This window comes from Coccinella septempunctata, chromosome 3 (genome assembly GCF_907165205.1).
Source record: "Coccinella septempunctata chromosome 3, icCocSept1.1, whole genome shotgun sequence".
Lineage (NCBI taxonomy): Eukaryota > Metazoa > Arthropoda > Insecta > Coleoptera > Coccinellidae > Coccinella > Coccinella septempunctata.
In genome coordinates, this window is record NC_058191.1 from 41,092,040 (window position 1) to 41,530,309 (window position 438,270).

At 38.5% G+C, this 438,270-nt stretch overlaps 20 protein-coding genes and 1 long non-coding RNA gene across 37 annotated transcripts; 12 read left to right on the forward strand and 9 right to left on the reverse strand.

Annotated features, from left to right (window-relative positions):
- Positions 1–1,091: 1,091 nt before the first annotated feature.
- On the forward strand, positions 1,092–2,612 carry LOC123309219 (actin-related protein 10). Its single transcript, XM_044892205.1, has 5 exons — positions 1,092–1,248; positions 1,303–1,734; positions 1,785–1,861; positions 1,915–2,328; positions 2,400–2,612. Exons 1-5 carry the CDS (start codon positions 1,187–1,189, stop codon positions 2,516–2,518), a joined length of 1,104 nt encoding a protein of 367 aa, XP_044748140.1. The 5' UTR covers positions 1,092–1,186; the 3' UTR covers positions 2,519–2,612.
- Positions 2,613–21,054: 18,442 nt separating this feature from the next.
- On the forward strand, positions 21,055–233,001 carry LOC123309846. 3 transcript variants are annotated; one of them, XM_044893132.1, is made up of 7 exons: positions 21,055–21,219; positions 75,951–76,004; positions 116,352–116,386; positions 171,007–171,068; positions 204,025–204,072; positions 227,987–229,571; positions 230,901–233,001. In XM_044893132.1, the coding sequence occupies exons 6-7, from the start codon at positions 228,034–228,036 to the stop codon at positions 231,859–231,861; spliced, it is 2,499 nt and encodes an 832-aa protein (XP_044749067.1). In that variant the 5' UTR covers positions 21,055–21,219; positions 75,951–76,004; positions 116,352–116,386; positions 171,007–171,068; positions 204,025–204,072; positions 227,987–228,033; the 3' UTR covers positions 231,862–233,001. The 3 variants fall into 3 exon arrangements, with proteins under 3 accessions (XP_044749067.1, XP_044749068.1, XP_044749069.1); XM_044893133.1 differs by lacking the exon at positions 171,007–171,068; XM_044893134.1 differs by lacking the exons at positions 21,055–21,219; positions 75,951–76,004; positions 116,352–116,386; positions 171,007–171,068 and adding an exon at positions 189,792–189,838.
- Positions 87,299–91,911, forward strand: LOC123309847. 2 transcript variants are annotated; one of them, XM_044893136.1, is made up of 3 exons: positions 87,299–87,503; positions 87,640–88,058; positions 91,415–91,911. In XM_044893136.1, exons 1-3 carry the CDS (start codon positions 87,446–87,448, stop codon positions 91,637–91,639), a joined length of 702 nt encoding a protein of 233 aa, XP_044749071.1. In that variant the 5' UTR covers positions 87,299–87,445; the 3' UTR covers positions 91,640–91,911. The 2 variants fall into 2 exon arrangements, with proteins under 2 accessions (XP_044749071.1, XP_044749070.1); XM_044893135.1 differs by lacking the exon at positions 91,415–91,911 and adding an exon at positions 89,757–90,251.
- Positions 233,002–243,511: 10,510 nt separating the features above from the next.
- On the forward strand, positions 243,512–245,039 carry LOC123309859 (mast cell protease 4-like). The gene is made up of 2 exons (XM_044893148.1): positions 243,512–243,832; positions 243,886–245,039. Exons 1-2 carry the CDS (start codon positions 243,526–243,528, stop codon positions 244,635–244,637), a joined length of 1,059 nt encoding a protein of 352 aa, XP_044749083.1. The 5' UTR covers positions 243,512–243,525; the 3' UTR covers positions 244,638–245,039.
- Positions 245,040–245,173: 134 nt separating this feature from the next.
- On the reverse strand, positions 245,174–246,720 carry LOC123309461 (RNA polymerase II degradation factor 1-like). The gene is made up of 2 exons (XM_044892598.1): positions 246,639–246,720; positions 245,174–246,153 (listed from the first exon to the last, which is right to left on the reverse strand). The coding sequence occupies exons 1-2, from the start codon at positions 246,648–246,650 to the stop codon at positions 245,245–245,247; spliced, it is 921 nt and encodes a 306-aa protein (XP_044748533.1). The 5' UTR covers positions 246,651–246,720; the 3' UTR covers positions 245,174–245,244.
- Positions 246,721–251,065: 4,345 nt separating this feature from the next.
- Positions 251,066–252,335, forward strand: LOC123309462. The gene is made up of 2 exons (XM_044892600.1): positions 251,066–251,255; positions 251,569–252,335. Exons 1-2 carry the CDS (start codon positions 251,241–251,243, stop codon positions 252,256–252,258), a joined length of 705 nt encoding a protein of 234 aa, XP_044748535.1. The 5' UTR covers positions 251,066–251,240; the 3' UTR covers positions 252,259–252,335.
- Positions 252,336–253,651: 1,316 nt separating this feature from the next.
- On the forward strand, positions 253,652–272,382 carry LOC123309460 (mucin-2-like). The gene is made up of 6 exons (XM_044892597.1): positions 253,652–253,670; positions 255,029–255,124; positions 257,844–262,393; positions 262,673–266,164; positions 266,294–272,259; positions 272,339–272,382. The coding sequence occupies exons 2-6, from the start codon at positions 255,055–255,057 to the stop codon at positions 272,358–272,360; spliced, it is 14,100 nt and encodes a 4,699-aa protein (XP_044748532.1). The 5' UTR covers positions 253,652–253,670; positions 255,029–255,054; the 3' UTR covers positions 272,361–272,382.
- Positions 272,383–273,092: 710 nt separating this feature from the next.
- LOC123309669 (zinc finger matrin-type protein CG9776-like) lies at positions 273,093–280,975 on the reverse strand. 2 transcript variants are annotated; one of them, XM_044892881.1, is made up of 11 exons: positions 280,835–280,975; positions 280,598–280,705; positions 280,437–280,536; positions 279,227–279,411; positions 278,590–278,977; positions 276,982–277,100; positions 276,242–276,649; positions 275,891–276,184; positions 275,579–275,829; positions 275,033–275,498; positions 273,093–273,405 (listed from the first exon to the last, which is right to left on the reverse strand). In XM_044892881.1, the coding sequence occupies exons 1-11, from the start codon at positions 280,853–280,855 to the stop codon at positions 273,181–273,183; spliced, it is 2,565 nt and encodes an 854-aa protein (XP_044748816.1). In that variant the 5' UTR covers positions 280,856–280,975; the 3' UTR covers positions 273,093–273,180. The 2 variants fall into 2 exon arrangements, with proteins under 2 accessions (XP_044748816.1, XP_044748817.1); XM_044892882.1 differs by lacking the exons at positions 280,437–280,536; positions 280,598–280,705; positions 280,835–280,975 and adding an exon at positions 279,044–279,130 and having other exon boundaries at positions 279,227–279,360.
- A 392-nt stretch (positions 280,976–281,367) lies between these two features.
- Positions 281,368–283,656, forward strand: LOC123309304 (mitochondrial 2-oxodicarboxylate carrier-like). The gene is made up of 5 exons (XM_044892355.1): positions 281,368–281,641; positions 282,032–282,240; positions 282,440–282,775; positions 282,970–283,151; positions 283,428–283,656. Exons 1-5 carry the CDS (start codon positions 281,587–281,589, stop codon positions 283,543–283,545), a joined length of 900 nt encoding a protein of 299 aa, XP_044748290.1. The 5' UTR covers positions 281,368–281,586; the 3' UTR covers positions 283,546–283,656.
- Positions 283,657–283,759: 103 nt separating this feature from the next.
- Positions 283,760–285,910, forward strand: LOC123309957 (mitochondrial 2-oxodicarboxylate carrier-like). Its single transcript, XM_044893269.1, has 6 exons — positions 283,760–283,970; positions 284,206–284,414; positions 284,490–284,549; positions 285,069–285,344; positions 285,400–285,575; positions 285,774–285,910. The coding sequence occupies exons 1-6, from the start codon at positions 283,907–283,909 to the stop codon at positions 285,892–285,894; spliced, it is 906 nt and encodes a 301-aa protein (XP_044749204.1). The 5' UTR covers positions 283,760–283,906; the 3' UTR covers positions 285,895–285,910.
- Positions 285,910–317,005, reverse strand: LOC123309960. Its single transcript, XM_044893274.1, has 4 exons — positions 316,923–317,005; positions 316,532–316,600; positions 286,367–286,467; positions 285,910–286,125 (listed from the first exon to the last, which is right to left on the reverse strand). Exons 1-4 carry the CDS (start codon positions 316,971–316,973, stop codon positions 285,993–285,995), a joined length of 354 nt encoding a protein of 117 aa, XP_044749209.1. The 5' UTR covers positions 316,974–317,005; the 3' UTR covers positions 285,910–285,992.
- On the forward strand, positions 297,293–300,340 carry LOC123309955 (bromodomain-containing protein 4-like). Its single transcript, XM_044893268.1, has 5 exons — positions 297,293–297,407; positions 297,669–298,253; positions 298,752–299,088; positions 299,185–299,805; positions 299,922–300,340. The coding sequence occupies exons 1-5, from the start codon at positions 297,345–297,347 to the stop codon at positions 300,290–300,292; spliced, it is 1,977 nt and encodes a 658-aa protein (XP_044749203.1). The 5' UTR covers positions 297,293–297,344; the 3' UTR covers positions 300,293–300,340.
- Positions 302,785–304,241, reverse strand: LOC123309958 (cuticle protein 63-like). Its single transcript, XM_044893270.1, has 2 exons — positions 304,096–304,241; positions 302,785–303,370 (listed from the first exon to the last, which is right to left on the reverse strand). Exons 1-2 carry the CDS (start codon positions 304,105–304,107, stop codon positions 302,864–302,866), a joined length of 519 nt encoding a protein of 172 aa, XP_044749205.1. The 5' UTR covers positions 304,108–304,241; the 3' UTR covers positions 302,785–302,863.
- Positions 307,697–310,682, forward strand: LOC123309959. Of its 2 annotated transcripts, none has more exons than XM_044893273.1 (2): positions 307,697–307,813; positions 310,142–310,682. In XM_044893273.1, exon 2 carries the CDS (start codon positions 310,172–310,174, stop codon positions 310,601–310,603), a length of 432 nt encoding a protein of 143 aa, XP_044749208.1. In that variant the 5' UTR covers positions 307,697–307,813; positions 310,142–310,171; the 3' UTR covers positions 310,604–310,682. The 2 variants fall into 2 exon arrangements, with proteins under 2 accessions (XP_044749208.1, XP_044749206.1); XM_044893271.1 differs by lacking the exon at positions 307,697–307,813 and adding an exon at positions 309,162–309,470.
- LOC123309954 lies at positions 312,252–314,847 on the reverse strand. The gene is made up of 2 exons (XM_044893267.1): positions 314,721–314,847; positions 312,252–314,614 (listed from the first exon to the last, which is right to left on the reverse strand). Exons 1-2 carry the CDS (start codon positions 314,742–314,744, stop codon positions 312,350–312,352), a joined length of 2,289 nt encoding a protein of 762 aa, XP_044749202.1. The 5' UTR covers positions 314,745–314,847; the 3' UTR covers positions 312,252–312,349.
- Positions 317,006–317,971: 966 nt separating the features above from the next.
- Positions 317,972–334,290, forward strand: LOC123308983 (pecanex-like protein 1). The gene is made up of 20 exons (XM_044891812.1): positions 317,972–318,418; positions 318,517–318,674; positions 319,153–319,349; positions 319,399–319,797; positions 319,856–320,048; positions 323,226–323,950; positions 324,548–324,923; positions 325,642–325,922; positions 325,971–327,526; positions 327,580–327,885; positions 328,813–329,081; positions 329,143–329,426; positions 329,488–329,681; positions 329,737–330,028; positions 330,089–330,431; positions 331,338–331,691; positions 332,341–332,537; positions 332,614–332,795; positions 332,852–332,992; positions 333,302–334,290. The coding sequence occupies exons 1-20, from the start codon at positions 318,251–318,253 to the stop codon at positions 333,440–333,442; spliced, it is 6,756 nt and encodes a 2,251-aa protein (XP_044747747.1). The 5' UTR covers positions 317,972–318,250; the 3' UTR covers positions 333,443–334,290.
- Positions 334,291–341,890: 7,600 nt separating this feature from the next.
- On the forward strand, positions 341,891–350,093 carry LOC123309798 (protein glass-like). Its single transcript, XM_044893069.1, has 9 exons — positions 341,891–342,075; positions 344,316–344,500; positions 344,698–344,846; positions 346,289–346,475; positions 346,559–346,768; positions 346,881–347,136; positions 347,191–347,344; positions 349,021–349,209; positions 349,657–350,093. Exons 2-9 carry the CDS (start codon positions 344,417–344,419, stop codon positions 349,727–349,729), a joined length of 1,302 nt encoding a protein of 433 aa, XP_044749004.1. The 5' UTR covers positions 341,891–342,075; positions 344,316–344,416; the 3' UTR covers positions 349,730–350,093.
- Positions 350,094–350,651: 558 nt separating this feature from the next.
- On the reverse strand, positions 350,652–352,168 carry LOC123309386 (transforming growth factor beta regulator 1). The gene is made up of 3 exons (XM_044892481.1): positions 352,014–352,168; positions 351,422–351,957; positions 350,652–351,362 (listed from the first exon to the last, which is right to left on the reverse strand). The coding sequence occupies exons 1-3, from the start codon at positions 352,116–352,118 to the stop codon at positions 350,966–350,968; spliced, it is 1,038 nt and encodes a 345-aa protein (XP_044748416.1). The 5' UTR covers positions 352,119–352,168; the 3' UTR covers positions 350,652–350,965.
- Positions 352,169–352,953: 785 nt separating this feature from the next.
- Positions 352,954–355,799, reverse strand: LOC123309980. The gene is made up of 11 exons (XR_006537306.1): positions 355,589–355,799; positions 355,336–355,391; positions 355,098–355,150; positions 354,804–354,859; positions 354,563–354,618; positions 354,322–354,377; positions 354,078–354,133; positions 353,839–353,894; positions 353,530–353,587; positions 353,280–353,335; positions 352,954–353,090 (listed from the first exon to the last, which is right to left on the reverse strand). It is a non-coding gene; the product is annotated as an uncharacterized LOC123309980 (long non-coding RNA).
- A 177-nt stretch (positions 355,800–355,976) lies between these two features.
- Positions 355,977–357,307, reverse strand: LOC123309979 (40S ribosomal protein S2-like). The gene is made up of 4 exons (XM_044893310.1): positions 357,160–357,307; positions 356,678–356,954; positions 356,388–356,621; positions 355,977–356,329 (listed from the first exon to the last, which is right to left on the reverse strand). The coding sequence occupies exons 2-4, from the start codon at positions 356,951–356,953 to the stop codon at positions 356,021–356,023; spliced, it is 819 nt and encodes a 272-aa protein (XP_044749245.1). The 5' UTR covers position 356,954; positions 357,160–357,307; the 3' UTR covers positions 355,977–356,020.
- Positions 357,308–359,801: 2,494 nt separating this feature from the next.
- On the reverse strand, positions 359,802–432,737 carry LOC123309977 (AF4/FMR2 family member lilli-like). 12 transcript variants are annotated; one of them, XM_044893299.1, is made up of 12 exons: positions 432,655–432,737; positions 426,324–426,389; positions 377,484–377,595; positions 369,169–369,341; positions 368,523–368,808; positions 368,148–368,312; positions 367,999–368,038; positions 365,349–365,403; positions 362,380–365,265; positions 362,194–362,290; positions 361,774–362,050; positions 359,802–361,669 (listed from the first exon to the last, which is right to left on the reverse strand). In XM_044893299.1, exons 2-12 carry the CDS (start codon positions 426,359–426,361, stop codon positions 361,545–361,547), a joined length of 4,254 nt encoding a protein of 1,417 aa, XP_044749234.1. In that variant the 5' UTR covers positions 426,362–426,389; positions 432,655–432,737; the 3' UTR covers positions 359,802–361,544. The 12 variants fall into 12 exon arrangements, with proteins under 12 accessions (XP_044749234.1, XP_044749235.1, XP_044749241.1 ...); XM_044893300.1 differs by having other exon boundaries at positions 377,484–377,586; positions 432,655–432,736; XM_044893306.1 differs by lacking the exons at positions 426,324–426,389; positions 432,655–432,737 and adding exons at positions 378,740–378,923; positions 386,752–387,060 and having other exon boundaries at positions 377,484–377,586.
- Between the last annotated feature and the right edge of the window lie 5,533 nt (positions 432,738–438,270).

Sequence of the window (438,270 nt, forward strand, 5' to 3'; positions counted from 1 at the left end):
AAAACCGTTTCAATCAATTCACTATGTGAATATTTCTACAAGATAATTCGAAATATTTGTGACTTATTTTTAATAAAATAATCAAATATTGGTTAGCTGTACTAGGTTAGAAAAATTCAAATTTGACATTTGTTCTTTCTAACTCCGCCCATTTCGAGATGCGAGCTGCTCAAGGTCAACGAAACTCGCTTGGTCAAAATAGTGGAGTGGTACATCTTGTTAATCTTTGCTATTGTTTTCCCAGTAGTTCAAATGAACGGAAATGGATTTTAGTCCTAATAACAAAGAGGAACAAGAGATTTCACTCCTCGAATTTAGTTCCCGAGTCTACGTCAATGGTGGGGCGACCTTCGCATGCTTTGCCCCGGACCAATTTCCCACTTGCCTTTTAGTTTCGAGGGACCCAATCCGATCGCAGGAATTTCGAATGGCCAATCAGATTGAAGATTCAGTCAAACAGAATCAGCTGGTCTCGTGTTTTGATTGTCAAATTGAAAGCAAATAATCCTTGGCTAAAAGTGTTTTCGTAATCCAATTTTTTCATTAGAATAAAGAATAAGTCATCCATTTATGAATAATATCGATAAATAGGCCACTCCAACCCGCTGTCAGATAGACATCAAAATAGAATTGTGGAGGATTAACAGGTGTTGTGTGTGTACGTAAATAAAACATATAAATCATATAATTAGGAATATTATTGTACTTTTAGTTAATATACGTACATTGAATTAGCATTATATTCTTCGAGTGGGGAATTTCACTTGTAATGACGCGTTTTTTGTCGTCCACAATTTTTGTGAGGTTAGAAGGTTGGAATGGCTTCGATTCGTAAGAGTTTCAATCGTTTTCCTCATAATTCAACAGACAATCATATTGACAATATCAATGTTTCTAGAGGATAGTTCGCGATAATTAAAAATTCAAAAAATAATAATAATTAGCTGTTCCGTCTGCTAGGTTATGTTTGAAAATTTCAAATTTGACGTAAGGGACTCCGCCCATTTCTGCTCAAGGTCGAAGTAACACGCAGCGTCATAATAGTAGAGTGAAATCTCTTGTTCCTCTTTGCTAATAATCCCCAGTAGTCCTAATTACCACAACTTTGTTTGACAATTGACATTTTTGACAGATACTTTTTCAAAGATAAATAATAATTCACTATTATTTTTAATTTACCTCAAAAATGCCCTTGTATGATTCCGAAAAATCGGTTGTAATTCTAGACATAGGAACTGCCTATACGAAGTATGGAGCCGAAAAAAAACTATAATAAATTAATCCTAAATTCGATTTTTTCAGGTTCGGTCTCACAGGTGAACCTGTACCAAGAGCAATATACAGGACTGAAGTTAAATTCAAAGGCAAGACGAAAAATCTTTTTGACTACGAAGATGAACAGGAGCTATATGATATGCTGGTGGAATTTTTTCAAGATGTTTACTTTAAATACGCTGTGACAAGTCCCAAAGATAGACCAATTGTTATAGTTGAGTCGCTTTTCTGCCCTATCGTTTTTAGGGAGAATGTCGCTAAAGTTTTATTCAGACATTATGCCGTATCATCTCTACTGTTTTTGTCTTCACATTTAGTAAGCGTATGCACCTTGGCGGTAGATACTGCCTTAGTACTGGATGTTGGATATAAAGAAGCTTGTTGTATACCCATTTGTTTTGGTATGCCATTAATAAATGCTTGGCAAACATTGGACATTGGATCTCGCTCAATTCACAGGTGAACTCCTATATAATCTTTTGAATTTGCAGCAACTCAATTTTTTTAAGGAATTTGCAGAAGTTGATAATGGAAAAGAATCCTGGCGGACCTTCTTTATCTGAAACTGACATCGAAAATATTAAAGGTAATTGCTGATTCATTCTTCTTGATCTAAAATTAGTGTGTTTCTGTTTTTAGTACGTTGCTGCTTTGTAACTAAGAAAGAGAGAGCTAATGGATTAGCTCTTCCAAAACCAAACATTGAACCATGCCCAGATGTTGATTATCCCATAGAGGGTGCAGCAACAATGTGTATTAATGGAGCAATAAGGGAGAAAACTTACGAGATAATGTTTGAAGAGGATAATGACCACTTGTGTTTGCCCACAATGATTCTTGATGCGCTCATGAATGTTGATCTTCATTTGAGAAGTAAATTAGCAGAGAATATCTTACTTATTGGCGGTACAACTATGGCTATGGGCTTTAAATCGAGACTTAGAGAGGAATTGCTTGATCGCTTGAGTGAGGAACGATATAAGAAATTGAATGTTAAGTGTTTCAAATTTCACACTAGTCCTTCCAAGGAAAACTTCACAGCTTGGCTTGGAGGTAAATCCATCATTTAAGGCACAACACTATATTTATTCATCGAGTTATAATGAGGTGAACGTTTTTTCTAGGCTCCATATATGGCGCTACAGATTGGCTGACAACCAAGGCCTTATCGAGGGAAGATTATCTTGAAAATAACAAGATTCCAGATTGGTCTGATTTGAGCTATAACTCGAGGAGTGTTTGAAATATTTCATTTTTATTAATTTATTTTATATAGAATTATATAAGTTTTATGCATTTATATGTATGTTTTCTATTCTAATATATTATTATCATTGTAGTTTTTTTTTTTAATACCTGTTCAGTTGAATTGCTTCATAGTATAGACAGGAAAAACCAATTTGACCTCAATTTTCCTGAAAGATACCTGACTCGAAAGTTGATCTTTGAAATATTCCCAAAAAGTTGGGTTCAGTTGAGATTTTCATCTAGGAAATGGCATTTTCCAAAAATTGCGAATTTTAAGACATTTTCAAGACCGAACAGTTGGGCCAGGTTGAATGAAATGTCGAGATTTATCACTAGAAAGATTGCTCTTTTAGAGTATGTATCACTTTTAAATCTACTCTGATTTTTCTGCTAGATACCTAACTCGATAGTGGAAAAATGGAAAAATTTTAAATTTGATTTTCTGGTTAATAGTGTATTAAATATTCGAAAGTTTGGTAAGCAAATATAGGTTTTCGTACACTCTTAATCTATTGCGAGCAATCTCGAAAGCCTATTTCTCTTAGTTCAGACTTTCATTCAGAAATCGCATTTTTCAAAAATTGCAAATTTCAATCTGCGATATCTCCTGTTATATTAGTCTGATCAAATTGGGATTTCCGGTTGTATAATCAACGTTGCCTAGGCTTCCACTCTAGCACAAAAAACCGATTTCGAAAATCTCAATTTTTGGGGTCAAAAATGAGCAAGGGGTTAGACCCCTCTAAAATGACCTATTTTCTGCTCTGTCTGAAAATTAGGACGTTCTATTACTGTCCTAGGATATGGAGTGCATAAAATTTGTCTCGAAAATTCTAGAAAACCAAACAGTTGATGATTCAATAGAGAATTGCACTCTAGAGAGCTCTTCGAAGTCAACTCGAAAATGAAAAGTGGAAAAACAAAAAAAATTATTTTCTCCTAAACAGGGCCAGATATTTGAAATTTTGGTATGAAAATGTAGGTTTTCGAAGACGCTGAATCTATTGCGAGCAATTTCGGAGGCATATCTCCCTTCGTTTAGATTTTCATCTTGGAAATGGCATTTTTCAAAAATTGCGGATTTCACTTGAGAATTCGTCAATACCGAAGGGTTGCGCTGAGATGGATGAAATCCTTGAGATTTAGCACAAGCAGTGTTGCTCTTTCAGAATATGTGTAACATTCGGATCTACAATGCGATTTTCCTGGAAGAACTAGAAAGTTGACCTCCAAAAATTCATTGGGTTCATTAAAAACTTCCGAACGGTTGTGCTGAAATGGATGAAATTTTCGGATTTGTTACTAGAGGAGTTGCTCTTTGAGAACTTAAGAGAAATATTATATCATTTATTTTGATACTCATCTATTTATGTATCTTCATTTATGTATATGTAATGGATTAGCAAAGATTATAGAGTACTCTATCATTTTTACCGATTAGTTCGTCTAAGAAGTATAGGAATACGAATTTGAGTTCACGTTTCCCTGTAGGTAAATAAAAAAAAACAATGAATAAATAATAAATACTGAATAGCTTCCCTTTTCATTAACTTCCTTTCCGATATTCACAACACATTGCCTCTGAAACCGAGCAGATAAAATAAAAGTCCTTATTGGCGGAATTTCTTACACTTAAGAAAGGGATCGTTAAGACCCCCGGTCGTATCGATGGGAAATTATAAATATGTTGTTCGGATGCCTCAGCACGCCTCGCTTCTATAGCCGACTTGTGAACACTCCAGATAGAAACTGAATGGCCTATTTGTAGCCAATGATGTTTTCTGTATCGGAACTTCTATCGTGGATATGTTTGCGAAACTATCTCTTGAACTCAGCTCACATTTCGAGGACCCTAAAGTGGAAAGAAAAGCGGACGAATTCAACCGAGGTCAATTTGCCCCATAACAATCTCGAAAAAGCCGGAGATAAGAATGGAATGCTTTTGGAACGACGTTTTGATCTCTTCGATTCCGAGTTTTGGGTTTGTTAGGAATGATGAGATGCATCCCCTATAGTTGGAACTGAGGACAAAGTTTCGAGGGTGAGATTTACTAGGAAATCGTTGAAACGTCGTTGTTTTATAGGGCAGACAAACTGTTTACTTTGATTTAGAAATGGTAGAACTACAAAATCAGTTTCCTACGTTTGAGAAAATGATCTCTTCAGAGGGTTGATTTTGAATTGGCAAATTTCCACTATCCTACATAATATAGAAAGGCATTGAAGTTGTTCTGTAGATTCTAGAAAATCAAACAGTTATGGATTCAATAGAGAATTGCACTTCAAAGAGCTCTTCGAAGTCAACTCGAAAATGAAAAGTGGAAAAACAAAAAAACTATTTTCTCCTAAACTGGGCCAGATATTTGAAATTTTGGTATGAAAATATAGGTTTTTGAACACGCTGAATCTATTGCGAGCAATTTCGAAAGACCATCTCCCTTCTTTTAGATTTTCATCTTGAAAATGGCAAAAGTTGCAATTTTCAATCTGCGATATCTTCTGCTATATTCGTCTGATCCAATTGGGATTTCCGGTTATATAATCAGCGTTGCCTAGGCTTCCACCCAAGCAAAAAAACTCGATTTCGAACATTTAGATTTTTTGGGTCAAAAATGAGCAAGGGGTTAGATCCCCTAAAATGACCTATTTTCTACTCTGTCTGAAAATCAGGATGTTCTATTACTGTCTTAGGATATGGAATGCATAGAATCTGTTTTGAAGATTCTAGAAAACCAATCAGTTGATGATTCAATAGAGAATTGCACTCCAGAGAGCTCTTCGAAGTCAACTCGAAAATGAAAAGTGGAAAAACAAAAAAAAAATTTGTTTTCTCCTAAACTGGGCAAGATATTTGAAATTTTGGTATGAAAATGAAGGTTTTCGAACACGCTGAATCTATTGCGAGCAATTCCGAAAGCCCATCTCCCTTTCTTCAGATTTTCATCTTGGAAAGGGCATTTTTGAAAAATTGCGAATTTCACTTGAGAATTCGTCAAGAACGACCGGTTGCGCCGGGATGGATGAATTTCTCAGATTTATTACAAAAAGATTTGCTCTTTCAGAATATGTATCACGTTTAGATCTACGATAATTTGCCTGGAAGGTAAATCACTCTAAAGATGACAATGGAAAAATTCCCAAAAAGTTGGGTTCAGTTGAATCTTCCTCAAGATCGAACGGTTATTCCGAGATGGATGAAATTCTCAAATTTGTTACTAGAAGAGTTGCTCTTTCAGAATATGTATCACATTCAGATTTTCCTGGAAGATACTCGACTCGAAAGTTGACCTTCGAATAATTCCCAAAAGGTCGGGTTCAGTTAAAGACTTATTTGCTCTTTTGTCTGAAAATCAGGGTGTTTTATTACTCTCCTAGGATATGGAGTGTATGGAGTTGTTTTGTAGATTGTAGAAAACCCAACAGTTGATGATTCAATAGAAAATTGCACTCAGGAGAACCCTTCAAATTGAAATCGAAGCCTATCTCCCTTCGTTTAGATTTACACCGTTGAATGGCATTTTTCCAAAATTGCAAATTTCAATCTCCTGTCATTCGGACGTCAATAAGTGAACTTTTCCACTTGGTATACCAAGTTTTCACTAGACGTGGAAATACGGCCCTCTAAGAACGGCCGACATACATGTTTTATCAACCAAACTGATGCTGCAATTGAGACCATCTTGATTGATCGAAGATTGCTCCTTTGGCGAGCGAGCTTCATGAAAAAAAGGCAGATTAGCGGGAAAACCAGCTGAAGAATGGATCCCCTGTCAATTGCACTAATTGTTTATCCGAATCGAGTGGCCCAAGGAACGGAATTCAATGTAATATAAGGGCCGGTCTGCGCGGTTCCGTCCTTGACAGGTGAGGGCTCTTCGGCTGATTGATGCCCAGAGGGTTGGGACAGCGACAGATTGCTCTTCTACGTGTTCTGTTGCAGTTCGATAAATCAATTAGGCGATCGTAAATATCGGGAATGATTTTTATGGAGGTATTAGCAGTATACTGCTTTCATCTTTATTAAGGCTTCATTCGTTATCAGTAGATTCGTGCCTACTGATGACGCTACTCTGAGGGGATGACCGAATGTTTCACCCAGGGGTGGCCAAAACGATCAAACAAAAAGATAGATTTGCAATTTTTACGTTGAGGTATACAAATTTTTATTCTGCAGTATTCACGTCCATTTATGTTTATGGGAACATGGTATAATTTTGGCTTATTTATTATTTTCGTCGTTGGTTCTTGTGTTCACCTGAATTCCTAGAGAATAACAGAAACATGGGGTGCATGAAGAACTAGGTAATTTATGCAGGATATTCTTCCTAGTTTCCAACTTCAGCTTGAATGACTGCAGGGTAATTTCTTCATTCACCAGTAAAACACCTCTGAGCACCGTTGAATTTAATCTCCAAAGATATCAGATCTAAAGAAGATAAAGGTATGCCAACAATTCTGGTGCAATTCAATGCTTCGAAAATCTAAACGACAAACCAAGAATAAAATTATTTCTTTTGCACCCTTTGTGAGTCACTGAGTTCATTAATTTCCAGGAGAATATTATTTGATGAATTCCTATCAACTACTTTGCGTAAAAGCAGAACAACTGCCTCTATTCCTACCTCCGCCCACATTTTCTGTCTCTTTCAGCGGTCGAAATCAGTTATGAAATATTTTTCTCGCTAATTAACAGTATTTCTGCGATATTACAACAGATAAAAGTCTCTTTCATAACAAAGAAACATGTAATCAACGTTATCTCCGTCAGCCTCGGAATCGAACTGAAATAATTAATTTTTTTCCGCCATTACGCTCGGCCCCATCTTCGAGTCGTTTCGCCAAAGTTACGAGCGATGTTAACTTCTTAGCTCGATTGGCCCTTCGTAGAGACGGACTCCAAATTGAATTCCTGATTAAAAAATAAATTTTTCGCTGTACAAAATGAGCAAAAAATTTGATAATCTGCAAAATGGAGGACGGTTGGAGACTTTCGGGGTTAATTTAATATTTCCTCAGCTTATTGCTGATTAACGAGTTAGCAGCAACCTTCTCCGTCATTTTTAAGGCCCTTGGGGCGATTTGATAGCGACGCTAGTCGTTATTTCGACACCTCTCTAGATGGAAACTGTCTCGCTCTTCAATTCGTGGATCCACTGGTTGTGGAAGATGGCAGTGTTTCTGATTGATCTGAACCAGCCTAAAAAATTAAAGTATAAGAGTGTATTTGTTGGAGACAGTTCCTGAAGATTGCCAACAAGCTGGAATGGTTTCAGAAGACTTCAATCCAAAATATCTAGGGGTTAAGCAATAGATTCCTCGCTGAATTTCAAAGCTCATTTGGAAAATTCGCATCTGAGGTTGAAAACAAGGAATAATATCCTGCATAAACTAGCTGGTACTTCATGGGGTGCTGATGCAACTACTCTTCGAACAGCTGCCCTAGCTTTGGGTTTTTCGACTGCTTAATATTGTTGCCTTCTTTGGGTTAAAAGTGCTCATGTTCGAAAAATTGATGTACAGCTGAATCTTTCTATGAGACTTATTACTGGAACTATTAGATCTTCACCTATTCAATGGTTACCAGTTCTTTAAAACATTGTATCGCCCCATATTCGTGGACAGAGTCCAGTTATGAATTCTTGCAATAAATTTCACTCCTTTCCCGACTCAATTCCAATTCTGTCCTATATTCCAAAAATTACGATTCCCAGACTGAAGTTGCGTAAACCCTTATCTCTTTCCTCAATTCGAACATAAGGGATATTTGGCAGTATATGAATAGAAAACGTGCACCATATTCAACCAAGAATTAGTAAGTAATCCCTCGAATAGAGTTCCTGGTTTTGATCTTCCCAGGAAAAAATGGTGTATTCTGGATCATATAAGAACAGATTACGGACGTTGTAGTATAGTAGTATAGTATGCTTTTCCGATGGAGTTCAGTTGCGAGCTCTAGTTGTGAATCCTTGGGACCAGAGGAAATCATACATCATGTGGTTAATCATTGTCCAATTTATAAATTCCAGGATGGTTTAAGAGCTACTCATGCAGTTTCAAAATTTTGTTTGAATTGGGTTTTGAATTTTAGGTCAAACTGATATATTATAGAACTCAATTTATTATAGAATTCAATTTATTATATCACATTTCCTGTTTTTTTTTAATTCAGTTGCAATTTTCTGATAACTTGGAGAACACTGGCTTTTCTTAGAGTTAAGGATCAATTTTTGCAATGCGAGATGTCCTTCAATATGAAATATTTCAGCTTATTTCGTAGATATTTTCAAAATGCACTACACTCAAGGGGAGAAAGAGTTATTTTAATGGGGTTTTCCCTAATAATATAAGCTCAGACGTTCAACTTGGTTGTCAACAACGTCGTGTTGACAAACTAGTTGTCTACTAGAGGTTGCTCGTCTGTGGGTCGCTTTAATCTCTGCTAAAACTGTATCTTATACACATGCTATAATTATTGTTTGATGTTAAAAATTGTGATGGTCTATATCAAAAGAATTAACTACTTTTTCAAGAAATTTCATTAGCACATTATTCGAAAAGAAAATTAATAATGTGTTTTTGTTTGACGACCTCACTTGATCTATCCCCATCTTCCTCGTGTCAATCCAGCAAGTTTCTTGGGAATAATGAATCTTATTCAGCCCTGATTCCACGGTGCCGAACTTGTTCCCAATTGGAAACGGCATTAGGCTTAATTGAATGCTAAAGTCAACATCCCTGCGGATAAATTCGCGTCCACTATAAATTCATAGAGACGGGGAACAACAGACGAAAGCATTCCGGGCCAACTAGACAACGTACATGGTCTGGAAGAGGATTAGAGTGCACTGCTGCTGGTGGAACTGGAGATTTGTATCAACCATAAACTGAACTAATAAGCTCGGGGGGTCGAATGGCAAAAACAGCTCAAACGCACGGATTTCCACGGAAATGTTGTTATTTTCCCGAATCACAACGTTCGCTAGTCATGTTCATATCCGAGCAACGCTGGTTACGTTTACTTATTTTTCTTGTGTGGGTAATTGTAGGGCTGATGATGACACACTACTGTTTTGCGGTGAAGTCGATTTTTTTTCTTGCATCAATCAACATCTTGAACTACGAAGAAGATCTATAGGCCACTGAACTTTTGAGGCCCGTATATACGCTTAAACTATATTTCATAACGAGCTCTGCCACCCCTAGGAATACAAAATAACCTTCAGAATAACTAGATAAATCTGTGACACTACACATCTGTGGATCTTTTGAAAAGAGTTGCAAAGACTTGCAAGTCGGAATTCTGAGATACATGTCAGAATTCTGACTTGCAAGTCGGAATTCTGAGATACAAGTCGGAATTCTGAGATACAAGTAGGAATTCTGAGATACAAGTCGGAATTCTGAGATACAAGTCGGAATTCTGAGATACAAGTCGTAATTCTGAGATAAAGGTCAGAATTCTGAGATATAAGTCGGAATTCTGAGATACAAGTCGGAATTCTGAGATACAAGTCGGAATTCTGAGATACAAGTCGTATGCTGAGATAAAGGTCAGAATTCTGAGATACAAGTCGGAATTCTGAAATGCAAGGCAAGGGGAGGGCTAAAATAGTTCTAATGACTTTTGTTTTTCTGCATTTGATCCGTGAATGTGTTTTTGGCTTCTTGGAGGAATTTTGGATGAATGAAATATTATTCTATTTTTCTCTTCGGTTGTACCATAGCTGAGCTGTCCCAAAGCTTCGTGCTCAGTGCTTATGAAATCACTTGGAGTATTTTTGTACTCCCGAGAATTATACTCCAGGGAACTTCTCAAAATTTTCTTGGTGCTTAGTGATTCGAGCACTTTATCGAAATTCTTACATCCAGTTTCATAATCAAATTCAAAGTCACTTTAAGTTTCGTTTAGTGTTAGTTTCGGTAGGGTTAAAGAAAAGCTTTCAAATTGAAGGGGCTTTAAGTTTGATTAGGAATTTGGCCATTAGTCCTTAGTAATCCCTATAAAGTGGTCGCGACAGGCCTTCGAAAATCGTGTCAAAACACGAAGAAGCGATCGACTTGTTGTCACCCTACGAGCATGTATGTTATGTATACTACAGAAATATTATATATTATCATATTATCCTGATTCCCCGTAGGTAACGACGAACCCCTCAGAAGCTCTGTGAGCTTATCAGAATCGATAACGTCCGTTAAAACTATTGGAAGAAAAGAGATGGGGTAGGCGTAGGTTAAGGGTCCAAATATGCCTATATTACATGCCTTAAATGAGACAAATCTGTTCTACAGAGGGCATTTTGCTCACATGATTCGGAAACAATCGAATGCAACAAACCAAATGTCATTCGACCAATTCTAGCCCCAATACTTTCTTGCATCTCGGAATTCTGACTTGTATCTCAGAATTCTGACATTTACCTCAGAACTCCGACTTGAAACTCAGAATTCCGACTTGTATCTCAGAATTCTGACTTGTATATCAGAATTCCGACTTGTAACTAAGAATTCCGACTTGTATTTCAGAATTCTGACTTGCAAGTCAGAATTATGACATGTATCTCAGAATTCCGACACTTGCAAGTCGGAATTTCGACTTGTATCTCAGAATTCTGACATGTACCTCAGAATTCCGACTTGTAACTCAGAATTCCGACTTGTATCTTGGAATTCTGACTTGTATCTCAGAATTCCGATTTGTAACTCAGAATTCCGATTTGTATCTCAGAATTCTGACTTGTATTTCAGAATTCCGACTTGTAACTCAGAATTCCGACTTGCAAGTCGGAATTCCGACTTGTATCTCAGAATTCCGACTTGTATCTCAGAATTCTGACATGTACCTCAGAATTCCGACTTGTAGCTCAGAATTCCGACTTGTATCTCAGAATTCCGACTAATCACTCAGAATTCTGACTTGCAATTCGGAATTCCGACTTGTAACTCAAAATTCTGACTTAGCAAGTCGCAATTATACATTTTTTATATTTTTTTTTGTGTGGACCGCCAGCGCTTTCGTAATAAAATATGAAGAATTCTTTTATTTTAAAAGACGTACGTATTGGTTATAATGAGAAAACTGAAAGACGTGGGTGATATCTTGTGTTCGAAAAAGATTCATCAATTTAATGAAAAAATATATTCCGAAATTCATTTCATTCGATAAAACCGTTCGTGAGAACTAAAATAACATTTTGTATGGTTTTTCTTCACCTTTTAAAACGAACCGATTCGGAAAAAAAGATATAGGAAAAAATAGTTTCTTTTAACCTCAAGAATCTACTTTTGAAATATTCGCACGAGTCAAAGACACTCTGGGTGTTGCATTTTCAATGGAATTGTTGTGCAAAAGCGTGCACGTCGCGGTGCATGTTCGAAATGAATTTAATTTTCAATTAGGTAATCGTGGCCGCGTCCACGATAGTCCTGAGGTGTCATATAATGGGGGACAGCATGGAAGATAAGTCCGGTGACTTGTTTATGCGAAAGATAGGCAAATTCCAGCCGGACGCATGATTAGTATTTTATCCTTTCTCAATTTCGCGATAACAGATGAGCCGCGTAAATAGAGGCCGGGAAATGCATGGGGGGTAGGTGTACCGTATTCGTTATACCAACATCACAATTTAAAATGAACCAGAGGGATGAAATATAGCTCGCTTTGAAGGCCGCGGCATCGCTCCGGGCTCCTAGAATGTGGAGTTTTCGTGCATGTTGGATGGGCGTGTAAATGAATGAATAATTAACTTATTTTGACGGCGGAATCGGACATGTTTGAGAGCTGGAATAATGTTACGTTTGATATTGTTGATTCGATTATACGCATTTTCTGTCCGAAAGTTTTTTTTTGGAATTTCCGGTTCATTATTTACAGTAACGAGCCTTTCTCTGGTTCGGGCGTGAAAAAATTACTGTTTTTTTGTATGGATATTTCAGAAAATTTCCCTGCTGTCGAAAATCCCTTGTAAATTAAGTTGAGTTCTCTTCTGGGTAACTACACATCGACCACATGATTTATGGTTTCCTCTGGTTCCAATAAGGATTCACAACTAGGGCTCTCAACTGAACTCCATTTGAAAAGCATACTATTATATACAACGTCCGTAACCTGTTCTTATACGATCCAGAATACACCATTTTTTCCTGGGAAGATCAAAATACGGAACTCTATTCGAGAGATTAGCAGGGTACTATACAATTAGGGAAAAACCCCATTATTGACCTTTCTCCCCGTGAGTGTAGTGGATTTAAAACTGTTTACGAAATAAGCTGAAATATTTCATATTGAAGGACATCTCGTACTGCAAAAATTGATCCTTTACTCGAAGAAAAGGCAGTGTTCTCCAAGTTATCAGAAAAATTTATCTGAAATAAAAAAAACAGGAGATGTGATATAATAAATTAAGTTCTATATCGGATTGACCTAAAATTCAAAACCCAATTCAAACAAGATTTTGAAACTGCATGAGTACCTCATAAACCATCCTGAAATTTATGAATTGGACAATGATTAACCACAAGATTTATGGTTCCAAGGATTCACAACTAGAGCTCTCAACTGAACTCCATTTGAAAAGCATGCTATTACAACGTCCGTAACCTGTTTTTATACGATCCAGAATACACCATATTTTCCTGGGAAGATCAAAACCAGGAACTCTATTCGAGGGATTACTTACTAATTCTTGGTTGAAAATGGTGCACGTTTTCTATTCATATACTGCCAAATATCCCTTATGTTCGAATTGAGGAAAGAGATAAGGGTTTACGCAACTTCAGTCTGGGAATCGTAATTTGTGGAATATAGGACAGAATTGGAAATGAGACGGGAAAGGAGTGAAATTTATTGCAAGAATTCATAACTGGACTCTGTCCACGAATATGGGGCGATACAATGTTTGAAAGAACTGGTAACCATTGAATAGGTGAAGATCTAATAGTTCCAGTAATAAGTCTAATAGGAAGATTCAGCTGTACATATATTTTTCGAACATGAGCACTATTAACCCAAAGAAGGCAACAATATTCAGCAGTCGAAAACCCCAAAGCTAGGGCAGCTGTTCGAAGAGTAGTTGCATCAGCACCCCATGAAGTACCAGCTAGTTTATGCAGGATATTATTCCTAGTTTTCAACTTCAGATGCGAATTTCCCAAATGAGCTTTGAAGTTCAGCGAGGAATCTATAGCTTAACTCCTAGATATTTTGGATTGAAGTCTTCTGAAACCAATCCAGCTTGTCGGCAACCTTTAGGAACTGTCTCCAACAAATACACTCGTATACTTTAATTTTTTAGGCTGGTTTAGATCAATCCGAAACACTGCCATCTTCCACAACCAGTGGATCCACGAATTGAAGAGCGAGACAGTTTCCATCTAGAGAGGTGTCGAAATAACGACTAGCGTCGCTATCAAATCGCCCCAAGGGCCTTAAAAATGACGGAGAAGGTTGCAGCTAACTCGTTAATCAGCAATAAGCTGAGGAAATATTAAATTAACCCCGAAAGTCTCCAACCGTCCTCCATTTCGCAGATTATCAAATTTTTTGCTCATTTTGTACAGCGAAAAATTTATTTTTTAATCAGGAATTCAATTTGGAGTCCGTCTCTACGAAGGGCTAATCGAGCTAAGAAGGGCCTCAAAAATGACGAAGAAGGTTGTTGCTAACTCGTTAATCAGCAATAACTGGATTTGTAGTAGCAAATTTTGCAAAGGGGCTTTGAAATGTAGCTAGGAATCTGGCTTAATTCCTGGATATTTTGAATTGAAGTTATGTTCCACAAAAGAATTACCGAAAACTACGCTCATTTTTCTATATTTTTGATGATTATTCAAATGGGAACACGAAACTGACTCAAACTCGTGATACAATGAATATTAAAGACCTCTGCTTAATGTAACACGATTTATAGGAGAGTTTACTTACCTCGCAATTCTCAGATAACCGCCATTATCCTCAGCATCGAAAATCTGCTAATTTCGACGAGTCAGCCCAGGCGAGTGCCCTCTCCAGAAGAATCGTTCAATTGGGGCATCGGATCTAATTCATCTCGCGTAGCCCCCTCAAACCGCCAGAAGAGCCTTCGAGATATCAGCCAGCAATCGGGCGTTTGTATAGGGCGTTCGGCCACCTATCATTTGTTTTCTTTCGAGGCAGGTATCCAAGCTTAATTGTGTGATTTGTTTGGAGGGCTTAGTTAGCTTCTTGTCACGTCTCTAATCAGTTAAGAAAGTTCTCCCGAAAGTTCCTCCAGGATTCGGCGGGGATCCACGTAGCCCCGGGCCCGCAATCCCCCAAAAGCGCAGTGTTTACCCAAATGACAATACCCCCTAATCCCGGCCAAATCGGATCAGGGCCGATCGTAAGAATTCATCAGGGCGGCCGATCGAAGTCGCCCGGAGTTCGGAACAGAGATCCGGAGGATTGCCGGATGTATCCGCCGAGTTTAGTCTGTTATTTCACGGTCAATTTGATTATAATCCATACTGATAATATCCGACGGCGCTGAGGGTTGTTTGTTCGTCCTTCTTCAACCCCCGCTTGGGTTTGTGTTGAAATCAACAGCCCCATAAACATACCTTCTGTTATCCCCTTCGAGTGGTGTATTGCTCGAGTGGCCTTGGAAGTATATGTGGCCCCAGGAGGCTTCCGACAGGATAAGACATAAAATTCTTCCTCATCAACTAATTCGAAGTTCTAAATAAGGCCCAAGAACATTATTGGCAGAGCTTGAATCCTTCCGATGTGTTACAGTTATAGAGGAATATCTTGTATTGAAGTTAGAATCTCTTAAGTACTATATGCCTCAATGGGATCATGATATGGTCGAACAGAGCCACTTTTTCTACCTTTCACAGGATGGCGAAATTCTCGAAAGCTTGTGGCAAAGGTTTGAATACCATTCTCTCCATTTTGCACCATTTTGTTATGATACTGATACGTGAAGTATCTGTTCTGAATTAGTTGAAAATATACAGGATGAGTCTTTGATTCGTACAAGTATTTTAAGAGTAGGTTCTTGAGGTCAAAAGCAACCCTTTTCTTCTATACCTATCATTTTTTCCGATTCTGCCCTGATTAAAAGATATAGCCATTTTAAGTTTTCATAATGAGCTGTGCCACCCCTGGAGAAACAAAATTGCCTTCAGAATAACAAGCTAAATCTATGACACTACACTTCTGTGGATCTTTTAAACAGAGTTGCATTCAGCGAAAGTACCTAATTTTCCGAATACCACAGATATATTTTATTTTTGTTCATCAAATTACACGAAAATGGCGAATTATACGAAAAAATATGACGAATACTTTTATATTAAGAAACAAATATTCATTAGATAGCGTCCAACTCAGTTTCAGAAGTTGGGTTCTTTGAATTTTTGGTATTTTTATGATACGTCATGGTCATAATGAGAAAACTGGAAGACGTGGGTTATACGTTATCATACAATGGAACAATAACTCCTTAGAAGTGTCAGTGTGAAGTTTGAGGTCAAAATAGTAAACCAGAGTTACGCAATAAATTAAAAGGAAGATGTCCACCGAAATTGTGAAAATCGAAATATTGGAATATTGAGCTATCATCAAGTACCTACCTGTATTTAAAAGGGTTAAGAGGTGAGCAGATTTACGAAGATATGCTTAATACCCTTGGTGATCAATGTCCTTCGCATGCAACCGTGAAGAATTGGACTGCAAGCTTCAAAAGAGGTAAATTTTCCATTGAAGATGATCGGGAAGACCAGTTTCTGTGTCAGTCCCCGAAAATATCGATGCAGTTCATGACATGATTTTATCAGACCGTCGAATTGGGCTAAAACGGATATCTGAAGCATTGAATATTTCATACGAATGCGTTCATCATATAGTTCACGTCAATTTGGACATCAGAAAAATTGCTGCAAAATGGATCCCCAAATGTTTTAATGTTGACCAAAAGCGTGCAAGGGTAGAAGCATCGCGTACGATCTCTGCTCGATTTTAAAACGATGTAAACTTCTAAAACCGAATTGTTACTATGGATGAGACTTAGGTACATTTCTACGATCCAGAAACAAAGCATCAATAGATGGAATGGCGCACTCTGGTTCTCCAAAACCTAAGAAGTTTCGTGTCCAAAAATCTGCTGGAAAAGTTCTTGCTTCAGTTTTTTGGGATTGCCATGGAGTAATCATGATTGATTTTTTGGATAAGGGTAGAACAATAACCTGAGATTACTATTCGACATTACTGACCATTCTACGGAAAAAAATTTAAGAGATAAGACGCGGAAAGCTATCCAAAATGTTTTGTTTTTCCAGGACAACGCCCCTGCTCACAAATATCATGTTGCCATGCAAAAAATTCGTGATTTAGGGTTTGAATTACTGGAACACCCCCCTTATATTCACCAGATTTTACTCCGTCCGACTATCATCTCTTTCCTCAACGGAAAAAAGTTCTAAAAGTCGTAAATTTTCTTCCAATGAGGAGGTCATTAAAGCTGTGGAGGTCTGGTTTGCAGAGCAAGAGGAAACATTTTTTTTGGAAGGTCTAGAGACGTTGCCGGTTCGCTGTAATAAGTGTATACAATTAAGAGGAGAATGTGTTGAGTAATAAAATATTTTGACATTGAAATTTTGTTTGGTTCTATAGTAGGCTAAGAATTTTTCAATATATCCCCGTATCTTGTGTTCGAAAGAAAAAGATTAATCAAATAGATGAAAAACTATATTCCCAAACTCATTTCAATCGATAAAACCGATAACGATGAATAACGATAAAACGTTTGTGAGACAGAACTAAAAAAAATTCTTTTATGGTTTTCCAACAACCTATATCTTTTAAACTAAGCCGATTCGGAAAAAATGGTAAAGGAAAAAAGTGTTTCTTTTGACCTCAAGAATCTACTTTTAAAATATTTGTACGAGTCAAAGACTCAACCCAAATTCGAACCGAAACATGTTGTCTATAACATTGTTTTCGGACGTTTTCAAAGATTCTTTTCTATGTAGTTCGACGCCTTTCTTAACCCTCCCTCCAGAAATGAGCAATTCGAATTCAGAATTCGCAATCTGCAAAAAAATAAATCACTAACTCTAGAAATTCCGCGTATATAAATCAAGTCATTTATTCCACCTAGAACAGCCGGAAAACCGAGGCCGTTAATAATAATTCTCCGTTGCCCACTTCTAGGAATCGCGGGAAATCCCTGGACCGGGGCCCTAAACGGAATTCCCACGGGAAGACTCAAGAGTAAGGGCCGGTACTTTATCTCCCCGCGCACCGGCGTAAGACATTACCACGATCAATCCTTATCATATTTCATTATCCATAATGGGGCCACCACTTCATACGTGTCTCTATTAGGTTATAACCATTCCTGTCTGGTTCTACGCAAAATTATATGCCCCTGTTACAGGGCACCGCAATTAGTTCTATGCCTACCTGTTTATCTAACATGACTACTGCGCATCTGAATCATGGCTTCTATCGTAAACTGCGATCACTGCCCCAGTCACACACAGGGGTAATTATTTGTGGTTGACGATAACGATGTCGGATTTGTTCGCTGGAAATCACTGAGTGAATGGATTCACTCACATTTGGTGTATACTTCATTCAACTTTATTTCAGCAGTCGGTTGGCCATGAAATAATTTTCTCAAGTTTTTGTAACTAGAACGAAGTAAGGTTGGCACTCATGAAATGTCGTTAATGTCATAACGCCGTTGCCACAACTAATATCAATTTTTATTACGAAAATTCGAAAATGCTGACAGTTATTGAAAAAAGAGACAGGGTTTCAGGAAGTGTTATTTAGAATTCAGGTCCGCTCATTCAAATAGTTATACCCTGATATTCTAAAATCCACAATACGTCAGACGATAGCGAACATATTCAATGTAAGAGAATTTATATAATGTTTCATCTGAATCTAAAAGACTTATATTTCAGCTGAATATTTCCACAATCAGAAAGATTGTGAATGAAGAGTATGACAAAGAATTTCCTTCTATTGGGAGACCCACAAAAAGTGGTAGCATTTGGGAATTTTATGTTTGAGTGGATTAATTCGAAAAGTTTACTACAGGATTTTCGATAAACGTCATCGTAGAATAAGTTTCCGAAAATTGATTTTTCTATTTTTCATTTGACTTGTCCTATACAATGTAAATGTCTCAAGGTACTAATAAATACCTAACTATTATAATTACATCAATGTATTAAGATGAATAGCCACAAATACGCGGAAGTTGCCCTGTTACTTGTTTATTCATGTGAAATTTTTGTTCAACGGTGAAGTTGCATATTAACTTGAAACTTGCTTCAACTCCTTTTACTTATATTGATGCAAGATGATTTTTGTTGAAGAATTTATCATTCTTGTAATTATCTGTTAATTCCTTCGGGAGATACATATTCCCAACAACTGCATCATATGCATTTCATCTTCGGGTTAATATTTTTGAAATCTACAAATGATGTAAGCCAAAGAAGATAACGAACATTAACTCTCCTCAAGCTAGTGCATATTATGATATTATACTGATCTCTTGTATTTTCCATGCAAATAACTGGATTTGGTATGCCTTCAATCAATTTGTATAAACTTCAATTATGTTCGTCACATATTTTCCGAAGAGATTCGACATTGTGATGAAATACGTAATAACAGAAACTTTTGCGTAGAACGGGCAACATAGCGTTGATTTAAAACCCAAAAATGTTTTGACAAGCTTCATAACCCCACATTTTCGTACTATACAGAGTGAAATGTGTCAAATTTTCATGGCCAACCGACTGCTAAAATAAAGTTGAATGAAGTATAGGTTGACTGATGACGCTTGAAGTATGAACAAATTTGAACGGTCTGTCGATTTGAAAATCAGGATCAGAAAAAATAAACGCAAAAAGAGTAGTGGTTGGGGAGAAAGACAAAAAGGTTCTATGATCGGTGTTGCAAACGTGTTAACCCATTAATCTGACAATAATCAGGGTTGGTTCCTTAATCTGACAGTTTGACGATGATAACAAGTCATTTTTTGAAAATATTTCCCTTCCTTTACTTCTAATCGTTTCTGTATTCATCATGAAAGTTGTAGATAATAAAATTCTACACAACTTTTGTCTGAAGCAATTTTTCATACCCTTGACCGTTTTCGAGCTAGAGGGTGATAAGTGCGTGAAGCTTAGCCACACATGCGGAAGGCCAAGGTCAATGTAAAAGTTCAGTCTAATGTACATTCATCGCCATATATCCCCAAAACGTTCAAACGTAGAGAAAACTGATTCGGACAAAATTTGTAGAAAATGTTACGCTCTACAACTTTTATAATGAATGTGAAAACAATTTGAAGCCCAGGAGAGGAGATAATTCAAAAAAACTGATTTTTGTGACCTTTATGGCCGAATTTTGTTGTTTCGGCTTGCTGAACCTGTCAGATTATATTTTTTTCCGTTATTCTTGAATTATTAGCTTCAAATTTAGAAGAAAAGCCACTGTGCTCGAGAATATACACGTTTTAACAAAAGATTCTTGAGGTTAAGAGAAACACTCATTTTATCTACCATTTTTTCTGATTCATTTTAAGTTTTCATAATGAGCTGTGCCACGCCTGGAAAAACAAAATTACCTTCAGAATAACTAGCTGAATCTCTAGTTTCATTCTCCAGGCTGATAGCTGTTTGAAGACTCCCTGGCGGACTTACTTTCAGAATAACTAGCTTAATCTGTGGCACTACACATCTGTGGTCTTTTAAACAGAGTTGCATTCAGCCAAAGTATCCAATTTTTCGAAATTGTATCTTGTATTCGAAAAAGATTCATCAAATAAATGAAAAACTATATTCCGAAATTCGTTTCAATCGATAAAACCGTTTGTGAGATAAAACTAAAAGTAACAATTTTTATGGTTTTTCAACAGCCTGTATCTTTTAAACCGAGCCGATTAGGAAAAAATGGTAGAGGAAAAAAGTGTTTCTTTTGACCTCAAGAATCTACTGTTGAAATATTTGTACTAGTCAAAGACTCACCCTGTATACAATTTTTTTTCGAATTTCGCATAACTCAAAATCCGTTGATGCGATTTCAACCAAAAGTGATACCCTCATGGAAAACATCGTTTTTCATGATCACGCCAAAACTTGGCTCGATAGTTTCAAAATTGCGGACTGTAGAGCCTCTAAAAATATTTTTCGATAAATGGACGTAACTCAAAAACCGTTAACCCGATTTCAACCAAAATTGACAGGCTTCGAGACATCGTGGATTCGCATGATCGTACCAAAATTGGAGTCGATAGCTCCAGTTAAGTTCTGCCCACTCACCATAGGGTGGCCACCCTGTACGTCTAAAATAACGGACCCAAAACGTGAGCATCCGATCCGTCGGCATCGTCGAACGCCCGTAGGCCATTCAATGGACAAAAAGCCGGCTAATTAAATGATCTTAGTGCCGGGTTATAAATTTCATTCCAATCGAAGGTGCAAGGGATGCTCGGGAAATTTCGGCGGGCTTCGCGAAAACTCGACGGGAGTTTTCCGACGGGCCGATTTAATCTTGCAGTACGTGTGACGCTCCTTCGCCGACCGTCCGGCTTTTCGCGTTTCCCGAGCGGCCCTCTGTGCGACTTTTTGTGTTTCTTGCGCGATCTCTGTGAGAGGAAAGGATTGAGCGACGTCGGAAAATCCGCTCTGGAAGGCGGGTTGTCGCGGATGAAGGTGAGTTTTCCCCGAATCGAGCAAAATCTATCGAATCAATGCGATGAAAATCTGACGTTTTGAAAAATTCGCGTGAGTCAAATTTGACAACGTTCTCTCTATGACCATTTGACATGACTGATATTATTTTTTTCCTCCGTGAGTTCATTTTTATTCTGATTGCTGATTGCATTCGTCGAAAACATAGACATAGAGACATGTCTATGGTCGAAAAGTATTCGAATTTTTATTCTTTCGGAATTTACAACCATAGACATAGAGACATAGAGTGTATATGTCTATGTTTACAACAAAGTGTTATACAAAGAGTAAACTCTACTCGGTTAGCCATGGAAATTTGACACATTGCACTCTGTTAAGTACGAAAATGTGGGATTATGACGCTTCTCAAGACATTGTTGGGTTTTAAATCAGCGATATGTTGTCTGTTTTACGTAAAAGTCTCAGTAATTACGTATTTTATCACAATGTCGAATCACTTTGGAAAATATGAAGTCGAAAGTATGTGACGAACATAATTGACGTTTATACGAACTGATTGAAGGCATGCCAAATCTAGTTATTTCCATGGAAAATCCAGGAGATTAGTTTCTGAATATATTTATTTTTGCTATCTAAGGAAATTGAATTACTGACACATAATATGCAGTAGCTTGAGGAGAGTTAATGTTGGTTATCTTCTTCTGAAAAGGGTTGAATAGGTTACATCAGTTGTGGATTTCAAAAAAAATCAACCCGAAGATGAAATGCATATGATGCCATGGTTGGGAATGGGTATCTCTCGAAGGATAATCACAAGAATGTTAAATTCTTCAACAAAAATCATCTTGCATCAATGGAAGTCAAAAGAATTGAAGGAAGTTTCAAGGCAAGAGGAACTTCATCTTTAAACAAAAATTTCACATGAATTAACAATTAACAGGACAACTGGCTCGTATTTATGGCTGTTTATTCTTAATACTCTGGTGTAATGATAATAATTATATATTTATTGATCCCTTAAGACATTTACAATGTATAGGACAAGTAAAATGAAAAACCGAAAAACTAATTTTCTGGAACTTATTCTATGACATTCATCGAAAATCCTGTAGTAACTTTTCGCATTCGTTCACCCTAAAATGAAATTCTCAAATGCCACCACTTTTTTGGGTCTCCTAATAGAAGAAAATTCTCTGTCATCCTCTTCATTCACAATCTTTCTGATTGTGGAAACATTCAGCTGAAATATAAGTCGTTTAGATTCAGATGAAACATTGTATGAATTCACTTACATCGAATATGTAATATGCTACCGTCTGATATATTGTTGATATTAGAATATCAGGGTTACTTATCTACTATTTGAACGAGCAGACCTAAATTCCAAATAGCACTTCCTGAAACCCTGTCTTTTCTCTTTTTCAATCACTTTCGGCATTTTTGTAATATTAATTGATATTAGTTGTGTCAACGGCGTTATGACACGACATTTCATGTGTGCCAACCTTACTCCGTTCTAGTTACAAAAACTTATTATTTCAATGGCCAACCGAGTGCTAAAATAATAGTGAATGGAGTATAGGTGTTGAAACCACTAATTGGCATTTGTTCTTGAAATAACGATACTGTTCATTTTAACTCTTTTCTTTTCTGATCATTGTACATTATCTTTGAAGAATGTTTGAATAGTTTCAAAAGTAGGGAAATAATCCAGTTATTTTATACGCCATTGTTCCCTTCAATGGAAAGATACCTACATAATGTTGAATACGTGTATCTTCAAAAGAAATCAAGATATCAAGGTGAAATAAAAACTGAATGTTGGCGAAAGGATGGTCTTTGTAATTAACCGAGCGTGAACTCTACAAATTCACCGAAATGCTCTACAGGGTGTTGAGAAATTTTAATACAAATACATGGTCTTCTTCACCCTGTATAAATAATTTATCAACATTTTTGGAAAGCTTTTCTGGTGTTTGTTTCAATACCAATGAATTTCTCCACAATTTGGAGTAGAAACAATTGAAATCGATGAAAAATTACTAAAGCTCCTGGACAACGAATACAAAAATTTCAGTTGGGCCCGTTTTTTTGCCGGTGATTTTCGAGATATTGCTGGTCATTACCCCTCATGAATCAACCGTTATAAGTTGAGGTATTATCCTGAATAAAATATATCTTTCAGAAATATCCCATATACCTAAATATTGATTGATTCCAGCTCAATTAACAATGCATCGAAAAGCAAACAAAAAACGTTTTAATAGTTTTTATAGGAGGAAAAACTAGTTGTATTGTAGGGATAATTATTTGCCATTAGTCTTTGTAATGTTCCACGAACTCAAGTGACAGTTTGAACTGAAAGAAATATGAAATATGTTTTATTTGTTACGTTCTGAACTTAACGAGTAAAAAAACATCATGGCTGATTGTACTAAATACTCCTAGGCTCCTAAAGACGTTGGGTCAACTCAATTTTCATCATTCTACCACAGACAGAAGGGAAAATCCCACATATATTTCAAGATAAACCATACAGTCTCACAAGCCGACCAAATGAGTGCATTTCTCATTTTACTCATCCTCTGATGGCCGTGGAAAATTGGGAAAAGATTAAAAAAAACATCCTCAATATGAACGTGAATGCCCCGCTCCAATCAGCAGCGCCAGAACTCAAATATTTGACGTCTCGACGTTCCACGTTGATACGACCGCGAAATAATTGAGTAATTATAAATCGCAGCCGTACCAGAACTCGTTCCGGACCAAGGGGCGGCGCGACAGGGGGTTCACTTATGTTCACATCCTATTTTCATGGAAAATACTTTCCGTTCTCGTGTTTTCGCAGCCAGATGAGCCAATTCAAATGGTATACGTTGCCTGGTTATACCGCGGACGCGTATGTAGGTATATCAACGGAGAAATTATTTTCCCTTGTTTTGGTTTCGCCGCTCCCTGGTATTCCTTCAATAATTCGCTGACAGTTGAAAATGTGGTAGGTGGATACACGGGATCTCGTCCTTGACCTGTTCAATTTTCCCAGGCCTTCGACCATTGGGTTATACAAGACGAAGGAGACAATATCCTGACGTTTTCTTAGCTCAAACGAGGATGTATTTATACCTAGTTAGCCTAGACCAGCTCCATGTATAAAAAAATATTGCGTTACCATAGCAACGAACAATAACTCATTAGAAGTGTCAGTGTGAAGTTTGAGGTCAAAAAGGTAAACCAGAGTTACGCAATGAATTAAAAAAAATGAGATGTCCACCGAAAAATTGGTGTATCGAGCCATCATCAAGTACCTGTATTTAAAAGGGTAAAGAGGTAAGCAGATTTACGAAGATATGGTTAATACCCTTGCTGATCAATGTCCTTCGTATGCGACCGTGAAAAATTGAAATGCAAGCTTCAAAAGAGGTAAATTTTCCATTGAAGATGATGACCGATCGGGAAGGTCAGTTTCTGTGTCAGTCCCCTAAAATATCGATGCAGTTCATGACATGATTTTATCAGACCGTCGAATTGGGCTAAAACGGATATCTGAAGCACTGAATATTTCATACGAACGCGTTCATCATATAGTTCACGTCAATTTGGACATGAGAAAATTTGCTGCAAAATGGATCTCAAAATGTTTGAATGTTGACCAAGAGAGTGCAAGGGTACAAGCATCGCGTTCGACCTGTGCTTGATTTGAAAACGATGTAGACTTCTTAAATCGAATTGGTACTATGGATGAGACTTGGGTACATTTCTACTATCCAGAAACAAAGCAACAATCGATGGAATGGCGACACTCTGGTTCTCCAGAAACTAAAAAGTTTCGTGTCAGAAAATCTGCTAGAAAAGTCCTTGCTTCAGTTTTTTGGGATTGCCATGGAGTAATCATGATTGATTTTTTGGTTAAGGATAGAACAAGAGATTACTACTCGACATTACTGACCACTCTACGTAAAGAGAAAAGACGCGAAAAGCTATCCAAAGGTGTTTTGTTTTTGCAGGACAACGCCCCTGCACACAAATCTCATGTTGCCTTGCTAAAAATTCGTGATTTAGGGTTTGAATTACTAGAACATCCCCCTTATTCACCATATTTGGCTCCATCCGACTATCATCTCTTTCCTCAACTGAAAAAAAGTTTAAAAGGTCATAAATTTTCTTCCAACGAGGAGGTTATAAAAGCTGTGGAGGTCTGGTTTGCAGAGCAAGAAGAAACATTTGTTTTGAAAGGTCTAGAGGCGTTGCAGGTTTGCTGTAATATATAAATATATCCAATTAATATCCAATTATATCCAATTAAGAGGAGAATATGTTGAGTATTAAAATATTCTGACATTGAAATTTTGTTTAGTTCTATAGTAGGTTAAGAGTTTTCAATATATCCTCTCATTACGTAAATTGAAGTATTGAAAAGTTAAAGTCAATAGGATTCCAAAAATCCTGTACAAAAGTTTCTTTCTGTGAAGGACCATCATCATCTGATAACTAGATGGAGTGCTATTGGTGTAACCTCCATTAGAGCCAGTTTCAGATGTTCTAATTCCTTTGAATAATATCAACAATTGGTCCTTAAAATAATCCTTCCAACTCCTTTCTTCCCTCTGGGGTTATTTCAGACAGCGTAGGCATAAGCTTCATTCGTTTATTGTCTGTTGATCGATTTGTATTAAGGTAATTTTCAACAAGAATGGTTATATGTGCGTGTATTATCTGAGTGATTAGATAGGAGTAGAATATCCATCAGATTATTGGATGCCAACAATGAGAAGAAAGAAACTAACGGTTTTGTTTCGTTCCTGTTATCTAACAAGGAACAGAGTACATGATTTTCGTGAAAGCGGTTTGCTTTTTGGAAGAATTATTGATGAGTCGAAATGAATAACTGAATTATTGGATATTTGTTCGAAAGATATAAAATCAAGGGTATCAAATGAGCTCTCACTCACCCCAACTTCCCTATTCAAAATATAGGTTTTAACACTAATCTTAGAAGTAGAGGTAGCCAAGTTCTTGAAATTCCAAGATCTTGTCTCGATTTCAAGACAAGAAAATTGATGTCAATACCAAGATTTCTTATCAAGAAAACTAGAAATATTGAAATATCTCGTCTAACCATGAATAAGCTAGTTTCAGATTCAGATTTATCATTTTCACTCGCATTACTCGAAGTAGCTTCAGTTTCTCTGATCATTTTATATTTTTACCAAAACTAATGTTTCTCTATATTACTTGTTAGTGAATATTCTAAGTCAGAATCGAAGCCAAATGGCTCAGCAGACTGAAGAGTTATGTCACTTATGGTAAAATAAGACTGTGATGATCAAGAGTAGGCACAGAAAGAAGTTGTAATTCAGTTTAAAGCCGATTGGAAGGGTGATGTCGTAGAAGGAGGCAAAGTCAAGTTCAATTGACAGAACTGGGTCCGTTTGCAGTGGCGTATCGATAGATGATAGTAATAGGTAACGTTAAAAAAAAGATAATGTGAAATAACTTCAACTTTTGTGCCAAAACTTTGTTATTATTCAAATTACATTGCCTGATTAAAGGATAGTTACGTCAATGCACTTTGTGTGACTCCACGGCGTCATTTTGAGTTTAGAAAACAAATAAGTATCGGGGAACTACCAGATTGTCGTGTTCAAGATTTTGAAATTTCTTGAAACATAATTTAAATTGTCAAGACAAGATTTTTTTTTAATTTCTCGACTTATCCTAAGGACAAGACAAGAATTTTTCCATTAAGACAAGAAGTTTTTCATCAAGACAAGAATTCTTGTGTTGTCGACCCCTACTTATAAGTTATCCCCTGGAAATCAAGGGGTTTTTATATTATTCGTTTCTGCCGAACCGTTTCGTTTTCAATGGCCCACTCTGTCATATTATAGACGCAGAAAACGCCGAGTGCTTACCGAACAAAATACTGCATACCTTTTTTCATTTATTCCCCTATTATCTTCTTCCAAAGTGATTCCGAATTCGATTTCCATTCGCTCGAAAATAGTAACATACCGACGATAAAGTTGGAAACAACTTTTGGTCGCATCGTTGTTTCACTAAAACCGCGATCATGGAGTGTATGGCGTAGGGCGTAATGATTAAAATCCATTAAGTGCCAGGCTCGAGCCCCTGGCAAAGAATGGCTCAATTGATGCAAAGCTGGATCATTAATTCACGAATTATGGACTATTAAACTGTAAATTGGCCTGGCTGCTGTTTTGCCGAACTGGGATGACGAAGTTTATAATGCAGTCGCCAATTCCAGCTCTCTCGCAGGATGGATATACCTCCAGATACCACTTAGGGACAGTGGCATTATTTCGTCGCTGAAATATTCGCAGTTCGAATCTGAATTGCGGTTTTTGAGTTAATTTCGTCGATTTATAATAGGAGTGACGCTTTGAATGGGCTATGAATTCTTCCGAAGTGAATCGGAAGCTAGTTTAGTGAATTTAAATGTTAGGAGCTTTTGAAGGATTGTTCAAAATCATAACCAAAGCACAAACCATTTCAATTTTTTGGAATTAAGTGGAGTGGAATGAACTGGAGTGGTGTGGAGTCAATAATAATAATTATGGCCAGAAAAGAGACAATATTCATTTGAGAAGTCGGAAGAAATTTCTATCGGTCACTCGAAAATGGAAAGTTTCCACCAAAGGAAACCATTGAACAATTCTGGATAAAACAAATATCTACAGAGCCTCAGTTCAATGGAGATACTAGATGGATTGAAGGTGATATATCTGAAGTTCTGAGATATGAACAGATGCAGCATGACGTAATCGTAATTGAAGAAGTAAAATCAGCTATCAGACATCTACACAACTGGAAAACACCTAGACCTGATGGTTTACAGAACTTCTGGATCAAAACTTTCGATCATGCATGACAAATTAATCTCCCCAATAAATTATTTCATTGAAAATCCTAAAATAATTCCAGTATTTCTTGCACATGGCACAACATACCTGTTACCTTAAGATCGAAGGAATACAGAAGTACAGAATACCTGCCAAAGATGTATAAATTAATCACATCGTGCATTTCAAATCAAATTCATAACTATTGTGAAGGGAATATTATCATCGCCACTCACCAGAAAGGATGCACCAAAGGCAGTCGAGAATGCAAAGAACTTGTGTATTTAAAAGGGTTAAGAGGTGAGCAGATTAACGAAGATATACTTAATACCCTTGGTGATCAATGCCCTTCGTATGCGACCATGAAAAATGGGACTGCAAACTCCAAAATAGGTAAATTTTCCATTGAAGATGATGACCGATCTGGAAGGCCAGTTTGTGTGTCAGTCCCCGAAAATATCGATGCAGTTCATGATATGATTTTATCAGACCGTCGAATTGGGCTAAATCGGATATCTGAAGCACTGAATATTTCGTACGAACGCGTTCATTATATAGTTTATATCGATTTGGACATAAAAAAATTGCTGCAAAATGGATCCCCAAATGTTTGAATGTTGACCAAAAGCGTGTACGGGTAGTTGCATCGCGTTCGATCTGTGCTCGATTTGAAAACGATGTAGACTTCCCAAACCGAATTATTACTATGGATGAGACTTGGGTACATTTCTACTATTCAGAAACAAAGCAACAATCGATGGAATGGCGATGTTCTGGTTCTCCAAAACCTAAGAAGTTTCGTGTCAAAAAATCTGCTGGAAAAGTTGTGGCTGCAGTTTTTTGGGATTGCCATGGTGTAATCATGATTGATTTTTTGGATTAGGGTAGAACTATAACAGGAGAATACTATTCGACATTATTGACCACTCTACGGGAAAAAATTGAAGAGAAAAGACGCGGAAACCTATACAAAGGTGTTTTGTTTTTACAGCACAACGTCCCTGCACACAAATCTCATGTTTCCATGCAAAAAATTCGTGATTTAGGGATTGAAATACTAGAACATCCCTCCTATTCACCAGATTTGACTCCATCATACTATTATCTCTTTCCTCAACTGAAAAAAAGTTAAAAAGGTCGTAAATTTTCTTCCAACGAGGAGGTAATGAAAGCTGTGGAGGTCTGGTTTGCAGAGCAAGAAGAAACGTCTAGAGACGTTGCTGGTTATCTGTAATAAATGTATCCAATGAAAAGGAGGAGAATATGTTGAGTAATAAAATATTTTGACATTGAAATTTTGTTTGGTTCTAGAGTAGGCTAAGAATTTTTCAATATATCCTCGTTTACGTACAAGTATCTAGGAATCAAAGAGTCTAGACTGTCAATCAGACAGTCAGTCAGATCCAGATGAAAAGAGAATTGATGGAGGAGTTCACTCGAAGATTAAGAAGAATATGGAAGCTAGTCTAAACAGCCAGTATCTGTACAAAGCAATTAATATCTACGTATGCTCAGCACTGAGCTAATCTCTTGGACCACCAACGGGGATAGTAAGTACTAGACAAAATACTCAGATGGGAATAGAGAAGCGAAAAAATAAGTGTCCTCTTTGAAATAACGAACTTTGTATTATTTTGTCGTATAAGCGCAACAGGGTAAACCCTAGTACCGAAATTTTCAGAACAATTCTATGATCCGTTCTCCCTAAACGTGTATAATAGACCAACCTGTAAACGTCTTCGTAGACGAACATTGCACTCACCCCGCTCAATCTTTTCCATTCCATAAACAAACCGCCCCTCCCTTAAACGATTCGATAAGAAAATTCGCCCACCCATTCGCACAAAAAACGCATTTTTGGTTCAGCAATCAGAGATCCGCGCCAAAGGGAAATTCCACGTATCAAAATGTATTCGCCTTCGAATTTCATCATTGGCGGTTTACGACTCGTTAAACATAATATTTGCTTCGACGAATATTTGATTCCAAGTGCCGTTGAACGTTCCGCATCCCTTGACGATTTGCGTGAGTTATTCGACTGTTAGAATTCATTCGGGAAAATTATTCGCAGCGAGATACATCTCTCGAGATATGTGGAGAAGGATTACTTGATAAATTCCTGCTAATTTCGATGCTCGAGTTCACTGCGGATCGCTGTTCTCGAGGGGAAACAATTTCGATGGGATAAGTGGGTGAGGTATGTTAATATGTTGCTGAAAACTACGGGAACCGTAGCTAAGACGGGATCTGGGGTTGGCTGGGGATATCGACGGATTTATTGATAACGCAGCCTACCTGATGCTGCCAATAGTGTCGGGGACTTTTGACGCTTAAAAGCATGCTTCATTTTAGTAGATAGTTAATATCCAGAGCACCAGTGAAGACCTAGCTACTCGAAGTTGAAGAAATATTTACATCTCCTTCCTGTGGTGTTGACTCATTGTGGTCTCAAGGGTTGAACATAGGTTCCATCCAGATATCTGTGGTCTACAAAGTAGTTATCTTCTGTACAAATAAAACTGGAGCCCTGTTTTGCTTTGTCATCACATCATGTTAGAACAGCTACGTTGTTGGTAGAAGTTTTGTTATTTTAGTATCCACTATCCAGTTAACATTCAGAGCTAGTCTTGTAGCTACAGTCTTCACTGTAGCACACCCTAGCAACACAAAGTGAGAGAAATATTTACTTTTCCCCCTTGTCTGTTGACTCATTGTGGTTTTAAGGGTTGAACATAAGTTCCATCCAGATATCTGTGGTGTCCATAAGTAGTTATCTTCTGTACAAATAAAACTGGAGCCCTGTTTTGCTTTGTCATCACATCATGTTAGAACAGCTACGTTGTTGGTAGAAGTTTTGTTATTTTAGTATCCACTATCCAGTTAACATTCAGAGCTAGTCTTGTAGCTACAGTCTTCACTGTAGCACACCCTAGCAACACAAAGTGAGAGAAATATTTACTTTTCCCCCTTGTCTGTTGACTCATTGTGGTTTTAAGGGTTGAACATAAGTTCCATCCAGATATCTGTGGTGTACATAAATAGTTATCTTCTTTACAAATAAAAATGGAGTCTCTTCTTGCTTTGTCATCGCATCATGTTAAAACAGCTGAACCGATTTTATTCATATTTTCTTTGAAACCTTCCTAATACTTTCTAGAATGTTTTTAAGGAAGGAAAATTCGAATAAATTGTTTGAGAAACTGAAAAAATTAAGGAAAACTGAACGAAATTTAAATTTCGCGCGCAATTTGGGTAATCAACCCCCTAAGAAAAATTATTTACACTTGATGAATAACCTTTTTTCGCATTTTTTCTGATTTGGCATGGGGGCCGGGATATTAAGGGTGGTATCTCTTCAAATTGACCCTCTGAATGTACAGGGTGGGTAAAATTCGTTGAAACTTGAACCTTCTACAGGCATTTTTTTTTAGCTCAAAATATGTTTTCATTTCGAATCATTAGGCGAACTTTCGTTCTTTTAAATGCAAACCTTTATTGGATTTGTTATTTTTCAATTGGAAAAAACCTTGGGTCAGTAGATTCTACGTATAAAAATTCCTAAGCAGGTTCAAGTTTCGTCAAATTCTCAATTTTTGTTTATAACTCAAAATCTAGAAATTAAAGGCCCGTTCTGTTTTCAGATTTGGATTAGTCAGGAAAAAAGAGCTCAAGAATGTGATATCCGTTTTCTTCTAGCTGCTATAGTTCTCGAGATACCCTCAGTAGACAACGAATTTTGCCCACCCTGTACAGGGTGATTGTTTATATTTTACTCGATAGCTAACTCAGTTAATTTGGGTCTCACAAAAACGTTTACATGGTCAAATATGAAGTACTTTATATGGATATTCAGATTCAGTAAGAGGAAAGGCAAAAAAGCATCTTAAACCTATAAATTTCATGTAACTTGAACCCTGTTTTTTATTTTCCTGATCGGTAGAGCTCTTTCTTCTGATTTCAAATACACTGCGCAAAAAAATTAACGCACATTCTGAAAATCTCAATTTTAATGAAAGTTAACTCTACATTGACTTTATAACTTATTTTTTATGTTCTCTCGGAAAGGTTTCGAACGAAACAAGACACATTAAATGGAAAAAAAATTCAGGATTTCACCGAATCTTATGTGAATGAAGAGAAATGAACAATTCTCAAAATACTGAAATGCTGATAAGTGATTTAATACTTGGTATTTCCACCCCTTGCGTTAATTACAGCTCGGCAACGACGGTTCATACTCAAAATGAGTGATCTTAAAATGTTCTGATCTAATCCTTCCCAGATTTCTCCGAGTTGGATTCCTAAGTCTTTAAGAGTAGCTGGATGATTTTCTGAACTTCTCAGCCTTCTATTGAGGTTGTCCCAAACCTGCTCAATCGGATTGAGATCTGGACTTCTTGCTGGCCATTCCATTCGAGAGACTTCAACCTCTTCAAGGTACTCCTGAACGATGCACGCACGATGGGGTCTGGCATTATCGTCCATAAAAATGAAATTATCACCAATGTATGGGGCAAATGGCACTACATGCTCTTCAAGAATGTTCCTTATATACTTATCAGCATTCATAGCTCCATTATCAACGACCACTAGGTCTGTGCGAGCAGTCAAGTATATTCCACCCCATACCATAATCGATCCTCCCCCGAAACCAGAAGTATTCAGGAAATTGCATTGAGCATATCTTTCATGTGGACGTCTGTATACAAGGGAACGTCGATCACAATGGTAGAGGCAGAATCTAGACTCATCTGTGGAGAGAACTCTTTCCCAATTGGCCTCTTCCCAATGGATATGCTCTCTCGCAAAATCCAAACGCGCCCTTCAATGGGCTGGAGTAAGAGCTGGGCCTCTTGCCGCGACACGAGGCCCTTAAATCATATTCTCTGAGGCGATTATTATCGTCTGAGTGCTAATTTGCTCCTCATGAGTTTGCTCAAGTCGAATTTGAAGGAGGCGAACGGTTGCAAACCGTTGTCTCAACGAAGAAACTCTCAAGTAACGTTCTTGAATGGTAGTTGTTACCTGTGGTCTACCCTGTCCTGGTCTTCGGACATTCATACCTGTCTCCCTGAATCGCTGCAACATTCTGGACACACTTGTATGGGAAACTCCAAACCTTTCTGCAATTCTTGTGTATGTCCACCCTTCTTCTCGCGAAACGACCGCTTGGGCACATTCCTCTTGGGTCAAATTGCGTGTTTCGCGTTGCATAGTGATCGAGTGTAGAAAATCAAACGAAAAAAAAATTATTGATGAGCTAGTTATTCTGTAGGTAATTTTGTTTTTCTAGGAGTGCCAAAGCTTATTATGGAAACTTAAAATGGCTTCATCTTTTTATCAGAGCCGAATCAGAAAAAACAGTATAGGAAAAAGTGTTTCTTTTGACTCTCTCTGTTAGTTTTCGAAACATATAGATTTTTCCCCTGAATCTAAGGCAGCTGTAGAACAGAATAGGGTGTTCCATTTAAAAATACCAGGTGACATAAAATTTTTGGGCTTACGATGCTTTTCTGCATTTCCTAGTACTGCACTCTGAATACCCATAAAAAAACTTCATATTTACCCATTTAAACGTTTTTGTAAGACCAATTTTAACCTGAGATAGCTAATGAGTAAAATATAAACAAAGAATGAGAAAAACAATCGAATCTCCAGCATCAAAAACGACGCCAAATATCGTCGAACCGTCTGCCAATTCGTCATATATGTGGCAACCGCCGAAAAACCCGAAACAATTCGATCGTTTCGGCGGTATCTTACGGTACAGATGAAAACGCGATTTTCGGTATGATTCAATTCGAGCCCGATAATTCCTATCGGAAATCCAATCACGGCGAAATACGTCCGTCCCGAGCCGTGTAAATATTTCATACGTTCCCTATTTTTACAGCGGCCCGTCGCGCACTCCTGAATTTTACATTTCGTATCGTGAATGGCCGTTTTTAATGGGTTTTTTGTCTCTGGCAACGACTCGATTGCTCACGTACGTACGTTCGTTCGATGCGCCAGTTTTTCCGTTAAATTAAATGACGCGGCCCCCCTCGTGTGTGTGTGTCTGCGGCAAATTGAATCAGACGCTCGTCGCCGGCGGCGTCTTCTTCAGTATGGTAATTTTTGGGTGTTTAATTTTCGTTCTAGTGTGTGGGAAAGCGATTAGTTAATCAAGTTTTTCCATATTTTTATAGCGTTTCTCTCGATGTCAATTCGAAAAACGCCCTGGAGGGTTGATGATTTCAAGGGTGATTTTAGGATATTCAAAAGGGAATTTTAGGGGAAGTAAGCGGTTTTTTCATTTCTTCTCCAGGGTTATTCAATACAGAGTCAGTAACTTCAGCCTTGAAATTGTCACATTCCCTTCCGGAGGAAAGTATGTCCCTGTTGGAGCCCTTTCCCAATTTTCGGGCTCATGGTGGTGGTCATATCCGAGCTGCTCCTTCACTCCCTGGTCTCGATCAGGTCCTGTTACCTCCTCCCTGGATTCCTGATCTCCCAGCACTTCTTGTAGAAGTGGATGGTTTCTTCTGCACTTCCCAACATCATTCTCTCGAAGATTATGGCTAATCGACTGATTCCACTCTTAGGAAAGCTATTGCCTGAATCCCAGTGCGGATTTCGACCAATTCGAGGTGCTGTGGACCTAATTTCCACACTGCGACAGCTGCAAGAGAAGGCCTGTGAGCAACAGTCAAGGATCTATACAGCCTGCGTCGATTTAGGTAAGGCCTTCGACTCGGTGAGATGGAGAGCGCTGTGGAAAACCATGGGACGCCTTGGAGTGCCCGAAAAATTCTTAGCAGTGTGTGAGAGCCTCCATACCAACAATACCGCTAGAATACAGCATAATGGCTCTACAACCGACCATTTCTCAACCAATTCTGGAATGAAAAAAGGCTGTGTGTTAGCGCCTTCACTGTTCGAAATTTTCGCCATAGTTGTCTCAATGATTGCTGACATGAGTATGCCTGTAAGAGGTGTTGGAATAAGATTCAGATTTAATGGAGGCCTATTTAACCTGAAGCGCCTCAGATCAAAAACCCGTACAAAGTTTATCACGAAACTTCAATACGCAGACGACTGCAAACTTATCGCTAGCAGCTCAGAGGATCTACAGATAATGTTGGACATCTATAAACACATATACGAAGCTTTAGGCCTTAGACTCAATATCGACAAAACCAAAAACCTGGTAAGTCCACCAGAAAGTCTTCAAACATATATCAGCCTGGATGATGAAACTCTAGAACAGGTCGAGCAGTTCAAATACTTGGGAAGCTTCATAAATACTAGGGCTAACCTAAACACGGAAATGCACAACAGTATTAATTCGGCATCACGGGCATTCTGGAAGCTAAAGGACATAGTGTTTCAGAATCACGACCTCAATCTGAAGACCAAGACAGCTGTTCATAAAGCAGTGGTCCTCCCCAAGCTTCTTTACGGAAGTGAAAGCTGGACGCCCTACAGGCGACATATCAAACAGCTTGAACAAACGCAACAACGTCATCTAAGACAAATAAAGCACATTCGTACGAGTCAAAGACTCACCCTGTTTACTGTGGATACTATTGAACTCAAGTTGAAGAAATTATTCGCTTCTTGTATGAACCTCCTTATGCAAGTACATGCAACTTTCAAATCACTTCACTCAATATTGACTACAATAGAGAATCCCAATCTACCATACAAATCCAATGAATCCAGAACACCAAAACATCCATACACACACGTTTCCCAATCTGGAAAATGGATTCATCCATATTTCCGATTTCCGCACAATATCCTCGTTCCCAAATAGAAAAATCACCCTTCAAATTTCCCTAGATGCGAGATAATGTTCGATGTTTTGAAAATCAACCTTTCAATTGGCCCCAAAAAGTTTTGTTAAAATTCCGTTCGCCTTTCAGCAAGAAATCTAGCCTATGATCTTTTCCCCGTTTATCATGGCCTTCATATCCTCGCAAAGGCGAAATTCGATAGAATTATGTAGCCATGATGACTCCGATCTAGATTTATCGTACTAAATTCCACTCAACCCCATTCCTGCCTCGCTCAAAGTACTATTTAGGAATATGAATTCATATACTCTTTTCAGAGCTGTTGCTGCCGCTGCTGCTGCTCAATCTGGCCGGCTATATGCGGCCGGGTATTTTCCAGTCATAAATCCCACTAAACTTCAGATATCTTCGGGGATACAGAGTCGAGAATTTCGCGAGTATTCAAAATGTGGATCAAGTTATCCGAGATCCGAACTCCGCCATGAACTCCGGGGATTTGTATTTATTTCCCGCCTTCGGTAAATCTCCGATATAGAATGGGTTTCAAATTTGCCGGAAAATATCATAGTATTCATCTCTCATCGCGTAATTTCTGGATGGGATGAGCTCCGACGGGCATAGGTGAATATTGGGAGCGTTATCTCGCATCTAGGGAAATTTGAAGGGTGATTTTTCCATTTGGGAACGGGGATATTGTGCGGAAATCGGAAATATGGATGAATCCATTTTCCAGATTGGGAAACGCGTGTGTATGGATGTTTTGGTGTTCTGGATTCATTGGATTTGTATGGTAGATTGGGATTCTCTATTGTAGTCAATATTTAGTGGAGTGATTTGAAAGTTGGATGTACTTGCATAAGGAGGTTCATACAAGAAGTGAATAATTTCTTCAACTTGAGTTCAATAGTATCCACAGTAAACAGGGTGAGTCTTTGACTCGTACGAATGTGCTTTATTTGTCTTAGATGACGTTTTTGCGTTTTTTCAAGCTGTTTAATATGTCGCCTGTAGGGCGTCCAGCTTTCACTTCCGTAAAGAAGCTTGGGGAGGACCACTGCTTTGTGAACAGCTGTCTTGATCTTCAGATTGAGGTCGTGATTCTGAAACACTCTGTCCTTTAGCTTCCAGAATACCCGTGATGCCGAATTAATACTGTTGTGCATTTCCGTGTTTAGGTTAGCCCTAGTATTTATGAAGCTTCCCAAGTATTTGAACTGCTCGACCTGTTCTAGAGTTTCATTGTCCAGGCTGATCTCTGTTTGAAGGCTTTCTGGCGGACTTACCAGGATTCTGGTCTTGTCGATATTGAGTCTAAGGCCTAAAGCTTCGTATATATGTTTATAGGTGTCCATCATTATCTGTAGATCCTCTGAGCTGCTAGCGATGAGTGAACAGTCGTCTGCGTATTGAAGTTCCGTGATAAACTTTGTACGGGTTTTTGCTCTGAGGCGCTTCAGGTTAAACAGGCCTCCATCAAATCTGACTCTTATCCCAACACCTCTTACGGGCATGCTCATGTCAGCAATTATCGATACAGCTATGGCGAAAATATTGAACAGTAAAGGCGCTAATACGCAGCCTTGTTTTATTCCAGAGTTGGTTGAGAAATGATCGGTTGTAGAGCCATTATGCTGTATTCTAGCGGTGTTGTTGGTATGAAGGCTTTTACACACTGCTAGGAATTTTTCGGGTACTCCTAGACGTGCCATGATTTGCCATGATTTTTTGAGTTCAATAGTATCCACAGTAAACAAGATGAGTCTTTGACTCGTACGAATGTGCTTTATTTGTCTTAGATGACGTTGTTGCGTTTGTTCAAGCTGTTTAATATGTCGCCTGTAGGGCGTCCAGCTTTCACTTCAGTAAAGAAGCTTGGGGAGGACCACTGCTTTGTGAACAGCTGTCTTGGTCTTCAGATTGAGGTCGTGATTTTGAAACACTCTGTTCTTTAGCTTCCAGAATGCCCGTGATGCCTTGATTTGAAAAGTACTTCAAGTCACTCTACGGATAGAAACATTCAGAAACCGATCTTGTGCAGGTATGATAGATCTTAGGCTTCCACTTCTGTGTCTATCGATCTAGCTACTCGATTTCGATAACAGAGCCTGAAAACTACGCTAACTTGAAAGAAACTCACTGATTACGTCTCTGGGACTCATCCGGTATAGTTGAGTAACAGAGATATTGCGTGGAACTTTTCTTAAAATCCAATATCGCCCCCGTTCGAACAAAAGAGATCGTCGAAGTTTCGGGGGCGAGAGCAAAATCCAAAAGGAGTTCATGTCGGCCAACTAATATATCTTTCATTTATCTCCCGACTGCAGCCATTTTCTATTGTGATACCGGTCAATTTACACCCCTCCGAGTGCGGCTGCCACGCACTTCCATCTATAATTCAGGCAACTTTGGAAAAGTTCGTGCCAAGAAAATATCCAGAACGCGCAGAGTGCGTGCGGTGACATGCATCCCTCGAACCCGCCCCAGACAGTGGCAGCTCGTGAAGTGGGAATATCATTATTAAGTTAACAGTCTCGGACATCTTCACTTCGTTAAGGGAAGGAGGTTTGGAAGAATTGAATCATATAGGGTGACTGTTCACTTGTCTCCGTCACTCACTCTTTTAGTTTTGAAGATTGAGGGTTTGAGCTTGAAGGATCTTTCGGAGTGGGTCCCTCCTTAAGAAATTGAGTACTGAGTACTCCATTTTCATAGTATTTCCTATTTATGAAGATATATTGTTGAATTCTTAGCCTACTAGAGAACCAAACAAAATTTCAATGTCAAAATATTTTATTACTCAACATATTCCCCACTTAATTGGATACATTTATTACAGCGAACCTGCAACATCTCTAGACCTTTAAAAATAAACGTTTCTTCTTGCTCTGCAAACCAGACCTCCACATCTTTTATTACCTCCTCGTTGAAACGTTTCTTCAGTTGAGGAAAGAGATGATAGTCGGATGGAGCCAAATCTGGTGAATAAGTGGGATGTTCTAGTAATTCAAACCCTAAATCACGAATTTTTTGCATGGCATCATGAGATTTGTGTGCAGGGGATAGCTTTCCGCGTCTTTTCTCTTCAATTTTTTCCCGTAGAGTGGTCCAGTAATGTCGAATAGCAATCTCCGGTTATTGTTCTACCCTTATCCAAAAAATCAATCATGATTACTCCATGGCAATCCCAAAAAACTGAGGCAAGAACTTTTCCAGCAGATTTTTGGACACGAAACTTCTTAGGTCTTGGAGAACCAGACTGTCACCATTCCATCGGTTGTTGATTTGTTTCTGGATCGTAGAAATCTACCCAAGTCTCATCCCTAGTAACAATTCGGTTTAAGAAGTCTACATCGTTTTCAAATCGAGCACAGATCGAACGCGATGCTTCTACCCTTGCACTCTTTTGGTCAACATTCAAACGTTTGGGGATCCATTTGTTGCATTTTTTCTCATGTCCAAATTGACGTGAACTATATGATGAACGCGTTCGTATGAAATATTCAGTGCTTCAGATATCCGTTTTAGCCTAATTCGACGGTCTGATAAAATCATGTCATGAACTGCATCGATATTTTCGGGGACTGACACAGAAACTGGCCTTCCCGATCGGTTATCATCTTCAATGGAAAATTTACGTCTTTTGAAGCTTGCAGTCCGATTTTTCACGGTCCCATCAGAGGACATTGATCACCAAGGGTATTCTTCTTCGTAAATCTACTCACCTCTCACCCCTTTTAAATACAGGTACTTGATGATGGCTCGATACTCCAATATTTCGATTTTCACAATTTCGGTGGACATCTTCGTTCTTTTAATTTATTGTGTAACTCTGGTTTACTTTTTTGACCTCAAACTTCACACTGACACTTGTAATGAGCTATTGTTCGTTGTTATGGTAACGCAATATTTTTTTCTTGCATGGAACTGGTCTAGGCTAGCTGGATATCATTACATCCTTGTATTTTAATCCTACTCATAACTATATGGATGGATTCTACGGGAAAAGACTGAATTTCCCCACTTTTCCTATTCATTTCCTACCGAGAGATGAAAATTCCACAGAAATATATTACCTACCCGAAAAGGGGGGAAATATATCTTTTAACTCTACCCAGCCCGGCCAACGTATCATCCATATCGCATCAAGTTGGCAATAGGAAGGTATCACGCATATGTAGGGACCCTTAAACTTGTCCTACCTTTCTCAAATATATTTCTCGTACGAGAAGGGCAATCTGGAACACGTGTCAAGGTGGAGGCAGAAACTCAAACAACAGCTGGTGCCCGCAATATATAGCTCTTGATTCATTACTCCAGACAGAATAAGTTTCTTCTGGGAGAGACGATGTTTTTGCACTGGAAATCGCTGTCTGGATATTCGATACGGTGTCTTTGAAATTCGCATCGATCGATGTTTTCCTTTCCACTCCAATTAATTCTGGATAGATGTGATGTTGGATGGAATTACAAGCTAGTGACAGAGCTATAACATTCAACAACAGGGTTGATGAACTTCTATAGTGATAGTGATACAGGGTTGTCCTGCAAAAACAAAACACCTTTGGATAGCTTTTCACGTCTTTTCTTTAAAATTTTTTCCCCATAGAATGGTCAGTAATGTCGAATAGTAATCTCCGGTTATTGTTCTACCCTCATCCAAAGAATCAATCATGATTACTCCATGGCAATCCCAAAAAACTGAAGCAAGAACTTTGCTGGCAGATTTTTGGACACGAAACTTGGAGGTCTTGGAGAACTAGAGTGTCGCCATTCCATCGATTGTTGCTTTGTTTCTGGATCGTAGAAATGTACCCAAGTCTCATCCATAGTAACAATTAAGTTTAAGAAGTCTACATCGTTTTCAAATAGAGCACAGATCGAACGCGATGCTTCTACCCTTGCACGGTTTCGGCAAAGAGTAACCAAGTTGGTTACTCTTTGGTTTCGGTCAACATTCAAACATTTGGGGATCCATTTTGCAACAATTTTTCTCATGTCAAAATTGATGTGAACTATATGACAATGTCTTGTCAAGAGCAGACCAAAATAATTTGTACCAATAGGTCCACTTAAGTATTTGTCAAAATGAATCGGACTGGCAGGAATCTACACTTTCAGTATAACATTGAGAAACGTGCCGACATCGATGGTGAGTAGTGATAGATCGGTTTCGCTCTTGTTTGAGCTCGTCACTATCACATAACTCAACCAAAGAACCAAACGACGCCGACTGAATGAAGCCGACGATATTTTGTTGCAAGCCAGTGGTGGCATCGAAGTTATAAATAAATCTATGCGACATCTGGCGTTCAACGACCCAAGCTTTCTCGTACATGGCTACTCAAAAGTAGATATCTGCGTACATTTCTTCTCTCCCATCGCAGTATTAAGTATTTATGTTTTTCCCTGAGCGTTCAGAGTCCTTATGTGAACTAAACTGAAGTGATATGTCTCAACTCCATGATGATATTAAGGCGTAGAGATATGGACTCTTGTTTCCAAAGTCTTCTCGTGAACTTGAGTAGACTGAAGACTGAATGTTCGTAGAAAGTACAGTCCTCAGCTTCACGTACAGGCTAGAACAGTAAAGTGAGAGGCCCTATCTTTATAATACGATATATAATTTTATAACATTATAGAGATGTGATCTATTGGTTCGAGAGCATCCATATGAAGCTAAGCACACTGAACGCCCATAAATGAAATTTCCCGAACTACACCCTCTACCGGATAGATGAGAACTCAACTTCTGTCAACTCAATTTCGCGTCTGGAACACGAAGAAGCTGCAGATGTTTAGATTACAAGGGGGCCCAAGTACACCACACCTCCCGTTAAAATGGAAATTCGCGAAGAAGATACAAGCCGACAATTGAATTATCCCTGTTTCTCAACAACCCCCAACCCCCTCCCCGGAACGGGTGTCAAATAAGATGAGACATATTTCTCGAGACATAACCTAATTTTTTGGCATCCGTTGCGCGCCGCGGGAAAACTTAGATTTGTTGAGGAGCGGGGATAACTCCGTCGCAAAGAGTTTACTTTCAATTTGGGGAAGTTTTGATGGTTACATTGTATGACATAACGTCGTTCTATCTGAGTTTCGGAACTTTTATTACCGGCAAACAAAAAAAGTTTCTCGTGTGTTTGCGGTGGTACGGGCGACTTTCACTCTCTTATATGTTCAACCCTTGTATCCGCCCCGGCGGGCGTTTAGGTGGAATGTCTCTTTTGAACTTATTTTCCCAGCGTGGGGCTTGCTCGATTTGAATTCAAACATCTGCCGGCCTTGTTGACCTTTTATCGTGAAAGGAGAAATTTCCAGAGCACCTCTCGAGATGGAATGGATCACAATGGATGTTATGATACTCGATAGAATGCCTGTACTGCATGGGGATGCCCATGCAGGAAATGAAAGGAGGTTCTACCTCCTTTCATTTTGAAATTTCGCAGGGTGCTTAGTCATGCGTCATTTTAATGTTAGAATATTTCGCTGAACATTTGAAATTTTCAGTTTTTGCTTTGGATTGGCCTGATTAGCTTTCTCTAAACTCGGTGTGTCCTATAGAATATTTAACACAATTAAAGAATACTTTATTTAAATACTGTATAGCAGTATACAGGGTTTCCCAAGGTGGGTGATCTATTAGACGTTTACGGAGATCATAGGATTGTTCTGAATTTTGGGTTCGATGGTTTAAGCTGATATATGTATCGAAATTATTTTCAATGCTGAATACGAAATTCGAGGTCGTAGATTACGAATATGGAATTAGATTTCTTCTAGGATGAGTATTTAAAATATATATTATTATTATATCGAAGTATTAGAAATAAACGGCCATAAATACGAGCCAGTTGTCCTGTTAATTGTTAATTCATGAGAAATGAGAGATTTGAATTGTCGTATTTCAGTTCTTGATAATAACTAAACTAGTGCGAGAATCAATAACACAAATACACTTCTGGACAAACTGTGCTCCGAAGGATAAAGCAGAGATAAAACCTGCCACATAAGTTCTTAGTCGGCGTAAGCAGCTTGCAATACCTGACATGTTGATCACTATTTCGAACAAAGAAACCCCTGAAACTTTCAACAACATTCGTTCCGATAATGGGCAACTTGGTAAATTGGAGAACTTCTCGGACCTACATTAAAGAATATTCCTAGCCATATATTTCACGCTAGTATTTTGTATCGATAGAAATCTTTTTCTCATAGGGAAGTGTTTAGTGGAAGAAAGAAGCTCAATATGCCATAAAATGTTCCAGAAGAAAGTTCCCATATTTTCCATCGTATAGAACTGATGGAAAAGGAGCCTGAAACTTTTTAATTATTAGGTGATTTCAGAGCGAGGGAATTCTCACGTTATTTTCGATAGGTACTTCCTCATCCAATGTTTGATATCAGAAATAATGATGCGTTTTCTATGAATGAGATCAGAAAACTTCTTCCCTATGTAGTATAATCTTCTCAAAGTAAATAAAGTGCTAATTGATGAGATTACAATAGGAGCAGCAGGCTACTGGTTGTATTGTAGTTTTTCTGAAAGCCCGTTACATGAAAAAACTCAAGAAACCTGAAATGACTGAAATGAGGGTCAATGGTGAAAAATACATGAACAGATTCAATTCGCAGGCAATTTGTTAGATTAGGTTAGATTAGTTGACATTAGATTAGGTCAGATACGATTAGGTTAGATTAGGCTACGAGCTTTTAGATTATGTTAGGTTAGGCTAGATTAGATTAGGTAAGATTGTGTTGGATCAAACTAGGTAGATTATGTAGGGTAGGGATAGAAGGATTATGAGATAAGGAGACTTAGATTAGCTTAGGTTATCTAAGGTTAGTTTGGATTAGATCATATTAGGTTAGGCTCGATTAGATTAGGTAAAGTTAACCTTGATCAAATTATGTAAGATTAGGTTGGGTTTGGTTAGGTTAGCATTTAGATTATGTTAGGTAAGGCCTGATTAGATTAGGTAAGATTGTGCCGGATCAAACTAGATAGATTCTGTAGGGTAAGGAGAGAAGGATTAGATTTGTTTGGTGAGATAAGGTAAGGTCTGCAGCTTAGGTTATCTAGGGTCACGGTTAGGTTGGATTAGATCATGTTAGGTTAGGCCCGATTAGATTAGGTAAAGTTAACCTTAAAAACTATGTAAGATTAGGTTAGGTTAGCATTTAGATTATGTTAGGTTAGATTAGATAACATTGTGTTGAATCTAACTAGGTAGATTATGTAGGGTAGGTATGGGAGGATTATGTTTGGTCAGATAAGGTGGAGTCTACAGTTTAGGTTGGATTAAATCATGTTAGGTTAGGCTCGATTAGATTAGGTACAGTTAACCTTGATCAAACAATGTAAGATTAGGTTAGATTGAGTTGGGTAGATATGGTAAGATTATGTTTTGTGAGGGAAGGTGAGTTTTTCTGTGTCATTCATTGTTTATAAGGGGAAGATTTCCAGAAACCGTACAAACTAATAGGTCCATTAGTGATGGAAAGAAATGAACAGGAAGATATGTAGTAGATGCTTTTCACAGTGGAGTGTGATAGATTGACAAAGAGAAGGTTTCAGTGGGTAACAACCTCAGACGATTCCTGGCAGCACTGCATCCGTCTACCAAAAAAGGCTGGCAGAGTTTCCCCATTCGTCTTGAGCAAAAAAAGGGTTGTTAGATTAGGTAATCTTAGTTATCACCGGGTCAGGTAAGGTTAAAGTTAAGACTGCAATTGAAGTCCATGGAATCTACCTTGTACTAGCTTTTAGCCCTCTCATGCTCCACCCCCTTCCATACTCACCAGATTTATATTCATCCACCGATTGATGCAAAATTGGGTACGAGAAGATAAATAAAGTGATCGAAAATCCTCACAACCTTTCGGTGTAAACATTTCGAAACCGACTGTATGTGAAAACTTGGCCAACACCAACCTTGTTCTCTCCACATGCGATAAATTGCCATTCATAAAAAAAACGTTCAGGTACACCACCTACTTGTTGCCTTTTATCATCGCGATGCCATCCATCAAAGAGCCGCTGGACTGATCCCGCTGTCACAGGCCAAAACATGATATTCGCACTCCGACTTCCCGGTTCATCCCGTGAAACAATCGAATATCATCCGGGCAACATAATGGCCGATAAGTCTACCCTCTCGCATCGGAATTATACGCGACGTGAATCAACCCCCCCAACGGAATATTCAAATAACTGCCCGTTATTGTTTGCTGTTAGTAATTAATAGCACGTACTCAGGGCTCGTTATTCCGTCCTAAGAATAAGATATGTTAATGAAGGCCCCGCCGTCGTATTTCAGGTCAGCCGTATACACCCATCCCGGTTTTGGGGCGATTTATGCGGGCGATATTTTCCCCCCGGAGAAATTGAAGTAGACGTTTAATGCCGGAAGAGTAGACGCCGCGTACGGAGGGAACAAATCAATTAAGACACTGGGAGAATTTATAAAGTTTACGAGACGTGACATTTTTCAAGCGTTCAAACTGCTGGATGGGTGGAGGTGGCCGCTGCTTTTGTTGCCGCCGCGGCGTCGTCGTCGTCGTGTCTGTCTGCTGCCATTACTGCGAAACAACGGACGTCAGTGCCAATATTTCGAGATGAAGAACGTAAAGAGCAGCGAAATGTTCCAAAAATCTCCTCAATTTCGGTTATCACAGCATAAGCAAGTTTAAACGGAATAATTATGAGTTTCATTCATGAATTTTTCAAATGCACCGCGGAAACTATTCAAAATCGTTCTTCGAATATGGAGTTTTAAAATTTAAATCGCTTCGTTTCTAGTTTACGATTTGGCATCAGCGCTTAGGTACTCGAAAATAAAAAGAACAATGGCTTGTTTATAAAATAACAGCTGTTGATTTACAGCCATCATAAGGCGCGAGCCTTAACAGCAACCGGCCATAAAAATCCCATAAAATTTTACGACCTTCCTTGTTCGTCACAGACTTCATAGACAGCCATCTTTGTCTATCTCATGAAGATAGTGTATTTATTGTCCTTTATCATCAACGCATATTTCAGTCGATGTTGCCAACTTGTGCAATAGGAACGAAACGCTTTAAATTTTGAACACTTAACTACACTGCGCAAAAAAATTAACGCACATTCTGAAAATCTCGATTTTAATGAAAGTTAACTCTACATTGACTTTATAACTTATTTTTTATGTTCTCTCGGGAAGGTTTTGAACGAAACAAGACACATTAAATGGAAGAAAAATTCAGGATTTCACAGAATCTTATGTGAAAGAAGAGAAATGAACAATTTTCAAAATACTGAAATGCTCATAAGTGATTTAATACTTGGTATTTCCACCCCTTGCGTTAATTACATCTCGGTAACGACGGTCCATACTCAAAATGAGTGATCTTAAAATGCTTTGATCTAATCCTTCCCATATTTCTCCGAGTTGGATTCCTAAGTCATTAAGAGTAGCTGGATGATTTTCTGAACTTCTCAGCCTTCTATTGAGGTTGTCCCAAACCTGCTCGATCGGATTGAGATCTGGACTTCTTGCTGGCCATTCCATTCGAGAGACTTCAATCTCTTCAAGGTACTCCTGAACGATGCGCGCACGATGGGGTCTGGCATTATCGTCCATAAAAATGAAATTTTCACCAATGTATGGGGCAAATGGCACTACATGCTCTTCAAGAATGTTCCTTATATACTTATCAGCATTCATAGCTCCATTATCAACGACCACTAGGTCTGTGCAAGCAGTCAAAGATATTCCACCCTAGACCATAATCGATTCTCCCCCGAAACCAGTAGTATTCAGGAAATTGCACTGAGCATATCTTTCATGTGGACGTCTGTATACAAGGGAACGTCGATCACAATGGTAGAGGCAGAATCTAGACTCATCTGTGAAGAGAACTCTTTCCCAATCAACCTCTTCCCAATGGATATGCTCTCTCGCAAAATCCAAACGCGCCCTTCGATGGGCTGGGGTAAGAGCTAGGCCTCTTGCCGCGACACGAGGCCCTTAAATCATTTTCTCTGAGGCGATTTCTCATTGTCTGAGTGCTAATCTGCACCTCATGAGTTTGCTCAAGCTGAATTTGAAGGAGGCGAGCGGTTGCAAACCGTTGTCTCAACGAGGAAACTCTCAAGTAATGTTCTTGAATGGCAGTTGTTACCCGTGGTCTACCCTGTCCTGGTCTTCGGACGAATTCATACCTGTCTCCCTGAATCGCTGCAACATTCTGGACACACTTGTATGGGAAACTCCAAAACTTTCTGCAATTCTTGTGTATGTCCACCCTTCTTCTCGCAAAACTACCGCTTGGGCACATTCCTCTTGGGTCAAATTGCGTGTTTCGCGTTGCATAGCGATCGAGTGTAGAAAATCAAATGAAAGAAAAACTATTGATCACTAGAATTGATCTGTTTTTATTCCTGCTGGGAAAAAACATTCGCGCAGTGTATTAATGATGTACACGCTTGTTAGTCATGCGTCGCCATAACAGCGTAGGTATATTCAAAAGACGAAATCAACCCTAAATCCACTCCAGATAGCGCCCCTATAAAAGAACACATAACATCATCGAATACAGACGAGAAATTGCGTAATGTAATGCATCACGTAGCGGTGTTCGCTGTTCACGCACAGATAAACCAACATAAACAGCGACTGTTCCTCCGGATCCGTCACTCCGTTTTAATTAAGCAAGTCTAGTTTGTCTGTTAGCCAAAACGAAAACCGGCGCGCTAATATATTCCGCGCCATCTTTTATTATGGATGATGAACCGAAGGGAGCCTGCGATAAGTACACCCCCAAGGATTTACGGATGCAAAAAGGTGTTCCGTATGCATTCTTCATCCCACGGCTTACTACGGCGATAAGGGATTTAACCTCTAACATGCATGATTACTTTTTTAGGCGTGACTTTTATTTCTAAATGATAAAAAGTCCTACGCGGCGGCACACACCCGACGCCGGCATACTAAGCGGCGTCCCCGGGCGTCGTTCATGAGTGATTCGTATGTTCCCCGGGGTTGACAAAGAAAATCCTATTTCCATATTCTAATTAACGATGCGACGGGTGATCGTGAAGAGTTTTTCGATCGGTTACATCGGGGAAAAATGGGTTTCCTCCTCGGTGACTATGACTACACGGCATTGAATCTTTCTAACATCACTGCTCCACAAGAAGAAGAGCAAAATCCCTTGCGAATTCTGCGACCGAAGCGATTTGACCAAAATTTCAGGCTCGTTTGCTCAAGTCTATTTTTGAGTATACAGTCAGTCGTCTGTGCCCTCTGACTACACTTCCAGCTAACGGTTTTGAGTACGCTGAGTAGCTACACGTTCAGTATGCTCAACATCGCACCTCAAGAGTATCCAGATCCGAGGAAATCCTCCACATTGAGCTCTTTTATATACCAAAGACGTTGAGTGGAAGTTTATGCAAAGACTTGGAAAGCAGTGGGTATTAACATTCCATCCAGGCTGTTAATTAAATTGTATCTTTAGTAAAATATGTATATTCAAGGCATTAATCATAATAAGAATAAATTCAGATGCATAACACCCGCTGATATCAATATCAGCAAGATCTGAATCGAATTAGACAATTTGCCATCGTCAGGACAACTAAATGGAGAACGTTCCACCTAAGAAAGCAGATGCTGACCATGGTTTCGGTCTCATTGCCTCCCATCGACTCGGGTCATTTTTTTTTTGGCTAACTCGAGGTCGTAGATCACGAATATGCAATTACGGCCGTTTTCAATAACCTATCTATCCATCAAAACTGTGGATAGATATATACTAGGGATAGACAAATCTGTCATTCTGTGCTTGTTTACGTTTCAATATTCTATCTGCAGATAGCGATTCTTACTGGCCGCAGCGATCTATCCCTTCCTCTGAAATGAGGTCAGATTGACAATCAGAGATAGGAACTTTCATTATATATGCGCCTATCTGCGTTTCAAAGAAATTTGAAGTAAACCATCGATTGTAAAAATTATCTCCGGTAGTTCAGTTTTTTGATCTGTCGAGTTCGAGCAGTAAGGGGTAGAGATAAGCGTTGGAAATTGCTATCAGGGTGCATTTCAGTGCTTTTTTCTTAACAATTGAATTGTAATTAACTTTAAAAAATGGATTATTTGAGTAGCGACGATAGCGACATGGAATTATTAGAGATGATTGATGATGAAGAAAGTGAATCGGAAGAGAACCAAAAAGTTTATAAAGCACGAGTTGATTACATGATCATTTTGAATGATTACGAGTTCACATGTAGAATTCAACCGAGCAAAGGTGCTGTGAGTGAATTATTGGATTTAATTAATCCATATTTAAGGGCGCAATGTGGGAAAATTGAAACCGAATAGAAGAAGGATTCGGTCAATCGTCTCCAACTCTCCTCTTTCAATTTATTGTTGGTAGCATTAATAGCTCAGCTGGTAATAACCCCATCAACTGCTACAATTTGTACCAAACGCATGGTCTCTTCTTTAGTCATTGGTTTTGATTCAGGCTGAAAAAATCATTGCCTTCAGAACATGAAATTAATAAAAAATGAATATCGATAACAACGGCGCTTTTATTTGAAGGTACTCACGGTTGAGGAATTCATTTTCGAGTATTGCGTGTTTGAGAATCTCGATCAACAATTATTGTGATGTATTTATTGCCGTATGCACCTTTCATTGAACGACGTTTAAGCATAGAATCTCTATGGGAAAAAAAGACATTAAGGAATTGAGCTCGTTTAATGAAATGGTGCATACGGGTATGTAGTCATACACACACGATTAACCTCCTATACATAATATTCAAATATTTTCACTTTCTAACACACTCCAATATCTCAACCGCTAGAAATGAATTAATGATGTGAGGTCTTATATTAGTGTTCTGTGGTCTGAGCTGAATAGATTCCTATCTATCCTTGCCTTGAGATAGATAACGTCAAACCATAATTGTGAAATGCAAACCATAGATAGATAACTACAAGGATAGATAGGCAGACAAACTGGAGATAGCGATCTATCCCTTATCTTGGATAGGTTATTGAAAACGGCCGTTAGTTTTTTCCTAAGATCAGTAGTTTCACAAGAAAACGACTTTTTGTGGAAAAATTGGAAAAATTTTGTCAACTTTGAAGAGCTACAGCAGCTAGAAAAATTGTACTGGACATATGCTGATTTTTTACACAGAAATTGATCCTTTGCGAAAAAAAGTGTTTCTTTTGACTTCAAGAATCCACTGTTAAAATATTGGTATGAGTCAAAGACACACCCTTGCTTCTTTTTGGTATTTTGAAGACAAAATCTAGTGGAATATATTTACGGCACCGTGGAATAGACCATTTTATGCAAAAATCTATTATACGAATTTATTTAATTTCTGAAAGTACGAAATGAAGACTGGAGCATACGTCTACTAATACAAATCAGAAAAAACGCTGATACTTTTGCCCGCATCTCGATATCGCGTTCAAGTTGCCGTTTTTCCCGACTTATTTTTCGCATCGGATCCGAACGCCAAGCTTTCCACGTCTTGAAAACCCGACGAGGACAATTTGCAACGTGACAACGAGGATGTCAATCTCAAATGATTCGATTATCCCGACTAGAGTTGCGAATTGCCATTTCCTGGAGGAAATCACTTGAATGATTGTTCGAAAGTGAATTATCGCCCAATTTGATGTTCACAGGCCATTTGGGGTGTCCGCAGTGCAGTTTCGATGGCCCTTCGGAACAGCGTTCGCAGCTGGTACAGCCGATCGAATGTTAATCTTGAGAAAATCGCGTTGTCTACCGTACACGAGGACAGTGATTAGGGAAACGTTGGATGTTCCGGGTATCTGGATTCTAGATGAACAGGAAATACCCGATCGTACACTAGGCAACGTCGACCGAACGAAGAGTCGACTATTTTTGAAGGCGAGTACTTTTCGTCCGCATAAACTTTTCGTCCGCAAACACTTTTCGTCTGGCTTTTCGTTACTGAGTTACCAATACTAGATAACATAACATAACATAACATAACATAACCTTATAGATAGAGTGGTGATTTAATCAATTTGGTGAATATTTAATGAACACATAAGTGGCCGTGACAATAAATGTAATTTGATATTTGATTACTGAAATAGATCCTAATACGAATCTAGACCGTTTGTTAGCTGAATTATCGCAAAGCAGTGGGAAAAAACTTATCTCCTATTCAGAATATTGGCTCGTTCGATATTTAAGTGGTAATGTAAATGGAAACTTAGGATTCCGAATTGTTCTCATTATTTTTCAGTAACTTATACGATTTTATGACATGACTCATTTCGATACCAACTGACAGAAGAGACTTGGAACAAAAGTGTAAAAAATAGAATAATACTACTTCAAATTCTCACCAATAAAATTCGTCTAAATTATTCACGAATTTTTTCACAGTGGGCATCACAATCTTCTTGTTCGAATATTCCATCTCTTCACAAACCTTTTAGGGCTTTCACTCCCAATCTCTGAAACAAAATCAATTAAAAATGAAATCAACGATTTGCTCCTGCGTAAATTCTTGCACTAATTTGTCAGGAGCAAATTAACTAGAAAAAATTGTTGCCTGACAATGAACTCAAAATAAATAACGTTGAAATTATAATTCTTCGTAACGTTTCGGAGTCTATATCAGACTCCTTCATCAGACGAAAAAATCTACTTTTGAAAATCTTCTGGAATTGTCGCTTTTTGTCTGACATTAATTGTCAACACACAGAAACAGAGACTGCATAGAAACGTTGATTCATTTAATTTTGAAATTACCGGATGACAGTTCCTTCTTTAATAAATTGATCCAAATAGGATCTATTCCTATCGAACAATTTGCCAAATTATTATCCTGATCTAATAGAATACACGTAGACTCTTTAATTTTTCGTTTATAATGGTCTGGTTCTGTCATTAAAATTTTAGTGTTGTCCCAATCCATCATGTGGTCTCCCGTATTAGAACAAATGTGATCTGCGATTTGCGATCGATTAATTTCTCTATTTTTAATATTATTTTTATGTTCGCGTTTTCTTATTTCTAGAGGTCTGGACGTTTCACCTGTATAAGTTTTACCACAAATACAGGGTATGTTGTAAATACGTGTATTCTATTAGATCAGGATAATAATTTGGCAAATTGTTCGGTAGGAATAGATCCTATTTGGATCAACTTATTAAAGAAGGAACTGTCATCCGGTAATTTCAAAATTAAATGAATCAACGTTTCTGTGCAGTCTCTGTTTCTGTGTGTTGACAATTAATGTCAGACAAAAAGCGACAATTCCAGAAGATTTTCAAAAGTAGATTTTTTTCGTCTGATGAAGGAGTCTAATATAGACTCCGAAACGTTACGAAGAATTATAATTTCAACGTTATTTATTTTGAGTTCATTGTCAGGCAACAATTTTTTCTAGTTAATTTGCTCCTGACAAATTAGTGCAAGAATTTACGCAGGAGCAAATCGTTGATTTCATTTTTAATTGATTTTGTTTCAGAGATTGGGAGTGAAAGCCCTAAAAGGTTTGTGAAGAGATGCAAAATCCTCCCAAAATAAATTTCAATCGATATCGAATATTCCAACAATCCTCGTAAAAATGGGATGTAATGGGGAAACATCATAGCACTTTATCAGCATAACTAACATGAGCATTGTCATGAAACTGCCTCGATTTTCTACATTTTTATTTCACCCTAAATTGCACGATACAACAATCATGATTCTCTCAAAAGTGACCTGATGCATCTAATCCGATGAACTTGGTACTGAACCATTCGTTGTCCAGCCATATGATTATGTTTTGTTTCGTTTTTGCGATGTCGAGGTCACCTTCCACAGTCCCGTACTTGAAATTCAATGAAATTTTGTCGAACTTCTAGAGGTTGTATCTCAGCTATATTGGATATTTTGTATAGACAATTTTTTCTTAAACGACCTATTTTGATGGGTTCTACCTTCTAAGAAAACCTTGTATAAAACATAAATGAAAATTTGATTAACGGGCAAAAAGTAAGTTTCCTTACAGTTTACTTTCCATGCACTGAGCATGGATACTTCGCATACTTTCAGCATGAATTGAGCACAGTACCTATTTTACTGGGCCCATAACCTATTACGTTTTGCTTATTTTTCAAGGACAAGTTATTTCGGTGGCGTGGACTCGATGCGGCTCTCGCGTGTACCAGGGCTACAAACCTAAGCTCAACGAACTTTACAAAACATGGAAACGCCTCGCTTTCATGCCGATATCGCGTTGTACCGCTAGAAAATTAGATGTAGGTATACACCTAAACCGGACAAAATGATGCGGAAACTCAAACTCGAAGTAGCTGAAACGGAATCGCAACCAGGGCTTTTATTCCCCGCACAGGAAGTAGTGGCGAGCGAAAGAAATGCACGGGGGGTGAAATATTAGTTTTTCTCGTCGATATCAGAGCGGAATTTCCCAGGAGCGAAGTTTTTCAGTTTATTCTGCGGAAGTTTCCGATATGAATATGAATCCGGCGATGGAATCGATGAGAACCGAAAAATGGAGACTATGAAATAATTCATGAGATTCTATCATTTGATGCCATTACGGAACAGAAATTTCAGGCCAAAAATCGGATTTATTATTAGAAGAGTTGTTCTTTCAGAATATGTATCACATTTCTATCTACGGTTACTTTTATTGAGAGATAAACGACTCGAAAGCTGACCTTCGAAAAATCCTGAAAAGGATGGGTTCAGTTAAAAATTCGTCAAGACCGAACGGTTGCGCTGAGATGGATGAAATTTTCACATTTATTACAAAAAGAGTTGCTCCTTCAGAATATATATCAGATTTACACCTACGGCTACTTTTATTGAGAGTTTAACGACTCTACAGCTGACCTTGGAAAAATCCTGAAAAAGATGGGTTCAGTTGAAAATTCCTCAAGACCGAACGGTTGCGCCGAGATGGACGAAATTGTCAGATTTATTTCTAGAAGAGTTGCTCTTTCAGAATATGTATCACATTTCCATCTACGGTTACTTTTATTGCGAGATAAACGACTCGAAAGCTGACCTTCGAAAAATCCTGAAAAAGATGGGTTCAGTTAAAAATTCTTCAAGACCGAACGGTTGCGCCGAGATGGATGAAATGTTCACATTTATTACAAGAAGAGTTGCTCTTTCAGAATATGTATCACATTTCCACCTACGGTTACTTTTACTGAGAGATAAACGACTCGAAAGCTGACCTTCGAAAAATCCTGAAAAAGATGGGTTCAGTTAAAAATTCTTCAAGACCGAACGGTTGCGCCGAGATGAATGAAATTTCCAGATTTATTATCAGAAAAGATACACTTTCAGAATATGTATCGCACTTCCATCTACACTTACTTTTATTGAGAGATAAACTACTCGAAAGCTGACCTTTGAAAATTCCTGAAAACGATGGGTTCAGTTGAAAATTCGTCAAGACCGAACAATTGCACCGAGGTCAAAAAAATTTCATGATTTATTACTAGAAGAATTGTTCTTTCAGAATATGTGTCACTTTCAGATTCACAGTGATTTTCTGGGAGATACGCGTGTCGGAAGTTGACCTTCGAAAACTTTCTGAAAAATATAAGGCCACTTAAAAATTTGTCAAGACCAAACGGTTGCAATGAGTTCTTTTATATTTCCAGAGAATATTTATGAGTAGATTATCTAACTAGAAAATACAAGGTGACAGCTTTTCAAATTGACACACTGTATATTAGTTTCTCCAAGATTATACGCAAACGAAATCGAATATTCTACACGAGGTGTCATGGTCTAAACACGCGAACTACTGTCAATACAACAGTCGCGGCCACCCACAAACGTCTTGTAACCGCACCACTAACTATTTATTCTAACTAAGCGGATAACAGTGGCAACTCACGCAATTCTGCTGTAAAAATCCCAAGACCGCAGCACCGGGTTGTGTTTTGTTGGCTCAATTATGTGTATTTTGAGGTTGGTGCGGAAATTATGCCCGCAAACTCACCCAGCGCCATCGAAACACTTCTGTTTGGAATTTATTCCAAAGTGGGAAACGAAGCCAGGAAAATTGGCGAAGCATGAACATGTCCTGGACAATTTAACGGAAAAAATACATGACAACTACAGCAATAATGTGAAACTAGGTGAATGGTAGTGAATTAATAATGAATATCGACAAGTATGCTGAGCAAGAAGAAGAAGAATTAAAGAAACTGGAGAAGACATCGACATGTTTACTGAAACAAGACATAGTTGTTCTGTGGACAATTAGAATAAAGGTTTCCCTAACAGCAAGCTGAAAAACCAAGCGAAGATATTTATGGAAATCAGAGTTGTGTGGTGAAAATAGCAGAAAAACGTTTTTGCTTGGTAGTGAATCAATTTCTCGAGCTCGACAAATACACAAGAAGAGTCATCAATGTTAGCCTGCATCCTAACTCTTCAATACCGAGGATATACCTTTCTGGAATGCAGGAAGGCAGGATTTTGTATACCAACACCATCAAAAACGAAGATGGCAATGAGGGAGGATCTCTTAAGGGCTGGAAGAAGAGCCTTGGATAAGCTCAGAATATCGGAAATATCAATAGATCATGAGCTAGTAAGAACTTCTATCACTTCAGCAGAACAAAGATGGTTGAGAAGACAAATAGACAAACACAACTGAAGATACTGATCGAAGATCATAATATAGGTTTGGACATCTTCACTCTGTATATTTCAAGAGCAAGAACACACCCTTACAAGGCATGGTTTTACCGGGAAACACCCAATGAGAATGGGTCTAGCAGAAACGAGTGCAAATTCTGTGTGGAGGAGAATGAAACTACAGATCAACTGGTAATGATGAATGAAGAACAGAAAGAACAATATTTAATCATCGACCTGATCCAGGGCATAGATTGGATGATAGTTCTGGTTGTAGGATGTTCAGGAAGAATGTGAACTAACTACGAGAGCTTCCAAAGCTTTGGATGTCACCATGCTTCCCCTTATCCTATCTGCAATCCACTCTTCTGAAAACAAATCAGCACCTTGTATCTCCAAAAAGACTATCTGCCCCGAAACATTTTTGATTCACGCGGATAAAAAGGAATATCAATCTCCTCGAAGTATATCGAATTCCTTTCCGATATGCCCGGTCGAATAAAAAGGGTTGTGAATCTCTTCGAGCCTCCCATTGCCACAGGCGAGACCTGGAATTCGATACATTTTTCATCCCCCGTCCCAAGCCGAGAAACAACAAGCACTGTCTGAAACACTTTAATCAAGTACAGATTGAATCTCTCAGCACTCGAATCTAGTGCAAGGCCCGGCGGGCCTGGTGATGTACACCCTAATACGAACTGGCATTTTTTTATCCATATTTGATATTCGGATTCCAGATGCGTTGTGGCGGGACGACTCCAGAATAAATTGGATGCAACCACGACTACAGGGAACCAAGTTAGGGGTAGGAAATCATTCCGAGAGTGTTTTCGTTCTCTACCTGTTCGCACTTCGCGTTCAATATTATACGTTCGGTTGAACACACAGGGAAAACCTCATGAATCACGATTGAAGAATTATTACTGCCGGGAATGTAACGGATATCGATCTTTTTAAAAGGGCCCTCAAGGAGTACGTCGAATTTCTTTTGTCGATGGTGTTTTATGTCTGTGACTTATTGAATTCCCGAAAAAGTACCTCGTCGAGAGGGACTCGAACCCAGGACTCCATGGTTGCTGGATAAGTGCTCTACCACTGAGCTACTCGTGTCACAAGTTCTACACATATCGAGGAACCCTTATACGATCCTCGGTGTGGTACGTTTAGAGGTGACGCTTCTACGCTGAATCTGTCAATCTACCCCTATTGAAGAACACTTTATATCTCGACAACTCATTGAGATTTGTGTTCATGAAACAGTTATAAAAAAATGTATCCAAGGCTGAAGAAATGAAACGGAAACCGTCTCGTATACAAGGAATGAAAATCTAATCATCCTTATTGTAGTCTGAGAATAAGATTCGTTGATAGCCTCGCACACATACGCCCAACTTGTTATAACATCATTCACAAAGGGCGACCGAGAAAAGAAACTCAGAATTCTTTGATACGAATTCCCTTTCATCTGACCCAAGTTTTCGAAAGTACTCAGATTGCCGTTTTTCCGTTTTCATATTCCCATTTTATTCCGACCGAAACGTATGACTGTTATTACCGTCTTTTTAAAATAAACGTGGAACAAAGGGAGCAAGACAAATGGCAGTTTAGCCGGAGTTCGTGATATTCGCATGTATATAAAAGCTCTGCTTGTCGATCTAATGAAAATATAACACGAAAGTGGATCGTTTCTGGGAATTTATCGAAATGTGTCGAAGGATTTTGTGCGCAGTCAGGCAAATGCTCATTTTTACACGACATACATGAAAGTTAAACGTTTTTATTCTTGCTTATTTCAAAATCTGATAAATGCGACTGTTGACTTGCTCGTGGCAAATAATACTACTATGACAAGTCAAAAGGACTGTTCTCAACGTTTTTCCCTATCTAGTCTAGATGTACCAGCCAAAATCAAGCAATTTGGGATACCCTGTACATGACAACAGGTGTATCTGGAATAAAAACTGAAACAAGGGTCATTTAGACATTTTAAAGACAAAAAATCAGAAAATAATGATTTGAAACACAAGAAATTAAGAGATCACTATTAAAAGAAACCAATTTCACTCAATGATCATGAATATTGAAATAAATCACACCTAACAACATTTTCCAAAATGTAATAGTTTCCCAAACTCATCTGATGAATAATCATGTTGCATTCGTTGAAGAAAACGATGTTGTTCTGCTTCAAGCAAGAGTGGAACCAAATTTTTGCAGCCAATTCAATCGATTCAGAGTTTGTATGAATTCTAGATGTCAATAGCGTGTCTCTCATCTTTGGGATCATATTGAAATTTTCGAATGGCGTGTTTTTCGAAGCATTCATCCCATGTTCTCCCATCCACCTTTCATTACTGCCAAACAACTCACCCACAAAAGTTCGAATTTCGTTTCGAAGTCAGCGTTTTCTCATATAATCTGAAAACTGTTGGTACGCCTCGAAAAGTCCCTGCACAAGCTTGATATACGTAAGGTATTCAGGATTCATTTCAATTCTTTTCCAGTCCGGATCGTTCTACTAATTACTCTCGGTATTTCCATAGTTTCACGCTGTAATTAAAAAATAATCTTTCACCGTTAGGCCCTAAAACAGAGGAGTAATGATAGTAAACCGTGTGCAGGTTTGGATGAGTGGTCGTTCAGGATTTTTCTAGAATATATACCTGGAATCATGCCCTGAAACACGTTGCAAACAATGGGATGGAACAGGAAGAAGGGCTATGTTTAATAACTGTTCAGGACGAAACATAATACGAGGTTTATTGCAGTATGTTCTTCTTTTTGCCATTATGAAATTTTTCGCGTATTACTCTAGTATAAAATGGAACGAATATGGAAAATAGTGAAATAGTTTTATGATATGATGTATCTAGATGGGGATTTCACAAACGCAAAATTTAGACAATACTCGAATTTGAGGCCGACCTTTTTTATTGGAGCATTGAGAGTAGGTACACGAAAACTTATATACTGCAGAAATTTCGTCACAGATTCTTGATACAAAACTAGGAGACCCTATTTTCGATTTTGGCCAGGAAGTCCCTCTTTTGGAGCCACACTCCCTAAAAATAGTCTTTTCTCTTCATCACAGAATCCATCATATGAAAATCACTGGATTTACTACACTGGAGTTTTATGATATGCGAAATCTCAATGTGGTGCCTATTTTGGCCTGAGTGTCTTTGAAACCACCAAAAATCAACTGTTTATTCGAATTCTTTGCTCCGTTAGAAAGCCCATTCAATTGAAAATCTTTCTTGTCTCCTGCAAATTTATCGTGAAACCCAAGATTATGGAGATAAATCGTAAAAACTGATTAACAAGAAGAGTTCCATTCGAATCTGAGCATTCAATCACATCTCAAGATTTCTCACAAAAACCTCGCGTTTTGTCAAAAAATTGCAAGAGACCAACAAGTTTTTCGATTGAATTTTGTTACCTCTGTCGAAATCACCTCGTTGGGACGTTATTCCTTCCGTTCTTTTCATCACCGAGTGTTTGATATGTCCCGCTTCATTCTCTTCGACATTCGAAGGATGTAGCGAGAAAATTCTCTGTTCTGAGAGCTGCAGAAATATGTCTCGATCGAAAATCCGAAGAGTCGAGCAATTTTATTTCTCCCCCTTTATTTATTCAAGCAGAAAGCAACCGCCGCCTGCCGCAGTCGAGAAAGAAACGAAAACAAAACAGTTTTCTCTATTTGCACGGGACTTATCACATTCCTAACAAGCAAGAACTTTCCACGAGTCATTTCGGAAGGATGGGAATCCGACATTCGGAAAAATCACCCCTGGTTTGTCTGGATATATTATTCATTGTCTGGCTAGGAAAAATGGAAGAATTGTAAGGAGTGTCCGGAGAGTTATGACAACCGAAGAAGTTCTCGAATCGTACTCAAAGGCAACATACAGATGGAAGGAATTTTCTGATCGAACTTCCCAGAAACAGGGTGTTTCAACATTCTGTGCAATAATTTGAGGCGTACCTATATCCCTGATTAATTTTCAGGATAGGAAAGCTATCCAAAGGTGTTTTGTTTTTGCAGGACAACGACCCTGCACACAAATCTCATGTTGCCATGCGAAAATTCGTGATTTACGGTTTGAATTACTAGAACACCCCACTTATTCACCATTTTTGGCTCCATCTGACTATCATCTCTTTCCTCAACTGAAAAAAGGTTTAAAAGGTCGTAAATTCTCTTCCAACGACGAGGTAATAAAAGCTGTGGAGGTCTGGTTTGCAGAGCAAGAAGAAAATTTTTTTTTTAAAGGTCTAGAGACGTTGCAGGTTCGCTATAATAAATGTATCCAATTAAGAGGAGAATATGTTGAGTACAAAAATATTTTGACATTGAAATTTTGTTTGGTTCTATAGTAGGCTAAGAATTTTTCAGTATATCCTCGTATGCCTTTGTTGAGTTATCTGTATATGTAAAATTCTCAAAAGATTACCATTTTTGTACAGAAAAATCTAACCCACAGTTTCATAATAAATTTCAAAGCCTTCTTGCGCCTTCTGAAAATGAAATCGATGGTCCTATTGATCCTACATCTTATAATCACTTCCAAAATTTGACCCCTGTCATAAGAACGGTTTGAAAGAGAATTCAGTACTGAATTTAGCAAAGTGGCAAGCGAATTTCATACAACATTTCAAAGCATTATTCGGAGTTATTCGCTAGTTGGTCCTCCACAGCGTGGACTGATCACAATATCGCCTCCGGGGACATTCGGATCAATTTTTCTGTTCTATCCTCAATTCCCGTTCCTCCATTTTGCTCCCTCGGGATGCCACGCTCAGCTGTCCCATCGAATAGTTATTTACACAATTATTTATACGGTTCAATTATTTCCTTCCAGTCGGATGCTCTCCGACAACACTCATCCCCCGGCTACAATGGTGGGAGTTGTAGAATGTTTAAAGTTCTTTTTATCGGACAACTGGCGTAACGAAAGGGGACGTTTTCATTACCCGATAGTGGACTCGAAACGAAAATTGCTCAGATTCTCCGGGGAGTTTTCAGTGTATGTGGAAAAACTACGAAGTCGCCACTTTTAAGAATTGATTTCGGAAGGGTTGAGTTGTTCGGCGAATGGTTCGAAGCATTCTTGTAGTCGAGGACTTTATTCTAGATGTTGAACTGAACTTTGGGTATGGAAAAAAGTTTCGATGTTCATTGATCGCTAGACGTAAAGAATTAATGAAGAACATTATTGGACTGTATAAAAGACAAATATTTTAACAGTAGATTCTAATTCTAGGGGTCCAAAGAAACACCTTTTTCCTTTGCCATTTTTTTCGATTCATCCATGATAAAAAGATATAGCTATTTCAAGTTTCCATGATGAGCTGTGGAAAAACTTAATTACCTTCAAAATAACTAGCTAAACCTGTGACACTACACATCTGTGGATCTCTCAAACAGAGTAGTATTCAGCCAAAGTACCCAATTTTTCAAATTCCACAGATATTTTTTAATTTTTCAACATCAAATTACTCGAAAACGGCGCATTATACAATAAAATATAAAGAATACTTTTATTTTACAAAACGTCCAAATATTCTTTGGAGAGCGTCCAACTTAGTTTCAAGAGTTGGGTTCTTTGAATTTTCGGTTTTTTTCGGTACGTAATGGTCATAATGAGGAAACTGGAAGACGTGGGTGATATCTTCTATTCGAAAAAAATTCAATAAATGAATGAAAACCCATATTCCAAAATTCATTTCATTCCATAAAACCGTTTGTGAGATAGAACTAAAAATAACATTTCTTTAAGATTTTTCAACAGCCTGTATCTTTTGAATCGAGCCGAATAAAAAAAAATGGTATAAGAAAAAAGTGTTTCTTTTGACCTCAAGAATCTACTGCTAAAATATTTGTACGAGTCAAAGACTCCCCATACAGTGGCGTACCGACATAGTTCGGGGCCTGGGGCGGCTTTTGATGAGGGGGCCCTATAGAATATATTTAAAGATGAAACTTTTCCTCAAAATTTTTTGAAGGTTAGTTTTAATGCATCGTGATGAACACCCCACATAGTAACACTAATAAGTCTTTTCACTGTCACTCAAAAAGTTTCGATAACAAATATAAATTACTATCAAGCACAATGAAGGTAGCAGACAACAGACATAAATAGGTATGTTTATAATGATTTTTAATTTTAAAATTACATAATATATTTTACTCTGAAATTACATAGTTATATGTTGTACAGTAACGAGTGAAAACAAGACATACAAATTTCAATGAATAGTAAAAACAAAGAACATATTAAAATGTTTTTTTGCGAGACTTGACTTCTGAAAATTGTTGGATTAATTCGTCAAAATTGACATGTTTTGCAACGTCATTTTCAATCGATAGTATGGCCAAGCTTGCTAAACGAGACTGGCTCATTGTGGAACGGAGATAGTTTTTGATCAATTTCAGTTTTGAGAAACTCCTCTCACAAGAAGCCACGGACACACAAATCGTAAGAAACAGTTTGAGTGCCTCTGTTATGTTTGGCAGTGATTCACGAAAGTCCATTTCAATAATGAACTTCAGCATTTGTAGTGATGTCCATGTGGCTGCATCATCAATTTTTATGCCAGAAGCCTTCAGATGCCTTCTGAGCCTCTTCACTTCTGGCAACATTTCGTCTTCCTCTAAATCATTGTGAGTAGCTGTGAACTGATGTATATGGGTTATTATCGTTTCATCATTTGATCTCACCAAGTTTTCTGAGTGCACAACAGCACTCAACTGTTCATATACATCGTTCATCGATGTTAGTCTTTTTTCCAGTTCTACATGAAACTTGTCAATACACTCTAACATAGATCGCTTCAATTCTTGCTGTGGAGTCAAACCTGCATCCTGAGCATTTTCTCCTTGCATCATCTTTTTGACTCGCTTGCGATTTCTACTTTCGATGTCAATGTTCATTTCACCACAGGTGGTGGTCGCATATTCTAAGGATTTATTCACAAGTTCTTCCCGACTCTCTTCTACAAAAAAAAAGCGAAAAGGACCCTCTGTCTCGGGATGAACAGACGCCTCAGCTCGCTTAACCGTTTTTGTCCGTGCGCATTGTACTTGCGCAAGCTTTGAGTGAAAGCTGCCCAGTGGACTGTATTTTGAATGTTGACGGAACAATAACTAACTAACCATTTGTATAATGTGGAGGTCTTTGCCGTCATGGGGCCTGATAAGTTATTTAAATTTTTTTTTAAAATATGTTTGGTTTTTTTTTGCCCATCATTTGGGGGCCTATGCTGGTGCGGGGCCTGGGGCGGACCGCCCCACCGCCCCCCCCTACGGTACGCTACTGTCCCCATATAGATCAGATTCTGCTTATTTTTTATGAGATCAACTCAAAAATATCACGCGATCGACAGTTTGAGCACCCCTGCACTAGAAAAACGCTAAAAAATCAGCCTTCCCCCACCCCGCCGATCGGAAACGTTAAATCCTCGCCCGCCTGCTTCGCAACACCTCACCCCTACCAACGCCGCCGAATTTTCAATAATGACAGGCGTAATCAAAACCGATGTCTGCCATCAATATTTTAATAATGTTTTAGTTTTAGAAACTTTAAAAAAAATTGAAGAAAAATCCTATGATCCGTTTTCCCTTACCGTCTAATAGGCCACACACCTTGTGACAACCTGTATGGTACCTAACCCTAAAACATTATTGCAAAAATAATAAGGAATGAATACAATAATGAGGATAAATTCAGATGCATACCACCCGCTGATATGAATACATCAACAAGTGTTACGATCTGATAGTAACTAAAAATAACATTTTTTTATGATTTTTCAACAGCCTGTATCTTTTGAACCGAGCCGAATAAAAAAAAATGGTATAAAAAAAAGTGTTTTTTTTGACCTCAAGAATCTACTGTTAAAATATTCGTACAAGTCAAAGACCCCCCGTGTAGATCAGATTCGGCTTATTTTTTATGAAATCAACACAAAAATCCCTTGATATGGCCAGTTTGAGCACCTCTGCATTAGATAAACGCTCAAAAATCAGCCTTCCCCCTCCCCGCCGATCGGAAACGTTAAATCCTCGCCCGCCTGCTTCGTAACACCTCACCCCTACCAACGCCGCCGAATTTTCAATAATGACGGGCGTAATGAAAACCGATGTCTGCCATCAATCGCGTCCCTTGTACCGGATCTCGTTATTCGCAATGTTTATTCTGGGCTTATCTTCCGTATTTCTTCACATCGACGACGCCGGGGTTGCGTCCCCCGACGTCGCCGTCGTAAATACGACGATCGATGACTTCGCCGCCCCGTTGATAGGGCACATTCGGGGCCCCCGAACAAAACACACACATCCGCACGAGGCCGGCGAGGCACAAAAATCCACTTCGGCATGCACGACCAAACGGCACTCGAGCGTGAACTGAAATCGGGCATGGCTTCACCTGATGAAGCGGGCTAATCTGCCATGATCCCCCGTATCGCCGTGGGGTCGGTGGCTGGTTGGATCAAATGTTTCCGGGAGTTATGGATGAGCATTTTTACGCGGCTTTATACAGCGAGAGCTGCGTGGGGATGGAGGTAGAAAACAAAGATTCGGAAAGAGTCGTACAGGGTTAGAAAGGGTGAGTTTTTGACTCGTACCAATATTTTAACAGTAGACTCTTGAGGTCGAAAGAAACACTTTTTTCCTATACCATTTTTACCGATTCGGCCCTGATAAAAAGATATAGTTATTTTAAGTTTTCATAATGAGCCTTGCCACCCCTGAAGAAATAAAATTCCCTTTATAATAACAAGCTAAATCTATGACAGTACACATCTGTGGATTTTTTAAAGAGAGTTGCATTCAGCCAAAGTACCCAATTTTCCAATGGCTGGACAATGAATGGTTCAGTACCAAGTTCATCGGATTAGATGCATCAGGTCACTTAAAATGGCTATATCTTTTCATCAGGGCCGAATCGAAAAAAATGGTATGGGAAGCAAGTATTTCTTTTGACCTCAAGAATCTACTGTTGAAGTATTTGTTTGAGTCAAAGACTCACCCTTTTATTCGCATTAACAGGAGGGGTATTTACCTCAAACAACGGGTTCGGGATATTTATACACCTCAATTACACATGTAATAACGTCTGGTACCAAAAAGACAGAGTAGCAATCAACGACGACATAAAACAGTAGAATTTTCATCCAACATCCAACAATCATCTCGCATATTACAGATGCAACATGCAAGAGACAGTTTCCACGCTCGGAATCTGAGACCGCACGTAGCAAAAAAAAAACCCTAACCTGCCCTCTCCGGGATAACGGAAACCACACCGATAATTCAATTTGAGGACTCTTACAGAACGTGTGCTACGTGGTTGCGAGTAAAGCGTTTTTTGTGCATTTTCTGCTTTCGTAAAACGGCTTCCTTTACGGCCGCGAAAGGGAACCGCCTTTGAATTATTCCCCTCAGCCGACTTCAAAAAAGAAGACATGTTCCTTAGTCTCGCGAACGGCGAGCGGAATAAGAAAACATCCCACCTGCAGCGATTCGGGATTTTCTGTTATTCTATTATGTCCGTTTTGTCGCCGAGGAGTACCAGTCGCCGGGAATGATGACTGGTTATTTTTTCGTGCATTTTAGTTGGGGAGATGAAGATATATGTGGTTAATTACATATTGAAAAGTTTATATTCTCTTAATCTGACAATTTAAGCGTGACGAAAATGTGTGGGAGCGCGCTAAAGTTGCAAATAAAAAACGTCACGTGTATACTTCATTCAAATTTATTTTAGCAGTCGGTTGGCCATGCAATAATTTTCTCAAGTTTTTGTAACTAGAACGAAGTTAGGTTGGCACTCATGAAATGTCGTTAATGTCATAACGCCGTTGCCACAACTAATATCAATTTTTATTACGAAAATGACGAAAGTGATTGAAAAAAGAGACAGGGTTTCAGGAAGTGCTATTTAGAATTCAGGTCCGCTCATTCAAATGGTTATACCCTGATATTCTGAAATCCTCAATACGTCAGACGGTAGCGAACATATTCAATGTAAAGAATTTATATAATGTTTTACCTGAATCTAAACGACTTATATTTCAGCTGGATATTTCCACAATCAGAAAAATTGTGAATGAAGAGGATGACAAAGAATTTCCTTCTATTGGGAGACCCAAAAAGTGGTGGCATTTGAGAATTTTATGTTTGACTGAATTAATGCGAAAGTTTACTACAGGATTTTCGATAAATTTCATCGGAGAATGAGTTTCCTAAAATGGATTTTTCTATTTTTCATTTGACTTGTCCTATACATTGTTAATGTCTTAAGGTACCAATAAATACCTAATTATTATAATTGTATCAATGTTTTAAGATGAATAGCCACAAAATACGCGCCAGTTGTCCTGTTAATTGCTTATTCATGTGAAATTTTTGTTCAAAGGTGAAGTTCATCTTAACTCGAAACATCCTTCAATTTCTTTTTACTTATATTGATGCAAGATGATTTTTGTTGAAGAATTTAACATTCTTGTAATTATCTGTTGATTTCTTCGGGAGATACCCATTCCCAACCACTGCATCATATGCATTTCATCTTCGGGTTAATATTTTTGAAATCTACAAATGATGTTAGCCAAAGAAGATAACGAACATTGACTCTCCTCAAGCTAGTGCATATTATGATATTATACTGATCTCTTGTATTTTCCATGTAAATAACTGGATTTGGTAAGCCTTCAATCAGTTTGTATAAACTTCAATTATGTTCGTCACATATTTTCCGAAGAGATTCGACATTGTGATAAACTACGTAATAACAGAAACTTTTACATAGAACGGGCCACATAGCGTTGATTTAAAACCCAAAAATGTTTTGACAAGCTTCATAACCCCACATTTTCGTACTATACAGAGTGAAATGTGTCAAATTTCCATGGCCAACCGACTGCTAAAATAAAAGTGAATGAAGTATACATTCTCGAGCGCGGTGGCGTTTTTTCTTATTTTGAAGCTAATGATTCAAGAATAACGGAAAAAATATAATCTGACAGTTTTAGCAAGCCGAAACAATAAAAATTGGCCATAAAGATCACAAAAATCAGTTTTTTTGAATTATCACCTTCCCTGTGCTTCAAATCTTTTTCGTATCCATCATAAAAGTTGTAGAGCATAACATTTTCTACAAATTTTGTCCCAAGTAATTTTTTCTACGTTTAAATGTTTTTGATATATATGGCGATTAATGCGAGGTGTTTAGCGATACATGCTGAAGCGAAAATTCACTCGTTGGAAAATAGTACATTCTAAGGTTCAGTCACAGACAATACTAAAATTTTCGTGACTAATTTCGAAATTGTCATCATAGAAATACCTTGTCATTTTGACAATTGTAGATTAGACTGGGATTCTACATTGACCATAGATAAACACTATAGATGGGAAACTCTTAGATAAAATTTTGTTACGAAGAAAAGCGCCATCTCTTAAACGTCAGCAGACTAATCTCGATTAATTTGTCGAGAGCGCTCTTTACGCTTTGATAAGGTAATTTTATTTCATTTTATTTGGAGACAACTATGTAACAAATAATACTCTGAGTTCATACATACAATTTATTAGATGAAATGTTCACATATGATAATTGAAAAACAATAGAATATATGATTGATAAACAAACAGAAAACAGTTAAATGAAACTTATCTATCTTTTATGAGCTGAAATACTTAAAATTTGGACAAGATATCAAGCGCTTCATGAGAAAATCATACTTCTTCTTTGGTACTACATCCTACGTAATCAGAAAAGATTTGTTCTTCGAATTCCTAATAGTCCGGCTTCTGAAGAATTATGCCAACCATAACTCTATAAGGAACCATAAGAACAGGCAATTTTTTCTCTCTTCTTTCACTTTTACTCGTTGCTCTTGAATTTAGGTACACAACAATATTTCTTCCCAACGAAAACTTGTAATAAAATGAACAAACAAACTTGAAATCGAATGTTGATCATTTGACATATCAATTTCACACACAAGCGCAGAATCAAAGATTAACTAGTCTATGCTACAAAGTCACTCTAGTTCATGCGCAGAATTAGCAGCGTAGGAAACTCACATTTTTTCATATTAATTCGCTGACCTTTCAGAGATGGCAGCAGTTCACTCGGTTCACGTCATTACAGAGGGAGTTTCACCCCCCTGACATTGACCTTGCCCTTTCGCATGTGTGGCTAAGCTTCTCGCCCTTATCGCCCTCTAACTCGAGAACGGTTAAGTGTATGTAAAATTACTTCAGACAAAAGTTGTGTAGAATTTTATTATCTACAACTTTCATAATGAATACGAAAACGATTAGAGGTACTGGGAGGGAAATATTCGATAAAAGCATTTTTATCATCTTCAAAGTGTCAGATTAAGAAAACCCCCCTTGATTAGTGTCAGATTAATGGGTCAACACGTCTACAACACTCTAATTAACCATCTGTATGAAAATCTATCACCCTCGAGTATGTACAAGTAACGATTTTTTGAGGGTAGCAGGCGTCGAAACAACATTTACTTCATGATTTGAAACAGTGCCATGGGCTAACCTTCACAGAGACGTGACGATAAAGGAAAAACCATCCAGTAAACATTAACTACGATGCTGAGTAGACGAGGAGATTGGAAACTGGAACCTAAGGAAAAGTTGAGAAAAAAAAACTCTTTATTGACTTTCGTTACCCGATGTTTTTTCTAACGAACCCAAAATGACGTCAGGCAGTTAACAAATACTCGTAACGCGAATCCTTATTTCGTTCATGATTTCTTTCGAAGGTAGTGCAAATAGTAAGAATATTACTACATGTCTCCTCTATTGGCTGACCCAGAAGTTGACAAAAGCAGTGATTCCAACCTTGATGAAATCCGAAAATGATGCGGTTATAAAAGTGTCATCAAAATTATTCGATGCGGTTCAGCAAATATTTTCCAACTCCCCTGAGGAATTTCGACCATATATAGGCGCATAAAAGGAAAGCGAAAAGACGCGGACTGGCCCCAGAGGCACAAAGGATCGCCAGATTGGGTCGGAGATCTTCGAACGCTCGCTGAAAATGGAATGTTTGGTTTTCCCATTGTTTGCCAGCATTAGTTATGCGTTATGAATTCTGGCTAGTTCGTCCTGATTGAGATAACTCTGTGTGAGCATCGACGGGACTTCCTCATTAATTTCTATGAGGATCCTTCATGTTGTATCTGGAAAAGTTCTTGCTTCAGTTTTTTGGGAAGAGAGAGAGGAGAAAAGACGCGGAACGCCATTCAAAGGTGTTTTTTTTTTGTAGGACAGCGCCCCTGCACACAAATCTCATGTTGCCATGCGGAAAATTCGTGATTTAGGGTTTGAATTACTAGAACACCCCCCTTATTCACCAGATTTGGCTCCATCGGATTATCATCTCTTTCCTTAACTGAAAAAAAGCTTAAAAGGTCGAAAATTTTCTTTCAACGAGGAGGTAATAAGAGCTGTGGAGGTCTGGTTTGCAGAGCAAGTAGAAACTAGTCTAGAGACTTTGCAGGTTCGCCAAAAAACTGAAGCAAGAACTTTTCCAGCAGATTTTTGGATACGGAACTTCTTAGGTCTTGGAAAACAAGAGTGTCGCCATTCCATTGATTGTTGCTTTGTTTCTGGATCTTAGAAATGTACCCAAGTCTCTCTCAAGTAACAATTCGGTTTGATCAGTCTATATCGTTTTCAAATCGAGCACATATCGAACGCGATGTTCCCTTGTACGCTTCTGATCAACATTCAAACATTTGGGGGTCCATTTTGCAGCAATTTTCCTCATGTCTAAATTGACGTGAACTATATTATGAACGCGTTCGTATTGAATATTCAGTGCTTCAGATATCCGTTTTAGCCCAATTCGACGGTCTGATAAAATTATGTCATGAACTGCATCGATATTTTCGGGGACTGACACAGAAACTGGCCTTCCCGATCGGTCATCATCTTCAATGAAAAATTGACCTCTGTTGAAGCTTGCAATCAAATTTCACACGGTCGCATACGAAGGACATTGATTACCAAGGATATTAAGCATATCTTCGTAAATCTGCTTACCTCTTAACACTCTTAAATACAGGTACTTGAAGATGGCTCGAGACTCCAATTTTTCAATTCTCACAATTTCGGTGGACTTCTTCTTTCTTTTAATTTATTGCGTAACTCTGGTTCACTCTTCTGACCTCAAACTTCACACTGACACTTCTAATGAGTTATTGTTCGTTGCTATGGTAACGCAATATTTTTTTTATGCATGAAACTGGTCTAGGCTAATTAGGGATTAATACATCCTCGTTTAATCAACTAAAGGGGTATTTTCTCATAGATTTTCCACAAACATTTGTAACAAATGGAATAAAAATAAAAAATATGGTTCGTAGAATTCGCTCTCGAGTGATTTGTTCGAAAATATTTGTCGTAAAAACTGAAAGATCAAAATCAACCAACTGTTTACTTCTGTGGACTGATAATGCCAATAAAATAAATCCATATCCACCTTTCAAACTGTATTCCGTCTTCATTATCTGCTCGAAGCCGTATCCAAACGAGTTAACTGAAAATAATCAACTTACAATAATTGGATTCGATTCGTCAAATTCTCTAAAGCTCTTGTATTATCTAGAGAGCAATGACATCAATGTAGAGAGCATCTATTAGAAATATCAATTAATTCGTCGACTGAATCTAATGGGTATACCTGAAATTAGGTTGGAAAATTAAATGGTGTCTTTTATTTGGAAAAATAGGACGAAAAATTTGTATGAAGATCTATATCTGAAAGTCTCTCAAATCCAAGTGATATGAAAGGAAAACTATATTAAATTTTCAAGGTAAGTTTCGAAATTATTTAGGCATTTTTTTTCGTGTTTCGTGCATTATATTTATGGTTTCATCCATAGACTAATAATTTATTTACTATCAGACTATGGTTTCATCACAGAACAAATTAGTTGTTGAGGCGTTCTGTGATGAAACCATAGTCTAATAATAAATAATTAGTCTATGGATGAAACCATAAACATAATGCACGAAACACGAAAAAAAAACGCCTGAATAATGTCCAAACTCACCTTGAAAATTCAGTATAAATTTTCTTTTATATCACTTGGATTTGAGAGCCGGGGACATTCCAAGGATTGTGAAATGATGAAAGCAACCTAAAGGCACAAATAAATAAAAAAAATACGTTTCCATTGAAAGAATTTTTTCTATTATTCACAAGGTTGGCAAACGTTCCTGGATACGTCCATTGTGAATATATCCACGACCACAGAATAAACTCCCTGCTGACGTTTCTTGCAAATAGAGGTTTACGTCAGTTTGATAAAAGTGACAACGATAACAGATATTTATAGAATTGATTTCCTTTTGGTATTTTCAAGGCAAATCGGCTTATCGATTTGCTCTCCTACTAATACTGCTTGTTTTTGGCTGAAACGATCTTTGTACGAGTTTCAAGAGACAATGAACATGTTTCTCAATCACAATGGCATCATAGGGTGGATGAAGTAAAAACTTTGAAATACTGGTAGTGGTTGATGTACCTCTTTGTGTTAAAATCTTGTAATTTCGTCTATATTCCCCTGTTACCACTTTCATTGTTGATATTTCGCGAATAGTGTAGCACATCAGTATCCGAGTGAACGAGAAGCCAATTCCCAATTATCGGAAATCGAAAAATCCCCCTCACCTGAACAGTTCCAACCCTCCGAAGCCAATTTAAACTGGAAAAAATAGCTGATTAAAAGCTCACCGTCCGAAAGTTGGGAGAGCTTTTTGTTGTATAGGTTTACAGGTTCATCGACTACTCGCCGACTTCGTGTGCCACTAAAGCAAGCTCAGATTAACGCGTTGCCCGGATTACCAAAACCCCGCCGACCCCTTTCCCTATCTCTTCCGGCATCCCTGCAACAAGAGCCTGGCGGTAAGCCGCCAGAGACCGCTGCGGTCGCCGCCGCCGTCGGACAATCTATTGTCGAAAACGGTGGATTTTTTCCTTCTTTCCGGTGTTTATTTGAGACGGCGGTTTTATACGGCCGGTCCGGATCCACACGGCGCACTTGACACGAAAAACTCCGGGCTTATCACTCAATCAACATGAGAAATCTATTGGAACCTCGAAGCCGCGGGGAAAACCTCGGCTTTGTGTGATCTCTTGGTTATTTCATGAGTATCCCTTCGATTTCCCAACAGTTTCCAGGGGACGCTGGCCGTTCAGCGGGATCGATTCTATCGGGGTGGAATTTATTTTCTCGATAACGTCCTGTGTATTCGGTCGATTTGAAGTTGGACTAGGAAAAACGGATTTAATTGGGCTATTAATGGACGTAAAAACCCCCTGAGTCATCCTTGCCACGCAAGGCTAAATCTGGAATGAATTGAGTGGTCATCTTTCCATTGAAATCGCCAAAAACTGTTCCAGAAGTTCTGCATACTGGATAAAACTGAAAGAAAGGGCGTGGAGAATAAGCGGATGCTGTTCATTCGATAAAATTATAATAGCAATTGAAGCTTCGAATTATATTCTTCATGGAGTTCGATGCAGCCGTTCGGTCTTGACGATTATTCCATAGATTACATCTTTCTGAAAATTTTTTGATGGAAATGTGTACATAGTCTGAAAGAGCAACTCCTCTAGTTAAAAATCTGAAGATTTTTTGTAGCTCGATGCAGCTGTTCGATCTTGACAATTATTTAATCATCTTTTTGTTTAACCTGAAGCGCCTCAGAGCAAGAACCTGTTCAAAGTTTATCACGGAACTTCAATATGCAGACGACTGCACACTTATCGCTAGCAGCCCAGAGGATCTACAGATAATGCTGGACACCTATAAACATACATATCTACGAAGCTTTGGGCCTTAGACTCAATATCGACAAAACCAAAATCCTGGTAAGTCTGCCAGAAAGCCTTCAAACACATATCAGTCTGGAGAATGAAACTCTAGAACAGGTCGAGCAGTTCAAATACTTGGGAAGCTTCATAAATACTAGGGCTAACCTAGACACGGAACTACACAACCCTATCAGTTCTGCATCACGGGCATTCTGGAAGCTAGAGTGTTTCAAAATCACGACCTCAATCTGAAGACCAAGACAGCTGTTTACAAAGCAGTCGTCCTCCCAACGCTTCTTTATGGAAGCGAAAGCTGGACGCCCTACAGGCGACATATTAAACAGCTTGAACAAACGCAACAACGTCATCTAAGACAAATAATGCACATCAGATGGTTCCACAAAGTTTAGAATGCAGAAGTCTTGCAACGCGCGAGTTGTACAACAATTGAGACTCAAGTAACAAGGGCCCGACTCAGATGGAGCGGCCACATTTTGAGGATGCAAGACGCAAGACTCCCCAAAATAGCTCTCTATGGCGAATTCACAGAGGGAGTCCGAAAACCAGGAGGCCAGTATAAGCGGTTTAAGTATATACTATATCAATCCCTAAAATCAGTTAATGCCAATCATAACTGGGAACAACTAGCGTTGGACAGGTCACAGTGGAGGTCTTTGGAACACAGTTATAATGGAGACTCGAGAAGAATACAGCGGCGGTCAGATCTGGTTGGTGACTATCCATGCTCTGAGTGTGGAAGGATCTGCAGGTCACGGTTGGGTCTCTTCAGTCACAGGAGGGCACACAGTCGCAACTAGCCCTAAGAAATTACAAGTCTGTTCGCACCTTTAATTTTTTTGTTGTTGTCTTCTTTTTGTAGATTTATTCCCGGTAACGGGATACAGCAACGAATGGAATGAGATTTTTCCTCAATGAAACTAACCGTAGATGGAAATGTGATACATATTCTGAAAGAGCAACACTTCTAGTAATAAATCTGAAGATTTCATGGAGCTCGATGCAGTCGTTCTGTCTTGACGATCATTTAATTGATTCACTGTTCAAGTCGTTCATCATATGTTTCTGCAAATGGCCATCAAATTAATATTTAAAGTCTTCTGGACCTAATAACACATGTGGAACACGAGATGGCGCTCACATCACTTTAGTCGCTTCGTTTCCTATCTTCCTAACTCCATAATCTTTGATCATGCTTCATTATGATACAGCTAAAATTACGCTCCATTCCAATCTCTCTCTAGGATCGAAACACCCTTCAATTAGGTACAGTTTACACAAAACGTTGCTCTTTCCAATAATAAGGATTACTTACGTTAGCAAAGAACACGAGCTTCATCTCTGAAAGGGCCATCCGAACAATGAGGAGCATTTCAGTTTACGCATAGACCCGGAAATATTTATGGAATATTCTTCCTTCTGGCTTCGTGCAGTTCTGATCGGGGAGAAATGGAAATAACGAGGAGAGAGAGGCTACCCCATTTCACTGCTCCTTCAGCCTTTCATTGAATGGCGCGTATCAGGCAGTAGAAAATTGTGTTCGTTACTTTTGGAGGAATTCAAGTGTCAGTCCGCTCATTATGTCTGCTTAGACTTGTTAATTTCGTATGCGACGTATGCTTCAATCGAAGAGCGTTCAAAAATCACGTAACGATTCCTCGTGAAAAACTTGAGCAGGCTCAAGTCTCGTCAGTATTCATAATATTCCTCACAGTTTATGTTTTGGGATATGCAGACTTCAAAAAACCTACAAAAAATATCTGACATCGTGACAAATTTCATGAAAGGATGTGTGTTTTGATCATAGACCTATTATATTATATTAAAAATAAATTATATGTTTCTGATATGGTTCGGACAGTTGGTTTCGACCCACCCTGTATTCATTACAACCTGCGAATTGCACTGAGATTGTCGAATCCAAGAACACTGTGTGTTCCAACAAAATATTACACCAATAATTCAAAAGTCCACCATATATCCGTGTTAATTTACTCCATTTTCTCACTCAATATCAAACTGCGAAAAAAAAATAATTATGGTCCTTCCGAAGGGCCAAGCGACCGTTCATCAAGGCAAGTGGAGGCAATAACCGATATTTATGGGGGTCGCAGAGGCTGAGTATACGTGTAGCCACTAAGAGTATATATCTTCATGATATTTATCAGTGACATATATCGTATAGTGCGGACAAAAAGTTCGCACTTGCCTGAAAATTTTTTCCACCTTACTCTTGGTTTTGTATACGTGTCGACGTGTTTGTGAAAATGGCGTTTATTTCCTGCAGTTTGGTAGCTTGTACGGGGGTTAAAATAACATTCTATGGAGAAGGAAGATATGTAAATCATCTGTCATGTCAGGAGCATCACTTATTGTTCAGTGTACGTTACCATAGCAACGAACAATAACTGATTAGAAGTGTCAGTGTGAAGTTTGACGTCGAAAAGTAAACCAAAGTTATGCAATAAATTAAAAGAAACAAGATGTCCACAGAAATTGTGATAATCGAAAAATTGGAGTATCTAGCCATCATCATGTACCTGTATTTAAAAGGTTCAAGAGGTAAGCAGATTTACGAAGATATGCTTAATACCCTTGGTGATCAATGTCCTTCGTATGCGACCGTGAAAAATTGGACTGCAAGCTTCAAAAGAGGTCAATTTTCCATTGATGACCGATTGGGTCATCGAAAATATCGATGTAGTTCATGACATGATTTTATCAGACCGTCGAATTGGTCTAAAACGGATATCCGAAGCACTGAATATTTCATACGAACGCGTTCATCATAGAGTTCACGTCAATTTGGACATGCGAAAAATTGCTGCAAAATGGATGCCCAAATGTTTGAATATAGACCAAAAGTGTGCAAGGGTAGAAGTATCGCGTTCGATCTGTGCTCGATTTGAGAACGATGTAGACTTCTCAAACTGGATTGTTACTATGGATGAGACTTGGGTACATTTTTACGATCCATAAACAACGCAACAATCGATGGAATCTCTGGTTCTCCAGACCTAAGAAATTTCGAGTCCAAAAATCTGCTGGAAAAATTCTTGCTTCAGTTTTTTGGGATTGCCATGGAGTATTCATGATTACTATTTGACATAACTGACCACTCTACAGGAAAAAATTGAAGAGAAAAGAGGCGAAAAGCTATCCAAAGGTGTTTTGTTTTTGCGGGACAACGCCCTTGCACACGAATCTCATATTGCCATGCAAAAATTCGTGATTTAGGGTTTGAATTACTAGAACACCCCCCTTATTCACCTGATTTGGCTTAATCCGCGTATCATCTATTTCCTGAACTGAAAAAAACTTTAAAAGGTCGTAAATTTTCATCCAACGAGGAGGTAATTTATGCTGTGGAGGTCTGGTTTGCAGAGCAGGAAGAAACATTTTTTTTGAACGGTCTAAAGACGTTGCAGGTTCGCTGTGATAAATGTATCCTAAGAATTTTTCAATACATCCTCGTATTTTATGGTAATTTTTGTTTTACAATGCATTATAGCATTGAAAACATCGATATCTTGATAACTTAGAGTAATTTTTCCTTCATTTCAGGAAAAATCTGAGTGGAAATTGTCGAAACACAAATGACTCCGGCAATTCAGTGAGGTAAGTCCATTCATTTACTTTCTTAATACGATAATGATTGAAAAAGTACGTATTATCTCTACTTTCGTTGTAGCTGAGAGTGGGATTCTTCTGCAAGTAAAATGAAAAAAGTACAATTTTCCATTTTTCTAAAATTGCAAATTTCAATCCCATAGAAGAAAGTCCAGTGGATCCAGATCCGGTGATCTGGGTGGCCTCTCAGTAGTAATAATCTTGTACTTTCATCTGATCAATACAGTTACGCCGGTTTAGAATGCCGTTAAGGTAAAATGAATACTCGTCCGAAAAACAGATATCAAACATGTAGTTTCGATTAGCGTTAATCATTCAGTTCCTGAACCAATCGTATCTTATTATGATGGGATTTATGTTTTTTAAGGATTCTCATGATTTTCGTGCTTGAAACACCAGATAAATCAGACATTTCCTAGTACTAAGGATAGAATTCATTGCTACATGACCTAAGACAGCCACGTCCCTCGCTTCATCTCTTTGATGCACCTCCTTTTTGTTTCTGAATGAACCAATAGCGTCAGTTCAGGTTGTTCAGTGCAAGATTCAGTCTGTATAAGCAATCTATGACGCTATAACCAAATCTCTCCAAGGGAGGCGTTCAAACAAGACCAAAACTGACGAATTTTACGACGTCTGTGGACTTTTACAACCAGTCCGAGATTGAGCAATCATAAAAACGGAATTAAGATTCTCGCTTCCACGTGGGACCAGACTAAATCTTGAAGGCCATTATGGCGATCCATGAAACATCATCATCTCGCCTAATTTCTCGCTCTCCCCCGGTCTATTTCGTACGAAAGACGCCAGGGATATGCTGTCGATTTGAGGGGGAGTCAATCCGTCTTGTATCCGTTTCCCATTCATGTCTGCTTATTTCCTGAGACGTACAAACGGATGGATGCGTCTGTTGAAGTCTCCAGGGATCGAGGAATATCGAATATGATTCCATACAAATCGGCTGTATTCGAAGGTGTTGAAACATTGCAGTTTTTACGATTTGTATCAATCATCAATCAAGTCTTCAGATGACTGATCACGTTCAGAAAATCGAAATAAAGTAGGAAGGATTGTTTTAAGCTTAGTCCTGGTTTCCAGAGATCGCTGAAAGAATCTCCCACAATTTGTATTGGATTCGAGATCCATCTGCGAGACAACAAAGCTACTCGCATAGTGGAAATATGTTCTTTTTTCAAGATTCTTAGCCTACTATAGAACCAAACAAAATTTCAATGTCAAAATATTTTATTACTCAACATATTCTCCTCTTAATTGGATACATTTATTACAGCGAACTTGCAACGTCTCTAGACCTTTCAAAAAAATGTTTCTTCTTGCACTGCAAACCAGACCTCTACAGCTTTCATTACCTCCTTGTTGGAAGAAAATTTACGACCTTTTGAACTTTTTTTCAGTTGAGGAAAGAGATGATAGTCGCATAGAGCCAAATCTGGTGAGTAAGGGGGGTGTTCTAGTAATTCAAACCCTAAATCCCGAATTTTTTGCATGGCAACAAGAGATTTGTGTGCAGGGTCGTTGTCTTGCAAAAACAAAACACCTTTGGATAGCTTTCCGAGTCTTTTCTCTTCAATTTTTTCCTGTACAGTGGTCAGTTATGTCGAATAGTAATCTCCGGTTATTGTTCTACCCTTATCCAAAAAATCAATCATGACTACCCCATGGAAATCTCAAAAAACTGAAGCAAGAACTTTTCCAGCAGATCTTTGGACTTGAAACTTCTTAGGTCTTGGAGAACCAGAGTGTCGCCACATTCCATCGATTGTTGCTTTGTTTCTGGATCATAGAAATGTACCCAAGTCTCATCCATATTAACAATTCGCTTTAAGAAGTCTACATCGTTTTCAAATCGAGCACAGATCGAACGCGATGCTTCTACCCTTGCACACTTTTGGTCAACGTTCAAACATTTGGGGATCCCTTTTGCAGCAATTTTTCTCATGTCCAAATTGACGTGAACTATGTGATGAACGCGTTCGTATGAAATATTCAGTGCTTTAGCCCAATTCGACGGTCTGATAAAATCATGTCATGAACTGCATCGATATTTTCGGGGTCTGATACAGAAACTGGCCTTCCCGATCGGTCATCATCTTCAATGGAATATTCACCTCTTTTGAAGCTTGCAGTCCAATTTTTCACGGTCGCATACGGATATTGATTACCAAGGGTATTAAGCATATCTCCGGCTTAAATCTGCTCACCTCTTAACACTCTTAAATACAGGTACTTGATGATGACTCGATACTCCAATTTTTAGATTTTCACAATTTCGGTGGACATCTTCTTTCTTTTAATTTATTGCGCAACTCTGGTTTACTTTGTTGACCTCAAACTTCACACTGACACTTCTAATGAGTTATTGTTCGTTGCTATGGTAACGCAATATTTTTTTATGTGTGGAACTGGTCTAGGCTAACCAGATATCAATACATCCTCTTACAATCTAATGAAGTATCGAAAAAGAGATACTTGCTCCTAACCTAACAAGAAGCTGGATTTCACGCTATGGTAAGCCAGAAGAGAACGGTATAATACAAAGGCTAGATCTCACATCTTTTCATCATAAAGTCTGGGTCTCACTGACTAGGTACAGTCCATCAGCGAATCTTCCCGATGACGAGAAGATTAAGAAGACAAAAATGGTAAGAAGAAAGGGATCCTCAGAAAGGGAACTCTCTCCCCAAATACTGTTATGAGTATTGTGATCTGAGACGAATCTCTGGTTCTTTAAGAATATGCTACACCTCCTTACTGGATTTTTTAAAACGTCTTCTCAGGAAACACCTTATGAGAATGGGTCTTGAGGAAACTGACGAGTGTGGATTCTATCGAGAAGAGGATGAAACACTAGATCACATGGTGATGCTTGCAGGGACGACCAGGAAGTCTCCTATAAGCTACAGATTCCAACTCACTTGAACATGGCTTCAATGTTGTGCCTCATCCCCAACAGACGGAAGAATTGACAGTCGCGTCAAGGATGGGCATGGTCTTCCTTGGTTGAAGCACCTGGCGATGAGCCAAAAGCATTGAAATAGACCAGATTTTTTTTACTCTGTTCGTTTATCTTATCGAGGAAGAATAGATTTGCTAGCACCTATAAAGGTGAGATTTGAGAGCTCATAAAGATCTGTCGTTGATGAATTAAGACTTCCGCGAAGCTGACCACGTGATTCTTGGTCGAAATGGTCCATTCAAATGAATCACGAGGATGGTGGTGACAAAACCTTGCCTCGAGGCACACTATGAATTATGGCTCACTTGCACAGATCTCAGAAAACCACAAGGAGATAGCTCATTCAGAGGAGACTGGTCCAAGGTCTTGGGTCATTGATCCTAATATCTCGGCGTATTTAGAACGTCCTCTGTAAGGTTTGGCGATCCGTAATGGATAAAACCTTCAAACCTAAGGTATCCGATGAGTGAATACTCATTCGTAGTATTCACATTGCTGAAATACGAGCTCTGCAACGTGTTTGGAGATTTTTCATGATGTAAATGAGCAGGACGATCGCACATAATATGTCCCTGGATCGATTATCCCTTCTGAATAGGGACCGATTCAACGTAAACTCACCACCAAGTGCGAAACTCGAGACCGACAGCAGCTCTGGCCACATCGATTCAACACGCAACGTATACCCGCAATTACTAATGAAAATCTCCCCCTCCAGACCTTTTAGATGAATATACGCATTTCAAGGATTAACCTCAAATGTTTGAAGCGAGAGTTTGGGTTGAAACAAACGTATGCTTAACGAAGCTAATATCATATTTCACATAGCTGCGGCGTTTTCCTGCTCTAATTAGAACAACATCCAGTGTTATGGAAAATAATCTATCCTACCATCTCTGCCCGGCTGCTCTGTTTGACATATCCGCAGGATCCTCCATTTGAATTACGATTCATTTCGAATTCGTCATGGCATGCATGCCGGATGGTGGGAAGTTGATAGTGCCCACTTGTAGCCCCCTCACGTCAGATTTGACGCGTTTGATGGGGGTAGTTAGACTTTTGCTTTATTGGCAACCTTTGCATTTCCTCGCATTCATTGGTATACTTCATTCACTTTTATTTTAGTAGTCGGTTGGCCATGGAGATTTGACACATTTCACTCTGTATAGTACGTAAATGTGGGGTTATGAAGCTTGTCAAAACATTTTTGGGTTTTAAATCAACGCTATGTTGCCCGTTCTACGTAAAAGTTTCTGTTATTACGTATTTTATCACTATGTCGAATCTCTTCGGAAAATATGTGACGAACATAATTGAAGTTTATACAAACTCATTGAAGTCATACCAAATCCAGTTATTTGCATGGAAAATACAAGAGATCAGTATATCAGAATATGCACTAGCTTGAGGAGATGTTCGTTATCTTCTTTGGCTTACATCATTTGTAGATTTCAAAAATATTAACTCAAAGATGAAATGCATATGATGCAGTGGTTGGTAATGGGTATCTCCCGAAGGAATTAACAGATAACTACAAGAATGTTAAATTCTTCAACAAAAAATCTTGCATCAATATAAGTAAAATGAATTTAAGGAAGTTTCAAGTTAAGATGAACTTCACCTTTGAACAAAAATTTCACATGAATAAACAAGTAACAGGGCAACTTGCGCGTATTTGTGGCTATTCATCTTAATACATTGATGTAATAATAATAATTATAGGTATTTATTAGTACCTTAAGACATTTACATTGTGTAGGACAAGTCAAATGAAAAATAGAAAAATCCATTTTAGGGAACTTATTATTCTCCAATGACATTTATCGAAAATCCTGTAGTAAACTTTTCGCATTAATTCACTCAAACATAAAATTCTCAAATGCCACCACTTTTTTGGGTCTCCCAATAGAAGGAAATTCTTGTCATCCTCTTCATTCACAATCTTTCTGATTGTGGAAATATCCAGCTGAAATATATGTCGTTTAGATTCAGATGAAACATTATATAAATTCTCTTACATTGAATATGTTCTGTCTTTTTTTTCAATCACTTTCGGCATTTTTGTAATAAAAATTGATATTAGTTGTGGCAACGGCGTTATGACATTAACGACATTTCATGAGTGCCAACCTAACTTCGTTCTAGTTACAAAAAATTGAGAAAATTATTTCATGGCCAACCGACTGCTGAAATAAATTTGAATGAAGTATAGATATCACTATTCTCATTTGAATTCTATCAGAATTCTGAGATGCAAGTAAGAATACTGAGACTCAAATCAGAATACTGAAATGAAGTAATTTTTCTGAGATACAACTTGAAGGCATAATTCTGAATTTTATCCCAGAATTTTGATTTCTAGATGAGTATTTTGAGATACAAGTCACAATTCTGAGGTAAATGTCAAAATTCTCAATTACAGGTCAAAACAGTTTCTCAGAATTTCGACATTCGTTTACCATTCGGAACTCTGAGATACAAGTGATAAATTCATCCTGGAATTCTGATTTTAGCTCAGTATTTTGAGGTACAAAACAAAATTGTCCCCTAGTTTTTCCTTCTCTTGAAACTCGTTTTTGTTTGTACATTTTCATGGATTGATGAATCCGAATTCTGAGATACCAGTTAAAATTCCGACTTACAAGTCAGAACTCCGAGTTAGACGTTAGAATTCTGGTTTGTATCTTGGAAGTTCTACAAGTTTTCCAGTAGTATCTTAGAAAAATGACTTCACCTCAGTATTCCTACTTGCATCTCAGAATTCTGAGATAAATAACACCGCGCACCTATTAAACTTTTTAGACAGTGTAACGAACTAAATTTATTCAATTTCTTACTTCCTAACAACAAAATCACGTTCAACCCTCTCACTCCCGAAATGTTCTGATGGCGGCCAAAATGGAACCGCCACTAGTTGTGCCTTGTTACGAGTATGTCGCCATTTTTTGTAACGTGGTTACCTCGGAGAAAACTAATCTCGAGCGCCAGCTATTCTTTTCAATAGGAAGAATAGCAAACCTACCAGAGTAGCTGCTAGTCGGAGACAGAGTTCGCTGTTATCTAGGGTGGTAGCGATAACGAAGAAGTCAAAATCGAATTATGTAAAAGTTTATTCACACCTTCGGAAACTAATTATATGTACAAGGGAGATATGTGTAGGTATGACATATGAGTGATTCTATAAGCGAACATACATTCGGGAAATTCTATCCGGTCACGAGCACTTTATAAAGTTTATACCGGGTGCATTAAAAAAAAATCAAAGGTTCAATAAAATGCGCCAACCAGAACTGACGGAATGAATACTAAGGACTAATTGTATTCCTCCAGAAATGAAACTCAACCAGGGCGGGTCTATTCGAGACTTTTATTCGCTACCCCAAGGGCTATAACGCACCATGACTGATAGCGAAGAAAAGGTCTATTTTTAGCGCAACTACGGGATTCCACTACGAGCGGTATCTCCTATTCTCTACCCCAAGGGCTTACGCGCCATGACTGATAGAAAAGAAGAGATTTCGGATTCAACACCTATGACGCGGAACGCGGACAGGGGGGGTTGACGGGACTTTCCCTTCAGTACCCCAAGGGCTTACGCGCCATGACTGATAGCGAAGGGAAAAGTCCCGTCAACCCCCCTGTCCGCGTTCCGCGTCATAAGTGTTGAAGACGGCAGCGCAAAATTTGAATTGAAATGTTTGAGGTGGTTCAAGTCTCCTACCTGAGCAAGTCTCCCGAACTCCCCCTACTGAATGGAAGTGAAGGTTGCCCATTTCCAGCATTTGATAATCACAAAAGTAAGTACTCACCCACTATTTCACCTGTCATTTCGTTATCGATGGAAATTTTAAAGCGAAATCAGATACCTAGTACTCGATAAAATCTTCAACATGAGGTATCGCAACACCCCTCATCCTTATTCAGAATCAAGGTGTGGTCACCCCCGTTAAGGGTTGAAGTTACGGAAATGTATATAGAGGAAAAGTTGTTCCCCGTCGAATCAATTATAGACCAATCAGCCTACTATCAGCACTAGGAAAAGTCATCGAGAGGGTTATCGCCAAAAGGCTGAATGAGGAAACAGAAATGTTGAAGAAAATTCCACCCGAACAATTTGGATTTCGACGAGAACACTCGACTGAACTCCAATTACTACGGCTCATAGAATACGTCACCGAAGGAATGCAGACCAAACAGGCCACAGGATTAGTTCTGATGGATATCGAGAGAGCTTTTGATAGAGTATAGCACGAAGGCCTAATCTACAAGATGAAAAAAAGCAGGATATTCGACCAAGCTATGCAAGATTATAAGGAACTATCTGAGGAATAGAAACTTTTATGTGAAGATAGATGGAGCAACCTCTCAAACCAGACAATTGGAAGCGGAAGTGCCTCAAGGATCGGTACTTGGACCTCTTCTTTACGTAATATACGTTTATGACATCCCGAAGAATGCTAGAAATATGCTCACCTTGTACGCAGATGACACAGGAATAGCGTTCAGACATCGACGCCCAGAGATCATACACCGGAGACTGCAGGAAGCCATAGATGAATTACTCATATGGTGCATCAAATGGAAAATCCAAATCAATGGAAGAAAGACTCAAGCAATATTACTGCAAAAGAGAAGATTGAGGATGGAAGAAAACCTTGAAGTTGATGGAGAAGAGGTTGAATGGAAAAATGAAGCAACATACCTAGGAGTGACGCTTGACAGAGGACTTACATGGAAAAACCACATCAAATGTGCTGTTGATAAAACAAAAGCCGCAATGAGTAAACTTTATCCACTCATAGGCAGAAGAAGTCATATGAATAAGAACATCAAGTTGACGATGATTAAAACTATTGCGCGACCACAACTCACATATGGATCGGCGGTATGGGGCTTCGCAGCCAAGACCCACATCAAGAGAATACAGGCCACTGAGAATAAACTCCTTAGAATGGCGATGGACGTACCCTGGTTTGTTAGGAACAAACAAATCTACAAGGACTTGGAATGGGAACCAGTTACAGAATTTATGAAGAGAAAGGCGGAAAGGATATTCGACAAAGCCAAACAACATCCAAACGAGGAACTACGAAGATTAGTCGACTACGATCCAACGGAAGAAGCTAGAAGGTCAAGAACCTACCACCGAAGACCGAGAGATCAGTTAAGGATTTAAATGTAACCAAAGAAGAGCTTAAACTATGAAAGCTATAGGCAGCATACAACTATCAACACGACTATGATCGTGTGAGAGTCCAGAAACCATAAGAGTCAACTGGTTAATAGGCAAAATGCCTGGAACCTATGAAGAAGCAGTTAAGGGTTTTTAGTGGGTCTCGAGCTCAGAGAGTGAGAATTCCCACTCTGTTCCCCCTCAGCAGAGGGTGTGTTCGTCTGTTTTGCAGATTTTCCCCCTGCTACACCAAAAAAAAAACCTCGAATCAGAAATTGACGAGACTCAGTGATTTTCCACATTTTCATTGTGAAGCCGGATAATCGAGGTATTTTCGTTGGGCCACCCTGTACCTACGGGAAAACTTGACCTCTGCAGCGTTCCTTCCGAGCCGTTCTTCCCAACGCCCACCGATCAAAAATCCCTATCCGATATATCCGAGTAATCGGAATCCTTTATCTCGTCCCATGCAATCCGAACGTTTTCCGACAGCGCTCGAGGTGTCGCTCGCGAGGACGTATCGCGAATAAATTTCCGATACGGCACATCCGACCTTCCGATATTAAATTCGTCATTCCCTCAGACGGTGAGCCTCCTCCAGCTCGGAACTGATCCCTCATTTAATTATGGCGGGCGTACAAGGACGCGCGTGACGGAGGGTGAAGAAACGCGAATCTGATACCGTGCGACATGTATCCCGGGAATTACTGATGCAGAGATCCGGGTAAACACGGTCTGAAATACATTATACATGGCTGCTTGTCCAATCTAGACATATTGAATGTGCCGCGTTACCAGACGGCCATAGCGGAGGTCTGTTGGATCGGAAAGCCGAACTGTTTTGATACCCCGTCGCATAATTGAGTTTGTTTCTCGTTAGTTCCGGCCGAGGAGTGCATATTGGAATTGTTCCGACACGGAGCCGTGGTGTTAGGCCGAAATCCTGATCAAGAGAAAAGAATTGATCGAGGAAAATTGCTTACAACTCATAAACGAAGGATCCTAGGAGGTTACGGTCATCACCATTCTTCGTTTCGCTCTAGCTCTTCTAGTTTCCGACATCCCCTCACTGGACATCGAATTTGGGACACCCTGTACTGTGTTTGCCCGAATCGGCAATCGAACAATGAAAGAATTTTATGTCATATTGTTATTATTTAGACCATATCAGAGACAGGTTGTCTCTGATCATATTAGAATCTTGCATGTCGAAATTCTAAGATGAAAGTCAGACTTGTGAGTCAGAACTCTAACTGGTATCTCAGAATTCGGATGAATTCTGAAATGCAACTCAGAATTCTCACCAGCAAGTCGAAATTCTCGGTTTCATTTCAGAATTCCGACTTCTAATTAAGTATTTTAATGTACAAGCTGAAATTCTGAGGTAAAATTCAGACTTCTTCATTGCATCTATTAATTTTTGATCGGAGGTCGAAATTGCATCCCAGAATTCTGCGATTCAAGTCAAAATACAGAGGTGAAGTCATTTTTCTAAGATACAACTTGAAAACTTGTCGAGCTCCTAAGATACAAACCAGAATTCCGACGTGTGTCTCGGAATTCTGACTGGTATCTCAGAATTTGGATTTACCAAGCTGGATTCTGAAATGCAACTTCGATTTTATTCCAAAATTCTAACTTTTAATTCACTCTTTTGAGGTGCAAGTTAAAATTTTAAGGTAAAATTCAGAATTCTTCATTGTATCTATTAATTCTGAATCGGAAGTAAAAATTGCATCTCAGAATTCTGAGATACAAGTAGGAATACTCAGGTGAAGTAATTTTTCTAAGATACTACTCGAAACCTTGTCGAACTTCTAAGATACAAACTAGAATTCTAACGTCTGACTCGGAATTTTGACTTGTAAGTCGGAATTTCAACTGGTATCTCAGAATTTGGATTCACCAATCTGAATTCTGAAATGCAACTCAGAATTCTCACCAGCAAGTCAATATTGTTGCTTTCATTTCAGGATTCTGACTTCTAATTGAGTATCTTGAGGTACAAGCTGAAATTCTGAGGTTAAATTATATTCATCGATTAATATTGTTTAACAGACGATGAGCTCTTTCAATAATAGTTGTAAAAGTGTCAAGAAATCATTTGTTGAATAGACTAAAAGGGAGTGCAGGAGACTTGACTTATGCTATGTTTGGGAGGCATAGTCAGGGGTCCAAGTTTTCCGCACTGAACATAGATAATAGTTTGCTTCAAAAAAAATTGAATAATAAAAATAAATATAAAAAAAATATACAAATGTTCAAAAAAGTAAAAAACATCTCGGAAATAAGTGAGAGTGACTCTGAAATAGAAAATATGTATTGCGTACGCTGATACATCTGATGATGAGTCTCTCTCGCCCCTTGTTCAACTCTCCCATGGGTTAGGGATACATGAGCCAATTTTCGGTTCCTAAAAAAAGAATTGCTGTACTCAAAATGTTCATCTCACCATCACTCTACTACTGTCTATCGTTGCCCATTTGGGCATGATATCATCTAAGTTCACTGCTGGGCAATATGGCCAAACAAATGTTCACATTTGGACCAATGCTGATTGTGAAAACGTAACACAATAATTGATCCATTACTCTTCGAAACTTGCCTGAAACTTAAAAAGTTATCAAACGAGGAATAAAAGAAAACATTTCGGATTTGAGAGAGTGAACATTTGATATTTTCATCTAAATGAACATTTTGGTGGATAAGAATCGGAAATTTTTTAAATGTTCACTAAATTTCTGAACTTATGTGTATATTTTAACCACTCTGAATCTTCATTGACAAAGCAGCCTCTGAGTCAATGAAGTAACCGTACAACTGAAGCGACTGCAAGATAAACGTGACATAGGATGAAGCAAAATTCGCAATTTTAGGTTCCAAAACTAGCTTAGATTATTTATCATGAATGGAAATGTTGAAAAATAGTATATTATTCAACTAGCATATTATGATGGCTAGAGTTTTCGTCAAACTCAACTTCAAAACGTTTAAATCTCACATGATTACAAAAACTGCTCGTCTAGCGAAGGGGTAACCACCCCTCTTACCACTCCGTGTACCCGTCCTTGCTTCAAAATCGGTATGGTCTGTGGCCAAATCATCCATGTGCACGTGCACAGTGCAGTTTGCAGTTATTCCATTCAAGCAACATGTACCGTGGCATAGAAACGAATTCAGGCGATAACCTTCAAAAAAACCGGTCTGTCAATGTCCCCAAAACGAATTGTGTATCGTAATTTGCTAGCCTCGTCTCTCTGTTTATAAGTAGTCGATAATATGGAAAGTGATTCGTCCAGTTTCATCGATACGACCTACAGCGTAGACCTATGTATAGGTGAGTTCATTATTTTATTACGCTAGGAGATTTATTCACATAAAAATTATTGTTGTAATAAATTCACGAATACTGGTTGTCCTCTCATTTTCTATGCCTCTTTGTATGACTCGATTTTTCTCAAACCCCCTTACAGACAACTTCATAAGGAAAAATAAGGAGGAGAGAAAAAAGAACAAAGAAGATGAAGCGAATAAAAGAAGGAAAAAGTTCGAGGAGTTCATGGCCAGCGACCCGAGCGAGATATTCTCCAGTTTCGAAGGGATGCATTTCTACAAGTTCACAGAGAACAAGATAAAATTCGGTTTTAACCCGTCGGAAGTGGTCCACGTCTCCGGAAAGATCAAGTTCGTCTGCATACTGAGATACACGGGAAGTTATTGGAGGCTGGGGAGGAATACGATACCGTCGAATTGGAAACTGAGAATCAGCGATTTGTTCTACGCGGGCGAGCCTGTGGGAGACGGGCAGATCCTGGACGTCATAGAAGAAATTCACTCCGTATTTATGGAGTGGAGTGAGGAGTATGAGGAGTTCCGGAAGAGAAAGATACAGGTAGGGTTGAGTGAAAAATCAAGGTGAAATACACTAACGCACATTCTGAAAATCTCAATTTTGATGAAAGTTAACTCTACATTGACTTTATAACTTATTTTTTATGTTCTCTCGGGAAAGTTTTGAATGAAACAAGACACATTAAATGGAAGAAAAATTCAGGATTTCACCGAATCTTATGAGAAAGAAGAGAAATGAACAATTAAAAATACTGAAATGCTGATAAGTGATTTAATACTTGGTATTTCCACCCCTTGCGTTAATTACAGCTCGGCATACTCAAAATGAGTGATCTTAAAATGTTCTGATCTAATCCTTCCCAGATTTCTCCGAGTTGGATTCCTAAGTCATTAAGAGTAGCTGGATGATTTTCTGAACTTCTCATCCTTCTATTGAGGTTGGCCAAATCTGATCCATCGGATTGAGATCTGGACTTCTTGCTGGCCATTCCATTCGAGAGACTTCAACCTCTTCAAGGTACACCTGAACGATGCGCGCACGATGGGGTCTGGCATTATCGTCCATAAAAATGAAATTTTCACCAATGTATGGGGCAAATGGCACTACATGCTCTTCAAGAATGTTCCTTATATACTTATCAGCATTCATAGCTCCATTATCAACGACCACTAGGTCTGTGCGAGCAGTCAAAGATATTCCACCCCATACCATAATCGATCCTCCCCCGAAACCAGTAGTATTCAGGAAATTGTACTGAGCATATCTTTCATGTGGACGTCTGTATACAAGGGAACGTCGATCACAATGGTAGAGGCAGAATCTAGACTCATCTGTGAAGAGAACTCTTTCCCAATCGGGCTCTTCCCAATGGATATGATATGCTCTCTCGCAAAATCCAAACGCGTCCCTCGATGGGCTGGGGTAAGAGCTGGGCCTCTTGCCGTGACACGAGGCCTCAAATCATATTCTCTGAGGCGATTTCTTATTGTCTGAGTGCTAATTTGCACCTCATGAGTTTGCTCAAGCTGAATTTGAAGGAGGCGAGCGGTTGCAAACCGTTGTCTCAGCGAAGAAACTCTCAAGTAACGTTCTTGAATGGCAGTTGTTACCCGTGGTCTACCCTGTCCTGGTCCTAGGACATTCATACCTGTCTCCCTGAATCGCTGCAACATTCTGGACACACTTGTATGGGAAACTCCAAACCTTTCTGCAATTCTTGTGTATGTCCACCCCTCTTCTCGCAAAACTACCGCTTGGGCACATTCCTCTTGGGTCAAATTGCGTGTTTCGCGTTGCATAGCGATCGAGTGTAGAAAATCAAACGAAATCTTTAGAATTGATCGAGAACAACTGATTTTAGAATGGAGCCAATACATTCAAAATCTGACAATATCATCTTTTTTTATTCCTGCTGGGAAAGAACATCTGTATTGAAGAAAACCGTTGAAAGTGGATAACATATGCATGCATAATTCTGATAAAAATAATTATTATTGAGAACACCTTCAGTTGTAGAATAAATTTGAGATTTCCAAAATGTGCGTTAATTTTTTTACGCACTGTATATCTGTGATAATGTTCGATTTTTTCCAATCCAACTCTATCATTTTGAAAGTCTTGTTGAGGTGATTTTTGGCGAAACGCTTTATTTAGACCAATTATTCTACCTTATTCAAAAAAAACCCTCCTCTAAATACATCCTGCATATTCCTAGTTGGATAATTCAGTCTGTTTCAGAAATATTGGAATGGCGAAATAGATTTTTTCGAATTGGATTCAGAAGATGAGTTATATTTGAGCCGTGAAGAGTGTGTACAGCTGAGGAAAAAACGTGAATGTATTTTGAAGAGAATGATTCCTCCGGCTTCTACAGGACCTTCGAAGAAAAGTAGGATAAGGTCAAAAAAGACGGATCTGACACCGTTCACACCGTTCCCCGGCATGGGAATAGACTCAGATTGACGAGTGCATTTGTTTTTCTAGATTTATCCAACTTTACAGTTGGTCGATATTTTTCTTATTTATTTATCCATTATTTATTATATCTACCTAGTTGAAAGTTATATTGATACTTTTGATATATGTACCTACTGTTATTCTACCATTCGCCTTAACTAATTATATTATTATTGTATCATATTATTCAAAATGTTTGTTATATCGGTTTATTGATTTATAAAATGATTCTTGCAACTTTTTTCTTGTAATCAATATATTATTATGCCATAAGAATTGTTTTCTCTTCAATCCATAATTTTTCTGGGAAGCAGTGAAGAAAATACATATACGAAGACCAGGGTGGAGCACGTAACCACTGCCATTCAACAACGTTACTTGAGAGTTTCTTCGTTGAGACAACGGTTTGCAACCGCTCGCCTCCTTCAAATTCAGCTTGAGCAAACTCATGAGGTGCAAATTAGCACTCAGACAATAAGAAATTGCCTCAGAGCATATGATTTAAGGCCTCGTGTCGCGGCAAGAGGCCCAGCTCTTACCCCAGCCCATCGAACGGCGCGTTTGGATTTTGCGAGAGAGCATATCCATTGGGAAGAGGCCGATTGGGAAAGAGTTCTCTTCACAGATGAGTCTAGATTCTGCCTCTACCATTGTGATCGACGTTCCCTTGGATACAGACGTCCACATGAAAGATATGCTCGGTGCAATTTCCTGAATACTACTGGTTCCGGGGGAGGATCGATTATAGTATGGGGTGGAATATATTTGACTGCTCGCACAGACCTAGTGGTCGTTGATAATGGAGCTATGAATGCTGATAAGTATATAAGGAACATTCTTGAAGAGCATGTAGTGCCATTTGCCCCATACATTGGTGAAAATTTCATTTTTATGGACGATGATGCCAGACCCCATCGTGCGCACATCGTTCAGGAGTACCTTGAAGAGGTTGAAGTCTCTCGAATGGAATGGCCAGCAAGAAGTCCAGATCTCAATCCGATTGAGCAGGTTTGGGACAACCTCAATAGAAGGCTGAGAAGTTCAGAAAATCATCCAGCTACTCTTAATGACTTAGGAATCCAACTCGGAGAAATCTGGGTAGGATTAGATCAGAACATTTTCTCATTTTGAGTATGAACCGACGTTGCCGAGCTGTAATCAACGCAAGGGGTGGAAATACCAAGTATTAAATCACTTATCAGCATTTCAGTATTTTGAAAATTGTTCATTTCTCTTCTTTCACATAAGATTCGGTGAAATCCTGAATTTTTCTTCCATTTAATGTGTCTTGTTTCGTTCAAAACCTTCCCGAGAGAACATAAAAAATAAGTTATGAAGTCAATGTTTTCATTAAAATTGAGATTTTCGGAATGTGCGTTAATTTTTTTGCGCAGTGTACATCCTGCATATTCCTTGTTGGATAATTCAGTCTGTTTCAGAAATATTGGAATGGCGAGATAGATTTTTTCGAATTGGATTCAGAAGATGAGTTATATTTGAGCCGTGAAGAGTGTGTAGAGCTGAGGAAAAAACGTGAATGTATTTTGAAGAGAATGATTCCTCCGGCCTCTACAGGACCTTCGAAGAAAAGTAGGATAAGGTCAAAAAAGACGGATATGACACCGTTCACACCGTTCCCCGGCATGGGAATAGACTCAGATTGACGAGTGCATTTGTTTTTCTAGATTTATCCAACTTTACAGTTGGTCGATATTTTTCTTATTATTATTTATCCATTATTTATTATATCTACCTAGTTGAAAGTTATATTGATGCTTTTGATATATGTACCTACTGTTATTCTACTATTCACCCTAACTGATTATATTATTATTGTATTATATTATTCAAAATGTTTGTTATATCGGTTTATTGATTTATAAAATGATTCTTGCAACTTTTTTCTTGTAATCAATATATTATTATGCCATAAGAATTGTTTTCTCTTCAATCCATGATATTTCTGGGAAGCAGTGAAGAAAATACGTACAAGAATCTGATTTAGGTACACATTCTTTCGATGTAGAAAACTTTTGAGATAAAATTCAGAATCGTATCGTTTTAACCTTCACCATTTTTTCCGATTCGGCCCTGATAAAAAGATTGAGCCATTCAGAGTTTTCATAATGAGCTATGCCATCCCTGGAGAAACAAAATTCGCTTCAGAATAACAAGCTAAACCTATGACAGTACACATCTGTGGATCTTTTAAACAGAGTTGACCTAAGAGGAATGTGCCCAAGCGGTAGTTTTGCGAGAAGAAGGGTGGGCATACACAAGAATTGCAGAAAGGTTTGGAGTTTCCCATACAAGTGTGTCCAGAATGTTGCAGCGATTCAGGGAGACAGGTATGAATGTCCGAAGACCAGGACAGGGTAGACCACGGGTAACAACGTTGTTGAGACAACGGTTTGCAACCGCTCGCCTCCTTCAAATTCAGCTTGAGCAAACATATGAGGTGCAAATTAGCACTCAGACAATAAGAAATTGCCTCAGAGAATATGATTTAAGGCCTTGTGTCGCGGCAAGAGGCCCAGCTCTCAACCCAGCCCATCGAAGGGCGTGTTTGGATTTTGCGAGAGAGCATATCCATTGGGAAGAGGCCGATTGGGAAAGAGTTCTCTTCACAGATGAGTCTAGATTCTGCCCCTACCATTGTGATCGACGTTCCCTTGAATACAGACGTCCACATGAAGGATATGCTCAGTGCAATTTCCTGACTACTACTGTTTTCGGGGAAGTATCGATTATGGTATGGCGTGGAATATCTTTGACTGCTCGCACAGACCTAGTGGTCGTTGATAATGGAACTATGAATGCTGATAAGTATATAAGGAACATTCTTGAAGAGCATGTAGTGCCAATTGCCCCATACATTGGTGAAAATTTCATTTTTATGGACGACAATGCCAGACCCCATCGTGCACGCATCGTTCAGGAGTACCTTGAAGAGGTTGAAGTCTCTCGAATAGAATGGCCAGCAAGAAGTCCAGATCTCAATCCGATTGAGCAGGTTTGGGACAACCTCAATAGAAGTCTGAGAAGTTCAGAAAATCATCCAGCTACTCTTAATTACTTAGGAATCCAACTCGGAGAAATCTGGGAAGGATTAGATCAGAACATTTTAAGATCACTCATTTTGAGTATGAACCGTCGTTGCTGTAATTAACGCAAGGGGTGGAAATACCAAGTATTAAATCACTTATCAGCATTTCAGTATTTTGAAAATTGTTCATTTCTCTTCTTTCACATAAGATTCGGTGAAATCCTGAATTTTTCTTCCATTTAATGAGTCTTGTTTCGTTCCAAACCTACCCGAGAGAACATAAAAAATAAGTTATGAAGTCAATGTTTTCATTAAAATTGAGATTTTCGGAATGTGCGTTAATTTTTTTACGCAGTGTATTTGTACGAGTCAAACACTCACTCTGTATAATTCGATTCCGCCGACCTACACAGCTGCTGTTTCGTTGTCAGTGGCCCGTTTTTTATGTTAGGTACCAAATAATCCTGTTTGAAGAACTTATCTTATCACGCTTCACAAGAATAGTGGTGCAGGCTGAGTGGATGTTGATGCATTGTGGCTTGTTTTCAGCTATCTGTTGACGGTTTACCATCTCGACTTGTGAAGAATACAACAGATCGAACGTACCAGCAGAATTTACAGTGTTTTTTCCATTCTTTCCCTAAGTTCAACTTCCCAGTTAACCTTATGAAAGATTCATCTTCCATATTCGTTAGACGGTTAACCGCAGCCACAGCGGAATTATCGAATGACCCGACCAGGGAAACAACGACGCCGTAGACGTCCCAGACCAACCCAGACGCTGTAAAACGACACTAAAGTGCTCGTGTCTCAGGCCACCGATGACTGACGATACTCCATATACACATGCAGCTCTCAGCTCTGCGGAAACCGAGCAACGTAAAACCGGCGAGCGATGAAGATAAATAATAATTTTCTTGCGATCCACCGGAAGAGTGTTTTCTCATTAAGCCCTCGGATGAATGATATGAATTAATGAAAAACCTTCCAGAAGTTGGCCGTCACCGACGAGGATATTCTCATTAGGGGGCCGTTGTTAATCCAAACTCGCCGAAATTTTATGTCTGCTCTGGGCGCTCCTTGAATTATCGCTTTATTTCGAGAATAAGAGAGGAATTACGCGGTTTAGATTGAAATTCGCAACTCCTTCTCTGGATGAAAGACGGCCAAAAGGTATGAATGATTTTCATTACGCGGACAATTTACTGAATAGAGGAAGTTGTCATTAGGAAGAATGAGACTGTTTCTATGATTAAAATGGTAGAAAACGACATCTTCTCATAACTATAAGAAAGATTCATCCACAATCGATTGATGTGATTCCTTTCTGCAGTTTTTTTCTCGAAATAAAATCCTCAACTGTACCAAATTTTTGGGTATCCCAATAGAAGGAATTCTTTTTCATCCTCTCAACCCTCAAGGTCCAACTCTTTCCTTAATTCGTAAGGAACAAGGACATTTGGCTGTCTGAATGGAATATGTGCACTATTTTCAGCTAAGAATTACTAGTTAGTGATCCCTCGAATAGAGTTCCTGGTTTTGATCTTCCCAGGAAAATATGGCGTATTTTGAATCGTATAAGAACAGGTCACGGAAGTTGCAATAGTATGTTTTTCTGATGGGGTTTAGTTGAAAACCCCTACTTGTGAATGCAGGGAACTAGAAAAATTATAAACAACTGGTTGATTATTGTCTCATTTATAAATTTCGGGATGGTTTAAGGGTCTTTTTCTTCGAAGAAGGGGTCAATTTTTGCAGTGCGAGATTCCTTTCAATATGAAATATTTCGGCTTCTTTGGTAAACAGTTTAATCTCTTACAATCCACCACACTCAAAGGGTGTGCAATTTTCAATCTGCGATATCTCCTGTCATATTCGTCTGATCCAATTGGGATTTCCGGTTTTATAATCAGCATTTCCAGCGCTTCCACCCTAGCACAAAAATTCGATTTCGAAAATCTCGATTTTTTGGGTAAAAAAAGAACTTTTGGGATTTGACCCCTAAAATGACATATTTGCTACTCTGTCTGAAAATCAGGGTGTTATATTACTGTCCTAGGATATGTAGTGCATAGAAGTTGTTTTGAAGATTCTAGAAAACCAAACAATAGAGAATTGAACTCCAGAGAGCTCTTCGAAGGCAACTCGAAAATGAAGAGTGGAAAAACAAACAAAAAATTATTTTCTCTTGAACACTATCAGATATTTGAACTCTTGGTAAGAAAATATAGGTTTTCGAACACGCTAAATCTATTGCGAGCAATTTTGAAAGCCTATCATTCTTCGTTTAGGATTTTCATCTTTGACATGGCATTTTTGAAAAATTGCAATTGTCAATCTGCGATATCTCCTGTTATATTCGTCTGATCCAATTGGGATTTCCGGTTCCATAATCAGCATTGCCAAGGCTCTCACCCCAGCACAAAAACTCGATTTCGAAAATCTTGATTTTTTGGGTCAAAAATGAGCAAGGGGTGAGACCCCCCTAAAATGACCTATTTGCTACTCTGTCTGAAAATCAGGATGTTCTATTACTATCCTAGAATATTGAGTGCATTCAAGTTGTTTTGAAGATTCTAGAAAACCGAACAGTTGATGATTCAATAGAGAATTGCACTCCAGAGAGCTTTTCGAAGTCAACTCGAAAATGAAAAGTGGAAAAACAAAAAAACTTATTTTCTCCTAAACTGGGTCAGATATTTGAAATTTCAGTATGAAAATATAGGTTTTCGAACACGCTAAATCTATTGTGACAAATTACGAAAGCCCATCTTCGTTCGTTTAGATTTTCATCTTGGAAATGGCATTTTTCAAAAATTGCAAATTCCACTTGAGAATTCGTCAAGACCGACGGTTGCGCCGAGATGAATGAAATCTTGAGATTTATTACAAGAAGAGTTGCTTTTTCAGAACATGTGTAATATTCGGATCTACGATGGTTTTCCTAGAAGATACGCTACTCGAAATTTGACTTTCGAAAAATTCCCAAATAGATGGGTTCAGTTGAAACTTCCTCAAGACCGAACGGTTGCGCTGCGATGGATGAAGGTTTGACTTGAAATTTATCACAGGAAAAGTTGCTCTTTCAGAATATGTATCACGTTTGGATCTATCTATTAAAAGGTAGGTCTGTATAAGAATGAACATTCCCTGCGAGTTAATCACTATATTTTTCAGCAACAATTACACAATTTCCATAGTTTTCGCTTCTAAATTCTGTACAACATAAAATTCTCATCTTGCCGCACAATAACAAACACCCAAAGCTTCATTCGAACCGAGATTTCGCCATTATTGCATCTGCATCACTCGAAATGCACTTCCATATCTAGTCGGACAGGTTCATCTGAGATCAACCCCATTTTATCTCCTACATTATTCATCAGAATTCTCCGTCATCCACGAGCATGATAATTTTCCCGGTCCCACTGAATCTTCATCGAACCGTACCATTCACTCTATATGTGCTAGATCATAAAATATACACCGACTTAATCGGGTCTTTTTCTTTCCCCCTCACTACCATTTTTTTCGGTGACGTCACCACATCGATTTGGCATTTCCGCCGACTGTTTTCTGTTTCGAAACCGTAAAACAAAGTAACGTTTTCCGAAGTTAGAAACGGCCATCTGAGGCGGCGACAGCGATAAAGAAATACATAAAAGTTGAAAATGTATCTCCGATGCAAATGATAGGAATTGACCTGGGAATAACAGGATAGATGTGTTCATTCGACATTGTGTGGGAACGGATGAATGGATTCTGGGAACTTACCACAAAGACCTTCGCTGTACCCATACACTGCTCAACGATTGATGGGGATCACTGTGACCTTTCATCAATTTATTCAAGCTTCAAGAAGTTTAGAAGTTCAAGACTACAGAGTATGTTTAGTTGATATTCTTGATTTTTTAGGAAAGAATGAGAGAATTGTATTTGGAAATTGTGATACCCAAGTCCAAGTCCAAGTCTCGTTTTCAAGAATCTGTGAGTAGTCTCGTAGTTTCGTGAATATTTTGGACAATAAAGGAGTTTTGCTGCCGGATTTGAAAACTCTGTAATAATTTCTTCGTACTCATATCACTTTTTCCTATTTTTTTCTATAGGTACAAGACTTTCCTTTAGAAATAATGAAACAACGTCAGCATGTATCCTCATCAGACTGACGAATCTATGAAGAATCATTCGTTTGCATTCGTTTTTGACTAAAAGTGATGCCCACGAGTGTCTTGTCTCATATAACACTTTTCAATTACACCTGCTTGCTTCTGAGGAACATAGCGCATCAAAAGCTCAAGAATTCTTATTCAGGGTGTCTGTAAATAAATGCGATTTCGAAAAAATTTATATTAACTACCTCTGGTTATTTTCATCGAAGAATCATCTCCCTAAGTCCTTCGCATTTGTGTACAGACACCCTGTATTTCACTGAAATATCTTAGCACAACAAAGTACCAGCGTTCCACGTGAAATAATAGAAAAAAGCACACCTACAGTTTACTCGCGAAACATTATTTTCCAGACAGGAAAGAATAAATTCCGTTATCATTCGTACAACAGAATTCGCCACAAAAGGATAAAAAAATACTTTCGAGATAGCGTTTTTACAGTGAGACGTAAACAGGTTTTCGCCCACTCTGCGTGTTACGTCAGATTTCATCTGGAATTTCCCGGCAGGAGCTACAGCGTTGCCGAGTCCCTGAAAACCAAGACCATCGAAATGAAAATCATCACAATTAGGTAGGTATGAACAACGAGAAACGAATAATACAAACTGAGTGTTGTTTTGGGAATTAACTTGGAGCTAGAATTACATTCAGTCACAGAACAACAACCTTCAAAATCCTACAGCCTACCTACCTGAATTTATTTACAGGAAGAACAGATCAAGTTACCTGGAAGATGCTTTAAGAGCTCTGGTATCTTAACATTTAGGTAAGGAAACCTCTTGGAATACATTGAAGAGTAGATCGCTTTCCTATTTGTGATTTGCTCATCTCTGTCAGTCGTGAAGGTAATAACGATTTAAATAAGGCCTTGGACTCGGTGAATCGGAAAGCGCTATGGCAAATCAATGGACGCCTTGGAGTATCCGAAAAATTCTTAGCAGTGTGTGAAAGCCCCTTACCAACAACAACGCTAGAATACAGCATAATGGCTCTACAACCGACCATTTCTTAACCAACTCTGGAATAAAACAAGGCTGCGTGTTAGCGCCTTTACTGTTCAATATTTTCGCCATAGCTGTCTCGATAATTGCTGACATGAGTATGCCCGTAAGAGGTGTTGGATTAAGATGGAGGTTTGATGGAGGCCTGTTTAATCTGTTTAACCTGAAGTGCCTACAGAGCAAAAACCCGTACAAAGTTTATCACGGAATTAATGTTGGACATCTATAAACAAATATACGAAGCTTTAGGCCTCAGACGCAATATTGACAGAACCAAAATCCTGGTAAGTCCGCCAGAAAGCTTTCGAACAGATATCAGCCTGGAGGATGAAACTCTAGAACAGGTTGAGCAGTTCAAATACTTGGAAAGCTTCATAAATACTAGGGCTAACCTGGACACAGAAATATACAACCGTATCAATTCGGCATCACGGGCATTCTGGAAGCTAACGGACAGAGCGTTTCAAAATCACGACCTCAATCTGACGACCAAGACAGCTGTTTACAAAGCAGTGGTCCTCCCAACGCTTCTTTACGGAAGCGAAAGCTGGACCCCCTACAGGCGACATATTAAACGGCTTGAACAAACGCAACATGATCTACGACAGATAATGCACATCAGATGGTTCCACAAAGTTTCGAATGCAGAAGTCTTGCAGCGCGCGAGTTGCATAACAATTGAGACTCAAGTAACGACTCAGATGGAGTGGCCACATTCTGAGGATGCAAGGCACAAGACTCCCACAATAGCTGTGTATGGCGAATTCACAGAGGGAGCTCGGAAACCAGGAGTCAAGTATAAGCGGTTTAAGGCTCAATCCCTAAAATCAGTTAATGCTAATCATGACTGAGAACAACTAGCGTTAGACAGATCACAGTGGAGATCTTTGGTCCACAGTTATAATGGAGACTCGAGAAGAATACAGCGGCGGCCAGATCTGGTTGGTTACTATCCATACCCAGAGTGTGAAGGATCTGTAGGTCACGGTTGGGTCTCTTCAGTCACAGGAGGGCTCACAGTCGCAAGTAGCCTTAAGAAATTATAAGTTTAATCGCACCGATAGCCTGGGTTTTTAGTCTTTGGGTCGATTTATTCTCGGTGACGGGAAACAGCAATGATGATGATGATTAGCAATTTCCTCCTTCGTTAATCCCTTGTAATAGAGTGTTAAATTCACCAAATCAGAACTTTGATTCTAGAGTGTCTTCTTCAGAGTGTATTGTCATAATTTTCACCATTTTCGTTAGGTTTATACGCTTACATCCTTCTCCAACAAACACTTAATGAATAAATGACCCATTTTTTGTAGAAAACTCGGCCCATTCCCCATAAACTTTCTGCAACATGTCGGAACGCGGGGGGTAGCATCTCGCACGCCCTACAGGGGGCGCCATTAAACAACCCGCCGCGGCCTGCCGCAACTTCTTCTTTTGATTGCTTTGTTTCTTCTTCTTTCCCAGTTGCCCCACATCGTTAAGGTTGGCGTCGGGAAAAGTTGCGTAAATATCCCCGGTAATAAAGGTTAATTCGCAAACTTTCGTTTCATCGCGGGCGAACAAGGTGTTACGTCTTGATTCGGGAGAATTATGATGTTCTCATGAATTGAAATTTAATTCGGTTGTGTTTCGACGCTTGGGATTGTCGCGGGCAGGATGGAAAGTTGCCGGTTGTGGAACTTGGTTCGGTGGGATGTATCATTCATTCATGAGCGTGGGCTTGGAGAGAAGTTTCACTCGAAACTCAGCCGTTCGTTCTATTTCGGCATTGAGAATGCGAGTAATGGGGTGCTCATCAGCTCATGCCCATTCCGCAACACGCTCGAAGTACTTCCGAGGCGTTTTTCTCAGAGCTTTGTTCGTAATTTGTGTTTTGATGATACTCAGAAATGAACAGGAGGACACAGGACGTAGTATGACCCCTTAAATGTAGGAGAAAGGAGAAGATGATGATGATCTGAACAATGAGAGGTTTAGAGCGTTAATTTGACAGCTTGGCAATGTGACAGTGATGTTTATAACATATTTCTGAATAGCAGAAGGAATAGAATATGATAAATCCTGCTGACACCTCATTTCTAGTAAATTTTCCCTCTCTGAATAAAAACTGTGTAACGATGTTTCCTCGGATATCTTGAGCGCCAGTTAGCAGGGGAAATAGCAAACGCAAGGGTTTGCACGCCGGCTAGAAACTTACTTCCAGAGAAGAGAAACCAAAAAGGATAGGGGAAATTGTTCGCCACTCTGGTTTCAGCTGATTCTGGTTCAGAACTGATGAGAATAGGGGAAAAAGCACACTTGTTCACCACTCTAGTTTCTGCTTCCAACGGGTTTTCACTCCAGCCAATAAATCGTACTCCCAGAAGTGGTAGATCTAGTTATGATAAGAGGTTGAAACTCCCAAGTAGAAGAACGGAGTGGTGTCTTATCTCTAGAGTCGGTACACTGAAAATGAAACGTTTTATCAACGTATCTGTGGTCATTCAGCACATCCCTCCATATTCATCAACATCCAAACGTCTTGGCCAATCATCTCGGTTTTCCACACTGGGGTGCATACTCTCATTAAAGCCAAACTAGCTCGAAATGTTACTTGAAACGCCCTTTCGAATGAGGATACCTCCCTCACGAGGAAAATACCGGGGTTGGAACATATATTATCGGTTTCCTTGAAACGTTCAACATTTTATCAAATCGGAACAACCATTATCAGTCAGCCTTAAAATAAAAGGGCATAATAAATATGCTTTATGCCTATACCGCCCGGAATTTATAACCAGTCGTGTTTTTTTTTTCGATACGAGAGTTGAATCGCGTGTTTTGAAACTAGCAACGCGGCCGAGAATGTTGGTATGAAGTGACACGAGATGTGGAAGTTTGATGTATCGGGGAAACGAATCAAATTAATTCAGTACTGTAAAATGTATATACCTTCCTATCAACGTTATATAGTATTTATGAAATATGGAATGTATCCTGAGTTCAACAAGCATCATTGTCTGATTGTCATCTTTTTATAATAACATTCTTTATACACATCTGAAGAGTGGAAAGATGGTTCGCTTACTAGAAAACATGCTGTCAGATAGAAGGTTTCGTGTTTTTGTTGATGATTTATTTCAAAAACTTTGTAAACAGTTTAATCTCCTAAAGTGCCTACAGATTACTCTGATGTGACGTGCGAAGGAAGCTTTCAAATTTACCTACGTCACCTCAGAACAATTTGAACGCTTGCGCGCAAAATCCTATGTTAGATTTTCGAATCATGCGCATTATGACGTGGTCCCACGTCACGTCAGAGTAATCTGTAGGCAACTTTACAATCTACTACACTCACGGGGAGAAAGGCTTTTTTACTGGGGTTTGAAATCTTTGCGTTTCTTTTTAAGCACATCCTTTCAACAGGGGGAGAATCAGTTTTGTCAGTGTTTGACGCTCTATAAAGAAAGCTATTCATCAATTTCAAAATTTGACGACCAACCAGCGTTTTAGCCACGTTCGATGTTGCTCGAACTCATTGCAGGACTCAGATGGCGGAGCGGGCATCAGCGATATCCCGTATGAAAATGAGCCTCGTTAAAGTCGAAGGGCGGTGTATTCCCTCCCTCGTGCGCGCTACTGCAGCGGCATGGGAAACAGGAAAAATCGAGTTATGCTGACAGGCAATCAACACAATTCGTTTCATGCTCTAATATTCAATTAATCAACTGCAACGAGTAATCATCGATTGTACGTACTGTGTGTAGCTTCGTTTGCATGGATATGAACGTTGGCACGTACTGAATATCGGAATATGCCTCATTTTTGCCCGTATTCACCGTGCATAATCTGATCCCCGTTCGACCCGAGGAGCAATCCTGAATTGCCGATGGAAAATTCGAACGGAAAAATGCAAATTCGGAGAACGAGTTTACGTAAATGAGATTCATATTCGCCGGAATTGCGGAACGCAGTTTTTGGACTTCTTGTTCTGGTGTATTCGGATGAGTGGATGTGTGGAGTTCGGCTAGAGTTTCGGGACTCTTGATTGGCCTATAATACAGGGTGCATATTCGACTTGAACATATACACTTATGGAAATTATTGAGGGATCAGAAAAATTTTCAATTGATTTTCATCATGCTGTAATTGAAGAAAAATCATGGTAGAGTCATTTAATAAAAAACGAATCGTAGCTCCAAGTGTCTAGTTTTCAGATCTGAACATAAAAAAATTGTTTAATGAGTCTTGATAAACTAGTGACAACAACATTTTTAAAAAAATTTATTTTAGTTTTGGCCTACGAACTTCAGAACAGGTTTTTCGACTTGATCATTTTATGGATCAGATAACTTATTTATTCAGCTTCAATTTAGTTCTTCTTAGACTTCCATACGATCATTTTCCATGGAGATATTGTACTTTGAATGGAGAAGAATCATTTTGTCTTCTATAGTCAGTATCTTAGCAACCAATTATCACACAGAAAGTAGAAACTGATTTCGGAAAACTTGAATAAACTGGATAAGCCATTTTTTCTTCGAATCTTCTGGTGATTGAGTTGAAAAAACCAAAAAATTTCAGAAAATTTTGTTTCAGTACCTTTTTTCATGATTAAGTGACAAAAAAAATAGAAATAATCGTTTTTGAAGTTCAGACCTAAAAACTAGACACATAACGCTACAATGCTCTTTTTTGAAATGACTCTACGATGATTTTTCTTTAAATCACAGCCTGTTGAAAATCGACTTATGAGAATGGAGTTGTAGTCTTGTCTTGCTTACATTTTATTCGAAAACAAAATGAATAAACAGATCAAGAATTCTAAAGCAAAATATTTTTAACTAGGGTAACAAATTTCAAGGTTTTTCAGATGGCTCTACGACCTAACCTAACCCAACCTAACCTAACCTAATAAATAGAAAAACTTAAGAATGACAATGAAAACAAATTGAATTTTCTTGAGTACTTATACATTTTTGAAGATATCTCGTGTTGTAACCTAACCTAACCTAATAAAAAGAAAAACTTGAGAATGACAATGAAAACAAATTAAATCTTCTTGAGTACTTATACATTTTTGGAGATATCTCGTGTTGTTATCTTTCCATAGTCAGAATGAAATATTACCACTTATTTCACTCAATTCAATATGAAACACACTACGACCTTAAAAGCTTTTTTGTATCATACGAAGGGTTATTCAGGAATTCAGCAACATACGACTGCCTGGAATATTCGGATGTTTGCCAACGTTTATATCGGAAATCGTTTCCATACTTCCTCTTTGATCAGCCCTCCTTAGTTGAACTTCATCAGACATTTCAGTAATTAGAGAACTTCAGCGGCATTCGCAGGATTGACGCGTTTGGGGAAGTTCGTGAACTGTGCGAGTTCCTGAAAAAAAATTTCGTGATTATTTTTTGTTCCGCTTGGTTCATGATTTTCAGAAATTGAATCTCTGCCTGCTTCGAACCACGAGGCATAATCTTTTATCTCTGTTGGGAATCAGGAGTTACTTTGGTGGTTACTATTTTATTTCTATTATACTTTTCTGTTTGAATTTCAACATCGTTTTGCTTTTTCACGTGGGGTTTTCAATTATACGAAATGGAAGTTACGGTGAAATTATACTTCTCTTTGTATCCTAACATGATGTTTGAAATACGTTACCGTTTGAGTCTAGAATGGATAGATAATGGAAATTGGAACCACGTTAGCCAAGGGCATAGCAAAACGCTGATGTACTGTTTCACTGGTGATACACTCTGAAACACAGTTGAATGCCAGAAAATTCATCCTATTCATCGAAAAATCCAGCTTAACTTCTACATATTTTGGACTGAAGTTATGTTCTAAAAAAGAACTACCGAAAACTAGGCTCAATTTTCTATATTTTTGATGATTATCCAAATGGAAACACGAAACCTTGGTTTTATGTGGGTTAGAACGCAAACGCCACTCGAAAAAGCAATTCCTCAAAATTTCTAAATTTGTTTCTAGATTATTCTCTATAAATCTAAAATCAGAATGACGAAATACGATGGCATATCATTAACACATATAAATTTCTCAGAAGGAGTAGTAGGGATATCACACAGATAAAAATTGAAGAGGGGTCCTAAAACTGAACCTTGTGAAAGACCTTTATTCAATGTTTCGGATAGCTTTCCGCGTCTTTTCTCTTTAATTTTTTCCCGTAGAGTGGTAAGCAATGTCGAATAGTGATCTCCGGTTATTGTCGTACCCTTATCCAAAGAATCAATCACGATTACTCCATGGATATCCCAAAAAACTGAAGCAAGAACTTTTCCAGCAGATTTTTGGTTGAGAAACTTCTTAGGTCTTGGAGTGTCGCCATTCCAGCGATTCTTACTTTGTTTCTGGATCGTGGAAATATACTCAAGTCTCATCTATAGTAACAATTCGGTTTAAGAAGTCTACATCGTTTTCAAATCGAGCAGAGATCGAACGCGATGCTTCTACCCTTGCACGCTTTTGGTAAACATTCAAACATTTGGGGATCCATCTTGCAGCAATTTTTCTCATGTCCAAATTGACGTGAACTATATGATGAACGCGTTTCTATGAAATATTCAGTGCTTCAGTTATCCGTTTTAGCCCAATTCGATGGTCTGATAAAATCATGTCATGAACTGCATCGATATTTTCGGGGACTGACACAGAAACTGGCCTTCCCTATCGGTCATCATCTTCAATGGAAAATTTACCTCTTTTGAAGTTTGCAGTCCAATTTTTCACGGTCGCATACGAAGGACATTGATCACCAAGGATATTAAGTATTTCTTCGTAAATCTGCTAACCTCTTAACCCTTTTAAATACAGGTACTTGGTGATGGCAAGATACTCCAATTTTCGATTTTCACAATTTCGGTGGACATCTTCTTCCTTTTAATTTATTGCGTAACTCTGGTTTATCTTTTTGACCTCAAACTTAACACTGACATTTCCGATGAGTTATTGTTCGTTGTTCTGGTAACGCAATATTTTTTTATGCATGGAACTGGTCTAGGCTAACTAGATATCATTACGTTCTCTTAGGATCAGAAGAATCCTTTTAAATCCACGTTTTAAAATGCCCATGACTTTCGCCTTTCGGAGCTCTGCCGAAAAATTGCCAGAATGTAGAATGTAATCACAAAAAGATAACAACCAAGACAAGGCCCTCTTCGATAATAGAATCGCAGTCGACAGACGATGATAAATGGAAATAAATCCATCCAAATAAAAACCCTTTACACTCGGAAATCGTCCATTGGATACGATAAAAGAACTGGATCTCCGTCGATCGAACGGCATGAAATACATCGAATAATTCACCGTCGTCGTTTCCGATAAAGCGGAATTCTCGTCCGAACATCCGAGCGGCGAGAGGGACGGCGGAAGACGGCGCTGGCGTAACGTCGCGACGCCGGAAACCGCGTCGGAGGCGCTACGAAACTCAACAGGCAGAAGACAGGGCGTACACAATGGATCGGAAGGATCTTTCTGAAGGATAAGCTATTATGCCGCGGCGGTCCATGAAAAGCAGGTATCTTATCGCCGAGAACGTACCACAGCATCCTCGTACAGGTTTATGGCCCTGTTTTTTCCTCCCCCGAACGAGTGTTGTAACTGGAACCGCTCGCAAATGTTACCCCGCTAGGTGGGAGGTATGAATATACAGTTTAATTGATGGTTGGTCCTCGTGGTGCGGGTAACCTTCAACGAGCTGTTCGTTGAAGTGTTCTCGTTCCAAATTATTGAGGGTTTCGAGACTTGAATGCCTTTCGCTACTTAAAATTGGAATTGAAAGAAAGAATTTATGGCTCGAGAGATTCCCAAACCCGGGAGTCTCCAAACTTTCGTGTTATGAGTTACACTTACACGTAACGAGGCAGAATTTCATGTAACGAGGCAGAATTTCATGTAACGAGGCAGGATTTCACGTAACGAGGCAGAATTTCAAGTAACGAGGCAGAATTTCACGTAACGAGGCAGAGTTTCACGTTACGAGGCAGAATTTCTTGTTACGAGGCAGAATTTCACGTAACGGGGCAGAATTTCACGATACAAGGCAGAATTTCACGTTACACGTGGCAGAATTCCATGTAACGAGGCAGAGTTTAATGTTACGAGGCAGAGTTCCATTTTATGAGTCCGAATTTCAGGTGACGAGGTGCAATTTCAAGTTATAACGAGCGCATTTCATGTTTTGAAGTAGAATTCCACGTTATGAGGCAGAATTCCTCGTAATGAGGTAAAATTTCACGTTATGACTTGAATTTCATATTTGCAGCGGCATTTTTGGGGACTTTTCATGTTGTGAGGCAGATTTTCAAGTTACGAGGGGGAGTTTCACGTTGTGGATAAGGCAGAAATTGAAATTATGAGCTAGAATTTCAAGTTATGATGCAGACTTTTACGTTACGAGTCGTACTTTCAAGGTTTGAAATGAAATTTCATGTCATGAGGCAAATTTAATATAATAAGACGAAATCTCATGTACTGACGTGGAATTTGAAGTAATAAGGGGAGAATTTCAAGCTTCGAGGTAGTAATTTATGAGTCAGAATAATCTTTCACGTTATGCACGAGGCGTAATCCCATTGTGTGGGTCTAAATTGCTGGTTATGGGATGAAATTTCAAGATATGACGAGCTGATTTCATGTTATGAGGTAAAATTTCACGTTATACGTTGAATTTCACGTTTTGTGGAGGAATTTCATGGTGTGAGGCAGAATTTCATGATTTCACGATTTCATGACACAGAAATCCAAATTGTGAGCTAGAATATCACGTTATTATCCTGAATTAATCTTTACGTTTATGTCACGTGATGAGATTTCAGATTGTGAGGCAAATTTCATATCAGGAGGCAAAATTTCAGGCGGAATTTCAAGTTATAAGGGGAGAAGAGACAGAAATTCAAGTTCTGAGTCAGAATTTCATGTTATGAGAAGGAATCTCAAGTTTTAATGGAATATTTCACATTGTGAGGTGGAAATCAGCGTTATCAGGCAGATTTTCACGTTATAGGGAATACTTTCACGTTGTGGTCGTGAACTTTTATGTGAGGAGCTATCACCCCACTGATATTTGCAGCTTTGAAGCGAATTAACAACATAACTCAAATTTTTATATTTTATAAAAGGTTTTTCCCAAACTCGGGGACTGAAAATTTTCAGTTGGAATTTCAGCATGAAAAAAAATTTACATTTTGCTGTCGATTTGATATTAGTTGGATGGAGATGAAGCGCTTCAAAACATAACTTTCCCCCCCTATGTGCTGAATCAATCGGACAGTTTGGTTTGACCTCTACAGCAACTATATTGAAAAGTCACTAATCAGATGAAGCATCCTGATTCCTCTGCTGTGCACGCTTTGAATTCTCTTTGGCATCTTTGATCATTTCAGTAGGTATACTAGGGGAGTTCTGGAACAGAACTGATGTCGCAAAAAGGATGTGTCTAGGGGTGATATTTGAACTTGAAACCATTTAATGTTGTCGGATTTCAACCCTGTGGCCATATAGGTATTATTTGGTCGGATAGAAAAAAATTTCTGTAATTTTTCTGTAGGTTTTTGGAACCCTCTGTGTAGCACATAATCCAAATAATTAAATTTTTGGACATACTCTCCTGTGGCTGCAATGATTCTTTCTCTATCATAGCCATTGAGGAAACTCTTCCTGGTCTTGTAATATCACCAGCTGCTGTTCGCAACGTATGATCCTCCAGTAGTTCAAACTGACACACGTGACATAAATTAGAACCCGAAGGTATTGCATTTCTGGAGGGAAATTATGCCGCGCTAATGCTCTGATATTTCAGAGCCAGATGCGAATTTGTATTCTGGGAATAACGTTAAGTTCTGGGATGATCGTATTCAGAGTGCAGTTAACTTAATGCAGCGGTAGTAATTCATTCTGGGGATGAATAACGGGGGTAAACTCAGTTCACGCAATGCAGAGAGGTCTGAAGATTTCGAAATGATGATTTTGAGGGTCGAAAGTTTATCGGCGTCCAAGGCTCTGATGTCTAATGCATAAGAAGGTAGATGTTGGGAGAGATCTTCTAGAAATTCTGAGTTTTCAACCTTTTCTGATCAAATTGAAGAGTCTTATGTCATTGAATTCTTGAAGTAATGAGCTGGTATGAAAAATATGTCCATAATTGAGAACCCCTAGCCTTCTAACAATCTATTTTGCCCAAAGGATCTTCTGTAGAATTGGATTTGGAATTTCGCGTTTCAAAATATGATACACGACTCGAAGTCCCATCGGATTATCCTAGTGAATAGGGCGATTTCTCGGGCAATTCATTTGGCCAGACATTAATTCTACCCTCTGAACGAGAGCGGGGGGCGCACCTCTGCAGGAGTAATCTCGAAGGATGTGGATGTCGCAAACATTAAATTCAATTTTCCCCCGCGCTGGATTTCTCTTACCAGATGAATTATTGTCTAACACATTCCGGGCCAGGTTTCAACTGAAAATTTTCCTTTTGGCGTTCCACCAGCTCAAATTGTTATTGAGGTATCCTTCTGGGGAATTCGATAAGGTGAAATTCTCACGTTTGTCCAAACACTGATATGAAACTCTCGGATTGCCAATCCAGAAAATGGATCAGTTGAGTTGATAAACGTATTTCAACGCTCTTTATCGAAAGTAACCTTTCGGCGTTATAACTCCGAGGATATATTTTATAATTCTATCCAGTTATCCAGTCAATTCGCTTAAAAACTGTAGACATCTTCTAGGTTATCGTTGTTTCGGTCGATACATATGGCAAGTTTGAAATTTCTTTCTCAGAGCCACAATCATATGAGCAGAATGCGCCTTATACCTAGAACAAATTTTTCTCATTTACGACATGCATAGGCAGATTGGTACCCTTAACCTACTCCTACCCTATCTCTTTTCTTTCAAAAGAACTTGTATCTCAGAATGTCGAGTTGAAAATTAAAATTATGACTTGTATCTCAGAACTCCTACTTGCAAGCCAAAATTCAGACATGTAATTCCGATTTGCAAGTAAGAATTCTGAGCTCTATCTCAGAATCCCGACTTGGAAGTAAGAATTCTCACTTATATCTCATAATTCCGACTTGCAAGTGAGAATTCTGACCTCTATCTTAGAATTTCGATTTGCTAGTGAGAATTCTGACCTCTATCTCAGAATTCTGACTTGCAATTAAGAATTCTGTCCTGTATCTCGGAATTCCGACTTGCAATTCAGATTTTAGACATGTATCTAAAAATTCCGATTTGCAAGTAAGAATTCTCATTCAGAATTACGACTTGCAAGTAAGAATTCCCACTTGTATCTCAGAATTCTGACTTTAAAGTAAGAATTTTTACCTCTATCTCAGAATTTCGACTTTCAAGTAAGAATTCTGACCTGTATCTTAGAATTCTGTCTTGCAAGTCACAATTCAGACATGTATCTCAGAATTCCGTCTTGAAAGTAAGAATTCTCACTAGTATATCAGAATTCTGATTTGCAAGTGACAATTCTGACCTCTATCTCAAAATTCCGACTTGCAAATAAGAATTCCGACTTGCGAGTAATAATTCTGACCTCTATCTCAGAATTCTGACTTGCTATTAAGAATTTTGTCCTGTATCTCAGAATTCCAACTTGCAAGTGAGATTTCAGACATGTATCTCATAATTCCGACTTGTGAGTACAAATTCTCACTCAGAATTACGACTTGCAAGTAAGAATTCTCAGAATTCCGACTGGCAAGTTAGAATTTTGACCTATATCTCAGAATTCTGTCTTGAAAGTAAAAATTCTCACTTGCATCTCAGAATTCCGACTTGTATGTTAGAATTCTGACTTCAATCTCAGATTTCCGACTTGCAAGTAAGAATTCTGACGTGTATCTCAGAATTCCGACTCGTATCTCAGAATTCTGTCGTACAAGTTACAATTCGGACAAGTATCTCAGAATTCCGACTCGAAAGTAAGAATTCTCACTTGTATATCAGAATTCTGATTTGCAAGTGAGGATTCTGACTTTGATTTCAACATTCCGACTTTCAAATAAGAATTCCGACTTGCGAAAAAGAATTCTGACTTCCATCTCAGAATTTTGACTTGCTATTAAGAATTCTGTCCTGTATCTCAGAATTCGAACTTGCAAGTGAGATTTCAGACATGTATCTCATAATTCCGACTTGTAAGTAGAAATTCTCACTCAGAATCACGACTTGCAAGTAAGAATTCTCAGAATTCCGACTGTCAAGTAAGAATTTTGACCTATATCGCAGAATTCTGACTTGAAAGTAAAAATTCTCACTTGTATTTCAGAATTCCCACTTATATGTAAGAATTCTGACTTCTATCTCAGATTTCCGACTTGCAAGTAATAATTCTGACGTGTATCTCAGAATTCCGACTCGTATCTCAGAATTCTGTCTTACAAGTTACAATTCAGGCAAGTATCTCAGAATTCCGACTTGAAAGTAAGAATTCTCACTTGTATATCAGAATTCTGATTTGCAAGTGAGAATTCTGACTTCAATTTCAACATTCAGACGTGAAAAAAAGTATTCCGACTTGCGAGTAAGAATTCTGACGTTCATCTCAGAATTCTGTTTTGGTATTAAGAATTCTGTTCTGTATCTCAGAATTCCGAGCTGAAAGTAAGATTTTAAACATGTATCTAAGAATTTCGACTTGTAAGTTAGAATTCTCACTCAGAATTACGACTCGCAAGTAAGAATTCTCACTTGTATCTCAGAATTCCGATTTGAAGTAAAATTTCTCACAGGTATCTCAGAATTTCGACTCGCAAGTAAGAATTCTGACCTGTATCTCAGAATTCCGACTCGTATCTCAGAATTCTGTCTTACAAGTCACAATTCAGACAAGTATCTCAGAATTCCGACATGAAAGTAAGAATTCTCACTTGTATATCAGAATTCTGATTTGCAAGTGACAATTCTGACTTTAATTTCAACATTCCGACTTGAAAATAAGAATTCCGACTTGCGAGTAAGAATTTTGACGTCCATCTCAGAATTCTGACTTGCTATTGAGAATTCTGTCCTGTATCTCAGAATTCCGACCTGACAGTAAGATTTTAAACATGTATCTAAGAATTCCGACTTGTAAGTAAGAATTTTCACTCAGAATTACGACCCGCAAGTAAGAATTCTCACTTGTATCTCAGAATTCCGACTTGAAGTAAAATTTCTCACATGTATCTCAGAATTTCGACTTGCGAGTAAGAATTCTCACTTGTATCTCAGAATTCCGACTGGCTCTTCAACGTGGGCAATTTTTTATCTGTCCCACTTCATTTGCCTCCTAGCTCAGTCAGTTTGGCACAGCTAATATTGTGCTCGTACGGCGTGTACCCTCCTTTATAAATCCACGAAATGACGATAAGCCGACGTCACTCTTGATCGACGGATTTTGGTCCTGTAACTTTGCATTTCCGAAAATCCCTCGGGCGGAGACCGCGGCCCGAAAATGTCTGGTGGTCGTGGCATATTTTCTCCTGCGGACAGGGCCATTAATCAAACTTCAACAAAGTCCCCAGAATTTCCCGAAACTATACCCCGGCCAACTTTTCGATACCGGCGCTTGATTCTTCTCGGATCGAACGTCGGAGCCGGCCAATGACGGACGTTCGGAAGTTGGTCAGCGTAATTAGCACGCGTCCGACGCGGTAATAAACGATAATTGCGATTTTGAATCGGTCCGGACGATGTGCCGGCCGGACCTGGGCGGCGATTAGCCGAAATTCGGCGATGGAGAATTATTTAATTGTCTGGCGTTTCTGGACACTTTCGTCGGGGGGTAATGAGTTACCATTTGTTCGTTTTACCTGGCGCGCGGACTGGTCATGTACATTTTCTGCGTACGTGACGGTCCTTATACGGCAACGTTGAAAATATAGGTTTGCCGAGATGGATAAAATTCTCAGATTTATTACTAGAAGAGTTGCTTTTTCAGACTATGTATCACATTCGTATCTGCGATGATTTTCCTGGAAGATAAATCACTCTAAATATGACCTTCGAAAATTTCCCAAAAAGATGGGTTCAGTTGAAAACTCGTCAAGACCGAATGGTTGCACCCAGATGGATGAAATCCTCAGATTTATTACTAGAAGAGTTGTTCTTTCAGACTATGTACCACATTCGCATCTGCGATGATTTTCCTGGAAGATAAATCACTCTAAATATGACCTTCGAAAATTTCCCAAAAAGATGGGTTCAGTTGAAAACTCGTCAAGACCGAATGGTTGCACCCAGATGGATGAAATCCTCAGATTTATTACTAGAAGAGTTGTTCTTTCAGACTATGTACCACATTCGCATCTGCGATGATTTTCCTGGAAGATAAATCACTCTAAATATGACCTTCGAAAATTTCCCAAAAAGATGGGTTCAGTTGAAAACTCGTCAAGACCGAATGGTTGCACCCAGATGGATGAAATCCTCAGATTTATTACTAGAAGAGTTGTTCTTTCAGACTATGTACCACATTCGCATCTGCGATGATTTTCCTGGCAGATACGCGACTCGAAAGTTGACCTTCGAAAAATTCCTAAGAAGTTGGGTTCTCCGATTTTACACTGCGCAAAAAAATTAACGCACATTCTGAAAATCTCAATTCTAATGAAAGTTAACTCTACATTGACTTTATAACTTATTTTTTATGTTCTCTCGGGAAGGTTTCGAACGAAACAAGACACATTAAATGGAAGAAAAATTCTGGATTTCACCGAATCTTATGTGAAAGAAGAGAAATGAACAATTTTCGAAATACTGAAATGCTGATAAGTGATTTAATACTTGGTATTTCCACCCCTTGCGTTAATTACAGCTCGGCAACGACGGTTCATACTCAAAATGAGTGATCTTAAAATGTTCTGATCTAATCCTTCCCAGATTTCTCCGAGTTGGATTCCTAAGTCATTAAGAGTAGCTAGATGATTTTCTGGACTTCTTGCTGGCCATTCCATTCTAGAGACTTCACCCTCTTCAAGGTACTCCTGAACGATGCGCGCACGATGGGGTCTGGCTTTATCGTCCATAAAAATGAAATTTTCACCAATGTATGGGGCAAATGGCACTACATGCTCTTCAAGAATGTTCCTTATGTACTTATCAGCATTCATAGCTCCATTATCAACGACCACTAGGTCTGTGCGAGCAGTCAAAGATACTCCACCCCATACCATAATCGATCCTCCCCCGAAACCAGTAGTATTCAGGAAATTGCACTGAGCATATCTTTCATGTGGACGTCTGTATACAAGGGAACGTCGATCACAATGGTAGAGGCAGAATCTAGACTCATCTGTGAAGAGAACTCTTTCCCAATCGGCCTCTTCTCAATGGACATGCTCTCTCGCAAAATCCAAACGCCCCCTTCGATGGGCTGGGGTAAGAGCTGGGCCTCTTGCCGCGACACGAGGCCTTAAATCATATTCTCTGAGGCGATTTCTTATTGTCTGAGTGCTAATTTGCACCTCATGAGTTTGCTCAAGCTGAATTTGAAGGAGGCGAGCGGTTGCAAACCGTTGTCTCAACGAAGAAACTCTCAAGTAACGTTCTTGAATGGCAGTTGTTACCCGTGGTCTACCCTGTCCTGTCCTGGTCTTCGGACATTCATACCTGTCTCCCTGAATCGCTGCAACATTCTGGACACACTTGTATGGGAAACTCCAAACCTTTCTGCAATTCTTGTGTATGTCCACCCTTCTTCTCGCAAAACTACCGCTTGGGCACATTCTTCTAGGGTCAAATTGCGTGTTTCGCGTTGCATAGCGATCGGTGTAGAAAATCAAACGAAAGAAACTAGAATTGATCGAGAACAACTGATTTTAGAATGGAGCCAATACATTCAAAATCTGATAATATCATCTTTTTTTATTACGGCTGGGAAAATATAACTGTATTGAAGAAAACCGTTGAAAGTGGATAACATATGCATGCATAATTCTGATAAAAATAATAATCATTGAGAACACTTCAATTGTAGAATAAATTTGAGATTTCCATAATGTGCGTTAATTTTTTTGCGCAGTGTATAATCGGCGTTGCAAAGGCTCTCACTCTAACACAAAAACGCAAGCCAGAATTAAGCAATGATTTGAAAGAAAGAAGATGTCTATCGAAACTGTAAAAATCGAGAAATTGGAGTATCGAGCCATCATCAAGCACCTGTATTTACCCTTGATGAGCAATGTCCTTTTTGTTTGGTTCTAGAGTAGGCTAAGAATTTTTCAATATATCCTCGTATAAGAAATTAGTTGCTGAATCAACCAAAAACTACTGAGATCGACATCAAGAATCACAACTTTTTCAACTATTTATTTACCCAGTATATAACCTCATGTCCTCATTGAGGTTTACCTTTATTATTTTAGTTGATTGTCGATAATGAAAGAAGGGAAAATGTCTTTCCACTCCAAAACTCCTTCCTTCGAATGGCCCAAGTTAACCCTCCACATATATCGATTTTGGGGTATCATTGAAAGAAGATATATCGAGAGGATGTTGATAAAGATTCTAGGTGGAGACTCGAACAAAAAAGGCACGTATAGAAAAGGTCCCCAATGAAAATATTTCAAGACGGAGGATATTGGCAGAGGCCATTCTATGAGTTGCTTATTCGTGACGGTCAGTTTATTTGCCTAACAGGCAATTTCACTCCGAGAGCTGCCCTTCGACGCTGATGTATAGGCGATTCCAACGGACCATGTAAATGACCTTTCGATTTCTCGTTACATTTCGAAGCTGGATTTAAAGGTCTACTAATACGGGATGGATGAAAGTCTGCCTTGAAGTTTCAGATCGAATTCTACTGACTGCTACTTGAAAATGTATCGAAAACGAGATAATACTTTTAAGGCAGAGGTGCAAACTAGTCAATTAAGGGAGGGTCTAACCCCTTGCTCATTTTCGACCCAAAAAAATAGAGAAAATAGAAATGGAATATCTGTGCTAGAGTGAGAGGCTTCCCAACGCTGATTATAGAACTGGATCTCAATTGTATCAGATGAATATACAAGGATATATTTGAAAATTCTTAGCCTATTATAGAACCAACCAAATTTCAATGTCAAAATATTTTATAACTCAACATATTCTCCTCTTTATTGGATACATTTATCACAGAGAACCTGCAACGACTCTAGACCTTTCCAAAAAATGTTTCTTCTTGCTCAGCAAACCAGACCTCCACAGCTTTTATTACCTCCTCGTTGGAAGAAAATTTACGACCTTTTGAACCTTTTTTCAGTTGAGGAAAGATGTGATAGTCAGATGGAGCCAAATATGGTGAATAAGGGAGGTGTTCTAGTAATTCAAACCCTAAATCACGAATTTTTTACATCACAACATGAGATTTGTGTGCAGGGGCGTTGTCCTGCACAAGCAAATTACCTTTGTATAGCTTTTCGCGTCTTTTCTCTTCAATTTTTCCCCATAGAGTGGTCAGTAATGTCGAATAGTAATCTTCGGTTATTGTTCTACCCTTATCCAAAAAATCAATCGTGATTACTCCATGGCAATCCCAAAAAACTGGAGCAAGAACTTTTCCAACAGATTCTTGGACACGAAACTTCTTAGGTCTTGGAGAACCAGAATGTCGCCATTCCATCGATTGTTACTTTGTTTCTGCATCGTAGAAATGTACTCATCCATAGTAACAATTCTGTTTAAGAAGACTACATCGGTTTCAAATCGAGCACAGATCGAACGCGATGCTTCTACCCTTGAACGCTCTTGGTCAACATTCAAACATTTGGGGATCCATTCTTCAGCAATTTTTCTCATGTCCAAATTGACGTGAACCATATGATGAACGCGTTCGTATGAAATATTCAGTGCTTCAGATTTCCGCTTTAGCCCAATTCGACGGTCTGATGAAATCATGTCGTGAACTGCATCGATATTTTCGGGAACTGACACAGAAACATCTTCTTTCTTTCAATTTATTGCGTAACTCTGCCTCAAACTTCACACTGACACTTCTAATGAGTTATTGTTCGTTGCTATGGTAACGCAATATTGTTTTTATGCATGGAACTGGTCTAGGCCATAGATTAACTATGGTCTAGGCTAAAAATATATCCTCTTATGTTTATTCTATCGTTTTGTGTCAATCTGCAGAAACTGTCTGGTGAAATAATAATCGAATATTTTATTGCAGGTATCAGGAGAAATCGGAGAAAACGCAGTGTCAAGGTATGGATTATGCTCTAACTTTCATTTCAGCTTGAATTTTTTTTTTTAATCTACGGTGTTCTAGCAGTCAGAATCTGAATAATAAAAATATCTTACTACGAGATAACTTTGGAATTTGTTGATCATCGCTTCAGTTTATCGAATTTCTTGTCAACTTATCTAGGAATGCACTTAATTGATGACAAACCTGGCAATTGCTACTTTTGTCACAAAAATTTCGGACATTTAACAGCAGTTCGATGAAGAACCTCCTTATGGTATCACGTAGTTTCGTCATTTATCCCATGAAATTTCCGATAGTGACAACGAGTGTGTAAAATGTAGCTTACAGCGTTTTCCCATAAACCTTTAACCTTTACACCCACTCCTCATTAAATCCACCTCAGCTATCGACACGTGAAAAAATACGAAACTATTATTCATTCTCATTGGCGATAGCCCTTTACATATTTATCGCATATTTCGAACGGAAATTTCCGAGAAACTATTTTGAATAACGATGTTTTAGTTATCGACGATCAGCTCGCACAATTTGAAGCATACGGCGGAGCCTTACCCTGCCTTGTACTATAGTATCGATTCCTTCCGGAAGTGAGGTTCTGATATATATTTTTCATGTTAATATGCTCGATCCCATCGGTTCATATATTCGAGATTGCATATGCAGTCGGCGTGACGGAAATTTCTGAATCGATCTAGCTCCAAACAGAAGAATAATAAGTTTAGCATTACAGTGCTAGATCATCTTTCTTCTTGCACAAATCTGCTTGAAAGGAACAATTTTTGAGTCAGTCGAAGCCGTTAAGAAAAAAGCGTCAAATGTCCTGAAGTAGCCGACAAAAAGGACCTCCAGCTAAGTTTCAAGCTCTTCATTTAATGAGGGTGGAGCTTGATTGGGATGAGAGTTTTTGTACCGAATCCACCAGTGAAAAACTCCTTAATGTGAGGTTTTAAGAAAGATTCTTTTAGCTTTTCGAAAATCAATTTTCGACACGCGTATCTCTCAGAAAAAGCATCGTAGATCTAAATGTGATACATATTCTGAAAAACCATATGTTCTAGTAATAAATCTCCAAATTTCATCGACTTCGGTGAAACCGTTTGGTCTTGACAAGACCCCGTCTTTTTGGGAATCTTTGGAGGTAAAATTTCAACACACAGAAAAATCGTCGTAGATTCAAATGTGATACAAAACATTCTGAAAGCTAAACGAGAGGTAAATGAGAGAGTGTTTCGAAATCACAACCTCAATCGGAAGACCAAGACAGCTGTTTACAAAGCAGTGGTCATCCCAATGCTTCTTTACGGAAGAGAAAGCTGGACTCCCTACAGGCGATATATCAAACAGCTTGAACAAACGCAACAACGTCATCGAAGACAAATAATGCACGTCAGATGGTTCCACAAAGTTTCAAATGCAGAAGTCTTACAGCGCGCGAGTTGTACAACAATTGAAACTCAAGTAACGAGGGCCCGACTCAGATGGAGCGGCAACATTCTGAGGATGCAAGACACAAGACTCCACAAAATAGCTCTGTATGGCGAATTCACAGAGGGAGCTCGGAAACCAGGAGTACAGTATAAGCGGTTTAAGGATATACTACATCAATCCCTAAAATCAGTTAAAGCCAATCATAACTGGGAACAACTAGCGTTAGACAGATCGCAGTGGAGGTCTCTGGTCCACAGTTATAATGGAGACTCGAGAAGAATACAGCGGCGGCCAGATCTGGTTGGTTGCTATCCATGACCGGAATGTGGAAGGATCTGTAGGTCACGGTTGGGTCTTTTCAGTCACAGGAGGGAGCACAATCGCAAGTAGCCCTAAGAAATTATAAGTTTGATCGCACCGATAGTTTTGTTTTTAAGTCTCTTTGTAGATTTATTCTCGGTAACGAGATTCAGCAATGAATGAATGAATTCTGATAGAGCACTAGATATTAATTACAAAACTCTGTGGAATTCCAGGCAAAACTAAGAAAATCCGAGTGCCTGTGAGTTTGTTTGTATGTTTGTCTTTCCATAACTTTGGAACTAGAGTTTTGATTTTGCTGGGAAGTTCACTGTATTGCAGAGAATTTTTCAGATTAGGTTTTCGTGTGGATTTCATTCCTGTATAATAAAGAGATGACGAAAAATATCGATTCTTTCCAAATAAGCCGTGCAGGAAGCTGTTGTTTCAAGATGTTTCATACCCTACGCTAGGTGGTCTACAAAGAATGGAAGAACATGATAACGTACAATTTTGTAGAAATCAAAAAGTTCTTTGGATAAGTTCTGAATATCACACATCTAACATTCGAGGATGACCCACTAAACCAATTTTAACATTCCCAAATCATTTGGCATTAATATTCCGTTGATTATTGATTTCATTATTTCTTTTATTTCACTCTGAAATATTGCTCTAGCGATGCCGCAGGCTCAAGCCAGTGTTGCTATAATTGGACTTCAGCAACTTTGTAAGATCTGTTTCCTTAAATTTAATATCAAGATCTCAGTATCCTCTCCGAAACCTGTCTACAATTGCCCCGTGATAATTGAATTTCGGAGAATGCTCCTTCTCAGAAATGAAAAACAATCCCATTCCGCCCCGGCGTAATCACACTTCGCTCGCACTCCCAAAAAAAAAAACCGCGTCCACGTCGACAAGACCGAGCGCAACCTCGGCAAATGACAATTCGCGAGTGGCCGGTAAAATGACCATATGCACAATGGAAGTGCAAGACACCATGCTGGATTTTCTGAATGGAACTAATTAAAACAAAAACTGCATAATGTATATGTAGCCCGAGGCGGCTGCTTTGGCGGTTTACTGGTGGATGAAATTAAAACTCGGACCGAAAACTTCCGAGGACGCGAACTATTGCGACGAATTTACATGGCCGGGGGAACAATGTGTCCTCGGGCCTATAATAAGTCCCTACTGAAGACCGGGAAGATGGAAAAGGTCCCGCCGTTGAACAAAAAAGGTTCTGTTGCAGGATTGACCCACACATCGAGGCCCTGGTTTATTAGTTTTAGTTGATGCAGCTCTTAGTTGGTCTTGCAAATATTACACGGAGGTTTTATCATCAACTAGTAATATTTTGAATCAAAATTGACATGAGTAAGTCCCTCAATTCTCACCAACATCTTTCTGATGCCAATAAGTGGTGTAAACTGGAGTATTACGCCATAGAAACTTCCATTTTTTGATGCCAAGCAGCAAAGATTCGTTCTCGGCATAGTTCATCGACATAACGCAAACAATGGAAAATTTTAAGACATTCCTGGATGGTTTTGATGATCTCTTGTTCAATTTTTTGTTCTCTGATACATTTTTCTTGTCTCCTTTCGAAGTTGCTGAGAAAACCCTTGCCAGGTTATACAACACAACAACACAAGGAGTATTAGGTGGATTCTACAGAGTTATCAACTGAAATGTCCACATAGACAGGAAATGTGGCAAGTTCCTACTTGCATATGTTCTGTTCCTCAAATGAGCCTCGAATTTTTTGTTGGAATAAAGTCAGAAGGTCAAGAATCAGAAAGAAAGAAAACCTTCGTTATTGGAAAATCAGTTCCATTTTGAGAAAATTCTTCTACTTTCTGCAGATGTATCTCTAGATCTTACAGTGTTAAAATTTCTGTTTCTCTTTCGATTTCTCCCTTCTCCAGAAATTCTTTTTTATGAGTGCATTTTCCTTTACCACAAAGAGTCTCTGTGCCAATAAGTGGGGTTTTCCCCCTATTTTGGCGAGTGTGTTGGTCTACTCGTTTCTTTTGATAATATCCTGTTGGGAAAAGATTTATGCCCACAACTTTGTACCATACTTAATGCTCTACAACTTTGATGATGCACCTTCTGGTCGAAAACAGCTGGTTTTGGCTCACAAAGGGTTTTATCGAATAAAATGATTTTCGGAATATAGTTTTTTTAGGAACATAAGAAATCACCTTGTATTTTCTCGTACAATGCGCCGTTTTTGGTCCAAAAATTAAAAATTATCTGTGAAATTCGAAAAATTGGATTCTTTGGCTGAATAAATTCGGCTAAAACGGATATCTTGAGCACTGGATATTTCATACGAACGCGTTCATCATATAGTTCTCGTCAATTTGGACATGAGAAAAATTGCTGCAAAATGGATCCTCAAATGTTTGAATGTTAACCAAAAGCGTGCAAGGGTAGAAGCATCGCGTTCGATCTGTGCTCGATTTGAAAACGATGAAGACTTCTTAATCCGAATTGTTTCCATCGATGAGATTTGGGTACATTTCTACGATCTAGAAACAAAGCGACAATCGATGGAATGGCGACACTCTGGTTCTCCAAGATCTAAGAAGTTTCGTGTTCAAAAATCTGCTGGAAAAGTCCTTGCTTCAGTTTTTTGGGATTGCCGTGGAGTAATCCTGATTGATTTTTTGGATAAGGGTACAACAATAACCGGAGATTACTATTCGACATTACTGACCACAAATTCGTGATTTAGGGAGAAAAGACGCAGAAAGCTATCCAAATGTGTTTTGTTTTTGTAGTACAACGCCTCTGCACATAAATCTCATGTTGCCAAGCAAAAAATTCGGGATTCAGGGTTTGAATTACTAGAGCACCCCCCTTATTCACCAGATTTGGCTCCATCCGACTATCCTCTCTTTCCTCAACTGAAAAAAAAGTTTAAAAGGTCGTAAATTTTCTTCCAACGAGGAGGTAATAAAAGCTGTGGAGGTCTGGTTTGCAGAGCAAGAAGAAACATTTTTTTTGAAAGGTCTAGAGACGTTGTAGTTTCGCTGTAATAAAAGTATCGAATTGAGAGGAGAATATGTTGAGTAATAAAATATTTCGACATTGAAATTTTTGTTTTGTTTCTATGGGCTAAGAATTTTTCAACATATTCTCGTAAGTTCAGAATTGTGTATTTCAATTCATTCCTCCCCCTTATATGGACTGCTGGATCTTCGAAACTCATTAAATTACCCCATAGGAGACCGCCCAACCTGATTCCCAACCCCCGTCACATCACATCGTCTGCCTTCTCGTCTCGAATCTCAAATTATTCCCGAAACAACGTATATATAGACAAATAATGCCATCATATCCGAAGCGACACAGTTTGTTGGTCAATTCATCAACTAATGCCTTCCATTAAGCTTTCAAGTTCAGCTTTTAACCGACGGAATTTCAATTTACCGTGGAGCACTTTATGTCCCCGGAAACTCTTTGATGTGACACGACCAGTCTCAGACCACAAACGGTTTAATAGGAAAATTTTTCGAAAAATACCGTCGAAACGCGAAATTGAAAATGTCAGAGGCTGTGTCGGAAGTGGAGAAATCTAGCTGAATCACCTGGTGTCCTTCATTAAGTCCGCAATGACTTCTTTGTATAGAATGAGGGTTCAATTAGACCTTGTTCATTGCTGCCTTGGGGCAGAATGGGGATTTTTATGTCAGAGGTCAAAGTCTGATGGGCTGCCTGACATCTGATCTTTTGAACATCACCTTTGAAGCTTATCCTGCTGTTCGGAAATTTATGAATTCACGGGATGATACGTTTCGAAATTCATCTGGATATGCTAAGGAAAAACAAATGATTGTAGAATATTTTATAGACGTAATAAATTGGGTGAGTCTTTGACTCGTAAAAATATTTCAACACTAGATTCTTGAGGTAGAATGAAACAGTTTTTTCCCATACCATTTTTTCACTTTCGGTCCTCATACAAATTTATAGCCATTTTAAGTTTTTATAACGAGCTGTGCCACCCTGGAAAAATAAAATAACCTCCAGAATAACAAGCTTAATCTGTGACACTTCACTATGTGGATTTTTTAAACAGTCTGATAAAATCATGCCATGAACTGCATCGATATTTTCGGGGACTGACACAGAAACTGGCCTTCTCGATGGCTCATCATCTTCAATGGAAAATTTAAATCTTTTGAAGCTTGCAGTCCAATTTTTCACGGTCGCATACGAAGGACATTGATCACCAAGGGTATTAAGCATATCTTCGTAAATTTGTTCAGCTCTTAACCCTTTTAAATACAGGTACTCGATGATGGCTCGATATTCCAATTTTTCGATTTTCACAATTTAGGTGGACATCTTCTCTCTTTTAATTTATTGCGTAACTCTGGTTTACTTCTTTGACCTCAAACTTCACACTGACACTTCTAATGAGTTATTGTTCGTTGCTATGGTAACGCAATATTTTTTTATGCATGGAACTGGTCTAGGCTAACTAGATATCAATACATCCTCGTATGTGTAGTGCGTCGAATATTTACTTTGTATAAATCCGCACTCACCATGACTCCCCAAGGTTCTTGCCGATTAAAAGGGTCGTATGGAACAATTAAACTAAATTGGAACAGACCACACTTTCCGCGCATTTCCAGCTGAAATTGTCGGTTTCTGATGTGGCTATGGTGTGGGACTTGAAGGACTTGAGTCGGATGGAGACGATTAGCTCGTGGGGGTAATCCTGCAGAGGTCTGACGACGTCTGGGTCGATAGGGAGGATTGCTGACGTATCCATCTGAGAATTATGAGTTTTACTGAGTGAAATATTCTTTCATCTTTCAATTAATTGTGAGATTATAGTCTCACAACTTGCATGATTTTGGCTGTTAATGGTTCTTCTAGACTAGATAAGGAAAAACGTTAGTTTTGAGGAATTGTTTTTTCGAATCCTCTTGATAAAGAGCACTGCAGTTTTTACATCAAACAATAGTATAGCTTATAGCACTTCAGAAACCAATTCTTCCGAGATTTTCGACCAGAATGAGGATTAACAACTGCAATAACAATTCGCGTCATATTATACAGGGCTTCAATGCATGAAGCATGCGATATCCCCTCTAAATTGTCAATAAATAACCCGAATACCCCGAGGCTGGTGCCTCATTCCTAAACGTAACATGGTGATGCCCCGGGCCTTCTCAAACTCGATGGGGATTCCGAGGATTCAGTCATGGAATCCCCAAGAATCCGAAGAGAAATAGATTATTATATTAGAAAACAAGAATGCCACGATCGATTTCCCAGATGCCTCGCGATATTCAAAGTTTAGCAAAGTTAATATCCCCTGGGTTATCAAGAGATTGTTGATAGAACGCCATATCGATTTTTCCTATACTTCATTCAAATTTATTTTAGCAGTCGGTTGGCCATGAAATAATTTTCTCAAGTTTTTGTAACTAGAACGAAGTTAGGTTGGCACTCATGAAATGTCGTTAATGTCATAACGCCGTTGCCATAACTAATATCAATTTTTATTACGAAAATGCCGAAAGTGATTGAAAAAAGATACAGGGTTTAAGGAAGTGCTATTTAGAATTCAGGTCCGCTCATTCAAATAGTTATACCCTGATATTCTAAAATCCACAATACGTCAGACGGTAGCGAACATATTCAATGTAAGAGAATTTATATAATGTTTCATCTGAATCTAAACGACATATATTTCAGCTGTATATTTCCACAATCAGAAAGATTGTGAATGAACAGGATGACAAAGAATTTCCTTCTATTGGGAGACCCAAAAAAGTGGTGGCATTTGAGAATTTTATGTTTGAGTGAATTAATGCGAAAAGTTTACTACAGGATTTTCGATAAATGTCATCGGAGAATAAGTTCCCTAAAATGGATTTTTCTATTTTTCATTTGACTTGTCCTATACAATGTTAATGTCTTAAGGTACTAATAAATACCTATAATTATTATTACTACATCAATGTATTAAGATGAATAGCCACAAATACGCGCAAGTTGCCCTGTTACTTGTTTATTCATGTGAAATTTTTGTTTCAAAGGTGAAGTTCATCTTAACTTGAAACTTCCTTCAATTCCTTTTACTTATATTGATGCAAGATGATTTTTGTTGAAGAATTTAACATTCTTGTAATTATCTGTTTATTCCTTCGGGAGATACCCATTCCCAACCTCTGCATCTTATGCATTTCATCTTCGAGTTAATATTTTTGAAATTTACAAATGGTGTAAGCCAAAGAAGATAACGAACATTAACTCTCCTCAAGCTATATTGTGCAGATTATGATATTATACTGATCTCTTGTATTTTCCATGCAAATAACTGGATTTGGTATGACTTCAATCAGTTTGTATAAACTTCAATTATGTTCGTCACATATTTTCCGAAGAGATTCGACATTGTGAGAAAATACGTAAAAACAGAAACTTTTACGTAGAACGGGCAACATAGCGTTGATTTAAAATCCAAAAATGTTTTGACAAGTCTCATAACCCCACATTTTCGTACTATACAGAGTGAAATGTGTCAAATTTCCATGGCCAACCGACTGCTAAAATAAAAGTGAATGAAGTATACACAGTCTGGGATATACAGGGTGTCGAAGGACTTAGGGAGAAGATTCTTCGATGAAAATAAGCAGGGGTAGTTCCTATAATTTTTTTTCGAAATCGACCTCCTTTCCCAGATACAGCCTTTGTAAGGCGATGACTAGTTGACAGTTTTAAACTTTTTCTACGGAAATCGATACGTAAAATTTTAAAATTTCGGGACACATCGTACATAATCCGTTTCCGCAGCTGGTTCCCCATTGGAAATGATGAACCGGAAGAGGGGGATTTCACAGCGTTCGAAATAACCAACCCGCCGCATTTTTCACGATTACGAACATCAAGATATTACGTAGCAAACGTAAAATCCGCACCGCGACGCCAAACGCCCCCGGGGACCCATCCGCCGCGGCCGTTAAATCAAATAAAAAAGGCTGTTTTGCAAGTGCCACCGGGTAGAGAGAGCGTCATGGTGGCGCGCCGCCATCATCCCCTAATTGAAATTAGAGATGGTTCGTCCCCCATCTGTAACACACCTGCGACCCTGCGACAAAATTGTTAAGCCGGTCGGATGTAACGGCAAAGCCACCACGCTGACCTGGTTGTATGCAAATGGATCCTGTTTCTGATACGTCGGTTTCCAGTGGGAACACGTCGTTGGAGTCGACCGGGATATTTTCGACACCATATTACGGACGCAAACCCGGCATCTGAGACGGAATCTGGTTTTTTCCCCCCACATGTGGCCTGTCGATAATATGTAAATGCTGCATTATTCGAATCCCATTTTGGAAGACAGCCCAAGGGGAGAGAGTCAAGAGAGGACTATCGAAATCGAGAAACTGGCCACTAGTGCGATACCCACGAGGGTCTCGTCTGGTTTTCGAGAGTCTAGCTTCGTGTCGTCCCGTTTTCGAGAGTCTAGTCCTGTCTCGTCTCGTTTTCTAAAGTCTAGTCTCATCTTGTCTCGTTTTCGAGAGTCTTAGTCTCATTTCATCTCTTTTTCGAGAGTTTAGTCTCGTCTCGTCCCGTTTTCGAAAGCCTAGTCTCATCTCGTCTCGTTTTCGAAAGTCTTACTCTCATTTCATCTCGTTTTTGAGACTCTAGTCTCGTCTCGTCTCATTTTCCAGAGTCTTAGTCTCATTTCATCTCTTTTTCGAGAGTTTAGTCTCGTCTCGTCCCGTTTTCGAAAGCCTAGTCTCATCTCGTCTCGTTTTCGAAAGTCTTACTCTCATTTCATCTCGTTTTTGAGACTCTAGTCTCGTCTCGTCTCATTTTCCAGAGTCTTAGTCTCATTTCGTCTCGTTTTCGAAAGTCTAGTCTCGTTTCGTCTCGTTTTTGAGAGTCTTAGTCTCATTTCATCTCGTTTTCGAAAGTCTAGTCTCGTCTCGTTTCGTTTTCGAAAGTCTAGTCTCGTTTCGTCTCGTTTTTGAGAGTCTTAGTCTCATTTCGTCTCGTTTTCTAAAGTCTAGTCTCGTCTCGTCTTGTTTTCGAAAGTCTAGTCTCATCTCGTCTTGTTTTCGAGAGTCTAGTCTCGTCTCGTCTCATTTTCCAGAGTCTTAGTCTCATTTCGTCTCGTTTCCGAGAGTCTAGTCTCGTTTTTGAGAGTCTTAGTTTCATTTCGTCTCGTTTTCGAAAGTCTAGTCTCGTTTCGTCTCGTTTTTGAGAATATTAGTTTCATTTCATCTAGTTTTCGAAAGTCTAGTCTCGTCTCGTTTTGTTTTCGAAAGTCTAGTCTTGTTTCGTCTCGTTTTTGAGAGTCTTAGTCTCGTCTCGTACCGTTTTCGAAAGTCTAGTCTCATCTCGTCTCGTTTTCGAGAGTCTCACTCTCATTTCATCTCGTATTTGGGACTCTAGTCTCGTCTCGTCTCATTTTCCAGAGTCTTAGTCTCATTTCGTCTCGTTTCCGAGAGTTTAATCTCGTTTCGTCTCGTTTTTGAGAGTCTTAGTCTCATTTCGTCTCGTTTTCGAAAGTCTAGTCTCGTCTCGTTTTGTTTTCGAATGTCTAGTCTCATCTCGTCTCGTTTTCGAGAGTCTTAGTCTCATTTCGTCTCGTTTTCGAGAATCTAGTCTCGTCTCATTTCATTTCCGAAAGTCTAGTCTCATCTCGTCTCGTTTTCGAGAGTCTTAGTCTCATTTCGTCTCGTTCTCGAGAGTCTTAGTAAATAAATTGAAGATTGAATGACCGAATGCCAGTCTGATAAGAATTATATACTCGGGGTGAATTTCACACTACTCCTTCCACTATTTGAGCATTCGCCCTTTAAGGGGTAAAAGATGCATTGAAGAAAAAGCCTAAAATAAACATTTCACAATGAGGTAATGAGGTTTTTGTTGAGCCCATCCTGTGTACCAAAAAATAACAGTATCATTCGTCAAAACCGGCCGTAGCATACTCGTATTTACATTTAAAACGATTTTCCCTCGACCCGTCAAAACGATATCAAATTGAATTGGGGGAATGAATGCTGCGTATCAAAGTGTAAGGAGTAGCTTATCCCGACCAAAGCCGTGAGATTTTCTTCGGCCGTCTTCTCCATGCTACCCAACAACTCCAGGCACATTTCGCGCATTCGTAATGAGTTCCACAGTTTCTGCTGCAAGGCCTCGTCCAGACATAGTTCGGCCGATGCATCTGGAATTCTGATGCGGGACCGAAAGTATATCTATATGCCGGCCTTTGTCACAACCTGGAGATTCATCAGCATAACTCATGAGGCACGTTATCATCCAAGTTGTTGGGTTGGAAGCACTTAACGCAACAACGATCAATTTCGAACTTGTGTGGAAGCGTCCAAGCAAGGCGTATGAGTCTAGCGAGATGCAGAGAGTTACCAAGCTAAATTTAAGGTCTTAAGGGCTAAAGGAATAGGTGAGTTTTTTCTAAGGACGAGCTCATAGAATCAAACCAGACAGATTCTATGTTGAAAAATTTAGTCCACTATATTATCGTGGATAAAATTTTTTTTCTTAGGATGTGGGGTGTAATGAAGTTTCATTTAAATTTTTTTTCTCAGGATGGTGGGGTGTAATGAAGTTTCATTTATTTCACACTAAAATGTACGTATATTATATGAATACGTCACGATTGTGCTTTGCACTTTTCAATTCACTTCGAATTTCTGTTAGACGGTACGTTTTCTAACTTGCATTCACAGTGAAAAGACAATTAGTCTTCTGCAATTTTCAGTGCGACTTGCATTTGCAATGTCGATAAATGAATCGGCCTTGAGTGTGGAGTATTTATCACGAAAATCCATGATTTGTATGTATATAGCCTGTTCCTGTGTGGACAAACCCTCAACTTTATTTGTTTATTGGAAAGATAGTTCACAATTCAAAATATGAACAACGTCTGCTGGTCAGCTATAATGAATATTATTCAGGTTTTCACTGCATGCAAGTAAGTCGATAAACGGGTACGTCTTGTGAAAAGGCCTCGCCTTCACAAATTGACGCGTTTCGACACAGACTTCTTCAGACTCTGTACTTGCACCGACCGCCAATCAGAACCTGATTCATGACGTTTTATACCACCTTGACATGAAACTCCGCACACAAACAACAAAGTGGCGCGTTGATCACGTTGTCGGCTATCCAATTTTCGAGTTCCGGAAGGAAATCAATATCACCCCATATTTAACCCTTGAAAAAATTGAAATCGTATCGCCGCATCAATTTCAGGCTTCCGCAGGCACATTTTCAATTATGACCGGCAGCCCATCAATTTGCATAATGAATTTCGACCGGTTAATATTCTGTCCGAAAATCTGAAATAATTATATTGGACTGCACTGATATTCACTTACGCACATATTAACGGCAATAATTCATCACGCGAATTTGCGCCGAATCGAGGTCAGTGGCGTAGCCGTAGGGGGTGGTCGGGGACTGTCAGACCCTTCGACACGACGTTGCTGAATCATGGGTTGGGAGTTTGACGTTTGGGACGTCAGAGGAGTTTTGAAATATGCTATGTGCTTGAGAATTATATCGATTTTACTATCTGAGGTGGGATTTCCTTCGTCAACGAAGTTCTCATAGAAAAATTATCGCAAATACTAATGTGATACATATTCTGAAAGAATATGATAAATTTCATCGGCTGCATCGAGGCCTGTCTTGACGTATTTTCTGATAATCCTACATTTTTCGAAGATTTTGTAGATCATATTTTAAAAGACAAACTTTTCTAGTAATAAATCTCGAACCTATTATAACCAATAATCAATCAAACACCCAGTACATCAACATCTTCTACTTCTATTTCAGTTTCATAGACTGTACAACATATCTGAAAGCCTTCCCGATTTCTATGACCTCATTTCTCGTCGCCAACATAACATATACAAAATTCACGCCGACACTCCAGAAAGAGGTCAGCCAAACGCTTCAAATCAAGCCGAATTCACGTGTTGAAGTATTTCGATCCAACTTTTTTTGCTTCATTAATTCAAGGGGTGAGCCCTTCGGAGTTAGATTTATGGCGGAAACGATCCATGAAAAGAAATTGCTGGTCTGAAACACAAATTATACGAAATCAACCTGATGGATTGTTTGCATGTGATAGTCTAGCCGCCGATGTTGAAATACGTCTCGTATGCATCGATTTGGGCTAATTTTCGGGAGGGCTTTGTGATTTTCTCGAGGAAATCGGATGCAGAAGTCCCCATTCACAATGGGGGATGTGGTTCAGTTGGTAGGTCAACTATTTCATGTTGAAGAATGCTCGGTTTTCGAGGAAGGTCTTGGGAAATTTTTCTTTCGAATTGAGGTCGCAAGACGTTTTGATGTCATGGCTTTTTTTCACCAATTCGATTGTTTTCTTGCTCAAGAAAAATATGTTGATTTAATGTCGATAAAACTTGTATTCATAACGGTTGCTTTTATTGAGAGATGAACTACTCGAAAGCTGACCTGAAAAATCTGAGATCATTTAAAAATTCGTCAAGACCGAACGATTGCGCCGAGATGGATGAAATTGTCAGATTTATTACTAGAAGAGTTGCTCTTTCAGAATATGTATCACTTTTCCATCTACGGTTACTTTTATTGAGAGGTAAACGACTCGAAAACTGACCTTCGAAAAATCATGAAAAAGATGGGTTCAGTTGAAAATTCGTCAAGACCGAACGGTTGCGCCAAGATCGATGAAATTCTCAGATTTCTTACTAGAAGAGTAGCTCTTTCAGAATATGTATCACTTTTCCATCTACGGTTACTTTTATTGAGAGGTAAACGACTCGAAAACTGATCTTCGAAAAATCCTCATAGTATGAAGAAACGGGCGCTGAAAAGCCTGAAGACGCCTCTGATCCTAAACCACTCTTCGGCAATTTTTCGGTCACAATATCAATAATGATAAGGCACGCCACTCACAGTCGAAAATCCACACAGTTTTGTCCGTGACATTCGCCATTTGCTGATTGCCCATCTCCAGTACATCCAGCACGCTTGACCGACATGATAGAAGCAAATCATCCCCAAGCGCCGAAATTGCCAATTAGCTAAGAATATTCGGGACGACCGACTAAACCGTCAAAGCTCGAAATAATTCACCGATATATCCGCCCCCATTCAGTGGATTAAATAGGGCAGTAATAATTCTCATAGCCGAGATCATATCTCTGAGGTTCGATTAACAAGTGGGGGGCTGGCTCAGACATCTTATATGATCCGGGACAGCCGAAAAGGGCCAACTCAATGGGAGGCTTATCAGAAATCGTAAACTTTCAATTGCCATCCGATGAAATCCAGCCGTATCGTCCGACGACAATGCCGGCAGAAAGAATTGAACATTTTCATTAGGTACCGATTTTATATATCGGCGGAATTGTGACCAGATTTTTTGGGATTTTCCTGATGGTTTATTTCGGTTGGGATGGTGCATCAAGCCCAGATATCGAATGTAAATAGTCAGAATACTAAGGCCTTTCAAATGAGGTATCACTTACCCCTACAACTGAAACTAATACTTTTTGAAAAATGGCATTGCGAAAATGAAAATCTAAACGAAAGTAGAAAGGCTTTCGAAATTGCTCGCAATAGATTCAGCGTGTTCGAAAACCTATATTTTCATACCTAACTTTCGAATATCTTACACTGTTTAGGAGAAAATATTTTTTTTTAATTTTCCATTTTTCATTTTCGCGTTGACTTTGAAGTGCTCTCTGGAGTGCAATTCTCTATTGAATCATCAACTGTTTGGTTTTTTCGAATCTACAGAACAACTTCTATGCACTCCATATCCTAGGATAGTAATAGGACACCCTGATTCTTAGACAGAATAGCAAATATATCATTTCAGAGAGGACTAACCCCTTGCTCATTTTTGACCCAAAAAATTTTCGAAATCGAGGTTTCGTACCGTCTGTGTACTATTTAATGGTATTAACTATGAAATTTTAGGTGATCTATTCTTTTTCATATTCTTCCCTTTCACATAGAATCTTTATAGTTGTAAGAAATGTTTTTATTTTTTCGTTCTTTTTTCTTCAACTTTTCCAATTTGAATATCAACTGAATCGCTCAGTTTTATCTGTGTCGAATCAGTCTACCCACGTCAAAACCGTGGATTATACAATTCCATCGGATTTTCAGCATTCCCTCCTGAGAAAAATCCATTATGAATTCATTCTTCCCGAGACAAACGGACAAGTAATTAAATTCCGCGTTTTTGTATGTAGATTGACGGATCCCGAATACCGAGGATCATCCATCGATCAGTCCAATTCGATATAAAACAGAAAAAACGAAGGAGACTCGATTATGGCTCTCTCGAAAAAGACTGATGAATAAATCTCCATGAAATTTTTACGATCCCTAATTAGACACCGAGGGACGCGTGATTTGCATCCGGTGGTGGGGGAAATTCGGGCGGTTTGAAAAAATTAATGACGTCTAAATACCGGGACTCCTTTTCCAGGACAAATGAAGGGTTTTCCGAGACATTCCTCCGGGTGGTCTTTTTCCATCTGTATCTATCTTCGAGAGGGATTTTTGTGAAGATTCCATCTCAATTCATCTGAAAGGGGGTGCAAAAACGTTCGTCGGAATAGGATTCATGAAAAATTCACAAACAGAAGGATTTTCCATCTCGGAGTCCTACCGAAACAGACAGAAGAATATCGTTGATATCAGCTTTTGTTCATGAAAAAATTCACCAGGCTGGGTGCTGAACTGACCTAAAGCTGCAAGGTTCTAAGAAGAAAAAGGATAAAGTATTTCAAGTAAAAAATCAGTTCACTCAAAACTCGAAAAATAAAGTTCAGAGTTAAGAGTATGGCCTAGTCGAACATCAATCACAGCCTGACAGCCCCTTTAATACTTTACATCAAATTGTAATCAGTAATTCAACTGACAACAGAGATCACTCCTTGTGATATCTGAGATGAGTAAATGTTTCTCTGCAGAGGAATGTGAAAGCTGCAAGGCTGAAGTTATCATAATAATAATGTAAAGTGAACATTTTTTTCTCATAAACGAACATTTGGTGGACGAGAAACGGTCCCACAAATTCTGAACTTCCCCGACATATGTGGAGCAGTATATTTCTTTCCCTCGAGTATCCTTACTAGAATGCCCGCCAGATGAAAAGCATTCTCCGAGTAAAAACTGATTTTCCGGATTACGCATTCGCCCATCAAAATGATAACAGTTTACGGTCCACGACGAATAGAACCTGAACGTTTGTCGGCGGATGCTGCGGCATGGATTCCTGCGATGGAAGGAAATAACTCGGAATTTCTAGCGAGTCCTGAATGAGTTATCTCGAGCAATAAACTCGTGCCGAGTTATCTACGAAGGTCCGACAGCTATTCATGAAAGTGATACAGAATGAAATTACTCCTCAGATTGAATTAGGCCCTACTTACGGAATGGGACATGTAGCAGCGCAGGTGGAGTTGTCAAGTTGAAATGGTCGGATCATATCTTGATTCGTCCCTATGCCGAGCTCAAAGGGAATTAAATTCGGAAGAATTCGCTTCTGATGATGTCGGAAGGGAGGGCCGGTATGTCCTGAATGTGTTTCCACGTCTACTTCGCGTAGTAATTTGGGAAAAAATTGGGGGACTGAGTAGGTCGGGAATGAAATCAAATCCTCAGGGATTGAGAGTTAATTTCAACCTTCGCAAAAATGAACGTACGTTTTGATAATGAGGTCTTTATCGAAAATTCAACTTCAACTTTCGTTGAACACATCATCCATCTAGGTGTAACCGTTCGGTCTTGACGAATTTTTGACTGAGCCTATATTTTTCAGGATTTTTCGAAGGTCAGTTTTCGAGTCGTTTATCTCTCAACAAAAGTAACCGTAGATAGAAATGTGATACATATTATGAAAGAACAACTCTTCTTGTAATAAATCTGAGAATTTGATCCATCTCGGCACAACCGTTCGATCTTGAGAAAGTTTTAACTGAACCCATCTTTTTCAGGATTATTCGAAGGTCAGCTTTCGAGTCGTTTATATCTCATTAAAGGTAACCCTAGATGAAAATGTGATACATATTCTAAAAGAGCAACTCTTCTTATATTAAAGCTGAAAATTTCAACCATCTCAGCGCAACGGTTTGGTCTTGACGAATTTTTAACTGAACCCATCTTTTTCAGGATAATTCGAAGGTCAGCTTTCGAGTCGTTTATCTCTCGAAAAAAGTAAATGTAGATGGAAATGTGATACATATTCTGAAAGAACAACTCTTCTTGTAATAAATCTGAGAATTTGATCCATCTCGGCACAACCGTTCGATCTTGAGAAAGTTTTAACTGAACCCTTCTTTTTCAGGATTTTCCGAAGGTCAGCTTTCGAGTCGTTTATCTCTCAACAAAAGTTGTCGTAGATAGAAATGTGATACATATTCTAAAAGAGCAACTCTTCTAGTATTAAAGCTGAAAATTTCAACCATCTCAGCGCAACGGTTTGGTCTTGACGAATTTTTAACTGAACCCATCTTTTTCAGGATAATTCGAAGGTCAGCTTTCGAGTCGTGTATCTCTAGAAAAAAGTAACCGTAGATGGAAATGTGATAAATATTCTGAAAGAACAACTCTTCTTGTAATAAATCTGAGAATTTGATCCATCTCGGCACAACCGTTCGATCTTGAGAAAGTTTTAACTGAACCCTTCTTTTTCAGGATTTTCCGAAGGTCAGCTTTCGAGTCGTTTATCTCTCAACAAAAGTTGTCGCAGATAGAAATGTGATACATATTCTAAAAGAGCAACTCGTCTAGTATTAAAACTGAAAATTTCAACCATCTCAGCACAACCGTTCGGCCTTGACCAATTTTTAAGTGAACCCATCTTTTTCAGGATTTTTCGAAGGTCAGTTTTCGAGTCGTTTATCTCTCAACAAAAGTAGTCGTAGATAAAAATGTGATACATATTCTAAAAGAGCAACTTTTCTAGTATTAAAACTGAAAATTCCAACCATCTCAGCACAACCGTTCGGCCTTGACTAATTTTTAAGTGAACCCATCTTTTTCAGGATTTTTCAAAGGTCAGCTTTCGAGTCGTTTATCTCTCAACAAAAGTAGTCGTAGATAGAAATGTGATACATATTCTAAAACAGCAACTCTTCTAGTATTAAAACTGAAAATTTCAACCATCTCAGCACAACCGTTCGGCCTTGACCTATTTTTAAGTGAACCCATCTTTTTCAGGATAATTCGAAGGTCAGCTTTCGAGACGTTTATCTCCCAACAAAAGTAACCGTAGATAAAAATGTGACACATATTCTGAAAGAACAACTCTTCTTGTAATAAATCTGAGAATTTGATCCATCTCGGCACAACCGTTCGATATTGAGGCAGTTTTAACTGAACCCTTCTTTTTCAGGATTTTCCGAAGGTCAGATTTTGAGTCGTTTATCTCTCAATAAAAGTAACCGTAAATGGAAATGTGATACATAATCTGAAAGAGCAACTCTTCTAGTATTAAATCTGAAATTCTCAACCATCTCGGCACAACCGTTCGGCCTTGACTAATTTTTTTTTAAGTGAACCCATCTTTTTCAGGATTTTTCAAAGGTCAGCTTTCGAGTCGTTTATCTCTCAACAAAAGTAGTCGTAGATAGAAATGTGATACATATTCTAAAACAGCAACTCTTCTAGTATTAAAACTGAAAATTTCAACCATCTCAGCACAACCGTTCGGCCTTGACCTATTTTTAAGTGAACCCATCTTTTTCAGGATAATTCGAAGGTCAGCTTTCGAGACGTTTATCTCCCAACAAAAGTAACCGTAGATAAAAATGTGACACATATTCTGAAAGAACAACTCTTCTTGTAATAAATCTGAGAATTTGATCCATCTCGGCACAACCGTTCGATATTGAGGCAGTTTTAACTGAACCCTTCTTTTTCAGGATTTTCCGAAGGTCAGCTTTTGAGTCGTTTATCTCCCAATAAAAGTAACCGTAAATGGAAATGTGATACATAATCTGAAAGAGCAACTCTTCTAGTATTAAATCTGAAATTCTCAACCATCTCGGCACAACCGTTCGGTCTTGACGAATTTTTGACTGAGCCTATATTTTTCAGGATTTTTCGAAGGTCAGTTTTCGAGTCGTTTATCTCTCAACAAAAGTAACCGTACATAAAAATGTGATACATATTCTGAAAGAGCAACTCTTCTTGTAAGAAATCTGAGAATTTCATTCATATCGGCGCAACCGTTCGATCTTGACGAATTTTTTACTGAATCCATCTTTTTCAGGATTTTTCGAAGGTCAGCTTTCGAGTCGTTTATCTCTCAATAAAAGTAACCGTAGATGGAAATGTGATACATATTCCGAAAAAGCAACTTTTCTACGAGTTACGAGACTGGAAAACTTCAAAAAGTTCTTTCTGAGATTCGAGTATCTGGATCTCACCAAGAATATGCTTAATACACCTTCCTACTGGATTCTTCACAGGAATCGCCTCAGGTGGCCCAAGACCTCTGCCAGGTCTACGTCACCGGTATTAAGGAATCTTGCAGTTGACTCCATCCCAGCATCAGAAACGTTATTCGAAGACACTTCCCTCGTCCCACTTTTGGAAGGCACGAATCTCATCCGAACAGACAATAATCCGCTCTATTTCAGCCGCATAATCCGGGAAGATTCCACGTCGGCATCATCCACAAAGAGAAATCCCCCTGATTCAATAATATACCACTCAAAAATCCGACTTCGGGCACGCAGCGTATCAACGTGACGCCGTCTTTTATGTGATTGCCGAGGGAGCTTATCCCCGAATTTAAAGGAGCCCCGGGGGCTGCAAATTCGATAGGGAAAACACGAAAAATATTTAATAATTCGCGATCGAGCCGGAATTTTCAAAGGGCCAAGGTGTCGGACGGTTCGAGTGGCCGAAGGGAGGGTTTTCCAGGACGACGGACCCGTGGCAGAAAGGTCCTTTGATACGGGGGCCGTAAATTCGAGAGGCTCGTCCGGTCAAGTTTAAATTTAAGGGAGTAAGAGGGGGATTAATTATTGAGAATGAGGGAGGAAGCGATAATCGATTTTGATGAGCTCATTCTCAGCATATGCCTCCTAAGGAGTCAGTGTCCTGTGAGGAAGCCTGTAAAGAGGCTTAAGTTATTCTTCCTCAGATCCAAACACTTCTTGGACCTTACAGTTTAAAAATTCCGAAGGAACTCTCTGGAATTATCCATTCCTGGAAGATTCCTCCACAGTGTTCTTCTTTTATTGTCTTTCTTCTCCAGAAACTCTTTCTTAGGTGCATTTTCCTTTAACACAGAAAGGCTCTGGGGCAGTAGGTAGCCTTTGGGCTCACTTTTTGGCGAGTGTGTTTGCCCCTTCGTTTTCTTTCATTTCCAAGTGGAACCCAAAGACCTTGTTCTTCTTGCTTATTTCATTGTATCTCCTTCGGCACCATATCAGCTTTGATTCGATGACGTAGGAGTTTCGATAGCAGCTTGACCATCAGAATCACTTTGTCAGATCCTTGATGGTTCCTTCGTTCCAGGTTTATATCTATGCATCTTTCGCAAGTATCTTTGCAAGTATATTAGTGTACATTTGGTTCTCTCCCCGTCTATTCTAGCGTCAGCTCCTATCGTTGTTTTTGTACCATCTATATACCATTTAATGGTATTAACTTTGTAGTTTTTGGTAGTGTATTGCTTTTTCCATTATCCGCTCCCTTTAACAAGTTCTCCATGATGCATACTTTTTTTCATTACATTAATAATGAGATGTACTTGTTTAGACAAGACCACGCTCTCTGAATTTCAATTTTCTCAATACCTTCTCTAGATATTCTGAAGACGACCTCATGGGCTCCCCAATCAATCATTAGATGAAGAGGAGTGAGATCTGAGATGAACTCAAGTGCTATAGTATTCTCATAGCAGTGATTCATATACTGGCAAGTCTTTGTAGCTTGTCTAGTATTTTTCTCGTAATTGTCTTCCCTGCTTCACCAAACAACTGCCCCATAAGGTATTGATCTCACAATAATGACGTATATACAAGGATATATTGAAAAATTCTTAGCCTACTATAAAACCAAACAAAATTTCAATGTCAAAATATCTTATTACACAACATATTCTCCTCTTAATTGGATACATTTATTACAGCGAACCTGCAACGTCTCTTGACCTTTCAAAAAAACTGTTTCTTCTTGCTCTGCAAACCAGACCTCCACAGCTTTTATTACCTCCTCGTTGGAAGAAATTTTACGACTTTTTGAACTTTTTTTCAGTCGAGGAAAGAGATGATGGAGCCAAATCTGGTGAATAAGGGGGGTGTTCTAATTCAAACCCTAAATCACAACTTTTTTGCATGGCAACATGAGATTTGTGTGCAGGGGCGTTGTCCTGCAAAAACAAAACATCTTGGGATAGCTTTCCGTGTCTTTTCTCTTTAATTTTTTCCCGTAGAGTGATCAGTAATATCGAATAGTAATCTCCAGTTATTGTTCTACCCTCATCCAAAAAATCAATCATGATTGTTCCATGGCAATCCCAAAAAACTGAAGCAAGTACTTTTCCAGCAGATTTTTGGACATGAAACTTCTTAGGTTTTGGAGAACCGGAGTGTCGCCATTCCATCGATTGTTGCTTTGTCTCTGGATCGTAGAAATGTACCCATAGTCTCATCCATAGTAACAATTAGGTTTAAGAAGTCTACATCGTTTCAAAATCGAGCACAGATCAAACGCGATGCTTCTACCTTTGCACGCTTTGGGTTAACATTCAAACATTTGGGGATCCATTTTGCAGCAATTTTTCTCATGTCTAATCATGTTATGACCTGCATCGATATTTTCGGGCACTGACACAGAAACCCCTAATCCTTTTACATACAGGAGCTTGATGATGGCTGGATACTCCAATTTTTCGATTTTCTCAATTTCGGTGGACATCTTCTTACTTTCAATTTATTAAGTAACTCTGGTTTACTTTTTTAACCTCAAACTTCACACTGACACTTCTAAGGAGTTGTTGTTCGTTGCTATGGTAACGCAATATTTTTTTTATGCATTGAACTGGTCTAGACCAACTAGATATCAATACATCCTCGTACAGCGCAGTATTTAAGGCTTATAGCCTCAAGTTTTGTAGAAGCTTACTGAATCACGTTATTTAGCTGTTACTATTAAGACTTTGCATCGACAATCTCGATTCCGTTGAGCCCTAAAAATTAAAATGGAACAGAGGTTGACTTATAGAGAGATCCATTAATCACCCGTTCTCTGCTCACTAAATCAATGTAAGATCTGCTGTGACACTTTATGAGCCGACAATAGATTTAAGAGATGGATGATGGATGTAATAACGTTAGCGGTGTTTTATCGAAAAACAAGTTCATTATAGATTTTCCTCTTCCTGACATGGATGTTGGGCGACAGCGGATGATGTATGATGACTGAACAGCCCCTTAGCGTGAGGGAGTCTGGCGGACTTTCCTCCCTTTACATCGCGTCTCTGCGTGCACTTAAGAATTCCCGATTTTCGCCGAAATCAGTTTTATATATCGGTCGCCAGATGGACCTTGCGTTCAAGCGATGAGATTTTTCGAGGAGAAAACTACGAGAAATGAATTTATAGTTATTTGTAGGATACTTCTAGATCTATTTCGGCATCTTTCAGTTTTTATTTCACCTTGATATCTTGATTCCTTTCGATACATGTTTTCAAATAAACGCAATGTGTCACAAATTTAGCTATTAGTTATTCTGAAGGTGTAATGAATCCCAGTTTTCTGAGAAAATTGGAGTTCATTTTAGTGCATTCATATTCAATTCTCAAATATTCAGTACATTCATTCCGATAGGCAGAGTGAATGTAAAAAACCGTTTATCTGTGGTTAACGTTGTTTTTCTTGCATGCCGTTGAAGATTTTAAAGTTTTTCAGATGTTGATATGCGATAAACCGGAGCTGACGACGTTTTTCACTCTTGTCGCATTCTAGAATTTTCAGGTTTTTAACGTGTGGGGAGATTTGCCTATAAAAACAGATTTTCCCCCGCGACGGCCTCTTTTAAACTTAAGTCTCTTTTGCCACTTGACGCTCTTTACTATATTATCTCTAGTCTCTGCGATTGTGTGCCCTACGAGCCGATCAGCGAATTTAGAATAAATTTTGTGTTACACAGGTAGTGCTCTTAGAAGTTAATTTTATTTTTCGTTTTTTTCCGCAAGTGCCTTGAATAAAGGAGGTAGGTCCCCGTCTATACCGTTCAGTTTCTTAATTAGACCTACACCGGTTACTTCTTCGACACTGCTGTACTGTATCGCTTTCTGCTATCTTTTGCCATACTTTACCCTGTTTCGCGAGTCTGATTTTTCCCTTCGCTATCAGTCATGGTGCGTAAGCCCTGGGGTAGAGAAGAGAAAGTCCCGTCAACCCCCCTGTTCGCGTTCCCGCTTCATAAGTGTTGAAATAGAAATCTGTTCTTTTCTATCAGTCATGGTGCGTAAGCCCTTGGGGTGGAGAATAAGAGATACCGCTCTTCATCAGTCAAATCTCGTAGTTGCGCTCAAAATAGAACTTTTCTTCGCTATCAGTCATGGAGCGTAGCCCTTGGGGTAGCGAATAAAAGTCTCGAGTAGATCCGCCCTGGTGGTGTTTCTTTCAATAATCAATTACATCCCGATACCGTATAGCAAGTCATTTACTTCGCGAGGTCATCCTCAGTATATATTTCGTCAGTTCTGGTTGGCGCATTTTATTGAACAACCTTTGATTTTTCACTGTACCCGGTATAAACTTTATAAAGTTCTCGTGATCGGATCGAATTTCCCGAATGTATTACCCTAGATAACAGCGAACTCTGTCTCCGACTAGCAGCTACTCTGGTAGGCTCTGGTAGGTTTGCTATTCTTCCTAGTGAAAAGAATAGCTGGCGCTCGAGATAAGTTTTCTCCGAGGAAACCACGTTACAAAGGTAATTTTGTTGTTCCAGGAGTGGCACAGCTCATTATGAAAACTTAAAATGGCTATATCTTTTTATCAGGGCCGAACTGGATAAAATGGTATAGGAAGTGTTTCTTTTAACCTCAAGAATCTAGAGTAGAAATATTTGTGAGAGTCCAAGACTCACCCGCTCACTTTATGAATCCCTCGAAGAATACGTCACCTGTCACAATACTGACAGTTCATTGAGGGTGAAATAAATCCGGAGAGCACTCGACTCCCATCGCGAATGGGTCAAAAATGAGACCCTCAATTATTGAACAAACGACGAAGCCCGCCGAGTGCAAAGGGGAGCAGCTGGCAGCGCTCTAATGGATTTTTGAATGAACTATTTACGGCTTTTCTATTCCTGTTGAATCAGGTCGCAGGAATCGATGGGCGAAGCCTTAAATCCGTAGTTCTGTTAATTAACGTTGTAGTTTATTCCGGACGCCATTCAGAGTGGCTTATAATTTCATTACACCCCTGATGGATCCGGTTTAATGAGTGTACACGTGAATTATTTCTGGCTTTGCCTCGCTATTAAATAATTTATGCATTAAATATGTTACATCTCTACAAAAGTTCCGCGGGCTCTGATTTATTGTCGAAGATACGAGCCACGAGCAATTTATCGAAACAGTCGTTTGTTCCGATTTTATTCAATGAATATTCATTGTGCTCTTGTGGTTTCAACCATAAATTCGATTGATTTGCATGTAAAACTATTCGGTTACATGTAATTATTATTATGAGCTGTGGCAATGAACAAACGCAACGTGGACATTTCAGCATAGACCTCTAAATCCCCCTCCACATCTATACAGGGTTAATAATCTTTGACTCGTGCAAATATTTCAACAGTAGATTCTTGAGGTCGAAAGAAACACTTTTTTCCTATACCATTTTTTCCAATACGGCCCTGATAAAAAGATATAGCCGTTTTAAGTTTTCATAATGAGCTGTGCCACCCCTGGAGGAACAACATTCCCTTCGAAATATCCATCTAAATCTGTGACACTACACATCTGTGGATCTTTTGAAAAGAGGTGCATTCGGTAAAAGTAACCAATTTTTAAAAGTTCACAAATTATTTGTGAACATCAAATTTCTCGAAAACGTCGCATTATACGAGAAAATATGAAGAACACTTTTATCTTACTAAACGTTCAAACATTCATTAGATAGCGTCCAACTTAGTTTCAGGAATTGGGTTCTTTGAATTTTTGGTATTTTTATGAGACGTAATGATCATAATGTGAAAACTGGAAGACGTGGGTGATATCCTGTATTCGAGAAAGATTTATCAAATAAATGAAAAACTATATTCCGAAATTCATTTAATTCGATGAAACCGTTTGTGAGATAAATCTAGAAATATCATTTTTTTTTATGGTTTTCCAACAGCCTGTATCTTTTAAACCGAGCCGATTCGGAAAAAATGGTATTGGAAAGAATTGTTTCCTTTAATGTCAAGAATCTACCGTTAAAATATTCGTACGAGTCAAAGACTAACCTTGTATACAGGTTGTCCCACACCGGTGGGTGGTCTATTAGGCGTTTATGGAGAACGTATCATAGGATGGTTCTAAAAATTTGGTTGCTAAGGTTTACGCTTCTAATCTATCAGTAATTTTCTGCTAAATCGCAACATTGAGAATATTTTAGCCGGATACAGCAGGGGCGTAAACCTCACTACCCAAATTCTCAGAACAATCCCTGCATACAACATCCGTAAATCCTCCAAACGTATCCCACCCTTTCGTTTCATTTCACGCATTCTACATCGGGAGTAGCTCTCAACATCCAAATCCCTACGAAGAACGAGCTCGGACACAAAATTTCCATCTGTAGATAACACGTGAAATCACTCATTGTATCGCCTTCGGCTAAGCAGCTTCCAAACTTTAAAATACGGTTTGCTTAGCGAAAATTCCTGCGAAATTCAAGGGGATCAACCCTTGCTATCCTGCCTTGAACTTTCAAGCTCTTCACGCTGTTAGATTTTCAGAAAGTTGTTACGGTCACTGTATCAAGAAAAAATCAAACCACGTACCTAATTCATCTAGCACATTTCGTTAATAATCAATTTGACAACTTCGAATGAAAGTTATTGTCACGAGCACTTATGTTTTCATCAAATTCTGTATTTCCAAAATCGATGATACTATCTATTACTGGTATACTGACGAACCGCCAAATGAAGAGTTTGCGGACGGAAAGTGTATGCGGACGAAAAGTACTTTTATTCGGAAATTAGTACGTAAAATGTAATTTTCAGTTAAGATCCACGAAAAAAGACTTTATCACTATCCTCATATCTTCCCACTAGGTACAGGGTGTTGCAATCAATTGAAATCTGGAATTGCAGATTTTATAAAATGAAATCATTACTTAGAATTTTTTTCTCCTTTTAGTCGTGTGATACGAAAAGCTGCGAATGGGTTCTAACAACATGTATATTACCGAGCACTTTGGCTCCAAGTTATACGAGTCCCTCATTCATAATGGAATATTTTCTTTCGGAAACGTTTCGTCGAATGTCCGTAATCATCGAGTTCGGATTTGAGCAAAGTGAGCTGTTTTCATTTAGGAGCCGAAAAGCTTTCCTTTCATCCAATTCTCTCGAAACTTTCGGTTCATGCGATTCATAAAAGTTTATTTAAAACTCGTCGAAAGCAAACAGTGCCGCAGTTGCTGGCGGTGAAAGAAGGTAACTAATTCCCAGACTTTGCAGTTCGAGGAATACTTAATTCTCGACTGATCAATTCAACATGTAAATTCAGTTCTTATTCATTTTGAGAGTACTTTGTTTATCTGAAACTTTTGTTCAATATCGGAATGGTCAGATTCAGTTGTTTGGTTGGCAACGAACCGGTGAATGCAATGAAAAACTATCCTTATATTCGTATTAACAGCTTGTGGACACATATAACATTATTCAACTAGAATCAGAGGATACTACGGGGATACGCTGAAAAATTCTTAGCCTACTATAGAACCAAACAAAATTTCAATGTCAAATTATTTTATACCTCATCATTTTCTGCTCTTAATTGGATACATTTTTACAGCGAACCTGCAACGTCTCTAGACCTTTTAAGAAAAATGTTTCTTCTTGCTCTGCAAACCAGACCTCCTCACCTTTTTATAACCTACTCGTTGGAAGAAAATTTACGACCTTTTAAACTTTTTTTCAGTTGAGGAAAGGGATGATAGTTGGATGGAGCCAAATCTGGTGAATAAGGGGGGTGTTCTAGTAATTCAAACCCTAAATCACGAATTTTTTGCAAGGCAACATGAGGTTTGTGTGCAGGGTTGCGTTGTCCTGCAAAAACAAACCAACTTTCGATAGCTTTCCGCGTCTTTTCTCTTTAATTTTTTTCCGCAGAGTGGCCAGTAATGTCGAATAGTGATCCCCGGTTATTGTTCTACCCTTATCCAAAAACTCAATCATGGTTACTCCATGGCAATCCCAAAAAACCGAAGCAAGAAGTTTTCCAGCAGATTTTTGGTCACGAAACATCTTAGGTCTTGGAGAATCAGAGTGTGGCCATTCCATCGATTGTTGCTTTGTTCCTGGATCGTAGAAATGTACCCAAGTCTCATCCATAATATCAATTCGGTTTCAGAAGTCTACATAATTTTCAAATCGAGCTCAGATCGAACGTGATGCTTCTACCCTTGCGCGCTTTCGGTCAACATTCAAACATTTGTAAATCTGCTTACCACTTAACCCTTTTAAATACAGTTACTTACTCGATGATGTCTCGATACTCCAATTTTTCGATTTTCACAATTTCAGTGAACATCTTTTTTCTTTTAATTTATTCCCTAACTCTGGTTTACTTTTTTGACCTCAAACTTCACATTGACAATTCTGAATAGTTATTATTCGTTGCTATGGTAACACAATATTTTTTTCATGCATAGAACTGGTCTTGGCTAACTAGATATCAATACATCATCGTATATTACCACTTATTGATAAATATAGATACTAAGGGATATGGAGAACAGAACGCCCAGTAAATGTTAATGAATTCATCAGACAGAATTTCTAGGAACATGTTTGCTTAGGTCAAGATGAGAACCATAGGTATCTACAGAGTGGTTTTTGTGTTATTAATCATCCTCATAATTTTTTATTTTTTAAGTGGCGGGTAGTTCTCAAAATTTGGCTGGGTAACCTGGACCAAAATCTCTCATTGCTCCTACCCGGTAGGCTACGTTGATTCAGGATGAGACCTTCCGAAACCCTTGTAGTTACATAATTTCCCCCCATAAATTTTACATGGAACGAACGATTTCATTCCGACAAAACCGAATAATCAGACGGTGATGACTGCGTTCACCGTACAACAAGATTAAACGGAAGTGAGAAGAAGATTGATGGACCCTTTCATCATGCATAATTAAAAAATGGATTGATCCCTCCAGGATGGCAAAGAGGATCATCAATTATAATTACCCCAATGCGAGAAATGTACGGTTGGGGTATGGGGTCATGCATAAATCACCAGAAAGCAAAATGCTTTATTCAGCAGAATGGAAAATCAACATTATATAATTGAACGTAATATAGAGGGACAGAGGGTGTCCAACGAGAAAGATGCTAGACAGTTTTCAGTAGAAAATGCTGCAGCGTATAGAAATACTACTTGGAGAGAATTTGGTCGAAATTTTTGACATAATCATCATACCAAAAGATATCTAGATAGTGTAGAAACTATATTATACAGCGCAAAAAAATTAACGCACATTATGGAAATCTCAAATTTATTCTACAACTGAATGTGTTCTCAATGATAATTATTTTTATCAGAATTATGCATGCATATGTTATCCACTTTGAACGGTTTTCTTCAATACAGATGTTTTTTACCAGCAGGAATAAAAAAAGACGATATTATCAGATTTGGAATGTATTGGCTCCATTCTGAAATCAGTTGTTCTCGATCAATTCTGGTGATCAATAGTTTTTCTTTCGTTTGATTTTCTACACTCGATCGCTATGCAACGCGAAACACGCAATTTGACCCAAGAGGAATGTGCCCAAGCGGTAGTTTTGCGAGAAGAAGGGTAGACATACACAAGAATTGCAGAAAGGTTTGGAGTTTCCCATACAAGTGTGTCCAGAATGTTGCAGCGATTCAGGGAGACAGGTATGAATGTCCGAAGGGTAGACCACGGGTAACAACTGCCATTCAAGAACGTTACTTGAGAGTTTCTTCGTTGAGACAACGGCTTGCAAACGCTCGCCTACTTCAAATTCAGCTTGAGCAAACTCATGAGGTGCAAATTAGCACTCAGACAATAAGAAATCGCCTCAGAGAATATGATTTAAGGCCTCGTGTCACGGCAAGAGGCCCAGCTCTTACCCCAGCCCATAGAAGGGCGCGTTTGGATTTTGCGAGAGAGCATATCCATTGGGAAGAGGCTGATTGGGAAAGAGTTCTCTTCACAGATGAGTCTAGATTCTGCCTCTACCATTGTGATCGACGTTCCCTTGTATACAGACGTCCACATGAAAGATATGCTCAGTGCAATTTCCTGAATACTACTGGTTTCGAGGGAGGATCGATTATGGTATGGGGTGGAATATCTTTGACTGCTCGCACAGACCTAGTGGTCGTTGATAATGGGGATATGAATGCTGATAAGTATATAAGGAACATTCTTGAAGAGCATGTAGTGCCATTCGCCCCATACATTGGTGAAAATTTAATTTTTATGGACGATAATGCCAGACCCCATCGTACGCGCATCGTTCAGGAGTACCTTGAAGAGGTTGAAGTCTCTCGAATTGAATGGCTAGCAAGAAGTCAAGATCTCAATCCGATTGAGCAGGTTTGGGACAACCTCAATAGAAGGCTGAGAAGTTCAGAAAATCATCCAGCTACTCTTAATGACTTGGGAATCCAACTCGGAGAAATCTGGGAAGGATTAGATCAGAACATTTTAAGGTCACTCATTTTGAGTATGAACCGTCGTTGCCGAGCTGTAATTAAAGCAAGGGGTGGAAATACTAAGTATCAAATCATTTATCGGCATTTCAGTATTTTGAAAATTGTTCATTTCTCTTCTCTCACATAAGATTCGGTGAAATCCTGAATTTTTCTTCCATTTAATGTGTCTTGTTTCGTTCAAATCCTTCCCGAGAGAACATAAAAAATAAGAGTTAACTTTCATTCAAATTGAGATTTTCAGAATGTGCGTTTATTTTTTTGCGCAGTGTATTTCAGGCTGCTTAATTGATTAGCCACAAGCAATGAAACGACTAATCAGTAGCGTTTGAAGTGCTGCATCCAGAAGAAACAGTTTTACATCAACAGAATAACTTGATTTGAAAACAAGGTCAACTTTTCATCTGTTGGCTGTCGTTGGGTATGTGTTAACATTGAACATATCACACCCCAACGCGAACACTGCTCAGTTTGCGAGAGACAAACTGTGAAATATAGAAAGAGCATATCATGGATACCCTACTGCATATTTCCAATATTTCCATGCACATTTCAATAATCACAAACCGAGTGCACTAATCAGACGCTTTCATCTGGCGATCCATCCAGACAACTATTCATAATCCGGAATCAATCCGGGTCGAATCAATTTAAAGTTGCAGCCACATCAGACCAGGCAGTCTTCAACGTCAAGTTTCAAATGTAATCAATTGCGAGGCTGCCGATGACACATTGTTTCATCGGTTATAGTTGCGGCCATCAGTTTTGCGAGATTGAATGCCAACAGATCCATTCATGAAGATTAATAAGTTATTTTCATCCCTCGACATCAATTACTTAGGAGGGTATCCCAGCGGAGGGACTGGCGAATGTAACGTCGAAATATCGATCTCTAGATCGCGGTTTGGAGAATTTGATTTGGGGATCTCGATGAGGGACAGGCGAGGTTGGGTTAGAAGGGTGATTTATACTAGGCGTCACCAAGTGGGTGAAATTTGAGTGGGGACACTCGGTAATTTACTGCTCCATGAATGTTGCGGAATTTGTCACCAATTTTTTGAATGTGAGGAATTTAAATGTTTACCCACCTATCTAACTCATTCTTTTTCCCATTTCTTTATTAGTTTTACGGTTTAGTACAAAGTATGGCCTCTTCGAACATCTAGATTAACGTCTCGAGAGATGTTTCAGTCGAAACCAAAACACATGAAGCGTTCAAAAGTCGTTGTTGCAAGACTTTATACGAAAAGATACAAGGCTGTATTGATATCTAGTTGGGCTAGACCAGTTTCATGAATTTAAAAAAAATATTGCGTTACCATAGCAACGAACAATAACTCAATAGAAGTGTCAGTGTGAAGTTTGAGGTCAAAAAAGTGAACCAGAGTTTCGCAATAAATTGAAAGAAAGAAGATGTCCATCGAAATTGTGAAAATCGAAAAATTGGAGTATTGAGCAATCACCAAGTACCTGTATCAAAGGTTAAGAGGTACGCAGATTCACGAAGATATGCTTAATACCCTTGGTGATCAATGTCCTTCGTATGCGACCGTGAAAAATTGGACTGCAAGCTTCAAAGGAGGTATATTTTGCATTGAAGATGATGACCGATCAGGAAGGCCAATTTCTGTGTCAGTCTCCTAAAATATCGATGCAGTTCATGACCTGATTTCATCGGATCGTCGAATTGGACTAAAACGGATATCTGAAGCACTGAATATTTCATATGAATGCGTTCATCATATACCTCAATTTAGACATGAGAAAAATTGCTGCAAAATGGATCCCCAAATGTTTGAATGTTGACTAAAAGCGTGCAAGGGTACAAGCATCGCGTTCGATCTTTGCTCGATTTGAAAACGATGTAGACTTCTTAAACCGAATTGTTACTATGGATGAGACTTGAGTACATTTCTACTGTCCAGAAACAACGCAACAATCGATGGAGTGGAGACACTCTGGTTCTCCAAGACCTAAGAAGTTTCGTGTCCAAAAATCTGCTGGAAAAGTTCTTGCTTCAAATTTTTGGGATTGCCATGGAGTAATCATGATTTATTTTTTTGATAAGGGTAGAACAATAACCGGAGGTTACTATTCCACATTACTGACCACTCTACGGGAAAAAAATTAAAGAGAAAAGACGCGGAAAGCTATCCAAAGGTGTTTTGTTTTTGTAGTACAACGCCCCTGCACATAAATCTCATGTTGCCAAGCAAAAAATTCGGGATTCAGGGTTTGAATTACTAGAGCACCACCCTTATTCCCCAGATTTGGCTCCATCCGACTATCATCTCTTTCCTCAACTGAAAAAAAGTTCAAAAGGACGCAAATTTTCTTCCAACTAGGAGGTTATAAAAGCTGTGGAGGTCTGGTTTGCAGAGCAAGAAGGAACATTTTTTTTTTAAAGGTATAGAGACGTTGCAGGTTCGCTGTAATAAATATATCCAATTAAGAGGAGAATATGTTGAGTATAGCTATTATTACAACTAGGGAAATATGAACAGTATATTTCCCGAGGTTGTCAAAGTTACATCCCGAGGGCGGAGCCCGAGGGATGTATAGACAACCGAGGGAAATATATTCATATTTCCCGTGGTGTAATCAATAGTTTTTTTCTGATTGAAATAATCTGTTATGGGGAAATCATTGTTAGATTGTATATTTTTGTAATAATTAAATTTTTAACGTTGCTATGGGCCATGTTTCTGAAAATCATGGTTGACTGGTTTCATTTTGACGTCTTGTCAGAAATAAAATTATTGAAATAATGTCGAACTACGTCGAAACTCAATCGGCAAAAGCCCGTGAATCTTTGGTTCCGGCCAAATCTCAAGCTGCCTACAGTAGAGAGTACGATTGCTTTCAGGAGTGGAAAAGAAAAAATTTGGTGGACGGTGTTAGCGATAATATTTTGTTAGCATATTTCCAAGATTTGGTATGTTGCTCTGATTCTTGTTATTCCTGATGTATGATTAATTCATTCGATCCCCAGTCGCAGAAATATTCACCAAACACGTTATGGCCGAAACTATCGATGTTAAGATCAATGCTACATTTGAAGGAAAAAACTGATGTCAAATTATTCGATGAAGTCGAAGCATTTGTTAAGAACAAAAATAAAGGATACGTTCCTAAAAAATCAGCAGTGTTGTCCCGGGAGCAGCTCAAGACATTCTTGAGTGAAGCTCCTAATGACGTTTTTTTGATGTATAAGGTAAAAGTTTAATTTTGATTTCCTCTGTTTATAAGATTTTTACATTCACAATTTTGAAGGTTGTTTTAATAATGGAAATCTTTGGCGCCTGCAGAACACAAGAGCTGGTGAATATGCTATCTTCAGATATCGAAGATCGTGGGTCGGTAATCATAATTAAAGTCTCAAAAACTAAGAATGATATAAACAGAATATTCACTATAATTGATGAAGAAGATCTGGGTGCTGCTCGTTTGGTGCGGGAGTATTCGGCGTTGCGTCCGCAAGGCGTTCTTAGGTTCTTCGTAGCTTATAGAGATAAGAAGTGTACTCTTCAGCCTGTCGGCAAAAATACCTTCGGAAAAATTCCGAGTAAGGTTGATGAATGGTTGGGATTAGATAATCCGAAAATGTATACAGGCCATTGTGGAAGACGAACATCCGCGACTTTGGTTGCCGATGCGGGAGCCTCAATGACAACACTCAAGAGACATGGTGGTTGGAAAAGTTCGTCTGTTGCAGAAGGCTATCTGGCTGACAGTATGCTGCACAAAAATAAGGTAGCGAAGATGATAGCAGGTGTGGAGGGAGAGCCATCTGCAGCATCACAGTCTTTGAAGACCGTTTTGGGAGAATCGTCCGAGACTGCTGCTGCACGGAATGTTCTCAAGAAAACTGTAGTCTCGCCGACGAATAATTATGAACAAGATATTTCTTCTTCCTTTGTATCTGGTGGAAAAACTTTCAGTGGAAATTTCAACAATTGCAGTTTCCATTTTGTTACTAAATAAAGAAATAAAATATGATTTGACGTTTTGAAAGAAATATGATTTGACGTTTCATATTTCCCTAGGGAAATATGAACTGACATTCCATATTTCCCTAGGGAAATATGAACTGACATTCCATATTTCCCTAGGGAAATATGAGTGTGTTATGACACATGGTAACTAAGGCGATATAGCTCAATATTGGTTCGATCAGAAAAAAATAAAATTTTTCGACATCGAAATTTTGTTTGGTTCTATAGTAGGCTAAGAATTTTCCAATATATCCTCGTACTCAGTTGTGCTGCAGCCAGAGGGAAATCTTCGATATTTACACTCTGGACAACGGCTGGAAAAAAAGGTTTAGATCGATTCCACGTGGCAGACGACAGAATATTCCTCAGGAATAAATTCATAGTAATCCTCGCAGATCTGGCCAGATATATAGGAATTCTCCCACGATCTGAATGCCGGAATTCTTCGGAGCATTTCCTTCATGGAAAAACGATATTGAATTTTTTAGCCCGTAGCGTATCGCAAGCTGCATTTTATGCGAAGTGGGGAAACGGAATACTCTCAAATAAAGTTTGATGAATTCCACATCCATAACAGAACCGGAACGTGATGTTGAGGAGGAGAAATAGACGTAACGAAACGATTTACGAGCAACATGTGATGTTGGGCGATGAAAAATCGGATATCTAGGATATTTCCTATTTGGGGGGCCATTTTCGATGAACTAAAAGAACTGATTGAGTCTCTTTTCGGTCGATGAGAAATTTCCACGATAACTTTGAAATTTTCGTTTTGTTCACTATGGACTTCTCAATATAACCGAAACAAAATATTTTATTACTCAACATATTCTCCTCTTAATTGGATACATTTATTACAGCGAGCCTACAACGTCTCTAGACCTTTCAAAAAATATATTTCTTCTTGCTCTGCAAACCAGTCCTCCACAGCTTTTATTACCTCCTCGTTAGAAGAAAATATACGACTTTTTAAACTTCTTTTCAGTTGAGGAAAGAGATGATAGTCGGATGGAGCCAAATATGTTGAATAAGGGAGGTGTTCTAGTAATTCAAACCTCAAATCACGAATTTTTTGCATGGCAACATGAGATTTGTGTGCAGGGGCTTTGTCCTGCAAAAACAGAACACCTTTGGATAGCTTTCCGCGTCTTTTCTCTTCAATTTTTCCTGTAGAGTGGTCGGTTATGTCGAATAGTAATCTCCGATTATTGTTCTACCCTTATCCAAAAAATCAATCATGATTACCCCATATGACAATCCCAAAAATCTGAAGCAAGAACTTTTACAGCAGATTTTTGGACACGAAACTCCTTAGATCTCAGAGAACCAGAGTGTCGCCATTCCATCGACTGTTGCTTTGTTTCTGGATCGTAGAAAGGCACCCAAGTCTCATCCATACTAACCATTCGGTTTGAAAAGTCTACATCGTTTTCAAATCGAGCACAGATCGTTTCTACCATTGCACGCTTTTGGTCAACATTCGAACATTTGGGGATTCATTTTGCAGCAATTTTCTCATGTCCAAACTGACTTGAACTATATGATGAACGCGTTCGTATGAAATATTCAGTGCGTCAGATATCTGTTTTAGCCCAATTCGACGGTCTGATAAAATCATGTCATGAACTGCATCGATATTTTCGGGGACTGACACGGAAACTGGCCTTCCCGATCGGTCATCATCTTCAATGGAAAATTTACCTCTTTTGAAGCTTGCAGTCCAATTTTTCACGGTCGCATACGAAGGACATTGATCACCAAGGGTATTAAGCATATCTTCGTAAATCTGCTTACCTCTTAACCCTATTAAATACAGGTACTTGATGATGGCTCGATACTCCAATTTTTCGATTTTCACAATTTCAGTGGACATCACTAATTCCGATGCTATTTGGATCGACATTTAGTTGTGTTTTGAAGGATTTGTTGCATTAATTAGAAGAAAATGTATTTCTCTCTGAAGCATATCGAGCATTGGTGAAGAAGTTATGTTAAAAAGTGGCATATGTAAACGTGTTTGAGTGTTTTCATGAAGTTTAAGCAGTTAGTTGCTTTTGCTTCGAAGACTCACTCATTCAGTCGTGTCCCAATATACTTTCTGTCTATTAATGACAGCTGATTGAGAACGATACTCCTACGTACACAAAAACAACCATATCTCTCACCAATTGAATAAATTGACTGGTGATTGACGTGTGCCAAAGACATCAACAAAAATAATTCATGAAACCACGCTGTCCACAAAATTTAAATGGACAATTTACCCCATATGTGTCGATCATAGAGCCATTTCGGCCAAAAACATTCGATACCCCAATCCTGCTCATTGACATGACATACCTTCCGTTCACACGGATGCCAACACACGAAATTCGAATGGAACCAACGCTCACTTTGAATATTTAATAAATTCAACCGCCCGCCACCGTTGGACCATGATGTAACGTTTCCGATGCTGATTATTCTTGAGCAAGTCCGAACCCTCATCAGGACCTCGGTCGGAATACCGAGACCGACTTTCGTGTAAACCGTAATTACACGAACCTGTATCCATATTGTTCCCTGTTTGCATATTCGTGTTTTCCAACTTCAATTACGGTTGATTATCTGATTTATTGCCTTTCCGGGGAGAACTCCAGACGCGGTTCGCCAACCGAAATATAAAAAATCGATCAATCATTCGTATCGCGACAAACGCGACCCACGCCGAGGGCAATTAACGTTCAGATCTTGCATGGGACGTAGTTCGGATTCGAATTGTGTCTTTTGGGGGTGAAATACTGCGAGAAATCGACTCCCAACTGACCCCCCCTAAAATCCATGCGAATGTAATGGTTGGAGATATACGCCCAAGATCCAACACTCCTGTACAAGATCGGTTTCCAACTGTACAAGGATATATTGAAAATTTCTTAGCCTACTATAGAACCAAACAAAATTTCAATGTCAAAATATTTTATTACTCAACATATTCTCTTCTTAATTGAATAAATTTATTACAGCGAAGCTGGAACGTCTCTAGACCTTTCAAAACAAATGTTTCTTCTTGCTCTGCAAACCTGACCTCCACAGCTTTCATTACCTCCTCGTTGGAAGAAAATTTACGACCTTTTAAACTTTTTTTCAGTTGAGGAAGGAGATGACAGTCGGATGGAGCCAAATCTGGTGAATAAGGGGGGTGTTCTAGTGATTCAAACCCTAAATCACGAATTATTTGCATGGCAACATGAGATATGTGTGCAAGGGCGTTGTCCTGCAGAAACAAAACACCTTTGGATAACTTTCCGCGTCTTTTCTCTTCAATTTTTTCCCTATAGTGGTCAGTTATATCGAATATATCCCAAAAAACTGAAGCAAGAACTTTCCCAGCAGATTTTTGGACACGAAACTTCTAAGGCCTCGGAGAACCATCGATTGTTGCTTTGTTTCTGGATCTTAGAAATGTACCCAAGTCTCATCCATAGTTACAATTCGGTTTAATAAGTCTACATCGTTGTCAAATCGAGCACAGATCGAACGCGATGCTTCTACCCTTGCACGCTTTTGGTCAACATTCAAACATATGGGGATCCATTTTGCAGCAATTTTTCTCATGTCCAAATTGACGTGAACTATATGATGAACGCGTTCGTATGAAATATTCAGTGCTTCAGATATCCGTTTTAGCCCAATTCGACGGTCTGATAAAACCATGAACTGCATCGATATTTTCGGGGACTGACACAGAAACTGGCCTTCCCGATCGGTCATCATCTTCAATGGAAAATTTACCTCTTTTGAAGCTTGCAATCCCATTTTTCACGGTCGCATACGAAAGACATTGATCACAAAGGGTATTAAGCATTTCTTCGTAAATCTGCTTACCTCTTAACCCTTTTAAATACAAGTACTTGATGATGGCTCGATACTCCAATTTTTCGATTTCCACAATTTCGGTGTAAATCTTCTTTCTTTTAATTCATTGCATGACTCTGGTTTACTTTTTGACCTCAAACTTCACACTGACACTTCTAATGAGTTATTGTTCGTTGCTATCATAACGCAATATTTTTTTTATGCATGGAACTGGTCTAGGCTAACTAGATATCAATAAATCCTGGTAATAACCTTTGGGAATGAAAAAATTCCCCAGAAATGTCGCAAATTTCAAATTAAATCTTCCCATTTCGAAATATGCCTTTGAATCTACAATCTACATCCGCAAAGCTCATTGTTTTGAGCATTAGAATTGAGCCTCTGTATATTCCCCGCATCTATCATTCGACTCATAAAGAAATCGCAAGATACGCAACATTTAGCGTCTTACTCCTCTAGAAACCAGCCCGACAATTCCGCTAATTGGCTGGAATATAAACGCTCCAGCAACCGCTAAAGTAATTAATCTTCGCTAAGTAGCTCTTAATTAATACACAAATAAATTGGGATAACTCAATTGTTGAGGCGCTATATCACGAAACTGAATCAAGATATTCAATTACTGAGCTCTTTGGAGCATTAATTTCGCCCGAATCAGTATCAACCGTGGTCACTTTTAACGCATATACAGATTCGCGATTGATATCATCCAGTTCTGCTCCTCTGATTTCGATTATCGAACTCGCTCCTGTTGACGTCTGAACGACGAGGAATTATGGGTGTTGTGGGAATCACAATTATCGGGATATTTACAATTAATCATATTGCAAACATTGCCCTCTTCACAGCCTGTGTTGGTATTTGACGTTTATATTGGAGATTGTAAACATTTGAACGATTTCATCTACTATTTCTTTTTCAAGACCAAAACTTTAGCTACAAAACTCAATGCAATTTATGACTTTAGAAGAAGGTGAGAAGTTTGACCCTCAGGATGTGCTTTTTCTGGACTATCATAGATATCTTGAGTGTTCTCGAGTTACAGGTGGCAGTCTTGAAGTCTTGAAATGAATTCCATTCGTTCCCAAATACACTGCGCAAAAAAATTAACGCACATTATGGAAATCTCAAATTCATTCTACAACTGAAGGTGTTCTCAATGATAATTATTTTTATCAGAATTATGCATGCATATGTTATCCACTTTCAACGGTTTTCTTCAATACAGATGTTTTTTCCCAGCAGGAATAAATTAAGATGATATTATCAGATTTTGAATGTATTGGCTCCATTATAAAATCAGTTGTTCTCGATCAATTCTAGTGATCAATAGTTTTTCTTTCGTTTGATTTTCTACACTCGATCGCTATGCAACGCGAAACACGCAATTTGACCCAAGGGGAATGTGCCCAAGCGGTAGTTTTGTGAAAAGAAGGGTGGACGTACACAAGAATTGCAGAAAGGTTTGGAGTTTGCCATACAAGTGTGTCCAGAATGTTGCAGCGATTCAGGGAGACAGGTATGAATGTCCGAAGACCTTGACAGGGTAGACCACGGCTAACAACTGCCATTCAAGAACGTTACTTGAGAGTTTCTTCGTTGAGATAACGGTTTGCAACCGCTCGCCTCCTTCAAATTCAGCTTGAGCAAACTCATGAGGTGCAAATAAGCACTCAGACAATAAGAAATCGCCTCAGAGAATATGATTTAAGGCCTCGTGTCGCGGCAAGAGGCCCAGCTCTTACCCCAGCCCATCGAAGGGCGTGTTTGGATTTTGCGAGAGAGCATATCCATTGGGAAGAGGCCGATTGAAAAAGAGTTCTCTTCACAGATGAGTCTAGATTCTGCCTCTACCATTGTGATCGACGTTCCCTTGTATACAGTCGTCCACATGAAAGATATGCTCAGTGCAATTTGATGAATACTACTGGTTTCGGGGGATCGATTATGGTATGGGATGAAATATCTTTGACTACTCGCACAGACCTAGTGGTCGTTGATAATGGAGTTATGAACGTTGATAAGTATATAAGGAACATTCTTGAAGAGCATGAAGTGCCATTTGCCCCATACATAGGTGAAAATTTCATTTTTATGGACGATAATGCCAGAACCCATCGTGCGCGCATCGTTCAGGAGTACCTTGAAGAGGTTGAAGTCTCTCGAATGGAATGGCCAGCAAGAAGTCCAGATCTCAATCCGATTGAGCAGGTTCGGGACAACCCCAATAGAAGGCTGAGAAGTTCAGAAAATCATCCAGCTACTCTTAATGACTTAGGAATCCAACTCGGAGAAATCTGGGAAGGATTAGATCAGAACATTTTAAGATCACTCATTTTAAGTATGAACCGTCGTTGCCGAGCTGTAATTAACGCAAGGGGTGGAAATACCAAGTATTAAATCACTTATCAGCATTTCAGTATTTTGAAAATTGTTCATTTCTCTTCGTTCACATAAGATTCGGTGAAATCCTGAATTTTTCTTTCATTTAATGTGTCTTGTTTCGTTCAAAACCTTCCCGAGAGAACATAAAGAATAAGTTATAAAGTCAATGTAGAGTTAACTTTCGTTAAAATTGAGATTTTCAGAATGTGCGTTAATTTTTTTGCGCAGTATATTTATACGAGTCTAAGACCCACCCTGTAGAAATACCGCCAATACAAATCTCCAAATCCGAGAAATGAAGATCTCATTTCAATACTTCTCCCTTTAATTTGTGGATAGCAGTCTTGTTGAATGTTACCACGTGAAAGACCTCTGATCTTCATAAACTTAACATAGAAGAATTCCCCAGTCCTCTTTTATCACCAATTTGATTTCCCACCCCCTCGATGAAAAAAGTTTCACGCAACAACGGATCGACGAGCAACAGTTCTTCATAGCTCCCAAGTGTCTCGCAACCGTTGACATATATCATTCTCATTCTCATTCCGCCCATAAAAACTCAATTTTCTAATTCGACGTCACTCTCAAGATACAAAAGTTCCCCGTCCGACCCGCGGAACAAGAACGATGAATTTCGATATTGCACGGCCCGGGAAAAATCCACGAAAACCTGACATTCAACGATATTTATCGCTCTGGAATAGAGCCTTCGCTCCCGTTATTCCAGGCCGGAGTCTTAGGGAAGATTGAGACCCCAACTTTGTGAATGAACATATTACAAGGGAACTGGGGAAGGTACCCACGGGAAAACTTTATTAAAATGTCAGATGTGAGTCTCAGGTCGGCCAGCGACAGTGGAAATGACTGCCTAGAATGTTCGGATTGACTCCTGGGTCTTGTTTCATTTCGCGGCGTGGTTCGCGACACTTTTCTGGAAGACTGGGTCGGAGTTGAGTGGTGTTTTATTGTCACTTGCCTCGGAATTAAATATTTAATATGGGGAATCTTAGTTGGGCAGGAAGGCAGTATCGTAAAAAAGAATGGCGAACGTTTTTGATGGTTGCAGCGCCCAAATTGAGTGTTTCATTTTATGGCACACCAGTGACGATTCCAGGAGTGATTTTTTGGAAGAGAGAAAAGTACTGTCGAACTTATTTTTATTTAAAAAGGGAGAAGAAATCATTTTTCGATGTTCGAGAGAGTATTTCTCAATGTTCTCAAAGAACAACTGTTTTATAGTTGGGGAACCCTAGAGGGAAATTCGGGATTTACTTGAGCGTGTCAGATCAGTATAGGGGGAGATACCCTGTAGACATCTACCAAATATTAGACCTGTAAATAGGGGAAATTTTCTAGGACAGCCTGTCAGAATGGTAAAAAAAAACGATCATTGTACATACTCGAGCGTGTCAGATTGAGATATATGTGGTTAATTACATGTTGAAAAGTATATAATTCTCTTAATCTGACAATTTAAGCGTGACGAAAATGTCACAAGGAGGGCGACAAACTTGCAAAACAAAACGTCACGTTTACATTCACGAGCGCGGTGGCTTTTTTTCCTATATCGATTATAATGTTTCAAGAAAATAACGTAAAAAATATAATCTGACAGTTTCAGCGAGTCTAAACAACAAAAATTGGCCATGAAGGTTACAAAAATCAGTTTTTTTGAATTATCTCCTCTCCTGGGCTTCAAATTGTTTTCGCATTCATTATCAAAGTTGTAGGGCATAACATTTTCTACAAATTTTGCCCCAAGCAATTTTTTCTACGTTCAAAGGTTTTCGAGATATATGGCGATGAATGGACATTAGACTGGGATTCTACATTGACCTTGGCCTTTCGCATGTGTGGCTAAGCTCCGCGAACTCATCGCCCTCTAACTCGAAAACGGTTCAGAGTATGTAAAATTGCTTCAGACAAAATTTGTATAGAATATCATTATCTACGACTTTCATAATGAATACAGAAACGGTTAGAGGTACACATTTAAAAAAAATGCTTTGTTATCATCTTCAAACTCTCAGATTTAGAAAACTCCCCCTGATTATTGTCAGAATAATGGGTCAAAACGTCTACAACATGGCAACAAGAGACAGATCCTAAAAACCTGTTCCTCGTTCCAGATCTCAGTGTAAGCAGAGGAAAAATGTCAACGGGGTACCATATATCTTCGTATGATACATGAAAAAACAGAGATAAAAACCTCAGAAAAAACTCTCTGTTTGCCCGTACAAGTGTAATGATGATGTATTTGTGTAAAGAATAAGCTGAAATTATTATATTGAAGGACAACTTCTTCATAGAACAAAATCCAAAAACTTCTTCCTTTTCTTTCTACTACGATGGTTGACGAAGAATAATCTGAAAACAAAAAAGAAAGAAAAAAAACGAGAGGGGTATCAAATTTTATATTTTTCATTAAATAATTTTGAAATTTGTAACCCATCTCAAAAAAGAATCGGTCACCGAATGAATGTCTTCGAAACCACCCTGAAAATGATATATTCTACAACTCTTCACCAAGTGGTCTATAGTTTCTTCTTCTGCACCACACTCACATCTTGGACTATCAACAGCATTCCACCTAAAACATGCTATTACGCTCGAGTATGTACGAGTAACGATTTCTTTTGCATTTTCAAAGGACCGCTGTGACCTTGCGTCAAGTTCGAATTGTCAGTCCCTTGAAAAAGTAGCTTCCTTTGGGTCCAATTAACTCATCCTCTAAAAATCTGATACTCTCGAAAAAAACATTTTCAACTCTTCAATACGGCCAGCCCTACAACGCAAACTGTCAGATTAACATGAGTTATTATGAAAGACACGTAGGGTATATACAGTATCTTGATCTGACACGCTCGAGTATGTACACCTGACGATTTTTTCTTTATATCTTCGAGAACCTGCAGACGCTTTCCCCACCGCTGAAAGTGCATACATCATGAAATCTTTTTTTTCTTTCTACCATCTGATTCCACTAGGTCCCCACGACGCTCGAGTAAATCCCGATTTAGCAGCATCGGCTCCCCAACTATTAGTGATATTAATAATAAGGATAAATTCAGATGCATACCACCCGACGATATTAATATCAACAAGTGTTACGATCTGAATTGAACTAGCCAATTTGCCATCGTCAAGGCCCCAAATGGAGTACGCTCCACCGGAGAAAATCAGATGCTGACCATGGTTTCGGCCTCATTCGGCCTCATCAGACCAACATAGCATTTTTCCACGGTGGAGAACGTTTGGGATATATGGAACTTTATTCAATATTGGCATGTTCTACTGGGTATTATTTACCCAGAGCGCCATCCAATATGAAACGGTGTCCGATTCAATCCTCTCCAGATAGAAACGAAGACGAAGACAATAGCATATGTCCCATATTTTCCCTAATTCAATACGCCGATTCGTTTTGCGAACAACAGACGTATGACGAATCGAGAAGTCTGGGAACGCGTTCAGATCAGAATTAGGGAAAATATGGGACATATGCTATTGTCTTCGTCTTCGTTTCTATCTGGAGGGGATTGAATCAGACACCGTTTCATATCGGGTGAAGCTCTGGGTAAATGTATAGTACCCAGTAGAACATGCCAATATTGAATAAAGTTCCATCAATTCCAAACGTTCTCCACCGTGGAAAAATGCTATGTTGCCCTGATGAGGCCAAACTTTCGACACGTGTATCTCACAGAAAAATCATCATAAATCTGAATGTGCTACATATTCTTGTAATACATCTCTGAGTTTCATCGTGCTCAGTGCAGTGGTAGTTCCAGGAGTGATTTTGGGGTGGGAACATAATTTTATCCTTATTTGTGATTCTGTTATGTGATTGTTGATATGAAATAATCAGGTAACTCTTTATAATAATTGTAATACATTTTCTCTATTGGTAGAGGCCTTCACGTTCAATAACTTTTCGAATATCAGGTGTTTCTGGGCTTTCTAGTCTCTCCGCTCTTTAATTTCCATACAATACAACCCTTCAAAGAACCGTCCATGAGATGATACGTAAATGAACGCGTTCCCATCCACTAATGGTTCTAAAATTCGAAATTTCCAGTTCACGTAACTCGAAAACGTTTGCGCGTAATAACAATTCCGAACGCATCCGAACGAGTCTTCATTATGGAGCGGAGGTGGCCACTAAATCATCGGGGATATAATCCATACTTTCATGACGCGCTCTCGCCCAATGCTCGCATTTAATAATGCCGGGCACCGTTTAATTCTCACCGCCGAAATCGACGCCGGGGCTGGAAATCGCCCGTATCCCTAACGGCACGCGGGCGCATCTCCCGCTCCTTCCGTCCGAGCCCTCCATTCAGTGTTGCCAATGGTAATTTATGGAAAAATCCGAAATATCTGACAAAAAATCCGAAAAAATCCGATGCTTTCGTAACTTAATGCGAAAAAAATCCGCTCGTTCATCGAGCAATTAAATAATTAAGAAAACAGATAAACAATTTTCTTTTCTCAATATTCCAATCATTTTTTCAATTTGAAAAATCTTCACTAGCCTTTTTGAGCTGCGAATATGCTGCCCTCTAGTGGTAGCTGAATTTTGTACCAGGTCTAGAATACCGAATACGTTATTTATTTCATTACCTAAACATAAACAAATACTTTTCCAAAAATCCCCATCGATCCCGCTTGTACAGTTTTTTTATTTGAGGTCAAAGCTCGCACATTTTCGTAAACCTCAAGAAACTTTGCAGATCATACAATTCTTCACAAAAAAAATATTCTAGAAAGTAGTATTTCGTATTTTATTTCTTTACACGCACACATTTTCGCTGGTTTCTCCAATTCCCAATAGGAATATTCCACGATATATTTCGACCAATAAATCATAACGGGACATCTAGTGGACGAAGCCTCTACTATTGATTTGAATTATTCAATCATCTAGGGGCAAGAGCCTCAATAATTGATTTGAATAATTCAATTCCTTCAGAAATTCTTTGAAACTGTATAACATAAAAAAAATCCGAAAATATCCGAAATATTTTTAAATCCGAAAAAAATCCGCAAGAGCTAAAAAAATCCGCAATTCGGATAAAAATCCGCCGATTGGCAACACTGCCTCCATTTGTTTCTGTTTCCGCGAATGTTCTTTTTTGTGGGTCAACGATTCGTGCGCCCTTTTAATTTGTAGGGCCCTCGGAGCACTTACGCGCCCACGACGCCGCGTGATACGTGTTTTCTCGGGGACTTGAGAGGGATAATTTTTCAAACCTTCTCTCCTATCTTCTTCAGATAGACGCGTGTGTTGCTCGTTTCAGGAATCCATCGCCTGGAAATTGTATCTATTTCACGGCAAGATTTTTTTTCCGTTCGAATACCAGATAATCTTGAAAGTTCAGATTAAGTTTTGATGGGTGAAAACTTATGGTCTATTGTCCTTTGTCCCCTCCTTCCAGACTCACTTTCATTATCAAACTGGAGACAACAATTCCTTCGATTCATCTTTATAATAATACGAGCGTTGGAATATCTAAACGCAACTGTAGACCGGTTTCGGGATCATTGTCCCTCATAATTAAAGTGTAGTGTTTGAATATATCAACCGAAGGAACGGGTCTCAAACGGAATTGGGTTGTCGTTTTGAGGAATTATTTAAATTCTCATCACGATGTCTCTCAAAGACTGAACCAAACCTCACTTTCTCTGCAGACTCCTATACCATTCATGGCTCCCAGATCCAACTACAACCTGGACTCAATGAATTATGTTCGAAAGAGATTCATCATATAAATGAAAAACTATATTTCGAAATTCATTTCATTCAATAGATTTGTGAGATACAACTCAAAATACCAGTTTTCAAGATTTTTTAACAGCCTGTCTCTTTTAAACCGAGCCGAATCGGAAAAAATGGTAAACGAAAAAACCTCGAGAATCTACTGCTAAAATATTCGTACGAGTCAGAGACTCATCCTATATAATAAAATTGTTCAAACAGTACTGGGCCAGTAAAACTGCCCCCCTGTCAGATCGTAACGAATTTCATAACGAAGAGCAATTTCGACTCCGAAACTGAGTGTATCAAAATCAAATCCTGCTTTTACATCGTTGTAATGAATAAAATATTGAACATAATGAATGCTCACAATAGCCATTCGATAAATTGTAAATAGTTCCCCATCATATATTTTTCCGAAACGAATTCATCAGTTCGATAGAACCAATAAGCTTCATCCGAATCGAAATGTCTGTTCAAATGTACAATAGAGCGGTGGATATGCTTGATTACTTTCATGTTCCGCGTTTACCATGTTGCGTATAACACAAACCGTCGAAAAATATTTTTACGCTAATTCTGTTCAATCACAGTCAAGTATCAAAGGGTTCCACGGATAATATCCGTCCGCTTTCCAACGGGATTTTCATGTCAATTAAAGCGCAATTTATATTGTTATATACATGCCTCGCCATGACTCTATCCCAAAAAAATAAACTTTCTAAAATATATTTTTACACTCAAGTAGTAGCTTCTCTGTATTTTCACACATATTGAGAAAAACTTTTTAAAACCAAAACATTATCTGGATGGGTGACTGTTTCTGTGCATCAGGCCACTGTTGGTCCACCTGGAATCCTCCAAGGTTAGCCAACACTCTAAAACTTCTCCACCGTTTGAGGCTGAGATAGTGGATGACATAAAACGTCTAGTCTCGGAAGATTCCTCCAGAGTATTCTTTTCGGTCTTCCTTATCCTGACTTTTTCTTGTAGGTAAATTTTACTGTACCACAAACATCGGTGCTGCTAGAATATTTTCGAACATAGGGGCGTATCGATGAAAGAGACGCGCTGTGGGCTCTAGGGGCAGTTAGTTCTCTGAATAGCGAGAGAACAGTAAATTCCTGACGAGTTACAAAGTGCAAAGTAGTGACAGGAAATTAGCGAGTGTGTAAATAAATACGAGTAAGTCGTTGTACATAAATGAATGTAGTAGTTGTGTAAAGAACGTTACAGTATTGAATGTGTTCATCTCTAACCATTTACTGTTTACGCATTGTTTCGTTGTTCAGCAAGATTCATTCACTCCAGCTTTCAGCTCTCAGTTACAATCCCATAACAATCCAAAGAAGCTCTTTGTACCGTAGATTCGGGTGACTTGGGACGATTATTGAATTCAACTTGTCATATTTTCAAAACGGTGACCTATTTTATCTGAAAAAGAGGTTCGAATATGCTTAATGACTCAGACTAATGATTCGGATATATACCATGCTTCAGAATTCGGATGTAAATTTTGAAAAAAAAAATAAACTATGCTTGGGAGGCTTGGGAAACAAGTTAAAATCCATTGATTTCTCAACTATCAAATGATGTAGGTGACTTGGGACGGTGTCTAGTTTTGAAAAATTAGAATTTGTGATTATATAGTTGAAATTCGGTAAGGAAATTAGATGATACACCCCCATTACAGCGGAAGTAAATATATTGCAACTCAAATGTAAAAAAAACTGAACAAAACGAGGAAACTTTGATTTCTTTCATTCTTTGGTGATTTCTTTGTGGAAATAACGTAAATAATAATATCCTGCGAAAAATCGGCATATTTCCTGCTGCCAATGCGCCGCTTGTATCTATTCGGCATTTATTCACTTCTACAGGTCATAGAATAAGTAAGACAAACAATATATGCAATTTCATATTCATATGATGTTGTAATTATACTTCGAAAGCAAATAAATTGAAAAAAATAATACAGAAGATCAACTTGAGTATACGTATAATAGTAGATAAAAATATTCTGCTTTCACAAAACGATATCAACGACGAGACTACGAGACCTTTACGGGACTCCAAGTTATCACCCCTTATCTGACTCTATAAAGTAAATCCCGAATTTTCCTCTTGGGCTACCAACTATAAAGGAACCTTTTTTAGGTCTGTAGATTCCACTAATTTGAACCTTTATTTTGTTAAAAGCAGTCTTGCTTACTGTTGCCATTTCAGGCAGGCCGGTCGTGGACATAAATTAACCCAATACATCAGTATAAATACGTACGTTTTTGTTTTTCGTTTTACACATCATTAAATGTACATAAATTATTGACTTCTCGTGTTTTCATAGGTAGGATCTGCTGAAAATCTATAACATCTTCACTGGTAAGCGTTTGGCGTAACCGAACAATGGTTCCGATATGCTGACCGGAAAATTAGGAGTTAGATCCATTATATCACCAGCAGCTTTGCGTCCCCTATTCATGATTCATAAGATCAGTAGCAATGAATCCCGGCATTACATGAAATGACAGCGCCGGCATACCACAAAGTTTTCGGGCAGCAACTTCTTGACGGTTTAATTTCAAAGATCACGGAAGGCCGATTCTATGGCATCGACCGATAAATTCAGGGAACTGTAGGAAGTTTCCTTTGCTGCTTTTGTCTCAACCGTACAATTTAACAAAGTTACCATTAATTATTCCGGCAGGCAGCTAGTGCTTTGAACTAATACAATTAAATACGGTTCATGGAACGACAACTATGGGAGAATACATTCGGGGGTCCTACAACCTACAACGAGCTTGGCTGTTACAATTTTCGATGGCACCTTGGTCACAATCGGTCGAATCGGCTTAGGGCTCGTTTATAACGGTCGTGAATTCAACTCGTGGATGGATTCTTCGAACGTTCACGAGTTATCGGAAATAGTTTCCCTATTTCGATCACTGTTCCTCACTTTAGGCTTTCCTGATTCCCACGATAATTACTGTCATTGAAATCTGTAAGGGTATTATTCCCAGGTGTATATCAAGACTACCGGTAGATTTTAGTGACTTGGGACAGTCCTGTAACTTGGGACAATTACCCCCCTTGCAGATTTCTTTGTTTCTTACCATTTATGAGTGAAGGGACAAAATTATAAGATTGTGTAGCGGTCAGTATAAAAAACAAATAGTGATGATTCTTTTAAACTTAGTGAATGAATAAATTGATTGCTTCCCGACGAGACTTTGATCGATTGCGCCACAGAAATGGGGAAATATCGACTTTGTTTCATTGCAGACATCATGTTTACTCCATTTACTGCAATATTCATAGGAAAAGATCAGCATAATCAACGGGGTCAAGTTTACGACGCCGTAGGGACACTTCAAAAAGATTCCGAAATGTATTCGTTCGTTATTCCTCCCGAAATTACATTCAAATCGATTCCCTTTGTGCTACATTCATCTCTCATATTTTTCCGATCCAAGGAGGACGTCCAATTTCTCGCTCTGGCGACCATAAAAAATTAATTCGTAAACACAATTTCCTACCGAACAAACCATTGAATAACAATTTTTCCAAGCCGGAAAACTTCAAAAGAATTCCTGGAGTGCCCTGCTCACAAAAGGACAGTAATTAGTACCTATCCGGCAGACTTGTTCCATTTGATAAATGTGTTGACATGACAGGCGATCCAAGAACGTCGTCGGAGAAAAAACGTCTCCTGCATCGTCCGAAAAAATAATTCAATTACACTTTTCTCCCTTTAATGAGAATTTCATCGCGAAGGGAAGTTATTCAGTTGGGGATGAGGACGGCCTGAAACTGATTTGATGTGGTCTCTTTCAACGTCTCCGGATTGAATGCTAGATTGAATTATCGAAGAATGAAACGATTTCGATTTTCCCTTCATCGTTGAATTCCATTCGGAAATATTGGACCATTAATATTTCCATCCAGTTCGGTTAAACGAACGATTATGAAGAAACGGAGGTCAAGAGGTCTTGGGAGCTGGTCCAAATACACAAACTATTAATTTCTCTAAATAATTTTAAAAATTTCTCCACCAAATTTACAGTATCGAATATTTCTAAGCACCTATGTCAAGAGGAGGTCAAGAGGTCTTGGGAGCTGGTCCAAATACACAAACTATCAATTTCTTGAAATAATTTTAAAAATTTCTCCACAAAATTTACAGTATCGAATATTTCTAAGCACCTATGTCACGAAGTATGCTCAAATTCCCCCGGTATAATTTTTCATGTTAATGGAACTACGTTGGGGGTTGAATTCCCCATTCACATAGATTGCGAGACGGGCAGAAATTCTCGCATAAATTCCAAACCCAATATTCTTTTGAAAAAGGCGAGCATTTGCATGATATTCTCTCATTTCATTATGATTAACTTCTCGACTACCATGTAGTTATCATCTGGGTCAGACGAATGGCTGAACCGTGTTACGAATGCATATCGACTGCTATATGGAATGAATGTATCGTGACAACCAGTTCCATATATATTTCTGCAAAATAAATAAATATATCTCAACGTTTGTTTTAATACAAATCAACTGTATTTGTATGTATTTACCGATATCTGTTTCGATGGAATATTGCAGCGGAATTGATATACCATTTGGAACTTGGGTTCGGTTTATTTTTTCGGAGTATATTAGGAAAATGTTCATTATGATCTTGTGATATATACAGGATGTGAGTGAATAGTTATGAAAAAATTTAGGGAGAGATTCCTTGTCAAGAAAGTTTTTTTTGAGCAGATCAGATAGGATTCAGTGAGTCTCTTACAAGATACTAGAAAATTTTATCTGAAAAAAACAAAAAAACAAAAGAAGAAAAACGTGAGATAATAAAATTTCGTCTAATAACTCATTAGCAGTGCGATGTTTGAAGTCAAAAAAGTAAACCAGAGCTACGCAATAAATTAAAAGAAAGAAGATGTCCACCGAAATTGTGAAAATCGAAAAATTGGAGTATCAAGTACCTGTATTTAAAAGGGTTAAGAGGTAAGCAGATTTACGAAGATATGCTTAATACCCTTGGTGATCAATGTCCTTCGTGTGCGACCGTGAAAAATTGGACTGCAAGCTTCAACAGAGGTAAATTTTCCATTGAAGATGATAACCGATAGGGAAGGCCAGTTTCTGTGACAGTCCACGAAAATATCGATGAAGTTCATGAAATGATTTTATAAGATCGTCGAATTGGGCTGAAACGGATATTTGCGCACTGAATATTTCGTACGAACGCGTTCACGTCAATTTGGACGTGAGAAAAATTGGTGCAAAATGGATCCCCAAATGTTTAAATTTTGACCAAAAGCGTGTAAGGGTAGAAGCACCGCTTTCGATCTGTACTCGATTTGAAAACGATTTAGACTTCTTGAACCGAATTGTTACTATGGATGAGACTTGGGTACATTTCTACGATCCAGAAACAAAGCAACAATCGATGGAATGGCGACACTCTGGTTCTCTAAGACCTAAGAAGTTTCGTGTCAAAAAATCTGCTTGAAAAGTTCTTGCTTAAGTTTTTTGGGATTGCCATGAAGTAATCAGAATTGATTTTCTTGGATAAGGGTAGAACAATAACCGGAGATCACTATTCGACATTAATGACCACTCTACGAGAAAAAATTAAAGAGAAAAGACGCGGAAAGCTATCCAAAGGTGTTTTGTTTTTGCAGGACAACGCCCCTGCACACAAATCTTATGTTGCCATGCAAAAAATTCGTGATTTAGGGTTTGAATCACTATAACACCCTCTTTATTCACCAGATTTGGCTCTATCCGACTATAATCTCTTTTCTCAACTGAAAAAATGTTCAAAAGGTCGTAAATGTTCTTCCAACGAGGAGGTTATAAAATCTGGGGAGGTCTGGTTAGCAGAGCAAGAAGAAACTTTTTTTTTTAAGGTTTAGAGACGTTGCTGGTTGGCTGTTCAGTAATGAAATATTTTGACATTGAAATTTTGTTTGGTTCTATAGTAGGCCAAGAACTTTTCAATATATTCTCGTATCCTCGTATGTCAAGGATTACTCTTATTCTAAAGCAGACGTGAAAACCTTTGAAGAAGATCCTCAATCTGATATATTGTCAACGAATCATCCATCGATAAGCTGTCTATTCCTTTTTAGACTCCAACAAAGGCAAAAATTAATTTCAAGAGTCCAACCCCATTTTTCAGCAATACGTCGGACGCAGTCCTCATTAGGAACGACCTGAGGGTCCTTTGTATCGTTTCACCCTATACCTCATATCAATCATCATCGATGAATGGTGTGTATTATTCAAAATTAATGGCGGAACCTCAATTCGGTCTTCTTTCTTTTTCCCCATACCAGAATTAATCATTCGATAGGAGACGATTGAATTAAACCGATTATGCAGATGACTGTCCCAGATACAAATGGATGTAGGGCGGGAAGTTTGAATAGTTGTTGAATCCATTAAAATGGGTATATTGTTTCTCGAAAAGAGACCCGTTACATTCCGAAATTGAAATAGATGTTATTGTACTCGTCTCATTGTTAAAGTTTCACATTTCATAATGATGCGGATACGGATTCAACTGAATTACAGAGTCCTGTTTGAATATTTTATTATAACTTTCGTTGGATTCGGAGCTAGTTTGCTCAACTCATCCTTTTTCCTCATGGGAAATATAATATGGTTATTTATTTTAGCTATGGCATGAGGTCGTAGGCCAGTTGGCGTTGAAAACCGTATCTGCTTGGAAACATTGAAAAAACTGGACAGTTTCTGAAGTTTCTGTTGTAAACACTCTGTTCATTTCATTTGTAATAATGGAATCAAGTAGTGCAAATCCATAGCTGACCCAAAAACTCCCTTACGCTGATGTCTTCATAAAATTTCTACTCCTGTTAAACTTGCATGTGAGACAAAATTTGCAGGGAACTCTTCTCTTTTTAACAGTGACCAGCAAAGGGTGGACTTCAAAGCTTCATTGGCCTTGTGGCATGCAAAAAGCTTTTTGAAAATAGTTGGGGAGCCCAAGAGGAAATTCTGGATTCAATCGAGCGTGTCAGATTAATATAAAGGGAGGTACCTTGGGCTCTGCAGAGTACCTCTACTAAAAGTTAGACCTGTATATAGGGGAAATTGTCTAGGAGAGCCTGTCAGAATAGTAAAAAAATAACTATCATTGTATTCACTTGAGTGTGTCAGATCAAGACATATGTGGTTAATTACATGTTGAAAAGTATGTATTCTCTTATTCTGACAATTTAAGCGTGACGAAAATATGTGGGAGGGCACCAAACTTTACATTCTCGAGCGCGGTGGCTTTTTTCCTTAATTTGAAGCTAATGACCCAAGAATAACGGAAAAAATATAATCTGACAGTTTCAGCAAGCCGAAACAATAAAAATTGGCCATAAAAGTTACCAAAAATCGGTTTTTTTCAAATATCTCTACTCCTGGGCTACAAATTGTTTTCGCATTCATTATAAAAGTTGTAGAGCATAACATTTTCTGAAATTTTTGTCCGAAACAATTTTTTCTACGTTCAAACGTTTTTGGGATATGGCGATGAGTGTATATTATACTGGGTTTCTACATTGACCTTGGCCTTTCGCATGTGTGGCTGAGCTCCTCGCACTTATCACCATCTAACTCGAAAACGGTTAGGAGTATGTGAAATTGCTTCAGACAAAAGTTGTATAGAATTTTATTATCTACAACTTTCATAATGTATAGAGAAACGATTAGAGTCATTCGGGGCAACTGTGCGCACTTTTGCCTTTCAAGCCATACCCTGTTTCAAATGTTGAAGCTAGGAAAATTAAAACATATTCATAAGATAGAGAATTTCCTAATCTATAAAAAAACATCAAAAAGCAAACAAACAAAAACGTTTTCTATCCGCAAAAAAGAATTTAATAGAGAAAGTCGGAGTGCGTTCACTTGCCCCGTACTGCGGGTAAGTGTGCGCACCCTTACGGGGTAAGTGAACGCAGTGCTTTGTGAACCACACAATCAAAACAAATTATAAAATAATGTCATCAAAATGTTACAATATTAGAGAAATGCTGTTCATTGTCAATACAGGAGCGCCTTTTTACGAGCAGTGCATTATTGTTCGTGTCACAATTCTTGGTGAACACAACACTTGATACATTCCCCTGTTGGTGGCTCTTCATATTTTTCTGAACAAATAGGACAATATTGATCGAGTCTTAACCAAGAAAATCAACAATGTCATAATTTATTCCTCACTGAACTAATGCCCTTATAATGAATCTATGCGCACACTTACCCGCGCACACTTTCCCCAGTAAGCCAAAATTTGAATTGACGTTCTTATAGAGTTAAGCAGCTAAGAGAACCTAAAATTTTTTATCATATATTTAGATTAATATGCCCATGATCGAATAAAATCTTGTTTAACACTTTCGGACTCGGAACTTGGACCTGGCAGAATTTGCAGAGATGCTAAAAATTAACAAGAAAACTAGTGAATTTGATTAATTGCAAATAAAAAGTTAAAGAAACGTCGCACGGCGCACTCCTATGAAAAACTAAAATGGCGATTCTGCGCCCTTGCTTCACCCAAATGAACCCCTCTTTCATACATTGCATAGTCGAGATATACGCACTGCGCACACTTACCCACTGCGCTCAGTTACCCCGAATGACTCTACAGGTACAGGGAGGGAGATATTTAAGAAAAAATGCCTTCAAACTGTCTTTCCCCACCGCTGAAAGTGCATACATCATAGAACCTTTTTATTATTTCTACCATCTTATCTTCAAAATCCACTAGGTCTCCACGACTCTCGAGTACATCCCGATTCAACATCGTCGGTTCCCCAACTATAACAGAAATTCAGTTCCTCTGACCCGAACCAAAAAAAAATAAAAATAACAGCACGAAGCAATGAGATTTATCTGATTTGTTACCGATCGATTTTCTCGTTTCAGATGAAATTCTCCCGAGGGCGGGCATCTCACATCTGGCCTCACTAACTTGCGTTTCAACAAAGGTAAGTGGCGATTCAATCAGCAACAATCGACCTGAAAAATTCCATTACCTATACTCCAAGTCGTTAAACTCGCTTCCGAGGGGCCGGTGGAGGCGGCAATATCCGTCTGGACGTTCTCTACTTTACGCCGAGGCCAAACTCGGATCGGCAGGCCGTTGCGGGGCGGCGGAAATTGTTCGATGGTCCAAGTTTAACAGCTGTTGCGAGTGTTGATCGTTCGAGCTCGCATGTTCCGTCAACGTTTGTTTTTTTTTTTCGAGTAGCCTCGGGGGAGGTTGAACGGCAGGTGTCCCATCGATTTATTGGATGGTTTCGACAGAACATCCTTCGTGTGGTCGCCATCGTTGGTTGAGTCATGCGGTACTGATGAGCTCAATCAAGAGTGCGTTCTCTGTGGTTTACTCTCAGCCTAGATTTTCGACATAAAAGCATTAAGCTCCTCTTGTTTGCGGAAAAAGGGAGAGTTTGAAGAAAAAATTGGAGTATCGAGCCATCATCAAGTACCTGTATTTAAAAGGGTTAAGAGGTAAGCAGATTTGCAAAGATATGCTTAATACCCTTGGTGATCAATGTCCTTCGTATGCGACCGTGAATAATTGGGCTGCAAGCTTCGAAAGAGGTAAATTTTCCGATCGGGAAGACCAGTTTCTGTGTCAGTCCCCGAAAATATCGTTGCAGTTCATGACATGATTTTATCAGACCGTCGAATTGGCTGACACGGATATCTGAAGCACTGAATTTTTCATACGAACGCGTTCATCATATTAGTTCACGTCAATGTGGACATGAGAATAATTGCTGCAAAATGGATCCCCATTTTGTTGATTATTATTCAATATTACTGACCAGTATACAAGAAAAACAAAGAGAAAAGATGCGGAAAGCTACACAAATATGTTTTTTTTTGGCAGGACAACGCCCCTACACAAAAATCTCATGTTGCCATGCAAAAAATTCGTGATTTACGGTTTGAATTACTTATTCAGCAGATTTGGCTCCATCCGACTATCATCCCTTTCCTCAACTGAAAAAAAGTTTAAAAGGTCGTAAATTTAATTTCAACAAGGAGGTAAAAAGAGCTGTGGAAGTCTGGTTTGCAGACCAAGAAGAAACATTTTTTGAAAGGCCTAGAGACGTTGCAGGTTCGCTGTAATGGATGTATCCAATTAAGAGGAGAATATGTTGAGTAATAAAATATTTTGACATTGAAATTTTGTATGGTTCTATAGTAGGTTAAGAATTTTTCAATATCTCCCCCTATAATGCGCCGTTTTCGATGAATTTGATGTCCAAAAATCTGTGAAATTTGAAAAATTTGGTACTTTGGCTGAATACAACTCTGTTTAAAAGAACCACAGATGTTTAGTGTCACAGTATTAGCTAGTTATTCAGAAGGACATTCTGTTTTGCATTATGAAATCTTAAGTGTTTCTGTTGACCTCAAAAATCTACTGTTAAGATATTTGTACGAGTCAGACTCACCCTGTATAGTATTTTTTTCCATAAGAGAGAACGGGTCCGAGAAAGTGTGTCGGATATGAAGAAAAGATTTAATGCAGAACATTCAGGATTCATCTCTATCCTTGCCGATCGCAATATTATATTTCCGTTTTCTTGCCAATAACTAGAATGAAAGCCTTGCATAATAAATCAAACGGACATCTAAATCTCATATCTGATGCAATCCTCGACCCTTCATCCGGACTGATTCGAACAGACTAGGGATAGGCGAAAATCATCGATATCCTTGTTGCGATGTCAAACCTTCCAGTATTGAAATATCGATATCGATCATTTTCAGCTGAACTCCAAGCTGTTCTTCTCTACACACAGGAGAATTTTGCAGAGAATACTCTGGAAAATGCATCTATACAAAGTTTCCCAAGGGGGGTGGCCTATTTTACGTTAACGGAGAAAGTATCAGAGGATTGTTCTGAAAATTAAGGTAGAACAGTCGCAGCTTCTAATCTACAGGGTGAGTCTTGGTGATTCTTTCGAGGTCCTGGATATTTTGAATCAGATTGTTTGAACATTCCCCTAGTGTTATGACGGATGTATTTCAAAAAAAAGTACGAAAAGAGTTACGAAACGATCTAGTGATGGGGTAACTGTTAAAGGACCAGAAAAGGCGTGTCTTCTTCTCAAACGAGTGAAAAGAAAGGCTTCCAAAAGGTCCATGTCCCTATTTATAAATATCTAATTGTCCCCCCACTTCTTCCTCGGAAGCATCGACGTAAGGCTGTGAAATTCCCATCCCTAAGAACAGCCGAAGGCATCGCACAGATCGATAGAGATAAGCAACGTCAGCTCGCAAATTGCTACGTTCTTTCCCCAACATCCCGTTGGAATAGATCGGAGGAGATGCTCCCGGTCAAAAATGACACTTTCATATCGAAATCCTCCGGCCTGTGAAGTTTAATTTGAGGCCGTGTCGAACGACTTCATCCCCGATAGAAATGGATTGGAAACTTCATATTTTGGTTTTTGAAGAAGGTAAATCGCGTTCAGGGAAGTCGTCCTCGAGGACATCCGAGACTAGATTGAAAGCTCAGCGACTTCGTAGGGCTGACATGTGGCATTGATTTTTCAGTTATGCTGCTGACACAAATTTCGGAAATCGCTGGAAGTATCCGATTGAAATACGCTGAATCCTATGTATAGGGTGAGTCTTTAACAGCCTATTCTTGGGGTCAAAAGAAACACTTTTTTCTTAACCATTTTTTTCCGATTCGACCCTGATAAAAGATATTGCCCTTTTAAGTTTTCATCCCTGGAAAAATAAAATTACCTTCAGAATAAAACTAGCTGAATCTGTGACACTACACATCCGTGAATCTTTCAAAACAGAGTTGTATTCAGCCGAAGAAAGCAATATTTAATATTTCACAGATACTTCAAAAAAATTTCTCGAAAACGGCTCATTATACGAAAAAATATGAAGAATACGTGGATATCGAAAAATTCTTAGCCTACTATGGAACCAAACAAACGTTCAATGTCAAAATATTTCATTACTCAACATATTCTCCTCTTGATTGGATACATTCATTACAGCGAACCTGCAACCTCTCTAGACCTTTCACAAAAAAAAGGTTTCTTCTTGCTCTGCAAACCAGACCTCCACAGCTTTTATTACCTCCTCGCTGGAAGAAAATTTACGACCTTTTAAAATTTTTCTCAGTTTTAGTAAGAGATGATAATCGGATGGAGCCTAATCTGGTGAATAAGGGCGGTGTTCCAGTAATTCAAACACTAAATCACGAATTTTCTGCATGGCAACCTGAGATTTGTGTGCAGGGGCGTTGTCCTGAAAAAACAAGAACCTTTGGATAGCTTTCCTCGTCTTTTCTCTTTAATTTTTTCTCGTGGAGTGGTCAGTAATATCGAATAGTAATCACCGGTTATTGTTCTACCCTTATCCAAGAAAATCAATCATGATTACTCCATGGCAATCCCAAAAAACTGAAGCAAGAACTTTTCCAGCAGATTTTTGGACACGAAACTTCTCAGGTCTTGAAGAACCAGAGTGTCGCTATTCCATCGATTGTTGCTTTGTTTCTGGACTGTAGAAATGTACCCAAGTCTCATCCATAGTAACAATTTGGTTTAGGAAGTCTACATCGTTTTCAAATCGAGCACAGATAGAACGCGATGCTTCTACCCTTGCACGCTTTTGGTCAACAGTTAAGCATTTGGGTATCCATTTTGCAGCAATTTTTCTCATGTCTAAATTGACGAGAACTAAATGATGAACGCATTCATGAGAAATATTCAGTGCTTCAGATATCCGTAGTGGAGTCGAATCTGTAAGGAAAGAACAAGAAGAACAATTTTGGACCGAATTCTTCATCTGGATGAGTTTTTCCACGCTTTGGAAACACCCAGTTTATACAACTCGCCTGAACTAGTTTTGCATCTCCGATCCTCCATTCCAAACCTTGAATTATATCCTTGTACCGTCATCTCCTAGGAGAAGAAGATGCAACAGAAAAAGAATAAACCTGACCTCATTCCTCATCGGAAACTATGCCAGCTCTAACTTTTTCCTCAGCCGGATCCTCTGTTCCACCGAAGAACCAAATTGAACTGTCAATCTATCCCGGGTCTAGTCCGCGTAGGAAAACTGATTTTCCAGTAATATCTCCACCTTCGTAACCATCCGCTCTCCGGCGCGAAGAAAAAATAATAGAGTTCGAAACTTCCCGTATAAATCCTCATATTGAAATTAGTTTCGTGTATAACGGATACAAGGGGATTTCGCCGGTAACGCAGACTGGAGATTTAGGGCCTCGCTCGGAGGACCTGAAAGAACGATGGCGTGTGACAAACACGAGCAACTTCGGATACGGTTCAAGACGTTTCGCCCTGGAAGTTATTTCAATATCCGACCTTTCGTCCTCCTTGAGGTTTCGTTGCTGTACGGGACCGTTTTCTCATCGTGCGGTGGGTTTATGGCGTGGTAGGGGTGGAGACGAAGGAAATGGTGTCCGGTTTTGGTCTTTGGGACGTTGATTTTTGATGCCCTTTCACTTATTTGGCAGGGGAGTGATTGAGGGTTCTTTCATGCAGCTTCCCGAGGAATCAACCGAAAAAAAGCTGTGTTGTGTCCACACAACATCTTCAAGCCTTGCGTAGGTTCCTATATTCAGACACGAAACACCAAAGACCTCGAGAAAGATGAATAAAATTGAAAAATGATCGAATGATAACAGGTCACAGAAGCATGCCTTTCTTCAAGTGTAACTTTGCATTGTTGGATATTCATAGAGGTAGTGCTTGGTCTTAGTTCTTAGGAACATGGTACAAAAGCTCCCATTACTTCACCAATGGTCAACACTTGATTCTTACAGTGAATTTCCTCAGAATTCCTGAGAATCACGACCATGAAAGGGCCAGCAAGTCGGCAGTTTGTGATTCTTAGGTTTTACTTTTGGGAGGGCTGCATAAGCCCAACATGAGCCTTAGGTGCTTTTAGCTCATTACAAGGAAGGCACCATGTTACGACAAGAATATTTTCTTTCTAGGTGACATGGTTTTGCCATATTCAGAAGCTTCCTGAAGGCACTGAAACGAACAGAGGAAATCGAGGTTCTAAGAATCAAAGATGGTTTGGGAGTGTTGAAGAAAATTCATAGAACTAGGCAAGGTCTGCTTGGTCTGAGGTCTCGATCACTCTATAATGAATAGACCAAAACACTAGCCAGGAGAGGGACACAAACTTCCTTTCTTAGCCCAGAACCATTCTGTGGTGTGTGAAAATGTACCTACAGCAAAGAGTTTCAGAGGAAAAGAACTGAGAGAGAAACAGTCTGCCAGAATGTATTGATATATTGAATCATAACACGAAAAGGGTGGTTTTCTTGGCTTGGCATTGAACCCAATGCTGCCACCAGCTGAGTTCTGCTCACCAATTTTGGGTTCTCAACCATCAGTACCTGAAACCAAGGCCCTACGGACTAAGTGAGCAAGGTTTTAGGAACTGAAGATCAAAATTATCACTTTCCTGATCTCAGTTTCAACCTCTGATCGTCCCTCACTCTCCATTTGACCCAGGAACCTGCTACATAAGAGAACACGATTTTTTCATTCATGCAAAATGATGCCTTGTCACACAAGAGTTCTTGAAAAATTTGTGAATTGTGAGAATTCTGGAGCAATTAATATAATAGTCAAGAGATTTTCTATGCCAGTTTGTCAGTCCATATTACCATGGATATCTTTGTTTCACAAATGTCATCGAGTATCCTTGTACCTACTGAAGCACCCTCATTTTAGAATACTTTTTTCGTTTTGAATGCCCACCGTGAAAAAACATCCTGAATTGGGAGATTACCGAGTCCGTATACCGAGCCCAGAAGTGAGACAGTACCGCGTACTTCACTTGGAAACCTCAGTTTCAACCTCTTTATTCTACCCAGTTCTACCACTCTTAGAAGTAAGATTCTGGCTGGAGTGAAAACACGTTAGAAGCAGAAACCACAGTTGTAAACTATTGTGCTCCCTTTCCCCATATCCCTTAGGGTTTCTCTTCGCTGGAAGTATGATTCCTGCTGGCGTGCAAACCCGTTGGAAGCAGGAAGTAGAGGACCGTTTCCCAACCCCAGCTTTGTTTTCTCCCGACCTACTATCCCGTAGTTTTGAAACTGATCCCTCTTCAGTCTTGAAAATATTGTTCCACCTTCGTGCATTTTATGATGTCTTGAGAAAACCTGGTACGTCCAAATCCATTCATAGCGCTATAACTGACCGAATCGTACACACGTGTGTTAATCAGAGTAAAGTTCCAACAAACCCCGGCAAATCAAATCCAATTCCCCAAATCTCGCGTTACTCAAACATCACTTTCGGAAGCGAACACGTGCGACAAATACTTTGATTGGATTGGAGCACCATTAATCGGAAGTATTTTAGTTTCAATTTTCCATCAGTATCCTGTCAGTTCGGAACTGCCCGTGCTTCTACTTGGAGTCGTTTGAAGCAATAAACCAAGAACGGTTCGACTGCAGTAAATCCATTCAACATGTATGCTAGTTCGCAACTTTTGGGAAACGGTTATTTTCATAATTGACACGTGACCTTGATTTTACATTTATGCTGCTGATAATATAGAAATTTTAGAAATCGTTGGAAGTATCCGATTGAAATACGCAGAAAAGTTTCCATTTTTATATCCACGTAAAAACCGAACGTTCCAGTATCCTACACCTATCATATAGTTGAGACAATAATCACGACATGAGTTTTTTCCTAAGAATGTTCTAAGATACATGGAATGGACATTCAGTGCTACAAATAAATGTTTTGTAGTACACACATTCGATGTTTCTCTGTCTAGCGCGACACTAAGGCAGTGGCATTAGTGGGAGCGTCCACCAAAGTAGCGTAAGCACTGACATGGCACATACATGACAAAGTCGATGCATAATTTTCAGATTTGAACTGAAAACGACATCTATTCGTAATGATGTGACAATGATGTCCGAATGAACTGTCTCAATTATGATTGGCGACACTAAGCAACTATCTCACTCCAGTCTTTGGAATGTTTATTTTTCATTCCATATGTTCTAAGATTTTTCCCATTGCTGTATCATAAATCAGATAACAAATGGTCTAGGGTAGAATAAGAATCTATTTCAGTAATTTTTAGGTAATTTTCAAAGTTTTGTATAGGTGGAACGCTTCATTTTGACCAGTTCTACCTTCTGTTAAAAAAGCCTCACCTTTAAATACACCCTGTCTGTCTATATCTCGAACGAAACACTGATCTAACAGTGGACGTTGTAATTATTTCCGTAGCGGGCCTCTCCATATTCGAAAACACGTAGTGAATGATGAGAAGTGGAGTTATTTAAATGAACAGCCGCGAGTGCTCCAGCCCAGCCCCGACTCCATAGTCCCATCCCTCGTTAGTCCATATTCTGCGAGCGGCACTGTCCCCCCATTCAATCTGATGAGATGGTTAGCGCGTGTCCCGGTTTCAAGATTCCGTTTTTGCAGGCATCGTCGAATGGTCGAGAGCCTCTGTAAATAACACCATCGAAAAGTGCATCCAGAAATATTGTTCGGCGACCGAGAGGACGCCATATCAGACCTTCTTCAGCGGGGGGAGGTATACCTTCGAATTAATTAGGTTAGAAGGGTCATGTTGATCAGGTTTTTGCTCAGTGTCATGGTCCGGGGAAGTTTGCTAGGATGCTGGTCCGATCTGTTGTGTAAACTCGTTTCGTTATCGAATGAACCTTTGAAATGGGCACTGAAAAACTGTGACCATTACTAAAAATGAGCACTTATGGGATGTCTTCTTCTTCTTCTGAGTGGGGTGCCCTTCTGGGTTGAGCTGAGGCCTTTTGGCCCATTGCTCATCCGCATGCAGTTGGACAGACTGTCTGTGATGTAATTTTATCCTAGAAAAAATATGCTACATACTGGCTTCTTTATGGGCCTCAGGAAGACCTACTAAATACAGGTTCAACACAAAATTATGAGTGCCGATTCTGTGGTGAGCAGGAAGACGCTTTTGAAGCTAAGTTTTCAGATTAGAATTTATAATTTTCACTCGCATTAGTCGAAGTAGCTTTAGTTTCACTGTTCAGTCAGAATGGGAGCCAAATGGCTCAGCAGACTACCACATTGTGATAATCAAGAGTACGTTTAGAAAGAAGTTGCAATTCAGTTCCAAGCAGATTGAAAGAGTGATGACGTAGAAGGTGGCAAAGTCAAGTTCATTTGACAGAAATGGGTCCATTAGAGGTTGCGTATTGATAAATAATAATATTCAAAACTTCAACTTTTGTGGCAAAACGTTGCCTGATTATAATAGTTACGTCAATGCACGCTTGTGCGATGTGGCGTGTGGGGATACCAAAGGGTGCTGAGTATTTTCAATCTCCTATTGAGCTGTTTTTTTTTCTTAGTTATAATAACCCCACTCAACTAAACGCGGTAAAGAGTGAGAGAGACTTAATTTTGAGTTCGTCAGAAAACAACAACAGGAAACCACCTTATTGTCATGCTAGCACGAAACGCAATGAAATGCTCGCAGGAGAATCACCATGTACGGTGTCACTGGTCAATCAAGAAATTTCAATATCTTGACAATATATGTCAAGAAAACGTTTAGACAAGATTTTCTTAAATTTCTTGATTTGTCATCAAAACAAGGATTCTAGTCTTGTCGACCTCTCATCATCGATGTTAATGTAACTCTCAACGGCAGACTACGCTCGCCTTGTAAAAGGCCCTGCGGGGCCCTAGGGCATCTTTATTCAACCTTCTAATGTCCTGATTCTCCTCCTATGTGGTTGTGTTTCTTCCAGATAATCGCATAAAGCCATTCTAGTTTGTCGCCGAAAGAATAAGTAATAAACATCGAAAATCCGCCGGAGGTGACTCATTTGCATTTCATAAAGCACGATGAATAGCTGACAGAACGCGCCATCTGCGCCACTTATTCGTATACATCTATTCCGGAGCGAATCTGTTCCCGAAGTAGAAAAAAATGGCGTCGGATGTAACTTGTTTTTCATCTTCCGAAAACCACAATGCCCCTGAATAATTCAGGCTTCCTCCGGCAGCCCGGAGAGGTACACATAGTTAGGGCGATAAATTTGAATGTCTTCCCTGCGCTATTAGCGTCAAATACGCCGACTGTTCAGAAGACGAAGTGGAAAAAACAATTTACCATTCTCTCCTTCCGGTAGTGTGGATGAATGCATGTCATTTGTCTTGATCACATCGGCTCTTTCTATCTTTCGACGAGAGCCGAAGGATTAAAATGAATAATTTGTCGAATTGTGTCGACAGCCATATGGGTACAAAAGAATGACGAGCTAGTTCGGATTAGAAAACTTCGAGCCATCTATTCAATGGTCAACACGAACACAGTTGACTTTTTTCCTAATAGAAATGCAAGTTTCGGTATGGTTATGAAGGGACGCCATACTCATATCTGACAGTTGTGTTTAGCGATGTAGTCCCTTGTTGTCTAATGGCGCTGATCTCCAGTCTCTTTTGGGCAACTTAGACCATGCTGGTGGAGTTATATCCAACAAGAAGGTTACTAGACGTTGAGTAGTGTTAACTGTTAGTGTTTCTTACTCTTCCTCACAGAATTCTGCAGGCGATGTAGCTCATTCTTGCTTAGTTCTAGATACTCCTTAGATACTGAACCTTTATCCAAAAAATTAATCATGATTACTCCATGGCAATCCCAAAAAACTGAAGCAAGAACTTTTTCAGCAGATTTTTTGACACGAAACTTCTTAGGTCTTGGAGAACCAGAGTGTCGCCATTCCATCGATCTAGGCAATCGAAAGATGCCTAGATGTAAATCTAGAAAGAAACTATCAGAAGTGTGATATAGCTATTCATACAGATAGTCAAGCTGCCGTAAAGGCACTGAGCTCCTATGTCATCGATTCAAAGCTGATTTGGGAGTGCCGGAATAAACTCAATGATGTAGGCAAGAAGAATAAGGTCTCTTTAATCTGGGTTCCCGGTCACTCGGGAATCGTAGGAAACGAGAAGGCCAATAAACTTGCCAGGGAGAGCGCACAAACGCCACTCACTGGCCCAGAACCCTTCTGTGGTATAGGAAAATGCACCTACAAGAAGGAGTTTATGGAGAAGGAGAAAGCCGAAAGGGAAAAACTCTGGCGGAATCTCCCAGGAATGGATCACTCCAAAAAGTTCCTTCGGAACTTTGAAACTGCTAGATCCAAAAAATATCTGGATCTCAGTAAGAACCAACTACACCTACTCACTGGCTTTCTCACAGGACATTGTCGCCTAAAGAAGCATCTGTTGAGAATGGGTTTGTCGGACACAGACGAGTGTAGATTCTGTGGGCATGGGCGCCCGCAGGGGGGGGCCAGGGGGGGCCACGGCCCCCCCTGAGATTCTGATAGACACCGTTAGAGAAATTTTTCTTTCAGTAAAACTAATAGTAGATGATATTTTGCCCCCCCTGAGAAAAATTTCTGCGGGTTTCTGCGGGCGCCCATGTCTGTGGGGATGAGGAGGAAACTCCTATTCACCTGGTTACGGAATGCTTTGCCATTGTAAGCCAAAGAAAAGAGTGCTTTGGACGAGAAACTTGTAGGAGTGGGGAATTATCCTCGTTGAAGCCGTCCCAGATATTGGATTTCATCAGATCTCTGGATCTGGAAGGCGAGCTGTAAAGGGCGCGATGAAAACAGCTCTGTTAGGGGGCACAATAGACCTTAAGGTCGCAGTGAACTGTAACCCCTTCTCACTATATACTATATACTATATACTATTCCATCGATTGTTGCTTTGTTTCTGGATCGTAGAAATGTACCCAAGTCTCATCCATAGTAACAAATTCGGATTAGAAGTCTACATCGTTTTCAAAGCGAGCACAGATCGAACGCCATGCTTCTGCCCTTGCACGCATTTGGTCAACATTCAAACATTTGGGGATCCATTTTGCAGCAATTTTTCTCATGTCCAAATTGACGTGAACTATATGATGAACGCTTGCGTATGAAATATTCAGTACTTCAGTGTTTGGGATTTAGCCCAATTCGACGGTCTGATAAAATCATGTCATAAACTGCAGCGATATTTTCGGGGACTGACATAGAAACTGGACTTCCCGAGCGGTCATCATCTTCAATGAAAAATTTACCTCTTTTGAAGCTTGCAGTCCAATTTTTCACGGTCGCATACGAAGGACATTGAGCACCAAGGGTATTAAGCATATCTTCGTAAATCTGCTTACCTCTTAACCCTTTGAAATACAGGTACTTGATGAGGGTTCGATACTGCAATTTTTCGATTTTCACAATATCGATGGACATCTTTCATTTAATTTATTGCGTAACTGTTGTTTAATTTTTTGACCTCAAATTTCACACTGACACTTCTAATGAGTTATTGCTCGTTGCTATGGTAACACAATATTTATTTTATGCATGGAACTGGTCTAGGCTAACTAGATATCAATACATCCTCGTAGCTTCAGTGACGCGAACACAGAATAGCATTTTCTTTCTATCGAGGGTTTTCCTCGTATTGTTCTAACTTGTCCCATCTTTTCGGGAACTTTTCGAAGGTCAATAGAAGAATCCCTGACCTGAGCTTCAACCTGAAGATCTTCAGGTGAAGTATTGATAAACCTTCAAGCATATGCTGATCAAAAAAAAAATTATCATCATTTCAAAATCGGTACAGAGTTATAGTGAATTGGTTCGATAACTCCGGAGTATTCTTCACCGCTCTCTGGGGAAATAATGAACCCCTAAATGGCTTCTCCATTGCAGTCGGAAGTGCATAAAAGGCGGCATCACTCCAACAAAAGTCCAGGACTGCGCCGCGCGCCATGTCGCGCCAATAACTTCCTGATTTATATCGCCGATCATGGACCGTAAAGAAGAAACTCGACAGAATGAAAAATCATTTATCGGGCCCGAACCGGGAAATATACTTTACTACCCATCCAGACTTCATAATTTACTTTCGATGTTTTCGTTGAAACTTCCAATTCGCGCCCAGTATACGTCGATGAGTTCGAATTTATTAGCGGAATTTCCGCCGTTCATCCGGAGATTTTAGTATCTCCCTCCGTGATAAATCTTGCGATTCATTATGCAAATTAAAAAACTTTTAATGGCAAAGTAACATCGTTCCACGTCCTGGTTACTGTCATTTGCGTTTTCGACGGCGGTTGGTCTCACTGGGCCCGTCCAAGCTTACGATAGATCAACCAGCTACAAGACCACAAGACCACCGTCTTCTGAGGACACATATTTTAGATTTTATTGTTCATAAGTATTGAAACATCATAAAGGGAGTAGGTATGACAGAAGGTAGAACTAAGGGGGAGTGCCACCCAAGTAGCGTAGCACATGACAAAGGCGATGCAAAATTTTCAGATATCGCACATCTGAGTGAAGTGTCAGTTGCTTGAAATATGTCGTTCTCAGTTCAAATCTGAAAATTGCATCGACTTTGTCATGTGTGTGCCATGTCAGTGCTTACGCTACTTTGGTGGGCGCTCCCATTTAGGGTGAAATTTTATGAACAACTAGTTGACACGACAGACTTTGTCCTGCCATATTGAGGGAATATTTTTGTTCTGATCAGGTTCTAAGCCTCACCACTTCCGTTGAAGCATCAATGATAAACTAAAAACAGACAAAGCATTTGTGGATTTATCTGCAGAATGTGACACTTTATGGAAGTATGGTTTCATTTTCAAACTATATACACATCTGAATTGTGGAAAGATGGTTCGCTTACTAGGTTTCGTGTTTCTGTTGATGATAGTAGTAGTAATTTCAAAACTTTGAATAACGGTCTTCCACAATGATTAGTTTTAGCATCTCTTCTTCTCAATTTATATCTGTGTGATATCCCTACTACTTCTTCTGAGAAATTTAAATACGCTGATGATATTGCCCTTCCATTTCGTCATTCTGAACTTAGATGTATGGGAAATAATCTATCTACAGATTTAGAAATTACTTTTTCGAATAGCGTTTGCGTCCTAACCCAAATAAAACCGAGGTTTGGTGTTTCCATTTGAATTATCATAAAATATATAGAAAATTGAGTGTAGTTTTCGGTAATTCTTTTTTGGAACGTAACTTCAATTCTAAATATCTAGGAATTGAGGTGGATTCTTCGCTGAATTTCAAAGCCTATTTGGAAAATTTGCGTCTAAAGTTAAAAACTAGGAATATCCTTCATAAACTAGCTGGTACTTCATGGGGTGCTGATGCAACTACTCTTCGAAGGGCAGCCCTAGCTTTGGTTTCTTCGGCTGCTGAATATTGTTGCCCCGTTTGGGTTTATAGTGCTCATGTGCAAAAAATTGATGCGCAGCTAAATCTTTCCATGAGAACTATAACTGGAACTATTAGATATTCACCTATTCAATGGTTACCAGTTCTTTCAAACATTGTACCGCCCCATATCAGTAGATAGACTGCAGTTGTGAATTCTTGGAATAAATTTCACTCTTTTCCCGACTCATTCCCAATTCTGTCCTATATTTCAAAAAATACGATTGCCAGACTGAAGTCGCGTAAACCTTTATGGTCCAGTTCTTTCCTTAATTCCTGCTGTGCAAATTGCAACATTGTAGTTAAATGCAGCACAATTCAATACAATCGCAACATTTGCCCGTCGTATGGATGATATTCAGCTCAACTTAAAATGTACAACCTTGTATACAAGGTTGTGTACTGTCTCTAAAATGTATCTAACATAAAAAGGACAGGAGACTTAATGACTGATGTGCTACGTCTCTGAATTGAAGATTTTTCTATTCTATTCGACATAATTCAGAGAAACTCTGAGCTAACTCAGGTGTGTCGTTGGAATATCGCACCATCGGTCCACGTGCCAATCAATAGATGCTAGAGCTTCCATCCCACCCACCAACATCGCAGTATTCCGTCCTCGATGACACAGTTTGATTATATACACCTTCATATTTCTCGAACGGCTCAACTTCCCCCTTTGAACTATCCAACAAAGAACTCGAGCATCTCATTCTATTAATTCCAAAGGATGCTAGTTTTCAGCGAACCGTCTCGTGTCGGAGTGGTCGAGGCGTGCTGACAAGCTCTCAGAGGCCTGAATATCATTATTGGCGTTATCAGACGAACGAAGATGGAGTGGGCGGAGGGTATCAACGTCAATAATTAATTAATCACTTCAGTTTGTTTCCGCGCCGTCCGGAATTCATAACGTCGAATCGAACTTCTCATCTATCTCGATATAATTTATAAACTGGATCCATCGGAACTTTTTGGAGAATTAGAACGTGCCATTGACGGCGATATTGAAAATTCAATTACAGTCGGTATTTTGAGGAAAGGAGCAGTCTTCTCGTTTGAGGAAGCGGCTGAGGCTGGGCTGGGTCAGCAACCAAAGGCCGCTCATAATATGTCCTTTTTTCAACGTTTTTCTTCATTTATCTACCGAATAAAGAGATAGCTCGACTACACAGATAGATAAAGCCTTCGTGAAGCGATCAATAACTTGGAATTTATCACTAGGCACTGAAATAGGATGATTAAATTCCTCACTGCTTTATGTACTTCTTTATGCTGCCTATTCATAGAAAGATTTCATGTATATATATTCTTTTGATAAAGAGCATCACACAATTTTTAACATCAAACAATAATTATGTAATGTGTATGAGATACAGTAAAGCAGAGGTTAGCGTAACGGGGTACCATACAATTTTGCGTATGATACAAAAGCTTAGGGAAAAACCCCATTAGGAAATCCTTCTCCCCGTGAGTGAGCTGAAATATTATATATTTAAGGGCATTTCGCACTGCAAAAATGGATCCTTTCCTCGGAAGAAATGAATCCAGGTAGTCTTCTCCAAGTTACCAGTTAGATTGTTGGTTAGATTGGGTAAATCTAACCCAACCTAATCTAACCTAACCTGATATAAGGTTAGGTTAGATTAGCATAAGGTTAGGTTAGATTAGCATAAGGTTAGGTTAGATTAGCATAAGGTTAGGTTAGGTTAGATTGGGTATAGTTCTTATATTAGGTTAGGTTAGATTGATTAAAGTTGTCAAACCTAACACAACTGTACCCCATCTAACCTACCCTAATATAAGGGGAACGCACCATATTCTTTATATAGGCAACCTGTGCCAAATTATACGGCAGATTTTTGGATGAGGTTTCGTTAGCAGAGCTCAGTTCAGATTAGGTTATGTTAGATTGGGTATAGTTGGCTTACGTTTGCACCATATTCTCCTTATATTAGGATAGGTTAGATTGGGTAGATCACATCCTACTCTAATCTAACCTAACCTGATATAAGGTTGGGTTAGATTAGGTAACGTTAGGTTAGGTTAGATTGGGTATAGTTCTTATATTAGGTTAGGTTAGATTGATTAAAGTTGTCAAACCTAACCCAACTGTACCCAATCTAACCTATTCTTATATAAGGGGAATACACCATATTGTTTATATAGGCAACCTGTGCCATTACGGCAGATTTTTGGATGAGGTTTCGTTAGCAGAGCTCAGTGTAGATTAGGTTATGTTAGATTGGGTATAGTTGTGTTACGTTTGACTACTAGAGCTTATTAGTCAAACCTAACCCAACCTCAACCTATACCCAATCTAACATAACCTAATCTATACTAGGCTCTGCTAACGAAGCCTTATCTGAAAATCTGTCGTATAATTTGGCACAGGTTGCGTTGTCTCCACTCCGAAATCTTGAAACTCTGGTTTGATGTTCCTTTACAATTTCTAGATTTTTGCTTGTTCATCCCCCCCAGTGCCGCCGTTGCGATAATGAACGAAACTGAACTGAAACACGGGAAGAATCTGGGGAAAAACAATTAACAACCCCGTTTCCGGCGCAGAAATATATCAATCTAAATAAATCCATTATTTAGTCGCCCACTCGGTTGGGGGTTCGGATGCGGTTCCATTCCCTCCGATAATTAATCCGACTCCAAGCTGTAAATTTGAGTAAATCGGTTTAGAATGATCAATCATACTCGTCCCATTTTCGGGGGTTAAGGTGACATCCGAGGATATTTCATCATTCGAGGCTGCTCAGATGTGCGTCGATGAAGTGGCCACTTCAGGTGGAGAAAGCGGGATAAATGAGAAATGATAATTCTCAATTGACATTGAAAGATTGGATCGAGAGAGAAGGGGGAGTTTGTGAGGAAGTGAAAAATAATTCGCGGAGAACGTCTGAAAGTTACCCAATTTGGAGTTATATTGGTAATGACCTTGCTGGCAGCTTATCAAAATTTGGACCATGAAACATTTCTAAAACTCTGTCATCTTCCAACAAGATGGCACAGCTCCTCATTTCGTTCAACCGGTGTGTCAGTTCTTAGATGGGAAGAAGGGCACATATTGAGTGGCCACCCAGATCATCTGACCTGGCTCCACTGTACTTTTTTCATTGGGGTCACCTGAAATCCAAGATTTTCGTTACGCAGCCTGAGTCTCTGGATGATTTGCCAATTCGGATCATTGATGAACGCCGTCAAATTAAACCAGAAGTCTTGAGAAATCGAGGTGTTAAGTTTTCGTTGTACCACACGTATCAGAAGTATTTCAAGACCCATTGAACAGAAGAATTGTGGCGAAACCCGATCAAACTCAACCGCCCCTCCATCTGTGATCTGCCCGAATTAAATGGAGCGTCTTCCTCGGAAGATCGAGCTAAAAAGCCATTCGAATGATATATGCAACTACTCGTCCGAGATTCCACTTAAGAACGAGGGGAAATAAGGGTAGTTGATAGTCTTAATTTTCAATTTTCATTCCGAACTTTCCTCCAGTCGTTGTCGCAACTTCTGAGCACGCCGGATGATTGGCATTCAAACTTTCCCAGTCCCCCGTCCCCTACAACTATAAAAACCGAATCTCAGCCACTTCAACTCCCGAAGATAAACCTCCCGCGTGACTAAGAACGATGAGAACAAGATACAAGTGACGCGTCGCAAAGTCTCGGCAATTCGACTCGGGGCAAAAACGGGAAAATGTAAACGGGAAATTATTAAGACGTTAGGGCAATCCGACCTCAATGTGCCGTGAAATAATTTTATATCCGTAGACGTTAAAGCCAGTTACTAGACAATAAAAGCTAAATTACTTTCCGCTACATTACCCGGCGTGGTCGTAATTAGCCAGAGCACTCTCTGAAAATCGGATAACTCAACTTCTAGCTGTCGTAATTTGATGAACCCCGGGATTTTTCCGCCTGTTTCGCTGGATCCATCTCGGGGCGGAGTTGATTGGCTTCGATGTCTTTCTATTAGGAAAGGAGTATCGAGATTTGATATTGAGCTCAACGAAAAAGCGAGTGATATATTTTTAATTGAACTGGAGCTCGGCTGCAATCGAATCTGCGCCAAATCCAGCTAACGGTGAACTTTTTCTGAGGACAAATCATCAAACAACTTCCCGAGCACCAGTTGCCATTTACAAGTTTCAAATTAAATGTTCGAACTGATGTATTATAGTCTTCACAAGGAGGCTAGTCGACCAGCTTATGTTGGTAGTTGTCACCATTAGTTAGATTTCTGCACAGTCCAGTTCCAGAGTTCTAATGAGCTTTAGTATCTGGGAACATTTTTTTTTGTTAGCCATGGTGAGGTGACGAGGTGTTGAGTTTAACCCTCATCCCTACAGAATATTCACTTGTCAGTTTCTGCTAGACTCATTCTTATTACTTACTTATTCAGTACTTCATATATGTATCTGGCAGTGTTAAAGTCGCTTTATGGAAGGATTAATCCAGCTCTCGTACAGAGACCCATCGCTGGTTAGTATGTTACGAAACTTGATTGTTCTATATAAAAATCAAGCCTCGTTTTAAATGTTCGTTTCCCTGAATTTTCCAGTTGAAGCAATGCAACACCGTCTGATGGCTCTCTGGTGATGGAAACCAATCGGCAGAGGTCTCGAAGTCTTTTTGCTGGTAATTGGTAATGCTTCGCGTGTAGACCCAAGATTGCCACGTAAAGACTACAGTAGCCTATCCCATCCTACCCCTATCGTGTTCCGTTTCAGTTTTCCCGTTTAACGCACACTTCTGTCACCTGGCTCTCTGGTGACGGAAACCTATCGGCAGAGGTCTCGAAGTCTTTCTGCTGGTAATGCTTGGCGTGCACACCCAGGGTTTGAACTGGGTCATCAGCTGTATATATTTCTTGACTTGGAAATAACTGTATGGTTCACTGTAGATTAAATTTATTGTAATAAATTCGGTTTTACAATACTTGTTATCGCTATCACCTTAGATAACCCCGAACTCTGTCCCCGACTAGTAGGTACCTGCGTGGGTTTGCTATTTCTCCCTATTGAAAGAATATCTGGCGCTCGAGATTAAACTCTTTGCAAACTAAACCCGTTACAAGCATCTCCTGCAAACACAGGCTTGTCATCGGAAGCTCTGGAAAAGAGACAGCACAGACTGTTATCGATAATGATTGTGGCACATAATTAAATCGAACATTTTCAGGAGCAACAACCGATCGTTTGAAAACAAACCCCGTCAATATATCAAATAAATCGTAACGATAACAATGATATTTTAAAATATGTTCAAGTTGTTGATTATTGCACACGCCATTAAAACAAATGTTCCGAACGAAAACATGTTGATTTACGTTTATTGTTGTTTCCCGTTAGTATTGCGCTGCTGCAAACTTGTTATTACCGTTCGGTATCAACTGAAATTAGATGTTTGTGACTGGTTTTGGGGGTGTTTCGTTTCGATGTCCAGCTGTCCGGTGAGTTACAGTTTCATTTTATGGTATACGTCGATTTCTACCCGGTTTTAATCGTATTATTCGGTGTGAAATGGGAGATATTATTATTGGGATTGATGGAGTTTGTTTTTCTGTCACGAGAAAAAATGTTATTTTGTGAGATGACTCAAAGAAAAGTTTTCAGATGAAAAGTGAGAGCAGAATGAATAAACACACATCTTCCATTAACAAAAATTTCAAAGTTGATAACGATAACAGCAACTAACCATCCATTTTTCCTTGCTGTTATGGTTACAGAGTTGCTATTCAATCCCATCGAATTTTGCTCACTTTGTACATTTTTTCAATGAATTCATTGATACTAGATGTTTTATTTTTTATGTAACTTGCTGCGGGTTTCGAGAAAATTTGATTGCCCGATCGAAGACTTTACATTTACTCGATTTCCAAAACGAATTCACTGAAAATTTTCATTCCTGCATATATTGAAGAAGTAACAATTGAGGATCATTAAAAGGAAGCATATATAGGGTTAGTTTTCATCCTCTTTAGTGAGCACCCTGTACAATGAACTATCATCATCATCATTGCTGTATCCCGTTACCGGGAATAAACTCTACAAAAAGACACAGAAAAAAACGGTGCGAACAGACTTATGATTTCTTAGGGTTAATTGCGACTGTGTGCCCTCCTGTGACTGAAGAGACCCATCCGTGACCTACAGATCCTTCCACACTCCGGGCATGGATAGCCACCAACCAGATCTGGCCGCCGCTGTATCCTTCTCGAGTCTCCATTATAACTGTGGACCAAAGACCTCCACTGTGATCTCTCTAACGCTAGTTGTTCCCAGTTATGATTGGCATTAACTGATTTTAGGGATTGATGTAGTGTATCCTTTAACCGCTTATACTGGCCTCCTGCTTTACTAGCTCCCTCTGTGAATTCGCCATACAGAGCTATTTTGGGGAGTCTTATGTCTTGCATCCTCAGAATGTGGCCGCTCCATCTGAGTCGGGCCCTGGTTACTTGAGTCTCAATTGTTGTACAACTCGAGCGTTTCAAGACTTCTTGATTCGAAACTTTGTGGAACCATCTGATGTGCATTATCTGTATTAGATGACATTGTTGCGTTTGTTCAAGCTGTTCAATATGTCGCCTGTTGGGCCTCCAGCTTATGCTTCCGTAAAAAAGCGTTGGGAGGACCACTGGTTTGTAAACAGCTGTCTTGGTCTTCAGATTGAGGTCATGATTTTGAAACACTTTGTCCTTTAGCTTCCAAAATGCCCGTGATGCCGACTTGATACGGTTGTGTATTTCTGTGTCCAGGTTAGCCCTAGCATTTATGAAGCTTCCCAAGTATTTGAACTGCTCGACCTGTTCTAGAGTTTCATTCTCCAGGCCGATATCTGTTTGAAGGTTTTCTGGCAGACTAACGAGGATTTCGGTTTTGTCAATATTGAGTCTAAGGCCTAAAGCTTCGTATGTATGTTTATAGGTGTCCAAAATTATCTGTAGATCCTCTGAGCTGCTAGCGATAAGTGTGCAGTCATCTGCATATTGAAGTTCCGTCATAAACTTTGTACTGCTTTTTGGCTCTGAGGCGAAAGGAAGTTTCCATCAATATACACTCTGTGGTTTACTAGTACTTCTCGAACAACTAAAGGGAGATGGTTTAACTACATTTTGAGAACATTCCGGGTAATCAACCCTAATAACGCCGACCATTAGAATAAAGGCGCAGGAACACGACAAAAATACCCCTCATTTTTCACGTCATTATCACGAAAAACTGGAAACCCCTTCGTCTTATCCAGCGCGACGACCCGCACCCCTTTAAGTGCCAGCGATCCATCCCCGAGTGTTCGGCAACATCCGACCGCAACTTAAGCGAAGGGTTACAAATCGAGGGGTCGGGGATGATCTGCAGCAATTAAAGGTGGGAAAGGACCGGCGGCGGCGGCGGGGTGGGCCGGTAATGCGAAAGTCGCAGCCGGCTTTCGTAATGAGAACAGCGGTGAAATGCACCGGTAGGGCGATTACTACACTAATTAGGTAGGCTGGATGGGACCTGGATGTTGTGATTATATATCTGTTCGCCCTCAGCCTCTGCGGCTACTACGGCAGTAGAAGAGACATACTAATTTGCCTAGGAAGTCGTTTTCAGTCTGCGGAGCGGACTAATCACGTCCCGTGTAATTTATGTGACGACTGTTCTACCGACGGGAAAGATGACGGATATTGGGCGTCAGCCTCAGCTTGGGGGAGTAGCAGCAGTAGGAACACCTTCGAAGATCTAGGTTTACTCACCTCGAAATTTATACGTAGGGAGACTTGCACCACCTCAAATATTTGAATTCAAATTTCGCGCTACCAGTATCGTGAATATTTTGCGGCATACTCGTAACAAGGCACAACTAGTGGCGGCTCCATTTTGGCCGCCATAAGAACAGTTCGGGAGTGAGAGGGTTGAACGTGATTTTGTCGTCACGAGGATATATTGGAAATTCCTTAGCCTACTATAGAACCGAACAAAATTTCAATGTCAAAATATTTTATTACTCAACATATTCTCCTCTTAATTGGATACATTTATTACAGCGAACCTGCAACGTCTCTAGACCTTTCAAAAACATGTTTCTTCTTGCTCTGCAAAGCAGACCTCCACAGCTTTTATTACCTCCTCGTTGGAAGAAAATTTACGACCTTTTAAACTTTTTTTCAGTTGAGGAAAGAGATGATAGTCGGATGGAGCCAAATCTGGTGAATAAGGAGGGTGTTCTAGTAATTCAAACCCTAAATCACGATTTTTCAGCATGGGAACATGAGATTTGTGTGCAGGGTCATTGTCCTGCAAAAATAAAACACCTTTGTAAAGGTTTCCGCGTCGTTTCCCTTTATTTTTTTTCTCGTAGAGTGGTCAGTAATGTGGAATAGTAATCTCCGGTTATTGTTCTACCCTTATCCAGATAATCAATCAGGATTACTCCATGGAAATCCTAAAAAACTGAAGCGAGAACTTTTCCAGCAGATTTTTGGACTCGAAACTTCTAAGGTCTTGGAGAACCAGAGTGTCGCCATTCCATCGATTGTTGCTTTGTTTCTGGATCGTAGAAATGTACCCAAGTCTCATCCATAGCAACAATTCGGTTTAAGAAGTCTACATCGTTTTCAAATCGAGCACAGATCGAACTCGATGCTTCTACCCTTGCACGCTTTTGATAAACATTCAAATATTTGGGGATCCCTTTTGCAGCAATTTCTCTCATGTCCAAATTGACGTGAACTGTATGATGAACGCGTTCGTATGAAATATTCAGTGCTTCAGATATCCGTTTTAGCCCAATTCGACGGTCTGATAAAATCATTTCATGAACTGTATCGATATTTTCGGAGACTGACACAGAAACTGGCCTTCCCGATCGGTCATCTTCTTCAATGGATAATTTACCTCTTTTGAAGCTTGCAGTCCTATTTTTTTCGGTCGCATACGAAAGACATTGATCACCAAGGGTATTAAGCATACCTTCGTAAATCTGCTTACCTCTTAACCCTTTTAAATACAGGTACTTGATGATGGCTCGATACTCACAATTCACTCACAATTTCGGTGGACATTTTCTTACTTTCAATTTATTGCGTAACTCTGGTTTACTTTTTTGACCTCAAACTTCACACTGACACTTCTAATGAGTTATTGTTCGTTGCTATGGTAATGCAATATTTTTTTATGCATGGAACTGGTCTAGGCTAACTAGATATCAATACATCCTCGTACAAAGAACTCCCGAGAGGTGCCTCCTTGATACAAACCTAGAAAAATTATGAAAATACAATTACTAGACGTTCTCATTCAAGTGTCAATCAGTTTAGTTCTGATGATAGAAACAGAACATCATACATCACACGCCTGGAAAGTAGGGCTCCGGAACAGACAAGCAGATAGGTATCGAACAATATCTCAACCCCAATTCCCGAAATGGAAAAACACGACATTCTGTAGGGAAATAACCGACCTGCTCGATAAATCACGGAAGCGATAGATCTTTCCGTCACAATGCTCCTCACGAAAGAGATCAATTTTTCATGCCGAAATACCGCACATATTTTCGATTGTATTCGTGTACGATTTTTAATCGAGCTCGGTGTCTCCTCTCCGCGGGGTTCGATTGTCCCCCATGGCGACCTTTTTTTAATAAATCGTTTTATCGTTAAGAATTGAGCAGCTGCGATCGATGGTTACTTTTACTCTCCTCTCCGTGATAAATTACCATTTGTTTCCACTGAAACCGAACCTTTGACTTTCACGAACTTATTCATTGAAGCTTTTTATCATAACCTATATCACTGAACTGGTGTTACATCGTGAACATGTTAGGTTGCGTGACTCGGGTTTGTCAGGCGCATTTTGTCCTAGTTGGTGGCGACGACTTGCGAACGGAAAAAAAAACTGACCGACTGTCACTCACAATAAGAATAATAGTATATTATCACCTCTTAGGCTGCGAAAACTCATTCAAAGACCCATCATTACGCTACTAATCAACAACAACAAAATAATCAAAATCGATGGACATTTCAAAAAGTAATTTCGAAATGAATTTTCTGTCCTGTTTTTTTTTCCATTTTGAAACGAAAACAAGGAAAAATTGTTAATTGGATGATATAGCGGATGTATACCATTTCAGGTAGTTCCTGATCAAATTTGCCGAGGATAACATACGTATTCACGTAGATGTAGCCTGGATATAGCACAAAACTCAATATACGGTCGTGTTTGCCGATCCGGCAGTAGGTTATTGTTCTGAGCAGAGGCCCGATGCAGCCGAACAATCGCCTCAGGAAACAATTGCAATTTTCCGAATCTACTTTACGGCTTGAATGGATGCAAATTGTTGACATTATTTTGGGGAAGATCGGAATCACATGGCGGTTCATTGAAAATCGTTGTTCGATTCTGTTTGCCGTTAGATAGAGCCAGCGGTTGTCTGTCTATTCGGACCGAACTCTAATGAGTTTTCGGTTTTCGGATTTGGTTGTATCGGATGGAATTTATATTAAAATATTACGTTTCGATGCTGTGCGCGATGCGGGCCCAGATGAAGGCGCATTTAAATAACATAATTTAATTCATCTGCCAGAATGTCACTGTAACAATGCCATATTGATCTATTTCGACAGCATTAGGAAGTTCTCCCGATACAGGGACACAAATCAATCTATTCTCGATGAATTCACCTCAAGGGTGCCCTGGAACACTACAACCAAGTCGATTTTTTAAAACTTATTTATTAAAACACCAACAAAAAATAATATAACAATGAAATGAGAAGGGGAGATTCCTTGTACCATTTTAGGGGATTCTTTTGAAAAATAAATCATGAGACCAGCTTCAAAGTGTGGCTTGTGAGTTTCCAGAGTAACAAATTGGCGAAAGCTATGGTGTTTCGATCTAGTTGGCGTAAAAATCAGATCGGTCCGCTAAGAAAATTAATTGACAGTTATTAATGTCTCAAAATGAGAGCTCATTTTGGTGGTTTAAGATAGGTTTATTATATTGGTTGTAATGAAACCCAGTTTTCTGAGAAAATTGGAGTTCATTTTACACTCTGTACTCTCTTTTCTCTGCGATTCGACTTTAATTGTGTGCAGGACAAGCCGTTCAACGAATTTAGAAATAATTTTGTGCTGCGAGGGTTAGTGCTCTTAGGAATTAATTTTTAGTTTTCGTTTGTTTTCCGCGAGTGCCTGAAATAAAGGAGGTAGGTCCCCGTCTTTACCGTTCAGTTTCTTTATTAGACCTACACCGGTTACTTCTTTGACACTGCTGTACTGTGTCGCTTTCTGTTATCTTTTGCCGTACTTTATCCTGTTTCGCGAGTCTGACTTTTCCCTTCGCTATCAGTCATGGTGCGTAAGCCCTTGGGGTAGTGAAGAGAAAGTCCCGTCAACCCCCTGTTCGCGTTCCGCGTGAAATCGAAATCTCTTCTTTTCATCAGTCATGGTGCGTAAGCCCTTGGGGTAGAGAATAAGAGATACCGCTCGTCGTCAGTGAAATCCCGTAGTTGCGCTAAAAATAGACCTTTTCTTCGCTATCAGTCATGGAGCGTAGCCCTTGGGGTAGCGAATAAAAGTCTCAAGTAGATCCGCCCTGGTTGTGTTTCTTTCAGTTCTGGAGAAATACAATTAATTACCTCCCGATACCGTATAGCAAGTCATTTCACTTCGCCTTAGTATCCATTTCGTCAGTTCTGGTTGGCGCATTTCATTGAGCAACCTTTGATTTTTCACTGTACCTGGTATAAACTTTATAAAGTGCTCGTGATCGGATCGAATTGCCAGAATGTATATTTGCTGATCGATTCGCTCATATTTCATACCTACACATATTTCTGTTGTTTATATAATCAGTTTCCGAAGGTGTGAATAAACAGGTACATAATTTGATTTTGACTATTTTGTTATCGCTACCACCCTAGATAACAGCGAACTCTGTCTACGACTAGCAGCTACTCTGGTAGGTTTGCTATTCTTCCTAGTGAAAAGAATAGCTGGCGCTCAAGGTAAGTTTTCTACGAGGAAACCACGTTACACGTTCCATAATAACCTTTTCGTATCGCTTTGAATTCCATACAAAGACCCTGTTTCTTGTTGTGTTCGAAATGTTAGATTGTGTTAACAGTTTCTGCTTTAGTTGGAGGAAAAGTGCAGCTAAAATGCATCGAATGCTCGTGAATGTTTATGAAGACAGTGCTACATCTGCATAAATTATGTAGAGAATGCTTTTGACGTTCCGAACATGCCGATTTCAGCATGTGAATGTGGACCAAAGAGTCCACATTCACTCTTATTCGCATAAATGGTCTTTTTATTCGTTACCTCGAAAGATGGTAAGGCTAGTTCGACTTAGATACATTGATATTCTTATTGGTGACTGACAAATACTCCAATTCAGTCGAGTCTCATATTCGTAGAGAATATCATGATGAAAACAGAAGTGGCGTGTAACAAACACTCCACATTTTGTCGATTCCCCCCCTAACAGTTCGTTATTTCCTAGTAGTATTTCGGGCGTCGGTCTTGGGTCTTCCAATTTTAATGAAGGAGAAACATTATACATTTAGCGAACCGGGCAGCTACTTGGTTTCGGTTCGACACGAAATTTGTCGGTTATCGATTAAGTAATAATATCTTCTGGTGGGAAATGTGTGTATAGCGAGAATTCTCAGAAATTGGCGCCGAAGGTTCGTTTGGGTACAACACGGAAGGGCCTGGCTACTGAAAATTAATGGATAATTTCTTTTCTGGGGTTCAGTGAAGCTTGCCGGGTTCTACAATACACACACCTGCTCACTTATTGGACTACGAGCTATCGAAGTCTTTAATTTTTCATCGAAATGTCGCGTTAAATCTTTCAGAATGATCTATGAATGCACGAGGAGAGTTGGAGTTTTGATCAGAGCAGTGGGATTGACTTTTTGCAGATCTACTCGAGTTGGGAGGGGGCTAGGCTCTCGTTTTTGATCTCAATAGATTGAGCTGTTCTAGAAATTCAAACCCTAAATCACGAATTTTTTGCATGGCAACATGAGATTTGTGTGCAGGGGCGTTGTCCTGCAAAAACAAAACACCTTTGGGTAGCTTTCCTCGTCTTTTCTCTTTAATTTTTTCCCGTAGAGTGGTCAGTAATGTCGAATAGTCATCTCCGGTTATTGTTCTACCCTTATCCAAAAAATCAGTCAGGATTATTCCATGGCAATCCCAAAAAACTGAAGCAAGAACCAGCAGATTTTGGACACGAAACTTCTTGGAGAACCAGAGTGTCGCCATTCCATCGATTGTTGCTTTGTTTCTGGATCGTAGAAATGTACCCAAGTCTCATCCATAGCAACAATTCGGTTCAAGAAGTCTACATCGTTTTCAAATCGAGCACAGATCGAACGCGATGCTTCTACCCTTGCACGCTTTTGGTCAACATTCAAACATTTGGGGATCCATTTTGCAGCAATTTCTCTCATGTCTAAATTGACGTGAACTATATGATGAACCCGTTCGTATGAAATAGTCAGTGCTTCAGACATCCGTTTTAGCCTAATTCGACGGTCTGATAAAATCATGTCATGAGCTGCATCGATATTTTCGGGGACTGACACAGAAACTGGCCTCCTCTATCGGTCATTATCTTCAATGGAAAATTTACCTCTTTTGAAGCTTGTAGTCCAATTTTTCACGGTCGCATACGAAGGACATTGATCACCAAGGGTATAAAGCCTTCGTAAATCTGCTTACCTCTTAACCTTTTTAAATACAGGTACTTGATGATCGCTTGATACTTCAATTTTTCGATTTCCGCAATTTCGGTGGACATCCTCTTTCTTTTAATTTATTGCGTAACTCTGGTTTACTTTTTTGACCTCAAACTTCACACTGACACTTCTAAGGAATTATTGTTAGTTGCTACGGTAATGCGATATTTTTTTATCCATGGAACTGGTCTAGGCTAACTAGATATCAATACATTCTCGTATAATTTGAATAAAAATTGAAAGATTGATAAATGTGGGCAAAAGGACTGTTTCTATTCCACTATAATTTGAATAGCAAGAGTACTGTTGTGATAGTTTTGCTACCATGTTTCAACCCTACAACTGACGTCATAACCTTGCTGCAGACAATAGACCAAACCAATTTATATCTTCCCATCTCCATATTTTCGACACTTTGCCGATCCACTCCGCGTCCAACAGCGACACAGTTCGCAACGCCAAACTACAATTTCTCCCTTCCTAAGTGATGTTGAAATCATTGCGCTATTAAATTTTAACTCGCTTCAATTATTAATGGGATTTAACAGGTCCCTGCCGGTATTAGATCTAAGCATCCCTTTGTTGCAGACTCCAATCCTCCCTTTATCCCGGGTATAAAGGGGACGATCCTGAACGTAACACTTCCACGGCGCCAAATTTATAGCTCGTGAAATACATAAGTAACCGCGAATACCTATACAACATCGGGGTAACGGCGTTTACTCAATTATTGTGTAGGTGTTCGGCCCCGATTCTATCTGGCCGGCTCAGTCTGGAAATTCGGAATTATCGAGGTTTCGATATATTTGATTTGGTGTCGGTATATCTGGGGAATATAGTTCTTGAGGGCGTAGTTCTTGGCCATAGACATTGCTCGATCTTATTGTTTCATCTTGATGATCTGGTCTGTAATGTAGGAGGTGTTTCAATAGGCGATGACACATTGATAACGTCATAAGAGATCGATATATGACATAGGAGAGTTTGTGTAAACCTTGAAACATAAATACATGGAATGGCCATTGCAGTGCTACGAATGTATTTGTTGTGTTACACACGCTTCTCTGTCTAGCGGGACATTAAGGCAGTGGCGTGAAATATATAAATTTATACAGGGTGTTCCTAAATTGAACGTACAAACGAAAAGGGGAGATTCCTTAAGTGAGTTTAAGAAAAAAAAGTCCCATAAACATGGGGTCGCAAACGTTTCGTTTTCGAGATACAGAGTGTTGAAGTTTGAATTTTTTTCAAGTTTTTTTCTCATAGTATCTACACTTCACAAGATATTGAACTGAAATTTGGCATAGATATTACATTTTATAGTTCTCACTACGTGACATGCCACCTGTTCTTCTGCAGAACTTTTTTTTGGTGAACAACTGTTAATTTGAAAAAATTTGAAAAGGTAGATACGACAAAACTACAAGAGACCGAAAAGTTTAGTATAAGAACAAAGCTTCTTTTTACATTTTTTCAAATTACCAGTTGCTCACCAAAAAAAAGTTCTGCAGAAGAACAGGTGGCAGTGTTGCAGAAAAAATATCACCCTGTAGATCTTCTATCGAAATTGCCATGTCACGTCGTGAGAACTCGAATTAAGATGTAATACATGTGCCAAATTTCAGTTGAATATCTTGTGAAGTGTAGATACTATGAGAAAAAAACTTGAAAAAAATTCAACTTCAACACTCTGTATCTCGAAAACGAAACGTTTGCGACCTCATGTTTATGGGACATTTTTTCTTAAACTCACTTAATCTCCCCTTTCCGTTTGTAAGTTCAATTTAGGAACACCCTGTATAGCTCATACCTAGTCTCAATTGTGATTGGCGATACTAAACTACTATCTCACTCCAGTCTTTGGACAACAACAACTGCTTATTTTCCATTCCTTGTATCTATGTTCCAAGGCTAGACCAGTTCCATGCATAAAAAAAATATTGCGTTACCATAGCAACGAACAATAACTGATTAGAAGTGTCAGTGTGAAGTTTGAAGTCAAAAAAGTAAGCCAGAGTTACGCAATGAATTGAAAGAAAGAAGATGTCCACCGAAATTGTTAAAATCGAAAAATTGGAGTATCGAGCCATCATCAAGTACCTGTATTTAAAAGGGTTAAGAGGTAGGCAGATTTACGAAGGTATGCTTAATACCCTTGGTGATCAATGTCCTTCGTATGCGACCGTGAAAAATTGGACTGCAAGCTTCAAAAGAGGTAAATTTTCCATTGAAGATGATGACCGATCGGGAAGATCAGTTTCTGTGTCAGTCCCCGACAATATCAGACCGTCGAATTGGGCTAAAACGGATATCTGAAGAACTGAATATTTCATACGAACGCGCTCATCATACAGTTCGGGTCAATTTGGACATGAGAAAAATTGCTGCAAAATGGATCCCCAAATGTTTGAATGCTGACCAAAAGCGTGCAAGGGTAGAAGCATGGCGTTCGTTCTGTGCTCGATTTGAAAACGATGTAGACTTCTTGAACCGAATTGTTACTATGGATGAGATTTGGGTACATTTCTACGATCCAGAAACGAAGCAACAATCGATGGAATGGCTACACTCTGGTTCTCCAAGACCTAAGAAGTTTCGTGTTCAAAAATCTGTTGGAAATATTCAAATCTTGTGTTACCATATATGGAAACGCAATATTCTTTTTATGCATGGAACTGGTGTGGGCTAACTAGATATCAATACATCCTCGTATATAGACAGTTTTAGTCGACAGTGGAGAACAACTTGAATTTCAAAGTTGCACACTCAAAAAAGCGCATTGATGTCGGTTCAGTTACTTCACAAATAAACCGCCAAATGCCACAAAAACAAAAGCCAATTATTGTTCGAATAATACCGAAAGTTCCAGTTAGAATGACATGCATTTAATTGGTTCATCGGCAACATGCAAATAGCCTATTTCGAATGTTGACCACTGGAGCGTATCGCTGGTGGATTAATGCCGTAGGCAAGAATAATATTTACAGTCCAACAGGATGAGAGTGAGATATCGAGTAACTGCACTACGAGAGGAGGGTAGGTATTGATATTATGGGGGTATTTAGAGGTTTGTCAATCAGAATCGACATATTCCGCTTTCCTATATCTCAAATTCGAATAGAACTCAAGGGCTTTCAAGTGCTGAAAGCTTTTTCGTCGACATTGTTGTTTCGAACTTGGCTTGGTCTTCGTGTTATAATTATAGTAATAGTAATAGTTATATTTATCCATCCAGTTGAGACCTTGATAATGTATAGGACAAGTCAATAAAGAAGCAAAATAGAAGTGAATAACAAGGGCAACAAATTCAGACAAACAATAAAGTTACAATGAACTATCCCCAAGAGATTCTTCAACACTATAATAACAATTCTTAAATAATAAATTTGCGACCGTTGGAGCTCTTGCTTTTCTACCCCCTCGAGCATTTCCCCTAATACTACTTATTCCACGCTTTTCTGACTTGTTAAACTCGTTACAGGTGCAGTTACTTTGCAGAGTTGCATTAGCCCATGCTCGCACATACGGACCACAAAAAATACCATACACCTACAAGAAATATGTATCTTTGACATAAGCTATTAAGCGTCATGAGCACCATATTTTGCATATGTGTAAATAATACGCAAATATACCCTTCTCCAAATGGTATGTACAGCAATACCGATAATTTCATTCGAGTTCAAGAAGTAAGACTAGAAGCTTCCACCAGGATGGAAATTCCTACGAGTCCATTCAGTAGGGGGGAATTTTAATATTCAGCGCGTGTCAGTATGTGCTATTGTTGTTAAGCAGTCTTTCCGACGTATTAGGATTTACATATCGGGCAGACGACATGAATTCTTAACCGGTGTCATTCGTTAACGTATGTCAACCTCATTTAATTCCACACTCTACGCATTTTGCCCAGATTCCGTAGTCTGATAAATATTCCCGGAGTTCCCCGTAGTTTCGGGAACGTGCGACAAGTCCGGAATACAAAACGGGGTTGGTCTCACTTCGTATGCGGATAAAATTTCGAAAATATCATGTCGGGCTCGATGTAGCCGAAGGACTAAACCGGAGAAATTTATCAACTCGTTCAACAGTTGACGGAGAAACGGGGGAATTTTTATTATGCGTTAAAAACGGGGGGAATTGGAGTTGGAGAAGGCGCGAAGGGTGTTGTATGTGGTGCGAAGGAGAGTTCTCGCAATTTTCAACGTTCAACAAGTGTATTTACACGCATTGTTGGGCTCTGATAAACATATAAAAATGATGTGGCCGATACTTGATGGAAATTAATGATTACTTCAGAAACAGAATGAGTGTTTACCACTTTTCAAATTTCGTGCGCCACTGTATCTTAGGTAGTCTCCTCTTCAGTGATTGACACTGGCCAATCCCAAAAAACTGAAGCAAGAACTTTTCTAGCAGATTTTTGGACACGAAACTTCTTAGGTCTTGGAGAACCAGACTGTCGCCATTCCATCGATTGTTGCTTTGTTTCTGGATCGTAGAAATGTACCCAAGTCTCATCCATAGTAACAATTCGGTTTAAGAAGTCTACCTCAATTTGGACATGAGAAAAATTGCTGCACAATAGATCCCCAAATGTTTGAATGTTGACCAAAAGCGTGCAAGGGTAGAAGCATCGCGTTCGATCTGTGCTCGATTTGAAAACGATGTAGACTTCTTAAACCGAATTGTTACTTGGGACGAGACGTACATTTCTACGACCCAGAAACAAAGCAACAATAGAGGGAATGGTGACAGTTTGGTTCTCCAAAACCTAAGGAGTTTCGTGTCCAAAAATCTGCTGGAAAAGTTCTTGCTTCAGTTTTTTGGGATTGCCATGGAGTATTCATGATTGAGTTTTTGGATAAGGGTAGAACAATAACCGGAGATTACTATTCGACATTACTGACCACTCTACAGGAAAATATTAAAGAGAAAAGACGCTAAAAGCTATCCAAAGGTGTTTTGTTTTTGGTGGACAACGCCCCTGCACACAAATCTCATGTTGCCATGCAAAAAATTCGTAATTTAGGGTTTGAATTATTAGAACAACCCTCTTATTCACCAGATTTGGCTCCATCCGACTACCATCTCTTTCCTCAACTGAAAAAAAGCTTTAAATGTCGTAAATTTTCATCCAATGAGGAGGTAATAAAAGCTGTGAAGGTCTGGTTTGCAGATCAAGAAGGAACTTTTTTTTTGAAAGGTCTAGAGACGTTGCAGGTTCGCTGTAATAAATGTATCCAATTAAGGGGAGAATATGTTGAGTAATAAAATACATTTACATTGAAATTTTGTTTGGTTCTGTGGTATATCCTCGTATAGCTGTCTGCTCTTGTGTTGGACTAAACCATACAAATGCCTTTTAAACAGTTTCGAATCGAATCTAAGCCTAACAATTATATGGCTCCATATATGCTAGCTCTCTGTAGCCAATCAATTAAGTGAGAGGTAATTTGTCAAACAGGTAATATAATCTGGATGCAGCTGAGCATTTCGGATTTCAATCATCCGTGTATTTAGCATAACGATGTTATTCTGTCATTTGTACACAATGTTGATTCTTCACTCTATAGATTTAACCCTTAACGTCAAAAACAAGTCTGTCAGGACATGAAAAAACAACCTATTTCCCAGCTTCCCTTCATTCATCGATACGGGTTAACTGGGGAACCTCAAAACTGCCATTTTCCAACAAAACGCCTGCTCTATTTTCCAGTAATTCAATCATTATACATCGACGAGGCGAATCTTATCGGAAACTGCCTCTATGAATACAAATTACAATTTTGCACTCATCCAATATCCCCGTGCGCCTTCCTCACTGGTTTTTCCATTTAAACTTTCCCTGATCTCTTATTATGCGCTTCCACAAAAAACATTGACGTTATCTTATTTTTTCAGATGGATAAGGAGCTGCCAGCGCCGGGGATGTATTCTCAATAAAATTACGTGAGTGATTTTTTTTTTCAAATAGGGGCTCTTCAACGTTGAGGTTCTCGTGGAGCGATTTAGAATGGTGTTACTTTTCGAATTTTGAAGTCTGACAAGTTCTGAAGTTCTCCTTCAGTTATTATGAGTGATGATTGAAATTTTATAGTAGAATTTTTAGGTATCATACCAAGATTGCAACTTTTAACGTGAACAATATAAAATGATAATTTAATCTTCAATTTTCCCAATAATTGTTGATTGCAAATAACGTGATCAATAATTCACTAATTGTTAGTTTTTAATGGTCAAACAGTTCAATTTGACCATGATTATTACTTCTTCTGCAAGTCATATATTCAAACTCCCTAAAAGAAATAATATCAATTCGGAATTTCTCAATACAAGTATTGTTGGTTGATGGCATGAAACGTTGATCATAAAGGAGGATAAGGCGGTGATAAAATTATAGAGCTCCATATAATGATATTCAGAATTTACTGTTGAGGAGAACAATCCACTAGTCGAGAAAAGACTGCTGATATAGAAAATAATAGATATGTATTTGCCCCATAAATTTTATGTTGTCGTCATAAACACGGAGTTTATATTGCATTCGAAAATCTACCAGACATAGGAATGTTAAAGAGAGCAATGAATTCTTTCGTAAACTCCATTAATCCTGAATATTATCCGACCCAAATTGTGGATTGCAGTGGGAAAAGTATTTAATATGGAAAGTTGGAAACACTGGAAGTTTTTTAATTATTCACAATAATAATGAACCTCCAGAATCCAGCGCAAAAAAATTGCCCATACCCTCACAAAGATTTTTATATTTTAGTGACAGAAAATGAATGAAAAAATCAAGTAGTTTACATTCAAATCTACCTTTCACAGACTGAAACTCTTCTCGAAACTTCTGAATTTGTTGGAGAAATCGAGTAACATCCAAAAAAGAACTTTCAGATCACAGTACAATTTGAAATGATTATATCTTTTTATCAAGGCCGAATCTGAGAAAATGGTAAAGGAAAAAAGTGTTTATTTTGATCTCAAGAGTCTACTGTCGAAATATATCTCGAAAAATCGCCCTCTTTAATAAACAAAACAGGTCTCAACACCGAACCCTGTAGGACACTATACCCTGACAGATAAAATTGAGACCTGAAATATAAAAGAAATAATAATAATAACTGTTCTTTTATGGCCATCGACCAAAGCCTAAAAGAAATGTCCTGAATTTATACCATCCTCTTTTCCATTTTCTTCAAGAATACCCAGCCCCTTCCAGCCATTATCCATTCTTCACAGAGGTCTACATCCACAGTAGCTCGTTATCATTCAACCGTCATTTACCCCTCGGAAATTATAAATTAATGAACACTATATCCCAGGGCTAATGATGAGAATTTCGGCCCCCAAGTTTCAAGTTGCAAGCTGCAAGACGTAGAAGGTAACTTATTACCAGACGACGACTTTTCGGGAAGAATTTAAATTCAATTTAATGTCCGGAGAGAACAGTTAAACTGCAATGAGGCATTGGAGGTATTTCAGGCAATATGGTTCACGTAGTCGATGTGATACGTTAGTCGAGAATTGTACCGTGTACTGTTATCACGAAACAATTTGATACTGTCTCAGGTATTTGAAAGTTTGGTATGAAACTAGGGGTTTTCGAACACGCTGAATCTATTGCGAGCAATTACGAAAGCCTTTCTTCCTTCGTTTAGATTTTCGTCTTGGAAATGTCCATTTTCAAAAAATTGCGAATTTCACTTTAGAATTCCTCAAGACCGAACGGTTGTGCCGAGATGGATGAAATTCTCAGGTTTATTACTAGAAGAGTTGCTCTTTCAGAATATTTATCACGTTTAGATCTACGATAATTTTCCTGGAAGATTAATCTACTCGAAAGATGACCCTTCGAAAAATTCCCAAAAAGTTGGGTTCAGTTGAGACTTCCTCAAGATCGAACGGTTGTGCCGAAGTGAATGAAATTTTCAGATTTTATACTAGAAGAGTTGCTCTTTCAGAATATGTATCAAGTTCAGATCTACGATAATTTTCCTGGAATATTAATCTACTCGAAAGATGACCTTCGAAAAATTCCCAAAAAGTTGGGTTCAGTTGAAACTTCCTCAAGACCGAACGGTTGTGCCGAAATGGATGAAATTCCCAGATTTATTACTAGAAGTGTTGCTCTTTCAGAATATGTATCACGTTTAGATCTACGATAATTTTCCTGGAAGATTAATCTACTCGAAAGATGACCCTTCGAAAAATTCCCAAAAAGTTGGGTTCAGTGGAAACTTCCTCAAGACCGAACGGTTGTGCCGAAATGGATGAAATTCTCAAATTTATTACTAGAAGTGTTGCTCTTTCAGAATATGTATCACGTTTAGATCTACGATAATTTTCCTGGAAGATTAATCTACTCGAAAGATGACCCTTCGAAAAATTCCCAAAAAGTTGGGTTCAGTTGAAACTTCCTCAAGACCGAACGGTTTTGCCGAAATGGATGAAATTCTCAGATTTATTACTAGAAGAGTTGCTCTTTCAGAATATGTATCAAGTTTAGATCTACGATAATTTTCCTGGAAGATTAATCTACTCGAATGATGACCTTCGAAAAATTATCAAAAAGTTGGGTTCAGTTAAAACTTCCTCAAGACCGAACGGTTGTGCCGAAATAGATGAGATTCTCAGATTTATTACTGAAAGAGTTGCTCTTTTAGAATATGTATCACGTTGAGATTTACGATAATTTTCCTGGAAGATTAATCTACTCGAAAGATGATCCTTCGAAAAATTCCCAAAAAGTTGGGTTCAGTTGAAACTTCCTCAAGACCGAACGGTTGTGCCGAAATGGATGAAATTCTCAGATTTATTACTAGAAGAGTTGCTCTTTCAGAATATGTATCAAGTTTAGATCTACAATAATTTTCCTGGAAGATTAATCTACTCGAAAGATGACCTTCGAAAAATTACCAAAAAGTTGGGTTCAGTTAAAACTTCCTCAACCGAACGGTTGTGCCGAAATAGATGAAATTCTCAGATTTATTACTGAAAGAGTTGCTCTTTTAAAATATGTATCACGTTTAGATCTATGATAATTTTCCTGGAAGATGAGCGACTAGAAAGATGACCTTCAGTTAAAACTCCCTCAAGAGAGAAGCAGGTGATTGACTACCAATGTCAGAATTATAGTAATAGATCACCAATGATCATAAATATATACATTACGATGCAAAATGGTGAATTCACCTGATTTTTCCAATACAAATCATTCCCTTTATAAAAGCACTCTACTTCAGCTGGTGCTCGCATTAATCCAGCATTATTCTACCATCCGGAAGGAATAATGCAGAGATTCATAGTTCATTTCCTAATCGGGTCTTTTCGTTTTAGATATCCCGGCAACCATATCCCCCCCCACCCTACCTCCGTCCTACCCCTGCCAGCCAGTTCCTCAAATTCATTAAAACGACCTTGTTAAAACTACGGAATGACATAAAGCATCTGCTTTAATTAAATGGAAACTGGGCGAATTTGCAGGCTTAAATGAGGCATGAATTAGCTTTGAAGTCGGTGGCGGCTGGGAAAACAAATTTCGAAAAACGTGGTCCGAGATCGGCAAAAATTGAATCCGAATCAAGGGTGGCGGTGAAGGGTTTTGCGAGAAAATAAGGGTGCTATCATGCGATGGAAACGATCCGGGCTATACAGGGGGTGAGTTTTTGACTCGTACAAATATTTTAACTGTAGATTCTTGAGGTCAAAAAAACACTTTTTTACCATTTTTTCCGATTTGGCTCTCATAAAAAGAATACAACTTGGTTTCAAGAGTTGGGTTCATGGAAGTTTCGGTATTTCTATGGTACTTAATACCATAATAAGTGATTCGACATTGTGATAAAATACGTAATTACTGAGACTTAAGTAGAACGGACAACAGCGCTGATTTAAAATCCAAAAATGTTTTGACAAGCATCATAACCCTTCATTGTCGTACTACACAGAGTGGAATGTGTCAAATTTTCAAGGCCAACCGAGTGCTAAAATAAAAGTCAATGGAGTATATATTCCGAAAATTCCATAAATGCCAATTTTTCTGAACTTGGAGAAAGGCTGACTTTGGTATTCACCCTTTTCTCTGCTGTTTGGCGAACACTAAACAACAGTCGAGTGCAATAATTGTTCACTTCGCTACTTGAATTCCCTTGATTTCCCGAAGTTCATCCATCGAACACGGGCCCTCTAGTGTCAAGAGAGAATAGCTCGGAATTAAACGTCAGTCCGTGCGTTTTCCAGCAGCCCGGTCTGGATTAGTGTTTGGATACATTTTACTTGAACTAGCAGGAGTTCGCGAATGTAGCAGATCTCATTAACGGCCCTTTTTGCGGTTTCTTCAGACGTAATAGGAAGCAGGGGCTCTTTAGCTTTCAACCTTGGCAGGAAATTGCGGCCGAATCGAGTCTCGTTAGACGTCCGATAGCTGTGTTGACTTTGACGCTCCCATATTAGCTTCCGTGCATTCGGAGATACCGAAATTTGAAGATTCTAACCGTAGACTGAAGGAGAAGTTGAAACGTTCGAACGCAACGGTGGACCGGGTTCCGGATGTTGTCTCTCGTCAGAACAGTGTAGCGTCTGAACGTTCCAAACGGAGGATGGAGTCTTGAGCAGGTAGTAGTTAACTTTTGGAGCCATGAATTGTTGTAGAGGTCTGCAAAGAAAGTGAGGTTTCGATTCAGTTGTTTTTTTTTCGCGTGAAACAACTCCAGGAATATTCCGAGCGATTGGAGGTGCACAATTGGCACGAAGTATAGAGGATTTTCCTCTGCAGACAGAGTTTCTACAGAACTCAACAGGAGGTTGTCTCTCAGACTCCGACAGGTTTCACCCATTGGTAGGCTGTAGAAATACCCTGTATTTACATGGGAATCAACTCATGTGTCGCGTCACAAACGAGAGATATCCAATTCGAGATCGGTACCCAGTAACTGAATACCTTATCTGATCCAGAAGCGACAATTTCCCGGCATTGACGATATTCGATATCCACGCAATTCCAATACGATATATTTAAATTTTATACACAATCTGAAAGAGGAACTCTTCGAGTAATAAATCTGGGAATTTCATCTATCTCAGTCAAAATGTTTGGTGTTGACAAAGGTTCGAGTTATCCCATTTTTCGGGAATTTTTCGAAAGTCAACTTTCGAGTCGCGTATCTTCCAGGAAAATCGTCGTAGTTCTAAATGTGATACACACTTTGAAAGAGCAATTCTGGTAGTAACAAATCTGAGAATTTCATCTATTTCTGCACAACCGTTCGATCTTGAGGAAGTTTTAACTGAACCCAACATTTTGGGAATTTTTCGAAGGTTATATTTAGAGTAATTTATCATCCAGGAAAATTATCGTTGCTCTGAACGTGATACATATTCAGAAAGAGCAACTCTTCTAGCAAGAAATCTGAGAATTTAATCCATCTACGTGCAACCGTTCGGTCTTGAGGAAGTTTTAACTGAACCCAACTTTTTCAGGATTTTTCGAAGGTCTGCTCTCGAGTCGTTTACCTCTCGATAAAAGTAACCGTAGATGAAAATGTGACACATGATCTGAAAGAGCGATTCTTCTAGTAACAAATGTGAGAATTCCATCTATCTCGGCATAACCGTTCGATCTTGAGGAAGTTTTAACTGAACCCAACTTTTTCAGAAATTTTCGAAGGCCAGCTTTCGAGTCGTTTATCTCTCAATGAAAGTAACCGAAAATGGAAATATGATACATATTCTGAAAGAGCAACTCTTCTGATAACAAATCTGAGAATTTCATCCATCTCGGCACAACCGTTCGATCTTGAGGAAGTTTTAACTGAACCCAACTTTTTCAGGAATTTTCGAAGGCCAGCTTTCGAGTCGTTTATCTCTCAATAAAAGTAACCGAAAATGGAAATATGATACATATTCTGAAAGAGCAACTCTTCTGATAACAAATCTGAGAATTTCATCCATCTCGGCACAACCGTTCGATCTTGAGGAAGTTTTAACTGAACCCAACTTTCTCAGGAATTTTCGAAGGCCAGCTTTCGAGTCGTTTATCTCTCAATAAAAGTAACCGAAAATGGAAATATGATACATATTCTGAAAGAGCAACTCTTTTAATAACAAATCTGAGAATTTCATTCATCTCGGCACAACCGTTCGATCTTGAGGAAGTTTCAACTGAACCCAATTTTTTGGGAATTTTTCGAAGGTTATCTTCGAAAAGAGTAATTTATCATCCAGAAAAATCATCGTAGATCTAAATGGGATGATACATATTCTGAAGGAACAACTCTTCTAGTAATAAATTTGAGAATTTCATGCATACAGGTGCAACTTAGAGTCTTGAGAAAGTTTTAACAGCACATATCTTTTACCGGATTTTTCGAAGGTTGGCTGTAGAGTTGTTTATCTCTCAATAAAAGTAACAGTAGATAAAAATGTGTTACATATTCAGAAAAAGCAACTGTTCTAGTAATAAATCTGAGAATTTCATCCATCTAGATGCAACCGTTCGGTCCTGAGGAACTTTAAACTGAACCCAACTTTTTGGGAATTTTTCGCAGGTCAACACACATTTATTTCACAAACGAGAGATATCCAATTCGAGATCGGTAACTGAATACCTAATCCGATCCAGAAGCGATAATTTTCCCGGCATTGACGACATTCGATATCCGCGCAATTCCCAGTCTCACAAGATGGATTGATTGTCATCCAAGAGCGGATAAAACGATCCACCTTTCATCGTCGATTGACGCGAACATCCTCTTCAAACCGGAAATCAAGAACTAATCAATCGAGTTTCATTGTTTCGCTTGGTCCACGATGATTTGCGGCGCGACATTCTGATTGATTGTGATTCCTATTGAACCGTCGCGACGTCCGTGGTCACGGGCGCGTAGGGTGGGTAAATATCGATAAGCGAGGGAGGTTTTCGTGTTTAGACGTAGAGAATTTATCGGCACGGTGGAAAATCCCGATAATCTACGCGGAATGAAGTGGGGTTAAGCTAGGGCTCAAGAGATGGGTCCGATGTGCTAAATGAATCAGATCTGGCGTTTTCGGACTGTGCGATTTTATCATGATGGATCTAAGGACAACAGTTAGGCCTTATATAACATGCGTTTCAAAAAAATTCTTGTCAAGGAGGCTATTAAATTCTGATGGTCGATATTTTGTATCTTAGCTGCGTGTTAGCGCTCCTACTTTTCGAAATTTTCAACCATAGCTGCCTCGATAATCGCTGATATGAGTACGCCTGTAAGAGGTGTTGGAATAAGACTCAGATTTGATGGAGGCCTGTTTAACCTGAAGCGCCTCAGAGCAAAAACCTGTACAAAGTTTATCACGGAACTTCAATATATGGAAGACTGCACACTTATCGCTAGCAGCTCAGAGGATCTACAGATAATGTTGGACACTTTTAAACATAGATATATACGAAGCTTTAGGCCTTCGACTCAATATTAACAAAACCAAAACCCTGGTAAGTCCGCCAGAGAGCCTTCAAACAGATATCAGCCTGGAGGATGAAACTCTAGAACAGGTCGAGCAGTTCAAATACTTGTGAAGCTTCATAAATACTAGGGCTAACCTAGACACGGAAATACAAAACCGTATCAATTCGGCATTACGGGCATTCTGGAAGCTAAAGAACAGAGTGTTTCAAAATCACGACCTCAATCTAAAGACCAAGACAGCTATTTACAAAGCAGTGGTCTTCCAAAGCTTCTTTACGGAAGCGAATGCTAGACGCCCTACAGGCGACATATTAAACAGTTGAACAAACGCAACAACGTCATCTAAGACAGATAATGCACATCAGATGGTTCCACAAAGTTTCAAATGCAGAAGTCTTGCAACGCGCGAGTTGTACAACAATTGAGACTCAAGTTACGAGGGCCCGACTCAGTTGGAGCGGCCACATTGTGAGGATGCAAGACACAAGACTCCCCAAAATAGCTCTGTATGGCGTATTCACATAGGGAGCATGGAAACCAGGACGCCAATATAAGCGGTTTAAGGATATACTGCATCAATGACTAAAATCAGTTAATGCTAATCATAACTGGGAACAACTAGCGTTAGACAGGTCACAGTGGAGGTCTTTGGTCCACAGTTATAATGGAGACTCCAGAACAATACAGCGGCGGCCAGATCTGGTTGGTGACTATCCATGCCCGGAGTGTGGAAGGATCTGTAGGTCACGGTTGGGTCCCTTCTTCAGTCACAGGAGGGCACACAGTCGCAAGTAGCCCTAAGAAGGTCTCTTTTATCTACTTTCAAAATTTTTGTACGAATCAAAGACTCATTTATTGCTATATCCCTTTACCGAGAATAAAACTACAGAAAGACCCTGTATAGGACAAACTCGAAAGTGCACTAAACAAAGTCGAAGATTTATACATATAAGGTGTCCTATGTCAAGAACGAAGTCGAAAAACTATATATTTTTGAAACAGACGGGTAACGGGATGCTTTCCGACAAATCTACGACTAAAAAACTGCGTTCAAAAATATAGGGTGTCTCTTTGAAAAAACAACGTCTCCCTTGTATATCTCTGAAATGGTGATAAACTTCAATGATCCGTCAAGACTGTTTTATGTGAGTATCACATAAAACGTGAAAATTACAAAATACATCTCGAACATAAACCAAGATACGGCGAAATATTTGAAAAAGTCAATATTCAGAAACGCCCTGTAACTCGAGAACCAATCAAGATATCTATGATCAGCTTCCTAATATTTAATTATTTCGGAAAGAGGTATAGATAATCCTTGGAGGTTTTTCTTTAATTCTCATAGTTTTCGAGATTCTCTCAGTGAGCTTCGAATTTAGGACATCCTGTACAATGCAGCAGCCTCGAAACTAACGGGCACAAAATAGTGGCGTAGTGCAGCCCTAGAGTCCCATGAAATATCTAGGAAGTAAAAGTCCACGTAAAGTTTCAGCGGCAAAATCTCGTTCTGCACAAGACCTCCGGAAAGTACTCATTAATATTCGAACGGGAACCGGGTAAAATTTGCAACAAGGGACGTCGTTATTATCCCCAGTCAGCCGGTGTCTACAAAGCTATACAGGGATAATTACAGGTCCATATCCCGATTAGATCCCTCAGTAATGACGATGATCATAACTTGGCAAACTTCGCCCGCCCTACTTTGTTATACTTACAAAGTTCCCTTCTCGTCAACTCAATATCGTTAAATGTTACAAATTCCATTTTCGTGTTTCGAATTAAGCGCGGAATTGCCATTTCCAAGCAGGGTCATTTATCAAAACCATCTCTCCCGTCCAACCCCAAGCTCAGACTTCCATTCCAATTGGAAATTTCGTCTTGTTTTCGTCTAATGTGATTTACCGAATTAATTCGAACGGTTTTGTCTCTCAGAAACTAACTGATACACTTTTAATGGTGATTAATAGTTTTTGGATCTGACCAAGGAAATTGGCGAAAGGGAGAGGCCTGAGACTGGCATTGTCGGGAGTGGAAGCAGCAGAAAGTTGAACCTTTAGAAAAAGGAATAACATTTCGGAACCGATAATCAATTTCTTATATTTGAAATATTAGGTCCTTTCGTTTGCATAAAAAGTGTAGCACTCGATGTTGTTATTCGTTTACTGATGAATTTACACCACTGTAGAGGAGGTGTAGATCATCTACATCCCCTTTGACTATGTGTAGATAAACTACACTTCCATATGTATTACTAGAAGTAGAAGAGTTCCAACAAACACCTACAATAGGTCTATTCGTTTGCATAAAAAGTGTAGCACTTTTCTACACTCGATTTGATTTACACCAGTGTAGAGGACGTGTAAGTGCTACACTTTTTATGCAAACGAATAGACCTATTGTAGGTGTTTGTTGGAACTCTTCTACTCCTAGTAATACATCTGGAAATGTCATCTACCTCAGTCAAACTGACTGTCTTGACAAAGTTTTGAGTTTTTCGGGATTTTTCGATGGTCAACTTTCGAGACGTGTATCTTCCAGGAAAATCATCCTAGATCTAAATGTGGTACATATTCTAAAATATCAACTCTTCTTGGGATAAATTTCAAGATTCAATCCATTTCGGCACAACCGTTCGGTCTTGAGGAAGAACTTGAGAAAGGACATTGAGGCGACCTCTCATTCATTCGGCGTTCATTCATGTCTGTATCCCGTTACCGAGAATAAATCTACAAAAAAACTATCGGTGCGATCAAACTTATAATTTCTTAGGGCTACTTGCGACTGTGTACCCTCCTGTGACTGAAGAAGAGACCCAACCGTGACCTACAGATCCTTCCACACTCTGGGCATGGATCATCACCAACCAGATCTGGCCGCGGCTGTATTCTTCTCGAGTCTCCATTATAGCTGTGGACCAAAGACCTCCACTGTGATCTGTCTAGCGCTAGTTGTTCCCAGTTATGATGGGCATTAACTGATTTTAAGGATTGAAATAGTATATCCGTGAACCGCTTATACTGGCCTCCTGGTTTCCGAGCTCCCTCTGTGAACTCGCCATACAAACCTATTTTGGGGAGTTTTGTGTCTTGCATCCTCAGAATGTGGACGCTCTAACTGAGTCCTACAACATCTACATTAAACATGAGTGACTTTTGAGAGCTTGGCAAGGAAATATGAGTCGGTGACAACCATGGGTGTCAGTCTCAAGCAAAAATCTTCTGAAGCTACCATCTCTGCGTGCTGGGACCGCTGACAAGACAATATCTTTGGTATGGCAAAGGTAAGACAGCAGATGAGACTTGCGAGCTCCGTTAATCGAACAAATAAACAGGTGAACACATAGTAGGTAAGTGTTCGGGACTGTCTGGACTTCGAAGCATACATATGGTGAAGCCAGTCCTGCATTTTCAATAAGTAAAGCCAAGATTCTCGAAGAGGTCATAGATGGTCCCTTAGTATTGAAAAATTGGGTAGTAGAGGTCACGGAAAGGCTTAGCTTAGCCGTTAACATACAATGTATTCGTTCCTTGAGTTAAAAACGGTTGCACCAAACAATTTTATATTATTATAGCAGTTAAAACCTTGTCGATTGAGAGGATTTCTACTTGACAGCTGTAGAAAGCTCTATTTTACTACCTTCTCGATAACGTTCGATTCCTAAGAGCAATTGAGCCACTCCTGAAATGTTTGTCCATCGCGTTCGATCTCCTTGGGCATCGCGCATCTTGGAAGAGCGATTTCAGCATCCACCAAACTGGAAACATCAGGAGATCGATCCGAGATAGGATCTGGCGCGAGAACGTCCTTACTCTGCTGAAATTGTGGCGGTCGAGGCGTTCAACTAATAATCCGTATTATTTGTAGAATCGTTGTTTAAATCGTCCGTAATAACTGGGGAATAATTGCTAATCAGACTAGACGGTCTCTCACGCCAGCGTTAGCGCTACTGATTGCCTCGGAAATCGACGGACTAATGAGCACTCCTATTGTGTAATCCGGAGGGTTTATTAGGATTCATTTTATCAACATTACGGAACATACTAAAAGGAATCCCCGGGCAAGCGCTCTTGATAATTCATGTGTTTCAGTCCGTTACTGGCTGATGGAATCATCAGTTAGGTTGATTCGGCCAGTTTCTACCTCATGTACACACCATTGCCGAGGCAATTTTGGACTCTCTGTTCGTTGGGACGCCCATTCATTCATTCATTGCCGTATCCCGTTACCCAGAATAAATCTACAAAAAACTCAAAAATAAAACTATCGGTGCGATCAAATTTATAATTTCTTAGGGCTTATTGCGAGTGTGTGCCCTCCTGTGACTGAAGAGACCCAACTGTGATCTACAGATCCTTCCACACTCCAGGCATGGCTAGTCACCAACCAGATCTGGCCGCAGCTGTATTCTTCTCGAGTCTTCATTATAACTGTGTACCAAAGACCTCTACTGTGATCTGTGTAACGCTAGTTGTTCCCAGTTATGATTGGCATTAACTGATTTTAGGGATTGATGCAGTATATCCTTGAACCGCTTATACTGGCCTCCTGGTTTCCGGGCTCCCTCAGTGAATTCGCCATATAGAGCTATTTTGGGGAGTCTTGTGTCTTGCATCCTCAGAATGTGGCCGCTCCATCTGAATCGGGCCCTCGTTACTTAAGTCTCAATTGTTGTACAACTCGGGCGTTGCAAGACTTCTGCATTTGAAACTTTGTGGAACCATCTGATGTGCATTATTTGTCTTAGATGACGTTGTTGCGTTTTTTCAAGCTGTTTAATATGTCACCTGTAGGGCGTCCAGCTTTCGCTTCCGTAAAGAAGCGTTGGGAGCATCAATGCTTTGTAAACTGTCTTATGGTCTTCAGATTGAGGTCGTGATTTTGAAACACTCGTTCCTTTAGCTTCCAGAATGCCCGTGATGCCGAATTGATACGGCTGTGTGTGATACTAGATTAGCCCTAGTATTTATGAAGCTTTCCAAGTATTTGAACTGCTCGACCTGTTCTAGAGTTTCATCCTCAAGGCTGATATCTCTTTGAAGGCTTTCTGGAGGACTTAGCAGGATTTTGGTTTTGTTGATATTGAGCCTAAGGCCTAAAGCTTCGTATATGTTTATAGGTGTCCAACATTATCTGTAGATCCTCTGAGCTGCTAGCGATAAGATCGCATTTGTCTGCATATTGAAGTTCCGTGATGAAGTTGGTACGGGTTTTTGCTCGTTTTGAATCCAACACCTCTTACAGGCATACTCATGTCAGCAATTATCGAGACAGCTATGGCGAAAATATTGAACAGTGAAGGCGCTAACACGCAGCCTTGTTTTATTCCAGAGTTGGTTAAGAAATGGTCGGTTGTAGAGTCATTATGCTGTAGTCTAGTGGTGTTGTTGGTATGGAGGTTTTTACACACTGATAAGAATTTTTTTCAAGATTTTTCTCAGCGCTCTCCGATTCACCGAGTCGAAGGCCTTACTTAAATCGATGTAGGCTGTATAGATCCTTGATTGTTTTTCACGGGCCTTCTCTTGCAGCTGTCGCAGTGTGAAAATTAGGTCCACCGTACCACGATTGCGTCGAAAGCCCATATCATTCAATACTCGGAACAACACAGGCGAGCGCACCACGTAAAGTCAGATAGGTCAAGCTGGTAGTTTGTGCACCTATATATGGTGGTATGAAGCTGGGAGTCATTACTCGGAATGTGGTAGGGGCAGGTAGGTATGAAAGGGCCCTTTGTGTTCCTTAGGATCTGTAGTTTTCAGTCCATGATTTGGACCGGAATGAATCTATGCTTTGCCGTTCGTATTTTTCACGATAATAATCGTTCCTTGGTCTGGGTTACATTTGGAAGAGTTTAGCAGAATGGGGCTACAGCCTCTCAACTGTTTTGAAACGGAGGTTTGTGAGGTGTCTGGTCCGATTGAGAGGGGAACTGGGATGGCCACCGAGCTCCCCTGATTTGAGCATCTGCGACTTCCTTCTTTGGGGCTACCTCGAAGATAAGATCTTTGAACACACCCTGCCACAACTCAAGCAGTGAATAACCGAAGTGTTATCATGTTTCCAAATGACACTAATTTGGCATTCACAAAATACACATTTTTTCCACGAAAAATGAACACTGATTGAATCATTTCTTCGCCAGTTTCCGATCGATACCCTCGTCCAACAATTTATTAATGCTCTCTGCAGGGCAATCGACAAGGGAATACTCCACAGTTTGTCAACCTATCTCACCTCACTTTGATTTCTTACAATCCCCGGAACTTTCCTGAAATCCCCGCCGGGAAATTCGTTTTAAACTTATACCTTATTTACTGCCCCCCAGATCCTCGGTCCCCGAAGATTAATTGGTTGCGAAGTTTCTCATCGTTGCAACTTTACAAGATATGAACTGATGGCTTGCTTCTCTTCGATCTCATTGAAAAGTAATGACTTGATGCTCTTAAACTTCGCTTCGTTGTCGAATATGTTCGTATTTCTATCGATTGGTTCAGTTATGATTCGGAGAGGAATAAAATGTTGTAAGTACAACTCAGTTCGGTAAGTTTGCCTTTGACTGTTATTAATACCCCATCGATGCAGCTGCGTTCAGTTGTTTCAGAGGCGTTAAGCAACTGAACAGCATGATTTTGCAGGTCACCGGCTCTACTCCTTTCGCATAAATCGAAAATTGGCTGCCAACTTGGATCGCCTTAAAAGCCGAGGCGTTTGTTCAAAAATAAGGTTGGCACTCATGAAATGTCGTTAATGATTTAACGCTGTTGCTACAACTAATAACAAATTATATTACAAAAATGCGGAAAGTGATTGAAAAATACCGCCCAAGCGTTAGTTTTGCGAGAAGAAGGGTGGACATACACAAGAATTGCGGAAAGGTTCGGAGTTTCCCATACAAGTGTGTCCAGAATGTTGCAGCGATTCAGGGAGACAGGTATGAATGTCCGAAGACCAGGACAGGGTAGACCACGGGTAACAACTGCCATTCAAGAACGTTACTTGAGTGTTTCTTCGTTGAGACAAGGGTTTGCAACCGCTCGCCTCCTTCAAATTCACCTTGAGCAAACTCATGAGGTGCAAATTAGCACTCAGACAATAAGAAATCGCCTCAGAGAATATGATATAAGGCCTCGTGTCGCGGCAAGAGGCCCAGCTCTTACCCCAGCCCATCGAAGGGCGAGTTTGGATCTTGCGAAAGAGCATATACATTGGGGAGAGGCCGATTGGGAAAGAGTTCTCTTCACAGATGAGTCTAGATTCTACCTCTACCATTGTGATCGACGTTCCCTTGTATATAGACGTCCACATGAAAGATATGCTCAGTGCAATTTCCTGAATACTACTGGTTTCGGAGGAGGATCGATTATGGTATGGGGTGGAATATCTTTGACTGCTCGCACAGACCTAGTGGTCGTTGATAATGGAGCTATGAATGCTGATAAGTATATAAGGAACATTCTTGAAGAGCCTGTAGTGCCATTTGCCCATAAATTGGTGAAAATTTCATTTTTATGGACGATAATGCCTGACCCCATCGTGCGCGCATAGTTCAGGAGTTCCTTGATGAGGTTGAAGTCTCTCGAATGGAATGGCCAGCAAGAAGTCCAGATCTCAATCCGATTAAGCAGGTTTGGGACAACTTCAATAGAAGGCTGAGAATTTCAGAAAATCATCCAGCTACTCTTAATGACTGAGGAATCCAACTCGGTGAAATCTGGGAAGGATTAGATCAGAAAATTTTAAGATCACTCATTTTGAGTATGAACCGTCGTTGCCGAGCTGTAATTAACGCAAGGGGTGGAAATACCAAGTATTAAATCACTTATCAGCATTTCAGTATTTTGAAAATTGCTCATTTCTCTTCTTTCACATTAGATTCGGTGAAATCCTGAATTTTTCTTCCATTTAATGTGTCTTGTTTCGTTCAAAACCTTCCCGAGAGAACATAAAAAATAAGTTGTAAAGTCAATGTAGAGTTAACTTTCATTAAAATTGAGATTTTCAGAATGTGCGTCAATTTCATTGCGCAGTGTATATTCCGAAAATTCCATGAATGCCAATTTTTCTGAACTTGGAGGAAGGTTGACGTTGGTTTTCACCATTTTCGACGGTGAAATAAAAGCTAATGGAGTATCTACTCCCAATACAGATAAAGTGATTATTTCTTCCCGAAATGATATTTCCTCAATATCTTCACACAGACTGGAAACCCAGTCTCCACTTTTGGAAACAATTGGGTTCCCCCTTCATCAATCGACTGGATATTCCCAATCAGGTACTTTCCCGCACAGCATCACGTCCCCAGTTCATAGGCGTAACTGAATAAATAAATCAGGAAAGACGGATAAATAGCAGAAATAAGTCCGGTGCTTTTTCCCGGCAAATACCGGGAATAATGCCCCGTCGGGAATAAGAACACGACATAGGCGGAACTCAGACGAATTTTCTTCCAGAGTGTGTCGCCAAGATTTGTGGACTGAATCGCTGCCTGACTCGGATTATGACATCCAGATTTTCTTAACGCACACTTTTTTCCATTCGAGAGATCTGTTCGGGATGTGCGTATGGGGGGGAAGAACGGCTGATGGAAAAAAGATTTTCACGGAGCAGATGCGCTGTATTCCTCTGACGGGAGTGTGCGATTTATTCTTTTTTAGGTGTTGCCATAAGGGGGCTCAAGAGCTGCGAGAATTTTGCTGAAGGATAAGCTTTTACTATAACACATTGTTAGGGTTGAAAATCGAGCGATGGAAAACAAAAATCTCAAATAATGTTTTCCAATATAATACAATTCTGTTCCAAATGGCCTTGAAGGCAGCAGTTTAATGACTCTGGACAGGCTTAAAGGTGAATTTTTACCATCTAGAAGGAAAATGCTTTGCAACGTTTGAAATAGTATTAGGATATATTGAAGAATTCTCAGCCTGGTATAGAACCAAACAAATTTCAATGTCAAAATATTTTATTATCAAACTTATTCTCCTCTTAATTGGATACATTTATTACAGCGAACCTGCAATGTCTCTAGACCTTTCAAAAAAAATGTTTCTTCTTGCTCTGCAAACCAGACCTCTTCATCTTTCATTACCTCCTCGTTGGAAGAAAATTTACCACCTTTTAAACTTTTTTTCAGTTGATGAAAGAGATTATAGTCGTATGGAGCCAAATCTCGTGAATAAGGAGGGGTGTTCTATTAGTTCAAAACTAAATCACGAATTTTTTGCATGGTAACATGAGATTTGTTTGCAGGGGCGTTGTCCTGCAAAAACAAAACACTTTTAGACAGCTTTGCGCGTCTTTTCTCTTAAATTTTTTCCTGTAGAGTGGTAAGTAATGTCGAATAGTGATCTCCTGTTATTGTTCTACCCTTATCCAAAATATCAATAATAATTACTCCATGGCAATCCCAAAAAACTGAAGCAAGAACTTTTTCAGTATTTTTGGACACAAAACTTCTTAGGTCTTAGAGAACCAGAGTGTCGCCATTCCATCGATTGTTGCTTTGTTTCTGGATCGTAGAAATGTACCCAAGTCTCATCCATAGTAACAATTCGGTTTAAGAAGTCTACATCGTTTCCAAATCGAGCACACATCGAACGCGATGCTTCTACCCTTGCACTCTTTTGGTCAACATTCAAACATTTGGGGATCCATTTTGCAGCAATTTTTTCATGTCCAAATTGACGTGAACTGTATGATGAACGCGTTCGTATGAAATATTCAGTGCTTCAGATATCCGTTTTAGCACAATTCGCCGTTGTGATAAAATCATGTCATGAACTGCATCGATATTTTCAAGGACTGACACACAAACTAGCCTTCCTGATCGGTCATCATCTTCAATGGAAAATTTACAACTTTTGCAGCTTGCAGTGTAGTTTTTCACGGTAGCATACGAAAGACATGGATCACCAAGGGTATTAAGAATATCTTCGTAAATCTTCTCACCTGTTAACCTTTTTTAATACAGGAACTTTTTGATGGCTTGATACACATCTTCTTTCTTTCAATTTATCTGGTTTACTTTTTGACCTCAAACTTCACAATGACACTTCTAATGAGTTATTGTTCGTTGCTATGGTAACGCAATATTTTTTTTATGCTTGGACTGGTCTAGGCTAACTAGATATCAATACATCCTCGTAATTCAAATCACACTGGCACACCCTAATAAATGAACTTGCTAATCTCTAAATGTTCAAGTAAAATTTTGAAGACACTACCTTCTGATATCTTCAAGGTGTCAGTTATCTCACGCTCTTTCATTTTTAGCTCTTCTATACTTACTTTGTTGACATTTTGTATGTTTTCTGGATGAACTGCCAGTGCTTTCAGCATCATCAGTGTTTGTACGACTGCATAGCTGTCGAAGATTTATCTGCCTAGTGGAGGGCCTCTTAAATTACAGTCAGAATGCCATGAAATTTTGACTAATAGTGTTTAAAAATCATTAGGACCCATAACTGACTTGGGTCTATCCAAAATGTCGTCATATATGTATGAAAATCTTCCACAACGAACGTTCCTCAGAATATTTTTTCGATGCGATTCAATTTAATTTATCCGTTGATTTTCGTGAACACTGCATACAATCGAAAACCTTGTTGAGGGCTGAGCCTCTTATTTCTGCAATAAGCTCTCAACGAGGCCCTCGAATCCAGCCCAAAGCCGAGTGTTTGGCTTCAATTTAACAATTTTAATAATTGGGAGAGCAAGAAAGTTTTAATTAGATTCCCATAAAATTCTACTGATCTAATGAAATTTTCAGCTTCGTACACAAAAAGTTAGCAGACTTTGAGAGTTCACGTCTTGTACCTGGAATGACTAGGTGGGAACCGGACAACTTCTAGCTGTGCGGAAAAGCTCGTGGAAAATTGTTTCCGTTTCGTCAACATTGGTTCCTGCATGAGTAATTCGACGCTTTATTTTTTTGTTGGGTGGTCCCTTATCCTCCTAGGCGCTGTTCTGAGGGAGAACCACGAATCTATGATGCATTCATCAAGGGATAACTCTTTTAGAAGAGTGCAGATGTGCTGTAGATTATCAGGTCGGAGGCACATGCTTGAAAACTCCATAACTCCTAAATTTCTGATCTGAGTAGGCAAATGTGCTTCCTCGGCCACGTGTATCCTTCATTGATCCAATCGTCACAGAGCTCTACATATTCAGTAACAAACAATAAAGTTCTAGTCACATCAAGAAAATATTTAGAACTTGTCTCAAGCTTTGAGACACCTAGTGCAATGCTACCAATGAAATTCCCCGTAGAAACCTGCCTTATTTCCCGGATAAAATAGTCCTCTGAACCACTTCCAATATAGCATACTCACTAACTTATTCCGTCTGAATTTAGTGGGATGCATATCGAATCCGTAAAACGACAATGTCATTTTATTGTCATTATTTTTCCATTAGACTTCTTTCGTGACTCGCAGAGCCACCGCTTCTCTTGCGTCCGTTCCTGAGAGAAACTATTCTGCCGTCCGAAAATGATTTATGGTCCATGACTGAACTAGAAGGATCGCATTTCACTCAAGGAGTGGGAATTTCAATTCGGGTTTGGCCAGAGTAGATTGTTGACCAAAAGCTGCTACATCTTCTGGACCGTCTTCATCGTATCATGCGGTTTAACAAAGTTGGTGTTAGCCTTACAGAGCAATTTCAGGAATCTCAACTTTCACAAAGGAATAAGCCATTTCAATTGTATGCAGTGAAATTCAACAATAGATTTCAATACGTTGGGAGTTTCCACCAAATAAATCCCTGTGTGTCATATATGGAAAATATTGTTGACAGACCACAGCCCCACATGATCTCTTGATATTATTGACTTTCAGGTAAGGCCCGTTTGCACCAATCCCCCTCAAAAGGAGTACTTAACTAAGTGTCGTTTAAAGTTAAGGGACGCTTAATTTTATTCCCTGTTGCACGACTGTGGCTTAACAGAATCTTAAGTAAGGGGCCCTTAAGTTTTTATATCTAGTGATATTTCAGTTTTTCATTTTGGTGCCACTTCATCCTAGTCCGATAAAGCCATTTCATTGGTTGGCGGGTTGCCGTTGTCATTTCATTAACCTAACTTTATTGTCTTGTCAGTCGGTGTCAAGTAAACTATTATATTATTATCAAAGATTAACAACTTTTTGTTGTTGAATTAGCATTAACATTGATAATGATAATGATTGTCAAATAAAAGATACCTGAGTTTATATAAGTACAACACTTTCTTTGAAAGGTCTTGTGTGAATTTGTTTCACTAATGTTGAAGAGGAACGTAAAGAAAATGCCCTTGTTAGTACGAATACGGTGAATGATTGCCAAGCAAGTGGTGGTAATTTACGAAGGGCACTCAACTTCTTAACAGAAGAAAAGAGTTTGTTCCTAACTATAGTATGATTTGTGACACCAAATTGAAAATTAAAAAAGACTGATCGCATTACAATGAAGGCAAAAGAAAAGGCTTGGTATTCAGTAATGAATTCATTCAATTTTCAAAATCCATCAAAAATAGGAAGTTCTGCAGCTAGTTCAACAAATTATTTTAGGATAGAATCCCGGCCTTAAATACCTAAGTGGTCATTACAGGAGCGCTTAAATTTAAGGCTGGCTTTAGCCATTCAAATGTCACTTAACAGTTGTTGCAACGTAATTTAAGTTAAGGGTTCATTTTAAGGGTCACTCAACACTAAGTGCGTTTGATGCAAACGGGTCTAAGTAATGTCAAACTTTTATGGCATTCTGACAGTTAGTTTTGATGTTACAGTCGACCCCAGTTTTGTTATTTTCTAGCAAATAGACAGAAAGCAATTTCGTATGTTGATCAAACACTGTCTTTTGTTGGAGAAGAATAATGTTGAAGACGAATAGTGGCTTGATGAGCATTAGGGAGACTCTGCAGTAAGGAAATCAACTGTTATTGACTGTTATGCTAAATTTGCACGCGGCTGTATACAAGCAACTGCAAAATTGCTCACGAAGCAGTTTCAAAATAGTGAAAAATTAAATTGCTTGAGATGGCCGACACCTTACACATATCAGGAGAATGTGTCTCTACAATTTCTCATGAAAATTTTGTCATGTACAGGTTGGTTTCGATGTGTGTGTTCACCTTTTGCTTATACCAGACCATAATGAGCAACGCTTTGACAATTCAGAGCGCTGTTTGATGCTGTTCTAGCTTGCGTTCACAAACTTACTCTGAGCAAGCTCTGAGTAAGCTCTTATTACTCGAAGCGTTCACAAACGTACTTTTAGTTCCTCAGAGTATGCTCTCTGAGCATGACCATACTCATACTCTACTCTCGGAGTAAGTTTATGAACACACCCCTAGAGAAATAAGAAGGATATCTTGAATATGTATGGGACAATGGATGAAACATGGCTCTACAACTATACGGCAGAATCAGCTGAATGGACAGCAGCCTGTGAGAGAGGCTCAAAGCTACCAGAAACAAAAAATTGGCTGGCAGGATTATAGCCTCCATATTCTGAGCCGAGCACGAAATATTGTTCATTAACTATCTTAGAAAAGGCAAAATTATCAATAGTGAATATTATATGTTGTCATGACATCGATTTACTGCAAAAATCAAGGTGAAAGGCGAAAAAAACTGCTGTTTAACCAAAATACTGCCCTGTGTCACAGGTCAATGGTTAAATTGGATCAATTACGCTTTTGATTGCACTCTGGTCCATCATACTGTCCACAGGGACAACTAGATGTTCACAGACATAAAAAAGATGCCCCAGGGAAAGAAATCTGAAGTCTTTTTTGAAAGCAAAGACAAGACAAAAGGCATCGAAAAGTAAGAAGAGAGCTGTGATGAATGTATCACTCTTGAAGGAGAGTATATTGATGAATGAAGTAGAATTTGGAAAAAAAATCATTTTTCTCAGTTAGACCAGACTAAGATTGAGTCATACGTCACAAATATCCCCAGTGAAAAAATTCTGTAAGGCAACGTCTCCCTTTATTCTAAAAACATTCCCTAATTTGGCAACTCCGAAGCCTGTTGAGAACACTGGCTCTGTCTCACGTCCAATTCAGTCATTGTCGCCAATTGCGAGAGCGTTTAATTAACAAAAAGTCCTATTTACATTTCTCGTTCAGAACTGGAGCGACTCGTCGTACTCTCAGTCGATTAAATCGAATGTTTTCGAGGTAACGTCTTGAAATTTTAATATTCGACCGTCCCCATCTCGCAAACGACCATTCCTGATTGCCGTAAACGTGAGGTTATCTCTGCTCCAGAAATATTTGGGGTATTCGCCGCTCACCTAGCAGCGTAGCTGCAACAATTTCCTAGCCACTCCGATTCGGGATTTCGGGAGTGCTAGGTATCCCGGTCCAGAATTCCCTCGCCGAATGCCAGGATTGCGAGAAATTGCAGTCGGTTTCCGCGTTTGGATATCCGCAAGTAATTTCGCCGAATGGTATAAGCAAGACCTTTAACTTGCGATTCGATCTCTTACGTGGGAAAGGCTACATTCTACTCGATACCGGAGATGCAATATCATTTTTCGAATTACACTATACATCAAGAAGCTACTTGAAGAACATATTAATGAAACACTACACAGGGTGTTGCTGAAACATATCTCGTTTTTTGAATGAAAAACTTTTTTCTTCAACTCGTACAAATATTTCAACAGTAGATTCTTGAGGTCGAAAGAAACACTTTTTTCCTTTACCATTTTTCCTGCATCGGCTTGGTTCAAAAGATACAGGCGGTTGAAAAACCTTAAGAAAATGTTATTTTTAGTTCTATCTCACAAATAGTTTTATCGAATGGAATGAATTTCGGAATATAGTTTTTCATTTATTCGACGAATCTTTTTCGAACACAAGATATCATCCACGTCTTCCAGTTTTCTTATTATGATCATTACTTACCATAAAAATAACAAAAATTCTTCCAACTCTTGAAACTGAGTTAAACGCTATTCAATGAATATTTGAACGTTTTGTAAAAGAAAAGTATTCTTCATATTACCTCGTATAATGCGCTGTTTTCGAGTAATGTTCAAAAATAAAAAAATTTCTGTGATATTCGGAAAATTGGGTACTTTGGCTGAATGCAACTCTGTTTATAAGATTCACTGATGTGAAGTGTAGCAGATTCGGCTAGTTATTCAGAAGGTAGTTTTGTTTATCCAGGGATGGCACAGCTCATTATCAAAAATTAAAATAGCTATGCAGGGTGTATTTGAAGGTGAGGCTTTTTTTTTCAACAGAAGGTAACTGGTCAGAATGAAACGTTTCACCAAAAATCACCTATACGAAACTTTCAAAATGACAAAGTTGGAAAAAAATTGAGAATTGTTACTGAAATAGATCCCAATACGACCCTAGACCATTTGTTAGCTGAATTATCGCAAAGCAGTGGGAAAAAACTTATCTCCTGATTCGACCATGTGGTTTAGTTGAGGATATTGGCTCGTTCGGTAATGAAAATGGAAACTTAGGATTGCCGAATTGTTCTAATTATTTCTTAGTAACTTACACAATTTTATGAAATGGCTCGTTTCGATACAAACTTAGAGAAGGGACACAAGTGTAAAAAATAGAATAATATTTCAAAATCTCACCAATAAAATCCGTCTAAATTATTCACGAATTTTTCGACAATGGGCATCACAATCGTCTTGTTCGAACATTCCAACAATCGTCGTGAAAATGGGATGAAATGGGGAAACATCATAGAACTTTCTCAACATAATTAACATAAGCAGTTTGAAGAAACTGATTCAATTTTCTAAATTTTTTTCACCTTAAATTGCACGATACAACAGTTATGATTCTCACAAAAGTGACCTGATGCATCTAATCCGATGAACTTGGTACTGAACCATTCATTGTCCAGCCATATTATGTTTTTTTTCGTTTTTGCGATGCCGAAGTCACTTTCCACAATCCCGTACTTGAAATTCAATGAAATTTTGTCTAACTTCTAGGGATTGTATCTCAGCCATCTTGGATATCTTATATAGACAATTTTTGGTTAAACGACTTATTTTGATGGGTTCTACCTTCTGTCAAAAAAAAAGCCTCACCTTCGTAAACACCCTGTATATTTTCATCAGTGCCGAATCGGAAAAAATGCTAAGAAACAAGTGTTTCTTTTGACCTCAAGAATCTACTGTTGAAATATTTATAAGTGTCAAAGACTCATCCTGTACAGCTTGTTGAAGTGATGGATTTTTCGATCCCAGGTACTATTCTGGATAAAAAAAGAACTAATCGAAATGATATGTGCTCATAATAAGTTATTTTTGATCTATTGATGTGGAAATACAAATCGAAACAATGAAATTCTCAACCATTATCTCTCCTCAACCTTTTATTGTTCAATACATATCGATATCAACGCAATATTACATTCCTTCAGAACTTTGCTGATACGTTCCATCTTTTCCAGGATCAGCGCCAGGATGGAGCCAGAAGAAGTGGACGCAGACACGAGGCATGCCCAACGATGAACCCCCCACCCCCCCAAAAATGCATATCGCCCCCGTGATCTTCGTCGTGGTAGGCTTCTGCTTGAACACAGCCATGTCAGTCTGCCCCTCGTTGTGCGAGTGCAAGTGGAAGAGCGGCAAGGAAACCGTCATCTGTCTGAACGCCAACCTATCGCACGTTCCCCTGCACCTAGATTCGGGCACCCAAGTGATCAACCTCACCGGTAACAACTTCCCGGTGTTGAAGGACGAGGAGTTCAGCAGAGCCGGCCTCCTGAACCTCCAGAAGATCTTCCTGTCGAGATGTCGACTGCGCGCGTTGCAGCAATACGCGTTCAAGAACCTCAAGAACCTGGTGGAGCTGGATTTGAGCGTCAACTTCTTGAGTGCCATCCCTTCGCATACCTTCGATTCGATCTACGAGCTCAGGGAGTTGAAGTTGACGGATAATCCGATACAGAGACTGACGAACGAAGCTTTTATAAGCGTGCCGCAGTTGATGAGGTTGGAGCTCAACGATTGCAAGATAACAGAGGTGGAACCAAGGGCTTTTGTTGGTCTGGAGAGGTCCCTGGAGTGGTTGAAGCTGGATGGTAATAAACTGACGGGTATTGAGGCAGCTTCCTTGACCAGACTGGAGAATCTACATGGGTTGGAACTGGCAGGGAACTCCTGGAACTGCTCTTGCGCCCTCCGACCCCTTCGAGATTGGATGTTGAGGGCAAACGTGCCATTCGGCGTGCCTCCTCTTTGCTCCAGTCCCAGCCGCCTCAAAGGAAAATCCTGGGAGAAACTGGATCTGGACGAATTCGCTTGCGTTCCCGAGATAGCGCCCAGCGATACCGTAACCCACGGTGTGGAAGGGAAAAACGTGACCATAACCTGTAGAATAGCCGGGATACCAGAACCGAACGTCCGGTGGACCCTTAGGAATAAATTAATCGCGAACTTAACCGGACCTTCGTATGCCAACGGTAAGAAAATGTACGTGATGCAAGTGCAGAACGATTCGAGTGACTTGACTATATTCAGTGCCGATGTCCAAGACGCTGGGGTGTATGTGTGTTCCGCCGAAAACAAAGCGGGTAGGGTGGAGGCCAGTGTTACTTTAGCGGTATCTCGAAGACCCCCAGATCAAACCATAAGTGTCAAAGTCTTGCTGCTAAGCGCCTCCGTAGGTATCATGATGGTAATCACGCTGTGTTCAGTGAGTTTGTGCCTCTGTTCGAGGAAGAAAACGGGCAAGTGGAGGACTCGGGAGTGTGCGAGGGAAGAGAATTACGAAAAGATCGAACTCAACCATAAGGTGAGCGATAAGAATGGTGGGGTGCAGAAGGGGGAGATCTCTGTGGTGAATAGGAGGAACGGTGATTACAGTGTTGTTCCCGCTGCAGACACCGATCAGGAATTGGAGGATGAGGAGACGTCTACCTTGGATATAGCGTCGAGGTCCTCGCAGTGGGACAAAGAGAAGAAATGGGGCTCTCCTGATAATTTGCAGAATATGGATATGCAGATTCCTAGGCAGAATCCTGCTGGTACAAGGTGCGTATTTTATATGAGTTCATTGTTTGATGTAGGTAGAGACTAGATTGTGAACGGTCCCCATCATGACCAAACATCTGGGAAGTTGAGATGACTCAAAAATTCTTGAGCGATTGGAAAAGACAACTTTTCGAATCAGTAATCACGTTCTACCCAGAAGAAGTAGAGCCATATTTTTGTTCATACTCAATTGAATCAATTATATGAGCACTCTAGGATGAACACAACACAAGTCTTCAATAGTGCAGACTCACAGAGGCTTGTTGTTGCTCAGCTCAATCTCAACAATTGTGTTGGATAGAATACTCAAGATAAAGGTCTATTTGGTCTAGGTTCCCAGCTACTCGGGCATCAAAGGTAAGGAAGAGGCCAGCACACCTACTAGGATAAGAGCACAATTTTCTTTCATTGGCCTGAAACCCTTCTGTGGTATTGAAAAGTGTACCTACAAGAAAGAGTTTCAAGAGATGAATTATTCTAAATAATTCCTTGAGATCATTAACACTCTGAAATCTGAGTAGTATATCGATGCTTCACCTTCTTACTAGATTCCTTTAACTCCCCCTCAATCTATAAACCACTAGATTCCTCACAGGGGAATGTTACCTCAGGAAGCAGTTTATGAGAATAAATCTAGCTGCAACTGCTAGACTAATGAGTGCAGATTCTATGCAAAAGAGGAGCAGATGACCTGGTAGAAGGTGAAAAATGTATTGGACATCCCAGATATTGAAATTCATCAGAAATTGATGGCAAGTTATAAATGACATAGCAGTGACAACAGCTCTGATGAGGAGCTAGATCTTGAGGAAGTAGTAACTAGTGTCAAGTAGTATCTACAATCTACATGACAAATTGCATTCCACCAGTGCAAAATCTACATTCAACGCATCTTGACTTCATTTCTTATGGAACTCTTCGATTTTAGATCAGTCTCAACGATTTTCAACGAAGTTCTGTGTATTTGAACACTGCGTTTCACAATATCCATAGTCTTCCACCCCTAAATCTAAGTTTGCAAACTTTTAAAGCCACTCACGACAATTTCTTCTATCTCTAAGCACCATATCAGCTTATGCTCAAGGGAAATCGGAAGGCTTCGGTTTCAGATTTCTTCCAGTGAAAGAAGTAAATAAAAACCATTTCTCACGCCGTCAATAATACTTCAAGGTCGTGAAACTACTACCAAATCAAACATTTGACAATTTCAACATAACCTGGCTATGGTTATTCATTACTATTCCCTTCAAGATCTTATTCACCATCTCTTTCATCGAAAACAAACCGCCAATTAACCAATGTAGTCTATAGTGTCTGTTTTTTTTCTAGAGACGATCACCCTCAGATCACCACTTCAACGTCTGGTACATTTAATAAATCCAAGGACGTCTCACCCTCCCCAATAACCCATTGCTACTCCCAGATGACCAGGGGATCTCCAGAGGGCGATGGCATCCCCTCCAGCTGCGCCTCCACAACCAGGCCTTCGAAGGCACCGGCGGAACCTCCCAGAAGATTCCCGGACATCGTAGGCACCGGCTCCACGAACCCCTTCACCTACACCACCCTCGGTGAGAAGAGGGGCGCGAACAGCGAGGGCGGTAGCGTGAACGATATCTCGGAACTTTTTTGTACTTTACCCAGAAAAACCAGAAGGTACAGGAGCACCGACAGCGAAGCTCCCCTTTTATCTGACAGTAGATACGTGAGCAGCGGCGGGGAAAGTTACGGAAGTCAAGAATCGTCCGGTCTCAGGAAATTCGGCGATTCCTACAGGTACACGGCGAACCTGAACAAGAACAGGGAGAAGATCTCGAACAGTTACCTCAACCTGTGCCGGGTGGAGCGACCCGCCGGCTCCCAGGAATACAAAGCCACCCCTTTGCTCAACGTTTCCGGCCTGGAGAATAGACCCGCGAGACCGGAAATGTTCTCGCCCACTTCCGGTACGCCCAACGCCAACAGCTACGACTATCACGCGACGCAATTAGAGCGTTTCTTGGAGGAGTATCGGAATTTGCAGAAGCAATTAACGAAGATGAAGGAGACCTGCGACAATCTGCGACACGACACGAACTATCTGAAATCCGTGTCGAGGACCAGCTCTAGCGACGACGTTAAAAGGTCGAAACGGGCGGGTTCGGTTGACGGGGGTTGTTCGCCCAATTCCAATCGACCGATGGGGAATTCGATGGATTTCGGCAAGGTTCAGAGCGACCTGACCAAGTATCTGCTGACGAAGAGTTCCTCGCCCAAGCCGTACGCCACAAGCGGCATGTTTAATAATTGAGGCGGTTTTTGAGCTTTAATTCCGATCATTTCTTGAATTCTTTAAGAGCCAAACGAATGGAGAACGTTATATGTCCCGAAAGTCACCAATAGTTCAATATACACGACAACCACGACGTGAGACACAGACAAATTGAACGATCGACCAACTCAACTGCTAGAGAATGTCATCAACGCTTACGCTGCTACATTCTCTAGACTCTAGAGAGCCCAATCTTATCTTACCTAACCTAAGGTGACAAAACATCAACTAAAAATAAGTAAAAGATAAATAATTTTTTTCCAAAAATAATTAACTTGACTTTGTTGGAAGATATTGCAGAATCTATTCATTTTATCAATTCTTTGGCTATTGACTGGTTTTTCAATTAATCAATTCGTCATTTCGAGACAATGCAAATGGAGATATTCAGAAGATCCGAATAGGTTGTTGGTTTAATTAACGTGAACTTTCTAAACCACAGCTTGAAAAGACAGATGTATCAATTCTACTCGTTTTTCGACTCAGGCAAAAACAATTCAATAACAAAATGGTCAAACAAAAAAATTATACTCATCGAAAATAAAATTATCGAAACAAAAAACTTCGTGGATTTCCAAAAGCCAATTAGGAATCTACCGAAAAAAAAATTTCCTCCAAAATGAATTGGTTGAACATTCTGTTATATGAACAAAATTTTCAGAGTTCCACACAACAAGCATAAATATATGATGAAACACGATGTATGTCCCCATATTACAAAACGTTTCGATTATTTTCAAGAACCTCCCCTAACGTATAAGATCGAGAGTCCCACGTTTTCAAATTTGTAATGCGGAATCGAAAATGCAATTAAAATAAAACTGAAGCTTCGATAGTTTCTGATAGGAAAAAAGTTATCGCTGGAAAATCATAGATACGATCGCATATTCGTATTTGAATATTGTAATTGAAATGTAAATATTTGTATATTCATGTCCCACATAAATGTTATTTTTGTTCAATATTGAATGTTGATGAGAGGTACTAGGCAACATTTGTGATACCATTGTTGTAGATTATTACGATAAATGTAATTCATTCATCCCAGATTTTACCTATTTGAGACATATCTTTGTAAAATTTATGGATTACCGATGTCAATAAACTTTTGTTTTTTGCTGCCTGTGATTTATTTCATTACCAAAAAAAAAGAAGATTGATGATGGAGTGAATTGTTCAATCCCTATTAGGTGAAGGCTTAAGTATATCTTAAATGAAAAAAAAAAAAACCAGTGTTGTGAAGAAGAAGTATAACATAAAAACATAAGGTTTGTATGAAGGTATTATGAATAATCTTACATTCATTACAATCATTACATTGACTTTATAACTTATTTTTTATGTTCTTTCGGGAAGGTTTTGAACGAAACAAAATACATTAAATGAAAGAAAAATTCAGGATTTCACCGAATCTTATGTGAAAGAAGAGAAATGAACAATTTTCAAAATACTGAAATGCTGATAAGTGATTTAATACTTGGTATTTCCACCCCTTGCGTTAATTACAGCTCGGCAACGACGGTTCATACTCAAAATGAGTGATCTCAAAATGTTCTGATCTAATCCTTCCCAGATTTCTCCGAGTTGGATTCCTAAGTCATTAAGAGTAGCTGGATGATTTTCTGAACTTCTCAGCCTTCTATTGAGGTTGTCCCAAACCTGCTCAATCGGATTGAGATCTGGACTTCTTGCTGGCCATTCCATTCGAGAGACTTCAACCTCTTCAAGGTACTCCTGAACGATGCGCGCACGATGGGGTCTGGCATTATCGTCCATAAAAATGAAATTTTCACCAATGTATGGGGCAAATGGCACTACATGCTCTTCAAGAATGTTCCTTATATACTTATCAGCATTCATAGCTCTATTATCAACGACCACTAGGTCTGTGCGAGCAGTCAAAGATATTCCAGCCCATACCATAATCGATCCTCCTCCGAAACCAGTAGTATTCAGGAAATTGCACTAAGCATATCTTTCATGTGGACGTCTGTATACAAGGGAACGTCGATCACAATGGTAGAGGCAGAATCTAGACTCATCTGTGAAGAGAACTCTTTCCCAATCGGCCTCTTCCCAATGGATATGCTCTCTCGCAAAATCCAAACGCGCCCTTCGATGGGCTCATGTAAGAGGCGATTTCTTATTGTCTGAGTGCTAATTTGCACCTCATGAGTTTGCTCAAGCTGAATTTGAAGGAGGCGAGCGGTTGCAAACCGTTGTCTCAACGAAGAAACTCTCAAGTAACGTTCTTGAATGGCAGTTGTTACCCGTCGTCTACCCTGTCCTGGTCTTCGGACATTCATACCTGTCTCCCTGAATCGCTGCAACATTCTGGACACACTTGTATGGAATAAAATTTTCTCTGGATGACTCTTTGGACTTTTTTTCTTTCAGCAACGAAATGTCCTCTTCAATATGAAAATTTTTAGCTTATTTTATAAACAGTTTAATCTGTTTATCCATACTTTTTCACCCATGCTCCTTGGCAGAGGAAGAAGTTATAAATGGCAGAAGTTGAAGAGAAACTTTCAGCCAATAGCTGGAAGTAGTCAATGTTGCCCCACCTTAAAACAAAGAATTAATCCTGGTTGTGTACTCACAGAACGGAGCAGAACACATCCGTATCATTCCCATTTCCCAGCAGAATACTTCGAAATTACTAGAAACCCTGTGTACATAAATCAGCTTTATATAGACTGTCATAATGATATGTCTGACTCAAATGGAGGATGCCAACAAAAGAACGAAACACTGAACGTATCAAATTCCGAGGAAACTTCCACAATGCGCCGTTATGCAGAGCTTCGCCGGGAAAGACGATATCTTCATTAATCTAAGTTAAAAGCTACACGGGTAGAGTAAACACCGTAAAGAAAATTGCAGCAGACTGCTCCAGGCAACTACGAATTAACATTATGTTTTAGTAAGTGTGAAATGTTGGACTTGGGGAGATGGAATTTGAATAAACTTCCACTCAGCATTCCGCTGTATTCGACATATTAGTTTTGGGTTTGCCAACTTCTTAATCTGGCTGCCAGCCAGATATAAACTGTAAGGTTCAATCGGAATAATCAAAACTTTCTTGGGGCTTTCATTGAACGGTATATGGGTGGTAAATAGTCCAGTTTGAAATTCACTAAGTGATATTGCAGATTAGAACTCTCAGTAAGAGTTCGAACACAGGCACAGCCGTCTACAGAAGGTAAGTAAACGGCCAAAAATCGACTGGAGGTTCATTAATTTGTTGAATCTCCACCCTGCTCATTCTGTTCTGAAATACAGAAAAATCCTCCATCCAAATGTTCATATCATGTATTCAAAAAGTGCTCTAACAATGTCTGAAATATCTCATTTTTGATCTGAATTCTCCAGCAACCATCGAATAATAAACTAGACCCAATGAAAAAAAAAGGACACCTGAAATAAGCCCTTTCATATGCTCTCACAGCTCCGACAGGCTTTCCTTTACCCATCTTGGGATAGGCGGAAAAACAATTCCAATTCCTCTTATTTCAAACGGAAAATGCCAACCGGAAAACGTTCTTTTGCAAAAAAAAATGGTTATCGTTGGAATTTACGCTTGTTCTGCAGGACTGTGAAATGACAAAGGTATAATATTAAACGTCAGGGTTGAAACATACCAACGACAGACAATGTGTCATATGGGAAAGAACAGCGGATAATTGAAAATTGAAACTTGCTTTTTTTTCGTAGGAGAATAACGTCCGTTCAAAAATATTCATCGTCAAGTAGGCTGTACCTAGAATATTGAAGGTCTTACCGATTCACGCAAAGTCTAGCTTTATAGTTGCATCGAATTTGAAAAATTAATACAGAAGAATCTTGTGAACCAAATTCAGTGATTTTCGTATGGCCGGATTCTAAGATAAACTGACAAGACTATTTTTCAAGGGGCTGTATATCCAAGAGAGAAAAACAACATAAACATATGGTTCGGTACATCTGAGTCTATCTGATTTGTTGGATTAGGTCACTTGAGAAAAATGCTGTACCTTGCGATGTGGGGTGAAAACACTGTAGAAAATTGAGACACTACATTGAAAGTGATTGTGTAGACGAAGTGCTACCCTATTTCACCCCATCTTTACGACCACTGTTGGAGGGTTCAAACAAGAAGATTGTGATGATCGTTGTGAAAAAATTTGTGCATAATTATTGCTGAGATTTTAAGCTGATATTCTATTTTTTTACGCTTGGTCGTAAGTATTTTTCTGTCAGTTGGAATAGAAATGAATAAAATCATCTCAGAGTTAGTAAAAATTCGGCAATCCTAAGTTTCCTTTTTCATTTCCAGGTAAAAATCGAATAGGCCAATATCATGAACGAAAGCATATGGTTGAGTCAGTCATCACGAGATACTTTTTTCCTATTGCTTTGCAATAATTCAGATAACAAAATGATCTAGGGTCCTATAGGATCTATTTCAGTAATCATTTTAAGTTTTTTATAGTTTAGTTTTGGTGAAACGCTTTATTTTGACCAGTTCTACCCTTGGAACATAGATACAAGGAATGGAAAATAAACATTTGTTGTTGTCCGAAGACTGGAGTGAGATAGTTGCTTAGTGTCGCCAATCGCAATTGAGATAGTTGAATCTGACATCATAGTCACGTCAATTTTCCGTACAAAGAGGTAGGAGCTATATAAATTTATTTATTTTACGCCACTGCCTTAGTGTCGCCCTAGACAGAGAAGCATCGAGTGTTTGTACCACAACAAATACATTCATAGCACGTCATTGTCCATTCCATGTGTTTATGTTCTAAGGTTCTACCTTCTGTGGACAAAATCATCACCTTTAAATACATCCTGTTTATACAGGGTGAGTATATGTTGCGAATATTTTAACAGTAGATTCTTGAGGTCAAGAGAAACATTTTTCTCTATACCATTCTTTCCGATTCGGTGCTGATAAAAAGATATAGCCATTTCATGTTTTCATAATGAGCTGTACCACCCCTGGAAAAACACAATAACCTTCAGAATAACTAGCTAAATCTGTGACACTACTCATCTGTGGATTTCTAGAACAGAGATGTATTCAGCCAAAGTAAGTAATTTATCAAATTTCACAGATACTTTTTAATTTTTGAACATCGAATTACTCGAAAACGGCGCATTTCACGAGAAAATTTGAAGAATACTTTTATTTTACAAAACGTTCAAACATTCCATAGATAGCGTCCCAGTTAGTTTCAAGAGTTGAGTTCTTAGAATTTTTGTGTATTTATGGTACGTAATGGTCATAATGGAAAAAATGGAAGACGTGGATAATATCTTGTGTTTGACAAAGACTCAGCAGATAAATGAACGACTATTTTCTGCAATTCATTTCGTTCGATAAAACCGGTTGTGAGATAAAACAGAAAATAACCTTTTTCTGGTTTTTTCAACAGCCTGTATCTTTTAAACAGAGCCGATTCGGAAAAAATGGTAAAGGAAAAAAGTGTTTCTTTTGACCTCAAGAATCTATTGTTAAAATACTTGAACAAGTCAAAGACTCACCCTGTATACACCTCTGGACTAGACAATTGTGGAGTTGCTACCTCAGAACAGAAAAGTTTTCATTAAATCAATTCTGATTTGGACCAGTGAAGATTTTCTTATTAAAACTCTCATATTTCCCAATTCTCAACATTCCCTTCTCACGATCATTTTGAAGCGTGGGCGTTGTCGTGCCACAGTTCGCTAAATTCAAAATTCAAATTCCTGAAAATTCTCCTCGGAGGCTCATCGTCGCATGTAATAAACAGAAATTCCCGACGAAATATTCATCAGAAAAAGTCTCGGTCACAATATGCGGGCCACGAGATTCCGACTATAAAATTACGTTTTTTTTTGCCGGCAAACGACAGTCCATATTTGGCCCGCTTATTTACGCCCCGCAGAAGGAGCACCTGGAAGCGGCACTAAATCAAATAAATTCGCGAAATAAAGAACACCACTTTCTCGGGAGCACACACTCCAAAAGCCAAAAACCTACTTATAACACGTGGTTGTAGATTTCTATGATATCGCGCTTACTTTATGGACTAATATACATAATATAGTCCCAGCGCTGCCCTAAGATACGGTTTGTTTTTTATTGGCCATTTCACGGTGGTTTATTTGATCGGCCCCGGGGCTGTTTTAACCACGCAGTTTCGGCCTTAAGCGGGGAATTTCATTGGGGTTTTATGAAAGGGGGACGGGGAATTTCTTCACTTAATTTATCGCGCGGTATTTCACCAGATAAATATGGATTATGATCCCGCGAAATTGTATTAAATCTTCATTTATGGAGACCCCGTTCAGATATGGGCCAAGCGGATTTTGCTAAACGGACAGATCTTATAGGGTTACTCTTATTCATTTATGGTCTTATTAACGGATAAAGAAACTTTTGACAACTAGGTACGGAAGTTTTTATCGTTTTTTTCATAGGTTTTCGAGGATATTTCCGAAAATATTGGCCACTCTCATGAATCAATCTCAAAATTGATAGATGTACAGGGTGGGCAAAATTCGTTGTCTACTGAAGGGATCTCGAGAATTATAGCAGCTAGAAGGAAACGGATGGCTCTTTTTTCATGACTAATCCAAATCTGAAAACAGACTCGGTCTATCATTTTTAGATTTCGAGTTACAAACAAAAATTGAGAGTTTGACGATTCCAAAAAGTTCTCATTACTTTTTTGTCAGTTGCAGATCTGAAACTTCTTAGGCACTTTCATACGTAGTATCTACTGAAAAAAGATTTTTTTCCAATTCAAAAATAACAAATTCAATAAAAGTTCACCTGATGATTCGAAATGAAAAAAATATTTAGAGGTCTTCAGTGGATTCTACGTAAAAAAGTGCCTGTAGAAGGTTCAAGTTTCAGATTTGTAACTTCAAAGACAAAAAAGTTATGAGAACCTTACGAAATTGTGCAACTCGAAAAGGAAGTATCGTAGGAGGCTGCGGTTTTCACCATTCTTTGTTTCTCCGAAAATGAGCTGGGAAATGTGTCATCCGTTTTCTTCTAGGTGCTATAGTTCTCGAGTTCCTCTCAGTAGACAACGAATTTTGCCCAGCCTGTACATCATGAATTCCATACTCCTTTTTTCAAGAATATTTCCATTATGAGTTATCAGGAAAATTATATAAGAACTTTCTACAGATATTTTTAAGAATATTAGTCACTCGAATGAATCATTCTCAAAAGTTTCATATTTTCGATATTTTTGTTCAAGAAAATCATTATTTTCCAAAATCTTTCACTCCCATGATGATCCTCTAGTAAAACTCAAGGGGAGTTTGTAGAATCATGTAGGGTGACTCAACAAGCAGTTTTGAAATCCATGGGAATCATTTGAAAGCAAGAAATTCCTTTTCTAGTCCTCATTTTTCTTAATATTCAGGATGAATCTTTGATTCGTTCAAATATTTCAACAGTAGATTATTGAGGTCAAAGGAAACACTTTTTCCTATAACATTTTTTTCTATTCGGCCCTGATAAAAAAGATATAGCCATTTTAATTTCCATTATGAGCTGTGCCACACCCAAATTCATTTCATTCGATAAATTCGTTCGTGAAATAGAACTAAAAATAACATTTTTTATGGTTTTCCAACGATGTGGAAAAAATTGTATTAAAAAAGTGTTTTTTTGATCTGAAAGAATCATCTGTTGAAATATTTGAACGTATCAAAAACTCACCCCGTATAACCTCTCAATTATTCAGGGTAAACTCACATATTCAATCCATCCATACCTTTTTACCTTATCCTTAGAGGACTAAGAATTCAAGAGTAATTTTTTATAGATTTGCAAATTCGGCACAGCAAAATATCCATCGTTTTACTCTTGATATCCTACGAGTAGATCTTCCTCTCCGTTCTGCTCCATCATTTATGTATTCAGGTAAAATGCCTGACATCAATTATGAAGCTTCCACGTTTATAGCGCTGTTGAAAAAATCCATATTTCCTGAGAGCTACGATGGGAATCGAAAATGAAGAATGGTATCTGTAATATGGGTATTTTTTATGAGGGAGGGGTCCACTTTTGGTATTCATCAGATGCAGTATTACATCAGCCATACGTTGCATCCAGGAGGTGATGGAAACATTTTATGTACTGGCTTACCTATATTTGGACGTTGTCCAACACTAAACGACTTTTCATGAAGATAATCTACGAGCAGAATCACATACAACAAAATTTTTGTTATAAATTCATTATCACAAGGTCAAAGATTATAGAGGAGAAAGATGGGAAACGCTCTCATATCTCTAGTACTCAAAACCGACTACGTTTTGGTCTGTGTTTCCACATCTGACAATGAGATGGCGCTGAAAACGTACTTTCAATACAGAAAAACTGCTTGATAACAGGCGAGATGGAGAGATGACATCCAACGATATGCTCGTATTGGATTCGAATATAGACTTTGTCGAACCAAAAAAAAATTCTGAGTCAATAAACAAAACGGAATAAACAAAAGTAGAGTTTTGTTTTATGACCAGGATGTTTGTTTTCATCTGCACATTGTTTGGAATCAATTCAATTTTATGTTCTCCAACAATAATTCTCGTTAATGTTGTCTGCGAGATGCCATAGTTGTTTTTTGGAGCATTACTCAACGATGTAGGATCCATGTTCGCGTTCTCAATATCAACACCATATTTACCTTTTTTATTATCCAATCTCGAAATGATCTCATCCTTATCCACTATTTCACGTTCTAATACGGCGATTTTATACTTTAGAAGAATATCATACCCAATCAGTATTTTATTTTTATCCTCCATTTCACACATAATTTGCATGAAAAGTTCTCGCTGTGATGAATCTGAGTTGATAACACTTATTTTGTTTACTTTATCATGAGATGAGGTCGGATACTATCACAGCATACATATTTCAGTTACAGAATTTTCAGAATCACAATGAGTAAAAAAACCTTACAGAGCTATACAGGACGACAAGACCTGTGTGTAAGCCTGAAATCAGTGTAGTTTATTGATGCACAAAAAAATTCTATAATCTACAGTTAGAAGGAGCGAAATAAACAAGAAAAACGGTATGGCCATCAAAATTTCATATATTATGTTCCTGCAAATGACCTTCAAATTAAAATCGGAAGTAACACATTTGAAACAAGAGATGGCGCTCACATCACTTTAGTAGCTACGTTTCCCATCTTCCTTTTCTATAGTCTTCGCACCAAGTGTTCAGTTTTCTGTGTCACTCGGAAACGAACTATCCCCGAGCACGTGATTTCGTTAGGGAATTTCCTAGGTGACAAATTTGGCTGTTTCCATCAGATTTCGCAGAGCATGGCAAATATTAGGCCGAGATCCCAGCGGGGATTCGGTGTCTCTTACCTATGCAATCAATACCTCAGACATTCCTATTTGTCAGTGGAGGCGTTCGGAAAAGGGAATCCCCTCAGGGGTTCAGTTTATATATATACGATTTCGTGGCACTTGCACGTTCTTTATAACGTATGTAGGACGGGAGTTGGCTGCGTGAGAAATTTGAACCATTTAGGAGGTATTGGTAAAGAGGAGAATGCCCCCATCTTCTGTCAGATGCGTCGGTTGAGTTTATATTTCCGTGAAAGCTATGTACATGTAGGCGTATACACAATCAAGGTTCGAGATTAATATCTACTTAGCTTAGACCAGTTCCATGCATAAAAAAATGCGTTACCATAGCAACCAACAATAACTCATTAGAAGTGTCAGTGTGAAGTTTGAGGTCAAAAAAGTAAACCAGAGTTACGCAATAAATTAAAACAAAGAAGATATCCACCGAAATTGTGAAAATCGAAAAATTGGAGTATCGAGCCATCATCAAGTACCTGTATTTGAAAGGGTTAAGAGGTAAGCAGATTTACGAAGATATGCTTAATACCCTTGGTAATCAATGTCCCTCGTATGCGACCGTGAAAAATTGGACTGCAAACTTAAAGAGACGAATTTTCCATTGAAGATGATGACCGATCGGGAAGACAAGTTTCTGTGACCTGTGACAGTCCCCGAAAATATCGATGCAGTTCATGACATGATTTTATCAGTCAAATTGGGCTAAAACGGATATCTGAAGCACTGAATATTTCATACGAACGTGTTCATCCTATTGTTTACGTCAATTTGGACATGAGAAAAATTGCTGTAAAATGGATCCCCAAATGTTTGAATGTTGACCAAAAGCGTGCAAGGGTAGAAGCATCGCGTTCGATCTGTGCTCGATTTGAAAACGATGTAGACTTCCAAACTGAATTCATACTATGGATGAGACTTGGGTACATTTCTACGATCCAGAAACAGAGCAACAATCGATGGAATGGCGACACTTTGGTTCTCCAAGACGTAAAAAGTTTCGTGCTGGAAAAAAGTTTTTTGGGATAAGGGTAGAACGGAGATTACTATTCGACATTACTGACCACACAACTAGTTTGCAGAGCAAAAAGAAATATTTTTTTTAAAGGTCTAGAGAAGTTGCAGGTTCGCTGTAATAAATGTATCCAAAATATGTTGAGTAATAAAATATTTTGACATTGAAATTTTATTTGGTTCTGTAATAGGCTAAGAATTTTTCAATACATCCTCGTACATTTAGATGTTTTGTATTTCTCACTACATTCTCTGGCTCGGCGTCTAGTTGGGGGACAACCTGTATATTGTAAAAGGTTGTTCGGAGCTCAGTGAGTCAATATTATTATATTTTCTGGACTTTAATGGAAAATCGAAGGTGACCATCGTAAACCATTGTGTAAAATTTGGATCCTGAATTGTAAGCCCATATATCTATATCAAAGGAGAGAAAAGAGAGCTCATCCAGCTGTATCGATGAAATTATCTCTCCCTAGCGGAGATATCAGATTCGAATCAAAAGGGGAATACGATTATTGTCGTCAAGATTTCAAATCGAACCGTTATTTCCCTTATTATTGTATTATACTGGGATCCTGCTTCAGGGAAAGATGATGCTGGTTCACAAGAATGCGCGGAGCTTGTTATCCTGCTATCGATTATTCATTATCTCATTTGAAGGAGATGAATGATTAAAGGAAATGAATGTATTCCATGACGGTAGCCTAGATTTAAAATTACACTGACTGTGCCCAGAATTTTTCGCTAAAATATCACATTTGCACCAATTGTGTGAAAAAATCAAACGATGAGAAGTTTCAAAAAAACACACTGCTCAACAATTGATACAAATGAGGAAAGAATAAAGAGTTTCATGGAAAAGAGAAATTTCTAGGTTTGAAAAACGGAGAAAACAAATTGAATGTTCATTTGCAACAAAAACTTTAATTCAATGACTTCACTGCAATTTTCAGTTTATCCTTTCATCTTTCAAGTTTGTTTGAGGGTGTATTTTGTATTTTCCTGTCGATGCATTTTTCGAAACCTAACTTAAAGTAAAAACAAGTCAACATTTTTGCCATCAAACAGATTCCTTCCAATCCTTCCATTCACCATTCCATCGTTTCAGGTTAATACTGAATATATATATTCTCGTATAGTTGAAATTTCTATTTGACTCTACCTTAATCCAAAATTCTTCCATTTCTTTCCCTCATCACCTGGGTTTAAATTGAAATGAAGCATTCATTCCCATCCTACTCACAATTTGTCAAAATGACATATTATATCACTTGTCTTATAGTACCTTCTCTTTTTAGATTCCAGGAAGCCTTCGAGGTCCTGAATCACTCCCTGTCAGAATATCCCTATATGGTCTTGATAGGAACCTACACAGATCAGAGTTTCCAGCTCACATCAGCGTGTGCAGGTTGCATCCTGACCAGAAGGTTCATTCTCACTACAGCTCACTGCTTCAGAGCAGAGGAAAACTGGGTTGCTTTGATTGGTACAGTGGCCCACGAAAAATATGCTGCAGTCTTGGAGAAATGGATACTTCATCCTCACTACATCGCTACAGTTGGTTAGTAGACAAAATTAATGTTTCTATTACTACATCTCTTGATGTTTCCTCAGACGCAACGTACAACGACATCGCACTGACAGTCACGGAAAAATTCATAGATTTCGAGAAAAACATGGTGAAACCGTTGACGATAAAACCTCTCAACAAAGATTCTCTAGAATACGATCTATCGTGTAAAATGATCGGTTGGAAGACTGCAGACCCAGAGACCTTGACTGTGGATGTAACCTCCAGCGACTACATCGATCAGGCAACAAACCTAGCCACCATTTACAGCCTGAAGAAGACCTTCCTATCACCCAGGCAATGTTCGTCGCTGATGAATCTGATACCGGATGTGAATCTCATGCCGGATGAGAGCTTCATGTGTGTGAGGCATAAAGAGGACTTCTTCAATGACACGCAGTACGGTTTCATCGGCAGTCCTCTGCTGTGCATAGAAGACGAACACGACGAGGAGTGGACGCTGATGGGGCTGAAGTTGAATCAGAGGAACATAGAGAATGGTATGCCTGAATTTTTCGTTAATGTGCACCGTTTCGAGGAGTATTTGGAGAACAGGATGAAGAACCCTGACACTGAACCGTATAAGTATTTTTGTCACGTTGGTGTTTGTAATGCCAAATACAGCGTGTCCGGAGAGTACTGTCTTGTAGGAGACACAGGAGGCTGTTATAATGAGGATTTTTTATACAGCCTTCATTTCCCCAACAAATTGTTGGGTAGTGGAGTACCCAGGGTGTTTTCAGATTTGACATGGACAGTTGTAATTTTTTATCTCGTACTTCTGCTATTGATATAGGGTGATAAATGATGAAGATTCAAATTTTGATCCATTCGGTGCATTAAAAATTGGATGGTCAAAACTCCATCGTACCCATATCAAGCTGCTTCCAGGTGATCGAGAACCCTCTGGAAGACCGTACAAACTGTACATTTCACTGGAATACAAGTTTTTTAACCACTACATGTGTATCGTGACTTCTGGCACTCAGAAATGGCTTTATCTTGTAGATGAAATACATGCTGTGTTAAATTAGCTGTAAAATAGATACTGAGAGTTAATAGTAACCTCACGATCATTTTTCTTGTCATCGGCAGCAGAATCTGAGATGGTTTCAAAGATGTTATCACCATGAGTTGTTCAGATTAGCTACTTTTATCCAAAGAATCCTTACTCTGTATTTTTACCTCTACCAATCTCTACCTTTCTGAGGCTGCAATAGCTTCCCTCAAGCTATGATATTAGTTCTCATCCAGTTATGAGGGAAAATCATTGTAACTATGATTCAATATAGATATTCAGTGGAGACTGAGAATGAAGAGATCAAACATATATCACATCACATTCAGTTTATTCCAAACCAACCAATTTACAAAAATTTCTTTACAACCTTCAATTACAAAACCTAGATCAAAGATTGAAGAAGCTTCAAGTGCTCAATTTTGGCAGCTGCAACTTCGGGTGTATCTTGTGGGACGTATGTGTAGAACTGTTGGGGGTTGTAAAACCACTCGAGGTTCCTCTGAAGCTGTTGCTTGTAGGCTGCAGATTCAGCCTGATGATTAACGTAAGTCACTTGGTTTTCTTGAGGTTGTTGGGCAGCTGATTGAGGCTGTTGGTAAACGACTTGAGGTACTTGTGGCACAACCTGAGCTTGCTGAGTTACTTGGTATGGAATTTGTGGTTGCTGATTCGCTACCTGAGCTGGTTGACTCACTACTTGCTGTCTAACAACAGGCTGTTGAACTCCAGGTACCACTGTTGGGGTTTCCACGAGCTTAGGGAGAAGTTTCTTGATTTCTTCGTAGGCAGCAAGATGAGCCTTTCTTGCAGCTGCTACTTCTGGAAGTTCACCAAGTTCACTCCTTGGAATTTCTTCGGCATACTGGATAAATTTAGGAGAGATTGGTGCTGTTTCTTTCACTACTGGAGCAGGAGTTGTGACCTGTACTTCTGGTACTTTAGCTTGTTGCACAACATAGGATGGTTGTTGGGCGACATACGATGTTGGTTGAGGAACGAAGGAAACTTGGGGTTGTACGAAGGTCTGTTGCTGTGGTTGGGCTTCCACAACATTAACTGTTTGATATTCTTCTTGAGGAAGAACTGGCAGGATTTCTAAGATTCGAGCATGCGCCTTGTAATGAGCGGCTTTTGCCTCAGCAACTTCAGGGGTGTCACCAACTGGCTGTCCAAGAATGTGGTTGGCAAATGGTCCCTGCCACCTTGGCCCTGGTACTCCAACAATTTGTGACGGTAGCTCAGTTGAAGTGAACTGAGCGTAACTGGATGCTACGAGAGCGAAGAATAGAATCTGAAAAATGAATAATTTGAACAAATCTGTCATCACCAATTATCTTTCTTTCTGAATATCCAACAAAAACAAAGAGACAAATACCGAAACAATGATCACATATAACAAACTTTTTCTCGAATATTGTTATTTCCATAGTCATCACCTGAAATTCATTTTTATATTGTGAATTTCAGCTGTAGGAAGAGCAGAATTTAATTTGATTCAAATAACAAGCACGAAGAAAGGGATTTATAATTGCACAACTTCCGTCATAAGTTTAAAGCTTCAATTTCAGGAAGGAATACCCTGCCTAATTGAAATTTGTGATTTATATGTATGAAACTGAGGAAAAATATGTGTTAATACTCATTCGAACGTTCTCGTTTAATTTTAACTGCCGCACATATAAATCTTGATTACTGAACAAAGTAATATTACGGAATACGCCATCAAAAATTAATAACGAACTTTTCTGTTAGTTATTACGAGCAGTGGGTACTTACAAAGTGTTTCATGTTGAGGCTGAGCAAAGCACTGTGAAGTATCGACCCAATTTTTGGATATTTATGGGAAACGTAATCTGGTGAGCGCAATGAAAATTCAAATTGTCCAACAGGCTTTTTCTCGTATTAGATGGGAACCTGTTTTTCTTTTCCGGAGTCGAATGATATCTTGTAGGAAAATATGTTTTTAATTGTGCCCACAGGAGAATGGAAGATATCATTTTGATATGTTCTCGAGATTATACAAATAATCGATATCGAAAGTGAAAATACAAAATATATTTGCGATTGAATCCTCAAGGGAAAGATTCTTTGCCAAGTGTTCTTTTTTCTATCTTAAAAGTATCCGCATTGATTGGAATTAATATTTTGTGGTATGTTTCGTTGTTTATGAGATTCATTTAGTTACACTGAGAGAAAAAATCTGAAGAATTAAAACTATGGTTGGTTATGAAGGAATTTCAACAATTCCTATTCATTGAAACGTTGCATTTTTTACATGAATAAACGCAGAAATAAAAAGATTTTTTTTTCTGTTTTTTTGCTTTCGTCTCGTGAAATGTTCGTGTGCCTACTTTCGAAAATTTATTTCGAGATCAGTTGCTTATGAATATATGAAAAGTTTTTTGATTTCATCATTTAAAACATTGAGGCAGAGTACGGATCTGACCAACTGTTATCATATGGCGTTGTATTAGTTATAACAGGTCCATTTTTAACACTGATTGACTGGAAAGTATTATATTCCGCATCATTTTATAAAATTTCAATAGAATTTGCTCAGTATCTAGTGATTAATAAACAGGAGAATCTCGATTTGAGTGGTCAATTTGATTATAAATGTCAATGATATGTTTTTTCTATTTGAGAATATTTCAATTTTTCAGTAGCTTCAAACGCTGAGATCTCGATGGGAATTTCATAGAGAAAACACTTGGTTAGTGATATAAAGGTCGTTCCAAAATTCTTCATCTTGTCACTGACAAGATGTGAATGAGACAAACACTTCTAGTTGAGTTTTCAATGATTTTAGAATCTCAAGAAATAAAAGTTGGCTACGGTAGCAACAAAATTCGTAAGCTGAAAACCCTCACTTTCACAGAAATTTCGAAACCATTGTATAGGAACAAGACACATCTTCAGATGTGTATCTTGATTTTCTTTGAAAATATCTGATATATCACAAACCAAGTTCCTCTACAAGAAACTCATCCTAAGATCTCTGTGGCCTATTTTCGAAATTTCAGCTTCCTTAAATATGAAATGTCTATTCTATGCCTATTTCATTGGATCCAAGTTTTTGGCATTTATTTTTTTGGAAAATCGTTAATACATTCGAAAGTAGCAGGAATAGGGATATGCATGTACTAGAGGAAAATACTCAGATGAGGATAGAGAAGCGAAAAAGGTTACAATAAATAGGGTGTCCCATTTGAAATTACGAAGTTTGTAGTACGTTCAACTCATAAATAAGTGGCTTCTTTTTTCATTTGGATATTTGGATTACTTTTATTTTACAAAACGTTCAAATGTTCATTACATAGCTTTCAACTTAGTTTCAAGAGTTGGGTTCTCTGAATTTTTGGTATTTTTATGGTACATAATGGTCATAATGAGAAACCTGGAAGACGTGGGTGATATCTTTTGTTCGAAAAACATTCATCATAAAAAGGAAAAACGACATTCCTAAATTCATTTCACGTGATAATACCGTTTGTGAGATAGAACTAAAAATAATTTTTTTATGGTTTTCAACAGCATGTATCTTTCAAACCAAACCGAATCGGAAAAAATGGTTAAAGAAAAAAGTGTTTTTTTTGACCTCAAGAATCTACTGTTAAAATAGTTTTAGGAATCCAAGACTCGCCCTGTATAATTTCTAATTGGAGTAATCCTTCATGATCCAAGAAAAGGTCCATCACTGAGCCCTTCAGATCGCAGTGATAAAACTGGTCACCTAGGGTTATAACGCCTCCCAACCCCAAAATAAAAAATGACTTTCCAGGAAAAATTAATACGCCAAAATGGAGGTTCGATCCGACTTGACCTCGTGATTGATGGTCGGAAAATTGAAACACTTTCTTTCGCCATCATTTTTTTTTCAGGGACCCTACACCGGCGCGCCGATATATATAACCATGATATATCGACATTACAGCGCCCTGCGAATTATATCGCTCTTGGAGTGTGATATTTTTCCGGAATAATATCTCTGTCGAAACCTGCTGCTTAAAAACTGTCTCCGCGAAATGAATGATAGCTGGTAGTGACAAGAACGCTTCTAAGGGATAAATACAAAATATATTATTTGGGGCCATACAAAACCGTCGCAGTTTAATGCACGTAGGGGCGATATTTCATGGCTGAACCTTTCGGGAAACTGCGAGAAATAGGAGAGATGCCGGAAAATGCAATATCTGTAATTCGGAGTACCCACTCTGTTCACAAATAGATTTCTTGAGTGCTGTTTGTTTCAGCTTACGTATTACTGGGCGAATACAGAAGGAATAGAGGAGGAGGAATGTGAACAAAAACCTGCCTATTCTATTGAAGATGGAAGATTAAAACGATTTGAGTCAGAAAAAGTTTGTACCGTCATATTTATCGTTGACGCTCAGAGTAGTTGAAGGCCATACCACGCTGATAATGCCAGTTCACATCCTACTATCGAAAAATTCCGAAAAATATGGGTTCAGTTAAACATTCATCAAGACCAAACGGTTCTCTCAAGGTGAATGACATTTAGGGACTTATTTCTAGAAAACTTGCTCTTTCAGAATATGTATCACATTTCCATCTACGGATACTTTTATTTAGAGATAAACGACTCGAAAGCTGACCTTCAAAAAATCCTAAAAAAAGATGGGTTCAGTTAAAAATTCGTCAAGACCGAACGGTTGCGCCGAGATGGATGAAATTCTCAGATTTATCACTAGAAGAGTTGCTCTTTCAGAATATGTATCACATTTCCATCTACGCTTACTTTTATTGCGAGATAAACGACTCAAAAGCTGACCTTCGAAAAATCCTGAAAAAGATGAGTTCAGTTAAAAATTCGTCAAGACCGAACGTTTACCACGAGATGGATGAAACTCTCAGATTTATTACTAGAAAAGTTGCTCCTTCAGAATATGTATCACATTTAGATATACGATGATTTTTCTGGGAGAAGCTCGTGTTAAAAAAATATCAAGACAGAACGGTTGCGCCGAGATCGAAGAAATTGCGAGATTTGTTACTATGAGAGTTATAGAATTTGCGTTAGTTTTTACCCAATCTGTATAAAAAAGTTCTAAATATGGTTTGCCTCATACTAAAGAAAACAAAATTTTCTAATAATAATTTATTAATTTTCAACAATCATAATTCATTCGTTCCCAACAATCATCATTTATGTACAGCATAATTAACTTCCTTGTAACCATATGGTCCTACATAGGAATAGGTCCCTCTGATACTACCATCGCTGTACAGGCTCTCGTGTTGAGAATAAGGATTCACTGTTATCCTGAACGGTTGTTCTGGAGGTGCTACTGACGCCCCAAGACGTAAATTGATGCTGATTGGATTGCTCCAAACAGAAACGACTGCCAGGCAGAGGATGAGGAAAATCTGAAAAATAATTATGGATAAAATTCTGCAGACAGTACTCCACATATCCAAAATAGCTGATATTGAATAAGTTTTATATCGTTTTTTGAAACAAGTTGACCAATTTTGTGAAAAATTTGAGTACAGACTGTGATAAATAAATGTTATAAGGAAAAAACTCTTACTGTTGCTTTCATGTTGTTCTTCGTTTATCGGATACTTGATTGTCGATGCATGGCTATGATGCCATCAGTTTATATATGTTGAAAAATACATCAATATGATCGTTCAGACAGATATTACTTCATATCCAAATGTGCCAGCTTACTGGGATGATCTTTTAATGAAGGAAGTAAAAAATATGCTTGTAATAGTTCTAATGAAGAATGGTATTTCCTATATAGGAGAACGTCTGTGCATTTCCTGATGAGGTTCCATAAAAATTTACTTATATTCAGTACATTAAAAAACTCTCGAATATGGAAAGAATGTCCTTCTTTCAAAATTCATTCATTGGAAGAATATATGCAATCTTCAGAAACCTGAACATAATAGATAATATCAAGCTATGTAAGCTTGAAACTTTTCTCTTCTGATTCAAATGAGCGATGTGAAATTGTCAAATAAATGATCGCAGTTATTTTGACGCCATCCAGTCAAAGAGTTGAACAGATTCATGAACAATGTGAAATTAATTATAATCTGTTGTATCAAATAACAGTTAATGAAAATCTTGGAAGACAAAGTGTTGAGCAATTATATTAGACAATGATACCCTTGTTCAGGTTCGACAAGATGATTACAAGAAGTCATTATCATAAAATACTATCATTCTGTTTGTAGTACATGCCTCTCAATCGAAAACCCATCAAGTCTGAGAGACGGCGTTAATATTACTTTCACTTCGATGATATTATCATGTAGAATATCATAAAATAGAGTTTTGAATACGGTCTTAAAAGATTGGACGGTTTGAATTTATCGTTTATCAGTGAACAAATTCTGCTCGCGATGGAACGTTTGTACGTAAGTATTGAGTTGATTTGACACTTATTATTAACGTTAAAATTTCAATCAGTTCTTAGTTGTTTTCTGTTTGGTCGTCAGTGTTTTGAGTTAAATGGTCTCACCAAAGTAGATTTAGCTGAAAATCAAACAAATTTCACATAGCTTATTATGTTGTTACGTGAAACCGTTTTTCAGTTAAGAAAATATTAGTATTTTCATTTTAGTCTCATTTCTACTGTTCTTAAACTTCTGTTCAAGAAGTGGCTAGTTCAAACATGGCGTAGATACATTGAATTCACATTCTGATATTAATTTTCTGAATTTCCAACAGATTCTGCTACTATTCTATTCTTCTGTGTACTGCCAACTGCACCATACAGAATACACCTCGGTCCAGATAAACAGAACATTGGAGAAAGATGAAATACCCAAAATTTCTCTACCTGTACCAGTGACAGACACACCCGCTGTTAAAGCTGCTAGAAAAGCTCATGAAAAAGCGTACAATTTTTTGAAATCTGTCTTCTCATCTGCAGGAACTTCTAATATACATAACCAAAGGGAGGAGAAACAAACTCATATTTCGAAAAAATATCCTGTCAACCAATCGACGTTGACTGAAGAAACACACAACCATTTGGTTCAAAGCTACATAGATACCACTTCACAGGGTAAGAATGTTCGGAAAATAGTCCGAGAGCAAAAGAACCATCCCAAGAGTTACCCATCTAAAGATCAAGCAAGCACTGAGAACAAGCTTGTTGATGCACATAAACAGAAGTCCGCACAACATTTGAAAGCTTTGAGAACCGTTATAGCCTTACAACTTTCGTCTTATCAAGGACACACAGAAAGTACCAAGATTGCTAAACCCCAGGGGGTTGAAACAAATTCTACAGTAGCAGAGGAACCTAAGAACAAAAAATACAATGTGTTGAGAGTGAATTCGAAGAGAGAGATCTCTAAGAAACTGGCTGTTATAGCTGCTGCAGAGGCGTTGATGAAGATTCTAGAATCATGAGGATTTCGAATAATTTGATAGTTTTTGTGCGATAGTTCTATATTGTATATTGTTATTTATTGACCGCTGTTATCATTCTGTAAATAAATTATGAATTATTAAGCTTAGTTTCCATGTGTTTTGAATAGTAGCACCACAAACATCCCAGTTTCCTGCCAGCATGACTGATGCTAGCGCCAGTGGTGATTTTCACAATTTCCGACAGAACTTCTACAATTTTAAGCAGAGCTACATCAGTTTAGTCTTTATAAGATGGTAAATGCTGTTTTTTGTCATCTGATGACCATTTTTTCTGTCCATTTCTTTAAGAGTTGTTGAATCCTTCATACGAAACCTGAAATCTTCTCTCCTCAATAACAATGTCCACTTTTTCACCTGTCTTCCATCCCTCACATACAACGAAGACGGAATGACAGATATTTCTGCACGCCAGGGAACAATTTCATAAATGGCCTCACATGTTCCAGATTATGGTTGTATCAAAAGGAACATGCGTAGGACGAAAAGATATTAGGTGAGAGCCAGAGGGTGTAGATTTTTTTCCCAACTTAGACAGGAAATTGCCACTCGCGGACTCATCCAAACCCTCATTTTTAACGAAGATATGTCCCTCGAAAGTCCCCTTTGTTTTTAAGGTATCGACCTGAATGTCTCTTGACCTCTTTTCATAAATTTCGGACTTCCATCTGTATGGAGTCTCGGGGAATGGGATATTTCCATAGAGTGTTGCAGACGAGGAGGATCTCACGTCTCCATTGATTTAATAACTTGGATGATGAGAGAAGAGGAAAGAAGGCTCTGACGTACCAGAAGAAAAAACGATAGAATTCGTATTTTTCCCTTCAAAATTCCTGTTTTGGAGCTTTTCGTTTCAATAAACATCTAAAGTCTTCAACTGATAGTATGATAGTCGTTTAAGTTTCTTCTTAAATAGTTTCAAACATCTCTCCAGGGATCCATAAAGTTTCAAACAAAGTATCGATAATTTTCTTCGAAATTCAGATTCATCAGAAACGTCTTCATTAAACCGTGATGGAACTGTTGACATTATGTTATTATATTCGGCGAATCAGTCGTATCTTCAAGAGGCCAAAACCACGCAAGGTCAGCATATTTCCATATGAATCACCTGTAGAAATTTTTACCTCATCCTTGTTGCATTCGACTATCGGGAATAGAGGAAAAGCAAAAATAGCTTATCCATTCGAACTTCCTGATCTTGAGGTAGTAGCGATCTGCAACCTTGCACGGCCACTTTATCTTCGCCAATAGGAAAAAGTCGGATGAATTCCAGATACAATCCGCAGATATTGAGACAGAAAAAACCGCATAGGATAAACGACAGATTGAATTAGTGAATAAAAGCGCTATTTCCATTTTTCGTTCGATATTCGTGTTATTGATTCGACTGTGTAAGTACTTTTTTGAATTTTTGCATCACATTCATTTACTTTTTTTTTATATTCACCTTTGTGAAATATATCCCCACCGACTATATTCTTAAGTTCCCTTTTCATATTATAAATGGTACAAGTGTATCAAGTGAGTATTTCTAACGCAATGAAAAAAAGAGATTCATTCGAATCAACTATAGCCTTTTATTCAATTTCATCATATTTTACAAACCTCTCCACTCAATTTATAGGCTATAGGTACTTACATTGAATAAAACACTTCTATTATATGAAATATTAAAGATTAGAATGCCTTTTTTCAAATAATAATTGAAAAACAACATAAGTTAAGTCGAAAAACATAAAAATTTTTAAGTATGGTCCAATTTTCTACAGAAAATACTGCAAATTTTGAAGAAAATTCAAAATGAATAGCAAAATTCCCAATCTACTGATATTCACTGCTGAACATCATCTTTCTAAATAAATGATCCTTGAATTCTAGAAAAATTTCATTATATACTTTCATTCCATATATTTCTTATACCCATATAACATAAACCTACCTACAATAAAAGAGTTCATTGAATAAAAATGATTTTTTTCTTTTTTTTTTTGATTTAGGTATATTCAAATGTATTTTTTCGTAAACTACAAGGGTTAAGTGGTAGAGCACCTTTGGGTGAACTTCCCCTTGGGATTTCTGATGAAATAAAGACATTTATTATTATTATTATTATTATTATTATAGAATCATAAAAACACAGCGGAGCTTCAAACCACTGCATTTCAGCATGTTATTTTTTATCACCAGATTTCTTATTCAAATCGATAAAAATTCATAAAGAAAAGTCTTAAAATTAACAGATCACTATAACATTGCGATTTTTTATGACGGTTTATATGTTTTTCAGCATCGTTGATTCCTTGTCTTCAATGTAAACTAAAGCTCTTGTAGACATTTCGTTGTGACATTCAAGCTTTTCAATAATAGGTGAAGAAAAAATTATTATAATTTGAATTGGACAGGTGCTGGACAGCACTGGTACGTTGTACCAGTAGAAAGGTTATATACTTATGAATAAATTCCCAATTTTTTTGTCCTTTTTAGGGATGAAACATGCAAGCATTATTCAATATTTGGTCAGTTTAAACAGAGCGATTCATTGCAAAACTTTTTTCACTTGTATATTATGTCCATGGAATGCTTTTTGCTTGATGAATAACAACATTGTGCGTGACCAACATTGTGCCACATATTTTTTATGCATGTCCTAAAAGTATCATATTCTTCTTATCCTATTTTTATACGACAGGTATATTGAATTTTTATTATACTATTAAAATTTTTTTATTCAAATCGTGATTTTTTTCAGATTCAGTTGTCAATGACTCGCACAATATGAGAATATTGAGGATAGATATTATCTTCCTTTTCATCATTTTAGTATGGACAGATTCAGCTATATCAAGTGAGTAAGAATTCTATATGTTATTATGACTATTCTTTCAATATTTCGTTTTCGCCAAACACAGTTATTGTCACCAAACAATATGATATCCAATCCAATAATTATTTTTTCAGACCTCTGAAACATTACGACAAAATATATGAGAGGTTGTAATGCGACACTCAAAAAAATTCACTCCAAATTTTACTTTTCATTGATTATTTCAAAAGTTTTCATCCCTAGAATGAGCCTTTATTTCAGGCCTCACTTTTTGATTAAACTTTCCAATTTTATACCTTAAATGCTTCGAGCATTCTCTATTTCAAAAGACCAAAAGAAATAGTTTCTAGTCAAATCACGTATCTACGTCGAATATTCTTTCCTCTTTTGGCAAACACCGACGTTTTGATATCGATAAATAATCATTTATGCCTAATTAACAATCAGAAACATATTTATGAATAATGTATGACATTCAGAGTGTCCACCGATATTTTTATCCTCGCAGTGATTCGAATATTTCTTCTTCTGTATCCTCCTGTGCCTCATTAGCGACAAAAACGTTGACTCATTCATTTCGATTATTCCACAAAGTGAGCATATTAAAGGTCATTACCAGCTTGAAGATGGATTTTCAAATTACTCGACTTCATATTCGGAAAGTGACAAAATCAATTAGGATTTCTATAGAATCATTTTTATATTTAGGCGAGATTGATTAGTTTCGTTGCTCGCGAAGAAAGTTTCAAGGATATTGGCAGGAATGCATCATAGCGATCGGATAGACCGCAAACGAAAAACCGCAGAATTATCAACGAATTTTGGGTGCAAATTTAATTGGCTAATTTCCTTCCACATTTTCACATCAAAATCTCAAGAATCGGCTATTTGTATCAATGAAACGTTTGGCTTGACAGCAAATTCCAAGTAATATTATCATAATTTAATGCTCATTTTCATAATCTATAATTGCAACATACACTTCTTGAAAATTGAAGTAGCTATTCAAGAGAAAATCCACTTTTTTCACTCGAATCGAATTTTCAGTATTATTGAATATACTATGTGGGGAGACGTATGCTTGAGTATTAAACGCACAAAATATGGTCCTCATGACACATAAGAAACATTAGAAAAATCTTGCAAGTGTATGATATAAGCAGTTACAAGATATACTGTTGCTATTTCCACTTGAAACATCAGTACATTATACGAAATCTTGTTTTTATTCGCCTTCATACAGGGTATAGGTACAAATCAGGATATTTTTCCCTGAGTTATTTGGAGTCGTGAAGATCCTCTAGCTAGGCCTTCGCCAAGAAAATTTTCTTTTCCAAGATAGGTACAGGACATTGAATGTATTTCAAGTAAATAACGAATTCTTTGATACTTTCGACAGCTTGAGATATTTGAACGACATTATTAGGTGATTATTTCACATTGAAAACCTCGTTTCAAAAACTACAGTGGCAGAAGACAGTACAAGCAGAAAATGGAATGCTAGTGCCCTTTTCCAAAATTGAATTCATTTATGCGATTCTTAATCAATTTAAAACACAAAGAAACTCAGCGTTTTCTCTATAATACACAACTCTTCAAAAAAAATTGAAAAACTTTTGTTATTCAAAATATGATCGAGTAGAGCATCCAACAATTGGAAATACAAGGATTGTTATTAATGGACGCTTTTCAGGGAGGATACAAGATAAAAGAGATTTCGGAAATATAGAGAAAGCACTAACGGACCTTGGCTACAGGATCTTTCCAACTTCAAATTGCTCAGAGATTATTATACTGAATTTGTTTGCAATGTTCATGAAACATCCCGTATAGATGTACGCAAATTATCCACTTCAATTCTTCAACTGCGTATACAGTTTGAGTCATCGACTCGTACAAATATTTTAACAGTAGATACTTGAGGTCAAAACAAACACTTTTTTCCTTTACCATTTTTTTTCGATTCGGCTCTGTTTGAAAGATACAGGCTGTTAAAAAACCCTAAAAAATGGTTCAATCGAATGAAATGAATTTCGGAATATAGTTTTTCATTTATTTGATGAATCTTTCTCGAACTCAAGATATCACCCACACCCACGTCTTTCAGTTTTCTCATTATGACCATTACGTACCATAAAAATACCAAAAATTCAAAGAACCCAACTCTTGAAACTAAGTTGGACACTATCTAATGAATATTTGGACGTTTTGTAAAATAAAAGTATTCTCTATATTTTCTCGTATAATACGCCATTTTAAAGTAATTTGATGTTCAAAAATTAAAAAGTATCTGTGAATTTTCAAAAATTGGGTACTTTGGCTGAATACAATTCTGCTCAAAAGATCCACAGGTCTTTAGTATCACATATTTAGCTAGTTATTCTGAAGGCAATTTTGTTCTTCCAGAGGTGTCACAGCTCATTATGAAAACTTAGAATTGCTATATCTTTATAAGGGCCGAATCAAAAAAATTGGTATAGGTAAAAAAGTTTTTCTTTTCACCGCAAGAATCTATTGTTACTAATATTTGTAGGAGTTAAAGGCTAACACTGTAAAAAAAATAGTTATCATAAACACATTTTATTAACAGGAGAATGATTTAAGTAGTATTCAACCCGAAGTCAATGCCTAATTTCAATCTTTACCAACCCTTAATTCATGTCCACATTTGGAGGTAGCATCAAAACACCCGCAACGAAAAATAAATTCAAATATTGAAAACCCTAAATTTTTTCTTCAGGATCTCCAGTGAAAACAGCGAGACAGAGGTCAAACACGAGAAAATTGAGCCTCGATTTGTCAACGGCGAACGATCCAACAGAATTGATCTCGAGAGCATTCATTAACACCCTCAAGGATCTCAAGAAGCAAATACAGCGACAGCAGCCGGTAACCATATTTTTCTTTATAAATCCCCCGCAAAACTCACAGGAACAATATGTGGACCTCATAGAGAGAACGCTCAGAGATCTCATGGCTCAGTGGATCTTCCTCCCTATGCAGGGTTTCATCAGGACTGAGGTGAAGGGTAAAAACGACGGTACCATCGCCAGCTTGACGGTTATAATGTCCATACTTCCCTCGGAAGCGCACCAGAAGACCAAAACTCCAAACTCTGAATTCATCACAGTTGATCTGTCCAAACCAAACGTGGATATGATGCAGATCCTGCATCAAGTTTTGTCGATTGCCGTGCAAAATCCTTCGATACGTCTGAACGGAGATATGTCCAACCTTATGAAACTTCAGATCATACCACCGGCAGGAACTACCAAATCAAGCATTCACAATATAATCGGTGCCATCGACTCAATCCTGATCAAGCTGTTACCTGATACAGAATTCTCTACCAAAGCATCGATATCTCTAGATCCTAACGGAGGTGTCAACATCATAAACTGCGTTGTTAATCTGAATCAGCGACGTGACAATTCTTTCACTTTCACCGTAGATATTTCTAAGACGAGCGAAGGTTTGGACAACGGCATCATCAATATCATGAAGAATATACAGCAAGAGGTTGAAGTAATTTTCAATGAGAACAAACCAGTGATTCTCAGTCTGAAGATTAAACCACCAGCAAGATCTAATAAAAAAACTGTGGCTCAAACTATAGACACGGTCCTCACAACACTGAAAAAATATTTCCCCAACGAAATTGGCGTAACTGCCAATATCTACGAGAATCATAAGAGAGAAATCACCTTCGTAATCTTAGACATCGTAATCGAACCAAAGAATGCACTTAGAATCGATCTCACTCTGCCTGGACAAAGTTTGGTAGATCAGGTAAATCGTGAAGTATCATCCCTGAAAGATTCACTGGCCAACAAGAAACCCGTAGATAAAACAACTACCTTCACCTTGATCCTCAAACCTCCCACAAACTCCGACAAGAAGACCATCGATAATATAACGCATGTCATCATTTCAACAATCTCTAGGATATTCCCAGACAACGAGATCAGCTTCCAAACTAAAGCTACAAAAGACGATCGAGGAACAGTCACCAAAATGACTCTGGTTATCACAGTCGAACCCAACTTCACCATCGAATCGAAGAAAAAAGAGAAAGTTGTCCATATAGATCTACTGAAACCAGGAAGCGACGTTACAGAAGAGTTAACAAAAATCTTACCAAGCTTGAGGGACATGTTGAGCGAGGAAGACGCAACTCCGATCACTTTGACCATCTTCGTTCTGCCTCCCAAGGGATCTACGGAAGAATTCATGCAAGACACGTTAAAGACGATACTTTTCATCTTGACCGATAACTTCCCTGAAGATAGGATAACATCGGAAGTAGCAGCGAAGAAAAATCCGCAAGGATTCATTCAAAACATGAAGGTTGTTATAACAGTAATTCCCAGCACCTGCACTCAGAAACCTAAAACTGGTGAAACGTTGAACATAAATTTGACGAATTCCGAGAAAGAATTGGTTCCGAAAATCATCAATATCTTGCCAAAATTAAACAAACTAATCGCTAAAAATCGCCCAGCCAATGTCCATCTGATAATCCAACCACCCAAGGATGCCACTGATGAAACAGTCCAAAAATTCGTAAAGACTATAATAACTATACTCTCTAAAGTATATCCATACAATAAACTGGAATTCCAAGTCAAACTTGTTAAAAACCCCCAAGGAACTGTTGAAAATGTAACCGTCTTAATCACAATAGAACCAACGGATAAAAACGTAGTAAATGAGTTGCCAGATCTTCCGGAAACTATAAATATAGATCTCGAAAAACCAGGAACGAAACTTGTTGAAGAATTAATAAATATTTTTCCTTCTTTGAAACACAAAATCAAGGAAAAACAGGGGGAAGGGAAACCAGTCAACATAAAACTCAATATAAGGCCTCCAAATAAAGCTACAACTGAGTACGTCAAAAAAACAGCAAATACCGTCTTGACAATTATCACCAAATTATTCCCTGATGATGACGTGAAGGTTAAAGCCAAGATCACGAAGGATAAACATGGCAGAATATCAGAAGTTACTTTCATAATCAGCATAAATCAGAAACCGAAAAAACCAGATGAAAAAACTACACCTCAAATCCACGAAATAACAACTTCAAAGACTACAATCACCACACCAAAACCCGGAATTACAACCCAACAGCCAAACAAAGTAATAAACATAGATTTATCCAGACCTGGAAAAAATATCCCTGAGGAACTAACAAGCATCCTGACGAAAATCAAGAAAGAGACACCAGTGCCAAAAGAACCGATAAGCTTTCAATTAAATATAGAACCCCCTACCGGATCTAACCCTAAGTTTGTGAAAGATACTGTTGATACTATATTAACAACTCTGACAACACTATATCCAAATGAAAAAATCAAAGTGAGTGCCAAGATAACTAAGAACAGTGACCATACCATCAAAAGTATAAGTGTAATCTTCGTCATTTCACCAGGGAATAAAAATCCGGAAATTGGTAGTACTACACCAACTCCCAAAAATATTCATGAGGTCAAAATAGATTTATCCAGACCAGGGACTAATATTCCCAAAGAAATAACCACCGAGTTGATCAAGATCAAACCCGAGGTTACCAAAGAAATGGATGAGGACCAACCTCTTGTCATAAAGATCGATATTCAACCACCGAAAGATTCCACTGAAGAATTCGTGAAAAAAACCATAAATATTATAACAACAACTGTCTCAGATCTGTTTCCAGATAAGAAGATTGTGGTGAATGTGGATGCCATCAAAAATCCCAATGGATTCATAACTAAATTGACCGTAGTCCTCATCATAGAACCTTCTACTCCTACCAAGAATCCCACTGAAAACACAAAGAAGCCAGGAGAGAATAACGAAGAATCCAGTACCCCTATATCTCCAGAAGACAAACCATCTACTCCTAAAGAAACGGTTCCCATAAAAATCCATATAGATTTGTCGAAACCTGATACTAATTTAGTTAATGAAGTGGTGAACATACTACCAGATATCAAAGATGAAATCATTCTGAAGCATCCAAAAGACCAACCAGTTGTGGTGGAATTCGACATTAAACCTTCGAAAAAAACAAATGAACAGTTGGTGAAGGAAGCCGTAAAAACAATTGAGAAAATATTAACAACAGTTTACCCTGACAACGAAGTAAGTTACCACGTGAACATTCTGAAGGATAAACACGATACTATCACTAATATCACTTTGGTTGTTACTATCGAGCCTTCTACTAACACAACACCTCCATTTTTGGTCAATCTGGTGACAGAAGAGACGACTACAGAAACCGAAGAAGTCACTGAAACTACACCTCAAACCACTACTCCATCCGGGGAAAAACCTATCAAGGTAAAATTCGATCTGAACAAACCGGGTTCCAGCCTTGTCACAGAAATTCTAACAGTTGTGCCAAATATTGAAAAAGAAGTTAATACCAAGAAGCCTGTACAAGTTGAGTTCCAAGTAAAACCTACTAAGAACTCAAATGAACAAACAGTGAAGGAAGAGACGAAAAAAATCCTAGAAATATTGGAACAGAAATTCCCGAAGGAAAAGATTGAAATTGACGTTAAAATCAATAAACGTGACAATGTTATAGATACAGTAACATATTTGGTCACCATTGAACCAAGTTCTTCGACAACGACCAATGTGGAAAAAGAAACAACACCATATACCACAACAAAAGAGATAACAGATGCAGATGAAGGTAAAACAACTCCTCGAAGAGAAGCCTCTACTACATCATCGGTGGAGGATAATTCTTCCAAAGAATACACAAGACCTGAAGAAGAATCTTCAAGAATAACTACCGCAAAAACACAACGAACAACTTCCACAGGCAGTGAGAATGAATTCGAAGTATCTACCACACGGAAAGAAGAAACAAGTTCGGATATAGGCAAACAAACGTCCCTTGAAGAATTTTTATCAACAACTCCTTCAACTGAGGAAAAAATATCTAAAGAATACACAACCTCTGGAGGAGACGAAACGAGTAAAATCACGCCCCAAGATGAAACAGAAGAAGAGGAAACAACAGCCAAAGGTGGAAGTGGAAAAACTCCTAGAACAACATTACCTGTTGAAGAGAATACATCAAAAGAATCTATAACTTCCTCGGCAGAAGAGACTATATCTGAGGAAAATACTTCAACACCCAGAGGAGAAATTGAGAAAGACAAGACCGGAAGAACAACTTCAAGTGATGAGAATATGTTTGACAAATCAACTAAACCTGGAGAAGGCACAACAAAATCGTATGATAAGGAAACAAAACCGCAAGAAGAATCTACAACAGTTAGAGAAGTGAATGAGGAAACAAGACCTCACAAAGATTCATCATCCACTACTCCAACACAAGAAGAATGGAAAGAATACACATCGCTATCAACCACTTCAGCTCAAGATGATTCGTCCAAGGAATCAACCACATCAAAAGAACTAACAAAACCTGAAGAAAAAACAACTTCCATCCCAACAGAGGCTTCAACGATAAGCGGTAAAGAAGAAACAATAACGACACTATCTACAACCACCAAAGGTTATGTTTCAAAATCTTCCACAACAGAAACAAAACCTGAGGAGGTGACTGAAAAAACAAGAACACAGAAAGAATCGTCGTCCACCACCCCAACAGACGAAGAATGGAAAAAAACCACAACGCGATCAACCACACCAAAGGAAGAAAATACGAAATTATTTACCGATGAAGAATTCGTCACTACTCGAAAGGAAGAAAGTACGACAACAAGTACTGTATATACGACTCCTTCAACGAAAGACATAGATGAAACGTTGACCATTGATCTCACTAAACCGGGAAAAACATTGATAGAATACATCGAAGAAATAATACCGAAAGTCAACCCCAAAATAGAATCAAAGTTAGACGAAAACCACCCTGTCACCTTGGAATTCAAAGTCAAACCTCCAAAGGGATCTAATGACGATTATCCAAAAACAACAACTGAAACATTGGTTAGTATTTTGACGAAGTTGTACCCCAAGAACAAGATAAATGTTGAAACAAAAGTAGTGAAAACACCAGACGGTCATTCCAAAGAAGTCGTTGTACAAGTTACCATCGAACCAGAGTCCACTAACAAAGAAACAAAACCTGAAGAAACTACAACTCCCATCACAACAGAGACATCAACCATAAGCGGTAAGGAAGAGACAAAAAGGACAACCCCCAAAAGTAGTGTTTCAGAATCTTCCACCACAGAAACAAAACCTGAAGAGGTGACTGAAGGAACAAGACCTGAGAAAGAATCAACCACACCAAAAGAAGAAAATACGAAATTATTTACCGATGAAGAATTCATCACTACTCGAAAGGAAGAAAGTACTACAAAGAGTACTGTACATACAACTCCTTCAACGAAAGACATAGATGAAACTTTGACCATTGATCTGACTAAACCAGGAAAAACATTGATAGAATACATCGAAGAAATAATACCAAAAGTCACCCACAAAATCAAACCAAAGTTAGACGAAAATCATCCAGTCACCCTGGAATTCAAAATAAAACCTCCAAAGGGATCTAATGATGATTATCCAAAAACAACAACTGAAACATTGGTTAGTATTTTGACGAAGTTGTACCCCAAGAACAAGATAAATGTTGAAACAAAAGTAGTGAAAACACCAGACGGTCATTCCAAAGAAGTCGTTGTACAAGTTACCATCGAACCAGAGTCCACCAACAAAGAAACAAAACCTGAAGAAACTACAACTCCCATCACAACAGAGACATCAACCATAAGCGGGAAAGAAGAGACAATAAGGACTACAACGCCAAAGAGTGGAGTTTCCGAATCTTCTACAACAAAAACAAAACCTGAAGAGGTGACTGAAGGAACAAGACCTGAGAAAGAATCAACCACACCAAAAGAAGAAAATACGAAATTATTTACCGATGAAGAATTCATAACTACTCGAAAGGAAGAAAGTACTACAACAAGTACTGTACATACAACTCCTTCAACGAAAGACATAGATGAAACTTTGACCATTGATCTGACTAAACCAGGAAAAACATTGATAGAATACATCGAAGAAATAATACCAAAAGTCACCCACAAAATCGAACCAAAGTTAGACGAAAATCATCCAGTCACCCTGGAATTCAAAATAAAACCTCCAAAGGGATCTAATGATGATTATCCAAAAACAACAACTGAAACATTGGTCAGTATTTTGACGAAGTTGTACCCCAAAAACAAGATAAATGTTGAAACAAAAGTAGTGAAAACACCAGACGGTCATTCCAAAGAAGTCGTTGTACAAGTTACCATCGAACCTGAGTCCACCAACAAAGTAACAAAACCTGGAGAAACTACAACTCCCATCACAACAGAGACATCAACCATAAGCGGTAAAGAAGAGACAAAAAGGACAACCCCCAAAAGTGGTGTTTCAGAATCTTCCACCACAGAAACAAAACCAGAAGAGGTGACTGAAGGAACAAGGCCTGGGAAAGAATCAACCACACCAAGAGAAGAAAATACGAATAAAGAATTCACTACTATAAAGGAAGAAAGATCTACAACAAAGAAAATTACTTCACCTGTATCTACCACCCCCTCACCGAAGGAAACAGATGAAACTTTGACCATTGACCTCACTAAACCAGGAAAGACATTAACAGACTACATCGAAGAAATAATACCAAAACTATTTCCCAAAATTGAACCAAAGTTAAACCAAAACCATCCAGTTACCTTGGAATTCGTAATCAAACCTCCAAAAGGATCAAATGATGATTATCCAAAAACAACAACTGAAACGTTGGTTAGTATCTTAACAAAATTATTCCCCAAAAACAAGATCAGTATCAAAACGAAAGGCGTAAAAACACCAGATAATCAAATGAAAAAAGTCATTGTAGAAGTGATAATTGAACCAAAGTCACCTGGAGAAATAATGAAGCCAACTACCACAACACCATTCACTGTATCTACCACCCCCTCACCGAAGGAAACAGATGAAACTTTGACCATTGACCTCACTAAACCAGGAAAGACATTAACAGACTACATCGAAGAAATAATACCAAAAATATTCCCCAAAATTGAACCAAAGTTAGACCACAACCATCCAGTTACCTTGGAATTCGTAATCAAACCTCCAAAAGGATCAAATGATGATTATCCAAAAACAACAACTGAAACGTTGGTTACTATCTTAACAAAATTATTCCCCGAAAACAAGATCAGTATCAAAACGAAAGGCGTAAAAACACCAGATAATCAAATGGAGAAAGTCATTGTGGAAGTGATAATTGAACCAAAGTCACCTGAAGAAGTAATGAAGCCAACTACCACAACACCATTCACTACGAGTTATATAACTGAAGAAGGAAAGGAAGAAACATCTCCTTCGAAGGTCAGTGAACATTCTACAACATCTAGAGAAGGAATAACTGAATTAGTAACAGAAGAAACGAAATCTTGGGAGAAAACATCATCCACTGCTCCCTCAACATTAGAACATATATCCGAAGGTTCTACAACAACCAAAAGAGAAATTACGAGTTCAGTAACAGAAAGCACATCCCAAGAAGAGGCATCCTCTACCACTCCTGAAACTACTTCTTCAACTCATGAGAATACTACTCCATCAACTGATGAAACGAAAGAATCCACAATCACCTTCGATATATCGAAACCTGGTAAAACGTTAACAGATTATATTGAAGAAATTATAACCAAGATTCCTGATGTTAAGCCTCATTTAGATGAAAACAAACCTGTCATATTGAAATTCAAACTGAAACCTGCGGATGGTTCCAATGAAAACTATCCAAAGGAGACATCAGAAAAAATAGTCAGTATATTAACCAAGTATTTCCCCGATGACAAGATTACTGTCAAGACACATAAAACACCAGAAGATGAAATTATTTTCGAAATCGTCATTGAGCCAGAATCTAGCAAGAAGGTTACAGATGCTGGAGTGGTTGATGAAACAAGGCCACAAGAAAAATCAACGTTCACCCCCTCAACCACAAGTCATATAAATGAAGAAACAGGTGAAGAAGAAACAACTATTCCAATTGATGAAAGCAAAGGTTCTACCACACATAAGGAAGAGATTACTGGACCAACCTCACCGCAGATTGTAACGTCAGCCACTTCATCACCAACAAGCAAGGATGATTGGGTAACTGCTAAAACAAGACCTCAAGATGAGTCATATTCTACCACGCTTCAAACCGATGAAAATATATTCACAAAATCTACCACGCCTAGCGAGGAGATAACAGAAATATCAACTGAACAAACTAAGACACCACTCGATGAAAATTCCAAAGACTTCACTACACCTGATAAAGATGTCTCAAAATGGTTCACTGGTGAAACAACACCTCAAACCGAAACTTCAGCAAAAACACCATCAGTTCCAGAAGATATATTCACAAAATCAACAACTACCGAAGATATATCGGGATGGTTCACGGAAGAAACAAGGCCCGAGGAGAAATCATCTTCAATTGTGCCTTCTACAACTATAGATGATTTCAAAGAATCAACAACTCCTTCCGAAAAAATTACAACATCTGTGAACTTCGAAACAGTACCAGAGGAAGAGTTCTCAAGTACCCCACGATCTTCTACCAATATAGACTGGACGACGCCGAAATCGAATGAAGAAGAAACTGAGGTCAAAGTTGATTTATCGAAACCAGGAACAAACTTGGGGGACAAAATCGAAGAAATAATTTCGAATATTCTTCCAAACATCAAGCCAGCACTTGAGGGAAAACGTACCATCACTATAACCTTCAAAATAACACCTCCAAAGGGATCTGATAAAGTTTACTCAGACTTAACAACTCAAACTCTAATAAGCATTCTGACGAAGTATTTCCCTGATGAAAAAATCGATATAAAAACCACCACTGAAAAAAATCCACAAGGATATCTCAATGAAATCACAATACAAGTAGTAGTTGAACCATCCAAGCCTGATAAACCGCAGGATGAAAACATCGATATCGACCTCTCTAAACCGGACTCTTCATTATCGAAAGAAATATCAACTATTCTGCCTGGCATCTTACCAAAAATAACTACAGAATTGAATAATAAGAACCCTGTTACCTTGACTTTCACAATCAAACCTCCAAACAAGACTACCGAAAGTGACTTAAAAACCACCATCGAATCGTTACATGAAATATTAACGAAATACTTCCCCAAAAATGAGGTGAAGGTAAAATTGAACGCCAAGAAGGACCCTCAAGGGCACGTCATTCAAGTAATCGTACAAATCACAATAGTGCCAACAACAACACAAGAACCAACTGAAGAAAATGTCAATATAGATCTGAGCAAACCGGGAACAACTTTATTGGACAAGATTCGAGAAATATTACCCACAATTCTGAAGGATATCAATGATAAATTATCGAAAAACCAGCCTGTGAACCTTGAATTCAATATTAAACCGCCTACTGGCTCAACCGAAAATTACCTGCAAGAAATAAGCAGGAACTTACAGGAAATAATGATCAAATACTTCCCCCCAAACAAAATCAGTTTGAAAATAAACGCCAACAAGGACCCTCAAGGATATATTACTGTAATACATGTAGAGATAACACTTCACCCATCTGAAATTACAACACAACCAGAAGATGATGTTGATATAGACCTCACAAAGCCTGGATCAACATTGATCAACGAAGTGAAAGAAAAAATGCCTAATCTTCTGAAGCAGATTACAGATAAACTGAATACCAAAAATCCTGTAACCTTAACCTTCAAAATCAAACCACCCACTGGGTCGACAGAAAATTACCTGCAAGACCTCACCAACTCTGTAGTAACTATTCTTTCAAAGTACTTCCCTGACAACAAGATCCTAGTGAAATTGAATGCTGAGAAAAATCCTCAAGGTTATATAACTCTCGTAACTATAGAAACAACTCTGGAACCATCTCCAACATCGCCTGTAGAGGACAACAACGTAGATATAGACTTGACAACACCTGGGTCAACTGTAATCGATCAAGTAAAAGAAAAGATGCCTAACCTTCTGAAACAGATTACAGATAAACTAAATACTAAAAATCCTGTAACATTAACATTTAAAATCAAACCACCTACTGGGTCAACAGAAAGTTACCTGCAAGACCTCACCAACTCTGTGGTAACTATTCTTTCAAAGTACTTCCCTAACAACAAGATCCTAGTGAAATTGAATGCTGAGAAAAATCCTCAAGGTTATATAACTCTTGTAACTATAGAAATAACTCTGGAACCTTCCCCAACATCGCCTGTAGAAGATAACAACGTAGATATTGACTTGACAATCCCTGGATCAACTTTGATCGATCAAGTGAGAGAAAAAATGCCTGGTCTCCTGAAGCAGATAACAGATAAACTAAATACTAAAAATCCTGTAACATTAACATTTAAAATCAAACCACCTACTGGGTCAACAGAAAGTTACCTGCAAGACCTCACCAACTCTGTGGTAACTATTCTTTCAAAGTACTTCCCTAACAACAAGATCCTAGTGAAATTGAATGCTGAGAAAAATCCTCAAGGTTATATAACTCTCGTAACTATAGAAATAACTCTGGAACCATCTCCAACATCGCCTGTAGAAGACAACAACGTAGATATTGACTTGACAATCCCTGGATCAACTTTGATCGATCGAGTGAGAGAAAAAATGCCTGGTCTCCTGAAGCAGATAACAGATAAACTGAATACCAAAAATCCTGTAACATTAACCTTTAAAATCAAACCACCCACTGGGTCAACAGAAAGTTACCTGCAAGACCTCACCAACTCTGTGGTAACTATTCTTTCAAAGTACTTCCCTAACAACAAGGTCCTAGTGAAATTGAATGCTGAGAAAAATCCTCAAGGTTATATAACTCTTGTAACTATAGAAATAACTCTGGAACCTTCCCCAACATCGCCTGTAGAAGATAACAACGTAGATATTGACTTGACAATCCCTGGATCAACTTTGATCGATCAAGTGAGAGAAAAAATGCCTGGTCTCCTGAAGCAGATAACAGATAAACTGAATACCAAAAATCCTGTAACATTAACCTTTAAAATCAAACCACCCACTGGGTCAACAGAAAGTTACCTGCAAGACCTCACCAACTCTGTGGTAACTATTCTTTCAAAGTACTTCCCTAACAACAAGGTCCTAGTGAAATTGAATGCTGAGAAAAATCCTCAAGGTTATATAACTCTTGTAACTATAGAAATAACTCTGGAACCATCTCCAACATCGCCTGTAGAAGACAACAACGTAGATATTGACTTGACAATCCCTGGATCAACTTTGATCGATCAAGTGAGAGAAAAAATGCCTGGTCTCCTGAAGCAGATAACAGATAAACTGAATACCAAAAATCCTGTAACATTAACCTTTAAAATCAAACCACCCACTGGGTCAACAGAAAGTTACCTGCAAGACCTCACCAACTCTGTGGTAACTATTCTTTCAAAGTACTTCCCTAACAACAAGGTCCTAGTGAAATTGAATGCTGAGAAAAATCCTCAAGGTTATATAACTCTCGTAACTATAGAAATAACTCTGGAACCATCCCCAACATCGCCTGTAGAAGACAACAACGTAGATATTGACTTGACAATACCTGGATCAACTTTGATCGATCAAGTGAGAGAAAAAATGCCTGGTCTCCTGAAGCAGATAACAGATAAACTGAATACCAAAAATCCTGTAACATTAACCTTTAAAATCAAACCACCCACTGGGTCAACAGAAAGTTACCTGCAAGACCTCACCAACTCTGTGGTAACTATTCTTTCAAAGTACTTCCCTAACAACAAGATCCTAGTGAAATTGAATGCTGAGAAAAATCCTCAAGGTTATATAACTCTCGTAACTATAGAAATAACTCTGGAACCTTCTCCAACATCGCCTGTAGAAGACAACAACGTAGATATTGACTTGACAATCCCTGGATCAACTTTGATCGATCAAGTGAGAGAAAAAATGCCTGGTCTCCTGAAGCAGATAACAGATAAACTGAATACCAAAAATCCTGTAACATTAACATTTAAAATCAAACCACCCACTGGGTCAACAGAAAGTTACCTGCAAGATCTCACCAATTCTGTGGTAACTATTCTTTCAAAGTACTTCCCTAACAACAAGACCCTAGTGAAATTGAATGCTGAGAAAAATCCTCAAGGTTATATAACACTGGTAACTATAGAAATAACTCTGGAACCATCTTCAACTCTGCCTGTTGAGGAGAATAACGTAGATATTGATTTGACGAAGCCCGAATCTTTGATCGACCAAGTAAGGCAAAAAATTCCTAATATTCTGAATCAAATAACGAGTAATCTAAACAATAGGACTCCTGTAACTTTGACCTTCAAAATAAAACCACCTAATAGATCTCCAGAAAATTATCTACAAGATCTTACCAATTCTGTTGTTACTATTCTTACGAATTACTTCCCTAACAACAAAATAGCAGTGAAATTGAACGCTCAAAAGGATTCTCAAGGCTATCTCACACTTGTAACTTTAGAAATAACTTTGCAACCTTCAAATCCATCAACAAATGGCGACGATTTCGACATAGATTTGGCAAAACCTGGAGTTACATTGAAAGACGAAATAGATAAGCTTATGCCAGCTTTGAAGCAAAATGTTACCCAAGAACTATCCAATAACCGTCCGGTGATCCTGAGTTTCAAGATCAAACCGCCAAAGGGGACAACATCGAGTTATTTACAGGTAATTTCAGAAACTTTGCAGAGTATCATAATGGACTATTTCCCCAACAACAAAGTCAGTCTCGAAATATCGGCTTCAAAGGATTCCCAAGAATATATCACTGGAATCATGATAGAAATAAAACTAGAACCTACGTCATCATCGCTTCTACCGCCAGACGAGAATGTTGACATTGATTTGTCGAAACCAGGGGTGACTTTAACCGACCAAATAAGTAAAATAATGCCTGATATTCTTCCCAACATCACCAAAGACTTGTCACTTAAGAAACCAGTATCTTTAAGCTTCAAAATCAAACCACCACCGAGATCGACTCAGAGTTACCTCCAAGTCGTTTCTGAAACTTTAGAAGCTCTATTGGCCAAATATTTACCCAACAGCCAAATCAGCGTGGCTATATCTGCTCAGAAGAATTCTCAGAACTACTTCACCCTAATAACAATTCAAATAACCATACAGCCTCCAGCTAGGCAAATCCCTCAAGGAGATATTGAGATCGATTTGACCAGACCTGGTGTCAACCTTAACGACCAAGTGGGTCAATATTTAAACAAAATTTCTTCGGAGGTGTCCGCTGATCTAGGCAATGGTAAACCTGTTAACATTTCTATAGGGGTCAAGCCACCTTACGGTTCAAGAGACGATTACATTCAAGTGATCTTAAACTCCTTGGTGCCTGTATTGAGCAAGTATTTCCCCGGTTACAAGCTCAATCTGGAAACGAGGGTTGAGAAAGATTCACAAGGGTGCATCAGTGAAATCTTGCTGATTATCAGTATAGAACCTTCATCCCAAACCAAGGGATATACTGTGGACATTGACTTAGCAAATTCTAGATACACACTCGTCGAGCAAATAGACAACATCATTCCCAACATATATCAGAAAATTCAGGACGATTTGAGCAGTGGAGAGTCGGTTAGTTTGAGCTTTAAGGTCCTTCCACCTGTGGGGTCTCGTCAAGACTACCTAGAATCCTTGATTCAATCTTTGGTTCCCATTCTGACCAAATTCTTCCCAAGCAACAAGATGAGCGTGAAGACGAGTGCCTCGAAGAACTCTCAGGGTTACCTTGATAGCATAACCGTAGATATAACTATCGTAACGCAAGTTCAACTGGAAAGAGTCGATATAGATCTTTCAAGAAGGGGAAGCACCTTGCAAGGTGAAGTTGCCAGTATACTGCCCAGAATGATCCCTGGTTTGAAGAGTGATTTGCGTCGTGGAAAGCCAATAACTCTGAGATTCAACATTAGACCTCCCGCGAATTCGAACAAGAGTTTCCTGAATACGGTGACGAATCAGCTGGTTGTCATACTGCCCAGTTATTTCCCGAATAACCGTATGAGCGTCAAGACTTCATCGACAGAGGATGGACAAGGATTTATATCTGATATTGTACTTCTGATTTCTATCCAACCATAAAATAGTTGTTTCGTTTTCCCACGGAAAACTTTCATACACCGTTGTGTAAATTTTGTGAATTTTAAGTATGTTTAAGATTTTATCCGATGTTGATTAATAAATGCACTTGAAAACAGTGATATTTCTTTGTTTCGTTCATGGTACAATGTTCAAAACACTAATTTGTTGATATGATTAAAGATTGGTTCTAATAGTTGAGGTATATTTCCACAAGCCATAACTTCTGTTCAATTTTTAAGAGAATGCTGTTTTGAGTATATATCCTCATAGATTGGCATAACCTGAAATTCAAGACTGAAATATGGCCATAAAACACCCTGTTAGATTTTCTCTAGGATCAGTATTTTGGGAAATAAATCAGTTTCAGTGGGAAATTTCGAAAAAATTGGTAAATCTTGAAGAGCTGTAGCAGCCAGAAAAGAGGCTCTGGACACGTGCTGATTTTTTTGGTGACAGACTGATCCTTTGCGAATGAAAAAATCCACCTTCGCAGAAAAAATCATAAAATCTAAACCGTTCGCGGTCGGTGAATGAAAGTTGTATATTTCCATTCGCAAAGGATCAATCTATCACCAAAAAAATCAGCATATGTCCAGTGCCCCTTTTCTTGTTGCTACAGACCCGGGTCGATGACCCTGCATATTTCTGAAGACGACCTTTGATTGGATGAAATTTGTTACGTTTCAAGCTCAAGTTCTTTAGTTTTGTCTGTATTATCTTATTTCCCCCATAGATTTTATTGAAAAAGGAAAATTTTCCTGTTGGCATCTTGGAATTAAGTCCCCCATTGTTATTCTTCAAGGACTCTCGAGGTAAATAAAACACAACCTTTAAAATGATTCATTTCTTATATTTATACACATAGTTCTGCTGCATTCACGCATTAACAGGAAAAAAATCAATCACAATACGAAAAATCAAAAGGACTGCGCCGCCATATCGTCGGCACTTATACCCAGTAGCGCCAGATCATCGTCGCCTGGCGGTAGCGGTGGTGGCTGTAGCGGCATCATGTGAGAAATAGGAACGGTGTCTGGCGGGTACATCGGCGGATACATCCCGTAGCCGTTGTCTGAATTCTGCCACAACTGACTGGGTTCCTCGTAGAGACTAGGATCGAAATCCTCGTTTTTGAACGGCTCCTGCAAGGAAAAAACATCGAAAAGATGTCAAAACTGATATGTAAATTTTGACATTTGACGTATGACATTTCGAATTTGACAGTTGATATTTGAGATTCGCGAGGACCTTCCATTGTGCAAATTTCCGAGTCCACACACTTCGAGAACTTTGGCAACTCTAGGTTGACAACGGATCACAGAGCGCGGTAACGTCAGTTTTGACTGAAGTTAGGTTGACAGCACTCACAGAGTGGGATGAACTCTTTCACCTGGCCCCCTAGCATTTCTTAGAAAGTAGAGGCGAATTTTGGCGCTGTAACCACAGCTTAACTATGGTTATGGTTATCTCTGACGTCATAGTTACTCATGACATTTATGTCATCAGCTGTTAGGTGTCAGCTGTACGTTTTGTTTGGTTAGTTTTCGATAAAAATTATGCCCGTTTGCACCGTTTCGCTGGTAACCATGGTTAAACTAATCGGTTGACGGTTTGCACCGTGGAATCATAATCGTTGTTTACTTTAATCATCGATAGATTTGGCAACACCACTCACAGCATAGAAAATTCAAATTTTCAACGAAGCACATCATAGAAGATAAATTAAAAAGAAAAAGAAGTCAAGGTTTTGTGACTAAACTTCTGTTGTCAAGGTGGGAAATTTGAACATTTCTACCGGAGTTTCGGTATTGTGTTTTGAATTTGAAGTGCGAATATGAGTAGCATCAACACATCCTATTACTCTAAGAATAGGAAAAGAAGCCTTCTTGTGAAAGGACTGTTGAATTTCACTATATCCTCATCTTTGGTCATTTTAATGAATTCGGAATATAATTTACCAATTGCTAATAAAACTGCAGCAATAATTCTTGATCCTGTCGATACATCTACATTTATGAAATTATCAACAAAAGCCAACTGACCATCAGCACTAGCAAACTTGAAATCAAAATAAATGATTTTGAATAGGAAGAATTTCAAATTTTCGCGCTCATTTTTTTCGAATTCCGGCCGCCAGAGAGCGCTTTTATTTCCAAAAACCACCGTCGATGAAAACAGGTCCCACTTCATAGAAGGAGAGTTTCCCTTCTATATGGGTGCGTTCTGTGCATCGTGAATCCCGCTCCCAACGTCTACTATTTGTGTTTTGTGCGTCTCTGTTAAGAATCTATGGCACTAAACTACATACCATACTCTTTAACCCTACTCAAGAGGAAGGTTACGTGTAGTTACGTGGTTAACTTCCTGTGACGTCATTGAAACGTCATAGTTACATGGTTATCATCGCCAAAATGTGGTTACCCAAGTAACTACAACCTAACCATAGTTAACCACTAGCGCCAAAATTCGTCTTAATAGTCTAATCACTCTAATCTAACGTAGGGAAGAATATTTTTTCCAAAAACATTCACAAAACACAAAACTCGAGCATGCGAATCAATGGAAGGAAAAGCTTGTGTGCCCCACGACAGCGAACGCTGTCGACGTTTTTGACAAATCGAGTTCCCCATTTCAAACGCCTTGTCAAATCGCGGTTTATAGGTTAACGTCAGTTTTGACAGAAGTGAGTTTGACAGCGATCACAGAGTGAGATGAGCTCTTTCACCTTGCCCTCTACAGAAAACGACGAAAACAACTGGATCAACTTACTTGGATCTGCACGATCTCCTTGGGGGGCGGCGCGGGCTTGGGCTCCTCGATCTTGGGCGGCGGCGGCGCCTTGACCGGCTTCTTGGTTATCCTGGGCGCGGGCGGCGGCGGTTTGAGCGGAGCCGGAGGGGGCGGCGCCAGTTCCGGATACGAGGATAGTTTCGGGAAGCAAACCACGTCGGGATCGGGTATGAACGCCCTGGGCAGATTGCCGGGCTCGAACCTGGTCTGTCTGGGCTTGTCGTACTCCTCCTTCTGGATCTCCTTCTCCGCCTTCTCCTCCGGCTTCTTGTTCTTGAACAGCGGCATCCTGCCGATGAACGGGAGCTTCTTGTAGGACGGCGGACCCGGGGGCTTCTTATCGACGGGTTTCGGCGGTTCCTTCTGGGTCCGACGCGGTTCCGGGCCTCTGCTCCTGCTTCGCGATCTGGAATGGCTGTTCGAACCCCTGGAGTGCCTCTTGTATCTGGAAGTTAGAGAACGGGTGGCGTGAATGCATCGGATGCATCGTAACCTGAAACCTGAATTCATCTTATGGATACGTACTTGGGGTTGGGGGGGCTCATTCTGGGTGAAGCAGCTCTTTTCTTGGGGGAATCGCTTATCCTCTCAGTCCTCTCCCTGTCAGACCTCTCCCTCTCAGTCCTCTCCCTCTTACTCCTCTCATACTCCCGCTCCCTGTCCCTGTTCGAAGACTTATTCGTTCCGTGATGATGTTCGGGGCTGGGAGATGGGCTCTTCCTCCTATAATTCTGTTTTTCCCTAAATGATTGTTTGAACTTCACCTGACTGCGATCCTGAAACACACGTAAAATCGATGATTCGTCATTGAAGGGTACAATTCAGTCGGTAACTCACCTTATCCAAGATGCGCTCGAATTCGAGTCTTTCCTGTTCCTTCCTCTCCCTCTCTCTCTGCTCGAAAGCCTCCTTCTCCTCCCGCTGTTTCTTCTCGAGCTCCTCCCGTTCCCGCTGTTCCCGTTCTTTCTGGCGTTTTTCCAACTCCACGTATTTGGCCTGTTCCAACGAATGCTTCTGCTTCATCCGGTCCTTGAGCGAATCCAGCAGGTACTTCTCCTTCTCGGGCGGTTCGTTGATGGTCATCCACTGATTGATGAGGTTGTCATTGGCGGGCTCCTTCTTTGGTTCAACCTGAAAGTTTAGATTTGATTCTTCGTTCGGAAAGTGAATCAATCTCTTGATCTTTACCTTCTCTTCCAGCTGGGCTTTCCTCTTGTGCTCCTCCATCAGCCTGCCCAACATCTCCCACTTGCCGGTCAGGTCCTCTTGGAGGATAGACTCGGCCTTGACGTTCCTCATGGCCACCCTGATGCTGCGCGACTTGTCCTCGCCCTCGTTCTCGCTGGAGGACTCCGAGGAGCTCGAACTGGAGCTCGACGCGCTCGATCTTCGTTTGTGCTTCTTGCTCTTCCTCTTTTTCTTCTTGTCCTTAGCGCCGGCGACGTCGAACGATTTCTTATCCTTCTTCTTCTTCTTCCTTTTCGCGTCCGAATCCGAATCGTCGGAGTCTGAACCGCGTTTGTCGGTCCTGGACAGCGCCTTCTCGCGATCCTTCAACCATTCCATCTCCCAGTGCGGGTTCTGCTCGACGAAGTTCTAGAAATTGGGAACGAATGAGACCGGAGTACCGAAACGTCCAGGGTGGGCCAGTTTCAGATCGATGGCTCGGTGAAATACCGGGCTTCATCGATGATTTACAAGAGATACATCCAAAGAACTCAACCATTCCCAGCTTCCACTCTCGAGCCTGAAGCCCGATCAGAAAGCTTCAAATAATTCTGATGTTTACCTTGCCTTGAAGTAGAAAGAGCGCCGATATTTCACCAAGCTGTCGCGCTAAAACTCCGACATTTGCCCACCCGGTACTTACATATCCCCAGTTGAGGTCGTCACCTACAAGTTAAGATAATCACTCGTAATCAACCTACCTGGTAGTTTTGAAAGTGCACTTGAGATTTCAAATGCTGCGAAGCACAATGCAAATCACCGATCCACACGTCGCAGAGTTTACAATACCAAGATGGGGCGGATATAAAAAACTGCAACCCTATAATTGGAAATAAGAGGATAATTTCACACGATGAAAAGTGGTTGATAACAATGAGAGATGGTAAAGAACAAGTCGATCGTTCACCACTCCTGTAATTTTTATTCGTGAGAATTAAATTCGCTCAATCAAGTTCATGGAATTAATGTTTGAGGTATCCAAATTTAGGTTACTGGGTTGAAAAAAAAAAAAAGATTTTGACCAGTATTCAAGGAAATTACAAACGTACAAGTAGGCTAATATTCCTCCATAATGAGTGCCATTTTGATAGTTGTATTCTTTCCTCTCATTTCTAACCTAAAACTTCGAAATGTCAAATTTAAATTTATTCCAATAAATAAAATTGTGATGTGTTTCTAGGTAATTTACACGTAATTTGAAAAATTTTCTCTGGCTGTTTGTATAGATGGGGTAATTTCGGAATTGGCCAATAAATATTCACGGGGCTTTGATGGAAAGGGGTAGAAACGAATGAAGCAGACTTGTAAAGTAGGGTAGGGCAGGGCAGAGAAGAGTATAGTAGATCAAAGTAGAGTAGATTAGAGCAGAATAGGATAATGTAGTGTAGAGAGTAGAATAGTATAGAGCACAGAAAAGTAGACCAGAGCAATATGAATTAGAACATTCTTCTACTGAAGATTCGAGTAGAGTAGAATATAATAGAGTATAGAACACCTGGGCAGAGCAAAATAATTAAGAGTTTAGAAGAAACAAATAGTTTAGAGCAGAATATAATAGGGTGGAGTAAACTAGTGAAAAGTGGACAAGATTGCAGTAGAGTAGAGTAAACTATAGTCAGATTAGAGTAGAGTATAATAGAGTCGGCAAGTAGAGTAGAGTAAAATAGAAAAGATTCGAGTAGATAAGAGTGAAGTGTAGGTAGAGTCAAATATAGTAGAGAAGAATATAGCAGAGTACTTCAGAGTAGAGTGTAGAAGACAAGAGGAGAATGAAGCAGACTGATATAGAAAGGAGTAGAGTTGTGTAGAATAAAGCAATTAGTTTATAGCAGAGCAGATTAAAGTAGAAGAGAGAAGTGAAGTGAAATAAAATCAAAGTGGAGGTGAGTAAAATGAAATAAGTAAAGTGGAGCAGAAAAAATTCGTGCGGAAAGCGGCTAAACTAGTTTTCAATAGAGTAAATGAATTTACCGAAAATTTTAAGGTATTTTTGAACTATTTCAAACAAAGTGTGTTGATTCTACGGAATTAAAAAACATCGTTGCTTCAACATCTTCAAGCGTAAAATGGATCTCCAGCATATAGCTACCAAAATAACACTAATTCTTATTAAAACCTAGTTACAACAAGCTGATTTTGCTTTCTAAAACTTTTAACGTGAATATGAATTTATCGAACAAATAAACAAACAGTATAAAATAAAATAAGACGACTTTATAACACAACCAACTACCCCTAGAGTAGTTCTGTGATATTTTTTCTTATTTTATTTTACTCTCCGGTAGCATATCCGGTCTCAATTGATCTACCTTTAATGGGTATTCGCTTTTTAGGAGCACCCTCATACTGAGGCAGCTCTGGTTCAGCGGGAAGTTTATGCCAGGGAGTGCTGTCCCCCACGTCGTTATCTTCAATGTTCTCCTGGTGCTTCTTACTCTGCAGATGGACGAGGAACTCCTTCGCAGTCCTCGGGAACTTGTCGCACATCCTACACCAGTGCAACTCAGGATCGTAATGAACATAATTGAACTGAGTGTGAGTTTCCTTGGTGAACGGAGGAGACTTGCTTGGTTTCTTAGCCGGGCTGTCCTCCCTCAGTTGATTCTGCAAGTCTGTTATGCTCAAACCGTCTTTAATGATGCTAGATAGCATCTCTATCACATTTTTGATAGCCTTCATTTTCGTTTGTATCTCGTCCTGGAAATAAAAGCAACCGTTGCAAAATTCGCTCATTCCAAGTATTCCCGTTAAAAATACTTCTACCTTATCACCTGACATCTCCTGGAAATTTCAAATTTGAAGATAAATTACTACCGAAAGTAGATTAAATCCCTTGAATCGTTGTTGAAACTGTGAAAAAAAATTGTCACCAAATTCGTAATGGAAATATTCGGCTAAGATGAACACCACTCACTCCTCCTACAAATCAAATAAGTAATAACAAACCTGCAGTTTTTCATTCTCCTTCACGATCGAATCCAAGTCCCTGGGTGGTGACCGACTGCCCAGTAGTTCATGCTTTTGATTTCTGAGCAGCTCCAATTCCCTTTGAAGGACTGTCAACTTCTTCACGTAATCTTCTCTTTGCTTATGCAACTGGGCCCTCTGCTGTTTCATTTCATTGGCCACGGCTGCAAGAAAAACTACAATCAACCGATGGCAAACCTTCCTTTCTTCTTTCGTAAACAAAATTGAATACTTAAGTCGATTACAACCTCTGGATACCAAGATGTGGACATCGTACTTCCTGAATCACTTCTAGTTTAAAGAATAACTGTATAGGGACAAATAATTATCAAATATACTGTTCCATGGATCACTGCCACTGACGAGATGGTTGACCATTTGAGTAATAAGTATTCCATTAAACTATACACGAAGGCCGACAATTTAATATTCAAGAAAAAGAGTTTATTACCAACAGAATGAGAAAATGATTCATTGATGAAAATTTGGGATTTCAAAAAACAAAATTGTTACATAATAGCATTTATTCTGAGCATGCATATACCTAAAGTTCAAAATAGTGTTTTTAATATATTCTAAAGCATAATTGCGGGATTCATAAATTTGGTGGATCTTTATCAGGCCATGGTAACAACCTAAAAATAAATTTGATTACAAATATTTCACACTAAATTCACTGTCTGTCAACAATTCAAGAAATATCCCACATAGCTCCCAAACTCCATGTTTCAACATCAATAATACATATTATTAATCACATATTCATAATTAGTGAATTTGTATGACGCAGAACTTCAAAATAATTCAATTCACTACCCATACTAATAGGTAATAGGACACATTAAAAAACAAACATCCTTATATTAATCACTTTATTTCAATGAAAAATTCAACAGCTCCCAGTACAAAAGTGCGACTAGATAAAAAAACTCAGCAAACAATGATACTTACCGTCAAGAATTTCATTAAGAAGACTTACCAAATTTCATTCACAACAAACTAAGTACACTCTTAAGGAACCACTCGTAACTTACTTTAAATATTTGAAAATAAAAATATGCTCAAGAACATGGAGTTTGGGCATAGCTGTATGGTTAACATTTACTGACGCTTAAGTAATAAGCATAACAGTATTCTATCTTAACCCCCGTTATTACTATTCTGAGCTGAGCCATTTAAATTTTCTCACCATCATTAGCAGTTTTTGTTTCTGTTGAGCTCACAGTACTTGGAGGTGGTTGTTGCTGGGCGAAATTCCATGTATAGTCTGGTCGAGCACTTGATGCACTCTGAAATCGGATATAAAGGATTCAAAATTATGATTCACTTGTAGTTTGTATATATACTCACCAAACTGCTGTACTGGCTTGTATCATAGCCTTGGTAATAATTGTTTCCATAATTTTGTGCATACTGAGGATATGCCGAACTTGGATAGCTTGAGCTTGCATAGGGATCCTAAACAAAGACATCATTAACAAATTTAAAGGGAAAGTTTCAAGAAATAAATATCTCTGGATGCAGCCATCAACATGTTAATAAACAGCCTTTCCAACCTAGCAATTCTAGCTACTTCTATTGACTTACATAGGCATTGCTTTCATTCATTGTATTTTTTCAAAATAACACCTCTCAACATTCATGAAATCAAGTTAAATTGGCTGATTGCAAATTAAAAATTTTCTCCAAACCAACGCTTGACATTCGTCCACACAGAATTGGCTGTATGACAGCTGACAGCAAAGAACTTACTTCAAAGACCACAGAATAAAGTTCTTCAGATTCACTAATGAAAAGATTTTTTTTTAATTAGTGATTTAAAATTATAATTATAAATAACAGTTTTCCATAGGAACCGGCTAAATATTCTCAGAAAATAATTTTTATACTCTAAATGAACAGTGGGCTCATATTTTTTATATATATTAAATATCTTACATATATTTGAATCAAAATATTTCATTTTTCTGCATCGCTTCATAAACAAATTATGAATTTTCATACCATATTCTCAAGTCAATGACCTATCAATGTTATTGTTTTCATTCTGATAATTATAAAAAATATCCTGAAACTTTCGAATATATCTTAATATTCCAATAAACTTTTTAAGTCCAAAAGAAATATTTGTTTATGCCTTATCTATCAATCTTATTCGAATTACCTAATGGAGGTTACTATTTTTATACATAGCCTATCTGTTTTAGCTGACGTATTCAGTTTTTTGTGAAGATTCCGAGTAAAACGCGGTATTGAAGTATTAAATGCTTTTTAGTGAATGTTTGTTGAAATTTTATTCTTTATTACTATTGATGAATAGGACTTGATATCGTACAAAAATGTCAAACATACTGAAAGAGGCTGCAATTCAAGTTGGCTCAGGTGGCACAGCAGGTAAAATGTTTGGGTTGAATAATTCTTTTCCTGAATCAAAAAATTGTTTACTTTTGCAAGTACACCCTTGAGTCTGAGGGTGTATTGAAAATGGCGAATGCGCTTCTAAATTCGATTAACATCACTCGATAGTCAGATTCAGATAATTTCGATACATCAAAATCTCATTTTTCTTATCTTAACTAAATGGAAATCTTAACCTCCCATTGTGTCTTATTGAAAAATATAAATAACCTTGGAAAGAGCCCGATGGGAAGGCGGAGTAGAAATAGATGTCAGCACATTCGTGAAGGCAGAATCTCCGTTATAGCTGGAATAATGTAGCGCATCCACCATTAACTCCTAAACCAAGTTGAAAATATCGGAGATTGAAATTACATTTCTTGGCAGGATTCGTGGAGGTTTGCATCATGCATCCCTTAGATCTGGTTAAGACAAGGTTACAGCTACAAAACAAAATGATAATGAAAGCTGATCCTCAGTTTTATAATGGTATCGTGGACTGTTTGTTGAAAATGTACAAAAACGAAGGTCTTGGAGCATTTTGGAAAGGAATTGTACCACCAATTCTCGTTGAGACGCCAAAAAGAGCTGTCAAGGTACCTCAATGTTTTTAATCACCACTAGCTTCAACCTGAAGATTGTTTCTCTCTCCCTTTACTAACCAATTCTGAGTCTGTTTGGTTCAGTTATCACACAATACACAAGTTGGACCTTTGAAACAGAGCATGATTTGAACTAATCGTACCCTATGCTTTTCAACCAGCGAATCAAATTTTTTACGTTTTTCTTTTATAGTTTTTCACTTTCGAACAATACAAGCAATTATTCTTATTTGGACACAGTTCTCCGACTCCAGTAACTTACTCCCTAGCAGGACTCAGCGCCGGAATCACAGAAAGTATTTTAGTAACACCCTTCGAAGTGGTCAAAGTGGCACTTCAAGCCAACAGATCCAAATTTAAAGAGACGCCATCAACAGTATTCGTAGCCAGGCAGATCATCTTGAAGGGAGGTCTGGGCCAGCAGGGTCTGTTCAAGGGCCTGAGTGCCACAATTCATAGAAATGGCCTGTTCAATATGGTGTACTTCGGATTCTACCATTCCGTGAAGGACTTCTTTCCCTCTTATGAGGTAAATTGAATGAAGATATTACTATACAGGGTAGGCATCTGAAATCATTGCATTGGCATATTGGATTATGCAGGTTGTTAAAAGTATATATCAGAGAAACGAGACTGCTAAAAACTGGAAAAAAGATTGATTATTATTATAGTACGTGTGATGCTGCTGATGATATTTATTCTACTGAATACTCTCTCCTTCAGAACGAAAAAGCGGAATTCTTCAGAAAATTGGGTATTGGATTCGTTTCTGGCACTTTGGCTTCATGTGTAAACATTCCTTTCGATGTAGCGAAGTCCAGAATACAAGGACCTCAACCTCAAAAGAATGTTATCAAGTACAAAACTACTTATGGAAGTATAGCTACGGTTTATAAAGAAGAAGGGTAAGTTTTTCATTAGCAGAGCTGATTGAGCTCTATGAGACTATGAAAAAATGGTCAAAGTTGGTTAATTCATTAAAAATAATAATCCACTATTAATCTCTGACTCTTGAAAGTAACTATTTGCATTTCTATGGAGTGCCATACACTTATTGCAATAAATAATAAATTAAAAAGTAGATATTCGTGCATTAATTTTCTTGTAACAAACACACTTAAACAAAGAAAAACAATAAATCGATATTTTTATATAATAATAGGATTATTATTATTTTCCAGATATGCTGCCCTATACAAAGGTCTACTACCAAAAATTTTGAGACTAGGACCTGGTGGTGCTATAATGCTATTGGTTTATGAATACATGCATGATTTCTTGTCGAATAAGTTCAAATGATTTTTGTTTAGATAAGCCAGAAAACTTTTAAAAGAAAGAAATTTGCCATCTCAAGATGTCTCTGTGTTAACTGTTTCTATTTTATACTATTAATAAAGATATTTAACTAGATTTTTTTTCTCTTCATCCTCATCCAAGGCCTGTCTTAAAAGACGGAAACTCCCTTTTGTTCTATGAATAAAGAATAGTCCCAGAATGATTCAATGAAATTGTTGTCAATAGTTATGGTTTGTGTCAAAAAATTGATGCAGTATCTTATTAAACGAAATGATTTAGAAAATTCCTGATAAATTTGAGGTGGTAGTTGATGGCTGTTGTCCTTTTCGTTCGAAATATTTAGTCATGAAGTTCAAATTTTAATATGTCAAATGAATCAGCCGGATGGAAAAATGCTGTTATTCAATCCTTTGCTGGAGGAAGTGCAGGTGAAATTTCTGAGTTTTAGATACCCCAAACAAAAAAATTTCTAAGGAACTTTGCTTTCCCCCTGCTAAAGCTACTCAGAATCACTACTGCTTTCCATCAGCACAACACATATATCAGTTGTCTCCTGAAAACAAAAACCAACCTTCTTCTTCTTATACTGGTGTAACTCCCTCTGGAGCTTTGTGAACTTTTATGACCCTGATACTATTAAAATCTCTGTTGAATACACCATAGGCTTTATCGAGGTCGCCCTGATGCATCCTTTGGATCTGGTCAAAACGAGAATGCAACTACAGAAAGGCCCAATAAAAAAGAACGACCCGAACTACTACACCGGCATACTGGACTGCTTTCAAAAACTGCAAAAGCAGGAGGGCACCTTGGCTTTTTGGAAGGGGCTTCTACCACCTCTCATCGTCGAAACTCCGACCAAGTCTATCAGAGTAGGTGGACTGCGAAATAAAGTATCCACATGATCATTTCCGCAAAATACTGAAATAGCGCATTTTTTACTTCAGTTCACTGCGTTTCATCATTATAAGAAGATTTTCTCTAGAGGAAAGGAACCGAATTTGTTGGTAAGTTTTCCAGTCATATCAACCTGAATGCTTAAAGGGAAACAAGCTTTTGTGGGGGCTAAGTCGTGGCTTATGATGGCAGAGACTTTTGGCAAAAAAATTAAACATCGTTTGGTGCTGACGAGAAAGGAATCCTCAGAATGTCCTTTTACAATACCCCTGTGGTAAACCACAGGGTCACCCATAAATGACCCTTGATCAATTGGGGGAGGTATCACCAATGTAGGTACCTGTGACCCAGCCATACACAGGAAACGTCCAAGAAATCTAATCTAAGCAAGAAATGGACTAGGGTTAGGGCAGTGCATCAGGTAGCTTGGGAAACTTGAAGAAATGATCTTCATCAGTATATTTTGACTCCATCTTGGAGTTTCAACATAGATTATTGACTTTTTCTTGGCTTAATCTTGAATTCTGCCATATGAACCAAGAAATTAAAGAAACATTCCAACTATAACTGGACATCCCTTTGTTTATTTCCCCTTGTATACCCAGAACCGTATGAATTAATCTTTCCAGACCTTCATGATGAGCGGCTATTGGGCAGGCATCACAGAATCCTTCGTGATATGTCCTTTCGACGTGGTCAAAGTCACGCAACAATCAAATAGAGGTCACATTTCTCACACTCCATCTTCATGGAAAATGGCTGGTATGATCATACAAGAGGGAGGAATTTTGGGCAAGAGAGGCATATACAGAGGTTTAGGTGCCACCCTGTATCTCCACAGCGTCTTCTGCGCCGTATATCTGGGAGTATTTTATTCGGCTAGGAGTCATATTCATCAGACAGGGGTGAGATGAGAAAAAAATGTTCAATCCATTATGTTCTTCATAATTTTTTCAACAGAATCGTTTGGCCGACACTTTCGCGACTCTAGCTCTGGGAGTAGCTACTGGAAGCTTCGCCTGTTTGTTCAACACACCCTTTGACGTGGTCAAGTCCAGGATTCAAGCGCCCCAACCGAAGAAAGTCAAATACAGTAATACGTGGCAATCTATCTTTGCGATCGTCAAAGAGGAAGGGTAAATTTGTCTAATTTTGTTTCCCATAGTGTTTAATTTGAAATGTTTCCTTTACCAACATCCATGATTCATGACATTCAGGAATTTGTCTAGATTTTTTCGAAAAAAAATAGATTTTCAATGTAGTGGTTCAGTTTTTTGAAATTCTTGATATGTATCTCGTGTTGGGAAGGAATAAATGTGGTTTTACTTTTTCAGGTTACCGGCCTTATATAAAGGTCTCTCGGCAAAGGTTTTAAGGCTCGGTCCGGGAGGTGCTATAATGATCATTGTGTTCGAATCTATACAAGACGTGTTGACTAGGATATTACTGAAATAAAATCAATAAAACAGTTTGTTTTTTATTCAATTTATTCAACTACAAAAATGGCAGTGCTCCGAAGGGTTTTTTGCCTGATATTTCCCATAATTTTTCCATCAGAATCTCCGAAAGGTTGAAGTGGAAGCTTTAGCGTGGTCCTTGTCTTCTTGAAAAATAACGTTCTGTTTCTCTATATTCGTATGCAGAGCTGTGAGTTCCGATTTGAGTTTTTCGCAAATTGCTGTGATGCTGAAAATTTGAGAATATTTAAATCGATCAAAGTGACTGTTGAATAAGGTGAATTAATGATTATTTGCGATGGGAGAATGTGAAATAACTTTGCATTCATGCAGTCGATTTGACTAAGGACAAATTCCAATTATTCAGATCTCGTTTAATTCTGATATTCGTTGTGATTTTTTAATCGAATCTGTTGTTGCTTCGTGATTATTTTCGTGAGTTTATGGGATTTGTTAATTGTAGAATTTACCTTTTTTCTACTTTCTCCTCTTCGGCCTTGTGATCTGTAACAGTTTGTGCTGATCTACTTTCAACATTTACTTGTATTCCAATGGACTTCGACCACTGTATCTGAAAAAATTTCCACCTTTATGCTGATTTCGACGAATGTTTGGGAAGTAGAAATTTCTGTGAATCTCTATCATTTTTCATTATGATTGAGAAAATTACAGTCATTTGGTAAAATGTATGAAAATAGAGTCCTTCAAACAGGCAATCTCTTTTCAGCTTGAATAGCAGAAGTTTCTTTCAAATTTGTTTTTCGTGAGCAGTGTATAAATTCCAGAAAGGGTTGGGTTTCAATAATTACTCCACTTTCTCGATTTATAAATCTTTATTATTGCAGCTCGTATTGAAGCAGTCAAGATAGATCTTCGGTTATAATGAAACAAATCAAATCGAGCGTTAACCACAATTGCACTCTGTACTGTGGGTCTGACAAAACGGTGTCTGAGATAATAACATAATTGCTTGGTTAATGAACCTGCATTACCCGTAGACTTGTCGATAAAACCATTCACGTAAGAGCAATGACAAATTGGCGATGAAAAAATGATCCACTTTTTATTACAAGAATAAAATTAACTCAGAGTTGCCTCAACTTATGAATGCAACTTTTTATACTGAAACATTTTATTTAACAGTACTATAAAAACAGTAGGTATATATAAATTAAGCTTATGCTGAAAGAAGGTTACAAGATTCATTCTACAAAACCTGGTTATGGAGTGTTTCTATTGAGTTTTTTGAAACAGGTTATTCTTTGAAAAATAGAATCAGTTTAAGATGTTTGTTATTGGATCAAATGGAAACAGATGGGAATAGAAAGATCAAACTCGGTCATTGAATTTGAATGAATATTGTTTTAGTTTGGTTTTGCTTGGAATAATCTAGTAAGAAATGGAAATTATACGTTAAGATTGAATCTGAGATCCATCAATATATATTCTAGTCATAACAAACACCTCAAACTAAATTAAATCACAAGACGGACAAGTCGGATATAAGTACCCAAATTTTGAGAATAGAGTTGTATATAAATAAGGAACATCAATATGATACAATACATATACAAAAATAATTAACAAAAATGACAATTAGGCAAACAATATACTTTGGGAATTTGCGCTCATTGAACGAAAACGTTTTTCTTCAGAATTACTGTTGTTTTCTTTTTCCTATAGTCATTGTCAACAACTGTTGCACTGGGGGACAATTTATCTTCATCCTCATCAGCTTCAATCTTCTCCACCGATGAATAATCCTCGGATTGAGGCTGGGGAAATTCATAGCTGTATCGCTCGTCATATTTCTCTGGAATATACAAGCCGAAATTGGACAAACCGTCATCAGGAACAACCTTTTTCTTCTGAGGTTTAGGTTTTTCCACAGACCGTTTTGCTATTCGCTGTTTCTTCTCAGAACCACTGTATTCAACGTCAAAGGGAACAGTGAGGATTTTATCGGACGTGTACAGTTCTCTGATACTTGCTGCAGGGACCAAGGTGTACAAAGTTTCTTCAGTGTTGCCTGTGTTCGATGCACCTTCCTGCAAAACATTTTCATTTAAATTCTGCTGTACGCTGTACGGGTTGAATAGGTCAACGCTCTTCAATTCCTGAGGATTACTTGGAATTGGAAGCCACTGGCCTGGTTCTTCTTTCTTCAGTTGCTCTTGGTAATGTCCGAAAGGGTTGAAATATTGTGTTGCTTCCTCTGGTAAAACTGAGTAGTAGGCTGAAAAGGGGGCGTTTTCAAAATCTTGATTTTGAAGATTATAGAAAACAACTGGGGGACTTTCGGAGAATCCATCTTTTATCAATGCTTCTGGTTTAGGTTGTGGCTCAGCTTCATCAGTATTATCGTCGTTTTCTTCCTTATTACTCTGTTTTGAAGCAACCTCAGACTCTTCGTTTTCCTGTTCTTCATTTTCAACTTCTTCATTTATCTCCTCATTGTCAGGTTCGTCTTCGTTTTCAATATTTCCAGATGGCTCATCTTCCTCGTAACTTCCATCACTTCTATTCTCTTCAATCGACTCCTCTTCCTTGATTTCTTCATTAGGAGTTTCCAAAGACTCGTTTTCCGAATCTGGATGTAGAAATTCATGACTGTATTCTTCATTCCCGTTGTTATTTTTGAAGAGATGGTTATCATTGCTATTGTTCTTTCTGTTTCTATGAGAATTTGGGTTTTCCTCATCTGATTCTTCGTCATTTCTTGTCTTTTCTTTGTCAGTTTCTTCGAAATTATCACGAAATTTCACCAATTTTTCATCAGTTTCTTCGTCCTCAGATTCTTTTTCTTCCTGTAACTTCGTCTTCTCGTTATCTTCCTCATCTTTATTTTCTTCGTTGATTTCTTGCATATCCTGTTTAAGTGTATCTTCGAGATGATGTTCTTTTTCTTCTTCAGCCTCGTCTTCGTTTTCTTTTTTTTCGTTGGCAATGTCTTTTTTATCATCAAATTCTGTACCCTTCTTGGGATCATCCTCACTGTTAGAATCTTTCTGTTTCTCAAGCTCTTTAGCTAAAGGGTAGTTCTCAAGGAATTGTTGTTCATAAATATTTCTATATTTTTGTGAGGGCAAGTTTTGTTTGAGCCTTGCTGCATCGTTGGCGAATTTATTGTGTAAATATGTCAATATTTCCCTGTTAACTTGACGATATGGTCCGTATATTCTTTCTTGGTCGAACATCTTGTTGTTTGTTTGTTGTGGGGATTTATTTCTATTGAGGAATTTGAGGATATGCTCGTTGACTTCCCTGTAAGGTCCATAAATTTTTTCGTTGTCAAATGCCTTAGAAACGACTTGTTCCAAAGTGTTACTAGCGGCTAACTTTGGAAGATTATACACTAAATAGGAATCAACGGCTCTTTTTTTCAACGTAGTGTCTTGGTCTGGTTGCACTGATCTTTTTGATAATCTGTTGTGATGAGGAGGTTTTTCGTCGTGAAAGTTGTATATTGAAAAACCGTCATTAAAATTATCAATACGACTCTGATGGCTGACAACTGGGTGATACCGACTTTCCTCTGTTTCTTCGTGTCGGGAAAAACCTCTAGGAAAATTATCCAACCTTTTTGAGTCGTCAACAATGATTGGCTTCGTGAGATATCGGTAACCTTTCTCGATGGTCCAGGGTGACTTCTGCCAAAAATCGTGATAATGCTTCTTGAAGTTTCTCCGATCCTCTAAGCGGTTTTGGAAGGGTTCAGGATGGATGTGCCTCTTGGAATCCCCCCTATCTTCAACCTCATAATCCGGGAACTCCAACTGGTATTTCTGTGGATTGTCCGAGTCGTAATCTGATTCTTCCGACTCTTGATTTTTCTTCTGGTAGAGTTCCAAATCGTCGTAATTGCAAGGTTTGCCAGCTTTTGGAGGTTGTGGTTTGGTCGGTCCCATTGGTTTTTTTGGTGGTGGTGGATTCGGCACGGCAGACGGCTTCGGAGGTGGTGGTGGTGGAGGTTGCGGTGGGTTTTGAGGAGGCGCTTGGGGCGCTGGTGGATTCTGGGGAGGTGCGGGCGGGTTTTGAGGAGGTGCGGGAGGGTTTTGAGGGGGTGAGGGTGCTGGTGGAGGATTCTGAGGAGGTGAGGGTGCCGGTGGAGGATTCTGAGGTTGAGCAGGGGCAGGCTGTGGAGGTGGTGATGGTGTTTGAGGACCTCTATTCCAGGAAAAGTTTAAATTGAAGGACTTTCGAACAACATCCGTGAGGAATGGTGGAGGTCTTATCGGTGGATAAGTGATAGGCTGCTGAGGAGGGATAGCAGGTGGTTGTGTTGGTGGAGGTGATGGTGCTTGGGGTGGTTTAGGGGGTGGAGGAGGCGGTTGGAGACCTGGTTTAGGAGGTGGCGGTGGTGGTGACATCGCTGGTTGCGCTGGTGGTTGTGGAGGCATTGCAGGTGGCGCTGGTGGTTGTGGTGACATCGCTGGAGGTTGTGGTGGCATCGCAGGTGGCGCTGGTGGTTGCGGTGGCATTGCAGAGGGTGCTGCCGGTGGAGGTTGACCAGCCGGAGGACGAGCACTAAGCGCAGATGGTCTCTTGATAACGTCGTACCCGAAAACGTCCGCTACATTCTTGAGTATAACACCAACAGTTCGTTTATGTCTCGGGTCACTATTTCGAGGTTCACTGTGAGGATTTCGGCAATGGCCCGTACCAATTGCGAGAACTAAGAGTATCACTAGAGAGAAGTCCATCCTTCATCGACACCAGCAGGACGGAATGTTACCACGAGGAGATAACAGGTCGGACTGAAAATTCCTACCGGATAAATTTCAGTCGTTAAGACTGGATTCGCGGGAGAAAGGAGCATTTTTTTTTGTACATCGTTGTGACAATATTGCCCTGATATTACGTTTTTCGCGAAAGCGTTGGTCGTTTCAAATTATGCAAGTGGTTATTTGTATAAATCGAATTTCGTAGCGCTCTGATAGTTCCCTCTGTAACTGACATAACCGCAAAATCGCCTTCAAGGTTCGAAAAAGTGCAATCATCTCGATCTATTCATTTGCGGGGAGTTCTTTTCCGCTAGCGCAAATGATGGGTCCTTACATCTTCCGCGTGTTTGCTTGCTTTTTTGTCGCCATTGGTTATGTAGCGGAAATAAGTGAGGAACGCCCCATTATGAATGAATAAGTTTCATAAAATAGCTTCATCCACGACTCACCATAAAAATAAGTACATTAGGGTATGTGAATGAATAGTTGGGGAAATTTGAAGGGGTGATCCCTTGTTAAAAAATAGAGTGGATCTTTCATATATTTTTTTGAGCAGCTCCTGTTTATACAGGGTTTTTGATCATGAACTGGACAAACATACGAGGACATATTGAAAAATTCTTAGCCTGCTATAGAACCAAACAAAATTTCAATGTCAAAATATTTTATTACTCAACATATGCTGCTCTTAATTGGATACATTTTATTACAGCGAACCTGCAACGTCTCTAGACCTCTCAAAAAAAAATGTTTCTTCTTGCTCTGCAAACCAGACCTCCACAGCTTTTATTATCTCCTCGTTGGAACAAAATTTACGACCTTTCAAACTTTTTTTCAGTTGAGAAAAGAGATGATAGTCGGATGGAGCCAAATCTGGTGAATAAGGGGGCTGTTCTAGTAATTCAAACAATAAATCAAGAATTTTCTGCATGGCAACATGAGATTTGTGTGCAGGGGCGTTATCCTGCAAAAGCGTCTTTTCTTTTTAATTTTTTCCCGCAGAGTAATCAGTAATGTCAAATAGTAATATTTGGTTATCGTTCTACCCTTATCCAAAAAATCAAGCATGATTACTCCACGGCAATACCAAAAAACTGAAGCAAGAACTTTTCTAGCAGATTTTTGGACACAAAACTTATTAGGTCTTGGAGAACCAGATTGTCGCCATTCCATCGATTGTTGCTTTGTTTCTGGATCGTAGAAATGTACCCAAGTCTCATCCATAGCAACAATTCGGTTTAAGAAGTCTACATCGTTTTCAAATCGAGCACAGATCGAACGCGATGCTTCTACCCTTGCACGCATTTGGCCAACATTCAAACATTTGGAAATCCATTTTGCAGCAATTTTTCTCATGTCCAAATTGACGTGAACTATATATGATGAACGCGTTCGTATGAAATATTCAGTGCTTCAAATATCCGTTTTAGCCCAATTCGACGGTCTGATAAAATCATATCATGAACTGCATCGATATTTTCGGGGACTGACACAGAAACTGGCCTTCCCGATCGGTCATCATATTCAATGGAAAATTTACCTCTTTTGAAGCTTGCAGTCCAATTTTTCGCATACGAAGGACATTGAACACCAAGGGTATTAATATCTTTGTAAATCTTGTCTTACCTCTTAACCCTTTTAAATACAGGTACCTGATGATAGCTCGATACTCCAATTTTTCGATTTTCACAATTTCGGTGGACATCTTCTTTCTCTCAATTTATTGCGTAACTATGGTTTACTTTTTTGACCTCAAACTTCACACTGACACTTCTAATGAGTTATTGTTCCTTGCTGTGGTACCGCAATATTTTTTTTATGCACAGAACTGGTCTAGACTAACTAGATATCAGTACATCCTCGTATCTGGAAAAATATACGAAAAATCATTCTTGCCTTATGACATATACCACGTTTTCGAAGCATAAGCGAGATACAGGGTGTTCAACGTGATTCTGAGCAATCTCTTATTGAGTGTGGTCAGATATTTCCTCGTTTTAATCATTGAACATTTACAATAAACGGAATTTTATATATGCGGTAGGAAACAACACCACCAAATGCATTCCCCGTAAACTTTCTTTTGACACGCCGATTCAGGAGCTACCTATGCATTTTCTACGGTTCAAAGTCAAATCCGTTGCATCAAGCATGCCGTGCACGTCCAACGATCGTACCGCGGCCTGCTTCGCAGATTAGGAAATTATCGGCTTTAATTTACGACAACAATCAAAATTTTTACGATTCCGTACGGGGTCTCAAATTGTCAAACGCCTTGTATAGAAAGGGAAAATTGGAGTAACGTTACATTATCGTTGTATTACATCGATGGGCTGCCATTGTTTTCTGGCAGAATCGAAGGCCTGATCGAAATAAATTAATGGACATTTTAGGGTTGAGTAATGGGGAACTTGATTTGAGCGTTGCGTAAGAGTTGATTGACCCAGGACATTGAAGCACTCCCTTTTCCTATAATATTGAATCTCAGTTAATTGTTGTTCTGATTGAGACAAGAATTGGCTCATGCCCACAGAAAGATTCAAGTTTCATGTTGTTAATTCATAATGTTACTAAACTACTTTTTCTGAAAAATTTATATATGCTGATGATATTGCCCTCGCTTTCCATCATTCTGATTTTAGATGTATAGAGAAAAATCTATATACAGATTCAGAAATTTCAAGGAATTACTCTTTCGAGTGGCGTTGGTGTCCTCAAATAAACCGAGGTTTCGTGTTTCTATTTGAATAATCTTCAAAAATATTGAAAATTGAGCGTAGTTTTCTGTAGTTTTTTTGGAACATAACTTCAATCCAAAATATCTAGGAGTTTAGCTGGATTACTCGCTGAATTTCAAAGCGCATTTGGAAAATTTGCGTCTGAAGTTGAACACTAGGAATAATATCCTAATCCTGCATAAACTAACTGGTACTTCATGGGGTGCTGATGCAACTACTCTTCGAATGGCAGCCCTAGCTTTGGCTGAATATTGTTGCCCCGTTTGGGCTAATAGTGCTCATGTTTGAAAAATTGATGAACAGCTAAGTCTTCTATGAGAATTATTACTGGAACTATTAGATCTTCACCTATTCAATGGTTGATAGGTCTTTCAAATATTGTACCGCCCCATATTCGTAGACAGAGGGCAGTTTTAAATTCTTGGAATAAATTTCAATCCTTTTCCAGCTCATTTCCAATTCTATCCTACATTTCACAAAATACTATTCCTAGACTGAAGTCTCGTAAACCCTTAAGGTCCAACTCTTTCCTTAATTCCAATGTAAGGGACAAGGACATTTGGCAGTCTCAATTGAATACTTGCACTATTTTCAACCAAGAATTAGTTAGTGATCCCTCGAATAAAGTTCCTGGTTTTGATCTTCCCAGGAAAATATGGTATATTCTGAATCGTACATGGATATAGCAAAAGAATGCTTTTCGATGGAATTCAGTTGAGAGCCCTAGTTGTGAATGCGGGGAACCAGAACAAACCATAAATCATCAGGTTAATCTTTGTCGCATTTATAAATTTCAGGATGGTTTTAGGGCTATTCAGGCAGTTTCCGAATATTTATCGAATTGGGTTGCCAATTTTAGGTCAATCTGATATATAGAACCTAATTTATTATCTCACATTCTTCTGCTTTTGTTTTTTTTTAGTTCAGGTAAAATTGGAGAAGACTTTCTGTATCTCCTTTCTCTTCGAGGAAAGGATCAATTTTTGCAGTGCCAGATGCCCTTCAATATGAAATAATCCAGCTTATTTTGTATAAACAGTTTCAATTCTCACAATCCACTACACTAACGATGAGAAAGGGTTTTTTACTGTAGTTTTTCCCTAAGCTCTTGTATCATACGCGAAATTATATGGTACCCCGTTACACTAACCTCTGCTAAAACTGTATCTTATACACATGCTTTAATTATTGTTTGATGTTTAAAATTGTAATGCTCTATATCCATCCTATATATCATTTCATTGACCAATAAGAATTTTTGAGTATCAAGCGAGTAATCAACTTTTATTGGCAATATTATTTCGGTTAGCAATGGCCGGAGAAAGGAGACTGGATCTTGAAGTACACCGGCAGATTGCACAAATTAATAATAAATCGAGACAACGGCGTAAATAATGTCTCAAACGATTTTCCTGAATAGCATTACATAATAGCATATCGGGTTGGGTCGGCTGTAACTGTTAACTGTTATATTTTTGCTAGACGGACATGAGGTCGAATAGCGAAATTTCACATTTGGACGTGCGAAAGTTATGTTCCTTCATTCGATCTGATGTTGCCCAATAATGCAACAAGTCGTTTTATAGATAAACATTATGTTTCGCGAAATACATTCCAGTTTTGAAGGAAGTTGTTCTGCCTTACATGCGACGAAATGCGGTATTGTTACACTTACGAGGATATATTGAATAATTCTTGGCCTACTATAGAACCAAACAAAATTTCAATGTCAAAATATTTTATAACTCAACATATTCTCCTCTTAATTTCATACATTTATTACAGCGAACCTGCAACGTCTCTAGACCTTTCAAAAAAAAATGTTTCTTCTTGCTCTGCAAACCAGACCTCCACAGCTTTTATTACCTCCTCGTTGGAAGAAAATTTACGACCTTTTAAACTATTTTTCAGTTGAGGAAAGAGATGATAGTCGGATGGAGCCAAATCTGGTGAATAAGGGGAATATTCTAGTAATTCAAACCCTTAATCACGAATTTTTTGCATGGCAACATGAGATTGGTGTGCAGGGGCGTTGTCCTGCAAAAACAAAACACCTTTTGATAGCTTTCCGCGACTTTTCTCTTTAATTTTTTCCCGTAGAGTGGTCAGTAATGTCGAATAGTAATCTCCGGTTATTGTTCTACCCTTATCTAAAAAATCAATCATGATTACTCCATGCCAACCCCAAAAAACTGAAGTAAGAACTTTTCCAGCAGATTTTTGGACACGAAACTTCTAAGGTCTTGGAAAACCAGAGTGTCGACATTCCATCTATTGTTGCTTTGTTTTTGGATCGTAGAAATGTACCCAAGTCTCATCCATAGTAACAATTCGATTTAAGAAGTCCACATGGTTTTCAAATCGAGCACAGATCGAAAGCGATGCTTCTACCCTTGCACGCATTTGGCCAACATTCAAACATTTGGGAATCCATTTTGCAGTAATTTTTCTCATGTCCAAATTGACCCTAACTATATGATGAACGCGTTCCTATGAGATATTCAGTGCTTCAGGTCTTGGGGAGCAGCGTATCTCCCAGGAAAATCATCGTAGATCTGAATGCGACCTAGGAGCGCATCAAATGAATCAGTTAATAAACTAAAATTACATGATTTTTACTAGGACTAGTTATTTACCCATTCCTTCACCCCTTCTACATGATGAAAATTTCATATAGGTATTTGAAAATTTCACTTTATGGACAACCGAATAGATTTCAACCTTGAAACAAGATAAGAGAGAAATAAGAAAATATCAAGATCAAGACCAATCGTGAAGGTTCGATTTTGACTAATTAATATGACCAACACGCCACAACGCATCGCCTATTGAAAAATAATCCGCAGAAAGCACTTCCAGAATTGGTAATCACTTTCTTCTTCTCTAATACTTTTGCTATAATATATTAATATTAAACAGCTCATTAGGTTTCAACCCTCGTCTGAAAGAAATTGTCGATATAAAAACAAAAGAAAGTTAAGCTTTGTGTCTGTTGTTCTTCTGTTGTTCCAAGTGGTAATATGTGTGCTGTTTAGAAGAAGATCAGTGCAGTGATTGTGAAAATGAGTAAATTGTTCAAAGTACGTACATACTGGACTGTTTATTGGTGATTGTAACGATGAAATTTCATGCCAAAATCAATTCATTCAGGACATTCTTTTTGGTCTATAGTCCAATATTCATTTAAATGTGATATTTCAAGATGAAGATTGATCTATATACAAAAACATTATTACACCATACTAGCTCCTCACTTTACTTCACAAGCAAATCTACTCCCTGCAGTTTTATTTCATCTATGAAAAACCAATCTACCATAATAACCAAATCATCGCATACCAATTTCATACCAATTATGCGCAACCTTGCTTTCAGTCGATGCTTGTTCCAAATGGGTGTTGTTACACATGTTATTACACAAAAAATATCCAAACAAACAAAAAATTAACCAGTCTACGTGTAACTGAAATTTTGAACAAATAGCACCGACAAAACCTTCAAATAATGAAAGTGTTTGCATGACGAATATGAATATTGTACATGAATTCGATTCGATATGCTTCGTTCAATAGAGAGGTTGACTCGAAATAAACTAGAACTACTACGATTGTGTTTTCTTTGTTACTGATATTGAAGATTTTTCTTGACATTCTGAGGAATCTCATATTTGAGCGGACAAGCATCTACATATTAAAATTTGAAGTGATACCTAGTAAAATGACAGCAAAAATGAGAATTCAGAAGAATCATTAACTTGAATACAAAAAAGTTGTTGTTACTACAGAGTTAAAAAAATCATAATAATAAAGTAATAATAAGTAGGTAGATAATTGCATCTTAAAATGAAAGTGATGTCCGATTCACACCAAGTATATCAAGGTTTGTTGAACAAACTACCAGTGTTCATAATGATGAGTTGTGCAATGCCCATATAATGATATGTTACTATAATTCACCGTAAAATATAATTTCTGCTTCCGTTCCACATGGGGTCAAGAGTAAACAAACCCACGATGACCCTCGGGGTTAACGACTCAACAATCAACATGGTACAGTGTGTAGTATTAAAAGAGAGACCTTGATGTCTCGGAATAGGACAAATCTGGCATAAAAATCATCATCATATCTTTCCCAACCCTTTGAGCAACTCCTGGAATTCAAACAGGAGGATTGGTCGAGTGATTTATGGTTCAAACGGTTTTTTCATATTCTGATCTATTTATAGAGGATGAGTCTTTGACTGGTCCAAATATTTTAACTGTAGATCCTTGTGGTCACAGATATTCTTCACACAATTTCATATTTTACAGATCTGCATCATCCTCCAATGCTTTTCAACCCTCGTTCGGTGCGATGCAACCTTGGATGAACAAAACTCCCTGAACAACCTTAACCCAGTGAACGACCACGAGAACAATGAGGAAAACGAAAAAGAAAGAGATCACGACAAGAGGACCATCTTCAACTCCGAAGTGGACAACTATGGTTGGGCCAAACACGTCGGTGTACACCCTTCAGGCTTCAAATATATCCTTGGAATCGGTCCTGTCGATTTGAAATACGTTCCTGTCATCAGGAACCCCTTCAAGTTGAACCGTCCCAAATGGCCGCCGAAGGTTTTCAAGCCGTTCAGACCGGTCAAACCTTCCCATAACCACGTGTTCAAGCCTGCAAGACCTGTGGTGGTAAATCATGGTATAGGGGTTCGTCCTTTAGGTCCAGTTTTCAGGCCGGTGGTTCCATTGGTGAGACCTGCTCTGCCTTTCGGAAAACCGGTTATGTTCAGGCCAGTTGCACCACCAGCTCCTCAATGGCCTAACAAGTCTTGGCAACAAGATGAGTGGAAACAGAAGCCTGCTTCTCCAAAACCTGTTGTGGGTCTAACCCCAGTAAATGTGAGTTAATGCTTTTAACATGAAATATAATGAGGTTTTGTTTGGAGTGCAAAAGCAGTCCTCCTCACTATCATCAGCTCAAATCTTCCACTACAAGTGGAATTTGACTGAGATACAAAACAAGCTGAAACTCTAGCGAAAGAATTTGAATCTTTTTGGTTCAGCTATTCCTATATACGTATTGATCTTGTCGGGGAGTAGTGAGAGAACATGATAACCTAGCTAGGTTAGACTAGAGGCAGGTTCCTATTTGATTTGGTATATTTGTAACCGACTTCTAGAACCAAACCAAATAGGAACATCCTACCTACCTAGATTCAGATCAAAATAGCAAAAATGAGACTGCATGGATCAATACTGAGGTAGGCCACAATCTGACCAAATATTAGATAGAAAATATCTAACCTAACAGTGGATTAAGCTTCATTGCAGTGTCAAAATATTTACTGTGAAAATTCCCTCTTCTTCTGCAACTGTATAACTTCAAACTAATTTCAGCTTATACCAATTCAACCTGTCGTCAAACCTGTTCCGCCACCTCAAGCTGTTCCAGTGGTCCCGTTGCAACCAGCCAACCCTGTAGTATCGGTTCAGCCAGTTCACCCTCCGGTGGTGCCATTACAGCCAATAAATCCTGTGGTTCAAGTGCAGCCAGCACCTCAACCTGTGGTACCCTATCCCACTACCATTTCTACAGATCCATGGGTGCCTCTGGTGAAACCAGCCTATCCTTTGGTACCTCAGCAACCGCTGCTTGAAGTCACCAAACCGAATTTACCGGTTCTTCCACTTGGAGCCAGTTTTCCTTCTCCAATCCTTCAACAGGCTCAACCAGGTGACTTCTTCTATTACCGAAGTAGATAATTTTTTTTTTTAATAATTTTAAGTTAAATCTAAGTTTTAGAATACTAATCATTTATTTTACTTCCAGGACCAGGTGTAGTTCTTCCAAAACCACAATTGATCCATCAGAATACTGCACCAGTTGTAGAATTCCACGGCAACCATCACCACCACTTCATATCTCCAAATGGTTACATAAACTTCCATAAATTAGCCTCCATTCAGCCCCAATACGCACCCCAGTTCACTCAGGTGCTTCCACAAAACGCACAAATATTCCCTACCGGCGTACAATTCCAACAGAATCCCCAAATTTTGCCTTTCGACGCTGGACAACCGATTCCAAATGTTCCACAGTTCCAGCATAATGTTCCACAGGTGACGCAAGTGCAACAGTTACCAAGACCAGAGCAGCAATATGTTCCACAAGTGACGCAAGTCCAGCAATTGCCACGTCCGGAACAGCAGTACTATCCACAAGTGACGCCAGTCCAGCAATTGCCACGTCCAGAACAGCAGTATTTTCCACAAGTAACGCAATTTCAACCCCAGCAGGAACAGCAATACGTGTCACAAGTAACACAGTTCCAGCAGCTTCCAGGTCAAGAACAGCAAGTTACTCAAATACAGCAATTCGTCAATCAGGGACAGCAGGGTTTCGAGGAACAGTATCAGCCTTCTCCGGCTCATGGTCAACTTCCTCTTGAAGGTAAGTTATAGAAAAATAGACACCAAGAACCAAAACATTACCATTTTTCATTAGATAAAGTGTAGCTCTAAGTTTGATTCGAGGCCAGGACTTATTAAGGTCTGTTTCTGTTATAGGAGAATCTCAGCAACAACAGAATCTACAGAATCAATTTCTCTCAAATTCCCAATCGAACTTCTTCTTCCAAGGACAAGACCAGCAGTATGTACCAGATAACGACCTTCAGCAACAACAATTCCAGAGTTCCAACAGCATCCAACCTGGTCAAACTGACGTCCAAACACCTCTTTACCTACCTCCACACAACACCTACAATCCACAAGTAGAAACCTTCAACAACGCTTTCAGTTCGCAGTTTGTTTCGAATCCAGACAATGGCCTGAGACCATCGGCTACATTGGAAGCTCCTTACAATAATTTTGGATATAACAGAAGGGAAGATGTTGGTGAAGATGCGGAAGAAGATTCTACTGGTGGAAGTATTTGAACTTAGGGTTTTTGTTGTGTTCAGTTGTTGACTATTTTGTAAATATTGTGAGAAATGTTTTTATTTATTTATTTTGGTAATATATTTTTGTTTTATTGAATTTCATTATTTGAGTAGCTACCCATAATCAAAGAAAAGCTAAAAGGAATCATGCAGAAACTGACTAGTCCTACCATTTTCCCAATTATTTCAATAGGCAAACAGCATATCACTTAATTATAACTTATGTATGGACTTAAGTTATGTCTCTAATAATAGACACATAACATCACCAAGAGAAAAAATTGAGAAATTGCATTTTCTACAAGAAACTAGGAAAAAAAGACAATACCATCGAGTTTAAAAAAGAACTACTGGACTACTCCTAATGAATATCTATTTGGCGTAACCATTTGGAACCACAAATCATACCATAACGATCCAATGGTCCATATATTTCTTAATAAAAAGACTGGGAATTCGTATGGCTTGTGCAATAAGTACCAAGAAGTTTTTTCGCTGTCGAAATGGAGTTTTGGAGGTGGTCTATAAAATTTACTACGGTTTTCAGATATGAGCAAGAGTGCGAATGAAGCAAGACAATCCAAATGACCGAATGACCTTAACGAGCAGACCACACGCTGTTTATCCGAAGAAAATAATTGTTACAGAAGTTGAAGTTACTGGTTGGGAATCGAATCTAGTTCGACATCGACAGTCGATATTTATTAGTTGTGTGTCTATCCACTTTTATTCTTCTAGAATGTGGTAACAAAACAGTGACTAATTGCAATCCTCGTCAGAAATGGAATGGCATGATTTCAGTATGGGTGTCGATTGAAATCTACAAACCCCCACAAGAGCCCTGTCATTAAACCTCACATAAGGTCGTTTGTATTAAGTATCCAAAAAAAAAAGATTAACAAGACCTTTCCTTCAATTACTAATTCAAAACGAGGACTTATCTACGCGTGAGAATCTTCTTTCGTGCAAAATGATGTAAGTTACTTGTCTCCAACAGATATCGGTCGAAATCTCTGCGATGACAAAAAAAAAGACTCTCACATTCCAACCTCATACGTAGATGCGTAGATTAAACGAACAATAGTGGGTGAAGGTCGACATAATCTTCAGTAGGAGATTATCTAATATTAATTAGTTAATAAACAAGTAACGGAAACTGGATCAATGGCAGAAAATGCACATGCTAATAGAGTGTTCGCATCACAGAACGTTGCACTGTTTCACGGTTCGTTGGTCACTTTGAAGTTGAACTTATTCATTGTTAAGTACTCGATTGTTATCGAAAGATGAGAGTTATATTGGATGAACTGTCTGGTTCAGTGGTACAGAGGTTTTCATACAGGGTGGTCAAGAATTCACTAAGAATTTCACTCCAAAGATCCATTCAAAGTGAACTCAAAAATGAAAAACGGAAGAACCAATTTTTTTTTCTCGTAAACAGTGTCAGATATTTGAAAATTTGGTATGGCAATATAGGTTTTTGAATATGCTGAATCTTTTACGAGAATTTCCGAAAGCCTATCCCGCTTTGGTTAGATTTTCATCGTTAAAATGGCATTTTTCAAAAATGCAAATTTCAATCTGCGATATCTCCCGTTATATTCGTATGATCCAATTGAAATCTCCTGTTCTAAAATCAGCATTGCCAAGGCTCCCAACCTAGCACAAAAACCCGATTTCGTAAATCTCGATTTTTTTGGTCAAAAATGAGCAAGGGCTTAAAAAATCAGGATGTCCTATTACTGTCCTAGGATATGGAGTGTTTATAAGTTGTTTTGAAGATTCTAGAAAACCAAACAGTTGATGATTGCACTCGAAGTCAACTCGAAAATGAAAAGTGCAGACCGGTTGTGCCGAGATGGATGATGGTTCTATAATCAGCGTTGCCAAGCACCCAAGCACAAAATTGCGATTTTGAAGGTGTCAATTTTTTTGGGTGAAAAATTAGCTAGGGGTTAGACCCCCCTTAAATTACCTATTTTATGTTACTATTTGCTCCTCTGTCTACGAATGGGTGTCTTATTACTGTCGTAGGATATGGAGTGCATAGAATTTGTTCCGAAGATTCTGGAAAACCAAACAGTCGATGATTCTATCGACTCTTCACTCCAGAGAGCCCTTCAAAGTGAACTCGAAAACGAAAAATGGAAAAAAAAATTATTTTCTCGATGACTGCGTAAGATATTTCAATGTTTGGTATGAAAATATAGGTTTTCGAATACGCTGAATCTATTGCAAGAAAAATCCCTTTGAAATCCCTTGGTTTCTCACTTTCTCACACACGAGTGTCTTTCCTTATAGTTCTATTATTTCAATCCTTAATTCTTCTGCTGTTAATCAATGGATTAAAGTGATAATTTCACTGAATAATGAAAAGACACGAAAGGAAATACAAAAGAGTTCTGATATTTCATTGGCATGGACCATATTGTTGGTTCACTCAAACGTTTTCCGTTAATCGATAGCAACCGACCAAAAAAAATGCAACATTTAAGAAAATAATCTCATTTTATTTTACAATTTATACAGCGACGACTTAAGGCTAGTAACACAAAGAATTCACACCATCTACCATCCGTGACCCAATTCCAAACCGCTGCTGTAAGACAGACCATGTCCAAGGGACAAATCTCCAAGACCATATCCGTATCCGTGACCGATAGAGATGGGGGCAGAGTAGGACTTGATTACTGGGGCGGCGGCGTACGACCTGTAGATAGGGGCTGAGTAGGATTTGTACAAGGGGGCAGCAGCGTAGGTCTTGTAGATGGGAGATGGGGCGACCACAGTCTTAAGGATGGGTGCTGGAGCTACCACAGTCTTGACGATGGGAGCTGGAAGCACAGACTTGGTGATGATAGGGGCGGACACGTAGGACTTGGAGATGATTGGGGATGAGTAGCCATAGGAGAGGGATGGTCCCAAACTCAAGGGTGCTGAGTAGGCTAAACCGTGGTCTAGACCACCAAGACCATAACCTCCATATCCGTACCCCAGAGATTCACCGTAGATTCCTCTCTTGTCCTTTTTGGATTCGCCAGCTGCAGCAACTGCCAAAACGGCGCAGACGCAAACCTTAAAAAAGATATTATCTTACAATATATTCCAAAAGCACTCAATACAGAAAACATCCTTGGAGTTTTGAAGATTCTGGAACTAGGGATGAAGATTTGAAAAACGTTTTATGACATACTTAAGATCAGACAATCAGTCTAACAAATTTGGAGTTTTTTTCCAGTAAACAACAGGAGATAACCCAATAAAATTTGATGCAAAAAACTATCCTTGGGGAGTCAATTTGGGGTATACAATTAAGAAAGTATCTTCAAAATTGTTGGAAGTGTGAGAAATTGTGTACTGCTCTAGCATTGCTCTAGATATCTCTTCTCATCATAAAACAATGTGATGAAATACATATTAAATAAGGAAAAGTGAAAATTCGTCCAAAAACAGAGATGCCATGTAAGTCTTACAAATAAATTACAATGTCCCATGGAAAAGCAAACATAGTTTTTTTTTAAATCAATAAAGAAGTTAATTTTCTTATACTGAAGTTTCATTGAATTATTCTTAAGATTTTTTAGATGGAAAATACATGAATGAAATTAAAATTGTAATATGAATAGAAAAAATATTGTGAGCTACATATATACAAAATGGGCCATTACAAAAGAATCATTATTTTTTTAATTTTTTTTTATGGGCAGTAAATGAAATTTTCCCCAATTGTCCATCGATTGTGCTCTAGTTTTTCTTCATATGCGGGTGCTACTATCATTATTACATATTTCAATACTTACCAAGAATTTCATATTGAGTGAGTTTAGCGAGTGTGTACACTAAGGTTGTATGAACTGACTGTGGAAGGCACAGCTGATGTATGATTCTTCACTTGAGAAACACTAGCATTTATACCGAGAGACGGGGGTCAAATTTCCTACCCTGTCCTTATCGTGATACACTTAGGTAACTTGTCCGGTGTGTGCGTACCTCATCGTAATGTGAGAAATGATACTCAAATTGGATTGGTGGTTGTGCAATAAGTTCACAAGATGTTTTGGTTGCTAATAGACGGGCCCGCACACAGGAAATTGGTCAAATCGACCTTGGTTAATTAATCTCCTTTGTTTGGTGGATATATGAAAAAATTGTGGTCCAAGGCACGCCCTGAAGATATGGGAATATTGTGAAGGTATGTACAAGTTTGGAACTGGTACGTTCACTTCATGTTGGTCTGAATGCATTTTTTTAGTTTTTCTTCTACGTGCGTTAAGAATGAATATTTGAAAGGTTTATTTTTTCTCAGAAAATAGTGTGGATAGTTTTGAGTTTCTTTCTTAGAAACCTGAAAACTGACAGAAATGAAATTGAGCATACGTTCGATGGGAGCCAGAAGACCATAAAGAATAATTTTGGTGATGCTCGCTGTAATTCATAGCTGTAGGAAATGACAGTCCTAAAATTCTTTCCTGGGATACTATTTTTCTAATTCATATTATATAATTGAAAAATTTCATTTCGATAGCTTGATTGGTTTTGAACAAATAAGGTCAGTTGCATGTAATTTCTTGCTAAACGTAGCGTTTTTTGAGAAAACAAATAATTTATCAGATTTGGCCTGATTCGTATAAAGGATGAGTCTTTGACTAGTTCAATTATTTTAACAGTGGATTCTTGAAGTCAAAAGAAATACTTTTTTTCTGAATCGGCTCGGTTTAAAAGATACAGAATGTGAAAAAAGCATTAAATTTTTTTATTCGAACACAAGATATCACCCACGTCTTCCAGTTTTTTCATTATGACCAATACGTACTATAAAAATACCAAAAATACAAAGAACACAACTCTTGAAACTAAGATGGACGCTATCTAATGAATATTTGAAAGTTTCGTAAAATAAAAGTATAATGCGCCATTTTAGAGTAACTTGATGTCCAAAAATAGAAATAAAAATCTATGAAATTCGAAAAATTGGGTACTTTGACCGAATGAAACTCTTTTAAAAGATCCACAGATGTGTAGTGTCACAGATTTAGCTAGTTATTCTGAAGGTAATTTTTTTTCCAGGGGTGGCACAGCTCCTTATGGAAACTCAAAATGGCTATATCTTTTTATCAGGGCCGTATCGGAAAAAATGGTATGCATTAATGATATCCTGTAATGCACGATGCATTGAGATAAGTCGAATATTTCATCTAGTTATCTCAAATTTCATCAACGAGAAACCTATTCGAATTAGGAAACTACTTGGTATGCGTCACAGGTCAATCAAGTGAAACACAAGGTGTTGTATCGTCTGTTGAATTTTCAGAATGGTAACAATCCATATAAATCGTGTACTACGTAAAGGGTTTCAATATTTGATTCTTATGATTTTTTATCACTATTTCTCTGACAACGATTCGACAATAAAAAACTCAAGGAAAAACAAACAAGTGAACGGTGAAGGTTCAAAATGAGGAATTCATCGCTCATGAAGGATCACCTGCAACCATTTCAGTAGTTGTAATTATTGTTCTTTTCCTATTGACTCGAGATACACAAACAAATATGTGCAGTTTCTAGAAGAATTTTTATATGTAGTTGATAATCTGGAGTCGGCAATTCGATCTAGGTCAATTGTACCATGCCTTCTTATATCATAATTATAATGCATTATTCTGATTTCAATATAGAACAATTATCCTAAAAAGGAAAGAATATTGAAGTAATGGAAAAGGGTTTTTGCCTTGACAATGTTCAAATGATCGGATCAGACTTTAAAAACATTTAGGAACTAAAGATATCCTAAATTCCAAATAGAAATCAAATTTCTTGCACCAGAGAATTAGAGGGTAGTGGAGTTTTTCGAATGGAAACCCTAACTTTTTCAGCCAGAATTCAGAAATGGATGATCTGCTGTTGCTGAGGACCATTGATGGGTTTTCAAATAACCCTACGTAAAGTCGTAGGTGAGTGTGACCCTAAAAATTCAATAATATGACCCCTTCCATCCCTAAAATAAGAAAGGCTAATAAAAAACCATCAAAGACCTAATAATCCTAGACAACAAAAGGTCTATCCATTTTTGGCACAAAAAGTTAGGGTTGCCATTTAAAATAACCTAATATTCCTTGATACATAGTAGAGAGTGCATAACAAACTCCTAAACTTCACACGAAAAGTTGCGTAATTCGAAATTAAATCGTCCTGGTTCAGCATTTCTTCAGAAAATAGTAAATACTGAAGATATGAATTTTGTGCTTCACTTTTTACTCTGTATATTTCCAAATCTGAACAAACTATGAACTTATTATAAGAGAATAATTGCACATGTAATTAACGTACTCGTTATGATTTTTTCGAGATTTGATGAATTAAAGATTTGCTGGGATGATGTAACAAGCATGAAATAACAAGTGTTTGTTTACAAGAAGAAACTGATATTTGTTAATGCCTCCTCATCAACCATATGCTCATCACTGTTGGTCAGTGATATAATGAGCAACCTAAAAATCGAATTCATTACTTGAACACTTGAAGATTTACTATACCCATTCTCATGAAAATGATTTTGTTTTCGATATTTCCTAGATGCTATGCAAATACACAGGGTGCAAATATTTTAACAAAAGATTCTTGAGGTCAAAATAAACACTCTTTTCTGATACCATTTTTTCATGTATAGGTCCGAAGTCCGAAAAATATATTTTCATTATTCCGAAGAGAAATAATAACGAGGCTGGAATGCTCTTAGTTTCACAACAAAGATTTCAAGCCAATAGAGCATCAGAGGAATCTCTTACGAAAAAACGACCGATACATAATCATTTTGACTGATGTTATGAGGTCGTTTATGAGATTTTGTCATTTCCGAACGATAAACAAGACATCGAAATCAATCGAACCTTATCCAATTATAAAACACGTATAGACCAAGAGCATCCGTTGCCAAAGGCAAATTCACGGTCTAGCGAACCCATTGAGCTGGTTCCACCCATTCATCTTTATCGAATGAACGTTCCAAATCTTCATTCTCCTTTGAACTCTGCGAGGATTACGAGATGATATAATATACAGCGTGAATCCGGCGTATACTGCTAGGATTCAGAAGAAATTCAATCTTTTGGGACTCAAAGAAAAGAAAAATATAGGATGGTCACCAATTTTGTAATTTTTTGCATATACATAAATGAAGGAGAACAAGAGGCACTTTGAAAGGCACTTTCCTGACTGAAAGTAATATTCAATAAGAATATTCGTTTAAAAAAATTAGCTTCATCCAACGAATGCTATTTGAGCCTGTTGAACCATTTTCTTTTTTAATAACCCTGTATCCCGAGGTTTATTCGATAAGAAATCGATTTCAAATCACACATGTTCAAGATTATCATGTACAGTTAGTTATTCAGCAGCCTGGATATAAGTTAGCGATGATATGTCATCCTAATATTCTCAAGTCGTATCTTGAAATCATTATGGCTGAGAATCTGCCATTGATGTGTTACGCAAGAGAAGCAAAAGTGTTCTAAGGAAAAGGTATCTAACTCTAACAAGATTCATAGCGAAGTAACAGTATAATAAGTGCGGATGACAATCTGATTTATATCAGAATATTACCTCCATTTAAATTATTATACATATCTCAATAATTGGTGTCACAATTATTAACCTATTACTTCTATCATGTATCTATCGCTATCCATTTGCCTGTTCGCACTATTCAGTATTGGAATATTGCACTCTCATTCGAGAAAAATTGGGAAGAATGTTGTTACATAAATTGCTGTATGAACTGGATACATTTTAGAGGTGCTACTTTAAACGCCAAAAATGTGAATCGAAAAGTATGAAAACGCAATATGTATCACCATAATCGATTTGAAAAGATTCTCTATCTGAAAAACTCTAGGCAGTAAGAGTTGGAGAACAAAATTTTTTTCCAAAAGCTTCCAAACTTCTTTATGTTCAATTTCGAAGCTCTTTTACCTCAGTGGTCAAGGAATATACGTAATTCTTCGTTATAGATTGTATGGACATACTTAATTTTATACAGGGTGAGTCTTTGAATCGTACAAAAATTTTAACAGTTGTTTTTTTTTTTCTATACCATTTTTTTCGAATCGGCCCTGATAAAAAGATATAGCCGTTTTAAGTTTTCGTAATTAGCTATGCCTCCCTTGGAAAAACAAAATTACTCTCAGAATAAATAGCGAAATCTGTGACACTACACATCTGTGGATCTTAGGATCTTTTAAACAGAGTTGTATTTAGCCAAAGTACCAAATTTTTCGAATTTCACAGATACTGTTTAATTTACTCGAAAACTGAGCATTATGAGAGAAAATATAAAGAACAAAACATTCAAATATTCATTAGATAGCGTCCAACTCAGTTTCAAGAGTTGGGTTCTTTGAATTTTTGGTATTTTTATGGTACGTAATGGCCATAATGAGAAAACTGGCAGACGTGGTTGATATCTTGTGTTGGAAAAAGATTCATCACATAAATGAAGAACTATATTCCGAAATTCATGTCATTCGATAAAACCTTTTGTGAGATAGAACTAACAATAACGTTTTTTATCGTTTTTCAACAGCCTGTATCTTTTAAAATAATAAAGGAAAAAAGTGCTTCTTTTGACCTCAAGGATCTTCTGTGTAGCACCCATAGAAAATTATTGATTCAACGCCAACAAAAATATCATCTTCAATCGATTGAATCCCAATATGACTACAATAGATAGTTTCCATTTCTGTTAATCGAAACAAATCTTTGACACCTTTATCCTCATTAGTATTCGATTTCCACACGCACCAAAATCATCGTTTGCGTGGACTCGTGATTCATTGTTTTCCTCCTCGACTAGCATTGTGAAATTGCTACGATGTCCCATAATATGCAAAAAGAATTTCTAAAATTGGGAGAAGCTGATATGTGCACCAGATCAAGGTTCCATCCAACAACCGAAAATTACATAATTCGTTGCCAAATTGACCACTATCTATAGTTCAACTACTTTTCTCAACTTGTTTTCTCATCGTTTCAAACATTAATGGATGAATATGAATGACATGTTGACATCGTATGCCTACTTCTTCGATACATATAAAAGAATGAGGAGAAAAATTGATAATCAGTATCGATAGCTCATACCTAAGCAAAGCATCTGATAAAAATCACCATGAAGTTCTTGGTAAGTTTCGAATTTTTATTGTTCCTTCTCTATTTGATTTGAATGATTATTGTTTACTGGTTTCAAAGACAATTTTCATGTTCACTTTCATAACTGAATTATTTAAACATTCATAATAAGAAAATGAAAAAATTGGTCGATTTTTGACATTGAGCTCTATCACCTACATATACAGTTTCTACATATCACACCTAATCATGAAAAGGCAAAATATGTTTTCTGTCTCATACATTCCTTGGGCGTTTTGGTGAAGATGTATCAAACCTATTGGTTTTTCCCAATATTGCGCCATTTGGAAAGTTGAAAGTGAAAAGATGTCTCTACAATGTCCGACGAATTAAATCGAAATAATGATAAATTTATGTCTCACTCGAATTATCCTTTCTGCCGATTTGAATATCATTAAATACACGCTTATGAATGGTCCATAAAAATGCAAATTTCATTCATTTAGAATCATGTTGAAACGACCGCGTCGTGAGGCAATATATACTGCTTAAATCAGAAGTGGACAACAATTACAGAACTTCCATATATCGACCTTCATTTTTATGTTTCGTTTTACAATTTTCTCCATCAAACTGCCAAAATATAACATTCATAATATCGAGGTGAAGCCTAGCAATAGCTTCTACTTTTCGTAATATGAAATTCAAACGATTTTTTTCCAGATTGTCGTTGCCGCTATTTTGGGTGCCTCCATGGCCGGAGTACCAGAGAATAGAGGGAAACGTGGTTTGGTGAGCAGCTTAGGGTATGGCTATGATTCTTCTCTTGGCCTTTCTGCCCTTCATCTACCCCTGTCATCGTCAGTTCTATCAGCACCAACTGTGATTGGGTCTCACTTGCCCTACACTTCATCAGTGCTGTCAGCTCCTGCCATCTCCACTTTATCAGCTCCAACTGTCATCAAAACTGTACACTCAGCTCCAATTGTCAAGACTGTGGTGTCCCAGCCTCAGATTTTGAGCTACGCTTCCGCACCTTCCCTAGGATTGGCTTCTTCATTGGACCTTCACTCCCTTTCCTACGGCTCTTCATTGCCCTCAGTCTACTCATCTGGACTCCTCAAGAGCTACAACCTGGGAGGACTTCCAGTTACCAGCCACATCAACGACCTCCACGCTTGGTAGATGGAGTGAAGAACAGCCTTAATTTTTTTTTCGTTTGTTGATAACAATAATTTGAAAATATATTATTTTTGACAATACATATTTTGTTTAACTGAATCCTCGCAATAGCAGAAGAGCCAACGGTGCTTTATATGGGGATTTACTATACCTATACGGGTATGTATTGATATCTAGTTAGCCTAGACCAGTTCCATGCATAAAAAAATATTGCGTTAGCATAGCAACGAACAATGACTCATTAGAAGTGTCAGTGAGATATTTGAGGTCAAAAAAGTAAACCAGAGTTTCGCAATGAATTGAAAGAAAGAAGATGTCCACCGAAATTGTGAAAATCGAAAATTTGGAGTAGCGAGCCATTATCAAATACCTGTATTTAAATGGGTTGGGAGGTGAGCAGATTTACGAAGATATGCTTAATACCCTTGGTGGTCAATGTCCTTCGTATGCGACCGTGAAAAATTGGACTGCCAGCTTCAAAAGAGGTAAATTTTCCATTGAAGATGATGACCGATCGGGAAGGCCAGTTTCTGTGTCAGTCCTCGAAAATATCGATGCAGTTCATGACATGATTTTATCAGACATGAATGTTAACCAAAAGCGTTCAAGGGTAGAAGCATCGCGTTCGATCTATGCTCGATTTGAAAACGATGAAGACTTCTTAAACCGAATTGTTACTATGGATGAGAGTTGGATACATTTCTACGATCCAGAAACAAAGCAACAATCGATGGAATGGCGACACTCTGGTTCTCCAAGACCTAAGAAGTTTCGTGTCCAAAAATCTGCTGGAAAAGTTCTTGCTTCAGTTTTTTGGTATTGCCGTGGAGTAATCATGATTGATTTTTTTGATAATGGTAGAACAATAACCGGAGATTACTATTCGACATTACTGACCACTCTACGGAAAAAAAATCAAAGAGAAAAGACGCGGAAAGCTATCCAAAGGTGTTTTGTTTTTGCAGGACAACACAACACAAATTTCATGTTGTCGTGCAAAAAAATCGTGATTTAGGGTTTGAATAACTGTACTGGAATACCCCCCTTGTTCACCAGATTTGGCTCCATCCGACTATCATCTCTTTCCTCAACTGAGAAAAAGTTAAAAAGGTCTTAAATTTTCTTCCAACGAGAAGGTAATGAAAGCTGTGGTGGTCTGGTTTGCAGAGCAAGAAGAAACATTTTTTTTGAAAGGTCTAGAGACGTTGCAGGTTCGGTGTAATAAATATATCCAATTAAGAGGAGAATATGTTGAGTAATAAAATATTTTGACATTGAAATTTTGTTTGGTTCTACAGTAGGCTAGTCGTATAGAGCCGCGTATCTCCCAGAAAAATCATCATAGATCTGAATATGATACGTATTCTGAAAGGGTAACTCTTCTTGTGATAAATCTCAAAATATCATCGAGTTCGGTGCGACTTGCGACTATACAGTCTTAAAGATTAAAGATTCTTCAACTGACCTCATCTTTTTTGGGAAATTTTCGAAGGTCAACTTTAGATACTCCCATTTCCTAGAAAAATCATCGTAGAATATCGTCGATCTAAATGTGACATGCTAAAAGAGCATCTCTGCTAGTAATAAATCTAGAAATTTCATGAAACTTTCTTGTCCCCTCATTCGATAAGTATCAAAAATGAAAAACGAGTTTGATTGAACAATAACCAATTTATTTCAATAAGAAAAACACAAAACCAACAATATCACAGCAAATAAGCACAACAAAACTAAATTGCTATGAACATATCAAACTAAATGCTCCAATATATTATATTGTTGCAAAAAAGGATTGCCTTTGAGCGACTCGGTGATTTGCTTCCATTGAGTCAAATCGTAATGATGATCCAGCTGTTCTAAACCATACGGCTCAGCAACCTCTAGCTGAGGCAGAGGGATATTTGAGCTTGGTCGGACAATAATTCCTGCTGGTTTAACTGATGGGGCGTTGGAGGTCTGAGTTCCATTGTTTCTGGCTGTAGCGAACAGGATGTTTTTGATGAGGGGGTTGACATCAGAAGGACGTACGGTATATCTGTTTTCCCTCTGTCCATTGTTTCCCAAGTATGTTAATTGTCTACGTAAATCGGGTGAATTTGAGGTCTCTTCATTCTTGTTCATCGTGTCAATAAGATCTCCAAGAAACTCATTACGTTCCTGTTGTTCCAACGTTTGTACTCCTGAGTTAACCCCTGAGTTTCTGTACTTACGAGCTTCTTCCAACAAACCTCTGAGTTCCCTTATCTGATCATTTCTAGAGTTCCTCTCGTTCAAAAGTTGATCCCTCAGATTATCCAGGTTCGACATCATCTCAGGGTTAGATTTGATCACCTTCCAGATTTTAGCTGTGAGCTCAGCGTAACTGTAGACATTTGGTCGCTGGTTTTCGCCGTTTTGGTTGTTTGCTTGCTGTGGTAGATAAGAATCTGCTTCGAGTTGATTACCGTTGGATTCTCCAGCGCTTCTTAGGTTATCCAATTGTGCTGGCAGCCTTTCTTGTCTCCATTCATCGTTTGAAGCTTGGTTAGAACGCAACAATGGGTATGAATTGTACGATCTAGGTAATTGTTGTGAGAATCTAATATTGTTATTCAAACCTTCATTGGGAGTGATCGCTTTCAATATTTGAGGTCTTGATTGGATAAGCTGTGGTCTTACAATGTTGCCAATAACGTTTTCTTGGACAATGGGTTGGTTAGGTCTGTACTCTTGGTTAGAGTTGATCAGTGCTAGTGTATGACGATAACTTTCTTCATTTCCTCTTGGACGGATTCTTTGTCCATAATACACTGATGGATTATTTTGTTGGATGTAATTCCTCAAGCGAGCCTCTTGGGATTCCTCAGACCTAATCACATTTTCTGGGTTTACAATTCTCAACTGCACATTTTGTTCTGGTGCAACTTGAGCTGCCAACCTTTCTTCCTGAAGTTTTTGAGCGTAAACTTGATTAGATTGTTCATTGTTGATTCCTCTCAACCCCTGTTGGTTCAATACATCTTCAGGTTCAGTAATCTCTTCCACAGCATAACCGGGCGATTTCTGATTATTTGCACCCAGAATTTGTCCATCGTTTATGGCCCTCAGATTTTGCTGATTGATTAGATCATTCGCCTTCTGTTCCAAACTTTCCTCTCGCTGAACGTTCAATCCCAAAATTCTTCCTTCAACTATAGGGAGTTCGTTGGATGAGATCAAATTTTTCAAAGCTTGCTGGTTGATTACGTCAATAGGCTGATTACTCTGAGGGACTGGATATCTTTGGTTTTCTCCCTGGTAATTCTTTCCCAAAAACTGGCCTTCTATAGCAAGGGGTAGTGGACTCGCTCTAGTGGTGTAAATAGGATTAAAGACTTCTCTGTTGAGATTAGCAGATTGCCTAGGGTAACCACGAGGTCTAGACCCTTGGTTTATGGTCCTATACACCTGAGTTTGTTCTGGAACTTGATTGGACTGAGCCAGTTTAGCATTGATGGCCCTCAAAACCTGTGGATTTATTTGTCCGCCCCTGATTTGCACTGAATAATTTGGTTGTCTTTGTCCAGTTCTCCCATTCAAGATCTGTTCTTCGACGTTGAGCGAGGGATTTGATCGGATTGTGTTGTAAGCATTGATCCTTTGTTTCTGTAACCTGCTCTGACCGTACCTCCCATCGTTGTATTGCTGGTTCGAATTGGTATTCCTGCCCTGACCGTATCTTCCATCGTTGTATTGCTGGTTCGAATTGGTATTAATGGGAATCCAGTCTGAATTTTGTTCCCTAACGCTGTATAGATCAGAAGATTGTCCTGAATTTCTGATCTGGTTCCCTTGTAAGTTCCTTCCGTCGCCGTATGGATTATAGTTGTTCACCCTAGAGATCTTGGTACTTGGTAGGTTGTAATAATTGCTGGTCGGTCGAAATCCATAACTGGTTGGTGATTGCCAAGGGTTTGAGCTCAACAGATCATAGTAATCCCTCTTTCTCCGCTCATTTGTCGCTACCGTCAAAGCCAAAACTGAGGCAACACAAACCTATAAAACAGAATGTTGACGTTACGACCATTTTAAGGCGTTGTATGATAAATACCGAAAGGGTATAGAAAAAAATTGCTTGAAGTTTGATGATAATGGTACTCACCAATATTTTCAGTGCACTACACATTTCTCTACCGTTTGAAGGACGGTGGTTGAATGACAAATGGAGAAATTCAACATCTACTTATAAGGCGATTGGAATATGAGAGGATGCTTAGCATCTTCCTCATCTGCAACGCCCAATCTCATCAATATTCCATAAAAAATGTAAATTAATGCAGGACGATACGTTTAATTTGTAGTATATTTATGCGAACGATTCTGTTTTAGACTCGAAAAGAGGGGTATCAATAGAATGTGGAGGAAAATGTATAGGAACTAAAGATGAAAAAATTGGGTTACTTCACTGCATTACTTTTACTGAATAAACGTGTGGTATGGTATTTGTGGAAATTGTTGGGTAATCTGATTTCTATAAGGTTTTTATTGCTCTCAGAACAACGTGCATCAGATACGTGTAGTTATTTCATTAGATTCTGTTTTATAATAACGAATATCCTAAGGTATAGAACTTCGAAATTCTAATAGTTATTGTAGCTTAGATCGGGGAAAAATAACCTCCCTCGAATTTTTTCGTGGAGTAGATTTCAAATAAGGAATTTTAAAATATCCAGGCTTTTTCTTGACAACAATTTGCCATCCAACAAAGGTTCTTTCGGCTCTTGGCTTCGATCTGCGCATTTTGAGGGCAGAAAATGTGGTACATAGTTGGAATATTCGATGAATTTGGCAATAATGAAACTAATAAATTTGCAGTGCTTTAGTTTGCGGTAGATGCTTATATTCACCCCAAAATCAGTTGACCAATTTCGACAAAATGTTTGTTGAACGACTCTTCATGCATGTTTAAGGTTGACGTAGAAAAAAACGTCTTGAAAAATTGAATATTGCGTAAATGATTGGATATTAATATGTCGAAAGATCTATTTGAAAATTCTGCAGCCATATTTTGTCCCATATCTGCCCAACAATGATCAATGAAAGTTAAATTAAAAATTTTTCACGTATAAAATCGATATCTGAAAAAAGCATTGGATTCATCGCATATTCTGAATAAAAAAACAGATCTAGAAGACATGTTGAATAATAATAGATGAAATGAAAGTAGTCGAATCCTCGCTATGAGAGGAAGATGATTTCACCTGTATTAATATTGAAATTAATTTGGAGATACGAGATTTCTGTGGCGGATTACACATTCTTGAGTTCATAACTATTAATTTATGCCCATACTCGAATGGATCCATTTCTGTCACTGTTCTTGAATTTATGCCATTTAAATATCTCGACTTCCGTATTTGCGAAATTAATTTCTACAACTGTTTTGACTTTTTATTAACGCAAACATAAAAAATATGATGTGGTTTGAAAATTTCAAGACTGATTTTCGGAAGAACTTACGTAAATAATCGAAAAGGCCCTAGCAAGTTTCAAAATAGCACTGAAAGTAAGAAATAGTTCATTTATTCACAGAAGCACATACAAAAATGAGGAAACCCCTGACAGCAAGAGCTGGCGTAACATATTCGTTGATTTTATGGATGTTATGTACCTGAATCAATTTAAAAAATGCATAGAGATATGATAAAGTTGAAAACAAGTATATTTGGCTCTGAAATAACGTTTTGAAGGTTCCTAAAAAATTGGGCATTGTTGATTTGCGCACAAGTTGAATATCAATTTCATTCTCAGATTTCTTACATTTGCGAAAAAATGTTAAGAAAATACAGTATTATAATGTCTCATCTACATTCCAGGTTTGTTTCACTGTAAATGCTTAATATCTTCGATTTTTCAAGCATCTGCGGATGTGAAATTTTGTTTCTACAGGCAAAAAAGGGTGTTTTTACTCACCTTATTTCTCTCTCCTCTCAAATATTGCTGTAGCAGTACAATGCAAACTGCTAAAGAGTCATCAGTTTCCTGTGGAGATAGCAAACAATCCTTAACAATTTTTTATCCCGTATATGAAAATCAGAACCTAATATGTATTTTCTAAGCTGCTCACCTAAAAAAGCCGGTAAGATAACTTCATGCTTCATAAAATATCTTTGAATCGTATCAAAAAAAAAACAGAAAAATCCAAAAGTTATTTCTTATATAAAAGTTATGACAACTACAGAAAATAATGTCTATGTAGAATTAGGTACATAGATTAACGTGAAACATTTGTCATTATATTGTGAGATCCTCAAATAGGTGAAAGCCGAATTTTGCGTGAAAAAATAGAGAAAAAAATACGTACTTTCAGTTTTTCCAATAACACCAGAAGTCTATCTTCCGCTGTTGAAGCCATGCTGTTTACTGTCGCGTGTCATCATGGTATTGATTGTCTTCAAATGAGATTCGGTTATCCGTAACATGCGATAGGGTCTTTTTGCCTTTTCAGTCACGAATTGGAGATTCGCAATTAACTGTTTGCCCATTCACTTTTTCTACCTGATTGATTGATCGATTTTGCTGAGAATTGGTTTTCTTACCTTGTGAACACACTGATTAGGTGTCGCTTTCATTAGATTCATCGGCTCTTCTGAATTTACGCTCGAAATTTTTGAATTCAGCTTTTATTTATATGTTAACCTATGGGTAGATAAGTAGGCAAATAAAAGAATGACCTGCGCTAATGTATCAGCATTTTTGATATTTGGAAATTCATTGTTTTCCACTTTTACATGGCCTTCTTGTGAACCATGGAGGGTACCTCCATATTATGCTCCCTGGCACAGCCATTCATCACTAAAGATAAAATTCTTTCCATTCTATCAAAGAGTATCAACTCTTGATTGATACTCTTTGATTCTATTTCCCAGTTTAGCCGTTCTCTGCATCAAGTCAGTCGATCCCAGATTACTTTAATCTCTGCAGTCTATCAGAAAGGTATGAAGTAAATCAAAGTGTTTTGTGTGCTCTGCAAGACTTTGGTCCGCAATAGACCTTGTGGACGTGAAAAGGTCCCGTAGAGCCCCCTTTCAAACTCAGAGACTCTTGTCTCGATCAAACCTGATTCAAGCTGTTAAAAATTTTCTCATCCTCACACCCCACACATATATGATTAACAAATTATAGCAGCCCTTCACAGAGTAAATGGTCGATTTTTGTTTCCCCAGATTTTGGTGAAAATTGAAAATAGTTAATTGAGACACGTATAAGTATGTTAGAATAGGTAAACAAAAATCGATTACTCTGAAAAGTTTTCAAAAATCTTTGGTACTTCAGGCTGAAGCTGAGCTATACAACAATAAGAAAAGGGATTCTATTCTGTGGAACCAAAAAAATAACATAACCTACATTCCAAGTTTGACACCTATAAATTCTATCAAATCGTCATATTTGGACAAAATTGTGACAAAATATCCCATGTTTACCAGCACTTTCGATTTGTATCAAAGTCTAAACCAGAATAATGAAGATTTCACCAGCTGTATACTGTGATATTTATATTTGATATAACATTTTAGCGAATTTTACTTTAGTTTTTCCTTATAAAGAATTAGCAACTTTCGATATGTTTAGGACATTGTTCACGAAGTTTCTATCAGATTCTAGTGAATGATATAAAATGTGATAAGAATTATGAGGGATGACAAAATGGGTTCTCAAACATTGGAAATTCTTAGGCAAGGTGTATGGGCATCTCTGACTGGTGGTTGGTTTTATGACCCTCATCAAGATATTTTTTGTAACACATTTCATCTTTACATTTGGCTTTTCCTCCTATGTTTTCCTTTCACCATATATGTGGTGAGTTATTTGTATTTTGCTATTCGTGACATGACATTCGCTTTCTCCCATCTTTCGAATTTTGAATGATCTAGCTATTGGTTTCGTATTCCTTTCAGTATTTTCCACCAAAAACGCTAATATGGTATTTGTACTGTATAATAGTAGCAGGATTGGTAGCTGTTATCAAAATCTTAAATTATGCATTACATCGAATGTATGACACCACTGAATGCATCAAGGAGGAAACTGAGGATGAGCTAGATGCCCAAAAAAGGTATTCAAACCATAAGAGGTTAATTGATATTCATTCTCATTTAGTCTTTTATATGAACCACCCTTTTAACTAGATTTTTGATTGAACTAATTTCAATTATTCTTTTGGTCACAATATTGGGCAATGTTCAGGAATGTTGATAAGGTATTCAATTATTTAGAGAGGTAAAGTAGGTCAGCAGCTGAAATAACAATGATGACCTGCTGCACGCTGAGTTTCCTTTGTTATACTCATTGCAGATATATGTAATGAGAATCTTATCATGTTAGTTTGTTCAAGGCATAAGACTTTTTTAATTCTTTCATTCGTGATGAGTTGTCCACCGTATCCATGTTTTAGACCAATTCTCATACATAATTATGGGTTTAATGGTAGAAAGAATCTTTTCAGTAGTCTCTTTTGAATGTGGGATACCTTGTATATGGAGAATTTTTTCATGAAAATCCAAATTTTTTCTTGAGTAAAATTATTTTTTCAGGGAAGAAGAGGGTATTGAATTGCAAGTTCTATCCAATAAATCTGTAGAGGAAAACTTGAATACCACCAAACCTCAGAATACCTTGCTGTCGTATGTTGAGGCTGCTGGTGTTCAAAGTACCGATGCAGACAGCATGGAGTCCATTGAGCTGTTGCATCTTGACGCTGGTGATAATGAGAAACTGCCCGGAACTATTGGTGAGAAAAATCGGTAACTCTCTTGCTTCAATAATTTGATTATTTCCAGACTTAAAAGCAGAAGTCCATCGCAAGAACTCATCAGAGAGCAGTGAAGATCAAATTTATTTAGCCGCATTAACAGCGGAAACCATGGCTTTGAAGAAACAAAGCAACAAGGGAAACAAAAGAAACCATCAAAGATCGAAAACAGACAGTTACGTCAATATTTATGTGAAACACGAAAGACCATCGTCTTTCAAAAAACAACCTTCAGAGGAAGAGGGTGATGAATCATTAGAAACCGCCGAGGGCTCGTATTCACAGAAAACTTTTGTGAATATCGAGTCCGAGGCTGGTCCATCGCGTTCGGATTGTCGTAGGAGGCACTCTAATTTCACCAATAGTACCTTGAATATACACCCTTCGATAGCACAAGAAATCAAAGCAACAGGGTCTTTCGAATTAGGTGAGCTTGGCTCGTTATTGAAGCATTGTTTTAATGCTAATAATTTCTTGAATTTCAGGTTTTATTGACAAGAATCAGAACCAGGATATGCCGTCTGATGGGTTCTATTTCCAGCCTCACAGTAGTATCGGAGTTAGAAGGATACGATCCACTGCCCTTGAAACCTCATGTCCAGCCCCATCTTTAACCGTACATCCGAACAGCTTGGAGATCATTGGTTGTAAGAGCCGAAACCCTTTACCGCCTCCAAGGTTAGTCATTAGAATAATTTCATAAGATAAGCTATATAACTCTTCGATAGATTGTTTGTTATGTCAGGGACCCATTTTTAAACCCACCTAACCTAAAAAATCGGGTCCCAATGTTGCTCAATACTACAGGATACCCTAGAGACGATTGACATACTTCGAAGGGCTCTTTGTGTTCCTTAGGGTCTGTAGTTTTTAGTCGGATTCGTGATTTGGCTGGTAACGCATCGAGACTGCCGTTCGTACGTTTTACAAAAATAGCAAAATTTTTGTGACTTGGCTGCAGTTAATCCTCGACAACTTCATGAAAAGACCACTCCACTCACCTAAAGCAACAGTGTGGTGTGCTGTGTCTCAATTCGAAGAGACAGGCCCTTATTTTTACAAAGAGGAAAATTTCACCATTACGGTAATTTCCTAACGTTACCCTTCGATGTTGTAAACCTTCCTATAGCCTGAATCTGAAAAAATTGGAGGGGAACACGATCTAGGTGACATCTGGTTCCTGCAGGATCTGGCTGCAGCTCACATAGCTCGAATTTCATTAGCTGTTTTGGGTCAGATGTTCCCACTATTTGTCCTACGTATTCGAATAAACGAATCGGTTTTCTCCAACTATCACCGTTTTTTATAGCCCTTTGAAACTCGTGCCGCACTCTGTACTCATCTAATTACAATGCATTCCAATTGTAATACCCTAACCTAAATGAGCAAACCAAGTTTCTCTGTTACTTGATTAATCGAATAATGCAGCTCGAATTTGTCATTACTCAAGAGTTATAATTACATACTCACTTAACTATGGTTAGTATGCAGGTTACCAATTGTAATACCCTACCCAAAGACTCATGTCCCAGTGTTACTTGAGTGAATATTACAATTCAAATTTCTTATCGCTCAAAACTTATAATGACCTAATCTGATTATGATGAAGGCTCTCATCTAAGACAATCTTATTACAATATTTCAGTTGTAATACCCTACCCTAACAAATCAAGTTCCAGAGTTACTTGATTAAAATTCCAATTCCCTATCACTAATAAGTTATAGTGACTCAACTAAGATAATCCAATCACGATATTTCAGTTGTACTACCCTAGCCTAACAAATCAAGTCTCAGTTTTACTTGATTGAGTGAACATTACAATTCAAATTCCTTATCACTCATTACTCGTAGTGACTCAACAAAGACAAGCCAATTACGACAATTCAGTTGTAATATCCCACCCTAACAAATCAAGTTCCAGTGTTACTTGATTGACTGAATATTACAATTCAAATTCCCTATCACTCAAAACTTATAATGACTAATGACCTAATCTGATTATGATGAAGGCACTCATCTAAGACAATCTAATTAGGATATTTCACTTGTAATACCCTAGCCTAACAAATCAAGTCTCAGTTTTACTTGATTGAGTGAACATTACAATTCAAATTCCTTATCACTCATTTCTTATAGTGACACAACAAAGACAAACCAATTACGACAATTCAGTTGTAATATCCCACCCTAACAAATCAAGTTCCTTGATTGAGTGAATATTACAATTCAAATTCCTTATCACTCATTACTTAAAGTGACTCAACAAAGACAATCTAGTTACGGCAATTCATTTGTAATACCCCACAAACCCTAACAAATCAAGTTCCAGTGTTACTTGATTGAGTGAATTGAATATTACAATTCAAATTCCCTATAACTCAAAACTTATAATGACCTAATCTAATTAGGATAAAGGCACTCATCTAACGGCCGTTTTCAATAACCTATCTATCCATCAAAACGGTGGATAGATAGATACTAGGGATAGACAAATCTGTCATTCTATGCTTGTTTACGTTTCAATATTCTATCTGCAGATAGCGATTCTTACTAGCCGCAGCGATCTATCCCTTCCTCTGAAATGAGGTCAGATTGACAACCAGAGATAGGAACTTTCATTATATATGCGCCTATCTGCGTTTCAAAGAAATTTGAAGTAAACCATCGATTGTGAAAATTATCTCCGGTAGTTCAGTTTTTTGATCTGTCGAGTTCGAGCAGTAAGGGGTAGAGATAAGCGTTGGAAATTGCTATCAGGGTGCATTTCAGTGCTTTTTTCTTAACAATTGAATTGTAATTAACTTTAAAAAAATGGATTATTTGAGTAGCGACGATAGCGACATGGAATTATTAGAGATGATTGATGATGAAGAAAGTGAATCGGAAGAGACCCAAAAAGTTTATAAAGCATGAGTTGATTACATGATTATTTTGAATGATTACGAGTTCACATGTAGAATTCAACTGAGCAAAGGTGATGTGAGTGAATTATTGGATTTAATTAATCCATATTTGAGGGCGCAATGTGGGAAAATTGAAACCGAAGAGTTGAAGGATTCGGTCAATCTTCTCCAACTCTCCTCTTTCAATTTATTGTTGGTAGCATTAATAGCTCTGCTGGTAATAACCCCATCAGCTGCTACAAATTGTACCAAACGCATGGCCTCTTCTTTAGTCATTGGTTTTGATTTAGGCTGAAAAAATCATTGCCTTCAGAACTTGAAATTAATGAAAAATGAATATCGATAACAACGGCGCTTTTATTTGAAGGTACTTACGGTTGAGGAATTCATTTTCAAGTATTGCGTAATTGAGAATCTCGATCAACAATTATTGTGATGTATTTATTGCCTTATGCACCTTTCATTGAACGACGTTTAAGCATAGAATCTCTATGGGAAAAAAAGACATTAAGGAATTAAGCTCGTTTAATGAAATGGTGCATACGGGTATGTAGTCATACACACACGATTAACCTTCTATACATAATATTCAAATATTTACACTTTCTAACACACTCCAATATCTCAACCGCTAGAAATGAATTAATGATGTGAGGTCTTATATTAGTGTTCTGTGGTCTGAGCTGAATAGATTCCTATCTATCCTTGCCTTGAGATAGATAACGTCAAACCATAATTGTGAAATGCAAACCATAGATAGATAACTACAAGGATAGATAGGCAGACAAACTGGAGATAGCGATCTATCCCTTATCTTGGATAGGTTATTGAAAACGGCCGTAACCTAACAAATCCAGTTTCAGTGTTACTCGATTGAGTGAATTGTTCAAACTACAAAAATAAAATGATGATTACTTGGTAATATCTTTTATGGTTTCCCCATATTTTCAGTACGACCCTGGTGAGAAACCAGCACCTAAACCTATGTCCCTATTACGGTTCCGAGATCGTATACCCCATCGCCGAACAATCGGACGAACACCAAACCTCCCAGGGCCCCGACTCCGACCAGGACTCTGTGGCTCGCAACTCCGACTCCGACTACGAAGAATGCGGCAGAGACAGATCTCCGTACTTGTACGTCAAGTTGGGCAAATTAAAAAAACCGGTCCCCTGCAAAATACGATACCAGCAGTCGGACGACAGAGAGGACGAGAACGAGGCGGCCAGCGCCAACTCCAAAGACATGCTCCTGAGCGAGGAACCCTCAGTCGTGGAGGTCCAGGTGGACGACCAAATGAACAACATCGAGTGTATCATCGTTTCCAGCGGGGATCCGGTCGACAAGAGGTCCAGCGATTCGGCCAGTAACACTAGTTTGGAGTGTAGGGAGATAGTGGTGCAGAAGCCGTCCAAGTCTAAGACGAAATCTAGTCACAGGAGTTTGGGTAAGGACGCCGAGGACGCGGGCTACGAATGTAGGCACCAGACGAAGAAGAAGAAGAAGAGGAGCGAGGGTCAGTCGCATTTTTACGACACTGAGGGTGCCGAGGTGACTGTTGAGGCTTCCGGTTTGAATCCTCTCGACGAATCTGGCAACTCTGGAGGAGGAAATCGTTCCAGTCTAGTCAAATTGGATTTGGATTGGTTGTTCGGGGAAGAGACCGAGAATCAAGGTTAGTTACACCGAAAATTTTACATGGTGGAATGGGGAATTCCCCTCAAATCGGGTAATCACAGCATATGCAAGTTGAATTTTCCAAATGCACCACGGAAACTATTCAAAATCAATCTTCAAATATGGGGTTTTAAAATTTAAATCGCTTTGTTTCAAGTTTACAATTTGGCAACAGCGGCGACTAGAAAATAAAAAGAACAAAGGCTTGTAATATATTAAATAACAGCTGTTGATTTGCAGCCTTCATTGGCGAGCCTCAACAGCAACCGGCCATAAAAATCCCATAAAATTTTACGACCTTCCTCGTTCGTCGCAGACTTCATAGATAGCCATCTTTGTCTATCTCATCAAGATAGTGTGTTTGTTGTCCTTTATTATCAACGCATATTTCAGTCGACGTTGCCAGCTCGTGCAATTGACACAAAACGCTTCAAATTTTAAATACCCATTTTTATTTTTCATTTTTAAGTACTAATTTTTTAGGGAAACGCTTGGAATGGTTATTTCAAAATGTGACGTTTCGAAGATATTTCATAAAAAATACATCATTTTTGTCAGGAGGAGTATTCCCTATTGTAGTAAGCGTTGTTTACAGAGAGCGCCAAAACAGACGGTTGGGCCAATTCCTCCGCTGTGTCCCTGGAGCAAGACGTGAGCAAACTTCTGCAGGAGACCGTGTTATCGACGAGGAGTCTGGGCGCCATCCCGAAGAAATCGAGAGGTCTTCAGTCCTCCCAATCGGGCGATAACTCGGGCAGGAAGACGCCCAAAAGCGAGTCCGATAAATGCAGCAAGTGCAGGTCCAAGATGGACGTCGAGGCGGGTCCCTCTTGTTCGCGGGAGAGGGGGCGGCATTCGAGGTCGCGTGACCCGCGACCTGACAGCGTGGAGAGGGTGGAATGTTACGTGCTTCCCGCGACCGGGCTTAGAACTATAAATTTTGTGCCTAGGAGAGAAAATAGACAATTAAGGTGAGTAATTCTGTTTAAAAAACTTCAACTTTGGTTTGTTTACCTGTCTTCCATCTTGTGATTTTTTGACAAGTGACAATTATGACATAAACGACAAGATAAAATCGATTTCAACGCAAGAAAAGCTCTGAAAGCTGCCAGTCACGCACATAGCTAAACAGATGGAAGAAGAAGAGAAGAATACTATGTTTTAAGGTTAGGTTAAGCGAGTTTATTCAAGGTAGCGAATATGTATGAATGTTGACATACTTAAAGAAAGAAGAAGAAAATATGTAGGTATTTGATTCAGTGGATCTTTTAAGCAGAGTTGCATTCAGCCAAAGTACCCAATTTCTTGAATTTCACAGGAAAACCTCCATTTCAAAAAGGCTCGATTATTTAACTGTTAACAAGGTTGAGTTCTTTGAATTTCTGGTACTTTTATGGTATGTAGGTTCAGAATCGGTCAAAAAAGTATGTGTGTTTGTTGTTGTAGTCTATTGTGGACACTCTATCAGTCCCGATTTTAAAGCTATTGAGGTGAATTTCGTCAGGATCATGCGGATCCATGATTGACCACGCGGTGTCAATTTGTTACTAGAGTTAGTACTTAGTTTGTTTAGTTCGAGACGCAGAGAATTTTTTTGTTGTTTCAAAAGAGTTTTTCCAAACTAAGTGGGTCCATTGTAATTGTGAACTTTGAGCTCATAAAAAAACAATAGTCTCTGTATGATTCCAGATCGAGTTTTGAAGATTCTTCATCTAGTACATCCAGAATAAACGAATTGAGCACCCTATTGCCTTCAACGCCCCTACTGTCCGCATTTCTCGCGTCTCGCAGGGACATACCTCTGGCTCTCTGTCTACCCACCGAAAAATTGAGGTTAGAACACGCACCTCAGGCGCTCAAAAGACGACGAATGAGCAAGAGCAGAGGATCCAGGGCCAGACGAGGTCCGCACGAGAGAAGACGCGGCAGTCAGGGTACCACACAACAAGGCGTAGATGTAGTAGATGAAGGTAAAAAAAAATTTATTCAACGACGCATGTTTAACGTTCTTTTTTCAGCGGAAATACATAACGCCCCAAACGACAGCAGTTTGGAGAAGACGCCGAGAAGGTGTTGCGACGGTCAATCGTCGGCTATGCCTTTGGAGTTGTGGGAGAGCAGCAACGAGGATAAGAGCGCGATTAGGGAGATGAGCCCTAAGACCCCCATCAACCTGGAGGAGGTCCAGAGGAGGCACAACCAAAGGACGCAATTCGTCAACTGTTTATCGGACTCGCTCAGGCGTCGCATCCTGACCGAATCGAACTCCGACACCATCATAATAAACACGTCGACGTTCCTAAACGAGGAGAATTTCCACACGCCGGTACCGACCTTCAAGTTCATACGCGACGACGTCACTTACCCCAAAGTGAAGAGTTACTATAAGTTTAGACTGTTGCCGAAACTGTTTGTCAAAGTGACGTTTGACAGGTTGAAGTTACTGGCGCTGCTGGATCGGAACTTGACGTTGTCAGAGACTTTCATATCAATAACTTTGTCGGTGCTTGTCGCGTTGTTGGGAGCCTTACTTTTGTATCTAGATTTTTACAAGGATATACCGGCGTTTATCTTTTGTTTCGTTATGGCGAGTTGCCAGTACTCCTTGTTGAAGAGTGTGCAACCGGACGCGGCGTCTCCGATGCACGGTTTCAACCGTATCATATCCTATTCGCGCCCCATTTATTTTTGTATGTGTTCTATCTTGGTTTTGTCCCTCCATTATTATTTGAGTTCCATCGGCGATATCCCGCGGAAGACTGAGGCGATTTTAGTTTTCAGCAAGGATTTTTTAGCGACGTTCATCCTGTTCTTCCCCCTCTGGTTCTCGCTGGGTTTGTTCCCCCAGATCGACACTTTCGTCATGTACTTCCTGGAACAGATTGACATGCACGTATTCGGCGGTAACGCCATGTCTAGTCTTCTCGGTTCCTTGTACTGTATTTTTCGTTCCGTCGTTGTTGTTCTTATGTTAGTTGGACCTGCGTACGGGGGACTCAGCGAAAAAAAAGGGTCGCAACACGCGTCGTACTCCATTTTTTGCGCTGTCATCGTGGCGACCTCTTACCATCTGAGCCGATGTACCAGCGACCCGTCCAACGTGTGGAACATAGTGAAGAAGCATCTGTGGCCGCCCGATATCTATCGGGAACACTCCAAATACCCCGAGTCGGAGAAGAAGGACGTTCGGGAAGACGACAACAAGGATGGGACCAAGGAAACGTCCGAAAGATCGCTGGAGAAAACAGAGGAGGTCAGCGAACACGTGGATCCGTTGCCCAAAAAATTGCAGAAGACCGTTAACGGTCGTTTGAAGAACGACATCATCATCTGTAGTCTGATCTCGATTTTCGTGTTCGGGATACATTCCAGCACTGTGTTCACGGTTCTGCAGCCGGAGTTGAGTCCGGTGCTGTGGTCGGTCTCGGCGGGCATGGGACTCGTCTTGCACTACATCATACCGCAACTGAGGAAACAGCTGCCTTGGACCTGCATTGCTCGCCCTGTGTTACGCAGCTTCGAGTATGGTTTATACGAGATCAAGGGTCCTTCCAGGATAATGTGGTTTGAAAGGGTGAGACTAGTTTCAGTTTCACCAAACAGGTGTTTTACTTCTTTTTCTTTCAGATTTACGTGTACTTATGCTTCATCGAAAGGAACATCATCTATCCTTTATTGTTCGTGACGGCTCTGACGGAAGATGGACCTAAGATCGAAGCCGAGACTGGGCCTTTATTGGCGTCTTTCATCGTGACCATCTGCGGTTTGAAATGCCTCCGTAGTAGCTACTCGAATCAGAACATTCAGTATCTTGTGGTCATTTTCACGGCGCTGGCGTTTAAGTATGACTACAAGGAGTATCTGAGTAATTTTCTGGTCACTTATTTCTTCATGGGCATCGTCTATCATAAGATTCACGAATTACTGCTTAAGGTAATTATGATTTATTGCGCAAAGTTTGAATTTTTCTTGGTCTTGCTTATTTGTCGTTGGTTATTTGCTAATATCGTGCCAAAAATAATTTAACCATTTGTATTCAAAATATAAAGGGTGAGTCGTTGGCTCGTACAAATATATTAACAGTAGATTCTTGAGATCAAAAGAGACACTTTTTTCCTGTACCATTTTTTCTGATTCGGCTCTGATAAAAAGATATAGTCATTTTAAGTTTTCATAATGAGCTATGCCAAGAAATTCAAAATTCAGAATAACAAGCTAAATCTATGACACTATACATCTGTGAATCTTTTAAATCACTGTATTGCTCTAACGAGGTTATATGAGACCGAAACCATGGTCAGCATCTGCTCTTCTTCGGTGGAACGTTTCTCCATTTAGTTGTCCCGACGATGACAAATTGGCTAGTTCAATTCAGATCGTAACACTTGTTGATATCCATATCGGCAGGTGGTATGCATTTAAATTAATTCTTATTATTTTAAATCACATTTTCGGGCCTCGAAACAACCAATCGGCACCCTGTATATAACCTGCTAGTTACTATTTCGAGTCTCAGTCAGGTCATAACTCTTTCAATATTGGTAAAGGTCAGATAACTTCCGAAAGTATAGAAATATAAGTGTTGCATGAAATTTACTAAGTAGAAGTAGTGATGTTATCACTATATCAAAATATAAGGCCAACTGTCACTTTTCAAGATTAAGTCAAGTTAAGTTATTTAGGTTAGCTGTCACTTTTCAAGGTTTGGTCAGGTTAAGTTATTTAGGTTAGGTTAGCTGTCACTTTTCAAGGTTGGGTTAGGTTATCTAGTGTAGAAGTCACTTTCCAAGTGATTTTTGAATGAAAATCAATTTCAGGCTCATCGTTATCATCTATGTCGAACGTTTATCGTAATTCCAGGTACAATTTGTGGTGACGTACATAGCGCCTTGGCAAATAACTTGGGGATCAGCGTTTCACGCATTCGCCCAGCCGTTTTCCGTCCCTCATTCAGCCATGCTCTTCCTGCAAGCCATCATCTCAGCCGTACTGTCCACGCCTCTGAATCCGTTCTTGGGCAGCGCAATCTTCCTAACCTCCTACGTCCGTCCGATCAAATTCTGGGAAAGGAATTACAACACGCGCAGAGTCGATCATTCCAACACCCCCCTGTCCTCCCATCTAGAGAGGTGAGTTACGGACGAATTAAGCGATCTTCAGGGACGATCCAACGTTTTTATTTGTTTTCAGGAATTTGGGCGCTGACGACAATAACTTAAACTCCATATTTTACGAGCACCTCACGAGAAGTTTACAGCATTCCTTGTGCGGCGATTTGGCTCTAGGCAGATGGGGTCTGGTTAATCAGGGGGATTGTTTCGTGTTAGCCAGCGATTATTTAAATTGTCTCGTGCATATTATCGAGGTTGGGAACGGACTTGTAACGTTTCAAGTGAGAGGATTGGAGTTTAGGGGTACTTATTGTCAACAGAGAGAAGTTGAGGCCATCACTGAAGGTGTGGAGGAAAATGATGGTGAGTGGGTTGGGCGAAATGACAAGTGACGTATTGGTGACTTTCGTGTATTTACTTCCAGGTTGTTGTTGCTGTGATACCGGTCATTTGCCAAATATGTTAAGTGTAAACGCCGCTTTCAGTCAACGTTGGTTGGCTTGGGAAGTGACCGCTGCAAAATACGTCTTAGAAGGTTATAGTATATCAGATAATAGTGCCATTTCTATGTTCCAAGTTTTCGAGTTCCGCAGAGTGCTAGTTTCGTATTACGTCAAGGTGAGGAGGGATCGCGACCTGTCCAAACCGGTTCTTATTTACCGATTTATTCCAGAGCATAATTTATTACACCGTCAGATCCGCCAAGTTGGAGGACTGGTTGAATTCGCAGGCCATAATGGACAGTCTGCAACCTATGCAGGATAAGCAGTTCGTTGATCTGGACCCGGTGTTCAATTTCAACATCGACGAGGATTTTGACATCAACAAGAGCGGCATGACGAAACCGTGGTTCCTTGCGGCACACGGTGAATGGATAAGATTTTGCGTCGAGAAATTCGGTAAAAAAGTGGACTCGAGCAGGGATTCCGCCTTAGTCCTACTCTGCTTTGCCTTGAGTTTACTTGGTTAGTATGAAAGTAGATCAATCGACCAAATAGGATATACAGATTGCGATCTTGTTTCAGGGCGTAGAACGCTGGGCGCGGTCTCGCACAACACGCAGTCCAGCGTGGAGTTCTTCCTCTACGGTCTGCACGCCCTGTTCAAGGGCGATTTCAGGATCACCTGCTCCAGGGACGAGTGGGTGTTCAACGACATCGACCTGCTCAAGACCGTCGTGGCTCCCGGCATCAGGATGTCGCTGAAGCTCCATCAGGACCATTTCATGTCGCCCGACGAGTACGAGGAGCCGCCGGCGCTCTTCGAGGCCATCACCAAGCATCAGGAGGAGCTGGTCATATCGCACGAGGGGGATCCGGCGTGGAGGAACGCCGTTTTGAGCGGGACGCCCAGTTTGCTCGCATTGAGGTTAGCTACTTGGTTAGGCTGATGTGTCCATTAGTTTTTCTCATCTTGCTGGTAAAATTCAGATACCTCCTCATCTTCTGAGTCTATCCAAGCATCGTGCCAATTCATTTATTTGTAATCCTGAAGCCCGTTTGCTCGTGAATTCATACGCCGTGAATTCTCTACAGTTACATCCGTACTTTAGCATACAAAATAATCTCTGCCGTTTTCTTGCCAAACATAGTGTTGACAACACAAACTTTGAGAAATTACTCGTTTTTTGCAAATTCCAACTCGGTCACAGTTGGCATGACTGAACCGCCGTTTGTGATTTTATCTTTAGTCTAACCTAACTAACAGTCTGAATAGAAGGGGATCAAAATACCATCGTGTCGAGAATCGTGCCAATTCATTATAATTTATTTGTAATCCTGACAAAACAGGGGAGATGTTCTTTTTACATATTATTTGAACTGCGAACTTTCTTAAGCCTTATCAACATAAGGGAATGAGTAGATACAAATGTAAATTAAATGCTTGCAAACTCACATACTGAGAAACATGGAATTAGCAAAACCAAAGTTTTAAATGAACTACAGCAACAATTATTCTCATTCGAAATCGAGCCTGATTTGTTAAAATTTGGGCATGCTTTCTTAAGAATCTGAACGAAACTTTTCGATATAAACAAATCTAACCTAACCTAACACTTCGACCAAGACAAAACGATTGAAATGAACCATTAGCGCATCGGCAACGTAGCATAGTGTTGACAACACAAACTGTAAGAAATTGCTCGGATTTGTGCGAATTCCAACTCGTTAACAGTTGGCACGACACCGTTCGGGACCTTATCTGTAGTCTAACCTAACTGACACTCCGAATAGACGGAGAACAAAACATAAACCGAATAATCCTCATTTCCAGGCACGTCTTGGATGACGGCACCGACGAGTACAAGATCATCATGCTGAACAAGAGATATCTGAGCTTCCGAGTGATCAAGATCAACAGGGAGTGCGTGCGCGGCCTGTGGGCGGGGCAGCAGCAGGAGCTGGTCTACCTGCGCAACCGCAACCCGGAACGCGGCAGCATACAGAACGCGAAACAGGCGCTGCGCAACATCATAAACTCGTCCTGCGACCAGCCGATCGGTTACCCGATATACGTGTCGCCGCTGACGACGAGCTACGCGGACACCAACGACCAGTACTGTTCCCTGGTGGGCGGGTCGGTCACCTTGCAGAAGATACAGAATTCGTTGCTCAACCTGTTCAGGAGGTGAGTTTTTGATTTTTTTCAATGAGAATGGGAACTTATCGCGTCGGGATATCGAAATTCTAGTCCTGGGTAGGGCAATTGACATGTGACAGAGGGTAGAACCATAGAGATATCATGGGTAGGCTAGGTAAGGTCTGCCGAAGTTGGATAATGAGAGGTTGGAGATTTTACAAGGTGATTGGCGAGTTTCTAAAGGTTAGTGCTCGGGCTGTGTTGGGGACCAGGTAGGGAAGGGTTCTTGGCGTTTCTAAGGGTCTGTAGTTTCAAGTCTTCTCCATGATTTGAATTGGAATGCATCGGGGCTTTGATTTAAGTAAGTTTTACGAAAATAACCGTTCTCTAATCGCGACCCAGCGGTCATTTCGACGTTCCTGTCAACGTCAACTACATGACAGACCACTCCACCCACCTGATATCACAGTTTGGTGTCTGGTCCTCACTTTTTCGAGGAGGGAAATGTCAACCGTCAGAGCAACGCCCATATCATACAATCGGAGGGGTTCTATAGGGTCTTATCCAGGCGAGTGCGCCCTCTGTCGTCCGGTAGGGGTTGTGATATGACAGATATCTCTATGGTTAGAATCGATTTTCGCATTTTGAAGACGAATTTGCGTTCCTTATCGAATTGGACATTACCATTTATTTGCAGAATCCGTAAGAGATGCGGAGAAGGATGCTCCAGTGGCGCCTCGACGAGGGACGAAATAGGTATGGGTAACGAGGGTATGTACGCAATGACACCCGTGACCACTTTGGGACACCACAACTCGGGAAGTCAGTCTTGTGAGGCCGCTCATCTGAGCGGCAGCATCGGCAGGGGGTCTAGTCTTGGCAGGGGATCTTTAGGTGAGAATAGATCGCAACATCGAACATTTTGAGCGTTCCAGTGAACACCGGTGTAAACTTCTGCGCGCGCTTTCAGGTGCCAACAGGGGTAGTCTGGTATCCATGGGAAAACCTACCAGTTCCACGCTAGCGAATCTGGCTGGAATCTTCAAGGAGAAAGACGAGAGGAGCGTTTCCCAGGCACCAGACGGTCAAGCTCGACCGGACGAAAGGCAGGAATGCGACAGTCCAGAGAGAGACGCGATACAAAAAGTGATGGTTGGTATATCTCGATCATTTTTTCAGAATCGCGATACTGATGTTCCTTGCACCAGATTACAGATCCGAATTTCGTATACGACGGGATCAATCTGGGACGTAGGATAGACGTACTGTGGCCGACGGAGTACATGAGGATCAGGGGTGGCAGGTCTTATTGGAACAGTTGGGCTCCCGAGGCTGGCATGGAGGGTTATGTAAGTGAATAAAAATTGCAGTTTGTTTTTCTCTAGTTATATTCACCTTTACGGATCGATTCGCTTTAAAAGTTGAATAAATAGATTAATAAATATTACAAATTCATAAATAGATTTTTGACGTTCGCCACACGCAAATGTAAACGATTCCACGCCATCTCTTGCGAAACGCTGCGAATGACTCTTTCAATAACAAAATCTATATAGTTTAATCATTTCACACCAAAAAAAATGAGAGGACTTTCACCATCTAGTTTGTGTGATCGAAAAGAATGTTTCTTCTGGATCTTAATCACTGCGTTTCCTTAGGTCGTCCACAAATGGACACCAAGTCATAGAGACCCAAGTCGAAGATCGCACGTTGACAGGACGATACTTCTTGTCCAGATCGAAGACAAGTTCATTCCGATAGCCGAGCAGGGCGTGAAGGAGGTTCAGGTGGATCCCTAGCACATATTTCACGCCAATTCGTGATCATCAAAATGAGGAGAGAAGACTGATACTTTGATACAAGTAGGTCATTTAAAGATTCATTATAATCAAAACTCTTAACACTATTTTGTCCATCGTGTATATGCGTGTTTTTACAGAGAAAGATTCTGGTATCGAAATTATGTTTTGGTAATCAATTTGTTCGATCCTGTAATGTGGGCTCTCTACTTTAACTGGTTTTCGAATGTAGAATTTCTGTGATTTATATATTTTATTAGTTTCTCTTCGTGGCAGTTGCTACTTTCATTTCATTAGTTCAATTCTTCTTGTGAATGGTATGTTTGAATTCGTCGTGAAAAATATGTACATAAATTATAAATTTCTTAAAAGAGAACTTATTGAAACTTGCAAAATACCTCATAGTTTTTTCGGCTTGAGATAACTTAGTATTTAGCAAGGTAAAGGCTAAATTGAGAGAAGCAAACGGATAATGTTTGCAGGTCCGTTTTCAATCTACACCAAGTAAAAATTAAGCAAGTTGCCTTAAGAATATAGACTGATTTTAGGTGGTTTAAGTTGAAACCCGAATTTTCTTATTTTTCCCTTTAGCTAATGATCTACCCTGTGGGTCGATTTTTAAATGTTTTTCCTCTTTTATATCAGACATTTAAACAAAGATTATGAAGTCCTATCCATGTGAAGTAATGTACCTATTTAAAATTGTGAAACTTGTTATAGTTATGTATGTAGATATATTTTATATATTAGGCGTTTTAATGTAAATTATAGTTGTGTCAATTTTGGCCTAAGTTATAATTGTTGGTGATTCTTATGAGAATGGAAACAATAAATTTTTAATAACTGTTCTTCTTTTTGTATTCCTCGTTAGTTGAAGTGAAATATGACGTTTACACTAAACGGTAAGAAATCCATTTAGAATTGAAAGATTTTTGTCTAATTCTGGCTGTGCCTTTTTTTGAGCGAATTTTACATACTGCATCAACATCGAAAGTAATTCAGGTCCTTGGAACAGGTTCAGCTATGCCCCCAAGTACGGCAAACGACATTCTGCCGATCCTGTGCATTGAACCAACAATACTTCATCAATATGGTGGGCAGTAACTTCAAAATGATTGAGTTATTGAAGAATGTGTGAAATTCATCAATGATAGAATTTTCATCTTGGATATTCAGATAATAACAAATAAATAAAGAATAGGTTACTATCTGATTATTCTGTTACGCAGTCAAAAAAAGAGCCCTACAGAGTTAGAAAAAGCGCCAGATAGAACTAAAAATAATTTTTTGTATGGTTTTTCAACAGCCTGTATCTTTTAAACCGAGCCGATTTGGAAAAAAACGGATAAGGAAAAAAGTGTTTCTTTCGACCTCAAGAATCCACTGTTAAAATATTTGTACGAGTCCAAGACTCACCCTGTATAAGGTGTAAGTGGACGGAATGACTAAACTAATAAATCTTCCACTTGACTAACCGACAAAACTCCCAACCAGTATGTATCCACTACAATTTCCCATTTCCCACTGCAAACAACCCCCCTAAATATCATCGACTTACGATCCAATCATGATGATTCCTGTTTGTCTTTCCGTACCATTGAATCTTCCATTGCGATTGCGTTGTATCGAATTTCAAACAGAATCAGATAAGACAACCGCAAACCTGACGAGCGTCGAAGGGATGGCAAGTCTATTTTGAACGGTTTGATTAATTTGTATCAAGTCGGCGATGCGCTACGCAAATCTGAAGTCCAAACACAGGTGCGAAGGGGTGGAGATTTATGCTTAACTCTGAAGAGGGCCCCTATGCTTGTTGTCAGGTAGAGGTTGACGATGAGTGTTCACAGGAAAGTCATTTTCATTAGGTATATATAATATTCTTTCCATTTTATTGTTGTTGTTCAATGATGAAGTATTTCGAAATTTCTTTTTTCTATCTCACCTGGCACACAGAGGTAAATTAAGAATCCAAAGACAATTCAAATGAGGTATCACGTGTTATATGTCCTGTATGCTCATTTACCCAACAGTCTTTCATTTAAATGGACAATCAATAAGCAAGACAATCCACAGTTTTTCATCTAGATGCATATTAAATCGTTTCGTCGACCTTTCTATACCTTTTTGAAAGAAGTTCTCACCTGTTCGCTAGCCTCGGCTACGTCGCCGTAGTTGCCAATTCCCACAGCTCTAAAAGAGTGTTTCTTATATTCACATTCGTAGGTACGTAAAATGTAATTTTTGTTCAGGTGAACGAATAACGCTGTTTATCCAGATAATCTCGATAATTTTCTAAATAATCCATGGGTTCTACACGTAATAGAAGTTTTTCGTCTTTGTTTTACAAAAAAGCCCGTTTTTCAATTCGAGATATCAAACCTATACAGAATTTACTGGTTGAATATTCAATGTTAGGGTGTAAAATTTGCAGCCACCGTATCTTTTCCAGTTCTCTTCTGATAAATGAATAAATAAATAAATTTCTCGACGTGGCAACATTGAAAGAAATCGGCGTGCTACTGTCTGCCCTGGCCACTTGATTAAACATACCAGATCCCTGGACATGTTTGTTCAGTGGGAATCACCAGTCTGGATCAGCAGGGGGTGGTCGTGTGCCTTGCACGTGCCCCTGTGATATTTAACACCGACAATTTAATTTGGATGGCCGATTAGGAGATAGTTAATCCACGTACGTATGTTCGCAAAACCGCCTACAAATTACTTAAATGGCCTCTGACCCATCGTATGCTGTGATTATTCTGAGTGCTTTCATCAATCTGATGATCTTGAGGTTATTCAGGATGATTAATATTGTTCCCTCCTTATATTTTCGGTTTATTCTTTTCTTTAGAAACCATCGGGATCAAAATATTGAAAGCTCATTTGAAATTCATTTGGTTTTTATGAATTGACAACAACAATCTAACAATCTTCCATATTTGGTTCAATATGCATGCAAAAAATTGATACTATAGAAAGATTCAGTCGAATTAGGACATTTAGCGAATTTATCTATACCTAAGAAACAAAACAAAGATATGTACTAAGCTAAGAGGACAAGCATTAATTAATGCTCAAGCAACATCTTGAAATTTAAGGAAACACATCGAAAACTGGATTCAAAACTATTTATAATATGACGAAAGATACTGTAGTAAGTGGAAAAAAATTCAAGGAAAGGTAAGTGATGATATATGATGATATTCTACAACATTTTTCACCAATTTTGTTAGGTTCCTTTTATTAATCAAACACAGCGATTGAAATTTCATAGGTTATTCAAAGAAACGCTTATTTACTCGATTCTGAATGTCTTCAATTCAATTTTTTTCGCAAATCTGAAAAACCATCATTTACTATGATTTTTATGTTGAATTTGACTGATATAGTCTTAAAGGCAGACCATCAACCTTCAGAATTCCTTTGAATTTTGATAAACGCCCGTTACATGAATAAAGATAGACATCGTCACCCTGTCGATCATCCCCTTACTGCGTAAGAAGCCCTAGTGCACTAGACTTCTGGAATCCTTACAATTTCTGATCAATAATTAACTTAACGACATGACATTGCTTTGTGTAAAAATAGAACATCCACCCTCTGCGAAATAATACGTCGTAAGAAAAATAACATCCAAGGAAAGAAGTTCGAGTTCGTGGATAGAAAATCATGAAAGTTCATGACATTCACTGAAATTGAAACTGATTGACTGAAAATATGGTTCTCTTTTTGAGGAAAACCAAGGGAAAAACTGGGAAAAATGTGGTGAAAAATTCAGAAAAAATGCACATCTTGAACTAAGAAATTGGATTAGGATAAAAACGAAAAAAGATGAAAACGTTGTATCGATATCTACGACATATTTCACTGTTGGTAAGAAACACCTTATACAGGATGAGTCTTCGACTCTTACAAATAATTCAACAGTAGATTCTTAAAGTCAAAAGAAACAATTTTCTCGGCTCGGTTAAAAGATACAGGCTGTTGAAAGTTGGACGCTGTCTAATGAATATTCGACCGTTTTGAAAGTATTCTTCATAGTTTCTCGTATAATGCGCTATTTTCGAGTAGTTTGATGTTCAAAAATAAAAAATATCTCTGATATTCGGAAAATTAAGTACTTTGGCCGAATGCAACCCTTTTTAAAAGATCCACAAAATGTGTCGGAAGTGTCACAGCTCATTATGAAAACTTAAAATGGCTATATCCTCTTATCAGGGCAGAATCGAAAAAAAAGTGTTTCTTTTCGACCTCAAGAACCTACTGTTGAAATATTTGTACGTAAAATAGGTATGTTGAAATATCGAATATGATACGAATTATTTCAAATAGTACAGAATTACCTACGTAAAAACATTTCTATAAGTGTAATTCAAAAATACCCTAATAATCTACAGCCAAATATTGTGAAATTCTTGTCCAAAATTTCAAATTATATACAAAAAAATCATTCTGATTTTCTCTGAATTGAAAGGTGAGGTCAATTTTTTGCTCATATTTGCGGTATAAGTAATGAAAACAACTAAGGGTGCGAATTCACTCTTTTTTTTACAAAAAAACTGCAGGTGAAGTATCCTCCAATATTTGCCAGTCAATATTTGATGTGAATACTACGTATAATAACAATTTGGATCAATAAGGTGGCAGACCAAATATACACCGCCCTTCTCATTATGGGGGTGTCACCCTAGGGGTGAAATTTACGCTCCGCCCATCGCTTCTCTCATTGGATTACTGGTTTCTCGCTCGTTGCTGTCCTATTACCTGTCATCATAAAATAGAAAGAAGTTTCAATGAAAAATTTTTTTAAGAAAAAATGGTAGGTACCCGTTTCAAAGATTTAAATATAATTTCGAAGTTCACGTTCAAGTTGTGACAAAAAAACTTTCGTGCCTTACGAAAAAGTGAGGGAAGCCGTTTTTATGCAAAACAATGAGATTTTTTGAATAAAACAGCAAATAGTTGAGAATCTCGATAAGAGTAGAAGCATCGCGTTCTATCTGTGCTCGATTTGAAAACGATGTAGACTTCTTAAACCGAATTGTTACCATGGATGAGACTTGGGTACATTTCTACGATCCAGAAACAAAGCAACAATCGATGGAATGGCGACACTCTGGTTCTCTGAGACCAAGAAGTTTCGTGTCCAAAAATCTGCTGGAAAAGTTCTTGCTTCAGTTTTTTGGGATTGCCATGGAGAAATCATGATTGATTTTTTGGATAAGGGTAGAACAATAACAGGAGATTACTATTCGACATTACTGACCACTCTACGGGAAAAAATTATAGAGAAAAGACGCGGAAAGCTATCCAAAAGTGTTTGGTTTTTGCAGGACAACGCCACTGCACACAAATCTTATAATGCCACAAAAAAAATTCGTGATTTAGGGTTTGAATTACTAGAACACCCCCCTTATTCACCAGATTATGCTTCATCCGACTATCATCTCTTTCCCCAACTGAAAAAAAGTTTAAAAGGTCGTAAATTTTCTTCTGACGAGGAGGTAATAAAAGCTGTGGAGGTCTGGTTTGCAGAGCAAGAAGAAAATTTTTTTTTTTTGAAAAGTCTAGAGACGTTGCAGTTTCGCTGTAATGAATGTATCCAATTAAGAGGAGAATATGTTGAGTAATAAAATCTTTTGACACTTCTACAGTAGGCTAAGAATTTTTCAATATATCCTCGTAGTTTGAAGATTCTCAGGAGCGTACAATTGTTTCTGAATGAGATATTTGAACAATATTCGCTGAAAATGTATATAGTGACTATTATAGCCATTATTATTCTGATTTTTACTCCCTGTACATCAAAAATAATTTTTGTTCCAATACGTGTGATAGTTTTTCCACACGTAGGTGCTTTATAAGAATGAAAAAATAGGGGCGGTGTTGATTACTCGTGAGCAGGCCCCATATGGTGACCGAAAGGGTGAAATGTTGGGATCCCATCATCCGGTTTGTACCATGAAGGCCGGAATTACGTAACCGGAGTCGCATCGATCAGCCGGACTTCCCCCTGTATCGACTCTTTCACAGGTATTCCACTTGATATGATACAGGGCTACATTATTCATGGGAATTTGTCCAAGATTCCGTTTTCTGACGATTTTCCCATAAAGGGTATAACTACTATCAAGTATGTAAGCAGAAAATATCGAATGACTACACGGAAAAACGATAATATTAATAATAATATACAGAGTGAGTAGAAAGTACAAAAGTTCATATTTTCGGTATGTATTTCCTACCATTTTTATTTTCAATTACAGTACTCTTCAAGCATAACTGAAGAGTGTGTCGTGCACCCTCACAAAGGGTGTAAAGTTGTCGAGTTTTTTCAATTTTAGTGAGCCTAACTTTTCGCGCCAGAATTGAATAAGTCGTGAGTGGACCCTTTGTTATTGTTACTTCCTTTCGTTTAGATTTTCATCGTTGAATTGGTATTTTCCAAAATCAAATTTCAATCTGCGATATCTTATCGGAGTTGGCGAGGCTCTCAATCCAGCATGAAAAATCGATTTCGAAAATCTCGATTTGTTGGGTCCAAAATGAGCGAGGGCTGAAACCCACCTAAAATGACCTATTTTCTACTCTGTTTGAAAATCAGTATGTTCTATCATCTCATCTCCATATCCTAGGATATGGAGTGCATAGAATTTGTTTTGAAGATTCTAGAAAGCCAAAAAGTTGATTCAATAGAGAATTGCACTACAGAGAGCTCTTCGGAGTCAACTTGAAGATGAAAAGTGGAAAAACAAAAAAATTCATTTTCTCCAAAACTGTGTAAGATGTTTGAAAGTTTGGTATGAAAATATAGGTTTTCGAACGCGCTGAATCTATTGCGAGCAATTTCGAAAGCCTATCTCCCTTCGTTCAGATGTTCATCTCGGAAATGGCGTTTTTCAAAAATTGCAATTTTCAGTCTACGATATCTCGTGTTATATTCATCTGATCCAATTAGGATTTCCGGTTTTGTAATTAGCGTTGCCTAGGCTTCCACCCTAGCACAATAACTCGTTTTCGAAAATCTCCATTTTTTGGGTAAAAAATGAGCAAGGGGTTAGACCTCCCTAAAATGATTTTTTGCTACTCTGTCTGAAAATCAGCATGTTCTATTACTGTCCTAGGATATGGAGTGCATTGAAGTTGTTTTGAAGATTCTAGAAAACCAAACAGTTGATGATTCAATAGAGAATTGTACTCCAGAGAGCTCTTCGAAGTCAACTCGAAAATGAAAATTGAAAAAACAAAACAAATTATTTTCTCCTAAACAGGGCCAGATATTTGATATTTTGGTATGAATATATAGGTTTTCTGACACGCTGAATCTATTGCTAGCAATTTCGGAAGCCTATCTCTCCTCGTTTAGATTTTCATCTTGGAAATGGCATTTTTCGAAAACTGCAAATTTCACTTGAGAACTCGTCAAGACCGAACGGTTGCGCCGAGATGCATGAAATCTTGAAACTTAACACAAGAAGAGTTGCTCTTTCAGAGTATGTATAACATTCGGATCTACGATGATTTTCCTAGAGGATACGCTACTCGAAAATTGACCCCCGAAAAATGTCCAAAAAGATGGGGTCAGTTGAAATTTTCTCAAGACCGAACGGCTGTGCCGAAATGGATGAAATTCTCAGATTTATTGCAAGAAGAGTTGCTCTTTCAGAATATGTATCACGTTTAGATCTAGGTTAATTTTTCTGGAAGATAAACGACTCGAAAGATGACGTTCGAAAAATTCCCAAAAATTTGGGTTCAGTTAAAAGTTCCTCAAGACCGAACGGTTGTGCTGAAATGTATGAAATTCTCAGATTTATTACTAGAAGAGTTGCTCTTTCAGAATATGTATCACATTTAGATCTGCGATAATTTTTTAGGAAGATACGCGACTCGAAATTTGGTCAGTTGAAACTTCCTCAAGATCAAACGGTTGTGCCGGGCTGGAGGTTAGACCTCCCTAAAATTATTAGTTTTCCAGAATATGGAGTGCAATAAAGTTGTTTTATAGATTCTAGTTTGGTATGAAAATACATTCATGGAAACTGCTTTTCGTCTTTTTTCGAGGTTCTGAACTTATATTCAAATTTATTCCCATTAATCCTGGGACACCCTGTAGATAAGGAAGCGAAGACGTTGTTTTCCATCCTCAATGAAAGCTACGAATCCCACCGAATCTCCTGACGATAAAAAAATCATCCCTAATCATCAGTCCGATCTTCACGCTCCATCGCAGCGCACCAGTAACATACACTCTGCATGTGAAACAAAAGATGACACCCCCGAGGGCGAGGGGGTGTCCCGGTCACTTCATCAACGTTGGACTAATTCAGTCATCGACACACACTATCGGACACCGATCTGATCTGCAGAGATCGAATGACTCCGGTGGTTGATCTCGGTTGATATCGATAAGGTGTACGTTGAGAATTGTCCTCAAAAAGGTTGACTCTTTTGAAAATTTTTCGACTGCGCGAGGTTGGATTTTGAAAAAAAAAGTGGGAAAGTATGGTGCTAGTTTTGTACGGGGAACCACGGCTGAAGTGCGCGTTGTTTTTGGTTTTGCTGAAGTTTTACGGAGGATTTGTTGTGAAATGTGTCAGTTGAACGATTGGCAGAGCTGTATTATTCGCACGGTGAGTTCAACATTTGATTAGTTGGTTTTGAAATGATCCCATTACAATAAAATAAGGAACTTCATACCGAACAGATATGAAACAAATGAAAAAAGAGAAGTGGAAAAGAATGCAAATAAATAAAAGTCAAGAAGAACTAAGATATCAGGGTTTAAATGAAATTCAAAAGGTTATTCCTTGCCAAAAAATGGTGTACGTTTTTCATATAATTTCTTAGATATTTGCTTATATACAGTTCCTTAATATGGTATGCACCTGACAAGCAATTTTTCTTCTTAGAAAACATCCAGACATTAAATTGAGCAGATTTTCAATAGAAGCGGGTAGGCAATCAAAAAAGTTTTGGTGGTGTTTCTCTATAATTGCAAGGGGTAGAAAACGTGACCTCTAAAATTTGTCTCGCAAGAAAATTCATATTATACCATCCACTAATTTTTGATACTTAGCTTCATTTTGATAGGTTTATTTTGATCAAATAAGTACTCTTCATAAAATCAACGGTTCTTGAGAAAAAATAATTTATCAACAGATACCTAGCGTGAGTACCCCAAGCTAGAATTATCTTCCAATTTAAATTCATCTAGTAGGTGCATGAATATCATTGTAGGGGAACACCAACCAACTACATTCTACAAGATCCTCAAGTTGGAGAATCATCTCCCATAGATATAAAAGTGACAATCCATCAAAAATGGCCAAAAAATAAAAAAAAGTAAGAACTTCTGACTACCCATGAAACTGCGGAAAAGAGAATACGAAAAAGGAAATCATAAGCCGTTAAAAATTATTCAAAAAACACGGCAAACTTCATACAGAATAAAAATCTCTATACACTATACACAAAATATTATCAAGTTTCATTCTAGAGATATCAAAGTTGTCTCGTACTAATATTTCAACAGTATATTCAAGAGGTCAAAAAGAACACTTTTTTCCTTCACAATTCTTCCGAATCGGCTCGGTTTAAAAGACACAGGTTGTTGAAAACCCACGAAAAAATGTAATTTTTAGTTATATCTCACAAACGGTTTCATCGAAGGAAATGAATTAAGGATTATAGTCTTTCAATTATTTTATGAATCTCTTTCGAATACAAGATATCACCCACGTCTTCCAGTTTTCTCATTATGACCATTACGTACCATAAAAATACCAAAAATCCAAAGAACCCAACTCTTGAAACTAAGTTGGACGCTATCTAATGATTATTTGAACGTTTCATAAAATATTTTCTCGTATAATGAGCTGTTTTCGAGTAATTCGATGTTCAAAAATAAAAATATCTGTGATATTCGGAAAATTGGGTACTTTGGCTGAATGCAACTCTGTTTAAAAGATTCACAGATGTGTAGTGTCATAATCTTAGCTTATTATTCTGAAGGGAATTTTGTTTCTCCAGGGGGGCATAGCTAAATATGAAAACTTAAAATGGCTATATCTTTTTATCATGGCCGAATTCTAAGGTATAGGAAAAAAAGTGTTTCTCTTGACCTCAAGAATCTACTGTTGAAATATTTGTACTAGTCAAAGACTAGCCCTGTATAATTATTCGTTAAGGGTACATCTGTCTCAGTTTTCGATTTATTCAGTTTTTCAGAATGCGAATGCATTAATAAATGGAATATTTATGGAATATTCAAAAAAATTGTTCGCCTTAAGCCTTCCTTATCCTGTTAGGTACCAAATGAAAATGTTATTGTAGTAGATAAATGAACTGCTGACTATATTCTGGACAAGCTGTATCTCAGAAACGATTCCTTTCAGGACAACCGAGATAAGTAATATCAATACGAAATGATTCCATAGTTTTGCAAGCAATACTAATCTTTTGTCGAAATATTCATTTTACCTTTCGAAGATGGAAGTGAAAATCTACCGTAGCAAACTCTTAGCGTTCCTATATTTATACGTATTAGTGGTAACATAATCTTGAAACCCTGTTTCGAGAAAAGATCTTGATTGTGAGATTGAGTGGTTTATTCCAAAGTCGCTTTAATGAGAGAAAAACCCAAAATTTCGCTTAATATGACATTTTTACCAACGTATACACAAAATCAACCCTATATACAACAAACACATCTACTTTTTCGTCACATAAAACGATGTGAATCTGATACCCAAAACCACATACTTTCACTCTAACAAACTCAGCATCGAATTGGGACATGATCGAAAATCCTCCGCAGATACATGTCGAAAAAAAATCAACCTACAATAATAAATCCCCCGTTATCGAACAGGTAAAACGGAACCCCTGTCGGCGGCCATCATATACGACAGGGTGGCCTGGGAGGCAGGTCCGGAGGCGGTCCAGGGCAACAGCATCCCTGCCACCCCCGCCATGGAGACCAGCTATGTCCCGAACAACCCTCAGTTTGGGCTACAGCTGGAGTGCAACTGGATACCCAGCCCTTCAGTTGTGCAGGTGAGTGGATAATTGACTCGCAATTAATTTGGGTGCACAGAATACTTGTTGAAGTTGTAGTTTTTGTCTGGATTGCATGTGCAGACCTGTTGTTGGGCTCAGAAAGTTATAAAAAAGAGTGGATTCAAAAATATTTTGATTCTGTAGAAGTTTCTTTCATTCAATGTTTTTTCTGCTTAACCATTATTTCTTCACAGCAACAGCAGCAGATCGGATCCTCCTGTGCAGAAGATTTTGCTCCTTGGCCGTCAGGAGGAGCTGTAGATAGTGATATGGCCTCGTTCTCATTGCCATTGGACCTAGATCCTTTGCCGAGTCTATTTCCCTTCTCACCTGCAGCTTACAAGTGAGTCGATGCCAAATTTCTTCTGCTTAGCCCTTAAAGATGTTCTTTCCCAATAAACACACACACGTGTATTATACGTTTATATGTGGTGGGGGGCGTTGATTCAAGGTTACTCGTTGAATTTTGTAAGGTTATTTCGAAACCTAAATTCCACCATAGGTTGATTTCACATATAATCAACGTTTATGATCAAGCTGGTTACTAAATCCACTAACATGAAACGTTGTTATTTTAGTGCACCCTCAACGTGTATTCAATAGGAAGTGAGAAACATTGAATTAACGTTGAATACGATACCATTCAACAACTCGTTACTGTAGTCACCAATATGTAACGTTTCTTTAGCGTACTTCCTCAACGTATATTCAATAGGAAATAAATAACATTACATCAACGTTGTATACGAAATCATTCAACAACTCGTTACTGCAGTCACGAATATGAAACGTGGATATGTGGTGTTTTCTCAAAGTATATTCTATTAAAAGCAACGAACATCCCCTTGTTGTAGCCATTATTACAGAACGTTTCCTTGTCTTGCCAAGTAGTATATATCGAAAAAAAATGAGTGTCCTGTATTTGGCATTGTAAGAGCAATAGCGATCACTTTTTTATAATGAATTGAGTATGTTCTACCAGTTACCATTAGTTATGAGATCTGCTTATAATTTAAATCAATTCAAAAGACTGGTAATGGTAATAAAGAATATGTATTGAGCGGATGACTGTTGATGTAGATATATTGTAAATATAATGTTATGAACTTTGTAGCCTTAAGCTAATGGAATATTCACTACAACTACAATAAAAACTATAGGGTGCAGTGGTGTCGTTGGCAGCGATGTAGGGTAGGACGCCAAAGGTAGCAGGTTCGAATCCCGGCGGTGATGGATGTTTGCGGTTGTCTCGATGAATTTAGTGTGGGAAAAGATATAATGTTGGCTAATGGGAACTATTACAGACTAGTGGATGCTGGGCAGAAAAAAAATAAATATTTATTTTAGAATCAACATTTGAATTTCGTATTGTTGCAACGTTATTTCGATCGAATGGCAACGTTATATTCTCGTAGAATTTCCATTCCAAAAAGATTGTCCGCTACGTTACTGTACCACTAGAACGAAACGTATTTCCTAACGACATTTTGCCGGTTTCTCAACGTAGCGTTACTTGAAGAACTCAACGTTACTTCCACGTATCTGTGTTTATTGGGTTGCCTTCAGAGCTCAAAGAAAAAAGATCCCACTTGTATTTTTGACTGCTTGTCCAATAAACCTCAAATCTAGAATATAGGAACTCATTTTTTGGTTTTCCATTCTCTGAAACATACTACTGAAGAAGAGAAAAGTTTTTTCAGATATATTCCCACGTTATGCAGAAGTATCAAAGTGTTTTCAAGCCTGTTTCAGGTCTAAAGCATCCTTTCTTGGTATTTTTTGTAGGACAGAACCCTGTGGTGGACCTCCAAGCCCATCACCATCTTCAAACTTCCTATTCAGAGATGGCGGCAAACAACACAACCAAATCCAACCATGTGGAGGAGGAGACGTTGCAGACGTACTACTTTCGCTCAAACATGCTGTCGTCCATCCCCACCAAGATCAGCAGGCCCTTTACCATCACCCTCAAGTGAGTAGCCACCATAATTCACTTTTTTCTTCTTCTAACCTAGTCGTAGTTCGAAAATTTGGATCGATATTGTTATCTTTCAGGTTCTACTATCTCCAAACAGTGGGGCTTACCCACCAGCATCTACCAGTTTCTGTGATTCCTTCAACGCTTCGCAGCAGACTTCTCCAGCTTCCCTCTTCCCCAGCATGTCAGTTAACGTGTCCATGAACATGACTATGCATCCCCCTGGGTACCACGCATCTTCAGGGCCAGCTGTATCTGGTTATCAGACGATTGCTGAGTGTCCACAGGTCAGTAATTATTATCTTTCCGCTGAGTAGGTAGCCTTCTGGAGTGGACTAAGGGAGGAAGAATGAAAAATGATGCATCCTCTCTTCTTAATTTGTGGTCTCCTTCTTGCAGGTTCAGTGGAGTGCCTGCAGCCCCCACCAAATCACACCGTCCCCAAACAGCCACCAAGGGCTTCTGAGCCCAAGTTATGGAGGAGCGACGTATTCCTTCACGGCAGACTTCAGACCGACCTCAAATCAAGATATTTACAGATCTCATCCTCACGTACAGATGGCGTTTCCTTCGAGCAGAAACGGTAGGAAATCCACGTCCGCATTGACCCTAATCGATGACGATTGTCACAAACCGAACGTTTGTCGTATATGCGGTGAGTACGGTCAAGCTTTTCGCGAGAATGTTTTCTGATTTGTTCTGATTTAAGGCAAGAGTTATGCGAGACCCAGTACTCTGAAGACGCACCTGCGTACGCACTCTGGCGAGAAACCTTACAGGTGTTTGGATTGCAGCAAGTCGTTTTCGCAGGCGGCCAATTTGACAGCACACGTGCGCACCCATTCTGGGGAAAAACCATTCCGGTAAGTGAAAGTTTCACAGTTTACAGATTCACAAAAAACGAACCTGAAGGAAATATCAAAGATATCCACTTAGTATTAACACGTCAGGGATGACAGTGTTGAATTCTAGTATTGCCATAAGGAGTAATTATTTAAAAAAGTGACAAATTCAAGGAAATAACTACATCAAGGTTGTAGTAAGTAGCAGTTACATCCTAGTAGGTATCTAATATCCAATAGTTATGATTTCCAAAGTAGCAAACAGGAATAAATATTTTACATCGAGGCTGAAGAATCGAACCTGAAGCATATCCAAAAGATATCCTGGCGTGATTGCAAATTTCACTTGAGAATTCGTCAAGACCGAACGGTTGCGCCGAGATGGATGAAATTCTCAGATTTATTACTAGAAGAGTTGCTTTTTCAGAATATATATCACATTTTGATCTACGGTTACTTTTATTGAGAGATAAACGACTCGAAAGCTGATCTTCGACAATTCCTGAAAAAGATGGGTTCAGTTAAAAACTTGTCAAGACTGAACGGTTGCGCCGAGATGGATAAAGTTTTCAGATTTATTACTAGTATAGTTGATATTTCAGAATATGTATCACATTTTGATCTTCAGTTAATTTTATTGAGAGATAAACGACTCGAAAGCTGACCTTCGAAAAATCCTGAAAAAGATGGGTTCAGTTAAAAATTCGTCAAGACCGAACAGTTGCGCCGAGATGGATGAAATTCTGAGATTTATTACTAGAAGAGTTGCTCTTCCAGAATATGTATCCAATTCCCATCTAGGGTTAATTTATTGAGAGATAAACGACTCGAACGCTGACCTTCGAAAAAACCTGAAAAAGATGGGTTCAGTTAAAAATCTGTCAAGACCGAACAGTTGCGCCGAAATGGATGAAATTCTCAGATTTATTACTAGAAGAGTTGCTCTTTCAGAATATGTATCACATTTCCATCTACGGTTACTTTTATTGAGAGATAAACGACTCGAAAGCTGACCTTCGACAATTCCTGAAAAAGATGGGTTCAGTTAAAAACTTGTCAAGACTGAACGGTTGCGCCGAGATGGATAAAGTTTTCAGATTTATTACTAGTATAGTTGATATTTCAGAATATGTATCACATTTTGATCTTCAGTTAATTTTATTGAGAGATAAACGACTCGAAAGCTGACCTTCGAAAAATCCTGAAAAAGATGGGTTCAGTTAAAAATTCGTCAAGACCGAACAGTTGCGCCGAGATGGATGAAATTCTGAGATTTATTACTAGAAGAGTTGCTCTTTCAGAATATGTATCACATTTCCATCTACGGTTACTTTTATTGAGAGATAAACGACTCGAAAGCTGACCTTCGACAATTCCTGAAAAAGATGGGTTCAGTTAAAAACTTGTCAAGACTGAACGGTTGCGCCGAGATGGATAAAGTTTTCAGATTTATTACTAGTATAGTTGATATTTCAGAATATGTATCACATTTTGATCTTCAGTTAATTTTATTGAGAGATAAACGACTCGAAAGCTGACCTTCGAAAAATCCTGAAAAAGATGGGTTCAGTTAAAACTTCCTCAAGGGTGGGTCAAAAATGAGCCGCTGTCTGAAAATCAGGGTGTTCTATTACTGTCCTATAGGATATGGAGGGCAAAAAAGACGTATTGTAGATGTTCAATTTTTCTTTTTTCAGGTGTCCAGTGTGCGACCGACGGTTCTCTCAGTCCTCATCAGTGACAACGCACATGCGCACTCATTCTGGAGAACGACCATACCGTTGCAGACTCTGCAAAAAAGCTTTTTCGGACAGTAGCACACTAACGAAGCATCTAAGAATTCATTCCGGGGAAAAACCATACGAGTGTAAACTTTGTCTGCTAAGGTGAACATTTTTTATAGTAATCTGTTCATATTATTCTCTTTCTCCTTCATTATTCAGTTTGTTAGATCATTCTAGTTGTGAGGATTACGTTATTTCACACCCAAGTTCTAGGTTTTCATTTCATTCATCCCCAACTTGAGAATTCTGGGCATAGGCGTAGATACGTAGGGGTCAGGGAGGGCACACCCTTCCCCCAATACATAAAACGACATAATTTCAAACCAAGCAAGCATAAAACAATATCGAGCTTCCAAGCCCAGTCCCCCAAAAAAATGCTGCCCACGCTAATGATTCTGGAAGACCCTATACCTTTCTACATTCCATAGATCCACAGTAGTCCCTATTTTTTTTTTGTAGAAAAGACTTTTTAACACTCTTTCTAGTATGTGTGATTCATGAATTGATATTTATACTAGAATTTGTGATTTTTGAGGCATTTTCTTTCAGGTTCAGTCAGAGCGGCAATTTGAATCGTCATATGCGTGTCCACGGTGCTGCAGCGGCCATGTTGACATCGTGACCTGCATTTTGGACAGCCCTACGGCCAAATTGGCAACTGTAATGTGAAATCCCAAGGTCCATTTCATTTCGCGAATGCTTATGTGTCTCGAAACCCCAATAACAGGCGTTTCTCACAAAATACAGAGCATTTCATACAACGAAATTTTTCTCGATTGGGACAGTTCATAACATAATCGACTTAACGATTGCCGACAATAAGAGATCTACGCGTCTGATGGTACGATAGACTAAGGTTCTCATTGAATATAAACAACGATACATCGCCAAGTAACCAAAGAAAATACCCTGAAGAATTAAACAGTTGGAAATTCGTCTACACACTAGTCATTTTGTACATAAATATCCTGTGAACGTACTGAAAATTGAAGTGAATATTGTTATTTTTATTATTGAAGAATAAACATGATTTTTCATTAGAAGGGTTTTTTATTCACTGCTAAAATGGAAGATAAATGGCTGTAAACTTTGGACGAATTTGTTTCAATTGTCAAAATAATTCCAAATATGCGTGTTTTGACAACTGGAACATAGATTCGCGAATTATTCATAAAATTCGCGGAAAACTGAACCCTCATGATTGGATCATAAAAATAATCATAGAAAATACATTGATACAGAAGTAATATTTTGGTAATATGTGGTGGTGGTTTTTATAGTGAGACGAGTGATTAATGTAGAAATTTTTTGGAAAGTTTAGATATCAAGAACTGAAAAATAATAGTTTTCACTAATTTTATTCTCCAGGCATCGAGGTTAGTGAATATTTACATACCTCATATATACCCCAAAGAGTGAATTTTCGTTCCAAATTTCCAATAATATATCTCAAAGCTTTCTCTGATTTCCGGATAATGGCGGACATTTTTTTTTTGATCTCATGAATTTTTAATATTTGGATGGATGGTAAAATAAGAGAAATATATTTATCACAAGTATATTGCCTTATAAAAAGTATGATTTTTCCATAAATTAAGATAAATACTCGGCTAATCTAGTACTGCCACTCTAGAAATATAACATCGGTTGATACAACATTCATGCAAATTGATATCCAAAAATGAAGAATTGAATTCTCACAAATAAATGAGTTGTACAAAAACGAATTCTTTCGAAATATAGTCTTGTCAGGTACAAGAGTAGTTTGCAATCATTGATTTGAGTACTTTTTTCTTATACCGAACTTTGAAAATGTTGTCTATCATTCGAACTGAAGTGCGAGATCATCTTGGGTCATTCAGTAATACATATCATTTTTATTTTTCCTGATATCTTCGAAACCTTCCGGTTTTTGAAGAATATCGGGCGCCATCTTGTATCGGCAGAAGTTTATACTCCTCTGCAGATATTCATAACTAAGCCCAGCGTCGTTGTCATCGATTAGAGCATCACAATTCCTAGAGACTTCAAATCGATTCCACTTATAATTTGTGCATTTACGAGTGCCTGGGCAACTCTGGATAAGATTTAAAACCACCGGATGGCTTAATCCAAAGAACTCGTTCCCCCTTGGTCTTGTACTCACAACGTTGAGCGAAAGTGAATCATTTATTTTTTGAAGTAGTAGAGAGTGACAGATATCTGGAGTATCACCAACAATCGGCGATACATTGTCATCGGAAGCTATTTCGAACCTGAAATTCAGAAAATAACATGATAAAAGATGAAGACTGGAGAAAAAGTGATATTTTACCTTGGAAGATCGTTTGAGTCAGAGATTTTGCAGGTGTATATACACTTGACGGTTGGATCTTTCAAACTTCCATATATCCTAGTCGATACATATCCTACTGGGAATATAACTTCCTCGGTGTGAAACTGAGGTTTTTCCGGGATAACTTCTCCTAGGGAATGAACTGTAAGTCGTCCTAAATCAATAGGAAATATTGGTTTTCCTGTATTATCTAGAGGTATTGGGGGTACCACCCGTTTCTTGCTTTTAGAGGGCCTTCGATTGTGCGATTTTCTTTCGGATCTGGACTTAGTGTCTCCTCTGCTCTTAGAAGGTTCTGCTGAACTAGAGTGTTTCCTTTTAACTCTTTTTGTCTCAACAGTAGGTTGGGGTATGTCTGAAACTGAAGACCCAGTCTTCTTCGCATACATTTGTACTTCGTTAGCTGTTGAAGGTTCGAATTCGCACAGTTTCTTGAGTAGAAATTTCCTTTCTTCTTTTCTCACCAGGATTTGCACTTGAACTTCATCAATTTCGTCTACCAGCGCCGCGTTTTCCTAGAATCAGAGTTGTTAATACTTTTCCTTCGAACTAACTCGGAGTAATGACTTACATGTACGTACTCTCGGATGAGAGTTTTTATATAACTCAATTTCTGTTCGTATTTGCCCATCGGTTTATCCGAATGATTTGAATTGTTGTTTCTATTGGAATACATGTCGGGAGCTTATAATTATAAACCTTTTATTTGAGGTTAAGTTTTTTGACATTTATTTGTTTTGAAAACATAACCAAAAATTTGATGTCACCTCGCCTATTTTCTTCTTCTCTTTTTCAATTTCACATTCTTGGTTGCATTAATTTCTGCAGTAAACTAGCTCTGCTGGTGACTCCGCTCACGTAGAATTTCTGTACGCATAAATACTTTTGGACAAATTTCAACAATCTGGCATCAACGCAACTATCCATAAACAATTTTTACCTTCGTTTCTAGTTTACGATTTGGCAACAGCGCCTACTAGAAAATAAAAAGACAATGGCTTGTTTGTAAAATAACAGCTGTTGATAAGGCGCGTACTCACTGGCGAGCCTCAACAGCAACCGGCCAAAAAAATCCCATAAAATTTTAGGACGTTCCTCATTCGTCGTAGACATTGAACTAAAATTGTATGGGATTTTTTTGGCCGGTTGCTGTTGAGGCTCGCCATTTTTATTTCTAAGTACTTGAAATACTTTTTTTGTTATTTCGAAATGTGACGTTTTAGAGATATTTCATAAAATACAATATTTTCGCCAGAAGGAGTATTCCCTATTGCGTGTTTTTGTGCCTAACTAATCTTTTCTAGTTAGTTATGTATCATAAGACTTTTGATTCGAATTTGTAAATAATTTTACTCATACTAAAGTGAATCATTTTATATATCTAAGTATCCTCCATAGAGGACTGGATTTGGGGAAATGGCATTGGTCAAAAGAATATATACAAGTTTATTAAATTTTTTTATTAGAAGAAGCATTATACATAACAATTCATCTGATATTTCAACTTCTCGAATTATCAGGAACACAGGATCTGAAATCTCAAACATTTATCCATACCACACACTTACAATTTCAAACAACTCCTTAATATTAATGAAGCTGAAGCTATTCACCTGGTGTGCAAAGTGTTGTATCCATAACCTGAAATCTGAAAAATAAAATTAATTAGAACCAATAAGTAAAATTAAGGGGGATTGAGAATACAATTGAAATAATCAGTTGCAAAAATAATCATTAATGTAGCTCATAAACTCTAGTCTGGCATGACAGTATTTTGAATCATCATTGTGGATGAGTAATAAATGTTGATGTAATTTTCAATTTAATGTATGCTTACCTTAGTGAGTTTCTAATGTTTCCATCACCACAATCTTCAAATGGAAACTTGCCCACCTGTAACACAATACAAGGAAAAGTTAACAAAATTAAGGCAAAACTATTGATAAGTTTATGAAATTTTTGATTTTTCAGTAGAAAAAAAAAATCATGGGAGTAGCTCATAAACTCTAGTCTGGCATGACATTTTGAATCATCATTATGGAGGAGTAATAAAAGTTGATGGAATTTTCAATTGAAAGTATGCTTACCTTAGTGAGCTTCTCAACGATTTCCATCACCATAATCTGCAAAAGAAAACTTGCCCATCTGTAACACAAAGGAGAAACAATTAACAAAATTAGGGCAAAAGTAAGGTAAGTTTGTGAAATTTTTGAATTTTCAGTAGAAAAAAATAATCATGGAAGTAGCTCATAAACTCTAGTCTGGCATGACATTTTGAATCATCATTGTTTTATGAATCAAGAATTGATCACGTAAAACAATTTAAAATGTGAAATACATAGTTTTAAATCACTTCAAGACTAATGTTTTGTTGTTTAATGAATTTCATTACTCACCATCTACTTATCTGGAGTTCTTTTTCGAAATTATAACATAGAGTCCACTTTTCAATCTGAAATAAGAAGGAAATTGTGAGAAAAAAAATAATTTATATACTCAATGGTATAGATGAATTTATAAATCAGATTCTTAAGGCCATCAACAGGACAAGTCCTTCTGGTAGAAACCGCGAAAGAAAAGTTTATCATCACTTGAAGTTTTAATGAATAAGAATAAAACATCTCAATCCACTCACCATTAAGTCATCTGCAGTCCTCAACCCAAAATAATGTTTAACACTGTTAGCTGAATCTGAAAAAATAAGTACATAATATATAAGATAATGAAACTTTCAAATGGCAGAAAAAGATATCAAAAAAAATATTCAGATTCTTAAGGCCATCAACAGGACAAGTCCTTCTGGTAGAAACCGCGAAAGAAAAGATTATCATCACTATGGGATTTCAATAAATAAGAAGAAAACAATTCAATCCACTCACCATAAACCCAACTGAAGTTCTCACACCAACATGACCATAAATTAAGTCAACTAAATCTGAAAAAAAGAAATATAATATAAGAGAATGAAGCTTCCAAAAGGCAGTAAAAGATATGACAAAAAGTATTCAGATTCTTAAGGCCATCAACAGGACAAGTCCTTCTGGTAGAAACCGCGAAAGAAAAGATTATCATCACTATGGGATTTCAATAAATAAGAAGAAAACAATTCAATCCACTCACCATAAACCCAACTGAAGTTCTCACACCAACATGACCATAAATTAAGTCAACTAAATCTGAAAAAAAGAAATATAATATAAGAGAATGAAGCTTCCAAAAGGCAGTAAAAGATATGACAAAAAGTATTCAGATTCTTAAGGCCATCAACAGGACAAGTCCTTCTGGTAGAAACCGCGAAAGAAAAAATTATCATCACTTAAAGGTTTTAATGAATAAGAAGAATAAAACTCAATCCACTCACCATAAACTCATCTGCAGTTCTCACCCCGAACTAATGGCAGATTATTTTAGTTGAATCTGAAAAAAAGAAGTAACACATAAGACAATGAAGTTTTCAACTGGCAGAAAAGAAAAAGATATAACAAAAGTAATCAGATTCTTAAGGCCATCAACAGGACAAGTCCTTCTGGTAGAAACCGCGAAAGAAAAGTTTATCATCACTATGTGATGATAATCACCACTATGATAACCAGTGATGATAATCATCACTATGTGATGATAAGAATATAAGAAGAAAACAATTCAATCCACTCACCATAAACTCATATGCAGTTCTCACCCCGAAATAATGGTAGATTTTAGCTGAATCTGGAAAAAAGTAGTAACATATAAGAAAATGAAGATTCCAAATGGCAGAAAAAGATGTAACAAAAAGTAATCAGATTCTTAAGGCCATCAACAGGACAAGTCCTTCTGGTAGAAACCGCGAAAGAAAAGTTTATCATCACTATGGGATTTCAATGAAAAAGAAGAAATCAACTCAATCAACTCACCATAAACTCAACTGAAGTTCTCACACCAAGATGAGGATAAATGAAATCACCTGAATCTGAAAAAAAGAAAAAATAGATAAGAAAATGAAGCTTCCAAAATGCAGTAAAAGATTTGACAAAAAGTAATCAGATTCTTAAGGCCATCAACAGGACAAGTCCTTCTGGTAGAAACCGCGAAAGAAAAACTTCTCATCATTAAATATTTTTGTAAAAATGCAGGCAAAGAAATATTTAAAGAATAAAAAAAACTTACTTTTATCATCAGTCCATGATGGATATTCACTCAGTGGATCTGGAAATATGTTTCAACATTAGTGGAAGATTATTAACACAGTAATAATTTGTTAGATGACTTAACTTTTGTCAGTTAATATTGAAAAATCATTAATGTAGCTCATAAACTCTAGTCTGGCATGACATTTTGAATCATCATAATAGGAAGTAATTCATTATTTTATTTTCAAAACAAAGTAGTAGGTACTTACTTTTAAAATGATGATAAACAAAGACGATTGATAAAGCGTCATGGTAGAAATCTCTGTAACAAAAAAACCTACAAAACAAAGACTACAAAAAATTTTAAATCCCAAGTAACAAATTCACACAAAAATCCCTGTAAAGGTTGAAATAAAAACAAAGACTTCCTAAAAAGGTGATTTATTTATTTTCAAGAATAAATCACAATTCATTCGGGAACAGCATTCTTCGGTTTGGCAGTCATGGCCAAAAAGTCGGAGTACTCTTGGTAGGGAGTCTTAGTCAAAGGCATATCTGCCCACAAATCAGGCGTCAAGTAAGCGTAAGTCTTGGCGATGGCAGCGAAAGTTGCCTTGGCGAAGTTGCCCAATGTACCAGTGGAACCCCTAGCTGAGGTGTAGCAGTCTTCAATACCAGCCATCTGCAGCAACTTTTTGGGTACAGGGGCGGAAACGATACCAGTACCTCTTGGTGCTGGAATCAGCCTCACGGTTACACTACCGCACTTGCCTGTCACCTAGTGGAAACAAAAGCTATTAAACCCAAAGAACACAAATTATGCACAAAATTCTTACCTTGCATGGTACTGTGTGGGGTTTACCAATCTTGTTACCCCAGTAACCTCTACGTACTGGTACGACAGAAAGTTTGGCAAGGATGATAGCACCACGGATGGCAGTTGCTACTTCCTTGCTGCATTTCACACCCAAACCAATGTGCCCATTGCTGTCTCCAATAGCTACGAAGGCCTTGAACCTGGTACGTTGACCTGCACGGGTTTGTTTCTGTACAGGCATGATCTTGAGAACCTACTCAAAAAAAGATAATTTAGAACGATATCTTAGGTATTACCGAAGTAACATACCTCATCTTTAAGGGTTGAACCAATGAAGAAATCGATGATTTCGAATTCTTTGATGGGCAGAGAGAACAGATAGATTTGTTCAAGACTTTGGATTTTTCCCTCTTTAACTAGACGTCCCAGTTTGGTGACAGGGGTCCATTCTTTCTGGTCGTCCTTACCACGTCCACGTCCCCTGCCGCGTCCACGACCGCGTCCCCTGGGGCCACCACGGCCGCGAGAACCGCCAAAACCACCTCGAAATCCACCACGTCCACCGGCAGGAGCAGAATCCGCCATTCTATAACATCATTTATTTTACTCATTACAAAGACGGCCATGTTTTCGAGCACGTGGTAAAACTTTCGAAGCGTCGACAATATTATTAATATTCAAGACAAAAAAATGAAATAAATGAATTAAAATTACAAATATGAATCTAGACTAAGATATAACGTGTTACAAAAAATACAATGAGAATATAAATAATAACCAGAAATACTCACGTTTATTTCTTCACCGTTCTACGATTTACGGAAAAGTGAACGAGAAATGGTAGAGCATCACGGTTTCCTACTTTATCTCAAGAGAAACCACAAAATATTTAACTCTTCTTTCCTCATTATGGCCTCAGCTACTGAGAATAATTATTTTTTTTCATATATTGTGCATATTTATCCACATTTAAGAAAAAGAAGTAATGAAATAATTGGCGAAATTCTTCAATTATAGAATATTCGAATTCTCGATCTCTTGAGAATCAAAGTGAAATGATATTCTTTTGCATGTGGTTATACTTGGTTATACTTACTCATATGACTACTAGATGGTGCCACCAGTCTTAGGAGATCGATTTTTTTAACCATAAAAATCAATTTCTACGGCCAAATTAAAAATATGAGGATGATATCGGAAGAGATAAATTAACATAAATTCAAATAGGATCAGTCAAATCACATTCCGATGCGGGTGACAATTAATTTATGTTGACATTTCTAGTCTATTTTTTATCTGTAATCAGATAAACAGATACCTGTTGACGCAGTTCGTAGTTTTGTTCACTAGCAGTAATGAACGAAGATGAGTTCGATGAAAATGATTCGAATTCAAAATATACTCACGAACAAAAAGTTGTAGCCGCTGTATGGGTTCACGAAAAAGAGTATAATAACCAAACATGGAAAGATATCCATAATAATTTCATGATAAGGTTCAGTACAAAACCACCGAATAGATCAACCCTGCTGAATTGGGAGAAAAAACTTTTTCAATTAGGTAATGTAGATGACAAAGAGAAATCAGGAAGACCACTGTCTAGACTCATGCATGTTCCTTATGTGAAAGCTTCTTTGGAGGAATCCCCAAGATTATCACTTAGAGAAAGATCAAAAATTCTTGGTTTGCCCCGAACAACATTGTTAAAGATTATTCGTGAAGATTTGCAAATGGAATTCGAACCTGAGCAAGATGAAGATGAACAACCTTCATTTAACAAGAAACATGCTCCCTACACAGCTGGACAATGGAAAAAGAGGGAAGAGACTATAGTCAAACAAGACGATGAAAAATCACATGAATTTATAGAGTCATCCGATTTTCATCCAGTGCCATAAAAAATTCCAATTGTTTTCATCTGAGGAAAAATTGTATATATTGTTCTCATTCAATGACAAAGAAAGCATTTTGCGAAGCATTAAGTAGATTTCAATAATTATATTTGAAATTTGGGGGAATCATCATTTAGATAAAAAATCGGTGATCAATTTGTATGTTTCTTCTAGTCTAGTTTTCTGTAGGTCTTTTATATTTTTGATGCCACTCAATAATTGTTATGATTTCTGATAATAAAGATATTTTTATATGATAGTGATTGTCTTCACAAGCCTCATATATGAAAGGAGGGTTTATACTCTTTAATATGTATAAAAATTTAAATATAATTGATGAATTTATCTTCTTGGAGCATTTTCTTCGAGGTTTTAACTCCATTCTTGTTTTAAATGAGCACTCAAAGCTAATTATTGGAAGAACGATTATAAATTATCGACACTATTGCATGTTTTCTTGATTTGAATTGAAGGGATGAAATAAAGCAGCCAATCTGAGAAATGAAAACTATGGTATTCGTCGGTTGGTATCTTTTTACGAACCAAAAATAAATTCGATCAAAATGTCGATATTTTTCATCAGAAAATCGATGTTTTGAAAACGTCAATATAAACACCACGAAAATTCGATGTTTCGCAGAAATCGACTTACAAAGATGGACGATTTTTATAATTTCCGAGGGAAGATTTAGCGTCAAGTTCTGGAAATTTTATACAAAATTGTGTCTTTTGAAATTTGTTGGGATTTTGCATGAGGAGTACATGGTGAGTGATAAAACAGAATTCGGATTCAATATATATTCTATTCAGGTTCATTTTTCATCGAGAAATAAAAAGTTGTTAATCATTTTCAATGCAATAAAATAAATGAGTTATTATTCATTACACAAGGTCACTTGGATATACATATTTCTTGATTTGATTCAATGCGAACATGATTGTACTATCAGAACATTTTCTTTCATTGTAAAGGGTATTTTTAACATATTGCAGTACCCATTGCAATTAAAATTTATTTATTGCTCTGAATATACCCATTTACAAACCACTTTAATTAAATTGATTCTATAAAATTCAAATATCGAAAAACAATTAGTTGCCTCAAAATATAACTGAAACCTCATCAAAATTGCCTTATTGGTGTCCTTGTTCCGAACAATGGAGAAAATTTTGTTTCATTGTCTAGTCTTACATATCAAAAACTTATTGTTGATATGTAGCTCTACTCTCAATCACTTCGAGTCTTGATGAAAGTTGAGACTTTGGTGGAAAGAAAATTGAACCACATTTATCATGTATGAAAATTTCATAATCCTAAACGGTTACTTCATGAAAAAATATTTATATTACTTTGTTCAATTTCTTTCGATTTGGTTCCATTTTCTGTTCATAACTTATATAACTATCCATGACCTCAAACAATATAAATGAAGTGACAAAAGTTCTCAATAAATCCAACGTCCAGTAGAAATTGGATACATTTAGAATGGATAAAGTTTGGCTACAAATCCATGAGGTGAGCATAATAAAAACAAAATCAATAAATTAAATTAATATATTTCAAACAAAAACAAACAACATTATGTCAGTCGAAATTTCTGCTTATGTTCATTTTCTTGATCATTCTACGAAATGATGATCATTTCACGATTCGTTTCTGCAACAAATAAGAACAGGCACTTATTTCATAGGTACTACTTCATCTGAAATCAGCAAATTTTTTAGAGAGCATTGAGGAAATAGTGAATTTTGAAACAATAAAAAATTGGAACAATATCGAATCCATGGAGAAAACAAAACAAATTTTCAATTAGAAATTTCATCTAGAAAAGAAGTGAACACTTTGACTGAATAATTTTGTTTATAATACAATAGATACATTTTTAAAATACTTCAAGAAATTCTTGTGTAGAGAATACAAATTTCATTACTGTCCATCTGGCTTTGTTATGGTCCCATCGCTCTATTTGAAATTTCATTTTTAATTAAAGAATAATTATTTCGAGTAACAAAATAGCACCAAAAATTATTTTGCTCAAATTGTACCCAAACTTTTATCACATCGAGCAAAATTTTACTGAGGTATTGGGCCTCTATACCCAAAAAGTATAAGAGTACAGTCGATATTCGTTTCTATCAGAGTGAAAATTGAATTCTCTAAGTGACTGAAGGTCAATCTGGAAAAATGTAATGAAAATTCAGGTTTATGCTGGTTATTTGAGTACCATATAGTTTTACAGTGAATTTAAAAAATACCATTCTTTTTGTATCGAAGTTATGTTCAGTCTATCATTTGTTTCGTAATTTCAAATAGTATAAAAGTAATAAAGGTTATTTTAGCTTGATTGAGTTGAAGAAAATGCTGCATGAAATGATATGTACTTTTCGATATAATATCCTTTGTGAAAAAATTCAATCTGTACATGAATATCGACTTCTAAAGAATGTATTGAAATTTTACTCGATGAACTCATATGCACCAATTTTTTAATAAAGACAGGGTAGTATTTGACAAGGAGAAAACTTGAATTGTTTTAAATTTATGACGAACTTTATTGTTCCATTACTCTGAATAATGATTGTGATATATTATTGTATCACCTGAAAAATTAAAAGAATTCATATCTCCTCCCTCTGATACATTTCATATTGCAAATAATATTTGATTGTGAAATAACTAACAATTCCTCTCTTATGAAAATAGATAGAAGATAATACATTGATCAACTCAAAAAAAAACAATAATAATTATGAAAATTTTTTATATTGAAAATGGCCATAGTTGGAAAACACTTAAGATAAAAATTCAATAATTTAAAATTTATAAAATATACAAGATATACATAGATGTACACACATAACTAGAATATATGCAAAAATAACAATCATGACTTCTTATAATATATTCTTGCACAACGTAAGTTGTGAGTTTGATTCACTAGGCCACTATTTCAGCATGTACAAATATAGCAATTGTTTATAATATATATATTTATATAACTTTAAAATTACACTATTTACAATAATATACACTATTTACTCGAAATTTCCTACTTGTGTAAAAATATTATGTACAGAATATTCAAAGTCAACGGGTTAACTGCAGTTATATCTTGCAGTTAAACAGTCAAGTGTTTTAGGAATATAATTTCCTCACTATCGCCCACAGTCAAACTAATATAGAATTTCTTCTAGTTCAGCATTGTTGATTTGATCCATCGACCAAAAGAATTGACAGATATTTTCTTTGGCTTCTTAGATTTAGTCCTATATCGAAGGTTCTCTTATGTGTTTTCTTGCATTTCCCTTTGGACTAGTACTATTCCCCTCTTGCAATAAGACACCAAATGCCGAATTGTGCTATGTATCGTCAAAGGTCTGCAGGTCCTATCTAACTGGATGAAGAATTCTGAAATCGAAACGTGTATCAGTTAAAAATTCCATTTACCCTTTTATCATTTCCGTTGAATCAAAGCGAATCAGAATCGAGAGTGTGATGATTGTTTTACTCACCAGTAAGACCTGCATTTTGTACTAAGTTATCTGCTGCTTCCCAGAGGTCCATATAGCTGAGTAAGTATGTGAAATGCTGGTTTTGGATGGCCACCGCATTGTGCACAGCAACGGGCATCCAGATTCCTTGGTTTCGGTTAGGAAGGTCACTACTGCTGTAGCCAGAAGAAGAATGGCTTCCTATCGACCCCACAGAACCTGATGGCGACACTGGTGATGCAGCATTTGGCTGGGCCCCGCTCTGGTTTGGAGGATGTTCAGTGGTGGTAGCAGCACTCTGGACAAGAAGAAAACATGTTAATTATATTCTGCATGTGTGGTCAAGGTTTTTTGTGGGATAGTACTACAGTTTTAGCTCACCGAGCTCTGTTAAATGAATCTATAAACTTGTTATTTTCTGACTGGTGTTATGGAGCTTACCTTATTACAAAAGTCCGCAATAGTTTTTTGATATTCCCTATTTTCTCTCCGTTTTATTTCGAGGAGTTTGTAGTATAGTCTTGACTGGCATCGGTAGCTGCAAAATAAAATGAAAATCATTAGAATTGTATTCTTCAAGAACTTCAACAAATTAGTGTTTGGAAATTTTTTTATATTGGTACTTACTTCAAGACGGCCAGGGTGGTAAACATCTGGGAGTACATATGTTGCTTGTATCTCCCCGAAATGTATTTAATCAGGGAGAGCGTGTCCCTGAACATAGTGAACGCTGCCGCCTCTGTACTCCTCTCATTTTCCATGGCATCCCCAGTCAGCAGGAAGTAAAGTACAGCATCCATGTACAAGAGGCATTGTTTAAAAGGATCGGACACCGTATCTGCCAAATGTTTCAGTCTTTTGGCCTCAACCAAATATTGGTTATGATCCCTGCTATCAAATTCTGCCGGTTCCTCAAACCTTTCGAAATACGAAAAAGCCACAATTTTTTGATTTGAGTTATCGCCGCTCGTCGAGGCTTTTTGATCGTTGCTGTAAGTTATTTTATGCTGGTTCGTTTTAGATGATGGTCTTTGATCTTCGACGTGAGCAGGTTTTTCTTGATTAGTTTGTTCTTTTTTGGTTGATTCTTTTTTCGAGGATTTTGAGTCTTCAGGATTTGTTACTTTTACATCGCCAGGATTCCTTTCGTTATTGGTTTGTGGCAAGTTGGTGTTATTAACTGTACTTGATTTGTCGTTTTCCCCTTTTTTCTTTTTCGAAGGTGACTCATCGGTTTTGACTTTTGAAGAATGCTCACTCACGACCGAACGTGAAGAACTGTGACTATGGTCTCTTTTCCTTTTCTTAGATTTTTGTTTTGTTTCGTCCTTAGGTTCCTTGCCATGCTTGGAACTTTTATCTTTTGATTTGTGTTCTTTATCTTTGTGGCGCTTCTCCTTTGATTTTTTGTCCTTGTGCTCTTTCTCCTTCGGCCTGAGATTCTCTTCTTTGGGTTTGCACTCTTCGTCTTTCATTTTCCTAACTTCATCCTTAGTCTTATGATCCTCCTCTTTCGTCTTGTGATCATCTTTCGGTTTCTGTTCTTTTATTTTGCATTCGTCTTGTTTGATTTTGCGATTTTCCTCTTTCATTTTGTGATTTTCGCTTTTGATTTTGTGTTCTTTTTTCGTTTTGTGATGTCCATCTTTGGATTTTACATTTTCATCCTTCTTCTTAGGTTCCTCGGGGATCGATTTGCCATCCTTTTTAAGACTGTGGTCTTTTTCTTTGTTTTTACGATCCTTATCTTTAGATTTGTGTTCTTTTTTCTTGGAAGTCTTCTGTTCGGGATCTGCGTTTTTAGATTTTTCGTTGGAACTCTTATGTTTTTCTCTTTCTTTCTCTTTTTCCTTTTCTTGTGGCTGGGGTTTAACATCCTCGATTTTTTCCTTACAATTCATCTGTTTGGCGTTCAGTTCCTGCATGTTGATCTTCATTCTGAACACATCCTTATCGTAAGGTACGGATTTTTTCTCGGGCGTTTGCGGCACGTTTTTGACAGGTGACTGCGTAGGTTTCGCAGGTGGTGAGGCAGTCTTTACAGGTGTCGTGGCCGATTTCGCAGATTCGGGTTTAGCGTCGTTTTTCGACGTTACGGTGTTCGAGGTGAAGAGATTGTCCTCCGATATGAACCTCTCGTAGTCTTCGGTTATGATGACGGTGACGCCGCCCTTGCCTTTGCCACCTTTACCGCCCCCTTTGCCGCCTCCTTTACCGCCTTCAGAGTCTCTTTTCGGGGTGTAGAGTTTCCTCAAGAAATCGCTCTTGTTTTTATCTTGTACGCGATCCTTATCTTTCTCTTCTATCTTCGTACAACCGTTGGATTTCTTGGACTTGGTAGCGGAGTCGCTGAGCTCGCTGTCGGACGACAGTTTCGGTTTTTCGTCGTCCGAATCGCTGTCGCTGGAAGTGGGCACCGTCTCCGAACTTTTCGCGTTCTTGAACGCCTTCTTCGCCGGTTTCTTCCTGGACGCCGTCGCGTTCTGTTTGTCCCTCGTCGATTTGTCGGTTTTGGTCTTGCACGTGTCGGATTCGTCGTCGGACGACAAGCACGCTTTTGATTTTTTGGTTTTGATCTCGTCGTCGGAGCTCGTGCTCCTCTTCTTCTTGGGCCTACCGCGTTTTTTCACTTGCCCGTCCGCGTCTGACACACTGGAAGTCCTCTGTTTGCCCTTGAGCTCGTTCTTGGGCAATTTCGGCCTGCCGCGTTTTTTCACCTTCACTTCGCCGACCTGCTCGTCTTCGGGTTTGATCTTACGCGGCCGTCCCCTGTTACTCTTCGGTTTCACCGCGTCCGTCGGAGCACTGTTTTTGTTCGTCGCGGGGGGTTGTTTGATTTTTTTAATGTCGAAGTCCGAATCGGAGTCACTGTAAATAGTTGCCATAGTCCGTTTCGCTTGCTGTTTATCACTGACCCGTGTCCTATCGTCTTCATCACTATCACTACTATCGTCCGAGTGTCTGGTAACTATTTTGTTAGAGTCTTTCTGCGCGATTCTGCCGTCGCTACTGTCCGAAGACACGCTGGACGACGCTGGTATCGCGTTCTTGTGTTTCGCTGATTTGGCCGGAACGTACGGGGTTTTTTCAATGGGGGATAGCGGAGCGACCACCGAGTCCTTGCTGCCCGGATCTATGTAGCTGGCCAGGTTCCATCTTTTCTTCTGCTCCTCGTTGTCGGTCTCGAAAGACGGCGTCGGCGACTTGACCCTTTGCACCGTCGTCGCGGGTATCGGCGCCTGCACTTCTACCGCAGGTTCTTCCTTCTCGTTGTCCGAGTCGTCGCTGCTGGAATCGCTGTCCGATCCGGAGTCGGACGAGCTGGAAGAGCTGTCGTCTTGGTCCTCGTCCTCCTGGACGGTCTCCTTCGCCTTGGGCAGGATGTGGGGGATGTCTACCATGCGATTCGCGGCCGGCGTCGCGGCTATGGGCGACAGCATCCTTTCCATTATGGGATGGTCTTCCTCGTCGTCCTCACTGGTGTCGGACAAGGCCAATTGCGACCTCAGATCGCTGTTGAAGAAATTGAGGTTTAGTCGAATGCGTATCTAAGGTTTGGGATGCGATTCTAAAGGGTTTGGTGGGGGAATACTTACGCTGATGACCCGGAGACATTGTGACTGGTTTCATCGGGAAGATCCTCATTTAGTTCTGAAAAAAAAACAAGGGTTAGTAAAATGGAGGTTTCCAATTCTGGTGAAAGCCAGCAAGGTCTCTGAACGTTAAAATGTATCCTAGATTTTTAACAGATTCTGAATCACGAATGGCATTTCTCGAGACATAGGTGATATTGAACTGGACTAACCTAACCATACACAAATATGAAATTAAATAACATAAAATATCGACAAAAATTGGTAACATTGAATCGAACCAACAAACAATAAAAAAAAAATTCACAACACACGGTTGAAATTGAACTAAAATAATCCATTTGAGAAGAATCGGTAAACTGAACTACACTTTCTTGATTAAACCTATACAGAGTAAGTCTTCGACTTGTACATATGTCTGAATAGAAGATTCCTGTGGTCCAAGAAAACACTAGATAAAACGATAAAGCCATTTTGAGATTCTAAAGTTAGCTATACAATCTCTGAAAAAACAAAATTACCTTCAGAATAACAAGCAGATACGATACTACATATCTGTGGATCTGATGTGAAGGTTCTCTAATGACCATTTGACTATTTTGAAATATAAAAGTATTTTATTCATTTTATATATTTATTATTGTATTATCAAAAATTATCTGTGAAATTCGAAAAATCGGGTATTTTCCCTGAATTCTGTTTAAACGAACCACAGATGTGTAGTGTCATAGATTTAGCTTGTTATTCTGAAGAGAATTTTGATTTTCCAAGGGTGACATGCCTCATTATGAAGAGTTAAAAGGGCTATATCTTTTCATCTAGGCCGAATCGGGGAAAATGGTAAGGGCAAAGGGTGTTTTTTTCGACCTCAAAAATCTACTGTTATAATATATGTACAAGTCAGAATCACCCTGTATAAAATCTTGGATTCAGAAGGTATTCCGATTTTGATCCTAGACAAGAACGATAACAAACTCTTTGTTCCATCAAAATCATTCTGCATTCGTGCATTAACGTTCCTCGAAATTGATGGGTGGTAGAGGAGCCATCTGCTGAATGGTTATCCACCTGCTGGCAGGTGGATGTCCGGACCATTGTGGTAAATAAGAAGTTACTGTTTTCATCATTCGATTACTATTGTTGGAATGATAATCAAATTCTTTTTTTCTTGTTTAACTTTTAAACATTTTTTATTATGTGCGAATTGTTCAAAAACTGTAAGAAATTCACCCATGAGTTCGTAGGAAGTAACAAGCTACTTCCGGTTTTAATATTCACATTATTTTTACAACAGGTCCGCTAAGCACCTGTACCCATATCCAAACAAAGGATTTTTTCTAGTGTACCAGCTTTATCATTAATTTTTTTTTTCTTCGAGAATAGGGATAATTTCAGGTATAATTATGATCCTACTACAGATCACCTTTACTACGTTTTTTTTTTTCATTTTTCCAAATTCTGAGGAGACTTTTCTTTGTCGATAATTTTTAGTTTTAGTTTTAATATTTTGAGTTTAATTTTAATTTTTATTATTATTTTTCTCGCGCGATTACAAATATTTGTTATTGTCAATAAGAAGTAATACGATTAAATTGAATTGAATCCAAGAATATTTCTTCTCGGAAAAAGTTACGAATGGTCTAATTCCCGAATCAATTGAGATTGACAGCGGTGGAAAGAACGAAAGATATCGAGTTTCCTGAGTAGTATCTATTTTCAAAGTCAGTGACCTCATTGTACGCGATTAAATAGCTCAAAGCGGAGAAATATGATAAATAGCGCGACGATTTACTCAAACAAAGTGCACTCCAATCGGGGCTCGAAAAAAATTAATAATCGTCGGCAATCGGATTGATATTAGAATGAATGAAAGGTATCGGGAGATCGCCATTCAGACGCAACAAAGGACATCCACACGAAACCATAAACAAACGTTTTATTAGGGTTCAAGCACCTGGTTCGCCGCATCGCGCGCCATTTATTCCATTCCGCGATCTCCTCACTACAATTACCACATTACGCGACCGAAAAGAACCAATCCCGACTTACCGCAACTCTTGTACAAACTCCTGTATGCGCACAAGTCGTGCGCGACCATTTTGGCGAAACTCAGTACGGGGGGGAAAACAATAACAACAACAACAACACAAAGGGAAGTTTCAACGCGAGAAAACACCCCGACGAAACGTCGGATATCAAGGAATTACCGCGAGAGCGACAGAAAAAGTTTCTGATTCGAAATCGGTTCGTTTCGATGAATTATCCACCATTACACAGGCTGAAAACTGCACGTCCGCCGATTTGCGTTCAGGCTCCCTGCGATAGCGCGAATGCACTGGCGCGCGGGTACTCTGTCGTCGACTGCCCGGAGTCGTTCCGAACGACGGAAGGTGCACTCTTGTACAGCCCTCTTTTCCCCCGCGTTTTCTTCCAACCCCTCGGCGGGAACGGCTCATTTCGTCCTCGGATTAATTTTACACCGATTGAATTTCGATTCGCGCGTTTCGATGTTCCGTTTGACGTCTCCCGAATTTTGGAGCTCTGTGGTCTACGTTTAAGTTTCCACGGAAACGAAAATCATAGAACGATTAGTTTCTAGGTTATTACGCCTGATAAAATGGTTCTTCTATAAAGAAAACTTAGTTGTACTCACTCGGAATCGAAGAATCTCTAGACGGAGGCATCTCTGACAACTGTAATAAAAAATGGGAGTCAATAATAATCGATAACCTAGTGAATCTTTTTTTAAAAGCATGTCAAAGCAGTGTCAAAATGTGATATGAAAATTCTAATTCAACTTACCGTTGCAGTAGGCTGATGGAAGAACAATCCGTTGTTGTCCATGTCCGTCCTTGGTGTGGCAGCAATTGCTGAAATTGGCGCTTTCAGCATTATCATCTCCTCAAGAGCCCTGTCCACCTCGAAGTTGGAGGGAGCTGGAGTCTGATGAGGTAAAGTTTTTCGGTCCTGTAATATTAAAAGTGTGAAAAAAAGGTAAGTATCGAGGATATCTGAAAGAGTGTGAAGGAGATTGGAGTTCAGGTTAGTTAAGTATGAAGCAAAGAAAACCGACTAAACAAAGTCGAGAATCAGTTTTTTCGATAGTAAACTCAAAATATTCAGCTCGATTTTCAGAGCGCCTTACAGTTGATGGAAGAGCTGGAGTTCTACACTTACCGGTACAGGGGCGGCTGGACGGGACATCTGATTTTGGTTAGGACGACCCGCGGCCACAGAATTATGCATCATCTGCTGATACTGGCCGTTGCCGTTCTGTCTGTAAGCGGGGTAGTTGTTGCCACTGCCCTGCCTAGCCTGGTGGCCCTGATAAGGGCCGCGTTCTTGAGTTCTGCCGTCGACCGGCCTGTGTTGATTTGGAACGGCCCTGTCGGGCCTGAATGGGAAGCCAGGGTGGTGGTTGTTAGGCTTCTTGAACTCGTGCCTAGCTGCATCAGGAGGCGGTCTGCCGGGAAAAATATGAATATGTATTTTGTAAATATGAGTAAGGGAATGCGGTGTTTCAACAAGGGCTAAAAATGAAGATATGACGCGTTGATTTGCTGTCACGATAGACTGGACATCATGATTGGTACTACAAGTCCAATAACGATATCAAAAAGTATGTTACACACATAAACACGTAACTGTACAGAGATATACGTCAAATAAAAAACTAAAACAAGGAAAGTACATTCATGATGCTCTGCACAAGAATTGAACAGTGACATTCAACCGATCGAGTTTATTGAAACAAGTCGAAAAGTAGCGTTGTTGAGACACTTTTTGCCGTCAGTGGGTTCGTGCGAATTCTTGAATTACTAACCTGTTTGCTGGTTGATGGGGTGGCATATGCGGCCTCGGTTGCACTGCATACATTGAAGTGAAACCGGGGTCGATCAAGCCCTTATTCCCCTCGAACAAATGCTTGACCTTCCCATATTCTCCAAGTCTGCTATTTATGCTCTTCACCACTGGGTCGTTCTTCGTTGGAGGAACCTGAGAAGAATGGAGAAATTAAAAAGTTAAAAGTAGCCCAAAGCACAGGTTATTATGATAGTTTCCACAAATTACACTGACGCAAAAATATTTCATGTTTGTCGCAAAATGTTATGACATTATTAACTATTCTGAATGAACGTTGGATTAAATCATGAATTCCCTCAAACTTGCCAGTTACCATTCAAACTATGAACAAATTAAAGGAGGGAAATTCCGCGAGACAACTTCACGAAAACAATGGCGAACCTTGGGGATCAGTCAATGCGAATTCACAACGTTCATTATGAATAGTTTGAATGTCGCTACTGAAATATTGTAAACAAACTGTGGGGGAAGTTGCTAGAACAAATATCGAATGGCGGATAGGAATTTTAATTTTTATGTAAATGGTGCGTTGAAGAAGAGCAAATCCCGGGTCTTGGGCTCAGTTTGGATACTTGGTTGTCGAGATCTGCTGAAATGCATTCATTGCATTTTTCCGAAAATGTTATTGTTCGTGGAAAATTTCATTCTAGGTCAACATAATAAGTATAAATTGACCGTGACGAATACGTTGGTATTTGTTTGAAGCCCCCGACATATACACAGTTTGGATTTTTTGTTTTGTGGAGAGCATAAGGAGTACAGAAAAATTTCCGATAAAAGATATGTTGAATTTATATGAAGCGAAATCACTATTGGAGCTCTTATTTTCTCTCTCTGCAAAATAATTAATGAGGGTGAGGAGACCGAGCTGAATAGCCTCAAATATGGCAACCAGTGGTGACTAGCGATAGACAATGAAAGCCTTTTTAATTTCCTGAATTTAGATAGAAAACTGCGGATATTTTGTACTCTTTGATTTCTCTAGAACTGTTAAAAACCTTTGTTACTCTTTAGTTTTTTATTTTATTAAATTTTTCTTTTATTCTACTTTTTGTTTTTTATTTTATTTTTCGTTTTGTGTTTCAATAAAGATGAAAGTAAACTAGTTTTATTCGCGAACAACCCACGTTTTTTTTTCGGACTTAATAATTTGTCAATATGATCGGACAATTTTCCGACCGATCGACGGACCAAAGATGAAACGGATCGATATCAACCCGAGGCGAGGTCGTACGAAAGTTGGCCGGCGCTGATTCGGGCCCTCTCACTAGCGTAATTTAACCGGTTAATTCGGTATTAAATCGGAAGACACGGTTCCGGGCTCTCGCAACAACGGCCATTAAAAATGAAAACTGCCTTTGTAGGGGTTGGCGAATTTATCGCCATTATCGGCGTGGCCCTTATTGGGCCATTTCGATCTGGCGAACCTGTCCCGGGAACAGATGGGATGGGAATTTTCGAAAGACACTATATACATCGAATTCATTACTTACACACTTCTATCTAATATTCTGAGCTATTTTACGATCGCCTTTTTTCAAAATAGTCAACGCCGTTTGTCTAAAATTGATGGAAGATGATAAATTCATCATTCGGTTCCCTCAAACTTCAAAATTATAATTTATGTTAAAGTACATACCTTGCGCTTTTCAATTTCTCTAAGAAATTTCGATGTAAAACGATGTTTCGCCATAGTCGCACCAAATACTACCACCACACTCACTACGTTTGAACTCAACTGAGCAGCATAAACATATAGAGAAAACTAAGGTTGCTACTGCAAAATTTTCTGATATATACACCCCCTTAGTGGTGGGGGTATTGAAATTGACTACTTAGCAAAAATATATTTCTGAATCACCTGTAAACTCTCAAAGGGATTCAGCGAATCTTTCCTTTCACGAACAGTAAAGTGAACCGATTCTGAGAAATATAAATAGATAATAGGTTCGATATTTATGAAGTCATTAGTGTGTACCCTTTACACCCCCAGCGAGGATTAAAGAATTATAGGTACCTGTCTCCACAAAGAATATACCCAACTGGACGCAATTCAAAACTCATTTACTATGAATAAAATGAGCCGAAAATTTCGATAACTCGAAAAATTAAGAAATTTAGCAACCGTCCTTTTGTTATTATAAAATTAACCCTCGTAAAAGCTTGTCGACTGTTCGGCCATAAATCTCAATGCAAGTGCACAGTGAATTGTACTTGGCTACTCGGAAATGGAAGGGTGAAGTTTGATGAGAGGCGGGTGAATTAATCTTATTGAAAAAAATTTCGAATTATTTTGTGTTATCATGAAGTAGGTTTTTTCAAGACAATACTCATGTTGATTATTTTGAACCATCACTTTTGCATTCGAATTTATACTCATATATAAAAACCACCATTTTCAAACTGAGCTTAACAGAAAAATATTCAATTTTTTTTTCAAAAACAAGACGTGAATCACTTTCTTCTGATTGTACCTGTTGAAAATGAGATGAATTCATCTCTCCGTTTTTGAATTAAGATGGGAATAAATAGCATTGTGAAGCATAGGGCGAATGAAAGTATTGTACAACCTAAAGTTCGCTTCTGACCAATTGAGCGGTAAACTACTTATTTGCGGGCTAAGTGCGTTTGATACGAATAAGGCGATAATGTCGAGAATTGGGCAGTCCATTTTAACGCGGAAAAACGTGAAGCTTTCTTTCGAATCCGATTACCCGATAAGATACAATATGTGTGTGTCTATTAATAGTGAATAATTCGAGAAGGAGAAACTTCTCTCTAAGCCCAAGGTCGAAAAACAAAATGTTCCTTGATTATGTGGCAATCATTACGTGATATCTTCGACGCTGTTCACGATTCCTGCAATGCAACCGGTATCTTTCGCATGAAAACACATCGGCCGGCTGCAAAATCCTTCTGATAAAGACGCTTCATTTCGCGATTTTAAGAACTGAATTGGAACGAACTAGTAGTCGGGAAATGCACATTTTTCTCTTTGCTTTATTAGTGGGAGCGCCCACCAAAGTGGCGTAGCACTGTCATGACATATACATTGCAAAATTTTCAGATCTGAGTGAAGTTTCAGTTATTATTTTGCATCGCCGTTGTCATGTATGTGCCATGTCAGTGTTACGCTACTTTGGTGGGCGCTCTCCCCTATACTTCATTCACTTTTATTTTAGCAGTCGGTTGGCCATGAAAATTTGACACATTTCACTCTGTATAGTACGAAAATGTGGGATATGAAGCTTGTCAAAACATTTTTAGGTTTTAAATCAACGCTATGTTACCCGTTCTACGTAAAAGTTTCTGTTATTACGTATTTTATCACTATGTCGAATCTCTTCTGAAAATATGTGACGAACATAATTGAAGTTTATACAAACTGATTGAAGTCATACCAAATCCAGTTATTTGCATGGAAAATACAAGAGATCAGTATAATATCATAATATGCACTAGCTTGAGGAGAGTTAATGTTCGTAATCTTCTTTAACTTACATCATTTGTAGATTTCAAAAAGTTTAACTCGAAGATGAAATGCATATGATGCAGTGGTTGGGAATGGGTATGTATCGAAGGAATCGACAGTCAATTACAAGAATGTTAAATTTTTCAACAAAAATCATCTTGCATCAATATAAGTGAAATGAATTGAAGGAAGTTTCAAGTTAAGATGAACTTCACATGAATAAACAAGTAACAGGGCAACTTGCGCGTATTTGTGGCTATTCATCTCGATACATTGATGTAATGGTAATAATTAGGTATAGTACCTTAAGACATTTACATTGTATAGGACAAGTCAAATGAAAAATAGAAAAATCCATTTTAGGGAACTTATTCTCCAATGACATTTATCTAAAATCCTGCAGTAAAATTTTCGCATTAATTCATTCAAACATGAAATTCTCAAATGCCACCACTTTTTTGGGTCTCCCAATAGAAGGAAATTCTTTATCATCCTCTTCATTCACAATTTTTCTGATTGTGGAAATATTCAGCTGAAATATATGTCATTTAGATTCAGATGAAACATTATATAAATTCTCTTACATTGAATATATTCGCTACCGTCTGACGTATTGTGGATTTTAGAATATCAGGGTATAACTATTTGAATGAGTGGACCTGAATTCTAAATAGCACTTCCTGAAACCCTGTCTCTTTTTTCAATCACTTTCGGCATTTTCGTAATAAAAATTGATATTAGTTGTGGCAACGGCGTTATGACATTAACGACATTTCATGAGTGCCAACCTAACTTCGTTCTAGTTACAAAAACTTGAGAAAATTATTTCATGGCCAACCGACTGCTAAAATAAATTTGAATGAAGTTTACTTAGTCGAATCGGTACTACTCATTCTTGCTCTTGATCGGTTCTGACCTCATTTTCGTCAATTTTGTTTATATTTCCGTTTGGCAAACGTCAAAAATCCCAATTTTATCGGTTTTTTCTGGTCTTTCCCCTTCGTTTAGAGTGTAACCTTGGCACGGTCCTATTTTTCGCTTCAAGTTTGGTTTCCTTCCTTTATAAGAGCATTTGTGTATACGAATGAGAAAAATAAATCTGCTAGAGATCAATAACCCCGTGGATCTAGCGTAAGTGCCACAGTCGTAACGTTAGTGTCGCAAAAATTTCAAATAATTCGCTTCGTATCTCACTCACTTAAAAATAAATCCCGTATGACTAACGTATACGGGATCGGTGAATAAGAATTATATAGGACTGAAATAAATCGAAAAGCATCAAGGACGACGTTTAGCCATGTGTGTGTGTGTGCACTGGTAGTCGGAGGTGCAGCAGATAATAGGTCAATTTGAAAGAACGTCCCATTTACTACGAATAAGAATAAGGAATTTCGATTCGTATTTAACATGATGGTTCCGATATTCCGATCTGCTAGAAAGTATATATCTATACGTATCTGTTGCAGACATCGAATAATATAATATACTTTGTTCCGAAGTTAAATGAGATATCGTTATCTTTTCGCGTTTTGCGGCAGTTACGAAAATTATTTGTTTGGATCCCGTTTGTGCCGGCGTAATAAAATTAGAATGGCACGTTATCGATCCGGGAGCGCAAGTTTTCAACTTTATCGTCCATTGTTCGGGTGAAAATTGTGGATCGGAACTTCTCCATCGCTGCGGGGGGGCGGGTTCGTAGATAGGTGAGGAACGACGGTTTTGAGCGAGGGAGATTGAGATGACGCGCGTCGCAATTTTTCTAGGCCACGAACGATGGAGACGGGGCCAAATTTAACGCGGATGAGAAGAAATATTGGGATATTTCGCACAATGGAATGTAAACGACTGTTGCTCGTATTCCGATTCGTGGTACTGACTGGATTTGATGGTTATGGATAATGTCAATGAATTTTCTATTGAAAACAGTCAAATGTCATCGAAACAGAAGGGTATATTCAACAAGATACCGGCGCGTTCGCCATTTCGTTCGAGATGAGTGTTTCTGACATTAGAAATGCGGATTTATTTATAATTTGGATAATTCAATTAATGAAATTGTGTATACTTCATTCACTTTTATTTTAGCAGTCGGTTGGCCATGGAAATTTGACACATTTCACTCTGTATAGTACGAAAATGTGGGGTTATGTCGCTTGTCAAAACATTTTTGGGTTTTAAATCAACGCTATGTTGCCCGTTCTACGTAAAAGTTTCCGTTATTACGTATTTTATCACAATGTCGAATCTCTTCGAATCTCAATATGTGACGAACATAATTGAAGTTTATACAAACTGATTGAAGGCATACCAAATCCAGTTATTTGCATGGAAAATACAAGAGATCAGTATAATATCATAATATGCACTAGCTTGAGGAGAGTTTATGTTCGTTATCTTCTTTGGCTTACATCATTTGTAGATTTCAAAAATATTAACCCGAAGATGAAATGCATATGATGCAGTGGTTGGGAATGGGTATCTCCCGAAGGAATTAACAGATAATTACAAGAATGTTAAATTCTTCAACAAAAATCATCTTGCATCAATATATGTAAAAGGAATTGAAGGAAGTTTCAAGTCAAGATGAACTTCACCTTTGAACAAAAATTTCACATGAATAAACAATTAACAGGACAACTGGCGCGTATTTGTGGCTATTCATCTTAATACATTGATGTAATAATAATAATTAGGTATTTATTAGTACCTTAAGACATTTACATTGTATAGGACAAGTCAAATGAAAAATAGAAAAATCCATTTTAGGGAACTTATTCTCCGATGACATTTATCGAAAATCCTGTAGTAAACTTTTCGCAGTAATTCACTCAAACATAAAATTCTCAAATGCTACCACTTTTTTGGGTATCCTAATAGAAGGAAATTCTTTGTCATCCTCTTCATTCACAATCTTTCTGATTGTGGAAATATTCAGCTGAAATATAAGTCGTTTAGATTCAGATGGAACATTATATAAATTCTCTTACATTGAATATGTTCGCTACCGTCTGACGTATTGTGGATTTTATAATATCAAGGTATAACTATTTGAATGAGCGGACCTGAATTCTAAATAGCACTTCCTGAAACCCTGTCTCTTTTTTCAATCACTTTCGGCATTTTCGTAATAATTGATATTAGTTGTGGCAACGGCGTTATGACATTAACGACATTTCATGAGTGCCAACCTAACTTCGTTCTAGTTACAAAAACTTGAGAAAATTATTTCATGGCCAACCGACTGCTAAAATAAATTTGAATGAAGTATACATTCAATGTTTACTCACTGATTAAGGAGCATACTTCATGGAAAATCTTCCATTCGAACATAGATGGCAGGTCTCGTATGCTAAGACGTCAAGAATGACATATGTCAACGATAATCGTCACTACAACGCCGACATTCGAACTGTTCTTCGGGAAATAGCCTGCAAAAAGTTCCCACTCGCGCAATTTACGGCTTAAGACGAAAAAACAATCGAGGGTATCCTCTCCGGGTTCGAGCGCCGCTAAACCTCGGTGCAGGAAAAACTATCGAAAACGTTACTATTAACTGTTGGCCGTTCCACGAGCGACTCGGATGATTAATGTTTGACGTATTATCACATTTAATTTGCATACAAATTATAATTAGAAATTCGAGCCCGACGAAGGCTACGGACGCCGAGATGTCGTCGTGTCGGCGCGATGTTTTATTCGGGTCATATCGGCGATGCGTTGCCGCGGAAACGGCGAGACAATGCACGAAATACGTTTTTCGCGTTCGGAGAAACGTAATTTCGGAATTTCAGAACGACAACCGAGAAAACCCCGCGATACCGATCGGAGATGGATCGGAGTCGATCGTAAATCACGCTAGGTGGGATCCTAAGGGACCCGTACAAAGGCGATAAGTCAGGAAGGGAAAAGGACCGTAAAAAATGACAGTTTATCGACCGTAAATCTGCGATGAGTGCAACAAGCTTTTGAAGGGGGTTTACGGCCTTGCAACCTTGAGCATTATTTCAGGAATGCAACAATAATTCCTTCCATGATGGTGTAGACAACGAAATATGGACAGAAGCGCCTTAACTCCACGTAATGTAATTACGATTTATTCTCGGTGTTATATAGTTTCGCGCTATTTCGCCTTCGGTAGATTATCTGACGTATCACCAACCTTGTTGATTCCAAGTTATTTTGGGTTTCGCAATGACCGTACGATAAGGAAGAAATCATGACCTTTCTTCGAATTCATGTTTACTCAACGCTCAACGCATAGTCGATGACACTTATAAGTGAGGTAGCGTAGTTTTTCGAAATGTTATCATCTTCATTCGGAAGACCCTTTAACCATTTCCGACATCTGCAATCTCGAAGAATTCGAAGCGATGGAGTTGTCATTGTTTACGGATCGTTCGAACTGATGAAGAGGCGAATCGCGAACGAAACGGGGTCCCGTTGAACTAGTCTAATAACGAGAATAAATGAAAATTTACTACCTGAGCAAACCCTCCAGGATTTGGTCATTGGCCACCTTTGTACTTGCCGCCTCGGAATAACACGTGTTTGGCCCAAGTGACCGATGGAATGGGCCTTGGAACATGCCCGAAGGGATGATTTTGATTTCGGGAAAAACAGAAAGACCGAATGGAAAATACGTCACTGGTTCTTTCTGTTTTCATCCTGACGTAAACACGTTAACGGTTCATCCTAGGTGATGGCCTTGAAAATGACAGGTCTCCTGGGGGAACCCGAGAGATTCCTCCAAGGTGCATCAGTGGTAATTTGTGGAAATATGGGAAAGAGAGTTAATGGCTTACCTTAACTGGATTTCCAAAGAGGGGGGGAATAACCAGTGGTGTACCTGCCGGATTTTCTTGCATCCTGGCTCTCATCTGTTTCTCCCGCTCTCGCTGGCGTTCCCTGTCAACACTGAAAAGGTTAATATCAGGTTCAACAAGTACATCACTACCAAACACTACAAAAAGCGAGCAACACAAAATCTTGGGACTTTATGAGGGGTAGGCACGCACACAAGAGTTCTATCGTTCGCTGACAATCACAGAAATCGCACCAGAGTATATCACCGCGGAAGGGTACACACATTCGGGAACGATTTGAAGCGCCACCGAAGGACAATGCCGCCTCCGCGACTGAAGGACCGATCCGAGGGGGTGCGTTCTCTTCGTCGAGTGTCACGGCGCGTAGAAGAAGACGTCATTAACCCCTAATCGTGGAAATATTCGACGGAGATAACGAAACTTGCTCTCCTGTTGAGACATACTTGTTACTCTACCCGATGCACGGACACACGACAAGGTTCCAATTTCAACTTTCTGCACGTTGCTTCGGTGCGATCCAGCGATCGACGTTGCCGGCTACGAAAAATATTGCGTTCCGTACGAACGGAGCCCGTCCAAAACACCGCGATCGCATCGTAACGAAAGCGAATAATATGCGGAAATTTACCCAAAAATTTGTATCAATTACGGGGACGCGTAAAGAGCTCATTAGACGAATCCCTGGGTGAAGGAGGAGCTCTCAAGGTATCCGTATCCTGAATAAAAATCCGCGTGAATCGGATCTCGTCAACGATGTGGCAACGTCGATCGGATCCGGTCTGGTTTGTGACGTTAAAGTAGTAACCCACGATCTACGTCATATTATCATTACCGAAAGCGAAAGAGAGAGGAATAAGGAGCGAGGGAGACGGCAGGATCACGTCGAGATCGAGCAGCGGTCCTCAAACTCGTGCTCAAGGGGACAGTGAGTCATTTAGATCGTTTCCGGAAAAATTGGTTGTTACGGCTAGGATGTAAAGGGGCGATAATTGCCTGCGCTCGACATTGTCGATCGCGTTATCGATAGTTTCCGATACTTATCGGCATTTTCTATTTGTAATGGGGTTATGATCGTACGGATACTCCGGACAATCGTAAATCCAGGGGAAACACCCTCAAGTATGGATAAATTGATCTGTAAGGACATTGTTGATACTCAATGCTACAATTAAATTGGAAACTTTTCAAAGCATGCAAAAGGTTCGATTTGGTTTGAAAACGGAAAAAATCATTACCCGTCTGTCATTTTCACGGTTTACATTCAGAGACACCAAGTTTAGTTGAGTGTTGCACATCCGTCCAACCCTTTTCCTGATATCTCATGAGATAGATCGTTGAGATCGGGCGCCTAAAACCAGCGCCATCCGACAAAGGTATTCCTGGAATCTTCCTCTAGGTCCCAACAGAATGATTTTATACCTGCAATCGAGGAATAGATTTGTCACACGAAAATAAATGATAAAACATTGAACTGCTACATGAAAAATCGGAGATTTCAAACGCGCATTCCTACCAAACGCGAGCCCTTGTAGGGCGTTATATGTTTCAACGCCCCAACTATTGTTCCGGCAGAAAAAACAGGTTATAAGGAGGAAGCTCCGGTTTAATTTTAAACGGAGTCTGGACTATAAATATAACATGTAGCGAAGGGCGCGTTTACCCAATCAAAAATCCACAAATATCTTCGGGAAGAGGAAGAAAAGTCCTAATGAACTTGACGCGGTAAGTGTGCCACTGCCGACAACCCCCCAAATACGGCCAAGATTCGGGCACATTGCAACCAGGTGTACCACCTCTAAACGCCGTAGGGTTTAAAGCGGAAGCAAAGATTTATCTGAGGGCTCGTATCTGTCACGGTCCTTCGTTGAAGGGTTGCCTCTTTGTTTAAAGCCCTTAATGAAGTGTTGAGACGCTGCTGGTAATCCGTAATTCGATTTGAAGAATTTCCGGAGTATTGAAAAAGTAATTTATTGATTATTCTACATGTATTCGTATTTTGGAAACGAGACTAACGATCAATTTTGATTCCGCATCTGATTTTGAAAAACGGGAGTTATTAACAAAATCTACCGAATTGAAATATGAGGACTTTCAAGAATATTGAACCACATGTGTGTAATCCCTCCATAAGTTTTATGCGTTTGAATAGTTGATGATTATTTATATTAACGATAATTTCGGTACACAAATCAATTTTGTGAAACTTCGCAAACTCCATTAATATAAACGAATATAACTAACTAATAGGCGATGAGAAATCTCCAGCATAGTCCATTACATGATTTTTATGTACCTATTATAATCAGAGGTTCGAATCTACATCAAAGCCCTTTTGTTAAAGTACCCGTCGACTTCCCTTTCTCGGTTACCTGCTTAATGGAACAATATTATCGGTACATTATGAGAACATTAAGAATATTCTTTGAATTCGAAAGCAAATGTTAACGGAAGGTTAAGTATCGACCAGACGGGTAAACAATAAAATTTTTGTTATTGTCTTCTCCCTTGGCAGATTCTGGCAAAAATCTGATTAGCTACTTGACAGTTTTATAAAATATGAAAGATAACTACAAAATTCTACCTGGAAGCTTAGAAACTAAGCGTCGCAGTCAAATACGAAATATCCATGCTATAAAATTCTGAATTGACGACAAATTTCTTTGAACGCGCGTAATTACCTCAGGGGTGGATTGAAACCTATAATCGTGTGGAACGAATTAAAAATAATCAAGCAGTCTTCGTGAGGTGTTCTATGAATATTTCAATATATCGACTGTTTCGATAATACGGTTAATTCCAGCAAGATCGATTGACGAAATATCAATTTAGAACCTGAGCTCTAATAGGCTCGAATAAAATAACTGGAGCTAACTTGGTGAATAAAACAAGTAAAGTAAATGTCCATAAATGGGTTAACGAGACTCCTACCCTGAAAATTCCAATGAAACATTCATTCGTCATCATTTGAAACCTAATTTTTTGCTGGTATATTGATAGGCCGAGGCCAAAAACACAAATTTTCGCCTGTGTTAGCCTGTATCTGTCAAAAAGGTAGATTTGTTTACATTTGCGTTCGACAAACGTCAAAAATCTCGATTTTCCAGAGTTTTTTCTAATATTTTCGATGTGGCACCAGGGTCGAGGTTGCTACCTTGACATGGTCAAGTATTGGACTGCCGCTCGTTTGGTCCGCGATGGAGACCACTTTCCGAACCGTCTGAATCAGTTGATTTTCCTTGCTTGCCTCTCCGCTCGGTGCTCATGAAATTATTCGATGAAAAATAAATTTTCGGTATTCCTCGTGGAAAACTGTTCTATCCCCTTCTGTCGTGGGTAATTTCCGTTTAAATTTGATGCCGTCCGCTTCGCATACGTACGGTGGGGATTTTCGTATTTTGCGGGCAAGGTCGCGCGTTATGACGTCTCGACAAGCTGACAATGGTAACGAGTTGCAATTCGCCGGCGTTGCCGCTGGAACCTTGGCCCAGTAACGAAGGTTTTCCTCGATTTCAGCCGGTCGGATCCCGCCTAACGGAAGGCTGAGATTTCCCTTCCTGTCCCTCTAAAATGGCGCGCCGGAAAACTCCGGAAAATTTATCTTTGCGGCCGCTTGTCGATTGGTCACCGACCTGTCTTCGTATCGTGGCCATCTTCACGTTGATTATTCCAACGAATCAATCTTCGGAACACAGTAGGAATGAAAAATTATACACCCGTCTAGAATTGGGCAAAAATTGATGTGATCAAAATGCGTAATTTTGATTAAGTGACGGAAGTTCAACTGATAATGGTCGCTGTCGTTCAAAATCACAGTCGTAGGTCAATTAATTATAGATGGCGCTTTAAAGCTGCCATGCGCGTTGAAGATTACAGTGGTATCACATACAGAATGTGCATGTAATAAGCCTGTTTTGATTTATTTATGTATTTAACTCACTATATCCCACTGTAGTATAATAAGGCTTACTGACAAGGTTTCTTTATAGCAGAAGTTGACTCTTTTTGTTTTTATTCGAGAGTATTCGATGTTTAAATATAATTAACAATTAAATTTGCTGATTGGAGGTCATAGTTTTCGATCCAATCCAAATCACCCTCATGACTCGCACCTATCTTACATATTCCTCACTTCCTAAAGGTGGTATTTCAAATATTTGACACTGGGGTACTTCATATTCAGTATTTCGAACACTAATGGCTTCAAAGTGCATTATTACATAATTCTGTCATACACAAATCACTGAGTAAGGTTCACAGTAGTTTTTTGTAAGAATTCAAATACGCGGTTGATGTTAAGAGGTTCCAGAGAAGTTGTGGCCCAGTAAAAAGCGTCTCAAAGCGGTCCTTCGCCAGAATAGGTACTATTATGAAATTTAGCAAATCATAAAACACTCCTGTGATGCATGGATAAGGGATGAAGTTTGTTTCCTCATCAGGTACATCCTCTGTTTAAAACGATGAACCAGAAAGGCATATTGAATGTTGCTTATAACCTGCTAACAGCGGACGAACTCATCGGACCCCAAACTGTGTCCGGAAAATCTTCCATCGCCCATGCTAGAACGACATGACCTAGTCAACAATCCGTCGTACCACAGCAACCAGCGAAGGTTCCGGATACGGTTTTCCGTAGCCAACGGACCCGCCTATGCTCGAATCAGCATACTACTGACCGTATGATTGTCATGCAAGCAACAATGTCGATGACCTATGGCTGGGAAACTGCCTCCTTTGAGGAACACTAGAGAACAGAACCAGCGAAGGTGTGACGATCCGCGAAACGATGTCAACGGCGCTACGGGAGAGGAGCAACAACGTTAAACGAGTCTAGTTATACGGTCTTTTGTCGAACCACTAAATATTCCATGCGGTGGTGAAACGCGGGTAATGACGGGACGAGTGGAGGACATGAGGATTGCGTGGAACTCGAAATTGTAGAGCCTCGTGTGGAACAAGAGAGATTCATTCCAAAAACGACACAGACAAAAGGAAATTCGTCGACGAATGAAGATGATTTGTCTCATTCTCTTGCACTTGTGGAGAAAAAAACTGTTCTCCCCTTGAGATTCACTAATAGGCCAGGAGAACCATCTTTTCGGGCTAATTCACCTCAAAAAACCAATAATGAAATGAATTTAATGAATAACGAGGCCAAGAACACCACTCTGCTCTATGCGTCGAATTGGTACTATCCACCCCTGTCTATGTTCGGTGGTAACCTGACTTCGGTCAGTTTCATCAAACTGTCGTGGATTTGTTGACGTTTGGTAAACGTCAAAAATCTCAATTTTCTCTGGCTCTCTTTCGATCTAGTTCCTGAATTATCGTGCGAAATGCATAACAGAGGGCGCCACTAATTTAGACATCGTATAACAACTTCATTTGGAAGTAATACTGACTACGAAGCAGCCTAACGTATCAATTCTCGAGAGCCTTTGAATCATTTCTATAATTTGAAGAAATCTACATCGATTTCTCAGGAAGTTAGGCTTCTGTTACCTCAAGCGAGATAAGTTGTCCTGGTGTTACAAAAGAACGTGTGGAGTATCATTGGAAGTAGTTGAGCGTGATTCGAAAACAGGGAAATGCTTGAATGGAAGACGTTGAACGCCAATTTTGACTATATTAGGTGTAGCTTGTCAGGCATAAACAGGTTTTAGCTTCATATTATATGGATTGTATCCACTAAGATCACCCAAAAACAAAAAACCTCATCTGCACTATCCATCCTCACCCTTGATGGATTCAAGGCACTAGTACTAACAACAGCTCATCAGACAGACTCCAAAAAAACGATTCTCATCTATTACTTAAAATGCAAAGAAAGTGAAAAGCATTATGCAACAGAAGAATGAGCCGAACATCGAACTAGTACAGTCCTCGAGTTGTGACATTCGTCAAAACCTACTTGGACACCCTTTATCAGGGAAAACTGCCTCATATGCCGTATTAATCGGAAAATATACCAGACATTGCACCTCTTGATTATCACTGGCTCACGTGGTACTCTGTACACCATACAAGAATACAAAAATTGTGCTGATTTTCGGGTAGCCTAAAAATATGGATACTGCCAGAGATGTGGTAAAAATAACTAGAGAATGTAATTCCCTATAGAAACTCAGTTTCATATCGTTGCATATTGGAAAAAATCTCGTTGTGAAATAGCGATTTGGTCGCCTAGCCTAGATGGTTGGCTACTCCACCTCTGGATTATTTTCTTGTAAATCTCAGTTCCACACGAATAAGCCAGTTACGACGAAGGTCATGCAAGCAAACTAAGTCGTATAATTGACCATATTCCTGTCGTTACAGTCGAACGAATGGTTCAATATCGGACCTATGGTCTTGAAGCGTAGCCACAGCAAACGTCCGAATAAAACGACGTGATAATCATGGAAATGGCTTCCATAACATCTGGGAAATTTCCATTTTTCGGATAGCTCGTTGTCACCTCTCTCCCTCCATACTTTGTATCATACAGTGTCGATTTTTAATTCAGCATTATCTACGAGAGAGCCACTTCGTTATCCGTGTGTTGCACCAGATAAAAATGGAATCATTTCGGTTAATGGCCATCTTTGGGATCGTTGTTTTGAGTGCAATTGTCCAACAAACAGTGATTAAAATTCTACGTTCAACGTTCCTTTATCACCTTCGAACGGTAAAAACTTTTGGTTTCCGCTTTCGCATTGAACCGATATGACAGCTTCAGTTTGGTAACGTCGATAATGGAAACGGACTAAAACTTATCCATTTTCTCAAAGCTCTCTTATCTGCGGATGCACGCGAGCGACATCTATTGGAAATGCGGACGTAACAGGTGGCGATGTTGGCCGGAATCAATATACAAATATTTTCCCACTTCCATCAATTCGAAATGATGGATATCTCTTCGGAGAATCGGTTACGTCTCAGTGTAATTGAATTGTCTATTTCTGCTTAACTTTTCATTAACACTCGCTAATAAAATCATTTCACCCCAACAATATTTCAATGAGGTTTGGTTTGTTATTCTCCTTCGCCATTCGGTGTTTTCGAAAAACTTTTAATGTGTGATTCAATACTTCCATTTGCCTCTTTGACTTTGAGAGCTTTGTTTCTCCTCTTTGTAACAAACTCCTTCTAAATTATTCCATTTTTGCCTGGCAAGTTCGTCGGTGATCTGATCTAAGTATTTTGATGCCGATCGATTCAATATTGAGGGAAATATCGAAAAAAAGCATATTCTAGGCTCAGGGTCATATCATGGGCAGGTGCACAGGAAAGGCCTATACGCCTATAGAAGCACACCAGCTGTTGATATCTAACAATTTTCTCGACCTGAGAGCATCCCATACGGGGTAGTTTCATCCTGAATTATTTCAATGGGAACTGGTTCTGTTCGAAGTTTAATTTTTCTTTGAAACATTGCCATTTCTTTCGTTTTTCGATGCTCTTAGGATTTGTTAGCCAAATTATTAGTTCGGTGTATCTCAAAAGGCAGAATATTCATTAGAATTCTAGGAACCGCTACGACACTCTCTCTAACTAACAGTTTTATACCAAAATCTAGTGGATCCATATATTCTGCCTCTGATTTATACATACCACTCACTCAGCTGCGGTCAGCTGTTCATGACGAAAACAAAGTTTAAAATCAAGTCAAACCAGAATGTTTCAACTGCGAACGCTGTAGTCCCAAAATAATCTTATCTCCCAGAGACAGTTGTTGACTTCTAGGTACCACAACAACCGACAACGTCAAGTAACCATATTGTCAAGGACTTGCTGGTTATCGACTATGCCACTTTTCAGCTGGTTTCTTGTTTTCAATAATCTTGCTGCGGTTCTTTATTTGTTACCTTCTGGTTATACTTTGTTTCCTTATCGGAATAATAATATTTCAGTCCTTATTTGGCTTTTGTCTGTTTTATTCTGCTAAATGGAAGACATATAGTAATTATATTTCAGTTTTTACCTCTTAATTCTGTGAATTGTCTCAGATATAACTTGTGAAGTACACTTCAAAAGTTAGTCGTTAATCCAGCAAGTTAATGTTGGTCTTCCAGTTGTTCATACGTTTCGGGCTTTATTTCTTCATGATACATCTGTGGCCAAAACTTTACTAACACTCGGTAAAAATCTTCCCAATTCAGAACTCAATGATTTCAGTTTTCACTTCTGTTGTGTGTTGTTCGCCAATTGGAGATTTTATCACAATTGATAAGAGATCTTCTCGATACGCTCATTAGATAAAACAAGTTCATCTCGATAATTTCGATGGTTCTGTTCCAAGGTTTCACGTGGGCGTAATGGCGTAATTTTTCGAAATGTTATTTTCGACCTAATGCCTTTCTTCACCGAAGTGAAGATTCAACGATGCACTAGTAACTCGTTTCGTAATCTAACACCACAACAGGAGATGATAAAGCTGGGAAACATTTTTGTCAACACAAATGGCTACTCATACATACTTTGTCTTGGGTTATCTATCCATTGAGATAGTTTCTCTTTATTCATCTCTCAACTTAACCACAATCTCCATCATGGATGACTTCAGATGTGAGCATGAAGAAAAATCAAACCAGGATAAGTTCTACACATGTACCAATAGATTAGAGATGATAACGAATGAAAGATTTCACCGAAAAAACAGAGAAGAGTCCATGATTATCAGCTGCTCAGATAATGGATTCTCTTTGTCCTTGGAATTGTTTTTCTGCCAAAAAAATGGAATCTAATTTCCGTTGGGACAAATGATTTATTTAGTACCTGATCATTTAACCGTGGTATTGAAGAGTCGTTTTAAAAGTGAAAGCTCCATGAAAAGTGGCGACCGTAAACGACGTAGAACAACTTGATAAAAACTGGGACGTAAGAATCTCTCAGGAATCTATTTGTTAGATCGAATTGACCAAATCGCTGCAGCTCAGATATTATTCGTTTTGGTGTAATCTCCTAGTATATTTCCATTATGTGGCTATTAGTGGATCTAACCTCAATCTAGATTACTTTGTGAAACGAAACGAATTAAGGCTTCAGATATTATTTCTGAATCCTTGTCGAGATGTTATTGTGTTAGTTATGGGACTACCTCAGGAACTACTTTTATATCGCACACTGCGATTGGACATACCTATTTAACTTCGTGTCCTTCTGACATCTTGATAATGGTTTATCATAGATTTAGGACTAAAGTAGAGCTTACAGGTCCCCGCGTTGAGGAAAGCATTAAAGTCATGGTATACCACGTCGGATGACTTACCGAGGTGGTTTCTTCATTTAAATATCAGATGTTTCCACTTTCGGATGTTTCAAAATGTAATATTTCGCACAAATGTCGGATCATTTCACACTGTCCATCGATAACATGACACCATCACTTGAACCTTCCCGAATTGGTCAACCACTTGTTGGGGAAACTATAAAATAAGTCACAGAATCATTATACGACCACCATTACTGTAAACATATAATCTGACATTTGATCAAAATACGCGAGAATGCGTAATACAGCACTGTAGATCGGCGCAAGAAGATCGTATTTGGTTTATTAAAGATTTCACTTTACAGCCGTCTTCCCCTTCAAAGTGGACGTTGCCGTATGTTCGTAATAGGAGGTCTGTGGCGCTACTGTCGCTACTACAGGATTCTCTGCAACCATGCTGACAGTTCGCCCATGTTGCCAGATTATATTCCTACCTTCTTCTTTTTAAATGGTTTCATAGGAATTTGATCTTCAGTTTTTTCTTTCACAGCATATATAGTGCTCTATCAACAATTCAGAGTCAATATAATACCATATGCAACAAAAAATTCTCACTCTATATCTAAATATGAGTAATTAATATATATATTATGAATGCCGGTTTCTGTGGAAGAAGTAAAAGTATGAATATATCTATTATATTAACTATTGATGCTTCTGATATTTGAATGAACGAAATTACATATTCCCTTCTTTTCTGAATAGGACAAGTATTAAATTTTAGGTAGGAAATTAATACTCAATGGCGAAAAGACAAATAATTTGGTCTATATTTCAAGCTTTTATCTCTACGAAGAGGAAAATTCGTGAATATTATCCCCAAATTTCCTTACAAAGCCAAATGATCTGGCAACCATGCCACGACTCATCTCAATCTCTACCGACTATTGAATTTGGAGATAGCCAGCCATCTTTAAAAGTTATTTGGAATACATTCAACTAATAATTTCTATGGCACCAAATAAGAGAAACAGGGAGATCATCTCTCGATTAACCAAGGAACATAAGCCCTACACAAGATGAGCTATTAAGAATGTTATGGGCTCACAACTCCAATACATGTGTTATATCGTCATATAAAAGTGCCAAGTGCCACCTATACTTGAAAAAATCAGGTTACTCGTTTCTTTCACCACTAACAGATGGCGCTATAACGTATTAATACGCCAAGGAACGATATTGATTGATAATCGCCAAGGTATCTGTAAATTCCGCGATAGAAATTTCGCGTATGCTCCGGAATGGCAATTTTATTTCGATGGATATTTAATTTCTGTCGAAGTTGTGCCAATACGTGTATAGTAGCGGTTTCAGGTTAAATTGAGCAACCGTTTGAATCGAAACCCTTGAGGGCTGTAACTCTGTATCTGACAATAGATCCAAACAAAGGGATTAATATTGGATTTACGTGGAACGCAAGCAAATTGTTAATGGAATTTCTCGTTTGCCATCAAGTTATTGGTTGAAATGATTTGCTCTGGAGCCGTTTTCGTTTCTATGTAGACGTGTTTTTTCCGCAATCAATAATTGATAATTGTCCTCATGGTTGATTAATGCTCTCGAAATCTCTATTTAGTTTTCGGATTTACTTAATAGTCAGAGTAACATTTCTCTCCGAATGTCTTGAAGAAGGTTTCTTCTGCTACCTTGACACGCTATTTTCTAATGATTCATTTAAAATATACAATGTTTTCTAAATTATCTATTTAGGTAATCTTCTGTATCACCGACAACTTTGTCTTTTTCAATAGCATAAATATAAAGCATTCTAGTGATCATAACCTAGTTATAACTCATTTAATAAACATCCTGTTTTTAACAGAGTTTTTCGATTGTGTACACAACAATGTCATTATCATTTTGACCACAGTTTGATGGCTGAGAGATATCTGAGAAGGCTGCCAATTTCACACATTAGTTTCGCTTACACTGTAGCTACGTTGTTGTAAAATTATTAAAATATTTTGTGAAGTTGTCGTTTAATTTTTATCTAATGAAACGTTTCCATGATTGTCAACGAAAATTCTCAAATTTTGGATATCATTGCTCGTGAATATTCAAAATACATAATACGAACATAATTTCATGTTACTCACTCATAGTTCACATCTTTCGGGAGGGTGCTGTCAATTTACCTGTAAAGAAAAATAGATTGATGATTATAGAAGTAACTGAAGAATAATTTAAGAGCTCAAAAAATTGAAATAGGTATATGAGAGCCATGCGCCAATACGGTAATAATAAATTGACTGATTACTCTGAAACCGATTGAGATGCAGGCCTGTAGCATTGGAGCAACACATACTACTTATTCGATATAATATCTTAAAATATAATTTTTTGCTTAATTTCTGTACCAAAAGCTTATCAATATTCTCTTTTTTATAATTTTAATTCATTATATCCTTCAGAAGAAAAACTTGTTTCACTCTTTGATGCCTTGCTCATAACCAACTCGTAAAAGGGCTTAATCATTATATAATTTGTGCTTATCTGCGATGTGCCTAACATAACAAAATGTAGGCACACTTTGAAAACCGGAAATTCATAATTATGAGAAGCATGCAAATGTACCTATTGAATATTTCTTACGGTCATTTTCGGCCATTGTTTCGTTCGACATTTCTGATAACGTTCTTGCATGCTAGTGTCGGATATCAATCTGTTCAATAACAATGAAAATAGTAACTGTAACTTATGTTTTTTCAAAGCGGACGTGACAGTTAAAAAGAATTGGATGTCTTTCGATTTCACGTTTTTGTGAGCTCAATCATTTTCACATATTGAAAAGTTTAAACTACAAGCAGAACCAATACAGGGTTATTTTGGTTCACCCTTAATCAAGGGTAGACTGAGCCATCTAGGGGAAACTCCTAACTCGAAAATATTTCGAATGACCTTTTTGAATTCACTAATTTCTGCTCGGAAACTTGACGTTTTCCGAGAACGTCGATTCCATTTGCTTACGCACCGAGTTGAGTTATAATAATTATTGCTTCGACGGCGTTGCTAAAGTGCTCGTAAATTCAGTCCTTTATTCCTATCTGCCGATGTTGATTACAAATACAACGATTTAAGTTGTTCACCTTCTGCCATCGACACCGTGATATAAATCGTTTTATCGGTAGCTGAATGCATGCCTCGTTTCCATTCAGCTAGGGCTCTTTCCGTTTAATCGTGAGCACATGAAGTGTGAAACGTGGGAAAACGAGGTGGGGAGCGATAAATAATTCATAGATGATTTCCATTAAACGTCCAACTTGTGGGTTTTCCACTACCGTCGAAGAAGTCAGTCATTTGATTGAATTGTCTCATCTCAACACGTTGCTTGGGTGTCCAGTGCCCAATCAAATAATAATCAATCCTTCAGGTTCAGATTCGATACAATCTGTCAGGTTAGCGTTTCGAATTGTCAAGGATCTTTGCGTCATTTTGTCCACAAAATGTCATTGAACTTGCCATCGAAAAAATGCGTCGTCAATAATGGTTTTTTGGTTTCAGAGTTCTCTTTGTAAGTAAAGTAGTTGATGTGAATGTCCACTTTGCTCCAAACACCTCTCACATTTTCTTCTGGCAGATGTCTATTGTGGGCAACTCCGAGAGCCTATCTCCCTTCGTTCAGATTTTCATCGTTGAAATGGCAAAATTGAAAATTTTCATCTGCGATCTCACCTGTTATATTCCTCCGATGCAATTGTGATCTCCGGACTTATATTCAGTGTTGCTAAGGCTTCCACCCTAGCATAAAAACTCGATGTCGAAAATGACCTATTTACTACTCTGTCTGAAAATCAGGATGTTCTATTACTGTCTTAGAATATGGAATGCATTGAAGTTATTTTGAATATTCTTGAAATCCAAACAGTTGATGATTCAATGGAGAATTGCACTCCAGAGAGTTCTTCGAAGTCAACTCGAAAATGAAAAGTGGACCGAACGGTTGCGCTGAGATGGATGAAATCATCAGAATTATCACAAGAAGAGTTGATCTTTCAAAATGTGGATAACATTCGGATCTACGATGATTTTCCTGAAAGATAATCGACTCGAAACCTGAAATTCCCAAAAAGATGGACAGCGGGTTTCATGAAACTTTGATTGTTCGATCAACGATTTGACAGTCACTCGATTTCTCAAACGAAATCACTGCATCCTTTTCATTTCTGAATATATTGAAGAAGTAGCATTGGAGAATGATTGAATGGACGTATGAACATCATAATTTGATTCGAGAATGATATTCTGAATTATCAAGACTGAATTATCGATTGAAACCAATTGACGTCTATTCGTCTATCAAGCGTTGATTGCCCGATCAAGGCAGGGAGTCGGTTAAAACTTCCTCAAGACTGAACGGTTGTGCCGAGAGGAATGAAATTCTCAGATTCATTACTGGAAGAGTTGCTCTTTCAGAATATATATCGCATTCAGATATAGGATAAGTTTCCTGGAAGATACACGACTCGAAAGTTGACCTTCCAAAAATTCCCAAAAAGTTGGGTTCAGTTAAGACTTCCTCAAGACCGAACGGTTTTGCCGGGGTGGATGAAATGTCGAGATGTGTCACTGAAAAGGTTGCTCATTTAGAGTATGTATCAATTGGCCAAATCTCCTGTTATCTTCCTCCGATGCAATTGAAATCAGCGTTGCCGACACTCCCACCTCAGCACAGAAAATCGATTTCGAAATTCTCGATTTTTCGGGTCTAAAATAAGCAAGGAGTTATCCCTTAAATGACCAATAAAATATTCTACCCGGTTGTTTTACCTGGAAAAAGTTACAGCAGAAGTTAAACATCACAGTTAGACAAAGAAAACTAAGTTTATTTAACTTAGTATTACCTCCGCTCATCTCTATTGTGATATACAAATTGTGCGGTGGTAAAATATCATCCTAGGGGAAAATCATCATTTCAAACAAGCATCCATAAACAGGACCGCAATTTATGGGTTGATAATCTTCACCCGAACAATGTTACGAGTAATGATACCCATATCCCTTTTCGGAACCGTTTATGCCTTGCTTTCGGCCGTTCTGAATGACTTATTGTGGTCCCACGCGCCAACCATTCCGTTACTCCCCTACCCTTTGGTCCTTCTTCTCTACTACGGTACATTTCACGTGGGAGTTGTGACGTCGCTGCCCGTATCTATGACGTAGCCGCTTACGTAATTGATTGATAGCGTCTCGGTAATTTCATCGGACGCTGTAGGTAGGCATTAATGTATCGCGTTCGGATTCGTTCTCGAATCAATTTGGAAGTTGATGTATACGAGCTGGAGTGGGTGTTGAAGGAACCCTCGACGGGAACTCTGATACTGTAACGGGAATACGTGAAAGGTGTAGGACGAAGGGCGGAAACGGACCAGCATTGATTGGGATTTATGACGCTGGGCTGTTTTTTGGCGGTGTATTCCAGGAGGAAGATTTTCCGAGAATTTGACCGCCTACTGGAAACATCGGCGAGGAAGAATAGACATTATTCGGCGAAGTGGGCGATGTAGCCCGTCAGGGGGCGCTGAAGGTTATCCTGGGGGTGTATTTTTGAGGGAAGGATTGGTGGCTGATGTGGGAGGTAGTTGGCGGAAACGATTTTGTTCTACGCGAATGGAACAGCGGGCAGAAGTAAGCTTTTAATGGAAACAAACGAATAATATTACGTCAAGGCATATACAGGGTAATTTCCAAGGTGATGCTTTTTTTTTACAGAGTCATCAAACTAAGTCATTTCAACAAAAATGTCTACATATATGAATAAAATTCAAGATGGCTGAGCTACAACCCTTAGAATTTCGACCAAATTTCATTAAATTTCAAGTACGGGACTGTGGGAGGTGACTTCGGCATCAGAAAAACGAAACAAAACATAATACATATCAGTACATACGAGTCTATCTGATTAGTTGCATAAGATAGCTGATTACTCGATGTTGTGGCACAGTGGAAGACCAGAAGATTTTCCCAAACAAGATGAACAGGCATCATTTGTTGATGAGACGGATTGACGCCATATGGCCATTATGAAGTTATCATTGTTGATACTGATAGGTTGAGATACCCAAAACTCCTCCGAGGGATACGTCTCAGACAGGTCACGTTTTTAGATTTCTCCATAGGCTTGGTAAGACATAGTCAATTGGCACTCATGGCATAAACTTCCTCGCTCAAAGTCGACTCAGACTGAGTAGAGAACAGATCAAATCTATCACTAGGTTCATGAATGACCACTACAATTGCAATCTGAGAAAACACGTGTATACTATTGGCATTTGTAAAGAAGAATGAGGATAAAGAAACAGAAATGCGTCTTCTTAAAATGTAGAGCTATATTTGATGAGAAGAAGTCCCAAAGCGGAACCTAGAGAAAGTTCTTTCAGTTTCAATGGGACATACGGCACTGTTACTTAGCGTATCACCACAACAGGGAATGAGAATGAAACTCTAGAACAGGCTGAGCAGTTCAAAAACTTGGAAAGCTTCATAAATACTAGGGCTAACCTAGACACGCAAAACCGTATCAGTTCGGCATCACGGGCATTCTGGAAGCTAAAGGACTGAGTGTTTCAAAATCATGACCTCTATCTGAAGACAGATATTTACAAAGCAGTGGTCCTCCCAACGCTTCTTTATGGAAGCGAAAGCTGGACGCCCTACAGGCGTTATATTAAACAACTTGAACAAACGCAACAACGTCATCTAAGACAGATAATGCACATCAGATAATTCCACAAAGTTTCGAATGCAGAAGTCTTGCAACGCGCGAGTTGTATAAAAATTGAGACTCAAGTAACGAGAGTCCGACTCAGATGGAGCGGGCACATTCTGAGGATGCAGGACACAAGACTTCCCAAAATAGCTCTGTATGGCGAATTCACAGAGGGAGCCCGGAAACCAGGAGTCCAGTATAAGTGGTTTAAGGATATACTGTATCAATCCCTGAAATCAGTTAAGGCCATTCATAACTGGAAAAACTAGCGTTAGACGGATCACAGTGGAGGTCTTTGGTCCACAGTTATAATGGAGACTCGAGAAGGATACAGCGGCGGCCAGATCTGGTTGGTGACTATGCATGCCCGGAGTGTGCAAGGATCTGTGGGTCACGGTTGGGTCTCTTCAGTCACAGGAGGGCACAGAGTCGCAATTAGCCCTAAGAAATTATAAGTGTGTTTGCACCGTTGTTTTTTTTTTTCTTTTAGTAGATTTATTCTCAGTAACGGGATAAAGCAATGAATGAATCATCAGAACAACACAATACACTAGAGATCCTTAGTAGAACATTTTCCTTTCTAAGTCCATAGTAAGAGGACATAATGACATAAGAATAACCCACTAGGACACGACTATCTAGGGTTATTCCCAGATATTTAACTTCTACTCCATGATGTTCCCATTTAAAGAGATGGATTTCAAGTATTTCAGTTCATCAGTATCTACGAGCAGTTTAAACCACCCTTGATACCCTCTTTCATCCCTATCCAAACGATCACTTGACAGATTTACTCTGCTTCGACTTTATAAAATGATGAAAATATAGATTTTTCACATAAAGATAGGTGTAGATTAAAGAGGTGGATGATAAACCGAAAACTGAGCAGAATTACCATCCAGAACTCGTAGCTACATCTAGAAACGATGTGCCCTTGGATTGTCGATTCCTGGGATTTCCCCGTATACAAATACTCAAGGCTGATAATCGTTTTTCGCAATCCAGCTACGTCCTACGTAATCGCCGAGCGATTATCGACAAAAAGTGGCAGATTGTTCATTACGGCCCGATTGAGATTAGTGTGCCACATGCAGGTAACGCGGAGCCCGATAGTCGGACGCCAAGTTTACGGCCGAAACGAACTCGATTCTCATCAAATGAACCTTTCAAAGTGCAACGGGAAAGAGATAAAGAGATTTATCGCTCCTCCCGAAGCTCCCGAACCCGGAAAGTTTCCGCGCCAGCCGAAATCGAAGTTTATAATTGGTCTCGACTGTTACCTGCTTAATTGAATGTTCTATGATGATTTGTTATGTTATTCGATAACCTATTGGTGCTTAAGTTACGATCGGTTTATTATTTTCGCGAAAATTGCGTTTAACGAACGGATAAATCCGCGAAATCGGATTAGTAAATTAGGTTCCGCGCAATATAATTGATATTGCGTATTATTCCGGAATGGATTCCGCGATATACGTGGTGAATCGATTAGGTTTTGTCTGATACTCCATTCGTAAAAGCAGATACATCAACTATACGGGCCTCTTTTACAGAAGGTTAAAGTCATCAAAATGAGTCGTTTCACCAAAAATTTTCCACATAAATTATTCAAGATAATTGAGCTACAACCCCTAGAATTTAGTTGTCCCGACGATGGCAAATTCGCTAGTTCAATTCAAAGTAAGAGCCTTCATACCAACAACATCGCTAGAATACATCATAATGGCTCTACAACCGACCATTTCTTAACCAACTCTGGAATGAAACAAGCCTGCATGTTAGCGCCTTTACTGTTCAATAAAATAGCCATAGCTGTCTCGATGATTGCTTACATGAGTATGCCTGTAAGAGGTGTTGGAATAAGATTCAAATTTGATGGAGGTCTATTTAACCTGAAGCGCCTCAGAGCAAAAACCCGTTCAAAGTTTATCACGGACTTCAATATGCAGACGACTGCGCACCTATCGCTAGCAGCCCAAAGGATCTACAGATAATGCTGGACACCTATAAACATATATACGAAGCTTAAGGCCTTAGACCCAATATCGACAAAACCAAAATCCTGGTAAGTCTCCCAGAAAGCCTTCAAACACATATCAGCCTGGAGAATGAAACCCTGGAAGAGGTCGAGCAGTTCAAATACTTAAGAAGCTTCAGAAATACTAGGGCTAACCTAGAAACGGAAATACACAACCGTATCAATTCGGCATCATGGGCATTCTGGAAGCTAAAGGTTCTTGGTTCAAAATCACGACCTCAATCTGAAGATCAAGACAGCTGTTCACAAAGCGGTGGTCATCCCAACGCTTCTTTACGGAAGCGAAAGCTGGACGCCCTACAGGCGACATATTAAACAGCTTGAACAAACGCAACAACGTCATCTAAGACAGATAATGCACATCAGATGGTTCCACAAAGTTTTGAATGCAGGAGTCTTGCAACGCGCGAGTTGTACAACAATTGAGACTCAAGTAGCGAGGGCCCGACTCAGATGGAGTGGCCACATTCTGAGGATGCAAGAGACAAGACTCCCCAAAATAGCTCTGTATGGCGAATTGGCAGAGGGAGCCTGGAAACCAGAAGGCCAGGATTAGCGGTTTAAGGATACACTACATCAATCCCAAAAATCAATTAATGCCAATCATAACTGGGAACAACTAGCGTTAGACAGGTCACGGTGGAGGTCTATGGTGCACAGTTATAATGGAGACTCGAGAAGAATACAGCGGCGGCCAGATCTGGTTGGTGACTATCCATGCCCGGAGTGTGAAAGGATCTGTAAGTCACGGTTGGGCCTCTTCAGTCACAGGAGGGCACACAGTCGCAATTAGCCCTGAGAAATTATAAGTCTGTTCTATTTTTTTGTCTTTTTGTAGATTTAGTCCCGGTAACGGGATACAGCAATGAATGAATGAGTTCAATTCAGATCGTAACACTTGTTGATATCAAATACGCAAATAAGGAACTTCATTGTCAACTACCCTGTATATATAATAGATCGAGATGTTCTGCTATTCGTAGAAACCACCTACTTGAAAATACACGTCATCGTGGTCGTTGCAGGAAAACGACGTTTTTAGATGGAACGTTCCGAAATGCAACCGAAAAAACCGTCGACGAAACGCCAGAAAAAAACCGGATGAATGAAAATGGGCGCATTGTTCCCGTACCGATTCGGCCGTAAATATAAACAACCCCCCTGTTCGGCGCGACATAAAAACTTCATCGAACATATTTCCCATCTAGGATCTGTTGAGTCCCGCCGCGTCCCTCCTCTATCATGCGGGCCAGACAAAACGAAGACGACGCTGGAGCAAACATATTATAATGGAGGACGACGGCGTCGTCGTCGCGGCGATGCGGAGCGACCGATATTGAAACGTGCGGCCGAGTGCCTGACGTCGCAGAGAGGCGCCCCCAGGCTTCGCAACGGTCGGCGAAGAATTTTAATTTGGGGAACGGGGATTGAACTTAAAGGTGGATTGAACTTTAGGGGTAGAAATGTTGTGGTTGATGGAAGCGCGGTTTGGACACGGACCAAAGACTGTCTGTGCACTGTCCTACCACGGTCCAACCATGGTCAGCTCATATTTCGAGTTAAAAGTTGATGATGAAAGAAAACATCAACGAAGAATGAACATGGCGCGCTATTAGAATACATCCTGTATAATACAGCCATGCTATCGAGCAATAATGCTGCATTTGGACGATCAACTTGCAGTATATCCAAAAGAAGTCTCTTTTTCTGTAGAAAGTTGCTTACGATTGTTGTTTAACCTATTTCCTTTCGTCCGAAATGAAAAGGTATGTATGTAGAAGACGTGTGGTTCCATCAGGGCTTGACGAGCCGGACAGATTACGCTACAATGAAATTTCTCGGCATATTTTCATCCCCTGATAGATTCTCTACACTATAGAAAAAAACCCATCAAAATCGGACATCAGGTTCCGAAGTTATGCAAAGATTAACAAAAAAGCTTACAAACACAAAGACCATCATACATAATACATTATTTCATATTGAAAAATTACATTTTTCACAATCAAATACAGCCTATGTCACCGGACTTTCTACTGGTCAAAGAATTTTCAAAATGGGTCTGGTAGTTCTAGAGATTTCTTCCAACAAATCCACAAACATACAAATTTTACTTCTTGATGATATTCTCATAGATTGCATCACTGGAGTAGGAGTCAGTTTTGAAAATCTATGTCATTTACTTCGAAACCGAAACGCCTTAGTAAGGAGCACCACAGATTCATTCAGAGCCATTTGTGATGTTACAATCATTTATTGAGCTCATTACTGAATTGGCCAACTACAGAAGAACTACATATATTTTTTTTCTGTCGCTAGATTTTCAACATAGGAAAATAATTATATTATGGATCCACTGATACATCTTTTACATATCACATATGAATAAAGAAAAATTCGGGTAATTTTTTAAAATTCAATAGATGCTACTAAAGGCGATATGAGAGAATTTCCAATTTGGCAACGTGGTCAGTTGTCATCAGGAACACAGACCAATAGAATGACAAGCCAAGCGTTGACTTCTTGAGTTGTCACCATGGTAACGCGGACCGACGTTGCTAATCGAAGTGCATTAACAACAGAACTACTATTTTAGAACTTTTTTCAATTTCAAGTACGTAGTCAGTGAGTTTCATCGCCATTATGTTATGAAACTCCCAAATTGGAGAAAAGTGTGGAAAATATCATAGTTCTTCATGAAACGATTGAGTATGGATGGCAAACGGAAGTTTTCTAAAGCGTCAGACGCTTTGATAAAATGATAATGATAAAGAAAGCACTAGTTGTTAGGAAGTCTATTATAATAAGCAACAATTCAACTACACCTCAATTGGTTTAATTCATAGCATAATACATTATTTTGCTATAATCCTGAAAGTTATTGTTATGTAGCGCAATGGCGAACTGCCTGTCTGATATCGTGAAAGCCACTTGTTGGAGGCTCACTATTGTTGAATTTTTTTTCACTTTGAATTTGAAAGGGTGAAAATCGATATATTTCGTACCAGCGTGAAATTTGTGGTACCTCGCAGTCGTATAAGCGATACGAATTCTATCCATTGTTTCGTGTGTTATATTTCGAAATTTTCTCCTGAACCTGGCGACGAACCGTCCTCCACAGTCTTTGCCGGCATTGTTAATTGAAACAATGACATTCAGTTCAACGACCGTGACCAGTGTTCCAAAAACAATGATCTTAGGAAAATATTCCGTATGTTGACGTTTAATCCTTTCTACCTGCATCTTTCGACACCGGATTATGAAAGAGCGTTCCAAAATAACCGATATACGCTGCGTTTGTGACCATTTTTTAGTCAGTGGTTCAGTCAGGGACGTATTGAGAAATAACGAGTTGATAACTCTAACTCTATCCTGACTTCTTTTTTTTCTCGAAAAACGCCAAGAAGCCAGTAATGTTTGATATAGTAACGTAACGCATGAAAAATTCGTATTTCTTGAGCCGTCTCTGGAATCGGCTAGAGCTGATGCTGCGCGGAGAAAGCCGGGGTCAAAGTTCACACGACTAGACGGATTACAGAACTCTGCAAACATTTTTGAGGGTTATATTTTCCGAGGGTTTTCACGCTGAAACTCTTGAATTATCCGAGGCAACGTAATTGGGGAACAAGGGAGAAATAGTGAAGACGACATTCTAGGTAATGGAGCTTTTAATAGAACTGGTCTCTTCTTGCCACTTGATGCTGCAACGGAATGAACTATTGGGCGTGTATACAGCGCGATATGTTCTATGGGAGCGCTTTATTGTTTCATGGTCATAATGATGCTAATGTTGGGGGCGGTAATGGGTCATCTGACCAGGGTGTATAAAATTACACCGCTTGTGCCTTTTTTGGTTCTCATACATTCCAGATGATTTTATTTATTGCCTTTTATTTCATAAAATTCTCAATATATTATTGTTCGAGACTTGTTCATTGTTATTGTAACTTTTTATCCTTTCACTAATCGATGCTTTTATCGATCACACTTCATATCGAATGAATAATACCTTCGAAATCACTTAGTTCAAGGAATGTCAATTTTCAGTGATCCTCGGAAGTTGGAACCCATCTCTAACTCGTGCTAATCTGTGGTCGTCAGAATTGATCTCGAACCGAACGAACATCGACTAATTAGCAATGAAGGTTAGGAAGTGAATAATTTATTTCATTGAATTAATTCGTATTGGTGCAAGTAGTGACCGATTTCAATGTTTGGTAAGTGTATTGTACTTCGTTTATCTGGTGGTGGTCATATATACTTTCGTTATTTCAAAGAAAGTGAATCTCACGCGGTTATGAATGGATTGTATTCAAATCTACACTCAAGATATCTGGTATTGATTCACTCTATTCTTTCCTGCTGGAGTTTTCGCCTCAAATAAAACTCATAAGTTCAGTTTTATAATAATGCGATTGAAAAGTGTGCCCCAAACAAAATTGTGAACTTGGTAACCACAAAAAACTAAAACCATTGAATGATATCAATGAAAATGCTTTCAATTAGTTACGCATTCAGATTTAAGATAATCAGGGTCCTAGAAATGTAAGAGTTCAGATATTCAGGGTGTCTCAGGATGAGATTCAGAACCTCAAAACAATTACCCATAGAGGTATGAAGAGTAACGTTGTTTTCTGAGATGAAGACTTGGTTATGGCTTTATTCAGTTCTTTCAAAGTAGGACCAAGACGAAAAAATAAAATTTTTCAGAGGTTTTTTTCTAATAGGGATGCACCTGAAACTAATTTTCTCACTCATCCCTCATACCAGAGATGGGTGAAATTGACAGCCCTTTTTGATTGTCTACCATGATATTCTGTCGTTGCTTGGGATCGACATTTTGTAATTTCGATACAGGTTGATGTCATCAGTGTTTACATATTTTCATTTTGAGAACATGAAGTGATTCAGTCACAGAACATCAACCTTCAAAATTCCTAAGCTTACTTGAGGAAAGTTTATTGAGGTTTTCGGACAAGGAATCACCTCCTGGGAATTTGTCGAATCTTCGGTAAACACCCTGTATACTGATCCAATCAATATTTACGACTAACCAGATAATGAAGTGCCGATCTGGGGTTCCTAACCTGTTGATTCATCCAACAAGTTAGAGCCACTGTATTGATTCAGTGCTATCAGCGCCATCTTGACGAAAGATCGATAACTTCCCGAGAAACCTGCGTTATCGAGTGAGCTGTCATTAAGCAACCATTACCGAAATCAAGTGATTGGTATCCCGGATACCGATATTGGATATTGTTAGCCTCGAAATCGTTTAACCCATCTGGTTTGAATGATACTCGTCACGATCAGAATGTAGTGGAACGCTCCGAACCATACATACATGGTTACCGTCATAAATCATCAGCTGGTTCATCGTGGCATCTCCATTGTTAGGTTCAGGTGTTCGTATCAGATGGGCCCTAATGATAACTTTGTCGTTCGTGAATGCGATGTATACATATGGCTCGCTTATTGTGATCAAACGGGCTTTCTGGTTATTTTTCTATCGGAACTTGTTGATCTTTTTGACGGCGGAAATATATGAGGATTATTTAACATGGTTCTCAAATCAGAATCAATCTCTTACGGAAGGAACTATGTTCCTATTAGCAATATCCTCCAAAACGAGTTTATTTGAATAAAGTTCAATTATGTGCAGAAGAACACCTTTTACACCCTAGCACATAAATGTTATATTTGAAATTCATTAGAATGTTTGTGGATATTACTAAATATATCTTTATAATATTAATATAAGCTATATTTTTGAATGAAAATACTTCTGAAACTTATTTGAAGGGGGACAATCCATTTTTCGATATTGGAGAAATTATTATTCTCAAGTTCTCAAATCTTCTAGTAATGAGTCTCGAAATTTCATTGAGCTTGGTGTAACCGTTCGGTCTTGACGAATTTTCATCTGACCCCATCTTTTTGGGAACTTTTTGAAGGTCAACTTTCGAGTCGCGTATCTCCCAGAAAAATTATCGCAGATCTAAATATGACACATATTCTGAAGAGCAACGCAGCTAGGGACAAATGGGCTCTCACTGAAACAGCCCTTATGTCTTCAACCTATCAACAATAACCAATAAAACGCTGTGATTCCATCTGATTCATTCGTTCTTTATTAGACGTTTCACAATTGTCCCAACAACCTTTTTTTCTGGTCGATAGAAGTAGAATACGTGAGAACGGAAGGAGACAATGATTCAATTCAAGGCTAGCGTATTCCCGTTCAATTATTTACGCTGCCATTACCATTTCTAAACGATGGTAAGGATGACAGAAGTGGTCGTATCACAGTACATGGATTGTTAGGTATCGTATATGGAATTATTGGATAAATACCGAGTAACATTGAAATAGGGAAAACATGAATGGTTGAAATATTTCAACAATTTGTGGTGTCGATGTTTCTGGGGTAGGCCAATTTATTTTTATAACATGATCGGTCCTAACCTCACTTTCGTCAAAGTGTCGGCAACCTGTATTCGTAAAAAACGTCAGGTGAGAGTGTATTCTATGCAGGTGTCTTTGAACATTTTCGTGGTGTACGAGATAATCAAAAAACATGAAGGAATTCGAAAATTTCCCTAATAAAAACTAGCGTGAGTTAAAAGAATCCCAATGGACCGTATGGATAGAAATCAATCGGAATTTCTGGAGAACGCTGAAAACGTCCAATTCCCTCATCGTTCAATACATTCTGAAGTCCGTAATCTAGGATGCAGTTCCGGAAGAGATACTGGCAATGCGGATTTTAATCCTCTATTTCCGGTTCAGAGGAACTTTAAATATTCAGGATTATAGGAATGCGGGAAATATTGCCGGAATGATCTACAGATAACCGGATATTGGTAGGGAATATTATATTTCTAGGTCACACGCTTGACTATCGTTATTTCAGTATTCGAGGATTTTCGTGGATAATGATGCTCCCTCATCAAAAATTCAAACAGTAGAAGGCTCAATTTTGATCTTGTGAAACGTTGCCAATCGTAATTTTCATCGAAAGGATTTCAGTTGTGCTATCGGTGAGGTGTCTGAAAAATGCATTCAGGCTTGATTTCAGATTTTAGCTGATCTCGACGAGAAATATACCTGAATTTTTTTCAGTCACAATGTTCAAAAAATCTCGAGTTGGAATCTATTCAATTCTACTCAGTTTAGTCGATCAATTTCTAGTGTCGTAACCTTGTTATGTGTATATTATTCGGAGGAATAAAATGCAACAATGTTGTGGTTATAATTAAATTTTTTTCGTTCGACTAACGTTATAACGGTTCGTAAGCAGGCTGGTTGTGAAAGTTCGGAATTCTCAAGGCGGAAAACATCATCGCAACATTGCAGACTGCTGTTTTATTATAGAGATTATTATTCAACTCCTCGTCGTTCTCATATTTTGTTCTGAATAGTTGATATAGATTTTTTATGTGTTGTTATCAAGCGTGTTAAGACACGGACTCATAATATTGTTTTCATCAACAAAAAATAATTTTCACCTGAGAAATATTGACAATTGTAAGGGATAAGTCAATAAATAAAAGTCGTCTTAAGTTTACGAATAAAAAAAATCGTACAAAATCTTTATATTTACCAATGTAAGAAAACTGGTGACACCATATAATAACAACACTTTTTATCTAGTAAAACAATTCAAAACAGCTCTAGTTTTATTTTGTTCTTTTCCTCCTTTTCTAGTTTAAGTTGTAAAAAAACGGTTTTATTCATGTCTACTTGAGTTGAGATAGGGTGTGTGGACGATGTTTAAAAACCTGTAACGACGTTTGTCTCGAATGCCAGCTAGCAGAGATTCGCACAAACACTAGAGATTGACACTGAAAAATTAGGAAAAACGGAAAAGAAGTTCACCCCTGAGTGCATTGTGTTCCCCCCCGTGTTTTCACACCAGCAGTCTAGAGTGCCAGCTAGCAGAGATTCGCACAAACATAAGAGGTGGACACTGGAAAATAAGGAAAAAAGGAAAGGTAGTTCACCCCTGAGTGCATTCTGTTCCCCCCCGGGTTTTCACTCGTGCTTACAGTAGGGGTAGAACCCAAAGTGTGACACAGGATGGGTGGAGGATGAGGTTCCTAGATAATGACACGTAGTGCTGTTTTATCTCTGAACTCTGGACGACTCGTCTAGAGGATCGGTCGCTGAGCGGAGCCGCGATCACAGAACAGTTATTTTCTTGGACGTTAGAACGTCAAAGCCCCGATGCATTTCGGTTCCAATTATGGTGCCGACAAAAATCCACAGACCCTAAGGAACACAATGTGCCCTTTCGCATCTACCGGCAATCAGCCTTCGAAACTCTGGCGCACCTTGGATAAACTGCATCGATATAGTTCCTTACTCAAAAAATCGCAGATGATCGAATCAGGTGAGCGCGCTGGCCACCCCACGTCCCCATCCATCTCGGGAAACTATAAATCTCCACCGGTTCAATTTCCTCAAACGTTTCAACTGCACTTCGACGCAACAACAAACGTATTTGTCGGACCTGGCTCGCTAATTGCGATTTATATGTCCTTTATAATTCACATTGTGAAGTCGTCATAATTGGCAGGTTAATATAGGCCCGTGTAATTGGCAGGGTAACACCGGTTCCAGCGTCGAGCGGAACCTTGTACCATCGAAGGAACGAGAACCTGTTCCGACTGGCAAATTGCATTACGGGCTTCATTTATGCATGCATTACGGATATTATCGCGAATCGGGACAGGGACGGCGCAGGGAGATTTATGACGTTTCTCCGGGGAATCAAGCAGTGGCGGCTCATCATCATCATCATCATCATCATACGAAGATTGAAGGAATACGAATTTAGGCAAGAAACGTTAAGGCTACTACTACTTCGAGGCGGTAGGTTATAGAAGGGGCACGATCATTTTGATTTGGACTAGGATCGTAATGAGTGATAACGTCGTAGGCCGTTTTTTTTTTAGGAAGGTTGGGTAAAGTTTTTTTCATCGTGAGCTTCATTCATTTTTTGATGTTCACTTCTCCTTAGATGAATCATTTTTTCTCCACATAGCAAATACACATACGTATTGAACGAACTTTTGGGATGCTGGGATGCATATTGCGATTGCCTCGATTTCATGGACGTTTTTCGCAAAATGTTACTATTGTTACAAAAGAAGTTCGACCCCGACATCACAATAAGAGTTTGAAGTGTAATAAACAAGTCTATTCACCACTAATTAAACAGAGAAATTGTGAGCTACTTTCTCCTTCATTCGAGCAATTTCAACACGCAGTAAAAACATTTCTGATCATTTCACTCGCATCTAATACATGGTCGTACTTCTATCGAACGAATTAATCCTCGTGAATAAGATGTAATTCATCTGTCAGATTGATTGGAGACGTCCTTATTAGGATAACATGAATAATTCGAACTTCGATATTTGCTAACAGATGGAACTGACGTGTGGTGTTCAACAGAAAAGATTCATGAGATTTGAAATGAACGAGATAACTACTGGATAATTCATTAAGGCTTCTACATGTTGCCAGATTTCGTACCTGCATTCATAACACTATAAATTATTCATTTATTCGGAATTTCCTCGGAGTAACACCTTGGTCTATTTATTTAATTAATAATTGCCGCCATCATAATGAAGAAGAAACGAAACAGCGCGGCTGTGTAAGTCGACAGAACCAAATTTATAACAACGCTCGGATAACTCTTGACATAACATTCAAAACTATATCGCTGCAAATCTTAGCGTTACAACCCTAACCCCATTATTTCAAAAAGAGTAGATTGAAAGTTTAATTTTTTTCGTCCAATCCATTCGTTTTTGAGATATTCAAATTCGAATTCTGTACAGAATTGGCCTAGTGGCCAAGTTGAATTTCTATGGGTTTTCTGCATACAACTTCTGTAGCTTCAGACGAACATTCGCACGAAATGTGATATAGGGGAGACCGGCCTTAATGATACAGTGATCAGGCCGTTCCTCTTTGCGAACCGTTATCTCAAAAAAATTCATTCACTGTATCGCTATCTAAGCCTCTCCGTGTCGAGAACGGACTTAGATAGTGGCATCCAAAAATAAGATATTGTTTATGCGATGCCGTTACGTCTGTCGGAGGTTGTGTGGAATTGGCGACAAATTTAAAGCCAGGCAGCACTTTCACCGCACCGGGCAGCGGGATTTCTAATTCGCGTCGAGGTTACTCAGGTACCTTACCATTCTCTTTTAGCCGTAGCGTTCGCACGTATCTCGTGACGTCATAGTTACATCGTTGGCCTTATCTTTGTTCGGGAGTAAGCGAAATGTGATGGGGACCCATTCTTATCGATAATGCGTATTTGCTCCCGTCTAGAGGCACGAGAGCTCGTTCATCTTTGGATGAGAATTGAGCCACTTAAGGTTTGGAAAGTCGACGCTTTGCCAAGGCGTGGGTGTTTGTTGCACTGCGTGAGGGAAAGACAAATAGGGCAATTCATTGTGTTTCAGTATTTCCAATGATTAACCTTTGCAATGTCGCACGAAAAAGTTGAAAATCTGAAGAATTCCCGATCTGGGTGGCGCTCGAGTACTACTCGATAATACTCAGAAGCGCCTCCCAGTATTCGATGAGGGTCCATCAAACATAATACAAATATTAAGATAGAAATTAATGACAAAGAAATAGAATGGCAAAATGAACTCAAATATCTAGGAATAACAATTGATAAAAACTTGAATATGAATAAACACATGGAGAAAACAGCAAAAAAAGCGAGAAGTATCCAAGGATATCTCTATCCTCTTATAAAACTGAAATTTCAATAATGAATACGAATCAGCAGTTCCCCCTTGAGTGCATTCTGTTCCCCCCCGGGTTTTCACACCAGCAGTCTCGAGTGCCAGCTAGCAGAGATTCGCACATACAGTAGAGGTGGATACTAGAAAATTAGGAAAGAAGGAAAAGCAGTTCACCCCTGAGTGCATTCTGCCCCCCCCCCCGGGTTTTCACACCAGCAGAAAATCGTGCTTACAGTAGGGGTAGAACACAAAGTGTGGCACAGGATGGGTGGAGGGTGGAAGATGAGGTTCCCAGATAATAACACGTAGTGCTGTTTTATCTCTGAACTCTGGACGACTCGTCAACAGGATCGGTCGCTGAGCCGCGATCATAGAGGAGTTATTTTCTTGGACGTCAAAGCCCCAATCCATTTCGGTTCCAATCATGGTGCCGACAAAAATCCACAGACCCAAAGGAACACAATGTGCCTTAATCCAAAGATTAAGATAGAGATTAATGACAAAGAAATAGAATGGCAAAATGACGTCAAATATCTAGGAATAACAATTGATAAAAACTTGAATATGAATAACACATGGAGAAAACAGCAAAAAAAGCGAGAAGTATCCAAGGATATCTCTATCCTCTCATAAACCTGAAATTTTAATAATGAATACGAATCAGCTCGAAAACTTGGAAAAAATACAGAACAAACACCCTAGAGTCTAGACGCAGAGTGGTACACAGGAAACAAAGATATCAGAGAGATGACAGGAAGCACAACAATCTAAGAACACATAACAAAATTGGCAAAAAAAACCTACCAAAGAATGGAAAACCATGAAGACAGTGGTATATGAGAAAGTGTAAACTATGACGAAAACGAAAAACGAAGAATCAAGAGGCCAAGAACCTTGGTAGAAAACCTGGAGGAGAAACAGAAAGAAAAAAATTGACCGAGAATAATTTAAATTAAAACAGAAAAAATCACTGGAGAAGGAAGTAAAAGATAGCAGCGAGAAAACCAAGTTGTAGTCTTTTGTCAAATGAGACCAAAACCATGGTCATCATCTGCTCTTCTTCGGTGGAACGTTCTCCAGTTAGTTTTCCTAACGTTGGCAAATTGGCTAGTTCAATCCAGATCGTAACACTTGTTGACGGATGGTATGCATCTGAATTTAATTTTTACCTCCAGCTATAAATTCCATATCTCTAAAGGAAGACACCGTAAAGTGAAAGTCTGAAGCTAAATATCTGGGAATAACCCTAAATAGTATGCTTAAGTGAAATAAACATATTGATACGGCTGCTTGACGTGCAGAAATCTGCCAAAAATTATAATATCATTTCAAGAGTGTGTCTTATCAAGCTGGAATGCCTCATTGAATCCAGAGTAACTATATGTCGTTCAGACAGATAAGAATTCGTAGTTCAGTAGCTATTGCGGAACGTAAAGGCCACATTCTGCGGTGAGTTATTATAATAGGCCGTTCTACTTTAGCGAAATTAACTAACCCGCTTCCATCCGTTGTTCCGATTTAACGATCATTTTAATTCCCGTAGGCACTCGGGCAAGTCCGAACGAAATGGAGAATGATTCGATGAACCCTGTTAGATTCTCCAAGTCCAAAGTAACGATGAGTCTTTCGAACTGTGAGAGCATTTAGACGAATTAACAAAACACCCGAATCCTAAAACCCATCGATTTTGGAATTGTCCTTATTGTTAATTCTAATCAACTACATTTGGACGTCAAAGATGACATCAGCCAACATGATTTCATGATCAATAACCCACTTTAGACCCTGCAAAGGAAATGATAAATAATTTGATTTTCTCCAAAATTGTGTGTGAGATCCAGATGTTTATTCTTGAGAGACTTTCATCGTCGAAATGTTTGTTTTTTCCAAAAAAACCAGAATCGTTGTTTTGAAGATGAAAAAGAGGCCGTACGTTTTCCTATGTGTCATCGGACACGATACAGGATGACCCAGATGTTCCTCATTGCATAATATCTTGTTTCTATTCCAGGAAAATTATAGTCCATTTATATTTATTCCGAATCGTGTTTCGAAAGCTAGCGCACGACTGAAAAATGCCATCTCTCGAATTTCTTTCCCTCGGTTCTCTCCGAACGAGAAGCTTAACGAAAACGGTTCACGTCTACGAAAGTCATGAAATTGTCGAAAAATTAATTGGGGCCTACCTATATTACTTTGCCTAGCGCATCAGAGATATTCCTCATCGAGAAAATGATCGAATCGGTCTGTTTTCTTGGGCGCTGATAGAATTTTCGTCTCTGCTTCTCCCGGGGTTTTCTAATTGGGAAGTGAGATTTATCGGCATCCACAATTTCCAACCCTTAAACATTTGTCAAGGGAGGGCGTTCGATTTTTCGAATTTGACGATGAACCTCTGGGTCATACATCATCAGAAACGTGCCGTAGAAGGAATGAAAGTTTTTGGTCTTGCCAGGGGTGGGCTAGTAAATAGACGATGAATAAATAGGAAGGTGGGCTTTATCTGTATATCGGAATCAGAAGTCTAGATAAAGACGACTACCGGTCAAATATTGTGTGCATCTTTCATATTTTTCTGCCATATTTACTGTGTAGCTGATGCTTAGTCCATTTTCTATGCCTATAAGCACCACGAATCTTTTGCTGGAAAAACCAGAAATGTTCCTCCAGACGATTGTTCTCTTGTTGAACTCCCATGTTTGGACTGCTGCCTTATATTGGTCAAAAAGTTTTGTTTATAGTTTGGTGAAGAGGTTACATTCTACTGCGACCTTAGGGTCTATCGTGCTCCCCATCGGAGATCTCTTCAGCTTCAGAGCTCATAGGTGCATTTATCTATACAACAGAAGGGATCACTCTGGGCTACAATAAGGATGTATTGATATCTAGTTAGCCCAGACCAGTTCCATGTATACAAAAATATTGCGTTACCATAGCAACGAACAATTACTCATTAGAAGTGTCATTGTGAAGTTTGAGGTAAGTAAACCATAGTTACGCAATAAATTAAAAGAAAGAAGATGTCCATCGAAATTGTGAAAATCGAAAAATTGGAGTATTGAGCCATTCGAGCCATCATCAAGTACCTGTATTTGAAAGGGTTAAGAAGTAAGCAGATTCACGAAGATATGCTTAATACCCTTGGTGATCAATGTCCTTCGTACGCGGCCTTGAAAAATTGGACTGCAAGCTTCAAAAGAGGAAAATTTTCCATTGAAGATGATGACCGATCGGGAAGGCCAGATTATTTGTTAGTCTCCGAAAATATCGATGCAGTTCATGACATGATTTTATCAGACCGTCGAATTGGGCTGAAACGGATATCTGAAGCACTGAATAATTCATACGAACGCGTTCATGATATAGTTCACGTCAATTTGGACATGAGAAAAATTGCTGCAAAATGGATCCCCAAATGTTTGAATGTTGACCAAAAGCATGCAAGTGTAGAAACATCGCGTTCGATCTGTTCTCGATTTGAAAACGATGTAGAATTCTTAAACCAAATTGTTACTATGGATGATACTTGGGTACATTTCTACGATCCAGAAACAAAGCAACAGTCGATGGAATGGCGACACTCTGGTTCTCCAAGACCTAAGAAGTTTCGTGTCCAAAAATCTGCTGGAAAAGTTCTTGCTTCAGTTTTTTGGGATTGCCATGGAGTAATCGTGATTGATTTTTTGGATAAGGGTAGAACAATAACCAGAGATTACTATTCGACAGTACTGACCACTCTACGTGAAAAAATTAAAGAGAAAAGATGCGGAAAGCTATCCAAAGGTGTTTTGTTTTTGCAGGACAACGCCCCTGCACACAAATCTCATGTTGCCATGCAAAAAGTTTGTGATATAGGGTTTGAATTACTAGAACACCCCCCTTAGTCACCAGATTTGGCTCCATCTGATTATCAGCTATTTCCTCAAATGAAAAAAAGTTTAAAAGGTCGTTAATTTTCTTCCAAGGTGGAGGCAATAAAAGCTTTGGAGGTCTGGTTTGCAGAGCAAAAAGAAACATTTTTTTTGAAAGATCTAGAGACGTTGCAGGTTCGCTGTAATAAATGAATCCAATTAAGAGGAGAATATGTTGAGTAATAAAATATTTTGACATTGAAATTTTGTTTGCTTCTATAGAAGGCTAAAAATTTTTCAATATATCCTCGTAAGTGGCATTTTTTTTCGTGTTGGCCTCCACGTTTCCTTTGATTCCAGAGACCAGGAACCCTTATTAAAGATACTTGGTTGTTCCTTGAGTCGATGACATAGGAGCTCAGTTCTTTGATAGCAGCTTGATACCAGGTTTATGTCTACGCATCTGTTCTGGTCCAATAGATATTAGCCTTGATGGTCTTTCCACAAGTTCATCGGCATTTCTATTATCTTCAAAACTCCTATGGTCTGGCATCCACATTACCTCTGACCATTAGCTTGATGGTGGTCTGGGATTCCGATACGACGTAGATGTGTGCGGAGGTTCCTTTCGAGACACTCTTAAGCCAAGTGTAGACATCTAGTGTCTCTCCCTGTAAATATCCTGGCATAGCAGTATCATCTTATTATTCAATCTGTTTTGCGTCATTATCAACGTGGATATAAAGAATGCGTGAATCAAACGTTACACACACACACACTCGGACTAACAATCAGAGTATCGTCGGTTATTATTAGCCCGATGTCTCGGTATTCGTTGACCCACATACTCGACGACGAAGATGGTGTCGTGACAGAACGATCTGGCGAATGTATTTGTTTACTGCCTCGTACATCCTCTTACGATCCGTCCCTTCCGCGGAACGTACTACCGCCTCGGCAAGCCTCCATCCACTCTTTCATCTCGGTCTACCGCCCAGATCGATTTTCAATTTTCTATTCAATTACCCCGCCGTGGAGTGTCCCGTTTTTGGTCGTTCGGATGTTTATTATGTCGTTGCCTGCCTCATCTGCTATGCGTGGCGTTTTTTCCGTCGACGATGAGCGAGAGGTATCCTATGATATTCGTTAATTATGATTCCTGTGATTGCGAAGGATCAAAGGCGAATATGACGAGAAGGGGAAGAGCAAATGTCGTACGATCAGCGAAAAAATGATTTGGAACATAGTGGGGCGTTACTCTACAACCTCGCGAGACTCCAAAGGTCCATTATTGGATATAATTGAGCGGAACGATAAAGATGTCTCGCTATTCCGAAATCGAATCTCCAAATCTTACAGTGGGGGTTCTAGGGTGGTTCGCCTTCGTTCAGGTTGAACGGATTCGATCGTCATCGAGCACGTTTTAGACGGAACGAATGAAAGTCCCGTAAAATATGACTATAGCAACGCCGCTCAATGTTATCTACTCGTAGACGAAGCTAATACCGAAATTGGCGAATTGGATATGATTTCTGAGGACGTTGTCGAGGTTATACGCGATAGTAATTTGTGGAAACGATGCTTGTTTTACAAGAACGTTGATTGTTTCAAACATACTATAATCCTACTTGAACTGATCCAAAGGAGAAGCGCCTCCAAACGAATCCTCATGGAAGATCTCAACGACCAAAAGAATCTGATACAGGTCAATGCTTCCGCAACGCCCTTTCCCTTGAGACCGCATACGTCGAGAAGGGAGAACCGTTAGGGCCGAAGGCCCGAGCTACGGTTACGGCAGACTGCGAGGGCCTAAGGCCCGGGTCAAGTGAGTCTACCAAAAAGGGTTCATCTGCGGGCTCACTAGTACATAAACTATGTAGATACGAGGATATACATACTAATTCTTAGCCTACTATGGAACCAAACAAAATTTCAATGTAATCAATGTATTCTGCTCTTAATTGGATACTGACTTCTCAGTATTACCTTCACTCAGCTAATGAGTGAGGCCAGATGAGATTGGCGACGAATTGGTCCAGATGCCTCCTCACTAGCTCGGCAAAGCGACGCCAAATTTCCCCCATAATCACCGCTCCACCGTGTCCATTTTTTCCGACACGTTCCAGCCCCGATGGTAATCCGGATCGATGTTTCATTTACGGGGGAAAATAGTTAGGAAAGTTCCCAACAAGCGAGGCAGCCTTAATTATAATTCCTCCCATAATCTAGTTTGCGCAGCAAAGCTGCCACGTATTTCCCCAGTCAGTTGGCTGGCGATACATCGATAGAATTAAGGACACGGATCGGGTCAGACGCTTCTTCACAACAATTTTATGTTTTTCCCGCGCTGAGAGCTTTTCAGTGTCGCTCGATAAATTCCCGCTCGTCGGCTCTTTGAAAGACGCCACTCACTTTTGCATGTTCCAATTTTTCGCCCTTTTGTGTTCGGTTTCGCGTACAGAGAAGAGAGAGAGAGGGAGGGAAAGAGTTTTTCTCGTTACTTACGTGAGGTACTCGAGGTCCTCATGTTACAAGACGAAAGATAACTGGAGGCCAAACTGCCTCCTACAAAGGAGGTACACTCGAGGATTGTAAATTTTCAGAGTCATTAACAGGATGGGGTTTGCATCCATAAGATCGCTGCCTTCTGTTCTGCTTCGTGATCTGTAGGGAGTGAATCAAGCTGTTTTCCACTATTAGAGATTCTACCTTTGCTCCTTTGCGACTTTTATGTCTTCAAGTTTTCATATTCAGGAATTAACTCTTTATCGATATTAATAATAATAATAACCTAATAACATGTCAGTGTGACGTTTGAGGTCAAAAAAGTAAACCAGAGTTACGCAATAAATCAAAAGAAAGAAGATGTCCACCGAAATTGTGAAAATCGAAAAATTGGAGTATCGAGCCATCATCAGGTACCGGTATTCAAAAGGGTTAAAAGGTAAGCAGATTAACGAAGGTATGCTTAATACCCTTGGTGATCAATGTCCTTTGTATGCGACCGTGAAAAATTGAACTGCAAGCTTCAAAAGAGGCACATTTTCCATTGAAGATAATGACCGATCGAGAAGGCCAGTTTCTGTGTCAGTCCCAGAAAATATCGATGCAGATCATGACATGATTTTATCAGACCGTCGAATTGGGCTAAAACGCATATCTGAAGCACTGAATATTTCATACGAACGCGTTCATCGTATAGTTCATGTCAATTTGGACATGAGAAAAATTGCTGCAAAATGGATTCCCAAATGTTTGAATGTTGACCAAAACCGTGCAAGGGTAGAAGCATCGTGTTCGATCTGTTCTCGAATTAAAAACGATGTAGACTTCTTAAATCGAATTGTACTAAAAGTAGGTAATACTATATATAATACACATTCTGAGGATGCAAGAAACAAGACTCCCCAAAATAGCTCTGTATGGCGAATTCACAGAGGAAGCTCGGAAATCAAGAGGCCAGTATAAGCTGTTCAAGGATATACTGCATCAATCCCTGAAATCAGTTAATGCCTATGATGTAGACTCGAGAAGAATACAGAGGCGGCCAGATCTGGTTGGTGACTATCCATGCCCATGTCACAGGAAGGCACACAGTCGCAATTAGCCCTAAGGAAACGAGATTCAGCAATGAATCTCCCAAGTTTCAATAAATTCCGTCGATAAGTTCGGCGTTGATGATTTACATGAATTTCGAAAACCACCCTGTAGCTTGGGTAAAGCCAGGAATTCTAACTAGTTAGTACTAAACTAGAAACTCGACTACCTACATGATTTTCACCAGGATGAGTTTCCTACTACATACTACACGTGTTTCGCCATCAAAATCACAAATGTCAGAGGATGTAGATCCTCTGGGCTGCTAGCGATAAGTGCGCTAGCTGGTGTATCTACTACATTTATCGTTGTATACAGGGTGTCCCGGAAGTAACTTTACATACTCTCATCAGAGATAGAATAAGACCAGTTGAGTACAGATTGACTGAATAAAAAATTAATTTTTCGATTTACTCAAGCTACAGGGTGGTTTTCGAAATTCATGTAAATCATCAAAGCCAAACTTATCGACGGAATTTATTGAAAATTGGTAGATTAATGACACATGCTGAGATCGAGTCGATATGGCCATGCAACCGTCCTTCTACCAATCCATTTCTCTTCGAAATTATCAGTTAGCCATTGCCTCACTGTATGAAAATAATATTGATTGGAACCAACAGTATGAAACGTCTTCCTGCGTACCAAGTTTTAGCTCTTTTTGCATTATTTTTTCTGATTTTGCTTGGGGGTCTCTCCGCGAAATGAGAGGTCATTTCCTGCAGGTGCCTGTCTTCATCGTGTCCTCACCAGAAAACTCCCATCAACGTCACTCTCTCTTTCTCGGCAACGAAATCATGTTTCTCACCGATCGCAGGAGGTCGACTTTCCATAGAAAGCGATTAATGAAATGCTTTATTGACCAAGGACGTCGAAACAAAGACGCATTAGATTGTCTAACACGAGACTCGGATGTTATGGCAGCATCGAGCGCAAGAATTCAGCTGTGCAACTGTACCTCGATACCAGAATGGCGGACTAACCTAAATAAATGGATTCGCTGCGAGGATTTCTTGGATGCCTCGAACGGATTGTATTTTCTGGTCGTTTGTCGTTTTGTCGTCTTGCCGTCGACTTTCGAAGGTTCAGATGGGACCAGTTTTTCAAATGGTTGCAGAGAAACCGACGGGTCTCTGGATCTATTGCAAAGATAACCGTGATTGGGGCTAGTACTGAGATGGAAAGCAAAATACTAGAAGAACATTGAATCCAGAACAATGATTTGTTTGGAATTAGTTATCCCAAAAGAGACCGCTTTGTTTGAATCCTGTCGCCAACGACCCCTTGTTCACTCTGTTGGTCTACCGCAAGGGATACTGGTCAACTATAATTCAAATGACTTTTTGGCTATGTGATATGAAGCGCACGCCTAATCGAAGTTTCCAATGTATACTGCATTCACATTTATTTTAGCAGTCGGTTGGCCAAGTTTTTGTAACTAGAACGGAGTAAGGTTGGCACTCATGAAATCTCGTTAATGTCATAACGCCGTTGCCACAACTAATATCAATTTTTATTACGAAAATGCCAATAGTGATTGAAAAAAGAGACAGGGTTTCAGGAAGTGCTATTTAGAATTCAGGTCCGCTCATTCAAATAATTATACCCTGATATTCTAAAATCGACAATACGTCAGACGGTAGCGAACATATTCAATGTAAGAGAATTTATATAATGTTTCATCTGAATCTAAACGACTTATATTTTAGCTGAAAATTTCACAATCAGAAAGATTGTGAATGAAGAGGATGACAAAGAATTTCCTTCTATTGGGAGACCCAAAAAAGTGGTGGCATTTGAGAATTTTATGTTTGAGTGAATTAATGAGAAAAGTTTACTACAGGATTTTCGATAATGTCATCGTAGAATAAGTTCCCGAAAATTGATTTTTCCATTTTTCATCTGACTTGTCCTATACATTGTAAATGTCTTAAGGTACCAATAAATACCTAATTATTATTATTATATCAATATATTAAGATGAACAGCCACAAATATGCGCCAGTTGTCCTGTTAATTGTTTATTCATGTGAAATTTTTGTTCAAAGGTGAAGTTCATTTTGACTTGAAACTTCCTTTTATTCCTTTTACTTATATTGATGCAAGATATTTTTTTGTTGAAGAATTTAACATTCTTGCAATTATCTGTTAATTCCTTCGGGAGATACCCAATTCCAACTATACTGCAACATAAGCATTTCATCTTCGGGTTAATATTTCTGAAATCTACAACTGATGTAACGTATTCAAACATTAGCCAAAGAAGATAACGAACATTAACTCTCCTCAAGCTTGTGCATATGGTATTATACTGTTCTCTTGTATTTTCTATGCAAATAACTGGATTTGGTATGCCTTCTATCAGTTTGTATAAACTTCAATCATGTTCGTCACATATTTTCCGAAGAGATTCGACATTGTGATAAAATACGTAATAACAGAAACTTTAACGTATAACAGGCAACATAGCGTTGATTTAAAACCCAAAAATATTTTGACAAGCGTCATAACCCCACATTTTCGTACTATACAGAGTGAAATGTGTCAAATTTCCATGACCAACCGAGTGCTAAAATAAAAGTGAATGGAGTATACTTTGGTAGATTTCCTATGAAATGACATTTCGATAAATCCTACCCACCGAAAGGATCTGAAAAGATTTGAAATTGAGTTCAAAATTCCAAATTTGTCCAAACTTGTCAACGTAAGTTTATTGTCCGAACAGTCTTACCCCACTTGAAAATGTGGTAAAAACACTGCAATAGTAGCACGTTGACAACAAACAATTTCACAAGCACGTCTCTCAATATCACTTTACTGTTTTTATGAGTGTTTTGGTGAGTTATGTCATCTTCCAAATTTCCATTTATAAATTACTAGCGTACATATTTAAAATCCCATGTTAATACTAAATAAACAACTTGATAGCCCTTTTCAATTGATAGATTAATTCTAAATTGTTCCCATCGAACTTCGAATCAAAGTGATCGATCCACGAAAGGTTTAACTTTACCGAAACGATATCATCATATCCCCAAGTTAACAGGGAATTTATTCACCCTCACCGACATCTCCGAGCGACCAAAAATCAATGAGGGCCTTTTCCATTTCCTTTCTAGCAAGGGATGTAACCCTCCATACACAATAACGTAATGAATTATATGTTACGTTTGGATTACTTGTTCTTTTGTGTAAATTCTGACAATATATCGGATGAGGGTGTGAAAAATGAAGGAAATTCGGATTTATTCTACGTTGGTAGTTGCATTATTTGGTGAGGATCCATATTTGCTGCGAATAAAGGAATGATGAGAGTTTTAGTTGACCCGCAGGTTTACCAGATTAATTTATGGTGGGAAGTAAGGTTTGAAAAGAATATAATCGAAAGAAAAAACTGAATTACATAATTTATACTAACATTAGTTATTCAAGTACTACACATGTTTCGCTATCACAATAGCATCTTCAGGTGGGTGGAGGAAAACTATACAGTGGCGTTTCCAGGAGAGATTTAGGGAGGGGCCTAATTTTATATGTGAAATTCTGTGATGTATCATGAGATACATTTACTGTTGCCTGGCTGAATTCTTTACTACGAGTCGTAGCTTTTCTTTTTCAATAATCTTGACAAATGATCTTCTGATAGATAATGAAAAATTGCCTGCTTCCAATCATTTTCAGAAGTAACGCAATGAAAGGAATTTGTCGTGCGAAACTTCAGTTATTTCGTGAAAGTACAAGAAAATATGAACAATACTCATACCTAATGTATTTTCGAACAACTCACCTTATGTTTGATTAAAACTCCACTCAACAGCATCATTATTTTTGAATTTTTCGCACAATCCATTACTTATCTATTCAAATACGACTCGATAGTGTAGTACCTTCAAAACACGAAAGATAAAGTATACTATTTCAATTGGCAACTAATTTTTATATCGGGTGTCCTAAGGATTGTTCTCTCTTTCTCCGAAGACCACATATGGCGTTTTTTAAAAGTGGTGGATCATGTGAAATTAACACAAGAGTCGTAATAATGATTCAATACAAACATTGAATATCAGTGTACACAGTGAAGACATTAGTTTTGACCGATAATCATGATAGCTGCCAAGTTTTGATATATTCTTGATAAAGACACCAATATAAAAGCGAGGCAAGTACTTGCTGAACAGAAGATGAATTATTGAATGAAAAACTGGAATGAGCGATATAATACGACTATGGAAATTTGGTAGCAATAAACTTTTAAATGATAACATTCTCGATTCATTGAGTCGGATGATATTCATTGTTTGGTGAGGTATGGCTTGAGGACTTTTTCTTCGCAGAAATGACAAAATAGACAAACGACAACTAACGCGTTGTTGGCTTGCTCCATTTGGAGCAAAAACGATCAGGTTATTTTAAGGTTGATTGTTTCAAGGTTACGGTAAAGGTCTCATACGTGTCGTTGCAAAACGAATGTTTATGAATTCGTGTGCAAATTTCATAATTCCATTATCGAATCAGAGCGTGGATGTTCTCGGAATGGTCCGTAGTTGAAAAGTGTTGTTTTCAACTGTTGGGTCGCGTTCTTTTCGTCATCAAGAAACTAGTTTGATTGAAAGTATTATTGAAAAAAAAACGAGGTCGGATAAGTCAAGGACTAAGAAACTTATCGTCCAGCTTGACCTAGTAGCTCGTGTGGCAAAGCTGCTACTTGTGTTTTGAACGAAAAATTAAATTTAATGGAGGAATGATTTTTTGATTCAAAAATGTAAAACAATTTCAAGTAAATGTTGATGACAGTGTTGATCAGTCCAATGTTCCTGCTATAGTTATAATGTAATAGGAAATATCATTTATTTATGCAAATGATAGGTTGAATGGGTTAAGTTCGAATCTGGTAACTCTTGTACGAATTGGAATAAACAACGATTATAAGTAAATACATACTGCATATGAACAACAGAGCTTATATTGGTGGTTGCAGGATGAATCTATTTATCGCCAACGATTTTCAGAGAAAATCAAAATTTGCATCTAATAATGTATGCTGTTCCTATTCGAAAACCTCATAGTTTCGGAAATAAAGTCAAATTTCTATGAAAAAGACGGTTTTCAGCTTGTGACTATTGTTGTTACTCTAGAAATACTGCCACTTTAATTTCGTGAGATTCTAAATCATTGAAAACTCTACTGAAAGTGTTGGTCTCATTTATTCAAGGTGTTTGTTAGATAAAATTACAAAGACATTCTGAAAATCCTCACTTTCATAGAAATTATATATATATTTCCGAAGCCATCGATGTTCTGAAAATATCGATGCAGTTTATGACATGATTTTATCAGACCGTCGAATTGGGCTAAAACGGATATCTGAAGCACTGAATATTTCATACGAACGCGTTCATCATAAAGTTCACGTCAATTTGGACATGAGAAAAATTGCTGCAAAATGGATCCCTAAATGTTTGAATGTTGACCAAAAGTGTGCAAGGATCGAAGCATCGCGTTCAATCTATGCTCGATTTGAAAACGATGTAGACTTCTTAAAACGAATTGTTACTATGGATGAGACTTGGGAACATTTCTACGATCCAGAAACAAAGCAAGCTCCAAGACCTGCTGGAAAAGTTCTTGCTTCAGTTTTTTGGGATTGCTATGGAGTAATTATGATTGATTTTTTGGATAAGCGTAGAACAATAACCGGAGATTACTATTCGACATTACTGACCACTCTACGGAAAAAAATTAAAGAGAAAAGACGCGGAAAGCTATCCAAAGGTGTTTTGTTTTGGCAGGACAACGCCCCTGCACACAAATCTCATGTTGCCATGCAAGAAATTCGTGATTTAGAGTTTGAATAACTAGAACACCCCCCTCATTCACCAGATTTGGCTCCATCGGACTATTATCTCTCTCCTCAACTGAATAAAAGTTTAAAAGGTCGTAAATTTTCGTCCAACGAGGAGGTTATGAAAGCTGTGAAGGTCTGGTTTGCAGAGCAAGAAGAAACATTCTTTTTGAAAGGTCTAGAGACGTTGCAGGTTCGCTGTAATAAATGTATTCAATTAAGAGGAGAATATGTTGAGTTATAAAATATTTTGACATTGAAATTTCGTTTAGTTCTATAGTAGGCTAAGAATTTTTCAAAATATCCTCCTATTGACAATCAGACAAAAAGTAGTACTCTATTTCCGAAACCATGAGGTTTCTATATAGGAACATAATACGTCATAAGACACGTATTTTGATTTTTTCTGAGAATATCCTTGAAAAAGTAGAGGGTTCCATTTTAAAAAATCAACTTTTTTGAATAGAGCGACAAGACGTCTAATGTTGAAACACTTTGTATATCACGAACCAAGTTTCTTTCACACGAAACTCATCCTCAAGATCTCAGTAACCTATTTCACAAATTGCAGCTTCCTAAACATGAGATGTCCATTTCATTGGATCCATATTTTTGAAAATTTTTGTGGAAACCGTTAATATTCCCGAAAATAGCAGGAATAGGGATAGAGAAAAATACTCAGATGGGGATAGAGAAGCGAAAAAAGTTACAATAAATAGGTTGTCCCATTTGGATTAACGAAGTTTGTAGTATTTTTTCGTATAAGCCAAAGTCAGATAGACCAGGATCAGTAGCGTAAACCCTAGTACCAAAATTTTCACAACAATCCTACGATCCGTTCTCCGTCTAACGTCTAATAAGCCACCCACCGTGGGACACCCTGTATATATCGAAAGGGGCAACCATCGAAATCACAAGGATGATTAGATGACGCAATGCGCTCACCTAAGTGTTATTCCTTTCGAAGTGTTTCGAGATATTTGTTGCTTGGAGATATTTTGTTTTGTTCTTTTCGTTTGTACACGGTCCAACAATGATTTTACACTGAGAAAAAAAGGTTTGCTGTGACAATCTGGTTACCTCGTCAAATTTCCTTTCAGCAACGGGTTCCTGTCTATGTATCCCCCTATCATATTTGAGGTAATCCAAATTACAGAAATGCACAATTAGGTCACGACAACAAGAAGTGGTAACCAGCACATAACACTTTATCCACATATCACCAAGAGAACGGAGTTTTTCGGAAAACGCACTGGGGTACGATGGTGGTCACCTCACTACCGCGACGGGGTTCGAACCCCAGCTCAGCAAGGACGCGCGGCGACGCTGCTGCGTTGACATAGGCGGGTGGCGATTTTTTTTTTCGGAATCGTTTGTCTCGCACGACGAACTACACGGCTTGGACGTATATTTCGCTGCCCTTGATAGGCGGTGAACTGTCGAGCGAGCGTAGAGCGCTAGCGGAAGGTTCGACTTGTTCACCTAGTTTACCATTTCTTCGGCGTGGGGCCAAGGGGGCCCCCCGCCCGCCATGTTTGCCAGGCGGTTGGAGGAGGTCGATCTCGATGGGTTCTGTTTCGTTTGGTGGAAAGTTGATGTTGTCTGGAGACAATGATATGCGATGGAAAGGAAATAAAACTGAGGAAAACGATGAGGTCAGAAGTTTGAACTCATAAGCTATAGCGGTCAGCCATCCAGGTACTGACCTAGACTAACGCTGCTTGGATCCTAGAAAAAAATACCAAGAGCCCAGTGGCGGATCATGAAATTCAACTTTGGACAGGCTTATCTCACTGGAAAATTATTTTAGATCTAAATGTGATACATATTCTAAAAGAGCAACTCTTTTTGTGATAAATTTCAAGATTTCATCCATCTCGGCAAAATCGTTCGGTCTTGAAGAAGTTATAGCTGAACCCAACTTTTTGGGGATTTTTCGAAGGTCATCTTTCGAGTCGCGTATCTTCCAGGAAAATTATCGTAGATCTGAATGCGATACATATTCTGAAGGAGCAAGTATTCTTGTGATAAAGTTCAAGATTTCATCCATTTCGGCAGAACCGTTCGGTCTTGAGGAAGTTTTAACTGAACCCAACTTTTTGGGAATTTTTGGAAGATCATCTTTCGAGTCGTCTATTCTCCAGGAATATTATCGTAGATTTAAATGTGATACATATTCTGAAAGAACAACACTTCTTCTGATAAATTTCAAGATTTCCTCCATTTCGGCAGAACCGTTCGGTCTTGAGGAACTTTTAACTGAACCCAACTTTTTTGAGAATTTTTCGATGGTCATCTTTCGAGTCGTTTCTTTCCCAGGAAAATTATCGTAAATCTGAACAGGATACATATTCTGAAAGAGCAACTCCTCTAGTAATAAATCTGAGAACTTCATCCATTTTAGCACAACCGTTCGGTCTTGAGGAAGTTTTATTTGAACCCAACTTTTTGGGAATTTTTCGAAGGTCATCTTTCGAGTCGTTTATTTTTAAGGAAAATTATCGTAGATCCAAATGTGATACATATTCTGAAGGAGCAAGTATTCTTGTGATAAAGTTCAAGATTTTATCCATCTCGGAAAAACCGTTCGGTCTTGAGGAAGTTTTAACTGAACCCAACTTCTTGGGAATTTTTCGAAGGTCATCTTTCGGGTCGTTTATTTTTCAGGAAAATTATCGTAGAACTAAATGTGATACATATTCTAAAAAAGCAACTCTTCTTGTGATAAATTTCAAGATTTCATCCATCTCGGCAAAACCGTGCGGTCTTGGGGAAGTTTTAAATGAACTTTTTGGAAATTTTTCGAAGGTCATCTTTCGAGTCGATTCTTTTCCAGGAACATTATCGTAGATTAATACTCTGAAAGAGCAACTCTTCTGGTAATAAATCTGAGAATTTCATTAATCTCGGCACAACTGTTCGGTCTTGAGGAAGTTTTAACTGAATCCAACTTTTTGGGTATTTTTTGAAGGCTACTTTTCGAGTCGCGCATCTTCCAGGAAAATTATCACAGATCTAAATGTGATACATATTCCGAAAGGACATCTCTTCTAGTGACAAATCTCGAAATTTCATTGAGTTCGTTGCAACCGTTCGGTCTTGACGATTTTTTAACAGACCTCATCTTTTTGAGGACATGAAAAAAAACACCCGTATTTAATACATTTTTATAAAACATAGTGTTTCTCTTACTAATTCAACTGATGGATGAGAACTAAGACATAAGAAAGGAACAATCGCATTGGCAAATAACTCTCACGTGATCGCACAAACCCAACATATCTTTTGAAAAAGAAGAGCTAGAGATGAAAATTTTTTCCGAATACATATTTAAACAATTCAAACCAAAATGAATTGAAACTATTTTACATTCGAGAAATTATGAGAATGAGACGAATCGAACTATTGATCAGTGTCAGTTGTCAAAATTCTTAAAGGCAATGTTGCCGGATCGAAAATAATTCTTCAAAAACGGCCTTTACGAGTTTTTCTTGCGAGAGGCTTAGGATGAACCTGGGAATTCGATTAATACGTCCAGAAATAAACTCGCCCGTTGAGTGGGTGGTAATGAGAGAAGGAACGATGAAAATAGAAGAGCCTCTTCGCTTTCTATCTCATTTCGAAGAAAAATAGTCGATTCTTCGCATTTATAAATCAGTTATAACGAGCGAGGAGAACTTTCAAACCGCATATAATTTCGTACTAGATTATCGCCGTCATTACGGAGGCCTTAATTGGCTTCACTTCCTTCAATTCGAAATGAAACAATTAGCAGGACAACCACGAACCGGGCAGTTGTTCTAGATAGAGATCCGAATGTCTTTGTTACCTTTAAAACCATGCTCTCGATTTTCTTACATAACATGACCGCAAAGTTGTCTTTGACGTTTTTCCAGGCTAGAAAACGATTCATATAGGGATTACTGCATTGGGTCCCTTTGACATTTCACCGTATTGGTCCCATTAAGAATTTGAATATTTTATGCAACAGTTCTTCAGGCTATGCATATCCCTCGTGGCATTGTTTATCGTCTAGTTGTTTAAATGCATGTATTCACGAAAGAGTGATAATTTCCGGAAATTTCGGAATATATTCAACGATGACGGCGTCGGCACTCCGTTTAAACGGATGGGGATAAACTATCCTAGTCAAGAAAGGGGTCTCATGAATTTTATCTTGAAAAATTGAATTATTTCTGTCGCCATTTACATACACATTCGGTCGAATCGTTTTCCTGAGTCTCAAATTCGATTTTTGAACTGTTCTTTGTTGGGAATAATCAGTCAAATTTAAATTGAATAGTGAAAAACACATTTGGCAACTATTCGAGCTGAATTTAAAAAATTTCTAACGTGTATTACCTGTATGTTACACAATGAACTCATAATTACTTACTGCATGGTTTCTAGCTCAATTATTTTTGAATTATATAAGTTTGATACACTTGATTCGATGTGAACATAATGTATCGGTTCCAGAAGGCATTTTCGAAACACACTTTGAAAAGATATTGAGTGAGTAAAAAGAAGCGAATAAATGTTCACTATTTTGTACGCAAATGCTCGAACAGGTCAAAAAACTTCAAAGAGACCAATCAGTAATAAAGTGTATCTCACTGACCCGGAAAAATCAACTTTTTCCATTTTGTATCGAGAGACAAAACCAAGAATTTTCGACCACTCCGTATATCACAAACCAAATTTTTTCACTCGAAACTCATCCCCAGGATCTCAGAGACCTATTTTCACAATTTCAGCTCTCTAAAATATGAAATGCCTTTTCTACGCCTATATCATTAGATCTATGCTTTTGGCAATTTTTTTGGAAAACCGTTAATATCTCCGAAAGTGTCAGGAATAGGGATAGGGAAGCACTGGACAATACTCAGATGGGGATAGAGAAGCTAAAAAATTTTCAATAAATAGGTTGTGCCATTTGAAACAACGAAGTTTGTAGTATTTTTTTGTGTAAGCGGCAACGTCGCAAAATTGAAAATATTTTAGTCAGATAGATCAGAAGCGTAATAAACCTCAGTACACAAATTTTCAGAACAATCCTCTGATCAGTTTTCCGTAAATGTATAATACTCTACCCACCGTGGGACGCCCTGTATAAGTCAAGAAGTTTCTTACTACGATCTGGAATATCGACCCTTCGAAAACAAATTTGAAGGAAAGACGTGGAAATCTAGAAACAATATACGGAATTTTCGGTATTTGTATACTCGATAATGCAAGAATTATTTATCGTGCAAGAAATTTCATTTCGTGGTTTTTCCATGAAATTTTTCAGGTAGATAATGGAGAACAACTGGCTCCCAATGTCAGTCAAGAAATTAAAATACCGGTACAGGTGAAAGTATATGTTGTAGTTGAAGAAGCAATAAAAAACCAATAAATAGTAATGTAGGTTCAAATAGAAATTTGAAATTTTTCTTTTAGAATCATGAATTTGTTGTTGATAGTTGGTATAGAGTCGTGAAGTGAGGTTATGATTGGCTGGATGCCATTTTGGATTGAAAGAGTACATTTTTGTTTTAAACCGAAGTCAAACTACTACTTTCTGCCAAATGCATGGTCACCACTTCGTCAATGGAATGGTCTTCTTTTTGATACTCAGACTGATGGTGGTTGGATAGTACGATCATTGATTTTATATCAATGTTATGACAATAAATTCGAACTTTTCAACAGAGAAATGGCATTCGTATTCTCGATACAATGGGGAGAGGAAAAATACCTAGGGTATTTCCTGCTTTGCTCCATTTTGCTATCGTAATTCCGGAATTTAGACGCGATATTATCGAAGATAGGATCTTTCCACAGCCCCGTACGTGCCCGATATCCTCTGTTAACCCATCCGTACGGGGTTAATGGAATTGATTGATTCATTTTTAATCACGCACCCTTGACATTTCAATTTATATTCGCTGACGAACCTTGCGAGCTACGTTCACAACAATGTGAGCGATTTCCGATTAAATTTAGCAGGGTTTTAGACCAATCGCGAATTTCATTCCGATTCTCTGACTCGTGAAAATATTTTAACAGTCAAAAGGTCAAAAGAAACACTTTTTTCGTATACCATTTTTTCCGGTACGGCCCTGAAAAATTAGCCATTTTAAGTTTTCATAATGGGCTGTGCCGCCCCTAGGAAAGTAAAATTACCTTCAGAATAACAAGCTGAATCTAAGACACTATACATCTGCGGATCTTTCAAACAGAGTTGCATTCAGCCAAAATACCCAATTTTCACAATATCACAGATATTTTTTATTTTTGAACATCAAATTACTCGAAAATGGAGCATTGTACGGGAAAATATGAAGAATACATTTATTTTACAAAACGTTCAAAAATTTATAAGACAGCCTATAACTTAGTTTCAAAAGTTGGGTTCTTTGAATTTTTGGTATTTTTGTGGTACGTAATGGTCATATGAGAAAACTGGAAGACGTGGGTGATATCTTGTCTTCGAGAAAGATTCATCAAATAAATGAAAAACTATATTCCGAAATTCATTTCATTCGATAAAACTGTTTGTGTGATAGAACTAAAAACAACAGTTTTTTGATGGTTTTTCAACTACCTGTATATTTTGAACCGAATCGATTCGGAAAAAATGGTAAAAGAAAAAAGTGTTTCTTTTGACCTCAATTAAGTCGAACTTTCTACTTTTTTGCTTCGAAACAAGACACAAAGTCGCGATCCATGAGGTGCCATTATTGAAACAGTCCTTAGATGTCATGTTTTAGCTTACCTTTCAAAATCGAAGGATCCCAACATATCCATATCCATGGCCCTCTGGTATTCCGATTAGAGTATTCTGTAACATTGAAAAATATGTCAAAACATGAAGTTTATCTAGAATGAAAGGAATAAAATATTGGACTGATGGTTGGAAAGATTCGTATTCACGTATTGATGCGAGTCCAAAAAATTAGGTCAAAAATCCCAATATTATTTTCACCATTTTACGAAATTTATTGGAATATGTAAATATTCCTTGTTTTTTAAATTTTTATTTTATTTCGATATTGTTATATTTAATTTTTCTGAATTTTTCGTAAATAGACATTATTATTATCATTTATTAAGTATATGGATGTATTTAATGTTGTTTTATCTTTCCAACAAAGTTAAAATTATTCGATGATTTGTTGAATTCAAACAACAAAAAGTTTATAAAGATTTTGAGAATATTTGCGTTATAATCAGAATAATGAGAGGAAGGCTGACTGTTCAAATTCCTAACCAATGTGGTCACCCATCCAGATACCGCACTCGATGGACACTGCTTTGTCCCCAGAAAAAATATTTGGAACCAATGGAAGAGAGTGGCATTATCAACAGAATAATTAATCAATGTTTATCATTCCCAATGTTTTCCATAAATATTACACAACCCCAACAGAATTTCCTCAGAATTATCTCTTCAATTCATCCGACAATATTTGCATGAGTCCGTGCTATTTAACAAAAGTGGATTTCGATGGATATTTAGTTTCATAATAGCCGAACTGCGGGATTATTTACGAAATTTGTGTTTATGTCTGTCATAAATCCGGATCCGATGGAGGTGTCTGGGAAACTATTGTTGATAGGAATTCGCGCAGTCAGTGTGTACACAATAAATGGATTCGAAATCAAGCGTTAGTTGAACGAAAGTTATTGATGTTGGGGGTTATATGTACCTAGTTTAGGGACTATCGCTTAATTTACAATCTACATTGAATTGACTAATTTTTATCATACCTAGTTGTTTATATTTTATATGTGTTATAAATGTTGCAATTTTTTCTTTTTTGACATATATCCTTTAATCTTGGTCCTACTAACCAGCTTTAACAGAATCATTTCGACGTTTCATTCAGATAGAACTAGTTCAAAATAATATTGGAGCATTCAGTAAATACTAGATTCAGCTTGAGAAAAAACATTGTTACTAAGAATAGGTTTAAAGTGTAACATGTATATGATTTAGTGAAATCTGTTGCGAACCATCAGATTTCATCCCTGCCTATTCCATCATAAGTAGGGGTTAAAATTATATGACTTCACTATATTATCCGGTTATAAAATTCCTCTTGAGGTTTAGTCTAAATTTCTGGTGAAAACCATTGTATTATATCTTCTTCGATCATCATAACTATTGATCAATTTCACGTATTTTAACGAGTTCACTGGCGGTGTTTCACCGAATGATATTCTCATGAATATTATACGATGTATGCAAATATTGATTTTCAGTTATCTGAATGCGTTAAGGAAGAAGCGGTTTACCTACTGGTGAACACAACATAAGCAACAATGTTATCGCTGGGACTAGATAATGAGGGATAATAAATAATACGAATTGTTTTTGTTGGAAACGTATTACAGTTTTGTTACTATTGTAATTTATCGTGGATCTCTGAGTTTTTCGGAATATGACTTTACGATGCAGTTTTCAGATTTAGGAAACATTTCATTTGTGAATTCATACAGTGCGTCGATTTGAAAATATAGAAAGCAGGATCAATAGGAGATAACTATCATACAATCAGGCAGTGGAATTTAAATAATCACAACGTTTTGCCGCAAAAGTTTGAATTATCTTCTTTTTAACTTTGCCTATTACTATCTGTCGATACACCACTGCTAACGGACCCAGTTCTGTCAATTCAACTTGACTTTGACACCTTCTACGTCATCACTCTTCCAATCTGCTTGGAACTGAATGGCAACTTCTTTCTAAACGTACTCTTATCATAAAGAGGTAGTCTTATTCTACTATAAGTGACATTGACTCTTCAGTGAACAGAACGTCTGCTGAGCGATTTGGCTCCGATTCTGACTTAAAATATTCACTAACAAGCAATAGGGAGAAACGTAATATGAAAATTTTTTTAACGGCATGCAGACAGGAATTGAATTCTGAAAAAAGTACCACCCACTATCAGTGGTTTCCAGACAATGCGGATGGATCCTCACGTCAACCCGGATAGCTCGGTTGGGAGAGTACTTGACCGGTAATCGGGGGGTCGAAGGTTCGAATCCTGCTCTGGGTGGTACTTTTTTCAAAATTCAATTCCTGTCTGCATGCCGTTAAGAAAATTTTCATATTATTATAATTCAGACATCAAACTATCATCCAAAAGAGAAACGTAAGTTTAGTGTCAATATGAAATGATCGGTGAAACTAAAGCTACTTCGAGTAATGCGAGTGAAAATGATAAATCTGAATCAGAAACCTCAACTGCGAAAGGACCAGTGAAAGGAAAAAGCAGCAGCATTCACCAATGCAAGATAGTGGTACTATAGGTACTATAGTGCCAATATTGACTGAAAGAAGTTCTGTTATTCTTTCGAAATTCAGGTGGACACAAGTACCAACAGCGAAAATAATAAATAAACCAAAATTATACCACGTATTTATAAACAATTATTTTCAATTTACATTTATCTAGCAAAATATGTGTGGATTGAATAGAAATAGGGATTTCAGTTAAAATATGTTATCTTTTTCACAAATGAACACGTTTTAACGTGTTCGTGGTTAGACAAGATATTTTTTTGTCAAGAAATTTTGGTATTGTCATAAAATTTCTTGTCTTGTCTTGAAATTCTGAAATTTTCAAGTCCTTGACGACCCCTATACACTAGATCTTCTTTGTTGCATAAATCTTGGAACACCCTGTATATGAATTGGATTTCAACGAATACCTTTTTCCCTATTCTTTGTAGAACGTCGATATTTCCTAATATCCAATCAATATTAGTATTGAAAACACACTCGTAAAATTGAATGTCATAACTTTGTAATAGAGCTTCGCTTAATAGCGTGCTCCTCTCATAAGCCGTTAAAATTTTATAACGCGTTCGCGATTACCGCTTTTATCGTCCAACTACTCGAATCCTCCGGAGAACATCGAAAGTAAAATAGGCGGAGGCTGTAAATGAGAGCCTCATCAGTTTTTTCATCGCGCTCTGGATGAAGTTCGGTTACGCACACGTCTGTTCGGCACTAGGTTGGTTATTTCGAGCTTTTAATTACTCATCCTGGAGCTTTCCTTTCCAGTTGGTTACGACGTGTATAATCCTCCCTTTCTCTTTGTCTCTGTCTTCGAAATGCTGGCGTTCGGTCGGAGGCCGCTCAAGTAAATATTGCACGTAATAACGCATCAATTTTCACTGCTTCAGTCGGCCACTTTTCCACAGTGAATTTCGGTAATCTCCGACGAAACTTGGAAAGAACATTCGGATAACTCTGAATAATTCCTCGAGATTGATCACTCAAACGCGGGTTGATTTATAAGGATTTCAACGCCGTTTTAATTATCGAATGTTTGGTGAAACTTTTTGCCAAATGTCTGAATTTTTGGCTGTGGTCTCAAATTCGGTATTTTTTTTAAAACAGGGTGATTCCGGAGGAGACCGTAGATTTTAGGGGGCTTCTGTTGAGACTCTACCCTGTAAAGTCTTCAGAGTGATTTGATCGATTCGACCGATTCTACTTTTATCAATAACTTTGGTATGGCACTTTCAATTTCAATGAGATTTTCAGCATAGTACAATATGAATGAGTGCAATATTGAAAATTTCTCAGCCTTCTATAGAACCGAACAAAATTTCAATGTCAAAATATTTTATTACTCAACGTATTCTCCTCTTAATTGGATACATTTATTACAGCGAACCTGCAACGTCTCTAGACCTTTCAAAAAAAATGTTTCTTCTCGCTCTGAAAACCAGACCTACACAGCTTTTATTACCTCCTCGTTGGAAGAAAATTTACGACCTTTTGAACTTTTTTTCAGTTGAGGAAAGATATGATTGTCGGATGGAGTCAAATCGGGTGAATAAGGGAGGGTGTTCTAGTAATTCAAGCCCTTAATCTCAAATTTTTTGCATGGCAACATGTGATTTGTGTGCAGCGGCGTTGTCCTTCAAAAACAAAACAGCTTTGGATAACTTTCCGCGTCTATTCTCTTTAATTTTTTCCCGTAGAGTGGTCAGTAATGTCGAATAGTAATCTCCGGTTATTGTTCTACCCTTATCCAAAAAATCAATCATGATTACTCCATGACAATCCAAAAAAACTGAAGCAAGAACTTTTCCAGCAGACTTTTGGACACGAAACTTCTCAGGTCTTGGAGAACCATTATAAATGAAAACGATGTTGTACAGTAAACAAAAAATTCAAATGCAGGTCATCAGCATGAAAATTGCAAAAAATTACTCGGAGAAAAAACCACTTTGTACCTATTTCAGTCAACTGGAAATAATTCTTTATGGTGTAGCATTCAATAAGAAGGTTATCTCTGTTTAGTTCAGTGTACCCTTAACTGTTCATTCGCAGAGCTTTAGAGGTGTTTGGACTGCTTTATAAACCTCTGCAGGTAAAAATATAGTAGAAGTTGCACCTGCCTGCATCTTTTTTTTTAAACTCAAAGCTTGTCCGGAACATTCGTGCTCAATATCAATTGCGGAAATATAGCAAAGATATTACACCTGGATTTGACGCACATGAAAAGCGATTAAAATCAAAACATTCCAAAAATCGCGAACAAAACTCTGATTTGAAAAATAAAATTATGGACTATTATTGGGTAATACTTAAGTTCAACAATTCACGAAAATTTAATAATTGCTCCATATATGTCCATTGGACTGAACAAAAAGTGCATTTCTGGAATATATCTAATCGAATGGAAAAAATTGTGGGTACTGTAGATTATTATTATTTTCATTCAACCAAAATTTTTACTGATTTTTTAGCGCTCCACCCTAAGGACGGCTCTGACCGAGGATATTTATTAGTTTGTTGGACAAACTGCCCCACTTATCTTTTCAGTTTGATGATGATAAGTGCGAAACAAATACCTCTTGACACTTCATTTTTGAAATGCCTGAATTATTTCATTGAGTTGAATCAGATGGAATTAGTTGATATTTGTTGAATATCTTCTTAACGACAAGGAATAAGCTTTTGATATATGGTGCATGGGCACGTGTAACTCGATACACCCTACGTCCTACGAGAATAGTCATAAAAGTTGGTATCGCCATTAAAAAAAAAGGTTAGGTACGTTGTATCTCACATTTGAGGCACGCTGTATAACGCTCAATTTAAAATACTTGATGACCTGTCAGGGCATATTTACAACAATAAAAATTCGCTTTGATTTATTGAATTTCTTCCAAGTAAGAGACTAGCTTTGCTGAAATTTTCAGAAATACGTCGGTACTTTCTACTTTTTCAAGCCGTTTTCGTCGTTAAAGTTTGGGGAGATACTTTTTTGGCAAACCCACCGAGCTTCCAGAAGATGATGTTAACAGCAGAAGAAGTTTTCTGTTCGGAACAATGGAAGACTGTTAACATATCGAAAATTTCAACGAAATATCTCTGACCCTTTCAGTTTTATCAATGAGTGCGTGAGTTTGACAGTTGACACCCCATATCTTAGAAGGGGTGCATATTGGACCCCATGCGACACCCATGTGAAATATTAATATTTTCGGAATCCCTGCATTCTTGAGCATCTTCAGTAAACACACTGTGTAGAAGTCGATTTAACGAATTTGAATAGCTATTTTTTTAACGTATTCAGAGGTGAAAATTTTTGTGAATTCAATGTGGAAACCGAAGGGTTGTTTCTTGTCAGAAAATAGCGGGAGTATTTTATATTTTTTGAGCAGGTTCTGTTCACTACCCCTTGCAACACCACCAGTTCTTCGGTCTCTAAAAAAGAAATTTGAATTTGCTTTTCAGGTACCATTTTTAAACAGCTGCTCAAAAAGTTTTTATGGAAGACCCACACTATTTTTTGGCAGTGAATCACACCTGACATATTTCGCAAATATTCATTTACACCTCGTATTTTTGGCGACGTAGTGTTTGTTGATGTTTTTATGGCTACGAAAAGTACGCAGTGATAAACGTAAACGAAGAATACGAGAGAAAAACAAAGTGCCATTCAAGAATTAAAGAACGTTTGGACACAAAGGGTACTACATCCAATCGGTACTTCGTCCATGTGAACAATCCACAAGTTCACCTCACGATTCTCAACTTTACGCCTTATCTACAGCAGGTATTCCATCCGTACCTCAAACGGGGGTTTTCACATTTCCATATCGCTTCACCACATCACATTTTTCACCGAAATTTCCGAAAAAACAACGGGAACACAGATATAATAGTCGCAAACTTTCTCGATAGAGCCGGAACGGTCACATTCTTCGGTTTCGGCAAAGACACCTCGGTCGGTTTTTTGTTTCACTCTACGACGACGTTCCCGAAAAATCGGGCACGTCCGTTTTGATCGCGAACAATCAGCAGCAGCGAAAATCCGACGGATCGTGGATCGTGTGCATATTAGACACGCGGTGCGGAATCGTGGATGTTGTGTATAAAATCGGGATAAAACGGTGACGGGACAGAGAGAACCATGCGCCTAGCCGGGCACGAGGATCGAGGACAGTGTGGGACTTGGGGGATTTTGGGGCATCGAACATCGTCGAGGAAGTCTTGAAACACCCCATAAATGTTCTCAGAACTCGCGAGAGAATTCACACGATCATCATTTCTGAAAGAAACTGCCTTTTAATTGTCATTTCTACGCCTCTGTTTGGTTAGATATGGTTAATCACTAGAAGGCCAAGAGATCGGAGATTATTCTTTGCGTTTTGCCTAAAGAAAAAAGAATAATAAAATGAAATCCTTTCTAACATTCACTCGTGTGAAGTTGGCGTCGACATTTTCGAAAATCGCTATTTTTTGGGAGTTCCTGATACAAATTAGAGGCGCTAACCTTATACCCCACCTAACCTAACCTAACCTAACCTAACCTTATACAGTTGATGAATTTTTTAATGCAAACTTGAAATAGATTTAATTTCTTTTATCAATATATTTCGTTCTGATTATGTATTTATTTAATATCTAAGATTCTCGAAATAAATATTATTATTATTAGTATTTTTATTATAACGCTGTCTTTCTGGAAAAAATAAGTCCTCGTTGAAGAAGGAAGAGTTGTAGAGTTTTCGATCGTTTTCAGAAGATCTGCAAAAATGAAAAAATTAGTAGATAGGTTTTTGACCCTTTTGTGAGAACAAATAAGAGATATTTCAGTTTATCTCAGAGTTATGAATAGTGCTCGGCCAGTTCTACAAAATATGTCCAGTGACTTTTGTCGAAAAAACAAAACTTTTCAATTTATCAGCAAAAATAAGGTCAGAAATTTGAAAACCAATATTTCCCATTATGACAAAATAGTTCTGAGTAGAATTTTTCAAGAAAGTTTCATCGAAAACAGATTACTTATGTTATCAATTTTTACCGCCATATCAAATATTGGTTTTTAGAAACTTTTTATAGCTGATAAATTGAAAAGTTTAATTTTTTCGATAAAAGTCACTTGACCTATTTTGTAGAACTGGCCGAGCACCATTCAGAACTCTCGGATAAACTGAAATATCTCTTATTTTTTCCTCTCAAAAGGGTTTTTCCAAGGGTCAAAAACCTATCTACTATTTATTTTTATTTTTGCAGAACCTTTTTTAAAAATGAACTAGAACTCTTCCTTCTTCAACGAAAAATAACCAATTTTTTCGAAAAAGACGGCAAGGCGTGAAGATAGCGCAACTAATTTGTTCCATTCATTAACAGAACACTTTCAAATCTACCCAGAACGCCTCAAAATAGTGCTTTTCAAAAAAGTCTGATATTCTAGATATGAAAGTTCAGTGTTTTTGTTACTTTGTTGGTTTGTCTTTCCATAACTCCGGAACCAGATGTCTGATTTTTGATTTCACTATAGTGTAGAGAATTTGTTCGAGTAAGTTCCAGCGTAAAATTAATTCCTATATTATGAAGAAATAACGAAAAATATTGGCGTATATACAATTTTGAAGAGCTCAAAAAGTTTTTTGAATCAATCCAAAATAATGTTTCATTTGAAGAGAGTTACTGACATATATCTCATTCTGACTTCGATTGTCATAATCCTATCCAAATTTCTTCTGTCATGTGTTGGAGGTTGGAGAGAGAGGTCGTTGATAACATGTTTTCAGAAATTGAGTTATGTAACGTGCATTTCGGAGCCTAAATTCAACCAAACGTTGGTTTCGCTTTTAATCAATGAATATATGATCCAACTCCATCAATGTGGGACGTGTGCTCACCGTGTCTCCCCAACGTATATTCAATAAGAAGTAAGAAACATCAAATCAAAGTTGAACAAGAAACCATTCAACAGCCAGTTTTATAGCAACCACCGATAAGAAATGCTCCATTATTTCACTTCCTCAATTTAGAAACGTTACAAAAGTATTGAAAACGAGCAGACGTAAAAAGGAAGTTTTTTGCGGAGTTTTATATTTCATTTTTTCGTTGACTTCTACATACCTTTATGAAAGTAAGTACTTAAGTACTCACCTGTTGGCTGTAATGCAACGTGACCCTAGTTTTCAATTCCCTCAGCCCTGGAGGAGTCTTTAATGATAACCATATCGCTATGAACACTAATATTTAAACCACCGTAAAATCAGCAAACAAATTTCGTAAAGAATTAATCGAATGACAGTTAGTATATCAAACTCATATGATTTTATTCAATCACAAATGACTCAATCGTTGTTCTTCTGACGTTCCGTATCATAGTGACGAAAAAAATTCAAAAACTACAGAGTTGGTAAGAATTCATAAAATGCTGTTAGATTCACTTCTCTTTTATCAACTATAGTGCAAAATTTATTTGGCTATTACCGCTTTCGTTTTGGATTTGTTGCTACTACTTTTGGTCAAGTGTTCATAATTGCTGAGATAAAATTTTAAACTTCCGAAAATATCCTACACGTTTCATTATCTCAAAAAACTATCGGATTTATCGGATTATTGATCATTTTAATAAATATTGAAAAAAATTTCACCGGACTCTTTTGACATATAAGTTGAACTTTCTGATTTTAACCACTACAATAAGTTGCATACAATGGATACAAAGCTTCCTTCCCAATCCTCATTTTGTGACATTAATGTCCTAGATTTATCTGAACCTCTGAAACTGTTTGAGATTTATCAGTTTTTCAAGGCCATATATTGTTATTGCATGAATGTAACTACCATGTTACCAATTCGATTGGTTCTGAATGGAAAATCAATAAGTTTTTCAATGGAATCGTTCAAGTACAGCTATCAGATATACCTTAACGGTTTCGCCCGCATAAATTGACATAGGTACTTCATAACCTTGATAAAAAAAATTGATTTCTCAAGTCTTCAGTCTTGCTAATGGCAATTTTACATGTTGCATTTTTTTCAATTTATTTAATTTCAAATTACGATTTTCACTTTACATATCCGACAATTAGGCAATGGCGTAATCTTTACTGTTCGTCTTCGCCTAATTTCTGCTTACGGCCCTGAGACAAGATGCGCAAAGCATTAAATAAGATTGTCAAAACGACCAGCGATTTGGTCCCGGAGTTTCCGATTCATATCGCTGCAGTTCCGACAATTGTTGAATCAACAACTTCTGAGGTTGTTTCAAACGCCTATTTTTCAAGGGGAAATTTGAATAATGGGAGGAAATATTTTTTAACAGGTTAAGGGCCCATAATCCTCTGATGGGGTGAAATTGGGCCGCATCGATGGACGATTTCGAATCGAACGTGCTTGTTGAATGTTTCGAGCTGCGGATACGTAACCTTTTGTGGTCTCTCACGTTTTTCCGTGAGGATGTTGATTTGTATAATTAGCTCGGAGAGATTTCACACGTGACGAGCGGTCTCCTGTAAATGGCCGCCTACACACTGTACGATATACTTAATGTTAAACTGCATTGTTGAGAGTAATACTTTTAATTGTTTATATTCGATAATGATGAAGTAGCAATGCTTTTTATTACGAGAAAACAAGGCCGACACTGTGGTTGAAATTAAGAGATCGATTAGTGCTGCCTCATTGTCATCTCAATAACAGATTCTAAATCAATTTATTCGAAGAAAAGCACAAAATTCATTTCGGTATTTTCTATTTCGTAAAAAACTACAGCAGCAGGACAATTTTTATTTTAAACTAAGTGTGCTTGATGCTTGCTTCAGTGCTTCGCAGTTGTAGAACGAATTTTTTTTCCCTCAACTGGATTTATTTTCATGTTTCCTGAAAATCGGTTGGGCGAATCCGTAGTTTACCCTGGACAAATAGACAGACAGAAAAAAATCTTAAAAGAAATTAATTATCTTCAGACAAAGTGCAAATAAACAAAAAAATAAAAAAGTCAGAATTCGTTGAATTCAAACATTCACCTTTTCATGTGTAATTGAGGACAAAGACAAACAAACAAAAATTCTGTCTATATCTTGCATTAAACGTTAAGTTTCAAAAAACTCAACTACCCTCCAACGCTCATAGGGGCTGCATGACATACTCCATCATCATACTAAAAATAATTTGCTTATTTAAGATAATAATTGACTTGCTGCAGGGTTTTTCCAAATTAGGGTAAACACCGAAGATATTCATTTTGTGCGTTATTTTTACCCACTCTGTATAGTACGAATTCGATGGAAAATAAATTTCAAAATATTTATTTCTTGCAAAAGTTACGTATCAGCGCAGCATATTCATAGAATTATTGAGAATCGGTAGTTTCTTTGTCCGGCTCAAAAATCAGCTACTGCATTTCCAAAAAAAAATCGTATTTCTTTTATATTTACTCTATACTTGACATTGTTGAGTTCTAACTTTTCTTTTGATATTTGTTACCAAATGGAAAATAGTGGCAGAGTAGTGAAACTTCGAAAAACCATTCTCAGTATATCTCATCTAAATGCGAATTGTTCTCTGGTTTGAATTTCGGGGTACTTTCGAAAAACCAACCAATTTTGAAACGAATCTCCGTATATCGGCCCTACTTTCACCACAACCTAGTTGTGTTTTACCCATCAGAAAGTCTAATTCTACTCCTAGCATTTAACCCGGTAGCAATCCTTTCACCCAAATACAGATTCAGTCAACTGTTCACGTACAGAATGTTTTCACAAGAAAGATTTCTCTTGGGAAAATCTTACTGTAGTACTAGTTGAAGGGAAATTTTCATACAAACGTTGCCGTTAAAATTATTGATATTGCAGTCAAGCTACAGGCGAACTATTTGTGAGAATATGCCGTATAACTTCTAATATGTCGCTAATGAATGCCCCTGCCGAAGTTTATGGGCGCTTGTTATCCAACTTTTTACTTTACCAAAAAAAATCATTACGAAATATGTTTCAGAGGATGTAGGATTTAGAGTCACTTGTGATTTAGAGCCATTATTCACTGGTCTAAAAAACTTCATAGTCACTAGCACAAACTGAAATGTCAGAAGTTAGAAGAATATTGTATTGCAATGGATATAGATGTTATTGAAAATGAGGTAAGGTATTTTAGAAATAATCTCTTCGTTATTATTGTGGATAAAGAACAGTATTTTACTCGCATATTTTGGTATTAATACTTGAAAGGTTAACAAAACTCGACTTCGCCTGGTTTGTTAAACATAATCCGCGTGAATAATAGACGTCATTATATGCTCGTTGAATAATCTATGTACACTATTTTTCAGCCTGTGCTTTCTTTGTGTGTAATGCAATGTTGTGGGCACGGTACAAATCGTAATTTTGATGCTAGCGAGCAAAATTTTCCCGGATTATGCGGATACACGATGCTGAGAAGC

Excerpts from the sequence above, each read along its gene's own strand:
- LOC123309219 (XM_044892205.1), top strand. The coding sequence starts at position 1,187 with ATGCCCTTGTATGATTCCGAAAAATCGGTTGTAATTCTAGACATAGGA. Across the intron at positions 1,735-1,784 it reads GGATCTCGCTCAATTCACAG|GAATTTGCAGAAGTTGATAA; the intron begins GTGAACTCCTAT and ends AATTTTTTTAAG. Across the intron at positions 2,329-2,399 it reads CTTCACAGCTTGGCTTGGAG|GCTCCATATATGGCGCTACA; the intron begins GTAAATCCATCA and ends CGTTTTTTCTAG.
- LOC123309847 (XM_044893136.1), top strand. The coding sequence starts at position 87,446 with ATGGAAAGTGATTCGTCCAGTTTCATCGATACGACCTACAGCGTAGAC. Across the intron at positions 87,504-87,639 it reads CAGCGTAGACCTATGTATAG|ACAACTTCATAAGGAAAAAT; the intron begins GTGAGTTCATTA and ends ACCCCCTTACAG. Across the intron at positions 88,059-91,414 it reads TCCGGAAGAGAAAGATACAG|AAATATTGGAATGGCGAGAT; the intron begins GTAGGGTTGAGT and ends AGTCTGTTTCAG.
- LOC123309846 (XM_044893132.1), top strand. The coding sequence starts at position 228,034 with ATGCCCAACGATGAACCCCCCACCCCCCCAAAAATGCATATCGCCCCC. Across the intron at positions 229,572-230,900 it reads CAGAATCCTGCTGGTACAAG|AGACGATCACCCTCAGATCA; the intron begins GTGCGTATTTTA and ends TTTTTTTTCTAG.
- LOC123309859 (XM_044893148.1), top strand. The coding sequence starts at position 243,526 with ATGACATATTATATCACTTGTCTTATAGTACCTTCTCTTTTTAGATTC. Across the intron at positions 243,833-243,885 it reads TCACTACATCGCTACAGTTG|ACGCAACGTACAACGACATC; the intron begins GTTAGTAGACAA and ends ATGTTTCCTCAG.
- LOC123309460 (XM_044892597.1), top strand. The coding sequence starts at position 255,055 with ATGAGAATATTGAGGATAGATATTATCTTCCTTTTCATCATTTTAGTA. Across the intron at positions 262,394-262,672 it reads AATCTACAACAGTTAGAGAA|GTGACTGAAAAAACAAGAAC; the intron begins GTGAATGAGGAA and ends AAACCTGAGGAG. Across the intron at positions 266,165-266,293 it reads CAATTGATGAAAGCAAAGGT|ACCACGCTTCAAACCGATGA; the intron begins TCTACCACACAT and ends GAGTCATATTCT.
- LOC123309669 (XM_044892881.1), bottom strand. The coding sequence starts at position 280,855 with ATGAATGAAAGCAATGCCTAT. Across the intron at positions 275,830-275,890 it reads TCGAGCGCATCTTGGATAAG|GATCGCAGTCAGGTGAAGTT; the intron begins GTGAGTTACCGA and ends CGTGTGTTTCAG. Across the intron at positions 275,499-275,578 it reads ATGAGCCCCCCCAACCCCAA|ATACAAGAGGCACTCCAGGG; the intron begins GTACGTATCCAT and ends TCTAACTTCCAG.
- LOC123309304 (XM_044892355.1), top strand. The coding sequence starts at position 281,587 with ATGTCAAACATACTGAAAGAGGCTGCAATTCAAGTTGGCTCAGGTGGC. Across the intron at positions 281,642-282,031 it reads TGGCTCAGGTGGCACAGCAG|GATTCGTGGAGGTTTGCATC; the intron begins GTAAAATGTTTG and ends ATTTCTTGGCAG. Across the intron at positions 282,776-282,969 it reads ACTTCTTTCCCTCTTATGAG|AACGAAAAAGCGGAATTCTT; the intron begins GTAAATTGAATG and ends TCTCTCCTTCAG.
- LOC123309957 (XM_044893269.1), top strand. The coding sequence starts at position 283,907 with ATGTCAAATGAATCAGCCGGATGGAAAAATGCTGTTATTCAATCCTTT. Across the intron at positions 284,550-285,068 it reads GAAAGGAACCGAATTTGTTG|ACCTTCATGATGAGCGGCTA; the intron begins GTAAGTTTTCCA and ends TAATCTTTCCAG. Across the intron at positions 285,576-285,773 it reads GCGATCGTCAAAGAGGAAGG|GTTACCGGCCTTATATAAAG; the intron begins GTAAATTTGTCT and ends TTACTTTTTCAG.
- LOC123309955 (XM_044893268.1), top strand. The coding sequence starts at position 297,345 with ATGGGGTCAAGAGTAAACAAACCCACGATGACCCTCGGGGTTAACGAC. Across the intron at positions 299,089-299,184 it reads CCTTCAACAGGCTCAACCAG|GACCAGGTGTAGTTCTTCCA; the intron begins GTGACTTCTTCT and ends TTTTACTTCCAG. Across the intron at positions 299,806-299,921 it reads TGGTCAACTTCCTCTTGAAG|GAGAATCTCAGCAACAACAG; the intron begins GTAAGTTATAGA and ends TTTCTGTTATAG.
- LOC123309954 (XM_044893267.1), bottom strand. The coding sequence starts at position 314,744 with ATGTGTAGTGCACTGAAAATATTG. Across the intron at positions 314,615-314,720 it reads GTAGTGCACTGAAAATATTG|GTTTGTGTTGCCTCAGTTTT; the intron begins GTGAGTACCATT and ends TCTGTTTTATAG.
- LOC123309960 (XM_044893274.1), bottom strand. The coding sequence starts at position 316,973 with ATGGCTTCAACAGCGGAAGATAGACTTCTGGTGTTATTGGAAAAACTG. Across the intron at positions 286,468-316,531 it reads TGAGAGGAGAGAGAAATAAG|ATACAGTGGTCGAAGTCCAT; the intron begins GTGAGTAAAAAC and ends AAATTTTTTCAG. Across the intron at positions 286,126-286,366 it reads GAGGAGAAAGTAGAAAAAAG|CATCACAGCAATTTGCGAAA; the intron begins GTAAATTCTACA and ends TCAAATTTTCAG.
- LOC123308983 (XM_044891812.1), top strand. The coding sequence starts at position 318,251 with ATGAGGGATGACAAAATGGGTTCTCAAACATTGGAAATTCTTAGGCAA. Across the intron at positions 319,798-319,855 it reads AACAGGGTCTTTCGAATTAG|GTTTTATTGACAAGAATCAG; the intron begins GTGAGCTTGGCT and ends CTTGAATTTCAG. Across the intron at positions 330,432-331,337 it reads CCCAGTTTGCTCGCATTGAG|GCACGTCTTGGATGACGGCA; the intron begins GTTAGCTACTTG and ends CCTCATTTCCAG.
- LOC123309798 (XM_044893069.1), top strand. The coding sequence starts at position 344,417 with ATGGAGACCAGCTATGTCCCGAACAACCCTCAGTTTGGGCTACAGCTG. Across the intron at positions 344,501-344,697 it reads CCAGCCCTTCAGTTGTGCAG|CAACAGCAGCAGATCGGATC; the intron begins GTGAGTGGATAA and ends ATTTCTTCACAG. Across the intron at positions 347,137-347,190 it reads GAACGTTTGTCGTATATGCG|GCAAGAGTTATGCGAGACCC; the intron begins GTGAGTACGGTC and ends TTCTGATTTAAG.
- LOC123309386 (XM_044892481.1), bottom strand. The coding sequence starts at position 352,118 with ATGTATTCCAATAGAAACAACAATTCAAATCATTCGGATAAACCGATG. Across the intron at positions 351,958-352,013 it reads TCATCCGAGAGTACGTACAT|GAAAACGCGGCGCTGGTAGA; the intron begins GTAAGTCATTAC and ends CTCTGATTCTAG. Across the intron at positions 351,363-351,421 it reads GACTCAAACGATCTTCCAAG|GTTCGAAATAGCTTCCGATG; the intron begins GTAAAATATCAC and ends TCTGAATTTCAG.
- LOC123309979 (XM_044893310.1), bottom strand. The coding sequence starts at position 356,953 with ATGGCGGATTCTGCTCCTGCCGGTGGACGTGGTGGATTTCGAGGTGGT. Across the intron at positions 356,622-356,677 it reads GTTCAACCCTTAAAGATGAG|GTTCTCAAGATCATGCCTGT; the intron begins GTATGTTACTTC and ends TTTTTTGAGTAG. Across the intron at positions 356,330-356,387 it reads CCCACACAGTACCATGCAAG|GTGACAGGCAAGTGCGGTAG; the intron begins GTAAGAATTTTG and ends TGTTTCCACTAG.
- LOC123309977 (XM_044893297.1), bottom strand. The coding sequence starts at position 420,696 with ATGATAGGGGGATACATAGACAGGAACCCGTTGCTGAAAGGAAATTTG. Across the intron at positions 368,809-369,168 it reads CCCCATCAACCAGCAAACAG|ACCGCCTCCTGATGCAGCTA; the intron begins GTTAGTAATTCA and ends TTTTCCCGGCAG. Across the intron at positions 365,404-367,998 it reads TAGAGATTCTTCGATTCCGA|AACTAAATGAGGATCTTCCC; the intron begins GTGAGTACAACT and ends TTTTTTTTTCAG.